Below are 555,323 nucleotides of genomic sequence, written 5' to 3'. Positions count from 1 at the left end.
ATCATCTTTCATCTGGCTGCCTGCCAACCTCTCAAATGCTGACAAAAATGCTCTGCAAATAAAAAGTCAAAACTATAGAACATTTTATATATGTCAGGCGGGGGTGGATGGAAGTCAGTCCTCACCTCCATCCCCTGTATACAATCTCATTCACTCAACGGTATTACCTATCATGAGGCACTTGGGTGGCTCGGTCAGTTAAGGGTCCGACTCTTAATTTCAGCTCAGGTTGTGATCTCAGGGTCATGAGGTGGAGCCCCGTGGAGTCTGCTTGAGATTCTCTCTCCCTCTGCCCCTCTCCTAAATAAATATTTTTTTTAAAAAACAAAGTTGGTCATGTCATCATTGGCAGACAAGGAATCTGAGACTCAGAGTCAGTCCACCAGGTCCACAGAAGTGAGGACTCATGGTTTACAAGACCATGGTTTACAGGTCCATCTGCTGCTGGAGGTTTCACGCAAGGTGGTTTATTTCTTACCCCTAACAAACATTCCCTTCAAATTCTGAAGCTTCCCTCTTGTGCCACACCTCCCCTTCACTCTTAGTAACCTCTGGCAAGTTGACCCCTCCCTAGGCTCGCAGCTTGCAACATTGTTCGGTCTTCCCTGTCCCCACAACCCAGTCTCAGTGCTGTGGCGGGCCCTTCCGTCCTCATCCACTCTTCCCTCACCCCAGATGCCCAAATCTCTAATCTTGTTTTATTGTTGTTGTTGTTGTTTAATCTTGAAGCTAATCAGGATGACATTTAAATGCCAGCAGTCCTACCCTTCCTATCTCTGCATCTGCCCATCCTCCACCTCCCCTTACCCAGCCACGCCACCCTGCACTGGCTCATTCCGGATTGTCACTGCTTTCATCCTTTTCACCTCAGGCCTTTGTTCCCATCTCAAGTTTTATCTTTTTTTTTGCTTTCAAGTTTTGTCTTCTACGACCTTCCTCCCCCAAATACTCTCTCCCTTAGTCGGACTTCTATCTCAACGACTACCAGATTACACTCTTAAGCAATGTCAGTCCACTTCTCCCTTTTCTCCCTTCCCCTTGCTAAAAATCTCCCACTCTTTTCCTTTACGGAGCTTATTACCAAGGGCTAAATTCCTAACCCAGGGGTTCAAGGCTTCCCCCCTCGCCCTTACATACATGTTTTGTCATACTCTCACAACCTACCTATCTAGCCAAATGGTCCACTGTTCTACTTTGGTTGCCTTCTGCACCCATCAAACTGAACTAGGGTCATTTTATTTCACACATGCAATGTTTTCCCCCTGGAATGCTGATTCTCCCCATCAACAGAATAGGTAAATGCTATTTACTCTTTAAGGGACAGCTCAAATTTCATCTTCTCTGTGAGGCTTTCCCTCATTCCCTGCTGGAAGAAGTTTCTTTCTTCTCTGAGTCTCCATAGCACTTGGTTGATTTTTTTTTTTTAAGGGCAATTGTTGGTTTTTATTTCATAATACACTTGTACATGTATTAAACAGTATCTGATGTGGGGTTGGTATCAAATAAATGCTGAATGAATTTTTTTAAAAAAAGAGCACTTGTGAAAGGACAACTAAAAAATTGATAAAATTTCTCCACAGATTTAGATTATTAATAAAGTATTGTATTCCGCAATGTTATTATCATCCAGTTCATTTATTATGCAAAGTGACACAAATTATTACTCCATGAATTAAAGCTGGACATTAATTATTTCCCTCTTTTCCCACTCCTTTGTTATTAGGCATCCATTTCCACACAGTTCTTGAAAAGATCTTAAGGTATTTTTCTAACTTTCAAGTTTTAAAATTTGTTTTTCCATCCTATGTTTCTTATTTCTGGTTTTCCATCCTTAATTTTCCGTACTTTGTTCTATAAGGGTTTGGGACACTTTTAGTAGTAATACCTGGTCAGGAAATTCAAGGTAAACTGTCAGTACTGTTAAAAAAGGGACAACATACTCTAGAATGGAGACATTTGTACTAAGTCCAAATTGTCAAACCAAAACTTTAATACCGAACTTAGTTTCAACCTCTCCTGGGAGTGGAATCTATAACATCAACCTGGAATTGCCTGGTCAAACTAGTGAGGTGATCTGCCCCATAGACCCCTTCAGTCCCCTAAAGGAAGGTGACCTTGCCACAGCCAATCCACTCTGCTTGTAACTTCCCTGTCCCATCCCTTTCTGCCTATAAAAGCCATTTTGTGTAGCTCTTCAAGGCACCTTCCTATGTGTTAGACTGACAGCTCCCTGATTCATAAGACTTCCTCAGTTGAATTTCATTTAACACTTTCTAATTACTCTTGTTTATGATTTTTAAAAATAAGCCATATTTTTATTTGCCCAAGTTTTAAAAAAAAAGTACTAAGACATACTAAAGTATAAAACGTCTTTATGCTTTCTCCTAACAAAATGCTCTCAAAGTAAGTGAATAGTTGTATCAACAAAGGACCTGTTTAAGTTCTCTAAGACTGAGGGCGGATTGATTTAAAGGTCCACTTCATCCTGTTTTTAACACTGAATGTGTTACTTACAAGTGCTTCCTAAAGATGGGGTAAAAACTGAAGCTTCCTAAGATACGTGGTTGGATTTCTGACCTTGCCAGGTGACTTTCAATTCTCAAACTCAATTTCTTTCCAAATATTTAACTAACAAAAATTATATTAAAGTTACTATATGTCAAGAAAATTGTTTTTCTTATATTTTAGGATAACGTATAGCGAAGAACATGAGAAAAAGCATTATACATAAAGACAGGATACGTTTGTGTTAACAGAATGTTGATTAGGCCATCTTCTGTTGCCCCAAGGCTGAAGATAAGTACCTCCTAAACCAAAAACTATTTAAGTACAGATACCCCCTTGGATGTTCATGAAGATAATGGTGCTACCCTGAAATCATTACCCCAGTCCTCTCCCTTTTACCCTACGACACAAGCTCGAATGGACAGATTGAGGGTGGGGAGGAACTGAGAGAGACTGAATTGTCCAAACTGTGAGACAAAATGAATTTGTCCAAGTTGTGCATTCTATTAGCCAACTCATCCCCAAGTACGGGGAATTTTAAAGAGAATCGCTTAGAAAAACTGAAGGCAGTTGCCAAGAAGGAAATAGCTATTTGAGCAGGGAGAAAGAGTTGGAAAAAGACATGAAGATAGAAAGGGGAACGGTGAAGCACCGATTTCCCCATGATTTCTTGGGGCAAAGATAGATGAATTTCCCATGGTCATCTGGGCATCATTGAAAGTAGCAGGCCTTGGGCCTCCTGCCAGTGTCTTACTGGGGCAGGACATCTGAAACAAGTTGGACCGGGATGGGAACAGAGAGGAGTCTGGAAGAGAAGGAGCAGTTGGAGTAGACCTCCCACTTAGGGTAATCTGTGCAATGGGAAGACCTCCCAGCACACAGAGCCGCCCCCCTCCAAGAACTTATACACACAGCACCCAACATTTATAGGCCTGCGACAGCAAGGGCAGCAAAGGAGAACTAGTAATCGCCAAAACCAAAAAATCCTACACTAAATGATTTAAGTAAAAATCACCTGAAACAGAAGCCCTCTTTGGTTATTATTATTGAATGTAACAGATGTTATGACCCTTTCGAGCTCTCAACTTTCAACTCCATTTCCTCCTCTTATAAGGATACTGGCCAGACTGGATTCAGGCCCACCCTAAAGACCCAATTTTAACTTATTCCTTGTTAAAAGTCCTGTCCCCAAATACAACCACATTGTAAAGTTCTGGGGGTTAGGATTTCCACAAATGAATTTTAGGGAAATGCAGTTCAACCTGGAACACCAGGCATAGGAGAAAAAACCATTTTCAATATGGAAACGTAGTAGGTTGAGATCGTTTTTAACAACCATCTAAGGTGTTAAGTTCAGGATAAAAAGTGCACTGGCAGACTGTAAAGGCAGAGAAAGGCTGGAGTTGCACAGTTGGGGCAGCCTCATCAGAAAGAGGAAGGGGCTCTGAAGAAGATGAGGGCTTTAACATCCAGCTGAAAAAAAGATCACTTCCCTGGTCAAAAGTCAGTAATAAATGCCCAGAGATGTAGGGCATGAGGTACTTAATACAGTGTTCTTGTAATCAGTCATAAATACAATCCTTATTGTTTACAGAATGAATGAAGACTGGGATGTTCCAGCAAACTCCAAATAGTTGCAAGACAGATTTTTTTAAAGTGTTATGAGACAGTAGATGTGAAATGATAAAAGGTCCAATTCAACTAAACTGAGTGGGGGAAATAAGGGAATAAGAAGGGAGGGGAAGGCTGTGCTGACAAGGGTCAGGCCCTTCTCTAGACCAGCAATTGCACCGTGGACCCCAAGGCAGCCCGCCTGCCACAGGTGGTTGGGAGTTGCTTCAGGGGAGGTTAGAGAAAGAACCTGAGCAACTAGACTTCCTCAATTACTTTTAAATAATACCATAACCAAACACTATTTCAATGTCTACAACTAGTTAAATAAAAATAGTTCCAGGGAACAGTCACTGCTTACCATCATTTGAAGAAACTGGGCCGTTTCTTCCTACTGCTTTACCCTTCCCAATTCTAAACTCTGCACATCTTACTCATATAATCACAGCTGTATTATTAGGATATGGTTACAGAAGTCTTTTGGGAACGGTATTTCTAAGTGGGTTTGATTTCAGCTAGAATGGCACACCACAGTAAAAATCTATTCCTCTTTTGATATGAGCTAAAATGCATTAAGAAAGCTGTTTTAGGACTTCATTTAAAAAAAAAAATCTGTAAAGGTTTATTAACATCCATACTTATTGACAGAAGTCAGTTTGTCAGGTGTGAAAAGACACAGCAGTTTCCTTCTTAAGAAAAATAATCTCCTTAAGAGCTATCTCCAGTAACCAGAATTTTGATGTGCCTGCTACGGCACCTATCTGGTACATTATTTGCTGGCTCTTCCATCACCTGGGTAAAATCACACCATATGGCTTCATCTTTCAAAGGAGGTTCCTTTGTAGAACACCTACCCTGTCTCAACTTTCCTTCCTCTGTCTGGAGAGCACAGTAGTAGCCTCTGATCATAAACTGCAGGGGAAGAGGAGGGACCTGGGCTATTAGGATAAAAGCAGTTAACATTTGATGAGATGGTAGTTAAAACACAATGGATGTTCCTGTGTATATTCAAACTTAACTTGAGTTTCCTGGGAAAGCGATGATAAAGATTTGTAAGCCATTTCTTTATATTCTGGGAGTGGATAGAACATGCTTCTGCAGCAAACATTCCTTAGCTCAGGGTGTCTGAGGTTCTGCTGGTTCCAGGCGTTTCGAGGAGAGGGGCCGCGTAGAGAGGTCCGGAGTCGAGGCGGAGCCTTCAGGCGACCTGAGTGGGGAGGCGCGGCTGCCTGGGGTCCGCCCTCCCAGGAGTTGAGGCCCGGAAGGACTCGATCTGGGAGGTTGAGGGGTAAACATAAGACTCAAATCAGGAATCTTGGGTCTTTGGAGACCCCTGAAGTCCTGACTCTGCTGCCTTCCACCCCACACCGTGTGTAGCTCCAGACTGGATGATCGAGGTTGTTTGCAACGACCGTCTAGGGAAGAAGGTCCGCATTAAGTGCAACACTGATGACACCATCGGGGACCTTAAGAAGCTGATCGCAGCCCAAACTGGCACCCGTTGGAACAAGATCGTCCTGAAGAAGTGGTACACGATTTTTAAGGACCACGTGTCTCTGGGGGACTATGAAATCCACGATGGGATGAACCTGGAGCTTTATTACCAGTAGAGGAGAATTCCTTCCCCCTGCTGTACCCTGCCTTGTCTTCCCTTCCCCTCTTCTTCCTCCCCCAACCCCTCCTCTCCCATCGTCACCCCCACACAGATATGGATACTTGTTTTTAAAAACTCATGTTAATAAAATCCTAGAAGTTGCAAAAAAAAAAAAAAAAAAAAAAAGTAAGTTTCCAGGACTAAAAAGGTAGCCCTGCACACTGAGAAGAGTCTGGTGGGTTATGGGCAAGTTCTAGCCAGTTTATCCAAAGTCTCCATCTGATTCATGATAACCAATGGGAGGATTTAACAATGATGCCGAGACACAGAATTCAATATACTCAACTGCACACCCAACATCACCAAATAATTTATTTGGAATCAGAATTAAAAGAACATTTGACAGTTGAGAAATGTATGTTTATTCTGATCCAGTTGTACAACTAATCTAGAACAAATTTTCGAATAAATTTTACATTATTTCTTCAAGACTGCGGTTTTTCAATGACTTCAAATTTAGGATCTAAAAAAAAAAAAAGAAGGTTCAAACTTAGCCATATTGCAGTAAGATGCATTATCTAGAAATCTTTAATTCATCAATCTTCTGATTTTTTTTTTTTAGTGAATACTGTTTTTAAACACCTACATGGAAACATAACAATTGCTAAAGGTTTATTTAGCACTTACTATAAATCAGGCTCTCTATTAACTGATTTCACATATATTTTTTTTTTAATAAAGATTTTATTTATTTATCAGAGAGAGAGAGAGAGAGAGAGAGAGCGCGAGCACAGGCAGACAGAATGCCAGGCAGAGGCAGAGGGAGAAGCAGGCTCCCTACTGAGCAAGGAACCCGATGCGGGACTCGATCCCAGGACGCTGGGATCACGACCTGAGCCGAAAGCAGCTGCTTAACCAACTGAGCCACCCAGGCATCCCTGATTTCACATATATTATGTCATTTAATTACAACCACAAAGAATACATAATTCTCCTTAAATATCAGGTGAGAACAGTCACCAGTTAACTATCCGAGATCACACACCTCATAGATGATCTTGTTAAGACTCAAGATCAGGGAGTTTTATTTCAGATCCCCACCACCACCTGTTATATGATCTCCAAAACCAATGGCAAACATTTACACCAGAGCTTCTCATGCAAATATCACTGTCCCAGTAAATTTATGTGTGATTGTCATTTAATCATCTGAACAATCCAAGTAAGTATAAAGTAGAAATATGCTCAACTTAAAATAACCTCTCATAAGACTGAATTCATGTTTAAAGACACTTACCTTCAAATTTGAAGTCCGGGAATGTATTCATGTCTGCTTTACCATACATCTGCTTAAGCTTAAAAAGTTCCCTCTCTAGGTCTTGCTGGTATTCTGGGCCAGTGTCAACCGGTCCTCCAGATGCCCTGTGGTATAAATGAGCAGGTAAAAACTCATGCACTAGTTTACAAAAACAAAATTACTTTTCACCATCAAGTTTCAATATATCTTTTCAAAAGTATTCACATGGGAAAAATACTCTTTCTGAAAAAAAGTGTATCCATTTGAATTTCAACTCAAACTTTTTTAATAACGTTTCACATAAATGAGGCAACTTTAAACTTCTAACATGCAAGGTCTGGAGTATCAAGGATGTTTATTAAGTCAGAATCTCTTGAGGACTAAGCTGCAGGAAGATATGATGGCTAAATCCATGGGCTCTTAGAGTCAATGACTGCTTCTGCTTGAATGTTAGCCCTACAATGTATTAAAACTGCAAAAACCCAAGCAAGGCATGAAGCACTCTAAATGTTCCACATCTAAAACTAAAGGTCCTACCTAATGGTGGTGTTATGAGAATTATAGAGATAATGCACATGTACCACTTAACACAGTACCTGGCACACAGAGAGGTGACAGTGGTCAAGAAGTGTTACCTATTTTTATAACCTTATTTAAATCAGCCACCACTGGGCCCCTGGATGGCTCAGTGGGTTAAGCCTCTGCCTTCAGCTCAGGTCATGATCTCAGGGTCGTGAGATCGAGTCCCACATTGGACTCTCTGCCCGGCAGAGAGCCTGCTTCCCCCACCCCTCCCGCCTGCCTCTCTGCCTACTTGTGATTTCTCTGTGTGTCAAATAAATAAATAGATCTTAAAAAAAAAAAAAAAAAAAAAACAGCCACCACTAAATGGCTTCTAAAAGATCTTAGTAACTTTAAGTCTCTATCCCATGGGCCTAACAAAGAAGCCGAAATTTCCTACTCTCAGTGACTTTGCTACTTAGAAAAAAAAAAATAACATGTTTATGCAAACATTTGTGCTACAAGAGTTATTGATAAGCTTCAAAGACACAGTTTATCAAACAGCTACTCAAGTTGAGGACAGTGCGCTTTTGCTAATTAGGAAAAATTACATTTTAAAAAGGTGGCATTTGTGACAAACCATGCATTTGAGTCAGATTTTTATTTCATACATTCTAAGACCGAAAAAGCAAAGATAAGGAGGTAATAAAGAACTAGCCGTATATGGAAAATCTAAGTCATCTAGATGAAAATGCCAGCAGGACCCAGGTCACGAGAGGCCTGGAATGTTAAGTCTGGGACTTTGTATTTTATTTACTAGGCAATCAAATTATATTCAAGTTGTGCTTTGGGAAGATAAATATAGCATCATGGACCAGCAGTGGGGCTAATCAGATCTAATAATTCTTCGCATTAATTCTGTGTTTGTCATGTTACTGCCACCTACCAATGAACAATAAACAAAACTTTACAAGTGAAATTATTAAGGGTAATAATATTTTCACATGACTATGATGAACTTGTTAATGATGTTGGTTGTCATGGACCCCATTTTCTTCTAGATCAGCAGATGCAACAGAACTTTCTATAATGACAGAAATGCTCTGTATCTATGCTCTCATAAGGTAGCTACTAACAAAATCTGGCTAGTGAGCACTAGAAATGTGACTAAAGTGACTGAGGAACTGAATTTTTATTTATACTTAATTAGATTTCAATAGTCACATGTGAATAGTGGAGGTCTAGATAGAGCCTTCAATCAGATACTTTTAATGATTGTCTTCCAGCTCTGGGAGCTACAAGTTTAGAAATTGCCTTAAGGGAAAAAAAAAGAAAAAGAAAAAGAAACTGTTTTAAGAGAATCCAGCCAGTCTCATCAATATACTGGTTACTGACAGATGGCTATTTTAACTTTAGTATGTATACTCTTATAGTAAGGAAGATAGGTATCACCCAGATATCACCTACCTCCTCCATGGAGTATGTCTCCCACACCACCTTATTACAGCCCCAGAACCTAGCATAGTGACCAGGACAAGAGTCACTAAATTTTTGTAACATCTTATGAAACAGTTGTCATCATCCCCATTTTACATATGAATAAAATATAGAGATTAAATAAACGTGCCAAAGATCACAGAGCTAGGAAGTGTCAGAGCTGCATTCCAGGCAAGACTCTATGAGCAGAACATTTCTCCACACCATATGCACAAATGAATGAATTATAGGCTCCTTAGATTAAGAGTACATCTCAGGGGTACCTGGCTGACTCAGTGGCTAGAGCATGAAACTCTTGAGGGCCCTGAGTTCAAGCCCCATGTTGGACATAAAGCTTACTTTGAAAGAAATAAAATAAAGAGTCCACCTCAAGACTGACTTATTGGACAGTTTAAGTATACACAGCACCTATACTAAGACATTACCTCTGGACAGGAGACACATTCCCCAACCAGCCCTGCAAATCTGCTTACTGAACAGTGTGATTTTAGAGAAATTCTAAACTTTTCGCCTTGCTTTTCCCAAATATAAGATGGGGATAAGATCTGTAAGATTGTTGTCAGAATTTACTTTAATCCCTTTGCTCTCTCTCTCCTTCGTTCTGCTAAGGACAAAACCTTTTTGTTAGTTGCCCTGTCTCAAAATCTCAGAGTTCCTGAACTGATCCCTCTTCTCTGTCTCTCCACTAGGTAATAAAGACCAGTTCTCAGTCTCTCAATGTCTTGACTGTCACTTTTATATTTGCACTGCTATGAAAATAAAATTCTCATCAACTAATGCTTGAATTATTAAACTTTCCTACCATGCCTGTCTTCCTTTTCTATTCAATTGTTCTAACACTGTGATTGAAATTGCCATCCTGATAGAATTCTATCCCACCATCCCACTCAAAAACCTTTAATTGCTCATAAATGCTTATCATATACTACCTTAATTGCCCATCTACAGTCAAGGCCTCTCAAAATCCCCTCATTTCGATCCCATTCCTCTTCTTTCTGCTCCCTACACTCCTCATACAGTCTACAGTCCTGGGAAATGGCATGATGCAATTTTACAAATATACTTTGTGGTTTCAAGTTGTCATGCCTTAGCTCACCATTCTTTCCTCCTAAAAGATCCTCCTCCCACTCCCATTTATCTGTCCGACCTTCACACCAATTGTTCATAAGCTGGATGAGACCCTTAGTTATGGAAATTTACCATAACTTCCATGGGTTCGAGAACACTTTCAAGCTATAAGCAGAATCATGTAAGTAAATTCTTCACTTTTTTAAAACTGAGATGATGATCCGTAGTTATCCCTATTCTCAAAAAGGAAAAAGGACCCCCAACAGAGCTTTCAAAGCTAAGATAAAACAATCACTCTTGCAACCTACCTTGCAGAATGCCTCTAGCTATAAAGGAGCATTCCTTCTTGTGAACTCCCCAAACACAGACTGTGTCACTACCTTAGATCTAATCCATTTTACTTTATATATTAATATACATATGCCTATAAGCTTTCTACACCTATCAAACTTCAAGAATATATAAAAATGCAATATGGGGGACGCCTGGGTGGCTCAGTTGGTTAAGCAGCTGCCTTCGGCTCAGGTCATGATCCCGGCGTCCTGGGATCGAGTCCCACATCGGGCTCCTTGCTCGGCGGGGAGCCTGCTTCTCCCTCTGCCTCTGTCTGCCTTCTGTCTGCCTGTGCTCGCTCTCTCTCTCTCTCTCTCTGATAAATAAATAAAAATCTTAAAAAAAAAAAAAATGCAATATGGCTTCTTTCTGTGCTCTGCCCCCTGCCCTGGCCCTTAATAGCTCAGTGCTTTGCACATGCTAGACAACTAAGTAAAACAGAACAGTGAACTGATATATGTCACTTTTCCCAACACTTGGGGGTTGAATTTGATGGCTAAGGTCATCTTTCGTCTCCAAAACTGTGTGATATAATTGTGTTTATCCTGGACTTGCTTTAAGCCATTTCAGAGTCTTTTGTCCTTTGACCTTCCCAGAGATACAGTACGATGGAAATAGCATTAAAGAGAAAAATGCTGTGTTCATACATTCCCCCCAAATCATGATGTCACAGAAAGACCACTAAATCGAGAGTTAGAATATTTTGATAATGTTTTTCTTCCTATAAGTTTTTATGACTTTAGACTAATTAATGTCTAAGGGACTTAGTTTTCTGAAATATGGTTCGTAAATGATTTCCAAGATCTCATGTACTTCTAAGCATTGACTCCAGTGTATAATAAATAACATTATAATATATAATATATGGTTAAAAAATATATATATAAATATATATATAATATATGGTTAAAATGACAATAGATCATATGGGTCCCTTGGGACCTATATAAAGAAAATAAAATTTGGGACTTAAAAACTGAGATTTTTATCTTCTTTTAGAGCATCTAGTGAACTTCTTTGTCACAGATCAGCTCAGGGAAGATCTTAGACACTTTTTTTTTTTTTTTAAAGATTTTATTTATTTATTTGACAGACAGAGATCACAAGTAGGCAGAGAGGCAGGCAGAGAGAGAGAGAGAGAGAGAGAGAGAGAGAGAAGCAGGCTTCCTGCGGAGCAGAGAGCCCGATGCAGGGCTAGATCCCAGGACCCTGAGATCATGACCCGAGCCGAAGGCAGCAGCCCAAACCACTGAGCCACCCAGGCGCCCCAGATCTTAGACACTTTCAAACACCAAGTAATTTTTTCCCCCATCTCAAAACTTACACACTTTGAATATTTATATTTACACCATGGGTGATTATCTACCCACTTACTGTCGTTTAGTTCTGTATTCTCTAATCTTGTCCACGAAGAGTTTCTGTACAGGATCAAGTTCCTTATTAAATGCCACTGCTGTAACACCAATGTTCCTCCTCAAATGAACTGAGACCGCAGACCGAATGAGAGAGGACAACCCGAAGAGCCTTTGAAGAATCATGGTGATTCTGTTATTGAAAACAAGCACCGGAATGTTAATATAGTTTAAAATACGTATACTTTATATATATGTGTGTGTGTGTGTGTGTGTGTATATATATATATATATATATATATATATATATATAAAATAAAAACACCTCTAAATATATCATATAGTGGGAATCTAACTCCATTAACTGCTACAGAACTCAATCGTAAATCGTACCAGAACTCACGGAATGCTAAGTGCTCAAATCATAGTCTGTGGACCAGCAGTGGTATAAGAAATATTACGTAAACTTACAGAGCAATTTGACATAGTAATATATATTTGCTGAATAATAAATCAGTTTGTATTCTGTGGGTCTTCGCCCTACTGTCTTTCACCTCATTTTTTCAGTAACTCATTTTTACTTTATTCTTCCAAAGTAGCTGCAAGGGTTGGGGGAAAAATGATCCTCTACCACTAAGAGTTTAAGAAGCATTAAGAAGACTGTACAGTAACACAGTCGTTCTTGAGTAGGGGTGGCAGTATCCGGCAAGAGATATTTGAGTTTTGGTTGTCCTGACTTGGGTGTTGCTGGCCCCTAGTGGGTAAAGGAGAGAACAAACTGAGGGTTGATTCAGGTTGTTGGGTGGGGGGAAAGGCTAGATGGGTGATGGGTAATATGGAGGGCACTTGTTATAGTAAGTACTAGGTTGTATGAAAGTGATAAATCACTGAAACCACTATTGAACTGTTATGTTAACCGGAATTTAAATAAAAATTTGGGGGGAAAAAAAGAATACCAAAAGAACCCCCATAGTAAACAAAATATCCTTCACCTACCAGGATGAAAGCCAAGTATCTGAAGAAATTATAGAATTCACCATATATCACTTACACCTCATCAAAGAAAAATACTTAAGACTCCAAGCAAACAACAAATAACCTTAAAGTGCTACTTATTATCATCTCCATTTTACATACACAGAAACTAAGGCTTAGAGATTAAGTATGTGGCACAAGGTTACACAGTAGAATCTGACTGGACACAGACCTATTTTATAAAAATTGTGCTTCACGGTACATTCTCCCCTCTGGAATCTTAAGACATACGAACAGTCATCAGTAAGGTCACTTCAGCCCAAAATACTTTGTGGAATACTTCCATATATATTCTCTCCTCGTACGGGTGGGTGATACTGTTAAGAACCAGAGGAAAGTGGTCTGATCTTACAGATAATAAAACTACGTCTAAGAAAAATGATTACATTGCCCATTTTCCCAGTTAATTTGCTCTGACTCTTGCAAAAATTGTGTCATTCCTACTAGGTAAAACCCATTTTCATTTTTTCAATGTCCATCACTACTGTTTTTTTTTTTTTTTTAAAGTAAGTTCTATACCCAACGTGTGGGCTGAACGCCACACCAGGAGATGACGAGTTGCTCCACGGACTGAACTAGCCGGGCACCCCTCTATCACCATCTAAGTAGTAATGGCTCCCAAATCACAACTCTAATCTTGGCCTGTCTCTTCCCTTCATAAATCCTCAAATTCGACTTGTCTAAAAAATAAATAAATAATCTCACTATCAAAACTTGTTCCTTAAAAAAAAAAAAGGACGCCTGGGTGGCTCAGTTTATTCCCCTTTTTTTCCTCGGGGTCTGATCGACCCGCATCGGGCTGTCTCAGCAGGGAGCCTGTTCCCGTCACGCAGAAATTTCTCTTGACAAATAAATACAAAAAAAAAAAAAAAAAAAAAAAACTTGTTCCTTTTTTATTCCCTTTTTTTCCCGCTGATTAACGTAGGAGTGTCCACCATCAGTCCCGTCACGCAGAAAACACGTTATTACACAACTAGGTGTAAAATACAAACTGCGGTACGTTCTCTATTCAAGCACTATGGGATGCCACGAGAACCGGTGACACGGATTTGACACAGGAAGACTGGAGAAGGCAACAGCAAAAAAGGGCACACATGCGCAGAGAACCTGTGGTGAAAGCGCCCGGTTCTGCAGCTGACCGAGACGGCGGACCGGCCAGCCATAGGTTAGTCCTCTCACCGCCTCTTCCGTGCATATCTCTGAGGTCAATCCACAACCCGCCTAGCCCGACCCGTTCTCTTCCCCCTTGCTGGAAACCCGGTTCTGTCCCGCCTGCGAACTGCGGCCTCACCCCTAGCTCAAGCACCCCCCTGATCCCCAGTCGGCATCCTGTTTCTTGGCGTTGAGGTGCAGGCCTGTGCTGGAAAGCGAGAGCGGAAAACAAAGCTGCACAATCAGCATTTTCAGGCAGGTGCAAACTGGTTAAAGAGGACTACCACCCATTTCCCTCTTACGGTGCACATTCCGCTTTACATCGTGGGGCAACATTTCCCGCACTCCCCAGCAGGGCAGGCCCGGCTGCAGACCGGCCCTGAGGGAATGACCTTGGGCTGCCCCGGCTGGGCCGGGTGCCCAGGAATCCCTGGCCTCCCTGCCTCCCGTACCACCCAGGGTTGCCTCAGAGCAACTATTGCCAGGCCCGAAGACCGAGTCTACCCCCAACTTCAAGGCCTAAAAGCGGCGAGATCAAAAGTGACCCGGGGCCAGGCGGTGAAGGTGCCCGGGACAAAGGGCTGCTTTATACTCCTGAAGAACAGAAGTAACAGGCAGCCCAGGCCTCCTAAGAAACCTGGAATCTGCGTCCCAAGAGGCCAAGCTAGTCTAGCTACCTTCCGAGTCACCTTGCACTCAGTCCGGAGCTGCCAGAGCCTCCGCGGCCGCCACCGTTCTACTTCCGGCCCTGGCTCCGCCCCCCACCCGCCTACCCGCCATCGCAATGCATTATGGGCCGCCGTTTCAGTCGGTCGACACTCACCGGACAGGAAACGTCTCGGAGGCGGTCTGCGACCGGACGGCTCTAGGTGAGACAGAAGCCAAACAGGAGGAGGAAGTGGAGGGTAAGTGCTTCCGGGTCTCTTGGCGAGACCTCCGCCATCTTTCCTTCGCCCAACTTGACCTGCTGTCTTTTTACCTCCTGGAAGCTTGTTTGTTTACGCATGCGCACTTTGACTGGTCTTTTACCTAGTTCAGTCCTCCCGGACTCAAGTCAGCATCCTGTTCTCTGGGGTTGTTGAGGTGTATGATTAAGCCCGGAAAGTGAGAGTGTAAAACAAAGCTGGATTGGGGCGTTGGGTTCCAGTGTGCCTCGCGAGCCTCCGTTGCCTCGGGCGTTCGTTTCGCGCAACCTGCTGGGAGTTGTAGTCCCGGACCCGGGGGTGCCTGGGAGGAGGGGGGGGTTGGAGTTTCTCAGCGCCGATTCCGCGGGAAAGGCCCAGGGGCCTCACACTTCGAGTCGCGGGAGCTGCGGGTCTAACTGGGAGAGACGCTGCACGTGGAGCCCGCGCCCCTGCTGTTCTCAGCCGGCTCTGGAGCGCGGGTGGGGGCGACGGGGCCGATTCCGGAGCGGGTGAGTGCGGCCGCGGGGGAGGAAGGGAGCGCGGGCCAGCGCGGGCCGGCCTCGTTCCGGGGCCTTCTCACCCACAGCGGCCCCCCCGCGGCCGCCTCTGTGTTTTGTTTCCGCTGGTCCCCGGCGCTGTGACTCCCATTTCCGTTCGTGGAGACTTGAGGGAGCCGGGTGGGGAGGGGCGGGTGAGGCAGTGCGGGGAGCGGAGGGGAGGGGCGCGCGGCGCGGGGCCCTGGGAAGCCGCGCGCCCCCGGGCCTCCCGTGTCACCTTTCGCTGCTCCCTTTCCTTGCTGTCCCCTCCTCGCCTGTGCGCGGTCCGCGGTCGGGATGAGATCCTGACGCCCCCAGTATTTCAGAGGAAGGTGCAGAACCAGTCTCGTCGCCAACTCAGCGTTGCGCGCTCACTTCACTTCCAGCTGTCTTTTAGAACTGCCCCACAGTGGCATCGGAGCCATTTATTAATGTATGGGGTGCCCATAGGGGTTTATTTTAGAAACGAGGAAGTAAGAGAAGGGGAAAATGATGGGTTCATGGAGCTGGCCAACGTGTTTAGTATTTTGTGTCCTTGGAAGATAAGCCGTTTGTGCGCGTTTGCAGTGTATTTAGGGATCCTAGTTTGACTAGATTAATAGCAGTGTTAATAACAGTGCCTCATATTGCCCTGCAAGATGATGAGTAATGATGTAGAAATAGTGTCCACTTCATAAATAGTTTTCCACTAACGAATTCCACTAGCAGGAATTCCAGGTCTGGCGCGGGGGAGGAGCAAAGATTCCCGGTTCCCGGGAGCCAAGAGCTGGGCAGTGATAACATTCCTAGATACGGTGTTATCTTAAGCTCAGGAAGAAATTGGCCGACTCTTTAGAAGCAACTTTAGGGGATTAACTTGTCTGTCTCAGGGTTTTGATCCAGGTTTTCCAAGGTTTTTCTTGTTTTTTTTTTTTTTGTTTTTTTTTGTTTTTTTTGTTTTATTTGTTTTGTTTTAAAGATATATTCTGACATAAGCTGGACATAAGGCCGTTTTACCTGAATTGCATATATGCATGTCATGAGGGATATATAGTGAAGTATCAAAATAAGGAGCTAGTTGTTAAGTTGAGGTGAGTTATGAGGCCATGGGGAGAGGCTGGATACTAAATTAAAACAGTGGAGTTAAATCTCTCTCCAACCTTTATTTATAAAACTTCAAATTTACATTCCTGGAAAACAAGTTATACAGAGAAAACCTCCCCGGGCGGGGGTGGGGGAGGTGGTCACCAAGTGTTAACCTTTTTTCACACTTTCATTCTCACTCTCTACACACACAGATGTTTGTGCTTTGTTGTTTCTTAAATTGTTGATTTTATTTTTTTTTAAATGTCTTTTAATTTCTTATGATATTTAAAAGTATCTGTTAGCTTGGGAAAACGTGCTGTCAATCCTGCAGGTACTCTCATACTAATATTTAAGAATTCTTTATTTTCCTTCATTGGGCAAAGTTGTCCTAAGTTCTGTAAACTAGTAATGCATCCCAATGAGGAAATACAATCCTTAAATTTGTGGCTCCAAAAGAGAATGTTATAAACATACCTGTATTTTAAGAAAACTAGCCTTTCTAGGAATTTTTACTTAATTCGTATGGTTTTTGTGAAGTGTTCTGAACCCTGGGTTAAGATTTAGTCTAAGAAAAACCAGGGCATCAAGGGGCAGCTCTTAGGTGAAGAGGTCCCACATAATGTTCTTGTCTCTGTTTTCATAAGTATTGACATAGAATTCTGAAAAATTGGTTCCAGAAAAAAAGCTAAGACCCACTCAAGCACTGATACCAAAGATGTGGATAACTTCCCAAACCTCTTCCCACTGCTTCTCCCCACTAGATTTAGAATGAGAAAGATCAATTCAGAGGTCACGAGTAGCGTGATTTTTTTCTCCCAAAAGTGTGTAAGGCTCATGTTTTGCTTCATTCGGCACCTTGTGGGCAACTAATCTTTAGGATTTTTGGAAGATTGCAGGATAAATTTCTTTTAAACAGATCTCTGTTTTAGTGCTTGTTTTAAGTCCCAAATACAGTTATCCCTACTGAGAAGTCTATGAGTCCATTTCTCAGCTTCTGGTTACTTTCTCTTTCTATTTTTCCATAGTTCCCAGAAATTTCACTTGTTTTCTAATTTTTCTAAATTGGCTATGGATGGGCACCTTACTGGCTCAGTAGGTAGAGAATGTGACTCTTGACCTGAGGGTCATGAATTCAAGCCCCAGATTGGGCATGGAGCCTACTTAATTAAATAATAAATAAATAAGTAATAGAGGTAAGAGTGGATGATGAGTGTAAGCCCTAAAAATAAAACATAAGTGGTTTTTTTTTCCTTAAGATTTATTTGTTCATTTGAGAGAGAGAGAGAGATGGTGGAGGGGGAGTGATCAGGCACAGGGAGGGAGAGAATCCACAAATAGACATTTTACTGAGCTAGAGCCTACTGTGGGGCTCCATCTCAGGACCCTGAGATCATGATCTGAGTGGAAACCAATAGTTGGCCACCCAACCGACTGAGCCATCCAGATTCCCCATAAGTAATCTTTTTAAGTGTTTTTCTGCTATAAACCTTACTCTGTTTCTCCCTTTTCCTGTAGGGAACAATTTTTATGATGTTTGTGTATAAATTATTTTCTTGTTTCTACGTAATAAAGTTTCCTAGCATGTGCTCCTTTCTCAAAAACTATGGATACTGATACTGGCTTCAGCTTCCAGCTATCACCAACAAAGCTGTCCTGATCATCCTGTTATTAATCAATGTGAGAATGTCTGTAATGCTTATCTAAGGGCAGTTTTGCTGGGTAATAAATACAGGCATACTTGAGTTGAGCAAGTGCTGCTAGATTATGTTTTCCAAAATTGTACACTTGTCTGTACCCTGTCACTAGCGGCAGAGGATTTTTACAAACTCGCCTTACATCCTCATTTCCCTACTAACTCTTCTGTATTCAGATTTCTAATTTTTGCCATATACACACCAATACACACAGTATAGAGTTCTTTGTTTTAAATTGCGTTTTAGGGGATGATTTGAATTCGTGCATTTCTTCATATCTGTAGCTGTTTTGCTTTTCTTTCATGTGAATTTTCTTTTCCTATGCCTTACTTTTCTAATTTATCCTGACTTTTTTGAGGTTGTTATCAACTTGTAGGAATTTATTCTCTAATATTCGAATTTTTAGTCCCTTATCACTTTTGAATATTGGAAATGTGTTTTTTCACTCTGTGGCCTATTGAACATAAATCTTAATTTTTATGTAATGAAATCTACCAGTTTTTGTCCTTAGAGTTTATATATTTGGAATTTTATTCAAGAAATCCTTTTCTAGGGATGCCTCGGTGGCTTATTCGGGTAAGCCGCTCGCTGCCTTCTGCTTGGGTTACAGTCCCAGGGTCCTGAGATCAAATCCCTCATCGGGTGCCTTGCTTGGCAGGAAGCCTGCTTCTCTCTCTGTCTCTGCCTGCTTGTGCATGCTCTCTCTCTCTCTCTCTCTCTCTTTGACAAATTAATTAATTAATTAATTTTTTAAAAAAGAAATCCTTTTCTGTCCTTAAGCTGCAAAAAATCCCCACCGTTTTCTTCTATTAGCTTTATAGTTTTCCCTTTCATGCTTAAGCCTTAAAGGCATCTGGAGCCAATTTTATCTGACGTGTACTAGCACTTACAGCTTTTATTTTTTTCATTACATATTAATGGAATTCTGACTAAGGGTAAGGTACATTCCAGGTACTTTGTATACATCTATAAACAAATATCCTCAAGTTGTCCTGTAAGGTAGGTCCCTCCTGGGTCATCAGTTGTTTTGCTATGGTGCTCAGTGTGAATTCCACAATTTTATATATGGCATCAGTTAAGGGATAGGCTTTACTGGGGAAAGGGAAGATTCAGTTAGTCCAGAGTCAACAAGAAAAGTCCTTAATCCTTTCATCATCCAAAGCAAAAGTTTAGGGGCCTAGGCAGTCTGCTGGGTGTGCATGCTTGTTGTGTGTGTATCCACACGGAGAACCCCATCGCCTTATTGTTTTTTCTTTTTATACAGCAGCTGTGAGAGCAGCCTTGATAATGTGGGGGAAAATCAGACCAGTTTATACCAGACAGTTTAGATTTAAGTGCCCGCTATTTAGAGACTAACCTCAGCTGCTGGAGACGGTGGGACCTAAGGAGAGTTTTAGCCCTTCTAACATGGGAAAGAAGATAGTTTTCCGGTACTACTGTATAACAAATTATTATACATTTAGTGGCTTAAATATACCATCGATTAATTATATACATTTCTGGAAATGAAGTCTGAAATGGGCTTTCTGGGCCAAAATCAGATATTAACAGAACTGTGTTTCTTCTCAAGATTCTAGGAGAGAATCTGTTTCTTTTTTTCAGCTTCTAGAGGCTGCCTGTGTTCTTGGCTTGTGGCTCCTTCTCTCCATCTTCAAAGCCAGTCACAGCCAGTTGAGTCTTTCTAGCTTTGAATCACTCTGGATCTCTTCAGATTCCCTCTTCCATTTTTAAGGACTTTTGTGATTTTGGTGGGTCCAGCTAGACAGTCCTGGATAATCTCTATTTTAAGATCGGCTGATTAGTCACCCTGATTCCCCTCTGCCATGTAACTTCATATATTCACAAGTTTGGGGTTATTGTGCCTCCTAGAGACTTTGGTCCTTTGAGAAATTGAGACCTGGCAGAGCTTCTCTTATTTCAGGAAACTGGCAAAGTCCCTAATTTGTCAAGCCGATTTAAGTTCCTAACGTCACTCTTGGACAATTTGGGTCTTATGCTTTGATGATGGTAGACTGGAGGAAGAAAGATAATGATTAAGTATTAGCAGCAGATAATAGTATTCAGTATTAAGCAGAAATTAATGATTAAGTATGCAAGAGGGACAGGTGCTGTGGACAAGAATAAAGGGGTAAAGAGGAGGCCGGTTACAGAATTAAATGGGGGTGGTCAGGGTATACCTCGCTGGGAAAAGGAGATTTGAGCAGACACCAAAGAGGTGAGGGATCTAGCCAAGAGGACAGCTGAGGGAAATAGGTGCCAGGGAGGTGATCAGCAGGAGCAAAGCCTGGGTGGGAGGTTCAAGGACTAGCAAGGAGGCTGGTGTAGGAGTGGGAGTCAGAGCAGCAGTGTGGTGGGGGTAGATCTTACAGGGCCTTAATGACTACTGTGACGTCTTTAGATTTCACCATGACTGATATAAATCAAAGGAGCGCTATGCTGTAGCTTCAGTTTTTAAAAAGGCTCGATTGCACTGGCTGTTGTGTTGACGGAGAATGGACTGTAGTGGAGATGAGGGCATAGAAATAGGAAAACCTGTTAGCGGAGGCTGCGGCAGTATTCTGGGTTAGAGATGGTGGTGGTTCTTGCACTAGTGTACATTCGCAAATTAGAGCCAGTCTTTGAAGAAACCACGGTTCCGCCTCACCTAGAATGGTGTGTAGTTCGGCTGTCGCACCTGAGGTGTGACATGGAACCACATGCAGCTGAGCCCCACTAGCCTCTGGACAGCTGTCACGTGAGGGTGCGCTCAGAATAAGGCTGTTCTGTTTCAAAGATTATAAAGCATTTAAATGCTTGTGCCTGGTGCTAGGTAAATAGTTTTATTATTATTATCAGGTATGAATATTGGAAGTCTTCATTTTGTCATATCTTGTAACTGGGAGACTCCTTTGCAAATAATAGAATACCAAGTATAAAAGTCAAAGAGTCAGAGGCACTTAGAAAATTCTTCTCTGGACTGAGACTATGTATGGAGTCCAAAGACAAATTCATTGACCAACAGTGAGAAAGAGCAACCTGGAACTCAACAGCATTAATACCTCAGAAAGGGCCACAAAGAAATACCAATATACATAGCTATTTTTTGCATTAGTTAGCATTTTTTAAATTACAATTTTGTATCAGTGGTAGTTTAAAGCAGCAGGTAATTTTTACATGAGAGAATCAAAAACTGAAATTAATGGTTTAAAATATATAAAACCACATCTAAAAAATAAAAAAAAATTCTGATGTGTAATCAGGGCAACAATAGGTATATCTGTAATGATTTGTTACTTTATTTTGCTGTTTTAGAATATTGTAATGGCCTTTGTAAGATGTAATTTGTAACACAAATACTAGCCCTGATTAACTGTATGTCACTCTGTCATTACAATGCTTTGCGGTAAATTTTGCTCCTAAAGTACAGCTTCTAGCTGAACAACTATAATTCATCACATGTTAATATTTAATTTGAATCCATTATTAAGATTGTAATGCTGTAATAGAATTGACATACCTTTTGCTTGATTTTGAAGTAACTTGAATTAATATATTGACTCAGAGTTTGGGCAAGAATGTCCCAGTAAATACAATGAAATGATGAAAAAGTCATGTTAGGTTAATAAAAATATTGTTTGTGGATTTTCTTTCATATATGAAGATTACTTTCTCTTCTGCTTACCCTCTCCTTTTTTAAAAATGGGATTTCTGCTTTTTGGATAGCATTTCTCTTTATGCAGATAATTTCAAAATGTCCTAAGTTTTAACTCTTGCAGGACTGAGCTTTTGAAATACTCCAACCATGACTAAAAGAGAAGCAGAGGAGCTGATAGAAATTGAGATTGATGGGACAGAGAAACCAGAGTGCACAGAAGAAAGGTTGGTTTTTTTCTGCATTTATTACTTTTATAATTACCAGCATAGCTACTTAAAATTAAGAATCAAGCCATAGTTTTGGGGAGGTTTTTTGTTTTTTGTTTTTTTTTTAAACTGACCTCAGCATTTTGTGGGATAATGTATTGGGTTTTTTTACCTTTGACTTAATTGCTTTGTATCTGGGAGGGAAAGACAGTTTTAAACTAAAGGTAGTAATATAGCTAATAAGGATGAAGCCATTGATTGCAATAGTTCTGCCCCTAGGGCACTGTTTGATTCTTTTCCTTTCTTCCATGCTGGTTACTTTTATTTCAGAAAGAGTTTAATTCACAACCTGAAATAATTTAACAAATATCTGTAAGTAACTGCTATAAACTGGTAACTCTGAGGAATGTGTGAATAAGTGAGACAGTAACCTGCTCTTATAGAGGCCACATTGTGTTTGAGGAGGCATACAGGTATAAGGGTAGTTATGTGTACAGTACCAAGTATGTAGTGCAGTGAAAGGTGTTAGTTTTGGGGATAGTAATGGAAGATTACTCCATTAAAGAGGGAGAGCAGTGGTAATGAGTTCAGAATCCAGGGACTCAGTCTGGGTAAAAATAGAGATTTGAGAATCAAGAAGTTTGAGGAAGATGATGGCTGATGGTCCCTGTGTTTCTCTATAAAGCAGAAGATGAGATAATATGTTGAAAGTAAAAGGAACTAAAGAGTCATAGATAATAGAGGACTTCTGTGGAATAAATGAAGGTTTAGAATAACTCTGTGTTGAATGTACAAAATCACCAAGGTTGACAGGGATGCTGAGTGTGGAGAGTCGAGCTGAGATTTAAAACCTTAAATTTTTAATAGAGCTTTTCAATGTGTTTGAGTGTGCTAAATCTACTCTCAGTCATCAGATACGTATATGTACGTGTGCGTGTGCGTGTGTGTTTATACATACGTAGGTGGATATATTTATTTTTGTGTATACACACAAATGGCACACATATCCTAAAGTGTTTACTATTTGGCCCTTTACAGAAAATCTTTGCAGGTGTCTCATGTAAGAAATTCATAATTACTGTGTTAACCTGGGGAGTAGCCATTAAGGAGCTGTGAAGCTGTAGTACACAGTAGTTGTGCAGGAATTTAGGTCCCGTGATGTGAGATCATCCAGTTTTTCAGGAGAAATTCAGATTTTTGCATGAAGTTTCCCAAGGTTTAAATGGTGGCAACAAAATACTTAAACATTTTTTAAATGTTGAGCTCAAATAAAATAGGTTCTAAATCTATCTTTTTTTTTTCTCTAAATCTATCTTCAAGTGGCATTTCTTCTAAAGAATGGTTGTTAAAAAGAAAATTATAGCCTATTGTGCTATCACTAAAGAATTTGGTAAAAATATTCAGCCAAAAGACCCAATTAATTTACCTTAACAAAAATAATAGTAATAATAGTTTACTATCATTTAAAAATAATTTTCGTTTTTAATCATGAGTGGTCTACTATAAACTTTTGAAGTATTAGAAAAATTTAGGCTGTGTACCTTTATTGAATATAATACATGTATCGCATTACACTTGGAATTTATGTGAAAATGGAACTTGACAAACTTTTTATTTCTTTTAATTTTTATTTTTAAATTATTTTTATTAACATATAATGTATTATTTGCTCTAGGGGTACAGGTCTGTGAATCATCAGGCTTACACATTTCACAGCACTAAACCATAGCACACGGACAAATTTTTAAATACATGGTGCTGTCTTTGACAACTACAGTGAGAATTAAATCATATTAAAAGTAAACATGCAGTGAAACTTCATTGACTTCCAGCTCACCAATCTAGTAGATATTATTTGATGTCTGTTTTCTCTTTGAGTCCATATAAGGATTTTGAAAAAAGTATGTAAAATTATTTGCCAAAGATTTTACCCCCAGGGCACTTAAGATTTCGTAGAATTCAAAGTATGAAATAACAATATAGAAGAGCTTCAGAGTTTTAAAGCAGGAGTATATATATATATATATATATTTTTTTTTTAAAGATTTTTAATATAATTTTTTATTTTTTATAAACATATATTTTTATCCCCAGGGGTACAGGTCTGTGGGTACGAGAAGAATAAATGAAAGAAGATGGGATTGGGAGGGAGTATATATATTTTTTTAATGTGGAATTGCACTGATTATAACTGGTAGTTCTCAGATTAAATTAAATAGAAAGTATTTTATATAATTTATATTTTTATACCTTATTACGTACATTTATGTTGGGAAAGGAAATTGAGTAGTAGAAATGGCATACAAAATTTGACAGGACTCTTTATTTTCCATTTTGGGCCTAAAATTTTCCAAAATAAATTGAAAATGTAATATTTATATTTCCCTATAAATATGGTATATGCAGTATTTATTTTTATTTATATACACACACACACACAAACACATAACCATAACCCTAAGGAGATTACATTTGCAAGGTTGCTTTAAATTTCATGCAAGAATTTCTCTGCAATTTAGTATTCAGTTTGGCAGTGCTAGTTGGTGATAAGCCTACAACTACAAATAGTGTCTATGCAGAAATGAGTTTTGAAAACCAGACTTTAGAAATAATTGTTAACCGTTATATCCTTTAATATTTAGTATTGTGGAACAAACCTACACACCAGCTGAATGTGTAAGCCAGGCTATAGACATCAATGAGCCAATAGGCAATTTAAAGAAATTGCTAGAACCAAGACTACAGTGTTCTTTGGATGCTCATGAAATTTGCCTGCAAGATATCCAGGTAATTTTTTTTTTTCTTTTGAGATTTATATTTTAGCATTTAAGTTTGCATTAGAAATTTTTTTAAAAAGATTTTATTTTTAAGTAATCTCTACACCTAACTTGGGACTTGGACTTACACCCCCAGGGCAAGAGTCACATGCTCTACCTACTAAGCCAGCCAGGCACCCAGAAATATTTATTTGTTAGCCTTTTGTCTCTATAGCTATAGTCTTTATAACAAAATTTGGCCAATATTGCAGAATTTACACATTTAAAATAAAAGTTCTTCCAGCAAAATTCCCTCCATTTAAAATTGTATGTAAAAGATTGAGTACTAGTAGCAACTGGGTAGCTCAGTGGGTTAAGTGTCAGACTCTTAATCTCAGCTCAGGTCTTGATTTCAGGGTCACGAGTTCATGCCCTGCATCAGGCTCCACACTATGTGTGTAGCTTACTTAGGAAATAAAAATCTTGAGTATTGAATCAAATACTTGCTTTTTACTTTCACAAATATGAAATGAGCTTAAATAAATGTGAATCAGAGCCTAAACATGAAGTAGTGAGAAGCACATTGACCTTGGAACTTGAAGTGTGTCCTAACACACTTGTGTGTCCTGACTAGGTTTTAGCTTCTTTGTGCATTAGTGTCGGCATCTTTAAAAAGAGAAAACTGGAGTACGTGATTTTTACCTTCCCTTCCATTTTTATTTGCTCCAGCAGTGAATTTTGGATAAGAACTTAAACACCAGTGTATATATTTTTGGAGTGTATTGCAATAGGATTTTACCTGCAGTCGTATTTTAATAATATGTTCACAGCATATTCATAGTCATGTTTTATAGTATTTGCTCAAGAAAGGTAATATATTCATGTACAAAAAGTAGCTTAGATAGAATTGCTCAGAGAGTTTCTCTAGACCTTTCTTGAATATATGAGTAAGTACTAGAGTTTATATTGGTTTTCATTGTAATTTATACAAATACATAATGTGTCTTCTTTTGGATTGTTTGGTTTGTCTTGCTCTTTCCTTCTCTCCTTTACCTGCCTTGTGTTATAGCTATTCCATGTTACAGGAATTTTGCCTTAGTTTTTTAAAAATTCAAATTATCATATATGTATTATTTTAAAATAAGATTTTGGTGTAGAATACCTTGAAATGTTTTAATGAAATTTGTGCCTTTCAGTTTCCACTCAACCATACTTTTATCTTTTCCTTTCAGTAAGTCTAGTAAATGTTGCGGAGGGGTGGGGAAGGAAGGATATTGTTCTTCCAGAATTAGAGAATGTATGTGGGTCTGATATTAATAATTTTAGGATTTAAAGTTTTTCTTCTCTCATGGAGAGAATAAACTAGCACAATCTTTTTGGAAGGTAAACTGGTATTTAATGTCTATAAATGTTAAATGTGAAATACCTAGTAGTTCACCTCAATAAATTGTTCTTAGAGAAATACTCACCTAGGTGAGCAAAGTTGTACATATGAGCCGTTCATTGCATGGTTGTGCAGAAAGTGAAAATAACTTCAAATGTTCCAAAAACACAGAAGGAGAGAAATAACTTCTGTAGATTATTGTCTAAGGCAGCCATGACAGATTGGTGAACTAGAGCTATATGGGCAGTTTACCTTGAATGAAAAAATATTTGCAGAACACTGCTGCATTATCTCTTTTTAAATTCACATTAGTCTTTGAAATCAGCATATTTTTAATTACATTCTGCAGATGTAGAAACTGAGATTTAAAGATCAACAATTTGCCAGTACATAGTTAAAAAGAGGTACAGTAGAATTTGAACCCAGGCCTGTGTGACTCCAAAACTCTTTGTTACAGTTATTTGAGGCAGGCTTTTAAGAAAGTCAGCTCAGCATCACTGGACTTCACCTGATTTTCTCATATGTAAAGTAAAGTGAAATCTGGACTTGACCTCTTACTTGCCTTTCAGCTATAGCATTTGTTGTTCTAACATGCTTTCTTAGCATATCTGAACTACCCAAAATGAAAATATCACTTACGAAATACCCGGCACATCACAAGTTCTCAGAAAACATTAGTTGAATAAGTGGAAATACGCATAACTGATTGTATCACAGAATTCCAGGCTAGCCTAGGATCCACATCATTTTGCAGTCCTCCCTGTCTCCCTCCCTCTCCTCAAAAAAAATGCGAGATTAACAACTTCTCTTCCTCACATCAGTTAACCACATCCACTTGGAATCAGAATGCTTGCTGCTTGTGGTGATGCTTTTTTATTTTCAGATGAGTGCTGACTTGAAAGCCAGTGGAAAGTAGTGGAGTTGTGCTGATTTGAGGAGTATGTGTACTAGTTGTGGTATATTCAGTACTACCTGGGAGTTTACTTCCATAGTTACATATGCTGTAGCTTCTAGTAAATCGTACCTGTGTCTCCTTCAGAGAGGAGAAATCTTGAGATAGGGGAGTTTGTAACAGCATCAGGCGCACTTCTAAGGAGTGAAACTACCATATTTGACCTATCTTTCTGCATGGTTACATAGTTTGTGTCATCCTGTTGTTGGGCCTAAAGTCACTTAAGATTGTAGGTTTTATATGACATTTTTAATATTAGAAAACATGTTTTGTTTTTAAGTTTTATTTATTTATTTGACAGGGAGAGACACAGCGAGAGAGGGAATACAAGCAGGGGGAGTGAGAGAGAGAAAGAAGCAGGCTTCCTGCCAAGCAGGGAGCCCGACATGGGGCTGGTTCTCAGAACCCTGAGATCATGACCTGAGCTGAAGGCAGAGGCTTAACCCACTGAGCCACCCAGGTGCCCCTAGAAAACATGTTTGTACCAGGACTATAGTATTGACTGAATTCTTGGGAATGGGAGTCACAGGAGCTTTGTATCTCTAGCTGCATGAAATGCAGGCACAGGAATATACATTATTCAAGATCATTGCAATGCAGGTCTGTCTTTAAAATGGTGACAGACAACATCTGAAAGCCAGTTACCTTTTGTCATCAGGTTGCTGTTGTGTGAAATGCATTCACACATGGAGGGAGACATGGAGGATCAAAACACGAGTACTGAAAAGATACAGAACTTTGATTGAAGATATCAAAGCTAGGCTAAGTAATAAGGTCATAAGTCCCTTAACTTTATCAACTTCATTGCAAGAGATTTAGAGTTAACCTTGATCTTAAATGTGTGGCATTCATTATAAGGGGGACATGGCAAAAAATGTTAATAGATTTATATAAGTCACCCCACTAAATAAGCACCCTCGCTTATTCGTGACAGATATATTGCATTATCTTCTGCTTAAAATATATTTACAGAATAAACAGTCACCTTTTGACATTTGACATTATTTAAAATCCTAAATTAGACTCCAGAGCTAGAGGAAACCACCATGTCAAATAAATTTGGTTAATTTATGTTGTTCTTAATTACTACCACAATGGTTAAAAGATGTTTAATTTTGGCAAAGAATTACAAGGTATGACAACTTGGATAATTAGATGTGTTCTTATAATTTCATTAGTATGCCTCAGTAATTAAGTCCTATTTGATACATACATTTGTATTAAACCTGATGACTAAATCAAAGGAATCTTAATCATTTTCCATGTTTAGCTGGATCCAGAACGAAGTTTATTTGACCAAGGAGTAAAAACAGATGGAACTGTACAACTTAGTGTACAGGTAATTTCTTACCAAGGTAAGCTACTTTTATGGTTATTTAAAAGTTTAGCTCATGTTTTTTTAAAATATGGAAGAGCTCAGTTTTTACAAGTTTGGGGTGTTTTAGGTGGTTGTCTAAATTACTTAATGTAATATTATAGCCAGACACTCGTGCTTTTGGTTTCATTATTAGATCTGTCAGGGTGAAGCAGATAGTATAACGTATTCTTTTTTTTTTTCTTTTTTCTTTTTTCTTTTTGTTTAGTATAACAAATTCTAACTAGTTTTTTTTAGGGAAGGTTACATTGTAAGGTAGAGAGAGCTGGTAGAACAGATTCTGGTTGACTTTCTCAGAACTGCAGAACTGGATTGCCAAAGAAGCTATTGCCCTGCCATGATCTGGAAAATGCCAGATCCAAAAGCCACCATTACAACTGTCAACCTAGAACCACTCTGCCATCACATTGATCCACACGAGCCAAAAAATGGGTTCCATGTACCTACTTGTTCCTTCTTGTTTCCAGATAGAAGGCGTATGCCAGTGTTTCTAGAGCCAGAATCACAACTGGACCCCTCGCCACCAGAAAATCTTTTCCCTACAGTTTAGCATAGAGAGAGGGATTGGCAAAAGATGTTGAGTAACTCAGTTACCCATATCCATCACAGTATTTTACTAATCTTGTGTAAGTACAAAAGTTAGAAAATTAGGAAACCATTTTAGTTTAAAACCTGAGATTTTTTTAAAAACATGTTTTGTTAGAAGTTCTGACCGGAGTTTTAGACTTGTTTTAATGTTGGAACATACTAGGTTGCTTACACTGGCATTTCACAAATCATAGTGTTCTCAGACTGTAAAAATGGTAGTTATCCCTTCCGATCTACAATTTCCCCAGTACTGTCACTGACAGTAAGAAAGAAATTCTTTGTTTTATCTTTAAAAGCCTAGTCACCTCTCAATGTAAGTAGATTTGGGAAGAGCTGACTTGATGAAATTTGAGTGACAGATGAGGGAATAAATCTTAGAAAAATATTTTTTTTAAGTTACAGTTATTTTTCTTAAGTATATTTGAAAAAAGTGATTTACGTTTATACCGTATAATGAGTGATACAACATATTTTATTATAGAGTTTGTGTTCAGGGAGGATTGAAGTTGAATTTTAATCTTTCAAACACACTTTGATTAAATTTGATGTAGAATGTAACAGAATCCATGACCAGACAGTAGTTGTTAAGTAATAATGATAGTTTTTTAGATCTGTCTTGTAACGGAAGTGTCTGAGATGATTTTATAAAGGGCTAATTTATTTTGTTTTGAATATTTTAAGAATTTGGAGGTTTTTTCTTTCAATTGAAAATGGAAATCAGAAGTTACTAATGTGAATTTAATTTAACAAACTCCGTGCCTTTTCATTTTTAAATATGAACTTTGACTTTTGAAAAGAAAAGCAGTCCGTAAATAACTTTAATTTGCTTAGAAGGACTCTTAAAAATTCTATAGGTGGGTAGCTACTACTCATTTATACTTTTCCTAGTCTGGTTTTTATTTTCTAATCCATATTGGTACTTTTTTCTAATAAATGTTTCTATGTAGCTGTGTGTGTGATGTTGTTGGTGGTGTTTTTATGTCCTTTTAGACTTGCAGAAAAGTTGCAAGAGTAGTGAAAGAATTCTGGGATGTCCTTTACCCAGATTCTCTGTTAACTTTTATTACATTTGCTTTATTCTCCATCCCCCTGTCCCACATTACCTTTTGTTGCCCAGTTTAAGAATAAGCGGCAGACATGATTTCCTTCTATCCCTAAATGCATCAGTATATGTGTTTTCTAAAAACAAGGTTTTCTTCTATATGACTACATTACAATTATCAAAATCAGGAAATTAATATTAACACATTACTGTTATCTAATCTACCAAAGTTCTAGTGAATAATTTTATTTGTGTCTAAAAGAGAGCATTTGCTTTACCATTTGAGAACGTAGAATCTAAGCTGAATTTTATTTTTTTAGTGACTTTTGTGTTTTCATTTAGATTTACTTTTTTTTTTTTAAATTCTTTAGGAATTGAACCCAAGTTAAACATCCTTGAAATTGTTAAACCTGCGGAAACAGTTGAAGTAGTCATTGATCCAGATGCCCACCATGCTGAAGCAGAAGCACATCTTGTTGAGGAAGCTCAAGTTATAACTCTTGATGGCACAAAACACATTACAACTATTTCAGATGAAACCTCAGAACAAGTGACAAGATGGGCTGCCGCTCTGGAAGGTTACAGGAAAGAGCAAGAGCGCCTTGGGATACCTTATGGTAATAAAATACTTAATTACATATTAGTAGAACAATAAGAATTAACCTTGACGTAGAGGATGCTAGGGTGAGTAAGTTGGTCATTTTAAATGTAAAATTTCATTTATTTATTTATTTATTTATTTATTTATTTATTTTGAAAGATTTATTTATTTATTTGACAGAGAGAGAGATTACAAGTAGGCAGAGAGACAGGCAGAGAGAGAGAGGAGGAAGCAGGCTCCCTGCTGAGCAGAGAGCCCGATGCGGGACTCGATCCCAGGACCCTGAGATCATAACCCGAGCCGAAGGCAGCGGCTTAACCCACTGAGCCACCCAGGCGCCCTAAATGTAAAATTTTAAATTGATTTTCTGGATCTCTCTTTTTATCCCCTTTGGACAAATATTGTCCTGAGTGCTAAGAGTATAAAGAAATTAAAAAAAAAAAAATTCTGTCTTTAGGGTATCACTGTGGAGTTGAAGAGAGAGAACATAAATGAAAAGAACTACCATAAAAAGTAGCATGTTTTTAAGCTGTCGGTAACTTGTATAAAGGGAATATGCTATTGGGATCTTAAAGAGATCAGGGGCACCTGGGTTGCTTAGTCAGTTGAGCGTCTGACTTTTGACCTTGTCTCAGGTCATGGTCGCAGGTACCTGGGATCAAGGCCCAAGTCAAACTCCGCCCCTCCCCAACTAAAATAAATAAATCTTTAAAAAAGAGAGAGAGAGAGAGAAAGAATCTCAAAGGGATCACAGTGGTCTTGGGAACTTTGGGGGAAAGGTTTGTTTTAGAAAAACTATTGGGAGAAGACAGTCCAGACAGGAAATGCGTGTGCAAAAGTTAGACTCAGCAGTGAGTAGCGAGATTTGATGGAGTTACTCTCTAGCATTATAGAACTGCTTTTGATTGATGGACGTGACCATGGTAGATGAATGTGGCAGCAGTGCATGACCTACATTGGCACAGTAGAAACTGAATGAAGGGAAAACAGGAACATGTTGTAGTTGACCTGTCACTAGGTTAGCCTAGACTCGATAATTTATGTGGGAAGAGATGAATGAAACTAGTGATGGGGCTGAGCAGCTGACTGGTGGATTGTGTGAGGGTAGAGAGGAGAGATTCAAGTACTGATACAGCTTCTCAAGCTTGGGTGACTAGGGCAGCGATCATACTGATGAGACCTGGTTACATATTTATTATGTATTTAGTGAGCTACATATGCCAGCCATCATGTTAAATGCTGGACTTTGAATGGCACATGAGAAAGATAGGCCAAGCTCCCAGAGCTTAAGTGGAGGACATGGGGAAGTCTGGTATTGGAAAGATTTGTCTAGGGAAAGTGTTGTACATATTACAGCTGAAGGTGGCCAGAAAGTATTTTCAGGTACACAAGACTTGGACTGGAGATAAAAATGTTTCCTGGGACTTAGCTGTGTTGAGTTTGTCTAGAAGCTATATGAGCATATACAGTCTCTGATAGAGAGAGAGAAAATGGAAAGGAACACAGTGTTAAAGGCTGGGCCTTGTTGGCATTTCAGGTTACGGAAAAGGAATGAAGACATGGAATAGCTGAGGAGATAGAAGGAAAATAAGAGCTGTGTATAGTGTCTCTGGAATTGAAAAAGAATTTTAGATGGTCAAGAGTGGCCACAGTGCTGACAAAGTGAAAAAAATGCCAAGTGAGGGGCACCTAGGTGGCTCAGTTGGTTAAGCATCTGCCTTGGGCTCAGGTCATGATCCCAGGGTCTTGTGATCGAGCCCCACATTGGGCTCCTTACTCAGTAGGGAGCCTGCTTCTCCCTCTCCCTCTGCCTGCTGCTCCCTCTGGTTGTTCGTTCTCTCTCTCTCTCTCTCTCTCTCTCTGTCAAATAAATGAAATCTTTTTTTAAAAAAAAGCCAACTGAGTAGTATCTATTAAATTTGGTGATCAGAGGTTCATTGGTAGATTTAGAAAAAAAGTAACTAGAGTTAGACAAAGCTGAATTACAGGAAAAAATAGACATAGAAGTGGAGAAAACAGTATTAACCTTTGGTGGGCAAATGGGAAGAGTGTTGGAGGGATAAATAAATATTATTGAAGGTTCATGAGTTGTTAGTAACCTTAGTATTCGTAGATGAAATCGGCACAAGCAGAAGGATAGATGAGGAGATGGACTTTTAATCGGCACCTGAGAAGGTAGGCCCGTTCGAAGGACCACATAGAGCCATTCTTCAGATACGTGATTGACGATATTGTTACTTATCTTTGACTTGTAAAAGCTAGCATAGACATCATTGTTGACCTTGCTGTTAGTGAGTTTGCAGTCACCTCTGAGAGAGGAAATGCTGAAAAGGAAGGAAGAGAGCATAAAAACACTCGAAATAATATTTTACATAGTTTACTAGACTTCCAACAAGAACCCTTCAGTAGTAGGATCTTTTATGGAGAGTAGTATATAATAATGAATTGTATAGAGAGCAAGATTATAAACTCTGACTCAGGAGTACCTACCTAGGGGTATCATTTACTTTAGAATAAAGCTCTTTTTTTTTTTTTTTAAGATTTTTTTTTTAATTTATTAATTTGTCAGAGAGAGAGATCACAAGTAGGCTGAGAGACAGGCAGAGAGAAAGAAAAAGCAGGCCCCCTGCTGAGCAGAGAGCCCGATGTGGGGCTCAGTGCCAATGTGGGGCTCAATCCCAGGACGCTGGGATCATGATCTGAGCCGAAGACAGAGGCTTAACCCACTGAGCCACCCAGGCGTCCCTAAGTTGACTTAATTTTTAGTTTGTAGATTTCTGTATATACCAGGACTGACTTTCTCCCATTTCCATCACTCTGTTTTGTGCCTATAATTTTTCCCAAATTCTGAAGTATCTCTGGATTGGTTCTTTTGTAGATGTGCCATAGTGCTGTCATCCTTGGACATCCTTGACTTGGCCTGCATTGTTGGATCCATTTTTCAGGATCTTATATTTGCCTTTTTCTTCGTTTAATTCTACCATTTACTCATTATTCTCTCATTCCTCGGTATAGGTTTCCTTAGAAAGGACACCTAGGAAATAAAAGTTGCTTTCGGGGGTGCCTGGGTGGTTCAGTAGGTTAAACTTCTGCCTTGGCTCAGGTCATGATCTCTGATCCTAGGATCGAGCCTCGCATCGGGCTCTCTGCTCAGCGGGGAGCCTGCTTCCCCTCTCTCTCTTCCTGCCTCTCTGCCTACTCATGATCTCTGTCAAATGAATACATAAAATCTTTAAAAAAAAAAAAAGTTGCTTTTGTTTTTGGTTTGGCAGGGTGTTTTTCTGTTTGTTTGTTTTATTGGTGGGGGAGACTTTACATATCTGAAAATGTATTTATTCTTTATTCTGCTCTCTCTGATTGAAAGCTTGGGTATAGAATATTAAGTTGAAATACTATTTTTCCTCAAAATTTATATGGCCCTGTTCTGTTTCATTATAGTGTGAGATGTTCAGGGGGCATTCTGATTCTGGTTCCTTTTTATATCCTTTTTATTTTTCTCTCTGGAAGCTGTTTTGATCTCCTTTTTATCTCTGGTCTTTAACTTGGTTTAGTGGCATCTATTTCATGTGCTGTAGATTTATGGATTATGGGGAAGCATTGCATAGCCCGGCACTCCCTAGTGTAGTAGCCACTAGTCCCACGTGAGCACTTCACATGTGCCTGGTCTGACCTGAGCCTGTACTGTGAGTGTCATATACTTGGTACAAACAGAGAAGAATGTAAAATCTTTTAAAATTTTTGTGTTGATTACATGTTGAAATAACATTTGGAAACATTATTACAATATTAAAATTATTACAATAAATTTCACTTTTTTTTTTTTTTTAATATAGCTGTGAGAAAACTTTAAAATTACCTGGTGGCCTGCATTATATTTCTCTTGGACAGCTGCTGATCTAGACAATTGTAGCCTTCAGTTCTGGGAAATTTTCCTGCATTATTATTTTGATAATGACCTTCAGTGTTGTTCTTTTTTTCTGAGACTCTTGCTGAATCTCCTGGGCTGATCTTCTGTATCTTTTTTTCTTTCGTTTGTCATTTTTGTATCTATATGAACAACTTTCTGCCAAATTTCTTGTCTTTATATAACAACCTATCCTGATAGTTATTTTCACTTTACAAGGGCTTTTCATTTTTGTTTTTCCTTTTAGCATTCTGATCACATTTTTTTCTTTTTTTTTTTTTTTTTCATTTTGTTATTGCATTATTTCTGCGTCTGGATTCTAGTTTTCTGTTTATTTTTATTTAATGCTTTGTTTTGAGTCTCAAATATCTGTTCCTGCTCATCTGTTCATAGTTAAAAGTGAATAACTTTAAAGCTAATTAGTTTGAAGCTCTGGAAGGGAGTTCTTGACCATACTCTGCTAAAATGGGATATTGGTCATTTCATAAAGATTTCCAGGTGTCAGTATGTATATAGATATTTTTCCTGGGTATCTTTAACGTCTCTGGAGAATTGGCCAAATACCTGACAGGAGTAGAAAGTTCAGGTGAGGATTTCAGGTTGATGTATATGTGAATGCTGCATTCTGGAAATGGAAAGGGAAGTGCAGAGGGTCTCACTCTTCAGTTTGTAGACTTTTATTACTGGGATCAATGTACATTTCATGTCTGTCCCAGAAGTTCGGGGGATGGGGTAGTGGCGGGGGTCAGGATATGGACATGAGCTTGGGATGGTTTTCGGTTGGCTCCTGAGAATGAAGGAGAGGCCCTGGAGGTTCTGACAACACCATACACTTTAAATCAGTCCCCTGATTTTCCGCTTCCACTTCTCCTGCTACCTGGAATGACCACAGCCTGAGCCAATAGAGGGACTTTGTAGTCAGGAAACACTTGTTACTGTACCCTCCTGGATAGATATTTTAGGTCACAGCTTCTACTTCACTTGATTTTCACTCTGCTGACTGTCTTCGAAAACTAGTTGAAAGTTTCCCATCTGTTTGCATCTTCACTTACGTTCCTATGAGTTTACTTCTTTTAAAAATTCCTTTACTGTCATTTTACTAGGGTCTTAGAGAATAAACAGGGAGAATATGCACAGACAATTAGTTATGTTACACCAGAAGTCCTGATATTATTTAAGAAAACAAATCAGACATTACATTTGCCCCAATGTTTTTGATCATGTTACGTTTTTTGGCTCATGTTTATGTAAAATGAGGTTACTTGAACTTATAATGGAAAGTGTAGCTCGGGATAGCTTTTCTAGCTTTCTATAATTCTTTCTGTTATTTTCAAGTAGTATAAAAAATAGATCCAGTAGAGGCACTTGGCTAGCTCAGTCAGAAGAGCACATGACTCTGATATCCAGGTTGTGGTTTAAGCCCCATGTTGAGTGTAGATGTTACCTAAATAAACAAAACTTTAAAAACAAAAACAAAAATGTTGCCACTGGCTTTCTCAATTGCTGTCAGTTCCCTTAATCCACTCTCCCATGGACTTCCTCTTCTTCGGTGTTTCTGGGCCGCTGCATGGTTTAGATTCCATTCCCTCTAGTTTCTCATTGTGTTCACTCTCCTGGATGTGATCCATGGCTCAGTTTGAAAAACCCAAAGGTGCTACACTATTCCAGCCCCTTAAATCTTACCATGGACCTTTGCACTCGATCGGGCAAAACTATTTGAGCTTGGCCTGTTGTGCTCAGTGAAAACTTCTTGGCTGTGTTGAAGTTCTCCTGTGCTTAGAATGAAAATGGGTCCGATTTTCCTTTGTTTCCACCTTTGCTTTCTCCTAAACAGATACTGATACCATGAAGGTCTCTGAATGTTACTGCTTTGTCTTCTGTGTATTTTGGGCTTCCGTGGAGATAACTTTGTTCACTTGGTTTTATTGTAAATATACATGGAATTTTGGTTTTGCTATCCTTGGCTTTTAGTGGTGTTTTTTTTAATGTGTGCATTCAAAGACATTAAAAAACTTTGCTGCCATGTTCTCAAAATCCTTCTCCCTTTCCTCTTTATGAAAAGATCAAATAAAAAATCAGTTCTTTGGCTGTCAATCCTGTATAATGTTTGATTCATCTTTTATTATAAATTGGCTCTTGATAAGTACCTAAATGTGTTTTTCCCCACTTACTCCAATTGAATAGCCTGCATCTTAGGGGCATATAACCAATAATACTGCTTAGATAGATCATCTTCTCCATGCAAAAATACCTAAACCGAAATTAATTCAGCCAGTTTTTATTGAACTTATATGGGTAGAATACTTTATTGGGTGCTAGGGATACAGCAGTGAAATATTTATACATGTTGGCCATCTTTTTCATTTGTGAACTCAATTAGATAGTAAAAAAAAGATGAGGAAAATGACTATTTAGATTTACTTTTCATAGATTTAACAAATAAGGCCATGCATAAGGCATTGTGGTAAACTCCGAAGATAAGCAGTGGTTTATAAGACACAGTCCTTATATTTCAGACCTTAATGTATTACAGGGAAAGACAGCTGAGAAAACATGGAATTTGCATGTTGTAGTATAAATGCCACTAAAGGGTAAATACAGGAACACCAGCTTTTTACAAGAAGCGAAAGGGAGGAAAGATGTTTTGCACATTTTGGAAAGTGAGTCTAGCTCTTCAGAAACCCCTTAATAGTTTTCTTCCCCCCCCCCCCCCCCCAGTGCACCAAATTATACAATGCTGCAAAGTAATGTTTAAAACTTGGATGATTTATGCCATTCTCTTTAGAGAAATCCCACTTTTTATTCTTTCAGTTGACCCATTGAAGAGCAATTTTATGTTATTTTTTTCTTGATAAAATTTCAGACTAATTGATATAAATCAGGTGAATTCATTAAAAGTTTAGATTGAGAAATTGAAAAGGAGTTGAGGAGAAAATGTAGTGTTAAAACCCTTTTTATTTATTTGCGTTTATTTACTTCTCTTAACTTGGGGGAAGATCCTTTCTGGATTTCTCTCTCTCTCTGTGTGTGTGTGTGTGTGTGTGTGTGTGTGTGTATTGACAAAGTAACTGTGAATTTATATGATATCTAAGATAGGACTAGGCTAATGGTAATATTTTTCTCTTTAGATCCTATACAGTGGTCTACAGACCAAGTCCTGCACTGGGTGGTTTGGGTAATGAAGGAGTTCAGCATGACTGATATAGACCTGACCACACTCAACATTTCTGGAAGAGAATTATGCAGTCTCAACCAAGAAGATTTTTTTCCAGCGAGTGCCTCGGGGAGAAATTCTATGGAGTCATCTGGAACTTCTTCGAAAATGTATAAAATTTGAATTATTACCTGTGTGCACTGTAACTTGAGTTTAACTTTATTCTGTATAACTTTGTCTTCATTGTTTATTGTGGTCTTTGATAATAGCAATAATAATTAACACCTACTAATTGTACAAGCTGTGCTGGGAGCTTTATATGTATTATCTAATTTAATCCCTCTAACTGATGCACAAATCAATACTTTCCTTATTTTTAAGATAGGATACCATGGCTTAAAGAGCCAGTCCCTCGAGGGTACAGGGCTAGGGAATGGCAGAGCCAAGATCCAAAACCAGACTAAAGAATGCCGGAATCCAAGCTAAGATTCTGTGTCCTACACTTAGCTCTCTTCATAAATTCCATCCGTTGACTTCTGTTTCATCAGTCAGTTCTTTCATTTTGAAGTCTGCTTTTTATAAGTGTTTCCATGTTGGCTCCACAGACATTATTATTATGATTAAGTGACTATATACAGAAATTGGAAACTACTTGGCTGACCAACAAAAAGCTCAAATAAATGTAAATTATTTTGTTTGAATTTTAATCCTTCTTATATTTCAGTGACTATCTGTGAAAACATTAGCAGTACCCTGTTCCCTCACATCATTATACAGCTGGCCAGAAATGCTAGCCAGACCCACATACTTTTCAGAATGTGTGAATAAGACAAACTCTGACTTTGTTTTTGTAATGGTCATGGATAAAAAGGTAACTGGTAGGGTTTGTTCTATTACCTGCCCAGTAAAGGAACAGCTCTGGTTGGAGGGGTTTTCCACAGGCTTAGGGTTTTTATCTGGGATGCTTTTTCTGCTGCTAAATAAAAAATGAACTCTAGAGAGAGGCTTTCCTTCATTGGTCAGAGTTTCTCTCTTTCATGGAATTTCTTAAATAGTAGAGGGGGAAGTATCTATTGACACCGAAAGTCTTACTTAATTCTTTACATTTACAGGGTTTATTTCCAGTTTTTCTTATTAGATAAGTAAGTTAAATGTTCTGGTTTAAGTTTTGTCTTTGGTTTCACAGGGGTTTTGGGGGGGGCTTTTTCCATCTCTACGCAGTTTTTCAGGTAAATAAGGAAAACTCTTGAATTGTTTTGGGTTTTTAACATGTGAGTCATGTTTACTGAAATGCATCCTGGTAGGAATTGTCAGGATTAGGACAAAGACGGTGTTTAGACTACAGTTTAAAATTGGTGGGTTTTGCTGTCTCCTTCATGGCAGCACTTTGTTGTGGTTGTCTCTGGTTGTCCTAGTGTTTCTCAGTCTTTAAAGCTCATTCAGAGACTTCACAGGAATCTTGTGTATCTGTTCATTTCTTTGAAGCGGGGAGAATGCTCAGAACTAAGAATCTGGATGAATTAGTAACATCTCCAGTTTACTGAAAAGTTAAGCTATGTTTCAAGTATTATGCTTTTAGAAAACATTTTCCTTGGTGGAAAATGTGGCTCAGTCAGTTGAGCGTCTGCCTTTGGCTTGGCTCATGATCCCAGGGTTCTGGGATCGAGCCCCATGTCGGGCTCCCTGCTCTGTTGGGAGCCTGCTTCCTCCTCTCTCCCTCTGCTTGCAGCTCCCCCTGCTTGTGTGTGCACTCGATCTCTCTGTCAAATAAATAAATGAGAATCTATTTAAAAACAAAAACATTTTCCTTTAATCCTTATGATGGCCTCATGAGGTTGTAGGTGGGATAGCTCATTTAAACATGAGGAAATTAATGCTTCAGTTGGTTGAACAATTTACCAAAGTCCCACAGCCAATAAGTGAGGGCTAAGATCAGAACCAAGATCTGAGGCTGGTCCCATGTAATTATATAAACCCCCAAAGAAACCCCTTATCTGACAGGGAAGCTTTAGATCTCTTTTTGATTTCTCAGTCCTTTCCAGCTCCGTGTGCCTAGAACCGGATCTTGGCATGGCACCCGAAGTAGAACTGTGCTCGGTGCCCGGGCTGGTACTCGCCCGGTACGCAGTACACCTTGAAGAGAAAGGCATCTAATCTGTGATGGGCATTAAATAAATCGGCTGAACTAGTAGAGACGGGGGAAATAGGAACTTTCGTTAAAGAAATAAAGAATAGAATTTGGGTAGGGGATAGCAACAGACGAGTTCAGAGTGGCTCTCTTAGTGGTTATATTAGGACCTTTTACAGTGTAACTCATGTTGAGAGCTGTCTTTGTAGCCATCGTTATATTATTTCGTTCACTTGTGACTTGTAGGACCACTATAGTTTAATTGAAAATTTAACTATCTTTAAGCAGCATTATAAAGTTAAAGCCCTTTTGGAACGCCTGGTGGCTCAGTCAGTTCAGCATCCGACTCTTGATTTCAGCTCGGGTGATGATTCAGGGTCATGAGATTGTGGGGATCCCTGCTCCACACAGAGCCTGCTTGAGATTCTCTCTCCCTAAATAAAATCTTAGAAAAAAAAGTTAAAGCAGTTTTATTCAATCTGTTAGAACAGATTAGTAAACTCTGAAGATCTCATCTTGACTGAGAATGTATACCTAACAAATGCTAAGTAATTTCAGTGTGGTGTACATTCTCATCTTTGATTTGATTTTAAATGTTTCCATGGTTTAAATGGTTTTATACAGATTAAATAGATTTAGATATAGATATTTATGTTATGAGGCTATCCAGCTCGGAATCTGAACTGCTATTTTATACTATGAATTGTGAAAAGTAACTGCATTTTTCTAACATTTCTTTTCTTAATGTTAAAAGAATTAGAGCTCTCCATGTGTTATTTCTCTTAAAAATATCTTTGGGGGAGCCTGGGTGGCTCAGTGGGTTGAGCCGCTGCCTTCAGCTCAAGTCATGATCTCAGGGTCCTGGGATCGAGTTCTGCATCAGGCTCTCTGCTCGGCAGGGATCCTGCTTCCCTCTCTCTCTCTCTCTCTGCCTGCCTCTCCATCTACTTGTGATCTCTCTCTGTCAAGTGAATAAATAAAATCTTTTAAAAAAAAATATATATATATATATATATATATCTTTTTCTTGCAAAGTGAATATCAAGTATTTCTTTAGGTTATTGTGCCATTAAGTTTTGTTGAATGTTTTGCTTTTTAGTTTATCTGCTTGGTCAGTTGAATTGAGTTTTACTGACTTGAGTTTGTATTTCTGGGGTAAATGTAAACAAAAATTTTTATGTGTGTTCTTCAGATGTGTTGGCAAGCCAAGAACAACAGATGAATGAGATAGTTACAATTGATCAGCGTGAGTATTCATGCTTTCTTTTAATTTAGCACTGCAAGGTAATAAAATTAATTTTTAACTTTTTATGAAATGTTTTAGATACACCAAGAAATAAAGTATAGTAGCTAACATCTGTGTACACTGGAAGAATTAAAACTTTATGTATCAACTTTGCCTGTTTTAGATCTCATTTTAAATGACTATCTTGAATTGATGTTTATTATTCTGTGCATATTTTATATTTTTACCAACTAGGCAACCACACTTTATAGCATTGTTTTATCTGTGTTTAAACTGGGTAAAATGATAATAAACTGTATATATCCTTTTATAACTTGCTTTTTATGTAACAGTTATGAGACTTTTGATGATACTTGCAGTGTGATTTCATTCATTTTCACTGCTGTCTATTCTTTTTAAAAGTCTGAGTATGATGGAATGAGTGTGTGTAAGAATGTGTGGGAGATTCTCTGGTTTATCACAGGGGTTCCTTCCAGCCGGACTAGGGATTACTAAAGCTTTTCACCAAGTGTGGGTAGATGTTGGTGTTCTCCAGTGTGTGTGAGTTCTCATTTGTCCATATTTTTTCCCCAACATTTGATAAACTACTTTTAATGAAGAAATATTCTTAAAACAAATGTTTTTATAATTTCTTGTTTAATCTGTTTATACCACTAAGTTAACTGAAAATAAAACCTCTTATTCCCCAAGATAAGATTGACAGCCCATAATGCAAACATTGTACCTTATCCTCAGGATTTCTTTGGTCATTTTGTTCAAAACTTCTGTGGATTAAGGCTTTTTTAAAATGAGGCCTTTTTTTTTGAGCTGATTAGAAGCACATCAGTAAAACGAATAGCATTTTATATCTTAGTAGATTTTTTACTGCTTGTATTAGAAGGAAAAAAAATTTTTTTCCATTTTTCTTTGCAGCTGTGCAGATTATTCCAGCATCAGTACAGTCTGCTACACCAACTACTATTAAAGTTATAAATAGTAGTGCAAAGGCAGCTAAAGTACAAAGAGCTCCAAGGATTTCAGGAGAAGATAGAAGTTCACCTGGGAACAGAACAGGTATTTTTGCATTATCTTATGGTATTTATAAAATTTGTCAAATCATGTGTATTTTGGTTTTTTTTTTCACTGTATGAAAATATGAATATAGATTATTTCTCTAGCAGTATTTAAACAGCATTTGTTTTAAAAAAAAATTGTTTTTAGCATGGCTAGGGGACGACCCAGAGAAGAAGCAGTGTGGTGCCTTTTGCCTGCTACTAATCCATAGCACTGTGGCCAATGCTTTGTCCTTCTCAATTTAGGAAACAATGGTCAGATCCAGCTGTGGCAGTTTTTGCTAGAACTTCTTACTGACAAGGATGCTCGAGACTGCATTTCTTGGGTTGGTGATGAAGGCGAGTTTAAGCTAAATCAGCCTGAACTAGTTGCACAAAAATGGGGACAACGTAAAAATAAGCCTACAATGAACTATGAGAAACTCAGTCGTGCATTAAGGTAAGTATTTACCATTATTATTTTTTATTATTATTTATTTTTATAATTAAGCCTTTCTAAAAAATTAGTTCTTATTCTAGGTTTAACATTGTTATGTAACATTAAAAGACTTGTTATGTTTATTTAATTAAAAAGCTCATAGTTTCACACTGTTGTTGAAAGTGACTTTTTAAAAAAGATTTATTTTAGAGAGAGTTTGTGTGCTTGAGCATGTGAGGGTGGGGGTGTGGGGGGAGAAGGGGGCAGAGGTAAAGGGAGAAAGAAACTTGACCAGATGCTGTGCTCAGTGCTGAGCCCAGTGGGGGGCTCCATCCCCTGATCCTGAGATCACAACCTGAGATGAAACTAAGAGTCAGACACTTAATCAACTGTGCCACTCGGGCACCCCAAAAATGACTTTTTACAAAGATATTTAGTAATAATTTTGAGGCATGTATTTTTTTTTAGATGATTCCAAGATGATTTGTTTTTATCTGGTGGAAAAGCATATATTACTCTGTTTAAAACATATTTTAATCTCGGAGCTTTCTGCCATCATAAAAGATTAAGGTGCTATCATTTGGATAGGTGAATTGAGTATAAATTTTAGCAAAAATGCAGATATTTTCTGTTTTTATAACGAGGTGCATAATGTCGACCCATTTCTCTGTTCTCTTTTTACCTTCACCCTAAATCTGAATATCCAACCTTTACATGGATTGAATTGGAATAAAATAAAATTATTTGTAACTTCCTATAAGTAGCATGAATATTGTTGAGACAGTTACTCTCAGAAATTATGCTTTTCACGGGAATGGAAATTTAGTATGTGCATTTAAGTAAAAAAGCAGGATATATGGAAATATGGAACTAATGTCTTTTTTTGAAAGAGTGAATATAGTGTAAAACAGCTCTGCGATTTATCTCTATTTCTAAATAATATGTGTTTACTGCTACTTCATGTTTCGTTTGGACATTGTGAATTTCACAGTGAGAGATTATGATTCACCTCTCCACTACACATATTTACACACTCTTTCTCCCTTCATCCTAATGTAATTACATAATTATATGGAAATTGTTGTTATATCAGCATTCAGTGTTAGGGTCATGATCATGTAAGTACTGCTACATATTTTAGCATGATCATTTTTCTTTTCCAAAATAACTTTTCCTTAGCACTCAAAGTAACTAAAATGCTATCTTTTCTTCCTTTTTTATTTTATTTATTTATTTGAGAGAGGGGGCAGATGAGAGAGAGTGCACAAATAGGAGGCAGGGTAGGAGCAGAGGGAGAGGGAGAAGCGGAGCCTGATGTGGGGCTCAGTCCCAAGACCCTCAGGTTATGACCTGAGCTGAAGGCAGACTTAAACCGACTGAGCCACGCAGGCGCCCCTGAAATGCTTTATTTTCGATGTGTTTATCACTTACTTAGTCTCACATACTTTGCCAACTATCTAAAGATCCTCTCCATATGAGAATTAAGGCTGTCCTTTTTGGCAGTTGATATAATTGTATATATACAAGTCCCTTCAAAATTACAGATAAATTATTAGAATTAATCTTTAAGATGTCAGGTCTCCTCTGATAAAAGTTTCAGTGCAGAAAGTTTCTTCGTAGACCTTAACATGGTGATTGTAAAATTTATGTGGGAATATATAGTGCCACAGTAGTTAGGATACCTGAAGAAGATTAACAGAGTGGGAAGACTTGCTCTCCAGGACATCGAAACTTGCTGTAGCTGGAACAATAAGACAATGTGTTCTTTGCTTAGGAGAGACAAATAGACGACAGATTACAGCGGAGAGCCCAGGGAGAGCCAAGAGTATAAGAGTATTTGACTTAAAGATGGTGTGGAAAAAAGACATGAGGAAAGACCTGCTTTTCAGTTGCTAGAGCTGGGATGGTTGACTAACCATGTGGGAAACAAGTGAAACTCAACCTCTTCCTCATACCATACCAGAAATTTGTTCCATGTAGCTTGTAGCTCTAAATACGGAAAGTAAAATAGGAAAGCATCTAGAAATACCTTCATGATGTCGGTAGGTGAGAAAAGACATCAACCAGAATTGACAGCACTGACCCTGATGGAGAAAAGAAATTGGGACTACATTTAAATTAGATTACAATTAAATTTTGGTCAACAGAAGCCATCGTCGGGAGAGTGAAAGGCAAGCCACAAACCCGACGTAATAGTCATGTCTGAAGTCACTTAAGAACTCTTTTACAGATCAGTAGGAGAAATGGGAAAAATAGGCAAGAGACCTGAATAGACACTGGACTGGTGATTATCCGCATGGCCAATGACCATATGCCGCAGCGCACAGCCTCTCGAATCAGGGAAACGCGGTTGGAAACGATGATAAAATGGCACAGCGCGTATCTCAGGCTGGCCTCCATGTGAATGCTTGCCGGTACCAGGTGTTGAGGATGTGGAGCAGCGGGAACGCCTCTACACTTCTGATAGGAATGTAGCCTGTTTGTCTCCTAAATATCTGCCAAACAGAATTAAATGCATACATCTGCACACGTGCTCACAGCAGCATTATTTATAATATCCCAGAACCAGAAACCAAATACCTGTTAGCAGGAGAGCGAATAAATGAATGGTGGTAAACAAGAGTGGACTGTGTGTCCATGGAAATGAACTGGGACTACAAGCACTGATACAGATGAACCTCACAAACGTAATGTTCAGCAAAGCAGTCAGACCCAAAAGAATACATAATGTATGAGTGCATTTGTAGTATAAAGTTCAAGAAGCAGGAGAAGTTTAGGGATACATGTTTTGGGTGACAAGCAGTGAATTACTATCATGGAACAAGATTGTTTTTAACCTTTTAGAGCAAGGCAGGGGTAGTGATTGGGAGGGACCTTGGAAGGATCCTAGGGAAATCTATTTCACATATAAAGGCTAAAAAAAATACAAGTTTAAAAAAAAGAGGGCAAAATCAAGTCCATGAAAATACAGGTATCATGTACCTTTCTACTTTCTTCATTCTGTGGAGGGTACAAATGTGGTGAATGCTATTATAGATAGTGGTTGTATGACAGCATCTAGTAGATGGAAGGACATACTAAGTAAAATTAGAACTTAGTGTTTGTACTCTTTTATCATCATTTACCAAGAGACAAAGGATTATACCAACTCCATTTTCCTCCTTGAAATATAAAACCACTTTCTTCGTTCATCTTACTTTTTTCTCAAGTGTCTTTTTGCTGTAGCCTTACATATTGTGAAGAAATCTTAAGAAATTAAAATACCAGTCTCATTTTAAATTAGATGACAGGCAATTGATGGTTTGTGGGCTAAGATCTAAATTATGTCTGAACGTAATTGGCACAAAAGGAAACACAAGAACTCTGCCCAGTGTATTGTATCTCACTGAGAAAGTGAACATAACTGCCTGTTGGGCTTTCTTCTGAAAAGTGACTTAATTTCCTGCACATAGGTCAGCCTTTCCATTAATGGACTCTTGATTAAGTTGAGTGGCTTTATAATAAAGTCCTGCTAAATATGGTAGTTTACACCATCTTGGTACTTTGGCAAATAGTCGTTCCTTTCATAACTGTTTATTGTCAGACTGGTACAGATGGGCAGTACAGTTTTAAAATCGAAGCTTCACGGAGGTGGGGAAAAATAATAAAGTAAAACAAAATATTAGGCTTAATAGTCTCCCTGCCTATATAAGTCTTAACTTACCTTTTTCCCTTTATTGGAATTGATAGTAAGTAAACTTTTTCCAAAGTAAATCTAAGTCCAGCTCTATTTCCATACATAGCGGCAGTAAACTAGGCTTCTAGAGGGACTTCCTCCAGATTTGTCTTTGTAGGTATAGAACCCTTGTTTCTTTATGATGTCCTCTTCTTGGTTTTCTTTTCTTTTCTTAAGATTTTATTTATTTATTTGTCATAGAGAGAGAAGCGAGAGCGAGCACAGGCAGACAGAGTGGCAGGCAGAGGCAGAGGGAGAAGCAGGCTCCCCGCCAAGCAAGGAGCCCGATGTGGGACTCCATCCCAGGATACTGGGATCATGACCTGAGCCGAAGGCAGCCGCTTAACCAACTGAGCCACCCCGGCGTCCCCTCTTCTTGGTTTTCTGCATCTTATCTGTCTTCTAACCCTTTACTTACACTTCTGATGCTCCTTATTGGATTTGGAGGATTTCACTGAAAGGAGAGCCTTTACATATTAAAATGGTGACGGCAAAGGCATGGCTGCAACTTAAGAGATTTTGTACAGTACAGAAAAGTGGACATTCACACAGTCCATAGAATATGTGTATTACAAATTTCTCCTTTTATGTGGGTTCTTAATTATTAACATAGCTTACGTTTTATAGAGGGCTGTGTGCCAGTCATTGTGTGCTTAAGTGAGCACTCTGCAAAGATAATCCTTTTAACTCCCAACAGTTCTATGAGGGTAAGTACGGTTTTTAACCTCATTGTATAGACGAGGAGTAAAAACTTAGAGAAAATTCGACTTTTGTGTGGTGACAAAATCACACAAAGTCAAGACACTGAATTTTGAATCTGGACATTCTGACTCCAGCCCTTGTTCTTAGGTTCTCTTACTACTCCTAAGGTTTTCTGTTTTGTTTTAATAGTGTTCATTTTTAAATCAGTATTTTATCATAATTGTTGAAATACAGTTTAAAAATTTAGTACATAGAGTTTTAGAATACTGAACATTGAAATTTTAGTAAGCAATTTTTGAAGTTTCCTTGGATAGTAACATTAAATATTTCTCTGTAACTTCAATGTTAGTTGCTATTGGGGTAGATACAGGACTAGGACTAGGCTCCTGCTCAAGGAGGGATCTGAACTATTGTAACAAGACCAAATTCTGTTTTTTTTTTTTTTTTTTCCTATAGTCCTAATGTGTATTTCTTTTTAAAGGTATTATTATGATGGGGACATGATTTGTAAAGTTCAAGGCAAGAGATTTGTGTACAAGTTTGTCTGTGACTTGAAGACTCTTATTGGATACAGTGCAGCAGAGTTGAACCGTTTGGTCACAGAATGTGAACAGAAGAAACTTGCAAAGATGCAGCTTCACGGGATTGCCCAGCCGGTCACAGCAGTAGCCCTGGCCACTGCTTCACTGCAGACGGAAAAGGATAATTGAGCCCAGGACCTTCTGGGAGCCCGAGGTCTTTCTTAAACATTAGAGCAAGTATTGCTCTCAACTTTATTACTGAATTTGAATCTTCTTTTATTTCTAGACTGTACAATCTGATGCATGATTTTTTTATAAATATTTCATACTCTTGTGAATTTGGATCTTTTTACTTTGAGCATATATTTTAGAATACGTGTATGTTAAATTTAAAGGTCACCACAATGTCTTCAGCACCAAGTCAGGTTCATTGTGGGATAGTTTGTTAACAGTCAGGAAAGCTAAACTGGTCAGTATTAATGTCTAGCCCTACCAAAAATAGTCAGTAGCATCTGAGGATGAAAAATAAATGAAGTATCTCCAGGAAACAGTCTGGCTTAACTATTTTTGAAAATATAACTGTTTCCCCTCTCTGCTGCTTTAGATGTTGCTTTACATAGAACCAGAAAATGGAATTTTTCACAGCTAAAGCATGTGTGCCTGTTTCATCTAATCAAGCAGAGCTAAAATACTCATATCAAATAAAATGATAATATTAATAAATTACTAAACTGAGAGTATCAAGTTATTAAAATAATTTATATATTTGCAAGCAAAGGACAATAAGAAGTCGACTGGCAGAAGAGCATTGCTGAAGAAGGAGATCCAGGTTGAAATCTAGCTTAACTCAAGCTAATTTTAAGGATTTTCTGTATAGATTATTCATAATGTCAGGCCAAGAATTTAAATTATTTTAAGAGAGGCATTTAATTCTCTAATAAACCAACTATTAACAAAAATTCTGAAATGATCTCTGTTTTTCTGTCAGAGATTTAAAAAACTGAAAAAGTATACCTCAGCCAGAAAATAAAAGTTTGATTTAGTTTGGTTTGGCATGGCTTGCTTTCTTTCTTTTTCAAAATTGCCGTATACTGCTAGTGTGTTATGCAAAAGCAGCTTATGTAGTCATTGTGTTTCTGATGAAATGAAGACGTTAATCAGTCAGCAGTACTTTCCCTTTCAAGACAGAAGCAAATTACTAGTCCATAGTTCTAAGAAGAAATTCTGACCTCCAGTTTAGACAGTCTTCTCTCCAAACAAAATTTTCCATTTACTGAATTTCTTCCTTTTGAATATTATATATGTGTGAGTATAAATATCTGTATACATGTTCACTTGACCGTTTTAATATATATATATCTATATATAATGATATTCAAAAGGAAAGAGATATTAAAACATAATAACTCATTTTAAGAATGTTTTAATTATATGATTCTCATATGTGAAACTCCTTACTTATCACCAGCTAACACTAAGCAGAAATGGCTAGAAATGTTTCTTTTTTGCTTGCTTGCTTTTGTTTGTTTGTTTTGTTTTGTTTTAAGGTATTCTACATGAATCATGAGATACTGGCAGGAGCTTTTAATCCTCTTAAAGCAGAAGATTGATTGACATACATTACTTTATGCACCTTCTCCCTCACCATTTCCTCTAAATCTATCCCCCAAACAGCTTTGTAAGAGCTCAGTTGATGCTTCTGACTAACCAGGAGGAAAGGGCTTGGTTTTAAGTCAAGGAGGCATTGCTGGTAGTCACTGTACTGGTCCCACATAGTGGTCTGGAATGAACCATAAGGCAGAGATCCTAGGAACAAGCAGGAGAGAAAGGATCTCTGATTTTCTTCTCTGGTAACCTCAAATCGCAGCTTGAAGTGCTGCGCTTAAAGGACTGCAATGTGTAATGTTAGTTCATTTTTATGCTTAAGTCGTTTAAGACCTGCAGGGGATGCCTAAAAGGAGTAAAACTTGTAACTTCTATTTTTACTTTTTTATAAACACATACGGAATAGACTGACAAACTATTAGTTTAATTTGGGCACTGATTACAAGGATATCTGAGTAGAATAAGCATATGAAATAATACATAGAAACTCTTAAGTTCAGAACAAATATATCACCAAAAAAGGAGGTTTTGCACCATCTCTCAGTCTGGGGAGTTGACAAGTCGCTTATAGTTTTAAAAAATATAATAAACGTCTCTGGTATGTTATCAGTAGCTTACAACTTTTGACTTTAGTATTTAAAATGCTTTTGGGGAGACATTATTTTAAAGTTTTAGCAAAGATGACAGACTATGTTGCAACTATATGTATATATTTTAAGGCAAGGAACACCCACATTTCTTTTAGATTTCCAGAGTCAAACTATTTGCTGCTTCTCCTTTAAGCATTCCTTAGATTCCTTTTTCCAAGAACATATTCTCTCCATTTTTCTTTCTTCAGGCAATTTTTATTTTATTTCCCATTAGAACTTCAACAAAGATCATTCTCATACAGGACCAGGTGCTATTTCATTTTTCTTTTTCTTCTTCATCTATCACCATCATTTTTATGCACCAGAACACAGGTGAAGTCATGAGACTGATTTCCCCAATTGGTTCAAGAAACTCGAGTTAGTTTTTTTCAACTTAAATATTAAACTATTTCCATTGTCCTTATTGAGGTTACAATCATTAGAAAGCCAGGCAATCTTTTCTTTTATTGAAAAAGAACTTGTGTTGTAAAAGGAAATGTGATTCATGCTATTCATTCTTTGCTTTTTTTATGAATAAATTTTCCATAGGAGAATTTACAGTGTATTTAAGGGAAGAAAGATAAAATGGTTGGTCATCTTTTAGCCTCTAAGTACAAAAATAAGGAATGTCCATTTTTGTTTTAAAATTTGTTTTCCGCATGAGGTTCTTACTGAGCCAGCTTTCATATGTATCTAGCTTGAAGCTTGGACATCAGTGTTGATATCAGAAAATTAGACATATTAAACAGAATTGCAGTGTATGGTTGATCTTCGCTTGGATCGACTTATCACATTACATTAATTTTTTTTTATCAATCCATGTCAGTTAATTAGGGAAATGGTTCAGTTTTTCTCTCCCGTTTAATGGCGAAACTCAAGTGTGATAGTTCTTTAAAGGGTTGTGCCTCCAAATATTTTTGGTGAGGTCTACTGTTTTCCATGTTCATCATTTTATGCTACTGCCTTTTAAAAAGAACTAGTATATCTTTGAAATAGCACAAAAATGTTTTAAAACTCATAATTATAAAGCAACCTGTGACTAACTTAATGTCTTCACATCTAGAAGGTGTAAAAATATTGATATTTCAGTGATATTTCACTTGCTGCCAGAAAAAAATATTCTCAGTCTTTTGTAAAAGGAAGGAGGATTTTTGCATACATTTTTACTCTTTAAATAAAGACACTTATACGGTCATAATAACAATTCTGTATTGCTTTGTGGTTTTTATTTTTTTTGTAATTTTACATGAAACAGTTATTTTCTATTTTTACTCAGATAAAAAATATTTGTGCATAAAATGTAAAAATAGTAAAATGAGAAAAATAAAACTATTATACAGTATATTTCTGTGTTTTTGGAAGTTTTTTTCCTGTATAAAAAAATAGACTCAAATTCCTGGGATATTGGGTTGGATGAAAATATTTCTACATCTGCTGTATTGTCCCATATACTTTACTTAAAAACTTACCAATTTGGAAGAACAGATTCCACTGAACTAAAATTAGATGTTAGAATTTAGTCTTTAAGAAAATAAATGAGGGGCTTCTGGGTGGCTCAGTTGAGCAGACTTTAGATTTTGGCTCAAGTTGTGATCTCCTAAGAGTTTTGGGATTGATTCCCTCCAGGGGCCCTGCACGCAGCAGGAAGTCCACTTGAGGTTCTCTCTCCCTCTCCCCTGCTCCTGCGCGTGCAGGCACTCCCGCACGCTCATTTTCTCTCTCTCTCTCTCTCTCTCTCTCTCTCAAATCTCTTAAAAAAAAGAAATAAAGTCCCATCCACAGAGCTAAACTCCCTCAGAATAGAATCAGAAGAAATGGTAACACCGAGTACTTGTCAAAAGGCAAGCCAGGGTGCCTGGATGGCTCAGTGGGTTAAAGCCTCTGCCTTGGGCTCAGGCCCTGATCCCAAGGTTCTGGAATTGAGCCCTGCTTCTCTATACTCCGCAGGGAGCTTGCTTCCTCCTCTCTCTCTGCCTACCTGTGATCTCTGTCAAATAAAAAAATCTTTAACAAAAGGAAAAAAAGACAAGCCAATGGCTGTTAAAATAGAAATACTTAGTAAAACTTTTTCAACCTAAAAAAAATTACCTGTTTATGTTTCCTGCATAACAACAGGGTGCTTCAGCCAGGACCAGAGTCTCTGGAATCAAAGGGGTTGGGGGGGGGGGTGGTTGGGGGTACTTTGTGTTATTTGAGGTCAAGGAATGATCCAACTGTGATTGACATGCTTATAAAATTATGATTTGAATGAAACAAATGTTTTTAAAAATACACAACTTTATCTAGTTTGGAGTAATGAAAATAATCAGAAAACTAGGTATATTCATAATCCCAAAACACTAATTTTTTTGTGTATATGACTTTAAAGCTTAATTTGCAAGCTAAGCACATGTTTAAAAAGCTTTTACTACCAGTAAACTGATTTAAAACACTTAGGCTGATTTTAAAACCCATATTGAAGGACCACCTTCTTACTACCAGTTTGTCACAGACTGAAACTAAAACAATTGAATGAATAGGGCAGTGGCGGAAAGTGGGGAGTTGTTTAATAGGCATAGAGTTTCAGTTTTGCAAGATGAAAAATTTCTGGTTATTGATTACAAAACAATATACTGAACTGTACACGCTTAAACAAGGGTAAGACAGTAAATTTTATATATACTTTGCCACAGTTTAGATGTTCTTAAAAAAATGAGGCACTAGGAGAATTTAAAAACTCATTGTAAGTCACCAAATTATATAATACAGGGAGACAAACCTGATCCTCTGAATAACTGTAGGAAAAGGATACGGTAAAATTTAACACCCATTCATGATTAAAATTGGGCAAACTAGAATCAGAAAGGAACTTCCTTAACATGATAGAGTGTCTGAAAAACCTGCAGCTAACATACATAATCGTCTCATCTTCCTTCTAGGATTTGGGGAAAGACAAAGATATCTGCTGTCACCATTTCGATTCAATACTATATTGAAGATCCTAGCCTGTGAAATAAGAAAATTAGCATACATATTGTAAGAAAACTGTGGAAGACATCAATCTGAAAGAATAGTTTTGTTTGTTTGTTTGTTTAAACTAGAATTGAGCCCCTGGGTGGCTCAGTCTGTTAATTGGCTGCCTTTGGCTCAGGTCAAGATCCCAGGGTACCCCCCCACAAAAAAAAAAAAAAAAGATCCCAGGGTCCTGGGACTGAGCTCCCTCATCGGGCTCCCTGCTCAGTGGGAGTCTGCTTCTCCCTCTGCCTGCCTCTTCCCCTGCTTGTGCACGTGCTCTCTCTGTCAAATAAATAAATAAAAATCCTTAAAAAAAAAAAAAAGAAAAAAAAACTAGAATTGATGAGTTTAGTGAAGTAAGGTACAAGGTCAATACACATGACTCATATTTCTACATGCTACCAAAAAACAATCCAAAATTGAAATTCAGAAGTAACCATTTACAATAGTATTAAAAACCATGAAATAATTAGGGACCAATACATCAAAATTTGTGCAAGACTTGTCCATCCGAGGGGCTCCTGGGTGGCTCAGTTCATTAAGCCACTGCCTTCAGCTCAGGTCATGATCCTGGAGTCCCAGGATTGAGTCCTGCATCAGGCTCTCTGCTCTGTCGGGAGTCTGCTTCTCCCTCTGACCTTCCCCCTTCTCATGCTCTCTCTCTCATTCTCTCTCTTTTCAAATAAATAAATAACATCTTAAAAAAAAAAAAAAAAAGACTTGCCCAATGAACCATAGAAATTGCTAAGAAATGAAAATCTGAGTGGAGAGGTATACCGTAATTGTGAATTGGAAGTCTTAAATTTGTACGTGCTAATTGTCCCTAAATTAATCTATAAATAGTGCAGTTCAACTCAAAATTCTGGGAGTCTTTTTTATAAACAAGATGATAATAAAATTTATTTGTAAATACAAATTGACCTAGAATAATCAAAACAATTTCAAGAAGAAATTAAGGAATTTGCACTATGTAAAGATTTGCTATTTAAAGCTACAGTAAGAAGGTGCCTAGGTGTCTCAATCTGTTAAATGATCTGTGGCTGCCTTTGGCTCAGTCATGATCCCTGGGTCCTGGGACTGAGCCCCGAGTGGGGCTTCATGCTCTTCAGAGTCTGCCTGAGATACTCTCTCTTCCTCTCCCTTTGTCCCTCCTCTCTCTCTCTCTCGCATAGATAATTTTTAAAAAAGACATAGAACATCCCATGAAGGACTCACACACTAATGTTTATTCAAAATGGCCCCAAACTGAACAATCCAAATGTCCATCAACTTGTGACTGAATAAATAAAGTGTGGAATATCCAATACAATGGAAATACATTCAGCAACAGAAAATAAGTGAGCAACTGCTTCACCAACAACTCCAGAAAAGGTGTGTCTAAGCTGTTAAGGACAGAAGGCAGATCAATGGCCGACCACCGGGGGTTAGGGATGGGGAAAATTTTCTGTATTGGAAACAATGAAATTTTGAGGGGTGATGAGTATATCCCGCATTATGCTTTGTTGATGATTACCTCGGTGGACAAATTTACCAAAACTCATTTCACTAGACATTTAAAATGGGGAGGGGCATGAGGGTATGTAAATTATACCTCAACAAAAAACAGTTACCAGAAAAATAAAATGAAAAATATTAAAGTACATACCCACCATTTGAAAATTACTGGGCTTCAGAGACATGAGATTACAGTGTCAACGTGTTATCATTGTTTCAGGGTCTGTCCTTATCCGCCCGTGGACAGAGAGCAAAGAGCTCACGCGCTGACACTCACAGGCAGACCACGCTGATTCAGAGGATCATGAAAATGTAACCCCCAATAGGACTGTTCTTGACAAAAGGGAAGGAGAATGTATAGACTAAAAGAGATTTAAGAGTTTCTTTTATTGGCATATAACTGACATATATTAAGAGTCTTTTTTAATCAACCAAATGAAACGTGTGGTTTCGTTTGGATCCTAATTTCAACAAATAAACTGTAGAAGAAATTGAAGCAATCAGGGAAATTTGAACACTGGATATTTTTAATATTACGGAATTGCTTTTTAATTCTTTAAGGTGTGGTAATAGTTTTGTGGTTATAGGGAGGGAGAAAAGCAAGAAAGGAAGGGAGGAGGAAAGGAAGAATGGATTTTTTTTTTTTTTAATGTATACTGAAGGGCGCCTGGGTGGCTCAGTGGGTTAAGCCTCTGCTTTGGCTCAGGTCATGATCTCAGGGTCCTGGGACCGAGTCCCGCATCAGGCTCGCAGCTTGGCAAGGGGCCTTCTTCCTCTTCCCTCTCTCTGCCTGCCCTTCTGCCTACTTGTGATCTCTCTCTGTCAAATAAATAAATAAAATCTTTTTAAAAAATGTATACTGAATTATTTAGAGATCAAATAATGTGTTATCTAGTATTTACTTAAAAACATTTCGGTGGGTGACCGACACTTGATTTTGGTTCCCTCCCTGAATACCTACTGCAAAATTGCCCACCAAAGGGTTGAATTAATTTATACCGCCATGAACAAGGAATGAGAATGTCTGTTTCTACACACATTGTCCCACACCACAAATAGATACTTAGATCCTTACAATATAATAGGTCACAAATTATATTTCATTATTTTGATTTCTATTTCTTTAAAAATGGAGAAAGCAATTGTCAGGAAAGGTTAAGTGATTTGATGAGGGCTACACTGAACACAACGGGGCATTTGTGTGTTGGGGAAAGGGTTGGTTCTGGTGGGGAGCAAGGGGACTGAGAGTTACAGCCAATAATGTGTGGGAGGTTCATCTTCCACTGAAGGGAAAATAGGGGCATAGGGACAGGTGAAAATAAGAGACGAAGAGTATGAAATAGACCTCAATGTATAAGAAATGCGTTGCTGGGGTGCCTGGGTGGCTCAGTGGGTTAAAGCCTCTGCCTTCGGCTCAGGTCATGATCCCAGGGTCCTGGGATCGAGCCTCGCGTCGGACTCTCTGCTCAGCGGAGAGTCTGCTTCTCCCTCTCTTTCTCTCTGCCTGCCTCTCTGCCTACTTGTGATCTCTGTCTGTCAAATAAATAAAATAAAATCTTAAAAAAAAAAAAAAAAAGAATGCTTTGCTTAAGACCCTGGTCCTCAAAATACATGGTGAATGGCCTCTTATATCACTTACTTTACTTATAGATCAAATAAAATTATTATACTAGATAAGTGCTTTTTTTCCTGTGGTTGTTTAGGTTCTATTCCTTTGAAACTTGGATCTGCTGAAATCCGTTCTTGGTAGCATCAATACAGCATCAAGAAATAGATAAAAAAAGAAATTGAAAATATCAGAAATAACCTTACTGAGCACATGTTTATCTATTTAAGAGGGAAATTATTTCTACTTGTTGATTTAAAAAATCCTTTTAAGAGGGGGGTCCTTGGGTGGCTCAGTCAGTTAGTCCAGCCTCCAATTCTTGATTTGGACTCAGATCATGATCTCAGGGTTGTCACCCAGCCCTGTGTTGGGCTCGCGCGAGCTCACTGAGGTGTCTTCTTGTCCCTCTCCCTCTCCTCCTCCCCCGGCTCCTTCTCTCTCTAAAATAAATAAATAAAATCCTAGGAAAAAAAAATCCATTTAAGATATTTTATCTTTCTGACATAAGGCACAAAATTTGTGAGGAAATTTTTCTTTCTTTCCTTCTTTCTTTTTTCCTTCCTTCCTTCTTTTCTTTTCTCCTCTCTCTCTCTCTCTCTTTTTCTTTTTTTTTTTTTTTTTTTTTTTAGAAATATGCTAAGGTGTAGACCATGCTCAGGAAAGGGATTCATATCTGGACAACAACAATCATAGGAAAACAGTATTTCACCACTTTAATGATTCATTCTTTTTCTTTAATATATTTGACTTTTATATGCTTTTTAAAATCAACCTTAGAAGAGTAACTTTGAAGAAACTAATCCTCACTCAAGTATTTTCTCCTAAACAGAAATTTTAGGTTGTTGCAATCATTGACCCCGTATCTCCTTATGAAAACCTCCTGACTGATATTTCCAGTTTAGATTTGAAGGGATTAGACAAGCTGTGGTACTGTATTTTTTTTTTGAGGCAAAACTTGTGGTGCAGAGTTCCAGAAATGGCAAAATTGCCCTCCTGCTAAGATATCATTTGGGGACTCAACATTCATCTTGAACTTTCTTGTTCCACAAGCTGGGGGGTGGGGGGAAGCAGCTGTCAAGCAGAATTCTAATGACAAGCTCTTGTCAGATTCTCAGACCTGAGGCAAAGCAATGAACTCCAAGAGCTGCAGAAGAATTTAGCAAACAGGAAGTCAGAAAGCTTTCAGAGGTGGAAGCTTTCAGCCTCACGGATTCAGGGCTTAAGTATTCCGTGATACATATTTTAGAAACTTTCATACTGCTGGGGAAAAAAATTCTCTCCTGTTTACTTCTTGTGTAAAAAATAGCTCATCTCATCTCTTTTGAGAAATAAATAATGCCACGTATCTTTGCAAAAATAAATCCAAGTAAGCTTGTTTTCTACATGTTCACGTGGTCTGGGAAGATGTCAGAATGTTCTTGGGCTATTTGGCTTTCAAGTCCTTGGCAATATCTTTGAAACAGAATGATCTGAGTATCCCCTCTCCGATGAGAAGTAGCTGAACTTGCATCACCCTGTGGGACCTGCTCAGAGAAAATCCCGGCGGGAGCTGGGTGTCCTCCTAAAAGCTCGTGACTATCTGTCTCAGCTCATTAAACAGCATCCTAGAATCTGAAGGAGTTAATGTTGTGCTTTGGGAATCTTTAGCCCCAGACATACAATACTGGATGCCTGCAGTAAATCTTCCCGTATTTTCTCCTTTCCCCAAAAGCTGTAAAAGTGACTCTTGGGGGATGGAGCGTGGGCAGGGGCTGTATTTCTTCCCTCCCCCACGCTTTTTCTTTTTATCCTTCCTGCCCTTTCCTTCCACGTAACTGCCTGTCAAAAATCTTAATCGTTCTTCATTGCCCCAAACTGACCATTCTCTTCCTCATCGAACACACTTTTCATGGGAATTACGCCGACCTGATCTTCCCGCCTGACTGACTGGCGCTTACTTTCTGGACTCGGTTCCGGACTCTCGTCCTTCTCCCAACCTTGCACTGGGTGATTAAAACTGGACAAGCCATCTCTGTGATAGCACATCTTAATATCCACCGTGACCTCTCCCGGAATCCAAGAATTAATATCTTTTTTTTTTTTTTAAAGATTTTATTTATTTTATTTGACAGAGAGAGATCACAAGTAGGCGGAGAGGCAGACAGAGACAGAGGGGGAAGCAGGCCCCCTGCTGAGCAGAGAGCCCGATGCGGGACTCGATCCCAGGACCCTGAGATCATGACCTGAGCCGAAGGCAGCGGCTTAATCCACTGAGCCACCCAGGCGCCCCAAGAATTAATATCTTCAACTGCTTATAAGAACGTACAATAGAACATTTCAATCTAAATAATCTACATATGTAAGGGACGCCTGGGTGGCTCAGTGGGTTAAGCAGCTGCCTTCGGCTCAGGTCATGATCCCAGCGTCCTGGGATCGAGTCCCACATCGGGCTCCTTGCTCGGCGGGGAGCCTGCTTCTCCCTCTGCCTCTGCCTGCCATTCTGTCCGCCTGTGCTTGCTCTCTCTCCCTCTCTCTCTCTGACAAATAAATAAAATCTTAAAAAATAAATAAATAAATAATCTACATATGTAAAAAAAAAAAAAAAGATAATTTTAATAGTCCAACTCAATTCTGCTCTTGTCAGTTTTCTCTTCCCAGGACATAGCTCCCCCAACCTCTCAACTGCTCAAAAGAAAGGACTTAAAATTTTCCTTGATTCCTCTATTTTTCTCATCCTTACATCAGTCTATCAGTAAATAGTCGATCACTAATATCTATCACAAATGCAACCTCTCTCCTGCACCTCCGCTACTACCAACCCCACCGTCCAAGCCCATAACATTCAATGTGGATTTCTGGAAGAGCCTCTTCTAATATGGTAAATTATACTGAGTAATTTTTAAATGTTAAACCAACCTGACTTTCCCGGAATTAGTCCCCCTTGGTCCTGATATTTCATTATTTGGATACATTGCTATATTTAATTTACTAGTATATTGTTGAGGATTTTTTTTTTTTTTTTGCCTATAATTATAAGGCTATTCACCTGTAATACTACTTTCTTGTCAGGTTTTGGTATCAGTTTTATAGTGACCCCATAAAATAAATCGAAAATGTTTTCTTCTTCCCTAAATTCTGGATAATATTGGTGTTATTTCTTCCTTAAAAATTTGATAGAATTCGCCTGTGAAACCATCTAGCCATGCAGTGTTCTTTATGAAAAGACATTTTTAAAACCCTTTTGTTATGTTTATTTTAATTCCAGTAGAGTTAACATACAGTGTTGTATTAATTTTAGGCGTATGCCGGAGTGATTCAACACTACTGTACATTACTCATTGTTCGTCATGACAAGTGTGCCTTTAAGCCCCATCACCAATTTCACCCATCCCCCACCTTCCTCCCCACACACAACCCAGCAGTTTGTTCTCTGCAGTTAAGAGGTGGTTCCTTGCTTTGTCTCTCTCTCTCTTTTCCTTTGTTTGTTCTTTCTTAAATTTCACATATGAGTGAAATCATATGGTATTTGTCTTTCTCTGACTGACTTACTTCGCTTAACATACTTTCTAGCTCCTTCCTTGTCATTGCAACTGGCAAGATTTCATTCTTTTTTATGGTTGAAGCAAAAAGACATTTAAAAAAATTTTTTATTTTATTGCTTCAGTGTTCCAAGATTTATGGTTTATGCACCACACCCAGTGCTCCATGCAATCAATACGTGTGTGTCCATGTTACCCACCATCAGGCTCACCCAACTCCCCCGCCCCTTCCCTTCCAGAACCCTCAGTTTGTTTCTCAGAGTCCACAGTCTCTCATGGTTCATCTCCCTCTCTGGTTTCCCCCAACTCTCTTCTCTCCTTCACCCAACGTCCTCTGTGCTATTCCTTATACTCCACAAGCAAGTGAAACCATATGATAGTTGACTTTGTCTGTGAAGCAAAAAGAGATTTTTTTATAAAGATTTTTTAATTTATTGGGCGCCTGGGTGGCTCAGTGGGTTAAGCTGCTGCCTTCAGCTCAGGTCATGATCTCAGGGTCCTGGGATCGAGTCCCACATTGGGCTCTCTGCTCAGTGGGGAGCCTGCTTCCCTCTCTCTCTCTCTGCCTGCCTCTCCGTCTACTTGTGATTTCTCTGTGTCAAATAAATAAATAAAATATTTTTTAAAAAAGATTTTTTAATTTATTTATTTGACAGACAGAGATCACAAGTAGGCAGAGAGGCAGTCAGAGAGAGAAGGAAGCAGGCTCCCCGCTGAGCAGAGAGCCCGATGCGGGGCTCGATCCCAGGACCCTGAGATCATGACCTGAGCCCAAGGCAGAGGCTTTAACCCACTGAGCCACCTAGGCACCCCCAAAAAGACATTTTTTTAAAAAAAATTTTTATTTATCAGAGAGAGAGAGAGAGTACAAGTAGGCAGAGGAGGAGAGAGAAGCAGGCTCCCTGCTGAGCAAGGAGCCGGATAAGAGACTCGATCCCAAGACTCCAGGATCATGACCTGAGCCGAAGGCAGCGGCTTAACTGACTGAGCCACCCAGGCACCCCCCAAAAAACGGATAGCAAATTCCGTTTTCTTAAATAGACACAGGAAAATAGAGATTTTTAAAATTTCATCTTGAATCAGTTAGGATAAACTGTTTTTTTTTCTTTTTTTTTTTTTCAAGAAGTTTGTCCATTTTATCTAAGTTGTTAAATTTGTTGGCATAAAGTTGCTATTTTTCTTTGAATGTCCATAGAATCTATAGTGCTTCCTTTCCTGATATTGATAATCTGGGTTTGTCTCTTTTTTCTTGATTGGTCTTGGTAGAGATTTGTCAATTTTATTAATCTTGTGAAAGAATTAATTTTTAGCTTGATTAATTTTCTGTACTATTTATTTTCTACCATATTGGTGTATGCTCTTTATTACTTTCTTCTTGTCTGGATTTAATATGATCATATATTTTGGCTTCTTAAAGTGGAAGCTTATGTCTGTTGCTTTTACACACTAGTTATTTTTTACTTTAAATACTTAAAGCTATACAATTCTCCTAAAGAAGCTTTCTCTGCATCACATAAATTTTAGAACATTTTATTTTCATTGCAATTCAGTTTAAATATATTCTAACTTCTCTTAAGACTTCTTTACACCCTCAGCAGTTTTAAAATATGTTGTTTAATTTCGAATATTTATTACAGTACTTTTTATAGTTTGAGTAGTTATAAATAACCCACATTTCTCAGATGGATGTTTACATTTATTATGGAAACACATAGAAATTAAATACACTAAAAACGATGAAGACAAATACCCTATGATTTCACTTTTATGTGGAATCTGAAAAAATAAAAAAAAATTTAAGATTTTAAAAACAACAAAACAAAAGCAAAACCCCTAAAAGTCCAAGCTCATAGATACAGATTGGTGGTTGCCAGAGGCAGAGGGTGAGGGGTGGTCAAATGGTGAAGGGGGTCGAAAGGTACAAATGTGAGTTACAGAAAAATAAGTCACAGGGATTTAATGTACAGCGTAGCAACTACAGTTAATCCTGTGTTGCATAACTGAAAGTTGTTAACAGAGTAGATCTTGAAAGTTCTTATCACAAGAAAGTAAAAAAATTGGTAACTGTGTGCTGACAGATGCTGGCTAAACTTACTGTGATCATTTAGAAAATTCTGAGTCATCTTGTATACCTGAAACTAATATAATGTTACACCTCATTAAAACATTTTTTTAAAGATTTGTTTATTTGAGAGGTGGGGGGTGGGGGCGGTGGAGGTGCAGAATCCCAAACAGACACCCCATGAGTATTGAACCCAGACGCTGGGCTCGATCTCATGACTCCAGACTCTGGGTTCGATCTCATGACTCCAGACGCTGGGCTCGATCTCATGACTCTAAGATAATGAAACCAAGCATTGGACACTTAATCTACTGAGCCACCCAAATGCCCCTAAGTTTTTTTTTTTTTTTAATGATGCTACACGGGGGCCTGGGTGGCTCAGTCTGTTAAGTGTCTGCCTTCAGTTCAGATCCTGATCTCAGGGCCCTGGGATCGAGCCCCACGAAGGGCTTCCTCCTGCTTCTCCCTTTGCTCCTCCCCCATTGCTATGCTCTCTCTCCCCCTTTCCTCATGCACTCACTCTCTCTCTCATCAATAAGTAAAATCTTTTTTTTTTTTTTAAATAAGTGATACTGCATATTAAATGACAGAACATATAAAGAACATTTTGTTGAGGGGGGAAAAAAGGTTATGGCCTATAACTCAAATATTTCACTTTGAGGCATATGTACATCTATATCTATACAGTTGACCCCTAAAAAATGCAGAGCTTAGGGGTGCCAACCCCCCGCACATTTGAAAATCCCTCTCTAACTTTTGACTCCTCCAATATTTACTAATAGCTTACTACCATCCGGAAGTGTTATTGATAAGATAAGCAACCAATTAGCACATAGTTTGTATTTGTATCATAGACTGTATTCTTGCAATAAAGTAAACTAAGGAAAAGATGTTACTAAGAAAATCACAAGGAAGAGAAAACACATTTACAATACTGTACCATATTTCTAAAAAAATTAAATCTACATATAAGTGAACCCATGAGGTTCAAACCCATGTTGTTCAAGGGTTAGCCATATGGGTAAGCCACATGTATTTATGTATGTGTGATCTTTCCACCACAGCTAATGTGGAGCCCAAGGGGCTCAATCCTGCAATCCTGAGATTATGACCCAAGCCAAAATCAAGAGGTGGGGGCTTCACCAACCGAACCACCCAGGCAACCCCACCACAGCTAACTTTTAAGAAACATGGATGCTGTTAAAAGAGCTTTTAACTCTTTTCAGGATCTTCATGACTTTGGGCACTTGAAAGAAAGTCTGGAACAGAGCCTAGAGGTGGGTTTTGAGGACAGCAGAAGTGTTCCGTATAAGCAGATAAAATTCTGTTGTTGTTGACCTAGAAAATAAGAAAGGAAAGCTGAGCACAGTGTCTGTGAAGGCTGAGTTGCAGAATCTCTTAGCAAGATGAATATCAAATGTGCAATTCTAAGATGCTGGCTTTGCTCTAGGATCCAGTCCTCTCTATCCCCTGCATGCACCTGCACCCTCGGCCTTAAGGACAAATGCACTGACTGAATAGGTGTATTTGGAGGCAACCAACCAAGAAACATACCTGAATCTTCAGGAGTGGAAAGCCTTCCCCCGACATTGGATTTGCATGTGTATACATATGAGTGTATCTGTCGATGACTTTTGAAGAACTGGAAAGTAATTCACTAAAATACAAACATTTGTTATCTCAAAGTGATAGAATTATGAATTTTAAAAATGTGTGTATTCCAAATTTTATTTTTTTAATTTAATTTTATTTTTTCAGTGTTCCAAGATTCATTGCTTATGCACCACACCCAATATTCCATGCAGTAGGTGCCCTCCTTAATACCACCACCAGGATCACCTAACCCCCATTCCCCTCCCCTCCAAAACCCTCAGTTTGTTTCTCAGAGTCCATAGTCTCTCACGCTTCATCTTCCCCTCTGATTTACCCCAATTCACTTTTCCTTTCCTTCTCCTAATGTCCTCCATGTTATTCCTTATGCTCCACAAGTAATTGAAACCATATGATAATTGACTTTCTCTGCTTGACTTATTTCACTCAGCAAAATATTCTCCAGTTCCATTCATGTTGATACAAAAGTTGGGTATTCATCTTTTCTGATGGAGGTGTAATATTCCATTGTATATACGGACCATATCTTCTTTATCTATTCGTCTGTTGAAGGGCATCTTGGCTCTTTCAACAGTTTGATGATTGTGGCCATAGCTGCTATGAACATTGGGGTACAGATGGCCCTTCTTTTCACTACATCTGTATCTGTGGGGTAATTACCCAGTTGTGCAATTTCACGGTCATAGGGTAGCTCCATTTTTAGTTTTTTGAGGAAACTTCACACTATTTTCCTAAGTGGCTGCACCAATTTGCTTTCCCACCAACAGTGTAAGAGGTTTCCCCTTTCTCCACATCCTATCCAACACTTGTTGTTTACTGTCTTGTTAATTTTGGCCATTCTAACTGGTGTAAGATGGTATCTCAATGTGGTTTTGATTTGAATTTCCTTGATGGCTAATGATGATGAACATTTTTTCGTATGTCTGTTAGCCATTTTTATGTCTTCTTTGGAGAAGTGTCTGTTCATGTCTTCTGCCCATTTTTTGATATGATTATCTGTTTTGTGTGTGTTGAGTTTGAGGAGTTTTTTTTATAGATCTTGGATATCAGCCCTTTGTCTGTAGTGTCATTTGTGAATATCTTCTCCCATCCCATTGGTTGCCCCTTTGTTTTGTTGACTGTTTCCTTTGCTGAGCAGAAGGCTTTGATCTTTGATCTTGATGAAGTCCTAAAAGTTCATTTTCACTTTTGTTTCCTTTGCCTTTGGAGACATATCTTGAAAAAGTTGCTGAGGCTGATGTTGAAGAGGTTACTACTTATGTTCTCCTCTAGGATTTTGAGGTCTTTTATCCATTTTGAGTTTATCTTTGTGTATGGTGTAAAAGAATGGTTGAGTTTCATTCTTCTACACAAATTTTCTACAATAAAAATGTATTACTTTAGTCATACTTCCAAACATGGTCAAGATGGAGTCAGAGGTACTCTGGTTTGAATGTTTGTGTCCTCCTCCAGATTTGTGTGTTGAAATCCTCCTACCTGAGGAGATGGTAGATTAGTAGATTAGGAGGTGCAAGTCGAGTAGGTCATGAGGGAGGAGCCCCCATGAATGAGATTAATACCCATATTGGGATTGAGAGAGCTCGAGGGCCCCTTCCACTAGAAGAGGGCCCTCTCCTGACCATGTTGTCACTCTGGTTTCCAGCCTCCAGAACTTCGAGAATAAATTTCTGTTGTTTATAAGCCACTCAGTCTGTGGCACATTCTTATAGGAGCCTGAATGGACTAAGACACCAGGACTGGATTTATCATCCCTTCTTAAACAAATGAAAAGGCAGAGGAAAAAATGTGACACATTTTTCAGACATTGGACATGAGGCAGCACAGGACCAGAATCATTTTTTTAAAAGATTTTATTTATTTATTTATTTATTTATTTATTTATTTATTTATTTGACACAGAGAGCGAAAGAGAGAGAGCACAAGCTGGAGAAGAGACAGAACGAGAGGGAGAAGCAGGCTCCTGGAGCCCGACGTGGAGCTTGATCTCAGGACACTGGGATCATGACCTGAGCCAAACTGAGCCACCCAGGCACTCCACAGGACCAGGATCCTAAGAGGAGGAAACCAAGGAGGTAAGCTGAAGAAGTGCCCAGCTTTTTGTTGGGCTGAAAGTCCAGCGCAAAACTTGGGGTGGGAGATGGGAACCCAAGGGGCACAACGGGGCAGCTGAGACTGAGCACCATCCCAGAGAGAACAGGGCAGCACTGAGAATACTGGAGACCTGCAGGGGGCCTCAGGGCTCTTCATCTGAGCACTGGTCTCTCTCCTGTGTGGGTAACTCCCCAGGGCTGAGGACAGAGCCACCTGCCAGGAGCACAAAGAACAATCTTCAGACCTCAGGTAGGGCCATTGAGGGTTGTGCCTCCACCAGCCATAGAGCTGGAATTCGTGTAACTCACGAAACATGGAGTAGAGTTCTGAGACCAGCAACTCAAGGTTGCCTTGGTCCCAGATAACAAAGCTTCAAAAACAAGCCTCATTTTAGGATGCAGTTAAGATTACCTACAGGAATTAAACATAGTTAAGCATTGCTTGGTTGCATGATTTAAAAAAAAAGTTTTCAAATTTTCACTAAAATGCTAACTGATTGCCTTCTTTTAAATTCTTTTAACATTCTTTTATGATACCTAACACACCCTATATTTTATGCATTTTCTCCAGTTGCTTTGTAAATGGCTTTCTATATTTGTGTTGTAAATTTCCAGAAGACAGAGAACACCCAAGATTCATGCATATATGTAGCTCTCTTGCATTGTCGATAACCTTATATATAAACCTATTTCAAAATATGTATTTGCCTCATGTTCCAATAAAGTTGCCCAGAAGTATGAATTGCCTACTAATTTGTGATTCATTTATTCAGAACTCTGTTTTTTCAAAATGTGAGGTTCAGCTTAGGAATCTCTCATCTCGGGGCGCCTGGGTGGCTCAGTGGGTTAAGCCGCTGCCTTCGGCTCAGGCCATGATCTCAGGGTCCTGGGATCGAGTCCCGCATTGGGCTCTCTGCTCAGCAGGGAGCCTGCTTCATTCTCTCTCTCTCTCTGTCTGCCTCCCAGTGTACTTGTAATTTCTCTCTGTCAAATAAATAAATAAAATCTTTAAAAAAAAAAAAAAATCTCTCATCTCACTGTTCCTAGTGTGTTTTCCAAAAGTTGGGCCAAAAAATATGGACTAACTCATTTTTATAGTAATAAAAATATTTTTATTTATATTGGCATTTGAAAGGTCCTTTTTTCAAATCCAGCTGGGATTATTTTTGTGGTACTTATATGGGGATTGTTTGAGTAGTGGCTCTAAGTAATGTAGAAAAATACAAAATAAAATACAAAATTGGGTGTTTCTGTGATGCTTCAAGGTTCCAGTTCCAACTATTTCCAGTTGATGTCACTATGGCAAAGGTATCTCAAACATCTGGCATAAAAGCAGTAGAGAGGAGAGAATACAAATCTAATAATGCGGGGGAATCAAAAGGAAGCATCTATTTTGGGGGTGCTGCTAAAATGAGAATGGGGAACGGGGCGAAACATCAGAATTCAGTTCTTGGAATCGGAGCGGCTGAGTGAACGCATTTTTCTGACCTTATCTGAGTCAGCAAGCAACAAACAAATCCGTAATGAGTTTGGAAACTGCTGAAACTGCTTCTGTTTGCGATGACATAGCAGGTAAATCATTCCTGGCTTGGAACGGCCGTGAGGCATGGAGGTAGCAGATTACAGCCTTTACTGCCACTCTCTACGCACTTTAGAAAGAAGTAAATGGACCCCTTAAGGCTACATTTCTGGCAAGAGGCTGGAGTAGTGTTTCCCTCCCCCGTAGGAAGGCAGGACAGATAACAGAGGAAGTCCAAAGCAAGGACAGCCTTGTTTATCAAAAGGAGTGGTAATGATTCTGAGCGTCTGAAGATGAACAGAAGTTGGGATAAAAAATGTCCGCCTGGACACTTTATAGCTCCAAAGTAAACAATATGTCCTTGAGTTCCAGCAGGTGTTCAGTGACTCCTGAATCTTTCGGTGTTAGTTTAAGAGGCAAGGTGAGGGAACTTACATAACTCAACACTGTTCATCAGCGAGCATTCACTGGGTCTTTTTCTGAAATGGGAAAAACAGATTTGTTTTGAGATATCATTCAGCTGTGCAGGGAGGCAAACAGATGTATTCATTAACACTCCCCACAGAGCATGCCGTGATATTCACAAGCAGAAGGTGCTCGAGCTGAGGTTACACAAATGTCTTCTGTTCTAAAAACCCGCCTTGACGGGGACCGTGATTTTCAAGGAGGTTCTCATTTTAGACCATTTCCTATTGTCGCACTTAATGTGAAAGGTGATTTTTCCAATGAAGACAATAACAAGTTGCATTCTTACCTTGCTTTATTTTATTTTATTCTCCACTGCCCTCTTTTTTATAAACATATAATGTATTATTAGCCCCAGGGGTACAGGTCTGTGAATCACCAGGTTTACACACTTCACAGCACTCACCATAGCACATACCCTCCCCAATGTCCATAACCCCACCACCCTCTCCCTCCCCTCTCCCCCTGGGCAACCCTCCGTTTGTTTTGTGAGATTAAGAGTCTCTTATGGTTTGTCTCCCTCCCTATCCCATCTTGTTTCATTTATTCTTTTCCTACCCCCCAACCACCCCCCATGTTGCATCTCCACTTCCTCATATCAGGGAGATCATATGATAGTTGTCTTTCTCTGATTGACTTATTTCACTAAGCATGATACCCTCTAGTTCCATCCACGTAGTTGCTCTTACCTTGTTTTAAAGAATAGATATTCTTGTGTGTGTGTGTGTCTGTGTGTGTGATGTTTTTCAATTTTTTGGTTTCTTTGTTTTTTTTCCACCGAAAACTGAGAAACCTAACCTGTTTAAGACTCAATTTTCCGTATCAAGATACTGGTTGCCCCCACTCCCCGCCCCAGTTAAGAAAAAGTGTTTTGCAAAGTTGAAGGAAATTCAAGGCAAGACTGTGAGATGTCACTGGGGCTGAAGCCAGAACTAAACCCATCAACTAAGAATTGCTTTTCCTGTTTTAAATCTATGAATCAGTAATCATGATGAGCATGGAGAATAACATGGATTTGGAATTCTGCTGGAGAAAATCAGGATCCTGTGGCCCTTCCTTGTCATCTGTAGCTTTGGATGCTGAGATTCTATGTTGGTCAAGTCATGGCACTCAGGGAGAGGCCAGAGGCAGAAATTTCTGTGGAAGGCACTCAGGCCCAGGATGGAGAAATGGGAGGAAATCAGTCTTTTAAAGCTCTCATAGGTACTTAAAAAACAGGTACTAAAACAATGTGAGCGAGCTGTGCGCCCTGCGGTTGGGTTTCTGTCTCCTAGTTGTTAACTAGGCAGTGAAATATTCATTACTTGGGGTGGGGATTTCTTGGAAGCAGGGTTTCCTGCCTTTTCTTCCTTACTTGTTCAGAGGTTTACTGTCTTGGCGCCGCCATCTTGGGCCCATTTGGTTTGATTAGCTTCTGGGGAAGAGCTGGGGACAGGCCTCTGACTCTCCCGGGTAGCTGGCCACGACTTCCCTTTTGCTGGCCCTTGGATGTCCTATTATAACCTAACTAACCGCCTCCTCTAACAAATGAACCTTGAGTAGGATTCCAAGGAAAACACCATTGTTTCCTAGAAAGTATTCCTGAAGTAACTTCATGGCGTGGAGGAGGTGGAGAGAAAAATCCCCTGGAGAGGAGCAGTAATAATGACAAGATGAAATGGCGAATGGGAAAAAGGAAAGGCAGGAAATGACAATCCCTGTTCACAGAGTAAAAATTACAAAGAAAAATGATCCTTGTAACACAAATTCTGTCAAAATGAATCTTGTTTTTTAAGTTTGGCTTTAGTATTTACAGACAGTTGCCAATTTGTTGAGACTGTGTTGAAGTATTTTCTTCATCTAGAATTTCCCAGTGATCTTTCTGGCAATTTCTTCTGTATCTCTAGGTTTCAACAAATATTGATTAAATGTCTGCATTGTGCTGAAAGGTATAAAAGAAGCAATTATGACCCTCTTGCAAGACAAAACTGCCCCATAATAAACTGAAACAAGATTCCTGAGAATTTGAGATTTCATGGAAGGATAAAATTACTAAAACAATGCCAGCAATAACATCTTATTTTGCTGGGGCTGCCTTAATAACATACCATAGATTGGGTAGTGTAAACAGCAGAAATTTATAGTTCTGGAGGCTGGAAGTCTAAGATCAGGAGGTCACCAGGGATGGTTTCTTGTGAGGACACTCTCTCCTTGGCTTACGGATGACTGTCTTGTCTGTGTCTTCGCACGGTCTTTCTTCCATGTGTATGCATGTCTGTGCCCTAATCTTCTCTTCAAAAGGACACCAGCCATATTGGGTTAGGGTTCACTTTAATGACTTTACTTTAACTCAATTACCTACTTAAAGACTTCATTTCCAAATATGGTTATTTTGAGGAACTAGGGGCTAGGATTTCAACATATGAATTTGGGGATGGGGATACAATTCAGTCCACAGCAAGCAATGAAAACAAATCCACAAACCAATAATCCCAGGTGGATGACACATGGTTTTAGACTTTTAATTTGCCAGTTCAGGAGTTTAAAAACGCCAACACATGGTATTGTAGGGAAGGAAACATTTTATCTTCTCTCTTCATATCTAACTTCTTTGGATGGCCTAATCATTAAATTAACATAAGAGAGCTTAACAGGAAAAAAACAAATGTAATTTTCATACATGAGAGCCCCATATAAATATGAGGCTGAAAAAGTCACCAAAACAAGAAGTTGATGTCCTTTAATACAAAACAACAACAACAACAACAACAACAAGAAATTCATGGAGAGTTGTCAACACAAAGTGGTGTGGGCTTAGAGTAGTAAATTAATGAAGAAATAACAAAATTTGCTTACACAGACCTCTTGGTCCTCTGATGAGGAGGCTACTTTTCAGATGGGAGACTTATTTCCTGCTCTCAGGGAGGACAAAGAAGGGTCAGAATGTCCTTTGTGAATTGGCTTTTTCTCAAGTAACTTTAATTTGAAATAACCAATATGCCAAAGTGACATATTTTGGGGTTGCATATTTTGTTCCTCCTCATAATTTAATGAAGGAAATAATTTATTAACAGAAAATAGATTAAATAATTAATTGGGGCACCTGGATGGCTCAGTTGTTTAAGCATCCAACTCTTGATTTCAGCTCAGGTTATGATCTCAGGGTTGTGAGATCCACATCAGGCTCCACACTCAGCAGGGAGTCTGCTTCTTTCCTTCTGTCTCTCTCTGCACCTCCCACCCACTCCCTCTCTAAAAACAAATTTAAAAAAAAATAAATATTATTTCTTAAAATAAATAAATAAATAAATAAAAATAAACTTAAAAAGAAAAAGAATAAATCAAGAACAAATTATTAATTATTTAATCATTTCTTAATTAATGAAAGAATAATTATTACATAATAATCAGGGAGTGTAGGAGTATCCTTGAGACTAAATACATTCAACTTTATAACATCTTATAGATGTGTCCTTATCTTTAGGACCAGGGAAATCTTGACTTCTTTATTACTGACGGATGCTGATCTGGCAAAAGGAAGAACAAAGTAATTGTAACATGGTGCTCTAACAAAATTTGGCATTTTCAAAACCTTAATCATACTGGCAGAAACCTCACAGGAAGTGAAAATCTGAATATATCCCAAGGCCTGTGTTCTGGGGGAAAACATCAGAAGGGATTATTTTGCTCTATTTATATTAAGCAGATACCTTTCCAGAAAGGAACTCCTAAAGGTGTAGAAAGTTCTGCGTAGGGACACCTGGGTGGCTCAGTCAATTAAGTGTCTGCCTTTGGCTCAGGTCGTGATCCCAGGGTCAGGGAGCCCTGTATCAGGCTGCCTGGTCAGGGGGGAACCTGCTTCTTCCTCTGTCGCTACCTCTTCTTCTGCCCTCTCTGTCTGACAAAGAAGTAAATAAAATCTTAAAAAAGAAAGATCTGTGTACTATAACCAAAGGGAGAGAAGGGGTGCGGGGGTCAGATTTAAGGCCGGGTAGCATCTGTAGGCAGTGTATCCTATTTCTCTGTTTGAATTTAGTTGCACATGTGTGTGTCTTGTTGCTTCTGTCATTTGAGAAATTGCTCAGAAGTGATCAGGAGCTGAGACTTGAGGTTAGTGGAAACCCTGGGAAGCCCCATCTTCATCTCACACACAGAGGGAAGTAGACCACCCAGATGCAACTCAGCCCAGACTATGCTGTCGAACCACTGCTTGTAGAACTGTTAAAACAGAATCATCATATTTTGGAGAAATATTCCGATGTTGTGCTTGTGTTCTGATGTAATTCCCTCCCTCTGACAAATACAAAGCCCTGGAGGCAAAGGATATTCTCACATTAATTATCCCAGGAAGAAGTGTGTTCTAAAGGAGGAAGTTAAAACTGATAATCCAGTGTCAGATTGGCTTGGAATCTAAACCACTCTAGAGGAAGACTTAGGGAGGAAATGAGTGGAGTCTGGTTCTGTGAGCGGATCTTCTGCTGGTGAGATGGGACACGGAGGTCAGAGACCACCTCACAGATGCTTTAGTGGAGGATAAGATACTCCATCTTCATAGACGTTGGGCCAAGATAATTAGGAAGGGTGATTCTCCATTGATAGCTAAAACAAACAAACAAACAAACAAACAAACAAAAACAGCTTGTCTATTGCATTGAAATGACTTTCTGCAACCCCTGAAGCTTGAGTAAATTCTTTTTAAAAACTATAACCTGTGGAGCCTGGGTGGTGCAGTTGATTAAGCTGGTTTAGCTCTTGGTTTCAGCTCAGGTCGCGATCTCAGGGTCATGAGATCGAACCCCATGTCAGGGTCTGTGCTCAGCACAGAGTCTGCTAAAGACTCTATCCCCCTGCGCCCTCTGCTTGCATGCTCTCTCTCTCTAAAAGCAATAAATAAATCCTTAAAAAAAAAAAAAAGACTGTAACCTGTTTCAGTTGTGTTGTGAGGAGGCACCAGGGTGGCTCAGTAGGTTAAGCTCCTGCCTTCAGCTCAGGTCATGATCACAGTCCTGGGATTGAGCCCAGAGTCGGGAAATCCCTCCTCTGCAGGGTATCTGCATCCCCCTCTGTCTCTGCTCCCTCCCCTGTTCCAGCACTCTCTTTCTCAAATAAAACAAAATAAAAAGTGTGCTGTCAGCAAATAGCTGCTTCTGCACTTGCCCCATGGGTAAAGGATTTCCCATCTTTATTTATTTATTTTTTTTTTAAAAGATTTTATTTATTTATTTGACAGAGAGAGATCACAAGTAGACAGAGAGGCAGGCAGAGAGAGAAAGAGAGGAGGAAGCAGGCCCCCTGCTGAGCAGAGAGCCCGATGCGGGCTCGATCCCAGGACCCTGAGATCATGACCTGAGCCGAAGGCAGCGGCTTAATCCACTGAGCCACCCAGGCGCCCCAACCATCTTTAGACAAGACAATGTATTGATCCTGATGTTACTTAAAACTTTTCACAATTTGTTCATCATGGATTTTTTTGCATCCATTAAAATATATTGCATCAAAATATTGTTTACTTCTATTACCAGATGTTTTGGGAGCGTCTGTAAATTTTGAATCTTAGAATCAGTTCTGATTCTTTCAAATGTTGAAATTCCAGGGTCTGTTTTACAATGGGACAGAGAGTTTTAAGTTTCCAAGCTCACAGAAAATGAAACAAGAGATATAACAATCTTACCTCACAGTAGGAAAAAGCTTAACAAAACACATAAAAGTGTTTCATAACTCTAAGAGCTGTCAGCATATACATCAAAACTTCCTGGATGTAGCAGAAAGAAAAGAGAGAAAAGAAAACTACAGCCTTTGGGGTGGTGATGGCTGTCTATATGTGACAGTCACATCAACAAATCATTGGCACCATGAAATCCTTGGCCTAATACCATGCATTCTTTTTTTTTTTTTTAATTTTATTTATTTATTTGACAGACAGAGATCACAAGTAGGCAGAGAGGAAGGCAGAGAGAGAGGGGAAAGTAAGCTCCCTGCTGAGCAGAGAGCCCAAATCAGGACTCAATCCCAGGACCCTGATATCATGCCCCAAGCTGAAGGCAGAGGCATAACCCATTGAGCCACCCAGGTGCCCCCAAAATCGTGCATTTTGATATGATGTGTTTATGCTTATTTTTGGATATGGTACTAGAGCAAATTGAAAATATTTCTACCTACACTTGGGAATAAATCATTACTGTGGGAATATTATGTCACCTTCACAACCTCTTCTTCTTGGCTTTAGCATATGAAAATTAAAATTAAATATCCAGTGATCTTCTGGCTTCAGTTTCAGTATGTAGAGAGCTTAGTAATAGTCATTCTGGCACTCACAATAAGAAACAGCTAAGCAGGGGTGCCTGGGTGGCTCAGTGGGTTAAAGCCTCTGCCTTTGGCTCAGATCATGATCCCAGGGTCCTGGGATCAAGCCCCGCATCGGGCTCTCTGCTCAGCAGAAAGCCTGCTCCTTCCTCTCTCTGCCTGCTTGTGATTTCTGTCAAATTAATAAATAAAATTTTAAAAAATAAAAAAAAAAGAAAGAAAACAGCTGAACAAACTGAAAACCTGTGACTTTGCTCAGATCGTCAGAGAGTTAAAGTTGTAGGACGAACTGCCACATGGAATGTGGTGAGATGGGGAGTCCAGAGTCACAGTCCGTAGGTGCTCAAGTGGGGCAGAAATGAGTGGAACTGTATACACTGGCAGTTTTGATAAAGTGCTGGAGCCTACATCTGAGCCAGCTCGACCGTTCAACACACCTGGGACCCAGTCTGAAGGGGACTCCCACACGTTCCTATGTTTTTATCTCAGGAGTCCCATCCGGTTCGCATGATGAAGAGCCAGGAAAGACGCCCTCTGACTGGTGGAGGAAAAGAGTAGCCTCTGTAAAACAGGTCCTGAGCATCCTCCACCACCAAGGAGAACTCTTCAATGGAACAGACTTCCCCAGAGCATCATCTCAATTGGGGAAGGGCATGTCTGCTGCCCCGACTGCCTGCACACTTCTCATGTAAGGAGGGCAAGGGGGGAAACATCTGTGAAGGTCAAAGCCCAGAGATGCACCGAAATACTCGGATTTCATCAAAAGATGAAAGAATGCTTCTCTCCCTCAACACCGTATCACCACACCAACAGCACTCCACTATCATCAGAGCGATTTGCTGTCACAGGGTCTTTGATTCCTAGCACTTCCTTTTGATTCCTTTCTTAGAAAGGAAAAAACTGCAAGATGCAGACTACGAAGTAGTTCTTAAGGGGTCCCAGAGTCAACAGGGGAGAAAGAAACAAAGACACATGAGGCACCTGAGTGGTTCGGATGGTTCTCAAGGGTTGACTCTTGATTTTGGCTCAGGTCATGATCTCAGGGTTGTGGCATCCAGCCCCATTCCTGGGGAGTCTGCTTGAGATTCTCTGCCTCCCCCCCAGCCCTTGCACTCTCTCTCTCTCTCTCTCAAATAAACAAATACATTAAAAAAACAAAACAAAAAAAGTAAAGGAATCTGAAGGCATTAGCATCTATAGTTACAGTAAACTTGAAACACAGCCCAATTTATAGTGAAATTCACATCAAAACATATTATAAACCTTACAACAGGTCTTCTTACGTGAGACATCATGTCTGGCCAGCAACAGAAAAATTTCCAGATGTGCTGAAAGGCAAAAAGGAAAAGGCAAAACAGAAAAAGAAGAAAGCCCAAAGGACAACCCAAGGACCAGAACAAGACCCAGATCTGACACAAGGTTTGGAATGATCTGACGGAGTTTAGAATGACTATGATTGCTATGGCAAGAGCTGTAATGGGAAAGGTAGGCAATGTGCAACAGCAGATGGGAACTGTAAGCGAAAAGATGGGAACTCTAAGAAATAATTAAAATCAAATGCAGAACACTTTGGGTGAGTGTTTTAGTAGACTGGGTATAGCAAAGAAAAGACTCAGTGAGTTTGATTTTTCAATAGAAACTTCCCAAACTAAAATACAAAAAGAAAAAAGAATGAATAAAATGGAACAGAACATCCAACACGTGTGGAATAATTTCAAAAAGCATAATTTGCACAAAAGGTAGAATACCAGAAAGAGAATAAAAAGAGTGAAGGAGGAGAAATATTTGAAATAATTATAGCTGAGAATTTTCCAAAATTAATGAGACATAAAACCACAGATCTAGGAAGCTCAGAGAACACCAGTTAGCTAACTACCAAAAAATCTATACATAGGCATTTCACATTCAAACTGCAGAAAACCAAAAACAAAGAGAATGTCTTGAAACAAGTTTGAATGAAAAAAATATATACAAGAACAAAGATAAGGATTACAGTAGACTTCTCATCAGAAACCATACAAAATAAGAAGAAGGTAAAGTGAAATATTTAAAGCATAGAGAGGAGGGGTGCTTGGGTGGTTCAGTTGGTTAAGTATCTCCCTTAGGCTCAGGTCATGATCCCAGAGTCCTGAGATTGAGCTCCACATCAAGATCCCTGCTCTGTGGGGAGTCTGCTTCTCCCTCTCCCTCCTCCTCTCCTGCCAGCTTTTGTTCTCTCTCTTGTGCATATGAGTGCATGCGTTTTTTTCTCTCTCTCAAATAAATAAATAAATCTTAAGGGGAAAAAAAAAGCAGAGAGGAAAAAACCGACCAAACTAGAATTCTAAATCCCACAAAATTATCCTTTAAAAATGAAAGGGAAATAAAGACTTTCTTAGACAAACAAAAATTGAGGGGATGCATTGCCAGAAAGCATGTCCTACAAGAAATGTTTAAGTTCTTTAAGGAGAAGGAAGCTGATATAGATGTGGAAACTCACATCTGTATGAAGAATGGAAGACTGTTGGAAAAGAAATAAGTGAAAATAGAATAAAATCTTTTATGAAAAGGAGGAATTGGGATACTCTGTTACAAAGTTTCTGCACTATGTATGATAGAATGCTATCTGAAGATTGACTTAGATTAGTTAAAAATGTATATTGAAGGGGCGCCTGGGTGGCTCAGTCATTAAGCGTCTGCCTTCAGCTCAGGTCATGATCCCAGGGCCCTGGGATTGAGCCCCGCATGGAGCTACCTCTTCAGCGGAAAGCCTGCTTCTCCCTCTCCCACTCCCCCTGATTCTGTACCCTCTCTCGCTGTGTCTCTCTCTGTCAAATAAACAAATAAAAAATCTAAAAAAAAAAAATGTATATTGCAAACTCTAGAGCAACTACTAAAAATTAGAAGCATAGCTGGTATGCAAAGAAAGGAGGTAAAATGGAATCATATTAAATACTTAATTAAAGGCAAAGAAAGCAGAAAAGGAGAGGGAAAAGAAAGAATAAAGGCAAAAAACAGAAAACAGTTACAAACCTGGTTGATATTAACATATCAATATTAAAAATATATTAATAATATATTAAAAATATATTAATATAATATATAATATATCAATAATTATTTTAAATGTGAGTGATCTAAATATATGAATAAAGAGACAAAGATTGTCAAAATCCATTACAAATCAAAACTCAATTATATGTTGTCTGTAAGAAACCCACTTTAAGTGGAAAGACTCAGATTAAAAGTAAAGGAATAGAGAAAGCGATATCATGCTACTATTAATTTTTAAACAGACAGCATAGTTATATAAATTTCAGATAAAATAGACTCTTCAGAGTAAGGAAAAATTTCAGGGATAAAGAGGGCATTACCTAAAAATAATGGTCCTCTCCAAGAAGACGAACTAATCTTTAACATTTATGTACCTCGCCACAGTGTCAAAATACAAAAATGAATAGAACTTCAAGGAGAAATAGATAAATCCACTATTATAGTTGGAGACTTCAACACTCCCCTGTGAGTAATTGATGGTTCAAGCAGGCAGAAAATCAGTAAGGATGGAGTTTATTCGAACAGCATCATCAATCAACTGGATCTAATTGACAGTTATAGAATTCTTCATCCGAAACAGCAAAATACACATTCTTTTCATGCTTTCATGAGACATATACCAAGACAGCCCATGAGACACACTTGAATAAATTAAAAAAAAAAAAAAAATAGACATCAGGGGCTCCTGAATCGCGCAGTTGGTTAAGCATCCAACTCTTGATTTCAGCTCAGGTTATGATTTAATGATCCTGGGATCAAGCCCTGTGGAAGGCTCTGTCCTCAATGAAGGATTCTCTCTCTCCCTCAGTCTCTGCCTTTCTTCTCCCTTTCTCTCTCCAAAATAAAAAATAAATCTTAAAAAAAAAATAGAAATCATACAAAGAATGTTCTTAGATCATGATAGCATTAACAATGAAAATCCAGAAAGAGAAATTAGAGAACCGATTCTATTTACTATGGCACCAAGAACCATAAGATACCTGGGAATAAACCTAACCAAAGAAGTAAAGGAACTGTACTCTAGGAACTACAGAACACTCATGAAAGAAATTGAAGAAGACACAAAAAAGATGGAAGACCATTCCACGCTCTTGGATCGGAAGAACAAACATGGTTAAAATGTCTATACTGCCTAGAGCAATCTATACTTTTAATGCCATTCCAATAAAAATTCCACTGGTATTTTTCAAAGAGCTGAGCAAATAATCCAAAGATTTGTATGGAATCAGAAGAGACTCCGAATTGCTGAGGAAATGTTGAAAAACAAAAATAAAACTGGGGGCATCACGTTACCTGATAGCATTAAACTAAAGACAGACACCAGGAAGAGCTAGAAAATCACGAAAATCATGTGTTTGAAAATAATGAAACACATTCCTAAATAACTCAGGGGTCAAAGATGAAATCTCGAGAGGTACTAAAAATGTTTTGCACTAAATGAAAATGGTAATACAAGTTAATAAGATTTTGGGGATGTAGTGAAAGCAAAGCTTTGAGGGAAATTTATAGTATTACTGTATATGTTAGAAGAAAAGAAAGATCTAATGTCAATAATCTAAATTCCCACTTTAGGAAACTAGAAGAAGAAGAGCAATTTAATATGAAAGCAAGAAGGAAGAAATAAAATAAAAATAAAGAGCTGTAACCATTGAAATTGAGAACAGGAAATCGATAGCGGAAATGAATGAAACCATTTGAATGAAATGAATGATAAGCTGGAATTTAGGAAGTGATATCGTATCACTACTGGCTCAATATTTGTGACAAATTATACCATACTACTGTGAGATGTTAATAAGGGGAAACTAAGGATAGAACTTTTATATCTCTCTGAATTCTCTGTATTATTTTTTCAGTTTTTCTGGAAGTCCAAAATGATCATAAAAATGAAGTATATTTTAAAAAATTAATTATGTAGCTTGAGAAGGTGACCCTATTACTAAGCAAAATAGCAGAGCCTGCCTTTAAAAAAAAAAGAAAGAAAGAAAGAAAGGAAAAAACCGTGAGAACCCTAACACTCATATATTTGGGATGGCTCAGGTCAGACCTTGCCAGGACTCAAGCAAGGCATATTTTGGGTTCCTTGAGTATGAAATTGTCTAAGATCTCTAAGCGGTAACCTGCCATCCATTTCCTAATAGGGTAGGATATAAATAAGTTTATAGCTTTTAAAAGATCATGTGGTAAAGGGATACAAAAGGAAGGACGAAGAGAAAAGACAGAAAGGTTATCTCTGGAAATAGCATCTAGAAAGTGAAAGTTCAGCATGACCTGAGACTTGCAAAAACTGCTTAGGTTAACAAGAGTGGGCTTTTTTTTTTTTTTTTTCTTTTTAAGTAGTTCTGAAAGAAAGGGGGATCATGGATCACATAAAATAAGCTTTAGAAAAGATAAGGAATTATATTGCTGTATCTCCTAGTCTGGGCTTCTTGGAACAAGGACATACCAATTAAAGGGTTTTAACAAGAAAAAAAGTGTATTTTATTTTCATATCTAATCTGGAGACAGATGGACCAGGGGTTGGTTTCCTCATCTATAAAATTGATACCAACAGTATCTGATTCATGATGGATTGTTGTGGTGATTATTTTTTTTAAAGATTTTATTTCTTTATTTGGGACAAAGAGAGGGAGAGGATGAGCCCACGTCAGGGGCGGGGGCAGGGGAGGGCATAGGAAGACGGACAAACAGACTCCCTCTGAGCAAGGAGCTCAGTGCGGGGCTCGATCCCAGGACCGTGGGATCACAACCTGAGCCAAAGACGGATGCTTAACTCACTGAACCACCCAGGTGCCCCTGTTGTGGTGATTATTAACCTCACCATTTTAACTACCACTCGGACTTTGAGGGAGGAATGTGTTGGGCATAAATGCGAGAGACAAATGCAAATCTCACTGGAGGGGACTGTGTTTATACCCCTGTATTTTGTCCCAGGATACTGGTAAGGGTCGAGAGCAAGACAGTTGGGGAGGTGATTTTGGAAGGTACCGAAAGTGTCCCCTGGGTCAAGGCAGAAGGCAGACCAGGACCAATTTTCCTGTGTCATCTTCATCTTTCTTGTGATTTGGGGTTTATCTTTGAGATGGAGGCGGCCGGTTGTATGCCACGTCTTGGTTGTCTTAGTGGTCTTGGTTGTCACGTGCTATGGGTTTTTATCACTGTCCATGTTTGCACCAATGTTGAACACAATTTAGCAGTGATTGTAGTCGGGGTTCCTCTCCTGCTGCCATTTGCAATGTGACGTTCAGTTTTAAAGCTCTCACAAGGATGCCTTGCTATGGTTACAAAAAGGCTCCTAACACTCTAACATGTGTTGACCTGCTAAGTTTCTTAATCTTCTAACAAATGTTGGGATAAGTGTCCCACCCCTGATACCAAGTCAGAAGACATGTGAAGAGAGAACTAATAATCCTTAGGAGTTTTAGTAGGTTATAGCTAGGGGGTCTGGAGAGGTGAGGAACAAGGAAAGAGTTCACGATGGGTATCCACCATCTAGAGCTGAGTTACCTCAGATAGGACCGCTTTTCTTAGACAGGAACTACCAACCCATGTAACTTTAGACATCTCATTTGCATTGCATACCACTTGCTTTGCAGCATATTTTCATATTCTTTTTTTTTTTTTTTTTTTTTTATTTGACAGAAATCACAAGTAGGCAGAGAGGCAGGCAGAGAGAGAGAGAGAGAGGAAAGCAGGCTCTCTGCTCAGCAGAGAGCCCGATGCGGGACTCGATCCCAGGACCCTGGGATCATGACCTGAGCCGAAGGCAGCGGCTTAACCCACTGAGCCACCCAGGCGCCCCATATTTTCATATTCTTAATCCTCATATTTTCTTATTCTAATAGCGTCCCTGTCCTTGTTTCTAGATACATCATTGGTCCAAGAGTGTTGACATCACTCAACGTGTTCAGGCCAGAGATCATTCTCTCTCTACAGGTGGAGAGATGCCTGGAAGGAAGCTCACAAGTCCCCAAGGTTGCAAAGTGAATCAGTGGCCAAGGACGGACGAGTCCAAATCCACCTGGCCCCAGAGTCAGTGGTTTCTTTCTACTAACATACGTCCTTCCCAAAGTGCTCCTTTAGCTGGGCTTTCAGTATGAGACGCTTATGGGCTTTACCATTCTTCTTAATGGTGAGCAACTTTATAGAATTCTTTGTACAGTTAGCAATTCTAGAGCTAAAAACAGATGTTAAAAGAACTATATAAAGGCTGCCCTAAGAGGGGGCACCTGGGTGGCTCAGTTGGTTAAGTGTCTGTCTTGGGCTCAGGCCGTGATCAGGGTCCTGGGATCAAGCCCCACAACCAGCTCCTTGGAGTCTGCTTCTCTCCCTCTCTCTCTCCCCCTCTATTCCTTCCTGCAGCTCCTGCTCGCTTTCAAAAAAAAAAAAAATTTTTTTTCTTAAAAAAAAGAAAAAGGCTGTCCTAAGAGAATGGAGTTTAGGATTTTCATTTACAGAGCTCTCTCAGCCAATATACGTTTTGCGCGTGTAAATGTTTGCGTGTATATTCAGAAGCACATGCATACACACAACAGCCACAAAACTCCCTTTGAAAAAAGTACCAATGTTGTTTCTAATGGGCAACATATAGAAATATAGAGCTAATTGCTTATAAAAGAAATAAGAACTCTTAAACATATTATGGGAAAATAAGAGAGGGCACCTCTTGGTCTTTGGAACCAATGGCCATGTAATATTCATCACTTCATGTCTCCTGTTATTTGCATAGTAACTTGTTCAATACAGCTACATTAAACACACACAATCACCATCACTGATATGCTAATAAGCTAGGAATCAAGATGATGAACTCCAGCCTAAGAATTCTTCAAATATAAGGCTTTGAGTTATGCACAAGCCATTTCTATTGTAATCATGCTTTAAAATTTAGACTCTAGGGATGCCTGGGTGGCTCTGTGGGTTAAGGATCTGCCTTGGGCTCAGGTCACAATCCCGGTGCCCTAGGCTCCAGTTCTCCATCAGGCTCCCTATACAATGAGGAGCTTGTTTCTCCCTTTCCCGCTGCAACTCCCCCTGCTTGTGCTCTTTCGCTCTCTTCGTCTCTGTGTCAAATAAATAAATAAAATCTTTTTAAAAATAAAATAAAATTTAGACTCTTAACATTGCATTAATTTAATGTAAGAAATGCATCCTTCAAGAAGAGCTTCCGTTCTGGCATGAATTTTGTGGAAGAAAATGTCAGGGGTATCATACCCAGAGAGAATTACAAACAGCATGAAACTAAAACTAAAAATATGTTTTTAGAAAAAAAGAATATTCCCTGTGGCATAGATTTTTTTTCCTCCCATAGCCAATTGCTATTCAGAAATTAGGTTCTCTTCCATTCTCCTAGCAACCCCCAAGGAATAAGATCATCTTTCCATCAGGGAAGGAAACTAGGAAAGATCAAGTCACTCTTTGTGTTCTGATACTCTATTTTTCTACCTGCCATTCCTAGTTTGGCAACATATTTTGCCCTGTGAGGTTTTAATTTTCTTCAGTGATTACTGCAATTCTCAAGAAAGTGAGAAGATGATGAGTCTGGGCATAAATTCTGGAAAAGTCCCAGTTTTCAAAAAGAAAAGAAATCACAAGACACAATAAATGCTTAGTGGGCTGTGGCCACATAGTCTTTAAAAATACCACCTATTGGCGGTGGAAGACAGCCTTGTTACAAGCTCTTATTAATCAATGCACATAGTTACTATGCTTTGCAACACTTTTGAGAAGCTGCAATAAAATATTCTAACCGTTAAAATCGTGTTTTCTCTTTTATACCCTTTGAGCCTGAATTAATACAGAATCTCCATTCCAGCGAGCATTAACTTCAGTCTTTCGGACATTCCTTCAGTTCCAAGAAGACGGAACAATAAAAAGACATAGTTATATTCAAAACAGGATGAACATCAACGTAGAGTGGGAACCAGCAAGAAGTGAGTGTATTGAAGACCAGAACCATGCTTCTGCAACTTCATGCTTCTGGAACAGTCCATGGAGAGAAGTGGGACGCTGGCTCGGTGGAGTAATTCGCTCCACCAAAGACTGAGGCCGGAGTTAGCTTACGATGGCAGCAAAGCCAGGTGTGGATCTGCTGCCTCTGAAATGGAATTCAGAATTTCTGCCATGGACATTGACTGGCAGCAGGGTTGCTGTGACACTGCGGAGCTAAAGAGGAAGGTCATAAACCCATGAGCGAGAGCCGTGGGAAGCCGGCCCCCTAGCGGCTCAGGGACTGAACTGCAACAGCTTCCACGGTACCTTCTTACAAGGGAGTCTTCTTCTTTTTTTTTTTTTTTAAATTTATTTTTTATTTATTTTCAGCATAACAGTATTCATTATTTTTGCACCACACCCAGTGCTCCATGCTATCCATGCCCTCTCTAAAACCACCACCTGGTACCCCGACCTCCCCCCCCCCCGCGCCCCTTCAAAACCCTCAGATTGTTCTTCAGAGTCCATAGTCTCTCATGGTTCACCTCCCCTTCCAATTTCGCCCAACTCCCTTCTGCCCCAAGGTCCCAGGGAGTGGGTGTCAGCAACCGCCCAACCACCGGCCAGCGTGGGTTGAACATACCAGAAGAGTGAAAACAAAAGCAGAAACGACATCCAAAGAGACCCACAAAGCAAATATTCACAATGCATACAGAATTATAATGCCAAGAAAGACAACTGGCAAAATCATGAAGTAAACACGATTCAGAAGAATTAAAAATAATGGGAATATTTCAAAAGACTTTAAAACAAATATTTTAAGATACTTACAGAGAAAATAAATGGAAACATCTTCCTCAAAAAAGGAAATGGGAGAGAAAATATTACGAAACAAAATAGGCATAGATGAACCAAGAATGGATGGATATGAAATATAATGAATTATAAATATTAGAAAGGGAAAAAATGTGGTCATAAATATACCTTAAGAAATGAAATAAACTATGGCACCTAATGGAAAAGAAAAATTAGTTAATGGACCTCTTCACCCAGAAATAGTGATTACATTGAACAGCCTCCCTGTGCTCTTGTTGGAAGGTATAGAGAAAGAAAATGAGGAGATGGTAGACAAATTATATTTAAAAAGATTAGTAAAGGCTTTTCCAGAATTGAATCCAAACATAGGCTTTTAAATGAAAAGGGTAGTTAGTCAAAGTACCAAGGAAGATAGATAAAAATAAATCCAAACGAGACATATTATAGCAAAACTCCCTTAGAGAATTTAAAAGTTATCATGCAGAAAGAAGATTTCCACATTTTAATGACTGTAGAAGTATCATCAGCCAAGAGAGATGCATAGAGATGTATCTCAAGTCCCAAAGGCAAATAATTATCCACCTAGACTTTTATACTCAGAATACTAAGACTAGAATTTGCCACGCATGTTTTTCAATAAAAAGAAAAAAAATGTATATGGAATATACTTCAGCATGGAGAAAACTGAACCCAGAGTAAAGGAATTGGGATACAAGAAATAACTGAAATAAGGAAATAGATATAATCTTTTAGTGAGAGTAGTACTGACTATAAAATAAAACCTATACCTCTAAACAACAAGAAAATCAAGTTAGGGGGCACCTGGATGGCTCAGTTGGTTAGGTGTCTGCCTTCTGCTCAGGTCAGGGTCCTGGAATCAAGTCTTGCATCAGGTTCCATGCTCGGTGGGGAAACTGCTCCCTCTGCTTGTGCTCTCACTCTCTGACAAATGAATAAATAAAATCTTAAAAAAAAAATCAAAGTCGTAAAAGAAGAGATAGGAAAACCAAGAAAAAGGAAGATGAGCAGAAAAAGAAAATGCAAAGAAAGAAAATAAGGAAGTAGAAATGATTCCAGCTCTATCAGTAACAGTTTTAAAGGTAAACAGATTAAATTCACCTTTTTAAAATGACTGAAATTATAATTGCACCAAAAAATAATAAAATACATAGGAATGAACTTAACCAAAGAGGTGAAAACTATAAAACTCTGATGAAAGAAATTAAAGATAACAGAAACAAATGGAAAGATATTTCATGCTCCAGGACTGAGAGAACAAATATTGTTAAAATATCCATACCACCCAGAACAATCTACAGACTTAATGTAATCCTTATCAAAACGCCAACAACATTTTTCAAAGAACTTGAAAAACCCTAAATGTATATGGAACCACAAAGAACCCAAATAGCCAATGCAATCTTGAAAAAGGAAAAAAAAAAACTGGAGGTCCCATAATTCCAGATTTCAAGATATACTACAAAGCTGTATCAAGTGCAGTACTGGCACAAAAATAGACACCTAGATCAATGGAACAGACTAGAGAGCCCAGAAATGGACCCACAATTATATGGTCAATGAATCTTAAACAAAGGAGACGTGAATATACAATGGGAAAAAGACAGTCTCTTCAGCAAATGGTGTTAGGAAACCAGGAGAGTTATATGCAAAAGAACAAAACTGGACCGCCTTCTTGTAACATACACAAAAATAAAGTCAAAATGGATTAAATGAAATGTGAGACTGGACAAAAGTAAACTATTAAGCCGACATCAAAATAAAAATCTTCTGCCAGTGAAGGAAACAATCAACAAAACTAAAAGGCAGTCTATGGAATGTGATAAGATATTTGTAAGTGACAGATCCAATAAAAAGTTAGTATCCAAAACACATAAAGGTCTGATACAAGTGCGCACCAAAAAAGCAATTAATCTAATTAAAAGGAGCAGAAGACGTGAACAGACATTTCACCAAAGAAGACATACAGATGGCCACAGCCTCATGAAAAGATGCTCAACCTCACTCCTCCTCAGGAAATATCAATCAAAACCACAACGAGATATCACCTTATACCTGTCAAAATGGCAAAAATCAAAAACACAAGAAAGAAGTGTTGGCAAGGCTGTGGAGAAAAAGGAACCCTCGTGAGCTGTTGGTGGGAATGAAAATTGGCGCAGGCGCTATGGAAAACAGGATGGAGGGTCTTTAAAAAATTAAAAATAGAATTACCATATGATCCAGTAATTTCCCTACTGGGTATTTACCCAAATAATATGAAAACACTAATTTGAAAAGATTTACATACCCCTATGCCAATCGCAGTATTTACAGTAGCCGAATTATGGAATCAGCCCAGTGTCCATCAACAGATGCGTGGTTAAAGATGTCGTATGAAAAACCATCAAACCATAAAAAAGAAGGAAATCTTGCCATTTGCAACCACACGGATGGGGCTAGAGAGTATAATGTGAAGAAAAATCTATCAGTCAGAGAAAGACAAATACCATATGATTTCGCTCGTATGTTGAATATAAGAGACAAAACAGGGGTGCCTGGGTGGCTCAGTGGGTTAAGTCTTTGCCTTTGGTTCAGGTCGTGATCACAGGTTCCTGGGATGGAGGTCCGAATCAGGGTCTCTGCTCAGCGGGGAGCCTGCTTCCCCCTCTCCCTTTGCCTGTCTCTCTCCCTACTTAATGATCTCTCTCTCCATCAAATAAATAAATAAAATATTTTTTAAAAAAGAGAGCGAAGACAAACAATAGAAAGGAAAAAAGACAAGCCAACAAACAGACTCTTAGCTGTAGAGAACAAACTTATGGTTATCAGAGGGGAGATGGGTAGGGGAATGGGTAAAAAAGACCAAGAGGATAAAGAGTGCACTTATCATGATGAGCACTGAGTAATATATAGAACTTTTGAACCACTATATTGTACACCTGAAACTAATGTAACTATACCGGAATTAAAATGTAAAAAACAATAAAATGACTGAAATTATCAAATTGGATAAGGAAACAAAATCTAGTTGTATTTTCCTTGCAAGAAGCATATTTTAGACATTTAAAATAAAGGGATGTAAAATTCTTCAAGATGTGAACATCAAGACGAGCCGAAGTGTTCACAAAACTACCTGTACATTTTTTTTTTAAAGATTTTATTTATTTATTTGGCAGAGAGAGATCACAAGTAGGCAGAGAGGCAGGCAGAGAGAGAGAGAGAGGAGGAAGCAGGCTCCCCGCTGAGCAGAGAGCCTGATGCGGGACTCGATCCCAGGACCCTGAGATCGTGACCTGAGCCGAAGGCAGCGGCTTAACCCACTGAGCCACCCAGGCGCCCCTACCTGTACATTTTTTTGTGTTGCTGCAAATTTCTTGAATATGTAATTATTTCAAAATAAAGAATTATATTTAAAAAGAAGGATTGAAGAAAGATATACCAAAAAGAAGAAAAGTAGTCTCAGGGAGAACCAGAATAAAAGGGTGAAGGATGCCTGACTGGCTAAATTGGTAGAGCACGTGATTCTTGATCTCAGGTTGTGAGTTTGAGCCCCACACTGGGCGTAGAAATTACTTTAAAAAAGGGGGGGGGTGATGTAGTAATATTATCACACTACAAATCAAATATAACACAAAAATTTACTAGTGATTAAAAAGGATCAATACCTAACACTTAAAGAAAAAAATCACAGAAAATATAATATTTGTCAGCTTGACTATACCTATAACAAAACCTATAATTGTATAGAAGAAAGTGATAGAATTACCACAGAGGTAGACAAAACCACAACCATAGTGGTAGACTTTAATATATCTCAATCAGAATCCAATAAATTACATCAAAAATTAGTAAGGATCAGGAGAGTCACAAAATAAACTAGCTTTATCTAGTAGATATTTAGAACTCTGCTTCTAACAAATAGACATTATATGTTGTTAGAGTACATTCACAAAAATTATACAGTACATTTCAAAAATTAACCACACTCTGGATCTCTAAGAAATTTCAGCAATTGTCAAAGAGTCAGTATGGTACAGACCATGTGCTTTCACCATAATCCAATTAAATGAGAAGTCAAGAATAAAATCACTTTTAAAAATACCATATGGCCTCAATCCTAAAAACTTACTGTAAAAGAATTCATGAGAGAGGATTTTAAAATACTTAAACCTGAATACTAAAGTAAAATACTTAAACCCGAATATCAAAACTTGTGGAGTTTAAATATCCACATTTACAAGTAACTTTATAACCTTAATTACCTTCTTTTTCTTTTAAAAGCAAGAAATATTAAAAAGAAATGAATTCAGATGTTATCTCAAGAGCTAGATATATACAAATAAGGTAAGTATAGGGACAGAAATAAAGGCAGGAATAGAAATGAATGAGATATAAAACAAGAAATAGGGCGCCTGGGTGGCTCAGGGGGTTAAGCCTCTGCCTTTGGCTCAGGTCATGATCTCAGGGTCCTGGGATCGAGTCCCACATCGGGCTCTCTGCTCAGCAGGGAGCCTGCTTCCTCCTCTCTCTCTCTCTCTGCCTGCCTCTCTACCTGCTTGTGATCTCTGTCTGTCAAATAAATGAATAAAATCTTAGAAAAAAAAAACAAGAAATAATAAAGTTAAAAAAATAGAGCTGTATCAGTTTACAAAAGAAAAAAATAAGGAATTTAGAAATCATGAGTAAGCATTCTGAGCAATTTTATACCAATAAATTTTGGAAAATTATTCATCATTTGCAATTCTCTAGAAAATATCCATAAAAATTAGCTCAAAAATTAGAAAAATTCAACATTAATAAAGCATCTCAAATTCACTGATAATATCAAAGTTTCCACAGATAGGTGTTAAAGTGGTGTCAAATATGAGTCTCAAAATCAAGGGTCACAATGACAAATGCTGTGATTGTGATTATTTGTGATTATTTGAAACTCAGACTTGTCATGCCTGGATGATCCTGTGTAGTTTGTTCCCCGGGAGAGAGGTAGAGCTATTTCACTTAAAGATGGTTAATTATGTTCTAATTTATCCTGGGGAATCCAGTTTGTTATAAATAATATTGGAACAGCATTTTTCATAAATAGTATTTGCAGCATTGATTACCTTTTTAGGGAGAGGCAATCAGCTGCAGAATTTCTGGGCCAGAAGTTTAACATTCTTCATCCTCAGTGGACTTAATGATGGGGAAGAGATACCCGACACACGGGCTGCCCGCACTGCCGTGGGGTACGTGGACTGGGTTGGCTCTCAGGAATGATCCCACCACACTGTACCTCCTTGTTCACTCAGCCACTGCCTGGAGAACAAACTTCTTCAACCAAGCTTTATGTCTAGGGAGACCACATAATTTATTGTCTGAACCTGGACATATTCTAAATTACGTGTCAGGATGCCAGGTAAAACCTAGGACCATCTTGGGAAAACTAGGGATGTATTGTTGCCCTAAACATGACCCACACTCTCCAAAGCATCTGCCCCATAAATCTAACTTGATTCTTTATCGCCTCATCCTCACCCATATCCATAGTTTCCACTGTGCCTCGAAGGTCTGCAATCAGGGGTCCCTCATACATTTATTCCCTTTGACGAATGTTTCTTTCACCCCCCCAAATTCACCTGAAATCTGGTTCTCCCTGAGACTACTCTTCTTCCTTCAAATTGCTCATATAGTGGCTATTTTTGCTTTTGTGTATAACCTTGCACATGATTCAATGTTTTCCTCTTTGCTTCCTTTTTTTTTTTTTTTTTTTTTTTAAGATTTTATGTATTTATTTGACAGAGAGAAATCACAAGTAGATGGAGAGGCAGGCAGAGAGAGAGAGAGAGGAGCAGGCTCCCCGCTGAGCAGAAAGCCCGATGCGGGACTCGATCCCAGTACCCCGAGATCATGACCCGAGCCGAAGGCAGCGGCTTAACCCACTGAGCCACCCAGGTGCCCCTCCTCTTTGCTTCTCATTGCCATTTCCAGACTGTCTCCACCTTTCTTGGAGGTGGGGTGAAGGGTGTTGGGATTTCACTCACACTTCTGAGACTGAGGCTACCTGACTCCAACACTTCCCCCCTCCTTATCATATGGTGACATCTCTGTCACTCCCCATCATGTCTTGGGCATCAACTCCTGGCTGCCATCGTTTGTATTTGCAGCAGCTCCTGTCAAAATAACTCGCATCTTCAACCATCAACGTGACTGTTCTATATTTTAAGATATCATGTAGTTATTGTCAGTTGTTCTAAATGTGATAAAGTGGTATGGATATGTTTGTTTGTTTGTTTGTTTAAAGAATCCTTGTTTTTTACAGAGGCATTCTAATATATTTACAGATAGAAAGCTGTGGTATATATGGGTTTGCTTCGAATGATTAAAAAAAAAATGACCATGAGTTTCAATCAACCTAGAAACAAGACCCAGTCTAGCACTTCTCAAACTGAAATTTAAGTATAAATCATCTGGAGGTCTCATTAAGAGGTGATGCCCAAGGGCACCTGGATGGCTCAGTTGTTAAGTGGCTGCCTTCGGCTCCAGTCCTGATCCCAGGGTCCTGAGATCAAGCCCTGTATCAGTCTCCTTGCTCACCTGGAAGCCTGCTTCTCCCTCTCCCACTCCCCCTGCTTGTTTTCCCTCTCTCAACATATCTCTGTCAAATAAATAAATAAAATATATTTTTTAAAAGATTTTATTTATTTATTTGACAGAAAGAGAGATCACAAGTAGTCAGAGAGAGAGAGAGAAGGGAACAGGCTGCCTGTCGAGCAGAGAGCCCAATGCGGGACTCAATTTCAGGACCCCAGGATTGCGACCTGAGCCAAAGGCAGAGGCTTTAACCCTCTGAGCCACCCAGGTGCCCTAAATAAATAAAATCTTTTAAAAAAATGCGTTAATGCCCAAGAAAGGTGAACGAAAAATGCACATTAAACTACAATCAAATCTTTACCCAGGAGAAAAACAATAAAAAGAAAGAAAGAAAGAAAGAAAGAAAGAAAGAAAGAAAGAAAGAAATTAATTAACAAGTGCTGATGAAGCTGTGGAGAAATTGAAACTTTTGCACATGGCTGGTGGGGCAGCCACTATAGAGAACACTAACGAGGCTTCTCAAAAAATAAAACATATTTTTTACCATAGATCAGGCAATTCCATTTCTGGGTATATAGCCAAAAGAACTGAAATCAAAATCCTGATATTTGTATGTCCATATTCTTAGCAGTATTATTTATAATAGCCAAAAAAGTAGAAGCAACCCATGTGTTCATCAACAGATGAATAGATAAACAAAACGTGGTCTATACATACAATAGAATATTATTCATATATTATATGAGGTACCTAGAGTAGTCAAATTCATAGAGATAGAAAGTAGCACGGTGGGTGTGTGTGTGGCTCTGTTGGTTAAGCAACTGCCTTTGGCTCAGGTCATGGTTCTGGAGTCTTGGGATCAAGTCCCGCATTGGGCTCCCAGCTCCAAGGGGGGTCTGCTTCTCCCTCTCACCCTCGATCTCTTTCTCAAATAAATAAATAAAATCTTTAAAAAAAAAAGAAAGAAAGAAACTAGAATGGTGGTTTCCAGGGGCTGGTGGGTGGGGAGGAAGGGTGTAGGGGTTGTTTAATAGATTACAAAGTTTCAGTTTTGCACAGGGAAAAGAGTTCTGGAGATTAGTTGCTCAACAGTATGAATGTACTAATGTGACTGAGCTGTATGCTTAAAAATAGTTAATGTTGGGGCGCCTGGGTGGCTCAGTGGATTAAGCCGCTGCCTTCGGCTCAGGTCATGATCTCAGGGTCCTGGGATCCAGTCCCGCATCGGGCTCTCTGCTTGGCAGGGAGCCTGCTTCCCTCTCTCTCTCTCTCTCTGCCTGCCTCTCCATCTACTTGTGATTTCTCTCTGTCAAATAAATAAATAAATCTTTAAAAAAAAAAAAAAAAAAAAAAAAAAAAAAATAGTTAATGTTGAAGCCTCTGCCTTTGGCTCGGGTTGTGATCCCAGGGTCCTGGAATCGAGCCCTGCGTCGGGCTCTCTGCTTGGTGGTGAGCCTGTCCCCCTCCCCCTCTCTGCCTGCCTCTCTGCCTACTTGTGATCTCTGTCTGTCAAATAAATAAAAATAAAATCTTGAAAAAAAATTTAAAAAAACAAAAAAAAATAGTTAATGTTATAAGTTATATGTGTATTTTATCACAATTAAAAGTAAGGGGTAAAAAAATGAAAATATAGTATGGTGTAACCACTGTAGAAAACAATTTGGCACTGGCGTGCCTGGGTGCTCAGTGGGTTGGGCCTCTGCCTTTGGCTCAGGTCATGATCTCAGGGTTCTGGGATCGAGCCTCACATTGGGTTCTCTGCTCAGCGGGGAGCCTGCTTCGCCCTCTCTCTCCTCCTGCCTCTCTGCCTACTTGTGATCTCTCTCTCTCAGATAAATAAATAAAATCTTAAAAAAAATAAAAAAGAAAACATTTTGGCATTTTTCTATAAAGTAGAACATATGCTTTACATAAGACCCAGAAATTCCACTCCTACAGTTTTACCCAAAAGAAATGAAAACATGTCCTCAAAATTACTTGTACATGAATGGTCACAGCAACTCCACTATAGCCCCAAACCTGAAAAGGCCCAGGTATCCACCAAGTAAATGAATCAACAGATTCTGATATTCTCACAATGGAATGCTTTTTGCAATGTAAAGAGGCAAACTATTAATACACAACAAGGATGAATTTTTAAAACATTGTGTTGAGTGAAAGAAGTTAGAGCAAAAGAGTACTTATTCTGTTCCCTTTATATGAATTTCTAGACCAGGCAAAACTAATCTAATGGTGGAAGCAGATCAGGCCACAAGAGGGGACCGGAAATAGTCTGCAGAAGGACATGAGGAGACTGCTTCGGGTGATGGAAATGTTTTATATCTTCATTGTGTTGGTGGCCATATCTTCAGTGAGTATGGGAGAACGCAAGTGATACTTTCTTTATCAAGTAAGTGAAAGCCAGTTTCCCATATTCTAATAAAGGCCATAAGAGACATTTTCTTATTCTAAATTCTTGGTTTTCTGTTAAGAAATTTGTGGGGTGCCAGGGTGGTTCAGTGGGTTAAGCCTCTGCCTTTGGCTCAGGTCATGATCTCAGGGTCCTGGGATCGAGCCCCGCATTGGGCTCTCTGCTTGGTGGGGAGCCTGCTTCCCTCTCTCTCTGCCTATCTCTCTGACTACTTGTGATCTCTGTCTGTCAAATAAATAAATAAAAATCTTTAAAATAATAATAATAATATCTATTTGTTTCCTGACCTCTTCAGTCAGATGACTTGAAGAATTCACACTGACTCAATTCACAAATGCTCAACTTCAGGGTTCATGCGTGGTCTTCTTGGGTGCAGTTTACTGATGCTGACTCTGCATCATGTTGTGATGGTCCAACATGATCCTTGTCTTTTTTACTTTTTTTCCCCTTGACTTTCCAACAGCTTCTCTCCTTGGATCCCTGCCTCTGTCTTCGACCCAACTTCTGAGTCTGGATCAACACAGCTCACCACCAAACCCAAGTCGGTTGAAAATTTCCATTGCTTGGTTTGAAGGTCATCTTTCTGCATCTCAGAACAAAGATCAATTCATCCCTTCTGGCTCCCTGCCATGATCCATAGGGTAGTTATGCCTGACATCCCCTCTCTCCCCCTTCTCATGACTCATCTTTCTACCAGGACTTCGCTGGAAAAATGAGGCACCGAATGTGATTTCCACAGTCACATATGTTTAATCCTTTACTTTTCTGTGCTTTTATGGTCGCAGCTTTGCCAGCCACCTAGCACCGAGGAGAGACCCCTTTGTGTTCACTCCTGGTGCCATAGTTGCCAGTGGGGGGCCACTCCACGTCTAGGCTACTCATCATCATGAAGGCTTTCATCCCTTTGTAAAAATACATCTTATTCCATACAAAAGTGCTTCAGAACTCTTACACAAGACACTGCTCCACCTACCATTCGTACCCTTTATAACAACTGTACCCATTTGCCTGTCCCCTCAACTGTATGGGAAAAGGAGTTCACTGCACACAACACCACTCTATCCGTTTAGGTTACTATCACAGAATACCATAGACATAGTGGCTTATAAACAACAGAAATCTATTTCTCCAGTTCTGGATGCTGGAAGTTCAAGGTCAGAAATTTTATTTCTCACAGTTCTAGAGTCAGGGAGTTTATGAACAGCGTAGTCCTCTGGGGAGAGCCCTCTCCTGGGTTTCAGACTGCTGCCTTGTCATCGAATGAGAGAGTGCTCTGGGGATCCCTTTTATAAGGGTACTAATCCCTTTGTGAGAAATCCACTGTCATGGCCTGTCTACCTCTCAAAAGCCCCATCTTCTAACACCATCACACTGGGGGTAAAGATTTCATCATATGATTTTTGGGTGGACACAAATATTCAGTCCATGGTAAACACTCAGAAAAGAAGGAGAGCCTAGTGGTCAGTAGCATAGGTAGGTGGGGATGCCTGGGTGGCTCAGGGGGTCAGTCGGTGGGCTCTTGATTTTGGCTCATGTCATGACCTTAGGGTCATAGGCTTGAGCCCCATGATGGGAATCCTCACTCAGCGGGGAGTCTACTTGAGGATACTCTCTCTCCCTTTGTTCTCCCCTGGCCCCCGCTCCCGTATGCACGCACACACTGTCTCTATCTAAATCAATCAATCAATCAATCAATCTTTAAAAAAAAAAAAAAAAAAAGAGGGTGGCTTTGGAGCCAGACTATTGAATTTAAAGCCACACAAACTTTGTTACTTAATTTCTGTGTTCGGGTTCCTTGTCTATAAAACAGGAATAATAATAGTTGAGTTGTTGCAAGGATTAGGTGACCGGCAGATGTAAAACACAGAGAATAGTGCTATTATAGTAGTGTTCAGTACGGGCTCCATACACATGAAATCTGAGCCTGTCAAGAGCTAAAAACAGCTTCTCTTGTGAATGTCTTTGTGGATTAATAATGTTGAATAGTCATATGTTCTGGCCATTTTTTCCTTTGGGGAAATGCTTATTCAAGTCCCTTGCCAGATTGTAATGGCCCATTAATATTTTCTCATTGATATTATAGCTTTCAATGAGCTAAGTTTATTAACTGTTTCTATTGTGTTTTATTATTTGAAAACATCTTTTCAGTCTATTATTTATTTTTAATTTGTTTCTAGCATCTTGTGTTACTTTTTTCTTTTACGCCTAGAAAGTTTTTCCCCGTTATTATATCAGTTAATGTTTCTGTTTTCTGTATTTCTTCTTTCCTCCAGCCCCCAATCTGAAATCTATTTTGACAACTAATAATAAAGTGTTTTGAGCTCTTTGCAGGAGAGTACCTGTCTTAGGGGGGCTCCTTACTCAGTTTGGGGGCTGTTGAATAAGTAACAGTAATGTTTCTAAAAAGGATAAGTTGAACTACACCTGTAAGTCAAACGGTTTGTCATCCAAACTCCTTAAAGAGAGAGGATACTAGCAGAGAAATACAATTGTCTGAAAAAGATGTACATTTGAAGAGCCACATACAGTGAATGTTTAAAAAGAAGCCTATTTCTTGCCATTGAATACAGTTGTGTTTTTTTAAAGATTTTATTTATTTATTTGACAGACAGAGATTTGACAGACAGAGAGGCACGCAGAGAGAGAAGGGCAAGCAGGCTCCCCGCTGAGCAGAGAGCTTGATGCAGGGCTCGATCCCAGGACTCTGAGATCATGACCTGAACTGAAGTCAGAGGCTTAACCCACTGAGCCACCCAGGCACGCCCACTGAATAGAGTTTTATGTAGGTTTCTTTCAGGAAATCAACCTCCAGGAATTGTTGCTATTGGTACTTTTGCTTCTCTTGCTGTTTGCACAGCTAAGTTGAGTGGAGCAGCTACGCAGTCTCTAATCGCTCTTTCAAACTGAAGCTTCCTCATTGCCTCTTTTCCTATTGCAGACCAGAGCCTGGAGAAGGCCATGTGGCACACCGTTTCCTTTAGAATCTTGATGAATGTTGTCTCTAGGCTATTATGAAGATCCAAAATGTTCTCCTGAGCAGGACTCAGACCTGTAGCCGTCTGCTTTGAACCCTCGGCTGCTGTCAGTGGAGTAAAAGCCATTATCCAAGAAGTCTGGAAGGAATTCACCTCTAGTCAAGATCATTTGACCTGGAGAAGACAGGAATTCATCAAGATGGTGTTACCTGAAAATCACTTCTGTCCTAGAAATCTGCTTTCTGAAAGCTCTAAAAATAGCAAAAACTAATGAATTTTGTTTTTGTTGTGCTCTACTTTCCTTTAATTGGCTAAAGAGTAATTTTGGCTCAACGTGAGCCTAGATCTTTGCAACTGTTTAGTGCTGCTTCATCTCAATGTTTCCAGGATTCTTTTGGCCTTTGATAGGAAATCCTTTTTTTTTTTTTTTTTTAAGGTTCCTTTTCTAATTTGAGAGAGAGAGAGAGAGAGAGAGAGAGAGAGAAGATGAGTGGGGGAGGGGCAGAGGGAAAAGCAGACTCCCCACTGAGCATGCGGCGGGACACCAGGCTCGATCCCAGGACCCTGAGAGGACGACCTGAGCCACCTGAGCTGAAGGCAGACACTTAGCTGACTGAGCCACCCAGACGCTCCTGGGGAACCCTACTCGTAAGCTGCTTTATCCGGACAGGTGTTCATTTTGCCCAAGACTTCTTAGTTTAGGTGAATCTCAGGCAGGAACTCTGGTCTCGTCAAAGATTAATTTTAGAGTAGAATAAGAATGAGAAACGCTATCTTGCCACGGCCTTTTTGTCATACAAGAATTCTTTTGGGTTAATATGCACTGTTCAGTGACCTTGAGAGTCATTGGGTGCAGAATTAGATTACTCAGAGGCTACCGTGGTTTTCAAATTAATGATCAGTGTGTTAAAGCAACACTTTCAAAGGTCTTGTTCTTAGTAATCTTAAAATTAAAAATATTATTTTTCTACTTATGATTCCAGCAAAGTATAACAATCACGCTTCAAGGGGTGTTGGGGGTAGGACAGTGTTCCCCCCACATTCATGTCCACCGAGAACCTCAGAATATGGCCTTACTGGAAATAGGATCTTTGCAGATGAGATTTAGGTAAAGATACAGATGAGATCACACTGACTTAAGAAAGGCCTTAAATATAATGGCAGTGTCCACCTGGAACCAAAAAAGATACACAGAGAAGAAGGCCAGAGAAAGGTAGAGGTAGAGATTACCCAGGGCCACCAGAAGAGCCATGCAAAGAGGAATTCTGTCCTAGAAACTTCAGAGGGAATGTAGCCCTGCTGACACCTTTATTTCAGGCTCCCACCCTCCAGAACTGGGAGATAGTACATTTCTGTTGTTTTAAACCACCTAGCTCATGGTAATATGTTACAGCATCACCACGGGAGGTTTTGGAAGTTTGATCTTTGGTTTGATTTATAAATGTAAACTCCCTTAAGCAATTTAAACTCAGTTTAAATAATTAATTACCTTTAAAAAACATCAGTAATCTGACAAATAGTCTTTCCAAAGAACCTAAATTCTTTTAACTCTGATAAATAAAATGTATTAATATAGTTTATCTGAATCTTCTTATAATTTCAAAGTCATAAGCTCAGTAAAAATTTTCTCATTCTTGGGGGACCTGGGTGACTCACTCAGTTAAGCATCTGCCTTCAGATCAGGCCATCATCTCAGGGTCCTGGGATTGAGCCCCTTGATGTGGTCCCTGATCAGTGGGGTGCCTGCTTCTCTCTCTCCCTCTGCCTGCTGCTCTCCCTGCTGTGCTCTTTCTCTCTGTCAAATAAATAAATAGAATATTAAAAATTTTTTTTCTTATTCTTGTCCACTAAAATAATGAGTTCAGATCAATGAGGATGTACATGTTTTAAGTTGGAAATGCAAGATTGAACTGTTCCTGTGATAAACCATTATTCTCTTAAGTATGACAAGTTGGAAGTGCCAAGTGCTTTAGGCATTTTTCTTTAGCACAATAAAAAAGAAGAAGAAGAAGAAGAAGAAGAAGAAGAGAAGAAGAAGATGATTATTTATCCTGTGGCGTTGATTCTCTTAAACAATTCTGAACTTAATTCTAAAATTTTCCAGAAAACAGCTGGTTGATGAAACATAGTAAGGAGAAATATTGGCCAGGATGCTGATTGGATTTTTTTTTTTTTCAATCCCAACTGCTAAGCCAAGACTTTCAGTCACTGTATCATCATGGTTTCCATATTTAGAGAAGGTGGTTGTCATTTTCTTTGTGTATTAGTCAGGGTTCTCCAAAGAAATGGAATATGTGTGTGTGTGTGTGTGTGTGTGTGTGTGTGTGTGTATGGCGTTGACTCACATGATTATGGAGGCTGAGAAGTCTCCCGATTTGCCATCTGCAAGCTGAAGACCAAGGAAAGTCAGTGCTGTAATTCGGTTAGAGTCTGAAGATCTGAATACGAGGGGAACTGATCCTTTAAATCTCAACCCAAGCGCGGAGAAGATCAGTGCCTCGGCTCAAACAGTAAGACAGAAAGGGGTGAATTCTCCCTTCCTCTGCATTTTGTCTATTCAGGCCCTGGATGGATTGGCTGATGACCACCCACACTGGGGAGGGCCATCTGCTCTACGGAGTCCACCCATTCAAATGTTAATCTCGTCTGGAAAAACCTCACAGACCCAGAAAGAATGTTTTACCAAGTATCTGGGCTCTCCTGCTTCTGCCAAGTTGAGACATAAAATCAACCATCTAAGCTAAGTTTGGCTGATATCATGACCTCTTTCTTTCCTCTACCAATAAAAAACTGCAACCTAGCAGGGGGAGGGGTGTGGAGAGGGTGGTTGGATGATGGACATTGGGGAGTGATACGGGAGTGCTGTGATTGTGCAGGTCTGACGATTCACACACCTGTACCTCTGGGGCAAATAATACATTATATGTTAATAAGAATAATTTAAAAAAAGAAAAACCTGTAACCCAATACCCAGGATACTACTTCACTTGACTGGATTTTGCTGTGTGTGTGTGTGTGTGTGTGTGTGTGTGTGTGTGCGCGCCCGCGCTTGTGCAAGCACGAGCACGATTAACGTATTTAAGTATCTTCACAGATGGGTTTAAACACTTTGAATTTGAAAGCATTCTGCATTGTCTTCCTTATTTCCTTATCTTGTAAGCTCACAACTCTCACTAGATGCTAAAATGACACCCGCTGGGGCACTGGATCTTCCCTCGCAGCCCTGTGGGCTCATGCGGTCTCGATCCACGTGAAGAACATCCCCGGGGTCTTTGTGACGACCGGCCTTAGACAATGCTTACAAGCGACAAACGTTGGAGGATGCTGCAGAGCTGGCCTAGGGTGAAGGACGAGACCGTGGGTATCAGCCTAAAAGCTGCCAGTGGTAAGAAGAGGGGATAAAACCCAAGAAAATCCAGTTTGAGGACGTCGTTGTGATCCGATGGGGACAGGAACAGAGCTCACGCTGCATCTGAAGGCCAGTAATGAGATGGAATCCACACAAACCTCAAGTTTAGGCTTTAAGAAATCTGCTGTAACTGACATGACAAGCCAGACCCATGATAATAAAACCAGCTTTTCTCAAAATAGAGTCGGTCGGGTCATGAGGCGAATTTGATGCAGCGAATGTACGATTGCATCGCCATGTGCCCCGCCGCTTCGTCTCTGCGCCCTCCCCCATCTTTGGGAACAGAGGGAGGGACATGATATGATCACCCTCGTTTTCTGGCTTATTCACTCACCTGGCAACTCACCGATTCACACTCTTCTGACAGCCTCCCCCCTGCTCACTCCTGCTCACGCAGTTTCCCCCAGTGTGGAGCCAGGACCGCTCTTTTTTGGCTCTGATGTTCTCCCTGAAGGGGGCTGTCCAGTCCCCACATGGCAGTCACCTGACCCAAGGCCCCGATGAAGACATGCCTTTCCTCCCAGAAAGTTCCTTGTGTTTTCTTTTCAGTTATCACTCTCTCTGTGTCCGTGATGGAAAGAGTCTGCCTCTGCCCGGTTCGGGGCTCCATTTTGTCCTCTGAGCACCCCTGCAGCCTGGTCTACAGCACACACCTCCTTCTCCGTAGTAGTGGTCTACAGCGGGTCCCATATCTTCCTGGCACTGGTGCGGAGAACTGTGACCCTGTTTGTTGTCCGATCTCCTTGGGTCTTCTGTTTCTTACCCAAACAACTCTGCCCCAAAGGTCATTGTTACATTGTCAAGTCTGTGAATGCCATTCAGTTTGTCTCAGCCAGAAACCTAAACTCTGGTGATGTGGCTTTAGGAAGACATGTTTAAAATATGTGATTATCCCGGGATGCTTGGGTGGCTCAGTGGGTTAAGCCCTGTGGGGGCTTCAGCTCAGGTCATGATCTCAGGGTCCTGGGATCAAGTCCTGCATTGGGCTCTCTGCTCAGCAGGGAGCCTGCTTCCCCTCTTCTCTCTCCCTGCCTGCTTCTCTGCCTACTTGTGATCTCTCTCTGTCAAACGAATAAATAAAAATCTTTATAAATAAATAAATAAAAATAAAGATGTGATTATCCAATGAACACTAAAGTTAGTGGATGGAAGTTTAAAGAGAAACTGGTATCTGCATAGTCCTAAAGTGTCTTCCTCCAAATATTTATTGATTATAATAAGAATAGTAACTTTATGGTAAAAGCCTGGCAGATACCAACCTAAGTGATCGAGGTAACATCACCAGCAGTAAGATATATTGGTATGCTATATCATTTAATATGATGCAGTGAGAAAGGTGTGTCACCAACTGTGGTATTTCCCCAAAATGCATGACCTCAATCTCATCATGAGAACATATCAGATCAACTCAAATGGAGGGATATTCTATTGGTAATTGACAAGTACTCATCAAGGTTATGAGACGCCTGGGTGGCTCATGTTGGTTAAGCGGCTGCCTTGGGCTCAGGTTATGATCCCAGGGTCCTGGGATCAAGTCCCACATGGGGCTGCTTGCTCAGCAGGGAGCCTGCTTCTCCCTCTGCCTGCAGCTTCCCCTGCTTGTGCTTGCTCTCTCTCTCTCTCTCTCTCTGACAAATAAATAAAATCTTAAAAAACAAAAAATGTCAAGGTCGTGAAAAGCAAGGGAAGACCAGGGAATTGTCACAGATTGAAGGAGACATAATGGTTAAGTACAAGTGGAATCCTGGAATGGATCCCCCGGCAGCAGAAGAACATGGTAGAAAAACTGATGAAATCCAAATGGGAACTGTAGTTTGGTTAATAGTCTTGTGCCAAAGTTAACTTCCTGCTTTTGATCCATGTCCCACTGTTACTGACGGGAGAGTCTGCGTTGTGTGAATGGGAGGTCAGGGCCTCTGGATTCCCCAGGACAAGATTTACGGGAGGATCCTTGCTCAAATAAAGACAGCCAGGAAAGTAGCAAGTACCCAGCAGTTCATTAAAATGGAAGCACACTGTCAAGCTGGGAGAGCCGGCAGATTCTCAGGCAGGAAACTGGCCCTATTGTTTCTGGATCGGTTATCAGTTGGTTATCAGATTGACATCTCTCGGGGCTGGGAGGACCTTCGATTTACAACTCGGGATCTGGTGATCTCTAAAGGAAGCTCCTTTGGCTCATTTAGGAAACTCCTCCTTGGGAAGGGGAGTTTTTGACCTTATGAAGTTTGAACTGAAAAACGTCAAAGCAGCTTTTCTCCACGGGGGTGGAGCTCTATAACCACAGTGCAAATGCATTTAAGGAGTCTAGGGGTTATCCTGGGGCACAGGTAACCTAGGAGAGCACCTGCTTTGTACCTGTGGCTCTTGATCTGGTAGGTCTATGGTCTTGGAAGTCACAAGGTCAAGATGTTGTGCCCCCTGGGGCTTCTAACATATTATAACCTGTGGATCACTCCCCTGCCTCCAGCTTACTTCTCTATCATTCCCCTTCAAGGATGTGGGACTCTGCTTTGGGGCATTTCTTCCAAGGCTCCTGCCTAGTTTCTACCTTTTTTTTTAAGATTTTTATTTATTTATTTGACAGACAGATCACAAGTAGGCAGAGAGAGAGGAGGAAGCAGGCTCTGCACTGAGCAGAGAGCCCGATGCAGGGCTCGATCCCAGGACCCTGAGATCATGACCTGAGCTGAAGGCAGAAGCTTTAACCCACTGAGCCACCCAGGTGCCCCCCTAGTTTCTACCTTACACCATCATTATGAAAGCTGTTAACAATAGAGAAAGTAAGGTAGAGGTATATGGGAAGTCTCTGTACCATTTGTTTGCCAGTTCTGCTACAGTTTTATAATGACTTCAAAAATAAAATGTTAAGAAGATCTGTGATTGCAATAGTAAATTAGAAATTAAAGTAATACAGTCTTGCTTCTGTGTTTGAATGTAGGTAGAAATGTATTACGATTGATTTTATTGAATAGCACAGCAGTTCTCAATAGTGTCCCTCAGAACCACCCCGAGGTCTTGTTTAAACACAGATGACTGGGGCTTCACCGAAGGTTCCGATTCAGTAGATCTTGGCGGGGGCGGGGCTGGGGGGGCAGTTTTGACAAATGCGCACTTAAAAAAATATTTTATTTATTTATTTTAGAGAGAGAGAGAGAGCTCGAGCTCAATTGCACAAGCTGGGGGAGGGGCAGAGGGAGAAGCCAACTCCCCATTGAACAGGAAACCAGATGTGAGGCTCCATCCCAGGAACCCCAAGATGATGACCTGAGCCAAAGGCAGATGCTTAACTGACTGAGCCGCCCAGGTGCCCTACAAAGGTGCATTTAAAAAATAATTTTTTTTTTTAAGATTTTATTTATTTGTTTGACAAAGAGAGATCACAAGTAGGCAGGACAGCAGGCAGAGATAGAGAGGGAAGCAGGCTCCCCACTGAGCAGAGAGCCCAATGTGGGGCTCGATCCCAGGACCCTGAGATCACAACCTGAGCCGAAGGTAGAGGCTTAACCCACTGAACCATCCAGGTGCCCCGAAATGTGCATTTCTAATGAGATTTCTGGTGGTGGTGCTGCTGCTGCTCAGGAAACCACAATTTGGGAATCACCGAAATAAGAATAACTATCTGTATTAAGTGAATAAATATGGGTGTGGCAAAGTCTCAGAATAATCCATTCCTTCAGACCCTTCCCAGGCAGATGACATACTGCCTGGATGAGGCTGTGGGGTAGCACCTGTATCCACGGTCTCCGCCACAGATAGCCCAGAACTGTAGGGCTTGACCAGCGGGAGCTGCCTAGGACAACAGAGACGTCCTGACAAAGGCTTAATTTCTTTAACAGAGAGCAGCACATGAATTTAAGAACTGGAGGCAAATATGCATTATTCTAGAACTCGGGGCTAAAAAAAAAAAAGTGGTGTGTATGTTTTATTAAGCAAAATCACCATATGACTTTCTGTGCTCTGAAGTGATGCAGACAAACTTCTTCTTTTTTTTTCTTTAAAGCATTTCTACTTTGATGATAGAGGACATGCTAACTCTGGATTTATACCTCTAGAATAAATTTAGTATAAATTTATACCTCTAGTATAAAAATGATACCTCTAGTATCTCCTCTAGTGGAGATAAGGCTCGCATTTTGAACCTTGACCAGAGCAGTTAGCAGTAAGCCAAGGCCTTTGACATTTTATGTTTTTAATTTTTTTTAAAGATTTTATTTATTTGAGAGAGAAAGAGAGGGGGGGGGGAGAGTGCGTGTGCACGTACAAGCAGGGAGAGGAGCAGAGGGAGAGGCTGAAGCAGACTCTCCTCTGAGCAGGCAGCCTGATGAGATGGAGACCTGAGCCAAAGGTAGCGGCTTAACTGACTGAACCACCCATGCGCCCCGGCCTTTGACATTTTAAAATAGCAAATAACATTACATTTTTCCTTTCAACTTAAAAAACAAATCCAGACACAGAAAACTAGAAAGATACCGAAAGTGTAATACATTCTTTACTCTGTTGCAATCTTGACTTCTTTTTATTTTTTGTGACTTTCTAGGGTTTGGTGCTCCCATACATATTTTAGCTATAAATACAGCTCATGCAGTTTTAAATTATATTTTCCCCCAAATTATGTTTCTATATAGTCTTTATATTATCTTTTTAATGGTAATATTTCTATGTAGTCTTCTGTTATCCTCTCTTTTTTGCTTCAGCTTTTTAAAAATTTTATTTTATTTCTTTTTAGTGTTCGAAAATTCATTGTTTATGCACCACACCTAGTACTCCATGCAATATGTGCCCTCCATAATACCCACCACCAGGCTCACCCAACCTCCTACCCCCCACCCCTTTTTTAACTAATAATAAATTTCACATAATTGTGTCCTACTTTAATTAGTCATTTCCCTACTTAGAACTTTTCTCTTGCTTTCATCTTTTGAAATCACAAAACACCACAAAGTGATATTAATTGTAATCTAACACTGCACATTTCTTTGGAGAGGTAGAATCGGCCATTGCAATTTATTTTTTTTTAAGAGTTTATTTATTTATTTGACAGAGAGAGATCACAAGTAGGCAGAGAGGCAGGCAGAGAGAGAGGAGGAGGAAGCAGGCTCCCCACTGAGTACAGAACCCAACGCGGGACTCGATTCCAGGACCCTGGGATCATGACCCGAGCCCAAGGCAGTGGCTTAACCCACTGAGCCACCCAGGCGTCCCTCGGCCATTGCAATTTAACAACACTTGAGTGGGTCCAGTAAGCTTGGTCGATGAGAGCATGGAGCTGAAGATAGAAAGGTGTCAGCTCTAACAAGGAGAAAACGGTCGCTCCCCGTGGCAAGACTAGAACTCTTGGTTCACTCAACGTGTTACCAACGCATGTCATTAGGTCCCCCAGGTGGAGGTGTCCCCATGCATCATTGCTACAGCAGAAAACTCAAATGTATTGGTTGGCATCTCTGCCAGAGGACATTTTTTACAGTAATATCTGAAATGGGCTCATTCAGACATCAATCTTGTAGGAGATGTTTTCCCCCAAAACAGAAAGACCAAGACTGCTGACATTTCATTACAGGGTGATGGTAGAAAGAGACACAGACTGGAGTTTTGACATTCTAAGTCTGGGAGACAATTCCCCTGTTGTTAACTGACTGCTCCTTTTCGAGGACTAAAGCCTCAGCATAATAACAACACATCTTTTAGACCTGCCCATCACCCGCAGAACTGTTCGAAGAATCATCTACAATCTCAGGGTCCACTCCTTGAAGTGAATCACTGGTATCATTTTCCTTCAGAGACCCTAGATTGGTTTGAATATTAGAGACCTTAGATTGGTTACATATTGACTAGCGAGATTATATGATTACCATTGTAAACTTTCTCCCCTTCAGTTTTGTCATCTTTAAAATGGAGATAATAGTACCTACTGGATAGAATTAATTAAATTAGTTAAGATAAGAAAATGCTTAGAACCAGCCCAGAACTGACAAACACCAGATAAGTGTTAGCTCTGACTGCTTCTTTAGGGCTGTTAGCAGGAAGCATATCTTTTTTGTGCACCAATATATCTCCAGTGCCAAGCCACAGTGCCTGGCAAATAGTGGTGCTCAATAAATGTTTGAGAGTAACTTAATAGCAACTGAATGAATGCTTGGAGTGACTGACAGCAAGGCTCTCCTCTTGCCTTCCTGCCTTGTTTATTTCTTGTTTCCCCAAGACTCTGTAATTTTAGAATTAGGAGCAGCTGGCTGCTTGTGTTCATAACCCAAACACAAAAAAGAGCTCAGCACATCCTAGAGGGAAACAGCAATGTCTTGTAACAACCAAAGCTTAGACGATGGAAGTTTATTTCCGCATTAGTCGTTTTCATCTATGAAAAGTGCTTAGAACATTATTTTTGGAGTGTTAGACATTGAAAAGATTGACTGTGAATTCATAATTTTCCCAGTTATGCACTTCAAAATTTCCTTTACTCTTGCAACCAAAGAATAAAAATAAAACCAGAAATATATCTATATGTGTATAAGAAGCTTCCACATTTGGGAAGTCTCCAGCCAAGAATTCAATTAATTTGCAACAGTAACTTCTGATTCCGTTCTGTGTTCTCCTCAGTTGCAAGTGTACTTGCAAGTTCAGGAAGGAGAGGTTGGTCGGGTTGAGCTTGTGTCCTGATCAACTGCCCTAGTTCCGCTGGCTGGGATGCAGGCACTAGGTTCCAAAAACACAGCACATACAACCTGGCAGTGTATATTTTTCCAGAGTAGCAATAGTAGGCATTGGGTGCCACAACCAGCCCAAGGAATCCCATTAACCTCGCTATCCATGAAGGATAATTCAATTAGAATAGGTAATTCAGCCACCGTTTGTAAGGATCTTTATCTGGGACAGTTTAGACTCTCCATTTAGGGAGCCAGAAATGCATCTTTCTCAAAAGTGAAATTAAGGACTGCACTTCTCTCCATCCTCCACTGGCTGTATTTGAAAGTAATGATGCTTCTAGCCTCCTCCTTAGCAGGAACTGGCTCCTCTTGGGACTGAGACTGAGACATTGGGCAGGGTGGGGGTGGGGTGAGGGCAGGAGCAGGGAAAGAGGAATCTTGATGGCAGAAACCATCTGCAGGGTAATCCCTGAATTTATCTGGCTTTTTTGAGGTTCCTGGGGCTTAACCTATACCATGCTGCAAACTCTGCTGTATGATCCTTATTCCTAGTTAGATCATGAGCTTCTTTCTATGCAATGAGTTCCTAGAAGATTGATCCTTTTTTAAAAAATATATATATATATTTTATTTATTTATTTAACAGAGATCACAAGTAGGCAGAGAGGGGTGGGGGGAAGTAGGCTCCCTGCTGAGCAGAGAGCCCGATGTGGGGCTCAATCCCAGGACTCTGGGATCATGAACTGAGCCAAAGGCCCAGGCTTTAACCCACTGAGCCACCCAGGCACCCCCTAGCAGACTGATCCTTGATAACTGATGTGGGAAAGCAAGGCAGAAGAAAAATTATTAAATTTCCTTACTATCTATAGTCCATTGACAAGGCTTGAAACAGGAGGAATGACATTCTTTTCAGGGACTCAGCAGTTGCCTCAATGTTAACCCCTCGCTAAGGGCACTAACCCCTCGCTAAGGGCAAAAGGCAATCTTCACCTGCCCTCCAGGACCCTATAAATCTACTTTAACATATAAAAATTCCTTTGGAAATTTCCTTTATCTCTTCTCTTTAAGATATGTGTTGGCAAATCTTCCCCAAGCATGTGACCCACTGATCTACATCTGCAGGGTTTCATGACTGAGGGTTTACTAAATAGTAATATAAGACCTTTCACAACAATAGCTACCCCCGCCCCCCCAACCAGGTATTCTGGAAACTTAGGCTTTGCTACCTAAGCCTCTCCCAACTTGAAAGTATACAATGGGCCACTCCTCATGACAGCTCTTTCTGCCCATGGGTGCTATCCCCATGCTTTAAAAAAACCACCTTTTTGCACCAAAGACATCTCAAGAATGGTTTCATGGCCATTGGCTTTGAACCCTAATATCTTTCCTACATCAGTTCATCCAGACTAACACAGTGAAACATGGCCAACATATCTTCCTCTAAGATTTATTGCTTGTTGTCTTTCCTTACAGGATCTGGATGGAAATGGATGCTCTATTTTTATTTAACTGTTTGCAATGACATTCACAACATGTGTCAAAAAATCTGAGTTCTTGCTTGAGTGACAGGAGAAGTAGGGGTGAAACTACCAAATTACACAGTTCTCCTTGAAACAGAAATGGAATGGTTAGAAACTGGAGAAAGTTCATTTCAACAATTACACAGCCTCCAGTATGTGACAGACAATGTAGCTATAACGTAGGAAAAATGTTAGGGTTCAAAGCCCACGTATCTTGGGGAGTGGTTATAAAGGAAGTTTCCAAAGGAATTTTTATATGTTAAGGTACACTTACAGGGTCCTGGAGGGCAGGTGAAGATTGCTTTTTGCCCTTAGGGAAGTGTTGAAGGCAACTGCTGAGTCCCCGAGAGGAATGTCATTCTGCCTGTTTCAAGTCTTGTCAAGGGGCTGTAGATAGTAAGGAAATTTAATAATGTTTCTTCTGCCTTGCTTTCCCACATCCTGAACTTTGGTCCCATAAGGGGAGGCACAGCCAAACTGACCAAGAGATTCCCCAGCCTGTGGTTGATTGTACTATAGACCAACCAGTCAGGTGATCCCCACTGGTGGAAGTCTGTGGGGTTTTCCGTACCTTAATATCAGGTTGTGTACTTTCTCCCATGTTTATCTGACATTCTTTTGTGGCTTTTCAGTTCCTACCCCAACTCTCATCTCTTTTTTGGAGCTATCATGACAGTAACTCAGTTTCTTGAGAACAAAACCCTTTGACCAAGACAATGGCACTGGGTCTTTAAGGACCAGAGAAACCTATCTTCGGCTTTTGAGAGGAAAACCCCACAAGCCTTTATAGGACTGAGAAGGAGAGAGAACAAGGTTCTGAGGACTGTAGGTATATTTATGAAATAAGATATAGTGGGGAGTGCTGGGGAAAAAGTCCCAATTGGTGTAAATACTTCAACCATGATGATGTAAAACTACTAACAGTTTAACAATCAATTTCCAAAATTCCTGTAAATTTAACAACAGATTCTTGCAAGCAAGTCCTTAAACACTGGCTCTAGAGAACCACAGATGGAGTAGGGATTGGGAGAAGAAGAACCTCAAGGGTTTGTTTCCCTTCACTCTCTGTTTTGATCTGAGTGGTAAGTGGGATCTCAGGTGGAGGAGACTGAGTGACCTGAAAAGCAGGGAGAAGGAGAGAGAACAGCGGGCAACTACCGATGGTGACCTGTCAGTTGAGAAATGAGTGGAGTGTTCATTCACAAGTAAAGATTAGTGGTGGAGGGAGCAGATAAGGAGATGGCTTTCATTTTATTCTTGGTGGGAGTCACTTGAGAAGTAAATATGGTGCCCCCGTGGCCCTCTACTTAAATATATCTGAAGCAGGAGAGCCCTAAGTTCTTGTCTCAAGGAGTAGATGAATCTCGTGGACAAAGGAGAGTGAGTAAAATGATAGAAATGTACTAAATGACTATAATAGAAGTTTATTAAGTGAAGATGACAGAAAACGCTCTCAAGAATGAGAAGAGTCCTGACAGGATTGCGAAGGAGGGCCTTTAGGGTTGGTCTTTTATAGAAAGCTAACCAGGGAACTTAAACCCTTTTAACATTTCTATTGATGTCACCATTGAGCAAGGACTAGTGATAACACCTTCAATGGCTTACTTCTTTTGGGGGGTCTGGTTATTCCTTGCTGGTCACAGGTGATTATCACAAAAAAAGACACCCACCCCACTGGCCTCGGGCAGGGTGGTCCCCAAAGTTCCCTTACCTCTGGTTTCCCCACACCTCCACAGTTTGGGGATTTCTGTGAGCCTGATTACCTAGCACCCTACCTCTCCCTTCCTAGCCCTGCCGGTCCCTTACTCATATCCATCCCCCTCCCCTCATACATTTTACCTTCTAGAGGCTTCATTGGATTGATAATTTCTACTTGGAATGTGTAAGGAAGCTAGCAGTTAGAATAATTCTAGAGATTTCTAGAGAATTCTTCAGGTCAGGATGTGACACCCCAAAATATGCTGCTTTGCTATATTGATTACTTTGAGCTGAAAGTACTTTGAGCTGAAAAACAGCAAATGCAGGGAGAGGCTTTCTCCAAACACTCTTTAGCTCCTTAAAGACAGGTCCTCCAAAAAGAACTGAATTGTCATGAATCTTCTTTCTGGGAATTCCATTAACCAGGGAAGGTTGATTTCTATCACAGGAGAAGACTAGAAGTAGGGACCACACCCACATAAACGTTGTCACAAACTATCTTACCTTCCATCTAGTCTTCTCAGAGCCACTTAATCTTTCCTGAAAATCATTTCCTCTCCTTTCAGTGGCCTACCTACCTCCAGGTAAGACAGGTAGAAGTATAAGCTCTCACAAATCCTCTTTCTTTGGAATCTTCACTCCCCCCTGGCCATGATGCCTTCATACACATAATAATGACAGTTAATAAATTTGTAAACCTTATCTCCTATTAACCTATTTTCAGTTAATTTCATAGACCCAACTATTGGATTTAGGAGTGTGGAGGGAAAGTTTTTCCTCTCCTACAGTTCTATAGCAATGATTTTCCTTCACTCGTGCTTTGTGGGAGTAGAATTCCCTGGACGTGTGTAACAAGGGAGTCCTATGGGTAAACAATATAGAAGAATTAAACTATTGGTTATATACATCTCGATGCCACTCATTTCACTAATTTTCTCATCTTGATGATATTAACCTATGCGGAATAAAAGGTTTTGAAAAGATTTTATTTATTTATTTGAAAGAGAGTGTGACACCATGGGTGGGGGGAGGGGCGGGGGGAGGAGAGAGAGAATCTCAAGCTGACCCCCTGCTGAGTGCAGAGCTTGACTGGGGTTGGGGGGGGGGGTCTGTCTCACAACACTGAGATCATGACCTGAGCTGAAATCAAGAGTTCAGTGCGTAACTGACTGAGCCACCCAGGTGTCCCTGGAATGAAGTTTTGACCAACAGACTAGGTAGCTTGTTTTTAGAGGGAATATGAAGAACACCAACATACATCAATTATTTTTGTCTTAACTCCCATTTTTAAAAAAATCATTTTAAATGAACTTTTAATTTTAGAACATTTACAGAAAATTATGAAGGTTGTACAAAGAGTTCCCACTGATCTTATACCCATATTCCACTGTTCCCTTGTCAGAGTTGGTGAACCAATGTAAATATAGTATTATTAATTAAAGTCCATACTTTCTTTAGTTTTTTTTTTAGTTTTTCCCGAATGTCTTTCCTGTTCCAAGATCCTAGTCAGAAAATCACACTCAGTCATCATGTCTCCCGAAACTTCTCAAATTTTCCTGCTTTTTGATGACTTGACAGCTTTGAGGAGTTATCAGGATTTTGTAGAATGTCCTTCAGTTGGGATTTATCTGCTATTTTTGTCACAATTAGACTGGAATTATGGACTTCTGAGGTAAAGACCATAGAGGTGAAGTGCCATTTTCATCACGTCATATCCAGGTACATATTATCAACAGAATTTATCATTAGGGATGTCAATTCTGATCACCTGGCAAAGGAAGTATTTGTCAGGTGTCTCCACTGTAAAGTTACCCTTTATTTTGACCTGCATTTTGTGTTCCATGGAGCTCTAAATGCAAGAGATTCCATATGTTTACTGGAATGCTCAACGGTTTAACCTACATATCACAGCTACTTCACTCTGGATATGGCTCTTAAGCCTGGCCAACCATAAAAGTCACATTGATGCTTTAAAAATGTAGTTTGCTAGCTTTGCAGCAACCTTTGCAGATTCTGACTCATTTGGGTAGTAGATTTCTGATTCATTTGGATATACTTCTAACAAGCCCCAGCTATTCTAATCCAGTGCTCTCCAGACTATATACATTTTGAGAAAACAGACCTAAACTATAAAGGGAAAATAGGAGAAATTCTGGATACACCCAGATGTTGCCATTTCCATTTGCATGATGCTAGAATAGAGGAAGATTTCTTTCTGAGTTGTCCTTGTTGGCATTATTTTTAGGGCATAACATGTAGTTAGTATCTAACCCAGTGCTTTCCCCCCTGTGAAAGCACTCTCATACCTCTTGCTGGATAGGCAGGGCCACTTTCCAATGTGCTGTGATAGCATTTTGTTAAAACCAACATTGCGTGTTAATGTAACTATTTGTGGGCTTACATGACAAAAACAAATGAAGAAATATGTCCTATATTGCAGGGCAAAGGAAAGTATTATTATTTTTAAAACCCTCAATTGACTAGCCACATTTTTATTCTGTAGGAACAGCAGAATTCATGGAAAATGTTATGCTTTTGTTTAGAAAAACTACTTAGTGCGCCTTTTGGTCATAAAACCAGTCTGGATTCGAAGGGGAATGGCAAAGGCACTCAACTGCTCTTCATGGACAACTAAAATGGAGAGAATGACTTCACATGGCAACTGCTATGTAGGTTTCCTTTGACCAGGCTCCAGAAGGACTTGGTTTCAGACCCCTAGAACTTGGAGAAGACAGGGAGAAACGGGCTGAAGTGACATCATGGAAATGGTGACGGGAAAGAATGAGCAAGAGACCCCTGGGGCAGGGAATGAGGGATCAACTTGAGAAGCAGCGCTGTCTGAGTCTGTCTGTCGCAGAACTGATAAAAGATACTCTGAGCATATTAAAATTTTTAAGAGGTTTTTTTTTTTTTTGTTTTTAGCAAAAATAGATTCAAAGCGGGTAGCATCCAATCTAGCAGAGAGAAAAGATCTCCAAAAAGATCTCATTTTGTACAGCTCCAAAGCTGTACAAAATGAGGGACTTTTATAGGCAGAAGGGAGTAAGAACAGGGAAGTTATGCTAAGCAAAAACACCTACATTGGTTATTTTGAGCTTACTTTCCTTTAGAGCATGACAGGAATCTATCAGGCAGATTTCCTGGTTGGTTGGTTTAAGATTCCATTTCCGGGAGAGCTGAAACTGAAATTAAGTCAAGTCTCATTTGGTGATGTGAACCTTAGCATAAGCGACTCCATTTGGGGCCTATTGTCTTTTTTCTTTCTTTCTTTCTTCTTTTTTTTTTTTAGAAACTCTAATCTACAAACACTATAGCCCTTGTCAGTGGGTCACATTTTGGGGCTAAGGAGCAAGGCAGATTAGAGAGACCTAAAGCAGGATCAGGACACAGATTTAGAAGGCCAAACTGATAAAAGGGCATGTAGGAACAGGATTGCGATCTGAGACTCCTCAGAACCACGAGTACGTGTATCCCTTCACTTACATGCACAGGTACATAGTATTTGACCTGAGCCTATTTCATAACCGGAAGACTTAGTGACCTTCGGTTATATTAGTCAGAGAGCCCCTAAACATTCTCAAGTCTACCTGCAGATTTGAAAGAGGAATCTTGAAGGAAACGTTGATAACACATGGTTATCTCCTTACAGTTTTGTTTTGTTTTGTTTTGTTTTAATGATTATGTTTTCCTAGTTTTTTGTCATTCTTATCGTCAGGCCAGGGCTGAATTTTCAAATAAAACCTTGCTTAGGAAGCGGATATCATTTTATCATTTACAACTTTGTCCAACTTTAGTCTAAATACAAAATGGATAGAAGTTGTCTTCCCCCCCTACTGCTGACAGCAAAATTCTCCTGCACGAACATATTTTCTTACATAGACAAAAGATATTGAGCAAGCCATGGTGTTTTAAGTACACTATAGTTGAGGGGAATGCATAGAATGGCTGCTGTCTTGTAAGTAAGAAACTAGGAAAAAATTGTAAGACAAACGAAACCAACCTACAAGCTAATAGAAATAAGGTATAAACACGAAAATTAAAAAAAAAAAAAAGGAAAGAAAAAACACTTATTTCCCAAAACTTACTGTTATCTGTTATTTAAAATGAGTGAAGAGGGGTGTCTGGGTGGCTCAGCTGGTTAAGCAACTGCCTTTGGCTCAGATCATGATCCAGGAGTTCTGGGATCGAGTTCCGCATCGGGCTCCCTGCTCAGTAGGGAGTCTGCTTCTCCCTCTGACCCTTCCCCTTCTCATGCTCTCTCTCTCTCTCTCACTCATTCTCGCAAATAAATAAATAAAATCTCAACTAAATAAATAAGTAAATAAATAAATAAAATGCATGAAGGACAGGAGTCAGAAGTTTGTTTTCAACCCTCTAAGAAATGTTAATAAGGCTTCTCTTGTGTGTGTTGATGTGTTCACAGGGGAAAGGAATAATGGACAAGAAGGAATGTCCCGGTAGAATAACTTCTCATAAGCTGGTTGTTCTAGTACTTCTATCTTCTGATAGCTGACCATGGACACTGGTGAGAATTTTACAAGGGTAAAAAGTTTTGTGGATAGCAATATTTTTTTTAAAAATCAATACTTTTATTTTTAATGATTACTTCTCCAGGTTGCCTACTAGTTTTCTGTTGCTGCCAAAATAAATTACTAAGAATTTGTAATTCAAGTAATTAAGAATTACTTAAGTGTCTCAAAATGACACAAATTTATTATTCTACATTTCCGGAGGTTAGAAGTGTGACATGGGTCACACTGGGCTAAAATCAAGGTGTGAGCAAGGCTGCCTGTCTTCCTTTCTGGAGGCTGTCAGGGAGAATCTGTTCTCTTGCATTTTTCCAGATTCAAGATGCCACATGCGTGTTTTGGCCCAATCCTCTTTCCCCCATCTCCAAAGTCATCAGTTTGCATTATTTGATCCCCTTCTCTGTAGGTCCCCCTTTCGGTCCCTCTGATCCTAATGGGGAATCGGAATGGGGAAGGAATTATGGACAACAAGGAACATCCCAGCAGAATAATTATAATAGTTATTCTAATACTATTTAGCAATAAAAGAAAATAGTATAATAGTATTGAATTTATATACTATAAATAGATTTATAATAATAAGCTATAATATTGCTTATAATAGAATAATGATGTCAATCTCATGGACATCTTTGGGGGCATTATTCTGCTTGCTGCAGGCTGGCTATAATCATGTTCCAACTCATCCATTTTCTCACCAGAGTCACTGAAGACATTTTTTTAATGGGAAGTTGTGGAGAAGCTTGTAGCAAATTAGAATTTCATGATTCCTTGCATTTAATGAAAAAAAAGTTAAGGATTAAGTAAAGGACTAAGTTAAATTGCAGTCCAGCTCCCAGTGGTTATTCAAATCAACTCATTTGATAGCCTCGGGGTGTTATTGATGTTGAATTATTTGATTCCTCCCTTGAATCTCTTCCTTGAATTAATCATTTTTGTAATGTATCTTACCTACTTCAGCTTGAAATATATACAAGGGTCACAGTTTCTTTCTTATGAAAAGGATTTGTTATTGTTGTTTCTTAACCCATTGCTAGAAAATACTTTTTTGAGGGGCGCCTGGGTGGCTCAGTGGGTTAAAGCCTCTGCCTTCGGCTCAGGTCATGATCCCAGGGTCCTGGGATCGAGCCCCGCATCGGGCTCTCTGCACAGCGGGGAGCCTGCTTCCTCCTCTCTCTCCACCTGCCTCTCTGCCTGCTTGTGATCTGTCAAATAAATAAATAAAATCTTTTAAAAAAAAATAAAAAAAAAAGAAAATACTTTTTTGAACAATCAAACCATGGAAGATGCACTTGTGGTAAGATCTTCCCTGATTTAGAAAACCATGACAACCAGCATCCTCAGGAGAGGGAAGTGCTGGCTTAGAGGCTGGAAATTAGGAACCTGCCTTAGAAAAAGAAAGAGTCATTCAATAATCTAGAGTAATGTTATCGAATAGAAATATAATATGAACACATATGTAATTAAAATAATCTGGCAGCCATGTTAAACAGAAGAAAAAGAAACAAGTAAAGAACTGTTTTTATAATATAGGCAAAATATCACTGCAACATGTAATCAACATAACATATTACTGATAAGATATTTTAAATACTTTTTTTTTTTTTTGTATTACGAATTCAGGCTCTGGGGTGTACGTCACACTTCACACTTACAGTGCCCCTGAATTCACACCTTTCAGTTGTTCACAGCCCCATGTGGCTGCTGGAGTCTACTGCACTGGACAGAGCCAAGTCAAAGTTTTTTTATTTTTTTTTTTACTTAAGGAGCATCTTTTAGTTACCTTGTTCATTGAGTCATTCATAGCATTTATTTACGCTTGGTCAAAGAGATTCAAAAGTTTGACCCCTTGGAGCCTATGGTGGTCACCGCTGTCCATCTCCACATGGGTGCCATGCCTTCCTCCCTTACCAACATCCTCGAGAGAAGCGAGAAAACTAGCACTCACTTCGGGTTTTCTTTGCAGCGAAGTGTGGTGATTTGACAGTGTTCTGGTCGATGAAAGACTGGAGAGATTATGATTAAAGGTTTCTGGGGACAGATGCCACTGTTCATGCTGGGAGCTTGGAATGTGATGCCTGGACCTGTAGCAGCCCAGAGAATCTCCAAGATGCAAACTCTGACACCTTAAATAACTGACCCTACCTCACAGCCACGTATGCTCACCGTTGTTTCTATTGAAAAATATCCTTATATATTTAAGCCGCTGTTAGTCAATTTCTATTGGTTTTCATTTTTTTTTTTTTCCATCCCTAGTGATACAAACTGTGTTTTGGATTCTGCTTTGCACAGATTAGACTTTTCCTTCGCTCCCTGGCTGCCTGCTAGTCCTCAAAATGGTGGTGGTGGGGGGCAGTAGAGAGATACTGGAAAGTAGGAGGAAGCAGAAAAGATTCTCCTTTTCCTTTTTTGCTCCAATCAGGATCATCCCCAAATACTTGGGGTGATTTCTACCTCCTGACTGGACCTTGATGTAGAAGCTCCCTGCACGTGTGCAGGCAGAATCAGAGTTTGAAAACATGTCAAGTCCTATTGACCGTGGTTTCTGGTGTCAGTAAAAATACGATCCTGAGTTCCTGCTCTAGCCCACAAGGTCCTGCATCATATGCTCTGTGCTACTTCTCTGGCCTTTCTGGCCACCTCCTCTGGTTCACTGTGTCCCAGCCACCCAGAGCTCCTTAGTCCTCCAAGTTAAACCGACTTGACACGCTCTGCCTTCTCCCAGGTACCCCCCCCCCAATTCCTTACTTGATTCAGCTCTCTGCTCAGACCCCACCTCCACAGTGAGGACTTCCCTCAGCACCTCTGTGAAGGACACCTCTCTATCCTGTCTGCTCATCCTCCGCTTTCCCCCCAGCACTTCCTCCCGCTGATGTTTTCATGCTCAGTAGTTTATTAATTGTTCGTCTCTTCAACTAGAATAAAGCACCAGCGTAGAGGCTTTGGCTCTTCCGTTCGTTGCCTTATCCCTGTGACCGGGAATAGCTCCTCGGATTAGAATCGAAGGAAAAGGATCAGGCGGGGATGTAGAGGGAGATGATACCGGTTTGGAGGACAATGATTTCTGAGCTGCCTGTTGGGTATTTCCGTGGGCACGCCAAGTGACAGCCGGGGACATATGAGTCTGGGGCTAATTCGTTGAATTAGACTTGATTAAAGCCATAGGTTTTAAAAGAGAACATCCAGGAAGATTTGACAGAAGGAAAGAGAGTCAGGATAAAGTCCTACGAAACACAAGTATCAAAGAGAGATATAAGACAGGCTTTGTAAGGAAATTACACATAAACATCAGAACAGGGGAAGTGGTGCCTCAGAAGCCGAGGGAGGAGATACTGTCCGGGGAAAGTGATGAAATGCTTCAGGAAGGCCAAAAAGAGATCCCCAAACCATAAATGATTTTGTCAGTGCTAGTGAGAGCTTTTGTGACATGACTGGATAAGAGTTTTTGGAAGGCCAGATTGCCATAGGCTGAGGAATAGACAAGAGTTGGGGGAGTATAGTTTTCTCTTTTAAGAAGAATTTCTTTGAAAGGAGAAGTGAGATTTTCTAAGTAAAGGAGAGGCTGGGCCAAAAGAAAATAGCTTTTTTTTTTTTTTTAAGATGAGAAATTTTTGGACACACCACACAGCACCGGAAATGAGCGACTGTCCCTGGGGGTGGAGGTCAGGGCCATCTCAGAAGGTCTCTGCTCTCTCCACTGGGACCATTTCCAGGCTCAATACTGAGAAAATCTGGGTCCACAGGGGTGTCTCTGCTGAGTCTTTGGCACCAGTAATGACAGGAGAAAGCCTTTTGAGGAAGCGTTCTTTGAGACATTTGTTCAAAGAGCGTTCAGCCCCTCCTGCGGTTCTCCGAGGCAGGGCCACTTTGCTGCTGAGTGGAGCTGGTCCCCCTCTCCAGTTTTGCAGGTCTGGCATCTCAAGAGCTTGCAAAGACTCATATATATCTCTTTTCTTATCTTCCCCACAAGCTTCCGGCCACAAGTTCACATATTCTGGAACAGACAGCTGGCTCTAAGACCCAGAGTCCCCCAAGATAAATACGCAGGCTGAGTTCTAACAGTTACCAGTGGAAGGTGATGGAATTTAAAGGAGTGCACTTTGTTTATATTTTTTAAAATTTTATTTATTTATTTAAAGACTGTATTTACTTATTTGACAGAGAGAGACACAGTGAGAGAGGGAACACAAGCAGGGGGGAGTGAGAGAGGGAGAAGCAGGCTACCTGTGGAGCAGCGAGCCCGATGCCGGGCTCGATTCCAGGACAGCAGAATCATGACCTGAGCCTAAGACAGATACTTAACCACTGAGCCACCCCAGGCGCATCTGAACTTTGATTTTTAGATATTGCATACTCTTTTTTTTTTTTTTTTTTTTTTAGGATTTTATTTATTCATTTGACAGAGAGAGAAATCACATGTAGGCAGAGAGGCAGGCAGAGAGAGAGGGGGAGGCAGGCTCCCGGATGAGCAGAGAGCCCGATGCGGGGCTCGATCCCAGGACCCTGAGATCATGACCTGAGCCGAAGGCAGAGTCTTAACCCACTGAGCCACCCAGGTGCCCTAGATGTTGCATACTTTTATTCAAGTTGAGCCTTCGTAACCCTCGTAACCATTTTTTGTGACTATGGATGATATGCACTGATACATAGTACACAGTGAGTACGTAATCATTTCTCCAGTCTGTGGTGGTGAGAAAAGTTTCTATCCTCTGTCTTGTGCACTGGTGATTTGAGGCAGGAGGGCTTGTGAGTGTGGTAAAGACCAGCCCGAGCAGCTGGCCTCCACGTTTCTCTTTGGGCTCTAGCAACCGCACCCTGTGTGTATTGGCATAAGAACAGAGTGTGAGCCATGATTTTACTCCTTTGTCAGCAATTACGTAAGACAGCTCTACTTTTCCTGAAACGAATCACAATAATAATTTCTTCTGAGGACCTTGCTGGGAATGAAAGCCAACTTAAAGCGAAAAGCAGATCTAATTTTAAACCGATTTGCAGTGGATGCATTAGTTTCCTAGGGCGGCCGTAAACACATTGAGACAAACTGTGTGGCTCAAGATGACAGACACGTATTCTCTGACCGTTGTGGAGGCCAGAAGTCCAAAATCAAGGTGTCATCAATATTGGTTCTTCAAGAGGCCCTGAAGGAGAATCTGTTGTATGCCTGTCTCCTGGTTTCTGGTGGTGGCCTGTAATCTTTGTCGCTCCTTGGCTTGCAACTGGGTCCTTCCTCTGTCGGCTTCCATCATCTTCAGGCTCTTCTCTTCATGGGTCTCTGTGTCCTTGTGTCCTCACGGGGGCTTCTTACAAGTCATTAGACATAGCCCCCCCCCCCCAATCCAGGATGACCTCATCTTCACTTGATTTCCATCCACTTGTACCAAAGCTCAGGACTTCGACGTATCTTTTTCTTATTTTTTAAAAGACTTCAACATATCTTCTTTGGGGACTCAATTCAACCAAAAACAGAAGGCTATTGAGAAATAAATATTTAGATAAGCCTAATGGAAGAGTCAGTACTCAGCATGCAAGGAATGAACTTCCTCTTCCTTCCATAATTTGAGTAACAGATTATGACTTTTGGGTAGTCAAGCTTTGATCAAAGCTGGGATCCCCTCTGGGGAAATGAACAATCCCGCAGATTTGTTAGTATCATGAAAGGTTCGGCAGTGGAAAACAGATTAACCCCCTCAGTTGAGCACCAAGTGCACCTTCCCTCTTTTCAAATTGGGCAAGTCTTGCAAGGACGCTGGAAAGCCCAGTGGAAACCACTCTTAGAATTCCACAAACCACTTAGAATTAGTTAAAACTGTAGTCATTTTCAATACACTGTACCTTGGGAGAGTTGTATCTCCTTAATCAGAATAGTCAACTCGCAGAATGCCCTTTTGTGTGCATTGAGGATAGAAAGGCATTCTCCCCATGGCCCCCACAGTGTACCTGGATCTTACAAAAATTTGGCTAGCTTATTTGAGAGAATTTGGCCACCCAGGCCTCTTGTATTTGAGTGACTTATGAAGAATAGTGTTCTGAGTATTAAGATCTTTCCAAATAAACCAAATATCTCTTGCCTTACACTCAGAATGATTTGTCTCTGAGTTAGGCATTACACAAGGCTTCCTTGGGTTTTGTTTTGCTTTATAATTTTTAAAGTTCTTGTATTATTGTGCATCTGTGCTATTATTTTCCTTGGGCTCGAAGATGTCACAGCAGACAGAACTCTTTCCTATACGGACTTTCTGTCACTAGGGACTTGCCTGGTTTGGAGCTTGCTGGGACTAATCATTTTCATTGTACCAGTCTGCTCAATTCTAATATATTGGCAGAATGGGTGAGCAGTTCCTTGAAGGGAGAATTTTCAACATCGACCTTTACCCTTTACTTCTATCAGTGTTTAGAAATTCCAATTAAATTTCGAGGAGCAGATTAAACTCGTAAGTAATGGAATTAGTGCTTCCTGCCTTCCTGTTTCATGCTGTTCTGCATGTAGATAGAAGTTAGGACCCAGTCCCTATATCCTGATGGCCTGGGGTGTGCAGAGCAATGCATGGGGGACTGTGGACCTGACCAAGCCCAGAGATGGAGAGAGAACATTTGAGCTCCTCACTGTCCAGCTCTGTGTTTCATTCTTTTGTGAAGCCCAGCTTTGTTGCGTGTGAATATGACCAGCAACTTGCCCTCACTAGTTAAATCTAGGCTCTAAGTATCCCTGCTCTCAATTCCCAAGAATAAACCAGTTGCAGGAAAAGCAGAATGTTGAGTGTGTTAGTTTCCCTTTGTTGCTGTAACGAAGTATCACAAACGCACTGAATGAAAACAACACAAATGTATCATGTTCTAGTTCCAGAGCTGAGAAGTCTGATGTGGGTCACCGAGTATTGGCATGGCTGATTCTTTCTGGAGGCTCTTTTTTTTTTTTTTAAAGATTTTATTTATTTATTTGACACAGAGAGAGAGATCACAAGTAGACAAAGAGGCAGGCAGACAGAGAGGTTCCCTGAGCAGAGGACCCGATGTGGTGCTCAATCCCAGGACCCTGAGATCATGACCTGAGCCAGAGGCAGAGGCTTAACCCACTGAGCCACCCAGGCTCCCCTTTCTGGAGGCTCTTGAGGAGAATCGGTTTTCCAGCTTCTGTGTGCATTCCTGCTCGTGTCTCCTTCCAATTGCAAAGTCTGCAATGGCTGGTCATGTCTTTCATGTCTCATTCCTCCAACACAACTTCTGCCTTTTTCTTCTACTTTTAATGATACTTGGGACTACACTGGGCCCACCCAGGAAATCCAGGATAATTTTATTTTAATCCAGCTCTAGGGCAACTTAATTTCCCTCACCACTTAACCTGACATAGCCACAAGATTCTGGGGATTAAGACATGGATGTCTTGGGGGGGACCATTCTTCAGCCTCGCCTGCGGGGACAAATAGTTGCCAAGGGCCAATTACACGTCTCCTTCTGATCAAAAAGGTAGGAGGTTTTGTCTGAAACTGTTCTGCTTGGTAAATACACTTTACTGAGCCATTCTGGCCCTGGGTGGAGTGAGAGACAATTCAAATCTCAAACCTCAAACCTCAAACTATGCCCAGATTTTGCTTTATTTTCTCCACCATTCCTCTCCACCCGAATGGGAGGGTGGAACTGTAGTACTCTTTTCCTTTAGCTGGTCAGTATTCGATTTCAAATAGTGAATCTCAAGATTTTAGGAAGGGCATCAAGCAGCAATCTGATTAATTCTTTGAAATAGTTTTGACCCATGCAGACAGAAATGGACAATGGAAGAAAAGTTCTTCCAAATGCATTGCAGGAGAAACATCTTCTATATATGTAGTACTTTTTTTATGTATGAAATACCTCTTTTCCTCAGTAGCAATGCCTGCCCAGGGCACACCTGGTTATCACTGACAGAGCCATGGCCACATTCCCACCTCATAGCAGCCCCCCAGGCTGTGGAAAACACCTGTTCAGTGGAGCCCATTTGATTTTCTCACCTGGGAACCTGGAATTGAGACTCAAAAACTCTGTCTACCCAACACAAAAAGTGAGCCTTGATGTAAACTTAGACTTTAGTTAAGAAGAACATATTAGTGAGGCACTTGGGTGGCTCAGTCAGTTAAGCATCTACCTTCAGCTCAGGTCATGATCCCAGAGTCCTGGATTTGAGTCCCACGTTGGGCTGTCTTCTCAGTGGACAGCCTGCTTCTCCCTCTGCCTGCTGCTCCCCCTCCTCAGGCTCTTTCTTTCTCTGTCAAATAAATAAAGTCTTTTTTTTTTTTTTAAAGAATAACTTTAAAAAAAAGAACATAATAATTAATTAATTAATTAATATGGGTTCATCAACTGTAGCAAATGTATCACTCCAATGTAAGGTGTTACTAAGATGGGAAACTTGGTGTGGGAGGAGAAAGGGTATATGGAAACCCTCTGTGCTTACTGCTTAATATCTCTGTATACCTAACAACACCACTCTAAAAAAAGATAAAATCTGTGCATTAAAACAAACAAACAAACAAAACCCCCCCAAAACAAACAAACAAAAAACCACACTAGCCAACTTCAGTAAGACTCCAGTTAACTTTGGGGCTATGTAACCTAAATGATAGCATGAAGCATGAAACGAAGCATGAAGAGTGTAAGCTACGGAAACACATCATTTGTGGGTGTGGAACAGATTCCAGTTTCAGAGGCATAAACAATGTAGAGGTCCTCTTGAGGAACACGTACACACGCACACACGTGTACACAGACACATGCACGCACACACACACACATGCACACAAAGTACAGTGTGAATAGAATACGTATTTGGAAGAGGCTCTGCAAGTGAGAGATCCCGAAGCTTAAGCTTCATGAGCTTGATGATAAGTCTGCCTTGGCCTGTGTGTGCTGGGGCCGAGAACGCAGGTCCTCAGAGGGAGGACGGAACGGCTGGAACAGAGAGGCAGAGGTGAGCCAAGCCCAGAGATGGAGAGAGAACATTTGAGCTCCTCACTGTCCAGCTCTGTGTTTCATTCTTTTGTGAAGCCCAGCTTTGTTGCGTGTGAATATGACCAGCAACTTGCCCTCACTAGTTAAAGTTGGTTTGTTGGAACCAAGCAACTGGCAGACACCGTATCCCCTTGTGGGAGGAGCAGCAGAAGGGGTTCCATTTTGTAAGTGGCACAAGGCACAAAGCACCATCGGGACTTGTCCAAAACACCCAGCAGAGCATGGCGGCCTCGGACAGAGGCTGTTACTCTGACTCGGACCACGGGTTTCTTCACCCTCTCCTGAGAAGTGTTCGCACCCCCTGAGAGAGCCAGTGCCTTGGGATCTCATTACTTATTCCCTGCCCATGTTACGCGTTCAGAGATCCCTTGAAATTCAATTCTGTCACCCCTGGAGACTGAGAAATAATGGACTGAGAAGGAGCAGGGGCGACGTGTCATCAGAAGATGACATTTTTGACAGCGTGTCCAGAGGCCGCTGTTCATTACAGTTGCTTATTGAGACCCTCTCTTGCCTTCCATTGGAGTGATGTGCAATGAGGGTATTTTTGAAACTTTCCCTCTGGGAAGTTTCCTTCACACTTTGATGTGACAGAGGAAGTGAAAAGCCTTAATGCGAGTAGTATTCAACTGTAGGTTCCTTAAGCCCTGGAGTTAGGATACAATTGGACGATGTGGCATAAGATATGTTAGTGTACGTCGGAGACTCGTTAGAAAGGAAGCGTGCAGTGAGTGTTGGCCAATTATTCTGGTGTTACCCTGGGTGCCATGTTGTTTTATGTTGCGGTGCTATCGCGCTAGTGACTGCCGCTGTGTATTGGCTGTTCCAATCCATGAAGGTCGTTTCATTCTTCTTCAGTGTGTGTGTCTTAGCAGCTGCTAACTATAGACTATGAACAGAATTACACAAGTTACATGGTCATTTTCTGTGTTCTCAGTGTACTGTACATGATAGTAAACAGTAAGGAATAAAATGCCCCCCTTTTTTTAAAGATTTTATTATTTGACAGGGAGAGAGAACAAGTAGGCAGAGAGGCAGGCAGTGGGGGCTGGAGTGGAGGGAAGCAGGCTCTCCGCTGAGCAGAGACCCCGATGCGGGGCTCCATCCCAGGACCCTGAGACCATGACCTGAGCCGAAGGTAGAGGCTTAACCACCCAGGCCTCTCCCCCTCTTTTTAAAAAGCAATTATAATGCTTTCAGGTCAGGGCTGAGAATCTTCTATACACTAGCACAAAAGTCCTGAGAAAATGGGGAGTGTGGGTAGCTCAGTCAGTTAAGCATCTGCCTCAGCTCAGGTCATGATCTCAGGGTCCTGGGACAGAGACCATCATCGGGCTCTCTGCTCTGCGTGGAGTCTGCTTCTCTCTCTTCCTCTGCCTGCCGCTCCCCATGCTTCTGATCTTTCTGCCTCTTTCTCAAATAAATAAATAAAATACTAAAAAACAAAAGTCCTGAAAAGAGCCCTGCAAAGGAGGAATGATTTCTTTCCACACTGAGGCAAGGGGAGATTAAAGCAACGTGTATGCAGTTGGGAAATTGCCAACCTAGAACTTGAACCCAAGTCTTTCTGACTGCATGGACCCAATGACTACTCAACCTTCCATCATGGTATGAACCAAATGCCTTTCTTTGGGGGTCCTTGAGCATCTAGACCATGTTTTTCATCTTTGTATTTCTAATATCTATCTCAGTGCCTAACTGCTCCGTAAATGCTTCTTAAGGGGTGTCTGGGTGGCTTCGTTGGTTAAGTGACTGACTCTTGATTTTGGCTCAGGTCATGATCTCAGGGTTGTGAGATTAAGCCCCAGTGTCAGGCTCTGTGCTCAGCGTGGAGTCTCCTTGAGATTTTCTTCTTTTTCTGCCTCAGCACGCCTCCCCCACCCCCAAATAAACAGAGACATTTTAAAAAAAAAAAAAAAAAAGAAAAGAATAAATACTTCTTAAATGAACTGAACAAATGAATTTTAACTCTAGCTTTGACCAAGTTGCTCAGAGTGACGTCGAATGCAGCCCTCTAGGCATTTTGGTGTCCATTCGTGTGCTGGAGATGCTTCTGGAAAGTTAATGCATCTCAGCACAGGGCCACAAGTAGCTTTTTGGACTGGATCCTCCTTGTCAAGGGCCCATCTGTAGAGTCAGTATTTGACCTACTGAAGGGGCAGACTCACGTGACGACATCACCGCCTTTTGTTGAGGGACAGGCATTACCGCCTTGTCAAGAGTGAGTAACTTGCTTTTCAGCCTCCCTGCTTCGGCACTGAGGGATTAGGGTTTGTGGGCGAGTGATCCAGCACTCGGTTAATCCATCGTTCTACGTGGCATCAGTGTGTTTGAATTTTTGAAACAATGTTTGTGGATTCCTCTCTGCTTCCCCCCCATTTAGCACCTCCTACACGTTGGTGACTCCATCTCCTCCTGCTCTCGCTCTTCAATTTCTGCACCACATTCCGCTTCTGCCACCTGATAAATCTCTGGGGGAAGTACGCCTCTCAAGCTTTCTCTGTCAAATGTTCTCTGGTAATGAGGATGGTGCTGCATTTCCAGGTCGTTGCTATGGAGAAAGTGTGTCTTCTCCTTGCTCTATTCCATTGGAGCATTTCCTAGGCTCAACTCTGAGGGTGACACTAAATTTATACCCCCTTTCAGGTCTGTCATCTCTCAGTTATATATAAGCAAGCTTTGGTTTTTGTTTTGTTTTGTTTTGTTTTGTTTGTTATTCCCCCTCCTTTAATCAGTTTTCATGTTCCCTTGTCACTGTTCAGTGTAACAGGTGTCCCCATAAGCAGTTCAGATAGAAGACCGAATTTCTCTCTTGCATCCATATCACATGTGTTTTTCTGCTTTATATGCAGGAAGATAACACTCAAATTTTAGATTTATTCACATAAGTAACACAGAAATGACTAATGTGTGAAGTTCACTAGCCTCTTCTATACTCCTCACACCTAAAGTAGAGCAACTACTCTAGCAGGTTGTCCTCTGCTTCTAACTAGGTTTTTTTTTTTTTGTTTGTTTTGTTTTTTTTTAATAGCATTAACTTCTTGGGCATTGATGGATTCTGGAGCTTGACTTCCCCTTTACCTCCGACCTAGAGTCCTCTCTTCAATGGAAATGGTCTAGAAACCAATTTGGAAACACAAATAACTGAGATGGGGAAAAAAGTCTCTGAGCATTCAACAGTCCCTCAGTGACCCCCAGACAACCTCTTGGGCTTGCAGAATTTAGTCAGAAACCCACTCTGTGAGTCGCTACAAAGACGGAAAGACACAGCCCCTTCCTTTGGGAGCTCACAGTTGAGTGGGGAAAATGTTATGTGCTTAATAACACAATAGTTGCTCTACTGTTGGTAATGTAGATTATGAGGGAGCAGCACAATATGGCAAATGAGACAGGGGGCATTGGAGACAAGGTCACAATCCTGGTTCCTCAACTCTCTCTGTGATCTTGGGCAAATGAATGAATCTCTCTACATCTCAGTTTCTGATCTGCAAAATGAAAATAGTATTATCTACTTATTTTTTCTAGGGTTCTTGAAAGGATTTGGGATAGAATAAGGTATAAGGTCTGTAAAGTAATTTAGTCACTGCCTTGTTGGAAATGAGAGTATTGTTGAAGAGAGTCCTCAGGAAAATGATAACTAATGTTGAGGGGTTTCTAGGTAGTAGGCACAGTGCTACACAGACCTGGTTTTATGTGAGTCATCTCAGTATTTTCATTAAACTTGTTTGTGAGATATCTTATAGATAAAGAGACTCAAAAATCCAATGCCTTATTCATTCATATGTATACCCACTCATTCAACAAATTTTTATTGAGTTCTTCTTAGATGCCAGGCACTGGTTTAGTTTTGGGGGACACCACAGTGATCTCTGCCCTCAGAGGAAGCAGACCATAAACACATATTCTTTGGATGGTGGGCCAAACAGAAGTAAATCTCTGAGATGATGGTCAGGTTTTTTATCTGGATGGTTCTCCTGGATATCAAGGTCTGGCTTGGCTCAAGGAAACACTCCTTCTCTGTCCTCTGAGTGCTCAGATGATTAAGTTTTTCTGAAATCTATGACAATGGCACATACACCATATTGATCAAGACTTATAATTTGAGGCTTCCTGGGTGGCTCCGTGGGTTGAAGCCTCTGCCTTCAGCTCAGGTCATGATCCCAGGGTCCTGGGATCAAGCCCCGCATTGGACTCTCTGTTCAGCAGGGAGCCTGCTTCCCCTGCCCCCTGCCTGCCTCTCTGCGTACTTGTGATCTCTGTCTATCAAATAAATAAATAAAATCTTAAAAAAAAAAAAAAAAAGAATTGTCATTTGAGGGCCCCCCTTCACATGTACACAGAGCACTTGCTTAGAGATTCGGTGCTTGTTTAGGTTTCCTAGGTTCAGTCCAACCACCTAAACCATTGTCAAGTGTTTCCTTCTCTGGGAAACTGCCCTACCTCCTTCAGGTCTACCCTGCACCCCATATTTCTATCATAGCAATTAACCTTTGATACTGCAATTATTTGTTTATATAACTCTCTCCTCCCTTGTTCTCTGTCTTCTTTGAGGGCAAGGACCCATATCTTCTATTTATTCATCTCCAGAATCCTGTGCACATTAACACTGAGTTGCAATAAGTTAGCAACGAAGAAACAACCAACAGAACATTTATAGATCTATGTGTATAGATCCTGATGCCCCTGCTAGGGGGAAAATTAGCTGAATCTTCCCATATGTTTTATTTCTCAACATTTGTTTTGTCACCTGCTGTCTAGATGCTGTAGGCAGGCGGCTGAAACTCCTGGCTCTCTGTGGCTGGAGATGGTGGCGGTCAAATTGGTATTACTAAGTGGATTTTTGTTTGCACTTATCTATTTATATAACCTGATTATCATATGCTATTAAGAAATATGCTCACAGTATTATCATCTCAAAATCCTTGCTCCGGAGTGTAAGCATCTTTACTTCAATACAGAGGATGAGAGGCAGGGAAACCTGCCTTAAACTAATTGGTCAACCAGTCTCAGTTCTTCAAGAGATTGGTTTTTCAGGGCTCTACCTATTTAAAAAAACATTTTGAGAGAGGAGGAGAGAGGGGTTGGTGAAGGACAGAGGGAGAGAGAGAATGTCGAGCAGACTCCCCGTCATGGGGTTTGATCTCACAACCCTGAGATCATGACTTGAGCCAAAATGAAGAGTCAGGGGCTTAAGCAAATGAGCTGCCCAGGGACCCCTCAGCGCTGTACCTACATTCCTTTCTTCAGGTTAGCTTAGGATCCCTCCGACAAGGGACAGTACTGTGCTTTAGATCACCCAGCTGAATGGCCCTAGGTAAGTGGATCAGGGATTAGTTACTTGCTCCCTGAGCAGTTTTGGAGAATACCAGACTGTTCACTGTCAGAATCTGTTCTTGGGCGAGGTGGACATAATGTAAAAAGTTAACAGTGGCCTATGCCTTGGTGATGTTATGCATGTTTCCTCCAAGACTCATCTTACATTTTCTTTTCTTCTTCTTTTCTTTTCTTTTTTTTTTTTTTTTCCCCATTTTACATTTTCTAAATGCATGCATGGATAATCTCTGTTTCAGACCACAAAGGGCCCGGAAGGGGGTAAACTTCAGAGAGTTCGGAGCTCAGCATTTGGAGTAGCTCTTAATGGACCTAAAAATGCTATTTGGCTAAGAAAACAAGCTACCACAAGTCAGAGCCAGATGGAGATGTGGGAACGAAGGCAGAATAATAAATCTGGCACCTTTTCAAGCAAAACCTTTTTTTTTTTTTTTTCATTTTTGTAATAAAGATCCTATTTATTTATTAGAGAGAGAGGGATCATGAGCAGGGGAAGAGGGAGAAGCAGGCTCCTTGCTGATCAGGGAGCCCCAAATGGGGCTGTTCCCTGTTAATCCAGGGAACCTGGGATCATGACCTGAGCCAAAGGTGGACACTTAACCGACTGAGCCACCCAGGCGTCCCTCAAGCAAAAATTCTTCCAAAAATTTCCAACATGAGTAAAGAGAAGAGGCCAAGAGCTGTGCTGGAGGAAGACAAGGAGAAGGGATACAGGGACCTGTGCTCAGTGTCTTTATTGCTCCAGATTTGTGAAGCCCGTACTGCTAAGCACACAGTCGGGTGGACACATCCACCGTCCTTGGATGGCAGCTCCTGGGTCTTGTCTCCTCTCTCAGCACATGGACAGCAGCTCCTCAAACCATTCTTCCTCATCACATGGAACATGCTCGAAGGTGGGAACTGATAATACCCTTTATCTCAGTTCCTGTCTGGTAAAGTTTCCAATTCCCCAGTTACGTGTTAACGTCCCTTGTAGATTGAGATCCTGGGAGAGGCTCCATGGCCCACTTCTCCATCTTTCTCTGGATAAGAATCTCATTTGTGGGGGTGCCTGGGTGGCTAAGTCAGTTAAGTGACGGTCTTTGGCTCAAGTCATGAACCCTGAGGTTCTGGGATCGAGCCCCGTGTCTGGCTTCCTGCCAGTGGGGAGCCTGCTTCTTCCCCTCCCCCCTGCTGGTGCCCTATCCCTCACTATCTCTCACCCTCTCTCTCTCTCAAATAAATAAATCTAAATTAAAAACAAAAAAAAAAGGAATCTCATTTGTGTGTCAGATTTTATCCTTTAATTCTCCAAACCTGTGTTTTTCACATTAAGCTTCTGTAAGAGTAGTTGGTGCTTATCCTGAATTCACTTCTCTGTTCTCCCATCTCTGAAACACAGCAGACAGCACCCTTCACCCGCTGGCCCCATCTGTGTTCGACTGGGCTGTAAGCTTCACATCTTTATCATGCAGTCTGGTGTCTGGGGCTTTACCCACACTGCTCGGGGAATCCCTGGTCCAGCCATGAGGCCGTGTGACATCCCTCTACCTGGATATATACTTGTCACCTCCTCGGATAGCCAGGGAGCCTTTGCTACCCCTCCTGTGGGGCTAGTTTCCCCTGCAGCTGAGCAGGACCCTCGTAGCCAGTGAGTTACCTGCTTCTCGAACAGGGAAGCTTCCCACTGAGGCCTGCTGGAATAGCTCCCACAGCCCCCACAGAACGAAACCACTCAACTCCCGCTATGCCTAAGTTCTCACCACTCTACTTGAGACTCCAGGGACTAACTCCACCAAATCCCACCCCTCAGTTACACTCTGCCCAGGCATCCACGACGCTCCCCAGATCTCCCCCTACTCTGCTTTGTTCATTGCGCCACCCCCTTGCCACTAGATACAATCCCCGCAACCTCTTCATGAGGTCCTTGGAAATGCCATCCCAGGGGGCACGTTCTCAATCTCTTCCCACCTCCGCAGTCTTTCCTTTCTCACCTCCTTCACCTCATTCTCAACTACTTCATACCCTTCGTTTCCTCTCCTCAGCATGGACTGTGGCTTCTGAGGGAATTATGTTATTTCCACCCCCCACCCAAGTACAAGATATTTATTTATTCCCATCCGATACCTCAGGCCAAGGGCTGAGTCAGGGATCCTCTCACTTTCCAGCGCCCGCCTCACACCAGGACTCCTCTGCCCACTTATAACACACCAGCCCCTTAACAACTACGGCATCTGGCTTTCCCACCACCCAACCTCGCTTAGCTCTCACTTTGGCTGTTTGTTGTCTTCTGCACTCCACACCATCACTCTCTAATGCCACTCTTGTAATCATTCTCGGTAATGTCAACTTTCCTCTTCTTCTTCTTCTTTTTTTTTTTTTTAAGATTTTACTTATTTATTTGACAGAGAGAGATCAAAAGTAGGCAGAGAGGCAGGCAGAGAGAGAGAGAGGAGGAAGCAGGCTCCCCACCGAGGAGAGAGCCCGATGTAGGGCTCAATCCCAGGACCCTGGGATCATGACCTGAGCCGAAGGCAGAGGCTTTAACCCTCTGAGCCACCCAGGGACCCCCAACTTTCCTCTTCTAAAGACACTTTCATCTATCATTTCTTAGCCACATGGCTAAGAATGGTCACCATCTGGACCTTGGCTTCAACAGAAACATTACTGTGAGCATTACGAAGTTTGAACATCCTATTCTCCAACTACAACTCCCCACCCATACAGCTCACTTGTTTAAAATATCTCATAAACATTATTCTTTTCTCTCTTTAGGACGTAAAAGTTAGCTTTTGCTACATAACCAACTATCTTAAAACTTAGTAGATTAAAACAAGAACCCATTTATTCAGCTCAAGATTCTCTATATTGACAACTTGGGCTGGACTCCACTGAGAAGTTCTTCAGTTCTCGGCCAGGCTCCGCTGATCTCTTGGCCATGCTTTCTCAAACATCTGTGGCCAGCAGTTGGGGTGCCTAGAGCTGGCGGGTTGGGCATGGTCTCAACTGGGATGACTGAAGTCTCTCTCCTTGTGTTCTCTCCTCCAGAAACAGGCCAGCTTGGGTTTGGTCATGTGCAATTTGAAAAATTCCAAAAGCAAGAACAGAAGAAGCATTTAAGGCTCTTGAGGTTCAGGCTTGGGACTCATTTATACATCCCTTCTGCCATTCTCAGTGGATCAAAGCAAGTCAGAACACTAGCACAGGTCTAAAGAGTGAGAAAATAAATTCCACCTCTTGATAGAAGGAGATGCAAAATATTGAGGCCAATTTGCTGTATACATAAGGAGCTGCAATTCACTGCCTCTGTTCTCTCTCTTTAATACTTTCTGGTTTCACTTTCCTCCTTACCCAATTTAGATGTTTGAATTCATCATTATAATCCTTCCTTTGAATCTACACCCAAATGACTTATCCCTCTCTCCATCCAGGACAGCTAATTTAGTAAATCAACAGCCCTAGAAAAACATCCTCTTTTTCCTTGACTGCACATATGCTGGTGAATATTACTGGGAAAAAAAAAAAATCATGTAGCTGGGCTGATTTGTGGAAGGAGTTTTGAGGTGTTTTAATATTCACTCATCTTATTTTCTTAAATAATGCATGGCCCAGAGAGCCTTGACCTTTTGTTTCCCTGTTCTTCTCTTCAGTAATAAAAAAAAAAAAAAAATTGGGTAGCATGAAAGGGATCTGAACTCTTTTGTCCTGGACCACTTCAACACTGCCACACGAGTTTCTCCAGAGGCTGTGTGTAATTATGTTTGACTGGTTGATAATTTCTGAAAGGCAAAATAAATTCTACAGCTGTCTAGATAAGCTTTAAGAAAAAATAAAAACCTCCAAAATTTGATTTGTGTGAGGCCTGCTTTAGATCCATGATTTTCCTTGGAGTTAACCCAATGATCAGTGACCCTCGTGGTGTAGGCAAGTTCACCACCATCAACAAGCAAATCATTCTTCTGTGTCCTGTGCCTTCGGTCTGATATTTCTTTCTACTAGAGAGCAAGAACATTTAGTCCCAAAGCCTATAGAAGTTGGAGGTTGCCTAGCAACATCATTTCCAGTACAAGTTTGTGGCTTTCTAAGTGGGGGAAGGGGGGAGGAAGGAACTTCTTTTCCCTCTCAGCTTCCTGTAAGCCTCTTGTATTCTCTTATTAAGTCAATCTCCGCCTGATTGAAAGCATATAAAATGACATCCGTAAAAACTCTTTCAGACAGTCAAGTGTGAACACGAGATGGGATTATTAGCTCTCATTAAAACCCGTTCTAATCCCTGGCTCTTTACTGTACTATCTTTGCAGCCAGGATATGAATCACTGGTCGCCAATTTCTGGTATATTCTTCTGCAGCAGACAGAACTGCAAATGTCAGCCCCAGCAAGTGAGTGAAGCGAACCCCCCTCAAATTCTTTTGTTCTTCCTTCTGGAGATGAATGGCATCTGTTTTGGAGCCTGTTCTTGGCGCCCTGTTCCTCACTACGAAGTTGGTTTTCTGGAATCTGTATTTGTGGATGCCTCTCCATTTCCCAGTGAGTTTGATCTAGCCAGTTTGTTTGTGTTAGCTGTTACGACTCATTCTATCTGTCCGGCCACCTTAACTTTGTCTCCGTATGTTTTATGCTTTCGAAACCTTTGTGGCATACACTTGCCAAGCCAACGCCGAGAGTTCCATATAGTCACTCGAAAACTGAAAAAAAAAAAAAATTTAACTGTTGAAAGATTCATCTTCACAGATCTCACAGGGATACCTGTCTTGGGATCGGAGCCGCCTTTTCTCCAGGCTATCTCCAGGCTATCTTTTTAAGAATATTTATCTTGGAGGGAGTGTCTCCCTCCAGAACAAAAGGAAGGTTTGTTTAGCTGGGAAAGATAAAACAAATAGCTCTCTCTAGAGCAAAGGAGCAAGTTTACTAAATGCTTATTGCAAATTAGATGGGCTCCTTTTGTTTGGGGTTCTTCTCCTTTAACACACTGCATCGCTTATATAGGCATTTTCCGTCTCTCTTCACCTTCCTGTGGGGACTGGGTCTCAGGACACCCCGCACGAATCTGGACTCTGGCTATTGCAATTCCTCTAAATAATAGAATCCTTTGTCTCTGACTCAGAGTCTTGTGGCTTTTGCCGGCACCTGTGATTTTGTGGTAGGGTAACATGTTGGCTGGAAAGTCAGGTAAAATATCAGATACTGCACAGTACTAATCCAGTTCTTAATGGCTTGGTACTCACTAGCTCAATGTTGAAACATATTTAAGATTAGATACATTTCTTTTAGGGAATGTGTTTTGGAGACCCGAGTTACCACGAGTTTCTACCAAAGGAGGAGCAAGTTGAGTTCTTTTAGTGCAGTTGTGGTCATAACATTTTACTAAGGAAAGAAAAAATTGAGGTCTTTGTTTTCAATAAAATTGAGTTAAAATTCCTTAGCTGGCATTGAGTAGCCAAGAAAATATGGACTTGGCTTACCTTTTACTTCCACATCTGCTCAAAGTTCCAGAAAACTCAAATGTCGAAAGTAACTATTCTACTGTACTAGATGGTCCTTTTCTAGTATTTCTAGCAATGGATGGCATGTTCATGTATTTGGCATCCAAAAAAGCCTCCTAATTCATTAATCTTCCCTGTTATTCATCATCTATATGTAATCATTAGTGTCATAAATATCTCTAGCCTCTTAACTATGTTCCCTATTCTCAACTTTTACTATCAAAACTCCATGCATTCTTCAAAGAATCATTGCAATAACTTCTTCTTTTTTTTTTTTAAGATTTTATTTATTTATTTGACAGACGGAGATCACAAGTAGGATCTCTGCTGTGCAGAGAGCCTGATGCGGGGCTTGATCCCAGGACCCTGAGACCATGACTGAGCCGAAGGCAGAGGCTTAACCCACTGTGCCACTCAGGTGGCCCCATTGCAATAACTTCTTAATTTGTTTCTCCAATTCCTGTGTCTGTTTTTTAAATCCATCCTCCAACTGGACTCAATCCAGTGATCTATCCCAAATACAAAACTGATGCTGCTTGGGATGCCTGGGTGGCTCTGCTGGTTGAGTGACACCTCTTGATCTCAGTTCAGGTCTTGATCTCGGGGTCATGAGTTCAAGCCCTACATTGGACCCTGTGCTGGGTGTGGAACTTACTGAAACAAACAAAAAAAAGTACAAAAAAGTGGATGTGATTTAAAATGCTTTAGCAGGGGTGCCAGGGTGGCTCAGTTGGTTAAGTGACTGCCTTCAGCTCAGTTTATGATCCTGGAGTCCTGGGATTGAGTCCTGCATCTGGCTTGCTGCTCAGCAGGGAGTCTGCTTCTCCCTCTGACCCTCCCCCTTCTCATGCTCTCTCTCTTTCTCTTGCTCTCAAATAAATAAATAAATAATCTTTAAAAAAAAAAAAAAAAAGGAAAAGAAAATGTTTTAGCAGTCTCTCTTCGTTCAGAGAATGAACTCCATGAACCTCAGGATGGCCTCCATGACCTGGCTTTTACATATCTCTGGACTCATGTTTATCTTCTGTTCTGTGGGCGGCAGTATGGCTTGCGACCACGAGCAAGGGCTCTAGAATCTAAGCGTCTGTACTTGCATTCTGTTTGTCTCCTGGGTGCACTGAGTGCCCCTTTAATTAATGCTTGAGTAACTTTAATTAATATATTCTATAACTTAGAATATATTCCCATCTGTAAAGTGGAAATAAAAAGCACTTAGAATAAAAAGTGAACTAATTGTTATAAAACCCTCAGTAAAGGGACTGGCACATAACAGATGTTCTATAACGTTACTTACGATAACACCGGACTGCTTGTTTCCATCACATACCATGTTAGTTTTCGACTCTTTGTCTTGGTCTGTTCTGCTCTCCTTTGCCTAGATTGTCCTCTCCCTCTCCATCCATGGCATAGCAGTTGAGAGCATGGGCACTGGGGTGAGACTGAAGTAGGTTTGGATTCAGGACACTTTGATGTATTAACTGTGTGGCATTGTAAAGAGCTTAGTGGGATGCTTGAAAAATTACTATTATTATCCCACTTGTCCTTCCATATCTAACTCAGGAGAAATCACCCATTTGCCGGTTATTTATTTATTATTTTAAAGGGGGGAGGGAGGGGCAGAGAGAGAGAGGGAGAGATTTTCCTGCTAAGCCCGGAGCCAGACGCAGGGCTCAACCCCACAATTCTAAAATCATGACCTGAACAGAAATCAAGAATTAGACCCTTAACTAACTGAGCCACCCAGGTACCCCCCCCCCCCAAACTCACCCTTCTACAGTTTGTTTTGTGATGCTGGGGTCAGGACTTAAAAACCAGCTTTTCTACTTTGCTGCCAAGTTCCTTGTTAGACTTGACCTATAGGGGGCAATAGAGGGAGATTGCTGTGTGAGAGGAAGAAAAAAGGGACTGTCCCTTCTATGTTTTCTGGGTGCTTCCTTCTGGCTGTCTGCCCCTGTGAGCCAGCCTCTTCACTTTGGCTGTAATTCCTTAGGATTCTCAGCTTACCTTTTCACAGGGCAGGGACTAGGGTGAGGTCAGTGCAGTGTTTGCCTTAGATATACAAAATTCAAGGGATCACCAAAATAGTTAGGAATCCAGATAAATTATTTCCTAATGCAACATTTAAAAAAAATAAATATTAAATGCAAAAAAACTACGATGAAGAAAATATCAAAACTCTATAGACGGGTGCTAGGGGGAGGTACATTATAGCCTGAGGCAAAAAGAAAACTGTTCCACTGGCTTTATTTATTTTTTTATTTTTTTATTTTTTTAAGATTTTATTTATTTATTTGACAGGCAGAGATCACAAGTAGGCGGAGAGGCAGGCAGAGAGAGAGGAGGAAGCAGGCTCCCTGATGAGCAGAGAGCCCGATGCGGGGCTCGATCCCAGGACCCCGGGATCATGACCTGAGCCGAAGGCAGAGACACTTAAGGACTGAGCCACCCAGGCACCCCTAAATATTTAACTTTAAAACAACATTATGAATTTTAATACATCTACTTTTGATTTTTTCAATGTATTTTTCAACTACTTTAATGTTCTAGAAGAATTTGTTATTTAAAGAATACATAAAATAGGATACAGGGGTGCACAATTTTTCCGTTTGCCTCGGGTGTCATATGGTTCAGCACAGCCCTGCCTTTCCACTTACTTAGTTCAGAATTTTATATTAGTTAACCACTCTTTACAATAACTTCTCTCTGTTAAGCCGCTAATGTGATTTCTTGCACCTGAATGGACCTTGAATGATGTGACCTCCAAGTATGAAATGGACTTCTTCCTGTTCTCTTTCCCGTTCCTGAGCACGTTTCCATTGTTGTACCGCGCTCGTTTCCTGTGTCACATGAAATACAGCCCTTCTTCTCCTACGCACACATTCACGTCTTCTTGTGCAAATTCAATACATTCTTCAAGACCCATTTCAAAGGCCATGAAGTCTTTCTTCATTCCTCACACAAGGAGTGTTTTCTCAATCTACCAGACCGTAGAGCCATCTGGACATTCACGCCATCGTATTCTGCCTCTTGTTGTTATTTCTGAACATTTCTTATTTCCCTCCCACTCCACATCTGGGTTTTCAATCTTTGAGGATCAGGGACTGATTTCCTTCTGGTCCTACTCATCCTTGAGCTTTGGGGCACCACATATCAAGAGGATTTGAGGCACAGAGGGGTCACAAAGCCCTGGGTTTCTGCACAGAATTGGAAAGCAAGACTATTAGATGTTTAAGTTCTTTTTCTTTACAGTCTCAGTGCTCTAAAGCTTTCTTCTTCTTCTTCTTCTTTTTTTTTTTTTTTTGGTCATTTCTGCCTTGGTGCTCAATTTTGATCCTTAAAAGGGGTGATTAGCTCCTTGTCCGTTTTTACCCTTCTGAATGCAGGGTGCCATTTAAAAGTCCAGAGCAATCTCTTCCCTGAGTTATAGAGTGATTTCCAGGAAGCAGAAGATCCCTGTGGTACATCTATCCATGGGAGCCAAATTGTCCTGCTGTGAATGGCTTTGTGAACAAGCCATTTTCCCCGCTGAAGAGATGGGGTCCTGGCAGGGTCCAGTAATGAAGGGGCCATGGTAATTGGGACCAGCGGGGATATTCTGCTTACTTCTGTAGCAGTAAAAAAAAAAACACCTTCCACAAAATTGAAACATTAAGAACTGTCCATCCCCAGCCTCCTACAGGCCCCAACTTTGTTCTTTTAGAAAAGTTGGAGCCCACTGAGACTGAGGTTATTTTGTCAAAAGTTTGTATATTTATATAATATAAAGGCAGTATCTTCAAACTGGAAACCAACTCAGACTACAAAAAGAATTTTCCAAAAACCAATGTGCAAGGTCAAGTTTCAGCATCACAGAAGGGGTAATTTAGGCAAACTTGGCCAGCCACAACAGAAGATGGCATATTAAATTACTGCTGTGGAAAAGGAATTTGCATTCATAGACCTCAGGCAGCCCTGGAACGTCAAGTGTAGCTTGAGCTGAGAGCTTTCCCTGAGAAGCTTGCATCTTTATTAGACCTGCTGCTGACCCACTTTAAAGCTCTTTGTCCCCAAAAGGGTAGAAGGAAGGAACAGATAACGCAGGTCATAGAGGAGGGTCTCACACACGGATGTATCATGTTGCCTACTGATGTGCACTGGCTTCCCCAGAATAGGGCATGACTGATTTAATTCTCGACCTACCAGCATTATTTATTGCAGAATGGATAAGAGACCCAAAGTATCACACTGGGTTTCTGGTCCTCCCCTTGGAAAGCTAAGTGGGATTTCTTATAGAGTCGAACACATTTAGTTTCTTTCCTTCATCATAAGATGCTCTTTGCAGTAGCCTAGTATTAGGGCCTATTCAGCCAGAGCAGCCCGACCCTGGTTGAACTGCCATTTTGCTGTAAAGCTTAAATTGACCTTGCCCCTCCCCCCACCCCTGCCAGGGGAACTTATTTAAAAGCAAGTCCGGGAAACCAGTCCCATGTAACAAAGTCCAAGTACAAGGGTGAGTCAGGCCAGGTGGTGGTATTCAATCAGTGGGGGCGAACTCTGTCTCCTAGCTACCAAGGAGTATGGGGCCCCACCCTTTGGGAGCCTTTTGGCGCCAATCCTGAACTAGGTGATAGGCTGGTTCAAATGTCTATTAGGGTAAATTGTAATTCAATTGGTCGCCTACCATCACTGTGGAGTTTCCTGTGTGTGTTACAATTTCATTGGCACCTGTGTGTGGCCAAGCCCAACCACATGGCCTTTGCTGTATAAAAGTCAGTCTGAAAGCAGGGAGGGGTCGTCCTCTCTGTAGGGGCGGCCCCAACCGGTCTGTTTGACGGTCGGTCTGATTCCTGATGCTTGGCGCGAAATAAAGCTTTGCTTGACCTTCACTTTGTATCAGTCTCGCTCCTTTAATCACGGACCCATTATTGGGGTACCCAATTTTGGGGGGAACCAACACTAGTGTACGTAAAGGAGACCTATATACCTAGAGACAACCAAAGAAGATAAATCCATATCTCCCTAGCTCAATTTCTCTCTTATTTTACTTTTCCATCCATCCATCCACCCGCCCATATAACAGTTACTGAGAGCATTCAGGGTGTTAGCTCTAGACAAGGAGCAGGTAGGTAAGACGGGCAGGAAATGATAATCCCTGCCCCCAAGGAACAGTCTTCTTCTTGGAACTTTCCAGCCTCAGGTCAGGACCACACCCCCAGACATTTGGAAGTCTCTCTTAAAGTGATTGCTCTCAAAAGAGAAGCTTTAGATGTCCTTCAGGAACCCAGCCAAAGCTTCAAAAATTTGAACTGGAGAGTTTTCACACAAAAACTATAGGTGCTTTTTAAAATATCATAAACCTTATCTTTATCTTTTTTTTTTTTTTAAAGATTTTGTTATATTTATTTGACAGAGAGAGAGATCACAAGTAGGCAGAGGCAGGCAGAGAGAGAGAGGCGGGAAGCAGGCTCCCTGCTGCACAGAGAGCCCCATGCGGGGCTCGATCCCAGGACCCTGAGATCATGACCTGAGCCGAAGGCAGAGGCTTAACCCACTGAGCCACCTAGGTGCCCCAACCTTATCTTTATCTTTAAATCCAAAGAAAAATCAGCGGTTTCAACCAGGGACAATTATGCCCTCCAGGGGACATCTGCCAATGTGTAGAGACATTTTTTATTGCCATGACTAAGGAGGGGGTGCTAGCCGCCCCCAGTGGGTACAGGCTAGGGACACTGCTAAGCATGCTACAATGCACAGAACAGTACTTCCAGTGAAAACTTAACTGGTCCCATATATCCATAGCGCTGCTTGAGAAACCCTGTTTTCATTTTTTTAATTAAAAAAAAAAGATTTATTAGAGACTGAGCATGAGTGGGGGGAGGGGCAGAGAGAGAAAATCCCAAGCAGACTCCACGCAGAGCCGCAAGGGGGGTTGCGTCTCACAGCTCGGAGATCATGACTTGAGCCCAAAGCAAGAGTCCACATTCAACCAACTATGCCACCCAGGCACCCGAAAACCCTGTTTTTAACCAGTACAGCCATGATAACTTGGTTTTTTCTTTTTTTCCTATTTTAAAGCAAGATAGATAACTCTATGTTGAAAAACAGTATTATCCTGCTGAGTTCATAATTTACATTTCACATGAACAATAAGTCACCATTAGAATTTACATTTACCTTGCCTATAGAACTTGATCTTTTCAACAGCCTTTCATGTATCCCATCCAAGGCTGGGAAAACATATTCTGGAACCTCAGCATTGTGCCTGACTCCAGCTTGCCGGTAGGCAACCCCCTTTGATCTTTAACTTCCTGTCTCTAATGGCCTCGACCGACAGACGTTCTGTGCTTCTGCCTGTTCACCCCTCTGCTTCTTTCTCCAAAAAGTCCTGGAAGTTTACTTTCTCTACTTGAGAGAGAGAATCTGGAACCAAAAAGTAAGGCTTAGTCAAGGTCCCTCAGCAGGGTTTGCTCATGGGGCTCTCTTGAACTGGGTGATTATTCACTAGCCCCTTTGGCGGAAATGTAAGGCCATCGCCTATAGTCCACCCAAGTGTGTGAAGGTTAAGTACCGTCAGGCAGGTGATTTATACTTGCTTGTTTCCTTTAAAACTGCTGTGGAGGATGAAAAGAGCTTTCAGCTAGGACAACCAGGAAAGAACGCAAATATTTTTAAAACTCTATTGTATTTTTCTCCAAGTATGAAAATATTATTCATTTAAAAGGTCTGTGTGCTCTGGGAAGCGTGGGTCAAGAATACAGTTTGGTGAAGTCATTAACTCCTCACAATTTGATCAAACAAAAGAGTCTGGCATTGCATCTGTGAGGAATCCTAAGAGCTGAATGATCGATCCAAGTCAAAGAACCTGGGCTACAAAAAAAGGGCCACGATGTCTAATGAGGAATGTAATAGATCACCTGTCAGGACGTTTCTAAACAATGGCATGAAAGGACTTAGTTTGGTTTATAGAGATAATAAATTAAAGTGACAATTTTTTTTTTAAAGATTTTACTTATTTATTTGTCATAGAGAGAGAAGCGAGAGCGAGCACAGGCAGACAGAGTGGCAGGCAGAGGCAGAGGGAGAAGCAGGCTCCCCGCCAAGCAAGGAGCCCGATGTGGGACTCGATCCCAGGACGCTGGGATCATGACCTGAGCCGAAGGCAGCTGCTTAACCCACTGAGCCACCCAGGCGTCCCTAAAGTGACAATTTTGATAAAAGTAATGGAATTCCCAGTTTAGTGGGCCAGTTACTTGCTTTCCTTATTCAGGAGGGAAGAAGTTATAATCTACAGTATATATAGATCAAGTGGGGCGCCTGGGTGCGTCAGTGGGTTAAAGCCTCTGCCTTTGGCTCAGGTCATGATCTCAGGGTCCTGGGTTCGAGCCCCACATCGGGCTCTCTGCTCAGCAGGGAGCCTGCTTCCCTTCCTCTCTCTGCCTGCCTCTCTGTCTACTTGTGATCTCTCTCTGTCAAATAAATAAATAAATCTTAAAAAAAAAAAAAAAGCACCCTCCCTTCTTCCTTACCTTCCTTTCTTCTGAGTTTTCTTCTTTTCTTTCTTTTTGTGACCGCCACTGTCCAGACACTACTTGGAGTTAAAGACACGGGGAGAGTAGTCCGCATTGCCTGCCTGACCTGCTCTGTTCAAACCCTGACCCAGGTAATAGGAGCTTTGTTGTTGGCGATCCCACAGAGACGTGGAGCCTGAGCTGGTTAACTATTTTTGCAGCGCCATTTTGTGTTGAGCACAACAAAATATTTGCTCGCAGTTACTGCGGTAAAAGGTGATTTGGAGATTTTAAAATTCAGTAACTTAATCTTTGGAGATCTTCACGTCATCTCCTTCCCTTGGCATCTAGGACTGATCTATGGTCTCATCTGGACAACCTGATTCAGAATTAAGTTACATAATCTATGGAAAGATCACCAGGTTTTTTTGTTTTTTATATTTTTTATATTTTTTTATATAACTTTAAAATGCAAATGAATTTTTAATAGTGAATAAATTTGATTTAGGGGTAAATATATTACTCTTTCCTGGGTTATAATAATCCGAGTGCCTAATTTCATGACAAAACAACTCAGCAACCAAGGGTGTTTCTTAATTATCCTTTCATTGGAATGTTGCCTGCCCTAAATTTTTTATGCTAAAAAAGGATATATTTAGTCACTTAAAGATATGCCTTCTAACCGTGGCTCCCCTAAAAGCTAAATAACTTAATGATGCTTTTTTTTTTTTTTCGTTTGGCTGCAGACAGCAATTCATAATCATTTCCTGTTAAAAAGCACGACTTTGTGTATCAGAATAAAATTTAACCCAAGGCATAGACAATCAACAGGATATGCCCAATGATCCAACAATATGACTCAAAGGAAACAAAGGCCAGGGGATTTCTGTCATATATCACATGTAAACATTATCATTCCGGAAGGTAGCTTCGTGGTTCTTCAAAACAATCTGGAATTATGGGGGGCCTGGGTGGCTCAGTCGGTAGGTGTCCAACTCTTGCTTTCGGCTCAGGTTATGATCTGGGGGTTCTGGGATGGAGCCCTGTGTTAGGCCCCGAGCTCAGGAGCGGGTCTGCTCAAAGACTCTCTCCCTCTCACCCTCTTGCCCTGTCTTTCTCTCTAACATAAAGAGATAAATCTTTTTTTAAAAAAAATTAAAGTGAAATAATCTGGAATTAGATAATATAGGCCAATTTTTATCTGTTTTTTGTTCAAATAAATCCATAAAACCAAAAGTTCAAAAACCAAAGCAGACAGATGCCTGGGTGGCTCAGTCATTAAGCATCTGCCTTTGGCTCAGGTCGTGATCTCAAGGTCCTGGGATGGAGCCCTGTGTCCAGGCTCCCTGCTGAGCAGGAGCCTGCTTCTCCCTCTCCAACTGCCCCCTGCTTGTGTTCCCTCTCTTGCTCTGTCAAATAAATGAATAAAATCTTAAAAAAACACCCAAAAAACAGAGCAGAAACTCTAAAGTCATGTGGCAACAATAGTCACAGTTGACATTGAATTGGTATAGACAGACACTAAGTTATATGTATATGTTCATAAATTTTTCAATTAATTAATCAATTACAGGGAGAAGACTCACAGTTCCAACACAGTCTCCGTGGTCTATCAATTTAAAAAAATATTAAGAACCACGTCTCTGAACATCTGTGTGGTAGCTGACATTTACCACATTGACACTAGAACGTCAACTCCAAACGGGCACGCATCTTGTCTATTTCGTCAACTGTTCTATCCTCAGTACCTGGAACATGGTGAGTGTCCAATAAATACTTGTTACGTGAGAAAACGAATCACATAAAAGCATTGGAAGATCTCAGTGTTCTATTAAGTACCTAAACAAAGACCAAATTTAATTCAATAAAAATTAAATGTTGTTGATCTCTTTTTTTTTTTTTAAGTGGTAATCCAAATCTGATTAAGGTTAATTATGCAGAATATTCAAGAGACTAAAAACCCCAATTTTGCAAATATTTGGCTGACCGTTTCTCCACTTTTTATTTCATCCATTGGCTCATGTTGTCCCAGAAGGTCTCGTCAATTTTTTTTTTTTTTTTAAAGATTTTATTTATTTATTTGATAGAGAGAGATCACAAGTAGGCAGAGAGGCAGGCAGAGAGAGAGAGAGGAGGAAACAGGCTCCCTGCCGAGCAGAGAGCCCAATGCGGGACTCGATCCCAGGACCCTGAGATCATGACCTGAGCCGAAGGCAGCGGCTTAACCCACTGAGCCACCCAGGCGCCCTTGTCAATTGTTTTCAAGTCTGGACCAGACCCGTGGTTTTGTCTCCGCTTCCTCTTCCCGTTGCCTTCGGAGTGCCTCCTTGTGGCACAACGTCTGAAATTTCATTCACTTATCCACTTAACTCGTTGGTAGCCTAAGGCTGTTTCAAGGGTTCAAGGACATTTTTGGGTTTTTTTTCCTAACTTCTGCACTTACCTCTTTTCTTATCCCTGGGGGACGTTTGGTGCCACAATTTTGGGCAATAAAACATGCACTTTTTTTTTTTTTTTTAAGATTCTTTTATCTTAGAGAGAGAGAGCATGAGGGCAGGTAGAGGGAAGGGACAGAGAGAAAGAGCGAGAGAGAGTCTTAAGCAGACTCTGTGCTCAGCTTGGAGCCTGATTCGGGGCCTGGTCTCATGACCTGGAGATCATGACCTTATCCAAAACCAAGAGTCGGACGCTGGACTGACGGCCCCACCCAGGCACCCCAGCATGTACTTTTAATAATTTGAAGATTGAGAATGCCAAGGGAATGGTATGTCTGTATAAGCATATTTTAAAATAAAATGTAGTTGTTTTCTTAAAAAATAAAGTTCTTGATTTTTTTAATTTTAAAAATCAAATAGTAAAAGATAAAATAATACCATTATAGAGATGATAAAAGAGTAATAGTACAGAAGATTAAAAAGTAGATGTTAAAATACTCCATGCAAATTGTTTAGCCTTACTGCCGTGTCGTGGAGATGGTGAACACTAACGCAAGTTCAGAATCAGTGTATTGAAGGGGGTATAGGGAAGAAGCAAATTGCAAGACCGTGAAAAGTATCCATTCCTTCCATACGGAGCCAAATTTATTTCCCCCCACAAGACTACTAATAAACTATTTGGTCTTTCACAGCCTCTGGGTTATCTGGTGAATTTCATGGTTTTCAATGAGCTGGTTCTACCTTAGTTTATGTTTTGTGTCATTTCCATTTAAATTGATTCAAATTGGCGCACCTTGAGGTTTTCACTGTCAGGAGCTGCAGAGTCCCCAAGAAAGTATTTAACTTTCTATAAACCATGGCAATGGCCACAAGGATTAACTTGATCATTATCCAAAAAAGAGACAAAGTCACATAGACTCGGGACTTTTGTACATCTCTGCTAACATCTTTTAATAGCCTGGTACCATATAATACTGTGTTTTAACCTTTTACTTTGAAATAATTTTAGACTTACAAAAAGGCTCAAAAATAGTACAGAGCACTCCATATACCCTTCACCCAGCTTCCATGAATGTTAACATCTTCCATACAATCACTGCAGAAATTATCAAAATCATGAATATGGTACTGTTTCAAGTTTAAAATAATGTGTCCCAGCTGATGGTGCCATTATTCTACCTGTCTTTCTCCTCTCATTAAATCTTACTTCTCCACTCCAGGAAAGGTAAAACGAAATTCTGGAAAGGGACCTACTCCTAACAGGAAACCCTGGGGAATAGATTCATTCTCTAGCCCTGTGCTTGTTTTAGATGGATTCTTTTTTCTTAATGGTACGGGATCTGCAAAGCCAGATGTCAGTGTTTTAGCCCAGGATTCAGAATAGTGGCTTGCTCCTTCTGCATTAAGGACTCAGAATATTCTTCTGAGGGGCTTGTATCAATGACCCAAATCTCCACCTCGTGCCCATGCATACTATCTAGTTAAATTAATACCATCCTTTTCAGTTCATACCGTTCTTTTAGAACAATAAACTAAATCTGTATCTTGGAGGTAATAATGTTCAGCCTAGACATTTATTTCAAGGTGATTCCACATTCTAGCCTCTGGTTTTAGTGATTTTCTTAATGCTTCCATTTGGTGACTATTTCAAACTTATGGTCCAGAGGAAATACAAATATTTCTTTATAACAATTTTTTTTTTTTAAAGATTTTATTTATTTATTTGACAGAGATCACGAGTAGGCAGAGAGGCAGGCAGAGAGAGAGAGAGGAGGAAGCAGGCTCCTGCTGAGCAGACAGCCTGATGCGGGACTCGATCCCAGGACCCCGAGATCATGACCTGAGCCGAAGGCAGCGGCTTAACCCACTGAGCCACCCAGGCGCCCTCTTTATAACAATTTTTAAAAACCAAAAAGGCTCATTTGAAGCGTCCTATTTCTAGCATATGGGTTCGTGTTGGTGTGGCTCCCAGCCTGGTTTGTGGTGCGCGTGCGCCTGTGCGCATCCTGGGAATGTGAGTGACCTAAGGGAGATACTGGTTTGCGGTCAGTGTCGTCCTTCTCTGCTCTTTGCCAAATCGGTGGGAAACCCAAGAGTGATTTTGTGTTCTCCATGACAATAGACAAACCCCTCCTGGGATATTCTTCCTTGGAAAGTTCAAGAAAAAACCTTTCTAAGTTTCATGTTCACCTGTCCTGCTCATAGAGGTTTGTTGGCAGGAAGTGCCTTGGTTTCCTTTTCTCTTCTTCTCTCTCTCTCTCTTTTGGAAATATACTTGATACATGTTATTTTTGTCTCAGGTGTCCAACTTAGTGATCCAACAATTTCTTAGGTGCTTGATTGACGAGAAGAAGGAAAAAGCCAAACATGAAAAGCTCAAGGATCAATTTGCTATTCAGATTGGAAAAGATTTATTTGCAGAAGTCATTTGTAGCATCTCTAAGATCTCTCTACTTACCCTACCCTACCACTCCCTCCTCATTCAAAAAAATAAAATAAAATAAAATAAAAAGGGAAAGAAACCCTTTGCGGTCTGTTGTCTGCATTGTTTAAAAACCCACTGGAGCCTCACTGTCAGTGAAATGGTTAGAAATCACTGGGTTGTGTCCGGAAGGGGCAACCTGTGCCTCTGGCCCATCTGAATTTAATCTAAAAGGGCTCCACACTGGTAGTTGAGAACAGATAATTACTGCATTAAGTTTTGGAATGTCCGCAACACTCGAGTTGCTTTCTGAAAGGATCTAACGAGGCCATTTGTGCCCGCCAAGCTTCAAGACAGGAAACCTTATACTGGTTGTGGGTAAGATCCAGCATTTTATCATGCGAAGATAGAGACTCAGCCCCTGCGAAGCCAGAGTAAATATTCTTCAAGCCTTTGGCGGGTCTACAAGCCCAGAAACCTTCTCTCCATCCTCCTGAAAACATTGCCATCTTTCACCAACATTTTTTTCTTGCATTAGTCATGTTATTTTCTTTCCCTTAAGTTAATCCACTTTTCCATAGGAAAATTAAATAGAGGTGTCTGTGCAGTGAGCCATATACATTTGCCAGACTTATCTGTAATTTTAGGAAATTTTAAGGAACAGTTTAGAGGATGGTATAAAGCAAAATAACAGGCAGGAGACACTGGATTGGGAAAAGTCTCTGTGGATGTTGTCAGAATGGGGAAGCCAGCACAGGCAACACACACGGAAACAGAAAATCACGTAGTTCTGTGTCTGAAACCACAAGCAGCAGGATGCTTTATCATCCATTCCCATCCTCGAAATATTTTCATCTTTTCGCCTCTGGGCATTAAAATGCAACTAATCCACTATCCACAAAACCCATTAGCATAAACAGTAAAAAAAAAAAAATGCTCAGACAACACAGGGCTGGCTTTGCAATTAGTTTAGTAAAATGTAGGTACAATGAGAATGCCGGTGTCAAAGCTGTTTGCTTGATAACAGACTAAACCGTTTCTAGACGTTCATTCTAGGTTCCTTTCTATCTGCCTACTGTGCTTTTCCTTTCTTTAAAGGAAACATCTGTGTTCTGTTCCTTTCTTTTCTTTTCTTTCTTTCTTTTTTTCTTTTTCTCTTTTCCTCAAAGCTTTCTGAGGTTAGGATTCTGCCTACTGTCTAGGACAGGAAAAAGAAAAACTTCCCTCCAGCTGTCCTTTGCGTGAGAACATTCTAATTGTTTCTCCCGCACAGAAGCACTTGCAGCCTTGAAAATGATCGTCAGGCAGAGGTGATGGGCTGCCTGGCCCTGGGGCTTTTCGGGCATCCCATCCGCCTAGGTAACTGCTGAGAGGCACGCCTGGCTGAAGGGCAAAACTGAGAATGCAGGGCGGGGACAGGCCAGGGGTCTTACCCCCGGCCCCTAAAATCCACGGTGAAACTGCCGCTTTATTTTAGCTAAGATACCACAATTCTTCCTTAAACCTTCTTCTGGAAAGAAGCGGGGAGAAATACCACCATGTTATGTATCTCCCTCATCACCTGATTGCTCCTGAGGTTTTGCCTGTTAGAGAATAAAATCATTAAAACCCAAGGATATTTAAATTTTTTTTTCTGGCAAATTTTCTGTCCTAACCTGGCTTCCTTGGCCCCTTTACCAGTCGTACACTCTTCTGTTCACCACAGTGAAAACTGGACCCGTAATGCATTCTCTTGACCCCACAAAATCATAGTGACATAGTGAATGCTACCGGTGACGGGGTGGGGACTTTCAGAACAGGAAGATATTGTAGGGTAATCTTCAAATCCCATATCTGTGTGGCCTATTAGAGAGGTGACTTTCTATTTTACCTTATCAGCACCTTGAAGTTAGTCTTTTTCTGATATAATTTGAAAACAACACATAATGTATTTATACAACGTGGCTGTGGCATTTAAGATGAATTCGATCTTGGCAGTCCAGCATTGTGGAAAGTGACACACACCTTATGCCATGTGGGATACCCAGGAGGAAGACCAAAGGGTACTTTTGGACACCCTCTCCGACATGGGCCTCCTGGTGATTTCCCTAAGTGCTGTTGGGAAAATTCACTTGGGGGCGGGTGCACTCTGCACTATGCCAGCTGGGAAGGATTTTAGGGAGATAAGGTAGAAGTTTGCAGAGCCCAGACTTTAAGGGAGGGCATTACAAGCTCTAATATGGAGTCTTAAGGGGAAAAAAAAAAAAAAAATCCCAAGACAGGTCTCAGGGATTGCTGGAGGTTAAGAACAGACCAGAGTCCTGCTCACGTTCTGTGGGTAAGTCACCTCAGGACACAGGGCTTGGTTACCGCCTCAGTAAAATAAGGGACCTCTCTAAGAAATCTTTAATGTACCTTTACCTTTACTAGGTCTTTGATCTCGAACATTTGGGCAAAATTTTGGTAACTAGAATGAAAGGTAGCTTGGGAACCTCAGGACAACTTCATTCATTTTTTAAAAAACAGTCATAAAATCAAGCGTAATACACTCCTATTCTCTTAGAGATAAAGATACAAAATCTTAGGACACCTGGGTGGCTAAGTTGGTTAAGCGTCTGCCTTGGGCTCAGGTCAGGATCTCAGGGTCCTGGGAGGGAGCCCTGTGTCTGGCTTTCTGCTCAGTGTGGAGCCTGCTTCTCCTTCTGCCCCTCCCCTCACTCATACTCTCTCTCTTTCTCTCGAATAAATAATAAAATCTTAAAAAAAAAAAAAAAAAAGATACAAAATCTTTAGCCAGAAACATCTTTAGAGAGTGTCATAAGTGCCTGTGGACCAGGCCCTGCATATCCATAGGCCTCTGTTGGGAAAAGCTCAGGGAACAGAGCTGAGGTGTTTTCTGGGAGTCCTATGTTTTGGGGATCACCTTTTGGCTCAAAGAAGAATCTGCTTCCACATACACAGAACTTTCCTGAGTAGCCAAAGTTTAAAATGAGCCAAGAGAGACGAGACATGATTATAAATATACACTGAAATTGGTAAAGTGTAGCTTCCAGAAACTCATCTCTCCTAGACCCATTTCCTTGCAGACGATTTTGCTCCCTCAATTCCTGAAGCTCTTTGGAGAGTCTACACTGTACGTGCCTTCGGTTGAATGCTCCTAACGAGCTTATTTCTCTGAGGTTGCCATTTTTCTCTGTCCTATTAAGTATCTGTATTTCTCAGTGCAATTTGCCGAAGCTTTCATCATAATTTCCAAGCTGAAGTACAATTCTTCAGTAATAGGTGTAATTTTCATGGAACGATCGCTTTCCTTTTCTTATTGTTGGAGCTCTGTCCCTTGATGTGAAAGGGTTGCTGGCCGTCGATAAAACCCTCTGGTTTGGAAGGGTGAGTGAACACGAGGCAGGGAATCCAGAGGTCGTTCTTGGCCACACAAACTGATCAGAAGTCTGTTTCCTCCACCAGACCATGTGTCCACGCCCGCGTGGAGGAAGCCACCATAGGAAACTGATGAAAGCAAAGGCCATCATAGGAAACTGATGAAATTCTACATACGATGAAGAATGTTTAAAACTCTAGTCTGTGACTAGATCCTGAGAAAGCAAAACAAGATACACAAGCCCTGTTGGTACTCTCCAGTGTTTATATGACATTTGGGTAAGTCATGCCCCTTCCTCCCATCTGCCCCCTCCTCAATCCTTTCTTTGCGCTAATTGTCGAACTGTGAGGACCACAGTTGTGCAATTATTCAAACAAGTAGTCACTGAGCAATGGTCATGGGTGAGACACTGTTCTAGGCACTAAGGATTTGTTAGTGAACAAGATAGAAACAAAATCTTGGCTTTATGGAATTTATGTTGTTACGAAAGGAGGGCCGTAAGCACATAAAAGTAAGATGGTGCCAAGGGGAAAAATGATGTGGGGCAGGGTGTAGGAAATGCTGGGGACAGGAAGGGAGTTTACTTTTAACCAGGCCGGGCAGGAACAACATCATCAAAATGATGACATTCCATCAAAGACCTACAGGAGATGAGGGAATAAGGCAAACGGATAACCAGTGTGTTGTGATTTTTGGCCTAAGTAACTGGAAGTGCAGACTTGTCATTTCATGAGAAGGGGAGGGCTGTAGGAGGAGCAAGACATCTGGAGTTTGACGTTGAACACGTGAAGTATGAGATGTCTGTCAAATATTCAAATGGAGAGATCAGGGGATGACAGGGAATCCGAAGTTCAGGGAATGGGTCTATAATGGAAAAATATGAAAAGAAACTGTCCCACCCAAGGGAATTGAGCTACATCCTTGTGTGACCCAATCTTCCATTACCAGGTCATTACGCGAGGCCGATCAAGAAAGAGGAATGGCTGTCACCTCTCCTTGTTCTAATGGAACGTATGTATATCGTTTTTCCTAATATAGTGGCTTTAAAACATGCCTAAAATTTTATGACATGGTTTTAATCAAGAGATAAAGTCTGTGAGCACTCTCTCTGATCTGAGGCAGGTCTCGTGACTTCCTCCATGAACTGGGTACAACAGAGGCGATGTCATGGACATTCTGAGACCGGGGAATATAAGGGCATAAACATTTAGTTTCTGCCCTCTTTTTTGGGACATTCATTCTTGGAACTCTGCCATATGCTATCAGAAGGTCCACGCCATGTGAAGAGGCACATGTGCAGAGGAACTGAGGCTTCTGACCAAACTTCCAAGCTGACAGCCTGCACTAACTTGCCAGCCATGTGAGTGCGCCATCTTGGAAACAGATCTTCCAGCCTTTAGCCGGGCTGCCCCAGTTCATAATGTAAGGGCCTATTTAGCCAGAGCGATTCCATCCGGTTAAACTATGACTTTGGATGACTTTGTTGTTTATACAGTAAAACTTAAACTGCCCCTGTACCCTCCTCTCCCCAGGGGACTTACTTAAAAACAAGTCCGGAAACCAGTCCCAGGTAACAAAGCCCAAATACAAGGGTGGGTCAGGCCAGGTGGAGACATCCAATCAGTGGGGGCGCATACTGTCTCCCTAGCTACCAAGGAGTATAGGCCCCACCCTTTGGGTGCCTTTTGGGCGCCAATTCTGACCAAGGTGATAGGCTAGTTTAAATCTCTACTATAGGGTAAATTGTAATTCAATTGGTCACTTATGTGTGACCTAGCAGGACTGTGAAGCTTTCTCTGTGTTACAATCTTATTGGCCACCTTTGCCTAGCCAGGCCCAACCACATGGCCTTAGCCCTTAAAAGCTAGTCTGTAAGGCAGAGAGAGGTTGCCTCTTTGCAAGAGATGGCCCTGGCTGGTCAGTTTGATTCTTGATGCTTGGTGTGAAATAAAACTTTGCTTGACCTTCACTTTATATCAGTCTCGCTCCTTTGACCATGGACCCATGTGGACGTGAGCCTTGTCCATTGAGCCCTTTCAAATCACAGACCTGTGGCAAAATAAAAATTGTTAGTGTGCAATCACTATTTGGGTTGTCGTGTTAATTGGAGACTTGGAAGGTCCTGAGCGTGGAAGCCCATGTTTGTTTTCTAACCATTGTATTCCCCATCCCTGGCACTGTCTGGGCGTATACAGCAGACATTCAATAACAGTGTGACGTGAGTGAATGAGCCAAGATGAAGCAGCTGTGTCCACCCCATAAACCAAAGGAGGAATGTTTGAGGTCCCTAAGAAAGATCCCAAGTTTGGAGAAAGAATTTAGCCTAGGAAAAACTATGTTTAGGGTGGTTGAAAGTTGTAGTATGCTCTGAGGTGTGTCAAACAGGTCATCCAGGAATACTTAGTTATCCGAGACAGTACTGACAATTAAAGTGATTTACTCCGGAAATCACTCTAAAACCTTTTCAAATGGAGAGCAATGTTAGAAATGAGACACTGCCTGCTGGTTAGCCTCAGGGCCTGTCGGTTGCCAGAAGAGGTGGAGGACAGCTTTTGTTGCTTTAATAGCCCCAACGGATCTTCACATTCTGATTTGATCTGCAAATGTATTCCACAAGTAAATATATATCATCAGGGATCCCTGGGTGCCTCAGCTGGTGAAGTGTCTGCCTTTGGCTCAGGTCATGACCCCAGGGTCCTGGAATGGGGCTCTGCTTCGAGTCTCGCTCCCTGCTCAGCCTGCTTCTCCCTCTCCCACTGTTGCTCCCCCTGCTTGTGCATGTGCAAGCTCTCTCTCTGTCAAATAAATGAATAAAATCTTTAAAAATATATACATATATGTAATCAAAGCAAGGGAATCACATAGTATTTGTGCTCTGATTTTTCCTATGTACAGAAAATCACACCTCTGTAGGACCCTCATATCTATACAGAGGGAAGAAGGAAGAGAAGAGAATCTTTCAAGAATCTTCTGCAAGAGAATTCTCCATGAAAAACCAGCCTCATATAAAATGGTATGTGTAAGGGCCTATTTAGCCAGAGCAATTCCATCCGGTTAAACAGGGATTTTGTTGTTTATGCAGTAAAACTTAAACTGAGCCTGCCCCCACCCCCGGCCCCCCACCCAGGGACTTACTTAAAAGCAAGTCTAGGAAACCAGTCCCAGGTAACAAAGCCCAAATACAAGGGCGGGTCAGGCCAGGTGGACACATCCAATCAGTAAAGAGCTCATACTGTCTCCCTAGCTACCAAGGAGTGTGGGCCCTGCCTTTTGGGCGCCAATTCTGACCAAGGTGATAGGCTAGTTCAAATAGCTACTATAGGGTAAATTGTAATTCAATTGGCCACCCGTGTGTGAGACCTAGCATGACTGTGCAGCTTTCTCTGTGTGTTGCAATCTCATTGGCCACCTATGTGTGGCCCGGCCCAACCACATGCCCTTTGCCCTTTAAAAGTTAGTCTGTAGGACAGCGAGGGGCCCCTCTCTGTAAGGGGTGGCCCCGACTGGTCGGTTTGATTCTGGATGCTTGGCGCGAAATAAAGCTTTGCTTGGCCTTCACTTTGTATCAGTCTTGCTCCTTTGATAACGGACCTAACAGTATGTACAGTGAGGCCAAAACTAGTCTCTCTTTTTTCATTTCAACTTGGCTGTATGCAACATTATCCAAGCCCCCTTAGTCCTGTGGCACTTCGAGAGGACACTCACACATACTATTGATGAGGGCGGGACTTCCTTTTTTGAAAATCAGTTTGATATTATGGATAAAGAGGTAAGAATTAAAAATACCCTTCTACTTCTCAGACACTCCCTCGAGGAGCTAACACTTACATACCCTTTACTCCATGTCAGACAACGTTCTGTTCTCAATGCTTCATATATATTAACAGATTTAATTCTCGTGAGCACTGTATGAAGAACTATTATTATCTTATTGTACAAATCAGGAGATTGAGGCTGAACCTGACTCGTGTGGGCATTCTTGAAGCAGATGTTAAACCAGCTTTTATTAAAAAGCCAAAACTAAGCGACACATTGATTTGTGGTCAAAGATGTTGGTTTAAACATTGTAGTAGTATAAAATTTCCCAAGAACGTAGATTAAATATCCTTATGTGGTCTCTAAAAATAGCTATGAAATTCTTAGGTGACATGAGAATATGCACCTATTAAAGCAAGTGGAGAAGCAGGAAATAGGTTCCAGGATATGAAAAAAATAGCAAGTGAGGTAAATCCATGTGACTTAAGAATACTGAAAGTATATGTGTGAAAGTATTAATAATTCTGTCTGGATGGGGGGATTATGGGTGAATCCTTTTTTCTTCCTACATTCTGTGTTATCTATAGTTAGCAAGCATAGTGTTTGTAATCACAATGTATATTATTGAAACAAAGATAGGGGTCTGGGCCTGAACTCAGGGAAAGATCTAAGCTTAAGATTTATACATGAGTTATAAGGAATATTTTCCATGCGGCTGAGGTTACTTAGGGACAGTGCATAGAAGAAAAACGTGAGGACAGAGCCTTGGGGGCCACCAACATCTAAAGCCACAATTCTTACGACCTTCCGTGGCTTATATAATCACTGAAGGATGTGCTCATTCAAATGAGGAGTCCTGGGTCTCCAGAGATTATCTAAGTAGATCCAAGATGGGATCCAGGAAATTGCAATTTTTCTGGCAATGATTCCAGGTCATTCTGATACGGGAGGGAGAGCCTTTGAGAAACACAGCTCTGAAGACCAGCACTCCAGGGAGGACTTGAGGAGAAAGAAAACCAGACAGTCATGGCCAGGAAGCCAAAGCATTTTTGAGGCAATAAATGTAAATCAAGTTTTTTGTTTGTTTGTTTTTTTAAACTTTATTTTTTCAGTGTTTCAAGATTCATTGTTTATGTATCACACCCAGTGCTCCATGCAATATGTGCCGGTCTTAATACCCACCACCAGGCTCACCCAGCCCCCACCCCCTCCCACCTTGTTTTATGCAAAACAAGTGAAAAGAATATTGTGAGGGGCGCCTGGGTGGCTTAGTCGCATCTGCCTTCAGCTCAGGTCCTGATCCCAGGGACATAGAATGGAGCCCAGCCCGAGTAAGGGTCCCTGCTCAGAGGGGAGTCTACTTCTCTCTCCCTCTGCCTCCTCCTCCAGCTCATGCTCCGTCTCTCTCTCTCTCAAATAAATAAAATCTTAAAAAAACAAAACAAAACCAAAGCACACTGTGATTTAACAAGTGGTTCTCCACCCTGTGCTTGCATATAGAAATCACCTGGGGAAGCTTTTCAAACATACTAGTGTGGGGATTCCCCATAAACAGTGGTTCAAACTTCCTCTTCAGCATTATGAAGTGGAGGAGAAACTGCGACCTTCAAATTATCTATAAGTAGCCCGCCTGGGTGGCTCAGTGGGTTAAAGCCTCTGCCTTCGGCTCAGGTCATGATCCCAGAGTCCTATGATCAAGCCCCACATCGGGCTCTCTGCTCAGTGGGGACCCTGCTTCCCCCTCTCTCTCTGGCTGCCTCTCTGCCTACCTGTGATCTCTGACTGTCAAATAAATAAATAAAATCCTTAAAAAAATTATCTATAAGTAGAGGAAACAAATAAATCAAAACAAATCCCAACAGCATGCCCACCGCGGGGCTGCGGCGGCCTCCACAAACCCGTGGGTGGGGGCAGCAGTGGGGAAAGGGAAAAGGTCTGAAGATCCTTAGGAGAGACTTGAGAGGAGCCAGGGTCTTTGAGGGGGAAAACAAAACAAAACAAAACAAAAGACAGAACCACGCACGAAATAGAAAATGAAAGACTACCTACAAAAATAATGAACACAGAGGGGGGACTTGGTAGCCTACACCCCCGGCTGTAGACCAGGATCTGCAGGTGGGCGGGACCAGAGGGAGTGACATAGAAAAGCCCAAGGTTCTGTGGGACAATGCAAGGTATGGAGAAAAGGGGGTGTTCCTGGGAGGCAGGGAGGAAAGGGAAACAAGCAAATGAGCAAACATGAAGAATCCCACAGAGAACAGGAAAGACACACTTGGTCCTGGGCTCCCAATGACCCTTACGAAAGAACAGAGCAGAGTAGAGCAGAGCAGAGCGGGCAGAAGAATGTGCTCTTCACCAGGCACCTGGCCATGACATGAACACCAACAGTAAAACAGTTTCTAGACACAATGACTGAAAAGTCAGACACGATGACATTATGAGCAGCATTTCCACGGCTGGAGAAACCTCCCCCAAAAGCAACCATAAAGTTGACGATAACGGCAACAAAACACCGAATCGAATAGTCTCCAATGTGCATCCGGGGATATGGAAAATACCCTGAATCAGAAATACAAAGGTGTTGTAGAGAAATCAAAAAAATCAGGCAGGAATGCAGTGAGAGCTGATTGAATTTAGGAAAGACAGAGGAGAAAATCACAGGGCTGTATCAGTAATAAAGCACAGGCTACTTGGTGCCTGCAGGAGAATGGGTTCAAATAAAAACTTAATAAGGGGCACTGAGTAGGAGACGGAAAACAGTCAAGAGAACGAAAATGAGAAAATAAATTAAAAAAAGGATCGGAATGAGGTTGAAATGGAAATGAGCAAAAAGAGCCCAGAAGCGTGTGCTCCTGGTATCTCTGAAGAAGAAAATAAAATAATGGAACAGAGTATTTAAGACCGCAATCCAAGAAAAATTTCCAGAAGTAAAGAACTGAATCGACACATTTGGAGGGCCCTGGGGGTTACCTAGGAAAACTGCATGAATAATCAACTTGGAATTATTAGACTTTAAAGATAAAGAAAAAAAATCTCAGAGCCTCTAGGCAAAAAACGAAAACACTTAACAAAGGAAAGAGAAGTAGATTGGCTTTGGGTTTCTCAATAGTAACACACAAAGCAAGAAAACAGTGGAGCAGCATTTTCCTGACACTTCAGGAAAAAGAAGCTGTCCTTCAAGTTTCAAGGTCATAGAAAATCAGTTTTGAATGTATTAGAACTTTAGGGATACTGTCCACAAGTGCTCTTTAAATTTTTTATTTTTTAATTTTTTAGTAATCTCTATACCCAACATGGGGCTCGAACTCACAACCCTGAGATCAAGAGTCCCACGCTCCTCTGACTGACCCTGCCAGGTGCCTCCCCCCACATGTGCTCTTGCTGAGGAATTATAAATTTCTAACTGGAGGGTGAGCTTCATCCAACCAAAGATGTCTGGAGACAGAAGACCGTTGGAGAGCATTTCATATATTCCACTACAGAGTTGAGACTAAAATCAGGTAGGATCGGGGCGCCGGGGTGGTTCGGTCATTAAGTGTCTGCCTTCAGTTCAGGTCATAATCCCAGGGTTCTGGAACAGAGCCCCACATCGGGCTCCCTGCTCAGTGGGGAGCTTTTTTCTCGTTCTCCCACTCCCCCTGCTTGTGTTCCCTCTCCCGCTGTGTCTCTCTCTGTCAAATAAATAAATAAAATCTTTAAAAAAATGTTATTTTTAAAAAAACATTAAACATTAATGAACATCAATTAAACATTAATTAAAAAACATTAAACACTGAAAAATGTTATTTAAAAAAATAAAATAAAATCGGGTAGGATCAGGCACTGAAGAAGAATACACGAACATTTATGTCTGAATAAATAGAACTGATTCAACTGGAAAAACGGGAGAGAGGGGAGAATAGGGGAAAAGTAGGGTAAGACCATTCACTGTTGCATCGGTGGCAGGACGGGGTCAGAGCTTATCATTTGGTAAAGACCCCTCGTAAAAGTTGAGAAAAAAGGGAGAGCACTACAAAAATCCTTAGTAAAAATGTAATCACTAGAATGAAAATACAAAGCTTCCTGTAAACCACAAACACGCACACCCAGATGTGTGCACGTACACACACACGTGTGCGTTTGCCGAGAGCCCTCCTTCCGTAGAGACACAGTAAGTATAATACCCTCGGTAATCACAACAGATGACAGGACTGGGAGCAGACACATCAGTCATATTGTAAAGACTGAATGAGCCCAACTTGCCTATTAAGCCAAAGACTTCCAGATTGGCTCACAGAGCAAAAGCCCAGCTTTTTGCTGTCTACAAGTCATGCACTCAAGACACAGCAATTGAAAAAGCTAAAAATAAAGGAAGGGGACCTAGATTTATGAGGCAAATGCAAACAGCAAGACGGCTGGCTTTGCAGTCCTGATACCAAACTAGATTTCAAGCCCAAAGCAAAAGACAGAAACAGAAGATTCAGAAAGACAAAATGGCCCTTGAAAAGATCAAAGAATATCGAACTTTATTCCCGGTAAGATAAATGCAAATGAAAACTATGTTGAGATGTCATTTGTCACCCCATCAGGCTGGTCATCCCGAACTCGCCCCAGATTTCACTGATTTCTGGGCTGGAGAAATTGCCTATTGATTAATCCCCAGACCTTCCAGAGAATCCGTTCAATGCATCTCAAGTTGAAAACCAAGATTAGAAAGCGTTACCATTTCTTTTCATAATGTAGGTATCTATAAAATCTATCTAGTGAGTCTTTAAAATTTTCCTCATCCACTCTGAAATGATCAAAGTTAAAACTTGCAGTTACTGGGATTGAAGCCTGCCAGGGAGTAACGTTAAAACCTTCGAGCAAGTTCAGTTTCAGTTCACCAATGTCCTGTCCTACTAGGACTAACTTTCCCCCATTGGCTCCCTTCTACCAGGCAAAATGGAACCCCTGCTTTTACCCAAACTGTCATACTTTATGTACCTCTTAGAGTTGTCACGTCTAAGCGCCCTTACCAGGAAGAAGGGAGACAGTGATTTTGCTCTCCTGAAAACAGAACACACTCAAAACGAGTTTTAATCGAGTCTATTCATCGAGCACAGTGCTTGATGAAACAACCTTGATTAATTTTCTGTGCTCAGTTTTAGTTTAAAAGGTCGAATCTAAAGCTAAAATGGGAAGTCCACCTGCTTCCAAGCACACTACAGCAAAAACACCAGGTCCAAGCGTTCTTACAACTCTGGGATAGCGACTAGATAGACTTCTCCAGTTAACAATCAAGTCCAGGGTGCCTGGGTGGCTCAGTGGGTTAAGTCGCTGCCTTCAGCTCAGGTCATGATCTCAGGGTCCTGGGGTCGAGTCCCACATCCGGCTCTCTACTCAGTGGGGAGCCTGCTTCCTCCTCTCTCTCTCTGCCTGCCTCTCTGCCTACTTGTCATCTCTCTCTGTCAAATAAATAAATAAAATCTTTAAAAAAAAAATCAAGTCCATAGAGCATGTGGTTCCTAAATGGGGGCGATTTAGGCTCCCCGCCCCCCCCAAATGGCATGTGGTCATGTCTGGACACATTTTTGATGATCACAAATGGGGAGTCCTGGCATCTTGTGAGAAGTCAGAAATTTTCCTAACCATCCTTCAAAGCGCAGGACAGAGCCCCAGAACAAGGAAGGATTCCCTGCAGAGTAACAGCTGAGCCACACTTCAGAAAATCTGCTTTAGAGCTAGCTGTCTGCTTGTCTTAGCTTTGAGCCGGGCCCCCAGGAGTTTTCTCTTCATCTCTTATTTGAGACGGAGATGGGTCTCTCTGAATGTCTGTGTGCCCTCACAATTCTTGTGTTGAAATTGCAATGCCCAAGGTGATGGTCTTGGTGGGGGGAGGGCGGCTTTTGGGAGGTGGTTCAGGTTGTAAGGATCCTTCAAATGGGATGTGCGCTCTTACACGATGTGAAATCTGCAACCTGGAAGGTTCCCCACATGACCAGGCTGGCACCTTGACCCTGGACTGCCGATCTCCAGAACTGGGAAAAGGAAATTTCTGTTGTTTATAAGCAACCGGGTCCGTGGTATTTGTTCCAGCACTACGATCAGATGAGAACAGGGACAAACATGAGGACAGGGGTGCGGCCACAAGATACTCTGGACCAGGTTAGATAGGTCAATGAGGCATTTAACTAGCACGAGAAGATTCGTGTTGACCCTGATTTTCGACTCAGACTTGCAGTGAAGATACAAAGGTGTGGACCTCTGGGGTTAGATTACGTTAGCTTTCTCACCAGACTCTGGGGGGCTACTTGCTCAGCAGGCGGCTGCCATGGAATCATTCACACCAGCACAAGGGCACTCCTCCAAGAATGTATTTATTTACATGAAAACACCGTTTTGTACAAATTGAAGACAAATCTTAAAGGGTCTGTCCAGGCAGGCCTTCCCCTTTCACTTTCTTTCGCTGTCATAAATAAAATGTTTTTAGACCAGTTAAAAGAAACTGCATCTGTCTCTTCTTCTTCCCTTCAAAGGATTCTGAATATTTCATGTCCCTAGTTATCCTTTAAAGAAAACTCTTGCCCAGGGTGATTTTATTTAATTTATTTATGTAATACAGTGTAGAAAGCTATCATGGTCATAAGCAATGATTCTGTACAATCATCCTGCAGAAAATTTTTTTGGGAGAATTCCTGGTAATTTGAGACCAGCAGAGCACTCCCTCCCCCCACCCCCCCACCCGTAAAAGTGCTTACAATGAACAGGGATTCTTTTCTTTATCAAAGATCCAAAGGTACATGGACAAAAAAGTTTCAATTCTCAATGCCTAATGTGTGCACATAAAACAGGCACAAAGAAATAAATGTGTATCCTCGTAATTCCTATATCACAAATCTAGCAGAAGCAGCAATCTGTACAGTAAAATGCAATCATGGAAAAAAAGTTCTCTAGATCATTTGGAATACTTAAAAATGCTCAACTTTAGAATGCATAGTGATCAGGAAAAGAATACTTAGGCAAGAGAAGCAGCTACACTCCCACGTTCACACGAAGCATCTCCCATCGATTCTTAAAGCATATTTCAAGTAGGACTTAATTGGGTCACAAACCACAAGAATAATATACAACTGGCTAAGGGGCTACGTGATAAATAATCAGGAGAGAATCTATTCATGCACTAGTTCGATACAGCTAAGTTCTTTACAGTACACAAAACCCATTAATAATGTAGAGACCAAAATGTAAAGAGAGAGAATACATTGCTGATTTGTATATTAATTCAAGTTCAGGCATCTACTTGTGTTATAGCACAGCGGTCAAAAGGCGATGAGTAACTCATAAAACAGAAGGGCTTGTTTCTTTCCACATTATTCTATAAATGAACACCGATGGGTAGTGAAGCAATGGTTTTGCTGTCCGACTTCAGAGGCTGCTGTCGTGGGGGTCTAGTTCTGCATCTGCTCGAAGAACTTGTAAGTTGGATTTTCATAGCCATTCTGCTGCATCTTGGAGAGGTGGCGCTCCTCTGGGGTCACAGCAGCGTCAACCTGAAATGCAAGGGCGAGGAAAAATGAATTGAAAAAAAAAATCGATCTTTTGAAAGCACACATGTGGAAAGGTAAAGTAAGGAGCACGGTAGGTTTCTTTCCTTCCCAATGTGACCCCTCAGAGCAGGACCAGTTACGTAGATACTCCATCTGGCCACCAGGTGGCGCCGAAAACCTTGCCGAGCTGGCTCTGCTCGCCGGGCGCTCATTGGTTGCTCCCCCCACTTCAGAGTAACTGGATACATTCAGCGCAATAAATATTTTTTTCTTCCCTGTTGGCTCACTAAGGGACCAACAGGCCACAATGGAAAACTGTTTTACTTGGAAATGTGGTGGTAAGTTGGGAAAAAAAAAATCCAAGAGCATCATGGAGAGGGAGCGATGTATATGGGCAGACGCTTAAATAAATCTAGACGGCTGATTTTTCCACACTCATTTTAATTTGTCCCAGCTTTCATGAAATCTAATATGACCAGAGGCCTGAGAATCTTTTAATTAAAATGATGATCTACATATATCCAAGGGGCCATGTGGCAATGAAAAAAGGAAAATATTCAAATATACTGTTCTAGGTTATATCCATATACACACACAATATATATGTACATATATGCAATACATATGTACATTGAATTGTATATGTATATACATATTGCATATGTATATACATATTACATATATATACATATTGCATATGTGTGTGTGTGTGTGTGTGTGTGTATAATTATTTATTTATAAAAAACAGAGTACTAAGACTGGAGCAGGATGTCCTGCACAGACCCTCTGCGTTGACGTGCTCCGTGTCTAGGATCAGGCCAGCAGCTGGGACCCGCCCCCGCCCCCGCCCCGCCGGACAGGACGGTTAGGGCAGGTTATCCCGGTTAGGACGGGGCCGGGAAGGGGTATCTGTTCTCTGCGCATCCGGCAAGGTGCACGTGGGGAGCGGCTGCTCACGTCTCCGGTGGACCTGCCGCACCACGCACAATGCACGGAATTCAGAGAGGAAGTTCACAACTCTTTGCTGAATGAACTGAAAGTTGAGGTTCCTTATTCCACCTCGCACGCAGGACTTGGAACCACCCCCTCGGGTAAGACGGCAGCTCCCGCAGACTGGACGGGGCTGGTCAGAGTTGCCCGCTCTGCCGCGGCTCCTCATGTCCCGCCCCCCACCCCCCACCGGGCAACAGGTCCGGGCATCCCCCCCCCCCCACCCCCGCCCCAGGATGCAGCCACCAACCATCTCCCGCCTCGTCGGTGCTCGGAGGACGCTGCGCATTCCGCTCTGCCCTCCTTATGGGAATCATCACTTGTGTTTTTTCTTATCCCTCCTGTTCCTCTGACCTGCTGCGCTGTCAACAAATGAGGTCCCCGTGCTTTAACTGGCCACTGTGTAATTAGCCACGGCCTTGTCGGTTCCAAGGCCGTCACTAAAGATGAGCACCGATAACGAGACATTTCATCCACCCGGCGACTCAGCGAAACAGCCTGTCTGTAGCACTGGGGCCATAGGAACCTGGCCTCTTTGTATTTGTGCCGCCTTTTACTGATATTTCAAATAGTGTCAAGATAAAAAAAAAAAGTCTTGCTGAGGAGATCCAGCTCTGCAAAGCTGCCATGTTGCTGAATATAGAAAAAATACACCGTGTGACTGTTAGAATATCGTGCTTGTATGTCCTCCAGGAACACACCAATCCCCACCCTGGCTGTCAGCTGTCATCTGCATTCATCAAGGTCAGGGGGACACCTGGCAACTTAATGGTTTATCTCCTCTTCAAAGGCCAAAGCCAAACGCTTAAAACAGTCCAGCCAGAAATGGGAGGCTGAGGTGGGCGTGGAATGCAGGCATGGAAGGTTCCTGCCTTCTTGGCCCTTTTCCACCTGCTAATCTTTATTATCTTTTGCTGTTGGGAGGGCGCGGTGGCTGCAGCGGGAAGGTGGAGCCCTCAGATCTCAGAGGGCTTAGGAGCCTTCAGGAGGAGGGATGATTTTTACAAAATGGCGCCCAAGGAGCTTGGGTTGTAGCTCTTTATCCTGAGCCCCTTGAAGGCTCAAGGCGCAACACTGAGTGCTCACATCCATGGATAAACCTACCACTAAAGGAAGAGCATCAGGTAAGGGGGAGCCTTCCTCCCTAGGGGGACTCAAGGTTAGGTCCTCCAAGGCAAAGCTACTGCACTGGTGGGGACCACTGTGTGGGGGCTCCCCCACTACGGTGCAGGCAGGGCTTTGGCATCAACACCTCAGTATTGTTTCCCTTAAAGCAGAGCCGGGGGAAGTTGGAGCCCGTGATGACGGTTCTGGAAGGAATGAGGGAACAATGAAGTTGGGGACAGAATCCGCATCTGCCCACCAGGCAGGAACACCTACCACTTGCTGAGGCAAAAAAAACCACACATGCACACCACCTCTGCACACACCTCCTCCCCTGAATTTCTGGGTCAGATCACATCCATAACTGGTCCTAAGTCTTCTTCTGGCTCTAGGTTCTGGGAGCTGTGTCTTTATGGGAGACCTTAGGACCCTCTGCCCTGCACTCTGGCCTGGCTTCAAACCTTATTCCTTCGCTATATCCAGAGGAATTCACAGCTCAACTGTCAAGACTGCAGAGATGAAATTTTTCCTGGGTCTCCTTAGTTTCTAGTTCCTCCGTATCGTATCGTCTCTAGTGTGGGAGTAGTAAGCCGGGAAAATCCACATTTTAATTTGATTACGTAGAATAACCAGCAGGATGTGTGTTCCTGGGCGTCCCTTTCATGAATAACACTGAGCTACGCAGAACCAGAGTCCTGACGCCTACGATATTCCATTCCAGGTCATCTAGGTGCACAAGGGAAGGAGAAGAAGATAAACCACAGTGACTTAATACATAACCACAGTGGAGGGTAAGGCCCTCCAAGGAGTTCGTGCAGCGGGAAGGAGAGCAAAGCAAACATCAACCAGGTTTTCAAGCTAGTCCGTTTATCCCTCCTCTAAGCCCCCTGGTGTTGGATTTGGTGTTCAGTCGCGCCCAGCTTCAGTTTGGTGACTGTCATTCCATCTCCTTATAAGGGTTCACTCATGTTTGCTGCCCGTGTTCAGTGACCTTCCAGCAGGCGACGGATTCCTTGGCTATGCCATCATCATCCTCGATTCCCGATGCTTTTCTCTGATCTTCCCCTGTCTCTTTCTGCTGTCTGCTTCCAGCCACAAGAGGTTCTGGGTCCAGCCATGCTTTTCTGTACCTCTGCTTCCCACTGAACCTGACCGTTCCAACTGCTCCACAACAGCCACGTTAGTGGTGGCTCGTTACCTCCATCCTGGTGGGTCAGGTTCTCATCAGGAAGAAAGGGCCCCTCAGGACATATTTTTATCGTGTTAGCAAGTAGGACGGCACATTCATCAGGGAACGTCATACGCTGTAACTCCATAAAAAGCGAACTGGCACCTCTCTTCTTATTCTGATCATTAATCAGATGGCTAGTGGGGGGGGGGTGACGGACGGGAGAGTTCTGATGGTCCAGTTATCAGACCCATGTATGGAAAAAAATTTTATACCCTATAATAAAGAGATTTTGTGCCAGCCCCCTTAATTTCTTTTTGTTACGGAGATCTATCTGGCATATAACATTATGTAAATTAGGGTATACAATCCGTTAACTTCATACAGTTACACACTGTAATATGCTTATCATTATCGTGATTAATTAGCAACTCCATCAGGTCAGAGAATTATCTGTTCTTATCCTTAAAAAAAATTTTTTTTATTAACATATAATGTATTATTGGCCCCAGGGGTACAGGTCTGTGAATCGCCAGGTTTACATTTCACAGCACTCACCATGGCACATACCCTCCCCAATGTCCATAACCCCACCCCCCTCTCCCTACCGTTTTTATCCCTTCTTATTAGTGTTTGGAATAATTAAATTCTAGTCTCTTAGCACGTTTGATTACAATACAGCATTGGGGACTACATTCATTATGCCGCACTCATTGATTAGATCTCCAGGCCTCACTCGCTCCTTGCTGCCAGTTTGTAACCCTTACACCCTTGTCCTGTCCCCTCCAATCCCCTAATTAAAGGGGAGGTCTCCCTTTAATCAGGAAAGAGCTACAAGATGCATTTTGGACTATCCAGTGTCCATCGACATCAGTGTAGAAGAGTGACATCACCAACCACCCAGGGTGGGCGGACGGGTAGGACCTTATGAAAGCAGGAGCAGTGGGGATCAGTCAGCTGGCGCTGGGTCCCTCAGCCCCCAGAGACGGTGGGCACCCGGGTGACGCAGTGGAACAAAGGGCCCACAAGGCACAGTCATCTCCTTGAGGAGCGTGGCTGGCTAATGGCTTCCTGGGTGAACCTCTGGCCTTATGGCTAAGCAAATCATTACATCAATGTTCACTGCTTATTTTTTAAAAACAAAAACTGGCAACTGCTAATGTCCAACTGGTAACAGCTCTATTAATAAAAAATACTAGGCTCCGTGTCATTTCCATGTCTCTGTGATCTCCTGCAGGCATCTTCCGCTCTGAGAAGGGAGTTCTGGAGACCGTGGCTTTTATCATTTCATTTCATTTCTTTTCTTTCTTTCTTTCTTTTTTTTTTTTTTTTTTTTTTTTTGACAGACAGCACTAGTAGGCAGAGAGGCAGGCAGAGAGAGAGGGGGAAGCAGGCTCCCCACCAAAGCAGAGAGCCCGATGCGGAACTCGATCCCAGGACCCTGGGACTACGACCTGAGCTGAAGGCAGCGGATTAACCCACTGAGCCACCCAGGCGCCCGGCTTTCATCATTTCTTCGTGCACTGATGGGGTGAAGCGGGACAGTGTTCCGTCCTGACAGACGCAGGCCAGTCTAGCTGGAAATGTTCATGTATTTGTTCTCAGTGAAGAAGGGCTACTCACTAACCAAGCAGGCTGGGAATAACGAGCCAGAGCTGGGAATAAGCTGATTCCTGGGCCCCTGAGTGGGGGAGGGCCTGCCGAGATGGGCAGACCACGTCCGGAGGAGGACCACGTCCACTCGGGGCAGACGCTGCTCTGCTCTCGGAGAAACATTGCCCTGAAACCCCACAGTGCCCGACATCACCTGCGCCAGGTGACGGCCTCGGTGCCGCCGTGGGCTGCAGCTCTTCCCGGCCACGTTCACCCACCCCGGCCCGGCCATAAGCTTCCCGAGGGCGGGGATGGCGAACGGCACCTCAGGTGACGTCCTGGTCCATCGCTGCCCTACACTGCTCGACACAGAAGCGCACAGCGATGCTTCTGGAAGGGAGAGACGGGAAGGCCTGGAGAGGGAGAAGGGGGCTGGTTTCCAAGCTTTTGACAACACCTGCACTTTCAAGGAAGAGGAGGTGAGAAGAAATAAGAAGCAACACCATACAAGGAGGGCACTCACTCTGGAGAGGTTTCCAGATGCTCTTAAGCAGCGAGCGGAACGAGGATCAAGAGAAGAGCTGAACAGCTGTTCTCCCTGGAGTTCTGCTCCTTCAAGGATGCCTCCTCGCCTCAAGATGAATTTTCTTCCCCTCCCCGGAATCTGGGTTCAAGTGTCAACTTACTCTCTGACTTCCCAAATCCAAGGAGACACTGGTTGGTGACTAACCACAAGAAACTTTTAACCTAGGTGGCTGTAATGCGGATTAAAGGGTTACTAATTCTCAGGGTGCCCGGACGGCTCCGCAGGTTAAGCCTCCGACTCTTGGTTTTGGCTCGGGTCATGGTCTCAGGGTCTTAAGATCAAGCCCTGCCTTGTCCGCTTGTCCACCACGGGGTCTGCTTGTCCTTCTCCCTCCCCTCGACTCATGCTCTCTCTCTAACATCAATAAATAAAATCTTTAAAAAGAATTACAAAGGTAGCTAGGTCTCTTATAAAGAGAACAAAGGTAGTTAGAGGTCTTGTCTTGTAGACATGAGATACTATTTTCTACACTCAGACCAGTGACTCAAAGGAAGGAGATAGTGATTCTCAAAAATGAATACCTGTTCTGTTCCGCCGGAAAATGTTCAACACGCAGATTCTAAGCCCATTTAGAAATTGTTTCCTTAGGTCGGGGCTGGGACCTTTTAAATAAGTAGCTGGTAAGGCTCATGCACAACCGTGGCATAGAGTCCCTTTGAGAGACCTTGGTTTTCTGCCCAGCATCCCTGGGCTGTTACAGGCTGAACTGTGTCCTCACCAAATTCCTAGGTTAAAGTCCTCACCCACAGTGTCTCACAATATGACTGTATTTGGAGGCAGGGTCTTTAAAGTAGTAACTGAAGTTAAATGAGATCATTGGGGGTAGACCCTAATCCAACAATACTGGTGTCCTTACAGAAGGAGGAGATCAGAACACAGACACGCAGAGGAAAGATGACAGGAAGGCCACCTACAAGCCAAGGAGGGAGACCTCCGAGGAAAACCAAACCCGCCGATGCACTGATCTCAGACTTGTCGCTTCCAGAACTCTGAGGAAATACACTTCCAAAGCCACCCAGTCTGGGACGTGGTAATGGCAGCTCTAGCAGACCAATACAGGCTTTTTGCACTCTGGTACCCCAAACAGGCACTTGACCTGATAAAAAGGAAGATGCTTCCTGGGTAGATTCGTCAGTCCGAGGCCATTAAAACATACAATGACTGGTGACAGACGGCGACTATACTTATTGGCCTGAGCACTGCGTAACACAGAGTCGTCAGACCACTGTGCTGTACACCTGAAACAGAACCTTGTATGTCAACTCTAGTCAGTTAAAAAAAAAAAAACTCCCATTCAATAGATTAAAGAAGAGGTTTTTTTTTTTTTTTGTTTTTAAATGAGCTAGCATTCTTTTTTTTTTTTTTTAAATTCAGTTAACATATAATGTATTATTAGTTTCAGAGGTAGAGGACAGTGATTCAACTGTCCGATCTAACACCCAGCGCTCGTTACATCACGTGCCCTCCTGAACGCCCGTCACCCAGTTCCCCCATCCCCAGGGCACCCTCCTCCCCTCCAGCAACCCTCCCTTTGTTCCCTATGATTTAGAGTCTCTTATGGTTTGTCTGCCTCTCTGGTTTTGTCTTGTTTTATTTTTTCCTCTCTTCCCCTTTGATCCTCGGTTTTGTTTCTTAAATTTCACATACGAGTGAAATCCCATGGTAATAGTCTTTCTCTGACTGACTAACTTATTTCGCTCAGCACAATACCCTCCAGTTCCATCCACGTCGTTGCAAATGGCAAGATTTCATTCTTTTTGACCGCTGATACTCCTCCATTGTGTGTGTGTGTGTGTGTGTGTGTGTGTGTGTGTGTGTATACCACATCTTCTTTATCCATTCATCTGTTGATGGACATCTGGGCTCTTTCCATAGCTTGCCTACTGTGGACACTGCTGCTATAAACATTGGGGTTCACATGGGCCTTCGGATCACAACATTTGTATCTCTAGGGTAAATACCCAGTAGTTCAGTTGCTGGGTCATAGGGTAGCTCCATTTTCAGCTTTTTGAGGAACCTCCGTACTGTTTTCCAGAGTGGCTGCACCAGCTTGCATTTCCACCAACGGTGCACGACGGTTCCCCTTTCTCCACATCCTCGCCAACGTCTGTTTTTCCCAACTTGTTAATTTTAGTAAAAGGGGCTTTTCAATTATTCAAGTATAAAAACGTTTTTCTTTTTTTGCCCAAACATGAAATGAAAAAAAAATTGTTTTGAGTAGAAATGAAGTAAACTGATGCTAACAAGGCTACATCTCCCCCTGTCTCAAAGGACACAGGCTCAGAAGTACTATTATTAGAAGACGGGTACCCCAGAATCGCTGATGTTGTCATTGCTTATTTGACGTGCCCACAGGCTAGCCTGTCAGTCATCTATCTTGTTCTGTCACACCTCACCGCTCCCCAGCATGGCCACTCCAGTCTGGACAGGGAAAAGAAGACTCAAAACCAATTTCCATCAGCAGATCCCATAAACAAGCAGCCAAGAGAATGGTAAGTGCTGGCTGTAATGAGGTTTCTGGCCCTGCCAGACATTTAACTTATTTAATGCTGACCTGCCCTTCTCTGATCGAGAATGGTGCGCAGCACACGTCTTTGGGGTTAGTGAGAAGTTGGATGGATTTCTCTCTGGTGGAAGAAACAATAGATAGGCCATGGGACAATCTGTATTTGGACCTTGGCCTTATTTAGTTTGACAGTAGGTGAACATTTCTGTCTGGGTCTGTTTTCTCATCTACAAAAAGAAAAGATGAATTTGACTGATCACTGAGATCTCTTTCACCTCTAAAAAAGCTAATATTTCTCAAGTGATTCTCAAGATTCACTTTCTCTAATAGTTTCCTAGAAAATTACATACACTCTGAGGACTACCCGCCCCTCTGCAACCCAGGCCCAACACCAGAACTGCATTTTAAATGCCCCTGGCTGGCTCGGTCAGTGGAACACGCAACTCTTGATCTTGGGATTGTGAGTTCGAGCCCCACATTGGGTGTAGAGATTACTTAAAAATAAAATCTTAAAAAAAAAAATGAGTAAGAACTTATCTGTAAACTTTCTATTTCAGTATTTTGTATCATGGGTTTAAGAAGTCATATTTCAATCTTGTAGCTACTCCATTTTGTTGGGGTAACCCACAGCTTCTGTGTTGTACCCGCTCATGTTAGTCACGTGTTGGCCTGTGGGGACAGAATCCTGAAGCGTCTTTGTGCAGTAACTGTGACCGTCACTTGGTGAATCTTCTCTCCACCTCCAGTGTGACCGCACTAACCTCCGGGAATGAAGATATTTCAGATAGACGTGCAGGGTAACAGGCTGAACATCCAGAAAACCCTGTAAGCTCTGCTAAGCTGTTGGATATCATGTGATTTTCTGTGAAACTCTTCCCTGAAAATTACCATTAATTGCTGCTACCTGCTTTTACTTTTAAGTCAGACTCTTTAAGCCACCCCCCCCAAAAGGGAATAAAATGGGTTCAGGTTTTTTTAGGTTTTAGGGTTTTTTTTGGTAGCCGACTTCTCCCTTCCTTTTCATTTCTAACTTGTAGTTTTTCTCTTTTCCTTTAAATGTTCAAGGGTAATCACAATATCTTTAAGCCAGGCATCATCATTAATATTATTTTGACATTTCAGTACAAATTCTAAGAAGCTGAGGGAACAGCGTACAATCCAAAGCCTGGATCACAGTATTTCTAAGTCAGAATGAATGAAAGTCAAAAGAAGAAAACAGCTGCCAAACTTGAGCACCATGCAAGAATACAGATTTTTTCCCCCTAAGAAGAGATACTTAGATGATTCGTAGTTTAATGCCAAGCAAAATCTCCCACGTAGTCTTTCTTTAACCACTGCTTGCAAACGTGCGGCCGCATTTACCTACCTCCACCACACCGTGATGAATGGACGTGTACTGTTTCTTCTTCAGCATCACCAAGGTGATGACGATCACTGTTGCTATGACAACACCGCCCACCATGAGTCCAATGATGGCACCTTTGTTTGAACCCACATCTTCTGCAAAGAACACCTTGAAAATAAATCAAGAAAAAGGATTGCAATCGCAGGAGACAGCTAGATAGGATAAGTGAAGAGTCTTAGTGTCCACCTTACGCTGTTAAATTTGAGTTGGTGGCCATTCCATTATCTGGTGCATACTTTGAAAAAAACCCCACACATTCTAGCTACTAATAATGACACCTATAGGACAATGTACAATATGTGGCTTTCCCAGTTCTGGGAAATCTACTTTCTATTCCACTCCCCGCCATGGCCCTAGAAAGGCAAAACAGTAGCCAAGAGGAACCTGAAACCCTCTGACAGGTGGGACATCTGGGGAGAGGTGGGGCGGGGATCTACCAAAGGCTGGAAAGGCATGGATCATGGTTTTTAAAGAGGTCACTGGAAGATACAATGCATGACCAGTCCGCCTTAGGTGCTTTTCAAATCCACAGATGTCCCAATTTCCTCAGAGGGACATTAATACATGAGAATAAAGCACCTGAGACGAAGGAGTTCATCCGAAGAAAAAAGACACTTGTTACCTACTTCTAGCCACACTCAATAGGACAGTACTGAGCCCCGAGAAGCCTAATGCTTAAAAGAGAGTTTTTTCAAAGGGAGGAAGTAGTAGGCAAAGAGATAAGAATTTTAATGGTCACACAGAACTCCTGCTTTCTTCCTGTTTTCTCCAGAACCCCAACTCAACCTGCTGTTTTATTCGTGCTGTTTGTTTGAATTGAACGTCAACATGGTCCCAGATATTTAGTCAGTCTGGTAACCTTGCCACACAGCGCTCAACATTCCTCCACGCTGTTTGTAAAAGCAAGTCACTATTTCCCAACCTCACCTACCTAACTGGAATTATAAAAGCATCCTGCACCTTTTATAATCCTATTATGTAAGGAGACGATCTTCTGCCGGACCACTGGGCTTAACTGCTACTAAACATATACCACCTTTATCATAGAAATCAATCAAGACAGCTCCTTAGAGAATTCTGTCAGTATACCCTCAACCCAGGAATTGATTTTCCACAGTGACAACGAACATCCTAGAGATCCGAAAAGGCAATACAAAATACAGCAAATAGAGCCAATTTCCAAGAGTCTTACTCAGGGTCTATTTGCAGCAAAATGAGAAACCGTTCATAATTATTCCCCTTTCTCAACAAACATGCTAGCTCGACGTATTTATAAAAAGCAAATCATTAATTAGCTAATGATAAAAATGTGAGGTAATCAGGAATAAATGCGAGTCTGGACATCTTCCTATGCCTTTAAGAAAATACTGTAATTTTGTAATATTCATTGTACTAATTATAGTACATTATCTTATCAACTAGCTCAGCAGAGGGAGCTGATTCTCCTAATTGCTGCTGCTGCCATCAGTCACTGTCGCATTACAGGAGTTCGTGTAGGACACGGGCCCCAGAAAATGCAAATCCGCACATTAATCTTCAGCTCCGTGCCCCACCAGCCCCCAACACTTCAGCGGCTCCCCCAGAGTTTTTTTAACCTCTTCAGCACCAGCCAGATCAAGACTGCCCCTGATTTCATAATAACGGAGACGGGATTAACCTGCCAGGGAAAACCATAACGTTCTTGTACGAAAAAGATTATGGGAGCTGAACTGCAAATCTGAGTCACGCACCCATTCTGGATTTGCTCCCATTATGTAGAGTGAAAGGAGGCATTTTCACAGGCGTTTCTTCTGGAATTTACTACTTGGATTTATAAATTATATTGACGAATATTGGAAAGATATTCCCTCCCTTGAGAAAGAGCACGCCTGGGGCCCCTCCCCGCCCCACGTGCATGACAAGTGCCTGAGAGCAAGTCCGTCTCAATACTTTTATTACTGGTTTTAGTACCATTTTTTTGTTGACTACTGAATGCACCACGAAATTGTCTTCTTCGTTAACTTAACCCCCTTCCTATGCTTACTGATAAGACGGAAGAAGCCCTAACATAATGCAGGATCTGATTTGTCCGAAGCTTCTGGTAAAAGATTTTATATCACGACAGGAGCTGCCTGCAAAGGGGATGGGGGCTCCCCTTTGGTTTACCCTGATTTTAACATCGGGGGGAACAACAGTGGGTGGGAAGAGACTCTGTCCGAAAGGAAGCTGCAGTCTTCCTTGCCCAGATCTCTCAGGGCGCAGCACTGCTGGGAACGTCACGGAGTCCTGCTCCCCATCTCCCGCCTCCCGCCTCCCCCCACCTTGGCTGAAACCCAAAGACCCTAGCCGTGCAGGAGAACTCAAAACGTGGGTGTTGGGGAAGGGACAGGAAGGAAGGGCAGAGGGAGCAGTGGGGTGGCACAGGGAGAGAGGGGACACGTGCCAACGTCAAATCCACGTCGTATAAACCCACCCGTCTTCCTAGAAAACAGAGGGAACTGAACTAGAGCGGTTATCAGAATACACATTAATTTCACTCTAAGCCCTGGGTGGACTTAGCAGCAAGGAACTGCTCTATAAAGACCCTCTTTTTCTTTTCTTTACGCATCCGTGAGGACCCTATGGGCAAGTGCTTTATTGTTTTTCTTTTTTTCCCTCATTGGCTTTCCAGCACAGCACGGACAAGTGTGAGCAGGTCATCCGGCGAGACAAACCGAGAGGCAGGAAGAGGAAAATCATTTTACGTACCAGTTTTTGATGATGAACTTCATACCCCGAGTCATGTCGGAACTCGGCGTCCATCTTCACCTCAGAGATCTCTTCCGTCTTGATGTTTGTCAACCCCGAACCTGCGATAATCCGTAAGCATCACACCATCATTAAAGGACGCACGACACTCAATTCATTTTCTCTGTAAACATTAACACTGTAACACAAAGGCTACCAAAACGTCCTTTCTAGGTCTGGAAGGAGGGGAAGCAGATTTTAATGACTTTCTTCAAGAAAACTGGCACCCTGTATTTAAAGCCTTAACCACTCCCTGTTTCAAACCAAGAAAAATTTAAAGATTAAAGAAATCCAAAGGTAAAGTTTCTACTGCCTTTAAACACATGTTATATATATAAAATATAAAAATATAAAATTATAAAATATAAATTTTATATAAAAAATATAAATATAATAATTTACATATTTATATATATATATTTTTAATGGGGGAAAACCAGAAGTTAAATGCTATTTGGGAAGTTGGCAAGGATGTGTTCCCAGAATACACTGGTTTGTTTTAGGGCCTTACTGTTTAGCCTATTCTACGTCTTTTCCCATGTGTTCTCAGTCTTCTGGAAAAAATAATAAAAGTCTTTAAAAAATGAGTACTAATTACCTGGTGGAATCAAACTGCTACTTTAGGGCTTCATTCCAATTACAAATAAATTATGTTCATGTATCTATGCAGTGAAGCACTATAAAAATCATATTATTTATTTAGTTAGGTGACTTAGTTATAGATACAGAATATAATTGATTCATCTGCTGAATAAAAACTTGCAGTACATAATTTTAGAAAATGTTTCTGTGGGACTAACAGAATTTATAACTTACTAACTCTTCCTTCTCTATAAATTGCTACATGATTCTTACACTAATTGTTATAATAAATTTCATTTTGCAAATAACGATTCGAAGCAACAAAACAAAACGCAAAGCAATTTTTCAAACAGAAAAATGAAAGCACAAAACAGAAATAATCAGTTTCCATGCTGTAGCATTTAAATATCTAAAGTTATAATTTCAGGACGAGAAAGACGTTTTTTTGATATTTAAACTTTATTTTTCCAGTGTTCCAAGAAAGCCTTTAAAAATCATGTCCTCTACGGTATTCTCACCCAAAGGGCAAACCCTCAGGTTCTGAGTGAATGGAGAAAAATCTATCCATTTGCCTCCATTTCGGACAGCTCTGCCTACAAGAATGACGGTCTTCCTTATCCCCAAACTCCAAACAGTTCCCTCAAGGCATCTACACTTGGAGCCTATTCAATGCAGAACAAGCGGAAATTTCCCTCTGCCTTATAGCCTTGAACAGACCGGACACCTGAGGAAAGGCATCGCGCTCCTGGTGGTCCTTGCTCTGGCTACAGGTCACCAGGTCCTTCAGCTCCCATGGAACCTCATTCCTTGCTTTTTGTCCAGCCACTCCTACAGTCTTATCCACAGGTGCCGTGAAACTTGTCACACACCTTGCTGAAACTGAAAAGCACAACGTCCACAGCACACCATGTGCCAATCTAACAGCACAGCTCACACAAAAAGGAGGATAATTTGACAAGACCGTGGGCAGCCCTGCTGGTTGTGACAGATCCCTGACTCCTTGTCCAAACGTTCACAAAGCTTCCATTTAATAACTCGTAGGAAAACAGAGCCGAGATTAACATCAATCTACACCTGGCCTGTAGACTGTCACCTTGTCTCCTCTGCTGTCCGTCTGGCGGAACTAGTCTCTGCTCCCCTTCTTCCCAGCTCTCCCGCCCTGCGGAGGTCCTCGAAGATCATGGAGAGTAGTTCTACCATCTCCCCCTCCAGGTCTCCTAGCCTACTATCTGTCTGAGTCACCAGGGCTTGGACACGGTAGAGAGGTGTCGAAGATTTAAAATATATCCACAAATCTGTTACTGCTCCTCTTTTCCACAGGTGGGACTGAATTCCGTTCTCCGGAGTGTGGACTGCATGGAGTGCCCTGCTTCTAATGAACAGACAAAAGAGAAAGTGATCGTGGGTGAACCCTCGGTCTAGGTCAAAAAGGGTCTGCAGCCTCCCTTTTTACCCTCTCAGATCATGGTCTGGAAAAGCCATGTCACAAGGACCCTCAAGCAGCCCGACAAAAAGTTTCCCATGATGAGATACAGCGGTGTCCTGCCAACAGCCAGCCATTCTGTCTGGGAACAGACCCACCACAGTCAAGCTTCAGCTTCAAATGGCTACAGCTCTAGAGGATGTCTTGAGTGCAACCTCCTGAGAGGCCCGGAGCCAGGAGCACTCAGCTAATCCATGCCTGATGTCCTGATAATTGTAAGAAAATAGACGTTTGTTGTTTTAAGCCGCTAAGTTACGGAATTATTTGTTGCATTAGCAACAGAAAATTAGTACAAGAAGCTAGTGCTTTCTTTTTTCATCTGATGTACGTGGGGCTCTAATTTCCTCCTTGTAGAAGATCACTCTCTAATACAGACACAAAGTGGGACAGTTTCCCTTTCTTTCTCATCTTAGACCATCCCTCAACCCCTGACCTGTCCTGAGAGCTATGGGGCTCTTTGCTCTTTATTTTCTTGCTATGGAATAAATTGCATTTTCTCATGATTTTCAATTCATTCTAACTTCTAATCTTCCTGACACTACGCTTATTAGGCTGGGAAACTAACGTTCTGTCATGCCTCACTGGCTATGTATTTTTAGCTTCCCATAGGCCCTTTTAAATTTAAGACAGAGGCATAACCACAGTAATTTATTTACAGATCACCCTTTTGCTGTCATCAGGATCTAGCAACGCAACAGTTAAAATTATATTTCTGAGACGTTAAGAAAAGTCTCTTCAATAGTCTTTTAGTTTTGTGCGACCAACAATTACCTCAAAAACACAGGAGCTCCCTACTCAAAACTGTAAAAGCCCACATGACTTCTGAAAGGAAGGTGAAAATACTTTGGGTACTCAAACCAAAACTCAGCTTCACGTAAGAAGTCAGAACCACGATAATTAATGGTAGCTCAATAGTCTACGAGACTTTCAGCAGAAAGAGACCTTTCTAGTTTATTTTTGTATAGCATGGGCAATCACTTTCTATACATTAAGCAAAGAATTTCTATACCTCACTAAAAGGGAAGAAAAATTACTAAGCTTGCACAAAGGGAAACATATCGGTAATAAGCTCACAGTGCATGTGATGAAATGTGATGTGTCGATTTAAATACCTCATCAGGAGCTTTGCTTAAGGCTATCAGAGGCCTTTCTAAGCCCTGCTGTGACTCCAGGTCTCTCTGTCACGGTAAGTGAGCAGAGTCTGTGGTTCATTTGAGGGCGGAAGGAGGCACGTCCCTCAAGAAACCTTTCACATGGCTTGGGGGCAAGGACTTGGTCTCCTTCGTGAGGACTGGAGAAGGTGGTAATAAAGTATAGTGGAAGGGGTAGCTTTCCTCCCCCTGTGAAGAGCTTGTTAATGTATTTTCCTTCTTTATTCTGGTCCAATGGTGTAACCTGACCTTCAGAGCCCATTTCTCCCTGGAACTCAGCCAGAGGAGTACTTGAAATGGCCACTGAGCCCAGAAATCACCACTGATAACATGCTTTCCATACCTGACACTACATTCTAAAAGTGACGTGCCCTGGGTTTTCAGATATGAAAGACAAAGAGAAGTCACCTTCCTCTGTCACGATTACACACAAACCCTTTCTTTATTTGTGTCAGACTGACAACAGCAATTATTTAACAACGATGCCATCAACTGAATGACACACTATGACAATCCTGGGAAGAAGGTTCTCTAGGTTTGGAAAGTCTAAAGGTATACGCTGAACTCAAGCATGCAGTTTCCTACAGTGTAATGTTGGAAGAACCCATACTTATGCATTCAGTTTCCTACAGTGTGATGCTGGAAGAACCCAAACTAATGTTACGAGCAACCAAATGTTGGAGGGACAGACTGTAAGCAGAGAGAGCACGCTAGGCCTCACGACCCATCCAGCAATTAGAGCTACTCGTAAACTAGCATCTTCCCCACTTCAGATCTGATCTTTCTTTCTTACCTACGGCCCTTCTTTTATTGGGGAAGCCCTAGCCTTACCCAGTACAAGAAAGAGAGTGGAGTCTAGGCCACCCTCGTCTTTGACTCCCTCCCCTCTTCTTCACCAGTGGATCAGACTCAAATCTTCTGAAAGCTTTCCCGAAGCTGAACTCCAGCGCGCCTCGGTTAACCCTCTGTGAGTGCCTCGTCTGCTTATGTCACAGACGCCCTGGGTTACACCTTACGTGGGCCCGCCTTCCCCTGCTTTTCTAATTCCATCTCCTCTTTTAGAAATGCCAAGTGTGTTCCTTCTGTTACATTTCAGGATCCCGAGAACAGGGACTTCATCATTTCGTTTCTTTCCACCCACCACAGCATTTAATGCACTGATCTTTGTGAAATACCAAAATGAAATACTGCTGTTACTAAAACATTGTTACTGTTGTAATAAAGACTTCAGACGGCTTCCTCCCCAGACAAAACACCTCTAACTACCTTCCAGCTCTTCCCTTAAAACCGACTGTTTCGGAGAAATCTATGGAAATTATTTTCATGTCAGATTTTTTTTAAAAGAGGGGGGGAAATACCAGCTTTGGTGGTATCAACCTCTCCTCCCTCATATTGCGTTTAAAACACATTGGCCTAGGGGGCCCAATGGAGGAACTTTATAAAATTGCTTGAAAAAGAGTGCTTCTAATTCACTTTTTATTCTTGTAGATGAAAACCATCCCTTCCTTAAAAATAAAATAGAGAGGGCCGTTAAAAAAAGGCCCAAGGCAAACGACCATCCTGAGGGGATCTCACCTGGTTAGAATGGACCTGACCCTCAGCCTTGAACTCCACCACCCTTGGCCTTGAACTCCACAGGGAGCAGAGAACCACGGGTAACCGTGGGTATCAATGGCTGGCTCTTAAAATTCACTTGCATGACAATGGCAATAAGGAAGACATTAGGAGAGCCCGAACTGTGTCTGACTTACTATCATTTAAATTCCTCTGAAAAGCCCTCAAGGCAGAGATTCTTAAAATGAGCCAGAGCAGCTGTCAAGACAGTCACTCCGCTCTCCCTGTCGCCTGTGAGCAACCAACGGAGGCATGAAGATGTCACAAGGCGGCTCGGAGCTCTCATCTAGGACTGTGTCTGGGGACACAAGTGACTTGGGCTGGCAATGGCAGTGCGAGGGGCCAGGTCTGTTCTTGGCCTGCTACAGACAGCACCCGAACCAGGGACCTCCGTGTGTTAACATCCTCCAACAAGGGGAACTCCCTGGTCCTTGACTCTTGCATGGAGCCATTACAGGGATAAGGAAGAAAATACATATGGGAAGAAAATAAATATGGGAAGGTAAACTGCTTTGATTGTTTTCGTGGGCAGAGTTGTGCACAAGGTCAAAAACCAGGCTCGTGTGTATTTCTGTTGTGGAGTGACACCGACTTTTAAAACAGTTGGAGATAAAGGCTGAATATAGAACAAAGGGTAAACGTGTGTTTCTTTTAATGCTGGAGAAACTGTAAAAAAAAAAAAAGTGTCTATTTCAGTGTTAATGGGAATTTTAAGTGGTATAAAAATTAAAGACTTGTATACAAAACAATGCACATACAACCTTTCTGTTGTTTTAGTTACTCATGGAGAGTAAGTCCATACAACCCACGAGAGAGAAAATGTATATACTTCTGGGCTCTAGAGGTAGTCCCTTTCTGATATATTTAGGGTCACCGCTGTGTGAGAAACTGACTGAAGTTTGAGCCCAATTCAGTCAGAAGAGGACCTGACTGCACACCAAACAAGGAAGGAAGGAGGAGATGCTCAAAGCAGAAACTACTTCGTCACTAGAGAGAGTGTGCATCTGTGTGGTTTTCCATTTTTGAGGACAGAAAGGTCTAGATAGTCTTCTCCATTTAAAAAAAAGGAAAAAAAAAAAACCCCAAAACCCTTAAGTTGGATGGGCTCTTTCATCATTTGAAAAGGAAAGCTCAGAAAGAAAACCAGATTTCTTCAATAGGAAATTGGGAAACAAAGCGTAAGGAGAAGCAGAGGGAAGGTTTGAGAAGTCTGGTTTCCACGGTCCTTTCAGATCCTCTCTCTCGGTATCTGCAGTTGAGGGAGGCTCATAAGGAAGAGCAGAGACGGCGGGGCTCGAGCGCAAGCAGAAGACGCGGGAGGCAGAAGGGAACCGCGTTGTACCTGGTCGGGTGGTCAGTCCTCGGTCGGCAGCAGGGCGGGCGTCGACGGGCTCAACTGGGCACAGGAAGCGAGAGATGCGGAAAGCAAACGAGACAAATCGAGATGGTGAGTTGTGGCTCCTGAACACGGAGCAGGGAAAAGCATGGGGAACACACACGTTAGAGGAAAGCAGCGGCTGGCAAAGAACCACAGGGAGTTTATCCCGAGTTTCAGGGAACGGGAGCGGGACCACTTCAGAAGCCTTCCCGCTCTCCGTGGGCCAGCCCCACTGCTGAGGTTTCTGATAAAAACACTTGCAGGATATGCAGCAACATCAGAGAAGAGGGGTTGGGGTGTGTGGATTTCCTTCTCATAGAGTTTAGGGATGGTTTCTTGGCTTTTGATTAGAGATAAAATACAATATACCCAGCCCGGCGAAAAATCCTGGAGATACCTCTTTTAACAACTGTCCGATCTGCTCTTATTTTACAGTTAATTAACTACAAAAGGGCTCCATTAAATCCCCAGGGGAAATGCAAATATGGATTTGTCGGGAGAGGAACATCTCACCACATAATCTGCCACTCAGTGCACCAAATTTGCTCCCATTTGGAGGGTAGAAGAAGTAAACCAGAGAGTCAGTCTCTCTCTCTAATTTTAAAAACCAGTTACTATTTTAATAGATAACAGACAGTGGTGGTGTGTGAAATGTGAGTACTCCCTTTTGTATTTTTCAACTTCTGCAATTTTTCCTTTGTGCGAGTCCTGGGCTGGAACCAAAGGAAGCGTGCTGGTGGCACCGTGGTGCCCGCCATTGCCTGCCATGAGCTGGCCTTTCCAAAGAGCTTCTGAGTCTCAGAAAGCATTAACTTGAACTTAGACTGGTCTTTGAAGAAACAGGGCAACGGAGAGAAACAAAGCTTTAAGGATTAATAAACGGACAAAGGGGCAAATGAAGCCGAGGGAGGGGAAAAACCCCTTGGGTAAAAGCCTGGAAAATAGGAGGTAAGAAGGTAAGGAAAGGTGAGCAAAGACGTCCACGGGAAGGTAAGGTAGGCTCGAGGGGCTGGCTTCGGGGTGAGCAGTTTCGGGAAGACCATCCGGCTTACGGATGCTCACAGCCCGGCCTTCCGAGGTGGGACCCCACACCCAGATCCATCCTGAATGTCCCATGTTGGCAGAACAGTGAGGGAGAAGAGAGCGGCAGGGAGACAAGCCTTCACATTATAAAAAAATCAGGTTTCTGAGAATATGAAGACATCTGGACAAGTCCGAAGAGCAACGGGGTTTGGGCCTTTGGCATGCAGAGCGGCAGCACGGCCGGGAGGAGGGAGCAGGCCTCCCATCCCAACGCTGGCTCCAGCAACCGCACCACAAGCAACTTCGGGTGAAAGTCCACTTCTGAGGCTGTTTCTTCATATGTAAACAGCCTCTTCTCATTGTATTGAGAAACAAAACAATTTTAAAACCTGTTTCAGAAACGCTCCCATACTATGAAGCTGTGTTTATTCAACCTTCCCTAATGACTCTTGCTGAGAGAATGTCTAATTTCTAGTACTTTCCTGGTTTGATAGGTTAAGACAGCCTTCTGCAACTCACAAATACATTTGAATGGCACGGATTCTCTGTGTTGTTACCTTTTTTCCCATCTGCCACAATATTTAGTGAGGGGCTTTATTACTGAGTTCCCGGAGGGGTTGCTGTATTTTTGAGGACTTCCTCGGGAGAGCTCTGGTGGTGCTTCAGTTGCAGAGAAGAGCACGTCCAAGCAGCACACTCATAGAGCGAGAGAGGAATTCGAAGTGGGGATCCTGTTCATCGGTGGCTAAATCATCCGAAACTGTCTTTGACTCATGAGGGAATCAGCCGTTAATCTGTGGTTTAAATACAGGCTGAAGAGCTGTCCACTTAAATGCCACCACTGACTCACTCTGTGATCTTGGGCGAGACACATTCTTTCCAATCCTGGGTTTTGTCTTAAGTAAATGTGCCCATATACACATTAAAACCTTATAAATGATAAAGCACTATTCCACAATTCCTTAAAGAAATGCAGAAAAAGCAGCAAATGCACGGACCCCAAAAAAGAAAAAGGTCTGAAAGATATTACCACAAAAGCTAACATTAGTTATTTCTGGGTGAGGAGATTGTTTCTAGAAGCTTCTCTGCCTTTTTCCCCCATGTGCATGTATTGTTTGAAAACAGTAATAAAATCTTGTCTGTTTTTCAGAAGGTGAAAAAATTAATAGTTTACTGACTTAAACCTAGCCTGCTTTAACTGTTTGAGGCTGATTCAGTATGAATTAATATTCAAAAAGTAAGTAACTCCTGTGTTCGGTGAGTAGACATCAATTTTTTAAGACAGTTATGACATCGGTGCTAAAAATGCGCATACACATCAACAAGACAAAGTGGTGCATTATTTCCCAGTCCAACAGATACTTTCTAATTTTTCCAAATGAACTATTGCTCCCTGAACCAGAAGGTAACTTCAACATAGTGTTCAGAACATTTTACAGTAGCTGTTTAGTAAATTAAAGATATGAAAGCAGTCATCTTAAAACTCAAGCAGAAATGTGTTATTCCCAGGCCTTCCGTAGCTTTGAAGCACACCTTCTCCTCAGAGAAGTCACATTCTGGGGCTTCTGAGTTTGTTCTGCGGCTCCTTATAACAGATGAGTTCTGAGCTGAACGCTGTCAGCACAGCCTCCCACCAGGCCAAAGGAAATGGAGGAAATCAGCAGGAAAATACTTCTACACAGACAGAAAACAGGCCTGAAAATGACATTTTTTTTTTTCAATTTTAGCACTTATATATTTATTTATTTTTTAAAAAAGATTTTATTTATTTGAGAGAGTGAGACAGAATTCAAGTGGGGAGGGGCAGAGGGAGAGGGAGAAGCAGACTCCCCACTCAGTAGGGCGCCCGACATGGGGCTTGATCCTGGCACTCCAGAATCGTGACCTGAGCCAAAGGCAGGCGCTTAACGGACTGAGCCACCCAGGCACTCCCATATTTATTTTTTAAAAAGATTTTTAAAATTTATTTATTTGAGAGAGAGAGTGTGTGTGCGAGCAGGGGGAGGGGCAGGAGGAGAGGGGGAGAGAATCTCAAGCAGACTCCCCACTGAGCACGGAGCCTGACATGGGGGTCGATCTCACGACCCCGAGGTCTCCACCTGAGCTGAAACCAAGAGTTGGATGCTTAACCGACTGAGCCACCCAGGTGCCCTCAATTTCAGCATTTAAAGAGATTTTATCATTGCTTTGTTATTACGCTAATTAGAAATATACCAGTGGGCAAGTACACGTTGCAATTACAAATATGCAGTCTTAGAAAACCTGTTGTGCCTCTTAGAGAAGCTTAGTGTTTCATGTATGTATTCTATACAAGGAAGCTGACTGTTGGCCACTCTGTGGCTGGCCTGCGCAGGCAATCGTGACAAGGCAGAACAAACACAGATGCCTTTAGCCAGACGCCTTCACGATCCACAAGAACAACAGTTTGTTAAGTAACAGCTTCACTGTGGGTTACTCAGTTAAGTTCTGTGGATCTGAAAAAAGCCACAGGAAAATCCCTCAAGGCAAACTGGCCAAAGAGCCTAAGATGTCAGAAAACTGATATGCTTCGTTCTTCAATATAAATTAGAAGAAGGCCTGGGTGTCTGACCCTCTCTCTGGACTTGACTGACTGTTCTTAAGAAAAAGCAACGACCTGTTGGTAAGCGTCGGAAACTCTGATGATAAGGACTGCATGAACAATCAAAGGAAATCTTTGAGAACTTTAGGTATTTTCAGTGGCTCTGTGTGTGAGCACATGTCGAGACATTCACAAGGAACAAGGCCCTGGGGAAAGGGAAAAGGGGAGGAGATGGTGAGAGCAGACAGCGGGTATTTTAGGACTGGGTCATTATATGGTTCGTTACATTGTTAATATAAGGATATACTGTTTGGACCACAGGGTGATTCTCCCTGGGAGCAGCTGGTAAAAACTCTCTAATGAGATCCTGATTCTATGGAAAGAACAAATGAATGGACAGATGAATGAAAGGAAAGAAGGAAGAAAGGAAGGAAGGAAGGAAGGAAAAAAAGAAAAGACAGGAAGGTAGGAAGACGGAAGGAAAATGAAAAGAAAGAAAAGAAAGAAAGAAAGTTACACTAAATATTTACTTGGTTTGTTGTAGATACTTTGCCAAGAGCTTTGCCTGCCATCTCATTGAATGCTCATACCTTATCTCTGAATTAGGAATTATTATTACCTTTGTTTTACAGACTAGGAAATAGCCACAGAGGCTCTCTATGTTGCCCACCACGCCCAGCAGTGCGGAATTTAAACTCTGATGATCCACCCGCCATTCAGGAGTCTGGGGTAGCTTCTGTTCTGTGGGGCGGTGGGGATGGGGAGCAAGGGTGTTAGATGTCGTGCACAGGGCACTCCCACACGAGTAAAAATAGCCTCGAATCCTCTACAAGTTCCTAAATTCCTGCTGGACATTCATTTGTCTATGATTATGTGGGTCTAGAGCATAGTTCAGTTCAATATACAAACACAAAGCATTTTTTGCATAGCTCTTACTGTAACCTCGATATGCTAAGAGTTCATCACCGGGTAAAATGGGGGGAGACTGTTTTCATCACAGCCCTCCCAAGAGTTCTCCACTACGTCAGGAACTCATCCACGGTTGCTCATAGAACCTGAATCGTGGAATCAGCCCTGTGTCAGTCCGCATTTGTATCTCTCACATCCACACAGGACAAAGACATGATCCCGCCACTGTTCCCACTGGCCGTCAAGCCCGAACACTTATGCCTTGAAACACTTGTTACATATTACATCCATTATATTGATTTTCCCCCTGAAGCACTGTCAATCCATTTTATTTTAAGATTCACTGTTAAGGAGGCTTTTCAAAATGTTATAAAAGGAGTGTTGGGTCTGATAACACCAAGAACCAGAATTCAAGCTCTGAGATCCTCAATATTCTTGCCTTGTAATACTCTCATGTAAGATTTTGTTATTTGTCAATGACAGGTGTTTATTTAACAAGAGTATCAGCTCTTCCTTTGAGGCTTGGGCGATGTGACTGGCTGTGTCCGGGACAAGGATCCAGAAGCACTCAATGAAGGACCTTGCCCAAGTGGGCATCTTGGCGGCACCCAATGGTCTGCAGTGTGGGTCTATGTGCACGAGCACAGACAGTCTCCTAGGACCAATGGCGACAGGCCACTCTCAGAGTCTACTTCTGAGGGGAGGTATTTAAGTCCATTGCTCTTCTGGGGTATCTCCAAAATCTATTGTTCTTAGCCTTCCAAAAGCTGATTACTTTGGAGAAATCTAGTAATTAACCCAACTTTCCTTCTTCGGGTTATCTGGCGAGTGCTGGGGGACAATCCCTGCTTGCCTCCTAATTTGGACCAAGACTTCTTTCTTATTTGATTTGGGAGGATTGTCAATGGGTAGAAGACCAGGAAAGCGGTGAACATGTTGACAGTGGCATTAAGGTTTGGGTTTTAGGAAGCAGTTTGGGTAAAAATAGTTCTTCCCTCTACTTCTCCTTAAATAGAACAACAAATACCCTTGCACTTCTTTCCCTAAACAGAGTGGGTCAGTTTGCCTACTATTTAAAAATTTTAATATTAGCCAAATGTTTACTAGAATGCATATACTTTTTAATGGAGACCACATATATGCATATGACCACATAATTATACATATGGAGTCAGGATGAAATGCTTGGAGTACAGAAAGGAAGAGTTATTTAACTGTTGGTGTTTCTATTACAAATATGATAAATGCAAAGTTAAATTTACCTCATTAAAGATACCAAGGAAGTGTGTGTTCATACTAAGCAGTTAAGCTCTCAATATCTGATAGGGTGAGAAAGTAAAGAGAAAATGTGAAATTCAGGAAATGCAACACCGTCTCGAATAATACACATTTTTTGCTATTCTTAATGGTGTCACTGCATTTCACTGTATTCATTAAATTAGAAGAAGCTAACATAAACAGGGCTGAGTGTCTTCGCTGTTGTTGCTCTTACAAAAACTCTGTATAGCCCACATTTGTATAGGATTCACAACATTTAAGAGAAATATCAAGTATTATATCAAACATACACAGTAATTTCTATAAATCAATTTTTACTCTGCTAATGTAGCTTTACTTTGGCTTTCTAAATCTTCTAAACTTCACCATAAATAAATTATAATTTCTAGTTTCTATTATTTTTGTGTGCGTGTGATCATAAAAATTTAGGTCGGCTCTGAAATAGGTTTTATCCTACTTTTCCAAAATCAACAAGTAATGGAAACTATTAAATGGGAACATTTTATTTATAGAAACTATGTATTTCAAATATGTGAAAAGCTCTTCAATTACGAGAAAGTGATAGGAAGTTCCTTGTAAATTATAATTTTAGAATCACTGCAGTTGAATAAATTCTCAAAGACAGAGTAATTTTTAACAAAGAACAGTCTAATCTATGTATTTAAATTTGTTTTTTCATAAAAAGCTATGAGTTGGACATAAATGACAAACATTTAACAGTATTTGGTATACAGGGCATTTTGGTATAGAGGGTTATAATTTTCCACCAAAGAAGTTTGTCAGACTTCAGTCAGATGTGGGACCTATTTCTCCCTTAATTAAACAGCTCAGTATGCTAAAGGAAAGGAGGAAATCCAGTGTGCATTTAAACTTACAAATGAGACTGGACATTTTCCACAAAGAATTTTCATTAGTGGACAGAATGATGAGGATTTTAAAAGACCAAAATGTACCCCCCACCTATTAAAAAAAAGGTACAGTTAACACTCTATTATTAATAAATTTAATAAGGAAGTTACCCTTGTAACTGAAGTTCTTTGATTTTTAGAAGTCTTTAAATTTTTTCCCGTGTCAGAATTATTTTTATAAACGGTGAAATCTTCATTACATTTGATATAAATGATACTGCTTTTCGTAGCTGGGATTACTACTATGAGGTGCCCTTTTTCAAATTAATGAAACAAATTTGGGGAGATTACTCATATGGAGACTGTTCATAGATTTTCTTTCTTTCTTTCTTTTTTTTTTTTAAAGAATTTATTTATTTATGTGAGAGAGAGAGAGAGAGAGGGAGAGCATGAGAAGGGGGAGGGTCAGAGGGAGAAGCAGACTCCCTGCTGAGCAGGGAGCCTGATGCAGAATCCTGGGACTCCAGGATCATGACCTGAGCTGAAGGCAGTGGCTGAACCAACTGAGCCACCCAGGTGCCCCCACAGAAAGATTTTCTGTAATGGTTCCTTAAAAAAAAATACTTCTGTAGTATACTTAGGGTCTGATACTGAGTCTAAATTTAATCTGAGGCATACACTGACAGCATTTTGAGGTCTCCCTACTGTAGTCCTATTACAATTATTACCACCATCCAAACTTGCCACTTTAACAAAAGACACTCACAGGTGAAATCTGGTGTTCTTAAAAAAAGTGCTATTGGTGTTCAGAAATCAAGGTGTTCCCGTGTTTGAAACTGTATACTTCTAAACATGTAAAAATGTTTAAGGAATAAAAAGATGTTCTCTTGTGAAGAGATATTGTTTAGAAGTTTCTGTTAAGAAATCCCTGTGAAAGAAAGTATATCTGCCAATGTGCAAATTTGTTGACAGCAAAAATCTCTAAGCTATCGTAGGAAAAATCATGTAGATTGATACGCTTCTTCATTTTGACAGCTGCCTTCAATTTAACTTTCTAAACACAAAGTTGTTTAAATTTTCAGCAAAATTACATTTTATTTGTACGTGGTTATCTTTGCTTTTAACAGTCAATGCAATCTGAAATTTAATGCACTAGGTTATTTAACCTGCAAAGACTATTTTGCTGCTTTCCAAATCCCCGTTTCTGCCGGCCCCACGAAAACTTCTTCCCACAGGGAGAAACATTTACATAATTTCATCCCCTGTTTGCTTTGAAGGTGGGCCTGGACTGGCCACTGCCTCATAAACACGCACTGAATATTGTTCTTTTTTTTCCAGAAGCAACAAAATACCTCTTGGGGAGAAAGTATTTTTCTTCAAATGCATATAAGAAGTCGCTACTCAAGAATATCAGGAAGATGTGTGTATACACACACACACACACATATGTACTGGAATGTTCTTATTCACTCCAGGGCCGCTTACCTTCATTTTCTGTATTGGCCGGCACCGAGTCGACCCCAAAAGGATGCCAGGGCTGGAGGTCGTCCAGGCTGAACTCCCCATTCACGGGAAGAAGCTCCACGGTGGTTTTCGTTTCTGTCAGGGACGGCATGAGGGCATCGTTTCCGTAACTGATTCTTGGTTCGCTGATCATGTTGGCCAAGACGTCATCCGAGTAGTTCTGCTCTTTCTGAAGCAGCTCATCTAAACAGAACAAAGCCACGTGCATGGTGGGTCACAGCAACACGTATGACTGCAGCCCTGGCTCCCTTTTCCGGTCTCCCCCATACAAGACCTGCGCTGCTCTGCACACACGACCTCATGCAGGGCCACGAGGTGGGTACCACTGTCAGCTCCATCTGACAGATGTGAAAACTGAGGCCCGTGGCAGTTGAGCCACTTATGTAAAACCAGAGCATGTGCCCAAGGCAGGATGTGAGCCCAGGGAGAACGGCTCCCACCGAGGCTGCAGCTTAGAACGGCTGCACCACTCCTCCCCACGGAGAAAGACCTCGAGAGCTCTCCCTTGCCTCCTCTGACACAGGCTCTAGTAGCCTGGGATCCTAGAGAAATCAAGAGTGTGCTCTGCTGAGCTGTTTGCCGGGACATGGCGGCAGTTCGCACTGAACAAATCTGCCTTCCCCAAAGGACCCCTGGGTGCTGCATGATCGATGTACTGAGGCAACGGAGAGGGAGTCCCCTTGCCCTCCCAGTGGGGGCCTCGCAGACAGGAAGCTCTGCTCCAGCCTGCTCTGGACGAAACCTCCCTGTCTCCCAGCATTTGTCACGCCCTCTAAAGCCAATTTCCCCTCTCTCCCGCTGATGCTTCTCTTCAAAAAATGCTATCAGTTACCCCTCCCCTCTTTTAAGATTATTTCTTTATTTGACCGAGAGAGGGGCAGCAAGCACAAGCAGGGGGAGCGGGAGAGGGAGAAGCAGGCTCCCCGCAGAGCAGAGAGCCCGATGTGGGACTCGATCCTAGGACTCCGGGATCATGACCTGAGCTGAATGCAGACGCTTAACCTACTGAGCCACTCAGGCCCCCCTCAGCTAACCCCTTTTAAAAAACAGATTAAACAAAACCAACTTTGTGGAACATAATCTACTTATCTCTAAGTTTTTATAGACTAGTGAAAATTCCTACATTATACATTTAATTATTGCAGTGCATTTTTTACTGGAAAAGAAAGAGAGCTGGGAATATAACCTTGTACTAATTGGCATCACTACTTTAAATATGGGGTTATCATAAGATTTGTGAATCTTCTTACACTGCCACAGGTCACCAGGTTTCTCTGTGGAATATATTTTTTAAAGTTAGACACCCATGACTAGTATGTGTGCTATTAAAAATGGTATTAAGCAGAATATCTCATCCTCCAATCACACCTCTGTCAAGAGTTGACTGTATTATATGTTTCAGACCAATCACTGATTAGTATTACTGCTGCAGAAAAGGAAGAAAATAAAATCAGGATCTAAATTTGATCTGTAACATTTTCCTCCCGTCCTTCATATTCTAAGTTGACAAAAAAATTTTACCTGAAAAATTAAAATTCCTTTCCAACGGGTCAATTAAAACAATTTGAGATAAGAGCATTAAAGCATAAGATTAATATCTTTCTATGGAGTCAGTTTTATTGCAAGATATCATTCTAAATGATGAAATCCCAAGACAAACAGTCCTTCTGAAGTCTAATTTGAGTTCTAATATATAGCTATTTGCTCCAGCACCATTCTAAAATTCAATTATTTGATGCCTGTAATGACCTTTCCCATGCAGATGAAAGGGCCCCATTAGATTTACTCCAACTTTTTCATGTCCTACAGAGGCATGGCTAATGGCTTATAACTTAGCCAATGTCTGCTTTAATAAATTAAATGGGCATTTCTTTTATATAAATCGTATGCTTCTGACTGTTGAGCACTTACAATACTAAAGAGATGATCTTCTAGAATAATTATTGGTGCTCACACGTTCCTCTGAGAGGGAATAACCTTCGCCAGCATGATCTGCTCTGGGCCCCACCTGGAGGCATGACGGTATCTTTGTGGCATTTACTGTCACTTAACCTCTCCGTCCCTCTGGAAAGCGTTTCTCTTTGTCTTACATACTCAGTTCCAAGCTGGTTCCCTGTGGCTTCTCGGAATAACTTTTCTTGTTCCTTTTTCCGAATCTCTTCATCCCAACATTTTCCTTTCGTATCTCCATCCATCTCTTTCTGCAACTCTTTTTTTTTTTTTGTTTGATAATTTTTTTTTTTAAAGATTTTATTTATTATTGGACAGAGAGAGAGATCACAAGGAGGCAGAGAGGCAGGCAGAGAGAGAGGAAGAAGCAGGCTCCCCGCTGAGCAGAGAGCCCGATGCGGGGCTCGATCCCAGCACCTTGGGATCATGACCTGAGCCAAGGCAGAGGCCCAACCCCCTGAGCCCCCCCCCGGGCGCCCCTCTTTCTGCAACTCTTCATGTGGAAATCCCATCGCCTTTTGACACTCTAAGGATGAATCGGAAATGTATCTCCCCAGCTCTCACGTCTTCCTCCCACTCTCGGTTCTATCTATGTCTGAATGTGCTGGGTCTATTAGCTTACAGCTCCCATGAGCTTAGTATGTACAAAACTGAGCTCGAGGTCCCCTGGCTCTCCGTCCTGCCTTCCCCTGTTGGAATCGCAGCAGAGCTATGATCCCAGCCACAGGTCTGAAACCTTCACAGTCATGTGTGACTCTCTTTCTTTGTGTCCCATACTTCTTCTTTTTTTTTTTCCTTTTTAAATAAGATTTTATTTATTTGACAGAGAGAAAGAGCACAAGTAGGCAGAGTGGCAGGCAGAGGGAGAGGAAGAAGAAGGCTTCCCATTGAGCAAAGAGCTTGATGCGGGACTCGATCCAATGACTCTGGGATCATGACCTGAGCCGAAGGCAGTCGCTTAACCAACTGAGCCACCCAGGTGCCCTGTGTCCCGTACTTCTATTACTGACAACGCCTTTTAAAGCTCCATTTCTGGATTCTCGTATTCATTTCTCACTCCCCCTTTCTACTACCCTCTTCCCTTAAACCATCATCACTTTCTGCCTCGATAACTTTGAAGTTTCCTGCTGTTGCCCCTGCTCTACTTGTTATCCCTTTCTGTTTCCCGTATCTGTTTGTGATACTGAGGAATGGCTCTGCCCCCTTTCAGTAACTCCCCGTTCCTACTGAATTACTCCCAACACTGCTCTGTCAGATATTAAGGGCCCTCTGGATCTGGGCTCACCTCATCTTTCTAGCTATGAGGCTCAAGCTCTTTGCTGTATACACTTGATAGAGTGATTTATACTAAAAAAATCTATATTTGGTCCTCATAGGCACAGAATTGCTAAAACCCTCAGAATTTCATAGGTAATGAGAGCAGTAAAGGTATGTCTCGTTATGTTATGAAGTGACTTTTTTAAACAAATTTTTAAAAAGATTTTATTTTTACTTATTTGACAGACAGAGATCACAAGTAGGCAGAGAGGCAGAGAGAGAGAGAGAGAGAGAGAGAGAGAGAAGGAAGCAGGCTCCCTGCTGAGCAGAGAGCCCGATGCAGGGCTTGATCCCAGAACCCTGGGATCATGACCTGAGCTGAAGGGATAGGCTTTAACCCACCCAGGAGCCCCTATGAAGTGACTTTTGAAAAGCCTGCAGCTCACCGAAGGATGGGCACTAGGCACCAGCGGAACTAACCACATGATCAGAGGGTTGGCACTTTCGGCTCCACCCTCTGGGAGGGGAGAGGAGCTGGAGACCGAGCTTAATCATCAATGGCCAACAATTTAATCAATTAAGTCTATGTAATGAAGTCTCCGTCAAAACCAAGGACAGGGGTCTTCGAGTTCTGAGGCTGGTGAACATGTGGAGATGTGGGGAAAGGAATGTGCTGAAAGTTCCAAGCCTTTTCCCCATAGTCTTTGGACTCGGTGTCTCTTCCACTTGGCTGCTGGTGGGTTATATCTGTTTTATAATAGATCAGTAATCTAGTAAGTAAACTGTTTCCCTCTGTTCTAGTAAATTAATAGAGCCTGAGGAGGAGGTGGATGGAAAGTCTGATTCACAGCTGGTCATCAGCAGCACAGGGGAGTCTTGTAGGACTGAGCCCATAACTCTTGTGGGATATGCACTACCTCTAGGTAGATACTGTTGGGATTGGATTGAATTGATTGAATTCTCCAACTGACGCTGGAGAATTGCTTGGTGGTATGGGTGAAACCCCACATATTGGAACTGGACCCACAGTTCTGTCAGCCTGGGTAGCTTGAATTATCCCCAGATGGGACCAGGCATTTCCATCAGGACACTTGCGACACTTACTGGGCAGCAAACAGACTCAAACACCAACAGCCCTATGGAATGGTTATTGCTTTTGTGCCATTCGAACAGGCATTTTCCAGGCACTGGAGCTGAAGGGAGTCCTGTACCCATCTCTGCCCACAGCAGTAAAAAGGGTAGAGCAGGAAACAGTCACACTGGAAAATCTTATGTCTGTACTTCACAAAATATCCAGGACATTTTGGGTTGCAGTAAATCGCGGGGCGTGCTTTTCTCTTTTATTTCTTATACCATTGGCAGAAAATTTCCTCCAAATGGCCACAAAAATGTTGAGCCCCATGGTGGTTAATTTTCCAGGTTTATGATATTCACGTTCAGAAAACGAGAGAATAAAACATTCAAGAAATGTTACATTTTTGGCAGAGTGAAAAGCACTTAGGCTTTTTGGTGGGGGGCGGGGGTACAAAATAGCTTTTACCTCAGTTTAATGCAGGAGACTTAGGAACAACAAGCTCTGGTTATCTCATTTGGAACAATGAGGTCTATGTGGTTTTTAAGGGACAAAAAGCAGGTGAAAATGATAGATTATCATTCGTGGGGGTAGGATTCCATTTTGCAATTATAAAATATTGAAGGCAGCCAGCCAGCTACATCTTGATATTATTAAGGGCTCAGGATTTTACCAATGGCAAATACAACCGGCACCAGGCAGTTCTGCCTGTGATTAAAAAAAATATACAGAGAGCCACATATGGTTATTTCAGTGCTCCTTCTGAGTGGGGCTTTATCTTTGAATTCTGTGGTTAAAACTCATCGCACAGAAACCACACATTTAGGATGTTAGTGCCCCTGATGGATTACCTGTTTATTTAAATTAATTTAATATATTACTGCAATGCTTTGATGGCATATATTGGTATTTCCAAAGCTTTTAAGCATCTAAATTGACCAGCTCCTGTATTAACCAAGACACAAGGTTCATTTCTCCCCTAAGACTCTCTTTTTTTTTTTTTTCCTTTCTAAAAGCTGCTTGTTACTGTCCAGAATTACAGCCACTATCTCTGAAGTTAAATTTATTTTCTTCTATAATACCCAGCACACTTGGGTGCTGTAGTTAGAAGTGGAAATATCTGGGTGCTTGGGTGGCTCAGTCGGTTAAGTGTCTCTCTGTGGCTCAGGTCATGACCTTAGGGCCCCATGTCGGGCTCCCTGCTTAGCAGGGAGTCTGCTTCTCCCTCTGTCCCTCCCCTGTTCATGCTCTTTCTCTCTCTCTCAAATAAATAAAATCTTTAAAAAAAAAGAAAAAAAAAAGAAGTGCATACATTTAACTGAGTTTAGTGATGGTAATGTTTAACCTACAGCCTAAACAGATATTCAGTTTCAAATGTGAAACATACAGCAAACCTTGTCCCCTTGCCCTTTTAAAAAGTGTGTTGAGGATTTATACTAAGCATATTAATAGTTAGGAGAAAAACAAATCCCACCATACAGTTATCATAGAAAATATTTAAAATATTCTGAGGTGATGGGGATGAAGGAGCATGAAATCCCCGTACTCTACACCTGAAGCTAATATCACACCATGTGTTAACTGCATTTTAAACAAAAACTTACATACTTTGAAGAAAGCAGCATCAAGAGAGTCCTCCAACAGTGATATCATTTTCAAATGGCATATTTGTTTTTTTTTGTGGAAACATTAGCCTTCTATGATAGTTTGAGAGAAATGGCCCCATAAAAGGGTTGCTGAACGGGAAACAGAGGAATTCTAGATCATCTGTCTCACAGACCTCTTTAAGTTATTAATCCACTAGCCAAACTCCTTCTGAAGTTTTAACCATATTTTAGGTTTCGAGAAAATACAGTTTGTAAATATTAAATCAGTTCTCTTTTACAAGCTTTAGTTACAATTACTCAACCACTTCTTCTAACTTTTAGATATGTTTGGGGTGGGGAGAAAAATCTCAGCCTTTTTCTCTGTAACACACAGCTATTAATGGTCTGATTTGGAGACCGGCATCAGTTGAGATCTCCTAGGCTTGCTGGTTTTTCTCTTTATAGGATTGAAACTGCACTGCTATAATTTTTTTTCCCCAATTTTCCAATTCTTCTGGTTCCTGCTGGAAAAATAGGTATTTATCTGTAGCCTCACCCCAAACATAAATTTCCTTTCAGCTTTGTCTAAAAGGGGATTCTCATATGACCTATGCTTACCTCTCTTTTTTACATAAAGAAGAAATCACAATTTAAATGTTTCTCTATGATGACCTGTCCATTTCTGTTTTCACAAATGGTATCTTTTAAATAAATATTTGCTTCTGTGTCTGAAAGAACTGAGGGTTACACCTCTTGCAAAGCACATTCCTTTCCCTGCTCCCGGCAACCACCATAGCTGCACTGGGAATAGCTATAAAAGGGATGCAATTTTTCCCCGATCAAGAAGCTCCACTATGAATCTGCTGTCATCCATTCTAGGCATTTTGCCCACACCAGGCCTATGAGATCAGATTTAATTTCCCAATCACGGTTCTGTGCATGTCTGATTCATGGCTCAGCACATAACCGCCACGCTGGTTCATTATACTGAATGTTGCCACGGTCTCTGAAGCTCCCTGAGGCTCTCATTCCTCATCTATAAACTTGGAGGAGATTGAATGGATGGTCTTAGAGTTCCTCCACTTTGAATCCTGTTAGCTGTGCTCTCGTATGTAGAAGTCCCCTGCAGAGCTAGGGAACCAGAATGTGCAGGCCACCGTGGTGGTCCCCAGGTGATTCTCAAGCACGTTACAGACAAACCATTGCCAAAAATGGTCTCGGTCATCACCTTCATAACAGACGCCACAAGTCTCGAAACAAGGTGTTCTGAAAGAGGAGCCGGGCCAAAGAATAATCCTGCCAGAGGAAACCTGACTCCCAAACACCCTAAAGTCACATTCTCAGAACCCAACGTGCCCTGTGGCCTTGAAGCTCTCATGCACAACCATGCTTCTGAATCAGAAAGCCACAGGAAAGAAAAGACTAGTTATGAATTTCCCTTTTTGCCAGAACATTTGTCAGGCAGGAAATGGCACAGGAGCCAGAGCAGGGAAGTGTTCAGGAAACAGGTCAGTGTTGTTCAGACTCTGAGAAAAAAAACATGTACTTAAAAGTGTAGAGGGCACTAGAGGACACACTTCAGTGTTGTGCTCCCCCCACTGAAGATCAGCTCTAGCTGTGACTATTTTACTTCTGCGCATGGAGTTAGTTATATTTCAATGGAGCAGAAGCTGTTTAAAATTTTTATTTTTGGGGGAGGGGAGAGAAGAGGAGAGGGGCAGAGGGAGAATTTTTTTTAAGACTAATTTATTCTAAAGGAGAGAGAGAGAGAGAGTGAACACGAGTTGGGGGAGGGGCAGAGGGAGAGAAAGAATCCTTAAGCAGACTCCCTGCTAAGCATGGAGCCCAATGTGGGGCTCCATCCCAAGAGGCTGAGATCATGACCTGAGCTGAAATCAAAAGTCAGACCCTCAAGCTGTATTACAAAGCTGCAATCATCAAGAGAGGAGGGTACTGGCACAAAAACAGACATACTGACCAATGGAACAGAACAGAGAGCTCAGATATGGACCCTCAACTCTATGGTCAGCTAATCTTTCACAAAGCAGGGAAAAATATCCAATGGAAAAAAGACAGTCTCTTCAATAAATGGCTCTGGGAAAACCGGACAGCTATATACAGAAGAATGAAATTCGACCATTCTCTTACATCATACACAAAAATAAACTAAAAATGGATGAAAAACCTCAAAGTGAGACAGGAATCCATCAAAATCCTAGTGGAGAACTGAAGCAGCAACCTCTTCAACACCAGCCCCAGCAACTTCTTTCAAGATATGTCTCCAAAGGCAAAGGAAACAAAGGCAAAAATGGACTTTTGGGAGGTCATCAAGATCAAAAGTTTCTGCACAGCAAAGGAAACAGTTAACAAAACAAAGAGGCAACCCGCGGAATGTGAGAAGATATTTGCAAATGACACTACAGACAAAGGGTTGATATCCAAGATCTATAAAGAGCTCCTCAAATTCAACACACACAAAATAGATAATCACGTCAAAAAATGGGTAGAAGACACGAACAGGCACTTCTCCAAAGAAGACATACAAAAGGCCGACACATGAAAAAATGTTCAGTATCACTTGGCATCAGAGAGATTCAAACCAAAATCACAGTGAGATACTACCTCACACCAGTCAGAATGGCCAACATTAATATGTCAGGAAACAACAGACGTTGGTGAGGATGTGGAGAAAGGGGAACCCTCCTACACTGTTGGTGGGAATGCAAGCGGGTGCAGCCATTCTGGAAAACAGTATGGAGGTTCCTCAAGAAGTTAAAAATAGAGCTACCCTATGACCTAGCCGCTGCACTACTTGGGATTTACTCACAGGATACAAACATAGTGATTCGAAGGGGTACCTGTACCCCAATGTTTATAGCAGTAATGTCCATAAAAGCCAAACTATGGAAAGGGTCAAGATATTCATTGATAGATGAATGGATAAAGAAGAGGTTGTATATATACAGTGGAATATTACTCAATCATCAAAAAGAATGAAATCTTGTCATGCAATGATGTGGATGGAACTAGAAGGTACTATGCTATGTGAAATTAGTCAGAGAAAGACAAATACCATAAGATTTCATTCATATGTGGAATTTAAGAAACAAAACAGATGAACAGATGGGAAGGGAAGGAAAAATAAGATAAGATGAAAACAGAGAGGGAGGCAAACCGTAAGAGACACTGAGTTCTAGGAAACAAACTGAGGGTTGCTGGAGAGAAGGTGGCTGGGAGAATGGGGCCAGGGAGCGATGGGCATTAAGGAGGGCACGTGATGGAATGAGCAACTGATAAATCACTAAATTCTACCCCTGAAATTCACAATATACTACATGTTAACTAAATCGAATTCAAATAAGGAATTAGGAAAAAAAAAAGAGTTAGATGCTTAACTGACTGAGCCCTCCAGATGTCACTGTATCAATGGAGCAGAAGCTGTTTAAGATGCTGATTTGGGGGCGCCTGGGTGGCTCAGTGGGTTAAGCCGCTGCCTTCGGCTCAGGTCATGATCTCAGGGTCCTGGGATCGAGTCCCGCATCGGGCTCTCTGCTCAGCAGGGAGCCTGCTTCCTCCTCTCTCTCTGCCTGCCTCTCTGCCTACTTGTGTTCTGTCAAATAAATAAAAATTAAAAAAAAAAAATTAAAAAAAAAAAGATGCTGATTTGGGGGAGAACATATGTGGTCTTCAAGTGCTTACAGCACGTGGTTGGAATGTCTTGATCTGTGTGACTCATGTAGCAGGACTGTGTTATGCTAGGACATCTTGAAAGCACGAGATCACCTGTACAAAGATCCCTTCCACTTCTGCAGCCTTTTCAAATCCATTAGCTCACTTGATATCCACAACAACCTTTATTATGGGATTCCTACTCCACTGACAGTTGAGCAAACTGTGACGTTCCTGTTGAGTGCCAGTTATCAAGTGGGAGAAGTGGGATCCAAATCCAAGTATGCTGATTCCTAGTCCAAACATTTTCACTATTCCACGAAAGATTCTATTTTATGGCTGACAAGGCTATCTGATTGGTGACTGACATTATAGAAATATATACACATGTATCATCACAAGCATTTTATTTCTTCTTACTTTTGACAGATTGGGAAAACTGATGAATTCAGTGGTTATCTTTTTTTTCCATAAGAAGGAACCAAGGTCAGAGACTTTTGCCATGGGCCAAGGTCACAGAGCTTCCTGATGGTGGAAGAGCAGGGCAGAAGAGCCAGGTGGTTCCCCAGATGCACAACCATGCACTGCTCCCTACTCTAAGGGAGGCCTTATGTGTCACCTCCATTTTGACAGTCCACCCTCAACACAGTTTCTTTCCCCTCTGGACACCTACCTCCCACTTCTCTGGATTTCCCCTTCTCTGGAAGACTGGAATAAATATGATGGCTATGTGAACTGTCATGAGGTTTCACCAATTCTGAGTCAAACTGGATAACGCATATGTCTTTAGGTTTTGAGCTATGGAAATGGTTGACCAGCAGACTGACTGTCTACTTAGTTATCCTGAATACCCCTTCTCATCGACGGTATAGGGACTAGAATACCTCAGCAGCCAAGAGAGAAAGAGCCACAGAGGATGCTGCCACATTTCCAACTAGGTAAAAAAATTATAGACATATTATCACAAAGTAATGCTGTTCCATAAATCTAGTTTTTATTTTGACCTCCAGAAAACTGGGTCAGTTCTCTTCATTTTTAGCCACACTATCAATCTTGAGACTCTCTCAGTCTCTAAATCCAGATTTCATCTCTGAATCTGGGTTTATGTTTCTTCAGCAGATTCTCTGGCACAGATTTTAAATGAAGCATGCTGTGTCCATTCATGGCAACAGACTGTCCCTGGAGGACACACAAACATGGCTACGTATCACTTGTGAGAATATTCCTGATCCCAAGTCACATTTCCTGAAGTATCACTTGTCCAGCCTAAGACTGAGGGGGCGAAGGGAAGTCCCTTTTCACTGAAGACAAGTTTCCTTTAGACTTTTAAACAACGGAGCTCAGACAACTTAGATCTACCAACAGCATTGGTCAGAAATTGAGATAAAAGTCAGTCTGTCTCCCTGACATCTAAAACCAGATTAAAGTATTTCTTCTTCATGCTTACATGTAGTTTTTGTGCCAGCGTTGTGGTCCTATTTCCGACTACCTTAGGAATCTTGGGCCGGTCTGGGTGGTTGGCATTCCAAGCAATCCCGAGGGGAAAGATCTTCTAAACTGTAGACTACAAACCCAGTTTACAAATTATGGAGAGAATCTCTTCGAGGATGCTGTGTGGAGGTAATAATTTGCATATGCAAGGAAGTGTTTGTTTTGAGGAAACACACAGTGAAGAATTTTGGTGTAAAGGGCCAATACATCTGTAAGTCACTCTCAAAAAAAGGAGCTTTATGCACTATTTTCAGAACTCTCCTTTAAGTCTGGAATTCTATTAAAGTAAGAAGTCTAGCACTGCGGCAAACAAGACTGTGGTGCCAGCTTTAACCTGGATCTATCTAGAAGTTTCCTCTGGTCGATTAATATAGGGACAAGGTGTATCTGACCATTATCATAAGCAGATACAACTATATATCCTCTGGAAGTAAAATAAAAATGAATGAACATTTTGATGACTCCTCTCCCTTAATCATAAATCAATTATTTCATGTGATTCTCAGGTGAGGTAACACTTGTCTCTTCACATACCAGAGAAAAAAACTGGCTCTTTTGGGATAACGGAGAGATGTGTACTTTTACTATTTAACTTAGGGAGTTTCAAGGTAATTAGGATTATGAAGAACCTTTTCTTCAAACTGTCTTTAAAAGAGCGTAGGGGCGCCTGGGTGGTTCAGTCAGTTAAATGTCTGCCTTCAGCTCAGGTCATGATCTCAGGGTTCTGGGATGGAGCCCCACATCAGGCTCCCTGCTCAGTGGGGAGTCTGCTTCTCCCTTTCCCTCTGCCTCTCCCCCTGCTTGTGCTTTCTTGCTCTCTCTGAAATAAATACATAAAATCTTTAGAAAATAAATAAATAGAAAGAGCCTAATCCCCCTAGCATAAGTGAGAACTTCACTGTGCTTCCTCTTTCATATAAAAATGTGACATTTGGTAGTAATTACAAGAATAACAGAAACTCAGTGTAAAAAAAACCCCACAGAAAACAAAAGAAATGATACTTCATTCGCAATCCCATCACCGGGACAGCCAGGAGTCATGTTTACTTTTTTTAAACAGTTTTGTTCTTTATAGGATTATTTCAAATCTCCAATCAGCACTTTATTATCTAATTTTCATGACTGTGGTCATCGAGAAAGCACTGTGTGAGGGTGCTGGAGGGTTGGGGGGGGCGGCTCTTGGAATTGGAACAATCAGGTCTGAGGACACAGACATGGAGTCACCGGGATGAATTTCCCTCTGGTTTCATTCCCCAGTGCGTAGTTTGCAACTTTTCCGGTAAGCATTTCTGCAGAGCTGGAGCAGCTCTCTGTTTGTTTTCCCTTCTAAGTTCTCAGATCTGGAGCAAATAAGAAAAATGAAATAAAGCCTAGGTTTGCTCTATCAGGGTTAGCACCCCATTTCATTTTTTTTAAAAAACTGCTAATGCTTTTAGTGAGGACAAGGGAGTAAAACAAGAAAGGTTATATTTTGAAAAAGATACTGAAATGACAGTTTTACTGCTCTTGCATTTTTATAAAGGCCAAGTCTTTCTGGCAACTGCATGCAGTGTGAGCTCATACTCGCCTGGAGCCTTCGCTGCTGGTGTTGGGGTATTCTGGGCAGCCACCCATAACATCCCCTTTTTTCCATCTGAGCTCAGAACCAATTAAGAGGGAACAAGTAGAGAAGAAAACATCACCTTTACTTCTGATAAAGGCCAGACCCTTATGAGCCCACGTGATGCTTTCTTTGGGGAGGGAGTCACGTATAGGGCACAAGGTTTGTCACTGAACTCTCTGTTGGACACAGGAGAGGGAATCTGAAGGATGCTCCTATGACCATGTCTTATCCAACCTGCACAGTGTAGGTGGTGATCCTGTCTGATCAGCACCCTTTCTCAGACTTGTGAGAGAAGCCTTTCTCGACTGGGTAAGAGATATCCTGGGGGCGGACCAAGGGAATGGGACACGGCGTCCCTCTCAAGAGCCAGCTATCATTTTCTGCTGTACGCTGAAGAACGTGCACGCTAATTGACTCATACCTGGTAAATACTTTCTTGATGTTATTTATAAGGCTGTAAAGTAAGCAGGTTAGCTCGTAGTAGAAGTATGATTTTTAATATTCATTAAGAGTTAATTTCACTCAAAGAGCCTAAAGATGTATGGATAAGATCAGTGCAAATACACACACACCCCTCATGATGAGGGAGGAATCACGTCCCTGTGGACAGTACATCAGGATTGTACACAAGATAACTCATTTGACATGAGTGTTTATGCAGATCAGAAAAGCTCGCATCAGTTCTGTATGCTCTTTCTGCACACTGACCTATTTATGTTTTCTTTAACACAAAACTCGCTCCGTACTAAGCATTTCTAGAACAGCAATGGCCCTTCCTCTTCTGATTAGCTGACGCGAATGATCACTCAACAATGTATGGGGAAACCAAGCCTGGAGCTGGAAAATGTCTGGCATCTGGGACTTGGGAGACAGATGGAAAGTGTCTGTCTTAGGGAAGCATTAACCGTGCAGAGGAGAGAAGGAGCTGAAAGAACTCGCTTGAAGGAATCATCTGAAGCCCAGAAAAATAAAAACATTTTATCATTAATTAATGAGCTCATTCATTTATCTACCTATTTAGCAATCCTATCCTCTTCCAGGCCCCCCCAGGAAAAAACTAAACCCATTTCTTCTTGCTCAGAGCTCAGAGCCTAGAGGGAAGATGGGCACCAAAGTGCTATGGGAGGAGGACAGACAGAGCGAGAAAGAAACAAGCGTGGATTTTCTGGCTGGAGACTGAGTGGTGTCGCTCCGGAAGACAGACCGCTGTCCTGGGAGATTCAAGCGCACATCCCGAGGGAAGAAGAATGGGCTGCTGCCCCAAAGCTGGGGCTTTTCTGGCATAAGGCAAGTATAAAGGAAGCGGCTTAGACAGAAGCCAGGGGTTTTGGTCTGTGGAACAAAGAGAGGAGGGGAACACGCTGACTAGGTGTATACGATTCACAAAATCCAGAATACGGGAATTCCATAGGCTCTGCTGGTGCCTGCAGTTCATTCACAGGTAAACTGTAAAGAAAAGAAAGGCATGGACGGGACACCTGGGGAGTATAAGACACTTGAGAGACATGTCAACCTTAAAAACTGGGGCAGGCTGCACACCGGAATGATAAAACCCAAGAAGACTTTTAAGGAAGTGACACGAGGCGGAACGATGCTATTTTGATGGTGGCGGGAGGGGGAGGGGGTGACTAGGACAGAGCAGAGGAGCTACTGGGGAGCTGTTCATATTTTTATTCCTTTTTTTTTCTTAAGGATTTTATTTATTTGAGAGAGAGGAAGAATGAGGGTTGGGAGGGGCAGAGCAAGGCAGGGAGTGGGGGTGGGGAGAGAGACAGAGAGAGAGACAGAGAGACAGAGAGACACAGACTCCTTGCTGATCAGGAAGCCTGATGCAGGGCTCGATCCCAGGACCCGGTGATCATGACCTGAACCGAAGACAGACGTTAACGGCTTGCCTAATATTTTTATTCTTGACTGGAGCTGTGTCTCTCAGAAGAGCAAATACAGGGGAGAAAGACAACTTCTCCTCAGACATGTTTGCGATGTGCCAGCATGTCATGACCACTTGAAAGAGGAACCTGCAGAGTTCATGTCCATGCTGACAGAGTCCAAGGGGAAGCATGATAGCAAAATGGAACTTTTCCAGATTCTACCAGAATTTTTTAGGTGTTTTGGGGGAAAAGCCCATACCAGACTCCCCAAAAAGATTTTTTCGTGTGTGTGTATATAAACATGCCACCCACAATGAAGTACCACATTCCAGCTAAAAGTCCTTTACAGTGTTGAGCTGGAGTGCTTGACAGTAGCCTCAGGTGGGTAGCTATTGTTAAGAACTACAGGGAGCTACCTATTTCTTACCTAAATAGAGGGTTATGGGTCTTTCCCCCGGCTTACATCACTTCCATATCAACATCCACGAGATACTTAAAAAAAAAAAAAAAAAATCAACCTTACCTTTTTATTCTGCAAAGAACAAAGAGAATTGTGTGGGAGATGAAATATAAAGCAGACCCAACTTTTTTGCTAATTTAATTTTGGATATGGTCTCCTTTTAGACAATGACGAAGTGAGATGGGAGTGGTGTCCCTAAAAGCCAGCTCTGACTTCAAGTTACCTAGTGAGCCATGAATCCTGGGGTTAGAAGGTGTATTTATTGAGCGTGTTGGGAAATAACCCTAGATGGTCACTTTCCCACCAAGAACGGACAGCCCTTTTCACTGCCTGAGATAACCACTTTCCATGACATGCAGCGCGCAGCCCTACTAGGGAAACTTTGCCCTGCTATTTCCTTCTTAAACGTTTTCTAATCTCCACACTTCCTAGACCCAGCCCCAAGGCCCTGAGGCTTTTCCTGTTGAAAATTTACATGGAATTCTAGTAATTTCCTTTTCTTCAAAAAAAATCACTTAAAAATGTTATTTTCAGGGGGGCACCTGGGTGAGTTAAGCCTCTGACGTTGGCTCGGGTCGTGCTCTCAGGGTCCTGGGATTGAGCCCCTCGTCGGGCTCTCTGCTCAGTGGGAGGCCTGCTCCCCCTCCACCCCCCCCACCTGCCTCTCTGCCTACTGGTGATCTCTCTCTCTGTGTCAAATAAAAAAAAAAAAAGAAACCAAAAAAACAAAAAAACAAAACCAAAAACCCCCATGTTATTTTCAGGGCATCTGGGTGGCTCAGTTGCGTAAGTGTTCAACTCATTTCAGCTCAGGTCACGATCTCAGTGTTGTGAGATTGAGCCCCACATCAGGTTCTGTGCTGTGTGGGGAGCCTGTTTAAGATTCTTTCTCTCTCTCTCTCTCTCCCTTTGCCCCTCTCCCCCAATCTCCACCTCTCTTAAAAAAAAAAAAATGTTATTTTCACCTCAGAAGGATTAAACCTTTCCTCCACTGTGCTCTGAAAAAGTCTCAACTCAGAAGTAAAAAGAACGAAAACAAAAAACAGACTTTACCTCAAAAGAGGACACATTTTGGGGCACCTAGGAGGCTCAGTGGGGTAAGCATCTGCCTTCAGCTCAGGTCATGATCCAGGATCCTGGGATTGAGCTGCACATCGAGCCCCCTGCTCAGCGGGGAGCCTGCTTCTCCTTCCCCTACCCTCCCCCCACCTTGTGTTCCCTTTCTTGTTGTGTCTCTCTCTGTCAAATAAATAAATAAAATCTTTTTTAAAAAAAAAAGACACATTTTATGAGAAGTTATCAGTTTGGTCTGAGATTTCTATTCTTTATGTAATCAGATTTAAAAATGTAACGACCTATTTCTGAATATATAATATTAGAAAATGGTCATCTTCGATAATATGTAATTCATTCATTTTAACATTTAGAGCCCTCTATACTAACTCCCATATTTAGAGCCCTCTATACTAACTTACTATACTAAGCCCTCTATACTAACTCTCTATACTAACTCCCAAGCTGTGTGTTCCAACAGTTTTTCTTTTTTTAGTGTGATGTAAGCAATCTTTATTTGAATATATTTTAAGCTTCAGCAACAAATTAAAAAATGATTCACATTATGATGCATTTACACATGTCTTTTCATCTTCCAAGTGCAGTAAACATTAATTAACCCTGGCTAATTAAAAAACAAGCATGGTTTACAAATTTACCCATTAATCAGCTTCAAGCAAATGCAAAGCATTTAAAGCCTTTCATAATTTGAACCAATTAAAGATGGAAATTATTTTTTTCAAATGAAGAGGTCATAAATTCAAGACACGAAGCCCTTTAACTTAAATTTGATAGTATTTTAGAAAAACTTGGGACAGTTTTTTTGGATTTGGATTCATCAAAATCAGGGTAAAGAATAAATAAAACTGCTTGATACGGGCTGAAATATGTTTTCCTAAAAGATATCTTGAAGGCCTCCTCCCCAGTGCCTATGAAAGTGACCTGATATGGAAAAGAGGGTCTTTGCAGAAATATTCTGGTAAAGACGCGATCATACTAGAATAAGGTAGGCCCTCAATCCATGGAGTAGGGAAAACCCTACTGGAGTTCATATGAGTTCTTGATCATTTTGGAGGAGACACACAGAGATGGAGATGAAGGGGAAAACACTGTGTGAAGGCAAAGGAAGAGACTTTATCTACAAGCCAAAGAATGTCCAGCACTGTCAGCGGCACCAGAAGCAAACAGAAACAATGGAAGACATTCTACCCTAGAGCCTTCAGAGAGTGCAGGACCCTGCGGACATCCTGATTTCGACTTCTGGCCTCCAGAATGATGAGATGATACATTTCTGTTGCTTTAGGTCACCCCGTTTGTTGTAGTTAGTGATGACAGCCCTAGGAAACTAAAAACCACCCATAAAAATGAGTATTAACTATTTGCAAATATGATAACCATTTCTGGCTTTAATCATCACATTGGAATAGAATATGGTTTCTTCCTGAGCCCTTTACTCTGCGCTGGGATAGGCAGACTGTGGAGAAGAACAAAGAGCTCTATCAAACAGAAGTCTCATCTAATTAGTGTGGAGGTGTTTCCCCCTGAATAGCAGCATGGGTTTCAGTGGTGACCTCATGGCTCTTTCATTTCAGCAACTCTCTTCCCATCTACAGAGGATTCCATCCACTTCCCTTTCTTGACATCCACGACCACATGCCTTACCCAGCTAAGGCCCCAGAAATTTTGGATACCAGTGTGAGCGCTTAAGCTCAGAGCGGAAGTAGAAGGGCTTCAGTTTCAAACACCCCGTAAATATAAGGGTTATGCCATATCTTCTCTAAGAAGCCAGAAGCTAAGCTGTCCCTGGCAGTGTAACATGTGGCAAATGCCTGGCAGGTTTCAGGTTTTACGAACTCCAGCGTGATGAAAACACCACCATCTCTAAAGCCACAACCTCCATTCGGCCACCAAACGGGGAGAAGCTAGGACGGCTGGTGTCCACTTCTGGCTCTGAGCGTCTCAGTTTCAAATTTAAAATTCACATTTGACCAAGCTGGATCTTGAAAAAAAGCCTCTGCAGCTTAAATGCTTTTCTTTATTCTTGTATGACATACAGATGAATGGAATAGAATATTTTATAAAGTAGTGTGTTTAATAGCAACTTCTAGGTTCTCTGGGTCAAGATAGGAAGAAAATATGGCTTCCAGTAGCCAGTTACGGACTAGGTCATGCTACATACTTTGTTACGCTCTCTGGTCTGTCCTTCTGCTTTCACATGGGAATGCTGGGCTTTAGTCACTCAGAGACAAAATGAAGAATATGTGGATGAATTAGTGAAAAACGAATGTTAAAAGCCACCAAATCTTTCCATGTGAAGTGTAGGCTTTATACATATCGAAGAGATCTGGTATTTGAAGTTCATAAAAGCTGAGTGGAGGCCGCCAAAGGGAACTTTGTTACAGTGATTTAGGGTACAGAAGCAGGAAAAATACCTTCTATGGTCTCCCCTGAGTTTCTGAAGATATGGAACATGCCATGTGCACTAAAGAGATGAGAGCTGAGGAATGTTGAAGAGGGAGGGCACCTTAGATACAGCCCAAAGCTCGATTTACTCCAATGTTACAGACTGAACCGTGCTTCTCTCCCATCCCCCAAGCATATGTTGAAGCCTTAACCCCCAATGTGACTGGATTTGGAGACAGGGCCTTTAAGAAGGTCATTAAGGTTAAATGAGGTCATGAGGGTGCGGCCTTGTTCTAATAGGATTGGTGTCCTTTAGAAGAGGAAGAGAAAGAGCTCCCTCACTCTGTGGGAGAAAAGAGCAGATAGGGACAAAGCAAGAAGCCAACTATCCTCAAGCCAAGGAGAGAGACAGACTTTAGGAGACCCTGAACTAGTCAAGACCTAATCTTGGATTTCCAGTTTCCAGGACTGTGGGGGAAAAAACAGAAAACAAAACAAAACAAAACAAAACAAAACAAAAAACCCATTTCTGCTGCTTAAGCGTTGGAGTTTCGTTATGGCAGCCTTGAACTCCCTAACACACTCACCTCATCACAGCCAGAGAAAAGAAAAAGCAAAGGTCAAAACAACTTCCTCTAAGGCATTTTTGTTCCTTTCTTTTTCTTTTTGTGTTTTTTAGGAAAGATGATAGCCGAAGATGAGAGACCTAGTACAAATCATCAAGGGGTCTCCAGGGGGAACTTCTCCTACTACACCTTTCAAAGAGATGACAAGGAAGTGATTTATTTCAGAGATGACTCAGTTCAGGGTTTGAAAGTACACGACCTTTGGGGCTTTTCAATTTTCTTTATTTTTTTTATGGCCATTTGCCAAGAAAGTTCTCAAATGTTCCACTCTGCTATGTTTCTTCACTGCAGGTGGAGGAAAAAGGGCCAAATGACAATCTTCCTGTGTGTCTGGGACATTTCCAGGTACGTGGTCTCCTTGCTTTGAGGGAAACAAGGAGATGGTATGTGATTTCTGTGTCCAGTCACCACACAAGATACTTCAAGAAGCAAAGGAATAGAATTTGCTTTGCTGTGTAACCTGCAAATTATGCATACCATGGTTTAACAGAGTGAGTCGCCTCTCGGGGTTCGCTCCTGGAGGTGGTTCTCAGCATGCCTTTTCTCGGTAGTGTTTCTGTCAGTTCCCCGAGAAAGACACTTGCTCTCTGACAATTCTCCAAGATGAAGCTTTAGTGTTTGTCGTCTCCAATGCTGACAACTCTGAGCATATTTTGTCAATTTTCCCTTTCACTCCTTATTAAAATAATATCACTTTGAATTTGAAGTGAGCCTAAATGGACAATTTCTTTAAGTAAAATGTCACTATCAATAATAGCGAATGGAGAATCTACAAAAGGAAGAAAAGGTTCTGATAGAGTAGAAGATTCACAGTTTTTGAAAGGAGCACAAAAAGAAGGAAATGGGGGAAAACGTTATGAAAGATGACATTTTCTGATTGAAGCCAGTTCTAGGCTTGTGTTATTTATTCCTTTTAGGTAAAGTTAATCAACATTAATAAGCAGTTTATGCCAATCCTTTTTCATAGCTAATAAGAAGCCTTAGCTTGGGTAAATAAGACCATCAGTCCTAGCACACCTAGACAAATTCTCCATGAATCTGAACTTGGAGGTTAGTCATGTTTCACTTTCACATCTTACAGTCACAGCCCTGGAAACCCACGGGGCCTATTGACCAGGATATATTAACTTTCAATGACAACAGCAGCCGTTCTACCATGTTCAAGAGCAACCCAAGCTGCAATCCAAGGCTGGAAGAATCTTTAGGTTTTTGCTATTTCGTATAAGCAAGACTTCTGAATATTTAAGAAACCCCTGGAGAGGTAAGCAAAATGCAGCTTTCTGTAGGTCAGAGGTGGGGCCCAGGAATGTGTGTGTGTGCGTGTGTGTGTGTTTTAAAGATTTCATTTATTTATTTGAGAGAGACAGAGAATCAGAGAGAAAGAGAGCATAAAAGGAGAGAGGTCAGCAGGAGAAGCAGACTCCCTGCCGAGCAGGGAGCCTGATGTGGGACTCATTCCCGGGACTCCAGGATCATGACCTGAGTCGAAGGCCGTCGCTCAACCAACCGAGCGACCCAGGCACCCAAGGAATGTGTATTTTCCCCAAGAATTCCTCCATATTATTGAACTTCGATTGGCCCCAAGAACACATTAAGAACCTATGGCTTTCAGAATAAGAATTTCCATGGGAGGATGTTGGATGAACTCTCAGATGCCCTTCAAAGGCTTACAGCAACCAGACTGAGGACCTCAGCAAATGGCAAATAGCTTTTCTGTTTAGTGGCTGATGGCACAAAGCTGCAGCAATCACGTAAGAGCGGGGAAAACTCAAGCTAGGAGCCCCGAGTCAGTCAGCTCATCGCTCTAGCGCTCTATTGGGCTGTTCCAAGGATTTCAAGCTCAAGCCCAGATGAACAAGATCTTATTTTTTTTTTTTTTTAAAGATTTTATTTATTTATCAGAGAGAGAAGGGGGAGAGAGCAAGCACAGGCAGACAGAATGGCAGGCAGAGGCAGAGGGAGAAGCAGGCTCCCTGCCGAGCAAGGAGCCCGATATGGGACTCGATCCCAGGACGCCGGGATCATGACCTGAGCCGAAGGCAGCTGCTTAACCAACTGAGCCACTCAGGCGTCCCTGAACAAGATCTTATATAAAACCAGCACACTCAGACCCAATCTCCCACAGACGACTCCCAATTCTTCTAATGGGACGGCTTTTTAAAAAAAGCCTACATATTCACACCCAAGTGCGTGAAGACCTGCCTTGATTTCCCAAGGGCTCTGGCAAGACATATTGAACCCCTTGGGCCTTGGCTGTCTTTATAGCACGTTCATAGACACTAATTTTGATCAAGCCACTAAATCCCCCAAAACTCTTAGTCTACAAATTAACAGGTTTGCTTCCACTTTTCTATTCCTTTGAAGAGGTATAGACAGCAGTGTGGAGGAAGGCCCTCACCAAAGAGATCTAGAAAGCAAAGTCACTCGCTTATTGTCATACAACATCTGACCTACATATGGACTCCATGATAACCAAGAGAGGCTGTTTACCACCCCTCTTTTTTTGATAACAGTGTTTTAGTAAATTCACAAACAGTCCTGCCTTTATTTCACTAATATCTAAAGGAAGTTTAGATATTTCTTGAAACAGTTTCTTTTTTCTCTTTCCCTCATGATAACTGGCATTGCCAATAGGAGTTTGGAAAGTGTTCAGTGTGATTCTTAGCAGAAAATTGAGAGGCTATTTCTGTCATTGTTACTTTCCTCAAAACACTTAAATTTGGTTGGTTTACTCCATTTGTTCTCAGTATTAAGAAAAATTGCTAAGGGTGCCTGGGTGGCTCAGTGGGTTAAGCAGCTGCTTTCGCCTTAGGTCATGATCCTTGCTCAGTGGGGAGCCTGCCTCTCTCTTCTGCCTCTGCCTGCCACTCTGCCTGCTTGTGTGCGCGCGCTCTCTCTCTCTCTCTGACAAATAAACAAATAAAATCTTTAAAAAAACACCGCTAAGAACTTCTAGAACTCATTTTGACTGATATCAACTAAATAGAAGAGTATAGGTAAATAGAAAGTATAAGTAGAAAGTATAGCAATAGCGTATTAGAAAGTACTTCCTTCCTTGTTACTAGAATTACAGACAAACCTGAGAGCTCTTAGGGTAACCATGGAATTTATGTAATATCCTGGGGGGAAAAAAACAGATGAGCTAACACATTCACTGATTATTTAGACTGGTGGCTTAGACCATTTTCACCTAAGTTTCTTGGAATGTTTTGTTTCCAGCCAATATCACATATTGCAATTTCCTTTTAACTTTAGGGGCTGTGAATCTCAAAATGAGAGAAACATAAACTAAAGGGGTGTCTGACAAGGCGAAACTGAGTCTTGTATACCATTTGTCTCTTCTTTATAGTTATTTTAAAGGTAGTAATGCTGATCAAAAAAATACAAACAGGGATACCTGGGTGGCTCAGTCGGTTGGGCGTCCTACTCTTGGTTTTGGCTTGAGACGGAGGCCCGTGTTGGGCTTTGCACTCCGCATGGGGTCTGCTCAAAATTCTCTCTCCCTCTACCCTTCCCCCCACTCATGCTCACCCTCTAAATAAACAAATCAACAAAATCTTAAAAAAAAAAGTATCAACAGTGCAGAGGGGGTGTTGAAGTTACAAGCAGTAGTGTCACTGTTCACAAGTGCACGAGTCAGTGCATGTATCTGCAGGCATCTGGTGTTAAATTAGAAAAGACGGCACATTTTATGAGGTAGAGTCAAATGGTCCCATAGGTGACGCCCATACACCGAGCAGTAGCTTATGAAAGTGCCTTTTCACTTGCGCTTATCATGATAGTAGTAGGACAGCAGATTTTTTAAAATTAGTAATTTGATAGTTCAAAAAAATTATGTTTTGATTTATACTATGTAATCAAGAAGAGTTGTGCAACGTGGATGACTGCTCAGCCATTCTGCATCCGTTCCCGTGAGCTGGAGCTGCGTAGTCAATGAATTAGTCAGCTAGAATAACGCATTTTGGTTCTCATCTCAAACATTTTTTGGTGGCATCTAGCTTTTTATCATGTGGATTTAGAATGTAACTGTAGGGGCGCCTGGGTGGCTCAGTGGGTTAAAGCCTCTGCCTTTAGCTCATGATTTCAGTGGTCCTGGCATCGAGCCCCGCATCGGGCTCTCTGCTCAGCCGGGAGCCTGCTTCCCTCTCTCTCTCTGCCTGCTTGTGATCTCTGTCTGTCAAATAAATAAATAAAATCTTGAAAAATATTAAAAAAAAATTGTGGAAAGCTTAATAAATAGTTCCCTGAACCCAGGTGTATTTAGCTTGACCTCAGCAAGGACACAGAAGAAATACTAGTGGATAGAGACATCAGAGTGGAGGCAGTCTTCAGTCTTACTGACCAGACATATGAAGTGGCCTTTCCCAGTCGCTCTAAGTCTTTGAAATGATGTGGTCGAGCCAGCTAAAACTAAGGTTCCCTTCTCTAGTAATCTTCAGTGAGTGATGGTGTAAGTCAGGAACGGCTGTCAGACCCCTGACAATGGCTGTTTGTCACTACCAAACACCAAGAGACAAGGCTATCAACATCCCTCGGCTCAATGAGTACAGCCGGCTCCCCAACTCCATTTCCCCCAAGTCTCCCCAGGCAGATTCTAAGTAGGAAAGACTCTGCCCCATGCTCGCAACATATCTGAAAAGAGAATCTGGAAAATGGTAGGTGTTTAATAAATACTCACTAAGATCCAGCACCTTTGATTAATTCTTGGATCTTTTTGCCACTCAAGGTAGCAAATGACACGCATATGTCCTTTTCTTTTATTGTGGTAAAAAATATGTAAACATAAACCTTACTATTTTAACCATTTTTAAGTGTTCAGCTCATTGGCATTAAATGTGTTCATAGTATTTATTATAAAACCATCACCGATGCCTTTTCCCACTTTTTTTTATCTTCCCAAACGGAAACTCTGCACCATTAAACCTGAACTCCCCATTTCCTCCTTCCCTCAAGAACGGACAACTATTCTTCTATTTTCAGTCTTTGTGAATTTATGACTCTAGATGCCTCCAGTCTATCTCTAGATATAAGTGAAATACAAAAAAAATAGGGGATGCTTTGTAAATCTGCATCTCATACTTGTGTGGGGGCCATGCTAATCTTTTCTGCGTTGTTCCAATTTTAGGAGATGTGCTCAAGTGAGCACTACAGATATACCTCTGAAACCTTCTAGTACCGCTTATAAATAATTTGAGCGGTGACTGAGAACTAAAGTGTTTGTCAGAGATAGCTCGGTGGCAATGAGAATGGTAGTTTCTTTTTAAATTTTTTTGGATAAAATCTGACAAGAGAACTATAACAATTTAAAAATAGTAACTATTAACCATAACAACAAAGTTTCATATATAAACATTTTAGAAAATGCTTATTGGTATATTAGAAACTTATGAACAGCAAGAAGCATCTGTTATTTGGTCAAAGTCTTTAGGTAAAGAAAACAGTTTTAATGTAGTACAGAAAGGTCACATTATGAATGATTAATGCTTTCCCATCCAGCTAGATACATTAATACTTTTCTTATGGTAGATGTCATATCAAAAAGAGCATGTCTGGCAACTTTCCTTTCTGTCTTTTTTATTTATTTATTTTTTTTTAAGATTTTATTTATTTATTTGACAGACAAATCACAAGTAGGCAGAGAGGTAGGCAGAGAGACAGGGGCTATCAGGCTCCCTGCTGAGCAGAGAGCCTGATAAGGGACTCGATCCCAGGACCCTGAGATCATGACCTGAGCTGAAGGCAGAGGCTCAACCCATTGAGCCACCCAGGCACCCCACAACTTTCCTTTCTATCAAATATACTGACTACCATTTGAGAGTAAACCCACTTTAATTCTTTCAAGTCAGTAACCAGTAAGATGAAGGAAGGCTTTTGGCAGAAGAGTGACTAACTCAGAATTTTGAACAGCAATCTTTCAACCTCCCCCGACCCCCACCCCAAACACAGAATGTGAGATTTGGTTTGCTTCTGGAGTTTGCTAAATAAAAACAGTATGAAATGCTAATAAGTATCATCATTTTAATAAGAGATGTTCCCTCCTGGGATACCTGGGTGGCTCAGTTGGTTAAACATCTACGTTCGACTCAGGTCATGATCCCAGGGTCTTGGGATGGAGTCCCACATCAGGATCCTTGCTCAGGGGGAGCTTTCCCCCTGCCTGATGCGCCCCCTCCCCACCCTGACAAATAAATAAAATGTTAAAAAAAAAAGAGAGAGAGAGAGACATGTTCCTTCCTGTACTCCCAGTTCTCCACTGCTCATGGCCCCAGAAGTTCCTTCATAACTTGGCAAAGCTTCAGAAGCAACTCACTATTGTCACTATTACAGCCTCGGAAAGAGAAGACATGAAGAGTGGGCCACGGCCCAGCTGGCTCAGGCTTTTGCTTCTGCTCCCCTTCTTCCTTCTCTAAGAGAAGATATGGAAGACCATATCTATGGTCTCTGTGCATCTTGGGACCAGGCTTACCAAGTTCAATGTGAAAGAGGAAGCTGAACACATGGTTTTTCTCTCTGCTCCTAGGAGATGGGCAGGCTCATCTAAATGCCCCCAAACCAAGAGCAAAGGCACAGAAAATTTAACGCATGTTTTAATAAGCCTATGTAAATGAATAATATTTATACAAAATTAAACACATTTGGGATGTCTGGGTGGCTCAGTTGGTTAAGGGTCTGCCTTTAGCTCAGGTCATGATCCCAGGATCCTGGGATGGAGCCCCACATCGGGCTCCTTGTTCCGTGGAGAGCATGCTTCCTCCTCTGCCTGCTGCTCCCCCTGCTTGTGCTCGCCTCTCTCTCTAACAAATAAAATTTTAAACAAAAAATAAAAAACAGAGACACCTGGGTGGCTCAGTTGGTTAAGCAGCTGCCTTCGGCTCAGGTCATGATCCCAGCACCCTGGGATGGAGTCCCACATCGGGCTCCTTGCTCAGCAGGGAGCCTGCTTCTCCCTCTGCCTCTGCCTGCCTCTCTGTCTGCCTGTGCTCGCTCTCTCCCCCCTCCTCTCTCTGATAAATAAATAAAATCTTAAAAAAAAAAAAACATTAAGTAGGCTATTTTAAACTCACTGTCTTAGGTTAATATATCTGTGAACAATAGTTGTAATTAAGTAACACCCCTGGCCTTGGGCCTTTGATCACCTGTTTCTGACTCAAAGTCCGAAAAACTATCTCTGGATAGTGTTTGGATTCCTAGCTGGTCACATTCCTTTGTTCAACTGCCTCATAATTTGAAATAGGTTAGTGTACTGATCTCTTGTTGATCAGGTATGTACCTTACTGTCTGTGACTTACTTTCTCAAGAAGCCCATCGTAGAGATGACAGGAGAACAGTTCACAAAAGGTAATAGGTAGGGCTCGGAAGGGGAATGTACTGCAAAATTTGTTTCTGAGTTAAACGGCAAGAGGTGAACTAACATTCCTTCCATATTCTGTCTCACATGCAAACACATTCGTCTCATTGCCAGTCTTTGTGGAAATGCATTTCAAAATTAATCTCAATTTCAATGCACCTCTATATCCAGGGTGACAGATCTACTACACTTTTTCTCCTCTTTCAAAATATAAACCTCGAAGGCAGCTGCTTGTGAAAGGCAAAATAACCAGCTCCTCTTCCAGTCTAAAAACCATTAGTTGTTCCCAAGACTCTGCCAAAAAAAAAAAAGATAAAAAATAAATAAATAAATAAAATAAAATCAGGACACAACTGCTGGAGGGTTGTATGCCAGAAAGGAGTCTAGCAGCCACCGCTATGGTCAGGCTTCACTCCTCAGTCATTTTTAGTTACTAAAAATTTCTTTTTTGGATTTTGATTCAAATGACAGGACCATACATTACAGCTGGTGAATTAAGAAGCCACTTGAGACCTGAACTGGATCGTCCTAGGAACAGGCAGAATTACTGCGGGAGGCACTGCTTTGAGCTTCACGCACTTGGTCGAGGTGTCCACACACTGAGACAGAAGAAAAATGGCACGAGAACAGACAAAAACTACTGATGTGTCACAGTCGTCAAGCAAAATTTTTGAGTAAATGGTGACAATTTGCTAAATTAATTTGCCTTGACTTCTAAGCAGTAACCCTCCTGAATGGGGTAAAAATGTAATCATTTCATAGTGGATATCCGTTCAAGTAGCTGGAGTGTTAAGACTTCATTAAAGGAATTACAATAGCAGTACTACCCAAATTGATCTATAGATCTAATGCAACGCCTTTTAAAATTCCAATGATATTTTTACAGAAATAGGGAGGGGAAGACCCTAAAATTCACATTGAAAGGCAAGGGATGCCAAACAGTCAAAATAATCTTAAAAAAGAACAAAGGTGAAGATTCACATTTCTCGATTTCAAAACGTACTACACAGTTACACGAATCAAAACCATGTCATAGTAATAAGACAGTTGTACAGACCAAAGGAAAGGAACTGAGAGTCAAGAAATAAATCCATGCATTTCTGGTCAACTTACTTCTGCCAAGGGTGTCAAAACCATTCAAGGCAGAAAGAATACAGTCTTTTTCAACAAATGGTGCTGGGACACTGGGCGTCCAAATGTGAAAGAATGAAATCGGATCCTTACCTCACACCACTAATAAAAATTCACGCAAAATGAAAACAAAAATAACTTAAAATGAATCAAAGATTTATTTGCAAGAGCTAAAGTGTAAAACTCTTTTAGAAGGAAACGTCGGTATCAATCTTTTGATCTTGGATGTGGCGATGATGCTTAGACATAATGCACAAGCAGTTACATCAAAAAAAATCGCTAGGGATGCCTGGGTGGCTCAGTGGGTAAATAAGCCCTTGCCTTTGGCTCAGGTCATGATCGCAGGGTCCTGGGATCGAGCCGCGCATCGGGCTCTCTGCTCAGCAGGGAGCCTGCTTTCCCCTCTCTGTCTCCACCTGCCTCTCTGCCTACTTGTGATCTTTCTCTCTCTGTGTCAAATAAATGAATAAAATCTTAAAAAAAAAATCGCTAAACTGGACTTCAGAGTTCAAAAATTTTGCGTGTTCAAAGGATATCAAGAAAATGAAAAGACAACCTACAGAAAGAGAAAATATTTTTGCATCATGTATCTGTTAAGTCTAGTATCCAGAGTATAATAAAGAACTCTTCCTATTCAATAATAAAAAGGGCAAACAACCCAATTAAAAAATAGGCCAAAGGTTTGAACAGATACTTATTTAGACCGAAAAACTAATCCCCAGGGAGCCCCTGCAAAGGACATGAAGTGAACAACGTGGTTGATGCCTGAGTCATCTAATGACGGCCAGTGTACACCCGAACTGCAGGAAACAAGATCAACATACCACTGTGAATTACAAGTTAATGTCTACAATTTGTCTGCCAAAACAGTGGAGGTTGTGCTTATTTCTTTAAATAAAACCTTTTGACATTCATCCTGCCTAGAAAGTATATATATATATTTTTAAAGTAGGTTCCATGCCCGGTGTGGAGCCCATTGTGGGACTTGAACCCACAGCCCCTGAGATCAAGACCTGAGCTGAGAGCAAGAGTCAGATGCTTGACCGAATGAGCCACCCAGGTGCCCCTAGAAAATATAATCTTTTCAATATTGCTGTAGGATTGACTTTTCCTTTAAAATTATGGGTCAGAAATACAGAAAAGAAAATATCTATTTGCCAGAAGGAAAATTCTAAAAATTATTCAGGAAAACTGCTGCCATTTTCTTGAGTCATTTACATAGTGATAGTTTACATACGACAAATTATGTATGTCAGCTTCGAAAGGCCTTTATCAAGGATGTCCACAGATCATCTGGGATGACACATACACTGCAGTTTTAGATTCAATAATTAAACTCCTAATCACGAAAAGGACAGCTTACACATCACATCCAAAAAAAGTATCGAGAGCTAAATACACACAAAACACTGAACTAGCCACTATGGACTTAAGGGCTGTAACCTCCTAAGAGATTTTGCAGACCAGCTGGGTGTGAGATATGAATTCACTGGTGATGACAGGTTTTATTTTGTTGGTTAGAAACATATTAACATGGCAGTCAAAGGGTCAGAAAGCTAGGGCACTACTGTTATAATATACTTTCTCATTTTGAAGATTAAAATGTTTATATGCAAGTTCACTTGACAATGTATTTATTAAAATAAGCATTTTGATGCAGAAAGTTCTAAATAGCCAAAGAAATCTTGAGAAAGAAGAACAAAGCTAGAGGCCTCATGCTCCCTGGTTTCAAATCAGGTTATAAAGTTCTAGTAGTCAAAAGAGCAGATATTGGGGTGCCTGGGTGGCTCAGTGGGTTAAAGCCTCTGCCCTCGGCTTGGGTCATGATCCCTCCCAGGTTCCTGGGATCGAGCCCCACATCGGGCTCTCTGCTCAGCAGGGGGCCTGCTTCCCTTCCTTTCTCTCTGTCTGCCTCTCTGCCTACTTGTGATCTCTGTCTGTCAAATAAATAAATAAAATCTTAAAAAAAAAAAAAAAGAGCAGATATTGGCATGAAAATAGACACATAGATCAATGGAGCAGAACACAGCCCAGAAATCAACCCACATACGTATGGTCAATTAATTTATGATGAAAGAGTCCAAAACATACAACTGGAAAAGGATATTCCCCTTCAACAAACAGTCCTGGGGAGACTGAACAGCCACATGCAAAGGAACAAAACTGGACCCTATCTTACACCACATATCAAAAAGAATTAAAAAATGGATTAAAGACCTGAATGTAAGATCTGAAACCATAAAACTCCTAGAAGAAAACAGTAAGCTCCTTGAAGTCAGTCTTAGTCTTATTCTAAAAGCAGAGGTAACAAAAGCAGAAGTAAGCAAGTGGGATTATATCAAACTACAAAGCTTATGCACAGGAAAGGAAATCACCACCAAAATGAAATGGCAGCTTACTGAATGAGAGAAAAATATCTGCAAATCATCTATCTAGTAAGAGTTTAATATCCAAAAAATATAAAGAACCCTCACAACTCAAATGCAAAAACAAAATATAAAAACAAAAAAATACAAAAGCCCACAAAAACAATCTAATTAAAAAATGGGCAAAGGATTTGAACAGACATTTTTCCAAAGAAGACCTACAGAGATGGCCAACAGACATGTGAAGAGATACTCCACATCATAAACTATCAGGGAAATGCAAATCAAAACCACAGTGTGATTTCACCTCACACTTGTTAGAAGCTAGTATCAAAAGGCCAAGAAATAACAAGTGTTGGTGAAGATGTGGAGAAGAGGGAATTTGTGTGCGCTGTTAGCAGAAATGGAAACTGGTGCAACCACTACGGAAGACAACACAGATGTTCCTCAAAAATTAAAAACGAGATACCCTACGATCCGGCGATCTCACTTCTGGGTATTTATCCAAAGAAAATGAGAACACCCCCGTGTTCACCCGCAGCATTACTTATAATGACCGAGACATGGAAACAATGGGAGTGTGAATGGCTAGAAGATACGGTCTACACACATGCACAAACACATGTACATACACACACACATATACAGTCATTACCTACAGTGGAGTATGATTTAGCCATAAAAAAGGATGAAATTTTGCCATCTGTCAGGATGGACCTTGAGAGCATTATGTTAAATAAGTCAATCAGAGAAAGACAAATATGATACGGTCTCACTTCTACGAGGAATCTAAAATAAACGATACTCATAGATGTGGAAAACAGACGGGTGGTTGCCAGAAGCAGGGGTTGGGAAGTGGACAAAATGGATAAAGGGGGGCAAAAGGTATAAACTTCTAGCCAGACGAGAAGTCATGGCGACATAATATACAACATACTGACTATAATTATTACGACTGTATGCATACTTAAAAGCTTCTTAAGAGTTCTCATGACAAGAAAAAAAACATCTTTTTTGGTCACTCTGTATAGGGACAGTTGTTAACTAGAACTATTATGGTGATCATTTTGCAATGTATACAGATATTGAATCATTATGGTGTATACCTGGAACCATTGTAATGTTTTATGTCAATTATACCTCAATTTAAAATAAATAAATAAAGAGAATGGGTCCATTCCGAAGAGCAACTGTCTTGCTAAGAGGGGGACAAAGATAATACATGTAGAGGCAGGCAAATAAACACTGGCCGTACCTGTAATTCAGGTGACTGCACCGGGGAACTCATGAAAAGGAGCCTGGAGACTATCATAAAACTAAAGGAACATGTCTTTGGTAATTTATGACTTAAATACTTAAATCAGCTATAAAATAATAAATATAAATAATAAATGGACGTACACTTCCTTATAAAAAACAAAACCAGTAAGTTGACAGTGGTAGTGATCTCTCACTTTGTCTTAAGATTTATTTTCTCCTTGATGCTCTTCCTTGACTAACAATTATACATAAGGATACTTAAAATTCTCAGTAGAAATGAATGTTCCATTTTGTTCATTTGGCAAATGCTATAAATATTCTATTTTAAACTTAGACTTCTTTGGATTCATTAAATCCTCAAACCAGTAGGATTGTTAGGGGCAGAGAATGGAAACACTGTCTCTGAAATAAGCATGCTGAATTTTCCCCTAAGAGTAGAGCATTTTATCAAGAGGCCATAGTAAAATTGTAATACTAAATTATAAGCATTCTTTCATGAGCTCGAGTTCCTTGATCTCCTGACACATATTTCACTCCTACCCCATTCACTGTGGATTTATTCAGCCAGAGACCTTTCCAACATCTGGTTTATAATAACGCATGTTTTTATTAATTTTGAAAGCCAAAAGAAAAAAAAAAAGCCCAGGGTATGAAACAATGATGCCTTGCTTCCCCTTTGCTTCCTCCTGCCTTCCTCATAAATTGGCCTTACAGCATTCTGTGAGCCAGCCGTCTCAGAATTGTGAACACCAATTTTTTTAGCCTTGAGGTAGCTGCAAAGTGAAACACTTTGATAAATAACCTCCGTGCTGATTGAAAGGGTAGAAAAGAATCCTTTTAGCAAAGATTTAAAGAAGATTACACAGGGCATAAAACCCCAATCATTTTGAAATAGCAGTTTGACAAAGCAAAGGGTGAGCTGAACAGAGATGAAGGGATTCTGCCTCTTGGAAGGGTTAAAAGACAATTAAAACAGCACAGGGGCATCGAAGAGAATGCATATTCTCATGAACATACTGATTCTATCACTTGCTGGATAAACAGCAAAGTCCTGAACAATTATTTTAAATGAAGAAGGGGACTCCCCCCCCCCCATAAATAATACCATCAGCCTTTTCTTGCAAGGAAACGTCATAATTTGCATGCAAATAACTTTTGTTTCTTTAAAAAAGGGAAAACATGAAGTAATATATGGATGTGCCTGGGAACTTGCACATAATAATTCAAACAGAACTGAAAAATTACTATAAAATAATAAACCAGCAAGCTCTCATAAAGCGAATCGAGCAGTTTTGATAATTCATACTCATTGGTGAAGCAAATCAAATGAACAGCCTCACACTCTGACAAGAAAGTAAAACCAGACAACATACTTAATAGATCAAGAATGTCAAAGAATGTGAATTGGGCAGATAACCAAATGGCAGAGGGTCATGGAAGTAGCACGGACAGATGGGAGTCCTCGGGAAAGCACCGTGGTGAGCGAGGCCGGGGCCGAGTTCATGGGCATCATCATAAATCCTACGGTCCGATCAGCCACCCTTTACTGTCCTTGCCAATTACACACCAATTCCCATTTTTGCCCTTCCTCTTTCCACTGTGCCTAGCTTATTCCCCACTTTTGTTCACAACAGAGAATTCTACGCTAATGGGAGCATTAATTTACCGAAGCAGATACAGTTGTGTCACTAAAGATACCAGCAGTGCCTAAGACTAGAAAAGACCCGTCATCTCAAGAGCACCTGTTACCCCTGACCAAATAAAATAAAAATAATAATGTATTAATATATATAAAATAAAATGATAATAAATATAATTTTTAAATGACCTAATAAAATAAAATAAAATAAAGTGACCTAATAAAACTGTTCTATTTTCCTGCAGATTTTTTTTTTTTAAAGATTTATTTATTTATTTATTTGACAGAGAGAAATCACAAGTAGATGGAGAGGCAGGCAGAGAGAGAGAGAGAGGGAAGCAGGCTCCCTGCCGAGCAGAGAGCCCGATGCGGGACTCGATCCCAGGACCCTGAGATCATGACCTGAGCCGAAGGCAGCGGCTTAACCCACTGAGCCACCCAGGCACCCATCCTGCAGATGTTTTATTGCATTAAACATGTCCTAATTGCCCACATTTGTAAGCACAAATTTCTACATAACAGGCAAGCGTTTGCAGGTACTTCCAGATTTTGCTATTTTGCCAGTGGATCCGAACTTCAGGATCTTCCCTGTTTGCACAAGACTCGAAATCTAAAGTTTGATTATATAAGAAAAATGCAAGTCCGGCTAGTGACACAGACTCTCTGAAACTATTAGAGTGTAAGACATAAACCAGAAGAAATCTGTGAAGATCCTATTTAGAAAGGAATTTAAAATAAAACAAAACGAAACAATAACCCCAACAACTTCTATTACAGAAAATTTCAAACTTTATTTATTACAAAAATAAAGAGAACACTACAGGGAACGCCCACTCTGCTTAAACACACGAGCACCCAGGGCTAACCTTATTTCATCTATATTCCTCCTTTAAAAGTGAGTTATTTTGGGGCTCCTGGGTGACTCAGTCCATGAAGCGTCTGCCTTCGGTTCAGGTTATGATCCCAGGGTCCTGGGATCGAGTCCCAAATCCAGCTTCCAGCTCAGCGGGGAGTCTGCCTTTCCCTCTCCCTCCTGCCTCGCCGATAGTGCTTTCTCTCCCTACCTCTCTTTCTCTCTCTCAAAACAAAACAAAATAAAACAAAAAAACAAACCCAAACCCCCCCCAAAAACAAAAAAAATTAAAATAAAAGAAATAAATAAAAGTGAGTTATTTTTTAATGTTCCTGCAAATGAAGAACAATGTAAGTAAGTAAGCTCAATCTAGAAAAGGCATTCTCCCCAGGGCGCTCTGTTCTCTCTCTCTGATACTGGGAGCTCTAACAGTAGGTAAATAGGTCTATTCAATGGACGTTCATTAAGGCCGACTTCTCTTTCCACAGGAAGTAGCCATTTAAAAAATGGAGGCAGGAAAGATTTTTCTGGAAAAGTTATCTTTTATGATTTGGTATCTAGTACATTTAGAATGACAAAAAATTAAAAAAAAATAACATGCTCTTAATTCAAGTTCTTAGTTGACTTTTGCTTTTTTGGTAAGGAAAAATTTCCACCTTCTAATTTATCTGAATATCCTCCCTGTCAGTGAGAGCTGAAGTTCACTGTATTGTCTTATTCTTGGGCATTCTGCAACACTCAAGATAACTGAATCACCTTTTGTTCCGTGGAAGTGTGACTCATTAGCGGCCACTGTTTTCACTAGTTATTTTGCTGAATAAAGAGCTCTGATAGGTTAGTGAGAAAGAGTCAATCATAATTACTGGGTGAGAGTGATATATTGGTCATTAACTTTCTAGTCCTTTGCAACGGCTTATTTCTCTATAGCTTGGTATTACTAACAGTATCTCAGTTGAAGAAACATAGGAAAATGAGCTTGTTAAGACAGGTATCAGGCAAAAATACATCCCTCTAGAAGACTTGAACTCCACGTCATTAAGAGTGATGATTTCTTGGGGATTTTGTCCTTTGTACAACGAATGGAGACTTTTCATTTACTTATTTGAAAAATATTATTTTAAATGTTCCTTACAAATTTCTACCCCCAAATTGAGGTAACAGGAATGTTCATTTCTTGTAGAAATGTAACAGAGTGGAAGATTAATTGGCAAGCCTGTCTTCAACCCATGGTACAGACTAAACACTCTCCTGACGATCCTCTTAAGATCTTGCTCAACACTGAACTCCTTCTGAACAGAAGTTCAGATAAAATATGATTAGGAAGTTCACACGCTTGAATGGCCCGAAGGATACTTGATTCTGTGTGTTAATACACATTAGAGCACAGCATCATCACCTGCTACACGCCAAATGTTTGACAGCCAGACAAACAACATTTACAGGGCAGTACTGAGTTAGAAAAAGGAGAGTGAATAGCACTGTCACGTTATGTAAAAACCAAGGTAAGGGGGGTTTCAGCCGCTTCAGAGGAGGAATTCCTGTCACGGGTGTACCCATCTACAACATCCGGGGTGTTCTGATTTCAGATAACCTGCATCCGTTTCCAGCTTGATTAACAAAGGCCAGGTCTGTTATGGAAAGGGATAGGTTGCTTATTTCCTGACAGCTTACGTACCAAATCTCTGGGATACGTACACTTCTTTAATGTTGAAAGATCCACTTGCGTAATTACTGCCAGTGTGCTTTTATGAGGTAAAGTTAAATCAATATGGGCATTTGGGGAGTTTGTGGAGACTTTACATTATGGGATGCTTTACTCCCTTTCCAAGAAAAACAAAAGCAGGAGAACTTCCTCAGATGAACTATGAAACGAGGCATGAGGAGGAGTTGGGAAATAAAAGATAGTGAGCATGCGATTTCAATTTCCTGGTTTTGAGAATCAGCGTAATTACCCAAGGTGTTACTGTTGAGAAAGGGGGTGATGTGTATACCAGACTTCTCTGTACTGTTTTTCCAGGAGTGTTTGATTATTTCAAAATAAAGTCTTAATGAAAGATGTGGGGGCCGCACATTTCATGACATTTAAACAACACAGCTCAGAGAACATTCATGGCTAGTGGGGGAGGGGCACCAGAGAAAGACACGTCACTGAATAGAACAGTAACTCTGAAGTCAGACCCGGTGCTGTGCTTTTGCTCTGCTACTTAGGAGATGTATGCCACAGACAAGTACGTTTTTTAAATCCTAAGTCTGAGCTTCTTCATCTGTAAAAGGGGGATACCATCCCCCTTGTGAGGTGATGATGACTTCCATCCCCCAGGAGTTTTACTATAGAAGGGAATCTGCTCTTTCTCCTTCCATAGGTCAGAATGCTCCTGACTCCCGCTGCAAACACACTCAGGTGGTCGATTTCTTTCTCCGACAGGAGAAGAATATGTTTAAATGCTCCACATCGAGAAAAGAGCTTACTTACCAACTTCATCCTGAATCTCCTCAGCCACAGCAGGCACGTTGTAGAGCAGGGAGAGGGACTGGTTCATGCGCTCGTAGATCACACGGAGATGCGTCATCACCTGCCAGAAAGGGCGACAGCTCCAGGTAAGCCATCTTTGTAACAGGGAAAAGTTGCTTTCCTTACCAAGCACTGCAGACAGATACAAACTTCCAAAATAAAACGGACAAAACTCTGCTGGAACTTGTGACCTGAAAGGTCATCCTATTTTTCTTGTTCTCCCATTCTCTATTTTCGAACTTTAGAGTTGCTTTAACTTCCCATTGTATTGTATGCTTGCAGCCATACTTACAAAGCCAACCAAAAAGAGCATTTTTGGTTCCGAATATTTAGGGTCCCTAAATAACCCCTAATGCTCTACATATATTTTTGTGCAAATTTTTCAAAAGATAGGACCATATTTCAATTTGACTGGAAATTTCTTTCATTCTATCTATCCATCCATCCAACTATCTTTTTACTTAAAATTCTCCTATTTAAGGTAATGTAAAATTTCAGATTCCCAGAGTTAGATCTCGTTTGTCAACCTGTGGGGATGGAAATAAAACCCATGATTACGGGGCCTCATTTAGGCTCACATTATCTCTAAGCCTTGTGGTAGCAGTGGAGTTTATGATCGCCTGTCACAAGTTAGCTGAACCAATTTTAGAGGTTTTGGCTGACACAACTTTTGTTGTCTTCACTTTAGTCATCAGAGTTTTAAAGGGTTCCTTAAGAATTGGCAGGAGAGGACACTTAAGATGTATGTATTTTTTATTTTCATCAATCAGAAAATGTCAAACCATATGTTGGTCTAAGACAAGCCTTTAGCATTTACCAGACATTAAAGAACTCTTGCTGTAAAGGTAAGTACCCACAGGAAGGCTGCAAAAACCTAAAGATCTAACTGAAAGGGCAAGGCCACTGGACTGTCCAGGCTGCATACAGCGACCCACTCTGCGTTTACCTGTGACCGGATCTGAGCGGCTTTCTTTGGATCCACCATGCGCACGTGCTCAAAATGCTTTAGGGTGTGCTGCCTGTCTTTCTGCTCGGCACGGACATACTTCTTTAGCATGTTGAACACATGACGAGGCTGTTGTGGGGAAAAACAAAACAAAACTACTTTCACTTTTGTGCAAACTACTACTTATTCCAGGAGCTGTGCATCAGAGGTCCCACGAACTCATTGCAGAACATGAAAGGACTGTGAATCACCTTTTTGCAATTCTCCCACTACTTTCTTAATGGGTAATTACTTAGTTGATTGGCTATTTTTCATTTCGACAAGAGCATTTAGCATTTGACATATATAATGACTGTCCTTAAGCAGCATTTGCTTTTTAAATGGCAGTATTCTGCTGCAGAGAGATGATTTTGGATCTGTCATATTTAAGTTAGGTCCTTCCCCGAATACACGGGGGCATATATGAGACACATTTCTACAGGCACAGTCTTCATGGTTATCTCAATGGTAACACTGCAAAAATAGTCCCATCGCCAGGAAGCATATAAAAATATAATAATCAGGGGCACCTGGGTGGCTTAGTGGGTTAAGCCTCTGCCTTCGGCTCAGGATCCCAGAATCCTGGGATCAAGCCCCATGTTGGGCTCTCTGCTCAGCAGGGAGCCTGCTTCCCCCTCTTGATGCCTGCCTCTCTGCCTACTTGTGATCTCTCTCTCTCTGTTAAAAAAAAAAAAAATTATATATAAAATAATCAAAATGAGAAAACAGACGAAAACTACTCATTTGTAGACCAAGGAGTAACTGATAAGCTTTAAGACACAGTATACTTTCCCAAGAGCAAGGCCAGTAAGAAACTGTAGTTATTTTACTTTTAAATTTAATTCAATTCTTTCTGCACCAGATTCTAATTCTTTCAGCAACAATTAAGTTTCTTTAGCGCTTCTATTTTTCTTCTAATTGGTTCTATTTCATTTTTAATCTAATAAAAAAGGACAAACACTCCTTTGTCTTAAATGATTCCATTGCTACAGGTATGCTACTATGTATGTAAAATGATTTCCAAAGGTACACATTTCTTCATCATGAAGACAAACAAACAAACAAATCCCTATGAAAGCTCATGTCAGACAAAAAACGTGGCCATTTGGGCAAAACCAGTTATTATTAGCTAGGTCACGGGCACCTTGAATGCTAGTTGGAAGGTGTGGAATTTATTTCCAGAGATGGTCTGTTGGGGGTAGCGTGAAGGCTGTAGTATTCTATGGGATGTCCCTCCCCTTCTCCTTCGGTTAACTTAGGGGTCACCTCCCTGACATCACAGGTAAAAACGGTATCCTTTTTTTGGTGCTCCCATGAAATGCTATGTATATCTCCATTATTGCACTTAACACAGTCTAATAAATTATTTATGTTTCTGACTGCTTTCTTCAACTGTAAGACCCTTAAGGGCCAGATTTGGTTTTTCTCAGGAATCACAGTACCCAGTGCCTGACTCAGAAAGGGTGACTTGCTTGCTTTATGCTTTCCACAGATGACATTCCTATACTTAAGAAAGCAAATATTCACAAGAAAATAAACCTGTGCTCATCTGCCTTATTTCTTTTACCCTACAAGAAATGTGCTTCCCCATAATTCCAAAAAAGGCAGATATTGCAGCTGGAAACCTAGCTTTTGGCAACACATTATTATAATTCTCATTTGTACTCTGAAATCTAGCTGAATCTACAAATCAGAGAATGACCTTTTAAACCCTAAAAGAAGAAAAGTAGTAAAACAGATAACAGTTGACAAGCTGTATCGATTATATTTCTATATTTAAAAGATGACTGGTTTAAAGGCAGGCTGTTATTGAATGTGATGGATCTCTTATATGAAGGATTGCGCAGGCAGGAGATGACATACCCTTGATCCTTGCTTGTTACTCGACAGCAAGGCCTACACAATTCTCCCTCTAGTTCTATTACAACAATACCTCCAAGGCTGGAGACAGAAAGGGTGACAACTAATTACATGTACATGATGTTCCTGCCCCTGACTGGCTGTATGTGCTTTCTTAGTTGCCCTATTTCACTTTTTTCCCTTGAAAAGGCTTCCCTGTTTTGAGGAAAATGGAATTTTTTCTTTAAAGAGATCACATAAGCAAAAACGCTTCAGTTCAACCTAAGGATTGCTTTCATCCTATCTGTCTGTCTCTCTGCAGCCAGTCACCTATGAATGTTCCTCTAAGGCTTTCCATCCTGAAATGATGGTCACGGCCAAGTGTGTGCAGCAGAACGTAGACTCCAGGCTGGCCTTGGCATTACATTAAATCTGAATCTCCAATTAAAGAACGGGGGGGGGGGGAATGCCTGCGTGGCTCAGTTGGTTAAAGAATGGGGGGGGGGGAATTTCTGATAACTAGCATCTGAGTCTCCCCGTTCCTCTTCTACTATCAGCAAAAACAGCACAAACTCCCACTTGCAAGTAACTATTTTTAACACCAATTTTAAAATGTACGTGAGAGTCCTCAAATTATCTAGGCCTCAATTTTCTTCTCTGTGCAATTCAGATAACAATATTTTTCATATAGAGCACCCTGAGTATTAAAAATATATATATAAAAAATATAAAATATATATATATATATAAACATGTATAAAAAAACATTAAAAATGTTCTGTGTTGGGGACCTAGGTGGCTCAGTCAGTAGAACATCTGACATAAGCTCCTCAGGTCATGATCTCAGGGTCCTAGGATGGAGCTCCACATAGGGCTCTCTGCTCAGCAGGGACCTGGCTTCCTCCTCTCCAATCCCAACCACTACTCCTGCCCTTTCTCTCTCAAATAAATAAATAAATAAATTTTCCCATCAACCTTATGACTAGGCTTTTAGGATAGATAAAAAAAGCACCAAGAAGCTAAGCTTGAGGGCTATGTGGCTTGTTACACAGCTAGTCACAGAGCTAGTCCTGGGATACAGTGAGAACAGGTAATCCAACTCTGGCTCTCAAACCTGGTGTCTTGATCCCCATGTGATCCTGCCTTTTAAAGAAACTCTAACAAGGACCAAGGTAAAGACAGTTCCAAAAATTAACTTACAGAGTTGAAAACAAAGCAATAACTGAGTGGTTAGAAATGAGCCTGTTCTAGGAGACCTTGCCTGAGTATCTAGTGCTTATATGTTCAGTCTTCGGGGACATGATAACACTCGCTCTTTCCACGTAGAGAAGACCATCCAGATTAAGCTTATTTACTCTCTCATCTGCTGTCCTTGGTTTCTGGCACTCTACTCTGGGGAGGTGAAACAGCAAGAGAGGACTGTCCTTTGGCAATCTGTTTAGGATTACTAGAAAATGATAAAAGGTATTATAGTTAAAAGTTAGGCTTTTGTGCCATGCTGTGGATTCTAGTTCTAAAGCCATCCTTCTCATCTATTAAGAAGGATAATTAAATGCTGAATGTGTTCACATGTGTAAAATCGCTTATCTTATTTAATACCAATATTTTCTTCATTTCAGAAATATATTCCTAACTTCCGCCATCAAATCCCTAGAGCTTGACAATGAAACGGTAGCACACCAGGATCTCATGATTCCCCAGGCCCTCACATGTTCCTACCAGGGAACAAAGCTCCTGCCAGGATAACGAGTCCTAAGAGCCCATTGTAAGCTATGACCTCATCAGTGTTTATATGAGCTCAGATACACGTGATGTGTGTGTCTAATACAAACATCAGCCTTTTTCTTCCTAATGCCTACGCCTCGGGACACGAGATAATTCAGGAACACATTACCATGAGCCTCAATAAATGAATTACATGGTTCTCCTTGGCTGATTTATTCATGCAAACACATTTCTAAGAATTATGCTTAGAAGTGGAAACAAAAATCAGATTAGCTCTTATGGTGGAGTAGGCAGATAAATCATACCAAATAAAATGGCAGTTATGTCTACACCTTGGCAACAAATATTATTTTTAGGTAACAAGGAAAAACAGGTAACATTTCCCTATGCTTTTATATTTTTCATTTGTTCTATGTTTAAAAAAAAAGGGTGAGGGCCCTCTCTTTGGTATATGACTCATGCATATTTCAATCAATTAAAGAAGTAATTGTTTTTAGCACTTTTAGCCAGAATATAGAATTACCAAGGCTTAAAACTAGACATCACTAGAGGTGTACCATATTCACATACTGTAGAATAACAGGGAATCTCTTGGGGCATTTTATTTCATGATGCTAGGGCAAAGATAAGTTGCTTAAAATTTTAATTAAAAAACATAGTAATATTCACAACAGAATAAGAGAAGAAAATGTGCCTGGGATCTCTACAGAAATGTATTCTCTTGAAGTAAATGGTATCACTGCTGTCATGATAGTTACAGTTAAGACAAGATTGTTCATGTGGTTACAAAAATGATTAAGAATTCAGTGGCTCAAACATATTGATAGTACGCAGAGTTTAAGAAACATGTTTTTAACATCTATGCATATACTTTCCATTATTCTCAAGTCTTTAAATCTTCTAGTAACTAGTAATAACGTTTTTTCCTGCCAAATTTCCCCTATTTTACAATTTAGATAGAGTATGTATTCACACTACCATCTGATTCTACTGGTATTGGATGGCTAATCTTATTATTAAAATTTATTGCAAAGAACAGAGAAAATACAAGGAAAAGATCTGCCCCAGGGGGGCTAATTACATCCAATCCTTTTTTATTATCACTATTGTTTCTGAGTGTTTAGCCCATAATAACAAAGTATCTATTTGCATCTGATCTGACATTTTTCATTTGGCACTAGTATCCCTTCACTATTCACACTGCATTTAAAACAATCATTTCAATAAGAATTTCTTAAAGGATTAAGGCTGGGTATTACTAAAATGATTAGACTTCTTACTAAAATGGATTAGACTTAATCTAAAATAGAAGATTTACCTTTGGAACATTAATCACTTTCCTTTCTTGGAACACGGTCATAGGCTATCTCTAGCCACTGGCACAGTTCCTGGCACAATTTGGTTGCTAAAAATGTTTATTAATTAAATTAATGAATAACCCAGAGCTGAATGTGATTTCACAAATAGTGCCAGTAGCAAAATATATCTTTTGTGGTATCTGAGTTGTCAATAAGCATCTTTCCACTAAGATGAATTCCCAATTTTCATGAAACATACTGATTTTCCAGCCCCACTTGATCTAACTATCCAGGGTGCTGGATTCCTTCAGGAAGCATTTTCAAACTACTATCAGTCAGAATTCACTTCATCAATTTCAAAAGATGACATAGCTTATCTTCTTATGGCTTGGGTTTTGATGTCAGGCTGATGTAAATAATTTTGAAGGGAATTTCATGGCTTTTCCCTATAAAAGACATTTTATTTTTATATTTTATTTTATTATTTTTAAAATATTTTATTTATTTATTTATCAGAGAGAGAGAGAGACAGCACAAGCAGAGGGAACAGCAGCCAGAGGAAGAGGCAGGCTCCCAGGACCCTGGGATCATGACCCGAGCCAAAGACAGACGTTCAACCAACTGAGCCATCTAGGCATTCCTATAAAATACATTTTTTTTTTTTTTTTTTAAAGATTTATTTATTTGACAGAGAGAAATCACAAGTAGACAGAGAGGCAGCCAGAGAGAGAGAGAGAGGGAAGCAGGCTCCCTGCCGAGCAGAGAGCCCGATGCGGGACTCGATCCCAGGATCCTGAGATCATGACCTGAGCTGAAGGCAGCGGCTTAATCCACTGAGCCACCCAGGCGCCCCTAAAATACATTTTTAAAAAAAATTAATTTACCGTGTTTCAAATGTATTGTCTTTTCATTTTTTTTTTTTTTAAATGCAGTTTCAGGGCCGCCTGTGGCTCAGTTGTTAGGTGTCTACCTTCGGCTCAGGGTGTGATCCCTGGGTCCTGGGTTAGAGCCCTGTACCGGGCTCCCTTGCTGGGAGGGAAGCCTGCTTCTCCTTCTCTCACTCCCTCTGCTTGTGTTCCCACCTTGCTGTCTCTCTCTGTCAAATAAATAAAATCTTTAAAAAACAAAACAAAACAAAAAAATAAAATGCAACTTCATATGTTTGGTACTCCTGGGCTTGGGGTCACACATTTAACTGATTCAATGTCAATCATGTCTGAATGTGTAGCTTTTAATTGCACAGTTCAGGTGGGAGGTATATTAAAACATGACTAATTGGCGCTATTGTTCCATTCTGTAGCTTCATTCTTGATCTGGAAATCAGGCATCTTAACATAATAGACACTTATGTCTTAAACCATTCCTGAGGAGAGAGAACGGTATGTCATGAGCCTTTAAAAGCCTTAAGTGTAATCCCACCGCGGAGAAGGAAATAAATGAATCACTTTATGAGGAGCAACCTAACCTTTCCAGGTCACTAGGGACTTATTCAGAAAGCCTTCTCCTGAGAATTAACTTGCATCCCAGTGGTTTCCAGCCCTGTAACTAGGAAAGATAATCACCTATCAAGAAAACGCAAATCTTGGGGCGCCTGGGTGGCTCAGTGGATTGGGCCGCTGCCTTCGGCTCGGGTCACCATCTCAGTGTCCTGGGATCGAGCCCCGCATCGGGCTCTCTGCTCAGCAGGGAGCCTGCTTCCCCCTCTGTCTCTGCCTGCCTCTCTGCCTACTTGTGATCTCTCTCTCTGTCAAATAAAATAAATGAAATCTTTAAAAAAAAAAAAAAAGAAAAGAAAAGAAAAGAAAACGCAAATCTCTTTCCACAAATAGGTGCAAAGCCATTATTTTCATAGTTCTACATCTTGGATTTCAAAAAATCTTTAAAAAATTTTTTTTTATTCTCAAAAAGGATTTTATTTATTTATGGGTGTGTGTGTGTGTGTGTGTGTGTGTGTGTGAGAGAGAGAGAGAGAGAGAGAGAGAGATAGAGAGAAAGAGAGAGAACAAGCAGGGGGCGTGGCAGGCAGAGGGAGAGAAAAAAAAAGGAGGGAGCCAGATGCCCGGCCTGACTCCAGGACCTTAAGATCATGACCTCAGCTGAAGGCAGACGTTTAATCCAGTGAGCCACCCAGGTGCCCTGGATTTCAAGAAATCTTAAGCATGTAAATGTAAAATGTATACATTTCTGTGCAAGTTAAAAAAAAAACAAAAACCACTCTAACGAGTTAAACCTTTTTCTGCTGGACATGGTCTCAGTTATGCCAGGTCATAGGGTAGCTCTATTTTCAACTTTCTGAGGAACCTCTGTACTTTTCCAGAGTGGCTGCACCAGCTCGCATTCCCACCAACAGTGTAGGAGGGTTCTCCTTTCTCTGCATCCTCTCCAACATCTGTTGTTTCCTGACTTGTTAATTTTAGCCATTCTGACTGGTGTGAGGTGGTATCTCATTGAGATTTTGATTTGTATTTCCCTGATGCTGAGTGATGGTAAGCACTTTTTCATGTGTCTGTTGACCATGTCGATGGCTTTAACCCACTGAGCCACCCAGGTGCCCCCTTATATGCATTTTTAACTACAGAAACCACATATGTGCTCTTCTGATGAAAGAAATGTGGATGGATTTTGTATTGAACTTTAAAATTTTAGCTCAACTCCTAGCTCTAAAGACGAACATGGCTGTGATCCAGAGGTTCCCATGGATGTTTCCCTGAATGACTTTTTTCCTCCAGGTTTTTTCTTTCAACAGTGGGGGTGCCTGTAAAATGCTAAAATTCTAAGGGCCAAAGTTTATTTTGCCCCTTTGGCCCTTTGGCCCTAGTGACTAACATGATGTTAAAAAAAAAAACAAAAAAACACCAACTCCCTGAAACCCATGTGTAATTCTGTGTGTGTCTGCGTATGTGTTTCTTGGGAGATGATCCCAAGTTGCTGTCTGTTCTAACAGGGTAGATGTCTGTAACAAGCCCAGCAGGTAAGGGCAGGTAATGACCCGTGGATCATTAATTAATGTGTTAGCATGCATTTGTCAAAAAAAAATGAAGTATTTATGTTTTCATAATGGGTTCTGATTTTGAAGGATGAAATGAAAACAAGACATCAACATATTAATCTGTACATGTGACCTATGCTGGAATGAGATAGGACATCCCGGTGCTGCATGTTTTGATGATATCTAATGAAGAGCTATTTTGACTTCAAAGGCAGTGATGAAACAGGGCTCTGCGGTGGAGCGAATCTGGTGATGACTATGGACTCAGAGGCACAGGACAGCTTTCACACTAATGCTTTTCCTACATGCTTCATCATTTTATTTTTTTTAATTTTTTTTTAAGATTTTTATTTTTTATTTTGAAAGAGTGAGAGAGAGCACAAGAGAGCTCAGTTAGGAGGCAGAGGAAGAGGGAGAGAGAAAATCTCAAAAGAATTCCACACTGAGCACAGAGCCCAATGTGGGACTGTGGGCCTCAATCTCACAACCCTGAGGTCATGACTTGAGCCAAAATCAAGAGTTGGATGCTCAACTGACTGAGCTACTCAGGCGCCCACCACTTCATAATTTTTTATTTAACTTAATTCAATTAAAAACAGAAAGCACTAGTGTTTCTGGTATATATACTTCCTGTTGGTCTTTAGAAGATCTGTCTGTTGAGCCTGGCAGAGTCAAAGCAAGGTAAGGAGGTCCTATTGAGAGGTTTCCTGAAACACCATACAAACCACTCATTATACGCTATAGGATTTTGCTCAATGAGTGCTGATTCTCCTGTTCTCTTTTCCACTTGTTTGTTACTGGGTCTGTCCTTAAAAGCCCTCAAGTCAACGAGTCTCCTTGTGCTCATCAATTTTAACAAATCTCAACTAAAAATAAATAGATGAATGATGAATGGATGGACAATAAGCATATACGGTGATTTTCAACACAGCAGTCTTTTTAGGTACTTTTAAGTACTTTGATGTACTTTCAAGTACGTTCAGATCAGCATTACAAAATTTTTGGTGTATTAAAATTTAGAGGGAAGAATGTCTTAAATATCTTGGGACTCATCTGTCTCAGTGCCTTCAACGTTAAGAACTAGGCAAATACTTTTTAACTTATTTACCATCCATTATATTGAGATTCAGATGTCCCATATTTACCTTGGCATGTAGATACATGCTCTCTACACTATTCTATAAATGCCCATATTTCCTTTTTTGACCCGAAGTGATTAGCAGAAAATGAAGAGTGGTAGGGAGAGGGGAGTTTGCAATATCACATGAAAACTTTTTAAAATGGGTAAGTTAAGGACCTCAATTTTGTACCCATTAATTTCTGTCCTTTATTTTCTCCAATGATTTTGCTGCTTCTTATTGAATATTTATTGCCCTGCTGTTAGAAAGGACTTAATCTCCATCCTGGGACAAAAATCACATTCTTTGATGATATATCTCACAAACTATTACATTAACCTTCTACCAAAGAATTTTACGTGGCAGTTTTCCAGAATCTCAGGAAAATTTAACATTTGGTCAAACTAATCAGAAATGAGAAAGGAAAGGAGGTTGGTGCTAAACAAAGTGCCAATTTTTTTCTTCCCCCTCAACCAAATGTTGATAATCTGAGTGTGAGATATCAGATATAAGAAGGAGACTAATTTTAGTATGAAGATGGCTGCCATCATGACACTGGGGAAAAAATATAACACAAACGACTGGCACACAGACAAGACAGAAATACATGAAAACATTTCCTAACTGTCACTTCCATGCAGAGAACGCTTCAAAGTCATTATAGTCAGGGGGCACCTAGATGGCTCATTAAGCGTCCTGCTTGAGATTCTCTCTCTCCCTCTGCCCCTCCCCACCATGGTCTCTCTCTCTCTATTAAATACATAAATCAATAAATCTTAAAAAAAAAAGGGATGTTGTCTAATGGGAGATTTAGAATAAGTATCTATAAAGACACCAAAAAATCTCAGAATTACAAAGAAATCTTTTGTAATTTGTCTCTCATCTTTTAGCACATTTCAGTTCTTGCTAAGTAGGAGCTCCTGAGTTTTTCAGGACCTAAGCCTTTTTAAAATTTCTTTAAAAAGATTTTATTTATTTATTTGACAGAGAGAAAGAGGGAGAGATTGAGCACAAGCAGGGGAAGCAGCAGGCAGAGATAGAGGAAGAAGCAGGCTCTCCGCTGAGCAGGGAGTCCAACGTGGGACTCAATCCCAGGACCCTGGGATCATGACCTGAGCTGAAAGCAGTTGCTTAAGCAACACAGGTGCCCAGGAAGCTTTATTTTAAACAGAAATTCCTATCTAGCCTTTAGTTTAACTGTACAGGAGCTTGCTTAAGGCTAAATGCTCTACAGATTGCAGACAATGTTGGCTAGTCAGGCAGTATCACTGTCTTCTCTCCATCTAGGAAGTAGAATCCTGACAGTTACAAAAAGGAAGGCTCAGATCACATTTAGCTCATCTTTCGTGAGGCTGTAAGTTGCCTTAATATGAGCTCTGAGAAAGTATGAAGTCAGAAGCACAGGTAGAGGTCTAGATTTTTAAATAATGATAATTTAATTTGAGGAAGTACTTGAGTTTGGTAGTGATCCATTGTCTGATACAACTCTGGAGAGGAATTTCACATTTCTCAGGGGGTATGGGGGGGGGCAGAGGGATAACTCCAGGTGCAGGAACCAGCTTGAGCCTGGTGGACTCCCATCAGTGAAGGCAGGTTGACAGTCTAGAGGGATGAAAGGCAGCTGGCAGTCGCAGGCAAGTGCCAGGAGAAGAGAGTTGCCCAGATGTACATGCAATGCCCCTTGAGAAGTAGCTAAGTAATAATGATCAGGGCATGCAAGTAAAAGAACCCAACCAAGGCCGTGGGGAAGGGAAAAACCATCCAAAAGGACTAGAGGCAACAGTGCCTGGTGTTCACACAGGTCAGAAGTAGCACCTGCTCTCACCATCCAGACAGGAAAACATGAATACCAGTACTCATGGTAGATTACTTGGTAGGATCCTAACCCTCCATATTGGAGAATAAGGAGCCATAAGCTGATAACCACTCTGATCCCACCGAACAAATCTTAAAAGCAAAACCTGAAAGGATCAAACTGTTTCTGAGTAATTTAACAACACTGCAGAACAAAGCTCAAGAAGAGAGGTATATAAAAGTACCCAGCACTCAATAAGGTAAAGTTCACAGTGTCTAACAGCCAATAAAAAACTATTAGGTATGAAATGAAGGAAAATATCACATATAATGAAAAAAAAATCAATCAAAATCGACCCAAAGCTGACATAGCTGTTAGAGGTTGCAACCAAAGGTATTACAAGTTACTATATATAATGCATTCCACAGGTTCAAACACTTAATAAACTTCTAGATATGAAATGCACGAGATGAAAAACAGCCAGATGGGGGTACCAGCTGATTGAAATCCCTATGGCACATCATAATCAAATTACTCAAAACTGGTGAGAAAGAGAAAATCTTCAGAGCAGCAGGGCTTAAAAAAAGAAGATAGAGGGCGCCTGGGAGGCTCAGTCAGTTAAGGATCAGACTTCTGATTTTGACTCAGGTTACATCTCAGGGTCATGAGATTGAGGCCTGTATTGGTCTCTGTGCTGGGTATGGAGTCTGCTCTGGAGTCTCTCTCATCCTCTGCCCACTTCCCCCCTCTCTTAAAAAAAATAATAAAAAAGATATATTATTTACAGAGACAAAGGATAAAAGTATTCTTATTGGAAACTACGCAAGTAAGACAATGGAACACCATCATTAAAGTGGCTGAAGAAGAAAACTTCATCCTAAAATTCTATACCCAGCAGAAATGTCTATCAAAAACGTAGGTGAAATATAGATCTTTTCAGATATACCCAAGCAAAAGAATTCTTTCCCAATCTACATGTATTAAAAAATTTTTTAAAGGAAGCCCTCTGGATAGAAAGAAAACAATTCCAGACAGATCTATACAAGGAATAAAGGGCACCAGAAATGGTAATTATTTTTTTTATTATGTAAAACTCTTTAAAAGATTACTTATTGTTTGAAAGAAAACTAATAATAATGTAGTATCGAAAACGTATGATAACAACAGCACAAAGATTGGGAAAAAGGAAAATGGAAGAATTCGAGTATGAGTGTCTTCTAATATACCTGAAATGGCATAATATCACTTTTACTGGTATAATATTGTGAACTATTAGAAACATTTTCTAAAACCCTATGGCAAACAAAACACAGAGTGTTACAGCTAAAAACCCTACAAAGAGCACAAAAGAAAATCATAAAAAACATTCTATTAGCCCAAATTTGGCCAAAAAAAAAAGAAGAAGAAAAAGGGGACAAAGAACAGATGGGACAAACAGGAAACAGAGCAAGATGACAGATTTAGGTGTAACTGTATCAGTAAGTTCATGAAGTGTTCTTCTCAATTAAAAGGCAAGGTTCAACTGTATGCCGCCTATAGGAAATGCACATCAAATATAAAGACAGATAGGTTAAACAAAAGCACAAGGATGGAAAAATGATATGCTAGGATAACATTGATCAAAATAAAGCTGAAATAGCTTCACTATTAGACAGAGTAATTTCAGAACAAAACACATGACCTGGGAGAAGCAGGGCATTTCATAATGAGAAACAGCGGGGTGAAGCGGGGGACGTAACAACTCTGAATGTTTACGCACCGAAAAACAAAGCCTCAAAATACAAAAAGCAAAACCTGACAGCCTCACACGAGAAAATGTCAGACTTTACTATCAATTCCTTAGTAACGGATAGAATAGACAGACAAAATGCACACACGCTGGTGCTCAGAATGTTCCTGCTGTCTGAAGTAAACTCTCCCACGAAGGCTCATTGAAGAGATACGCGTGCATTTGCTTGCTAAGCCTTCCTGGGCGTTTGTTGCTGAAAACCTTGTGGGCCTCCTGATGCCTCTTGACATGAGTGGACGCCATGACTGACGAGGGCTTTCCCCTCAGAGACTCTGGAGGCTGGTCTGAGCAGGAAACTTGAGTTCTAGCTCCTGTTATGACTTTAAAAATCCTGATACCTTGGCCAAAATCCCAACTTCCCGTGACGCTTGGTTATAGGTCATTAGACAGGGAAGCTGGCCTTGGGTACATATAGACCTCCTGCCACCCGTCGTGTGTGTGCGGTGCCCTAGGGGAGCCGGGAGACCTACCCGAGGGGGCACGGCCTGCAGAGCAGTGATGTAATTCTCCAGAGCCAGGCGGCGGCGGTCGTTGAGCATGGCTTCCACGCGGGCCATGTGCGTCTCCACCAGCTGCTGCCTCTCGTTGGCGGCTTCCTGCTCCAGAGACTCCACTTTCTCCTGGAAGTGCTGTCGTTGCAAACACAAGTCAGTTGGGGACGGAACAAGGAGGACGGGGCAGCAGAGGCAACTGCTTCCAACTGGGCATCGTATGTCATTTCACTCAGAGATTTATAGTCCTTCCCACTTTTTGACTAATTCACCGTGTTTTATGGGCTTCCTCCCTTTCCTGTCCTCCATCTCCCGACCTGATTTCTCACCGTAAATCACTATTTTATCTTTAGTCCCCAAAGACGGATTTGACGAACCATAATACAGGATAAATTTCTGTGTTCTTAAAACTCTGAATTCCATGGCAGATAAAAAGAATTCCTCTTACTCGAAGTACTTTAATTTCAGAAAACGGCCAGGAGACTCTCACCGTTTCCTCGAAGGTAGTTTTGAGAGGAGTTCCTGTCACAAATTCTAATCATGATGTAATTTTTGCCAGAGGAAGAAGCAGCAGCAGATTTTGGCCATCAGAAAGATATATTATTGATACAAAGCAGGCGGCAAATAACAATAGGAGTTTTATGGAAATGAATTGTAACTTGGGCTAATTAAAAGCCAAATAGAAGAAAAAAATTTAAGAAACTGAATTACTGGACAATTATGAGCCACAGACCAGATTGATGGGACTATGAACAACCCCCCCGGGAATACGACCATTCATCCAGAGATGCTGGGAAATGTGTAGGCCTGTGCTGCTGGGTAAACTAGCCCGGGTTTTACCTGAATAACTGCTTTCTTGTCGGCTTTAGGCAAGTTCTTTGCCTGTCGCTCTGCCTCTTCCCATTCTCGCATGACCTACAAAATGAAAAAACATTTGAATTCATAATCATCAGTTCTCCCCCCGCCAATTTATATTTAATGAGAGATTATTTCCTTTCTGTACTTGACATTTTAAACATTTTAAAAAATAATCACATTCCAGTCCTATCTCAAAATGGTTTATCTGACCTCCCACTAAGATGGAAATCATCTACCGTAGCAGAATATTAAACACAGGGCTCACATTTATTGAAGGAATATGGCCCTTTGAAACAAAGTTGGTCTTTTTTGCTCTTCCTCAGGAATGGCTGGAAGTCATTTTATTTGATGTGCACAAATGTCAACGACTCATAAAAGGCATATATATATATGTATTTATTTATTGAACAAAGATTTCCTCCATTAAACTGAGTGCATTTTTAGTCTTTTGTGAAAGTAAGTTATAAAATTTAATAAAACTGTGTATTTTTCAAACAGTAAAGTGGGGGAAGGCATGAACATTTTATGCGTGCGTGCGCACGCCGTGAACATACTACCAAAAAGACGTTACACGATGGAGGAAGGAAAAGAAGGCTTCCAGTGTCATAATTCCTCGGAGCCACCCACTGACGCGTAATGAGGGTCTTTTGCTCACCCACCACCATCATGCATGGCAAAGAATACCCGAAATACCTCCAGAAATTCCAAGAGAGTACACATTATAATGTTCTGAACGTAGCCAAACATATTTTTGGCAAGTTATGCTAATTTAGTAACCAGGCTAATCTGCTTGGTAGGAAGAGAAAGCTTCCTCTTCTCATCCTTGAAGTTCACCCAGGATTATTACCCTGAGAGAGGTTCGTTCATTGACTTGAATGCAAAGAGGAGAAGTCTGCAGCTGCCTGTTGTTGAAATGAAATGATACTAGATTCTTAACCACCTATGGCTGCCTTTCCTTTTCAAGTGTACTACTCTGCTGTCAAGCAGAGCTTTTCTAAGTGCAACTCGTAACGAGCCAGGTGAAATAAAGAACGGGAAGATCAAGGAAGCAAAGTAATGATCTACTGACAGATGCGTACTTGCATATTTTGTAGACACACAAAGCATAAAAGAACCTGATTTCTGTTCCATAAGAGCCTATTATTTATAGGTATTTATTCTACAAGGAATCGATTTTTCTGACATCAAGATTAAAAAAGAGAGAGAGATAGACCTGGATAAAAAACTAGTGATGGAGAATTTCTATGAGATAATAACTTATCAAATCACTGTGTAGGGCTTTTATTTAGGTATTTTATACTCTAGCATTAATTTGCTGTGTACGATACAAGACTAGCTTCCTTGTGGTCTCTATAAAAATTATGGAGAAAATAGAGTGAAGTGAATTTTCTACTATTGTTGAAGAACATGTAAAAAAAATAACCTGAAAAGGTCACAACAAGATTAGAACAAATGCCCCACTGCTATGAATAAGAAGAGAATACAAAAGAAAAGAAACATTATCCCAGATGCCTCAGTGTCTCTAAGAGCTAATGAAGGGCAGCCGTAGGGAGGGGACTACGGAAGGACTACCTTTGCTTTATGGATAAGGCTTGCAGCTTGCAATAAAAATATGTCAATTTCCTGCTCTGAGAATATTCACAGTGGCAGTGCTCTACTACGAACTCTTCAGGCAAGGAATCTCAAAGTTAGTTGAGAGAGAAGACAAATGTCTGACTGGACTTTGAAAACTGATCTCCTTGTATATCTTTACATTTCTACCATTCCACCTTGCACGTTTAGAACCTGGCCTGTAAACTGTGAGCTGGGGAACTACAGGGAATAATTATATTTATTTAGCTAATAAACTGAAAATTAACATTGGTATAAAATGAAACCGAATTTGATTTTTAGAGGAATTTAACAATATCCTATACAAATAAAATGATTCACTGATACCATCACCCTAGGCCTACTTAATGCAAGGTAAGCATACACCGTAGGCTCAACGTCTCTCTGAACAATGGCTACCACTGAGGTGTCCCAGTAATAGATAACATTACTGCAGATTGGTTACATAGCAGACTCTGTATTAAGTGCTTTATAAAATCCGTGGGATTAGTCATGGTGATCTCCATTTATGGACCAGATTAAGTCACCTGCTCAAGGTCACGGAGAAAAAAGAAAAATGGAGAATAAAGGATATAAACCAAGATCTTTGTGGCTCTAAGGACCATGCTTTTATCCTCTACTGCCCAATTTGCCATTATAAAACATAAAAATTACATATATATCATATATATGATTTATATAAGTTATATTCTTATATAGCTAATTATATAAATGTCTAGTTATATATAATATATAAATATACATACAAGTATATATAAATTACATATATAATTATATAAAAATTGTTCAAGAGCAAATTCAATGGGTGAGCTAAGTTTTCTCGTATTTGGTGACAGGAAAAGGACTATTCCTAAGATATTGATGTTTAACCCACTGAGCCACCCAGGCGCCCCTGTGTTTTTTCTAATGAAAAATCCTGCTTTCCAGAATTGCCTTCAGATGAAATCTTACTATTCCATTCTACCTAGCTGCTTAGTTCAATTTGCTTTTAGGTTTTCATCATGGCCAAAAACTACTATTGCACATTATACTCTACAGCTAAAGTATTTTAGCTTTTCTCTTCCCTTGTTATGACTCCAAAATAAATTCAAGCATCATGGATCACGGTCGCTCCTCTTAAAAAAAAAAAGTAATTGTGTCTTTCCAGATACATTAAATAGTTCTTTTAATTTAATTTAATTAATTTATTTTTTTTAAAAAGATTTTATTTATTTATTTGACAGGCAGAGATCACCAAGTAGGCAGGCAGGCAGGCAGAGAGAGGGAAGCAGGCTTCCCGCTGAGCAGAGAGCCTGATGGCGGGGCTCGATCCCAGGACCCTGAGATCATGGCCTGAGCTGAAGGCAGAGACTTTAACCCACTGAGCCACCCAGGTGCCCCTAAACAGTTCTTTTTAAAATATAGATTTTCATAAGAGACTCTTAATCTCAGGAAACAAACTGAGGGTTGCTGGGGGGTGGGGTAGGAGGGGTGGGGTGGCTGGGTGATGGACACTGGGGAGGGTATGTGCTATGCTGAGTGCTGCGAATTGCGTACGACTGATGATTCACAGACCTCTACCCCCTGAAGCAAGTAATATATGATAGGTTTATAAAAAATAAAATATAGGTTTTACATATTCAAGTATAGTGGGGTCAACAGATCAGGGGACAGATGCCATTGAAAAGATTGTTACTCACATACAGTTCCCGAGAGGAGCGGCAAGCCATGCCATGCCACTGAGGAAGGAAGGGGGGAACCCCAGGGTGGGTTGTTAAGACAGAGGAAGTGAGGGGAAAATCTAGCCAGGAGTCTCTGGTTTCCTCAGGAAGGAATGGGTGAGTCAGGGTAAACAGGTGAAGCAGGCTTAGATTTGGGCAGTTCAACAATTTTGATATATGGGCATGAGGGTTTTCCCTAGCTATCTATTACCTAGCCTGGAAGTGAACAGGGCAGGTGGAGAGCGGGTCAGAGACTAGGAGCAAAATGAAGAAGGTATCTGGTAGAAATGGACTTTGGAGAGGTTGGCTTGATTATGAAAAGTGTGCCCGAAGGCTAGTCATTTGCTACCTCTAGGAACTGGCTAACCCCGGGAGAAGCAGTCTCCCTAGAGTTGGTAAGGCCCCAGATGTTAAAATTCCGGAGAGTATAGAAAATTAAAGCCCATGACTAATGCCACCTTCTAAAGACTTCCTGTGATCTTAGAAAATACACAGCAGACTAACCCATGGGTCCTATTAAGAAAACTTTAAGTATTTCTGCTAAATATTACCAAAATCAGTAATACTTTCTGATATTTACTATAGAATATTAACACCAAAAAAAGGGAATGGTTGACTTTGACCTGAGAGATTTCCTCATTCACTCACTTATGTTTCCTTAAATTTGACTTTTCCTATGGTTTTCATACTCTGAATTGTAGGCTTCAAGTTAGGCAGTAACTGACAAGGAAGTGCTGATATATATATTTGCTGAATGAATGCATGAAGCATCTGAGAAAGGGCTAAAATTATTATTTATCGTTAATAAATACAATATCCAGCACCAGGTACAGCCATATCAGAAATTATAACTGATATTCAGTAGATATAAATTAGCCAGGTTTTGAACAAATTTTTCAATTTGTTTCATAAAGAATCTGCTAAACAACAAACAAGCCATGGTTTGCCACACAATGTGGTGAAAAGAACACTGCACCGGGAGCAAGAAAGCTTCTAGTGCCAAATGTCATCTCTTGTGTTCCTTGCATTGCTTTGCTGTCGAGTGCGAAACCCGTCTTGAACCGCTGCTACATTATCGATCGTTTACGAGTTTACGAAACAAGGTGACATGATCATTATGGTTCACATTGCTTTTAGGTTCCCCTGGTCCTATGAATTGGCTTTGGAAGAAGTGTGAGATTCAAAGGTATAACACTTTGGCATCTAATAAAAAAAAATTCATCTTTACTAACAGATCATTTTAAGGGATTTTAACGTACAACATCATGGTTACAGGGCTATGTATATACAAAGTAATAAAACCAGAGAGAATGCTGCAGACATAATTTAATTTGTGCTTATGAATTCCTGCTTTACTTAGTGGGACTGGATCTCTCCTAAGTGGCATGCTCTCCTAAGGAGGATTCTAAACACCCCAAACCATATCTTTAGAGCAAACATATAAAACTAAGACTTTATGCCTTTAAAGATCTGGTTAAAATTAAAGGCCCTTTCGGCCCCTAGCCATTCATTCATCAGCCACAGAGCCCCTACGGAAACTCCAAGGCAGAGGCCAGGCCCAAATTTCCCCTTCATTGTAAACTAAAGGACGGAAAAGTCCCTTTACCTGGGACATTCGCTCACGGTGCTTGGCTTCCAGCCTCTCTTTGGCTTTCTGGAAATGGGCGTGTTCATTCTCATCTCCAGGTGTCTCAAGATACTTGTCAACGGCGTCAGGGGTGCTGGCTGCTGTTGTAGGAACTATAAAGTAGAAGGAGGTTTGAGAAGAGAAATAGAATATCCAATCGTTTCAAAGAAAGCTGTATTTTCTGCTTACTACAGGACAAAGAATTTAGTAGAGAAGCACATACAAGAAGTTAATGCTATTTAAGAGAACACCATGAGACATTTCACAGCACAGTACAAATGTTTCCCATCTTTCAAGTATAGGGTGAAGGAAAATCTATAAAACAGTTCATTTTGCGAGTGTAGTGTTATATTTAAAATTCTCTGCAAAACAGGCATGCACAGAGCAAAACCAGTGTTTAATACATTTTGTCCCAGATCCCTATACCTTGCTAAATTAACTTCTGTAATCTTCAAAGTAAAATATGTTATCAATATCACACCTCATGATTCCTACAGAAAGTGAAGAAATCTCCAAATCAGTCGATTGCAGAATAATCACACCAGAGAGTAAAGGTAAATTCTACACGAGGTATTTCCGATAGCTTGACTTCAAAGCCACCTTTTGTGACAAAGTGTTTCAAACACTATCCCAAACCCCATAAATGTCAATAAGTGTGTTGCTGAAATCACAAAAGGATTCTTTCCTCCTTCACAAAATTTGACAACAGCCAGCCAATTCATTATACTAGTTGTCAAAAAGAAAGTGATTTCTATTTTGAATTCAACTAAAACTGCCAAGCAATATGACTGAGTTGCAACATATACTGCTAAATTACATGGAAACACAAATATTCATAAAATTGAAGAGCGTACTACAAAACAAAAATATTTTAATTCATGAGCCGAGTGAATTTTAATGCCTTATACAGTGTTCCAAAAGATTAGTAAAGATTAGTGAGAATTCAGAGCATTTATGAGCTTACAAGAAAAAAAAAAAAAAAGACTCTGATTTAAAGAATAGAATTACGGGGGTGCCTGGGTGGCTCAGTGGGTTAAGCCACTGCCTTCGGCTCAGGTCATGATCCCAGGGTCCTGGGATCGAGCCCAGCATCGGGCTCTCTGCTCAGCAGGGAGCCTGCTTCCTCCTCTCTCTCTGCCTGCCTGTGATCTCTCTCTGTCAAATAAATAATAAATAAAATCTTTAAAAAAAAAAAAAAAGAATAGAATTATGTTCAACCAAAACAGTGAAATTAGGTGTTTTCACTATGTTTTCAGGTCAAATCAACTCAAGTATTTTATTCAAAAGATTATTCAAATATCACTAGTGTTCTGCATATTTTTCATCACTGATTTTACCTAATTATCGACTACTATCTTTGAGATATGATATCCCAAAAAAAACTTAAATGAGAAGTATTTATGGCTAAATCATTTTGAAACAAAGTTCTTCTTAAATTAAATTTTATTTTTTTGCCAGAGAGAGAGAGAGAGAAGTGAGCGAGAGAGTGAGCGCGCATAAGCAGGGGGAGCCGCAGGCAGAAGGAGAAGTAGGCTCCCAGCTGAGCAAGGAGCCTGATGCAGGACTCGATCACAGAACTCTGGGATCATGACCTGAGCCAAAGGCAGACTCTTAACTGACTGAACCACCCAGGCATCCCTTAAAACGAAATTTTAAGATGTTTCCTACTGAGAAATAACCTGGAATCTTCACAGTCCAAAGGCTTCAGGATTTCAACCAAAACCAGAAGCTTGTTTGTTTCTAAGTAAGATCTTTAATTTAATTTTTTATAATTTTTATTTTTATTTTTATTTTTTTAAGATTTTGTTTTGACAGAGATCACAAGTAGGCAGAGAGGCAGGTAGAGAGAGAGGAGGAAGCAGGCTCTTCGCTGAGCAGAGAGCCCGATGTGGGGCTCGATCCCAGGTCCCCGAGATCATGACCTGAGCTAAGGGTAGAGGCTTTAGCCCACTGAGCCACCCAGGCACCTCAGATCTTTAATTTTAAAGGGGGATATTTGCTCAGATTTGTTCCCTTGCTCTTGAGTCACTATGTAATTATTATTATTTTTTTAAAAATAAGAGCAATTTAGGTATCTAAACAGAGATTGCTCTCAAGTAGAAGGAAGGAGGCAGAGCGTATGCCTGGGGTTATTTTTCAAAATACTTGTGTGTTCAGCCCTTCGCCTCCACCAGGGGATTGACTGTGAGTCAACAGGTCTGGGGCCTGTACAGGGCAATACAGATTAAAATGCATCTGTCTCCACCTCCTGGATAATAGATGAGGGAGAAGGTACTTCAGCAGAGGAAGGGGAAAAGCCTCATGAGCTTTGCAATGAGGCACACCCTGCTTTCAGTCTTTCTTAGACTAGCTGTGACCCTGCTTCCTCGCCGAACAGGCCAGCAGCCTAGGTGCCCGCGGAAAACGAGATGCCACCCACGTGTTCAGGTTAGTGCCCTCCTCTCTCCTTTCGCTCATCACATGTTGTTCAAATTTTAGAACTTAGGCAAACCATAGGAAAAATGAGCTTTTATTTCGCATCCACTAAAAAGGAATGACACACAGGACCATGAGGTACCACACACAGGAAAAGGAATATATATTTTTCTAAAAGACCTTCGGCATAACCCCCATAGAAGGCCCACAAATGCTTGAAAAGGAGTCCTTAATTTTTAAGACTGAGAAGTAATTTTCAATTTAAAATCCTTTTTTTGTAAAAAAAAAAAAGGAAATCAAAGGCAAGTGTTTTTCTGCATAAATTCAAGCAAATCAATATGCAAGTATATTTAACTTCATCAATGTTCCCCACTTGATATGGAAGCGATGTTTAGCATTTTAAATGTGCTTCCCGGGGTTTTAATCGTTTTTTTCATCTTTGTGGGTACAGCTTAAACACGAACACGTTAAAGTTCTTTTGGCACAGCACAATCCGGCAGCATGACAGAATTAGGCAGACCCTATTTTCCATTTTGAATAAATGAAAATGTATGACTGTTTGGGGTTCTTTTCGCCGATCAAGATAGCCGTCCGGCTGTTAAGTGTCATAGCCATAACATACCATCCCCTTCAAAAACTGGAATTATTGAAGTTACTACATAAGTAGGAAAGTTCTCCACCCAACGTTTATGGTTGGCAGACTGTACGTTTTTCTCCAGTCCTTATGATTTGCAAACACTGTCTCCTGTTTTATGGAAAGGAGATAACGCTGAAATCTGAGTCAGTATAATCCCATTAACCTATGTTAAACTGTAGCTTTGTAATATTAAGAAAAAAAGAATATTAGAGAAATAAGCATGCAAGGTATACTTAATAGGATTAAGGATATTTCAAGTATTAAACCTTCTTTTTAGGGATGTGGAAATAAATATAAATACTGTATTACGGATTTATTCCATTTAATCCATTATTTCTCTTTGAGTAAATCCTTGTAAGTGGCCCTTGTTACTGCCTTTCGTTGAAGACTTTGAAGGAGCTGTCTCTCTTTTAATCTTTAATTCAAGCATTTTAGCCACTCATACTAAAGCTCCATCTCAATTAGCCTGAGTGAAGTTCTCCTGTATGCCCACCAACCAGCAAACCAGATCACTGTCCAGTCAAGGACAGAAGAAAGATGGTTCATCTTGATATCCGAAAATGAATTTAATATTTCATTATCACTACCCCGCAGCTGGTACGGAGGAAAGAGAGAACATTCTAAGGAAGAGTCTGTACAGAGAGCTCGGCTTTTGCATCTCTAATAACCCCACGCCATGATCACACCAGGAACAGCTGCTGGTTTGTGATAAAGTCCAGGGCAGGCCAGACGCATGATAACGAGGACAGTGGGCAGGAGCAGGACACCTGTGCCCTTTGTCCCTGCCTTTTTGAGGTGCTTCCTTTGGGAAGAGTGGCTCAAGGAACAACAGGGTACATTCCAAGGTGCAAAGGAATGGGAAGCTGTCTATCACAGGTCATTTAAATTACAGGTCATTTCAACAACGAAGAAAGTAGGAACAAGCTGGCCTTACGGAATTTACTTTGGTTGTGTTTTTTTAAGCTACCATCTAGCAATTCACCCTGCCCAGAGACCTCCGAGGCTCTTCAGAAACTGTGATCTCGGCTCACATTTCCAAGTTGGCCAAGTAATAACAGTCTGCCTGGATTAGGCTCTGCTGCATGAGGTGCGTTCCACGTGTCCTCATTCAATATGTGGGGGAGAGTAAAACTCACCCCATTACATCTACTGTGCATTTAACATAACTCCTCCTATCTCTGACCCACAAATATGTCTGAATTTAGGATTAGGTAAACCATGAATGAGGCTTATAAAGTTAATATTTAGAGCAGAAAAGGGCAAATCCATCGATATGTCTAGGGCACTGGAAAGTATTTGCTTTTGTTAATGAGCACCATGAATTGGCAAAAAAAATATGCTTCGCTATGATATCTGTCGACCTATTTTCTATCCAATAGCTGTTCCTACTCCGAATGCTGTCTGACAAATGACTTCCACCCAACGTTTCAGCACAAGTAGGGTTCTGAGGCAGAGGCCTGGTGAAAGATCCCACAGAGCGTGAACCTGGATGATCTTTTAGCCTTTGACCCCTGTTCCGATAGGCTCATCTGCAAGCAAGTTCACTGGATATATTCCCCTTTCGCAGAAAACTAGGCTAAATGTTCAGGGTTAAACACCTTTAGCTCTGGGTTTTAACCTCTAGCTGCCACATCGTTAACAGCCCGGCACCATCACACACATGGGCTTTTACCTTTTCCAACGAACTTCATATGATTTTCTTAGTTTAGTCTCATATCGGCCTGGTAAAATATACCTTTCAATACCGAGAATGGGTGTCTACACGTAATACCAAATAAAGGCAAAAGCTACAGAAAAGCAGTTCCAACTCACGGCACGTTACTGGCTCAAGGTGAACATTCTGGTTCCAAAGGTTCAGTGGATTCTAGATGACTAATACTTTCCATAGATGCTTCCTTCTTGCTTTTCTGCAACGGGGGAGGTCAGAGGTGTCTGAAAAGCTGAGATGGCAGCTCGGATGTAAACGGTGCCACCTTGGGTGTGTTTGTCCATTCCTTTATTTATACCACCCATACCCAATGTGAGGCACACGGGAGAAACCAGTGAGCAAAACAGAGACAGCTGTTCTTACGGAATTATAGTCTAGTGAGAGAAACAATCAGTTCAAAAAAAAAAAAAAGATAAAAATAAGTCACCTTGTTAGAATGTGATTTGTATTATGAAGACAAAGAAAACCAGAACAGGGCTGGGAAGAATCACGAGAGCGGGGGAGGGGAGGTGGGGGTGGGCGAGGGGCCAGGCTGGGTCGAGCTGAGAAGGTGTGTTTGGACAAAGGGCTGAAGCCCCACTCCCCGTCAGCCCGGGGGAGAATACAGCGGCAAGACACAGAAACTAGCAAAAAGGCCCTAAGAGGTGAGTGTGCCTGGAGAATTCTAGGACAAGCAAGGTCAGTGTGGCCAGAGCTGAAGGAGAAAGGGAGTGTGAAGCGTGAGAGGCAGAAAGGAAATGAGGGACAGATCAGATGAGGGCTGTGGGGAGACAATGCAAGTTGTTGTGAGGCGGGGGGAAAGATATGACTGGATGCTTTCGGACGGTCGCAGTTTGCTGAGGGATAAAGCAGAAGAGAGTGAGGGGTTCTCGTAGAACTTTCCTCCCCCGCACTCCGAGACACAAGACGAATCACAGATTCGCTTCTTTCTCTCATCGCAAAGTGCTATTACCTAGGTGACCAGATACTAAGGAAGACATTCTTCACACATGTGTGAGGGTTCTTTCCAGTTTTAAGAAGTTTGCACCAATGCAGGTCACAGCGTTTCTACTTCACATTGTAATCTCTTAGTACCTGTCAGAGCTCTCTCTCTCTTTTTTAAAATTTTATTTATTTATTTGACGAAGAGAGAGAGAGAGCACAAGTAGGCAGAGAGACAGGCAGAGGGGGGAGGGAGGAAGCAGGCTCCCTGCTGAGCAGAGAGCCCGCTTCAGGGCTCCATCCCAGGACCCTGATACCATGACCTGAGCCGAAGGCAGAGGCTTTAACCCACTGAACCACCCAGGCATCTCTCTCTCTCTCTCTCTCTTTTTTTTAAGGTGGGTGGAGGGTTTGTGTGTACATATTTGCTTTCAGTTTATTATTTATTTATTTATTCTTTCCTTTTTGGGGGGTGCGGGGGGGAGAGAGAGAGAAATAGAAAATGCCCCATGCAGGAATTGGGGGGAGAGGGAGACAGAGAATCCCAAGCAGGATCCACACCCAGCACGGAGCACCCCAGGGCGGGGCTTGATCTCACAACCCTGAGTTCATGACCTGAGCTGGAAATCAAGAGCTTAACCGCCTGAGCCACCCAGGGGCCCCCTTGCTTTGAGTTGCTTTGAACCCCAGTGCTGTCCCCAATGTTCTCATAACAAAACATAACCACCATCACTGGGGATGTGATGTCAATGAAGTATTTCCCTTCCAGCATTTTCCCCTGAGAACACTATACTTTTTAGGAAAGTTACTTCAAAAGGAAGTAACTGCACAAAAATCACTCCCTTTGCCTCTTTGGAGGACCTCTGTAGGAGACACAGGATCAATTTCAGCCAATAAATCAAAGTTTATGCCACGTTTTTAGTTCATTTCAGTTCTGACTGTATCACTATGCAGTTCTCCATTTCATGCCAGGCAACAACAATGTGGAGTCGAAACACTACAGGCATCGAGAAAAACGGCCCCTATCATTTTGATATTTGCTTGATTCCTCAACCTCGAGGAGAAGCATAATGTTAGAGTCAAGAAGGGCTTAGGATACAAAAGGAGTGATAACCTCACCTTCAAACAGTAACGAGCTGGACGACTTCCACCAGGCCACGGGGCAGAATGTTTCCCCCAACAGAGGCCTGTGAATGGCATTGAGCCAATATACTACTGTTAGACTCTAACAAGAAAATGTGGTTAGTCTCCTTTCGTCAGGAGAAAGGCAATTTATCTCTACAGCGCTGACAAGAGAAAATGAAAGTAAATTAAGACCCATACCAGTCACTGCTTTATCATCGGCAACGCGATTTTACACAGAGCCCGCAACGGGGCGACTTGAAACGGCTGTGAGCATATTCGAGGTGGCAAAGAGGCTCATTCACAGAGAGGTGAAATATGAACCTATAAATAAAGATTTTAGGTGGAAATTTAATCTGGAAACAAGGAAGAGCTTGCAGATGGCCACCCTGACGTTAACGAAAAGGAAAAAAAAAGTCTTTCCATTTCCATAATTCTAAAATAACTAAAGTCCCAACCATGTTCTGAACTCAAATGTGTATCGCAACCACCAAGTCCAAGTGAAAGAAGCCACTTGTAATGTGAAAATACCGTGTGTGACCCTTAAATATGGGCCTAGACCCTCTAAAAACAGGAAAGAACAAAGAACAAAAGCTCTTCTCTCCCCGCCACACCCTCACTTCAGGTTTGTGTGTGTGTTTTTTTTTTTTTTTTAATATTTCATTTATTTATTTGACACAGAGAGAGAGAGCATAAGCAGGCAGACAGGCAGGCAGAGGGAGAGGGAGAAGCAGGCTCTCTGCTGAGCAGGGAGCCTGATGGGGGCTCGATCCCGGGACCTTGGAATCAGGACCTGAACTAACGGCAGCCGCTTACCCAACTGGGTGACTCAGTTTTTAGAGCCAATGGGATCAATGTTTGCAGACGGTCCGTGCGTATGTCCTGCGGACATAAGGTAATAAAAATGTGGCTCAACACTCAACAGAGGGGTTCAAAAAGTCAGAATCTGCAGCATGATCTACTTTCAAAAAACTGCAGCAGGAAAAGTCAGATTGAGCTGTTAACCTCTGTGGAGGTCTTAAGGATAAAACCAATTTCATCAGGCTCTGGCCTTCCACACCAGTCTCTCCCTACAATTGTATGTTTTACTTTATATTTATTGTTCCTTAAGCCCATCACATGCCTGGGTCTCATCTCATCAATAAAGCTGTCAAGTTATTGGAAGCAGGGAACCTGGTCTGCTTGGCTCGTGTCCCTCAAAATACCCAACTTAGCACTAGCACCTCCTGAGCTCAGAAGCAACAGCTTTATTAACAGAGGTTATCATAATGATCTTCTTTTTGTAAATAATGTTTTTTGGAGCACAGCCCTGTATGCTTACCTACTGTATATAGCTGCTTTCATGCTACGATTCCAAGTTGGGTATGTATGACAGAGACCATACGGCCTGCAAAAAACCTGCAAAACCTAAAATATCGACTCTCTGGTCTATTATGGAAAACTTTTGCCAAACCTTTTATTAAACTACCTACACTTCTTTGGAAATAGCTGAAGAACAGAGTGCAATTATAATGAGCATTTTTTTACTGTTCCGAGTAAATGAGCTTTGATTTTTTTTTTTTTTTTTTTAAATGCTGGTTTGCTGAGCAAATCGATTCCTGTCCATCTTAGGGATTTGTTCCTATGATAGTATGTATGATAGCTTGGAGGAAGAGGCCATTTTTCCATCTGCTCATTTCTCGATACCAAAGATGTGGCTTCTCCTATGTGTCAATCTAATAGATTTTACTGTCACTGAGGTGGTATGTAATTTAATGCACTTCCACATCTTTTTAATGATTTTAATTACCACTAATAATGCCTGGCAGTTTTATAAAAAAATCATAATTCCATTAGTACTCGAGAATGTGCTAACAGGAACTAATATTTGCTATTTCGCAATCGGAAGAACAAGTACAGCGTGACTGAGAACAATGGTTCAAATCTGGCCAAAAACTGAATGCCCGAGCGTTAGGACAGGATATGACAACTCTGGGGTGAAGGTGGCACATTCCATTCAAAGGCTGCACAGTGAGTTTGCAAACTGTGAGCTTCGCAGGCAGCAGCCTTAGAACTTGGAGATGGTGATTTGGCCTAATTTAAGATGTCCTCATTATTTTTGTATTCTGTGGAAGTATGTTAGTCTATTCTATCTCGACCATTTTGATGGGAGTAAAAAACAATCTTTTCCCTTTCTGGATTCTGCATGAGGCCCGATCTAGCCTTTGCAGAGACCCTAAGGCCATAAACATGATGCCAAGGTACATCCTAGATGCCAAGAGATCTGCGCGGTAAGGCCACGTGGCATCACCAAAGACGGCCGTTCTCTAGCATATGCTGGGATTCTGTGAAACGGGATAGGGGGCGGTGCATGGGGGAACCATCAACTTCCGACCCAGGGATTTATTTGCTGGGTTAGTTCCCCTAATAGCACTCACATTAGAGTAGAAAGACTACAAGACCTCTAACTACCCTACACTCAGCATAGCAATATCTACCCTACCTTGTACACACTGAGAGCCAGGGTAGTGGTCTAACAACCTCATTAACATCTGTCAAGAACTGGAGGCTCCTGACATTCAACACATCCACAGGCCCTCAAGTTCATGGAAAGCATTCCTGTTTATACCAGCTTAGTTATATCTTTGAATCAGATGTTGGCTCACTTAGTCTAGATCAGAGGCTCTCAGTGGGGGGTAGGGGGGTGATTTTTACCTCTCCCTGCCCCAGGACACAATTTGGCAAAGTCTGGAGACAGATGAAGTCATTATAGTTGGGGTGGTATTACTGGGGTGGTAATACTGGCATTTTGTGGGTAGAGGCTAGAGACAATGCTAAACATTGTCCATACACAGGACAGCATCTGCAAGAATAAATTAGCCCCAAACGTCAGTAGTGTCAAGATTGAGAGACCTTGGTTTAGGTATGGTCTGTGTCACAACTTGCTGCAAGAAGAGAGCCGAAGATGGGTCATTTGTCGTTCTCTTTGGCCAGACCCTTTGGTGCCTTTAGCTGACTAAATCCGGCCTGATCCTTTGTGTGACATTAAATGCCATTAAGGAATCAGTCGGTTTGTCTTTTGAGATGCAATCTGATGGGAAGAACGCTAGGGAAAAAAAAAATCATTCTCTCTTGTTCACAACACAAACTAATCAATAAATATTTATAGACTGACCTAAGATTAGTTGTTGTTCACAAACACAAATGGGCAGACACCAGATTAATGTCAGAAACAACTCTGGTATCATTGGGTACTACATCTCCAACAGGAAAAAGATCTTACAAAGGATACAAATCCACAAGTTTATGAGTAAAATGAAATCTCTTAGCCTCTTATTTCTCTCTTTTTTAATCTGTGGTTTAGATCCTTATCTACAACAACAAAATTAAAAAAAAAAAAACAAAATTAAAAAAAAAAACCCACGTTCCTTAAAATTGCAATAACCAAAGTTGGTTTTTATAACACAGATTTAAAATCTAGAAATATATGATCATAATATGTTTTTACAGGAACATGATTGCATTTATACTGTAGACCATTGCATATTTTCCCCACATATGCAATGTTAACATCAGTTTAACTAAGGAGCTTTTTCTATCTCATTTCATATTTATTATTTGACTAGAAGCAACTCCAACTGAGAAACCCATAAACAACCACTTTGTTGAAGAGAGACCCTCCACCCTAGGCTGGTGAAGGAGGCAAATCAAATAGGCTAGTTCACCTTTTTGTTGGGCTCATTTCTCAGACTACATTCTGCTATCTGCATTTGACCTCCAGATGACCATGACTTCTTTAATTCCAATGTGAAACTCCGCTATAAATAAGATAGCATCGTTGCACAGGCTATAAATAACTAGAAATTACAAGCTTTCTCTAGTCTGTTTGTACTAGCACTGCAGAACCCTCCACTTGCCGTGATGAACAGTCTCTGTAGGTAGACAAGAAAATAGAGCTGCCAAAACCACTTCAACCTCCTAGGCTGGAAATGTGTCATGATCCCAAACACACTACAAGTAGTTGGAGGATATTACTGGAAAATAGAAAATAATGAGAGATTTTCAAGGTCTGTTTGGAAGAGCTGAGGATTGAAGAAATTCATGAAAGTAAAAGAAATTTTGTAAAATATATTTCTTAAAGATTTTATTTATTTATTTGAGAGAGAGAGAGTGAGAGAAAGCACACACACGTGGGGGCAGAGGGAGAGAGCACCCAGTACCGATGTGGGGCTCTCTCTCACACCACGGAGATCACACCCTGAGCCAAAATCAAGAGTCGGACACTTAATCGCCTGAGCCACACAGAGGCCCTCATGAAAATAAGGTTATCAAGTAATCATTTCTGTTAATTAATAAGAATGGAAAAATGTAATTCTTTTATATGCTAACATGATATAAAATATTTTTTCTATGAAAGGGGGAAAATATATTTATTGAGTGATGCTATATTCAGTGCATTTAGAAAAAAGTTTTTAATATTCTTCCTCTTTCTGTTATTTTCTGTATTCTTAAAATACACTCTGAACTTTAAATGTAATTTTTCTAACCTAAAAAACAGAATCAAATCCTTGGTTGTACGGAGTGCAGTGTATAGCCGCAAATTCATTTATGTTTCAAAGCTGGTCCTGCCACATTTTGATGGCTCTCACGGCCTCATTTTCTCCTATGTATAAAGGACATGAAGGAAATGCCCACAAAGTGCTCCTGAGAAAAATAAATGATCCGTGAAAATGCCTGGTAAATTGCAACCCACCACGAAGATCAATATATTATTAATCCTACAGTGTAAATACCCAGTTTTCTCTGGTCCTGTGTCAACTCACTTGTCATAGTTTTGATGGCGTTAGGAAAAAAATGCTTTGTCACAGTCACAGAAAGTACATTGATTGCAGTAGTAAAACCCCTATATCCTTCAAAAGTTATATATAAAGTGAATGGATTTGAATCCTATGGTGGTCATTAAAAAATTTTTATGGTCGATAATGAAATTATTATATAATTCTCTATTATTTAGCTTTTTAAATTTTATTTATCTTCTAAAGATTTTATTTCAAAGATTTTATTTATTTATATGAGAGAGAGAGCGTGCACAGGAGCAGGGGCAGGGGGAGAGGGAGAGAGAAGCAGTCTCCCCCATTGTGCAGGGAGGCTGAAGAGGGGCTCATTCCCAGGACCCTGGAATCATGACCTGAGCTGAAAGCAGATGTTAAACTGACTGAGCTACCGAGGTGCCCCTAAGATTTATTTATTTTTTTAGGGGGGGGAGAGAGAGAAAGAGAGAGAGAGAGGAAGAGAGAATGTGCACATGTGCAGAGGAACAGAGGTAAAGAGAGAAGGAAAGCAGCACACTACTTGCCCAATGGAAGGCTTAATCTTACGACTCATGAGATTATGACCCAAGTGGAAATCAAGGGTTAGATTCTGGGCACCTGGGTGACTTAGTCATTAAGAGTCTGCCTTCGGCTCTGGTCATGATCCCAGGGTCCTGGGATCGAGTCCCACACTGGGCCCCCTGCTTGGCGGCAAGAAGCCTGCTTCTCCCTCTCCCATTCACCCTGCTTGTGTTCCCTTTCTCGCTGTGTCTCTCTGTCAAATAAGTTAATAAAATCTAAAAAAAGAGAGAGAGAGAGAGAGAGAGAGTCGGATGTTTAACCTACTGAGCCACCCAAGTGCCACTTATTTATATATTTTTTAAAAAGATCTATTTGGAGACCAGGTTTTTTTTCAGGATAATATAAATAAATGCTAATTTTCATTACATCTGAACTACCACTGAAATTGTATCTCTTTTTCCAACAACCATAAGCATCAATTTTGTGTGTGTGTGTGTGTGTGTGTGTGTGTGTGAGATCCCTAGCCTAAAAACGCATAAATCTATTTTTGGATATAATCCATATTTTAAAATAAGTACTAGAATGTTTAACACCACATTTTACTTGTTTACCTGAGAGAGAGACAGTGAGAGAGAGCATGAACGAGGAGAAGGTCAGAGAGAGAAGCAGACTCCCCATGGAGTTGGGAGTCCGATGCGGGACTTGATCCCATGACTCCAGGATCATGACCTGAGCCGAAGGCAGTCTTCCAACCAACTGAGCCACCCAGGCGTCCCAACACCACATTTTAAAAGCAAGCTAGACTAATATGCCAAGTGGAATCATCACAAGACACAGACATTCTAAGGTTGGTTAATGTAAGATTTCTTTAGATGAATCTTCTATAACCATATGATAAAACTCAAAGTCAGGCACTTCTGTCCCAGTAGTGTGCATTCACAGAGAGGAAGAAGAGGTGGTTAGGAAATTTAGACGGGCTCTTTCACTTCCTAAGGCTTCACCATGTGCCTTACAACACAGAACTGAAGTCTGTGCATATACATTAGTCCATGAGTTAGTACAATGCATGCATATTATGTATTTTTCTAGGAAACAAGTCACTTATACATCTGTGGCTTCTCAAACTGTGGCATCATGACAGCTTTAGGAAATAGTGATGCCAACTAAAACACAATAATATTATATATACACAATACATAACAGAACCACACTGAATTGAAAAAAAAAAAAAAAAAAAAAAAGATCAGAAATAGAAGTTTAGTCAGTGCTCTTAGCCCGGGATCTCAAGTTGTCTGGCAAAATTGCACATAATTACAAAGCAAAGGAATGGAAATAAACGTTTTATTGAAAGACAGGTGTTGGAGACACATAAAACCATGCAAAGAAAGTGATGATCCATGCACTGGACTATGTCCTCCCCGCCCCAGCCCCCTCCAGTGAACGACAACATACGTTTAACAGCATCTTGGGGAAGAGGTTCCTGGGTAGTCTTGAGTAAACTTTGGGACACTATGGAGAAAATAAAAGAACGTAACTAAAAACAAAAAATAGAAACACGCAAATGATGGTCGAAACTTACATGATTCCACTGACCAAAGGGAAAAACAAAAAGAAAAACATTGGAAAAAAAGCAAAACTAAACAAATACCCTGAGGTTGGGCTCCAGCACGGAACCAAAGTAAACATGAACCTAAGAGATCTATTTCCACAGTAATACCTTAGAGTGCTGGGTATTTGGTCTTCAATAGCATTTCCAAGTAACCTGTTCAAGATTTCCTGCTCTCTTTCTCCCTCCTTAGTGCCAAGCATCTCCAGTTCCCAAGGATTCACACCGATCCCCCATTCACAGGGCACCTCCAGCTCCCAGCACGGGCCATGTGTTATTTTACTGTCCACTTAGATCTGCCCATACTTCGGACCTTCAGCCTCTCACATTTGCTTTCTTGATAAATTACTCTATAACCTACCTGCCCTTCTGAAACTAAATACAGACTGTCTGGCTTATCATTACATCTTCATTGGGAGTCTTTACCTTTGGCAAAGCTCTCAGCAAAAGGCATACCATCCAGAGGCTCCGGCTGACCTGTGGTGCCCACGGCTCGCCCCAGCCTGAGCCAAATTAGACTGATGATGTGGAGAGCATGTGCACACGGGCTGCAGTAGGGTTGTGGGGGCCGGGGGGAGTAATTTCTAACTCAAGGCAAATTCCTCCTCACTGGCAATAATTTTTAAAAACCTTCTTTCTTATTGCATGTGCGTGCGCGCGCGCGCGCACGCACACACACACACACACACACACACACACACACACACACAATTTATACTCCAAAAAATAAGTCCACCTCAGGGAAATGGAGAAAGAAAGTTGGAAATTTGCCAAGAAATCTCCCTTAGCAGCTAAACCAGTTAGAATCTCTGTAACAAAAGTCTTTTGTTCAAGAGGCTCCAGGCAACAGAATCCCCCATTGTGTTCCATGTTACCTGACCTAATTAACTTCTTTGTTTGAAACTGAAGAAAGGAGTCTTTTGAGCTAGAAGCTACCATCATCCAAAGGCAGCCAGAAGAGAAGCCCTTGGGGTTACCAATTCCTACACCTGTTCTCACACAAGATAGAAATGGAGTCATCCCTCACTCAGGAGACCAATAGGAACTGTTCTATTAGATTCCACTTAGATCTGGGCTTCACAATACAAGGTCTTAACAGTGCAGGTCCTTTTGTTGTTTAGTGTAAGCCCGTGATCACAGCAGAAAACAATTTATATAATCCCTAGGAATTCCAGGCAGGATATGGTACCTGTCTCCCTTACAAGAGCAAGGGAGAAAAGGCAGAAGTCTCTCAAAAAAGAAATGCACACCCACTGAGTTTAATCTTTAATTTCTCAAGTTGAGCAATTATTTCTTGGGTAGTTTAATTCTCCCAATCACGAACAACAGTAAATAAATAAAAATGTGGATTTTCGCACAGAAGGCTGTCAGCAAGAACAGAAGTCCCCTATGTCTGGTTCACTACCTCCTGAGTGCCACCTCTGTGTTTCATCTCACATTTGAGTCACTGTCACTGTATGTCTTTATCCCCTGGAGTTATGAATAGCCAGAAGTTTGAAAGAAAAGGCTTGGAAAATTATATTCCCCAAGTCTCTTGTCATTCAAGGTTTCTAACGTGAAACCTTCAGCTTTCTTCTGCTTCCAAGAGAAGACACGAAAAATCAATATTGCAACCGGCCCAGCAAAAGCTCTGAGGCCACTGGGGACTTTCTATCCTCCGGCATTTGAAGTGCATATGCTCGATTCAATCACATTCGCTGCTGACACAATCAAAGTCGCATGTTACAACATAACTTAAAGGTACTCATCACAACAACCCGCCTTGCCGAGGCAACCAAAGCTGCATCGGCCGGGCTTCCGGTGGTCAGCCTTGTTTGCACACATATTGCTCATGCACAGACCCGAACACACAGGTGCACAGACAAACACGTACGCAGACACTTGCAGAAGACAGCTGAGAAGTCAAAACAGCGACCTCAGCTTGGCTTAAAGAGAGGGATTCGAAAGAAGTCCCTAGAGATTGCAAGACGAATGCACCACAGCTAGTAGAAGAACACATCCAGGGCCATGCTTTATTAGAGAAAGACGGAGATGTGGGCTCGGGGTGGAACAGACGCAAGGAGACGCCCGGCAATTAGAGGAAGTGGACAGAGAACGTGGTTAGTGGTAGCAACAGACCCGTTCCCAAGGACCAGGAAAACCGATCTGTTACAGAGAGCGGAGTCAGTGGCGAGAAAAGACGAAAGGTGGCCAGGCTCGAGGAAGGTCCACTTACTGACGCTGCCACACACGGCCATGCAGTATTCCTCTGTGTCAAAGTTGTTTCGGTTGCCGCCACATCCGCCGTAAAAGAACGGGGCGCACTTCCCTTCGGTCACATCAAAGTACCAGCGGGAGATCATTGCTCGGCATGGCCCCGTCTCGGCCTGTTCAGAGCACACCTCTAATCAGAGGAGACGTGGGGAACCACATTTAGCATGAAAAGGTACCGGCTCGCGGTTCACGCACATGTTTATGTTTCTTATGCATCAGTCCTCCCGGGGGGTGGGGGGTGACGTGGGCTGGGATGATTAGGCAGATTCTGCCCAACATTTTAATCACCGACCAGGACTTTCGAATGACCTCGGAAACAGAGCCGTGCATGCTCATCTGGTTTAATGAGGGTAGCTTAGTAGTAATAAAAGGATTCCGGCTGAAGTGAACCAATCTTTAGCTGCTTTTAGGTGAACAGTAAATGCCCCAAAGTGTCTGCACATTGAAACATCTCTTCCCTCTAAGAAATAAACTCCTCTTCTAGAATAACCTCAAGTCAGCTTTAAAGGTAAAAGGATTGTGTCTGCTTCTAATGCAAAAAACGTACCCTGTCCCCGACATCTGATTGTGTTCCTTCATGAAGGACAGCCTTGCCTCGGAGTGTAAAATAATTATACCTATTTTGAACGTGATCCAGTCTGCAGAGAGCCGGCCTGTCCACTGACCGTATTTGAAAAACATACGGAACATCTGTAAATATAGTGACCTACAGCCAATTATATTAACCCTAGTTAAATATAATTTTTGTTTTTTCATTCAACTGTCCTTTGGGCAATAATGTCACAAACAATAAACCATCGTCAACCAACTCTAATTTGTTAAAACATACCATGCCCCATTTTACCTTAAAGCACATCTTACCTGTCGACATGCTTTGCCACCTTCCCCAAGATCAGCGTCACGATCCCTGATTGATCAAAGTGTAATAACCTCTCTGTTTCCATTTGTAAAGTTATGGTAATTAGAACAAGAACTCTTCCTCCCGTGTGTATTCCATTTTTATTAGAAGTAAAACAATTCCCCCTCTGAGTCTGTATCTTGCCCTAGCTCAGCTTATAGAGAAACTGCAGATGCCTAAGCCCACACAGATGTCTTATTTATTAGTTTTATCATACCAAAGAAAAGCATCCTTCTCACAGAGAAATGTCACTCAAAACTCAGCGCTTCCCAATTAGGAATATTCAGCAACATTCCTCCACTCAATCCTTTAATCCTTCACTCAAAGACAAAGATCCACACTGTTGACGTAAAGAGAACGACTGTTTAACTTCCCTATACACCACTTATTGTTCTTTCCAACTGAGACAAAGAGGTGACTGCAAAACCAGGAGCTACCACCATCATGATGACGTTGACAGTCAGTACAGAGCTCAGAAGGTGGAGGTCAAACACTGTGCAGGAGAAAAGCCAGATATCGGATATCCAAGGTGGTTCTGACTCTCTTTAGATGGTTGTCAGATGGACGTTTCTGCCTCCAGGAGCATCAGGGCTCAAGGTCACCCATCTCTAATGTCTTCTCATTCAGTACCGCTGCTTTGGAAGTCCATTCTTGCTAAGCCATGATACATTTTCAGCTCGCTTTCTGCACCGAGCTCTCCTGTACAGTGAGAACCTGCCAACCCGTTCACACAAGCTTCCCATCCACTTGGCAATTTGCTTTATCTTCCACAAAGTAAAGGATGGTAGTCATGCTTGAAAAGGATAAAATAAGTTTTGGCAGTGGAGGAGAGTCTGATCACCTGTGAGTTATTGACAGAGCAGCTTCTGGGCCACAGAGCGAAAAGCCAGATGCCCCAGAGGTGGGCTCCCTTCAAACCACAGCCATGAACTGTCTCCTCTCCTGGACCTTAATGACTGTTTCTCTCTCTCTTAGCTCTAAGAAACACCTACAGGCTCTCTCCCTTGTATTTCCCTCACCAATCTGCACGTTTATGTGACTGCCTCTTTCTTGTTTCTAAGATGTGGTAATATTCATCATTAAGCCTCTCCTCAGGCTGTACTAACTGCAAAGAGACTGCCAGACAATGGTATCTTCTGAGCCTACACCGTGCATGAATTTGGCCCCGGAGTTACCAGTGGCCGCTGCTCCTAGAAAAACACAGGGTGCCTGCATGACCCAAGTCACAGGGCCACCGGCAACAAAACCCATCGTGCCTCAACAACTCACAGCAGTCCTCACATTTGGTATGTCCCAGTCCATGCCGCCTTGCACTCGTTGACCGCAGGCCCCCCAGTGAACACCATGGCTGTGCAGGGGCAGGACACTGTCTCTAGGGCATCTCCTGTGTACGAATTAGAAGTGAGAGAGTTTGGGGCAGGGGAAGGTGAAGCAGTGGGATAAAAGAATGATGATCCAAGGACAGGATCCGTGATAGATATTTGGCTTTCTGTGTCCCCTCGGAATTTCTGCTGATCGAGGCAAAACCTCCCAGTCTAGAACTCAAATGGCATTTTAATAAAGCATCAAGTGAAACATTTTTATTTAATTCATTTAACTTTTCTTCGGTCTCATTCAAAATGGCTACCAAACCCCTTTGTCACACCCAGATTTGCAGAGTCCCAGTCAAACAGAAAAAATCATTCAGGACACAAAATCCATTTATAAGTCAAGTAAGTAAATGGAATGAACTACGCGACGAGCCTACAATTCTTGCTGGTGTCTCCCAATGCAAGAGTCTTGACCCATCAATCTGAGAAGGCAAAGAACTGAGTGACACAACATTGGGTGGGAAGTGTTTGGGGGCTCTCTTGACATTATCAGGGCTGCTCCTGCACTCTGGACATTGAAGGCCCCACGCAGTTTCACACTGGTGTATGTGGACAAGGTGAGGCATAGCCATCAATCTCATAGTACTCAAATAGAACATGTGATAACGTGGCCAGAGGTGGTAAAATAGCGTGTGATAATCTAATGTCAAATGTACTAGGCAGTACCCACATGGGAGCCTGGAAGAACAGGGGTACGAATGGCTCCCTTTGGAACCTCTCGAAGACAAGGGCTCTGTCCAGCTGGTTCTTATCTGCTGACACGGGAGGAAGGCACTCCAGCTGTTCTGGGCCACAGCAAGGACAGCAGAAGAGAAAGAGCAGCTCGTAATCCTGCCAGTCTCCCGCGCCGCTGTTCCACCATCGAGCTGGCATCTCCCGCCAGTTTCCTTCTGGCTAGGACTCGAACGTCAACCCCCTCGAGTCGCAGGGCTCCTTTCCAGGGGGAAATTATTCACAATATCATCCACTAAATGCAGAGCATTGAGACCCTCTAGGACTGTAATTCCCCCCAAAGAGAATTCACCTGAAAATTAAACCTGTGGTTTTCTTTTCTCCACCTTCATTTTCTTCTCAAAATGTAAAATAATAAATAAAAAGATTCACATTTTAAAGCCATTTAAATTCCAATCCACCTTCATTCATATTCAAAGTAAATCTTCCATATCATAATGAAGAAAATTTGTCCAGAATAATAGACGCTGGGATCTTTCTCAGAATGCTTGAAGTCAGATAGAAATACTGACCCAGACTTACACAGACATCTAAGAAACGATGATCTTTGTTTATTCATATTTAATTCTTAAGCTTCTAAGATGACAAACAGGTTTCTCAATATTCATCTAGCTGAATTCTGCTGGCAGGGAAGGCTTAATTTCTTCTTTTAGAATAGCTCTATCCATCTCTAAGACAAGAGACCACTTAAACTGAAATGCTAGTATACACAAAGCATATGAGTTTATAAGCTTAAAAATGGACTCTATGCATTTTATATTGCATTTTATATCTTTGTAAGGTAGGCCTTGGCCAACAAGCCCTGGGCTGGTTTCAACACTAAATTCCATTTTCTAAAAATCAGTATTATACAAATATAATACAGGAGCAAAGTGGCAGCTCCCTACGCTATACAAAATGATTAGACAATCCACTGTCCAAAAAACAACGCTTTAGCCACAAAAAATTAACTCTAAATAGATGTCAAATTGAAGCAAACTTTATTTTAGACAACCAAAATTAGAAAATTTTATACTTTAAAAAAAATATCAGCATGAAGATACCTGAGAAAGTTGCAGCTAGGCTGAGGTTAAAATCGTTTTCAAATGTACAATAATTATAATGCCTTCTTAAAAAGCAAGATTAATGGGTGCCTGGCTGGCTCAGCTGGTAGAGCACACAACTCTTGATCTCAGGGTCATGAGTTTGAGCCCCACATTGGGTGTGGGACCTCCTTAAAAAATTAATTAGTAAGTAATGTACAAAGTTCTCTTTATTTTAAAAAATAAAGAACAACATTAATAGATTAATTATCATTACATAAAGCATTAACTACTAAAGAATAATTTTAGAATAATGTAAAGCTTTTTATTATTCGTTTTTAGTAGTTAAGTTTCAATTATTCTGACTACTGGAATATGAGAAAATAAAACCAGTATTATATGGAATGTATAAAGGTTAAATTTACAAATTTTGAGAAAGCAATCACTTGAATAATCCTAGATTTTTTTTTATAGAAAGCTAGAAATTGTGTATTCTGATATTATAAAGAAATAAACAAAGAAAATGACGTAGGAGAATTTCTCCATGTGCTGCAAGAATATATGCAGAGTTAAAGTTCAGATACAGTACAAATATACCTATTTTCTTTGAGTTAAAAATTATACGTCTTGAAATTTTACTTTATTTAAGTAGTTTCCTTTAATTAACGTGGAGCCCAATGCAGAGCTTGAACTCACAACTCTGAAATCAAGACCTGAGTCGAGATCAAGTGTTGGACGCTTAACTAAGTGAGCTACCTCGGCACCCCCATATCTTGAAATTTTAAACTAGAGTAGAAAGGGCAATAAGAAGACAAATATAGTCTGACCTTGTGATAAATCACTCGTTTAATGTTAACAGTAAAATAAAAACAATGACAGAAATACTAAAATCTACTAAATATTCTTATCTTTAATATTTCCAATTAAATGTTGACTGATCTGCCTAATCATTTAATCAATTAATAATGACTATGGCCAATTTCAGTACAGTTTAGAATTACTCATTTTCAGCCTAATTAAGTTATTTCTGCAATTCTAAATATTATTATGGGATGCAATTTTGTGAGCCTAAGTTATTAGAACTTACAACTCAAATTCTGTGGAATAAAGTAGACAGATTCAGGTTTAACTTATAAGTATAATTTTAAAAAGGTAACATACCAGAAAAAAATGGTTTTTTTAAGAGTGCATTTTTTTTTGGAAAGTAGATTTACATACTTTTAATTAAAAGAAGATATGATGATGTGCTTGCAAATATTAGCAAGTAGCCATCAGAAAACCTGTCCAGTAGAAAATAATTCTGATCAGGGCAACAAATGACCAGATATTTATTACCTAGTAATCATATTTTATGAAATAAAGGCACGTAGAAACAGGTAAGCAAGCTTGAACTAAAGTCTTATAACAAATCTCACTTAAGCCCCAAATATGGGTCGGACTGTACAAACAAGTGATGGGAACAGCTGTGCATGGTCCCGGAATCACTGACTCCGTAATTGCGAAACGACGGGTGTCACGGAAGTCTCTACAAGGTTTCTGTAGTTGGCTGGCCTGTTAACTGAATTGTGTTGATGCTCTGAGGCTAACCCGTACATCTGTCATTCCAATTATACCTGACCCAGTTTTCACATCTCCCCATGATGGAAGAGTATAAAATACCACCTGAAGGAGATCCACTTGTAAGGATTCAGACTCACCAGCACTCTCGTGGCCTTGCTGGGCACATTCACAAAAAGGCACCCCTAGGACTTTTCCTGATTTCTCTGTTCCCTGTTTGCTACGGGAATAAACTTGTTTCTCACGGAGCTGTGTGGTTAGCCTGAAAACAACACGGTACTATAAGAAGCTCCAGACTCTAAGTCAGAAAAGAAGAGGTCATGTCCTCTGCTGGAAATAAGGCAAAGTGACTTTTCTCAGAGACTGAGAGACAGGGGATGCTGGGAACTCATTATCTCCAGGAAAAAAAAGTGTGATTTATAATGTTCAATGATTTTCCGTGGTGTAAAGACTCCCACCATTGGTATTTCAAGATACCACTGGTTGTGGCTCACAAAACTCCTGTATAATCACATTTAACAGGCTACCAGTTGTCCACACTGTACCAGTGAGAGGAACTATAAAGGGACAAGTCAACTAGTCACAGTTGCATATGTAGGAAGATAGTAAGAATTTTCTAATTTGCTTGGTCTTCAGAGCTCACTTGGTGACATTTGATAATACATTAAGAACACCCCCACCATCGATAAGGATGGTTTTCCCTTCCAATTTCTTATTCCCTGTCTCAGTCTCCTACATCGGCAAGGTATGAGGGGCATGCAGTGCTACTAGAAACTATCCCTCCAAAGCCAGTCCATGGGTCAATGGGGCCAGTATACCTGGGTCTCAGCACCCACTCCAGATCTCCATCTCTGAACCTATGTTTACCAACTGCCTCAGTGACTTGAATGGACATTAGTGTTTGAAAAAGCAGTGTGATCAACCTTTTTATGTGCAGCTGTAATGTGAAAACCAGATATGTAAGATTCAATCATTTTCTGAAATGACCAGAGGGGAAAGATGAATAAAAAGAAGCAGAGGTTTTTTGGCTTAAAAAGAGAAGTCCACATACATTTGGGAAAAAAGAAATACAACATATTTTAGTAGAGGTGTTACGACTCAATTATGCTCTATCCCCCAAATTTAATTTTACGAGTTAGTCATACATATTTCTTTGGCAGTTTCAATACTTGGGCCTTAAATCCAATACCAACATAATAACTTTCTTACATATAAAAACAGACTTTCAGAAATCTGAGTTTAAGTGATAATGTTCTTGTAACATGCCAGAACACCAGGAATAAAAAAGTTATTACTTATTTAGAGAAATAAACAAAGAAGCAATCAAGAAGGCTTGAAATTTATGTTCATCACCTCTGCATCAAGAAGGAACTACATGGGGGCACCTGGGTGGCTCAGTGGGTTAAAGCCTCTGCCTTCAGCTCAGATCATGATCTCAAGGTCCTGGGATTGAGCCCCGTATCGGGCTCTCTGCTTGGCAGGGAGTCTGCTTCCTCCTCTCTCTCTGCCTGCTTGTGACCTCTGTCTGTCAAATAAATAAATAAAATCTTAAAAAAAGAAAAAAAAAAAAGAAGGAATTACATGGAGTTCCTGTTCTTGCAACAAAAAGGATGCTTCTAGATAATGTGAGTCCCAGATGGACAACTGTCCTGCTGTTTTATGACCATTTCTGAGGGGAGACTGGGTGTGTCCACCTTGCCATTTTAGCTGGTCTCTTATCACGGGACCAGAGGGAAAGGATGGGCCTCCTCCAGCTGGGAACACGTGTCCCTGATTGCTATGTGGACACTAACCACCATCTGCTATTTTAAAACAGTGCACCAGGGGAGAGTGAATTGCTTTTGGAAGAATACAAAAACAAAGCCAGGAAGGCAGTTTTTCTCCATCTCTCACTGTCTATGTGACAAATATGCAATAAGCAATCTTCAAAAAAAATAAAAATTTTGTGCTGATTTGTCTCTAAGCTATGCAACTACATTTCATGGCTTACCAGATAACTGCTTTTACCTGATAAATGAGAATTTATCATCTTTGTTTGAGCCTGTGTTTTGTTTATCTATTCTTCTCAAACAAACAAAAAAATGTCCACTGGCTACCTCCCATGTACAAAACGCTGACTTCAGTGTCACAGCTGACATTAAGATGAGACAGAGTCTCGTGGTGTTTCCCTGCTCACGTATTTAAAGCTGGACATCACTGGAGATCCCTGTACCACAGTCCAGAGGTTAGTAACCAGATAGCTTCTGCTTCCATCTCCTCTCAGGGGACATCCAGCAAACACCAGAGACAGTTTTAGTTGTCACAATGGGGCAGGGGGTGTGTTGCTGGCTTGTGGTGGGAGGGACAGCACTACTTAAACGTCCTAAAATGAACAGAATGGTATCAACAAGGAACAATTGGGCCCAAAACACTGTTAAGGCTGAGACTAAGAAAACCTGCCATGGTCCATGCAAACACCAGAAGGCTTCATGATGCACTGTAGTCATTTTGCCCAATCCAGAGACTGGACTAGCCAATAAGCAACAGTCGCCTACACCTCAGAATCCCTGAGTAACAACTATTGTTAAATTTCAGAACAGCATTAGGCATGAGATTGCCCAATGAGGGTTATGTTTCTCTTGTGAAATGGTAGAATTCAAACTCATAGGCAAGGAACACAAAATTTCTGTCCAGATTTTGTCATGCTCTCAGAGTCTACCTTAGAAATTATATCCAACAAGAACAGAAAGTAAATTAAGAAATAAGAGAGATAAACCTATTCTCACAGTTAACTACTCGAACAGTCCTACCAGATACACGAAACACAGCACACTTTTGACAAGTCTTTGGTTCTAAACTCCTTCTACCATTTCAAGAGTCTCTCAGATTTTATTTATATTTACTTTATTTATAAAAGTTTACTTATTTATTCTTTTTTAGTAATCTCTACACCCAACATGGGGCTCAAAATCATACCCCCGAGATGAAGAATCGCGTGCACTTCGGAGCCAGCCAGATGCCTCAAGCGTCTCTTAATTCTTAAAATTTGGGCTTTTGCTGCCTGGAAGACTTAAGGGTTATACTGAGCATCTTTTGAGGTGAGACTCAGTCAGGCTCGCCTCACCTTGATTTCTTGCTCTTCTAACAAAATTCTAAGAGGTCAGAAGTTGGAAGGGTGGCTGAGATGGGCAAAATGGTTGATGGCTGAGGTGTTTAGGCTGTAAACCATCCCGCTTAAAAACTCCAGGAAGCATTTTTCTAAAAGAGAATTACAGATTTCCATTAAAAGCCACAATTCTGGGGGCGCTTGGGTGGCTCAGTGGGTTAAGTCTCTGCCTTTGGCTCAGGTCATGATCTTTTAACCCTCTGAGCCACCCAGGTGCCCTCTCACTCTGACATTTTAAGCAAACTACCTGACTAGCTTTCTGAATTGGGACCCTCTAACTCCATGAAAAGAAGCAGTCAATGCCATGCTCCGTGTGTATGAACACCTCACCACCAATGGCTGACATGCCATGGGCACCAAAGAACAGGCCACTTCTTCCATCTATGCCCAGTGCCAACACGAGTTCTCTCGGCATCGTTAGGAAGGATGTTACCTTCTGGTCCAGGAACAGGACTGTATCTTACTTGTCCTTAGTCATAACCCTGAGGGAAGGCTTCCTCAAAAGGGAGCAGCCATTGTCCCTTTGTCTCGTTCCCTTCATTTTGGGGCAGCACGCTACTATGAGGCCTCCATGAAGAGTATGTGAGCACATTTTCATGTTCCCAGGTCATGCTCCTTTTTTCCCCAAACCTGGCAAAAAGTTAAATATGAGTGATAACTAAGAATCCTATTACTGAGTCACGGGACACCTTGTTAAGTGTCAGATCCATCACAGACAGCTAACAACGGAGATGTGAGAAGCAGGCTAATGTTTGGTTCCTCTACCCTGGAGATCAGGGCAAGCCCTTTGACTTATTAATGACAATTCTCAAATTCCTTCTGTTTGGTGCTCTATAACCGGGCAAATCTCAATTCTTCTTGAAAAATCACTCACATGCCAACTTCTCATCAATGCCTTCATTAAAACTGAGGCCGAGCACTCTCCTTCCTCTGGGCTGTTGACGTGCCCTACCAGCAGGATGGAAGAAACTCGTGTCTCTCCCCAGGAGGGAGCGTGCAGGAAAGGCTGGAAGCAACATGACGGAGCTACCTTATTCATATCCCTTTGCCCCCAGGAACCAGGGCGATGCCCAGAACCTGAGTGTCTGGTTGATGTTGGTGAACATCCAGCAGTAAATCACATGGTGCTGCTCCCACATTAATGACTACCAGAGGGGGAAGAGAAACAATTTAATTCTGCAGAGTTCAGTCATGTAGCCCAAGGCAAGCAACATGAGATTGAACTTTTTAACTTCATCATCATATGCGATGCTTAAAGTGCTACCTGTATCAGTCTCCGTCCATTTAATATGAACTTCCAAGAGGTTCAAAATACCCGCAAGAAATGAAACATTATCTTGAAATGCAGTCGCATTTAATATTATCTGGGTTGAATTTTCAGCTAGACATAAAATTTAACTGCAGGTACTTTACTATACAATGTATATTCATAAAAAATAATCTGGTTTTAGGTTGTTTTTCTTAGCATGTATCTGTAACTATCACCTCTATTATACCAATAGATACGGATACAGAACACTTATGCTTTTTCTAATTAAAAAAAATCTATCTGTTCATTTACCTTTGGCATTGCTACTTAGTAGTGAATATAAGTTCTCTGAAAAATCAGAATAATGCTTATAATTGTGACAACTATAACACTTCAGGTTAATTGAAGACAGTTAATTTACTGTCTACCAGGAACTGTGCTAAGTGTTTCTCATAGATTATACGTCATTGAGCCCTCACCAAATCATTAAAACGAGGTTGGTATTATTAAACCCCACTTTACAGAGGGAAGTAATGAGACTTCAAGTAAGGAGACTTATTTGATTGACACAAATTTACATGGTTGGATGACAGCTGGGATTTGATTCTGGGCAGCATGTGCTTTTTTAAAACAAACCGAACACTTACAGCGTGCCAGGCATTATGGTAAATGCTGAACACAGAGCAACTGTCATAATTTGTTCAACAAACACGAACTGTCTTATCAGCATCTACACCATACACGTGAAAAAAGCTAACCAAGGTTACTCATCTAGCCTAAGGCCATAAAATCAGTAAAAATTCTTCTCGAACACTGTATTGGTCTGCCTCTAACCAAAATGAAAACTCCCTTAGTGAAATGAACCTGTCATGGTAGTATCTGAAATATAAACACTTCCTAATATTCCTCTTTCCTTCCTTTCTTCCCAGATTTATTTGTTTGAGAAAGTGAGAGCAGGTGGGCGGGGGGGGGGGCAGAGGGAGAGAGAGAGAGAGAATCTCAAGCAGACTCCCTGCTGAGCCTGGAGCCCGACTGGGGGCTTGATCTCATGACCCTGAGATCATGACCTGAGCCAAAACCAAAAGTCAGATGCTTAAATAACTGAGCCAGCCAGGTGCCCCTCCTATTATTTTTCTCATGACCCATATCAGGGATTTTTCTCTAAGGACCCAGATAGTAAATGCCTCCAACTTCGTAGGCCATATGGTGTCTCTTGCAACGACTCCACTCTGCCTCTGGAGCAAGAAAGTAGCTATATAGGTAAACTAATGGGATTGGTTCTCCCCTAAGAAACCTTCGTATTCGGAAACAGGTAACTGGCCATGTATGGCCCATGTCATAGTTTGCTGACCTCTAATCATCATAAGTCATAATTCTAAATTTTTAAAATTTTTTTTAAATTTTTTTCTTCTTCTTTTTTTTTTAACAGATTTTATTTATTTATTTGACAGAGAGAGACACAGTGAGAGAGGGAACACAAAGAGGGTGAGTGGGAGAGGGAGAAGCAGGCTTTCTGATCCCAGAACCCCTGGATCATGACCTGAGCTGAAGGCAGATGCTTAACAACTGAGCCACCCAGGTGCCTCAACAATTCTAAAATTTAGGAAGGGCTCAGTGTGAGATAACAGTAAACAAATATATGACTATAGCAAAGGAATACACATCTACCAGAGAGCACAAATCAATAAACTGAGCCAGTATGTATTTGTAAACAAAAGGAAAGGGAAAAAGGAAATTCTGACAGTAATGAAGTAGAAATAACCTGGTCCATTTGGTTTTGAATGCTGGCTTCACCACCTCCCACATTCGTGGCCGTGGACACTTAAAAAAAAAAAAAATTCTCCAGGCCTTAGCTGTAAATGGAGAAATAAAATTTCTACCATATGGCATAGTTACAAAAGGGTTGAAAGACAGATGTTAACTGCCCTAGAGTGGTAGGCAGGTCCATCTTCCACCACAGCTAGCTCCCCACCACACTTTCCTACAGTAGTGGAGTGCCTGGGGTCAGCAGGGGCACAGTGATTACTTGCTGAATAAATGAGCAGAAGCAAAAAAGCAGACTCATTCTATATGAACAAAACAGGCAAGAATAAATCAAACATTATGTCGCTTATTATAATACCAAAGTTTAATCAGAGTTTAGAATCTATGGTTGAGTCAGAAATTGCCCTGACATCTTGGGTTATGAAGTGCTATCCCTTCTGGAATCACAGAAAATCAGGAGCAAGCATCTGATATACTGCTGTTTTACTCAAATTGGTATTGGTTTATTCCACAGGATCAATATCCAAGTTTTTCTGAAGGACCCAAACCAATAAATCCTAAAGCTAGATGGATGTAGGAGGTGCTCAGTTTTTCCCCTGAAATTGGTAACCGAGTTAGAACTGACATCTCCCATTTCAGCATCATTGATTCTAATACAATACAGCGGAAAATTTTATGACCACGCCGAAATGTTCTATACTCTCCTTCCCTCTACCTATTTCATTCAAATTTAAACAGGTTATAGAACGATTGAGTTTTTGTTATGAAGCAAATTAAGGAACTGTATTAGTGGTAATATACTGGTAATGAAGAAACAATTTTCTTATTAAGTAGGGCTGTAAATCACATTTTCTCTCAGGCACTGAAACATTAACGTTGAAAACTAGATTGTGAACCTCTTTTCAATATCTCTTCTTTGCAAGTTGCTTCTTATTTTTATTTTCAGCAGACTCCTTCTAAGTCAAGTTTGACAAAGTCAGCAATCAGGAATGGCACTGCTGTCTTCTTCATCAGAGAAGAGTTAGCTGGGAATACAGACAACTCTCTGACATGGACCCAACATACCATGTTCCTTTCCCAGAAGGCCTTGCCTCAATTATACTTCTGTCCATTTCAGGAGTCTCTCATGAGATGGATGGATTCCTATTAAAAGCTCTTCTAGAGCCACCTGGGTGGCTCAGCTGGTTAAGCATCTGCCTTCGGGTCAGGTCATGATTCCGGGTCCTGGGATCAAGCCCTGCACTGGACTCCTTGCTTGGCGAGGAACCTGCTTCTCCCTCCGCCTGCTCTGCCTGCTGCTCTTTCTGTTTGTGCACTCTCTCTCTGACAAATAAATAAATTAATTAAAAAAAAATAAAAGCTTTTCTGTTTCTAGCATTAACAGTAGATACTGTAAATGACCATGTTGTGTGTTTAGAAGGTCACTGTTAACTGCTTTTCTTGCCATTAACATTATTAACTTGTTACCTTCTAGGGCTAAGCTTCTTAAATACAAAACAAAACAAAAAAACAACCACCTAGGCTGGAGATTTAAAAAAAAAAAAAAACTATTTTAATTGCCTTCATCTTTCTACAGAAAATATTGTAACCTATATGTCTCTATGTTCTATCTTAGCTAATAATGCCACATTGAGAGAAAAACTCACGCAAAAGAACTGGACTTATTTAGAACATAAGACGACCATATTATCTCAAGAGAACTTGGGCTTGGTTTGGAATATCTGCATTAAGTTTATGTGGCACTTTCTCATTCTACTGCATTAATTAAGCTACTCCCTGTTCACCTATCCTCTCACAGCAGTAACATAACAAAATCTCTTCATTGTTTCTACCAGAAAAATCCTCAGCACATACACAAAAGGTCCCGAAGTGATCACTTCAGCTGATACTCAAACTTGCCAGCCTGACGTTGCGATTCTCCACATTTTAGCCCTAGCCTAATCTTCCTGTAACTGTCTCATCTAGAGACATCCGCTCCTGTTTAAATCAGACGGACCTTGTCTCCCAATCATGTCTTGTACCTTCCCATGGCAAACTTGGGTTGCTATCTTGACTAGAATACAATGCATGGGTAGACCTACTCCGAGTTCTTCTACTTCTAATCCAGATGCTGTCTCCTCTGTAGAGCCTTCTCTCATGGCTTACTCTTTGCAGTAGGCACTGGGCTCATACTTTTAAACACAGATGACTTCATGTTTCTTTAAGTTAAATTTCCTACCAGATTTGAACATCCATGAGGGTCGGCTCTCCTGTGTATTCTCATCATGGGATCCATTAAGCTCAGCAAAATGGCTTATACCAAAAAAGGTGCTCCAAAAATGAGTGTTGAGTAAGTGGGCATTGATTATGTAAACCGCTCTCTTGGTGGAGACCATGAGAACTTCCGAGCCACTGCAGAATACTAGGTCCTGTAATCTGTAGTCACACATCCTGGAGGTTTCAGGAGGAGAAGCTCTAAAAAATCTGTCCTTTCCCTGCTAGGAAAATAGAAACTAGCAAGTTCATTAACCACAGATGGTCCTAAGAGGCACACGAAACACACTCCAGGAAAGGATGCTTTGTGTATGGAAAAAAACCATGGTTCAAACAAAATGTGTACCAGCTTACGAAAGTCTTTAGGTGCTAAATGCAAAAAGAAGTTGCATTACGTGGGGAACGATGCAGCAAAGCAATCTATCTTCTACTCTATTTTGTAACGAATATGTGACTCTTTCAATGAATTTTTAAATTAATTCTGAGTGTCCCACTTGGAATCACCTCCATTTTAAAAACTATAGGTTCAAGCACAGAACCTCAAAAACAATCCAGCACAGAAGGCCATGTAGGACGCCGCTTGTATCAAACGTCTAGAAAAGCAAATCGGTCAAGTCATGAAACAGACTGATGTGTTGCGTAGGGTTAGCGGTGAGAACGAGGACGAACCGGACGGGAGGAAGAAGCCTACCGGGTGACGGAAATGTTCCAAGACTGGATTGTGACGATGGTCGCATGATTTGGTAAATTTATTAAAGCCTCTGAGTTATACACTTAAATACTGAAAAATGAGTGGATTTTATATGTAAATTATGCCTCAATGAAGGTATAAAAAGTGCAGTGATCATCAGAAATCTACTTAAGGCAGAGAAAGTAACCCATGGTAAGCTCTAATTTAACAACAGAGCTGAACTCATCTTACCTCAATAAAAAGTGAGGGGAAGACTCACAATGTTGTAATATGTGTGCACGGACTTTAGAAGTATCTGAATACATTTAAATTACATCCATGTGTATTCACCCCCTCTAATTCTATGAAGGTCTATCACCATTTGCAAAATAAATGCATAACCTTGAAGAACTGTGACCCAATGGTTCACTAGTTGCTATGATACCATTTGGTTGTTTACTGTAAACTCAATGCTTGCTTTTATTTCACGGAGACAAGAGGAAGTCTGTTAGTTCATTCACGTCCCAACATTCTTAACAGGAGCATTAATTAAACAGAAGAAAAAGTCTGAAGATAACTAACACACCATCTACCTCTCAAAGAAGGCACTGCCAGTCCCCTCAATAAAGCAGTGTAAAGACAACACAAAAATCATCCAAGTTAAATTTCACAGCAAAAAATGAGTGATACCTCACCAAATGCTGTTCTTCTTTAACGAAAGTTCATTCCAACTATTCACTCCGCTAAGATTTAACTAAAACTTTCTACAAGGCAGGCCCTCTGCGCGATAATCCGTAAAAGCCAGTCCTAGCCCTCAGGGAGCTCGTAGTCCAGGTGGTAAAAGAGGCAACAGGGAGTCGGATAGTAATAAATTCCCACTACGGGGGCATGCCACGGAGGTCACCTAAGGCGGCCTCTGCCAGGAGAGACCGCAGCTGCTTGGGCGGGGTCCTGCAGAACAAGGCGGGATGTGCCCAGCAGCATCAACAAGGCACAGAACAGGCTTAAATCAGGACTGCACGTTACCTGAAATGAATGGGTGGACGGCTTGTTAGACCCAAGAGAGTTTAACAAGCACTAGACTTGTGACTCTGAATTTTATTTTTGCTGGGGGAAGGCGGTGGTGGTAGGCCGGAGAGAAATGTCAGACTCTGGCATGAGGCTTCCCTTTTCCCTAACAGGGGAGATCCAAGTAAACAGGGAGTTACCTCGGACCACCTCTTCCACAGACTCCGTGGTGGTGGTGGTGGTCGTGGCGATGCTGGTGGTTCTCTCCGTGGCCTCTTCGTAGGGTTCTTCCGCCTCTTCTTCCACCTCATCACCATCCTCGTCGTCCTCATCATCCTCGGCTTCTTCCTCCTCAACGTCAGCCACTTCCTCCTCCTCTGCTACTTCTACTACTTTGTCTTCGCTGGAGCAGGAAATAAAAATAACAGTAACAGTCATTTAAACAAATTTCAGGAAAAAGGGAGGGGGCTCTATAGCAAAGGATTTTGGTAATTCGAGAGGGACTGTGGCACCAAAGGATAAACATACACAAGGCTCGAAGCCGGTAGGTCAGAGTATGAATCCCAGTGCAGCAGATCTACAGTGTTCTGGGGTTTGTTTGTTTGTTTAAGATTTTATTTATTTATTTGAGAGACAGAGTGAGGGAGAGAAAGAGCACAAGTGGAGGGGCAGAGGGAAAGGGAGAAGCATGCGCCCTGCTGAGCAGAGAACCGGATGTGGGGCTCGATCCCAGGACGCCAGGATCATGACTTGAATCAAAAGCAGATGCTTAACCAAGTGAGACACCCCAGGTGCCCCAATTCTATAGTGTTTTACCCCTGGCCTCAGCTCTTCTTAGTTTACATAGTTGCAAAAAGGCTATACCATGATTCCAATTATACGATATTCTGGAAAAGGCAAAAATTATGGAGACCATTGGTTCCCATGGTTCCTGAGGGATCAGGGTGAAAAACGGAGGGATGAACAGGTAGAGCACAGGGGATTTGTACAGCAGCAGGAAAATTACTCTGTATGATACTCTAACAGTAAACATAGGACACATGCATTTGTCAAAACCAAACGGAACTGCACAACACAAAGAGTGACCTCTAGTAACTAATGTATTGATACTGATGTATCAGATGTACCAAACTCATGAAAATGTTAACAACAGAGGAAATGTGGGAGTGGCCGGGGAGGCGGGGGAGGGGGGAAGAGCATCGCTCTGTACCTCCTGCTCAAATTTTCTGTAAACCTAAAGTTGCTCTAAAAAAATAAAGCCTATTCAGCAGGATAGAGGAAGGAGGATACCCAAACCGAATTCACTGTGTGCGGATGACTTCTCATCCTGCATATGAAAATACCACACAGCATCTGCATGGTAGATAGTAAAGGTGGAAACTGGGTCAAATATTGCGATTCAAAGTTTCAACTGGATATGGACGAGGAAGAAAAAACTGGGGTAACTAAATCTGTAAGACCGAGCTGTCAGGGATGCCTACTGAAACTACAGAGCTGTGCTCCCTACTCTTCCCTCTTGGGTAAGTGCTGTAGATTATCGAGTATTTCAGTGGTTCTCAAATGTCAGCGGCTATCAGAACCACTTGGAAGGCTTCCTGAAACACTGAGCACTGGGCGTCATTCTTCAGGGTTTCTGGATTAGTGTGTCTAGGATGGGACCTGAGAATTTGCATTTCTAACAACTTCCTGGGTGATTTGACGCTGAAAATTAGGGGATGATACTCTGAGAACCACTGGAATATGCAATGTTGAGAAGAATGGTAACAGTCAGGAAATCACAGTGCAATTGGGAAGGGGATCAGAAATAATACGTAAGGCATTAAATATGTATCTACTGATGCACAGCGGTAAGAAATAAATCGGCACATGTGGATGGAGGAAGAGGGGTATGTCTGGGACAAAATGAGAAAGCCCCAGTAAGATATCCTTGTGGAAATTGTGCACCTGCAGCGCAGACATGGTCGAGAGCATCTGAGAGGTGATAAATGAAGATAGGAACGTGTTAAACAGTAGAAGCATCTATATCACACACCATCTGGCCAGACGGGAGAAATCCATGTTGCATCCTTGCTCGGATCACAGAAACAATACAGGCAACAGCTGTGCAACCGAGCAGAGCCTCTGCCATGGGTCTCGTTTGACAAGAAGCACCACCAGAGTAAGACGGAGGGGCTGCCATGCTGACAAGTTTGCATGAAAAAAATAGTGGGGAATTATTACCCCACAGCTGACTCTCACCTAGGAAAAGCTGGTGGGGCAGTGTGTAGGGAGTCAGATTTCAAACATGCTGGGGAACGAGAACAGTAGGATTCCATGGTGTGGGAAGACAGAAAGGATGAAGGCAAAAGGCTCCCCAAAACTGAGCCAGAAGGACAGCTACAAGTCATTTTGCGGAGGACGAAAAAGAAAAAGGTATGTAAGAAGATGGAATATAGCACCAGAAGAACTCCTTTAACCGATCAACTCATAATACAAGGAACTTTTATAGATGTTCTATAGATACGTGTCCTGCTTGGCGAGTGGAACACCTTTCTCATTCTGGTTAAATATGAAGCAAGGATAATAAATGAATACATCCAAAGAAGTTGAAGCATGTGGCTAGAGAAAAAGGAGGAACTTACAAGCAGAATAACATTAATCATAATTTATTAGTGTATTAATAAATGACGTGTAATACAGAAGACCTAATCAGTTATTTTAACATTTCCGCAAGACCAAGAAGGACAAGGGAAGAAGGGAAAATGCTGGCACTGATAACCAGTTGATATAAAAACTTCATCTGCTTAAAGATAAATGGGGTGCCATCATTATTAATTGATTACCTGAATTCCTGCACAAAAAAGTCTCACCGATGCAACATTTCCAAAGAATTCTGAACTTAACGGTTTCTCACTCAGATGCTCCAAATTTTACCTAGTACCCTGCCTCATTTTTCTACAGAACCTCAATGATGTATTACTGTGCACAGAATAATGATCCGATGCGTGCCACCAGCCAACTTATTCTCTTCTGTTTTCAATCAAATTACAGGCACCAATACTATTCAGCTCTAAATTAAATACAAAATTGAGGTAAAGCCAAGGAAAAATCAAACCAAACCAGTATTCTTAAGCCATGAAGTGAGCACGGCCACTGTCTTGCAGCGTGAACGGAATGACAGGTCCCAGTATGCGATCTATGTCATCTGGGGATACAACCGCACTGTGCTTCCAGGTGGGACAGTTAAAACAGGGCTGTGGGTACTCCCGGGAGCCTGCCTCAACCTCTCCTTTCATCACCTGACTGTTGCACCTAATGCTCCAGGAAAGTGTTTGTGAAAAGAGCTGTGTTTCTAACATGTGTCTAGCCACACACACACAAAGAGTGCAATATATACCCATCATCCATCACAGCATCTGCCTAAGCAATTTACTCGCATAATAACAAGGAACAGAGATACATAATAGTTCAACTGGCTGAGGAATTAAATTACTTGGCCTACGAGAACTCAGGTCCAGTTCTTATTACCATAGCTTTGATTTCTGGAATTAAATTTAGATGTCCATGAATTCAATTATCTGTTTGGACACAATTAAACCAGCAGCTCACAGTTATGTTGTAATGATGCTGCATGTTCCCGAAGAATGCCAAACACACTGGCATTTTGCTGCTAACCTCAGATTTCACAGATAGCAGGGAACACAGAAAGGTGAGAGAGATGGACTTTTCCACCAACTCTTCTACTGCGGGGCAGCTCCATTCAGCGACGTGACTCAGGTGAGCTGTTTTGGAAGCGGCTTGCAAGGTGCAAGGAAATGCCGAGGAGGGGCCCGTTGAGGGAAGCGTGGGGTTAGGCATCATGATTTCCTTGTAAATAATCAAAGAACTCACAATGACACAATCCCTTAGTGGAACACGGTGGAATATTCGTATCACATTCACACATCTTAGCGTCTGTCAATTTGTAGGAGACAGCTTTTATGGCCTTTAAAGTCCAATAATGAGAAATACTTCTGAAGAATGAGGGGAAAATGCTGATCATCTCAGGAGTTTCTGACTTTAATAAAGAAGGTTAAAGGGTCAAAGGGACATTTCTAGGAGGAAATATATTACTGATAATGAAATTTTATGTGTCAGCACGTGAGAGTTTACTCTGATGAAGGATATACTCCATCACAAAGGTGACTCTCCTTGTATTTCTAAATAAAGGCTGACCTTGACAGATTCCACTTGCCCTTGCTTGCCCGAGGTTCCCTTCAGATACCAGTTTTAATTCCTTTCTGTTTAAGTCACGCAAAACAATTCACTATTTGCATTCTCTAAAAGAGCTGTATTTACTCTTTCCTAGTGTCTGCTAAGACTGACTTTCTGCTGCCCTTTTGTAGGACAAAGGAGAGGAAGCGACATCCAGGAAGCTGTGATTCCTGTGGTTTAGGTAAACTGGACAAGCACAGGACTCCAACACCCTGGTGATGGGGGTGTGGGGGGGCAGGCGGTGAGAGGAAACAGAACTGCTTTCAATTCCCACAATGTAAGACCAACCCAGGACCAAAGGGGCGAGCCTCAAGAGGAAGATGCTGGGACTCACGTATGTTTACTGAACTAGAAAGGGGAAGAAAGCCTCTTGGAGAGTCAGAAACAGAGAGCAAAGATAAAGCAAATGTTTCAAAAGGTAAACAAACCAAACTCTTTTCCCTTCTGCCCCGGTTCCTGGTGCTCCCAGAGTTTAACCTGGAGAGTACAACGATGGAGGAGTCAGTGTGTTCCAGGAGAAAGCACGATCCAAAATACTGCTGTGAAATTAGGAAAGTTAGAAGTTGCCAGAAAACTGAGAAAAGGTAAAAGAATGGAAGCTTAGTCTTCAGGGTTCTGAGCAAAAGATTCAGGAGGGGTAGAGTTAAGTAAGAAAAAGCCAGAGCCTCTCCCAAAGAAAGGCACTGTTAGGAATCGGACGCACAACTGGACACGCGGCCTGATGCCATTTATATAAGCTACGAAAACGGGCAGCCCTCCACGCTGCTGCCAGAGCTCACGGGAGGGGCTGCCCATTGGTGATGGGAGTGGGCATCTGTAACTTGGCAGGGGGACAGGACAGAGGCCTCTGGGGGCTGGCCAGGCTGCACCGGGATCTGAGGGTCAGCTCTCTGGCATGTGTTTGGTTTTGAAAACCCACAGAGTTGGGTACTGGGTTAGGTACCCTGCTCTTTATGTAACTCTTTAGGTATTTCTCTTTACATAAGTTACAGTTTAGGAAAGAGGGGTCAAAGGGAGAGGATACTGTTACTGTACTGTTCCACTAATATTCTCACGACTGAGCAGGAATGAGAGCTCTTTAATTGATAAAATTGTATTTTCTGGGACTCCAAATGTGAAGAAAAAAAACAACAACAAAAAACCCGTACTCCAAACCCCCAATCCTCAAATTATTTAGGTAGAAGGCAAATAATAATAATAATAATAATGGTAATGATAATGATAATAACAATGGTATGTAGATACAATAAACTATATATAATTATATATAGTAATTACATATAATAATATATATGAATCTTTTCACTCGTGAAAATTTTTCACTATCTGAAGGGAATATAATTATGTATATATATATATACACATGAATATATGTATATAGTTGTACATACATATAAATATACATGTATATATACATGTAACGTGTGTGTGTGTGTGTGTGTATGTATGACTTCTCTAACCATGGCCTCACTAACTAGAGTGAACTGGTTAACTAGTTAATTCTCCAAGTTAATTAATTCATTGATACATATATTTTATAAATGAATTTGAATTTGAAGCTCATATAGGATTCAATCCACCACATGTTGGTGAAAAAGAAAGTTACCTGCCTTTAATGTTATACTATTAGAATCTCTCCAGCCTACAGGTAATAATATCATATAAAAACAGATCCCCACAGATTTCTCTTTAGTAGTCTACTGAGTTTCAGGATAGTCATGCTGACTCAGTCAGTAGGTACTATTAATTTTTCATTTAAAGGATCTCTGAGATTTGATTAGCCTCCTCTCCTGCCTGAAAAATGCGCTGTAGCAGAAACTGTTGATAAGCTACACCAAAGCCATATCTGACCCCTGCCCTCAGCCCTTCTTCGACCAGAGAAAAGAAGGCGCCAAACCATTCCACTGGTCTCCCTTGGAGAAAAACGAAGGCCAGTGTGACTGCCAAGTCTCTGGATAATCAGACGCCGCCAGACATCTGCTTGGACCTCTAGCTGGGGTTTCTCGGAAGGCTTCATTTTCCAGATGAGAAGGCTCATCGTACCGAGGAGTCCCGGAGCCCTTGTTCCTTTGCCCTTTATCTCTCTACTTTCTCCCTAGCTGGGCGAGGGCCATCTGACAAGGTTAATTGATAAACATCCAGATGTAGAAGCTGATAAGGACCAGGAGGCGGACAGATAAAAAAAAGATCACGTCTCTGCATCACTGCCCCAGCCTGGGGCTCCCTCCTACACTAATGACCAAGGTTTCGGTTATCTGCAGCTAAAGGCATTCCTTGCCACTGGTTCAGATGCTTACCCCAGGTGCCAGCTTCTGGATTCCTGCTTCAGGGAGAGAAGCAGGAGACACCAGAATTCATTCACAAAACGGAGACACCAAAAATCCATGACTCAAGCATTACGGATGAGATATAGACAACCTTAGTCTGAAATGAGAATGTATCATCATTGTTACATATTTAATTGGAATGTCTCTTCTGGGTGAGAGAATCTACACTGATTACTGTATGAGTAACAGACACACTCCCTACTGAATGCTTTAGAAATTTAAAGGGGAAAGTAATTCTGGTGAGCCAGAAGGGTCTGAGCCGGTAGGCCGGTGAAAAAGCGGGTGAGGATGAGGGAGGGGTATCCGTGTAACGCACAATCAGGAAGAATGAATACTTAAGCTTGACTATAACAGAATTCAACATGGCCTGAATTTTAATAGTGAGGTATGCTAAATTGCAGAGATCAAGATGTTTTTTCTTTAGTCAATGGATAGTGAAGTATTCGAGTTGAAACAATTGTTAACGAGCAAAAAAGGGGTCATGCATTAATTTACCACCCACTGAGCCATTCTTTTTTTTTTAAGATTTTATTTATTCCTTTGACAAAGAGAGAGAGCACAAGCAGGGCTTGATCCCAGGACTCTGGGAACAAGACTCTGAGCAGAAGACAGACGCTTCACCGACTGAGCCACCCAGGTGCCCCACTGAGCCATTCTATTAAGTGGCTCTCGACGCCACATGCCATTAGGCATCCAACCGACACTATTTGTGGTGCTTTCGCCAAGTGCCAGGTGCTAGTCCAGAGACTAACGATAGACGTGTGAGCAGGACAGAGCCTCTACTTTCCTGGAACATATATTTTAGTGCGTGAGGCACAGTATGAGCAAATAAATAAGAAAAAATAAAGTCAAAAATATACAGAAAAAGGAAAGGGGGCTAATCTACTAACTGGTGACTGTAACAGATGTGTGGGGAGGGAATGGGGGCAGCACGGAAAATAGGATGGGCAAGGGAAGGCCACCAGGACACAGAAGGCTGAAAGAGTCCAGGTGAGGGGGTCGGTTGGGGCAAGAGGAAGAACAAATGCAAAGGCTCTGGCCAGAGGTCAGGCTTAGCATGATGGGGAGAAAGACAATGAACTTAGGGGGCAGTGGACGAGGGGATGAAGTATAAGGTAAGGTGGTGGAGACAGACAGGAAGGGCGTGACCCAGGAAGGCCGCGCTGGTTATGTAAAGAAACAGCAAGTTTACTCACGTTTTAACAGAAATGACTCAATCAGATTTAAGTTTTTTTTTTTTAAAGACTTTATTTATTTATTTGACAGACAGAGATCACAAGTAGGCAGAGAGGCAGGCAGAGAGAGAGGGGGAAGCAGGCTCCCTGCCGAGCAGAGAGCCAGATGTGGGGCTCCATCTCAGGACCCTGAGATCATGACCTGAGCCGAAGGCAGAGGCTTAACCCACTGAGCCACCCAGGTGCCCCCAGATTTAAGTTTTAAAGATGGCTCTGGTTGCTGAGTGGAGAGCAGACTTTAGGGAGGCAAGAGTAGAAACTAGGGCACTGCTTTGGGAGAAACACCCTGGGGAGCAAGGGTCACTCACAGGGCTAACAGCCAAAAGGACAATGATGTCACTGTCCAATAAATATGATAGTATTATGGGGATAGCAATCAGGAATGGCTAGGAAACCCAAAAAAGTAAGATCTGACCGGACCTGGGATATGCAGTAAGACATCCATGAGGAAGGGAGGGCTGAAATGTGACCTAGAGAAGGCCAAGGTTGATAAGGTCTGGGGGCTCATGACCATTCTCCACAGACATTGTAGGCAGAACATATGCAAAGGTCCTGTGGTAGGAGGGTGGAAAATGTGAGAGTCTGAAACAGAGTCAGCTGACAAGAACAAAGAGTAACCAAAGAAGTACACTTAATCAATGGCACGGAGCAGATGGCTCATGGTTCATTTTTAAACACTCTATAAGCTAAGAGTAGTTTTTACATTTTTAAAAGATTATGATAAAAAAAAAAAAAAAGCATGTCACAGAGATGGTATATGGCCTGCAGAGCCTAAAGTGTTTATTATCTGGCCCTTTAAAGAAAGTGTGCTGACTTTTTGCATAGAAGATAGACTATGGGATGAGGTGAGTATGGCAAGAAACATACGATTGTGCTTTGTCCTGATTTGAAATGAGATCAAATAAAACAAAGTGACCTCTAAGTGGCCTCTAAGATGTCCAAGTTCTAAAATTCCAGTGCAGAAATGACAGTGATTCCTGCTTCTTGCCTCCTTTGGGGCCAGCAGAACACAGGGTCCAAGGAAACAGGAAATCTTGCAGCATGGTTAAAAATACGAACTGGGCTGCTGGACTTGAATCCTGGCTCTGTGATCTTGAGCAAGTCAGTTAACCTCTCTGTGCCTCCTTCTCTTCATCTATAAGATGGCAAACTTTACAGGAGCTACTTGCATTCATAGGGGTATGAGGAGGCATAAACTGGGATAATATTTGTAATGCACTTAGAACAGCACCTGACCCACCATGAGCACCACAGAAGATGTGACAAAGCAAAGGTCACACACAGCACGTGCACATTCTGTGACATAGGGAATAGCTCAAATTACAGCTATCGAAAATAGCTCAAAAAAAAAAAAAAGAAAGAAAAAATAGCTCAAAAAATACATGTTAAATGAATGAACGATAAGATTATATACTACTGAGATATTCTTCCAGAACACTCTGAATTGGTGTACTCTAAACAACTGCATACAGTCTGATGTTCTTCTTTATGAGAAACATGAAAGGGTCGGATGTTAGGTAGTCCTAGGCAAGATTTTTAGAGAATACAGAATTACTTAATCTTTAAAGTTAAAAAAAAATACCCTGTACCAGACTATATTTTCAGAATTCTGGTACCACACGGCACAATGATATTAATAGACTACTACTACAGAAGCCAGTATTAAATTCATGTGTGTATGGGCTACTCAGGTTTTTGCCAATACTAAGAATAAAATTAACTGCATTCACTGAAAGGTGCCAGGCATGAAAGAAAATTGAAGATTATAAAAATGGTGCTTCAGTATGAAATCAACTTCTCTTCAGACTGGCCTATATACTCCGCCGTGTTTGATTTAGTCAAATTCTGAAGGATGCAGCTAAAGTAAGCAGAGATGAGAGGAGGAACCCCAGCCTTGGTGTAAATTAGTAGCACCTGGGTAGAACACGAGACAGACAATTTTTCTTTTCTCCACCATCTCACTAGGTACTCATAACAAGAGTACTTCAGGGGCGCCTGGGTGGCCCAGCTGGTTAAGCGTCTGCCTTCAGTTCAGGTCCTAGGATCGAGTCCCGCATCGGGCTCCCCGCTCAGCGGGGCGTCTGCTTCTCTCTCTGCCCCTCCCCCTTGCTCGCTCCCTCAAGCTTGCTCACTCTTCCTCAAATAAATGAAATCTTTGAAACAGTAATATTCCAGCAATTGAGAAAAACAATTTAAGTAATAGCCCTAAGACATGAGACAAATCAAAGGCTGGAGAAGAGTTCCCAGAAAATCGCTGGGGCTTCTTCAGCTATGGCTGGTCTGGGATAGATAAAGGGCTGTTCCAAATCCCGAGCGTTAAGGACCTAAGATGCTGGGATTGATAGTGGATAGAATCTGGGGTGGAAAAATGAGCCATGAAGGGCATTTCTGCAGCTCGGGGAAAATCTGACGGCAGACTCAGTATCTGATAATATTAAAAAATGATTAATTTTGTGGGGAAGATGGTATCATTTGAGCTCTGCAGGAAAATGGTATGCAGTTTTAGAGATGTAGAAGTATGTGGTATAGTTGCTGCTCGAACTCATAAAAAGTCTGCTGAAAGGAGGAAAATGATATTCTGGCAAGACTCAGAAAATATTAAGTTTAGCACATAATTATAGTAAAAAGCTAAATTGCTTTTTTAAAGACTATCTTGGAGGCATGAAGAGCCATATATAATCAAAAGCACTTTTTTTTTCCCTGACAGCTTTATGAATCAACTAGGATTAAGGAGAAGCACCTCAGGTGATAAAAACTTTCAGAGTCATTTAAGGCTCTTGATAAATGAAACCCAATCTTGGTTAATCAGATGCTGCACCAGAAAACTTTGAGCACCTTCCTCATACCGAAATATCTGGTGGCTGCCAAGTGCAGGTGCTTGGTATACATTTTGGGCGGAGAGCTGGGGGTATGTGGTCTGTAGCCATTTACCATATTTGAGTGTGAACCAGGCTCTAAAGGGTCTGTTCCACACTCAGAAGTTATCTCTGGGAAGGAAACATATAAAACTCCCTGCCTTCCTGGCACTTCTAGTCTGCTTGGGGGAGAAGTGATGATCTAAGAAACCAAGGCAAAGATGTCTGAGCACGTTACGGATGACAAGTACGATGGGAAAATATGGAAGCAGCGAGGCTGGATAAGGTACACTAGAAAGGGGAGTTAGGAGGAATGGTATAATGTTTAAAGAGAATAATAAGAGAACACAGCCCCAAACAGGTGTCATTTCAGCACACATACTGTGCCCAGCGTCATTTTCCGCTGTGTCGACACACACAAGGACTAATCTAAAGCAATAGATGGTCTGGGTACAAAATGGCTGCAAAGTCCTCCAGAAAAGCCAGAAAGCAAGACAGGAAGGAACCTGCCTGTTTCTGGGGGCTTCCCTCTTGCCTCTTGTGAAAAAACCAAGTAGTTCTACCTAGAACTCTGCTTCTCCTTGCACATTGCAAGGAACTATGGCTACACCTTGTCCGGCCCCTGTGTCTCGGGTAGGTAAGGGTCCCACAGATAGATCCACCCCCATCCTCAGGTGGTAGGAAATGCCATTTAGCCTAAAAACAATCCAAGGCCTCCCTTGCCCCTTTGTTTAAGAGCTTGAAAGAAAGTAATTTATTTTAAATTTTATTTATTTATTTGACAGAGAGAGAGATCACAAGTAGGCAGAGAGGCAGGCAGGCAGAGAGAGAGGGGGAAGCAGGCTCCCTGATGAGCAAGGAGCCTGATGCAGGGTTCGATCCCAGGACCCTGAGATCATGCCCTGAGCCAAAGACAGACGCCTAATGACTGAGCCACCCAGATGCCCCAAGAAGTATTTTAAATTGTAGGGAAAGATGGAAACAAAAAGTAAAGGCAAGCGTGGTCTGCTACTACAATGCAGTCTTGGATCAGCCAGAAGTACAGGGAAGGCATGCTCGGGAGAGGGAGAACTTTTAGTTCCTTCTCCACGAGGGAGCCAACTTTCTTCCTCTTCCAGCAAGCCCACTTCCTTGGCTGATTGAGTTTATTTTTGAAAGCATCTGCAGTTGCGGTCTGAGAAATCTGTAGGTCAAAATATCAAACGCGGACACTGCAAGCACTTCAACACACGTAGAAGGTGCGGGGCCCTAAAGGAACGCGGAAGCGCATTACTTTTTAGGTTAAATCACTGGTAACAGCTGTTCTGAACATCCTCTCTTTCTCAAGGAAAAATTACACTGTGGTAAACTCCACTTCACTCACTGTCTTGTCTGCCAGGGGCCTGCAGAGGGGAAACTGCTGGAATTAAAGGCACATTTTTTTTTTTTAAAGATTTTATTTATTTATTTGACAGACAGAGATCACAAGTAGACAGAGAAGCAGGCAGAGAGAGAGAAGGAGAAGCAGGCTCTCCGCTAAACAGAGAGCCTGATGCGGGGCTCGATCTCAGGAACCTGGGATCATGACCTGAGCCGAAGGCAGAGGCTTTAACCGACTGAGCCACCCAGGTGCCCCTAAAAGCACATTTTTGGAAGCCACCTGCTAGCTGTGGTGTGACCATGGTCAAGTGACTTATCCTGCTGTGACTTAAGTTTATCTTTAAAACGGGATAACCTTACCTCCCTCAGGAGACGCTGTGAGCAATTAATGTATGCCAAGAGCTTAGAAGCACACCCTAAATGCTAATTAGCACGCCTGTCTGCTGGTATTAAACTATGGCTCAAATTTATGCATGACAAATAGGGTTTTTTTTTCCCCTCCCTTTTAGTGGTATACCGTTTTGAAAACGGTGTCGATAAAAGTTATCATTTGTTCTTCACCTACAATATTTTCCCTGGGGTTTACTATTTCAGAAAAGGAAACCTATGAAGACTTATTCTCCATTAGGTACTACATCTAGTCAAGTCCCAGTGCTGACCATGGGCCCAGAGTCCTGCAGACATGGACAGGTGAAAAAGCACACACAATGATGTCAGAGCTGTGCACATCTTAACTGTAATAGATTTTTTTTTTTTTTTTCAAGTCTGTTAACAGGGCTTGGGAAGGATGGACTGAGAAGGTTAACAGATGAACTAGGAATCGATGAGTGAACAGACGTCGACAAAGGGGCAATGCAGAGACAGGACCTAGCAAGTGGAACTACAGAAGTGTCCGCAGGCAAGGCAGGTAGCCCAGCGTGGCCTGGAGACAGGAGTGCTGGGAAGTGAGTAAACGGTAGACGCATTACAAAGGACCTTGTATGCCCTCATTCTTCTACTGATTCAGAGCCTGGTAGAGAAATTTTAACAGAAGAGCAGAAAATGAGCTGTACTGCAGTGAGTCTGAGACGGCAGAAGTACAGGTGCGGGAGTCACGGGTGGGTGCGGGAGAAGGCTCTGCAGAAGCCTGGCCGGGGAGGAGGTGGGAGGTGAGAGGTTTGGGAAAAGAACCCAGCAGAACTGGTGACTGGCTGAAAGGGGGCTGGTGACAGGATGAGGGCGACGTGTGGAGATGGAGCAACTGGGTGGAGAGGGGTGACCAGAGGTAACGGGATATAGCAGAAGAACAGATGGCGAAGACAGGAGACGCACAGGGTCAGCTTGGACCATGGTGCAAGGCGGTGATACAGAAGCTTCCAGCCTCCAGCTGGAAATAAAGGACGAGAGGGGAACGTGGATGGCTCAGTGGGTTAAGCTCAGGTCACGATCCCGAGTCCTGAAATGGGGCCCCGTGTTGGGTTCTCCGCTCAGCAGGGAGTCTGCTTCTCCCTCTCCTGCTGCCGCTCCCCCTGACTGTGCTCTCTCACACTCCCAATCTCTCAAATAAAGAAATAAAATCTTAAAAAAAGAAAAAGAAAGAAAGGACTAGAAATCTGAGCCAAAAATATATAGATCGGGGAGGCACTGTTTTTCTATTTCCATTAGTTAAACAGTAATGCACATTTTTGTTGTTTTCCCCTTAAAACTCAAGAGCTACCATTTCTGAAAGACCAGAGGTAACGGTCCAAAGAGGCCACTCATTTTCTGTATTGCTCATACGTCCTGCTATGATGTCATACGTAACTAGGAACAGAATCCAGCCTGCTGAGGTCTAATTACCCTGTTCTTCCCGGTTTCTCCTCTTTCCCCACAAGGCTAATTCAAGCTGCTTTCCAATTCAGTCATCTGTGTGAAAAATTCTCCAAGGAGGTGTTTTCTGTATTGATCAAAGAGCCTAATCAAGACCATCCTACTACATTTAAAACAATAGCATATAAAAGTCCTTCATTCAACAAATGTTAGTGGATATCAGCTATGCACTCTGCCTTTCAGGGAGAGAAAGATGATCAGCAGATACAATACTAAAAGGTATAATTCATGTCAGCAAGAAAGAAATCGGCTGCCAAGATAAAGAAGACTGGGAGCAGGGTGTTCTGCAAGGGAATGCATTTTGAGAACACGATGGTGAAGCTGAGGCTACAGAGTAAGAAGAAGCCCAGAAAACTGGGGAAATCATTACAGGGATATGATTGTGGGGTGAGGAAGACCTGCCATGTTTCGTATGATACAGAGACAGCAGAGGGAGAGACAGGCACAGGGCAAGGTGCAGAGAAGCTGGGTCAAATACATTCCTACTGGAAAAGACCACAAGCTACGTGTTGAGTCACTGTTCCAGTTAATGCCATTCTTGGCATCTCAACAAAAGGGGTTCACTGCTTTTTCCCTTGTGTATTAGGTTGTTCAGTGTACCGGAGAGCCAGTCGCCCGTCTTAGTCTTGGGAGTTCCGGGGTCAGCTTTATGTACATGTCTATACTCCATGTCCCGGCAGCTGTGTACAGAATGGCTTCAAATGTGTGGAAATGGCTCACGTAGGTCTATAGTGGAGAGCCAACGGGAGCAGAAATCAGTGGTATACTGCAGGAACTCCGGCAAGAAACAATGGTACTAGGATTGTACTAGAAAAGATGGAGACAAGTGCATGAATCCAGAACGGACAGGATTTGTGGCAAGGGGGACACGAGTCCCAGGTTCGTAGCTGTAATTCCTAAGAGAGGCTGTAGAGCCATGACTAAGACAGAACAGCTTTGAGAGAACCCAAGTGGAGGTGGTGTGTGGGAATTAAGAACTCTTCTCTCGGGCACATTAGGAAACCCTATGCATCTTGCCTTAGTTCAAACCCTATGCATCTTGCCTTAGTTCTTCAATCTCACCATACAGACCCTCAGGCTTCCCACCTGGGGACTAACCCTAACTAGCCAGGGATAACTCAATACAACCAGTATTGTAAAGTCAAAGGTGCAGATTACAGCAATTAAGGAGAATGGACCAGTAAAGGAAGCACTGTAATAACCCAAGAGAGATGACCAGAGGCAGGAATTTAAAAAACAAAACAAACAGAAAACAGTGACATCAGGATGACTAAAAAGAAGCAAAACAAAAAAACTCCAAAGCCTTGTGCAAAGAATGCATAGGGAAGACAGATTGGAAATGAAGACAAACAAGTTATTAAAAAAAAGACTTCCGAGCAAAAGTAAAGATAATTGGTTCTAAGGGCTTATTAACCTTAAGGTGCTTTATATTGAAATTTTATCCTATGAATATTTAAGTTCCTGAGCCCAGAAGCATCGGGGTCTGTCTACACTGGTACCTCGATTAGGCAGATAAAGAACTTATGAGGAAACAAATTACCTTATTTGTCAACTATAACCAACAAAGGAGGAAGAGCATACTTAGTCCTATTAAGGGGTCACGGCCAAAGATCACAGATGTTCTAAATATACTACTCCAGACAAAGATATGACATATAGAGTCAATTTACCAATGTGCATGCTGGGAGAGAACATTCCCCACAGGGGAAGAGGTGAGAAAGGCCACCTTGTTATGAATGTTCTGTGCATGGAAGTGCTGCTAAGCATGGATGTCCCAGCGCCAACACCGAGTTGGATATGAAGCTGAGCTGGGTACAGAGATGCGGCGAAGTGTGGTCTCTGCCTTTGGCACCTCTGTGATGGGCGATACTCTCATTAAATCATTCTACTTAAAAAAAATTTTTTTTAATCTTTTTTTTCTTTAAGATTTTATTTATTTATTTGACAGACAGAGATTACAAGTAGGCAGAGAGGCAGGAAGAGAGAAAGGAGGAAGCAGGCTCCCCGCTGAGCCGAGAGCCTGATGCAGGGCTCGATTCCAGGACCCTGAGATCATGACCTGAGCTGAAGGCAGAGGCCCAAGCCACTGAGCCACCCAGGTGCCCCCCTTTTTAAAAGATGACTTATTCGTCAGAGAGAGAAAGCACAAGCAGGGAGGAGGGGAGGAGTGAGAAGCAGGCTCCCCACTGAGCAGGGAGCTCCATCCCAGGACCCCCAGATCATGACCTGAGCCTAAGGCAGATGTTCAACCACCTGAGTCACCCAGGCGCCCTCTCATTAAATCACTTTAAATGCAATGCTGCCATCCGATGACTACCTTGCAAACATTTTTGTAAAACCCTGGTGCTTCATTACCATGTCGACATGTGTAGGGCTCTTTGGTTCCAATTTTCCAGCATCAGGAACTATAAAATTCTCCCAAGAAGCAGATGAGGCTAACCAACTACCACTCAAAGGATGTATATACACTCAGAGGGGAACAAATAAACAGCATGTTCCAGAGATAAAAGATTACAACTTTGATATAGCTTCCCTCATTAGTTTAGTTGAAGATGTCATCATTCTTTTAGAACTATTTCTGAAATACAATTTAAATATAAAATTGAAGGTCTTCAAATATACAGCAGTTGAGAGGAGAGAGACTTCACTGCTATTTGAGGACCCAATGAATTTCTGTTTAACATGTCCAAGAGATTAAGCCAATTCTACATGAATTTCTTTTTTTTTTTTTTAAGATTTTATTTATTTATTTAACAGACAGAGATCACAAGTAGGCAGAGAGGCAGGCAGAGAGAGAGGGGGAAGCAGACTTCCTGCTGAGGAGAGAGCCGATGTGGGGCTCGATCCCGGCACCCTGAGATCATGACCTGAGCCAAAGGCAGAGGCTTAACCCTCTGAGCCACCCAGGAGCCCTTCTACATGAATTTCTACAGCCATTTTCCAATCCTAGAAAAAATCACATTTTCTAACGTTTCACTTCCCTAAAATAAAAAGCACTCCTACATATCTACTAAAATTCATAAAATCAGGAGATCATTAGTTGTTTGCTTCCAACATCTATTTTAATAATGTTTTCAACCTCATTTATCTAGGATGGAAAGCACTGAAGTCATTACCTATTAGTATTGGTTATAATTATGAGGGCCACAATACTTTCTAAAGACCTAATTAAGAAGGAACATGTTATAACAGCCATGATTCTCAAACCAGACATGGGAGATTAGTCATTATGCCCTGAGGAGAGCTTTTCTGGTTGACTGTGTGAGGCAAGGAGTGGGAGCAGGTTGAGGACGGCACTGGAGCCCCACCCTGGCCTGCCCTCCCTTACAATTCCACTCAGTGCACCACCATCAAGCCCACGGGAACATTTTAGCTCAAGAGGCTCCCATCTCTAAGCTTTAATTCCGTTCTAAATCCAAGTACTATGGTAACACGTGATAGCGATCTTCTCCACGTTGGAGGCCAAGAAGCAGGCTCAAGAAGATTTTACTAGGTCCAAAGCATACGCTAAACCTCTGAAGACATTTCTGAGGCAAAAGTCATCTTCCTCAGGAACATGTCTGTTCTTTCCTAAGCTCTTTGGGTGTGTCTCGTATGTTGGACTTCTGTTTCCTCACTATGGTCTTTTTATGTAGATTAGCTTTACCGTCATAAATGACTATAAATGTAATGCTGTCCTCGCCATCAGGGGGATAATCTCTTTTCCAGTCTGGTAGCTAGCATTATGCTAACATTTTTTGTACTCACAACATTAATCTCCTAACTACTGGTATCGGAGCCGCTGATGTCAGAGACGGCAGATTATCAGCGCACACCCCAGTGACACAGCTACGGTTCTTCTAGAATGGCAACAGGGTGCCAAGCAGAGAACTCAGGAAGACCAAATTCAAACAACAGCACATTGGTTTCAAATGCAAAAGAAAATTTCAATTATGGGACAATAAGAACAATATAATGCCAAGTTCCTTATATAGTCTGACTTATCACTGTTCTCAAGAAGATGCTGCTATTCCCTGTTTTCAAGAAACTTCCAACACCATACTGTACTTCTGAATATCCCTGGGCAGAACTTCCCAGAATTGCACATGACACCTTCCTGAAGCAATTTAGTCAATACCCAAGCACTGTAGCCCATGATATGCTCAATATTCAGTTCTCTCCAGAGAGATTTATAGGGCAAAATGTGCCTGGTGCTAAACAGGACATAAATCACAACAATGAACCTCCATCTGCTGTGTCTGCAAATGTGTAAAGATAACATGACCAGATAGAAGGTCTCTGTGTCCTCGTGGACAATAAATGAACAGAGATTAATAAAACAGAGCTGGAGGAAGCACGATCACTAGCGTTATTCAAAAACACAGACGCACTCATAATTCGCATTTCAGATGCCCTCCAAAAGTTTATGAAGATGTTTGCTAGTAAACAGTCTGATGCTGGTTTATGTCTGCAATTAAGAAATTAGGAAAAGAGGTCAGGGTCAGTAAAATAGTACAGATAATGTTGTTATTTCCTACAGGACTCTTACTGATTAAAGATAACTAACATCTGGTGCAAGTAAAATCACACCCATTTAAAGCTGCTTAAATATGATCAGTGATACAGTTTTATAAAAAACAGAAAGACGTTTATATTTGTACATGTTGGGGGGTGCGAGGGTCGATTTGCTGTGCTCAGATTGTTTTACTCAATTACAAATAAATGAAATGTATTTGTATGAACAAATATATATATATAATATATATGCAAAATAATATACAAATGGTAGGTAAAAATACTACCAATAATGACTTGAATAAAAACACATGCGTTTGAGCTACTATATTTATTTGATAGTAGTAAGTAAACTTCTTTAAAAAATGTTGTACATTCTAGAACTTTAACTAATTAATAAGATTAATGTTCTATTGTCTCACTCTGTACAGGGAATTTGCTACGGATTAAGTGAGGAAACAATTTCATCTGCACATACCTGACCCTATTTTTGAAGGAAGAAAAGGACACTGTTCCCTTAGGACCATTTTAAAACAAACGAAGCATCAGTAGATCATGCAGACAGAAAACACAGGTGACCGCCAGCGTCATTTAAGTGGAATGATTCCACCCCCAACTTTTACAGGTAAACACAGAGAGTGTTAACTTTTTAAATATGGGGGGTGAAAAAAGGAAACTGTAGTTAGTTCTCACTTGGCAAAGATTTTGTTTACTCTCTCATCAAAAGAAACAGTTTTGAGTATCTCTAAATTATTCTCTATGTGAATGGCCTCCTTCAAAAACAAATACAGGCTTGTTAAAATTTTGCAGAGTTTTCTGTGACAAGTTCTTGGTACCAGTTTAGACAGAGATGGGGAGATACATCATGTACTACAGCTTGGTTTCCTAGTACAGGGCTCCTGGAAGCCAATTTAGTATTACTAACTTCCAAATAAAGTTCCAGCATGCTATTTATTATTACCGAAGATCTGAGGAACAACACTGTTCAAGAAAAAGAAATCTCTTTGGGCATAACATGCTGATGCAGATCTTCAGGCCACAGGGAAAAAGAAAACAACAAAAAAATTAGTAACACATACTTCTGGATTAATTGTGAATTCCGTCTAAACTAGGGTTTTTACAATGAGAATAACAATATCCAGATGCTGGTTTCAAACAAGAAGTTACTGTTTGGGGCTAACACTGCCAGAAACCTGTTTGCATCATGAAGCTTTCTAGTTTTTTCTGCATTCACTATTTTGTAATTTGGGAGATTTGAACAGTTCAGTGAAAAGACATCAGGAGGATAAAAAGATGTTCCTTTCCTCAATGGTGTAAGATCCTTGGCAGTGAAAATTTCAACCCTTTAAGGAACTGTTACTAAACAAATGGTTCCCTTGCGCGTCCAGCCATATCCGGTTACTGGGGCAGCTGTGCACCAGTGGGTCCCTGCAAGATGGGCCGCCAGATGTGACTCTGAGGGCAGCAACCCAGCCCTGCACCACTTCAAAGGCATCTCACATCGCCTTTCCTGGCCATCACCTTCTTGCCAATCAGAACGAACCCCACTCGTCTGGCCACACAGGCTGAACTCTGGTTCAGACTGTTAAAGCGTTTGGTTTTTCCTTCTTGATAAACATGGGACCCACGCTTATTAAATACAGAAACTCAGCATTTTTAATAAGACCTCAGAGCTGGCGGCCAGTTGCCTCAAGAGAAAAGCGAGCTTCTGCTACTCTCCTATTCATCATTTTCAAATTAGTTGCCTTATTTCCGTGCAAGACAGCGATGTGTCTGTGCCTCAGAGTGCTACAAGCTGCCAACCAGCACGGGGACGATTATGTCTCAGAGCCACACACCGGCTCCTCAAATCCATTCCACTTGACTCATCCGCTGGCAAGGATTTAAGGCTGCCGATTTATCATTTCTCTGATTCACTTTGTGACCCTCCTCTAAAGTTGTTAGTTCCCCCTGCCCTTTGAGCGCTTAATACCACTTTCTCAAAATACAAGACAGAAAAGCAGCTGAAAGATTATGTATTCAAAGGATTTTAACTCCAGAGATCCAAGTATGAGTTAGTTAACTAAAGCCTCTCTCATTCTTTCTCAAAACCAATTTTAGAGAGAGAGAAATGTACACTGACCGATGAATAGACATGCATTTTCACAACCACCGGAGATGAGGGGAGACCACGAACGCTTCCACATCCCAAGCTAACTGGAAGCCAACACTTGCATAACACACTCCATAATTCACTGGTAAGGTCTCATAAAGCACTGAGAGTCTATGAGACACGCACATCCTTCATACTACCCCTGGGGGTTATTTTCTGCCAACAGTTCTTGCAGCACACAGACCCAAGTAAAGTCAGCTTTCAGCTCTCCCTAGACAAGAGCCACCACACATGGAGCAGTAACTACTGCTTTTTAGGCTAACTGCAATAATGATCATGATCAGGGTGTCCCCACCCCCCCCCCTTATGCTACAGAGCTGCTGGGGTGGGTCTCTGCTCAAAGTTCTGGGAAATGTCCACAAATGGGCAGCATCCAGCATTATTAACACCTTTCATCTTTCTGGAAGAGGTCAAGGCCCAAGTCCACGTGATGGATTTAAAGTATCTCCTAACTGTGTTCCTGTTTGGGGTACAAAGAATGCTCCAGAGAGTCAGGGCTATGCTGATGCATTCACTGTGCCACAGGTTCTTATGGGAAAGGTAGATGAAAACTGTGAAATCACATTCCTGTGCTTTATGCTGGAGCTCCATCGACAGCTTCAGTGAAGCCACAGACAAGGCTGTCCTCCATTCAGAGTCAGCTCAGCCTTCCCATCTTTCACATTCTGCCATGTTAACCCTGGCCTGGGGTTGCTGGATGATCACTTCCCCTCCACAAACAGTGTTAACATGATGGGTGTACAAGCTGCATTATTACCTCCATCTCTATCCTACTTGGTTCAAGAATTGAACAACTCACCTGAAAATAAGAGCCAAGTGAAGATGGCCTTGCTGTTGATCAAATGGAGATATACATTTTAGGTATATTTCTCTACATTCATAAACCCACTCTCTACAAAAAAGAAGTTATTTTTGTGAAGCATTCTGCACAGAAATATTGAATAAGATGCCTTTCTTTCCTTTTTGAAAGGATTAGATTGAAGAGATCTCTACTAATGTGGAAGTAGGATCTATAAATCCTCTGTCCCTCCATTAACTCTGGTTCCCCACTCCCACACAAATAAATAGAAGGCAAGAGCTTAAAAAGAAAGAGCTTGCTCAGTTTAGGTCAAAGTGATGTTTCTCCAGTGGATTAAGTTAGCCTTTTGCAGCTTCTGGTCTTTTTCCTTCTTATTTCCCATCTGTATTAAACTAATCTAAAGCTTTAGATTCTTTTTTTTTTTTTAACTTTTAAAATTTTATTTTATTTATTTGACGGACGGAGATTACAAGTAGGCAGAGAAGCAGGCAGAGAGAAAGAGGAGGAAGCAGGCTCCCTGCTGAGCAGAGAGCCCAATGCAGGGCTCAATCCCAGGATCCTGGGATCACGACCTGAGCCCAAGGCAGAGGCTTCAACCCACTGAGCCACCCAGGCGCCCAAGCTTTAGATTCTAACTAAGGCAGATTAAACTGTTGTTTATGGAATCGACACATACTAAAATATCAGTCAAAATCAAGGATTTTTAACTTCCCTCAAATATATTATGAATCACTCAGTCAAAATTATTTATGGGTTTGAAACTTTTTATGATCTGAACTTCTTATGCTTAAAGCTGAATGAATTAATCACTTTTTTAAAAAAAAGATTTTATTTATTTATTTGACAGAGAGAGTAAGAGATCACAAGCAAGCAGGGAGGCAGGCAGAGAGAGGAGAAGCAGGCTCCCTGCTGAGCGGAGAGCCTGATGTAGGGCTCGGTCCCAGGACCCTGAGATCATGACCTGAGCTGAAGGCAAGCGCTTAACCAAATGAGCTACCCAGGTGCCCTGAATGAATCACTTTTTTAAAGTTTTGATTTATATGTGCTCTTTAGGTAGAATGGAAGAAATGTAAGTGAATGAGAAACATACAGATTGTTAATTATATTTCATTATTGTAGAATTAATGGAATAAGAATCTGCAAAAGGGTTCTGTGGAAGTTTACATTTGGAATAAAATATTTGCTTGGCACAAGACAAAAAATATTATAAACTCCAACTATAAAGACCTCAGCACAAATCTATTCCTAAATTTGGAAAAGCCCCCCAAAAACTCATTAAGTCATTCAACAAGTAACTACAGACATTAATGAGCTATTAAAATTAAATGAGTTAACATTTACAAGGAAATCCGAATGGTGGTTTGCACATAGCAAGACTATATATAGCATCTACTATGATTATTCCAGTTATACACAGACAAGGTGTAAGAAGGCACTAAAGCCTAGTCCATACCCTCATGAAACTCAGTCTACAAGACCCTGAAAGCTTGGCGGTATGAGGCAGGAGTCAGGTTATTAATAACAAAAATCAGAATCCAGTGACTATGCAACAATAGAATAAATTCATTCGCTGTCGATACCTCACTGTAAATAGGCATAAACATTATTGAGATACCTTTTTAGTACTGTCAAGTATATTCTTATCTCTTACTTCAGTAATCCAACTTTTATATCTTCAAGCAATTATGATATTATTAATATGGGAAGAAATCTAGGTTCAATAAGGAATTTAAAAGCATGGCCTCCGTAACATTTAAAAAAAAAAATCATTAAAAAAAAATCTGATGGGGTGTCTGGTGGCTCAGCTGGTTAAGTGTTTGACTCTTGATTTCAGCTCAGGTTATGATCTGAGGGTCAAGAAATGGAGCTCCACGGACAGCTTTGTGGTTGGGGGAGGCAGGGAGTCTGCTTAGGATTCTTTCTCCCTCTCCTGCCCTGCCCCTCTCAGGTTCTCGCTCTCTCTCAAAAAAGTCTGACAGGGGCACCTGGGTGGCTCAGTGGGCTAAGTCTCTGACTTCACCTCGGGTCATGATCTCGGGGTCCTGGGACTGAGCCCCCAAACAGGCTCTCTGCTCAGCAGGGAGCCTGCTTCACCCTCTCCTCTGCCTGCCTCTCTGCCTACTTGTGATCTCTCTCTGTGTTAAATAAAAAAAAAAAAAAATCTAAAAAAAACTTAAAAAAAAAAAAAAGTCTGACAGTGGTCACATGGATGCATAAACTTTGAAGGAATAGATATGAAGATTAATTTGCTATTTTAGCCACAACTAAAGACATATCCATATGAACAGAAACATAGGAACACAAAATTTATAAAGAGGTCAAATTATAGGTGATTTTCCCTAACTCAAAACCTTCTAAAAAAGTATGAGACATGTAATGGAAAAATAATTTTCACTGGAGACAGTTTCCCGTGCCTCTAAATATATCGAATATTGCCAAATCATTTGCCCCAGAAAATATGCTAATATTTACCAGAGTCAAAATGGAGAGTAGTGACACTAATAAAAGGGAAAATATTTGACATAAAGATTCGATTAATGAAGTAACTGGGTACAAACAGGAAGCCTCAACATCCGTGGTATTTGAATGCATTTTGATGATGGTCTTTTAAGCTATGGATGCAGATGTCTGGAAGGTTTGTTTTCATCTCAGGCCCTTCCGTCTGTGCAAAAGCCACACTCAAGTGGCTGACTGCTGGGGTGTTTGCTTTTCTGTCCACAGAAGATCAGGGGTTTTAAAGAATAATTTCCCAAGCTTTCCAGTCCTGAAGAAACCTCTAAACCAGTTTCTCAACCTTGGCTCTGTTGAAATTTGTGGTGGGACTGTTCTGGGTGCGCGTGGTGGGAGGCTGAGTAGTATCCCTCGTCCCTACCCTACCAAATGCCAGGAGCACCCCCCACTCCCCGTTGTGGCAACTCAAAATGTGGACAATTCCAAAGGTTCCTTGGGCAGCAAAATCAGGCCCCAGCTGAGAACCACCATTCTGAACTGATGTTTCTTTATTCATTTTTAAAAATCACACAGTGCTTGCCAACATCTAATGGACTAAGTTAGTCTCATGACTGTGATTTGCACTTCCTGAAATTTTTGCCTACTGTCCTTTATTTTTAGTGAAGAGCTCCAATTTGATACCAAAGAACAAAAAAAAATGCTTGCTTGGTTCAAACAGGAAAGCTCTTCTGAGAATGGATACTTATTCAAAAGCTCAGAGAGAGATGAATCTTACCTTCATTTGGAATCCCAATCTCATTCATTTTATTCTATTTTATTTCATTTTTTGAAGCAATGAAAAGATATTCAAGTAGTAACTACATGAATGGTGCTAGGCAATTGTTATAAATATTCTGCAGGCCCCAGCATTTTTTTTTTTTTTTTCAGTATTTCTAGCTTAAAAATAGTTAGAGACTTCTGATGCAATTTTACTTAATTATTGCATATCCAGAATGTTACTTCTTGGTAGTTTTTGTTTTAAAGCCCATTTGTTTAATCCTGAGTTACCAACTATGCCTGTCTGTATTTGACATGAACATCAATTCAATTTAACTCAAATATCTGTGGAGCCCTTAGTTTGAGGAAAATTAGGCCAAGTGTGCTAATTTGTAAAGTCACAGAGGTCTCCTAACAAATGTAAACCCGTGGTAAGTACAGTAGGCTATTAACCCTCAGAATACCAGCAGGGTCCACTGGACACAATCATACCCTTTAAGTTTCATTTTGATACATTCTTGTAACCGTTGGTATCTCTGACTTTTACTCTTTTCTAGAGATTTTATTTAAAAAAAATATCAAATAAAGCTCACTTTATCTTATAATTATTTTAATCAGCTCACTGCAACTTTTTACAAATCTAAAATTTTTTGCAACATTTTCCTATTTTTAACATCCCAAGAATTATTCCACCATTATTCGTTAACTATTTCCAACTATGCTGAAGAAGACCAAGAAATACGAAAACGAAAGGATGAGGAATTGCCTACGAGGATGAGGCAACAGGAAAGTCATCACAGGTTTATTCCCGTGTTCCCCCAATATTACATCACCTTTCCAGAACATATGGAAGAAGTTAGGAGTCTTCCATTGAACAGAACAGAAAATCACAAATGTTAATTTTCCAATTAGCAAACAGGAGAAAAGTGATAGGAGGTATCTCACAAATATTGAACAAATCAGATTCTGAATGAAATTGATCACAGAGTTGGGGTGCTTGGGTGGCTCAGTGGTTAAGCCTCTGCCTTTGACTCAGGTCATGATCTCAGGGTCCCAGGATCAAGCCCCGCATCGGGCTCTCTGCTCAGCAGGGAGCTTGCTTCCTCCCTCTCTCTCTGCCTACTTGTGATCTCTGTCTGTCAAATAAATAAATAAAATCTTTAAAAAAAAAAAAAAGAAAAAAGAAAGAAAGAAATTGATCACAGAAACAAGACCTGAGACCATGAGTCTTCAGATGACGATATCCTAGATGGATTTTCACAGGCCCAAGAACCAAAAAGTGAGCAAAGTTAGAATTTTAAGAAAAAAAAGGAAAGCATTCTCATGCATGTTGTCATTCAACAAGAAGGATGAAACCATTCATTGTTTTTGCTAAGGACATGTGTGACAGTATTTTCTCCTCTTTTATGCTTGCGATAGATTTTATCATGTTTAGGCCACAGAATTTTTTGGATATAGTTTGGAAGCAGACAAACACCAAAGGCAGGAGTGGCTACAAAGGTGATAAGAAGAACCAGTGTAGAAATGGAAAGAAAAAAAACAAACAAAAATAACAAAAAACCAAAAACGGACTGACAATTCTAATGGGTGTTTCTAAGTCCAAACTTAGAAATATTTTATAATTATGGACAGAAAGAAGCTCTTTCTCTTCAACAAAATTAGGATTTCTCCAAGTTTTAAAAGTACTGATTTTTTACAAAAATCAAGTGAAAACGCAAGCAAAAACCAAGAAGTACAACAGGCTGTACCCTAATAAAGTTGTATTTTAAGTCTGCAGTCGGTATTTATAAGATGAATATATTCCAAGTTCGTGCACAGCAGGGGGCTGATTAGCAGCTGGTCGCATTCAAAGAATACTGTCCATTTCAGAAATCTCTACCTTCAAAATCAGGAAAAGATGGAATAAAAATCTGGGTTTACTATATATAAATTTTAATTCAAATTAAAATAATAACTATATTGATTTTTATTAAAACTTCTCAATGAAGTTATTTTTTACTATCCCTTTATTCTTTTGTAAACTAATTTAGAATATAAGAAATAATAACAATATGAAAGGTCCTCAGTATCCAGATAAATTAGTGGTGCTGGAATGAGGTGGGCAGGGGCAGAGGGAGAGGAAGGGAGAGAATTTTAAGCAGGTTCCAAGCTCAGCAGCACAGAGCCCAATGGAAGGCTCCACCTCAGGACCCTGAGTTCATGATCTGGGCTGAAATCAGGAGTTGGACACTTAACCCACTGAGCCATCCAGGCACCCCTGGGCTGGCTTTTATGGTAAAGTGCAGGGCGAGCCAGGAAAGGAGTGATTCAGCTCCCTGAGGTACGGTCTGTTCCCAAGGATGCACACATGTGTGTACACACACACACACAGTTGCGGCAACCTTCATCAGACAAAGAAGCTTCTCCTGAGCTACAAAATACAGTTCAAAGAAGGGCATGGCGAGATGTAGTCAAAAGCAATCAGTCTTCGGCATCTGTGTTGTGTTGGTTTTTTTTTTTTTAATTAAAAAGAAAAAAAATGTCATCTCATTAAGAAGACACATTAGGTTATCTCTCATTACAGTCTCACCAACGTTTGCAACCCTGAAAACAAGAAACTGTGTCATCTGAGATTCTGCTTTATGGGGACAGAAAAATCTGTTCCCAGGAGAAAAAGTGCTATCACAAAAGAATGAGTGGGTCTTCCCTTATGTTATTTGCTGTACAAAATCAACAAGGCCTGCGGACGATATGGTTTTTCAGGTAGATTCTCCAGTTCCAGGTGGGAGCAAACTTGCGCTTCAGATCAGCACTCCCATAGCAAGACTGCATACATTAGTCTCATAAGGAATTTTCCATAGAAAAGTCCTTACCCATGATGACTGGAATCTGCACACTATTAACATAAGAAAGCTACATTAGTGATCCTTTAAATAGGAATTCTGGGGTGGTCTGAGAACTAAATCACCGTAACATGAGAAATAAATACTGAGGTATTTACAAAAGAACTTTGGAACAACAACTGATTTATTCACATTCAATCTCTTGAAAGAATTACCTCTTTTTCAAGGTCATAAAACAGCTCATCCCACAAAGAACGTGTTTCTAAATGTTGCATTAACAGCAGGCACACACCCGCCTCCTACCAAAACAAATCTCACTAACTACCAACCAACGGAAGTGTATTAAACTGTGGATTAAATTCTGTTTCTGGGAAGATCAGAATGAGGCTTCACTTTCTCCTCTTTAACAACTGTCCTACAATATTCCCTCGAGGATATTTTAGGTAAGATGGGTTCAGTTCCTGTTCTGATTCTGCATTTCAAGTGTCACAAGGAAGGCTGGCTCCTGGAACAGGGATGTCCCAGCTGGCAGGAGCCTAGTTTGTATGCAGGTCCAGGATCCAAGGCCTCTTCCTTCGCCTGTCCGTTTTGCCATATGAGGGTAAAGGCATATGTCGCCCGGAGGGCTAACAGAAAAACACTGAACGAGGAAGTGCTACAAGAGACCTGATATCCTAATTGTATGAAGTTCAAAACAATTCTTGGACATTTTAAAAACACAGGACAGGGGCGCCTGGGTGGCTCAGTGGGTTAAGCCTCTGTCTTCGGCTCAGGTCACGTTCCCAGGGTCCTGGGATCGAGCCCTGCATTGGGCTCTCTGGTTAGCGGGGAGCCTGCTTCCTTCCTCTCTCTCTGCCTGCCTCTCTGCCTACTTGTGATCTCTCTCTGTCAAATAAATAAATAAAATCTTAAAAAAAAAAAATGGGACAGTTACAAAAGTAATAGAAAATTTAGTAGGAGTTCGACATTAGAGTGTATCACTGGGCGATCTATATAAACCCTGGTCTCAATGGAAAGTCTAGGGTGATTAGAAATTTGAAGGATCTGGAGCTACGATGTCCTGTATGTCCAGTGACCACCAGCCACATGGGACTATGGGGCCCTTGGAATCAGTGAGAGGGGCTATATGTACAAAACACACAGCCGATTGTAAAGACCTCCTGTGAAAGAAACAAAAATAATACAAAGTATCTCACTAATAACCTTTCCATATTGTTTACATATTGATTTGATAGTATTCTGAATATGCTAGATTAAATAAAATGCTATTAAAATTGATTCCCCAGCTTCTTCCTGCTATTTTAAAAGTGGCTATCAGAAAGTATAAATGAGGGCGCCTGGGTGGCTCAGTGGGTTGAGCCGCTGCCTTCGGCTCGGGTCATGATCTCAGGGTCCTGGGATCGAGTCCCGCATCGGGCTCTCTGCTCGGTAGGGAGCCTGCTTCCTCCTCTCTCTCTCTCTCTGCCTGCCTCTCTGCCTACTTGTGATCTCTCTCTGTCAAATAAATAAATAAAATCTTTGAAAAAAAAAAAAAAAAAAAAGAAAGTATAAATGAGGGCGCCTGTCTGACTCAGTTGCTGGAGCATGTGACTCTTGATCTCAGGGTTGTGAGTTCGAGCCCCACATTGGGTCACAGAGATTATAAATAAACAAACTAAAAAAAAAAAAAAAAAAAGGAAGTACAAAGATGCATTATGTGGCTTACATTATATATCTACAGGACACATTTGAGCTAAAACACAAGAGAGATTCTGTAACATCTATTTATGGACCATGAAAGCCTTACCAAAAGCTATGAAAAATTTTAAAAAATAAGTCACTAAATTTGGCTAATATTTCTTGAAGACCGGTGTGTGAGACATTTTTGGTACATAAAACTGTAGTTTGGCTTCTGTCAGATGAAAAGAGAAATGGCTACAAGTAACTGAGAAAAAGTCAACCTAAATAAAATAATACAAAGCAAGGGCAGGACCGTGAAGCCAAGTATTTCAAGGGATCATCAGAGAAGACTTGTAAAGGAGGTATCTTTGTGGGTGAATGTTAAAAAATATACAGGGCTTTGCAGGTCATGAGAAGATGGAGAACTTTAGAATTTACAAGCAGCTTTGTGGTAGATTAACACCGTCTGATGAAAAAGGAAATGGATGCTGAAAAGGGGCGGAAAGGTGGGAACAACAGCCCAGACAAAGAGAAGACCGAGGGTGCGGGGTGTCCGTGGACCCGGTGAGGCCTGTGCCTAAAGCAGACTGGCGCCAAGTCATGAATGAGTTCCAGATGGCCTGCAAGGGAACAAGAACTTCGCTCCCGGCTGCAGGAACCATCAACTGATTCCTACCAACGGTCTGAAGGATCAGAAATGCAAAACAGCATTGTTCCTAAGCCGCGGAGGAATTCTCTGCGAAGAGAACGAAGAGATTCGTGGGTGAGGTAGAGTAAATGCCAAGTACTGAGGCGAGAAGTCGAGGTATGAGGGGTCCTGGAAGAAGAAAAGCACGAGGTCACGGGCGGAAGCGAGACACTAATGCGGGAAGGACTAATCAGAGGAGTTAGTGTCGCAGAGGGTAAAGCACCATCTGAACTCGGGCAGTGGCGGTTCAGGGAACAAGCAGCATTCCTCCTCCACAGGTAGGAAGGAGCAAAGGAGAAGGGAGACCGAAAATCACAGAATGGGTCGATGAACGGCCAACGAGCCTAGGAAGAGAGGCTCCACGTCATAGGTCACTGAGGAAATACGACTTACAACAATGAGATACACTTACTAGAATGGCCCAGATCCAGAACACTGATGGTACCCCGAGCTGTCACTCACTGCTGGGGGGAATGCCACCGCAGAAGAGAGTTTGCCAGTTTTCCATAGAATTAAACATACTGTGTGGGGTACCTGGGTGGTTCAGTTGGTTGAGCGTCTGACCCTGGACCTCAGCTCAGGTCATGATCTCAGGGTTGTGGGATCGAGCCCTGAGTCAGACTTCATTCTGAGGGTGGAGCCTGCTTAATGCTCTCTCTCCCTCTGCCCCGCTCCGCAATCGTGTGCTTGCTCATTCTCTCTCTCTCAAAAAAAAAAAAAAAAAAAAAAAAAAAATCTTTAAAAACTACAACAAAAACAACTCTAAACATACTCTTACCATAGGATCCAGCAATTGGGCTCCTTGGTATTTAGCCAAAGAAGTAAAAAACTTAGGTTTACACAAAAGCTTGCACATGGAGGTTTACAGCAGCTTTATTCATACTGCCCACACCTGGAACCAATCAAACTGTCCTTCAGGAGGTGAACTGATGAACACTGTATACATCCAGACAAGGGACTATTAATTAAGCACCATGAAAAGACATGAAGGAAACTTAAATGCATATCACTAAGTGAAGGAACCTCACCTGAAAAAGCCTACATACTGTATGATTCCAACTATGCGACATTCTAGGAAAGGTAAAACTATGAAGACGATCAGTTGATGGATCAGTGGTTGCCAGGATTGAGAGAATCAGAGGGATGAACAGGATTTTTAGTGAAAATGCCCCGTATGATACCATAATCACAGATACACGTCATTACACATTTGTCCTAACCCACAGACTGTACAAGACCAGGAGTGAGCTGAGCCCTAATTGTAAAGTAGGGATTTGGGATGATACGGCGTCACTCCAGGGGGAACCGTTGATGATGGGGGAGGGGATGACGGGAGCTCTCTGTATCTTCTGCTCAGTTTTGCTCTAAACCTAAAACTACTTAAAAAAAAAAAAAAGTCTTAAATAATTAAAAAAAAATCCAAGAAAGGGAGTGGAGGTCATCAAGTGGTATTCAAAGACAGAACATGATGATAAGAGGGAAAATGGGAAACAAAGAAACAGAAGAAGGTACAGAGAGATGTTGAAGCTGTTCACGCAACATACATGTATGAGTGTCCACTAACTCCCAGGTACCATGATGTAGCAATTCATGACAAAGGACTCTGAAGGGTTCATCTGTGGAGCTTGAAGGACAGTGATGCCAGGAACCAAGGAGAATGAAGGTGGCATGGATCTGCTGCTCGGTGGGAGGTGACAGGTCATCAACTAGTGATCATCAGGCACATTTCCTAACACAAAGATTCCCGCTGATGTTCCAGCACGAATAAGAAATGGAATTAGCTGATAGGGTTACATGATAGGATACATACGCCTTATAAAACTCAGAAGCAATGAAAGAGAGAAGTTACTTTTTCCCAAAAACAAAAGATTGATAAAAAAAGGGGGAGAAAATGTGAAGGTTATCAACAAGTGTAGGACATTCAAATGAATATGTAAAAATGGTTATCCCCGGGGTCCATCCAGATTAGAAAGGATCCTCCCTCCCAGGCAAGAGAAGAAAAGAGAAAAGAGAAGAAAAGAAAAAGAGGACAGTGGGTGTTCCTGACTGGCTCAGTGAGTTGAGCATCTAATTGTTGGTTTCATCTCAGGTCATGATCTCAGGGCTGTGGGACTGAGGCGCTTGTCTGACTCTATGCTCAGGGGGAGTCTGCTTGAAGATTCTCTCCCTTTCCCTCTGCCCCCCCCCCACTCGTGTGTGTGACTACGCATGTGCACACTCACTCTCAAATAAATCAATCTTTTCTTAAAAAACTAGGTTTTATTAAGACTTAAAAAATGTGTTACCTGGGAAAGAAAGAGAGCCTGGCAAAAGCCCGCCACTCTCAGAATACAGTAAAAATACCCATTCTTTATTATAAAAGCCCCTTCTGTACGAATGGTCACAAATGGTGGGTCACCAACCTTGATACAGGGTTATAACTGCACACACAGCTAACTTTAACAGTAGTCATGGTGCTCTCTTAGTTTACTCGCCATTATTTGGGTTTTTATTAAGTACGGAGTCCATTCAGTGATGGGAAATGAGCATGTTATCTAATAGACTATGAACAAGTAAAATGGTTTTTTTAATACTGGTTGCACTGCCATACGGTGGTAAGAGCCCTGATGACAAGAATTTTTTGAAGAACTCATTCTGAAGCTTTCAAATCTAGATATGACTGAGGAAAAACTACATAAAAGCTATCATAAAATCCATAAGAACTAGGCAATTCCAACTTTTAGACAAAGCAGCAATTAAACCCAAACCAATGGACATTTCCACACCTGGCTCATGGAATTCATGTGAATGAATGGACCAGCCATGGCCTAGAACACAATCAATCAAATCCATGGAAAAAAGCTCAGATGCTTTCCCAATGGCAAAACATGCTTGCCACTGCACTTTCAACTTTTATGGAGAGAAATATTGTGATGCATACGGTTGACCTTCTCCTTAGTTCTCTCATTCTTTGTAATTCACTTATTTAATTGTTTATGTCCTGGTACACTAAACACAGTTTTTCTAAATTTAGCAAAGAGGGAACACAAAAGAGCTTAAGTAACAGAAAAAGATATCGTAAAATTAGACAACAGTCACCGAAGAGAAGCCTGGCATTATTAACTGATAAGAAACAGCAAATTAGGGGGGTGTCTGAGTGGCTCAGTCGGTTAAACATCTGACTCTTGGTTTCGGCTCAGGTCATGATCTCGGAGTTTCTACTTGAGATTCTCTCTCTCTTTCTTTCCCTCTGCCTCTTGCCCCCCACCAACTCCTTCTCTCAAATAAATAAATAAGTCTTTAAAAAATACATATATATATATTTGTAAAACATATATATGTAAAATGTTTCATAAAATTATTTTTAAAAATTCTACTACAAAATACATTATAAAAAAATAACTTACTCTGTGTGTCAAAAACCTTTATAGTAATAACTGTAAGTCTTAACAATTCATGCTTAATGTTCTTTTGGAAAATCTGTGACACCAGGGACCATCTGAAGGGATCCTGGAGGAAAAGGAGAGGTGAGATCATCGCCTCCACTGGGGGATGACGCAGCATGAAACTGGAGATGGAACCAGATGGTCTTTCTCACCTCAAAATTCTAGTTTTAGAATGTTATGATCTGAACATAGATGTGTTTGCCTTTCGTAAAAAAGTAAGAATCTAGAAGTTATGGGATTAAGATCCCAAAGAAAAAGAAGTAAAAATGTAATTATGAACTCTCATGCAACCAGAGATGGTTAAAGAATTTCAAGCAAACAATTATGAATGCCACTGACTTCATTCACAAAGGAAGAGATGATTAAAGACCAAAAAGTCACAAAGACAAACAAAAAAGCCAAAACCAACCTTTCTTAACAAAAATTCAGATTTCATTACTGACTGATGAAATAATCCCAAAAGCGTGTTTAAAAAAAAACATTTCTAGGGGCGCTTGGGTGGCTCAGTGGGTTAAACTTCTACCTTGGCTCAGGCCATGTTCTCTGATCCTGAGATCGAGCCCCGCATGGGGCTCTCTGAGAAGCAGGGAGCCTGCTTCCCTTTCTCTTTCTGCCCGCCTCTCTGCCTATTTATGTCTCTGTCTTTCAAATAAATAAATAAAATAAAATCTTAAAAAAAATAAAAGACAAAAAAAAAAAAAAACCATTTCTAAATTATGAACCAAATCAGAAGGCCAGTCACTGACTCAGATTCTCTACAGAGAATTCCAATTCTCTATAGAACTACATCTTACGCTATCCATGGAATTTTGACCCCAACTTTGGAGATGAAAATAAAATAGTTAAAATTAACTCAGTGATGGTTGATCAATTAGATTAAAATTACACGGCTGGATATAACCATAACAGGAGCTCATGGTTAGATTTTTTTTTTTCCCCTCAAAAAACCCAACTCCTGACAGGAATGGGCAGAGATCCTTTTAATGAGAAATGGAAAGATACACTGATAGAAGAAACAAAGCTGTAGGCTAGATGTTTCGGCATCTGTGAGAGAACCAACCGGAAGGCCGCCTTACCTCCCGTCTGCATAGTCTGTGTCTGCGCCACCCCACCAGACATCCGAGTCATCCTCCTCTGCGTCCGCTGAGTCAATATTGTCACTTTCCTCGGCCAGTGGGCAGCATACAAATTCCACGCCTCGGAACTTGTCGATTCCACAAGGCAGCAACATGCCATAGTCGTGCAAGTTGGTACTCTTCTCACTACAGGTCTACAGAAGGTAAGGAGAAGCCAGTGAGGGGGGTAGAACAGATTTGCGTCATTGTAAGAAAATCCCAAATATAACCATCAACACAGAGACCAATAACCAATATATCAAGAACCACTTTTTTGATGGAAAGGGCCATTTGATGTTTTGAGTGGATTTACAAGTTTCTTTAGCAGGGACTACTTTGGCACCCTTATTTTTTAACTTATTTAATAAGGATATGTTGTTACACTATAGAAGTTAATAAAAACAACCAGAAAGGAAATTCTTTAGGAAAGAAGATAGAGAAGAAGACTAGCATGGGAATGGATATTGGAGAACCAATGCTCTGTGGTGTCATGACACATCAGGTAGACACGATGGCTCTATGTACATTCCCTGCTCACTTCCAGCCTCTACTACCTATGGAAATTTCTCTCATGGGGACATATGTTATTCTAGAAATTCAAACTCTCTTGCCTCACTTCCAGAATAACAATCCTGGGAAGAAAAGAAATGATCTTCTCCTATGAATCAAAACTTATAGGACTTATAGTTAAATCAGTCTAAATTAGAGATTTCTCCATCAACATCTTTTTGCTTTCCTGGGATTTGCTAAATGTGCACAAATCATCCACTGGTGATAGAGGAAAGATTAATAATTCAACACATACGGATAAGCAATGAAAATATTAGAGTGTATTTTGATCTCATAGGAATTAAAGTCATTTTTGTTTCTTAGTAACAATTTTTTTTTTCTTAACTTAAGAACAAATAAAAAATGAAATTATCTGGTTTGTCTTCTTAAGATCCAAAAAGCTCTTAAACGTCCAAAACACATTTTTCTATAATGAAAATTCTGTCTTACAGTAAATTGGAACATATTGTTTTATAAAAGGCAAAATTAATGCTAATTCCTAAGTGGTGAATTTTGCCTAACAACATCAAAGCTATCTGAGCTAGATCAGGGATTCTCACCCTCAGTATTATTGGTATTTTTGGGTCAGATAATTCTTGGAGGAGAGATAGAGGAGGGACTGCCCTGTTCAGTGAGGAATGTTCAGTAGAATTACTAGGATCTCTGACCTCCAGCCCACAAATACCAGTAACACCACCCGCTCTAATTGCAACAACCAAGATGTCTCTTGACATTGGCTTATGTACCTGGGGAAGGATGAGGAAACAAAACTGACCCTATTTTGAGAATCACTGAGCTAGAACAAGGAGCCTAATTCTAGGAAACTGATCTTCTGCAAGAATTATATACACTTACTAGAAAAATTTCATAATAAACCAAAGGAAAAAATGGTTTTGAAGATGACACTAAGTGACACTCTATCCTAATTATTTTATGTTACTTATCCACTTTGCCAAAAGCAGGGGTTAAGAAAGGTTAGGACTGTGTCACAGATCCAACCACCATGGAAAAAGAAAATGGCGTGGTAAACACAAAATAGGATGGCATAACTTAGAAACGGTTGCGACTGGACGAGCTAGTTCCTGTTCTACTGCTGCATTCTCCAATAGATGGTAGGAGAAAACATCAAATTACAAAATTACAAATTACAAAACACAAAATTGTATATGACAAAAGAAAACAAGAGGTATATAAAAAATAATTTGGGGGAAAAAAAAGGTACACTTTAAGATTTATGGCAAGTGTATAAGATTCTAGTTTCTAGTTTATAAAATGCAGCATAGACACATAATAAATCTAACTAACTCCATCAGCTTTTGACTCTTAAAATTGACTTGTGGATAGTTTCTTCTTTTTGAAATAATAAATATAAATTATTCAACAACATGGCTGGCTACTGCCTCAATGTATCTTCTACGAAGGCAGGACTCGTGTCCCCAGGAAATCTCCACTTAAGAAGAGGAAGGAAGGTATGGGCTGGTACCTCTTTGGCGACCGTGTGCCAGTGAAGGTGGGTCTCACAAACGTCCATCCTCTCCTGGTGTAGGAATTTGCACTTGTCGGGAACAAGGAGGGCATCACTTACAAACTCGCCAACTGCAAGAAAGGGAAAACGTTTCTTGTCATTCCATCTGCAGCACGGGGCTCGTGTACGCCGGGTCGGTACCAAGGAAAGACGGGCTAAAATACTTCCGAAGGTATACAGCTTTCTGAATGACGAAGGAATCTATTCACAAAAGCCTGGTGCCCTTAGACTGCTGAGTCCTGCGTCCTGAGCTCGGTTCCTTGCCACGTCAACCAGGATGGTTAAAATACTTCCCATGTGTGTGAACTGAAACCTTTATTTGATTACTCTGAAGCTCTGACTGCAAAGTTAATCACACAGAAAGCTGCCATTCAACTGCAACAACGGGAAAAAATACAGATTGACACCGCGAGGCAATCATTTGAGCGGAATCAGTATAAATAACTGTCCATCCCTCCTTCTTGGACATTTCATCTGTTTATAAGCTCACAGAAGATTTTGCATTTTTCTACTTCTAAATAAACAAAATCTATACATGTACTTATGTTTACAGATGTCACACACACAGAGTTTAATTAAATTATGAATACCACTGCTTAGATTCTTGCTGTATTTTTAAAGAAAATGTGTAAATGCAAATTATTTCTAGCATCACTGCTACTGCAGAAAGAACGGTATTACATAAAGTCCTATAAGAACATTTACATTCCTATAAAGATAAAAGTTGGATAATGAAGAATGTAAGCTATGAGCTTAATTTTTATTTCTTTTGTTCACTACAGTAACCCTAACTTTTAGCAAGATTCTGCACACAGGAGGGAACAGATGTCCTGATGAGTGAAGACGTTAAATGCTGTAAGAGAGGGGCGCCTGCGTGGCTCAGTTGGTTAAGCGTCTGCCTTCCACTTGGGTCGTGATCTCAGGGTCCTACGATGGAGCCCCATGTTGGGTTCTCTCCTCTGCGGGGAGTCTGCTTTTCCCTCTTCCTCTCTCCCTTCACCCACTTGGGCTCTCTCTCTCTCAAATAAATAAGTAAAATCTTAAAAAAAAAAAATGCTGTACTGGAGACGAAGATGTTGCTGCGCCTACAAAGTGAACACATCTGCTTAGATGCACCAGGAAAGAACGCAAAGCAAAAACCACATCACAGATGAGTCTACGGGGGTGAGGAGGGGTATGCTGTGTAGAAAATGAATGGAAGGGGCACCCGGGTGGCTCAGTGGGTTAAAGCCTCTGCCTTCGGCTCAGGTCATGATCCCAGGGTCCTGGGATCGAGCCCTGCATCAGGCTCTCTGCTCAGCAGGGAGCCTGCTTCCCCCCCCCCTCTCTTCCTGCCTCTCTGCCTACTTGTGATTTCTGTCAAATAAATAAATAAAATCTTAAAGAAAAAAAAAGAAAAAAGAAAGAAAATGAATGGACGCTCCAAGATGTAAGGTCAGCATCTCTCCTCTTTAACCTCCCACTCCTGATCCCTGGGTCCAGTTCTGGCAAATTTGACCATTCTGATAGGCAGATGGATGAATGGCAAAAGGCAGTTCGAAATGAGGGCACGTCCTGTGTAAAATAGATGAAAGAAAGGGCGAGGCATATCTGTAGAGGAGGCAAAAGTCCAATGTGGCTGGAACCCCAGGTTAAGTGCAGAAGGGAGCACAGAAGTGAATGAGGCGGGAGGAAATGCTGGACTCCTTACTGGAGGATCTGAAGTTCGGGATCCCACTTCAGAGGCGACATAAGACAAAAGATACTTGAAACAGGAATGACATGCTCAGGTTTGTCTCTGGGACAAACTCTCTAATCAAGTGTGCGTAGGGAGACCCTGAGAAGGGCACTGCCGTCCTTCAGGCAAGACAGGCAAGAACGGATTGAACCAACAACCCCAAATAAGCAGGGAATACAAGGGGTCCACAGCCCAGCAAAGAACGAATGTTTTTTCTTTCACAGTAGGTTAACACCACATTTTCTGAAAAGGACCATAAAGAGCAAAGAAAACCTTGAGAGGGGGAAGAAAAAAAAAACTTTTTTTATTCCGGTTATAGAAAAGAATTCTTTAAAACTTCATGCCCATAAAGGCGTTTAAACTTGAGTCTGTTTCTAACTCAAACATGCAAGAATGTCTCATGATATTTAAGGACTTAGTATTTAGATAAAAACCTAAGTGAAAAATTTGTTTCTACATTTCAAAACAAAACAAAACAACAACAACAACAAAAAACCCCAAAACCGAAGCGAATCATAAGGGACGAAGAGCCCTTCATCTGGTCATTCCCTAAAGCTTTAAGACAATGTACGATGCCCACAGTATTTCTCTGATGAGGAGTCAGAGAAAATGCAAGAATTATGAGACGTGATGCCCCCCAAAAGGCTGCTTGTGGGAAAGGGACCCACGAGTCCTAGGAGCCTATGCCATGACGGTGGCCGTGGCCTCATGGGCAACACTTCACCTCAGTTCCACAACAGCTGTGGGACATGGGACAGCTCTCTTACAGTATCAACCTCACTTCCCAGGGGAGAAATGCCTGCCAAGAAATGTGTCTAAGGCCACCTGCCCTCAGCAGATAATAACCTTGCCACAGAGATGAACATTAAGATTCACAGTTTAGGGAAAGAAATAATAATGCAAGTCACATCATATTTTCCCCCCTTGCTTTTGACACAGAATATATCAAACAAACCAAAACCACCCAACTAAATCCCACCTGAGATGGAGAATGGAAAATAAAAGTAATTTCATCCAAAGCCAACGCAGCGTCCCCAGGTGGACTCTTCAGGGTTTCTCAGGATGCGCCATCAGCTGCAGCTGTTAGCAAGAATACTTGATGCCTCAGCGTCCGATTTTCAAGGCCACACAAGAGGCCAGAAGTGATCAAAGGCCTGAAGGGGCCTCTTTCATTTATAGGCACTGGTCAGTCAAACCATATTGCTGTACTTACAAATGTTCAAAATTCTTTTTTTCAAAAGTGTTTTTTTTTTTTTTTTAAATTTTACAATTATTGGAAGGGTTAAATGCCTGTTCCAAGGCTATTAAATCAGCACCTGAGACAATCAGGAGCAGGTGTCAGACACTTTCAACCTTGACCTGAGAGAGCTCTTGCAGCATAAACTGGCTAACAGCTGGCAAATGATGGTCTGTCTGGTTTTACTTGCCTGGAGGCCAAGTTGCTGAGGACTAGATTTTACTGCAAAGCCAAAGTCGCTGAAAGATATTTGCCTTGGTAAAATCTCATGTTCCTCAAAGGGACATGTATTGCATTAATTTGTAAAGAGATCTATTAGGTTTTTTTGTTGTTGTTTTTTTGTTTGTTTGTTTGTTTTTGGCAAAAGGACATTTCACTTAGCATTGTAAAGATGCTCTTAGGTTTCTAATAATATACATAGCCAAGAAATATAGGCCCCCTGAATGAGACTGCCTTTTTTTTTTTTTTGAAAGGATAAATACTGGTTATTTAGTAAGCCCTCAGGACTACTGGCAAAATAGGAAATGCATTGTACTCTAACATTAAAATAAAATTTGGCAGTGACTTTGTGGTTTTACAGTCCTGCTTCAATTACTTTCAAAATTGATGAAACATACCAGAATGTTACACATCAGAAATTTTAAGCAATTCAACCACAAAAATCTGTTAAAATTTTTTACCAAAGAATTAAAGAGGAGTGGTAAAAATATATTGTATCCTTTCTCATAAACTAGTTCAGTTTAACATGGTTTATATGCTCTCCCCTTTTAATTCTAAAGAATTATTCTTAAAAATCTATGACACAGGGCGCCTAGGTGGCTCAGTGGGTTAAGCCACTGCCTTCAGCTCAGGTCATGATCTCAGGGTCCTGGGATCGAGTCCCACATCGGACTTTCTGCTCAGCAGGGAGCCTGCTTCTCTCTCTCTCTCTGCCTACTTGTGATCTCGCTCTCTCTGTCAAATAAATAAATAAAATCTTTAAAAAAAAATCTATGATACAACAGGGGACATGTGAAAACTCTCTGTACTCTCCACTCAGTGTTGCTGTGAATCTAAAATTGCTCTAAAAAATAGTTTTTAAATTAAAAATAAACAATTAATAACAGTATGTACCTGGAGTTTCCACATAAAACTATGTATGCTTTTATTTTTAAAATAAACCTTCTGGTTTCTTTGGTCTGATCCTTCAGATAAAACACACACTCATACACAAAATTTGTAACAGAATTCAAGTGAAAGAGATCTAAATGAATTAAGTAAGTACCATAATGAGAAATCATGTTCTTGTTTTTGCTGACCTCTGGGACATTCAGCACTGTTTAATCCTAGTGGATAAATTCATCAATATATACTGTGCAAGTTTATTGATAAGCATACAATCACAATTTATATCACACACACACACACACACACACACACACACACCCCAACTGACAGGGCATTTTCAAAGCTAATGAACAAGATCTGGGTTTGGCTAAAAAGTCCTGGCAAGATGAACAATGACGTCCAGTTCAATTGGGACTCTGCAGGCCTTAATCCACTGGCTCTTTGGTGGTCTTTGAGAGGATTGCCTAGCTCAAATCACCTCATTCTACAGATGGGAGGCAAAGAACCCAGCTCAAGTGGCTGGCCCACAGAGCCAGCTGGCAGTGGACACGGTCTAAAAATCTGAGTTTCTGGCTTCTCCATCCAAGAGTGGTAACTCAACTCACTGACATTTAAACTTTGGTCGAAATAAGTGATTTGCCACATTCCCTCTGGCTGTTACCAAAGCAGATTGACTTTTAGACTATAAAACGCTGAAATGTTATCATGTGCAATGCGGTCTATTTGACAATAAAACTAGGTTTCAATTACCTAGCAAGCCATATAAAACAGCTGGGAATGCATCGCACGGCGTAGAACAGGACGTGTGGTAAGCCGTGGCTTAGAGACCTGACAGGGTGCTTTTTGGATTTCAATACCACCCTCACAGGCCAGGCTATGCCCATCTTTCTGTGCTGCCGTCCTTAGCATGGTGGCTTTTGTCTTCATATCCCGTGGTCGACAGTGGTCACAGGTGCATGCAGGAAACAGGCAGAACAGCCACGGCATGGTGGTTTTCTGCTTGTTTTTTTTTTTTTCCCCCTCTTACAGTTTTGCTGTTTCACATGGGATGGACACCCTCCTTGTTTTGTACATCCTCTACGCCATGACTATGTCATCTGTCCACACTCAGCTGCAAGGGAATCTGTGCGAGTATTTTCAGCTGAGCACATTGTCACTGTGAACAATAACAACAAAAAATCTGGGAGTCTTTCACAAAGGAAGAAGTGGGAATAAATATTAAACAGGCAAGTAGCAGAGTTTCCCACATCATGGAATTAAAATACAGGAATGTAGTTTTCAATTTCTTTACACTGCCTTTTCAAAAGATAGATAAGTCCAGGAAAAAGACAGAAGTGCATATGAAGCACAACAACTAAAACGACCAAGTCTCTAATTCAAGGCCAGGGAGAAACTCGGGGGGTGGGGGAGGGAGGCATCCGGGATGTCAGAGGAAAGAGCAAAATAGTGCACAGCTGAGACTGCTCAATTGTTCAGAGTAAGAGCGGGATTGCACAGATTGATTAAAAGATTCCAGAACCATACATAAGAACTTCAAGATACAGAGATCCCAGAATTAAAAAAACAGTGTTTCTATGAACTTACAAAGACTAAAGTGGTGTTGGCCAGAGTCCTGCGGAATAACCAGTGGTCATGTCTGAGGTCTAGGGATTTCTGCCCAAGCGGTGTCCTTCCTTCCTGGTCCCTCAAGCTGTAAAGATGATTCAGAAAAGGGGAACGCAAAGGGGGGTCGGGGTAAGAATGTTCTGGCAACAAAACCCCTGAGAAACGGTAAAGCCCGCTTCCCTCCTTGAGCTATACTCCACCATGAAGGATGAGACACGGCCCGGATCTAGCTCCTGACATAAGATGTCAACAGTTACAGCAATTCTGGAGTCTGTGCCTGGCACTCACGTAGCTGCTTCAGGGACATCACCGCACACCGCGCTCGGTACCATGTACTGAGGTGACTACAGGGATCTCACTGCACAGGGGCAGAAGATGAGCCTGACGCGTTATATAATCAGCCCAGGTCACACACAGAGTAATGGTGGAACTGGGAAAATGAGGTGAGATAACAGACAGGTGTCCTGCGACAGCGGTGCTCAATTATTTACTCTTCCTATTATTACCATTATTATTATTTCCCCCCAGGATCTAGTTATCTTCTCATATTAATACCAATTAAAGTCAATAAGAACAGAAACAACTACTCTTCACTGTTTACTGATCACCTATTATGCTCCTTCGGAAGGCAGTGAGGTTTTATTCTTAGCATTTCTTCACCATTCAGTTATAGCTGTACAGTCCTACGTCTGAGCACTGCTTATGACGTAATGGATAGTGGTCACGGCCAATCCTGGTCAACACAGTGGGCTGGAGTCCTGTGAGCACGGAATGCGTGTGCCCAATCCTTTCACCTTCTGTGCTGGGCTCCGGTCCTGGCTACGAGGGGCGGGGGTTTCCTGGGATCCCCCCGCAGTCAGTCCTTCATCCACTAACTCTTCACTGCATACTCTTTATTTTAATTAATGCTAAGATACAGGAGTGAACAAAACAGATGGAACTAAATGAAATTCTAGAGGGGAAAGATAAAAAAATAAAATAAAATAGAATGGCAAATGGTAATAAACACCGTGGAGATAAAGCAGAGAAAGAGATAGGGATGGGGAAGGGGAGGCGTCATGCAGAGGAAGTAGAATTTTAAATAGAGTAGTCAGGGAAAGCCTCATGGAAAATATGGCATTTGAGTGAAGGCCTAAGGAAATGAGGGAACAAATCATCAAGATATCAGTGGGAAGAACATTCCAGGAAGAGGAAAGAACAAGTGCAAAGGTCCTGAGACAGGATAGCAAGACCAGCGTTGTCAGAGAGGAATGACGGGGGGTGGGGAGGGTGGTCAACGGGTGAGTGAGAGTGGACTGTATGGGGCGTTAAGCATTGCCCACGCTTCGGCCAAAACCCTGAGTTACAGGGAGACTCTGGAGTGGTTTTCTAAGTGAGTTATTCTTGCCCTACGGATCAAGATGGGAAGTAAAAAGGCCTGGCAGGGAGCTGTTGCAATAATCCGGTGGGAGATGACAGTGTCTTGGACCAGGGTGGTAGCAACAGAAATAGTCGCTACCAATGCTAGTTGCTAGAGCAATAGTAAGGTTCTAGATGTAGTTTGAAGGCAGAATCTAAAGGATCAAGGAAGGGCATTGGAGAAAGACAGTCAAGGATCTAATTGTTTCTATTCCAGGAGCCAGAGGATACTTCATACTGAAGATGATGGAAAACAGGTGGGACAAGACCTTTCCGCTGGTCCCTCACATTTGTGTAGACAGGTGAACATCCCAGGTTTATGTGCTTATTACCATACACTACTATATGCATATCAAACAAGAACTATAGATAAATGATTCATCAGGCAATTTTTTATTTTACCATTTCAGATTCTTACTCCATGGATACTTTTTCTTGAATTTGTTCATCATGTACCATTATTTTCTAACTTTATAAAACAGAAAAGAATATTTCTGGGAAGCATTTGTGCTCAAGACATGGGAAGAATACTTGTGATAGGGCAGCCAAAACATTTCTCAACAAACCTCCCCGTGCGATAAAACTGTGGTAAGTTTTGTTTCAGAGTGGGGGAGTTACTGGGTTCTCCAAGAGGACAAAAGTATGAGTTACATATTGCTTTGAGAACTGATGGTTGGCTTCCACCAACATTATAACTATTACCAGTTAGCAGGAAAAACAGACAGCCTTCTTTACCTCAGAGCTATTTGCCAGACGGCAGACACGAAATGGATCACGTTAAGGTAAAGGTTAAAAAAAAAAAAAGTGAAAACCAGAAATTTCCCTTAAATTGTCTGACTTATTCAAGTGAAGGGAGCACAGACTCATATATATATATAACATAAATGCTGGGATGGATACAAGACAGAAATAGTTGTTTGACCAAGGCTCTGAATAGCACTGGTCTCAAATAATGAAAATAGTGCAACAAATATATAGTTAAAAGACAGGAACTCAGGAACTTTTCTTAGTAGTTCTGCAGCTTTCAAAAAGCCTCACATAGGAAGGAGTTAACAAGTCTGACACGGCTATGCAAGTGTGCTGAAACTGAATAATTAACTAAATGGAGGGTAGATGGTAGAAGTCAGGCTTTTCACTGCTGGGAATGAGAATTTACAGATAAGCAAGGGGAAGAGGTGGAATGATCCATGGGGTAATAGGAGATCCGGAGACGTCAAGATGAACTCACATCTGGCTTACTATAGATACTGACGCCCGGCTTTAAGAGTATTTACAGACAGGTATAATACAAGGGCTCGTGTATAAGCTCTTGCTCGCTCTGTCTGCTGAGAGGGTCCAGGGGCTAAGGCCGTTAGACAGCAATGAAGACATCGAGGTTCCGAGATTAGATGAGATCAGGTGTGTTTCGGGATGGTACGGTGCTGGACTCACATCTTGGTTTCTAACACCATTCCCCAATAAAAGGAACCAAGGCTCCTTGGAGAAATGGCTGATCCAAGGATTGATGCAGGATAGACACAAGATGAGTTTGGAGCATCTTGTTCAGGAAAAAAAAAAAAAAGGATCTGTGAAATAATAGCCAACTAAAAAATCTCCCGAGGGCTGGCGCAGGAATAATACGAGCCATAAAATGCATAAAGTGGTGGTACTGGATAATAACTAATAACTCAATGTATTCGTAAATCCAAATCACTGAATAAATAAATAAATGGGTGGAAAGACAATCTGTGCAGAACCATTCCAAAAAATCTACACGGATCCTCCGCCCTCAAAGAGTGAGAAGCATGAATCTCTACTCCTGAAGTGCGGGCTACCTGTGGTGACTTCTTTCCTGATAACAGCGCCCAGTGGGGGGGAACAGGGAGTAACTCTAGCTTGGAAGAACCTGATAAACACCACCCCAGCCATCATGGTTGATATCAACAGTGACATACCAAGTTGATAACATGTGCACTTAATATAGGATCAAAAGGGTACTTTACTTCTATGGTCTTCTCCAAAAACCCATAACCCCATTATAATTCTAACACAGGAGCATCCAACAAAATACTTGACTGGTACTCCTGGACACTGCCAAGGTCATTAACAACAGGGAAGCTGTCACAGCCAAGAGGAGGCTAAGGAGACCTGATAACCAAATGAAATGGGTTTCCTGAATGTGGTCTTAAAACTTAAGAACATCTGAACAAAGCATGGACTTTATTAATACCAATGTCTCACGATTGGTTCATTCATTGTAATAAATGTACCATATTAATGGGAGATGTTGATAACAAGGGAAGCTAGCTGAGGGGGGATTTGGAACTCTGGGCTACCCTCTTCAAGTTTTCTGTTTAAGTCTAAAACTTAAAGTTCTCTTAAAAACTTTTTGGAAGTCTTTATATAAAATCTCAGACCTATTTGCCTTAGCATCAACATTCTGGCCTTCAAAACTGTGTCTGCGAAATTACTATAGCTGTAAAGAAACCGGGGTTAGAAAGATCTTGCTGAACATGGGCTTTTCTTCAGTGGCATTTATAATGACTGGACAGAACTTGGCTTTCTATTTTCCAGGCAAATCTCTCCCTGAATCATTTGTGTGATGTATAGTATTTATATTCTAATTCCGAATAATCACACATATCAATAAGAAAGGAAATGCTTTGCTTTCCAAGTTTAACCTTGTTTTAGAAATGTAAATATAACATCACAGAATTCAATTACTCTTTACAAAGGAGCAGTCTCAGGCTGGAAGACTAATTTCTGGGTAGCTCATGCCTGGACTCCAGGCTCCCCGCCTGACTGAACTGTAATGCTCACTACACCACAGTGAAGTGTGTAGAACATTCCACAAATTCTGCATCATGGCTTCCTGTCCAACCGACCCTAGATTAGCTAAGCTACGTGGGTTTTTCCTGTTGCCTCTCTTTTACTGTATTACTCATATTCTTGATTTTATCAATAAGGAGCCTTCTTACATTTGTAATTATTTCAACATCGGTTAAAAGGTGGGATTACCAAAATAATGGTTGTTAAATCCTTTCAGATCAAGGGTGTGCAAACTCTGGTGTGCTGGACTGTGATACAGACTCCTCCTTCCTCCCTCTCAGCCCAGCACCGGGACCCCAGCACCCCTCAGCCCGGCACCTGATCTCAGCCGTGTGGGATGTGCCTGAAAAACAGACCTCCCCAGAGGGATTCTGATTCAGGTGGTTCATGGACCACATGAGAAACGGTGCGTACATCAGTGCTTCTCAAGCTGCAGCTCAAACTCGGATCACCTGGGGATCTTGTTAAAATGCAGCTTCTGATTGGACAAGTCCAAGGGGGGACCTAGTCGGCCTGTGTAACAAGCTCCCAAGTGAGTCAGTTCAGCTGTTCCTTCAGGCAGCAAGGGTCTACTTAAGATAATCCATTATAACTAATCTTATTAAGGTTTTTTTTTTTTTTTAAAGTTACAAGTTATTATGAAATACTTTTTGGAGTGGTTTGTCTTTCCTTATAATTTTTTTTTTTTAAGTAGGCTCCACGCCAACGAGGAGCTGGTACTCACAACCCGGAGACCAAGAGTTGCACATGCCACTGAGCCAACAGGCCCCCCTGGCTTGCCTTTTCCTTTTTCTTTTCACTCTGTTAGAAGACACACAACATAAAACTTACCAGTTTACCAGTTTAGTCATTCCTTTTTTTTTTTACCTTTTTTTTTTTAAGATTTTATTTATTTATTTGACAGAGATCACAAATAGGCAGAGAAGCAGGCCGGGAGTTTGGGGGGAGGGGGAAGCAGGCTCCCTGCTGAGCAGAGATTCCAGATGGGGGCTCAGATCCCAGGACTCTGAGATCATGACCTGAGCCGAAGGCAGAGGCTTAACCCACTGAGCCACCCAGGTGCCCCCAGTTTAGCCATTCATAAGCACACAGTTCATTGGTGTTAAGTACATTCACAGTGTTGTGCAAAAAATCTCTTTTCATCTTGCAAAACGGACACTGTACACATTGAACACTTCCCCTTTTCCTCTGTCCCCCAGCCGCCTAGCAGCCAGCATTATACTGTCTTTATGAATATGATGAATCTAGGTACTTCATATGACTGGAAACCTAAAGTATTTGTCTTTTTGGTGACTGGCTTGGTCTGTCCTCTTAAAACAGGTAATCAAATCCTCTGTGCCTTCCTCTCATAAGCCTGGGTCTTGTCCCATAGATTTCCCTTTCTGGCACAATTTTAAGAATGGAGTGCCTTTTCACACAGGCCTGAGAGCCAAGTTGCCTCTGTTTTGTCTTTCGTTTCTTTAATCATAGAAGATAAGAGAACAGGCTAGAAAGAATTCTGTATTTGAAGGCAGAACAGGAGAAAATGACACAGCGGCTCTGGAGGATCAGTGATTTCATGTATGAAAAGGTGAGGCTCGTGGTATCTCCTTGCCACAGAAGCTCAAATAGGATGCGGGACAAGGAAAAACATTAAAACCTAAGACGATCTGGTTTAATTTTAAGAGCTGGTCTCTGCTACCACTCAGGATTGCGGAATACCACTGTGCACCCGGTCCCGCGAAGGCTACAGAACAAGCCACAGTCCTACACAAACGAGTACAGAGTAGCACTGTCCAATTACAACACACGCCTTGTCGGCAGCTTTAAATTCCTCGTAGCCACATTAGGAAGGTCAATTTTAGTAACCAACTTCATTTAACCCTGGACACCCTAAACTTTGTCATTTCAACATGCAATCGATGTAAAAAACTTATTACTAAGACAGTCTACCTTCTTCCCGCCACTCCCCAGACCAACTCTTCAACAGCTGGTGTCTGTTTCCCACTTCCCACACACATTAGTCTGGACTAGCCTCGTTTCAAATGCTCAACAGCTACATGGGGCTGGCAGCCCACATGGGGCAGCACTGGCTTAGGGTCAAATTTCAGAGATCAGGAATATTTTTCAAGGAGTGATGAGTTTGATGTGGATGGGCTGAGGTTACGGGATAAAATCTGAATCCAGAGATACAGGCTTCAACAGAGAAATAAATCTTACGTTTGAATACCCTGGAGAGACCATATTCACAGTTCTATATGCTACCAGAATACCATACATTTTAGTCACAGAGGAATAGCACTAGAATTCAATTTGTTACCATTAACCCTATTTACCAGCAAACAGCCCTTTTCTCTCACATTTCTCTGTTCACAGTTCTCATACTTTCATTTATTTATCAGAGAGGAGGGGGGAGAGCGAGCACAGGCAGACAGAATGGCAGGCAGAGGCAGAGGGAGAAGCAGGCTCCCTGCCGAGCAAGGAGCCCGATGCGGGACTGGATCTCGGGACGCCAGGATCACGACCTGAGCCGAAGGCAGCTGCTTAACCAACTGAGGCACCCAGGCGTCCCTCATACTTTTCATTTTTATTGATAGGGTGTGTGATGAATTCAGAGGTGGAAATTCAAAGCAGATTTCCCTTACACCCCAATCTGTTCATGTTTAGCCTCACTCAGTGCCGGACACTGAGGGGTGAACGGAAAAGCAGATAGTGTGGGATGCCTGGGTGGCTCAGTTGGTTAAGCGTCTGCCTTTGGCTCTGGTCATGATCCTGGGGTCCTGGGATGGAGTCCCACATCTGGCTCCCTGCTCAGTGGGGAGCCTGCTTTTCCCTCTGCCCATCCCCCCACCTGCACATGTGGGCACTCTAATAGATAAAATTTTTTAAAAAATGAGAAGCAGATAGTGTGGGGGCAGCCTCCTAGATTCTTTATTTTGTCTCTTGAAAACACAAGTATCCTCACTGGCTGCTTTCTCCTAATATTTTCTTTATACCTTATTAAAATATTCATAGCCTGATAGATTTTAAAGATGCAATTAATTAGGGTTATATATGGGGCTTTTAAAAAGCCACATAATTGCTAACAAAATACCAATCAGGCTGGTGCACCGGGAGGCCAGGGAACCACCAGTTATTACCCAAACCTTAAATTATACAGAGAGGTAAAAATACACAGCCTGTTTTTCCCACATACCATACTCAGAAACCCATGTGTGAGGTAGGCTATCATCAGGACAGGAAGAGGTATTTTCACTGGTAAATTTCTCAGCAGAGCTGGGGACTGTCACTTCCAAGCCCCTGACTATACTTCTTTCCAACCCATTACCATCCGGCCTTGCTGGAATAATCCTCCTCAGGTCTTCTCTCAAGGTTTACAGCAACAAGCACATTCATCTGCTCTCAAGTTCACTGTTCGTCTTCTCTACCACAGCACTTGGTTCTTAAATTTAGTCTTCTCTGGCTTTGCAACAACTATGGAGACAACATCTGTTCCTCCAAGCTCTGTCTTAAGCTACGTGTTCTTTCCCTTTCACTAATTCATCTTTTAATAATTCTAATGGTGAAGTTAAGACACGGCCCTCTACCCCCTACTCCTACTTTCTCACTCAGATACAATCGGTCCTTCAACAACCTGGGTTTGAACTGAGTGGGTCGACTTATACAGTTCCCCCCCCCCCCCCAAATACAGCACACTACTATAAATGTATTTTGGCTTCCTTGTGATTGGAACAACATTTTCTTCTCTCTAGCTTACTTTACTGTAAGAACACAGTACGAATAACACACATAACATATGAAGTATGTGTTAACTGACTGTTATCAGTAAGGCTTCCAGTCAAGAGTAGGTAACTAGTACTTAAGTTTTGGTACTTAAGTTATATGTGAATTTTTGACTATGCAGGGGCTCAGCACCTCTACCCCCACTTTATTCAAGAGTCACCTGTGTATCACTCATGTCTAGGAATTCCACTACTGACTCTGCCTCTTCACTGATGACCTTTCAGCTGACATTTCCAGAACCTAGCTAGACACCTACTGAAAAGGATTGCTTTTAGCAAATGTATATCCAACGATCAAATTTTAGAATTGTACCCAAAGAACAATAAGCAATTCCTCTTTGGGTCAGATGAATCTAGAGAAGGGAAGAGAAACAACAGTCAACACTTTGGGAGAACCAAACACAGTGGGACTGTTAAATTTTTCTTGGTTATAAAAACCAGGTCCCCTTTCTCACTGAAATATGCCTCTACTTCATCAATATTTGCCACTACTGGGGCGCCTGGGTGGCTTAGTTCATTGGGCTTTTGCCTCAGCTCAGGTCCTGATCCCAGGATCCTGGGATTGAGTCCCACAAAGGGCTCCATGCTCAGCAGGAAGCCTGCTTCTCCCTCTCCTGCTCCCCCTGCTTGTGTTCCCTCTCTTGATGTGTCTCTCTCTGTCAAATAAGTACATAAATAAAAATCTTTAAAAAAAAGAGAGGTATTTGCCCCGACTTCATGTCCCAAGCCGCACGGATTATACCTCTACTGTACTCAAACTATCCGCATTCCTGAAGCTGGACCTCAGATCATGTCAGACATAGAAATGTTCTGAAATTCTCAACTCCAGTAAACGATCTGGTGAGCAGAAACCTTCTAGCTTGCCCCACTCCTTTCCACCTGCTACAAGGACTCATGACCCTGCGTCCCTGGACTCTTCATCACTCACTAAGGTCCGTGGAGGAGGTTCCCCTGCCTTCCTTTCGTTTCTCTGCCAGTTTGGCCTGGGACATGTAGTGCATATGCTCATCACCAGTGCTTATAACCAGCTAGCTACCTCCCTGTGTGCTTGTGATGCCCAAACTAGATAGTTCCCCAACTAGTTGGTTCAGCTTCTCTCTCGTACACATGAGATTCCCCAATACCCAATTGCCACACGGTACTCCCTGAGAACTTAGTGAGTGTCCCTTCTGGATTCTCTTGTGACAGCCCAGACTTGAGATGTCTGGCTTTAGCTGACAATGGAGTTGTGTCCTAAGAATTAGAGGAATAAATATTGATTTATATCTCAGTTTTCCAACTCAGAACTTCTTAGGAAAAGAAAAACATACGTCCTAAAAGATGCAAAGCTACTTAGGGCAAAAGGAATGAGATAAAGAGAAAAATAAAAACATGTTACAGCGTTTAACAAAAGAGCTAGCTACACTACAGTATTTGGAATTAGCACAATCTTCTACTAGTCTCAGAATATTGTCAAGTTCTCAAAGTTTGTTAAAACATAGAAAAAAGGATTAGAGTTCTGTCACTGAACCTGCAACGTTCTATAGGGAAGAAGAATACAATATCTAATAGAATAAATATAATAAGGATACATGATTCATCAAGCTCTTCAATGAAAATATGTTTCAGAGGTTCACCCAGTTCCACGGAGATATGTTTCAAAAATCGTGATTTTTTTTTTTCCAGTGGGGATGCTAAATTAGAATTCTCCCTGTCTTATCACTCCTCTATGGACTTAGAAATTGTCACTCAGATTTGTAAACAAGGCCTAGTTTCATTATTGTAAATGAATCTGCCAGGGCTTACCAGTCCTGAGAGAACTAAAATAATTGAATTTCCGGACTTCTAAGGAAGAGGGTTTGAGGTAGGAAATTAACACATTAAGGCTTCCAAGGGGTATATCACACACTATTTAGTAGAAAACTCCCCCTGGAAAATTCAGATCCCATGTCTCTAACCAGAATCTCCTGGCTTCTACGACTGGCCCAACAAAGTTATCTGTCTACACCTGCTAATACTCACAAGTGAAAGCTAAGAAGTTACTGTGAATCTCTGTGATAATGGGACTTAAAGACCACATTATAACAAATAACGGAACTGATTTTTTAAAAAGGCGATACTGTAATCTGTTTAAAGATAACTCAAAAAACCCTAGAAAAATCTAAGGTCAGTTAAAGGATATGCAAAATTTGAGACTACTGATCAGCGCCTTCCTCAATAGCGTATTATTTCCGTATTGACAAAACTCCTTGTGCCGTGTGAGAGAATGAGAACAAGGCTATTCTTAAACCTAGTAATTTTCTTTTATCACTACAACTTCAATCACGGATGTAAATGAAAATTTCTGCTCACTTTGCTACTTTTCTGCTTGAATGAATTTTGTAATGAAAACGTCTGTTCTCTTCCGACAGAGCACAAATGTCATTCAAACTTTACACACCAGGCAGAGAGCAAATGCATTTTTTTCGATGCCAAATCCTCTAACTGTGCATCCCCACAAGCTGCAGCACGGTGACGGGTGCTGTAGTTTAAAAATTCCCTCAAGCAAAAGCAAAAGCAGCAGAGGTAGGTGCAGTCAGGCTTCAAACATTCTCAGACTTGTTCTTCCCGACTCAACACCGCCGCCCCGCCGCCCCGCCGCCCCGGCTCCCTTCCTGGCCCTGGTCAACCAGAAAGTGTGGAACTATGCCAAAGCCCATTCCATGACCCAAACGGTCTTCCAGGTCAATAATCCAAAGTCACATGAAACCTCCGTCTTCAGTGAACCTCTCCAGGGAGCAAATATTTTAGAGAGCAAGCATTCCAGGCACGCAGAAGCTCAGCCTTTAAATCAAACTAAATGTTAACTAGTTTTTCAAAGGAAGGCCCTGTTCTATGTAGAAGGCACATTAAAGTGTTTGAGGAAGGCAGATCCCTCATCAAGCTTTCACATTTATAAATGAGGAATCTGTGCATGATTTGGGCTTCCCATTCGAGGGGGTAATCCTAGGATATGTCTCATTCCAAATAATATAGTTTCTGTCTTTATTTAAGATTATAAAGATGATGAAAATGTACATTAGAGGGAAAATCATACTTAGGGTCTCAGTTGTTTTAACCCGGAAATGCTGTGATTTTAGAAAAAAGCTGAGCGCAGACTTCTGGTTTTCGGTAAAGATACTAGTTATCAGAATCTTCTAAAAGTATACACGATTTGCCATTTCTGGGCAAATGCAGACTTTCTAATGATGCACAAGGCTAACAGGACACAGGATCTCCATTACCTGAGTTTAAAATGATCCATTTCATGATTTAATGCACTGTTTATTCAAGGTCACCCTGCACAGAAGGCATGTCTGCCTTTCTCCCAGTCAAAAGAAGCAAAAGGTCAATTCCCTGGACACCCCTCCTACTCATTCATTACCTGGTAATTCCAGATGTTTCATTTTCGGTTGATGTTCACACCGTCTGGCTAGCTGGCTATTTACATAAAGATATTTTTAAGACTATCTATCAGAGGCTACCTTTTTGGAAAAACAGAGCTAATGGTATAAAGAGCCAACTACCACAACCAAGTAAGTGTAAAAGACATTTTGATAACAGTTCTCATGCACAAGTGAACATGCATTAACTACAACAAAAAATAACATTTTTACTCTTTCAGATACCTGTCTAATTGATATTCCTATATTAAGACAGTATTGCATGTTTTGCTTTCAGAAGCAATTCATCTCTTCTTTCCAGGTACACTTTTAGCACAAATGTAAGATATCCTCACAGTGGAAGATGCTAATATCTGTGTGTGTGTGTGTGTGTGTATACACACAGAGAGGGAGAGAGAGAGGGAACAAGAAACTTATTAAAAATATAATTAAGAAACAAACTGAGGGTTTTGGAGGGGTAGGGTGGGGGGCTGGGTGAGCCTGGTGGTGAGTATTAGGGAGGGCACGTACTGCATGGAGTACTGGGTGTGGTGCATAAACAATGAATTCTGGAACACTGAAAAAATATATAATTAAGACAGGATTTTGCTTACACATCTATCTTCATTTCCTTTTTTTTTTTTTTTTTTGTGGTTCAGCCTGTCATCTATTTCTTTACTTCTGTAATTATATCCTCATTTCTTTGAAACAAAATGTGAAAAGTGAATACATAAACAGTCCCTAAGGATTTAAGCTTGATTCTTTGTATTCCTACTACTAGCTGTGACTGACTGGCAGAAAAAAGCAAACAACCAAGCAACCCTTGGTTCTGGTATACTGATAGTCACAGCCAAATACAGGGTGTATATCTGCATCAATTAGAGTTTCTACATTAAGCCCATTTGAATCCAATTAATTCTTCTGCATGAAATCTAGGGTCCAGGAGACTTTTTATAGAATCTGAAAACAATCCAATCCTTTCCCTAAAACAGATCTATATCCCAAAGGGTACAATAATAAATCAACAGAGAAAAATGGAATAGTCATAGACCATGCTTGTAAGTTCTCTGTTTAAACTGAAAAGCCCAGATTTATCATTTATTGATTATTGATAAGGAAACTCATACAATCCACAGAGGAAATGTCCATGTGAGCTAAGACCCAACACAAGGGACAAGGTTAATTATCAATACTCTGGGAGTCACATGGAGTCTGATAACCAGTAAATACTCAGGAGGCCTGGCCTGGATTATTAGCTCAAGAATCATCAAGCCAGCCCTTCAGAAGCCACTATACTCATTGGGTTCCTTACCAAGTTATGTGTATTGCAAGAGAAGGAACAACCCAGAAGGACCCCTATAAAATGTGAGCCAATATGGAGGATTTTTCAGGTGGGCTCCAGAGAAATAAGCCAGAGGAGGAAAATGAGAGGAAAACAGAAGTTGCAACATAATAATGGTGTGGGAAGAAAGCAATGACCAACAGGGTTAGTTAGATACCACTGTGAGGTTAAAGAGGACAGAGAAATGTCTGAGGGATTTGATAAGAAAGGCAGCAGAGAGCTCATTCCATGGAATTGAAGGGTGGGATGCTGGATACCAGCTGGCCGTGGAGGGAGAGGGAGGTTAGGAAGACAATGCAGGGATGGCTGACTACCCTGTCAGGTCAAAGCTGTGCGTGGGTAGAGCAACAGTGGAAGTTAAAGATGTGGGTGGCTCAGTCGTTCAAGCGGCTGACTCTTGGTTTCAGTTCAGGGCATGATCACAGGATTTGGGGATCAAGCCCCTGATGGAGCTCCATGCTCAGTGTGGAGTCTGCTTGAGATTCTCTCTCTCCCTTCTCCTGTCCCTCCCCCCACCCACTCTCTCCCATTCTCTCTCTAAGATAAATAAATAAAATCTTAAAAAAAAAAAAAAAAAAAAAAAGATGTGCGGTCAAGCAACTAATGTGAGGGCCCAGGGGTTTCCGATGAATAGGGAAATATGAGGAGGCAAACGATCAATGACATACAAAATGAATGAACGTTCTATTATCAAAGATACTTATAAAGTCAAAGATTGTAGACAACACAGTTGAAAAAAAAAATCTACTGAAGAACATGTGTGCACTGGTTCCCATGAATTTAGACTCATTTGAGAATTCTAAGGACTTAAAATGAGAGCTGGAAAAAGAGAAATAAGCTCAAGTTATTTCAATGGCACAGCTTCTTGGCACACTGAACAAGCGTTCCTAGTGGATTAAATAACACTTAGCGAATATAGACTATCATAGCCCCTGACTGACGGCTCTAAGTTCTCAGGAAAACGAGAAGAGGGACCCAGATGACTCACCCACAGCAACCTAGCAACTCAGAGCTGATGAAGACATGACACAGTAAAGAAGGGGGATCTTCAGTGATGGCCAAACATTTAGGGTAGACACACACACACGGGCATACACCATATTCTCAGCAAACTAGTTAATACTGAAGGGTATGGTGTAGGGGAACGTCGGCTAGGAGACACATTCCTGAAAATGTACATACCTAATCAATAAACCAATAGGACGACCCCAAACTTTAATGTCACATAAAGATTTAAATCTCTCGAGGGGGAGTACTTAACATCTACCCATCAAGCACCTACTAAACACCACATGCATCTCATCATTTACTAACCTCATTTAAACAGGACAGTCATTAATGGCTAGCATTCAAAAATAGGATCCTCACTCTTATCGTAACAACATGAGAATCTGAAAGAAGTTTCTAAAATCCATCTCCATTTTAAATAATATTTAAGAAGTGGGTTTCTGGTAAAACAATCCTTTATCGCTGGAGTTAAAAGCTATGGATAATGAAACTATCTTGAACTACTTAAATGGTATGCTTTCTTTCTCAACACAGATGCCTCTGGTATACACTGGTTTTAAACCAGACTCGTGGCGAACAGGTTAGACCCCATCTCCTAGAGATAAGCATTTAATGTACTTTTATCTGGATCCCTCCCCCCGCCCCCGAAAAAAAAACTTGGTTTCTTCCTAATCAGTGATTCCTATGTTGGCTTTTTGGTTGTTTAATAAAACCTGCCTTTCCTTTGTCGATCAATACTGGGTAAAATATAGTAACAGACATTTACTGTAACCTCAAGAGATTCTTTTAGGCATGTGAGACTGACACTTTATGCCTTTTCTTCACTTAGTGTTTGGGCTACTCCTTCTTTTACTTTTCCTTCCTTTTCACATTAATCACACTAAACACTCCGTTCATTCATTCTATATGCATCTGCTACAGACCTACTCTGTGCCATGACACCCTCAAAGCCCTGGAGGTATTTCAGTGAATGAAGGAGAAGTCCCAACTGCTGCAGAGTTTACATTTCAGGCAATAAATAAATAAATAAATAAATAAATAAATAAAATAGAATAAAAACCGCCAAACAAACAAACAAAAACCCTACAATTTTTGAATTTATGGTCACTAAGGGAAAACATTCTTAGTCTTTGGCTCCACATACCTTTTATCCCCGGTAAAGCTCTACAATTATTCTTTGCCCCATCAGGCCATCAAATCCACTACCTGCAATACTTTCTCTCAACCTATTACCCTCCTATGGGTAAAATCTGAAAGATAATGAGGAGCTAGACTGCCAGGTTACTAGAGTTTATGGAAATAATGCTCCAGAGTAGAAACAGGGTTGTTGTTTTTTATTTTTTTTTTCCTACTCCAACTGTATCGTTTTTTTAAAAAAGATTTTATTTGTTTATTTGACAGACAGAGATCACAAGTAGGCAGAGAGGCAGGCAGAGAGAGAGGAGGAAGCAGGCTCCCTGCTGAGCAGAGACCCAGACGCAGGGCTCCATCAAAGGACCCTGGGATCATGACCCAAGCTGAAGGCAGAGGCTTTAACCCACTGCGCCACCCAGGCACCCCCAACTGTATCACTTTTTAAAAGAATTGATAGAATAAAAGGATTTATCCTGATGCACAGAATGTATACTGGAAAAAGCACTAAGAAAATGGGTATAGCTCACGGGTGATTTTAGCACATCAATGATAGGCGCAAGATAAATAAAACCACACTGAATGTGAGCTATGTTTCTGGACACCACATAAAATAGTCAAATAAAGTTCACGTCCTCCCAAATAAAAGAAGGTGATTTCTGTACTATTCCAAACTTAAATAATCAAACATCTTAGTTCTGTTCTAATATTCCAACATTATGCACCAATACTACCAACACGACCAATACTACCAACCAACACAACACAAGGTCCTTGGGACCTTCCCGTACATGTTTGGTAATTCATGTCTCTTCTTCGTCTCTATGCACGCCCTAGGTTGCATACGATGCCTCTCTCTGGAGAAGCTTCTATCATATGCTCCAGTTAACACTACCACCATCTCCCTATCTTCTGTTTTTACATCTATCCCTCATCCTACTAACACAGAAAGTGCATGCTATCTGGTCATCAAGTGGCTGGTTAATTAGGACTGGAAATTAAAAGAGATTTGTGGTAAGGGGAAACTTCCAGGGAAGACGAGGTTCATTTTGATCGTGCTGAGTTTGGTCCTTCAACATGATCAAACACCTGTCACTAAATCAGAGAAGATCAGTGTGTTTCCAAAGTGAAAAGGATCACAAATACAAACCTCTACAACATCTAACATCACGACATTCTGCCCCACATTCTGCAAAATGGGTAGAAAGGTAATTTTATTTACGTAGTCATTAATTATACCCAAGGAAAAGCAAACATCTCGTGAAGTCAACATATACCACACAAGAAGCTCAGCTATTAAATCAGAGTTTCGCTTTATCGACCTCAAAGTTTAGATAGCCAAATAACAACACACCCCTCTAACAGTAATAAGATTTGCAATCTTTAATTTTAAAATAAATTTTCTACATTAGAAAAACTGCCTGGGAGCCTTAAACTCGACTTCTTCCTGCCACAGAACTACTTGATAAATTTCTCAATGGCAGGAAGAGGTAATAAAAACCACTGACTGTCATCTCATTTAGGGGTCACTTCTGCTACCGACTCTTACCCTCTCCCCATTGCAAAATTCTGTTCTGAAACAGCTGTTTTTCTTGATTTTTCCATTGTAGGTCTGTCTTCTCACTGTGACAGTGAAATTTTACACCTGAGCCCACCTCCTGGGCAATGATGATATATTTTTTTCTTTTTATGTTACAACTTTGTTAGTTTTTACCTTTTGGGTTTTCTTTTTCTGAAGTTAACACTTGCCTCCATTTTAAAATTTGCTGTATTTTCTGTGTGTCATTCAGGCTTGCACCTCTTCCAAAGTCTCCAACAGTACTCTGCAACCACTCTAAGCACAGGCAAGCCAGTCAGGTAATGCATCGGTGCCATTTTTTGCTGGAGACCTCCCCCTATCCCCACCCCCACCCCGAGGACCCTCCTATTCTCCTCCAGTCTGGGCTGGCTGCTCTCCCACTGCCAAGCAGCTGTTGCCATGGGACATCCCTTCACCACCAGGTTTCAAAGCTAAAGCCTGAGACTCACAGGAGTGAGTCGGGGGTTGGGATAGAAGGAACAAGAGGAAATTAGGACTCCTGGGACAGATCTGTAGCATGAACTCAAATTTGTCAACGATGTGAAAAAGAGAGAATGTTTTATGAAGCCATTCAGATTAAGACAGCCTATTCCTAGACTACACTAAAACAAATACTGAGAGCTTTCTGGGTCAAGCACTAAAATTTAAATATTTTGTAAGATCTTTTGATACTGAAACTGAAGTACATCTTAAGTCAGGCTTTAGGTTCACTGTCAACTTTATGTCACTTCTTACATTCAGGATGCTGTGTGTGTGTGTGTGTGTGTGTGTGTGTGTGTGTGTGTGTGCGGAACTGTTAAAAAGGAGCAAACCAGGGGCGCCTGGGTGGCTCAGTGGGCTGAGCCTTTGCCTTCGGCTCGGGTCATGATCTCAGGGTCCTGGGATCTCGAGCCCTGCATCGGGCTCTCTGCTCAGCAGGGAGCCTGCCTCCTCCACTCTCTCTCTGCCTGCCTCTCTGCCTACTTGTGATCTCTGTCTGCCAAATAAATAAATAAGAATCTTAAAAAAGCAAACTTTTTCCCTCAATACTTTTCAGTCAACCCTTTCATTAATTAAAACACCAAATTATTATTAAAAAAATGCACTAAAATACTTAAGATAAATCATTTTCCTCAATTTTACTTCAGTTTTCTTGATATAATTAACTCTTCCCTTCACAATGAATAAACAATTATACTTTAATGAGTACTATTTAGAGATATTACAAAAATAAGCTCTATCTAATGCACAGTATTAAAACTGAAAAATCTGGAAGTTCATAAAAAAGTACTTTTTAGTTCTTTTTCCTAGGGAAGAAATACAATAGAAATTTCCTATCAGTGGGGTGCCTGGGTGCTCAGTTGGCTGAACAAGGACTCCTGATTTCCATTCAGGTCATGATCACAGGGTTCTGGGTTCAAGTCTTGCTTTTGGCTCAGCAGGGAGTCTGCTTGGGGAGTCTCTCTTCCTCTCCCTCTGCCCCTTCCCCCACCTCCACTCTTGTGCTCACTCTCTCTCTAAAATGAATAAGCAAGTCTTTAAAAAAATTTTTTTCCCATTATTTGTGATGGTATTAAGACTATGTCTAATATGGTTTACATCACTTTTTAATTATAATTCACTAATTAAAATATAATGAACACTAGGGTTTCATGATAAGGGTCTAAATTAATTCAGTGAGTTCCATTTTTTATGCTGGGTTTAAGCCACTTTCCTGTCCAAAGAACCGAAATCAGAGCTGTCCACACCACTCTAAATTTTACCCTTACATTTTATATTTGTCTTCTTTTACAGTTATTCACATGGCACAGAACATGGAGCCTTAAGTCCCCCAAAATTCTGCACAAGTTTTGTTGCACACAAATCACACTTTTTACTACAGCATTTTGGAGAGTTATTTACAGGCTAGAACAGTAAGCAAAATCAAGGCAGGATGGTCCCAAGTGTGTGATTTATCTTGGGAAAAACAATGATGAGAATTGAACTCTAAAGATAAAACGGAAAGTCAGTGTCCTTTCTCTGCTAGAGAAAGTGACGCTGTGGGAAGTAACCCAAGCCACACCACCTGAGAAAGGTGTTCATAAGTTACCAGAGTGAAAAGAGAACTTTTGGATAAAAGTCAATTTCCTTCTCAATTCCTCACCATAATTACCCGTAATCATTTACATCAGGAAGACAGAAAACTCCAGGACAAAAGGCCCAGCTTGAGGTTAGTTGGAAACATTATGGTTCTTCACACTAAATTCATGTTCAAACTACAGACTCATGATTTCCAAGACTGAATTACACAGATGTAACTGTGTTACAGAGTCTGGTTAACATAGAAAGTAAAATGTTTCAGACCCTCAGATCTGGTAGGACAGTAGCAATTCCAAATAGAGGCAGAAACCAAAAGAACTCAAAATAACATATCCACTATATTCGGCTGATGTATTATTAAGTCAAAAGAACTTTTGTCTTTTTAAAATAAAGTAGGGGACAATGTGAGTTTGTGAAATTTAAACTACATGTAAGTTTTTTACTTCTTGGAAGCTAGCGTCCATCAGTCTCCCTATATGAAAAACAATTAGGGCGCCTGGGTGGCTCAGTTGGTTAAGCAACTGCTTTTGACTCAGGTCATGAACCCGGAGTCCTGGGATCTAGTCCCCCATCGGGCTCCCAGCTCCATGGGGAGTCTGCTTCTCCCTCCGACCTTCTCCCCTCTCATGTTCTCTTTCACTCTTTCTCTCAAATGAATAAATAAATAAAATCTTTTAAAATTTTTAAAAAATCAACTAAAAAGCAGTATCGAAAGGGAATTAAACACAATATGCTTTGCATGAGGTTAGCTGTTCACTATTGAAGATCACAGTAAATATAGGGGTCATTCTCACTCATATGAATAAACCATAATAATCTCAGTTTTTTAATTTTCATATTCCAGTACCTCTCAGAGAGAGTCATAATGCACACAGACAACTAGCAGTCTAACTCAAACAGTGCTGGTATTTCATACCAAGAAATGGCAAAACATGAATAACCAGAATAGCAGGATGTGCCTGAGTAACTATTCAACCTTCTTATGACTGAATTATCAGCTTAAAAAAAAAATAATAACCTACTTTCAAAAATTCCAACCTTAGGTGCCAAAAACCATATATCATGGGTTTACATAAAATAGGTATATATTCAAACAACAGCCTGAAAATAATTGCTTAGATGTAAATTTAAATTAAAAATATCATAATAGCATCCATTAAAAAAATGAATGAAATGAATAAATGAAAACAGCAATGCTTTTTAAAAACCACTATCTTTAATCATGATCAATTACTATTCTTCCCAAAACAGTGAACCATGCTCTAGACCCCATACTCTGTACGGTCCTACCTTCAGGATTGGTACTCATCCTTTGTCTAAATCCCCAAATTAAGATATCCTCCATGCCTGTCCCAGTCCTTGAAATTTTGGCTCAAATGCTACTTCCTGCTAAGTCTTCTTTAAATTTCTCAGCTGAAATTCCCCAAACCCTTTTCTAAACTATAACCAGTAAAAGAGGAGGGACCATATTTTAACTATCTTCTTGGCCACCCATGTAAGTAGTGGATACTTACACAATGAATATATTAATTATACTTTTTACTAGCCATTTTTATAGGATTTATTTCTCTGTGAATAGTCTATTGAATGTTTCCCAAGTCGGAATTTAGAGAAAACATTATTCTAAATAGTCCCTTTTATTACTAACAAATAACAGACATCAGATTTTTAAACTTACTATCAATTAAAAAAGTAGCTTAATGGAGTTTCTTTAAACTCAGAATCAGAAATAAGTATTAAAAATTTCTTTCATGGGACGCCTGGGTGGCTCAGTGGGTTAAGCCTCTGCCTTCGGCTCGGGTCGTGATCTCAGGGTCCTGGGATCGAGTCCCACATCGGGCTCTCTGCTCAGCGGGGAGCCTGCTTCCTCCTCTCTCTGCCTCTCTGCCTACTTGGAATCTCTGTCTGTCAAATAAACAAATAAAATCTTTAAAAAAAAAATTTCTTTCATATCTTCATCTATAATAGCACACATGTATTTTATTAAAGTGACTACAAGATCTGCAAAACATTTAACCAAGAACTGATTATAAAAAGAAAACAAATGACTGCCAAGTATTTACTTGACAGTAATGTGTAAAGTAATTACATGTAATTAACACGTAATGTTCATCACAGCACATCACACGTAATGTTCATCACAGCACCATTTATTATAATCACCATCACGAAATAAAGGAAACAACGAAGTCACCTAAAGTAAGGAATAGACACACTACAGGGTCTAGTAAAAGGTTAGTTTAAAAACTGTGTTTTCCAAAATTATTTAATTTCATGAATAAAGTAGTATAAAAATATGAAGTGGAAAAAAGTTCACAAAACAAGAATAGTGTAACTGTGAAAAATACTAAAAGCAGACTATATACAAAAAAAATACAGATTCAAAGCAAGTTGTTATTTCTTGGTCATGGTTGCATTTTTCTCAGCTTGGCACAATGAACATGCATTGCTTTTGTAATCAGAGAAATTTAAGCACAGTTATAATTCTTAGCACGTCCTACAAAGGAAAATTCCCATTAACCCCGCACTATTCATTTCTCAATGCATTGCCAAGAATTACTGGACCCGTACCACTGCAAATAAACTGAGATTTCTTTTCTGTGCCTAGCGTCTGGGGCCTGCATCAATGAATTTTGTGTTTTAATAAAGCAGTGACAGAGCACCCCACAGGGCAAAGCAGGAGATTTTAAAAAACGGTAATTTTTAAAATAATAACTAATGTAACTTAATGACTCTTGAATATTAGTTCCAGTTAAAAAAAAAAAAAGACAAAATTAAAGATATAACTAAGTAAATCATTCATGGTATCCTAGCTCTCATAACATGTTGTTCCAGAAAGAAGACAGCACAGCAGGTACAATAATTAAAACAAGGAGATGAAAGTCAATGGGAGCTGGAGACAACAAAGACCACTAATTGTTTCTTTCTAAAATTTGATTTATTTAAAACAACAACAACAACAACATTTTCAGCTCAATCTGGAGCCAATATAATTAGCACCAGTGGGGAGCCGGCAGAAAAGGAAGAGAGATTTAACCACTGGTCTTGGTGGATGACCTGTCAGAAGGAAATAATTTCTATACATTCTCCTACTTAACCCAATGTCCTTCCCCACTCCGAAGCAATCTACAGGGAAAATGTAATTTCTTCCCATTCAACAATCTGCCTTTAACAAATGTAGCTCCCATACACAAATTTGGAGGGAAAACAAAAAACAAGATCAAAGCCTTTTCTGAAGAATTAGTAATGATGAACGCTGCTTGTATGTGGTTGAAGATAAGAATGGAGACATTTTCTTTTAATCTGGCAGCATGGTACTTTTAAAACTAAAAAATATTTTCCCATAAGGAGTTACTACTATCATATAAAGCTTATAAAGTACAACCACCAGTAGATAAAATAACAATTATTCTGTGTGTTCTTTAAAGCCTTTGACTTCTCTTTCAATTATCACTACCTGTTGATAGATATTGGCATTTTATGTGCTGATTTCACTGTCCATCTTTTCTCAATAAAAGTCATTTGTTTATTATAGAAATTAACAAATAAAACCAAAATCATCTGTAATCCCACTCTTTGTAAAGAAACACTGGTAAGATTTCTTTTCCATGCATATTTTCTTTTACATTATTGAGAATCAGACTCTATATACTGGCTTGGAAGTATGACACACTTGGAATGTTTGCTAGTCCCACACAAAAGACCACCTAAAAAGGAGCCTGTTATCTGTCCAGGAACAGTGAGGGATTAGCCTTCCCTGATGAAGAAACGTTCAGGGATTCTGGCCATTCCTTATGAGAGCATGAAGGAGACAATCCTTAAAACCAGGACCAGGGGGGCGGCTGGGTGGCTCAGTGGGTTAAAGCCTCTGCCTTCGGCTCAGGTCATGATCCCAGGGTCCTGGGATCGAGCCCCACATTGGGCTTACTGCTCAGCGAGAAGCCTGCTTCCTCCTCTCTCTCTGCCTGCCTCTCTGCCTACTTGTGATCTCTGTCTGTCAAATAAATAAATAAAATATTAAAACAAAACAAAAAACCAGGACCAAGGATTCATATCCCTCTGGTGTGCAGAAGCTGGGCTTGTCAGGGATCATTCCCACAGTCCGTGTGTATATAACCCAGCACACGATCTCCCAGGGCTTCATAAGCAGTTGTAATGACGGACTGCAGAGGTCAATGAACAGGGGAGGAGGCACAGGTGCTGACCGGATTAACGGGCCAACACAGCTGGGCATTTACAAGATCCTAGTGTCTGCAATAGGAACGATACAAACGTTCCCCATGCCCAGCCCCATTCTTAAATTTAGGAGTCTCGGGTAACATTCTTAGATATTGTTCTGCTGTATGGTATGTCTCAAGGGAAGTGTCATTCAGCATAAATCCAAAAAACTGCTCTGGTACATTACCTGTCAGAATATCCAAATACAAACTTTTCATACCCAAGAAGATTAAGATAGCTATAGATAATTCACACAACAGGAGACACCAAAAGACAAGGTATGACTGTCTTAAAACTTTACTAAAGCAATAAAATCCAAACTAGAGATGAATCAAATAACTTCAGTTTCTCACCTGACCATGTCTGAATAGTTTCCTGGTCATTACTACTTGTATGTTTGGAAAGCCTGAATATAAAATGAAATAGAATGACATTTAAGGTAACAATTCTCTAATTTCGAATTCTTTTGGAGTAAGCTATTAACCCACTTTTGCCCCCAGACATCAAGAGTGATCTGTCTTAGGCAATGCGCCCTACGCCCTGGATAGAACCAGGTGCAGAGCAGTGTTAGTTTCAGTGCTGGGTCTATTACACCAGGGAGAATAGTCATTCCTGCAGAAAAGGGTTGAGGGCTTTGCAAAGAAAATATTCTCCTTGAGTAATGACAATGATGTGCTTAATTCCACATGAGATAATTAATGAAACATTTCATACGACGAAGAGCTATCTTATATTCGGGTTCTAGAAGCACGATCAAAGGCAAGGGGTGAAAAGAGAAAGCCAACTCACTCTCAAGGGAGATCAGCAACCCGCGGAAGGAAAGTGTCACCAGCAACCTCATGCACTTTCTCCATCCAGACAAGGAATGCAAGATACTGTGGAGCAAGTATGCCTAAGACAAATACACGATCTGAAGAAAAACAACACAGTACACCACCGACCCTGCATCTGATAGAAAGGTCAAGAAGGGTGCATGCTAGGCATAACAGGCATTTTTCTCTCCTCAAGCTCTGTTTTGGGTTTTAATATGCTTAATGTTTAAGACAATTGTACTCTGTTCTCTAGGTAGCTCTTTTCTGAGAATTATCTTCAATAAAATCATGTCTTTCATCTGAAGGATAAATTCGGATATAGCCAAACTTCTGAAGTTTGAAGTGTACTTATTATATTAATGCTAAACACTAATTCTTTGTTCAAGCAGCAACTCATATGTAAGAATGCTGCTTGTTACTACCATCAAGTGGAAAACATTATCATATGGAGACTGAGTCACAACTGTCACCTTTATGAACACAACGTGGGTTGTGACTTTTAAAAAAACTGTTATCAACTGCCTCCCATTCACAGCCTTTCTTTCCTTTATGATCTGATTTGGTAAATCAGCTGGTTATCAGCTCCAAAACAATTTTTGTTGTGACCGTAACACTGGATTATGCATTGAAAGGTCCTGGACTTTGGTCCTATTTCTGCCACAAACACCCGTGCCAGGTAGACATTTAAGGTATCTCAGTATTTCTGCCTGTGAAGCGAGACCACTTAGGAGGAAACTCCGTCCTTGGTGTATAACACACTTTATCACAATAAAACATTTTGACAGTTAATCACTGCATTATCATAAAATCTTTTGACTTCCTATTTAGATCTGAAGACATTTCATATATCTTTTCTTCCTTTTGACAGTATTTTTTTCCCTTAGAGTTTTAATTCACTCTTCCATGGGACGGGGCATGGAGTAGGGCAAAGAGAACAGCTGGGAAGGAGGAGACAATTAATTTAGGGTCACAGGAAATTTGAGGTCAAAGGAAATTTGCCACCACTAAGCCATGCCATTGTGGTGAACTGCAATCATAATGTGGATTCTATTGTTTTGTCAATGCTGACACTTCTGAATAGTTACGAAGCGGGAAGATCTTAAGCAAAATGTAAAAACAGATGCAGTTGTGAGTGACCTATCAGGTGTCATCAGCAATGAAGCTCATCTAAAGACCTACTACCGGGGCCCCTGGGTGGCTCAGTGAGTTAAGCTTCTGTCTTTGGCACAGGTCATGATCTCAGGGTCCTGGGATGGAGCCCCACATTGGGCTCTCTGCTCAGCAGGGAGCCTGCTTCCCCCACCCTGCCTTCTGCTCTGCCTACTTGTTCTCTCTCTCTCTCTCTATCAAATAAATAAATAAAATCTTTAAAGGAAAGAAAGAAAGAAAGAAAGATCGACCTGCTACCTGGTTCCCAGTGAGTGTTATGTCCTAAACAAAATGTATCTGAAACATTTCACAGAATGGGTGAGAACCAAAAGAAACAGATCATTAACAAGACCTCACCTAATTAACTGGTTCATAATCTACTTCCCAATGTACACTGAATTAGACGGTCTCTTGGCCTAATAACTAAACTGGCTTGAAATACACAGTTCTGGGGCACCTGGGTGGCTCAGTGGGTTAAGGCCTCTGCCTTCAGCTCAGGTCATGATCCCAGGGTCCTGGGATCAAGTCCCACATCGGGCTCTCTGGTCAGTGGGGAATCTGCTTTCCTCTCTCTCTTTCTCTGCCTGCCTCTATGCCCGCTTGTGATCTCTGTCTGTCAAATGAATAAATAAAATATTTTTTAAAAAAAAAGAAAAGAAAAGAAATACACAGTTCCTGGAGACAGCTGACCTCTATATTTAAACATTACTTATCTTCATCTTATTAAATCTTCAGTTTTTAACCTGTTAGACAGAAAAGGGTTAGAGGCCTTGTAAAGTATTTAAGAATAAGGAAGAAGGAGGAACCACGAAATTCTTGAATTATCAAATGTTTAAGAATCTGGTTTTCCACACTCTCCTCATCCATTCCATTGTGAGTAGTAAAACTAAATGAAAACTTCACTCTGATGGCCAGTGTTTTCCATTAATGTCTTAAATTATGGACAGTAATCAGTACATATGCTATTACAGCATTCACATTTAAGCAAGTATTATACAGATCTCCAGAATCTTCAACATGTATCCTAAGTTTGCTGTTGGGACTTTTTAAAAAAGAACCCTTTTAGTTTTTACAAGAAGTCACTGGAATGTATGTCCGTATTTGTCCACAGTCCCTCTGTATAGATCTCTACGTTCTCATTTACAACCATGCAAGCTAGCAGACCAAATGCTGATTTCCACACTGCCTGGTTACACAAAAGTATCAAGTAGGAAGAGACTACTTACCAAGTCAGATTAAATATGGAGCATGACAGTGTTTCCAGAGGAAAAAGTATGACATCCCACTAAACAGCTCAATTTTTCAAATCAAAAGCGGAAGTAAAATTTGAGGTTGGTAAGAGAAACACACATTTAAACCTTCGTTATCTAACTGCTTCCTCCAGTTAGATATAAGCAGAAAAGAATTCCCCAACTCTGCATCCAACTATTGCAAGTGGAGTAATCGGGTTGTTTCAAGAAAGAGATTCCGAAGAAATGAGCGGAATGGAGGAGTACCACATTAGGTTCTCTCCTACATGAAGTCTGTGTGAGAAAACACACAAGGCCCTAGTTCTCCAAGTCTAGAGAGTTGGTGTGCATGAAGCATCTGCCTTCAGCTCAGGCCATGATCTCAGGGTCCTGGGATCAAGCCTCATTATCGGGTTCCCTGCTCAGTGGAGAGCCTGCTTCTCTGCTCTGCTTCTGCTGCTCTCCGCTGCTTCGGTAAAATGAGGATTCCCCAGACCCTTCCATGTAGCCACTAAGGAATCGGTCTAAGACTCCATAGTTTTAATAAACATTTTAGGCAAATTCATTCTGAGGCAGGATGCCCAAAATGCTGTTCCTGCGCTGTCAGAACACAGGATACCTTCAGAGTCCCAAATACAGTCCAGTCCAGAGCGGCAGAAAGAAAAGGCCTATCTGATCTAATGAGCACATCCTTCTTCTCCATCCCCGAAGACCAGAGCAACCAGTGTGTGCCCCGCGGCCAGCTCACCTAAGCAGCGGTAGGGGATCACGATGTGGGCGTGGGTCTTGCACTGCTTGCGGCCCCTCTTGCACCAGTTCTGGATGGTCACTGGTTGGTTGGCTTCCACCACGTTGGTGATCTGCAGTTCAGGGTAGACCTGGGCGAGCACACAAAAAGGGGAAGGGTTACTAGCGGCAGACCCCTCCTCAACCATAGCTGTTGTTCTCAGGCACCGCAATCTCGCAGCTTTTGTGCTGATCTAACTCCGATCGAGCTTAAGAAATTCCAGGGAAAGAAAACGATGCAGGTGACAAAAACCAAATCACCCCATTCAAAATATTGAGTGATATGACTTGGATTTTATTGTACCTTAAAATATTATTTTTTCCCCTGGGGGAGATAAAATAAAAATGGGGAGGAGACCCTCTTATAAGTATAGGGTCATCTTTTTTTTTTTTAAAGATTCCATCAATTTATCTGACAGAGAGAAATCACAAGTAGATGGAGAGGCAGGCAGAGAGAGAGAGAGAGAGGGACGCAGGCTCCCTGCTGAGCAGAGAGCCCGATGCGGGACTCGATCCCAGGACCCTGAGATCATGACCTGAGCCGAAGGCAGCAGCTTAACCCACTGAGCCACCCAGGCGCCCTAAGTATAGGGTCATCTTAATGCAAAATTAAGTGGTGTGAGGATGATAGTCTGTAATGTCCTAAATAAAGATTATAGTAGATACTCCTGGGAATATTACCATTACTTAAATTTAACCCACCCCTATTTTACTAATTAAGCAAACATTTTATATACAGGATATGACATAAAGCAGCTTTCTAAATAAAAATCTTCTCTTTATTCAAAGTAATTTATATAAGTATCATTTGTTGGGGTGTCTGGGTGGCTGAGTCGGTTAAGCATCTGCCTTCAGCTCAGGCCATGATCTCAGGGTCCTGGGATCAAGCCTCATTATCGGGTTCCCTGCTCAGTGGAGAGCCTGCTTCTCTGCTCTGCTTCTGCTGCTCCCCGCTGCTTATTCTCTTTCTCTCTCAAATAAATAAATAAATAAATAAATAAAATCTTAAAAAAAAAAAAGTCAAGCAGTTATCATGGATGTCATTTAGATAAAGAACTGCATTCATGAAACTCGTCGCTTGATAACTAACTACAGCTCTTTGCTTTGGTTATGGATCTCAATAGGGCACAATGCTTACTAAGTGCTTGGAATGAAACATGAAACTGAATCAACATAAAATATATTTGTCCAATACCAAATCTATTAATAGTAATGAGTAGGGATGTGAAAGAAAAAAATAAAAAACATAAATATCCTTCTAAACTACACTTTGCACTTTGCTAGGATTACTGTTGTGCCAAATGAAAACAATCAAGAGAGACAAGCCTAAGGGAAGCAAGGCTGTAAGCAAGGGAATGGTTGGAGTGATGGACTCTAAAATCTTAAGTGGGAATTAGGAAGGTGGGATACATGCTTAAAGACTGTAGTATCAACGAGTCCTGGTGTGGGCTACAGAATTTCGGCATAAAGGCACCAAAGAAAGTGAGGTGGTTACAAGTGGTACTTGGAGCGTTGGAGAGTTGAGAGATGCAAGATCTTGGAGGACTTACATCACTGGCAATTTCAAGAAGCAGATTACGGCCAGGGGAGGGAATGGCTGATGGCACGCGAGAACTCTACCCCTGAACCACCAATGCGGGAATGGCTGATGAAGAACTATGATGGCAGTAAGATCGCTGGCAGAAGGAATCGTCAAGGAACCAGGAAACTGGCATCTTGGGAGGATCCTGGAGGCTGGCATTGTTAGGGTGACAGAAAGCCAAGAGCTACACCCTTCGAAGATGGAGGGGGAATGCCGCTGAGGTGGAGAGAGGTCTCCAGACTCCCCAAAAGACAGAAGAGCAAGGTGCCCTGGCTCAGGAGCCCGTACATCACAGTTGGGGCCGGCAGTGTTATAGGGAGGAGGGGGAAGAATGGTCGGGAAGTGAAGATGAGGAGGAAGGAGGCACAATGCCAGCAGGACTGTTAGGAAAGAACTTCTACCAGTGGAGGCTTCAGGGGAAGCAACGCTTGTGAGGAGAACCAGGTTTCTGAGCAAGAAAACAACATCCGCAGCGTGGGCTATGGATAAGGAGAATGTCGCTTAGGATTGTCTGTAGCAATCAGAAGGCTTGCCCACGACCCTGTCTTTACTTCAACTGTTGATATTTTATTCATTGTGGGTTGGGGGCCATTAATTCTGATTTTTAAAATACGGCATTAAAATATTATGTGACTACGGAGTGCCTCATTCACCACACCCAGCCCTGAGATATATCAGTTAAAAATAAATAAATAAATAAAGCACTGAGAACAGATAAAAGCTGGTCCGTCTGGACAGTGGATGATTCAGCACCAAAAAGAAATGAACCATTAAGCCATGAGGAAACCCGAAGGAACCTTAGATGCACACGACCAAGGGAAAGAGGCCAAGGTAAAGAGGCTTCATCCATACTGTACGATTCCAGCTCTGACATTCTGGGAAAGGCAAAGCCATGGACAGAGAAATGATTAGTGGGTACCAGGAGTTCGAGGGAGCAAGGGACGAAAAGGAGGAGCCACAGAGGATTTTTAGTGCCATGAAATTATTCTATGACACTATGATAGTAAATGCAGTCTTTGTACGTTCGTCCAAACCTGTAGCTTGTACAGCACCAGGAACTAAACCCTACTGGAAACTCTGGACTCTGGGTGATTATGAGGTCAGTCTCAAGTCATCACGTGGAACAAATATACCCGCTGCGGTGAGGGATGTTGATGTTGGGGGAGGCGGGACAAGAGAGGGGGGAGTCGGTGGGGACAGGGGATATGTAAGAAATCCCTGTGCCACTTCCTCGGTTTTGTTGTGAACTTAAAATTGATCTAAAAAATAATGTTTATTTTTTTTAATCAAGATTTTATGTATTTATTTGACAGGGAGTGAGAGTACAAGCAGGGGGAGCAGCAGAGGGAGAGGGAGGAATAGTCTCCCCACTGAGCTGAGCTGGATGTGGGGCTCCACCCCAGGATGCTGGGATCAGGACCTGAGCCAAAGGCAGATGCTTAACTGAAACATCCAGGTGCCTCATAAAGTCTATTTATTTTTTTTTAATTAAAAAATAAACATTGTAGTGCAGGATAAATCCAGTGGGAGAGGTATATGCGGTAAGAACACACAAATCAGGATATCTGAATCAGAACCCTGGGATGGCTACCAAGAAAGCTACTCTTCAAAAACATGGCCAGTTAACGTAGCTGGAAATGGAAACAGCTACCTCCCTTTATTTTATTTTGTTTGTAAGTATCCTAACACCTTACTGCATGCGTTTCGGTCACGGATAATGCTCAACTTGAAAATGCCACTAAAAATTTAATATCTCCATGGCTTTCTTTCATATAATGAAAGGTGAAGTGGCTCTTTGTACAGGATATAATTCTCCCGCCACCTTTCCTTGTTTATTAGATCACAAAAGTACAGCACTTGTGAGTCATAAACTCCATGACCTGGAGAGTTTGCCCTGAGGGACACGACTTGATGTGCCTTAAAGTGTGAGTTGCTGCATTTTTCTTAAGGGGTTCTAGCAGCCTCTTCACAGAAATACTACCCTGCTGAGAATGTTCTCTGGAGCTTTCAGTTTTCTGTAAACACTGTGGCAGGCACGGACAAGTCACACTATTTTCTTTTTAATTGCAAGCCAAAACCAAACAATAAACAAACAAAAAAACAACCATTTGCAGGGTACAAACCGGAAAGCAGGAAAGGAAGGACACACCGCACACCATCTTCAGTGTCTGATAGTCATGTTGGGGCAACAGAGCAGTAACTCACTCCGCTGGGAATGTTCTAGTGGACAGAATTGCATACTGACAAATTAAAATCAGGGAAAACAAGGCTTTCCCCAAGATCACCAGGGCTGCAGAAAGTGATCAGCCAAACACAGAATTTACTTCCGGTTCCTACCATGAGATCCTAGAGCACTTGTGTTCTTCCCTGTGCTTTGACTCTCTCTCCAGAATACCGACAGGGTCGGCTGTTACTATGCAGGTGGAGGAGGAGATCACAAACCCTGAACCTGTAGAAATCCCATGCACAGTGTACCCCAAACCTGATTTACCTATTTTTCAGAGACAAGGAGTTCTGAGTTTGGATCTGCCAAAGATAATAAAATTCTGCTGTTCTAAAGTTAGGAGGTTTATTTTAGAAGAGGAAAGAACATCAAAATTTCTTTGAAAGCGCAAAGAAAGTCCCAGGGAGTCCACAGGCACATACAAGCCCCAACTCAGAACCAGAAACAAAACGACACAATGAAAAAAACACATCAAAGTTTCTGACTAAAAATGCAAGTCCCAGACACCTAGTTTTTTATTAAGCATCTCTAGTAGGTGACCAGAGACAACCATTTTAATGTTATGAGACAAGCATTTTATGTTGAAAAATAGCATAGCTTACAGGTTTAGGCAAGAATAAAAATTAATGAGATCCGCCAAGATGTTCGTGGCTAGTGAAGTCCCTGACTTTTAACCATGACTCATTAGTAGTATCAGTTCATTGTTTTACATTTTCTTTGTAGCATCTCAAATCTCAACATAAAAAAAATAACGATAGCTGAGCTCCTTCGGCCATGTGCTGCTTTCCAACACAGGTAATACCCATATTGCTAACACAACAAGCATTACTAATAACTTGCTAGTGTAGGATTAGCAAGTGAGTTTTTATATGGCCTCTCTCTTTTCTGAAACGTTTCCTGTGTGAACCCCATATATGAGCAACTATTTTCTTGATTAATTAAAAAAAAAAATGTAGGCCACTATAGCTATCTGAGTAAACTCTTAAAACAGAAGCAAATCTAGGTCTGTGTCAGTTACGTGAATAGTACACTGTTCTCGGTTCCTACAAATCTTCCTGAATCACAGCTACCCAGAGCAATCGCTGTATAAATACAGTGTGCTCCAAACACACTCCTACTTAAGACCCTTCCAGCACGTTCCAGATGCCCAAGCCTATTAGGGTGCCCCCTGTGTCATGGACAAACCGCCCCCACTCACAGTGTAATGCAATGTTAATCCCTCTCTCCACTTCAGGAATGCTTTATGGCATTTACCACAGTGTGCCTCACATTCGGGTTAAGGACACATGTATACCTCTTTCCCAGGGGAAAATGCACTTTCCGGAAGGGCAGGAAACACAGTTTGGCACCCCAGAGCCTTCCTATGGTTCTTCACGTTCATTACCTTTGGCTGAAGGCTATCAGGAAGCTGCCAGCTCCCTCTCCCTCTCTGTGGGCTCCAGCCCCCGACCTTCTGAAGACGTCCTCATTAGTGGCCATGTTTTAACTCTGCAGTTCTGTCCCTGTAGCTAATTAGAGTCCGAGGAAAGCAAACTAAATCACATTCTCTTCCTCCAAGAATTAATACACACAGGCTCCAGGCAGACACAACACCCGGCTGGTAGAAGTCATGATCAGAGATGGTGGGGATCTCAAAACCTGCAGGTGGAGGGCAGCAAGGCACCTGCAAGCAGCAGCTGGCCTAGGGCATGAAAAAGGAAGATGTGCACACAGAGAGAAGCTACGGTGAGAAAGGCAGGCACAAGAGCCCAAGACAGAGAGACAAGGCAGAGGAGCAGACAGGGAACCGCTGAGTGAGGCATGGCACGGCCCCTCCAAACTTTGTGGACTTTGGTTTCCTCCAACTGAACAAAATCCAAAAAGGCCCCAACTCAAATACTGGTTCACAAGTACCCTCTCTTTGATCCCCTCAATCTCTGAATCCAAAGCAGTTTATCTTTCACCTGTTGCCTACCCCTTCTGCCTTCCATTAGGGCCCTGTGCCTTTCTGTCCTTTAGAACACACACTCCCTGAAGGCAGGGACAAAGCAATTCATCTTCATGTTCACGTACCTGCGGCCAACACTGTGATAGCACAGCAAGTGCCTGATAAATACGTAATGGTATTTCTGCTTAAGCTCAGAGTCCATTAATTATAGGGAAATTCAGGATATATTAAACCCCCATCAGGGATTTTCAATGTATCTCTTAAATGAATAATCTAATAGTATAATATTATAGTTGGACTATGAGCACTTGAGAAAAATAAGCATCTCAACACCCTCCAATATTATTCTCCCAAGTATGATGTGGCAACTTATATAAATAATAGCCTCATATAAGAGGCAGTGGATTATGATTGATAAATACACAGCTAAAAAGATGCTCAGGAAGAACTAAAAGTCAGGATCTTACTTTGACCGAGGAGACCCATCCAGCGGGTCCAGGAACCCGAAAACGGCTTATTCTCTTGGTTAAAGAAGTATCTTTTATCATTAAAGCAAAGGTATGAGTACATAAATTCAACTTTGAAAAAAAAAAAAAGAGAGTTGAAGCAATTCAAAATATTGACAGCAGGGAAAGAAGAATAAAAAGAATCTTAGATCCACATTAGACTGTCATAGTTGGTATCCCCTCACTACGGAAGAATTATCTTAAAACCCAGTCACCATCAGCATACTTTCACTCCAAATTTTAAAATTCTAAAGTCTCTCTCTCTCCAAACTGGAAATATATAAATCTCAGACAAGATAACTTTTAAGTTGTTAAATATGCAAAGCAAGAAAAGACACTGATGATATTTAAGAAAGCCAAGAACATGTAGTTACATACATAAAATATAAAAAGTATAAAAATAGTTAAGACATATGTTGTTAGAGTCCTACAGAACTTTCCTCTGCTCCCAATAATTAAAGCAAATGGGGAAATCCCTTCATGTCCCTTTTGCAAACAGATCACCTGAGACAAGCAACTAATACTAAAATTCCTCTTTATACACAACTAAATTCCAAATGGTCAAGGATGTTCAAGACCACAAAATCAGATGCAGTTAGGAAAAGGCTGAAAACAGAGTTAATGGTCATGGTAAAAAAAAAAAAAAAAAAAAAAGAAAAGAAAAAAAATTGCTGCAAATTCTAAGGATAAATTGCTTACTGTTCCTTCTAGTCTATTGACTTTTGAAATCAACTTCTGACCAAATTCTCTAAGAGATTTCTTGTTGGGAAAAAAATGATGGAAATTATGTAGTGGTGATAAAATTATGTTTTAAACATACAAGTATGAAAATAAATAACACAAAGCTTTGATTTGTCTTAAATCAATTTACAGTGCAGCAAAGGGGACCAGCAGCACATCTGCAATCAGGGGTTTGCCAAAAATAATGCAGAGCACGAAGGAGGCAAGATAGAGCACATGCATTCCAGACTTATCTAGGAATAAGATTAGATCTTATAATTACTGAAGTTGAGTGATAGGTACTTTGAGCATTCATTACGGTATCCTTTTACTTCTATATGTGCTTTAATTTTTGAATTAAAAAGAATTAAAAGTAACAAAAACAGCAACAACAAACCAGTCCAGTGGAAACCGAGTCAAATTTCTAAATTTAGAAGTGACAAAACAAATTCAAACACAAAGATCGAACTGCCATGTCTGACTGCAGTTAGCATGGATGAACAAAGAATCAGACACTCCACAGCAGGGGCGCCTGGGTGGCTCAGTGGGTTAAAGCCTCTGCCTTTGGCTCAGGTCATGATCTCAGGGTCCTGGGATGGGGTTCTGCTCAGCAGGAAGCCTGCTTCCTCTTCTCTCTTTCTCTCTAACTACTTGTGATCTCGGGCTGTCAAATAAATAAATAAAATCTTAAAAAAAAAAAAAAAAAAAAGAAACTCCACAGCAAAGTGGTACAGAGGTCATTGTGAGATATTTTCATCTGAAACCTCTACTACTAATTTCCTTTTCAAAGAATACAATCCAAGAGGAGAATAAGAAAAATAAAATAACGGAGGGTTTCCCAAGTGCCGGAATCATCACAAATGTTTTCTGTGTAGCAAGCAAGGCACGTAATCCTCCATCAGTCAGCAATCGCCCCACTGCACAGAACAGCAAACTGATGGAGCAGGAATAAACCAAGGTCAGTGCCATTGCTGAGCACGCAAGGGGCGTTAAGTTAACTACAAGTTTTACGTACGTTTTCAATTCAGTGTCTCAACCAAAACAAAGGTATGCCCCAGACAATACAATTTCTGTTCCTGGATGAAAAGGACATAACTTACTTTCTCCTTTACAATCTTCTGTAATACAAAAAAAAAAAAAAAAAAAAAAAAATCGTATCAAACTGCTTTCAGCATCAATTCCATTAATAATGTGAGGGATTCTGGGAACAGAATAATGAATCTGACTGAGAAAGGGAAATGCAAACCAAACAACGGTCTCTGCTTACGACATCGTGGGGTGCCGAAGGGCAACAAGCAGCTGATGAAACCAGACTGCAACGTGGGAAGTGAGATGCGGGCTAGGTTTTCACAGTGATGACCTCATGCAAAAGCAAGGGACATAAAATGTTGCAAGGAATCGGCCTATTTCCCAATAATTTGGTCCAATCTGTTTCCGACACTGCATATATGTAGATGTTCTATACATACACTCCCGTTCAGAGTTGGCCTGTACTGTCAGAGAACCTCCTTCAATGGAGAAGACACTTACTCCAGAACTGCCGAATGTAGAAACAAGTGGCAGGGGGGAGGGGGCGCGATGGGGACAATCACTAAAATAAACAGAACAGGACACGAATATGAAAACGTCATCAGATAGGTACACACAGAACCTAGATGGTCATTCTCGGTCAGTTTATGGCAATTTTAAAAAATATCCAAAGTGTACAGCTTTACTAATCAACTCTACCTCAATAAAGAAAAGAGAAAAATAAATTACCGGAAAACACTTTCAGAAAATAAATTAATTACATGTGAAATATGAAGTCCACAATATGCCCATGCACCTAAAAGTAAAAAGTATTACAGTATTATAATAGAAAAGCACCCAGTGATCCTGCAAATATGTAATAACTGAGTATCCATTTAAGAAGGTGCTAGATGATAAGAAGGACAAATATTAAATTAAACATTAACTTGATTAAATGATAAACGTGTAAAAAAAAATCTAAACTTGGTTGCAACCTCTTTTATTTAGCTCTAAATCCTATGGTTTGTGCAAGCAATCCTTATAAGTACACAGACCACTAATGTGTAAGATATATCTGTTCTCATACATAGGCAGCCGGACAGCTCTATTTGCAAATTATTTCACCTAACAGGAATTTCTGGATCTTTCAAATACTGGAACACAATGCATATGTGCCTGTAATTTGTAGGTCAATTTTAAGTCTACAAAGGTGGATGGAACACACAACAAAATAATAGTAAAGGCCAAGAATGTATTCCGGCTTCTACTGTTTCACTGCGTATAGAGTATTCCCTCAAAATTGGTTAGATTAAAAGAACCACATATAATGTTTGTTTTTTTAACTTAAGTTTTAATGCCACAGTATTGTGGAACCAAGGTTGAGAGGTAATTCTTGATCTGGGACTCCCATGATTGGTTATAGTAGGAAGGTGGGAAAAGGAAATGGGTTTGTCCAACTTAACAAACAGGCTGATTTTGTTTTGTTCAGACACTGGTATGTCTGGTTCAGCGATCCTGTTAATTTAATTTGTAGACAAAACAACTGCTCATTTAGAGAAAGAAAATGAAAACAACAACAAAAAAAACAGGGAACACACACACTGTTAGCTGTGGTAAACACTCTGGAAAAAGAAAGTATGCCCATAATCTAACGGAAGATTACAAGCAAAGCCAACTTTCCAGCTGAGAATCTCTGCCTCTCTGGCCGGCTTCACCTGTTCCAAACTCCCTCCAGAGATCTGTTTCCCCGGATAGTTAGCGGAGTCAGCACCTGCTCTGGGCCCTATCCTTCCAAAGGTGCTGGGAATGGTAAGAATTCAGAGTGTGGCAGAGACTGTGTTTTCATTTCTCTCCTTAAGAAGGGGGTAAAGGGGGCACCTGGATGGCTCAGTGGGTTAAGCCTCTCCCTTAGGCTCAGGTCATGATCTCAGGGTCCTGGGATCGAGCTCCACATCAGGCTCTCTGCTCAGCAGGGAGCACTCCACCCCCACCTGCCTCTCTGCCTCCTTGTGATCTTTCTCTCTGTCAAATAAATAAATAAAATCTTAAAAAGAGGACGGGGGGGGGGGAATAGTCCTGGACTTCACAATTTCCTGTTTGACTCACAGTATTTAACTTCAACAGCACACACCTGTGTGTTCCTATCATACAGCAAGGACATGGTCTAAGACTGATGAGGCAGCTTTCCTGGATTGCTCATGTGGAAAGAGAGCAAAGGCTGGACTAGAAAGGTCCATCTGTCTACTGAAGCCCATGTCCCCTCTTTATGGCACCTGACCCCAAAGGCTCTTTTATCAGATCATCTTGCATACAAGGCGGACAAGCAGCATGATCCTTTGCAGACATCTTGAGATCAGAATCTACACCCCTTCCTAATCCAACCCACCCTTGGAGACAGGCTAATTTTTCTGAAAATGCCCTGAGCACAAAACACTCATGCTAAGAAACAATCCACAGCTCTTATTTCCAGAATTAGACCTGAAATCCCCAGATTTATAATCAAGAACTTCTACTTTCCAATTCTCTGAATTCTCAACTTATCCAATCATATATTTATAAGCTACTTATCAGCCAAGAATGGTGTCCCACCACTCAGAAACACATGACACAAAATCCTACTCTAAATAGTATTCAATAAATACTTGCTAAATTTGCCTGAATTAAATCTGGGAATGAACCATATTTTTATTACCCTTCCAATTTTTTATTCTCCTATCCCAATGCCTTTGGTTTAAATAAAACAATGTGTTTTATTTTTCTTATATCTCATTTCATTCAAAAGAAAAGGGAAAATAAAATCTAAAAATTATAATTTTTGTTTCTAGGCTTTACTAACATGTTTCAAGGGAATATTATTCTATCTATTTCTGTTCTATTTATAAGACTCCTTGTTCCTTAGAACAATGTAACAGTTTGGGTAATGTAACAGTTCATTAAGGCAAGTGGCCACTTTAGGCTGTTAAATGATGAATAATTCAAACAGTTATTTTCAAGTTGTTTCCGTCATGGCGGCACTTTCTGTGTCTCGTATCTAACAGGGGAAAGGAACCGTGTTCTACCACAGGACCACAGAGGAAAATAATAATTGAGCGAGTATCTGTTATGGTCATCGATTACAGCACACAAACCAGCCCAGAAGTTAGTAGCCTCAAATGATAAGCATTCAGATCATAAGCAATGAACTGTGTTGTCTCACACAGTTTCTGTGGTCTGGAATCTGGGAATGACACTGACGCCTACGGGCCCAGTCAAGATGCTGGCTGCGGTTACAAGAAGGCTTCATCTGGCTACAGGCTGTACTTCCCAATGGTTCCTTCTCATGCCAGACAAGCCAGTGCTGGCTACAGGGAGGGGGTGTTTGCTCCCCATCGCGTGCCCATCTCTGCAGTGCTGCTGGAGGGGTGCCGGGCAGATGGCAGAGTAGAAGGACCCCATCCCACATATACAACCAGATACCCCTCACATCCAAGTCACGGTGCTTTTTAAGTGTCCTTACAACAGGACAGCTGGCTTTGCTATAGTAAATATATGCAAGCTTGAAGCCACGTCTTCATGAGTACACCTCGCCACCATTTCTGTAACATCCTATGGGTTACAGAGGTCAGCCCTGCACAGGGTGGAGACCACACACGGTGTGAAGGCCAGAGGAAGGCAAGTTCCACTGGAAGACATCCTGGAGGTTGGCTGGCTACCACACCATATTTGAGAATGTCTCGCTATTCCGTGGTTTGACTGGGCAATTCTCCACATGGCGCTGCCGGCCAGCACACTGCCGGCCAGCACACTCCAAGACGCAGGCGGACATTGTGTGCGTGCCCGGTAGCTGGTACCACTCTCCAGTGTCTCGTCTTCTACGGGGCACTGGTGCCATCGTGGGTCCCCACCCTCATGACCTCATCTCGCTCTCATGAACTCCCCAAAGCCCCACCTCCCAAAACCATTGTGTTGGACATTAGGGTTTCAATACACGAAACTGGGGGACGCACAAACATTCAGTCCGTAGCAGTCCTCAATACCCATCTGATGAAGAAATGAAGGAAAACCCTCAAATGGGACTGACTGTGCTAATAAAAAACCACCACAACGAAAAGTAAGGAGATGCAAGTATTTGAATGATAACTAGGCAGAAGAGTAACTATAATGATTCAGGAAAACTGGGCATTCATGGGTACCAAGATTCGGGGTTAAATGCAGATTAAACAAATACTCAGTTTAAACCCTAAGTTTCCAACTATCTTCCCAATCAAATCAGGAGGCAAACATGACAGTATTAATAACAGAACACCAAAAACAGGGAACACAAACTGACAGGAATGAGAGATTATGAAGGACATGGACTAGATAATTTACCATCAAAATAATAATATTTGACACACCATATTAAGTTAAGCATCCACAGATACAATGTGCAGCTACACAGGCAATCTTTTAGAAAAACAAATTTAACAAGTGAGTTAAATTGGTTAGCAAAAGGTCAAAATGAGGTCACGGTCATGAGCTCAGCCAGTTTCGTTTTGTCCTGCTAACAGCTGCCACTCTGACTCAGCCAGCTGTCTCTAAAACATCTGTGTTTTGGTCACAAGAAGGACTGAGAACATAAAGAAAAAAATTATTCATCACTGCTAGGAGGAAAATAATCAGTAAATGAGTAGCACTGTAATTGGTAACTAACAGTACTGGTTTCTGCATTTTTTTTTTTTTAAGTATTTGCACCAAGGTGGCTCTGTGGCGCAATGGATAGCGCATTGGACTTCTAAGTATTTGCACCATGACAGGGATGCCTGGGTGGCTAAGTAGGTTGAGCCCCTGCCTTTGGCTCAGGTCATGATCACAGGGTCTAGGATAGAGGCCTGCATCGGGCTCGTTGTTCAGCCAGGAGCCTGCTTCTCTCTCTACCTCTGCCTGCCGCTCTGCCTGCTTATGTGCTTGCGCTCTCTCTCTGACAAATAAATAAAATCTTTTAAAAAAATTGTTTTTTTTTTTAAGTATTTGCACCATGCAAGATGCCAGATGCCAGATGCAATGGATAAGTATCTTCAAGATGCTGGACAAGAATGCCTGTGAACCCTGAACTCTATACTTAATTAAGCCATTGTTCAATAAGAATTTAGAAATAACTAAGATGACAGTCAACCAAAAAAAGAAAAAAAAAAAGGAATCAAAACAAGTGATACAGGAATAGAGATTCTTTAGTGGAAGGACTGGTGTAAATGATGAACCCAGTTAAAGACACAACCTGCCACTGTTGAGTATTATGGCAATGGAACAGATTGTAGTATTACAACTTTCAAGAATTTGGAATTACTACAACTTGCAAAACCTGTGAAAAGAGGAGACAGAGAAACTGTAGGGACATCTGGGTGGCTCAGTGGGTTAAAGCCTCTGCCTTCAGCTCAGGTCATGATCCCAGGGTCCTGGGATGGAGCCCTGCATTGGGCTCTCTGCTGGGGGGTGGGGGGAGCCTGCTTCCTCCCACCCCTCCCCCTGCCTGCCTCTCTGCCTACTTGTGATCTCTGTCTGTCAAATAAATAGATAAAATCTTTTAAAAAAAGAAAGAAAAGAAAAGAAAAACTGTAATTATTATTTTCCTTGGCTTTCTTATTAGAAAATCATTCAATACCATCTAAAACAAAAACAGGGAGTCAAAAAAGGAATAAAGGAAAAAAAATTTCAACAAAACAGAAAAATTCAATCCTACAAAAGAAAACTATTTCTATTCATAAAAGAAAAATATTAGAATACTTACAAAGTAGAAAGTGGCAGGAAGACCTTAAAATATCCATAAGGAATCTTCCAGAGAGTTCAGGATGCACCATTCAATAAAAAATGCCAAAGAGGGTTTCAAAGTTCTGAGCAACCATCTCTCCACCCCACCCCAGTTTCTCAAAAGCTAGTTAAAGTCAGGACACACTACAAATTCCCTCAGCTACCCTCTCTCCAACCTATAACTTTTCTAATGCACTGTGTGTTTCTAAGCCTACTGTGTTGGGCTATGGTCATTATTCTATTTCAGCCCCATGCCGCTCACTCTTGTCTCCTTCCTAGCAAAAGCCCCTCTCCCCACACCCTGTGGCTCTGGCTGGGCTGTAAACGGGCCACACAACCTCAGGGTCATGGTGGACCAGTCCCAGTACTTAGTCCTTATGGATATGGTAATTCATCCGAAGGTAGGTACGTGACCAAAAAAGCAGGGCCAACCAGAAACCCCACCTTGGAATTATAATGCACAATGGCAGAACCAAGTTGGGATGCCAAGCTAAGACAACACACTCCCAGAGCTACTGGGTGCCATCTTCCCAGGCTTCCGTCTTTGCAGGAGAAAACAAGGTGAACACACCGGAGAAAGGATAAGCAGAGAACAGCAGAGACCCCAACAGAGAAATTCCAGGCAGCATGGAGTCTCAGCACCAGGATCTAAGGATCCAGTTTTTGAGGATATTTTAAAAAATTCTGTAAGCTAACCACATCCCAAGATGCTTCCCATCTGTGGCAGAAAATATTCTCCATGGGTAAAATGTTTAGTGGGTTTCTGTCACTTAGCAACAGAAACTGCCTAATTAACTCACCCTTATAATTTTCCCCTTTTCTTCTTTCCAAGACTCAGCCTTATTCCCTGGATCTCATTCCTACCTAGTTCTTACAGATACTAGAGCCTACTTTTCTTATGACTGGACTTCTACACTCCCCATGGGTTAGCTCAGGCTTCCTTTAGCTTAAGTTCATTGCCCTAGGAAAACAAAAACAAAACCAAAACAACAAAGACACAACAGAAAACAAATCCTGTCCCTTTTCCTTGAATTGCCTTCAAGCTCTCTGCGTCTGGATCTTTCCTCAGAGAATGCACAGATGTCTTCACCATCCATTCATGTCATTCTTCCTGTAATCTACTGCAAGCTGACTTGTCCCCAGCTCTTCCACTGAAATTGCTATCTTAAAGATCAACAGTGGCCTTTTATATGCCAAATCAAAATCTAAGTCACAATGCCTGTGACTTAGAAATGGGGATTACTGGGTGTCCCCAGCAGTAACTCCCAGGTGTCCTCTTCCAGAGCCCTGGAGGAAAAGATCTGATTCCAGAGTGTGTTCTTCTGACTGACTTGCTACTGACTGAGCTATCTGACGGCTAGGTAAGGGTAGATAATGTGGAAATCTGATAGCAGTGCAATGTGTCCTGCCCCATGCAATGCAGACCGGATGGGTCCTCTTCCTAGCCCTGTATGTGAACCTTGTTGGGAAAGGTATTTAAATCCCTCAGTCCACATCTGACCCATTTAAAATCTTCCAGGTCACTTCATTAATTAAGGAACTGAATAAAACCTTTGATGTGTGTTCATTTGGCAAGAGTCAAGTTTTTGCATTGTCAAAAACTATGCTTCAACCTTTCGGTCTAGATCACACTTGCACTCATCACCTCATGTAGAAATTAACCCGGCTTGGCCTTTAGCACGTGATAGCTGCTGCCTCTGGTCCTGGGCCTCGGCCACTTGCCCTCCTCTGCTCATGGCATTCTTTCACACTTGTTCCCCTTAAATGTTGCAATTTGCCAAGATTCCTTCCCAGATTTTTCCCCAGAGGTACCATAAGGGTAAAAGGAGAGCAAGCACTTAGCAAGGTAGCGTAGCTACCTTGTTAATTGTTAATGTTCAATAAAAGCTGGCATTAGCATCATCCACATTGTTGGGTTTGTTATTGCTGAAAGTATTGTACAAGCCTGTTCCTCTCTCTAGATCCCCTTTCAGGGACAGGTTCTGTGTTCCACTCATCATTGCCTCTTAGGCACCCAGAGATATAATGTTTGAGGGAGGGAGAGAACCACTGGGCTCTCGAAAGGTGTTCATTCATATTATCCCCTTACACTAAAATACTTTAATGAAAGAGGTATTTAAAGGCCCCAAGCAAGCCTTCCTCCCTGATTCCCAATCACCAGTAAAGTTCTGGTGGAAGGTCTTGGGGGGATTCCTCACGTCTGCTTCCCTATCCCACTTGCCAGATGATGGCATCTAAGACCCTTACAGCCCAGAGTCGCTAGCGGTATGGGGTACAGGGGGAGGGCAGCACAGTCCAACAGAAATAGAATGGAAATGTTATCACCTATGTAATTATAAATTCTATGGTAGCCACATTAAACAGTAAAAACAGGCGAAGTTCATACTAACAACATAGAATTTACAATTTAATAACATGAATTTTCATGAAGTTTAAATCAGTATATACAATATATTTCAATATGAAATATGAAATTACTAATGTGCTATTTTATATTAGTTTTTCATATGAACTTTTAAAATACAGTGTTTATCTTATACTTTCAGCACACATTAGTTTGGACTAGCCACACTGCAAATGCTCAAAAGCCACACCTGGCTTGTGGCTACCTTATAGAACAGCACAGAGGGTCCTACAGAGAACACAGAAGCTAGCTATAGGGTCAGCGTGATAAAGCAGGAGGAGGACTTTTTGAAATGCAAATCTACAGTCCTTCCCCTTCTTTAAAAAAGTAAAAAACACTTTCAATGACTTCCTGCTGTTATGGAAAAAAACAAATTCATTAAAATGGCTCAGACTGTGAGCCATCAGTCTGATGTCCAGGCCCTTTCTTACTTCTGTGGTGTGATGTTTGTCTAAACCATCTGAAGACTCTAGCCTGTGCACATAATCCTGGTGGGTGGTGAGCTGAGACAGGCAGGCACGACATACCAGCATTGCCAAGACAAAGGAGAAACAACCAAGAAGCTTACTCTCCTGTCCCATGGCTACCAACAATGTGGCAAAGTCTAGGACCCAGAAAAACCACCCTGTGGCTCAGCCCTAGAACAAACAACAAACTAAAACAGGAAGTGAAGCTACCCAGACATGAGTGGGATTTCTAAGTGGCGTGGGAATAAGGGTTGTTCTCAGGATCGTGAAAAGTAATTTTTATATGGTCATCATACAAATGTAAAAGCATCTGATTACTCATATAAGTGGCACTAAGGGAGGAAAAAAAAGATGCAAACTAAGATACATGCATCAAATTAGCCATTCAACAGTAAAGGATGATGTGGTCAGTATCATTAACTGAATTTAGTCCTATCCTTTAAAAAATATATATATTTAATATTCAGAATGATTAATCCGTATGCATGTTCAGAAAAGTGCAGTGGTACAAAAAACCCTGTAAGCATGTACACAGAGTTCCAATTTATCAAACTCATAACTTACTACAAAACTGTCCCAGAGGAACTCTTGCACAGAATGTGAATATTATTTCCAAAATGTATATTTTAGAAATGTCCTGTCTGGGGCTCAGCAAGTTAAGCCTCTGCCTTTAGCTCAGGTCATGATCTCAGGGTCCTGGGATGGAGCCTGGCATCAGGCTCTCTGCTCAGCAGGGAGTCTGTTTCCTCCTCTCTCTCTGTCAAATAAATAAATAAAATCTTTAAAAAAAAAAAGTCCTATCTGGACAAAAGGTAATTTCTTATCAATTCCTATTTTTTTTTTTTTAAGATTTATTCATTATTTTCAGGGGTGAGGGACAGAATAAGAGGGAGAGAGAAAGAATCCTCAAGCAGACACCCCACCAAGCATGGAGCCTAGTGGTAGGACTTGATCCCATGACTTTGAGGATCATGACCTGAGCTGAAATCAAGAGTAAGACGCTTAACTGACTGAACCACCCAAGCACTTCACTTTCAATCCCTATTGAATAAATGCTTTTAATAAGAAATATAATGGACTTAAATATTAGTGATTTTTACTTAAATATGAAGAATTACCTTCTCACATTGTAGTTCATGCTCCTTCAAGATAAAAATTCCTTGATATGGAATATATTGTAATGATATGGATGCTTTTTTGCTTCTCAAAACACAAGAGTTAATACTTAGAGACTGTCCGTCTTCAAAGTGTCACCAAAAAAAAAAAAAAAACAAAATAAACTGTGTATATATGTAAAAAAAATACATACCTTAAAAAGGAAATTTTCTAGTACATAAAAGATTACAACAATGTTGCCAGTTTATCTGTTGTTTATATGAAGAATAAGAAGTTTGCCAAGAGGCATAAGACTCATTCCTTTAAATGCTCTTAAAACACAAAGAGCCACATATCCTAGAATAGGCAATTGTCTGGAAGCGTGGGATAAGATGTCTTGGACTCCAGTTATTTTAAACTTAAATTAATAAGGAAGGAATATCCTATACAATATAGCAAGGAAGCCAGCAAAATTACAAAAAGGATGAAGATCTTTATGAATGGTGAGGGTGTGATTTCTAGAATATAAAAGTTAAAAAAGCAAAGTACAGAAAGGTGCTTCCTGTCAGCACCTTTTTATAAGAAAAAGGAGAACCAACCATACCTTCTCTTTTGTTAGAAGGATAAATCAGGAACAATGAAAATGCTGATCAATGGAGGACAGGTGGCGAGCAAGATTTCTAAGTGCACCTTTTTATAGAGTTTCCAAGTTTTAACCATGTCAATGTCTTACATTTTCAAAAAACAAAATTAACAAGGAGCAAAAGACTAAGATTGAATATAAGCAAAGAAAATGGATCAAAGTGGTAATATAAATAAGGAAAACTAATTCTAGCAACTTTTCAATACATTATCTTGGCCGTGAAATGATAGTGGGATATATGCAAAGATTAATGAAGTGCCAAGAGATCTTAAACTTTACTCGGTTTATGGATGGTTCTATCACGACGTCATAATTTTTTTAAAAAAATATGTGTTATATATGGTAAAGCAAGTAAACATAAGGATAGCATAGTGAATCATGAGGAACCAAGATTTTCCTCCCTTCCCCTATGATCCTCGGTTTTGTTTCTTAAATTCCGCATATGAATGAGACAAAATCGGTGAGAGAGAGACAAATCGTAAGAGACTCTTAATCGTAGGGGATGCCGGAGGGGATAGGGTCAGGGAGGGGGTGACTGGCTGATGGGCATTAAGAGGGGCAGGTGATGTTATGAGCACCGGGTGTGGTGTCGTATAAGACTGATGAATCACTGAACTCTACCCCTGAAATTAATAATACACTATATGTTAATTAACTGAATTTAAATTTTAAAAATAATAAAATTTTTAAAAATCATTTAAAAAAAAAAGAGGTGAGCACGAGAGTTCTGGCGATGGATGGTAGCACATTGTAGGTGTATTTAGTATCACCAAACTGTACACTGGTTACGATGACCGATTTTGTGTCTATCTGTACAACAATAAAAAACTGGGAAAAAATATTTTAAAAAGGAACCAAGATTTTCACTCTAAGAGATAAAAGATCAATACTTCAGAAGTGAAATTAAAAAAAATATATACGCATGTGACCCCACATGAATGCCCAGCTCTCGGAAGGGACTTACTTCCTGGCAGTACTGCAGGATATCCTCCTTGGTGCCAATGCAGGTTTTGGTCCCTGAAGGATCGGACTCCCACTTTCCATTTTGCACGTTCATGTGCATGTTCAGTTTGCCGCAGAACACGGCAACCTGAGGTTCTGCCAGCAGACCGGCATTGCCATCAGTGGGCACCTAAAAAAAAAAAAAAAATAAGTTCAGGTTAGTTACACAAATGCACAGCTCTGGGGAAGAGGTTGGGGAAGGGTTGTAAAGAGGAACATGGCATGCAGCAATACCAAAAATAGTTCATTTTCACTTCCAGAAATTCCCGCAAGTAGGAATTAGCTCTGCCGTCCACGTTCCGTTGAGTGTCACGTAGGCTAATACATCTCCAACCACCTATAGTACTGTGCTTTTTTAAAATGTCGAAATACAGGCATTAACAATACTGAGAAGAATTTATTCATTGAAAAGTTTATGCAATCCCCCGTAACAGATTCTACAGTGCCTACTGAAAGGTTCTGAAAATAAAATAAGGTGTTTTTCTGAAATAAAAATAATCACTCTGGAGGAAACCATATTCTCATAATAGCCTCCAACTGACTCACGCAAAGAACAATGCCAACTCCCTGCTGGATGACCAAGTCTAAGAGGAAGGTTGCACGGTGCCTCCCAGAGCTGAGGGCATGGAGTTAGCGTACCTTCTTAGCCAGCAACTGACATCATTATTTTCTAAACACTAAAATTACTGTAGAATTTACCATGCACAAATATGGTAGCATGTTGGCCATTCCACTGGTTTTCCTCAGAATATTCCCTGGTTATCATTCTCAGCTTTTTTTTATATATATATATATATATATAAGACTTTATTTATTTGAGAGACAGGAAGCATGAGAGCAGGAGCAGGGGGGAGGGGCCGTGGGAGAGGGAGAAGCAGACTCCCCGCTGAGCAGGGAGCTTGACTTGGGGCTTGATCCCAGGATCATGACCTGAATAGAAGGTAGTTGCTTAGCCAACTGAGCCACCCAGGCACCCCATCACTCTCTCAGCTCTTAAGAACAGGGTAAGGGTGCTGGCGTCTCACCTCCCCATGCACACTGTGAGGATGCGGCAAGGTCTCTTTCCCAGAGTCCATCCGCTGTGTGCTAAGCTCCTAACAGGTCCTAGCTAGTACTGTCACAGGCAGTATACCATTTCACCGACAGAACTGAAAAGGTTGCCTTTCTGTATTTCCAAACCCTTCTGTGAATAGATACTACCTTTCTAGAAGTGTTTTTCAAATTTTACTTAATGGGTTCTGATGTGTCAAAAGATTTTAAAAAATCAACAAGAGATAAAAGAATAAATCCACAGGAGTAAAAGCGTTATTGGAAAGCAGGGAATCAAAAGACACATTAAGCAAAGTAATTCCTCCTTTGTTAAAGCCAGCCGCTGAGGAAATGGGTGATAGCCATGTCAAGAAGAGTACACTTCCACCAGAAGCCATTCATACCATCGAGAACTAGATGATTCTATAATAAAGTGTATCATTTCTAAAAATTGTTCACAGGAGGGAATAAAAAACAAAACACTAAAATTGCACTGAGATTTCAGTTAAGAAATAGCTTCTTGACATTTCTTCCCACAGAAATGTAAAAATAGATCAAACATCTGTCCATTCTAGTCAGCTTCGTATATATTTTGTCCAACCACAGCAGATTTATGTCGTTAAAAAAAAACAAAAACAACAAAAAAAAGCTGAGACCTGTCACAGATCCAATTCTACTTATTAAGTATATTATAAAGGTATACTGAACAACATTCTGCCTCTCCATCTCCAGATGTAACAGAGTAGCTGAAACCACAGTATTAGGTCGTCAGCAGGAATCAACAAAAATAGTCGGGACCCCTTGACTCCCCAGTCTGGGCCCCTTGCCACCTCCTACAATTTCCAAGCCAGAACCTGGGCATCTCATTTTCTAATAGATGAAAAAACCAGCCTAGGCAGAATGCTCCACAAACAAGTGTCACAGCTTTTTTGAGGGAACAGGAGGAAATTCAATGCCTTGATTCTAAAAAATCAGAATACAAATTTTGTCAATTTTATTGAAATAAGCAGTGGGACAATAACTCTGAAAGAAAGTCAAATAATCATCAGATATCTATAGATAAGGTCCTATATGAGATTCTATAGAGGATATAAAAATATTTTTAATATATAAAATTTATTTATTTCAATGTAAAATATGAACCCTTGTCTTCAAGGAATTTATAGTCTAGTAATAAAATCACTACTGAATTCTCCATGATTACTTCATTCTGTTCAAATTCATTCCTTGTCCCAAAGATTTCCAGTCTTAGCATCTTGGTAACTTATCTCTTAGTGAACAGAAAGACTAATGGTCCCCCACCACAGTTGGTAATTATTTTATTGAATGAATTCCCCCCTTGGTAACTGAAAATGTCTCTGACCTCAAGATTCTCCCTGACCTGTTCACTACAGTTTTGTGAAATGCCCTTCATTCCATAACTTCCCTTCAAGGCACATTTAAGTGCCAGTTTCCCTCCCTGAGGCAGCCAGACTCCAAGAAGGCCTCCAAGGACCCCGGCCTCCGGGTGTTTAAGCTCCTGTCAGTGCTATCCCATAATGCATACAAGGTCTATCTGCACAACAAACAAAATAGGGCCAAAATGATATGTGACTTCCAAGGAAAGGTCATGAAAGGCACCAGGGTTTCTTCCTTGCTCTCTGGGATCCACTGTTTTTGGAGAGGTCAGCTGCTGTGCTGTGCAGACACAAAGGCTGGAGAGGCCCACAGAACGACATGAGGAACCACAGCCTCCTGTCAACAGAAATGTGAGTCAGCTTGGAAACATCCTACAGCCACATCAAGCCTTCAGGACCATAGCCCTTGGTGGCAGGACTGAAACCTGGAGTCAGAACCACCTGGATAGACACGCCCAAATTTGTGACCCACAGAAACTGAGATACTACATGGCTGTCATTTGAAACCATTGCATGTGGAGTGACCTGCTACCCAGCAACAGACAACTCGCATGCTTTTCCTTCTCCAACTCTGTAAGATGTCCACAAATAGCCTTTGATCTCTTCTACTTGAAAAATGCAAACAAGAGACAAAGGATTCCTCCTCTCTTTCATCCTCCAGAGCAGGGGGTCAGCAAATTTCTTCCGTTAGGGGCCAGATAGTAAATATTTTACGTGTTGTAAGCAAGATCTCTGCTGTGACTATTCTGCCCCACTGTTATAATAAAAAAGCAGCCTCAGACAACAGGCAAAATGGGTGTAGCTGTTTTTACAATAAAATTTTATTGACAAAGCAGGCGGGGGCCATCGTCTGCCTATCCCCCTTTTATCAACTGGTGATTTCAACACTCACTCACACCACCTTCTCACCTGCCTCTTAAGCCCCCTGCCATCTGGCTTACGTTCTACCCATCAACTCAGATTGCTTTCTCAAAGGTCACATTTGGCCTCTGGAGAAACCAAATAGGCTTTTTCTTCAGTACCTGCTGCTTTTCAACTTCTTTTTTTTTTTTTTTTAAAGATTTTATTTATTTATTTGACCGAGAGAGATCACAAGTAGGCAGAGAGGCAGGCAGAGAGAGAGAGAGAGAGGAGGAAGCAGGCTCCCCACTGAGCAGAGAGCCCGATGCGGGACTCGATCCCAGGACCCTGAGATCATGACTTGAGCTGAAGGCAGCGGCTCAACCCACTGAGCCACCCAGGCACCCTGCTTTTCAACTTCTTGGCCACACATGATTTCTTCCTTGGAAGTCTTTTCCCTTGGACTCTGTGGCAATGAAATACCGTGGCTCCCCTTACTCTGATTATCCCATTACCAACTCGCGATCCTTCAGTTTCATACTGGAAGACATTCCTAAAGATGGTGTGGGGGGCGGGGGGTTGCTTCTCTTTCACCTTCTTTAAAGAGTCTTCGAGATCTCACGCTTCCAACCCCTAGCTGTAGCGCGGCAACTCCAATGAAACCACCATAATAATCAATGGCAGCAAGTGACATTTCTTTTATCAGTAAGTTTGCCTATACAACACATGCTAGGCACTGAACTCGTTTTGGGGACAAAGCAGTAAATTAAGCCTTGCCCTTGCCTTGACAACAGGATGGCCAACCATCCCAGTTTGCCTGGGACAGAGGGGTTTCCAGGATGTGAGACTTCTTGCGCTGAAACCAGGAAATTCCCTGGCAAGCTGAGACAACTAGTCATCCCAGCTGACAAACACATCGAGGAAGTGTTTTCTTTCGTTCCTACCTTAATTTCTTTTTATTTCTTCCATTCTGCATTCTGTCATCCTCCCCTTTCCCTGACTTTACAGTTCCTTTGTGTCTGTTTGTACAAGCCCACTACTCAAATGGTGGTCATCTTTCTCACATCTCAAATGCATTGATTCTGGCCCTATCATATTACTGAAAAACATTTTTTTTTTTCCTAAGTAGGCTCCACACCCATCGTGGGACCCCAGTGTGGGGCTTGAACTCATGACCCTGTGATCAAGAGTTGGACATGGGTTGCCTGGGTGGTTCAGTTGGTTAAGCATCTGCCTTCTGTTCAGGTCATGATCCCAAGGTCCTGAGATCAAGTCCTATATTGGGCTCCCACCTCAGTGGGGAGTCTGCTTCTCCCTTTCCCCACCCCCTGTTCATGCTCTCTCTCTTTCAAATACATAAAATTTAAGAAGAAAAAAGAGAGAGAGAGAGTTGGATGCTTAACTGACTGGGCCAACCAGGTGCCCCTATTGGAAAACTTAAAAAAAAAAATTTTTTTTTTTAAGATTTTATTTATTTGTTTGACAGAGAGAGAGAGACAGCACAAGCAGGATGAGGGGCAGAGGGAGAAGCAGACTCCCGGCCAAGCAGAGAGCCCAATGTGGAACTCGATCCCAGGACCCTGGGATCATGACCTGAGTGGAAGGGAGACACTTAACCGACTGAGCCACCCAGGTGTCCCTGTAAAACATTTTTAATTGCCTTGTGATCTCTTCCTTTTAACAAGGGTAGTTAATACTAGAAGATCTATGTTTTAGTTCCTTTTGGATTTTTCACCAGATGAGATCTAACAGTAACTGAAAAATTAACTAGAGAGAATCATGATCATTAACACACTCCATTTTCTGGCAGTGGAAAATGCTTAATAGTTCAAACTTAGATTCCTCAATAATTAGGGCCAATTATTACACTAAAAATTATAAAATTGGCTGTATGTATACATCTGTTATATATGACATTATAAGAGCCTCTTCATAAATTAATACTTAATTCACAGAAACACGTTTCTCGGGCAGAAATTCTTTCTCAAACCTATACCAGCTGTGTACAAGATCACAGCAATTAGCTGGAAGATGCAAATTGAACAAGAAGCTTTTCTCTTTTTACTGAAGCCCACCTGCAAAGAATTCTGTTTTAAGTAACATTCCTAGCTCAGTCAACTTAAAAAAAAAAAAAAAAAAAAAAAAAAAGAAAGAAAGAAAAAAGAAAACCCACAAGGATCTTCACCTGCATCAAATAAGGGTTTTTAGAAACAAAGCAACAAAGCCCTGGGTTGCTACAAGCAGCCCCCTCTTTGGCACAGAGCCAGAAGAAAACCATCACCAGTCAAGGTGGTCACACAGGAGATAATATGCAGCCATCATCCAAGGGCCTGACAGTTTTATTCAAACCCTTTTTTCCCGAATGCAGCCTTAAAGAAATGCTTAATAAATCATATGCAGGGTCTGATGCAAGACTGTTAATGTGGACACTCTTAAAACCGAAATCTTTGGGTCCTAGGGTAAAATCTTGAGTGTGATAGAAATTTGCTGCCAATTAAAATGCGTACTCTCTCAAAGTCTTCCTAAAGAGAATTATTCCTAACTTTTCAAAAACATTTCTCCTTTTAACAGAAATTTGCAATGTAAAACGTCAGTAGATGGGAAACAGAGCCACTTAAGTAACCACCGCATTTTAATTTTACTTTCAGCTTAAAGCCATGTGAGGTAACGTAAGGTTACTTGGCAGAAACGCAAGACAACACCTAAAAGATTGGAACCCTGGCATAACTGGCCATTCACGGTGCGTGTGTTTCTGAAAGAGTGAAAATGAAGATAATTCTTGTAAACGGAATGACTTTCCACTGACATCATAAGACCAGAGATGCTTTCCCATGGGAAAACAGTGTTCAGTGACAATGAACAAAATAAGCGGCTAAAACAATGGAGCATCCACACATTGCCTCCAAAGCAACAGCCTATTTATTACAGAATGCCCTGAACTACAGAGACCAAAACAGTGCACCTAAAAATGCTGTTCATCTTTTATAAATAATCCTTTGCTGCGAGAAAAATATTTTAGGGCCATAATATCTAGAGAACTGAAATGAAAATGGACTTTCCAAAGCAAGTTAGCTGGAAAACAGGCTTTACAAGGGCTTAAGGGGAAATTAACATAAACAAAAATAAACATATATGCCTAATTGAAGCCCATCTGTGGAGCTGAACCTGAGACTTACACCGAGAATTGATGCACTTTACAAGGGCAAAACCAGCCTCTCCAACAAGTTCCCCTGCAGTCTTTTCACACTGGGTGTTCCCTTTCCCAAAAAAGTTTCTCTTTATTATCATCAAGGAGATCAAAATTCCTTATAGAGCAGGCTTGGCAGCATTCCTCCCACACAGTCCTGACTAAAAGGGAAAGGGAACAAGGAACGCTCTGTTTTGCTGGCTGAAAAGTCTCGCTTGGCAAAGAGAGGGCAAGGATCCATAGCTTAGCTGCATCCGTGGATTTATGTAATTTTAAGGTTCGTGGCTAATGAAAACCATCTGGTTTCTGCAGTTAAACGGGCTTCTCACTGGTCTGAATAGCTAGCCTCATACGGTAGAGTATATGGTATTATTTAATCAGTTCACAATTCCCGGGGTGGGGCCAGATTCTTACATGGTATCTTTTTAAAAGCACACCTGGTATTATTTCTATCACACTCAAGATTTTCTCACATAAATACCTTTTACTTGGGCATAACTCAAATGTACCCCACAAAAACGCTTTTAAATTTACTTTTAAGACATTTGGGTTTTCCAATTTCAGTGTAATTGTTCTCTAGACTCACAATCTAGAAGATCTGAGAGTGAACTCCTTTCAAGGGGAAACTGCAGTACATTAACGCTTAACATAAATTTTCTTTCTCCAAAGAAAAAGACTGACTGACTGTAAGGTTTCCCTTAACATCTTTCTCCCCTCCCCCAAATATCACGAGCAGAAACATAACATCTGCAATTGCCCATTTTGTATCTAGAACAGGGCAACAAATTAAAATTAGAATCCCAGAATGGAAGAATCGGTAAAACATCCATTCCAACTCTAAGGAGAAGGAAGAGGCTCTGGTAAGGATTCGTCCAAGGCCACAATATTAAGAAGAGGTAGAGGTGGGAAGTGGACCTACGCCATTAATGGTTTTGTACACACGACCAGACGACTATCAAAACAGAAAACTGCGATTTCCCTAGGTTTTGCCATCCGTGTGTGGATGCATGTATTTACAGAGAAAAGAATGGAGAGGCTAGTCAAAGCATACAGAAATGTGATTATAGAAATTGTACACAGTTTCAATTTATCCGTGTGGAGGGCTGGCCTTCTTCATTACACCTGCTACTTGGGGCACACTTATTTCAGATCTTGAGTTTTAGGCTAAAGTGCCCCGAGATTTGCCACAAGAGTGAGTAAAGAGAAAAGATTCCTTTTGAGAACTAATCCATATATTTCGCTCCTTGAAATCGGACGTTCTTTTTGAGCACTGTTGACTTGGCTCAAATGACAAGTTTGCCTTCCTTGAATACATGCTCTCTGCTGGTATCGACCAAGTGAATGCTTGTATGAGGACTCGGAAAATGGAGACCACACCAGTGGCCGGGGCCCACAGCATAAATCTAAACCTACATCAGCCTGCGCTTCAGGGAAACACCTGTCAAGAAATTTTAATGGTCACCAATCGCAATGTGTTAACTGAGCTGTAGCAGGTTTACCTTACTCTAGAAAATAGGACCTACTAGCTTTATAAGGAAATCTCCCACGTCCCAGCCAATTATGCCCCTGTTTCTGCATTGCCTTTTCCAAAGCTCTTTAAAACTCTTCTTCCCCCAACTCCCTGGGGAACACTATTCCACTGCTTGTGGGGCACTGGGCTCCCCCAGTTCATGGCTGTTTTCTCTTGAATGAAGGATAGCAAACTTGTAACTTAAATTGAGTTTTGTCCTTTGACAATATCAAGTTTTTCTTTCTGCTCAGAAGACAGATACTCTATTTTTTTTTTGCTTTAATTTTTTATTATTATTTTTTTTTTTTTTTTTAATAAACATATAATATATTTTTATCCCCAGGGGTACAGGTCTGTGAATCGCCAGGTTTACACACTTCACAGCACTCACCATAGCACATACCCCCCCCCAATGTCCATAACCCTACCACCCTCTCCTGACCCCCCAACCCCCAGCAACCCTCAGTTTGTTTTGTGAGATTAAGAGTCACTTATGGTTTGTCTCCCTCCCAATCCCATCTTGTTTCATTGATTCTTTTCCTACTCCCCAAACCCCCCACGTTACATCTCCATTTCCTCTTATCAGAGAGATCATACAATCGGTGGAAAACAGATATTCTAAAGCAGACCCCAAACTCCTTCCATTTCATAACAAGTCCAGTAAATAATTCTTGCTGCTGGTGGCCAGTAGGATATCAAGAGCTCTCTCAACAGAAACCTTTGTTCCTCAACACCCATAAAATTAAATTACCAATGTTTACAGCATGAATTTTAGACAGGCCTAAGAAAGAGTGATGTCCACTGCCCAGAACAGATATAAAATCTAAAACTGGAATTGAAAAAAATAAAGTCTCAGAGATGGCAAAACTATATGCCTAAACTATGTGCTTAAACTATATGCCTAAAAATCTTTATCTAAAAATCTTTATCATATCTTTAAACTATTTTGACTCTCTCAGCATTGCTAGCTCATCGGCCTCGACCTTGTGCACGGGGAGATAGGAAACGAGTTAAGGGCAAAAATCAAAGCATCTACTTAGGGCTTTCCTTTCATGATCTCATTTGATTCTGAGAAAAAACAAGATAAGTCACTTCCTCATCTACTTAAATAATCAGAAAGATTCAAAATCTGCCTAGGACTCTAATCACAGCTGTTACTCTAAAACCTATGCTTGCTTTTTTCTTACTGAGCCAGCCGGTATTCCTTCTCTTAGTTCTTAACCTTTTTTATTCTTCAGTCTTGAATATTATTTTCAAATAACTTCTTCCCACTATGGTCGTAATATTTTGCAGTTCTTTGTTTCTGGCTTTATAAAATACTATTTTTAGGGATGCTTAGGTGGTTCAGTCGGTTGACTGTCTTCGGCACAGGTTATGATCACAGGGTCCTAGGATGGAGTCCACACCAGGCTTCCTTACTCAGCAGGGAGCCTGCTTCTGTCTCTGCCTGCCACTCTCCCCTGCTTGTACTCTCTCCTCTCTCTCTGGCAGGTAAATAAATAAATAAATAAATAAAATCTTTAAAAAATAAGTAAAAAAATATTATTTTTAGAGGAAGTAAATAAAAGAGGAAGCAGACCTATAGTTGAAATGTTTAATCTGCATTTCTTAAATTTAAATCACTAGATGTTCACTGGGTGTTATGTACAACTAGTGAATCATTGAACATTACATCAAAAACTAAGGATGTACTATGTGTTGGCTAACTGAATTTAAATTAAAAAAACTAAAAATCAATCAATCAATGAATCAATCACTAGAGGTTAACAACCTAGTAAAGTTTGGTGGCTTTCTCTTTAAGAAATCTCCCCTGAAATGCAAATGAAAACTTTCTCCTATATTTGTTCTTTCCTTAAATTAGAAGTAGCGAATTGAATCTGCAAAGCAGGGGTCTAGAATCACCAACATTCCAACTGTTAACCCATGTTCATTAATCCTTACACCTTACTTAATCTGTATTTTCAGGGATATATGCATATATCTCTCTCTATAAACATACCATACAGGTAGTTAGTAATGTAATAAACATGTGTGCATACACATGGGGGTTTACTGGTAAAGAGTAAGCAAATTTCAAATGAAGGTGTTTTGTTAAAATCTCATTCTAGAGTTAATGCATTTAAGTCATATTGCTAACAAGCTGGAGAACCTAGAAATTGGGTTTCCCAGAAATCCTGTTTTTTTTTTTTTTTTTTTTTTTAAGATTTTATTCATTTACTTGACAGAGAGAGAGAGATCACAAGTAGGCAGAGAGGCAGGCAGAGAAGAGGGAGAAGCAGGTTCCCTGCTGACCAGAGAGCCCGATACGAGCAGGACCCTGAGATCATGACCTGAGCAGAAGACAGAGGCTTAACCCACTGAGCCACCCAGGCGCCCCAGAAATGCTGGTTTGAATGGCATCCACTGTGAAAAATTTTGATAATAACAAATGAACAATTTTCCTGTGTAATTTCTGCAAGTTCTGACAGCCAGGACAGATTAGCATTCAGTACACAAAGCAACCCAGAAAAATTCAAATTCCATTACTCCTCTCCATTTTATTTATTTATTTATTACTCCTCTCCATTTTAGACACAGGAACAATTCCACAGGTGTTCAGTTTCTGAAGTTTTATTATTTCCTATCAAATCTGGCCAACCTCAGCCAAGATCAGTGAATCCAGAGGCCTGGGAACTACCATAATCGGTTATTATTTTAAGCCACTAAATTTTCAGGGTGGATTGTAGCTTTGTGTCATTGCTGTAGCAAGGCAAACTAATACAGGTATGTATCTGATAAAAATACTAAAGTACTAAGTAATAGAATCAGAACTCAGAATTATTTCAGAAGGTAGAAATTTTTTCAAATTGAAATTTTTTAAGTATATATAATATCCTGTATTTTGCCTGAAATAATTCTTTGAAGCAGGACAGAACAGGAAAGGCACAGCTGGGTAGCAGTTCCATAAACAAAACAAAACAAAACAAAAAAAAACAAACAAAATAAAAAAAAATAAACCTTCCAAAGGCTTTAAGAGATGAAAATAAAAGGAAAAAATATAATAAAGGCAATGTACTCTTATGTTTTACAAATACAAGGCTCCACATGATCATGGGAAATCCTGTTGATGCCAAATTACATCCTCAAAGATGTATTAACATTTTTTTAAGAGTTTTTCTTTTTTTAATATTTTTATTTATTTGACAGTCAGAGATCACAAGTAGGCAGAGAGGCAGGCAGAGAGAGAGGGAGAAGCAGGCTCCCCGCTGAGCAGAGCTTGATGTGGGGTTCCATTCCAGGACCCTGGGACCATGACCTGAGCTGAAGGCAGACGCTTTAGCCCACTGAGCCACCCAGGCACCCCAAGAGTTTTTCACTTTTAAGTAATCTCTATGCGCAACGTGGGGCTCGAACTTACAACCCTGAGATCAGGAGCTGCACGTTCTACTGAGTGAGGCAGGCAGGCGGTTCTGTAGTCACATTTTTAGATAAACACTAAAGAAACTAAAGAAAGGTTATCTTGGAGGGTATGAAACTGAATAAAGGAAACCTCATTTAAAACGGAGTCAGAAGGCCAGAAGGGGGAGCTCTAACACCCCCTCCCCCCACCCCCCACTCTTCACTTGCATCCCCATCAGGAAGAAGCCTATTTTGCTACTCCAGCAGGAAACAGAATTTCTCCTCACCCAGCAACAAGGTCAGCCAATAGGAAAATTCCACACCTCAGCCAATGAGAAACCATCACCACTCTGAGCTCTTGCATTCCTTCAAAGGACTTGTATTCAAAGCAGTCCCTCCCAACTTCCTCCTTTCCTCTAAAAGTAATGCTCCTGTCTTTTGATCTCCTTTGGTTTGCCAAAGCTTGTGTGTCCCAAGTTGCAATACCTCTGCTATTCCCACAAAACCCAGATGTGTTCATAAAATAACTGGTTGTTTTAATATAGGGTTGACAAAGGAGACAAAATTTTATCAGGCAACTTTAATGAAAATGAGAAAAAAGGAGAAAAAAACATCTGAAGGAAAATTTCAAGGGAAAGTCTCTAAATGCAAAAAAAAACAAAAAAAAAACAAAAAATGATGGAGAGTTGCTGAGAAAGAACATCCCGTCATGGAGACGGTGAGCACCTCCTCAAGGAGCCATGTAAGTGGATGGATAACCAGCTACCAGAGTTGCAGAGGAGGCTGCTCAACTGGGTGGGAAGTTGGAAGAGGTTCAAAGTTTTCAAAAGTTTAAAGCAGTGGGATCTTGTGCTCAAATAAAATTTGGTGTGAACCCCTCACAGCTGGGCATTCCCCCCTCAAAACCTGGATTTCCACCTCACACAGCTTGTCTAACACTGGTCTCTCCTAAAATTTGCTCTACTACTGTCTTTTCTATTGTTAGCCTATGGGCCTACTGCTCTCCACCTCAAACACCTTTGCTCCCGTCTGTCACTGGCATTCTTAACATAGTTCTCAAGAAAAGGACTACACTGTCGAGTACCCTGAAGCTGTACAATTAAGGGCGAACACTAGCTGTTTGAACTGAAGAACTGAATTTTTATTTGATTTCACTGTTATTAATGTAAATGTAAATTTATAAAGTCCGATTACTGAAAAATGTTTAAGCAAGTTTACAATTTGAATAAGCAGAGCCACTTTCTGGCTGTACATTTTATGAGCTCTTACAAAAAATTTTCTGATGAAAATTTAGTGTCCCAGTTGAGATTTTGATGACTTAGCAATTATATTGTAAGATACTTCAAAATTTTTATACGCTGAGTGGTAAGTGGGTTAAACTTAAAATATATTAAAATAAATTCCAATTGTTTCTGTACTTTTTATTTTAAAGATTTTATTTGTTTGTGTACTTTTTAAAAAATGTGGCTCCTAGAAAATTTTTAACTAAGCATGTGACTTACATTATACTTCTAATAGACAGCGCTCCCCTAAAACATGTCAGACAAAGGCAATACAGAATTTAAAATGTGGTAATAAATGTCCTTGTCAACATATTAGCCATTTGTCTCTCACCAATCTTACTGCACTCCTATTGCTTCTTTTCCGTCTTTCTTATCATCTCTTGGAAGTGAGTTCTTCAATTAGTTCAGCTGGCACAGACCAGCACATTTATGAGAAACCTGATAAATATTTGATAGGAGGTAGAGAATCAGATAAAACAATGGCTTAACTGTGGCACAAGAGCCACAGGCTCTTGGTTTTATCTCTTAGAGCTGAGAAACAAAGATCTGACTGGGGAAGGATAAGACGATGCTCCAAACACAGGCCCTTTTAAGCTTTTAAGATGATGGCAATCACCTGCTGCTATCTTTAAATCTGACTGATTCTGTGGGCTTCTACATTTTTCTTTCTTTTTCTTTAGATCTCTGTAAATGACAATCCGTTTAAATGGGCAGGTTTTTTAATTGAGTTAAATGTATTTTGTTTTCACTCAGTATGTTTTTAAAAGGAAAAATTTTAATGAAAACAGTCTAATGCTATTAATTAATCAATGCTCCTGCCTCCTATTTCACATGTGGCTGTGCAAATGCTAAATCTTATTCTAATTACACTCCTCCCAGCAAAGAACATGCAAACTGACCACAAAATACTCATGCTAAGATCATATCCCCCAGAGCAGTATGTGCTTGCTGAACACAAGCAGTGAGGCCACTGGCCACATGTAGCCCGGCTCAGCCCTCCGCAGGAGGTAGAGGTGTGTGCTGAAGAGGGTGGGGTGAGAAAACAGGATACAGAGTTCTGGGACAAGTACTTCTGTCATTTGATACCTCACGTTGAGATCCTACCAGATTTCTCCCACATGACACCAAATGATTTCTGAAGTTAAAGCCTCCATATCACCTGGGTTTAGCACACAGACAGAGCCAAGTAAAGCGTGTATTTATGAGCTCTAGACAGAATTTATCTCATTGATCTGGAACATACTGCCCCCCACATAATTTGCAAGCTGAATTGTTAGGATTGTTTCGGGGTCATTTCTCTTTTTAATACGAGGCTCTGATGTTGACCTGATATTTGAGATATCTCACTCATTACCTGGCAGATGCACTTATCTTTACCTTTTATTCAGTAGCATACTCCTCACAGGGCACCTGGGTGGCTCAGTCGGTTGGGCATCTGACTCTAGATTTCGGCTCAGGTCATGATCCCAGGGTTGTGGGATCAAGCTCTTCATCGGGCTCTGAGCTCAATGCAGAGTCTGCTCGAGAGTCTCTCTCTGCCTCTCCCTCCGCCCCTCCCTGCCCTTGCTCTCTCTGTCTCCAAAAATAAAGAAAATCTTTTAAAACATATACATCATAGTCATCACTAATCTAATGACACAGCTTTAAAACGGACTTTATCTGTAGCACCACAGTATTCTAGAGCAGAGGGCTTATATGCTAACATGCTTAAGGTACAAATAAGAGCATTTTAAAAGTTTAGTGTTGCCTTTTCTATTTTTTTTCCTTTTATCACTGCAATCCTGACCCACTCATAATGCCCCACATAGATGAAACAGTCCCCAAGGATCCTTAGGGTAAAATGGAAAACAAGCTTCTAGAAGAGGTAGTGAGTTTACAAATGGAGTCAGTTTATCCTTTAATTAGAATCTGGACAGGAGGGCCACAGCCACACATCTGCATCCTCGAGTTACCCATACAACTTGGACTGGAGAGAAAAAGGGACATATTCCTCTAACCTCTGTCAGCCCAGAAATTCGTCTCTACTTTTCTTCACAGCTTCCACCAGGTTTTAGGCTTCAGGCCACTATGAACCAAACAGAGGCAGAGACACCAACAAGGCTAAACCAGGGAGAGGAGGGTAATGGGATCCCTAGGCTTGGGCTGTCCTGCGTGAGGGAGCCAGTATACACATCTGGGTCTGGTACGTTACAGATTATCCATATCCTTTCATGTCTTTACAATTTCTAGTGCTAAAGCGGTATGAAAATACTTACCAGGTTACAGACCCTTAGAAAAATGTGCATTTTGCTGGTAAGTCAAGATAGAATACTGTCCCTTCAATGTACATTAAAATCTGAGAGTGGCTCTCCGGGGGTCAGGGGTGCACACATCAACCTCAGAGCCCCTGCTAACCTCTCTAGGAAGTCATTTCCATCTGATTTCCTACTAGCTTGAGGTAGAGCAGCTCTGAACAGTCTCAGCTGGCCTGCCAGTAAAATTGCCAAATTTACAGGATTTGTATGTTTTAGCATGGGTTGAGCTTGTGTCTTATAAAATGGTACCAACTGGCCCTTGCCATTAGTAGACTGTTTTCAATGAACAACGAAGATCAGAAGTGGAAGAATGATAGTTAACAAATTTTATGAAAAGATTTCTAAAAAATTGTTGAAGCAGGTCACATTAAGTAAGGAGACCAGGCAAGCAGGAAGGAAAAGAAGAGGGACTAAAAGAATTTGCTCCATGAACGTTAATGGAGATAAAGGAGTTCAGATATTACCATTTACTTCTGTTCATACCACTTCCTACAGACACCCGTATACATACACTTTCATATTTACACATAGGTAAGAAACCACCTACAGTGTGTTGGACTGAAAAAGATTATAAATAAGTATTATATATGGGATAAGAGTTCAAATATCTTTATGTCAAGTGGCATCAAAGAATTCATGATCTTGAAACGTCACCTTTCTATTTTTAGAATATTTGTAGAACTATTTCAGGTGGAGAACATAAAGTACCTTATTTTTTAATATGCAGACAGGATATTTACATTATGTCCTTTGGTTTATTTCCTTTCAAAGTTGCATAATATTTACCAACTGTCTACTTTTCCTGTCTGCTTCAAACCCTCATGCTATTGTGTTTTTATTACTAGGACTTTTAGTATAGGAGAAAACCGCTTTCCAAATGTAATAGAAATTCAGAGAGAGTATTATGTGATGTGAGGAATCTGTGATAACATTCAAACAGCATTCCTGCTCATTGTTCAAACTGTATTCTGTTAACTTATCACTTTCAGTGTAAGCCAAGGTTGTTTCTTTTCCTCCAGGGTTTTAACACTGAAGAGTACTCAAGGTTTAAGTTTCAAGCTATTTGCTTGATAAGCAGAAGCAGATTATCCTTCTTCAGTAAGGCACCAAGCCTTTTCTCAAAGAAGCTTTCCCTTTCTGGAACTCTAGACTCACAATAAGAATTGTTCAAATTGCCTTTCCTATCAGAATAAAGACTATTACGAACTACAGTACCAGGAGAAAAAAATTCTGAAAGGAGGTTAACTGTGAAGACTATTTCTACTTTCTTGGCTATGTTAAAAAAAAAAAAAAATTGCAGAAACAAAAGCCCACGAACAAAAGAACATAAATGTCCATATTTGGGGTCTTACATTTCCACTTGTAATGTCAGTTTCAGTGACATAACATCTGAATGTTAGCTTCTCTATCTCTAAGTGGGAATAGCACCAACTATTCAATTTAGATCACAGATATGATCTAAATGAAGGCAACTGGACAGTGACGATGGCAAAAGCACGCGGGGTGCTCCCACAACGAGGGTGAGGCTGATGGTACCACCTGTAGGTACTCATCTAAGTTTTATCTGCTAAAGTAGAAGAAAACATAATGTCTACACAGGTTAGGTAGTGTGAACAAGGATTCCCAGTCTTTGCAAACAAGATGAGTTAAAGATCTTCTCTGAGGGATGCCTGGGTGGCCCAGTTGGTTGGACGACTGCTTTCGGCTCAGGTCATGATCCTAGAGTCCTGGGATTGAGTCCCACATCGGGTTCCCAGCTCCATGGGGAGTCTGCTTCTCCCTCTGACCTTCTTGCTCAGGCTCTCTCACTGCTTCTCTCTCAAATAAATAAATAAAATATTAAAAAAAAAAAAAAATCTTCTTTGACTTACAATGGAGTTACATCCCCATAAACCCATCGTTAATTGAAAACATCTTAAGTCAAAAATGCACTTAATACACCTAACCTACTGAACATCACAGCTTAGCCTAGCCGCCCTCACACTTACTTCCCTACAATTGGGCAAAATCATCTAACACAAGGCCCATTTTATAACAAAGTATCGAATACCTCATGTAGTTTCTTGAACGGGGTACTGAAAGCGAAAAACAGAATGGCTGTCAGCCTGTTGGTTGTTTACCCTCGTGATAGCGTTTTTTACCCCCCCCCCCATTGCGTTTTGCACCCTGGGGGCTATGGCTGCAACCACCGCCACCCAGCGTCAGGAGAGAGGACTGTACCGCAGATTGTGAGCGCAGGAAAACATCCAAATTTAAAAGTACCATTTTTACTGAATGCATCTCATTTTCATTTCTCGCCATCCTAACGTCACAAAATCCTAAACTGAACCATCCGTACTTCACTGTCTACTGACTGAAGACCCTCTTTGCTCATTGGTACTTGCCCCTCCTTCTCTCCCACTGCAAGCACTCAATAAGCATTTATGGAAAGCATTAGGGAATGCCTGGCATGAAAAATACAACAATCACCGGCATGTCGAAAATGTAATCATTGACAAAGGCGTGGAACGATACAAGACCAATTCCAACTCAGATACCCGTGGGTTTTTTTTCTACTGTGGGCACCAGAAGGGTAATTTCCTAATGCACAGAAAATAGAGCACCCACACCCCTGTCTTTACCAACTCTCAAATGTAGCTGGAGCCAGACTTGTTTGAGGAACTCAGGCTCCTCTTAGTAAAAACAAAACAACAGCATAAACCAAAAAACCCCAAAACCAAAAAGCAAAAACATGGTGCAAAAGGCAAGGGGGCTTGCGATCTATATGTCTCAATAACCTTCAGCGATAATTTCCTGACTTTTGGTAACACATTCCTGAGAGGAGCAGTATTTTGCAATTCAGGCAGCATTTAAAAAATATCAGATTATCTCACTAGACTCTTAGATTTGCACAAACAGTCAGGGCGGCCAGACTCCTTTAATAAAGCATCCAATCACCTATTTGAAACATTCCTGCAGCTGAAAGCCCTCAGCAGCATGAAGCTGATTCTCAGAGATTTCAGTGTAACCTAACACCGAAAGTGAAGGCTAGTGTAAAAAAATACACCTGAAAATATTACAAGGAAGAGACAGAAACTATTTGTTGAACGGCTAAGCAGAACAGCACATGCTGATGGCTATCAAACACTTGTCCTCACAGAGAAGGTTTCAGAGTTTGATTCCTGGGTTATGTTTCAGGAAAAGTTCTGGCTTGATGCCTTGTATGAAGACAAACATTTCCCAGGTACAGAATACATTCAAGCCTGGGGGTCGAGGGGTGACCCAAACATCTCAGACTTCCACGGACACAGAATGGTGCCCTGCTCGCTCGTAAAAGGTACTAAAGTGACAAAGAAGTAGCTGGTTTGATCTGGAGGAGGCAGAGATGGGTGGCAGCTGGCACAGAGCAGGCAGCCTGAAGACAGGAGCAGAAAATATCCATGGCATGAGTGTGGGGACAGCACAATTGAAAGGCAGGATAGGGTTAGGTACGAATGACCTTGAATTTGCAATAATGTCTATAGCCAAGGGGAGCTAACTGCCACCTTCCACAGAGAGCAGCAACCCATCTGTGTATGAGGGGAGCACAGGGGCACATGACCTTCCTTTGTAGACCCCTTTCTCTCTTAAAACATTTTAAACTGCTATTTTAAGGCTGTGGTGGTATAAAGGGGACCGTAATTCAGGTGAGATTCATTAGCATATAGTCATTATTTCCGGCTTTTTTTTTTCCTTCTGATTTTAAAAGAAATTACAATGGAAACATTTTCATGGGCCCTTAGAGCATGAAAGGCCCAAGGCACTGTGCCTACCATGCGTAATGGAGAAGCTGAACCTCTGTGGAGTAGGGAAAGGAGAGAAGTGCATGGCTAACGACATAGCACGAGTTTAAGCAGCAGGAGAAAAACAGGCAGCGAAGGCAGAAAATGGAAGCAGAGGCAGAGAGATGGGACCCCACGGAGTGCTGGTGGCAGCGGAGGAATCTCCAGGACCTGCCCAGATGACAGCAGTAAGTGTCAGGACACATCCTGAGAGAGATTTCGAGTTCATCCCAGTGCGATGGAAGAAGGAAAGAGAGAGTCACTCTGGTCACCGCTCCCCAGATTTCCCTGCATAATCCCTATTCTGCGACCACCTCCATGTGCCACACATCACACCAGGAGTTCTCGTATCACGATGGGTGATCAATCTACCTGCCTTTCACCACCTTGAGTGATGGGACATTATTTTAATTTTCAAAACTACCAGATGTTTAAAGGAGCTATGCAGGGCTGCTGTTACTGTGTGTACGTAACCTGGGGAAAGAATGATCTGGAATTTTGCATCACTAACTCATTTCTGAGCCACTGGGAAATCTTCCTGACACTTGCACAGAGGGATAAGCCCTAAAATAGAGAAAAACCATGCAATACAGACCATATCCCATCCCTGACGAAGAGAAGCATTATACTGTGTTGCAAAGATTTAAGTTTTACCAAGAACTCTAACCACGGGCTGTTTATGTAAGCGGAACTTTTAAAACAAGTCAAATAAACCAAGAGAAATGCGCAGCTGTGACCACACACACACACACACACACACACGCATGTAGATTCAGGCTTCCTACATTACTGCAGCAGCTCATGGCACATAATTCTAAATAATAAGAATTTTAAGTAAAATTCTTCTGGATTTTTAGATTTTTAGATTTGCTAGAAGGTGTTAAGAAGGTGCACTCTTTCTTTTATAAGCACAGCCAATCTTTAGTTAAAGATTGTTTTAACATGGCATAAAAGTAAAAGCTTACTTAAAAGTAAAAGCTGCTTTAACTTGGCACTAGGCTTGCCAATGCTATTTGGCTATGCAGTGGATCTCTACCGAGGAAAGCGCTTTAGCCCAAGTGGATCATGAGTCACCTTTCGTTCTGCGCTCCATGAACTGTTTCTAGGTTGAGGCTCAAGGGTCTCAGGAAAGCTAACTGCCACAATGTTGGTGTTGCTTTTGTTACTAAACATGCCACCATGTACTGGGGCAGCCTCCCCCAGCCCCCCAACAACTGAGAATTTCGTGGCTCAAAATGTCAGTAGTGCACCTAGGTTGACAACCCTGACCTAGCCTCTTCCTCAGGGTGAAGAGTCATGTCTTACTCATCTCTATATGCTTAGGATAAAACTTGGAACAATACTGGCACTCAAACAGTGGTTGAACTAAACAGATTCTCTCCCAGAAGACTGAAATAACTAATCCAACTGAAATAATGTAAAAAGCATGACTATAAAAGTTCTATAAAATATGCCTTGCCTTCCATGAATACAAAAAATGACATATGTTGATTTTTAAAAGATATGTGGAACATCAAATCATTAGCATTATGCATAATTAAATACCCCCACTCAAGAGTGGCCCAGTATTATTTAGTATGTAGACAATATAAAAAAAATGTATTAACTTTTATGGGCCAATCTATAACAATAACCCTAACAATGAAGAAGTCTTGAGGGTTAATCATCCAACCTATGAACACACAAAAGGGGTGGTAACAGCTTCTACACAAAAGTGACAAGAACACCCTCATGTACTCATTACAAGGGCTCCAAGACCAAGAAATCCAGCCAGATCTTCTGCCCATGGGTAATTCTGGCCTAACTCTAACCAATCATTTCATAATGAAGGACTCAAGACAAAGGGAGAGAGGGCTAAACTGCTGGAATCCCTCTGAATAACTTATTAACTCCACAGGAATAACGTGTGTATGCTAACAGGTTATATTAATCAAAAGTCCTTTGAAAAGGCATGACTAAAAAAAAAAAAATTGTTTCCAGAAACTTCTTCATGTGGTGTGTCTGTACCTATAAACCTAATCAAATCTAACACTGCCTCTATCTCTAGAGACCTCTTTAGCTCTTGATTTCCTTCATCTCTAAAATGGATATAAGAACATCTCACCACATAGGCTATTATGAGATTAAAATTCAATAATATACATAAGATGGATAGCAGGTCATTTGCTTTACAGAGAGCTAATTGTATGGTCCCGGCTGGGATTTAGCAGGAAGGAAGAAAAGGGATTCCAGTATGGGCGCTTCCAGAGACATCCAGAGAGACTGAACTAACAAAACACAGCACTTGAAGTCTCCTGAGAGCTATCCCCATAAAGATGTCTGCTCTTTATTCAGGAATCCTGAGAGGATTTTCTGCTCTAAAGAAAATGCTGACTACATAACCAGATATGACACACTGGTTTAAAGAATGTCTTATGCCACTTGAAATAGACCATCTTTCCTCATTTATCTGCAAGATGTCTGCCTGCCAAGTTGTTTCTAAGAGAGACAAACTAGTAACTGCACAACGCCATCATTCCCAGCCACAACCTGCAAGCTTAATGTGGCAGATCTGACTCACCAAGTTGATACAGTATTTTTAAACCATCGGAGATATTTTAATTCAAGCAGGTTTAAGTTGTCAATTATAAGGTTTATGAAGTCCACTCTGGCAGTTTACTATCAGTGAATGACAATGGTTCTAAACAGGGCGAAGGCGCTATAGCCAATTTCAAGATGGTAAGAACTTTTCATTTGTTTAGCCACAATGTATTCAATGTATTTCTTTATAGAGAACAACTCTCAGGTAAGAAATTTTTTGTTGCAAGCTCATACCTCTGTTATTAATCACTAAGTAACATATACTCAGAAGGGCCTGGTGGAGTTTAAGACGCGTTTTTCAAAGTATCAAAAAACATCTCCTTTAATCTCTAAATCAGTGTTCTCAAAAACGGTTTCCAAGAGATGTTAACAGTTATTCCCTGGGGCAAGGGGGAGAGGGTGATCTCTTGTCAAACACATTCCAGAAATGGACCCTTTGAGGTGAATCTGGGAGGCTTGTGAAAATCCTATAATAATTGAATCAGTTTAACTTCTTTTTTTATACCAAGTTTCCAGACATAATTGGCCATGGAAGTCTTCTAAAAAAGCACAAATATAACACATTTATCATATCTAGAACACAATTTTTAAAACATGCTAAGATACCTGAAATGCATAACCAAGCAAAATTTAACCAAGTCATTTTGAGTAAATCAAAATAAGTAAAACCAAAAAGTAGTCTTACAGGGAACAAGGGTGGGGAGCCCGGATGGCTCAGTTACACATCTGACTCTTGATTTCCGCTCAGATCATGATCTCAGGGTGAAGGCGCACAGCCCCTCACCTGGGCTCCACGCTCTGCACGGAGTTAGCTCGAGAGTCTCGCTCTTCTTCTACCTCTCCCCCATTCATGCTTTCTCTCTCTCAAAACAAGTAAATAAATCTTTTCTTTAAAAATGGGGGGCAGAATAGGACAGGGGGTAACACCAATTGCCCACAGAACTTATGATAACAGAGCATCAGATCTGGCTCTAGGTAAAATAACTACGGGACATGTAGCATGCCGAACAAGCCTAACTATGTGCTCCCTACCAGAATATTTCAAAAGCAAATCACGGGCATTTAGAAACATGCAAGAATAAATAAAAAGATAAATAAATAAATAAATAAATACAAATCAAGAACTTCATAAGGTGCCAATGTGGTGTAAAATTCTTTTGCCTTTTAAACTGTACAGGTAAACTGAATCAATGCGATTTATTCCAAGTGAAGTCAGATTTTCATGTACAGAAATAAATGTGAGATGGCAGACGACAGGGGCAAACACAGAAATCACATCCCTGGATTCCAGGCTCACATTTGCAAAATTCAACAATGTGATACTAAGTAAAAATAATGAGTCGATAAGGACTAAGACAGAAGCCCTCAATGTCATAGTTCTGAACTAAAAGCACACAGCCAAGAGGAAAAAAAAATTAATACTTTTGTTTCCACAACACAAAGCATGAACTACTGTGGACTTCACAATAGAGAATACAAATTGCTCCTGATTTTACCATTTTCACACAAGTGAGAGAGAAGTCAGCCCGACTCCTAAATTAAATTTCCCTTTCTATAAAGGAAAGGCCTTTAGAAGACCTTTACAGATCTTCATACGTATCTTGTGATATTGGGGAACTCAACTATAGTAAGAAATAAAAAGCACCAGATGAGTAAAAGATAATTAACATAATACCCAGAACTTCACTATTTCTTTTTCTTTTTAATTTCACTATTTCTTAAATACTGCTTTCCCTTAATTAAATATATTGAATCACTGTGCTCATTTTCATTATGAAGAAGCTATAAAGTGTTCAAGGTCACATGAAACCCAGACTAGCTATATTTCCCATTAGAAACAAACAGAGACTGTAATTCCTAGGAAGGTTACATTCAGAATCAAAATGAGACACAGAGCATTATTCTGCTACGTTTAAAACACAGCAGAATTTTTTTAAATTGCTATATTAGGTCATCTCTATTCACCAATTAAATTTAAAGTTTAAAACATCTATGAAAGAAAACCTTCTTGCTCTGCGTTTCTGTTTGAAGATTGGCAGTGTTGTTTCTCTGAAGGTAGCAATGTACGGACGGATGTTTCAAGGAATGACAGAATTTCCACAGGAAAGAACAAAGACTCTCTTCATAAGGAGACATGCCTGCCCGTGACAATAGTGGCTTATAGCTGAAAAGCGCATCAACTAACAATTCTCATTGAATTTTAGTTACTGGCTCTGTAATACTATACTTCTCCGTATCTTCTAACACCCAAAATGCTCAAGAAAGCTGCTTTGGGTATTCAGAACATTCCATAGCGCATCCAGCAACACTAAACTATTGGGGAATGACTCAACTGTTTGCCTAAGATTACGCTACAGGCAAATTCCTATTTCTAAATGCGTCAGGTCTGGACAGCACAAATATGTAAGCTTTAACACCCAAACAAGAAGACTTGACTTCTACTTAGCAATCCATATTTTTAGTAGTAAATGTTCCTTTCCTTCCTCCCTCACCACCACAGAAAAGCAGGGGGATAAAAAATCTACTTAAAACAGCCAAAACCATCTTTTAGATGGGAGTTCACTACGAATATAAATTCTACCCTTTTCCTTTGAGTATATCTATTCCTGGGTAATATAAATTTATGCTATCAATAAAGTGGTAAAAAAGCCCATAAAGTAAAACACTTCATTATTTACCCAAGAAACACCATGGTTTTCTAGGAAAATGTAACCATTTTGTAGTTCATTTTCATTCTATAAACTTTTTTTTGTCTTAAAGACAACTGAGTCTAGAATAGAATGTTCAACGAGTCACTCAAAATATTTGTTGACTCCTTTTACGAAGATGAAACAAATTATTAGATTATTAAACTTTTGCAGAGTCATCAACTGTGCGATGGAGGCATGCTTAAACAGTAAAGGAAATAAAATGTTTACTATACTATGTAAAATTTAAGCACTGATGGACAATATTTTATAGCCAAAACAAGCTACTCAGGAATAACGGGAAAATACCCAATTATAACAAGCTCCTCTACATTACAAAGCCTAACTTATTGACAACAGACTTGAATGCCTAATTCAAGCTACCTAAGAGATCAACCTAACTGATCCCATCAGTGAGATTATATAATATACGTGTTATATATAAAACATGATATGGTTGAAAAATAGCATAGTCTGGCATCTCAAACCTTCAAAATCATGAATCATGAAACTCAAATTTGACACTCAATTTATTACAGAGGAGGCTCTACGATTACACAGGTTAGTGCAAATTAGTTTTTTTTCACCCAGATCTTGTTTCCTAAAACAAGGAAAAATACTAAAACAAACTCCTCACCATATTATACAGCTACAAACAAACAATAGTCCATCTACTCTTTCTATGACAACTGACCAGTAGAGCTCTGCCACTAGATAAGGAATTAATATTGTAAATAGGGACAGCAAATTCAAGAAAAAAATTGCCTTGCCACAGTAAGAAAGTCGTGCTTCATGCATGGCATGTGAGAATCACCAGTCATGACTCCATCTAATGGGAAAAATTTTTTAAATTAATATTATATATGCCATATGCCTTAATTCTGATTTTAGTTCAGCCTCAAAATTAAATTTGCACCTTGCACCCATTACATAATTCAGCAAACTAAAACTCACTACACTGAAATTTACAAGGGTACCAGTGCACTGGATTAAGACTTTTAAAGTCCAGGATATTAAAGTCACTCCTCTTTAGGGATTAACTTTAGTCCCCCCCCCCCCCACACACACACATTAAAACAAAAATTTCTTACTCCTTTGCTATAACAGAACTTGATAATTTCCACTGTGCAGTTTAAGCGCTCTGCCTTATTACCTGGGTACTGGTTTAGCATCCACAGCAAATATTTATCTCTGTAAGTCCTGAATCCATTGGCACAGTGCTTGCCCAGAGAACACACAAATATTTGGTTATTTCGACTTAGTTCTAAAAACTCAGGAAATTATGTTACCACACATAGCATTTTTAGTTTTAAAGCCATTTTTTAAAGTTTACTTATTTTTAAGTAATCTCTATACCCAACATGGGGGCTCGAACTCAAGACCCCAAGATTAAGAGTCTCATGTTCCTCCATCTGAGCCAGCCATGTGCCCCGTAAAGCTATTTTTCTTTTTTATTTATTTTAATTAATTTATTTATTTGACAGAGAGACAGAAAGAGCCAGAAAGCAACAAACAGGGGTAGTAGTGACAGAGGGAGAAGGAGGCTGGCTGCTCAGCAGGGAGCCCATTGTGGGACTTGATCCTAGGGCCCTGAGATCATGATCTGACCTGAAGGCAGATGCTTAACTGACTGAGCCACCCAGGTGCCCCTAAAGCCCTTTTTAGGAAAATAATCAGTGTTGACTCCCTAAAGAACCCTCCTTGAGTGTCTATGTTAAAAATCTAAGTGCAAAGACCCCCAAAATAAAAATGCATTAAGAATTGGCTTTAATACTAGATAGTAAATGCGTAAGTGATTTTCAAGTTCATATATTCTACACTAGAAGTTCACTATATACTTCATTACTAAAGCTCCATGTCAAAAAGGTAAATCTGATAGCTCCTGAGTAATCAGAAGGAAACTATTAATACTGCATATGAAATTTTCATTAACGCACGTGCCACAACATTTTGATTTTAGGACTCACCTAATATTTGTGTGATGCTAGATACAGATAAAGGTTGAATGTCTTAATTATTCATCATAATTACTAGGGAGATGAATTAGTAGACCACGAATTAGGTGTACAACCTTGTTCCATATCTTTTTGGTTATTAGAGCTGATTAACAATTAGAATAAAGGAAAATGCTCCCTTTTCAATATCAAACCGATCAGAACCAATACAAGAAAATTTTCCTGCGTTTAGACAGAGATGTTATGGCTGCCTAAGATAATAAATCTCTCTGCCGGGCTCTGATCTAGAACTTAAAATGGTTAATGACTTTGATTTCAGACATCTACAAAATGACATTTAACCTTTTACACTAACTTCTCTGATGATGGAATTCCTCTGCAGGAATTTCCAAGGTGTTAAGGAAGTATACCATTTAAATGAAAAGCAGTGGTTGCCTGTTTATGATTATTTATTTACATTTCCTCCATTTTCTAGCGGAGCGACTCATTTATTGCCTCCAGTTTCCACCCCTGTGTCCTAGAGCAGTGATAATAATAATTTCCCATAATTACACTGTCAGATCTATTGTAAATAAGTCAAAATTCAGGAGATTGTATATCTTTAACATACGATTTAGAACCATTTCCAAAAAAAGCACGACTGACCACTTTCTTGAAGTAAAGCTACCTGGTATTTCTTACAACCTAAATGTTTCCAAATATCTAAAGTAAGCCTAAAAATTTCCACCACTCCACTCCCAATAAGATTTCAGTCAAAATCACCCACCATCCTAACATTTCCTCACATCTCTCTGCATATACAACAGCGCCCATCCCCTAGAATTTTTTTTTTTTACAGGTTTTTATTTATTTATTTGAGAGAGAAAGAGAAAGAGCTCACAAGTGGGAGGGCAAAGAGAGAGAATCTCAAGCAGACTCCATGGGATGCTCATAATCCCGTGACCACGACCTGAGCCTAAACGATGCTTAACCAACAGTGTCACCCAGGCACCCCTCCCCCAGTATTTTAATGAGAGTCATGCACTCCCACTATTCCTACTGAATAGGCAGTGAGAGATATCATCTCTTATAATTATGCTCTGTGCATAATAGGAGAGCAAGCCAAAGATAAAGCCAGGATTAGAATTACCTTCTTAAATTCTTAGCTTATCAAGAAGGTAAAGCTGGCGAATATTACTCCCTCTAGAGCAGCAACACCAGTCTTGCCCAGGATTCCAGACCTCCCCAATCTATCAGAGAGCTTACAAGGACTGAGAGCAGCCACCGGGGACATCAGACTTCCTGTAGCCGAAGGACATTCAAGTACCTATCAGTGGAAATCATTTAATTTTATACCACTTCCTAACTAGTGGTATAGAACCACAAAAAAGCATTCAAAATCCAGAAGTTTTTCTTCTTACTTCAATGCAAATTCACACCAATCACTATATACAGGTCTCCTGCGTTGTTACCACCCCAAATTTTCATTTCCAATTCCCAGAGTCATCCATCAAGAAAAAAGCACACGACTTAGAGAAGTCAACATAATCGCTATTGTCCAAACTCATTCTTAAGTATCTTCATTTGCCAAATGGGGCGTCCTCCATCAGATGTTGAGTGCATGACTTCCCGGGAAGACTCTGGAGGTCTAAGAGCCTTTGCTTGCCTCTCCGTCTTTCTTGTCTAGACTTCCATCTTCCCAGCTTCACGAAATCAGGAGTTTTGTCTATACCCAGGAGGAAGCAACAGAGAAAACAAGAGGCAGGAATATCTGGAATTGTCTTTTAGAAATAGTTTTGTTGGGGTAGCTCAGCCAATTAAATGCCCAACTCTTTATTTTGGCTCAGGTCCTGATCTCAGGGTTGTGAGACTGAGCCCGGTATCAGGCTCGGCACTCAACGTGGAGTCTGCTTGAGATTCTCTTTCCTTCCTGCTTGCACTCTCTCCCTCTCTCTCTCTCTCAAATAAATAATCTTTAAAAAAAATATTTTGGCGGGATGTCTGGGTGGCTCAGTGGGTTGGGTTAAGCCTCTGTCTTTGGCTCAGGTCATGATCTCGGGGTCCTGGGATTGAGCCCTGCACTGGGCTCTCTGCTCAGCTGGGAGCCTGCCTCCCCCTCTCTCTCTGGCTACTTGTGATCTCTCTCTGTCAAATAAATAAATAAAATCTTAAAAAAATAGTTTTGTCACAAGCACATCTGTGCTCCTCTCCCCCTCCACCCCACCGCCTCTGAATGAGAACACACACACATACACACATGCCCCCACATACCCCACACACATATGCACCCAACTCAGCACACCCCACACCTGCACACACCCCACATACCACCTCCCACACCCACACACAACCGCCCCACCCCACACAAATACAACACACACTCGTGATAGGCAATCACCAGAGAATCACAATCTTTAAAAAAAAAAAATAGATAATCTACTGATTCTACTCCACCCTGGTGCCATCAGGCTCTAAGGAAGGCTATTTTTTAATGTGCATAAATTGTTTAGGCGCTCAGTAAGGTTTCTGCAGTGTTTGGCCTTCTAAGAGAAACTTGAATTATTAGGCAGAAGTCTGAACTCTATAGTTCATCTTCAGCTTCCACAGCAATCTGACTCATAAATAATTTCAAATTGTGCCTTTTTAATGAGCAGTTAATTGACCTCAGTCCCCCTAATCTATTTTCAGAAATGCTGTTGGAGGGCACTTGCATGGTTCTGTCAGTCAAGTATCTGCTTTCTGCTCAGGTCATGATTCCAGGGTCCTAGGATCGAGTCCCACATCAGGCTCCCTGCTCAGTGAGGAGTCTGCTTCTCCCTCTCCCTCTGTCCACTTCCGTCCCCCACCCCTTACTCCTGCTCTCTTTTGCTTGTTCTCTGTCTCAAGCAAATAAATAAAATCTTAGAAAAAGAAAAGAAAAGAAAACAAATGCTGTTGTAAAAAATCTGTGCTGCTTATTTCCTTGTATCTAAACTTTGAGCAGCCTATAAAGTAGACATTGAACCTAGAACACAGACTGGTTAATTTCTGGAAAAAAAAGAAAAGAAATAAGGCTTGTTTCTAACCTAGAAATGTGTCGTGGCCCTGACTCCCAGGCAAATCTATCTGTCAGTGCTAGATCTATGAAGAGACTAGAATGACCTTCCCCTTGAGAAATCACAAACTGGTCCCCTTAGACCACAGATTTTCAAACTGTATTTTCTGGAACCTTGGGGCTCCTTAGAGGTGCTTCAGTATTTGAGAGGAAGCTAAGTAATGATAGGGGTTTGTAAGGTTTCAACAAAAATGAATAGCTTTTTAAAACCAATTTTATAGACTGAGGTCCTGCCTAATCTATATTTTTGTTTGAAAAAAAAAACCAAAAAAACTGGTTATGCTTCCTTTTTTTTTTAAAACCCAAGTGAAAACCCATGTCCTATATTATACTTGGACTAGTAAGTTATAATTAGAAGTAGAATTTTGTAACTATGTATGGTGATAGAGGTTAACAAGAATTACTGTGGTGATCATTTTCCAATATACACAAAGATGGAATCATTATGTTGTACATCGGAAACTGTCGTATATCAATTATATTACCTAAAATTTTTAGTAGAGATCACACTTGAAGAGGTTTCAAGTTGTTGAAACTGTAAGATAATTTTCACTGCCACAAAACAAGCAGATGGGAAGTGGGCTAGGGAGAGAAGGCTTGTCACCCTAGCAAGGAGACATTCCCAGCAGGACCCGTTCTCTGCTGGGAATTACAGAACTGCAGAGGATGAAAGAAGAAAACAAGATACCAAAACCAGACAAATTTTAGGAGCTATAATGTCTTCCTTAGAAGCAACAAATAGGATTAAAAAAAAAAAAAGAATATATTCATAAAATCTAAGTAAGTCAGAGCTCTTAAAAAATTACTTAGCAATAATATAAAAAAATTCTGGTCACCCATCCCAAGCATAAATAAAAAGACAAGGGAGATCCTATTTCTGTTCTTTCGTTTAGTGGATATGAGTCATGGCTATCCCTAGGATTTTACTGATGAAACAAAATACACATTTGTTCTGCAAACAAAGGGCTTACTAGGGAACTCATTTTCCTCTTGAATGAGAGTTGGTAATATTTTTGTGGCTCTAGAGAAAGTTTTAGAAAATCTATAAGAACTTCTATATATTTTATAAAGATTCTTTAAATTTAGACCTAAACATGTACTAATATCTGGTGGCTTTTTTTTTTTTAAAGTCTACATTGTTATAATTATAAAATCTTACATCAAATCCACTTAGAAACCTATGGGCAAAAGTACCTACAGGTAAATGATATGATGCTTGAAACTTACTCTAAAATACTAAGGAAGGGGCGCCTGGGTGACTCATTGGGTTAAAGCCTCTGCCTTCTGCTCAGGTCATGGTCTCAGGGTCCTGGGATCGAGCCCCAAATCAGGCTCTCTGCTCAGCAGGGAGCCTGCTTCTCCGTCTCTCTCTGCCTGCCTCTCTGCCTACTTGTGATCTCTCTCTGTCAAATAAATAAATAAAATCTTTGGAAAATAAAATAAAACACTAAGGAAAACAAAACAAAACAAATGTGTGTTTCCGTGTGTGTGCTAAAACAAGAGAAGCAAAATGGGATCAACTGTTGAAGCTGCATGAGACATGTCTGAAATCTTTCATAATAAAAAAAATTTTTTTTAAGTCTCTTTGGAAGGTTGTCAGATGACATAAACTACACATAAACATTATGCATGCTATAGGATCAAAATATAGGATTAAGCCAAAGGATTAAAAGAACTTAGAAAACATCATTCTTCCAATGTCATAAATAATTCGTCAGGGGATAGTTTCCAATGGATACGTTACAGCATCTCTGACGCAATACTTACCAACTGCAAACACAAAATACAAGTCTAAGTGACTCAAAAAGCAAACAGGTTTGGTTGCTCACTATCTGATCTAAGAAAAGGAAAGAGGACGACTTTCTTCAACATTAGTGTTTACTTTCTTGGCAAGCCATGAGGTGTTTGCAATTTTACGTCGACTGTGGGGAAAGATCATGACATTCTCATACCGCTCACTGACCACTGAAGAACACAAGTCTGAACGGCATGGGTCAATTTAGACAAAAAGTTTTTTTTGACCAATACAATACAGTATTGTAAATGTATTTTCTCTTCCTTAGGGTTCTCTTAATAACATTTTCTTTAGCTTACCTTATTATAATGCAGTATATATGCAATGTACAAAATGTTTATGTTATTGATAAGGCTTCCAGTCAACAGGAGACTATTGGTAGTTGAGTTTTTAGGGGGTCAAAACTGTAAGTGGGTTTTTTCACTACACGGTTGGAGGGGAACGGTCAATGACCCTAACCCCCACTTTGTTCAAAAGTCAGCTGTACTTTTGGGGATGCTGGGGTGGCTCAGTTGGTTCTTGATTTCGGCTCAGGACGCGATCTCAGGGGTGTGGGATCAAGTCTTTCCCCTGCCTTCTGCCCCTCTCCCTCCATGCTCTCTTTTTCTCTTAAACAGAAAAAAAGTCAACTGTACTTTTATAGATGTCATATTAGTTTGAACCATGATTTTAGAACAAGTCTGTACATTTTAATATGGAGAAAAGGCTGATCAGTATCTTGAATCGCAAGTGCTACAAGAAACACCATGATGAAAAGTAAAAAACCAGAAATAAGTAAGGGAAGAAGGTATGTTAATGCACAAAACCTAATAAAAGAAAGGACAGAAGAGCTAACAGTGCATTCCCCTTGCCCTTGAGAAGAATGTATTTTATCATGCAGACACACCTTAAATTCAAATATTCAAATAACTCATCATCCAATAATTATATATAAAACCACCCTTTAGGGTACCTGGGTGGCTCAGTCAGTTAAGTGTCTGCCTTCAGCTCAGGTCATAGTCCCAAGGTATTGGAATCGAGCCTGCATCAAGCTCCTTGTTCAGCGGGGGGCATGCTTCTGCCCCTCCTCCTGTTCATGATCTCTCTCTCTCTCTCTCTCAAATAAATAAATAAATCTTAAAAAAAAAAAATCACCATTAACCTTATGAAGGTTGCAAAAGGTTGCTTCTTCTAAAAGCTCGGAAACTGGTCAACATTTTGTAATTCTATAAGGAAATTTACATTAGAGGTTCTCAGATTTAGCTTCCATCAGAATTCACTGGAGTGATTATTAAGTCATTGGCCCACCCCCAGACCACATTTTAAGAACTATGGGCTTATCCATGATTCATTCCTACAAATTACCCGATTTTTTAAAAGGAGTCATAATTCTTAAAAACCCAGTACCCAGTCTAAGTGAAGCATCTCACCAAACAGAATTTTGAGACAGAGCAAGAGTGTTTTACAAAGAGTTATCACACCTGTTAGAGAATGGCATTTCAAGGACTAACAACTTAAACATGTACTGAATAATTTATCAACTTCATCACTACTATGTAGTTAAATTTTTATAATGTTGCAACTTAGAAAACGATACTAATGTCTGAGGACAGGTTTTTACCTGACCCAAACACAGACTTCAAACAATGCCTCCATCAACAGAACTCACTAACTAATACAGCCCCTAGAATTCCATGCCGGGTCCCCTAATTGGTCCATCTGAATCTGGGGGAGCACTTCTTCCAATCATCTTCAATTACATCAGCAACTATGGAATGCTCCCTAAGATCAACAAACTGTTGCTGCAGTGACCACAATAGACCCAACACACGTCAGAGCTTTCCATCCTCGGCAGTGGGAATCACCAGGTTGTCAGAACTAACCCGATTCCCACTGGGCACAGCAACGCCATGCTCTTCCGGGGTGGATTACAGATACTGGGACCAAGTTGAGAGATGATGGGAGAGCCAACAATGGAAAACCACAGCCTGGATATAGTAAATCAATTTCCTTTTGTAAATTTCTTAACCAGAAACTTAGGGTTAGCATGGGGTAGGAGAAACAGGATGAGAAAGAGCTGCTGGCTGAAATTCCATCTGAGGTTTACTAGTGAGTTAATTCTCACTAAGCGCTTCTTCCGAATCAGACCTCTAAAAACCAGCTGGAGTCAAAATGACAGTACGAATTTCAATAAATTCAAAGTATTATCTATGGCATCTGGACCAGAATGAGAATAATTTAAGTTAATCAAGGTAGGAAACCTATTGGAATGAACACCTTTAAAAAATCTAGTTTATTAAAAAACAATAATTTCACGGGGGGTGGGTGGTGGTATCAAGTCACACTTTCAACTCAATTCAAACAAATTATCTACTGAAAGAAAGGCAACAAATACTACAAACATCATGGTGGGTGGTTAAGGTTAAGCTCCTTTCTAGTTTTAACACTATGGTAAAACACCTCATTTATGTAGATATTCTGGAGTAGAAAAGAGAAGAAATTTGGACTGCACACGCTTGAATTCTAACCCCTAACTGTGATCATGGACAAAAAGGATCATGATTTGGACTTCTCATCTATAAATCAGGAGATAAAATTCTACCCACCTCATAGAACACTGTGGGAATTAAATGAGCATGAAAAATTGCTTAATAAGCAAAAATAAGCTAATGATGACATGCAGATCTGAGGTTGCAAGTGCCAACACCGAGTCTAATTACAGCTTTCAGAAAATTACATGTCATTTGTCCACTTTATGAGCCTCAGAAGTTTGCAAAAACCACAAACCAACTTGAATGTTCCTCAATGTTTTATGAATAGGCTGAAAGTGTATTTTACAATTTCCTAATTTTGCCTACGTTTTGGGCACAGCCACATTACAAGAGGAAGGAAAGCAACAAAACCAAATGAAAGAGAACAGACTGTTTTTAACTTTCCACTGACAATGTGTATCTGAAAGGCAGGGTTGCAGATGACGGAGTTCTTCCACTTTGGGGACAAGGCAGAGGGCTAAGGTTACATGCTGTCACTTATAAACATGGGTGTGTCCATGAGCAGAGTCACTGAACATGTCTGGCAAATGTTATGAGCCAATCACCAATGTTGGCTCACAGCAGTAGTAATAATAATAAATATTCAGTGTGTATACACGATGTCCTCTGGGCTGTTATTCCTTCCAATCCTCACGACACACCTACAAGTTAAGGTACTTGTCTCATGAGTCCCACTTTACAGATCAAGAAACTGAAAAGAGTAAAAAAGAGAGTTTCAAAAAGAAACAATATCAAGTTATTCCATGAAGAGTTTCACAAAGAAAGCTTTCAAGGATTCTGAAAGGCCATGAGCTGTGGGCTCCAGCTGTGGGCTGGACCCGGGGAGGGTCTCTGACCTGCACTGAAGGCCTAACCCTCAGAGATGAGCACAGCTGTCTAGACCAGGTAACCCTACAACACATAGCATGGAGAAGGTAAGAATAGTGCACACATGTTAGGTCCGGATGACAGGGTACAGAAAAGGAAATCTTGCAACCATTAAGGTGATTATACTGGCATTTCAGTGGAACATGTTTGGGGAGGTGGGGTATGAGTGGTTTGATAAATACCAACACAGGCTTCTTTAAAGATGGCAGGTCCATTCTGAACAGGCGAACTATCTTGGCCACCAAATCGGGCATGTTGGGAAATTTAAGAAAGCTGCACCACCAGGGTTTTCCCCAGCCTGATGCTTCTTCCTATGGGCTTTGCTAAGAAAGTTGTGGCTGGTTTGTAGCAGTAACACGTCTCTGAATGGGTGTATCATGTGCTCATTTTCACCAAGCTTCGCCCTTAATTTTCTGCAGAACCATCTCAATCCTGTTAGATGGTCCCCTACTCTAAATCAGGGCACCTGGTGGCTCGGTTGGTTGAGCATCTACCTTTGGCTCTGGTCAGGATCTCAGGGTCCTGGGATCAAGCCCTGCATCAGGCTCTCTGTTTGGTGGGGAGTCTGCTTCTCCTTCTGACCCCACACCCTGCTCATGGGTCATGTTCGCTAATAAATAAAATCTTAAACAACAACAAAAAAATCAAGACAATCATTCCTCAGTAATAAGTAAGAAAACCAATTTAATATACCCTGTCAGTAATCAACAAAACTATGGTAGAACAGTCAATACTGTATTTATGTAAAAGGAGGTCAATTAAAAAAACAAACCCTAAAGTTAATTGGAAATTTAAAAATCTTTATTCAAGGGCACCTGGGTGGCTCACATGGTTGGGGTCTCTCTTCTGCTTTGGTCATGATCTCGAGGTCCTAGAACTGAGCCCTGTGTTAGACTCTTCACTCTGTGGGAAGTCTGCTTCTCCCTCTGCCTCTGTCTGTGATCCCTCTCCCTCTGTGAGAGCTTTCGCGCTCTCCCAAATATACAGAATCTTAAAAAAAATAAAAATAAAAATATTTAGTCAAGGCCAAAGGTAGTTTTAGGAAATTCAGTATTCCTTTACTTGCCATAACCTCCAACTTCTATAACCAATGTGAAATGGCAAGAGATTCTGATAAGGTTTTGGTCCATAAAGTAAATAGGGAAAATCAATTTTAAGATAGAAAAATGCTTAAATGTTAAATACTTCATATTTAAGCCAAAAAATTTTAAAACGTAAGTAATAAAGAGGTCTTTAAAAATAATGAAGTTTTGAGAATCAAAAGTTTTGGGGTTACTGTCCTTTTTATACTTTATCACAGGAGCTCCGGAGAGGCACTGTGGTCAAGTCACTCCTACACTAAATCTCTACCAGGAGCCTGAGTTCCAGTCGCAGCCAAGTTGTTTACTATGATTTGGGGGCAAATTACTGCAGCCTCATTACACTTAACTTTGTTCACATTTTATTTCCCTGCCTTTGTCATGAAGGAAAGAATGTTCTCCATATTTCATATTTAGTTTACATTATGCCCTAATACAATCTCAATTTATTGTTTTAACTTAGCATATTATACAAATATTTTCCATCTTAAGCAATGTACATTTTATTAAAACCTCCCATACCCAAAAAGTCATTAAAACATTCGCTACTAATTTAAAAGGGTCTACATTCAACCTTTAATTAAAAAGTTATAAGGGTGCCTGGGTGGCTCTGTAGGTTAAATGTCTACCTTCGGCTCAGGTCATGATCTCAGCATCCTGGGATCGAGCCCTGCATCGGGCTCTGCTCAGTGGGAAGCCTGCTTCCCCCCCTCTCTCTGCCTGCCTCTCTGCCTACTTGTGATCTCTCTCCGTCAAATAAATAAATAAAAGCTTAAAAAAAAAAAAGTCAGCTATAATTTCCATGTATTATGAAAATATAAAATAAGATTAAAAACAAGTATTTTATCGGGGCACCTGGGTAGCTCAGTCCATCAAGACTCTTGGTTTCACCTCAGGTCATGATCTCAGGGTCTTGAGATCAAGCCCCAAGGTGCTGGGCTCTGCAGTGAGCACGGAGTTGCACTGAGCTCAATCTCCTTGTCCCTCTCCTTCCCCCACCGCCCCGTAGCATGCATATGCACTCTCTCTCTCAAATAAATAAAATCCTTAAAAACAACACAATAATAATAAAACAAGTATTTTTATCACGGTCCATTCTTTTCAGTAACTTTCTGGGTTAAAATGCAGGAAATATAACAAATCCCAGTATAAAATTCAGGGGGAGACAGAACGTTTCCATTCGATTGATGATAATTCCATAGCTAGCATTAGGATCAACTTGAGAAATGATATTACCAGCACCAACACTAGAAATTTTGAGTTGAAGGAGTTGCTTTGTGATGTTCAATGCAGAGCAAATGAGCATGAAGTATTTACTTTCAAAAGCAAGTTTTGATATAAGAATCAGTTACCCATGAAAATAAATAGATGAAATTCACTGTAATGAGCCAGTTTTATGATCCAATAAAACTTGCTATTTTCAACTTTATAAAAGTAATGTTCCTTAGACAATTGTGGGAAGATTCTAGATATCACACCAAAATACATGCCTTCCTAAAATCAGACATGTTTTAAATGGAATGGGATGGTTGGTCTGTGGAAAGAAGTTCCTGAGGACCAATGAGGTGACTGACTCCCACCTACCAGGAATGGCAGAACCAGGGAGTTACACGGCGAGATGCAGTGGGACAGACATCGTAGCGGGCACCTTTCTAAAGTATCTGCTTAGTGACCATTCAAAAATACAGGTGATAACGTAAAAAGTGAGTATGTATTCCCTTCTCCTCTACTCCACTCTCTCGTTAACCAGAGGCAAAGTTTGTTAGATGTACTTGATTCTTTCAGAGATGGTCTGTGCAGCTATCATACTTACTAGGAGAGACGTGAATATCCCCACCTATCAAGCTATGTTCTACGCACGTAAATTTTGCTCTGTATATAAAATATTCCTCCATGGAATTTATTATGCTTGCTTTCTGCAAATTCCTTTTTGCACTTAATACTATTTAAAATGTATGGTGGAATTCTACTCCAGTTTGGAGCAACAGTAAAAAAATACATTTGTTTAGCTGGTAGAATTAATGCTCTAATAATGTCCTCTTCTTTTTCCTTTTAAGATTTTGTTTATTTATTAGAGAGAAAAAGAGCAAGCGAGAAGAGTAAGCCGGAATAGGGGAAGGGCAGAGGGAGAAGCAGACTCCCCACTGAGCAGGGAGGCCAACTCGGGGCTGGATCCCAGGACACCAAGATCATGATCTGAGCCGAAGACAGATGCTTATGCCCACTGAGCCACCCAGGTGCCCCTAATAATGTCCTTTTCTATGGGCACTCATATAATACACTATGCTACTAATTCCTAGAATTGCTAAATTGAGGGGTATACACATGAAGTTCTGAACAATTTGCTCTTGAAAATTTCTGTACCATTGACAGTCCAAGAAAATGTGTTTCTTCCCATCCTTGCCAACTCTGGCAAGGCTCTTCAGTTTCTGCCAATCAGATGGTTACAAAATGTTATGTTTTAATTTGCATTCCCCAGATTACTAATGAGATCGAACGGAACTTCATGGGTTTACTGGCTAGTATATTTTTTTTCCTGAGTACTACCTATGAAATACTGTTTCCTTTGCTCATTTCCTTTCAATTCTTTCAGAGGCTCATAATGAAATAAATATGTACAGCTAAAATTACATGACTGAATTTATTTCAAAAGAACCCAGTGAGGAAAAGGAGAAGTGGGGGAGTTGTTTGGCTAAAACAAGACAATAACAGATAATAAGGTTAGAAATAAGCTTATGATTTCTGAGGCTGGGTGACAGGTACCCGGAGACTCAGCATACTCTTCTCTTTTGTGTATGTTTTAAGATTTTTCATGATAATAGTTCTAAGAGTGTTTCACTCATTTTTCTCTTAAGATATTCATATTTAGTATTTCTAATGGATTTGTAAGAGCACTTTATGGAATAAAGAAATCTGGGGCACCTGGCTGGCTCAGTGGGTTAAGCCTCTGCCTTCGGCTTGAGTCATAGTCTCAGGGTCCTGGGATCGAGCCCCGCATCGGGCTCTCTGCTCTGCAGGGAGCCTGCTTCCCTTCCTCTCTCTCTCTGCCTGTCTCTCTGCCTGCTTGTGATCTCTCTCTCTGTCAAATAAATAAATAAAATCTTAAAAAAAAAAAAAAAGAAATCTGCCCTTTGTTACAGACTCTCTATGTATTATAATCACTTAGCTTCTTTTTATGGACAGATATCCCAATATCACTTAATGATTAATCTATACTTCCCCTCTCTGATGTGGTAAACCACCTTTATCCCGCACTAATTTCATATCCTGCACTAATCACATATGAATGTACTACTCACATAAGTTTATTTCTACACTTCTATTTTGTCCCCCTAATTTTTCTTAGCCTGTGCTATGAAGTGTTAATTTCTGTACTTTTACATTTTTCTTTAGAATTTTTTCTGGCTCCTCTTACCTCACGATTCTCCCACTGGACATTGTAAATAATTGTGTTAATTTTTCCAAGTGTCTGTTGTAAACCTCCCTCCCCATACAGCTGTCGCCCTCATACAGGACACCTTGGTCTTCTCTTTTACATCCGTATATTTTCATGGTTCCACCTAGACTCTCATCGGTTGCATTCAGGCTCTGAATTCACTTGACATACTGCTAGCACAAAAATGTTAACTAATTCTCTTCTCAGTGTAAAAAAAAAAAAAAAATATATATATATATATATATATATATATATATAAAAAATATATATATATATATTTGTTTGGCTGCTATGAAAGGTCAAACTGCCAAAACAGACTAGTGTAACATTTGAACACTACCATTTATATAAGCCTTATTTTTATGAATAAGCACCTGACTAGAAACTTAATAAAGGAGCATGTCATAACCAGTCTCAGGCAAAGGGTTTTAAATATAATACACTAATTTTAGTCAGAAGCATTTCAGTTTCACTTTATCAGTCTAAAGTTTCATAGAAAGATGTGACTTCTTAAAGGGGAAAAACATCTTTTATACAGCTTGATTAATTTATTAGAAACAAGCAGCCGGGAGCATCTGTTTTCACAGAGCAACTGTTAAATTAATCCATATTAAGTCGGCCTCAAAGGACTTGGATGCAGCTACAGGATGTGGGTGTAACAGGATCTCAAACACGAACACCTGATAGGGCCTTACACATGCCAGGTCAGAAGGAAGACTGGGGTTAGCAGGGAGGAGAGTATATCCTTCTAGAATCAAAACATCAAAAACCCAGCAATCTGGTGGGTTTGTCTTGAAAAATCCAATTCCCCCGCCCCGTGCAGAATAAGACCCCACCCTAAAATAAAACCTCCCCAAACCAAAAAACATACCGTCCTATTCAACGTCTATTTTGTGAAGTAATGAAATTTAGAAGTCACCTGAAACCGCTGACGGTCCACAGTGATTTTTCTCCTGAATGTAATGTCCGCGTGACAGGAGTACAGAAATGCACTGATAAAGAGTGAAGAGAAACGCACATTTCTACCATGTCAATGCCACACACAGGCAGTTCCAGGAGACAGAAGGCCTGCCTACCACCATTTCAAGGATCTTCTGCAGGTGCTAGAAGTGGAACAGGTCCCTTCAGAAACATCCCTCAATTATCTCCTTTCCTGTGCTCTGTGACATGTGGTAAACAATTCATTTGTTTTCAAAGGGGTTAGCAGAGATCTTTGAAAGATAGCGGTCAGGAATTCTGGGACTGTCTCCAGCTGGTCTAAGCAGCCAAGGCTGTTACTCCTGCAGGGTCACTGCGGAAAATGCCAAGGAGGGGCAGGACTGGGAGGGGCAGGAAAAGGGACAGGCAGAAGAGCCGCATCACGGGTGAACATTCTTCAGATTCCTTCCTGAGTGGTTCTCTTCTGGGGTCACAGACATCTCAAACTCTAGCAATGTGACCACAAAGATTAAGCAGAATTTTAAAGAAGTCATTCCTGTTTTCAGATGTCAAAACTGATATTCTGGACTCCCAGCTGTTTGACAGCCCCCAAAACGTGAGGCTAAGCGGAGCAGTGTCACCCGCAACTGGGCCTCTTTCCCAGCCTCGGCATTCGTCGGGGTCAAGTGTAGCTGACCCGAACAGCAGGGACAGTTCTGAAGGGTCCAAGAAGAGATGCTACAAAGAGGCGTGCAGTAAAAGTCAGAGCCATCATTCATTTCAGAGCCTACTACTGGCCAGGCCCTGGACTTCCTACCTCCTTGTTAATTCAATTTTTCTGCTGATCAACCGATTTACAAACACTTTGTAGACGTGGAAATTTAGGTTTAGGAAAGTTAAGTCATGTTCCTGGGGTCATAACTCTAATAACTGAAGGAGTCATGGACTCCGGTGCAAGGTCTAAATGCCTCCAACATCCATAGTCTGGATTATTCTGTTTGGGGTGAGAGAAAGGGAAGGAATAATATTGAGAGGGAAGGAGTGGCTGCAGGAAGACATCATGTGGAGACATCACCACTCAGAAGCTCGCAGAGGTGAGGCCAGAGGGAGTGGAGCAACAGGACTGAAGGCGGTAACAGGTCAGACCTTATTCGTTATCAAGTCCCGGCTGTAAGAGCTTGCCTTTTCCAAGAGGAAGGACTGGTCGAACTTCACCCCCATTCCACTTCACTAGAGGCAAGTGGTTACATACCTAAGTGGTTAAGAGGACAGAAATGAAGACAAAGTTCGAACATGGTTTGTGAGCTCTCTCCAGCTCAGACTTTACCGGTTTGATACATGGAGTGGGGATCAAAGTAGATACCTCCCAGGATGCTGTGGAGGATGACAGGAAAAGTGCTTCCAATAACGCATGGGTCATAGAAAGAGCTATGTAAACTTCTTCTTCTCATTATTCTTGTTATTTTAGCAAAAGCCAAGGAACCATCTATTTTTACAAATGCTAAAAATAGAGGTGTTTATCTCAGAACTTATAAATCCCAACAATATGACATGATTGACTGCCAAGTTTCTAGTGCAAGTTCTTTTCCTTGGGACCAAGAAAACAAAAAAACAAAAATAAAAAAACTAACACACCTAAAATAACTGTAAGACAGTATTTTCCCTTGTCCTAAAAATCTTACAATACAGAGACAAAAGTGAATTATTATATATTGTAAGAGCTCTTTAAAATGTTTAGAATACAGAATGTCTTCCATAAATTCCTTTTGATTGAAACATACACTCTTCTCTGACACCGCATAAATTCAGTATGGAAGACACTTATGTTAGTTTTTTTTGTTGTTTTTTTTTTTTTTTTTTTAAGATTTTATTCATTTGACAGAGAGAGAAATCACAAGCAGGCAGAGAGGCTGGCAGAGAGAGAGAGGGGAGGAACCCAATCCCAGGACCCCGGGATCATGACCTGAGCCGAAGGCAGAGGCTCTAACCCACTAAACCACCCAGGCGCCCCTTTATGTTAGTTTTTACAAATGATTCATCAATGTGAACTGCTACTGATAGATTATGTATACATGATTGGTGGGACATTTGTAACAGTTTGCATACTTCCTCAGACAGCATGCCCCACAGTCCCACCTCATAGCCTTTCCATTTATTGTTCCTTCTAACTTGAATACTTAAAGGAGAGGAAAAACATTTTTACACACTCTTAGGTTCAGTAACTGGAGCCATGCAAATTAAACCGACAAAAGGCAAATCAATGAGAAAAGCCATACAAATTTTATTTCATGTAAATACTTTTACATGGGGATGGGATAGGGTAAGGGAAGCTTGATAAAAAAGTGAAAGCCACCAAGAAAACAGTTAGTTCTGAGAGGCTATTTTCCATTTTAACAAAGAGCAGTAGATTGTGGAGACATAATGAGACTAAGAAAAAGGTTTATTTAGGCTTCTTAGGGTGGCATTTATTCACTATATATACGCAGTATTGTATTTATAAGTAAACAATAAGTAAACAACATAGTCCCTGCTCCAAAAACCTATAAAATGAATTACAAAACTGTTTACTAACCACATAAACAACATTTGATAATCAAAGATTATATGGTTCTCGCTAAATGGGCTCTACAACCTTACAGAAGGTTCTGTGGAGGAGGCATCTCAACACACATTACTAAATTTAAAGCTCTTTTCGTAGCTAAATATTCTTACCTTTGGGAACTTTACAGAGAAAATGTTTCTGACATTTCTTAGCCACGTAAGGTCAGGACACAGGACAGACTTTAAAAGCAGGGAAAGGAAAAGTACGGTGGGCTTTACTGACATCCCCATAATCATGTAACAAAACTGATGCTCCCACTGGAAGGCTCCGGTAAACTGACATCACAGTTTCAGTGATGGCTACAGCAGAGCCCCAGGCTACGTCTACCTGTCAAATGTCACTTCTTCCCACGCACGTGATCATGGAATATTAAATAAGAGGATGGCTTGATGGAATCATTAGGTCAGGTTTTCTTTATTTCCTTGTTAACCTCTCACGGTTTCTGTTCCTCTCATTTTCTTTAAGTACGACATTATCGTTGAAGGACCACCACATTGAATACCACTTGAGGGTGGCAATTTTCAACATTCAATAAACACTTAAAATATCTACAGGTATTTAGCCCATAATTCTTTCCTACATCACTACTTTCAACCTAAATCTGGGCTGGAAATGCCAAATTAAAAAACACACACCCGCAGATTATAGAAGTCCTGTTGCCATAAACAGATTCATACATCCATTAGACATTATATTTACCAAAAGCTTATAATAACCTAAGATTTTTTTTTTTTAAGATTTTATTTATTTGAGAGAGAGAGAACAAGCAGGGCGGAGGTAGAGGCAGAGGGAGAAGCAGGCTCCCCACAGAGTAAGGACCCAATGTGGGACTCGATCCCAGGCCCTAGGATCATGACCTGAGCCGAAAGCAGATGCTTAATCGACTGAGCCACCCAGGCATCCTGTAATAGCCTAAGATTTTATGTTATGCAATAAAATGCAGGATCTAAGATGGACGTTAACAGTGCGATTTAAAAAATGCTTTTAAAAAAATGACATAAAACACACACTTGTGGATGGTAGGATTAAGCATGCTTCTGTATTTTCTCTAAGATACCTACAATATACTTGTAATACTTTTCTATTTAAGAAACTCTAATTTAAACATCATCATAATAATAAAGACTCCCTCAAACATTAACAAGCTCTAAACTTCTGTTCCTCTTGTATATATTTACTATGCAAATGTAGGAAAAACTGTTATAAAGTATGGTGAATATTTTAAGTTTAAAACAATTTCTTTAAGTTTAATAGACAACTGCCACAGAAAATACAGTTATCTCTGTACTTTTAAGTCATTACTGCAAGACGTGAGTCTTCTCAGAATAGTCCTATATATCAGCATTTATGAAATTCAGTGTGAAGAAAATACAGCGCCTGCTTAACTTAAAGATCAATAATGCCTTTTTGGGTAAAGGCGAGCCACAGATAAGAAGTACTAAGGTTCAAATAGAAAAATGGTTAAGTCTAATACTTCACCATAAATCACTAAACCTAAGTCACATGAAAAAATTTAAACTCTATTCAAAGCACTCTTCCACAATTTACAACATCCAGGCTGATAATATTTTAGAAAAATAACCTCTAACTCTCAAAGTTCATCCATCACACACCTTCATATTGTAAAACAAATACTTTACAGCAGGGATCCCAGGAGCGCACCGATCTCCTGCCTTCGCCAACCCACCCTGCCATGCAGAACGCTTTCCATATTTGCTTACATTCTGAAAGTAACACGCCAGGAGTGCGCCAGGCTTCAGTTGTCAAGAAATATCATACTTTAAGTATAATCGGGTAAGAACTTTGGGCACACACATGGGCAACCTTCCAAAAAATAAGAAAAGAAAAGGAAGGCTTAACCCCATTGTTTCCAGGAACAGACATCATATACAGCACACAACACTTATAGTAATACCTTGTTGATCTTGCCCTTCAGCGGCTGACATTTCAATCGGTGTTCAGAATCACATGCCCGGGATCGGAAAGGATCCCCCCAATTCCTAGTTGAACAGTGCGCACTCCAAAAACGATTCTAGATGTACCTGGTAATTTTATGTACCCTGCCCGAAAACAGTTTTGTCCAGACTGGAGCATACCTTCTTGAGTGGGCAAGATTTTTAGAGCCTGGCTCAATATTTAACTGAGAGCAACCACCTAACATTTGGAGACATACTGAAGTAGTCAGAGCACCATGGGACAGAAAAAGGAAGAATCAGGAGAAAGAGACCAGAAGTCAGGGGGCAAGGATTGGGCTTTGATACTAAGCAACCCAAGGTTTCTAGATTCCAGTTTCTTCATCTGAGAAATGAGGGAACTGAGAAAGGGCTTCTAGATACTACCTACTCCCAAACCTGATTCTTTTTCTGGACGACAGTGGGTTGAGTTGGCCCTTCTAACATAGCGGCACTGTCCAACATGGTAGCCACTAGCCATGTGTGGCTACTCAGTACTTCAACTGTGGCAGGTCCGAGCTCAAATATGCTCTATGGATAAAATTCTGAAGACATAAGGTGAAAAAAAACAAAAGAATCTAATATATGTCACTAATAATTTTTATACTGACCATATGTTGAAATAAAATTTTGGATTTATTGGGTTCAGTCTACAGCATATTAAAACTAGTATCACCTGTTTCTTTTACTCTCTCATGTGGCTGCTAGGAAATTCTGAATGACATCCACGATCCCATTATACTTTTATTGGACAGCTTTGCTGTGGACTTAGCCCTGAGCATTAACTGAAGGCCTGGGGAACTCTGGGATTAAATGACAGCAGGAGAGCATCACAATGGAACATTACCATCCCCTGCTTCTTCGCCATAGGACTTGGGAGCTTATTGCTTCCACAGGCCCTTATAGCCTGTTTTTGCAGTTTCCTCTGAATTAAATATATAAGTGATTATTTAATCTACTTTATAAAGATGACCACAATCTTCTCTTTTTAAACTCACACTTGCATTTACAGGAGCAACTAAAATGAACTTGCACAGAGCAACTATATTTTACTGATGTCTAACTAGAAACTTTCCCACTAGTTTTTCTGATCTGTATCAATTTATTTAATGTATTTTAAATGATCAGAGAAGCAGGATCATTTGTAGAGAGCTTGTTTACTTAGCGATACTATAGGCTATGAACAAACATAACAAAACATTAACGCGATTCAGGTAAATTAACCATCTCAATCGAGAATACTCAAGTAGGGGCTCCTGCGTAGCTCAGTTTTTAAGCATCTGCCTTCAGCTCAGGTCATGATCCCAGGGTCCTGGGATCGAGCCCCACATCGCGTTCCCTACTTGGTGGGAAGCCTGCTTCTCCCTCTCCCACCCCCGCCCCTGCTTGTGTTCCCTCTCTCACTGTGTCTCTCCCTGTCAAATAAATAAATAAAATCTTAAAATAAACGAATACTCAAGAATTCTCAGAACACATTCCTGGACTGCCAACTTCTTCAATGAGGTGATCTTAAACAAAGGCATATGTCTAATTGCCTACAAAATAAACTACCAACTATTTAAAGTCAATAAAACCAGCAATGGTCTCTATCTCTGCATTTCAGAGCCAACTAAGGGCAAACCCATGTCAAGTATTTTCAGTTATATAAAAACAGAACAGAACCCAGCATAAAATGCATGTCCTTGGGTGAAATTACTTCTTCAAATTCTACAAACTATTTATGACCATTATAAAATTATGCTGGAATTACTGATCATGATTTTCTTACATTTTCAATTTCTATCTAACCTACCATAATTTAAAAAATTTTTCAAACTAGGGGTGCCTGGGTGGCTCAGTGGGTTAAAGCCTCTGCCTTCAGCTCGGGTCATGGTCCCAGGGTCCTGGGATCGAGCCCTGCATCAGGCTCTCTGCTCGGCGGGGAGCCTGCTTCCCCCTCTCTCTCTGCCTGCCTCTCTGCCTACTTGTGATCTCTGTCTGTCAAATAAATAAAATCTTTAAAAAAAATAAAAATAAAAATAAAATTTTTTCAAACTTATATAATTACCACTTGCTCTTTTTAGGGGGAAAGAAAAAGCACCAATTTCAAAATATAGCCAGGGTACTATTAAAGGAATATAAATCAACTACTGTTCTGGACACATGAAAGTTATCATCGTTTTTCTGAATACAGTCTCTAGAACTGAGAAGATAAAATATTTCCTTGACAGATACTTCAAAATGAAAATAAAACAAAACAAAACAAAAAACCAATGCTCAGATTTAAGATGACCAGACTTGAACAGTGTCTTTGATTACTTTATAGACAATCAATCAAGGGTTCAAAAAGAATGAATGCAGAAAATAAAACCAAGAATAGTTGTAGAGGAACCTTGATGCTTTATAAGTTTCCTTAAGATAGAACCATGTACCATATATAAAACTCTTAGGACATATATTAAATACATCTTTAGGTACTGTTAAATACCTACTATAAAACCTCAAACACTCCCTAATGTAAATGATTATATCCAGTCTGCTCAGGACGCTAGGGTTTTCCCACAGCTTTATTTCATTATGTACTTCCTGATAAGTATCTTCATTTGACCACTTTTAGAGTAACTGAATAAAAAACCAGATAAGGAATTAAGACAAATTTTAAAACAGCAGTTTCATTTTTACTCATGTAAATATATTAAGGTTTACTTTTCTCTTTTCCACAGATTGTCCTATTCTGTTTTAATAACACAGGTACACACGAGCATATTTGAAATGCTGTGCATCAGTGATAAAAAGATGAACATGGTAGGGAAATCTAGTTCAAAAGAGGTTTTCTGTATCATGCTCTTTTCTAAAAACCTCAAAGCTTGTTTTATCTGCTATTCCTTTCAAAGAACAAGCATAACAAAGTTGCTTTAGGGAAGTCTCAAGATCAAATGAAAGATAGTTTACCAACAGGGAGAGTAAACTGACCCTGCCATGACTTTCCAAAGAGCACTGGACTCTGTTTTCCCATCACCCTGACTGGAAGGGTTTCCCTGGAACACAAGTCTAAACCATCTTGGATGCAGGTAAATAGCCAGAGCCAAGTCTTGGCTCTCGGGTGTTCCTGCCATAAAAATTTTTTAAAAAAGCATTCCCCATCTCCTTCTCCATTCTTAAAGACATGTATCCTGTGAGGTTAGCCAACATGTAAGATGTGGGTAAATCCCAAAAACCTACCCCAATTGCTCACAGAGAATCCTTCTTTTGGTTTGATTCGGAATGTTTCTGAATCCACCCATTTTCCTCTACATCGCTTGTACTATATCCCCTGCACATTCCAGAATGCCAGCTGTTTGTCACTCAATATCCTATCCTTTCCTTATTCCATAAGAGAAGAATCTAGACTGTGTTCCTAGTGGGAATATTCCAGCTAATATACTACATGTACCAGGCTCCCTGGCAGGGCGGTGCTACCATTTGGTTAATGGGCTTAAGCCGATATTGACAAGGACTTCAGCACAGGCTCCTAAATGTAACTGATCGATAGTCATCAATGGCTACCACCCCCATTTTAGGAACATCTAAACACAGCCCCACTATTAAGAAAATGAAGTCTGAACTCATCAAAGCATCTAAAACTCCATTCCCACACCATCTTTCTCACCCACATCCCGATGGCTTCCTCTCTTGAACCTCTACACCTTCACTAATCCTTCTGTCTAGAAATCCCTACCATGTCCCCAGAATTAACCCCCACTCATCCCTGAAAGCCCGTTTAAAGACGGATCACCTCTGCTATGAAGACTGTACATTCCTCCGTGGGAACCTTCAGCATACTGGGCCTAATTCTTTCTGCATCTCTTTCTTCCCCTATCAGGCTGCAAAACCGAGGCACAAGCTGAGTTACTTCTTTGTTTACTCACAGCGCCACAAAGGTTATAGTGCTCCTGTCACCCCTGAAACACAGAAGGCATCCAGTACGTGTCCATAAAATGAATGACGTTTTTCAAATTTCAAGAGGAAAGGGACAAAAATGCAGTACAACAATAAATTAATAATAATAAAAAAAACACAACTCCAAATCGGTGTCAGTATCACAAGAAGTCGATCACAAACACCCTGAGAAAATTTGGAATAGAGACAAAACACACGAACACATAATTCAAATATCCAATTAAACATCCTGCATTAAACCTTCCCCTCATCTGCTAGAAGAATCGATCAACAGGCTCGGGTTTGTGTTCAGTGCTCCACTTTGGAGATGAATGAGAAAGTAAGCAATAAGGTTATGTGTCAGAATTTTTTTTAAAAAGCATCAATAATTTAACAATGGTAATAAGCCTGTAGAAGAATATTTTAACCAATGACTTTTTTTTCCCCTGGGGGGGGGGTAGTTATGTTAAAATTTTTTTCTAATCTCCTAATCAAGCTATTTATGAAATCAATAAATACAACTAAAAACACATACACGTAAGAAATAGCCCCCCAAAACTGAATACTTCCCATAGGCGCCCTTACAGCATGACAAAGATTTCACAAATAATAAAATTCACCACGATAAAAATTTAATCTTGGAGGCCAGCTCACAAAGTGACATGAAATATTCAAATTGCAAATACAGACAAGGAAAGGCATTGCCTGGAAACAAAGCGCTTGGTATCTTGCTCATTGAAGTGTCCTCCCTGACCCCCAATCTTCATTATCGTTGTCCGGGCTATCTCAAATGGCCATGCCGATCAATTACTCAGTTCCTGGTTCCTCGGACCTGCACTGTCTGAAGAACATCTCTATCTGGCAGTCTTGCTCCTACGGTTTCGGCCCTGCAGTCACATGGCCTCCCTCCCAGGACTCCCTCCTCTCGTAACTTCACGGAACAAGTATGCAGTGACTTCCAAACTGCAATTTTGTCACAAATGTGGTCTTGCAAGTGGAGCCTTTCACATTCCTCAAACTAACTGCAATGTGTAAGGTGCCTTCACATTCCAATGTCCCATCAGCTCGCCAAGAACGCCCCCGCCCCAAAACAACTGGAGGATTTTAAAATATAGTTTACTGTTATTGGATTTAAATTTTCTGGACTCTGGGGTGTAAGAGGATTTAACACTTGACATATAACATTAAAAATAAGCCTGAGAAAAAACACTGGCAAGATATAAGGCTAATCATAATGACCTCAATTAGATTTTCAATGCCTGTCAAGTTAATAGCATATAGTGGGATTGGCTTCAAGCCCATGAACTTGAACAGTACAATTCTTTTAGAGAACAGAAGTCACAGAACTTAATTTTTGTCTTAAAGGGCCAATTCTGATCCTGCCTCACACTAAAGTAAGAGGTAAATACTAGCTGTAAAAAAGCAGAAAAGCAGCAAACTGAAAAAAGACAATGATAATGAAATTTTCATTTTGATGGTAACTCAATTTAATTCCAATATACAAATCTTATTCAAACAAAATCATTTCTTGCCACCCTCAATTGAAACTGTCGCAATCAATCTCAAGACTGACGAAATATTTCAAGAACAAGACACTTTTGCTAGGCCAAATGAATTTCTGAACATTAAGCTATGGATAGCATTTACGAAATTTTTTCACAATAAAATATTTCAGAAAAGGCTGAAAGAAGAAATTTTATTTCAAAGGCTTTAATTTTCCCTCAGCACTTGCAGTGAAGGGTCATTCACAATTTTTTAGACACAAGTTAATTCAAATATCAAGAACTAAACACATAAATTCTTTATCACCACAATATAAAATCTCCAAAGTTCTCATTGAAAATATTTATCAAATATTACTACTAAATGCAGTGGTAGTGATGAAACAGGTATAGCAGGGACGCCTGCATGGCTCAGTGGGTTGAGCGCCTGCCTTCGGCTCAGGTCATGATCCAGAGGTCCTGGGATCACCTGCTTCTCCCTCTGCCTGCCCCTCCCCTGCTTGTGCTCCCTCTGTCTCCCTCTCTGACAAATAAATAAAAATTTAAAAAATATATAAATATGCTTTAAAAAAAAAAAGAAACAGGTATAGTAAACTGTGATCACAATCAGTATTAATTTTTCTACCCAACCATTACCATTTTTTAATTATTTCACCACTCTAGATGCCCCTGTTCCCAGTTCTTCTCCTACATCATGGTGAATATATAGTTCTCTCCCTCAAATATCTAAGTCTACATTTGCATAGGGATAAGATCAGAGAACTTTCCTGGTATCACATAAAAGATCACCCCACAACACACTTCCATACAGCATTCCCCAGATACCCCTCACTCAATTTTCTCCTAGTTCCCTACTGTATGCTATTTATTCTGTTACCCCTCACAATACTATAAGCTCCCTTAAGGGTAGGAGACTCAGAAGTATTTGTTAAATGAAAAAGTGTGTTTTCCTTTGCTGGTTGTGCCCTTAAAAATCTGTCTGTGTATGTAAAAATGCTATTAACCTTTCTATAAAAATTTCAATTTTAAATTGTGAATAAATTTAATATCTAAATACCTGTGAATAAATTATTCTTAGAATGATCAATCTGCATATTTGCAAGTTTCTATAGGAGTTTCTTTTTTTTTCTTTTTACTTTTTCTTTTTCTTTTTTTTTAAATAAACATATAATGTATTTTTATCCCCAGGGGTACAGGTCTGTGAATCACCAGGTTTACACACTTCACAGCACTCACCATAGCACATACCCTCCCCAGTGTTCTATGGGAGTTTCTTAAGAATGCATCACTTATGTTTTCAAACCAATATGCAAAATTGTATTTGTTGAAACAAGCCATCATAAGCAATTAAGAGCATCAGTATGGGTAAGATTTTATCTCAAATATCAATTTTCATAAGACATGTTAATGTTAATGTCTGAAGAGTTTGCTAAGATTTCAAAAAATTTGTGTCAGTTTTGAAGGTTCAGCCTTCAGGGAGCCTGGATGGCTCAGTGGGTTGGTGTCTGACTCTTAATTTCTGCGCAGATCACAATCTCAGGATCCTGAGATCCAGCAGCCTCAGGCTCTAAGCTGGGTGTGGAAACTGCTTAGGATTCTCTTTCCCTCCTTTGTCCCTCCCTGCTTGCGTTCTCTCTCTCTCTCAAAGAGTAAAATAAATAAATAAAAGCAACCTTCAAAGTAAATGAGGATAATTCTTTTTTGAAAGGTAAAAAGAAAAATCAATAAATATGGTTACGATGGCACATTGTCTTTCTTTATCATGGGTACCTATAAATTCCATTAATAAAATGAGTAGGGTTGGGGATAAAAATATATGTTTATAAAAAATAAAAAATTATTTTAAAAAATTGGAAAAAAAATAAAAAAAATAAAATGAGTAGGGTTATGTATAAAAACAGTAATTATGCTTATGAAAATTTATCCAATAGTAAGGGCAGATATAAAAAGTTCTCTTTTGGACTAATCAAGTCTTAATAAACAAACACTATTCTATTTTTGATTAAAACTAAAAATTACATTGCCTCGTTAATTTTATAGTAATTAAGTACATACAGACATGGAAACACTGAACAAAAAAGTTTGGGGGTGAGGGGTCAGATCTAAGGTACACAAATAGGCCCCAACGGTGGGATTAAATCTCTTGTGTTTCTTCCTGCAAAGAATCTCCACATGGTCAAAATATATTACAGTCATTAAAGGGTCAAAATTTAGCAAAGACACAAGAATAATAATGCATTTCTTCAGGTATCACAGATGACTTTTCTTGATATACCAGATCTCTTAATTCTCATTAAGTAGTCTTTGAGGCTACAAAGTAATGTATCAGTCTCTATCATCTTGGATGACTGCCTAACACCCTAACATTCTTCAAGGAAGACACGACATGACATGGGTTTTTATGAAGCAAACTGAGAGCATAGGACAAATTGTTAGACTCTCTTAAGAAAGAGAATTAGACCAAAACAATTTCATATTAACCAAAAAAGTAACCAGCCAAAAAAGTAACTTTTCTTGCTCAATCAAATTTCTTAGCTAAAAACCATCTGAACCCAGAAAGAAAAAGTAAAGAGAAAGACTATCTGGAAATTCAAAGATACACTGTTTGTAATAATTAATAAGGCCTTAAGATTCTAGAATTTGTTCATCTACAAAACAGGCTTATTATTGTCTTCCTTTTTCTGAAACGTTGATCTTGCTTATGCCTTGTCCCTGCTCACTGACCCTATACATGGGATTATGGTGCCATCTCACTCGCTCCTCAGGGCTTCTACTCTGATGTTTCTTCCAAACATGGCTACATAATTACATTCACCTACTTGAACCCACTTTTTTTGATTGAGTAGGACAAAGATAAATACAAAGTTGGTGTTAACAAAAACCCACATAAATTCCTTCATACTTTGCTTATGGATTCTTCCATGTGTTAGTCATTCCTCAACCTCAAATATCCTCAGCTTCATTTTGAAATGGAGATTGAAAACCTCTTATTATATAATAAACAAACTATGCTGATTTCTCAAAGTATGCTTTTAATTAGGAAGATCACTATAAAGTTTTAAAGATGGGATAGTCATCATCTGCCGGATAATATCATTCATTTTATTTTAAAAACTACTTCTTATAGAAATGCTGCATTCTCACGCAGTTTGCTTTCTGGTTTTCTTGTACTCTGGTGAAGATGATTTCACGCTTCCATTTTAAGACCCAAATCTTTTGCTGGCATTTGAAATCTTCCATTTTGGCCTAGATGGGGAAAACTGGTTTAATAATTTTTTTTAGAAGACATTTTGCTAAAAACTAAACCAAGCTTGTTCATAGGTCCTTGTGCATAGCTGATAGTCAACTAATAGCACAGTTAATAATCAAGCCAGTACACAAACTTGTTCAGTATCAGACAGATGTGGCAATCCGCCCACAAGCATACATTCAAAATAGGTCTTTCCATTGGTATAAAAACTGCTTATGCTTTTTACATATTTCTGCACTGTTCAAAATTTTCAATGAACACTAATTATCTTGATGTTTTACAAAAAAGCCAATTGAAACATAAAATATACAATTTAGTGAATGAAATTTTAAAACACGTAGTCTAAAAATTTTATCTGTACTGTCATTTTAATTTTTTTATTTATTTTTATTTAAAAATTTATTTTATTTTTTATAAACATATATATTTTTATCCCCAGGTGTACTGTCATTTTAAAATTTAAATAAAATTCATCTTTTTTTTTAGAGACCTGCCAATGTCCTGCAGTAATCTAAGCTGGCCCGTTAAGTAAGGTAGTCATTAAGTAAAATATCATACGAGCGTTTTTTCCTGTTTGTTTGTTTTTAACTTTCAACCAGGTATGACTCAAATATATCCATTTTACATCATCATCATCATATACAGCAGTAACTACAACACAGTGCCTCTAACGTGCCATCGTATTATATATATTAACTCATGTACTATTCCAGGCATTTTACATACATATATTTACACACACAGACACACACATAGAGATATCCCCATTTTACAAAGGAAAAAACTGAGGTATGGAGCTAGCCCACAGTCAATAGCTCAAAAGGGGCAGAGCCAAGACGTAAACCCAGTCCAGGATCGTGATCAGTGCGAAATGCTACTTTCCTTGAACGTGTGAGAATCCCAACGATCACGTGTTGCCTGCCTAACTTCACACTGGTATCGAAAAAAGTATTACAAATGTGGGAATAGTTCTACTACTTTCCATAGAGCCAGGCTTTTAAAAAACCTCTCATCTTCCCCATTCAAGTACTACCTTCTTTCATAAAATACTATAATCCTAGCAAAGTTCAAGCTAAATCTGTCCCATAGGTTTCTTCAAAAATGTAGCCCAACTAAACCCAAGGTCCTTACTGCAGCTAGAATTCCATACATGTGAACCTACGTCCTCTGTCTCCACTCACTTTCAACAGTCAGCTAACTAATCTACCACGTGTCACATTTTTATAGAACTATTAATTGCTGAACATGTCCAAGGCCTTTTTTTTTTTTTTTTAATGAATTACACTGACCCTTGAATGAGGATTTGAACTGTGTGGGTGCACTTATCAGACTTTTTCTGTTAAATATAGCAAAGTACTGCAAATGTACTTTCTCTTCCTTAGGATCCGCCTAATTAACATCTTTTCTCTAGCTTCCTTTCTTGTAAGAATACAGTATATAATGCACATAACACGAACTATGTGCCAACCAAATATACTATCGGTGAGACTCCCACAGTACTAATACGAATAAAATCAATATTGGTTATACCTTACTTCTCATTCTAACCCAATTTTTGGTTGACTTCTAAAACAGTGGCAGTAATGTCTATTAATCAGGATTACTCTGAAGAAGAAAATATATTAAAAAAAAAAAAAAAAAAACGAGTGCCCTCACAGAAATGGTTATTTTTTAAGCTGTCCATATTACACTGAAGAAATAGTTACATAACATTTTCCCCCTTCACTATGGTTTCCATCTGCAAATTCAGTTTGAGTGTTTAGGTACTGTTGGCTTTATTTTTTTTTTAATTAATAACAACATATTAAGAAATAAGCATTTTGATTAAACCTGCTATTCAGTAAGGGGGCCTGCTCATTCCTTCACCTGACTACCTCTGCTTGCCACCCCTCCAGCTCCCTCCAGCCCCCCTCCTGAGACACAGGGAGATGGCATTTCCAAAGACCTGCCGGGGGCAGTATTTAGCATGAATCCCCACTCCACACACTTCTATCTCCCTGGGAGCCCACTCTGAGAAGGAAACCATTTCACAATAAGGAAGAACACAGAGATGCAGAAACTACCAGCAAAAACCAAAACACAAAAATAACATTTTATTTTCCCACTCTCCTCCTGGTGCGCCAGTGAGGCACTTTTTTCCTCATGTACTCACTTCCCTCAGTCAAGCTCCTACTGAGGACAGAGTAGCAAAACCCTTAGATCTTGCTTTCGGCCCCCTCCCCCTTAGCTCCTTATTCCAAAACCCCAACTCCTCTCCAGAGTGTACCCCGCGCCCTCCTTTCGTCTCAGCTTCAGTTTCTGTCCCACTTCAGGAACACAAACTTGGGATTTGTTTCTTGTCTGTCTTCCCCACTGGAAGGTTCACGAACGAATAGACCGTGTTGTTCACAGTATTTTCAGAGCTGAGGACAGGGTTTGGCCCCAAAAGAGAATTAATACAACTGTCCCAAGTGAATAGATGGAGAGTTTAAGAAAATGAAACCCCACATTTGCTCCACCCACACCCTCAGGGGTGTGTGTGTGTGTGTGTGTGTGTGTGTGTGTGTGTGTGTGTTTTCCTTCCCAGGAGGGGAAAGGTTGGGAGAGGCCTGTAAATTCTGTAAATGCAAAGACTTACAGTCCCTTCCCCAGACCTGGGATACAACGCTGGCTGGAAATGAACTACCAGGAAATTCTCTAAGATTATCTCATCTCATTGTTCCTTTATTCCTTAAATATAGATGTTTACACTGTACTGCTCTTACTCAGTAAACCACTTAATCTGTACTTTCCTCTTGGTATTTAACACTTTCTAGTTCCTACTTAGTCTGCAAACTTCCCGTGAGCAAGGGGAATGCAGTCAAATTAAACCTTCCAACCCAGAGCTTTACATTTCAACTACATTCATAAGGTTTATTTTTGCATTTTTAATTGACATAATAAAGCAGAGAGTAAAGGTGGACTATGTTAAAGATGCTTTCAAGTGTCTTAAGGTAATATATGTCTCCACTGAGATCAAATTTGCAGGAACAGAATGTACATTTTGACTGAATTTTATTGCATTTCTTCACTGACAATTTAGCAGCCATAGAATATGAATGGCATATAATAGCTATGCTTATTTCTGGAATGACTGACAACCTTCATCTTCATACAAATATCTACACAGACGTCTCCAGTATGCCATAAAGAGGATCATTAAAAATAAGGAGTTTCCAGCAACAAGGAGAAAGCCTTATCCACAGGATATGTTTTTCTTCACACCATTGTTCAGTTTGGACCACATTATTTCTTTTGTATTGTTTTTCAATCAGTCATTCCCAACTTAACCTTGTAATGTATTCAGTTGCGTGTTCCTTTTGCCTTCCCCAATCAGAGTCAGGGGTCGCTATTTGATCTGGAATACTTCTCTGCAGTACTAATAGCCTCCCAAGTGCCATCAGGCGCCTCTGCTGGTTAGGGTGAGTAGAGAGAAGCTTTTGTGCCCTGATGGCTGTCCATGACTTCCCATTTAATAGCAAGAAACAGTGACTCCTTATAGATCACGATCAAATCTGGGCTCCACGGTTCTGCGTACAAATGTCTACTTTTCAGGCAGTACTAGTCAGTATGAATAGGTATCTCTAATCTGTGAATTAGCACCATGATCAAAGCAATTCAGTTTCTAGGTTAAACCCCCCTATTGAGGCTAAACCTCCCAATACAGTAAACTCAAATTTAAAGAAGCAAGTTTAAATAAGTAAATGTTAGGGCCCTTTAATTTCATACTCTCTCAGTACACCAGGCAAATTAATCAACTCCGGTAATAACCCCAAAAGTGGAGGCCCCGTTATCATTGCCCTTAGTTATTTCTTTTTTTAGAGCCACCTGCAGGAGACCTATTTTCTAAGCCCTACAAGACATAAACTCATAATTACATCTTTCAGTGGACAGAAATATAGCTGAATTAATCCCCCTCAAACCTCATAACAGTGAATTCCCTACCCTTCCACCGATGCTTTGCAAAACGGACTAATGTGAATTTCACCTCCACTCTGTGAGGGAAGTGGCCATAACAAGCAAAAATGTCCGAAAGAATGGCAGAGAGAGCAAAGAAATGCACACAAGCCCCAAAATAATTCTGAACCGTATTTGCCTGCATGATGCCTCTTTTTATACAGAAACAAACAAACCAGTGGTCAAAAAAGTCAAATATTTACATTTTGGCAAAAACTTCAAATATAAAGGTTGTGATATGCTTTTAATTAATTTGTGAGGTTTTGGGGTTTTTTTTTTTTTTTTTTTTTTTTTTTTTTTTTTTTTAGGGTGTAGGAAGACAGTAAGGAAAGTAACAGAAATACTAGTAGGAATAAATTAACTAGAGGAAAAAACCCTTAATAAATGCATTTTTTAAAAAATATAGAAAACTAACTGCTTCTCCTCTTGAATCAATCTGTCTTAACTAGTTCTAGGGTGATTTCTGAGCCACTTACACGTAAAAGAAGGGGAAAAAGTTCAATAACCTTGTAAATTAGGGACTAAAACTGCTGTGCTGTGATAATCTGCATAGCCTCAGCGTAATTACAGAAAACTCTGGTCTAAGAATTGTGAGGTTGGTTTTTTGGTGTTTTTTTTTTTGTTTTGGGGTTTGTTTGTTTTTTGGAAAAGGAGGAAAAAAAAAATTTGGAAAAATTGGGCGAGATTGCAAATAGGAAGATACCAAATGGGAATCCAAAGGATGGGAAATACCCCAAGTGTCACACAAACAACTTCTTAGCACCTTTAGGTAAAAAGAAAAATAGTCGTTTTTGCACAGGCGTTAGCTGAATGTTCGAGAGTTGGATGAATGGAGAAGACTTGTTATACACCTAGCGGTGGGTGGATTTCACCAGGCTGCAGCCTTCACACCGCTTTTCTTTGCTGCACTGCAGAGGCGCCATCTTCTCCGTCTTAATCTTCACTCAATTCAATCCTTTTATCTGCACCCTAAAAAGAAAGGCCCCGAGGACCCTCCCCAGCAGCTCGCGCCCCCAGGGGGACTAAACCAGACGGCTCGCTGTCAGGGAAGAGGCCGCGCCTTAATCAGACAAACGCCTCCTTTGATGCACAGGAGGGGAGAGCTCGTGCCTCCCCACCACCCGCCACTACCCTTACCAGACGCACACCCCACTGTCCGCATATTTCTCCCCAAGGACTTTCCAGCCCAGCACAGAATTTGCAAGCCCCGGAGAGGATGGGGAGTGGTTGTAGAGGGGCCCCGAGGCTCCGCCACGGCGGCCCCAAGCAGCGCCCCAGCCCCCTCCGGGACAGACGCGCAGCCCCGGGAAGGGAGTCAGGCGGGAGCCTCGCTGTGGCGCACAGACCAAGGCGGCCGCCTCAGCCACCGCGCCCCGGGCTGGCGAGGGCGGGGTGTCGCGGCTTTTGTTCGCAGGAACCTTCTCCCTCTCCGGAAGAAGCTAGAGGTGCGGAGCGAACGCCAGGGCCGTCCAGGCTTGGGGAAGGTGCGAGGTGGCCCGTGGGTCTCCGACCCCTCCCATCTCTCTCAACTTAACACAAAAGGGAGACGCAAAATGTACAAAGTTTGCCTGCGGAAGGTGGTGCGCGACCCCGATGGGGTCGCACCGAGGCGGCCGCAGCGAGCAGCCGCCAAAGGGAAGGAGCCGGGGGTCCGGAAGGGAAGGGGTGCTGGGGATGAGAAGGGAAGGTGAAGCGGGGCGGAAAAGGCAAAGGGTAGGGGGCTGCTTCCCGAGCTGTCCTGACTCCTCCTCCCCCGGGCCCCAGAGAAGGGCAGCGACCGAGAGCGGAGGACAGGATCCAGGGACGCTGCATTTTCGGTTTCCCCCCACGTGCTCCGTCCCCCTGCCCCCTATCTGGAAGTCCCTCGCCTCCCCCGGCCCCCGCCCGAGGGCGGGGACTGAGTCAGGATCCGAGCTCGGGATCCTTCACCCCTCCTCGCCCCCAACCCGCGCGGACCGGGAAGCCCGACGCCTCGCCAGTTCCCTCTCCGCCGGCCGGAGCGCGCGTCCCCGGGGCAGGGCTGGGCCGGAGGCGCGGATGCGCAGGGCGCCCGCAAGCGGGGGCGTGGGACGTGGAGGGGAGAGGGGTCCCCTGGGCTGCCCCCGGCTTCTTCGGATTAAAGACTTGGGGGAATCGGGTTCCCACTGTATCCCTCCCTCCAATTCCGAGGCGCGGCACCCACCTCCAACGCCCGAGCCGTCCAGGAGGCCAGGAGGACCAGAGCCAAAGCGGGCAGCATCGCGACCCTGCGCGGGGCACCGAGTGCGCTGCTGTGGGAGTGGGATCCGCCGCGCCCTGGCTCTGTCGGTGCCGTCGCCGCCGCCGTCTCCCGCGGCCCCGCGCTCGCGCCGCCCCGGCTGCTCTCTCCTGCCGCTGCCGAGGAAACTGACGGAGCTGGAGCGCGGCGGCTGGGCTCGGAGCCCGGCGAGTCAGCTGATCCAGCCCACCCCGTTCGGCGCCCGAGAGAGACCCCTAGCGGAGCCGCCGGGGAGCTGCGCACGCTCGGGCCGGGAGGGAGGGGCCCGCGCCCCCGGCGCCCACAGGTGCGGCGTCCTCGCCTCCTCCGCTCCCCACGCGCCGCCGCGGCCGCCGGCCCCCCGGGCTCCGCGCGCGAGAGGGAGCGTCTGGGGCCAGGAGACAGACGGTGCCGGATCAGGGAAAGGTGAGTCGTAGGACGTCTGGGCTCCAGAAAACTCGGGAGCGCTCCCCGCTCGTCCCCGTGAGCTTGACTCATCCGACCCCGCAGGCCTCTCGGGGATGTCGTATCAGGGCTGCTGCTGGGGTGCGTTTCTATCCGCATTTCTTTTTTTTTTTTTTTTTTTTTTTTTTTTTTTTTTTTTTTTTTTTTTGCCTTGGTTTGGTGAGGGGAGGCGTTTCTGGCAGAGAATAGGAACAAGACAAGCGTAAAGGAAATAGAATTTCTTTACTTGTTGAGAGAGTAGACGCCTCTCATTTTTTGAATTTTTTTTTTTTTTTTAATTTTTTTTACCCCTTCAAAAGCAGCCGGGAGCAACCTGGAATATCTATCTTTAGAACGAACCAAAGGAGAAAGGCGCCGGACGTGGCGAACAAGGGGGCGACCTATTTACTTCTCCTTGAAGGAAGGTTTGTTTTTTTGTTGTTGTTGTTTTGGGAGGGGGTTGTTGTTGTTTTAAGTTTTGCTTATTTGTTTTGTGGTTTTGGGTTTGGGGAAGGGAACGGTCAGCAGGGATTTTTGTTTGTTTGTTTGTATCAGGTAGGGATGTAACATCCATCTGAGATGAGGGTGAAGTGAAAGTTGGAAGGGAAAAGATTTGGGGAGATGATGCCTCCTCCACCCTCATGATTAAGAACGCCTGACCTCAAACTCTGACCTTGTTCTTCATTGTGTCTGTCCTAAATTACAGAAATGAACCTGCTGGGAAGCCACTTTCTCCTAGATTAAGCACAAACCATCCAATGCCGGGTTAGTGTTTAGCTAGGCTAGAATGGTCTAGAACTGCCCAGCCCTGCTCTTGACCTGAAGGAGCTCAAGTCACTAAGCCACTGTCCATTGTGGTGCTAGTGGCAAGGAATGAAGCCCCAACTTCTGGCCATTGGGATAAAGGATCAGCCAGGAAGATGCTGACTTCCTTCCTTCCTGAGAAGTGAACATTCATCTGCCTCTCCCCTAAATGTTGTCTTCTGTCATTCCCTCCTCAAGCCATCCAGTCCTGACCCTTGGGCTACTTTTTCCCTTGTTCTTCGAATGTCTTCAACAAATAAAAGCCAATACTTGTTATAGGGTAAAACTTGTTTACATGCTTTATGTCCTTTAATTCCTCCAAAAGCCAGTGAGGTCCTTCCTTTTTATTCCCAGTTATAAAGATAGGAAGCTGAAGCTAAGCAAATCCCAACAGCAGAGAACAACACACATTTACCACCACACCAGTTCCCTCTGTCCTAGGTTTGTACGAACGATTGAAGGCATCTGAATGCAAAAAGCAGTATAACTCCGAGATGGGGAGGGAACAGCGACAGCTAACAAATTGTGCAGAGTCCACTGCAAAATGAAAAAAAAGTAGCACCCTTTGTTTAAAATTAAATATTTTATTTTTTGAAGATTTGATCGATTTGACAAAGAGAAGAGAGAGAGAGAGAGAGCACACACACAAGCAGGGGGATTGGGAGCGGAAGAAGCAGCTCCCCACTGAACAGGGAGCCCTATGTGGGGCTGGATTCCAGCCCCGTGACCTGAGCGGAAGGCAGGTGCTTAACTGACTCCCAGGCACCCCCAGAATTAAATATTTTAAGGTGGCGACAGCAGAATGTTAAACAAATCATGGGGCTTCTTCCGAGCTCTGGGCCGTGTGTCATGCAGAATGCATGTCCAGAAAGCCGGTCCTAGAAGCAATTTTTAATAGTATGGGATTTTTATTAAGCACAAACTCAAAAATACAGAGGTGAAGTTATGATCTGTAAAAATAACAGTTCTTAGATTTAGCATTTTCTCTTTCCCCTGTTGAAATTCCCCTGTTGAAATTCAGGGCACTCACACATTCCTTGGACAAGATGTTCCCCAAGGAAAGATGATTAGCTCCGGACTGTCAGAATGATGGACATTCTCTGCATTTTCTTCTGTTCTCCCACTGCTCTGAGATCCTGATGGTTTTTACTTTTCAACCATTATCTCTGTTCTGCATTTAATGCCATTTCCTGCCCTGAGGTGTCTTCTGGATCCCCTGAGCAGGAAATGCAAGAACATCTGTAGCCAGAAGAACCCTGCAGAACGGTGGACAGAAGTGACCACCCATTGGTAAGAAAACTCCACACCAGCATTCCGAGGGGTAGAGGCTTCAATGCCTCAGTTTGTGAGAGGTTCACTGGCTCTTTAGACGATGCATTCTGGGCTTTAGGGTTACTAGAAAGTTCTTGCCCCATTGAAAGCTCACATTCCTTTCCTTTAACCTCCCATTTAGAGGTCCTTTTTGTACCCCTGTGACCAAGCAACTAGTCTAGTCCATACCATAGAAATTTATTTTCTCACAATTCTGGAATCTAAAAGGCCACAATCAAGCTTATAGAGTTGGTTTTCCCTGTGATGGCACTATGACATACTTGAGAGTTTCACATGCCTCTTAACCTGTCTTCCCTTCTAGAACTTCATGCTAATTCCTCTTTGTAGACCAGAAGTAGATCTTGAAATGTATTCTCTCTCATCTTTCTCTCTACCTTCTCACTGACGAAAGGGCATTATTATTTCTTTATCTTCATTGCAGCCTTCAATATCTACAGAATTCTAACCTGTAAATAGCATTCAAGCTTTTCATCATAAAGTATTTTCTCTCAATAATGAGTGCAGTTTTTCACATAGGAAGATTTTTTTTTTTCTTTCTAATGAGTGGACGTAAAAAATTTTTAAATGAATAATTAGCACTTAACTTACCTGCAGTTGACTACACCTGTGTAGGCAGAGAATGAGACATTTCACCTGCCCTTTTTTTCAGTCATTCATGGGCCTTCATTCATGGGCCTTTAAAATGAGTTCTCTGCAATCACACAAAACTACTTCAGAGGCAGGGGTCAGATTCAAGTAAGTCACTGGAATGTCTGGGCCGTTCAGTCAGTTAAGCTTCTGCCTTCAGCTCAGTTCATGATCCCAGGGCTGTGGGATCGAGCCCCACATCCTACTCCCTGCTCAGCGGGGAGTCTGCTTCTCCGTCTGTCCCCCCCAAACCCCGGCTCATGTGCCTTCTCCCTCTCTCAAATAAATAAATAAAGTCTTAAAAAAATTCAAGTAAATCATGCTTTGCAAATGGACTTGGTATAATTCAGTAGTAACTCAATGGGACAACAAAAATCAAGTGTTCACTGGGGCACCATTATTGACAGCTGACTTGCATAGCTTTTTTGAATAATGGTGGTGATTCCGAGGTTTCTACAAGGACTAATTTAACAGAATATTCCCTTATTTTATTGAATAAAAAGGGGAGGGGGAAGAACAAGAAAGAATAGGCCATACATGCCTACCCGAGAGATAGGAATTGTAAAAAATCAATCCAGTAGCAGGAAGATTTAATGGAGACTGTATGAAAATTACACCAATTTGTTTCTTCAGGAAATTTGAATAGGGCAGCAATATGTGATGGTGGAAAAGAGTTCAGGGTTTGAGAAATCTTGACGGCTACACATCAGTTTTGGAAATAGTTATGGAAGCCACCAGAGCCCTGTTACTGAAAACCCCCCCTCATCAGGTGGTATAGTGCCCAACTCAGAAGGTGCCTAATACAGTGCCTGACTGATCATAGAGATCATTTCCCTTTTCTTGAGAGAATAGCTATTCACATTAGCTGTCACTTAGTGACCGAGATAGTCCTCCTTTGACCTTGCATCGACCTTGCCAGGGGTTGGCAGTTAGCACAGTAGCTGTCAACCCAGTGTTACTTAGGTGGGTCCCTAAGTAATATGTTGCCAATAAAAGTCCCAAATTCGTGAATGATTTACTTAAAAAAAAAAAAAAACATAAATGAGAACAGATTCAAGGTGACTTTTTTTATCAGCCTACTCATTTGTATTCCAGTATGCTTTCTTGAGTGGGAGAAAAAGGGACGGAGCTGTAGAATTAAGTGATATGCTAAGAATTGGGCAAAACCTTGACCACTCCCAAGGGCATGTTGCAAGTCTGTGACATCCTCTTTGCAGATGGAAAGGACTGGAAGGGCTGCTTGCCAGGGGTGCTGAGAGGATTTCACAGGGCTGGTCCCTCCTGCAGAATGGAAGATTACATCACGTGGTGAAGAGGAGTCACTCCCCCAGCAGCTGCCAGAAGCCACAGCTTGCCATGGCCTGGGGCCATTGCCAGCACTCCACAGGGGGACAGACTTTGAAGCTGAGGGATGTTCTGCTGCAAGGTGCTGAAGACCTCTTTATCTCCACACAAATCATACTTAGGATTGTCCTTTCAGTTCACCTCTTTAAGGAGAGAGAAGTTCTAGAATCTTTGGTAAGTAACTCAACTTTCAAAATCCTAGTGAAGAGGATAGCCAGAGAAGTGTTACCTAACCCTAAAATGATTGGGAAGGTTCTAGGCAGATATGCTTTAAGTATTCACCAACACGTTTTATAAATAAACAACATCCTGAATGACAAAGCACACAAACCAACGAACTAACAAATAAAAGCTTCATAGGTTTTCAGTATATAGCTTTTGTCCCTAAGCAAACACTTGACTTTGCTGTATCCCCCAAATGTCCCATGTGATATTTATTCCCATTAAAGTAAATAGAACTCCTGGGAATGAAAGTCTTTTGCATTGGTGGATCAATCAAATATTTGTACACTTCTACTGTGGGAAGGATAAAAACCTGATACATTCACTCCCCTTAAAGAGCTTATGTTTATGTAAGAAAAATATCTGGGGAGGAAAAAGGCATAGTGAACAGTGACTGTTATTAACGATATGGTATTGTATATAAGAGGGTAGATCTTAAAAGTTCTCATCACAAAGGGGTGCCTGGGTGGTTCAGTCTGTGAAGCATTTAGCTCTTGATATCAGCTCAGGTCTTGATCTCCAGGTCATGAGCTCACGCTAGGCATGGAACCTACCTAAAAAAAGGAAAAAAAAAGTTGTAATTATGGTGGTGATAGATGTTATCTGAATTTACTGTGGTAATCAGTTTCATTTTTTATACACACACACACATATATATTTATACGTGTGTGTATATATAGTCATATTGTATACCTAACACTAATGCATTGTTATGTGTAAATTATATCTCAACTTAAGTTTAAAAAGAACAGCATAGTGGAAGACATATCAGTAAGTACAACTTTGTGTTAAGTATTCCTGTGTATGTATATGAATGCATCAAAAGAAAATGAGAGTCATAAACCTATAGCACTTGAAAGGGTTAATCAGGGACATCAGGAAGAAGGTTTTTTTTGCAGCGGATTTGATAAAAAGAAAAGAATAGGGAGCAAGAAGGAGGCTATTCTAGGGAAGGACCATGTAAATACATCGAGAGTGTTCATGATGGGGCTGGTAATGGGGAGTTAGCTGTGGGGGGGCACAGTTAATGTCTGAGAACTGAAGAATTTAGGTCAGATGGAATGGGCAGCAGTGGGCTATTACCACTCATGACAGGGTCCTAATCAATCTGACAGATTCTGACATTTCTCAAAGAAGGTCTGTCAGTGGGGAAGATGTAGGGAAATTTGGAGGGTGAAAAGTTGGAATTGATTGGGAAGAATAGGGAGAATTGGCAGAAGTTTCAGGCACGACCATGGATGGGATTTATAAAAAGTTAGTGAAAAGACATGGTAGGACACCACATTCCTAATAAGACTAAAGGATTGCTGTGTGCCAAGATGAGGAATTTACATGCAGGATCTCACTGAAGGCTTGTGATTGTGTTGGGTTCACCTCCCATGCCACAAATGAGGAGGTGAGTGGGGTTAACCCCACCAGAAGGGGGTGGAGGAGAAGGGATTTCTATACAGTTCTGTCTCACCTGGACACCATTCTTTACATATTAGTGAGGGAAGTAACACATTTGATTTTTAGTTTGTTTGGAGACAGGGATAGGAAGTACATACAATAGGAAGGAACTTGAACATGGTCTATGAAGACCAAAGGGTGGTGAATGGGAGATAAATCATGGCGATGCGATGGGGCGGTGGTCTGTGGTGATTAGCAGCTGTCCCCAGCAGATGAGTCGAGAACTATTCAGATGAAGTTACCGTGATATCCCAAAAGAGCAGAGCTGTCTTGTGTTTACTTATAACCACCAACTTGTCACTTAGAGATGTGGTATCTGGGAGATGAACCATAAATATTCCTGTAAATGCAGTGTGAGAAGGACATGAGTTACATTTCTATCTCAAGGTCATTTGTCAATACATGAATGAGCTAGAATAATGATCCTTGAAAAATGGGAAGAATAATGTCTTTTACCACAATTTTGAACTGTATACTGGGGAAACCTTGTAAAGCAGTATGTTACTAAGTGTTCAGTTTGTAAACAGAAATATATCTGTAATCAAAGAGGTTTGAGAAATATGTGGTTCAAAGAAATTAAATATGCATCTTTATTTTAGAATGCTACCACCCTTAAAAATGTTGCCATGCGGTTTGAATTTTATAGCTCTTTATATAGCATCTCTCTCTCTCCCCTGTTTTTGTTTTTGTTTACTGCATTAACTCCTAAGACTAGTGTTGCCCCAAGTAGTTTTAGGGAACTCTGCTTTGAAGGCATTTTAATGGACCCTTGGACTTTTTTTTTTTTTTTTTAGACCCTTGCAATAATGAAGGTTTATAGTGTAGGTCTTTGTCAAAGCGGATGGGTTCTTGCCGCTAAAAGGTGCTTCCACACATGACCTTGAAGATAGATTAATAAAGGAAGAAAGTAGAAATAATAGGTTGACAGACATTTTAAAGTAGGGCATAACAGATGCCATAAAAAGCATCCTGAAAGTTTAAAATAGGAGTTATAATATATGTTATATGGAAGAGACCTCATTAGAGTCTTTGAATATTTGTAATACACAAATGTGAGTATAGGACCAGCGTCTTCCCAGTTTGGGGGAGAAATGGATAGAATCCAATTCACATTTGAGCCTGCTTCTCTTTCAAGTTCCTCATGTAAAAAGGAGGAAGTATTGCTAAGTTCACAAAGATACGCCTCAGGATAAAACTTGAGTTCACTGTACTGCCTTTCATCTTCCTGGGTAGAGGCCCTTAAGAGTGGCCAGGACCTCTCCATCAATGAGCAAAGCCTTCCAGGAAAAAAAAATTGAAGAGACAGCTATTGGATTAATTTTAAGAGGCTTTTGCTGAAATTTCTCATAAAGAATACATGGAAAGTAAAGACATGAGAAATTATAGCTCTCTGGGTCAAAAAACAAAAAAAAAAAAAGAAAGAAAGAAAACCACCTCTAAATTCCCATAGTTTTTCTGTTAGTCTTTATTGAAAAATTCATTTACTGCTAATGGTGTCAAGAGGCGCTGTCAGCCCTTGTTATTGTACCAAAAAGAAAAATAAAGGAAAAGTTAGGGAGCCCTATCTAAAAAAGGAATGTTGTCATTTCTATTTTCCAACTAGCAAGTGAAAACAGGTTCTGTTATCTAAACTTCACAGAGCTTAGGGTCCAATAACCACCTTGTTCTGGTGACTTTGTGAGCCTAGTAAGAGATTTATACTAAATAAAAAAGGGAACCAGGCAGACCATTGCCTTTTGGAGACGAAGAATAAAATAAGGTGGAAATCAACAGGGGAAATGGTGAAAACACAAGTCTTGGTTTTTGGATGATTCTAGAGCCCTAGCATCAACCATGGCTTAAATCTTTGAAAATACCAAATTCAGTACTGATTTTGGCCTATGTAAGAAAACAAGTCATAGATTTGCTGAAACTCCATTGTAGCATTTTACATTTTAGCCTCAACTCTTTGGGAGCTACTGGGAAATATTTTTCTTTTTTTCCTCAGATTGTATCATCATGGTTAGGTGCTTTTCCACCAAAATATCTAAACAACCCCAACAGGCCTGTGCAGGTGATATGTGTGTAGAGGAAGGTAGACCAAGATATTAGAAACAGTTGGAGTAACTCAAGTCTTTAATACTGTCACCTTAGTCTCAATAATTCAGCACCTAAATGATATGCATAAGAGAATTCTTTTAGCCACGACAGAGGAGCTCCAGGAAGCACAGTGATGAGCATTCTCTCATTAGGAATTAGTCTTCAGCAATAAGCATCCAGTGTAACCTTTAGTCTCCATGAACCAAAACACAGCATGACCTCAGGCTTTATCCTCCCTTGGGATTGAGAAGCAGTTCTCTGTGTAAGTGGCAATTTCATCCTGATTTTTCAAGCTTGGAGCTCTCTCACCTTCTACCTACTGGAAGAGAAGATGTTGGATGGCTGGCCCTGAGGGACCTTATCTTTCATTTCTCTGGTGAGGTAGACTCTGATTTAAAATGGTTTTCCTTTACTCTGAACATGCCAGGTGCCCCCTCCCCGATCTTGTAACATCCCGTGATCGCCTCCTCCCGTCCATCTCCAGCTCTTTCCCAGTTCCTGTGAGTTGAAAAAGAACACAGAATTACAGTGTTTAGAACTGAGGTAGATGTAGTGCTCCTGTAGGCCAAGCCTTTCTACGATGAGGACACATTGGCAACCCAGAGAAGGGGGGTGACTTGCATCCAGTCCTCTGACTCTTTATGGGCAAATGTTGGCCCTACCCCCCTACATCTCATGCTCGTTTCATCTCATCTGGACTTCTCACCAGACCTGAGTCATGAAAACAGTGGGACACAGAGGCCAACCGTACTTTATGCAGTGGTCTTATTTTTCCTCATCTAAACTTGGCTTATTTTTCTAAAAACTTGGGAATTGGAACCCAGCTCAATCACCTGTTTGATCCTCGGAAGATGCGGGTCTGTCACCTGCAGTATTCTTGAGACAATGATTTGATGTCTGCTTTCTTATTTCCTGTTATTAGGAACTACCTTCCAGAAACATAGAAATTTCACTAGAATGTTTTTATTGCTTTTTTATTTTGTTTTGTTTATTTATTATTTATTTTTATATTTATTTATTTATGTTTATTTTATTTATTGAGCTGAAAGTTACCTCTTCTGCAACAAAGGGGGCAAGAGTCTACAATGAGGAAAAGATATTTTCTTCAACAAATGGTACTAGGAAAACTGGAAGCTACATGCAAGAGAATGAAACTGGACCCCCTTTCTTACACCATACACAAAAATAAACTCAGAATGGATTAAAGGCCTAAATGTGAGACTTGAAATCCTATAAATCCTAGAAGAACACATAGGCAATAATTTTTTTGACATTGGCTGTAGAAACATTTTTCTAGATCTGTCTCCTCAGGCAAGGGAAACAAAAGCAAAAATAAACTACTGGGATTACACCAAAATAAAATTTGCACAGTGAAGGAAACTATCAACAAAACCATAAAGCAACCTACAGAATGAAAGAAAATATTGCAAATGATATATCCAATAAAGGGTTAATATCTGAAAAATGTAAAGATCTTATATAGCTCAACACCAAAAAGCACAAATAATCCAATTAAAAATAGGCAGAGGACCTGAATAGACATTTTTTCATAAGACATGCAGATGGCCACTAGACACATGAAAAGGTGCTCAATATCACCACTCATCAGGGAAATGCAGATCAAAACCACAATGAGATATCATCTTACACCTGTCAGAATAGCCAATATGAAAAAGACAAGAAGGTTTTGGCAAGGTTACAGAGAAAAAGGAACCCTCGTGCGCTGTTGGTGGGAATGCAAATCGGTGCAGCCACTTTGGAAAACAGTATGGAGGTTCCTCAAAAAACCAAAAATAGAATACTATATGATCCAGTAATTCTACTACTGGGTATTTACCCAAAGAAAATGAGAACACCAATTCGAAAAGGTATGTGCACTCTTACGTTTATGCAGTATTATTCGCAATAGCCAAGATATGAAAATAACCCAAGTGTCCATCCACAGATGAATGGATAAAGGAAAGAGAAAGCTCAAACACAGAGGACAAACTGATAGTTGCCAGCGGGAAGGTGGGGGATGGAGGGGTAAAAAAGACAAAGGGGATTTAGAGTACATGTATTGTGATGAGCACTGAGAAATGTAGAGAAATGTAGAATCATTATATTGTACACCTGAAACTAAGAAAATGCTGTATGTAGATTATACATCAATAATAAATAAATTGATTAAAAATAAAATTTGCTTTCTCTTTACTTCTAATGTTTTAGTTCCAATTCTACCATGTAGAGTAGAGCTAAATGCAAAGAATGATTCCACGTTCATTCACAGGACACCCCGCTGAAGTTTTAAGACACCCATCCAGTGTTCTTTTAGGTCTTTCTTTCCTTCTCAGACCTAACATCTGATTTTTTGAACTGTGGCTTATAGGCTATAGTTGCCAAATCCCCTTGGTGACTAGTGATCACATTCCTGGACAGCACCAACAGAATATTTTGATCATCACAGAAAGTTCTGTTGGACAGCCTGAGCTACAGTAAAGGGGAAAGGCAGAATATATACGGACAGACATGCAGGCAGGTGGGTGGACGCAGTGGAGGGAGTTTGTGGAAGGTCGCTACTAATTTCTTCCATATTTTCACTTAACTAGACAGCAATGTCACAGGGCTGAGTGTGAGGACAGAGGGGAAGACTATTTCTCTAGGGAGCTAAAGATAGTGCATGGACAAGGGGAAAATGATAGGATTCCCAGACAGCTCTAAATCCACTTCAGGTTCGTCTGCCTGGAGACCAGTCAGCACGCTGTGTGTTTTTCACTTGCCATGTTCCCTAGCACAGATGTGGAGCTGGAGTAGGTGGAACATTGACCCAGGCTTCATGGGTGGTTCTCCATCCCAGCTGCACATCAGGGTCACATGCGTGAGCTACTGAAACATTCAGAAACTTTATCCCTTCAGCAGAGTTTCTGATTGAACATTCTGAAAACGAGGCCTGGGCATGGATTTATTTAAAATTCCCAACATGATTCTAATGCATAGACGTGTTTAGGACCACTGAATTAGAGCAGGAAGGGGAGGAAATGTGCAGAGAAGAGCAGCGGCATCGGGGAACTTGGCTAATGATGGGCGGCAGGTTCTGGGAGGTTTGGTGAAAGAGACTCAGGATTCATGGAGGGTGTTCAGATTGGGAGATATTCAAGGCTGCGGTGATGAGGGATGAGCTAGGAATCTAGGGCTTTTTGGGGTGTCCAATACAAGCCAGGAAAAGGGCGCAATGAAATTTGCCATGCCGGTCTAAATTAGTGCAGTCAGTGAAAATACAATGCAAACTGCATAGAGAATTGTAAACTTTTCTGTAGCTATATTGAAAAAAAAAGGAAAGGTATACAAGTGAACTTAATTTTTTTTTTCTTTTAGCTTTTATTTATTTGGCAGAGAGAGAGAGATCACAAGTAGGCAGAGAGGCAGGCAGAGAGAGAGAGAGGAGGAAGCAGGCTCCCCGTGGAGCAGAGAGCCCGATGTGGGGCTCCATCCCAGTACCCTGGGATCATGACCTGAGCCGAAGGCAGAGGCTTTAACCCACTGAGCCACCCAGGTGCCCCCAAATGAACTTAATTTTAATAATATATTTTCTGTTACTTGATTTATGCAAAATACTTTCATTTCAACATGCGATCAGTATAAAAGATATTAATGAGATATTTGACCTCCTGTTTTACGTTTTGTCTTTGGACTTTGGTGTGGATATTATACTCAACAGCACATCTCAATTCAGAGAAGACACATTTTAAGTGCTCAGGAGCCACAGGGAGCTGGTGGGTACCATCTTGGACAGTGTGGGTCTAGGGGGTGGTGATTAGAATGAAAATGTTGCATGATTTCTATGGGACATTTTTTTGCAGAATACAAACATACTGAAATGCATTAAATCTTTTGTGTATATCTATAACCCTTTGTTAACTTGAGTTATAGAATATAACCAATTGAATTTTTTTAAAAGATTTTATTTATTTGACAGAGATCAGATTTTTTTTTAAAGATTTTATTTATTTATTTGACAGACAGAGATCACAAGTAGGCAGAGAGAGAGAGAGACAGAGGGAAGCAGGCTCCCTGCTGAGCAGAGAGCCCAATGTGAGGCTCGATCCCAGAACCCTGGGCTCATGACCTAAGCCAAAGGCAGAGACTTTAACCAATTGAGCCACCCAGATGCCCCAAATATAACCAATTAAAATAATTATTTTATAACATTGTGTTATTATTATCTACTCTACTTAGATAACTTTAAAGTCATACTTGATGTGCAATATTCTTTGCAATCACCCCCAAATTTGATACGCTCAACTTGGGCATCTTGATATAGGTTGTAAAGACAAAGCTACAAAGTACCTAAAAACAGTTACAATGTTTTTATTATGATAGTCCAGCCAGGTAGGACTATATCCAGTGAGGTTCTTATCTAGCCCAATATAGCTTGTCCATAAAGCGTCATGTGGCTCTTAGTCATACACCCTGTTAGAGTCCAAAAGTGCCCTGCCAGCCACACGTATTTAATGGAGGTTCATCTGGCGTGCATTTCCTGGTGGAGTCTGTGTCAGCTTCAGCGTCCAGAGGTCCCTGCTTCCTTTTCTGTGTGTCCATATGCCAGTCTTTTAATATTCCAGTCTACATGCTTACTCTGACTTATGTGGAGGGAATCTTTTCTTACTTTCTTTGAGTTGAAGCTCCTGATTTTGGAGAAGAAAGGAAGATGGGAAGCAAACACTCCCTTGCCATGTAGGTGGTAGCAAAGCTGGATTTGACTGATCAGACCTCAACTGAGTATTCTAGAAGAGCACGAGCAAAAAGGAGCTTGTGTTTCATGAAGGATCCCATAACAAGAAATTGGCCTGTGTACTTTCGAAATTGCGAGAGAGGAATGGTGGACATTGTCAGCTGAATCAAATACATTAATACGTTGTCAGCCAGTTTTTCATTGGGAAGTCAGCTCCCTGGATGTTCCAATCCTGCTTTAAGCACCTCTCCGTGTCTTACCCAAGATGCCTGTCTCCGTTCCGCCTGGAAAGCCACCACAGGTATTTGCTGCTGCTGAGATCACCGTGGATACAGATGACATGCTTGGTGGCTCAGGGAGGATGTCCTGCTGTGTTTGACTTGGACTCCCCCTCCGGTCTGTTCTGTCCTGTAGCCTGTCTCAGGTGTACGTGGTCCGTAAAGACCATTAGCCATCTCCAGTGACCAGTCCTCTCTTGCAAGCTGGTATTTTAACACAAAGTTACTATGGCTTTAGAGATGCACTCAGTCTTGCTGGAATAAGACTGTCATCTAGTATTAGGAACAAGAGCATAGGTCTTCTGCAAAAGGAACTGACTTGAGAGTACTCTGTTGCTTGCTCAGCCAAAACAGGATATAAAAGCTCCCTCTTCAAGCAGACAGCGCTTGAGGTGTCCCAGACCCAGGAGAACTCTTCGTCATTGTCCAGGCCATTCATTGGGGCAGGATTTTATTTTATTTTATTTTATTTTTTAAAGATTTTATTTATTTATTTGACAGAAAGGGATCACAAGTAGGCAGAGAGGCAAGCAGAGAGACAGAGAGAGAGAGGAAGAAGCAGGCTCCCTGCCAAGCAGAGAGCCCAACTTGGGACTCAATCCCAGGACACTGAGATCATGACCTGAGCCGAAGGCAGAGGCTTAACCCACTGAGCCACCCAGGCGCCCCTGGGGCAGGATTTTAAAACAGAATCCTCACATCACCGTTTCATTCTAGAGCACCAATCAGGTTGTCTTTATCAGACATTCCATACTCTCCTTTATTACCTCTCTTGTGCTGGTTTTATTTCTGTTTCATGCAAGACTTTGAGGACGCAAATTGTGATTAGAGCACAGATACTGTGAATCACACACATTGTCTCAAACCTGGGTCTGTCAGTCCCCACATAGTGATACTGTGCAGTCAGCTAAACTCGTTCCCAGGTCTTCCTCTATGAAATGAAGTAATGCACCCTACCTCCTGGGGTTATAGTGAGGCTTAAAAATGACATATGCTGAGTGCTTGGCACATAATGGGCATTCAATAAATGCTAGTTTGGTATTAAAGCTATGGATGTGGCTTGGACAAGGACTTTTTATGTGGTTCAGCTGGTCATTACCCACTCCTGCCCCCCCACCTCACATACATAAAAGAAGACTTCACAATGCGATAGTTGGTGAGCTGTGGTTGGGGCCTTGGAAATGCACAAGGTAGAAATGAGGGCTCAGACTGGGCTGGCTTCAGTGAATACCTGAAATGACTCTTGTTAACACACTGGAAGGATTCTGATGGGCAGCCTTTAGTCTGAGATGTTTTCAACCTCCTCTCTCTCTTTCTTTGTCATTTTTTAACAGCTTTACGGAGGTATAATTCACATATGATACAATTCACCAGTTAAAGTGTACACTTCAGTGGTTATTAGAATAGTCACAGATAGCTGCAACCATTATCACAATCTTAGTACATTTTCATCACCTTTAAAATAAAACCTCATATCCTTCAGCTGTCACCCTTCCACCCCCACCAGCCATAAGCAGTAATCTACTTCCTGCCTTTATAGATTTCCTTATTTTGGAAGTTTCATATGAATGGTATCATATAATATGTGGTCTTTTGTAACTGGCTTCTTTCACTTAGCATAGTTTTCAAGGTTCATCCATGCGGTAGCAGGTGTCAGCACGTCATTCCTTTTTATGGCCAAATAATTTCCTTGTATAGATGAACTACATTTTGTTTATCATTGATGGACATTGGGTTGTCTTCTCCATTTTCATCTTTATAAATAATGTGGACAAGTTTTTGTGTGGACGTATGCTTTTATTTCTGTTGGATTTCTACCTTGGGGTGGAATTGCTGGAGAGTAGCCTTCTGTGCTTCTATCCCTGGGATGGTAAAGAGTTAGTGATTATATTCTTATCTCCCTAAAATACTTTCTGTGACAAGCCTAAATCTTCTAGATGTTTGTTTACCCCATTGATGATCAATGGGAAATTACCGCATATCAAGTACTGTTCCAGGTACTGGACAACTTTGGTGGGCACTTTGGGTTCTGGACTCTTCAGGATCTAGACAGAAGATCCTACTGCCTACCTGGCAGTAGGTAACTACTTTTTTTTGCATCAGATGTAATTGTAGGCTACATTATGCAGGAAAGCAAAAATAGCACTAGCACTTAACCTGCTTCTTTCTTAGTTATCTAAATAAGCTATTGTCATTTCTTAACTCCTCTTACAAAAGCTGTCTATAACCTTGCATAGATGCTTCTTCTGCTCACTGCTTATTTATGTGCTCATATTTGTATTCATTAATGTGCTCATCCATTCATTCAGTACAAATTTATTAAACACCTACAGTCTGTCAATCACTGTATTAGATGGATATAAAGATATTTAAGACATGCACTTCTTGTTGGAAAGAAATATGCATAAATAGGTTGTTATACAATATGGTATTGATGAAATGTTTGTAACCCATCTTGTGGTTACTGCAGAAGGCTCACTAAAAGGTAGAGATGTAGAACATGGATATAGAGATAGGTTGGAGAACTTTCCAGGAAGAGGGTATGGTGTAGACAGACACAGAAGAAAGGAATATTATGGTATGAGTAGGTTAGTATTGTTGGATTTTATAGTGCTTCTGGGATAAGGAGTCTTCAGAAGGAAAATTTAACTGCTTAGTATGTAGCCTGCCAGGAGGAATTAATCATTAAGAGAAAAAAAATTATGCAATGATTTACAACTGCCCACTAAATAGCTGTGTGACTTCAGATAAGCCATTAACCTCTCTGTGCCTCATTTTTTTATCAGATATTGAGTGGGAAATAGACTTTATGGATATCTTCTTTCTAAAGTGACACATGAATTGCTAAAAAAAAAAAAATTAAAGTCCTGAAGAACTTTCTAATATTACCCCAAATATAGCTAAGTCTTGGCCAGATAAAACTATATAAAATGGAGGAGATATGCATAAGTTCGATTCCAATTTAAACAGTTTAAAGTGAAGGACTCTGAAATAAGGAAGCAGATGAATTTCAAACCTGGCTTGGTGCTCTCATGATGCCAACAGCCTACAGAAGAAAATTCCCAAACCCCAATTTCAAGTCTGTACTTACCCTTCCCCAGCTCCACCCTTCATGACTCATGAAGAGGGCACACCTTTTATCTGACCTCAAAGCCTCCCCTAATAGTTGTTTTGAAACACTTGGTGCATCTCTGCAGATTGTGGATTGTGGATTGTGAGCTTTTGTGATTATTCCACAGGACTGACTCAGTACTTATTTCTTCATGGATGAACTGGTGGCTGTGTTCTGTAAAATTTAGATATTTTCACATCTTTAAGATCATATTGGAGGCTCTGCAGGGGCTGCATCACATTTTATTCTTAAAGGTATGCTCGCAGTGGTCAGTAGTATCCCTCTCCCTTTTTGAAAGATATACGGCTTTCTTTTTTTATCTTCCATTTACTGCCGCTAGCTCGTGGTAGCTGTACAGAAGCAGAGAGAATAGAAAGAGCCACAACAGCCCTTTAAGTCTTTAAGCTCCTTCCAGAGCTTCTGCTCTCATCCATCACCCCATATTGACAAAGCTACAAGGAAGACCAGGGGATATCCTTGATGACCAAACCAAAGTATCCCCAAATGATGGGCTTAGTCCTAAAGGTACACAGCAAGCACAAGAGGGAAAGATTTCTGATTCATCCATCCACAGAATCCACCTGAGACGTTGTCTTCTTTCTTTAATGGTTATCCCATGAAAGAGGAATGAGCAGTCTATGATAATGGAAATATAAACAGGGAGGAATGCACGATGTAACCTTCAAGACACTAAATATAAAGGGCACAGAAAAAACAAATGAAGGCACACTGGGACATTGGAGAACAGGTTTCAGTGAAGCAACAAAAGCCTGTGTTCTCCAGTTGCTCTAGGAACATCTAGCATTACACCCTCCATTACTGTGCTTCTTTGGAAGAGCCCCTGCTCAAGTGGGCCCATTGCCATTACGGAAGGGAGACCTTACCCTGGTGAAAGAGAAACTCTCCTCAGTGCTGATGAAGCTGCTGGACACTTACAAGCTGCAGAAGTTTCCTAAATTACCCCCATGCATCACCTCAAAATTTGGAAGTTGTATAATCTCCTGGAATTGGCATAGTGGCCATCATTCATGGAATGCGATTTCCAGAACTGAATTCCCAGGATAAGGCTGTGCTGGGAATTTAAGGTTTTCTTATAGGCACCATTTAGCCTTTTATGTTCATCTGCTTCATAACTCTTCAGTTGTCCAGTGGTGGATTACAAAATTGCTGCAGCTTTATTGTTTCACATAAAATGTTTACATATGGGAAATGTGATTCATAGGTATATTACTAAGACAGTAAAACCAGATCATCAATCCATAAGAAGTTCTATTTTTCTTTTGTAAAATTACACATCAGAAAAGAAACTCTCTGGGCAGCGTGTGTGTCTTCCTTCCTGGTGCTGTGTTAGCTGCTGATGGCTACAGCTTCCCAGCTAGTTCTTTGTCCCAAGGTGGGGTCATATTTGTGGTGTTACTCCTTTTGGAAAGCTCCCTGTAGGACCAGGCTGAGCCTAGACTTCAGCTGTAACCACATCCTTGCTTTGCTTCATCCCCACCCTATCCTGCTTCCTTCACATTTGTACAAGTTCCTTCTGAAACATACTTCCTCAGTAAATCACTCGCATTAGGATCTTTATCTCAGGCCCACCTCAAGAAACCGTACATGATTAGTTCCAAATGAGGGGAAATATGGAAAAATGTTTAAGTAAAGCAATATTTGGGGAAAAAGGACCTTCGCAAAGTAACAAAGGATATCCATTTAAATATATAAAATATACATAGATATTTGGAAATTTTGATGTATAGTAACAGAGTAACGTGAATATTGTATACAATTATTGACATTCAAGTGATAGAACCATTGAAAGCCTAAAGTTGGCCATAAATGACTCCCAACGAGAATAAACGTGTACCTCCCTGAACTTACATTTAATGATCATGACCCTGTCAGCTACATCCTGTTTGACATTTACAGAAAGATGTGTGGTAATGGATTGATGAATTCATTAGCATTATGAATCATGTAAAAACAAAATCTCTAACACATTTTATTAAGTGTTGACTAAAAACTGTTGGTTTGGAGAGGACAAAGATTACAAATGTTTTAAATTGGGTTCTCAAAGGGCAGTGAAATTGAAACAATCAAATTTTACCCTAAATGATCAAGGGATGGAATGCAGATCTCTCTGTCATATTGTCATATCTCTGGACTCCATCTGTCCAGAGGAGTTTATATAAGTCCAGAAAAGCACAAAACTCAGGAATGAGCAGAAGGGGAAATGCCAAATGCTGAGTCAGACACCGGATGAGAAGTTCTGTTCTGATTTTTCAAAAGAAAAAGACAACAGATTTGAGATTGAGGCTCATTCATTTATTGATTCAACTCATATTTAAAGAGCACCTCTTCTGTTCTGGGGTCCTGTGCTTGTTGCTATGGTTACAGACATGAAAAGGCAGAAATGAGCTCCCCAGCCAAATTTACTGTTGTAATCATTCCTGGTCTGACTTCCCTGCTTTTTGCAAATGATTTCTGGAGTTTATAAGCTCTGTCTACACTTGTGTGGTTTCTGAGGGCCTCCAAATATTTAACAATGTCTCAACTTTTCCTTATTGCCTTAAACTGTTAATTCATATTGTAGAATTGTCACGGGGGGGGGGGATGGATCTATTCCCTTTATCCCTCCCCTAAAGAACTCTACAGTAATAGATAAATTAGTGTGTGAATATCCATCACTAAATTATTCTGTATCTTAATTATTTTTCCCTGAAAAAAATGAAAGTGCTACTTAAATCTCTTGGAGTCTGATATTAAATGTTAGCATCTATGTTGTAAAATTCTTCAAGACTTTTGGACAAAAGAAGTCCCATGTTTGAGAGAGTTCATCTAGTGTCATGCATTAGATTTTAGTGTCGATTTATTTCTTCTGTTCAGGCCTTAACCCATCTGTTTTTCAGTAATTATGGCAACTAATATTTGTGAATATCTTTCATGACATCTGATTTGTCCCAACTTTGAGAGTTTTATCATACTAAATTGCTGAGTACAGCACTTAGGATTCAGAATAAGTAGCTAGAAGTTAACCTTCTAGAAAACAGGAGTTTGTTCTGGTGTGCTAATATAGCCTGTTACATTTTGATGAATATTTTGGCTAAATTTTTGTATAAATTGATAGGAATAAATAAATTGATAAGTTCATTTTAATAAATAAATAGAATGTCTATTAAAATATCTTTTTATTAAAACATGTATTTTATCTATTTATAAAATATGTATTTATTAAAATGTATTTATTAAAATAAATACAAATAAATATAAAAATAAAATTTAAAAATAAATATTTAAATTAAATTTAAAAATAAATATTAAAATAAATATTTTAAAAATAAAAATAAATTTTAATAAATAAATAGATAATTGATAGGAATAAATTTCTTAAGAACTTTAAGGAAATTACTTATGATGGTTCTTTCATTGGTTAATGGAAGAGTGTTATTTTTCTCTTAATGATGTAAGGTTTTCATATTTTAATTTTTAAAAAGAAGTATGTAAATGAAATTTAGACTTGGGGAACCACTTTGAATTTCCATAAGTGTCTTCCTTTTTATAAAACCACACTGTCTGAGAAGAAGTCTCACACTGTTGTGCCTTAATTTAGCATGTAAACAAATTCTTTATATAAATTATCTTCACCACTAGACTTTTTCCAGTGTGTTTGTGCCTGTGTCAACTTAATGCTCATAGACACTCTTGGGATTTATGGGTTGTCGGATTTTTAAAAATCCACTTGGATCAAATGGGTTCTGTATAGAAGAGTAAACACCCAATTGAAAAGAAAAGCAATATTTATCTTATGTTACCAATAATTCTTAGTTTTCATCATTCAGTTTCTGAGAAACTTAACTAATGAGGAATAAATTACATTATTTAGCAACCTTCTATTCATTTTACATTGTTAAAAGCTTATATTCTGAAAATAATTCACATAATGAAACAATGGACATAAATTATATACCTTAAGAAACATAAAATATTCAAATACTTATGACCCTATTTGTAGCTCATTTGTTAATTTCTTTTTTTAATTAAATTAATTAATTTATTTTCAGAAAAACAGTATTCATTATTTTTTTAACCACACCCAGTGCTCCATGCAATCTGTGGCCTCTATAATACCCACCACCTGGTACCCCAACCTCCCACTCCCGCCGCCACTTCAAACCCCTCAGTTGTTTTTCAGAGTCCATAGTCTCTCATGATTCACCTCCCCTTCCAATTTACCCCAACTCCCTTCTCCTCTCTAAGACCCCTTGTCCTCCATGATATTTGTTATGCTCCACAAATAAGTGAAACCATATGATAGTTGACTCTCTCTGCTTGACTTATTTCACTTAGCATAATCTCTTCCAGTCCAGTCCATGTTGCTACAAAAGTTGTGTATTTATCCTTTCTGATGGAGGCATAATACTCCATAGTGTATATGGACCACATCTTCCTTATCCATTCATCCACCATGATCAGGTGGGATTCATTTCTGGGCTACAAGGATGGTTCAACATTCGCAAGTCAATCAATGTGATACAACAAATTAATATGAGAAGAGAGAAGAACTACATGGTCCTCTTGATGCAGAAAAAGCATTTGACAAAATCCAGCATCCGTTCCTGATTAAAACACTTCAAAGTATAGGGATGGAGGAAACATTCCTGAACCTCATCAAATCTATCTATGAAAGACCCACAGCAAATATCATCCTCAATGGGAAAAAGCTTGCATCCTTCCCGTTGAGATCAGGAACAAGACAAGGATGCCCACTTTCACCACTCTTGTTCAACATAGTATTAGAAGTCCTAGCAGCAGCAATCAGACAACAAAGAGAAATAAAAGTATCCAAATTGGCAATGAAGAAGTCAAACTCTCTCTATTCGCAGATGACATGATTCTTTATATGGAAAACCCAAAAGACTCCACCCCCAAACTACTAGAACTCATACAGCAATTCAGCAACGTGGCAGGATACAAAGTCAATGTGCAGAAATCAGTGGCTTTCTTATACACTAACAATGAAAATACAGAAAGGGAAATTAGAGAATCGATTCCATTTACTATAGCACCAAGAACCATAAGATACCTGGGAATAAACCTAACCAAAGAGGTAAAGGATCTGTACTTGAGGAACTACAGAAAACTCATGGAAGAAATTGAAGAAGACACAAAAAGATGGAAGACCATTCCATGCTCTTGGATCGGAAGAATAAACATTGTTAAAATGTCTATACTGCCTAGAGCAATCTATACTTTTAATGCCATTCCGATCAAAATTCCACCGGTATTCTTCAAAGAGCTGGAGCAAATAATCCAAAAATTTGTATGGAATCAGAAGAGACCCCGAATCGCTAAGGAAATGTTGAAAAACAAAAATAAAGCTGGGGGCATCACGTTGCCTGATTTCAAGCTTTATTACAAAGCTGTGATCACCAAGACAGCATGGTACTGGCATAAAAACAGACACATAGACTAGTGGAAAAGAGTAGAGAGCCCAGATATGGACCCTCAACTCTATGGTCAATTAATCTTTGACAAAACAGGAAAAAATATGCAGTGGAAAAAAGACAGTCTCTTCAATAAATGGTGCTGGGAAAACTGGACAGCTATAAGTAGAAGAATGAAACTCGACCATTTGTTAATTTCTAAGAAAATTAATTTTGAAGTAAATTATTAATTTCTTTTTCTTTCTTTTTTTTTTTTTTTTAAAGATTTTATTTATTTATTCGACAGAGAGAGATCACAAGTAGGCAGAGAGGAAGGCAGAGAGAGAGGAGGAAGCAGGCTCCCTGCTGAGCAGAGAGCCCGATGCGGGACTCGATCCCAGGACCCTGAGATCATGACCTGAGCCGAAGGCAGCAGCTCAACCCACTGAGCCACCCAGGCGCCCATTAATTTCTTTTTCTTAAAGATTTCATTTATTTACTTGTCAGAGCTAGAGAGAGAGTGAGCACAAACAGAGGGAGCAGTAGGAAAGGGTGAAGCAGGCTCCCCATTGAGCAGGGAGCCCCATGCAGAACCTGACCCCAGGACTCTGGGATAATCACCCAAGCTGAAGACAGACACTTAACTAATGGAGCCACCCAAGTGCCCCAAATTATTAATTTCTCAGAGAAGCCTTATTAAACAAAATAATTTAGGAGTATCTTGAAGTAGCAAAAATGTTACATTTTATAGATTCTATTCACTGCTTCCACAGTTCATACATTATTTTTATTTTCAGTATATTTACCAATTCGCTGGTGTCCTCTAAATACCTTGAATTTTTAATATGATTTGTATTATTGGGGTTGGTCCTCAGTTGTGCATATCAGAAGACAAACAGAAATGGCCAAAAATTAGCAGGCTTTTATCACTCCCAAAAAAGAATACATTTTCTTAGCAGGTGCAAAATTAGAACTCTAAATGGAAACAACACTAACATAACACATTTGCTTAGAGCAGATAATTTCTGCACTTTTTTTTTTTTTTTTTGAGAGAGCAAGATCAAGAGCTTGCAAGTTGGCAAGGGAGGGGCAGAGGGAGAAGGAGAGAATCTTAAGCAGGCTCCATGTTGAGCTTGGAGCCTGATGCAGGGCTCCATCTTAAAACCAAGAGTCAGACAGTTAACCGACTGAGCCACTCAGGAGCCCTAATTTTTGCACTATTTTGTGAAAAGTTTCTGCATGTTTAAGACAAGATACTGATAATTTTATTAATATCAGAATTTGATAGTCTGAGGCCCTCTGCTAAACAAAAAAAGAAAAACCACTAACAAAAAAACCTATATGAGGTACTGTGAGAAAATGAAAAAGAAATTAAAGTTGGCCATTTGCAATTTAATTAAGACAATATCTTGAATGCAAATGAAGAAGACATAAGACAAGTTCAGAGAAACATTAGAAATTTTCTTTCTTGGTCCTCTAATTTTATAGAAGTGGAAACTGAAACATACTGACGCTACTGACCTATCCAGTCCCATTTTCATTGCATGGCACTGCCTCCCATGATAGAAAGACATGGACGCATGCCAGTTAATTGCAATTGCTTCAGAAAAACCAAGTGGAAAAATGGTGAAGTGTAATCACATATGGGCTGAAATAACATTAGTGTATTCAAGACTATTTGGGAGAGGAAACACCATTCTGGAACATCCATCTCAGACTTGCCAAGCTGGCATAACAATCTGAAACTTTATTTTTAACAGTTATTCATCACTAGAATAATAAGGTAAATGCTGCCAGTGAAATTTAATTATTGAATCAAATTTTTAAAAATTAGATACATGTTTAAATCTTGTTACAAAGGAAAGGGGTTGCATTTTTTCCCAGCCACAAAATTCTCTCCTCCTTCCTTTTGATTTGATGTTGAGACTAGCTCATTTCTTAGTCAAATCTGTATGAAAATAACCCAGAGAGGAAAAAGCAAGGACTTTAACAGATCTCCTTTGGCAATAGCATGAAGCTAAATAGCACTGTGTTCTATTGAATAATTTCCTCAACTTCTCTTTAGGTGTGGGTTGGGGAGTAGGTAATAGCTGAGTAAAATTTAATTGGTTTAATTTGTCCACGTTCTCTCTACTATTTATATCATACAATAAATGAATCTATTCTTGATTTGTTTTAACCAGCTTGTTTTAATCTAAACTTAGGATAGTGTTTAGAATAAAAAAATCATTTAAGGTGTGGGGTCTTTTGCAGGTTATAAAATTTTGTTTTATTTTGTGGGAAATCAATTATTTTATGTATTTTATATCCTCATTAATATATACCAAATATTTATAACAACTCATTAGGCTTTAAATTTTTAAAAAATAATCATGAAATTACAGGAAGTTGGAAGATGAGTACAAAGAATTTTTGACTCCCCAAATCTATGTGGAAACAAATTACCAGCATGATACCCTAAGACCCCAATAGACAACAAACCAAGACGCTCTACCACGGAACCCTCAAAATCAGGAAATTAATATTGCTTATTGCTATCATCCATTCATCAATCCCACTCAAACTTTCCCAGTTCTAATAATATCCTTCATAGTAGAAAGATCCAGTTTAGAATAATGCACTGCATTTAATTGCCGTAGTTTTTTAGCTTCAGTGGGGTTAGGAAAGTCTTCAATCTTTCCTTGAATCTTGTAAATTAGACACTTTTACTTATGGGCGAATTATTTTGTGGAATGTCCTTCAATTTGGGTATGTCTAGTTTTGCCTTGTGATAAAATTAATGCATTTTTGGGAGAACTATCACAAAAGTGATGCGCTTTCTTCTTATTGCATCTTGTCCGAAGGGCAGGATTTTGACGTGTCCGATGTGCACTTTGATAACTAGGTTAAAGTGGTATCTGCCAGGTTTCTTCATAGTGAAATTACCCTCTCTCCCTTTGTAAATGAGAATATTTCATGGTCAGGTACTTTATTTTATTTTTTTTTTTTTTTTTTTTTTTTTTTTGTATTTTAGAGAGAGAAAGAGAGAGCGAGCATGAGCAGGGGGAGGGGCAGAGAGAGAGAGAGCGAGAGAAGCAGACTCCCTGACAGAGAGTATGAGAAGGGGGAAGGGCAGACAGAGAGAGAGAGAGAGAAAATCAGACTCCCTGCTGAGCACAGAGCCTGCACAGGGCTCTGTCTCACAACCCTGAGATCATGTCCTGAGCCAAAAGAGACACTTAACCAAATGAGCCTCCCTCCCAGGCACCTTTTATGGTGAGGTCCTTTAAGACAATGCAAGCACCTCATTCCTCTTCACGTTTCAAGTTATTCACTTACTTGTTTATGTCTTTATAGACTCATGGTCTACTATTTTATTTAATGGACTAAAAATCCATTACTATCTTTATTTAGTTTGATGCTAAAATTGTTGTGGGAGCTACTTTGATTGTCTCTATATTCTTAGCAATGTAGCTTCATTATTCTTTGAGCATTTTTTTACTGTCCAGCACAATAAAACATTCTCATCTCAAACTTTTCCTGCCCCATCCTAGTATTGGTCATCATTCTAAGAAATCTTGTTCCTTCTAGTGAGAAGAGTATTTAGAAGCCAAGATTTGGGTGCTCATTGTTATTGGGGTGTCACTTCTTCCAGATTATTAGAAGGCAAAACTAAGGAATATATAATAATAAATACATATGCACATATATATTTATTTCTTACTTGATCTAGATAGATGGTTTGAAATCCATTCACTCATACCAATATTTTCAATTTCTATCCATCACCATTGAGTTCTTTCTATTCTTTTTCCATTTCAATATTTGTATCTCTCTTCTCTAACAGTGTGGAACCCCACTGCAATTGTATGGATTATGTTTACTTATTTGATTATGCTTCTGTACGTAACAAAGCTTCTGTCATCCATGCTGCTCTTCTGTCATCCAGAAGACGTCACACAGAAGATGGTCATGGTGGAACTCCAGAGGGAACAGCAGGGGGCATTTGTCTAGGACTCCAGTATTAACACTCTACCAGGTCATGTCATTGATCAGTAGTCACTTCTCTTCTGAGCTTCAGCATGCCTCTAAGATTTGCTCTAGCCAATTGGCTAAATGCAGAATGCCATTAATGAAATAAACCTGAACAGATCCCACGCAATTGTCAAATTCTACTTTAGGGAGATTTTTTACTTGATGGATCATTGACTTTATCAATCAAAATGAGTCCCTTAAAGTTCCCGTGTTTTATCAGCTTGCTGCTATTCCCTTGCATGCTCAACGAAACCATCTTTCCTGGAATCCGGACACCTGGGAGGTGATTAGTGTCTCTTCTTGATGAACTAGTATGGCTACTTGTTTCTGTTGTTCATTTCGTGAAGGAGAGACCACTTTTTGACCGTTTATTGAATACCCCTTTGAAAAACTGCTGTTTCTCTTTTATTCTGTGGAATGCTTGAGGTGATTTTTTAAGCATTTTACAAGGAAATGTTGATACTTAAAGGATGAATGGCTTATTATTATAATTGGAGCTGGGAGACCTAGATTTGTTTTTGTTCTGTTTTGTTTTTGTTTTTAGTTTCGGGTGTAGGATTTAGTGAGTCATCACTACCATATAACACCCCGCACTCATCACAAGTGTCCTTAATGCCCATCACCTATTTAACCCATCCCTCCACCAACCTCCCTTCTGGCAACCTTCATTGTGTTCTTTATAGTTAAGAGTTTGTTTTATGGTTTGCCTCTGTCTTTCCCCCCATATTCATGTTACTTTTTTTTTATAAGATTTATTTATTTGAGAGTGAGAGAGAGAGAGAGAGAGAGAGATTGCATGTGAGCAGGAGGAGGGGCAGAGGGAGAGAGAGAATCTTCAAGAAGACTCCACACTCTCTAACTTGGGGCTCAATCCCAGGACTCTGAGATCATGACCTGATCCGAAATCAAGAGTTGGCTACTTAACCAACTGAGCCACCCAGGAACCCCTCATATTATGTTTTTAAAATTCTACATATGAGGGGCACCTGGGTGGCTCAGTGGGTTAAGCCACTGCCTTCAGCTCAGGTCATGATCTCAGGTTCCTGGGATCGAGCCTCACATTGGGCTCTCTGCTCAGCAGGGAGCCTGCTTCCTCCTCTCTCTCTGCCTGCCTCTCTGCCTACTTGTGATCTCTCTCTCTCTCTGTCAAATAAATAAATAAAATCTTTAAAAAAAATCTACATATGAGTAAAATAATATGGTATGTCTTTTTCTGGCTGGCTTATTTCACTTAGTGTAGTACTCTCTAGCTCCGTCCACATTGGCAAGATTTTATTCTTTCTGATGGCTGAGTACTATTCCATTGTGTGTGTATGTGTGTATGTGTGTGTCTGTGTATGTATTTATCCATTCTTCAATTGATGGGCATCTGGGGTCTTTCCATAATTTGGCTATTGTTGTTGGTACTGCTATAAACATTGGGGTACATGTATCCCTTAGAATCAGTACTTTTGTATCCTTTGGGCAAATCCCTAGTAGTGCCAACAGCTGGGTCATACAGTAGTTCTCTTTTTGGGGAATCTTCATGTTGTCCAGAGTGGTTGAAGCAGTTTGCATTCCCACCAACAGTATAAGAGGGTTCGTCTTTCTCTGCATCCTTGCCGACACCTTTTGTTTCCTGTGTTGTTAATTTTAGCCATTCTGACCTGTGTGAGGTGATATCTCATTGTGGTTTTGATTTGCATTTCTCTGAAGAGTGATGTTAAGCATCTTTTCATGTGTATGTTGGCCATCTGTATGTCTTCTTTGGAAAAATGGGGAGGCCTAGATTTGAATATGGACACAGTTACTTACTAGCAGTGTAGCCTCAGTTTCCTCATTTGGGAAATGGGATATTATCATTATCTCGCAAACTTTTCTTCTGAGCCTCAGTTAAAAGAAATAAAGTCAAAGTCATTTCAATACTTGAAAGTGCTGTGCAAATGTAGGGCACTATTAGTATTTCATAAAATAAAAGCCGTTTGTTTAAAGGTAAAGCTTCATTAAGAAAAAAATCAAATGAAAGTGAAGTAATAACATAAGTAAAATTATTTCAAGAACTGTTGACAGAATCTTGGTTTCACAAATGTAAATTTGTTTTTAGATTTAATGAATGCAAATATATTTACTCTTTTCATGTTTAGGTACTTACTGTAAATTCCAAAAAGTTTCAAAAGTATTAATTCAAAAGGTCTTTGCCTTATTTTAAAAGCAGGTTTAACTTCAAGGACAATATGCCTATTTATTCCTCAAAGCATCTTTAAGAGTCAATTTATATAGGGCACCTGGGTGGCTCACTCATTTAAGCATTGAACTCTTGATTTCTGCTCAGGTCATGATCTCAAGGTTGTGGGATTGAGCTCCACGAGGGACTCTGTGCTGGACATGGAGCCTCCTTGGGATTCTCCTCTGGAGACCCTCCCTCTCTAAGAAAAAAAAAAAAAAAAAAAAAGAGAGGGAGAGAGAGAGAGATAGAGAGTATTAATGTAAGGAGAGGTGTTAATACTTATTCAAAATAAATTAAATAGCTGATTCCAAGTCAGTTATGGGAGGTTACAAATAAACATAATAAATAAGAGTTAAGGTTGTTATGCAAACTTGAAGTCCCTGCCTTCTTTATTGATAACAGTTTCTAAAGATTTAGAGTCATCCTCTTTTTCCTGGTACATTGAGGGAGCTACCCCTATAAGGAGATTTCCCTTATAAATATAACTGTCTCTCACAAAAAGGTAACTTCTTTTGGTTTTCAGAGCTCCTCTTCAGTTTCTTAAAAATAGCCAGCCTAACATAATCTTTATGCCAAAGAGGTATATTTTGGGGTGGTACATTCCGCCCCCTTACACTGGTCACTTGCACAAAATTGTCCTTCATATCCGTGTTGCTACCTGATGGGCCAAGGGATGTGGCCAAGGCACTATGAATGCCTGCTAGAAGGAAGACAAAAAAAATACTGTAACAGAAATCATTAGCTAATTATTTATAATAGAGGTGGTGAGGTAATGTCATAGTTGTAGGATCATGAGGCTACATGGAGTGGAAAATGAACACCAAAGGCACTTCTCTAGAATTCATCAGAAGAGAGAACACTATGAGTCTTGTGACTGATATTGAGTATCTAAATTGATATATTTCTGTAATGGCTGAAGTCTAACAACCTATTTTATTTTGAAGAAATCAGGTTTTCAGGAACACAATGTTATATGTTCTGATCCTAAATTCATCAAATCATGTCTGATCTGGGAAGGGTTCCAGATGGACCTACCCTCAGGAAAGGAGTATGCAAATAGCCAGTTTTCAGATAAAGCTACCAATATGTGATGTTGGTATTACAGCATATCAGAGCTGTGGTGTGAGGCAGTCATCATCCCAGAGAAAACCAAACAGTTGTAAATTGAAGGGTCACTAATCAGTATTTCACTCAATCTGACATTTGGAATGGCCACCAACACTCATCTAATCTGTCCCTTAGTTTATAGAGGCTCCTGAGACTGTGATAATTTACTCAGTATCAGTTCGCGAGTGGATAGTCTGGGACTAGAACCTGTCCCTCCTGAGAGTCAGTTCAATGTTTTGCAACAGCATAGTTGGTAATATGTATTTGTCAATTTGGATAATCAGGGTTTCACTTTCGTACTATTGCAGGGTCATTGTGTAAGTATGCAGTGATACACTTCCTGACCTTTAGAATTTTAAATCACTGGGCTTAGTGAAATTTCCCAGACACCTTTAAAAACTTGTAGAAAGGCGTATAAAGGCAGGCATTTAGAATATTTTGAATGCCAGAAGCCAAAGCTGCACAAGTAAATGACAAGAGTTTTAAAGGAATGCCTTAACAACTGGCTGAATTAATCAACTGAAGTTGAAGTGTTCATTTTACTTGTCTGTGGAATTTTTCATCCTCTAAGTAAGGGACTCCTTAAGAGGACAGAGGGTAACAAGTAAGGGCATACACCTCTTGCCACCTCTGAAGATGCTGCATATTTATTTATTTTTTTAAAGATTTATTTATACATTTGAGAGAGAGAGCATGTGCATAATGAGGAGAAAGACAGAGGAGAGAATCCCAAGCAGACTCCCTGCTGAGCACGGAGCCCTATGTGGGGCTTGAACCCACCACCCTGAGATCATGACCTGAGGCAAAACCAAGAGTCGGATGCACAACTGACTGAGCCACCCAGAATCCTACTGCATATTTATTAATATGCATTATATGTAACTCAAAACCAAATGTTTTAATCCAAGAAGGCCTGTGGTTTGGAGTCAGATAGCTCTGGTCACCCATATCTGGGCAAGCCTAGGGCATAATCCGAGAAATCTGCAACAAAATAATGTCCCCGCCTCTGAGGTTGAATTTCGTGAAGGTGCTTCATGACTTTGGCTTATATTTTTGTTGCTGGGGAAATGGAATTTTCACTGTTTTCCCTCTCATTTGGCACCAGCCCCAAGACCCTATCCCATCATCCCCTGGCTAGCCTAGGGGTGATGCTGCTGTTTGGGAAGGAGGTAGAACCTCATTTTTCTTTATACATCTCTTATAAATCACTCGGAGTTTTCGGATTCATCCTGCCTGGGTATTGCAAGTGAAGAATAAAACCAAACTCGGGGTGGGGGGAGAAACAGACTCTTCAGATGCTCTGTCTGGATCACCCAGGTCCGAGGATGGGTGTTGTGGCAGTGGGCCATGCCCAGGGGTAAGGTAGTCCCTAGTACTGAATTCAGAGCCTCTGCAAACAGCCATGAGTCCATTCTGGCCTCTGCCTGAGGGGAAAAACATCAGCAGGTAACAGCACCCCTTGGACTCATTCCTTCTGCCGGGGATGCCCTTTGCTGGCCATAAGCACTTGAAGGAAATGAGTAATGAGAGGACCAAGGGACCACAGAGGCCATGAAGACTGATGCAGGCTGTTTCCTAGAAACGTTAACACAGGGCAGGAGGAGTTCCTAAAACAATCAGAGCAGGAATGCTGAAATAGGGTACTCTTGTGTTTTAATTTCAATTATTATGTTTATATTGAATACTCCTATCTTTATTTATTGAATGAAGACAATATACACAGATAAGCACTAGAACTAATGATGGGTAAGAAACTTAAAAAAAAAAAAAACCTTTCATGATGGAAAATTTCAAATATATTCAGAAGGAGAGAGGATAGTGTGATGGACCCCATGTTCCCATCACTCTGCTCCAACAATTAGACAATTATCAGTTCACAGCCAATTTTGTTTGACCTGTACCCACGCTCCATCCCTCCTCAAATTATCTGGAAGCAAATTCCAGACGTCATGTTGTTTGACCTGTACCCACTCTCATCCCTCTTCAAATGGCTTTGAAACAAATCTCTGCTGGGTTTATCTTTGTTTTGATCTTTAAAGAAAAAACCCTAATTTTAATAAAATTGCTACATCTAAAACTTAAGTCCTTAGCATTATATAATGTTCAACCTGTGTTTAGAGGTTATTAATTTCTCCATAGTTAGTGTGCTTGAATGAATATCCATATGAGACCCCCCACTGCATTAGGCTGATAGCGCCCACAAATCTCTTTTAGTTGTGATGGGTCTCGGTCTCTCTCTCTTTTCTTTGGACTTTCTGTCTTTGTGTTATTATTAAAAAACAGTTTAGGAGTACCTGGGTGGCTCACTTGGTTGAACATCTGACTCTTGATTTTTGGCTCAGGTCATAATCTCATGGTTGTGGGACTGAACCCTGCATCGGGTTCTGTGCTCAGCATGGAGCCTGTTTGGGATTCCCTTTCTCCCTCTGCTTCTCCCTACCCTAGCCCTCCCTCTCTAAAAAAAATAAATAAATCTTGAGGCACCTGGGTAGCTCAGTTGGTTAAGCGTTTGCCTTTGGCTCAGGTCATGGTCCCAGGTCCTGGGATGGAGCCCTGGGTCGAGCTCCCTGCTCAGCTGGGAGCCTAGTTCTCCCTCTCCCTCTGCCTGCCACTCTTACCTACTTGTGATTCCTCTCTCTGTGTCAAATAAATAAATAAAATCTTTAAAAATAAAATAAAATAAATCTTTAAAAAATAGTTTTGTTTTAAAGCAAAATATTGTCATTTAAGTTCATGTGTCTCATGATTGGTTTATTTGACACGTGATTTTGTGCTGAAGCCATCCTGCTCCTTTCCACCAGGCCTGGCAGCCACAAGTCACTTTCTATCTCCATAGTTGTTGCCTTTTACAAAATGTCATATATTTGGAATCATAGAATATGTAGCATTTTCAGACTGGCTTCTTCCATTGCGCAATATGTTTTAAAGTTCCATTTAAAAAAATGTATATGATGCACAGTTAATGCAAAGCATTAGGCAGTGCCTGTTCTGTGTGAAGACACGGGGCTGCTTTTGATTATTTGTCCTCTTTAAGGATAATTCATTACTTCGTTGGAGGGCTTTTCCCTTCCACATTGAGCAAAACAGTAGGAAGTGAAAATACGAGGCGTCTGGCTGCTCTATTTATAAGCACTTTGGGGTTACAGCTGTTGCATATGTATGTGTAGTGCAGCGGTTCATACAGCTGGTCCCTGAACGGGCTGCACTTCAAAAATACAGATTCTTCTGGCCCTGGGAGTATAATTCTACAGGGTCTGAATGATGCCTTGGAAATCTGTGTTTTCTCGGCTCCCCAAGTTGTACTTAAATAGAGCCATTTCTTTGGTGGTAAACTGAACCCTGGATTTGGCATCAGAGGATCTGGCTTTGAGTCTTCACTCTTCATTAAAGCACCAGATGTTTATTTAGGTCCTTCCATGTGCCAGACCCTAGGCTAGGCAATGGGTTGATATCATGGTGAGTTCAACAGTCACGCTTTCTACCCTAATGCGCTTATACTCGAGAGGAGGCAGGCATAAATCAAAGAATCACACAAATCAGTGTTCTTCATCAGTTATGATAGGTGCTAAGAAAGAAAATACCAAATGCTAGGAGAGTGTAACAGAGGGGTTGGCCTTAGTCTGGAATGGGGTCAGTGGTTTGCTTTTCTCTGAGAAAAGGACCTTGAACTGAGATATTACCCGTGAGGTGAGGGCAGGACATCTGCCCCCAGCACACACAAGGTCAGCATATATTGGAACACCAGGAACAGCTGGGGAATTAATCCCTCAGTATCTGTCCTTCTGCAGATAAACAGCTGGGCCACTGGTTCTCCAGCCACCCTCCTACTGAAATGCAGAAAAATTTCTTACAAGTCTCTAAAGTGTTTAGAATAATAAAAAAGTCTTTAATAATAAAAAGTCTTTAATAATTCTGACTTTTATATTTATCAGAAGCTCAATCAGGTTGTAAGTAGGCCTCCTTTAAAGAATGTTAGAATTTGACTTGTTTGTGATTCCAAAGCCTTCTCTATGGGGCACCTGGGTGGCTCAGTCAGTCAGGTGTCTGTCTTCAGCTCGGGTCATGATCCCAGGATCTTAGGATCAAGTCCTGCATCGGGCCCCCTGCTCTGCTGGGAGCCTGCTTCTCCCTCTCCCTCTGCCCCTGCTTGTGCGCGTGTGCACTCTCGCTCGCTCGCTCGCTCTCTCTGTCAAATAAATAAAATATATTTTTTAAAGATTTATTTATTTAGTTATTTGGCAGACAGAGATCACAAGTAGGCAGAGAGACATGCGGGGGGGCAGGGGGAAGCAGGCTCCCCACTGAGCAGAGAGCCCGATACAGGGCTCGATCCCAGGGCTCTAAGACCATGACCTGAGCCGAAGGCTGAGGCTTAACCCACTGAGCCACCCAGGCGCCCCAAATTAAATATTTTTTTAAAAGTCTTCTCTATATCAGGGTAGGGTCAGTTCATTTACTGAAAGATACACAGAGAAGAGAAAAACATCTGACTTTGGATCCCAACTACTTAAGAATTGTGGGGTGCTTGCGCATTAGTCACATGTTGTTACTGGCAGTCTCGTTTCGACTTTACCGTGGCTTTACAGATATGCATAATTATGCATATGTGTGAAAGCAAAGGCTGAGAGAAGTGCAGAGCCATACCACGTGACCCGTGCAGAAGCAAGTGTAGCGGTTTGTTATAAGGGAGGAGTCGTGGGCAGCTAGGACCATTATTACTATCATTGTGTCCATTTTGAGCCCCCACTTTGTGCTCATATCTAGAAGATATATGACCCTGACATAACAACTTCCCAGAATCTCCCTTCTTTAGGAAGGGAGGTTCTGCACGGGACTCCCTGAGTTTCTTTTCCCCCTCAAAGCCAACCAAGGTCTCTTCAGAAATTTACAGCTCAGCCCAAGGGAGAGACTTCCGAGGCAAAGCAAAATGAATTGTCCTAAAGGTATTTCTGATATTAAGAATTCTCTCCATTTGAGCTGGAATTATGTTTTGTCCCTTGATGGGTATCTTTCTCAGTATGAACCATATGCTTGCTCTCCACCTTATTTTATGCTCTCCACCTCAAATTGGACCACATGGTAAGCCCTGTAATAAAGCAAAGTTTTTGTTTTTGTTTTTGTTTTTCCCCTATATATTGAGGGCAATAGGTGAAAATGTAGAATTACTTTAGAGGTTACAAGACCTCTTACTTCCCTCCCTTCAATCTTTCCTCTTATTTTGTTCTAGTGGCTGAAGTTTTTATCCTTAAGAGTCATCCTTTGGGATTTATAACATCTTGTATATTAAAAAACCCTGTTAAAAAACATGCTACCTAAAAAAAGTAACACATTAGCATTTATCAAGACCTGAGTGTTAATTATAATCATGATGTTGAAAGTTATGGCTAAATGATTTACTACTAAGAAGCTGAAAGCTTCTAGATATGTCTGGATCCAAGGACAGAGCCAAAGATTGAAAGATTCTAATGATACCAAAAAAAACAAAACAAAACAAAACAAAAACCACCCCAGACCAACAAATTATGGGATCTTTCCTGCCTACCCTTTATCTCATCCGAAACTGCTATTATTTCATGATTTATTTAAGTATTAATCATGCTCGATGCTATGAGTTCATCAAAGATGGTCTAAAATATAGTAAGTTGGCTTCATTTTTAGAGCTTTATGGGAGAATTGGTTTTCTTCTTTGCTCTCTCTTGAGAATTTTGCTTGGTTGTTGTGTCTGTCCTAATGCTACAGTAATTGGCTTCAGCTTGGAACTGTGGTTTTGTATATTGCCATGGAACCTCATGTTTAACCAAGCAGTTTCTGTATACACCCTTATCTTTGATTTTGATTATGTTATGTACTCTAATAAATTATCCCGACTTTCCCTTTAAGAAATTAAAGTATATTTACAGTCCAGGTTTTGTCATATTGAATTCCAAGTCCTATTAGTTGGTGGAGTCTTTCCATGACCTTGTTCAATTGTCAACAAAGGTAGTGGATTGCTGATGAATTAAATAGGTATTTATTGTCTCCAGTAGGAAAGTGGGGGAAGGAATGTCTTTGCCTTTCCACATCACCTGATACCATTATTCTAATTTTATTCATTAACTTTATTTTGCCATGTGTGCAACCCATGATGAAATCTGCCCCTCTTCATTCTAGTTTGCCTCCCAAATAAAATATTAGTCCATTAGTTCATTTTAATGTGTCATATGAAAGTCGTGTCACTCTTCTGATGCTAGGATTCTGACCAGATGGAAAATGGATGAAATACATGTTGGTAGAGGAAATAGAAATCCAGACCTTGGAAAGGAGGACCAGACTACTTAGGTGGGATGCCTCAGTCGATGATCTTAACTAGTAAGAAGCTTTAGTTTCCAACATGTGGTTTGGATATTGAAGTTAGAAGTGGTGAAGGCATAGGAAGTAAGATATAAAGACCAAATTATTCTGGTTCACAGCTTTATTTTTAGAACAGCCTAGGGTAGGAAGGAAAGCAAATAAAAGGAAACAACTTCTTATCTGAACAGAACTTCAACAGTCCTGCTTGTAAAGGCCAGTCTCCTGCCAGGTTCGTCCTTGGGATTTATCACATATTAACTTGTTCAGCTTAAGAAATACTCCAGCAGTTTGAGAAGCCAGAAACATCTCCATCAGAAAGCCTTATGGCAGCCCTACTGTAAGCCTAAGCAAGAATTGGGGAACTCATTCCAAACTAGAGGGAAGGGTCCTCTAGTCTAGAGATCTTCCTTCAACCCATGGGCTGCCAGAAACTGGCATCAGTTTCTGTGTCAGAAACTGATATATGTTGACATGCAGATCCCTGGGCCCAACCTGAGGCTGACTGGAGCAAAATTTCTATGGGCTGAAGTCTAAGAATCTGCATATTCACAAACATAAGTTCTTAGAGGGTCCTTATTCACAGCTAAGACAGCTGCTTATCCTTGGAAACATGTCAAACCCATCACTTGGGAATGAAGGTAGAAAGAACTTTGAACTTGCAGCTCAGATGGGCTGAGTTATTTTCAGTAGAGTTTCCTATTATAGATAAAATAATTGTCACATCAGTAGCAAAGGGCTTCATAAAATAGTCCAACCTTCACGGGTGACAAAATTTCCCATTATTCTTAAATCCTGATATGTTCTGGAGAAGTTGCATTTTTTTCAAGTTCTCTCTGCTAAATAAATGTGTTGAGGTTCTGAATGCACTTGTAATACTTACACTGGAATGTAATCTAATAGAATAAAATGTCATGCAGCTCTTTAGAAGACATCTGTTTAGATAATATAGAGGGACAAATGGATTTGTGTCTGTGTCCTTATATACTATACTATATATTTAAGTTTCATATATTATTTCTGTGCTGCATTATTTAATAAACACAGGCTATGCACAGTCCAGTGCTTTTTAAAAAAAATATTTTATTTATTTATTTGATAGAGAGAGATCACAAGTAGGCAGGGAGGCAGGCAGAGAGAGAGGGAAGAAGCAGGCTCCCTGCTGAGCAGAGTGCCCTGATGTGGGGCTCAGTCCCAGGACCCTGAGATCATGACCTGAGCCAAAGGCAGAGGCTTTAACCCACTGAGCCACTCAGGTGCCCCAGTCCTAGTGCTTTTATTATAATCTAATATAATATTAATTCATACTTATTTAATTTTGATAGCAGAGTAGAATTGAAGTAGCAATGATGTATATAGTGATCTGATATCGAAGACTTTTGCCCATCTGCTTTGCCGTGGTAATTGGTACATAGAGAATAAGCTTTGGATTCAGACAGACGTTGGTCCCAGCTTTCACCCTTGCTGGTTGTATGACCTTGCACATTAATTAACTTCTCTGAATCTCTGCTTTCTCAACTATAGGAGGATGACAATAGTATATTACTTCTAAAATGTAGAAAATCACCTTAGTCCGATGTCTGGAACATACCAGATGCTCAGGAAATGTGATGCCCTTTATTGCACTAGAGGAAAGAGTCAGGTGGCATTTTGTAGCTTCTGTATGCTCAGCTATAGTCTGTTATTGAGCTGGGAATATTTCACACTCCATCGTTTCTTTCTTATCCTTATAATTGTCCTTTATTCAAAATGCAACCATCTCCTTCCACAGGAACAATGAAGCATGTTACCAACCACACTCTGTCATTAATTTTGCACAAAGCCTGCTGACAGTGACCCTTCCAAGAAGTAGCATTCAGTCCTTTGCCTTAAAAAAGTGTTTCACAAAGGTTCATAGGCGTGAGCATTATTCTTAGTCCTTCCACTGCTTCCGTGTGGCGGCGTCATCAGTACTATGTACATTTGCAGTTTGGTTCGGATCTGTTTCTCTGCTTTGTTCAAAAGGTACCACTGACCTTTCCAATTAGCTGGGTTGCAGATGACTGAGCTTGCACATAGGAGGGCCAGTCAGAAAATGAATCTTCCCTATTTCTGCTCAGGCAGTCACGAGGAGTCAGGGAAAATGCCGCTGGAAGTCCGTAAATCTTCTATCTTGCCTCCTGAAGGGATGTGAGAGAACAGCTCTCCTGTCTTTATATATGACAGCGTTCCTGAATGCGTGGGGAGGGTTTTTGATATCAAATTTTTCTGCCAAGATCGCAGGTGGCAAGAGTTAGCATCCTGCAGTTAGGAGCGAAATTAGATTGGGACTGGTTAAAGGAAACATTAATATGTCTGGCATATGTCAATCACCTGGGCTCTTTAAATGAGCTGTGGATAGGTTGCATGTCTCGGACTGAACACCTGCGATGAGCAGGAGCATCAAAGTGGACCGGGGGGCAAGCTCTGGACTGCATCTAAGCCATAAGAGGAGAGAGACAAACTAAGACCATGGAGTCCATCATCTTATTCTACTTCTAAAAGGGCCATTTCATCATTTCTAAAAGCAGAGGGAAAGCAGGTGAGCTTCTCCCAGCAATGAAACCAGCTATTAACAGAGAAAACACATGTTTTGGAAAATCACACTAGCTGGACGGTGAGGGCCCAATGCAGGCCCCAGGACTGTAGAGATCTCCAGATGAGTGAGAGAGAGGTTGGCAGAGCTTGGGAGAGGCTGTTCTTACCTGAGAATCAGCATTCCAGGACTCCCCAGAAGGCTGAAACACAGTAAGCCAGAGCAAAGTTCCCACAGCCTGGGAAAAGACTGGCCACTGGGATCCTAAAATACTGCCAGATCTAACATGCCAGCAGGCCCATGTGAAATGGCTACTGGTTTCACTGGTGAGGTGAAGCAGTCACCTGTGAATTACTATTGAGAGTGAACATCAGGAGAGCTTGGTAGCAACTTGACTTTGCATGACACCCAAAAGTGGATCCAGTGGGCTTATATTGTGTGTCTTGGACTTAGAACATTTTCTTTTTGTTTTTATTTTTAAATACAAATTGCAAGGAAGATGGGCCCTTCATCACAGATTGTTTCTCTGTCCACTGACATTTTCTTTTCCCTCTTGTATCCATCCTCACTATTCGCATCCTTCCACAGAGAAGCTCACAACTTTTAGGTCTCAGGTTCCTCCCCCTCAAGGCTCATCTCTGACTCTGTACCCAAATCCAAGGTGTACATATTTGGGGATTTTCCCAAACCACCAAGCAAATCTCCCACACCAGCTGGGTGCCCTGTAATTGTAATTTTTTTTTTTTTGGTTTTGTCAAATGTTTTATTGAGTGTAGACATCTGGAGTACTGTAAAACATGCATTATCTGTAGATTCAAAAAAGGAGCAAGCCACATTGTCCTCACTGTCAAATGTGTCAGGCTTGGCATACATGATGGAGATTAATGAAGTATCATGAGAGTAATATGGTTCCTGAAAAGCTTCTACAATTTGGAGTAGGGTCTTAATCACGTGAAAAGCAAAGCTGTTCACATTCAGTGAACTTGCATTTCATTGGAGGTACACAGTATTTTAATTTTAAAACAAAAATAATTCTGTTTTTATAAGATTCCCATCCCCCAACTTTATTTTCCCCTCAGTTTTCAGAAATGTTAATTTAAAAAAATCATATCCATTTTGGGAAGTTGGACATTTATCTGAACAATAACTAAAATTTATTTCTTCTTCGGTTGCTGAGGTGTATTAAATTTGAAGAAGATAATATCTCCATCTTCAACAATATAATTTCTGCCTTGTTGTCTGTACTTTCCAGCAGCCTTGACCGCATTTTCAGAACCTTCATCTTTAAAATCTTCGTATTTCATTACTTCAGCCATAATGAATCCTTTTTCAAAATCTGTGTGAATCTTTCCTGCAGCTTGAGGAGCCTTCGTCCCTTTCCTGATGGTCCATGCGCGCACTTCATCTGGTCCTGCAGTGAAAAAGTATTCTCGTTGGAGTGCTGCAAACCCAGCCTTAATGATCTTTGGCAAAGCGCTTTGTGTCATGTTCGCTTCCAGATACTTCTGTCTCTCCTCAGCACTCAATTCTTGCAACTTGAGTTCCAAGGCCCCACTAAAAGGAATGACCAAGGCACCTGGGTCATACTTGTCCACCCACTCTTTAATTTTTATCAACCATTTGTTCTTCTTTCTAATGTAGTCTTTTTCAGAAAGATTAACCAAGTATACCATTGGTTTTGAAGTCAGAAATAAGTGTTTATTCAACACTTCAATCTCTTTGTCGTTGAAGAAGATAATATCTCTGACACTGTCCACCTTGAGATCGTGTCAGATTCCACAGGTCAAGGACTCAGTCCTACAAGACCCCTCCACACTTCAGATATCACCTGAAAGTCCAATATATCACCTGTGGTTCTGACTGAATAGCTACAGGTTGGAAGCTCCAGTGACTTCCTCCTTAGGTTTGATTCTGCTGCAGTGGCTCAAAGAGCTCAGAGAAGCATTTTACTTACTAGATTCCTAGTTTATTATAAAAGTGTATAACTCAGGAATAGCCAGGTAGAGGAGAAGCATAGTAAGGTGTGGGGTAAGGGCACAGAGCATCCATGGTTTCTCCAGGTCCACCATTCTCCCTGAACCTCCATGTGTCCACCAACCTAAAAGTTCTCAGAACCCCATCCTTTTAGGGTTTTACGGGGCTCATTACATAGGTATGATTGACTAAATCATGACCATTGGCAGTAAGTCAATCTTTAGGCTCCTCCCCTCCCCAGAGGTCAGAGGGGTGATTGAAAGTTCCAACCCTGTAATCACTGGGTTGGTTCCCAGTTGATATCCAGCTCTTGTTCTCAGGTGCTTTCCAAGTCACCTCATGGACTTAACAATGGGCACAATTGGGGCACGTGGCTGGCTCAGTCAGTGGAGCATGCGACTCTTGATTTCAGGGTTCTAAGTTTGAACCTCATATTTGGTGTAGAGATTACTTAATAAAATACTATTAAGCAGAGGAAACAAAAGTGAAAATGAACTTTTGGGACTTCATCAAGATCAAAAGCTTCTGCACAGCAAAGGAAACAGTCAACAAAACAAAGAGGCAACCCAAGGAATGGGAGAAGATATTCACAAATGACATTACAGACAAAGGCCTGATATCCAAGATCTATAAAGAACTCCTCAAACTCAACAAACACAAAACAGATAATTACTTCAAAAAAGACAAGAATAGACACTTCTTCAAAGAAGATATACAAATGGCTAACACACACATAAAAAAATGTTCATCATCATTAGCCATCAGGGAGATTCAAATCAAAACCACATTGAGATACCACCTTACACCAGGCAGAATGGCCAAAATCAACAAGACAGTAAACAACAAGTGTTGGAGAGGATGTGAAGAAAGGGGAACCCTCTTACACTTTTGGTGGGAATGCAAGTTGGTGCAGCCAGTTTGGAAAACAGTGTGGAGATTCCTTAAGAAATTAAAAACAGGGGTGCCTGGGTGGCTCAGTGGGTTAAAGCCTCTTCCTTCAGCTCAGGTCATGATCTCAGGGTCCTGGGATCGAGCCCTGCATCAGGCTCTCTGTATCAGGAGGAGCCTGCTTCCTCCTCTTTCCCTGACTGCTTCTCTGACAACTTGTAATCTCTGTCTATCAAATAAATAAATAAAATAAAATAAAATAAAATAAAATAAAATAAAATAAAAGCAGAGCTTACCCTATGACCCTGCAATTGCACTACTGGGTATTTACCCAAAGATAGAGATGTAGTGAAAAGAAGGGCTGCCTCTACCCCAATGTTCATAGCAGCAATGGCCACAGTTGCCAAACTGTGGTTCTGAAAGAACCAAGATGCCCTTCAATGGATGAATGGATAAAGAAGATATGGTCCATATATACAATGGAGTATTATGCCTCCATCAGAAAGAAAGGATGAATACCCAACTTTTGTATCAACATGGATAGGACTGGAAGAGATTATGCTGAGTGAAGTAAGTCAAGCAGAGAACAGAATCAATTATCATATGGTTTCATTTACTTGTGGAGCATAAGGAATATCACGGAGAATGTTGGGAGATGGAGAGACGAAGTGAGTTTGGGGAAATCAGAGGGAGAGAGTGGACTCTGAGAGACAAACTGAGGGTTTTGGAGGGTGGGGGAGGAGAGTAGGGTGAGCCTGGTGCTGGGTATGGTGGAGGGCACGTCCTGCATGGGGCACTGGGTATGGTGCATAAACAATGAATTTTGGAACACTGAAAAGAAAATTTAAAACATATAAACAAACAAACAAATAAATAAATAAAAAATATTATTTAAAAAAGACCCCTTTTGAAAATTCTGAGAGTTTTAGGAGGTCTGTGCCAGAAATGGGACAATCTAAATATATATTTCTTCTTATAAATCACAACATCATCTATATGATACTGAGTGCTGACTTGAGAGCAAAACATTTCTTTTGAAAGTTTCAAGAATATTACCCTTAATGAAACAATAACTAGAAAAAAATTTTTTTAAAAAGTCCATATGACTCTAAAAATGTGACAGAAATAGTAGCAAGCCTGGCTGAAAAACTGGGTTCTGCCAAGGTTTTCCCAAGAAGACCATTCTCCCAATGGTGTCTGACAGAGAAGATGATTTGGCAAACAGTTCCTTGATGGTTGTTTAGTCATTTAGATGGCTGTTGCGTTATTTCAAGATCTGTGAGGAAGGTGCAGGCAATAACTTCAGCAGTTTATCATTGAAGCTGTATGGTTTAAAAAAAAAAAAAGATTGAACTAATTACAACTGGTGCATAATATTTTAGCCACTTCCTAGAAAATGACCCAAATATATATTTTTCAGTCAGAATTTTACACCACCATGGCACCACGTGGTTTAGCTATATGAAGTGGACCAATTTTTATACAATCACTAGTTTCTCTGTGGCATTTAACCTGGCCAGAGTGGGGTTACACCACCCTCATTGACCAAGTTCCCACACTTTGCTTAGGTCTTCAAATGTCTCAGGAAGCGGTGTTGAGAGGAATGAGGAGTTTGACCCTCCTGGACATAGGTCGCCATGTTTACCGAGCTAACAATGTCTTGACACATCCAAGCAAACTTTTCTCCATATAGGAATGATTTCCCATTGCGCCTCAAACTTCTCTCCATCTCGCTAGTGAAGATGAAAGCTCTACTCCTCTGAGGTAGTAGAAGACAGTTATGTCACTGCCAAAAGACAGCTTTTCACACTCGTGCTTTCCTCGAGAGAATGTAAAACTAATTGGTGTGCGACATGAGAGCGTGACGTTTGGCGGAATTGGCAGGTGTGAACATACTTTCTTCACACTTCACAGCCATCCTGGGGGAAGTGACAGAGATGTCCTGATCTGAGCTGTTTCCCCTTGCACAGTGCTGGCCGCTGCAGAACACTCCATACCAATGGAGAAGATGTGCGCTACTGTGGGAAGAATCGACATGTGACTTGGTTCTGGCAACAGATCCTCATGACATCGTGCTAGAAAGTAATTCATTAGCTGTGATCTTGCACAAATTTGGGCATTCTGAGATAAGGTGGTTTGATCACTATTAGGTCACAAGAAGAAGGACTTTTGAAGGGTAGCTTTAAAAGGACCTGTAGATCAATATGAAAATGAAATGAAATATTTCAGTTTATTTTCTTAAGGTTTTATTTATTTATTTGGGAGAGAGAATGAGTGGCGGGGAAGGGTAGAGGGAGAGAGAGAGGGAGGGAGAAGCAGACTCCCAAGTGAGCAGGAAGCCCTCTGTGGGGCTCAATCCCAGGACCCAGAGATTATGACCTGAGCCAAAGGCAGATACTGAGCCACTCAGGTACCCTGAAATGCTTCTGTTTAATGAAAAAATTCCACTTGGAGAATATATTCAACTATTTAAACTGTGTGTATGGGCTTACATGCATCCGTGTGTGTGTGTGTGTATGTGTGTGTGTTGTAGGGAAAGAGAAAATCCACTTAGGAGAACATGTATAGAATCTATTAAAACCCATATAGCTGAGGCACAGCCCTGAATCTTGTAAATGTAAAACAAAACAAAACAAAACAAAACAAAAACAAGTGTGCATCAGTATGAGTGAAAAAGGAGAGCCAGAAAATATCAATGTGAGTTATGACATCAATAGACCAATGAATTGCCAATGACACAGAGGTGCTTTATGAGCCTTGGCAGGCAATTAGGTAAAACTTTCTCCTGGCATAGCAATTTTGAAGTGGTTATTAACCATGTATACTGAAATTTGATGGGCTAAAAAAAAAAATGAAGTTCTTAAAAAATAACTTCCCATCGAATTGTTCCCTCCATGATGGTTTAAGAAAAAAACAAAAACAAAAAAAATCCCCAGAAAACAAACTCATCATGAGCTGAAGAAAGAGATTTTTATACCAGACAAAGGTGACTAAACTGCAAGTATGAAACTTTCTATTTTTAGTGAATCCTGACATTCTTTACTGCTGGCATTCCCAGTATCCAGTTAATACATTCTCCAGTTGGCTGGTTATTGTGCTGTAAATCACATTTCACTATGTCAGCAAACAATGGTGAGAACTTAAAGAGTAAAACAAAATCAACTTGGAAAAAAACTAACATAAAACCCCTGAAGTCCAGGGGGAGGCTAATCCCTTAGAAAAAGAAGGGCAATAAAAAGAACTTAAAATGAAAAGATGACACTGCAGGTTAGTTTTTGGCTACCTAAGTGCAGAGTCTTGTTTCTATTTGTATCTATGGGATTGCGAAAACAAATGACCAATCAGTGAATTAACTGGAAACAAAGAAGGTGTTGGCCTTTTGCTTGGTATGGGTATATATAAATTTTATATTGATATATATGTATATGTAATATATATTTAATTCAGCATACATATGTCCATCTGTATATATACAAAAATACCTTTTGAACTTTCCCAAGGTTTTCAATTGCATTATATTCTCAAATACTTATTTAATATGCATTAAATGTAAATATATATTATTATTAAATAAGATAAATATATTAGATATCATATGTTAGGTATTTATTTTTAAGTCTGACCATTACTTTCATTATTCAAAGAGTAGAGCAGAATTCCATATTGCTATGTAAATAAATATGCCACAGACTTTGACATCTTGTGTACCTTCCTTATAATTTAAGTGTCCTTGCTTTAAATTGTCTACTACTGTGACATTGGATTGGCTGATATCAAAATACATGAAGTTTTTTTTTTAAGTAAAATGAACACTGTCTATCTCTTAGAGCAATCCATTCTATTGTCCTAGAAGTTACATAAGGATCAAAAAACACATCAATAGTTTTTGAACTAGATTTTATCCTTTGTAATATCTTCTCTACTTGAAACATGGATTCATATAAATTTTCTGAGCGTTTCAAGTCATAGAAGTATTTTTTAAAAGATTAAGTTATGTTAAAACAATTGAATTCCAAGGGAAGGAAAATATAAATGGAAAATGACTGGGAAAAAAAAAGTGTGCATTTCCTTCCCATTTGTGGTTCTTTTTACTCTTCCTTGCTGAATCACACTTATAAGTAACTTAAAAATAAAATTAAATATCTGATTTTGGAATGTTAGAGACTGGAGGCCAGAGGGAAGCAGTCTCCTCTCAATCAATAGGAAAGGTGGAAACTTTGTCAATGCTATGTGGTAACATTTATGTCTCATCACTAGCAATTTCTCACTGTCATCATAAGATTTTGCCAATGGATATAAATCCACTCCCTTGCTTTCGTTGTCAATCAAAAATAGCATCCTGGCATTTCATTTCATGTTTCACAGGCTAGAAATTTTTAGCAACCTGAGGACATGTGACTTGAAAACAGGAGCAGCGCTGAGAATTATATTCTCTCCCAGTCTTCATGGCTAAAGGGAGTTAGAGTCGAACAATTCCCAGTGCAGCGTAGACAGACGAAAAATATTAAATTCACAGACTGAGGTTTTGCCATTGAAAACTGACTTTGGAGGTTTTTCAGAGTGTGAAGAGGAAGGGCATGGGCAAATCTAGGAGTTTGGAGTCAGCAGCGATTGTTCTATCTTCCCTGCACTGAGGTTTGTCGAAGTCAAGTCGTTAATTAAAAATCTTGGGATCTGGGGTGCCTGGGTGGCTCAGTGGGTTAAAGCCTCTGTCTTTCGCTCAGGTTTTGGTCCCAGGATCCTGGGATCAAGCCCCACATCGGGCTCTCTGCTCCAAAGGGAGCCTGCTTCCCCCTCTCTCTCTGCCTGCCTCTCTGCCTACTTGTGATCTCTGTCTGTCAAATAAATAAGTAAAATCTTAAAAAAAAAAAATCTTAGGATGTCAGGGTGGGGGTTGTTGGAGGTAGGGAAGGAAAAAATGAAACAAGATGGGATTGGGAGGGAGACAAACCATAAGAGACTCATAATCTCAGGGAACAAACAGAGTTGCTGGGGGTTGGAGGGGTAGGAGAAGGCAGTTGGCTTATGGACGTTGGGGAGAGTATGTACTATGGGGAGTGCCGTGAAATGTGTAAGCCTGATGACTCACAGACCTGTACCCCTGGGGCAAATGATAAATCATATGTTAATAAAAATAATTTTAAAAAATCTTAGGATCTCAGTTACTGTAAAGTGAAAGGTTTGAGTAGATAAACTCTAAGTAAGGTCTTTTAATAATTTCATCCTTGTATGACACTCTCCATCATTATGCAGATATGTAATGTAACCCTATGGAATCTACAAATTTCCTAAATATAATATTCATGAGCTCTTTCAAAGAATGTGCCATTTTTTTTGTGACTTTGTCATTTCTGGGTCTATGTGACCTCTGACCTTTTACTGCTGCGTTCCAAATGAGGACTTTGAGTGGAGATGTCCAAGTGCAATTCTTACGACCGAAGGAAGCTCATAATTCCTCACAGGGACATCTGAGGGACATTGAAGAATTTATGTTTCTGTTGATAAATTTCCCCTCACGGCCTCTCTGGGAACAATGAACAAAATGTATATCCAGACAGCTCCAACTTCCTAATGCCCGTGGCTGCTCAGCACTACTCCAGTGACAGGGGTCTGGAGCTCAGAAAGTACAAAGAGCATCATCATAGCTTCCTATTATTGGTCATACATACATGATCAATACTCTTCAGAGGGCACTTAAGTTGGAGAGCACTTTGGAACAGAGAGAATGAGGCTCAAATTCTAGTTGAAACAGTTGACTCTGTAAGGTGGAGAACGTTGACCTCCCTTCTTTGTAAATGGGTGTGATGGATATGAGAAAAAATATATATAAATATATTTTAATAATATATAATATTATATAAATATATTTTAATAATATATATATGCACATACACACATATATATATACCTGACAGAGTGCTCAGGGAGAGTGGCAAGCAGAGGGAGAGGGAGAAGCAAGCTCCCTACTGAGCAGGGAGTCTGATGGAGGACTTGATTCTAGGACACGGGGATCATGACTTGAGCCAAAGGCAGATGCCCAACCAAATGAACCACCAAGGTGCCCCTGTGAGATTATATTCATAAAGTACCTGTTATGGCACTAAAAAATTAAGGGGTATTCTCTTTGTGTTACCCATCCATGCTGTGTTTGCTTTGTTACAAATAAAACTAATTCAACCTACTGGGCTGTCCGCACTTTCCGAACTGAGTGGCCTTCTCTTTTGGCTTGAGACATGCCATCTACAGTATTTTGCACCAACTTCAAGAACATAATGTACTTACAAAAATACTTGTCAATGTAGACTACAGATGAATCTTTACATTATTAAAAACGAAAACAAACAAAACTGAGCAAAGAAGATGAGCAAGTCATTTACAACAAAATAAACACAAATGTTCAGTAAGTATGAAAAAAATTGTCCAACTCATCATCAGAAAAATACACAATTACAAAAATAACAGCTTTCTTGGTTTCTTGAGCTATAATCCACACACTATACAATTCACCTCTTTATTTTTTTTTTAAGATTTTATTTATTTGACAGACAGAGATCACAAGTAGGCAGAGAGCCAGGAAGAGAGAAAGGGGGAGGCAGGTTCCCCAGTGAGCAGAGAGCCCGATGCAGGGCTTGATCCTAGGACCCTGAGATCATGACCTGGGCCGAAAGGCTTAACCCACTGAGCCACCCAGGCGCCCCAACAATTTACCTCTTTGTAGCATATATTTTGATGTTTTTTAGTACAGTCAGTACAGAATTGTACAACCATCACCAGCATTAATTTTAGAACATTTTCACCCCCCCATAAAAACCCCATATCCTGTAGTAGTTACTCCTCTCTTCACCCCTCCTCTGTACCCGCTTATTTCCCAGCCCCTGGGCCTCTAGCTCTAGGCAACTACTTAACTATTTCCTGTCTCCATAGATTTGCCAGTTCTGGACAATTTATATAGAATACTACAATATGTTGTCTTTTGGGACTGACTATCTTACTTAGCAAAATTGTATTGTATTGTATGTAACATGTATCCATACTTCATTCCTGTCTTTTTTTTTTTTTTTAACTCAAGAACTTTCTTTTTCACTTTTTTATGTGGTAAAATATATGTAACATAAAATTTGCCATTGTAACCATTCTTAAATGCATAATTCAGTGACATTAAATACATTTACAATGTTGTGCAACCACTTCCACTATTTCCAATGTTTTCATCACCCCAAACAGAAACTGTAATCATTCAGCAGTAAGTCCCTATTCTCCCTTGATCCTTTCTGTTTCTATGGATTTGCCCAGTCTAGGTATTCCTGATCAGTGGAACCCTCTAATATTTGCCTTTTGTGTTCACCTTGTTTCACTTACCATGTTTTCAAGGGTCATCTGGGTTGCAGCATATATCAGAACCATATCCTTTTTTATGAATGAAGAGCATTCCATTGAATGGATAGACCACATTTTATTTATCCATTCACCTGTTGATGATTCCTTGGGTTGTTTCTCCTTTTGGGCTATTGTGAAAAATGCTGCAACTAACATTGGCATGCAAGTTTTTAAGTTCCTGATTTCCATTCTTTCGGGTACATACCTAGGTGTGGAATTGCTGGGTCCTGTGATGACTCTGTTTAAGGAATTGCCTCAAACAGTGATAGATTTCCAAAGTGGCTGCACCAATTTACATTCCCACCAGTAGTGTATGAGGGGTCCAGCTTCTTCATGGCCCAGAAATGCTGGTTATTGTCTGTCATTTTGATGACAGCCATACTAATGAGTGTGAGTTGATACCTCATTGAGGTTTTGATTTGCGTTTCCCTGATGGCTAATGATGTTGAGTATCTTTTTTATGTTTTCTTGGTCATTTGTATATTCTTGGGCTTTTAGTGGAACTGTAAATTGACTTACAAAAAAAAAAAAAAAACCCTCTGGAGGACAGTTTGGGAAGTTGTTCTTTTTAAGCCAAAAAACTCACTTGCAGGAGTTTACCTTAAGGAGATAATTATAGAAGTATGAGATGATATGTGCTCAAGTAATGGCAGCTTTTTTTTTTTTTTACAGTAAAGAAAAATTGGAAATACACTCAGCAATCACCTAGGCTCCCCTCACCAATCGAGTTCTTTTTTTTATTAATTAATTATTATAGGGGTGCCTGTGTGACTTAGTCGGTAAAGCGTCTGCCTTCGGCTCAGGCATGATCCAGAGTCCTAGGATTAAGCCCCATGTCGGCCTCCTTGCTCAGCAGAGAGTTGGCTTCTCCCTCCCCCTGCTCATGTATGTACACTCTCTCTCTCTCTCTCTCTCTCTCCCTTTCAAATAAATAAATAAAATCTTTTAAAAAATTAATAATTGTATACAGAAGATGGTATGCTATGTAGCTATTAAAAATGATGGTATGGAAAAAAGTATTTTGATGTATAAGGTACCCATGACAGGCAGTGGGCCGACTTTATCCACAGGTACATCCGAGACCCCCAGTGGGTGCCCGAAACACAGATGGCACTGAACCCTATTTATACTGTCTTCCCCATACCTTCATGCTTATGGTAAAATCTGATTTATAAATTAGGCAAAGTAAAAGATGGACAACTAATAACTAATAATAGAACAGTTAGACCAATATAATAAAAGTCATGTGAATGTGGTCTTTCAAAATATCTTATTGTACTGTACCCCCCAATCTTCTGCTTGTATTGATGTGGAATGATAAACTGCCCATGAGATGAGATGAAGCGAGGTGAGTGATGTAGTGACGTCGTGTTCATCTACTGTGAACCTTCTTGCGGTAAGTCTTCCCGATCCTGCTTGACCACAGGTCACCGAAACTGTAGAAAGCAAAACTATGCTTCAGGAGGGACTACTGTATCACTGAGTGAATGAAGCAGATCAGAGAGTAAAAGGCCATTTTACCACGAGTGTGAAAATGTTCACCTTCTTCCCTTTGTATTCATCTACTGGAGGGAGATGTCCAGCAGGATGACTGGGGAAAGTGAACCGTGCTTACCTTTAAATGGTGGGATTTGGGATCACTTTTTGTTCCGCCTTTGAGATTTTCTTCGCTGTTAGAACTTACAGAAAATCAGCATGTATCATAAGAACAGTAATAAAGCTCATTGCAAAGGAAAAACAATTCTGCTCTGTAATGGTGTCTGACACTTACTCTCTCCCTTTGCTACTGGGGAGCGTACCACGTTGACCCTGAATTCCTAACTTTGAGCCCCGGGAGTCCCCATAAACCAGAGCAACATGGAGCACTGGTATAAAAGAAATGTCTGAGCCTGTTTTCATTGAATTTTCTTGCAATAATTACACGAGTTTAATTACAGCAAATAAATTAAAGTCGATACACTGGAATCAATATACACACAACAAAACGTGCTTGTTTTACAGGTCCTAATAGGATCCCAAATAGAAACTGTTTACTAGCATATATTGCTGGCGCATCTGTCTCTGAATGGAAATTTGTGGGGGACATTGAGAGAGAAATCTAGAACATTTCCCCATTCTGGCACTCCTCATCAGCCAAGATGGAGTTTGTCTAGGCTTATTCAGAATTGTTTATGCTCTGTCATGGCTTTGGACTTGTTCTGTTTTTGGCCAGAGGGTCACTCTCCATCTCGAATTCCTTGAAAAGTCCTACTGTAGTACCAAGACTGGCTTCGAGTCACGTGTGTATATCCCAAGACTGTGTAAATACTTGGAGGTCAGTTTCTTGTTTGTCTGTCTTCATTGTTTCTAGAGCAACAGTGTTTTTGTTCTTGCAGTGAGTCTGTCAGAAAATATTGACAAAACCAGTGCTCGATTTATCTGGAACTTTGCTTTTAACTGTCCCCACCACTAATTCTTTCACACCTTGTCCCCCAAACGTGGAAAGGTCCTCTCTGTCTGTTAAAATGCATTGTTCCGTGGGTGGGGTGCATAAACAATGAATCTTGGAGCACTGAAAAAACTAAATTAAATTAAAAAGAAAGGCACTGGGTAATCTCTGTATTTCATTCTTTTCCTTAAAGATATCCATTTTGGGGCACTCCACTTTCTGGCTCCAGAGTGGACTGGTGATTGTCTGGACTTGCACGACTATTGTCCTGGGGTTTCTCTTCACTCTCATCCTGGGAATTCTCTCCTCCCTCTTCTGGATTGGATCCAAGGCCAGTTTTCTAAGGTCTGTGTCCTGTGCAATTGCACTTAGAAAGGCTCTGTGTTTGGTTTAGTGCTCTGCTCTCACCCTCTTGACATTCTTCTGAAGTTTTGAACAAGGGGCCCTGTGTTTTCATTTTGCACTGGGCCCTGCAAATTATGTAGCTGGTCCAACATGGACCCTGCGATTTCTGGTTTTTTTGGTCTTGGTACATTTTCTCATTTTAGGGAGAGCCCACCTTGGTGGGTACATGTGCTCTGGCTTCGTGAGGAAATCTATGTTGGAATTAAATGTTCTTTGGAATTTTCCATGTCTGGAAAAATCTTTATTTTACTTTCATATTCTATTTTTTTAAATATTTTATTTATTTGACAGGCAGAGATCACAGATAGGCAGAGAGACAGGCATAGAGAGAGGGGGGGAGCAGGCTCCCTGCTGAGCAGAGAGCCTGAGGTGGGGCTCGATCCCAGGACCCTGAGATCATGACCTGAGTGAAGGCAGAGGCTTAACCCACTGAGCCACCCAGGGACCCCCTTCCTTTCATATTCTAATAGGAGTAGCTTACTATAGAGTTCCCAGTTGGAAGTCATTTTTCCCCAGGGTTTTGGAGGCATTACTTTATTGTCTTCTGGTGTCCAGCACTTCTGTTAGGAAAGCAGATGTCCTTCTGATTCCTGACCTGCAATGATCAACCTCTTTTTCTCTCCCTCAGTTACAGCTTTGCTGTCTGCTTTTTGGCATTTGAGCTCGATGACTGTTGTTGCCTTTCCTCCTCTTATTTTTGCAGGTGAATTTTTTTTTAAAGTTATCATTGTAGCAGTATTTTGAGAGAGAACTGAAGATGTAAACATATATTTTCAATCTGAGCTGCTTTTAAAGGACTGTGTCCCTTTTCAAGTCTGCCCTTCCTCTTTGGATGTAGAATTAGGTGGTAGTGGTAAAGGATAATTTGCATCAGAAAAACTCCTGTGCCTTCTGGAAGAGACGCTAATCTTTCTTTTCAAAATTCAAGGTTAGAAAACCTTTGCTATGATCAAGGGCTGCAGATGAGAAAGAATACTGAGAACTCCAGAAAGACGTTCACCTTGAGAAGAGAGTAGGCTGTATCAATGACCCAATGTTGTACCTGTGCTGCTGGAATCAGGGTTGGCTGCATGAGGCTGAACAAAAGATCTTTCCCCTTGGTGCCCGGGGAGATGTACTGAACAAGTCCTCTATTGTTGAATATCGCTGCATGCGGTTTTTAGCCATTATGAGTAATGTCATCAATATCTTTGTACATACATTGTTGCCCGCATTACTCATTTTTTTTCCATGCACATATCCCATGTCTCATTGTGCCAGAGTACCTCCAGAAAAGCTGCTGCCTCCTTGGACTTAGTGTGATTTTATTTGAAGGAAAGGATTTGCTTATAAAGACCTACCACATTTTTTCTGATTTCATAAATGGAGGAAATATTAAGGTCATTAGAGCCTCCTTTTTTGGGAGTATGAAAGTTTGTTAAGGCTTAGTTTCTTTGAGAGAATTAGAATGCATTCACATAGAATCTGATTATTAATATTCCAGAAAAAATAATGTATTTTTTTATGACCTCTAGGATTTCACCTTTGTCGAGGTCTATATTCATTTATGGGTAATGTTTCATAAACATTTTCCTAGGAAATTCAACCATGTGGAAATAGTCTGATGATAAAATTAAAGAAGCCTTTGTTTTTACTTTGTGCTTTTAAAATTAATGGAAATGTGAAGTGTGGGTGGGCAGCTGCTGTTTTGCACCCTTGGGAGTTTCCCATGTGAAACCCAAACTGGCCTCCCTTGACAGAAGCTGAGGGAAGACAGAAGAAAGAGACAGGCCACTCCAGGTTGGTGGGTGGCAGGTTAATATGCAAGCGAACTTACCAGTGAGACTTGTTCTGGGCATCATCTGCAAGATGAGTAAATCTCTGCACCCACGTGCCAAAAGCTTAAGAAGTTTATATGGAGGCCTTAATGATGTTCAGTCACCTATTCCGTCCAGATGGTTTCAATAACACACTACTTTCTCAAGGCCGTGTCCTTGAAAAGTCTCCCACTGTGGGAGCAATGGGCAGAGTGAACTTTCCAAGGACAGGGAAGGGGGTGAGGAGCCTCTGATTGCCTGGGTCCAGTTTGTGGGTCAACCAGTGGTCATGTCCTTTCAGTGACCTTCCCCAATAGCAGAAGAGCCCTAGAAAGAAAGTAACAATAATAGTCCCCCCCGCAGTTTTGTTGATATATAATTGACATATAACATCATACAAGTTTAAGGTGTAAAACAAAAAGGTTTAATGTATGTATACATTGTGAAATGATCACCATAGTAACGTGTTAATATCCACCAGCATACATAGTTACATTTTTTTTTTCCTTGTGATGAGAAATTTTAGGATCTACTATCTTACTAACTTTCAAGTATAAGATATGGTATTGTTCATTATCATCATCATGTTGGTTCCCAGACCTTATTTATGTTATAACTAGAAGTTTGTTCCTCTTGAGCCCCTTCCCTCAATACCCATCCCCTGCTTGCAAATCAAATCTCTGCTTCTATGAGGTTTTTTTTTATTTTTTAAAATTAAAAAAATTATTAATTATTTGAGAGAGAGAGAGAAGAAGTAGGTGTAGGATCAGAGGGAGAGGGAGAAGTAAACTCTGGGCTGAGCAGGGAGCCTGACGTGGGACTCAATCCCAGGACCTTGAGATCATGACCTGAGCCGAAGGCAGATACTTAACCAACTGAGTTACCCAGGCACCTCAGTAAGTTTGATTTTTTAGATTCCGCATATGAGACCATATGATATTCGTCTTTCTCTGTCTGACTTACTTTGCTGAGGTGTAATAACACCAGGTTTATCGCCATTCAGATAGTACGCTTTTGTCCACATCCTGGTATATTTAGACTGAGGGATAATTTCAGTATCCAGACTGTCAAAAGATACTCACTTTAGTGTACTTGAAGAGACTCCAGAGGCTTGTGCCCTTCTGTGCTCTCCTCCATGGCTTTGCATGGCTGCAGGTCCTCCTGGAGAGCCCTAGGGTGGTCGCATGTGCAGTAGTGGGATGGCTGCTCCCGAGAGGTATATGTTCAGATTGTAGTTTGCAGGTCAAGCCCTCTTGAAGCTGACTGTTGACTTCATGACAAACGTAAGAGCCAGACGCTTAACTAAATAACAGTGTTTTTGCCAAATTATCTTTAATTAAAAATGTATCATGGGGCACCTGGGTGGCTCAGTTGGTTAAGTGTCTGAGTCTGGTCATGATCTTGGGTGGTGAGGTCAAGCCCCAGGTCTGGCCCTGCCACGGGTTTGGAGTCTGCTTAAGATCTCCCTCTCGCTCTCTCCCTCCCCACTGTTCATGTCTGCTCTCTTGCGCAAGTGTATTTTCTCTCTCTTTCTCTTAAAAGAAAAAAAAATCACAAGTTACACCACATAGACTTAAAACATTTTTAAGGAACATATTTTTTTTTAAAAGATTTTATTTATTTATTTGATAGAGACACACGGCGAGAGAGGGATCACAAGGAGGAGGTGTGGATGAGGGAGAAGCAGGCTTCCCACTTAGCAGGAGCCTGATGCGGAGCTTGATTCCAGGACCTTGGGATCATGGTCTGAGCCAAAGTCAGACATTTACTGACTGAGCCACCCAGGAGCCCCAGGAACGTATATTTTTCTAAAAGTCTGAAGTTATCTTCACCTTGACTCATCCCTCACTTTCCTCACTGTCCAGATAGTTGCTTGGCTTAGCAATTCAGCCTCCAAAATTATCTTGCAAGTCAGTTATCTCCTCTCTATCCTGAGCTACCATTGTCTTCATGCATGTTCTAGCATGAATTCAGGATCCTAGCAGCTTTCTAATTAGGAACCCTGCTTCCAGGGTCTTCCTTAATAACTATGCACTCTAAACTCATGTCGTCACTCTCTTGGTGAGAAGACTTAGTGGAGACATTATTTACAAAAGGTTAAGATAACGAAGGGTGGTGAAGCTCTCTGGGGCTAGAAAGGCAGCCTACTATCCCTGGGCCTGAGGAAGAAAGTAAGGGAACAGTAGCCTGGAATGACATATGATTTTAGGATAGGACTGCTGGCCTTTGATAGAAGAATATAGCTGTTGCCAAACTGTAAGAGGGAGGTAAGGAGATGGCAGGGCATCTTGAGTATGTTCAGTGAAGACAGTGGCTAAAATGAAATCTCACTCTCCCTGCTGCACTCCGTGTGTGGTATCTTTTAGCCACTTCAAGTCAGCTTGAGTCCAGGGTTGAAGGAATGCTGAAGGCAGAGATGGGCTTGCTTAATTAGAAGAAATCACGAATGTAAAAGCACTCTGTCAGATATGATGCTATTAAAATATTACAAGCCTCACTTCCACCATTGTGGAGTACAAGTAAGGAAGAACACAAGAAAACCAGCAGACTGAAGTCCATAGGAGACAAACCGTGAGAGACTATGGACTCTGAGAAACAGACTGAGGGTTTGGGGGTGGGTGGGGTGAGCCTGGTGATGGGTATTAAGGAGGGCACGTATTGCATGGAGCACTGGGTGTGGTGCATAAACAATGAATTATGGAGCACTGAAAAGAAATAAAATTTAAAAAATGGAAAAAAAAAGAGAAAATTATGTCTCTCCTCACATGAGAAGATTAAAACAGACAAAGATGCTTATTCAGCAAGGGCCATTGACCAGATCAGTCTCACAGAGAACTATCTTCCGTTCCAGTTCTGACTCAGTCTGTAACATTTGGTTAATCACTTAACTTTTCTGTGGTACAGTTTTTCCAATCTATTATGTGACTATTACTGTACCTTGTGCCTGCTGATGTACAAGAATGTTTGGGTGATTCATTTAATAATTGCTAGGAAGAGCTTTGAGCTCCTTAGAGGAAACCAAGAACAAAGATTTAAGTGCTATTATTAGTTACAAAGTCTTATTGCATTGTTCGAGTCTCTGAATCGCCCCTCTTTTTTTTTTTTTTTTTTTTTTTTTTTTTTTTTTTTTTTTTTTTTAAGTTCAACTCTTTTTCTGTGGCTTTCTCAATTCTACCCTAGTTCCCTTTACACAATTGCAGGGTGCAATAATATCATGTATCCCAAATGACAGTCCTATAATCACATTAGCACCTCGGATGAATGTAAAAATATAGAAAAGTTAGAGGATTTTGACCCTTTCTTAAGGCAACTAAAGACAACACTTAAGGTAGCTTGAGTAGAAGATAATTAGTGAGAGGCCAAAATCAGTCAGGAACATACCAAAATGTTCTGTCCAGTGGCACTTGACATATGACCCATAACACATGATGTTCTTGCTAAGAAAAAAGGACAGCTGGTTCCAGGATGAAAAAAAAAACAAACTTCTTAATTCATATTGTTTGATAAAAAAACTTTTGGGTCTGTTTTGATGTCAACAATCCACTTTTATTTATTTATTTATTTATTTAAAAAATTTTATTTATTTGACAGAGATCACAAGTAGCAGAGAGACAGGCAGAGAGAGAGAGAGAGAGGAGGAAGCAGGCTCCCTGCTGAGCAGAGAGCCTGATAAGGGGCTTGATCCCAGGGCCCTAGGATCATGACCTGAGCCAAAGGCAGAGGCTTTAACCCACTGAACCACCCAGGCGCCCCAACAACTCACTTTTAAAAGAATTGCCCCCCAAATGATACAAACTTTATGGAGACTGTCAGAGCCTCTTCAAGGAGTAACTAAGAGATAGCAATGGGTCCTCTCCATAGGATTTTGGGGCAATGGGAAAAATGTGTGATTCATTGGAATTCTAAGTCTTATTATATTCTTTTAGGTTGAGAAATAATGTGGGATATTTGCTCCCTCATGGCTCTTCAGATTTTTCTTTTCAACCCAGAACATATAAATATTTATGTCATGGTTTAAGCTTTCATGGCTCTAAAGAGAAGTTGAAGATTGGCTTATACCTCTCTAGCCCTGCTCTCCCTCCCCTGAGAGCTGGCCTTATACCTTAGAGCAGTAGGTTTGCATATTGAAATGCCAGCTTGACCTCGCTACCTGAAAGTCTTGAATGTCAAGCCCACAACAGAATTAATTAATTTCTCTTACATGTTGGTAATTTCCTGTAACTCTCCTAAGTAATGCTAACTTTAGGTACCCCCTTGCCATGAGAGGATGTTAGGTCCTCTGTATTTTAGCATATCCTGCCATCTATATTGTCATCATCATATACTGGTGTCATACGCTGTCACTGTTGTTCCATTCCAAGAACTCATAGAAATGGTGACCACCTGAAAGAGGCAGGCGTCGTACCAACGCAGTTCATGGTTACTGAAGCAACTATTGAGTCAACAGAGAAATTGCAGATACTTAATATAAACAACTATACTTTAATCACGTAATGATGATAAATTTTCTTCAAGACATTGGAGAGTAAATTAAAATGAAGGCAAAGGACAGGGCATGACAGCAATACAGGACTACTCTTTCCCTCTCTGTGGTATGTGCCTTATCTGCTTCCTATCTTATTATTTTTCTTTTTTTAATTAACATATAATTTATTATTTGGCCCAGGGATACAGCTCTATGAATCATCAGGCTTATGCATTTCACAACACTCACCATAGCACATACGCTCCCCAACGTCCATAACCCAACCACCCTAACCCTGCCCCCACACCCCCAGCAACCCTCAGTTTTTTCCATGACATTGAGTCTCTTATGGTTTGTCTCCCTCCGATCCCATCTTGTTTCATTATTTTCCCTCCCTGCTCCTCACAACCCCTCACCCTGCTTCTCACTTTCCTCATATCAGAGAGATCATATGATAATTGTCTTTCTCTGATTGACTTATTTCACTTATCATAATACTCTCTAGTTCCAGCCATGTCATTGCAAATGGCAAGATTTTGTTTCTTTTGATTGCTGCATAGTATTCCATTGCATATATATACCACATCTTCTTTATCCATTCATCTGTTGATGGATATCTAGGTTCTTTCCATAGTTTGGCTATTGTGGACATTGCTACTGTAAACACTGGGGTGCACATGCCCCTTCATGCCCCTTTGATCACTACATTTGTATTTTTATGGTAAATACCCAGTAGTGTGATTGCTGGGTTGTCGGGTAGCTTTATTTTAAACTTTTTGAGGAAAGTCGATACTGTTTTTCAGCATGGCTGCACCAGCTTGCATTCCCACCAACAATGTAGGAGGGTTCCCCTTTCTCCGTGTCCTCACCAACACCTGTCATTTCCTGACTTATTAATTTTAGCCATTCTGACTGGTGTGAGGTGGTATCTTACTGTGGTTTTGATTTGTATTTCCTCCTGAGTGATGTTGAGCATTTTTCCATGTGTCTGTTGCCATTTGGATGTCTTCTTTGCAGAAATGTCTGTTCATGACTTCTTCCCATTTCTTGATTGGATTATTTGGAATTCAAACAGGACAGTTTGAATTCAAAGTAATTCAAACAGGACAGTTTTATAGTTAATATCTTTCAGTGTCCTATGTGATTTCCCCCAGCCAGGTGGTGTCATTGTTTGTGAGGCTCCGGTCCCATTTTCCCAGGCTAAGTGAATAAGGGGCCTTTCAGAAACCTTGCTCACACACACACACACACACACACACACACACACACACACACGTGCAGACACTGTGCATACATATCCATCATGTCTTTCTATATATCATATTATTTGTACCATTTGTCATATCTTGTATATGATAATCTTTTTAATTTTGACCAAAAAATGGATCACACAGCGTGTACTATTTTGTAATTTATCTTTTGCATTACACTTTTCCATTTCAATATAGTGAATCTACCACATTTATCCTAATGTCTGCAAAGTCGTCCCTTGAGATGTATCCCCATTTATTTCAACAATTCCCAAATGACTGACATTTGTTTTTGGTTCCCAGCTATTAGCAATACACTATAATAAGCATCTTTCTTTGTAGGTATAATCTCTGTGCATTTTGTGGAGAGCATATATGTAGGATAAATACCTAGGAATGGAATTCCTGGACCAAAGATCTATGCATATGAATTCTGAGAAATATTGGCAAAGGGAAAGCAGTTCCATATGTTTATTCTCTCACTAGCACTGTGGGAAAGGATTTTATTATCCATGTTTTTACCAATTGTTAAGCTAAGCCAAACCACAGAGGGCTGGTCTGGCTTTGAAGATTGGCAAAGGGACTCTAATCAATTTTGCTTTTATTTCAGATTGCCACTGAGACAGCAAACAAGCAGGGCAAGGGATAGTTCCTGGACCAGGGGTTCTCAAAGTGTGGTCCCTGGCCCAGAAAGATCATCATTACCTAGGAACTCGTTCTCAGGTCCCACCCTTGACCTTGTGAATCATAAATTCTCAAGTCAGGGCCCAGCAATCTTCTGTGTTTTAACAAGCCCTCCACGTGATTCTGATATTTGCCAAAGTTTGAGAAGCACCACAGTAGAGCTTGATCAAAGTGAGGATATAGTTTCCCAGTGCATTCTTTATGCCTTTTGGAGTTGAACCTGGAATTCTCTGGTTCAAGTTGAAGGTGCCCCAGGCTACATACTCTCTGTATCTTATACCATTTGTGTGGGACAGGAGCCAAACTGGCACTCAGTGAATAATTATTCTCATAAAAGGCAACCTCTGCTGCCTGATAGTTACAAAGCTTTGTGTCCTATTTCTTATAGCATTAGGAGGCTACAGTAGACATGGTCAAATATAAACAAAATTTTGGCTTCTTGTCTGTCTGAAAAATGGCACCTCATTCCTATTTTATATTAATTTCTTTAATTATAAGTGAAGTTGAGCATCTTTTCATTTTATAGGCCATTTGCACTTCTTTTTACCCTTATTTCCTCTTTATTATCTGCTATGTTTTCTATTGGTTGGATGCCTCTTTATTACCTTATAAGCAATTATAATTTTAAGGAAATTAGCACCTTGTTGTTTGTGTTTTTATCTAGTTTGTGATATATCATGTGAATTTAGTTACACTAAATTTTTGCATTGCAGATAGTTAAGAGTTTTACGTAGTCAAACTTAGTTTTTAGCTTTCTGAATTTTGAATTTTATGTAAGCTTAGATAGGTCTTCCCAACTGTAGGATAGTTAAAGAAAAAAAAAACCTCATATTTTCTTCTAAACTTTATGGTTTTATTTTTAGTATAGCTCTTTGATGTAAATAGAATTTATTGTACTTAGGACGTGAGGTGTGCATGTAAACATATTTTCCAAAAGCTTAAAAGTTATCCCAATATCATTTATTTAAGGACTTTGTCTTTTCTTCAATGATCTGAAGTAACCTATTAATCATATCAAAGTAAGAATGTATATTTGGAACTATTTGTAGAGTATAGTCTATGAATTGATATTGTCATTAATTTGTAGTTCAATTTAGGAGGGAAAAGAAAGACTTTCAGTACAAAATTTTCCTAACCAAGAACAGATTATATCTTTATAGTTACCCATTTTCTTTTTTCTTTTTTTCCCACTTTTTCCCTCAGGAGTGACATGAGCTTTCTCCATAGGTGTTGCATATGTATTTTATAAACTCGTGAATTAAAAATAATTTTTATTGAAGATAGCTGACACAACTGTTACACTAGTCAGGTGTAGAGTGTAGTGATTCGGCAAGTCTATCCATTACGCTCTTCTCCCCACAAGTGCATCTACCATCTGTCAGCATGCAATGTTATCACAATACCGTTGACTTTATTCCTCTTTTATCCCCGTGATTTATTCATTCCATCCCTGGAAGCCCGTCTCTCCCACTCCCCTTCCCCCATCGTGCCCATTCTTTGATCCCCCTCCCCTCTGGCAACCATCAGTTTGTATATTTGTCAGTTTTTAAAAAGGTGATGTTTTCCTCCATTATGATTTTTTTACATTATTTGCATGTGGAGTAAAGCTCGGTATCTTTATGTATTACTTTCATAACCAGTCATCTGACTGAATTGTCATATTATTTCTGCTAGTTTTTGGAGGATTCTTATGGGTTTTTCAAGTTTACAATAATCATCTACAAAGAATATAAAGCATCCTAGCTATGAGATCAGACTTTTATTATGGAATTTTTGTTGTGGAATATGACCTTCTTTCTAGTTTCCTGCTTTAAAAAAATACCACTTTTAATGAATATAACACAAATTTGACAGATTTAAGTTGGCAATTCTGAGTTTTGACAAATGCATACAGTTTTATTTTGTGTAATTACATAAAAATAGTTTTATAAGTTGTATTTTTAAAAAATGTTTTATTTATTTATTTGACAGAGAGAACACAAACAGGGGGAGGAACAGAGGGAGAGGGAGATGCAGATTCTCGGTTGAGCAGAGAGCCTCACGACCCCCACTGAAGTCTGACTCTTAACCAGCTGAGCCACTCGGGTGCCCCATAAGTTATATTTTTGTATAATTACACAAAAACATAGTTTATATTACTATCGTGCTATTACCACACAATCATGGCATAGAGCGTATCTATCACTCTAGAAAGGTCCCTCTGCCTCCTTTCTTGCTTCTTCTCATGTCCGGCCCCTGGCAATCCCTAAATGGCTTTTTGTCATTGTAGTTTTGCCCTTTCTAGAATTTTGTATGAATGGAACAATATAATATGCAGTCTTTTTTTGTCTGAACTTTTCCATTTGGTATTCTATCGAATGGATATACAACACATTTGTTTATATTCACCAGTTGATGGACACTTGGGTTGTTTGCAAATTTTGGGTTGTTAATGGAAACAGTGGTTGTGAACATTCAAATGCATGTCTTTGGGCGTATGTTACTATTTCTCTTGTGTAAATGCTTAGGAGTGAGTTTGCTGCGTTTTTAAGAAGAGACTGCTTAACAGTTTCTCTCTCTTTTTTTTTTTTTTAAGATTTTATTTATTTATTTGACAGAGAGAAATCACAAGTAGATGGAGAGGCAGGCAGAGAGAGAGAGAGGGAAGCAGGCTCCCCGCTGAGCAGAGAGCCTGATGCGGGACTGGATCCCAGGACCCTGAGATCATGACCTGAGCCGAAGGCAGCGGCTTAACCCACTGAGTCACCCAGGTGCCCCTGCTTATCAGTTTCTCACATGCTTGTACCATTTTATATTTCTACCCACAGCATATGAATGAACTGGTTGCTCCACATTCTCACCAGCATTAAGTATTATACATTTAAAAAAAATTCTTATGCCTGGGCGGCTCAGTGGGTTAAGCTTCTGCCTTTGGCTCAGGTTATGATCTCAGGGTCCTGGGATCAAGCCCCACATTGGGCTCTCCACTCAGCGGGGAGCCTGCTTCCCTCTCTCTCTCTCTCTCTCTCTGCCTGCCTCTCTGCCTACTTGTGATCTCTGTCTGTCAAATAAATAAATAAAATTAAAAAAAAATTCTTATGCCTTTTTGTGGTTTGTGGTTTCAATATGCATTTTCCTGGTGACTCATGATATTGAGCATCTTTGTATATTCTCACTTACCTATTTTATTTGATGAAGTATTTTTTCAAAAAATTTTCCCAATTTTTTAATTGGATTGTTGACCCTACTGAGTCATAAAGCTCCTTTAGATTTTCTTCCAACATATACTTTATCAGCTGTATGTTTTGCAAATATTTTATCCCAGTCTATGACTTGTCTTTTTATTTTCCTTACAGTATCTTTTGAAGAGCAAGTTTTTTCATCTTTGAAGTCTAATTTACACTCTTTTTGGTTTTGTGGTTTATGTTTTTATAGAAATCTAGTGTAATTAGAGGTATAAAAAACATTTTCTCCTATGTTTTCTTCGACAAGTTAAAAAAAAATCAACTCTTACATTTAGGTCTATCCTTTTTGTGCTAAATTTTGGATGTGGTATGAAGAGGAGTTTGACATTCCCTCTTTTGTTTTTGTATGTGAAATCCAACTTTTTGGCACTATTTGTTGAAAAGAATATCCTTTCCACCCCGAAACACATTGGTACCTTTACACATTGGTTATCAGTGAGCTATCTATGTATGTAGGTCCATTGCTGGACTCACTGCTTTGCTCCATAGATTTTTTTCTTTTTTTTTTTAAATGCTTATTTATTTTTTAAAGTTCTTTTCAGTGTTCCAGAATTCATTGTTTATGCACCACACCCAGTGCTCCATGCAATACGTGCCCTCCATAAAACCCACCACCAGGCTCACCCATCCCCCACCTCCTCCCCTCCAAAACCCTCAGTTTGTTTCTCAGAGTCCACAGTTTCTCATGGTTCATCTCCCACTTCGATTTCCCCCATAGATTTTTATGTCAATACCAGACTCACTTGGCTACTGTAGATTTATACTGAGTCTAAGTGTATACACAATACTAAGTAGGAGTTTAAAACTTCCAATTTTGGGATGCCTGGTGGTGCTGTTGGTAAGCACCCCACTCTTGGTTTTGGCTCGAATCCTGAGATTGAGCCTGATGTTGGGCTCGGTGCTTCTCTCTCCTCCCTCTGACCTTCATGCTTCTGCTTTTTCTCTCCTCCTCTCTCTCTCTCTCTCTAAAATAAGTAGAGTTAAATCTTAAAAAAAAAACACCTCCAATTTTGTTTTTCTTTTTTGAAAGGTTTCCAACTTTTTCTTTTCCTTGGCTTTTCTAGGTGTTTTACGTTTCTATATGAATTTTAGAATCTGCTTGTAATTTATTTAAAAACACATTTTGGAATTGTGTCACATCTATAAATCAATTTGAGGAGAATTGGTCTCTTATTTTAACAGTGTTGCATTTTTTTTTATTGATGAACATGGTATATTTCTCCATTGCTCTCGTCTTTTTGAACTCCTATTTAGTAGTTTTCCTTCTCTAGGTTTTATGTAGATAGATTTATTGTATTGAGGAGGTTCTGTTTTATTTCCAGTTTGCCTTATTTCTATCGCAATTGGGTATCAAAGTTTGTAAAATACTTTTTCTCTGCATCTGTTGAGATGATCATGTCATTGTTCATTTTTGGTCTGTTAATATATGATGGCTCACATTTTTTTCCCCTAGTGTTAAACCGACCTTATGTTACTGTGAAAGAAATGCTAAAGGAACCTCTTCAGACGGAAGGGAAATATCAGAAGGAAACTTGGTATATCAGGAATAAATAATATCTTTTAACTCCTAATATAAAAGATTAGGAAATTAGTGTATTTGTACTTTTCTCCAGATCCCCTTTCCCCATCCTTGCCCATTTTCCTTAGATCTATGCTTGCTTATATGTTTCAATGTTTATGCATTTGGATAACTTTCAGCCTTCTATATTTTAATCAGTTCAGTGTAAATTATGAACACTTTTATGCCATTAATTCTTTCTTTCTCGGTTCTTTTGGTTATAATACTTGTTTGATGAGAATTTATCATGAAGTAATTTTCTCCAAGAAGGGCTATTTATAAACTTCTTGGATCACAATTTTTTTTTTTTTTTTTTGGGTACTGGTGTAGAAATCTGACGCCATTGTGATTTTCCTCCTTGGTAGGTAAATTGGTTTTTCTGACTGAATGTTCATATAATTCTATTTTTATTCTTAAAGGTAAGCAGCGTCACAAGGATGTATCATGTTGATGACTACCACAAATTATTTTACCCTGGAATATGGTATACCCTTTGAGCCTCCTTTATTTCCAAAGCGTGTTTTATTTAATATTTGAACATTATTTTCAGATCCATTCATTTGACTTCTTTCATTGGTGAAGCTTGCATCTTGGCTCTATTTGGTCTGTCTTCCATATCTATCTTTCTAATTTTCTTTGTTTCTTTGTCCTTTGCCATTTAAGTTCTGGATTTTTATAAGCCTTTCTTTTAAAAAACAGTTTTATTATATTGTCTTCTGTTTCTATATCTTTTTTATTTCTATTTGTTTTGTTAACTTTTATTTCTTTTGTGGACTCTGCCAGCTCATATTCACCGCCTTTCTTATGTCCTCCTTTTTTTTTTTTTTAAGATTTTATTTGTTTATTTGACAGACAGAGATCACAAGTAGGCAGAGAGGTAGGCAGAGAGAGAGAGAGAGGAAGGGAAGAAGGCTCCCTGCTGAGCAGAGAGCCGGTCCTCCTTAATTTCATATCCCTCCTCATGAAAATCTTTGGGTATAATTTCTGCCCCCTCTTTAATTTCTCTGAGAGTGTAGAGAATTATTTATCTTTTTTTTTTCTTTTTCTTGTGGTAATTCTTTTGATGTATATTCCGATGTATATACATTTGAATGTTCAAAAGATCTATACAAGTAATAAACGTTATTGATTGATTGAGAGAGACAGTTCACAAGCACAAGCGAGGAGCGGCAGGAGAAAGAGAGAGAGAGAGAAAATCTTAAGCAGGTTCCAGGCTCAGCACTGAGCAGCCTGGGGTCTTGATCTCAGGACTCTTGAGATTATGACCTCTATGGAAATCAAGAGTCGGGAATTTAACAGATTGAACCACACTGTCGCCTCCAAGTGGTCAACTTTATGTGCTGTAGTATACTGTTGCCAGTTCTCTTTTTTTTTTTTTTTAAGATTTTATTTATTTATTTGACAGACAGAGATCACAAGTAGGCAGAAAGGAAGGCAGAGAGAGAGAGGGGGAAGCAGGCTCCCCACTGAGCAGAGAGCCCGATGTGGGGCTCGATCCCAGGACCCTGGGAACATGACCTGAGCCGAAAGCAGAGGCTTTGACTCCTTGAGCCACCCAGGCGCCCCATTTCTCTTTATGTAATATTGAGAGCAATCCCTGGATGGGAGAGCTAGAAATTTGACATGGATTAGAGGAAGATTGGATCTAGATGGCGGAAGAGACATGGGCCTGTGCATGCTTGTGGAAGGCAAAGTGTTGGTGCTCGCATGTGACTTCTCCCTGGACTGGCAGGAGAAAATGCCTGAGTGTGAAGGGACAGGGCTGGTCTAAGTAGCAAGACCTCTAGTAGCTTACCTGAATGAGGTCCATCCATGCAAGCGAAGCTCTAGGAAACCATGTTCACAGTATCATCAAGTATACCTTTGCTTTAAGTGGCCATGTTATTTTACCTTGGTTAAGTAAACACTTGTCACCATGGCAAAAACTTGTCTGAGTGTATCATTTTTGTTGCTTGATGTTCATTTAAAAAAAAATCAAACAATAAAAATATAGGTAGTAAAACAAAGTTCCTTTTTACTTTCTCCCAGTGCTTCACCCCGTTCCTGTCTAAGAAGTAATAACTGTTTAATGCATTGATATTCACTTGACCTTTACCTGTGTATGTTTACACTTGAGAATTTTCTTTTTTTACTAATATTTCTTGGTTATCCTTTTATGCTAGTACCTATTTTTCTACTACAAAAATGACTTTCCCTTCTATTGTTTATCTAATCATTTACTATTCTTGTCCAGACATCTACCCTAAAATGCTACAATGAACAGTCTTATATGTGGATACTGAGTGTGTCTGTTGTGTGTAATCCTAGAAGTGGATTTTGTAGGTATAAGAAAATGCACAAGTAGAGTTTTGATAAGTACTGGAAAATTATACTTCAAAAAGTCTGTTCCAATTTTTCTCACTAATGAGTCTGTTTTCCTACACACACTTTTGTCAGAATCTAATATTACCCTGCTTTTTCATTTTGCCCATTAGGTAGGTTTTTAAACTCATTATTTAAAAAATTTGCATATTCCAAATTATAGTAGAAGTTCAGCATATTTAAAAAATATTCATAGATATATATTTCCTTTCTGAATTTGTTTTTGTTAGGTTTTTTTTTTTTTTAGTCTTTATTGATTTCTAGGGGCACTTTTTTCTTTTTTTCTTTTCTTTTTTTTTTTTTTTTTCTCGAGAGAGAGAGAGAGCATGTGTTGGCAGTGTAAAGGAGAAGGGAGGGGAATGTGGAGAAGAGTAGGGAAGGGACAGAGGGAGAGTGAGAATCTTAAGCAGGCTTCATGCTCACTGTGGAGCCCAACTTGGGACTTGATCTCACAAACCTGAGATCATGAGCTGAGCTGAAATCAAGAGCCAAATGCTTAACCAACTGAACCACCCAGGTGCCCTGTCTAGGGGTACTTTATATTGGTTATTAATACCTATCTCTCATAGATGTCAGAAATTTTGTCTCCAAGTCAGTATTTCATCTTTGAATTTTATTTATAATCTTTACAGTATTTAAAATACTTAATTTGCAGCCATCAAAAGAAATGAAATCTTGCCATTTGCAACAACATGGATGGAACTAGAGCGTATCATGCTTAGCGAAATAAGTCAAGCAGAGAAAGACAACTATCATATGATCTCCCTGATATGAGGAAGTGGTGATGCAACATGGAGGCTTAGGTGGGTAGAAGAAGAATAAATGAAACAAGATGGGATTGGGAGGGAGACAAACCATAAGTGACTCTTAATCTCACAAAACAAACTGAGGGTTGCCGGGGGGAGGGGGTTTGGGAGAAGGGGGTGGGATTATGGACATTGGGGAGGGTATGTGATTTGGTGAGTGCTGTGAAGTGTGTAAACCTGGTGATTCACAGACCTGTACCCCTGGGGATAAAAATATATGTTTATAAAAAATAAAAAAAAAATAAAAAAAAAATAAAATACTTAATTTTTAAAATCTTTTCATTTTATGACTTTCTTGTCTTTGCTTATGAAAGTATTCCCTACTTAAAGATTAAGACATAAAGTTCTCCTGTGTTTTTCCTAATATTTATAGAATTTTTAATACCTTTTATGTTTTATTGAGCTTAGTTTTTAATCTTTCTGTAAATAGCTAGCCTGTTATTCCAACATCATTTATTGAATTGCTGGTCTTTTCTCTCCTGATTTGAAATACCACATGATTTATCTTTTCATTTTGGTCTATTTATTGATTCTTGGAACAATGCCACACTATTCTTCAAATTTAGAGTGGTCCAGAAAGCCCCTCCTCATTTTTCTTTTTAAAACTGTACTAACTATTTCATTTTATTTTATTTCATTTCATTTAAACATCCTTTAATGATTTTGATTGAAAATTTTATCAAATTTATTTATAAATTTAGAGAGATCTTATATCATTCAAAATTAAGAGAAACATAGTTTACTCTTCTATTACTTTAGAACCTTTTTTACTTTCTTCAATAAAATTTTACAGCATTCGTCATAAATGTGCATCTCTTGTTAAACTTAGTTATGAATATGTTATTGGCTATTATGGGATATTTAAGTACATGCTATTTAGTTATTTCCAATCTTAAAAAAACCCTATTAATTCTTATATGTTGATCTTGTATCCATCTAACTAAATTCTGTTTGTTCTAAAATTTTATTAGTAGACTGTCTCGTGTGTCCTAGATGGGCATTCACATTGTTAGATAATAATAATTTTGTCTTTTTCTTTCTAATGTTTATACTATCTTTTTCTTCTAATATTTTAAAGTTTTTTCAGTTAAAATTTTTCCCCTGTAATAGGTATTTATTGAGTTCAGAGCATCAAGTTCCTTAAATGCTTAGTGTTTCTTGTTTGCTCTTATTTGTGGTTGAGATTCTAGATTGAACAGTTCGTTGCTGTTAGAGTATATTTTCTGAAGCTAAATGAGGATGCCTGTTTGGTAGCTGATGCAAACTCATCACCGTTGGTGAGTCTACTGGAGAAGGGGACCGACACGTGGCTAAGAAGGTATAAAGGAAGTTTGACATTTGGGAATGAGGCTCCCAGTATCTGTTGGTAGACAGAGACTCACTCTTTTGCTCAGTAGCCACTCTGGTCATCTCTCCTATCTGAGTTGCAGAAAGGAGTACTCATAACTCTCCTCAGGGGGGGTCAGATGCGAAGGAATGAGGAATGGGCAGAGCAATGGCGGTGCGGATTGGCTGTCTTATCTGTGCCACTCTTCAGTTAATTACGTAGAACAGTCACATGCTTCTTCCTGCCTTCACTGCCTCTGACTGTGGTATTATTCTGGAGTTCTTCTGGGAAAAACCACCGTTTGGGATGTTTTATTTGTCTTCTGAGAGGGGTTCCTCAGCTCTTTTGGGATATGTTGATCATCTGTTTGTCATTGCTCTATCACTTCTAAAAGCCCTACAGTTTTCTGGTCAGCTGGTAAACCTTTCTTCCAGTGTTGTTATAAATTTGCTAATTTGTTTCCTTTTTGAAGGGAGTGTTGGACTGTATTTTTTTACAGACTTCATGTTAGATCCTTTTTGATGAATTCTTATTCCTGATTAGTTACAGTGTCATCCAGGCCCACTAATTTTCTCAAGAACTGAGTGGCGAGGGGGCAGGGAGTAACTGCAAACAGCACTTTACTCACTATTTTATAAAAAGGTTTTTTTCTTGCTTTAATGAGGCTCATTATATAACATGTTGAAACACAGAAAAATAAAAGGAAGAAAAGGATCATTCATAATTCTATTATGACAATTGCTGTTAATATTTGGATATGTTAACTTTGAGTCTTATACTTAAACATATTTTACCATTCTTGTGATTATATTTTCTCTAGCATATTGTGCTTATTTTTCAATTAACATCTTACTACATGTTTCTTATACTATTTGAAGCAATCATGATTAAATCCATACTTTAATAATGTCATAAGATACAATCAAATGCATCCTCCAAGTGTTGTATTTCCCGGTGTATGGCTTTTGGGTCAGTTGGTATTTGGCTATTTTATTTTTAAAAAGGAAGGGAAGAAAATTTTATTTATATACTTTTATTATTTGTTTTTTGAGATAAAAGTTATAGCAACATGTATGGATCCTAAGTGAATAATTTAATGAGTTTAAATAAATGCATATACCCAAGTAACCGTGATCCCAACCAGATAAAGAATACTTACTTGACTCGTTTTAATAATCCAGTGATAATTACCTATAAGGAACTTCCCCCTGTTTGGATTATTTAGGATTATTTACTTAGGGTATGTTCCTGGAAGTGAAATAATGTTGCCTCCTCTTAGGAAATTTTGGTGGACTTTTTAACCAAAATGTTTTTCAAGGGGTTGGATCAATTATCTGTTCCCACCAGGCCATGGAGTGTGCCAGCATTATCCAGTTGTTTCTCTGTGGTCTCCTTGACACTCTGATCAGCCCCACCAAAGGAAAGTTCCACTGTTTCTTCCTGAAAGCAAATTGTGACTTTGTCATGTCAGTACCTACCTCCACTCAACCATGAATCTGTGTTTACGTGTGTGTGTATTTATGTATAAGAAATTGCCATTTCTGCTTTTAGTGATTCCAACTATTTTTAATTTCTTGAAGAGCCTCCGTACTGTTTTCCAGGGTAGCTGTACCAATTTACCTTCCCATCAACAATGCAAGAAGCTTTTCTTTGCTCTACATCCTCACCAACACTTGTTAACTCTTGTCTTTTTGCTAAAAGAAATCTCAATAGGTGTAGGGTGATATCTTTCTGTGGTTTTGATTTGTGTTTTCCTGACGATGCAGGCTGACTAGAAGCTGGACCCTCAAGCAAAGGCTGGAACAGTATGCAGTCAGTCTCCTTCTTGGGAGACACTGGGAATTCGGCACTTGGCTGATGTCTTTGTGCTGGGCCCAGGGGTAGGGCTGCCGGGGGATGGGGGTGCTCCTACATGGTTAAACACTGCTTCGTGGTTTGTTATGGTCCTGTGGGATTCAGTGCAAGTCCCGTTGGCTTTCCGCACTAGGTCAGGTGACTGCTGTAAAAGTCAGAGGACTAGATGTGCAGATAGACTTTTGCAGGGAGAAACTGGAGAATTAGTTTTATTGTCAGGAGTTCACCAGCATGGGGGGAAAGGCAAGAGCTCACCAGCTCACTCAGGCTCTGGGAGCATCCGCTCATCCCCTTGATGCATGCTTAGAAGCTGGGCTCTTCCACAGGCGCTTGTGAATTGTGCAGTCAAATCCTTGAAAAGAAAGTCTGGGAGATGAGCATTGTTGCCTGCTCTCTGCATTGAGCCCTGAGCAGGTAGCCATGCTGCTTTGTTAGCCAAGGTCCCTTGGAACTCCTGAGTGATAGCTCTGCTGACTCTCAGCGCCAAGTGATTTGGGGCCTTCTGTCTGGTGGAAGTCTTCTAAGTTGGGGAGCTAAATATGGGGTCCAAGCCCCTTTCTCCTCAGGGAGAAGCTGGGAGTTGGTGGTTCCCTCCAAACTGTATGTCATTATGCTGTGTGTGGGATTTACAGCAAGGATTCTCAACTTTTCCTACCTGTTTTGATATGGGTATTTTTTGAGTTGTCCCATATGTGGGGGTCATTCAGTTTCTGAATTTCTCTCAGTGGGAATTTTTCCGTGTATAGCTGTACATTTGTAGGAGGAGGGAAATTCAGGAGGCTCCTTTGTCCTGAATAGTGGACAACCTCCTTGTTCTAAAATAGTAAATAAATGTTTTTGACTAAGTGAGCTATAGGGGGACAGGAATTGAGATCTGGACTGGAATATATAACTTACTTTAATTTATTGGGAAAACACCTCAGTTTAGCATTTGTCCTTTTAAGAAAGGAGTTAACATTGGAGACAAATAGCACACTGCTGAGGAAGTTCAAAAACTGATACAGTTCTGGAGAAGATGGTTTAAAGTAGAGACACATATGGGGCACCTGGGTGGCTCAGTGGGTTAAAGCCTCTGCCTTCAGCTCAGGGTCCTGGGATGGAGCCCCACATCAGGCTGTCTGCTCAGCAGGGAGCCTGCTTCCTCCTCTCTCCCCCTGCCTGCCTCTCTGCCTATTTGTGATCTCTGTCTGTTAAATAAATAAATAAAAATCTTTAAAAAAAAAAGAAAGTAGAAACACATAGGTCGGTGGAGAGGTATGTTTTCTGGAACTGCTGCAGATGTACAGGAAAATGGGATGGCAGCTCCCTGTAGCACCTCAGCTATGCCCAAGGCAAACTTCCTGTTGCTTTAACCTCTTGATTTTGGATATCTATATTAAGAAAATATTTATTAAAATATATTAGAGCTGCAGCTCTTCATCTGCTAAAATGGTAGATTCTTGAAGTGAGGATTCATCACCACCCCTGCTTTTTAAAATTTTTTTAGAGGGGTGCCTGGGTGGCTCAGTCATTAAGTGTCTGCCTTCGGCTCAGGTTGTGTTTCCAGGGTCCTGGGATTGAGTCCGCACCAGGCTCCCTGCCCAGTGAATCTGCTTCTCTATCCCTCTGCCTGCTGCTTCCCCTGTTTGTGCTCTCCCTCTCTGTCAAATAATAAATAAATAAAATCTTTAAAAAGAAAATTTTGGGGGGGAGAGAGAGTGAGAGACAGAGAGCTTATGTATAAGTGTGGGGGGGGCAGGGGTAGAGAAAATCTCTAGCAGGCTCCATGCCCAGTGTGGGTCCCACTCGGGGCTCCATCTCAGGACCCAGAGATCATGACCCTGAGCTAAAACCAAGAGTCATTGTTCAACAGACTGAGCCTCCCAGGTGCCCCACAGTGTCCCCCACCTTTTTGATGGCAGTCTAATATTTGCTAATCTTAGTGGTGTGTGGGTGTGTGTGTGTGTGTGTATGTGTGCTTTGCATCTTATACAACCAGCTCAGCAACACATGTAGTTTTTGTTTATTTATTTTCCAGCTTCCTTTTTATGCCCTTCCACTATCATAATTTAAATATACAAAACTCTGTGCAAGATATGGTCATTATATTTGCTATCTCTTCTATGATGTTTATAAAATATGTCAACACCTTATAGTGAATTGGCATTCTTTTGCTATCCTACTTGCTATTAAAGAAATAAAACACGTCCCCAAGCAAATAATCTAACTCATTACCCTACAGTAACATTTCGGAGATGGAAAATTTATGCCTGATAAGAGCGGAGCATAAGGGGAGGATGTACTATCTTACCCCACAGCCTGGGACTCATCCTGGGGGACACTGCAGGTAGTCACAGGACCTCCCCCATCTTCTGCGTACCCTTTCCCTCTCCACCTGCACTGTTCACCTGAATACATTAGTCTCGTGGAGAGGGAGAGGAAAGCAGAGTGTGCACCTGCAATGTAGTGTGACTGCTGCAGCTTGGTGAGAGGTTGCCAGGGAAGCAATTAAAAAAAAAAAATAGGTGGGGGAGGGGGATTGTCAAGGTTTGGCTTCTTGTGAAATTTGCCTGTCAGAACAGATGATGCATTTGGGCATAACACTCTCCCAGTTTCTTCTTCTGGCAGTTTTCTCCCTCATTTTCAAGGCTTTCAGAATTTTGCTGCAACTTATCCGTTTAAGGGGCTTTCCCCTTCACATCTTTCTCTGTTAAATGTTAGTCCTGAGAGGTAAGAGATGATGTTTAAAAATCTCCTCAGGACTGCTTTGCTTAGAATCAGGTCAGCCAGACGGCAAGCCCTACCAGGATCTGCCCTCACTCCTCTCCCTCAATTTGAGGGCAATTTGTCAAAAATTGGAAGAGGGTTTGATAATATTCAACACACTTGGGTCAGACTAGCTCAGAGGGCAGTTGGCTATTTCTGGGAATGGCCCGTGGAATGACATTAATTTTGAGGGTGCAGAGCAGGCAAGAAAATGTAATATGGAAATGATTATGATATACTGTCCATGGAACTACCTGGTCTCCTAGAATTTGGGGGACGTTTCTGTTTGGCATAGGGGGTGAGTATTTAAGATTAGCAAGTGAAATATTCACCCAGGAGAGTTCATTTGCAAAGGTCATCATACTGACATACATTGTATTGTTCTTCTGCCATCTTAATCCTTACCACTTTTTGGAGGAAGTAAATACTGTTAACCTTATTTTATAGGTGATGGCACTGAAGCTTGGAAAAGTCACACATATGATAAGTGATGGCCTCTGAATGAAATCTGGAGCTCTAACTCTGGTATATAGATTATTCTAGTATCTAATCTCCCAAGCGGGGGGGGGGGGATCCATCTCTAAAGTACATGGCCTTGCTTTCTGTGAAGAAGTGTATAACAAGGGGGCAGGGTGGGGGTGGGTGGAAGCATTATTTATATATACAGAGGGAGGGAGTGCCTTTTTAGATTTGGAGTCTCTGGTGTAAATAGAGCCACTTCCTTCATTTTATTTCATAGTTAAATGGTGCTAGTGAGTGAAATAAAGGCTCCATTCCAGGATCTCATCTCTAATTCCCTGCCATAAGCTCTAAAACAAAGGGGACTTATCATTTGCCTTAATAGACTGTGCTATGTATGTACCCAGAGACAGCAAAATTCCAATTAAAAGAGTATTGATTGCTCATAAATTAATGCCAACATTTCAAAATCAATAGTCACTGAACTCCTTTCAATGATTTTTATTCTGAGCCCTCTTGGCTCTAGTATTTTGCTTATTAAATGTTCCACGGTAATTGTATGCCCAATTAACATGGATCGTTCTTTTGCTATTAACATACAGTTTTCGATTTTAGTCTAGTTAGCACAGCTAATCATTGCAGATGAAAGTCAGTGGAATCTTCCAAACTCCAGTGCCTTCTTCCCTCACTGCTCCCAGAGATAATTTATATGCCTTCATTCCTCCGAGCCCAAAGCAGGTAAACATCTTCAGTTAACCTGAACAGAAAAAGAGGAATTCTGTGGAATAGAAAAAAATAGAAAACACAGAAAAATAAAGCAGAGAACACGACCCGTGTCATAGGGAAGTTATGGCTGGATCAACAGGGGATATAATTTCATTGCCTGTGAGGCAAAATCATCATCAAAATGTGCTCGGGACACAGGCCACTGTACCTCTGTGAGGGATTCCCCTAGAGCGCCATGCTAATTAAATCTGAAAGAGAAACATATTGGGAAACTACCAGGGGTCATGATGGAGTCTGGCAGCAGAGTGAGAAGAGTTGGGTGTGTTCAAGGAACACATTTCAGAAGACAGATGTGATCACTGTGTGAGGCTGAGGTGAAATTGATCTTCCAGTTCAATGGCTGGCCTGGGACTGTGAAGTAACCTGTGGCCAATAAAGATATTTTTGAGACACATGTTAACCCTTCTGACTCCAAGGATTTCACCCCATATGGTCCCATTGGTGTCATAGCCAAGGTCTATTAAAGATAAGCAACTGTGTAGATTCTGTCTTCTTTGGCACTTCTGTTCTGAAGAGAATTGCTCATTTATTTAACTAATGTCTGCCTTCTGCATTAAGTGCTCTTTGATGACCTGGCAGGTGTGGGAGAGAGGCAGAATTCTAGCTGAAAGTGTATCAACTGGAAACATGCCTTAGGAACCAGGAGGCTCAGATTCTAATCCCGGCTCTGTCACAAATTGGTTGCAAGTCCTTTAATTTCTCTGTGTTTGCTTCTCGATGAAGAAAGTTGTACCAAGTAATGGTATCCCTTCCAGGTCTAAAATGTGTCCTACGCTAGGATCTAGAATAGTATCCTCCAACTGTTTTGTTCATGTACTCCTTAAAAGAATTTTGAAAAGGTATGTGCCCCCACATTTTAAAGTCCACATGTCATAAGTTTAATTAGTTACAAAGGATGTAATTTTCACCATATTGTATATTGCATAAGAGTTTTTAATATATTTTTATCAAAACTGAAGCTGTGGATTTAGCTCATTCAGTGTATGGTACATGTTGCTGTAACATCTCATTAACAAAGCCAGTTCTTATTGTCAAGTCATTCAGTCAGATCACTTGTTTTCCATCAGAAGAGAGTCTGGCTTCATTTTTTCATTCATATAAATTTGTTATCATGCATCCTGGTGACAAATTCATTTTTGGATACTAATTCTAGAATGATTAACTAATTAGATACTCAGAAAATGAGTGGGTTAGGTAGCTTCAGTAGGGAGCTTTGCCATGAATATTTCTTAATTTGTCCTTGAAGGACTGGCCCTCAAGAACAATGTATTCTCCAGTGCATTCTTTTGTTTGGTGCCAGGGAGGCTAGCCAGCTTATGGGGCAAGGTACCATGGTAGGTCTCAGCATGAGTGAGAAGAATGCCTTTCTTTTGTAAAGTGGGAGAATAGTGATCATGAAGTGAGTGGTAGTAAAGAACAAGAAGCCTGCAGGCATGTTATTGGGCAAATTTATGTTTTAAAGGAGGCATATGGAAGTTGAAGGTCTGGAAATGGATTCACTTAAAACCTCCATGTTGCATATCTGCTGGGAAGTCTTCATGTAGCCCTACTAAGAAGTATACAACCCAGATGCTCAAAGGAGGGGCAGAGGGTATGACACTTTCCATTGTTACTTTATGTCATCATTTCAACAGGTCCAGTATCACAAGGACTATCTTTTATAAAGGTCAGCACCTCCAAATATGACACATATTCTCCTTTGAAATGAATTGTTCATTACCTGACTTTCTATGATCAGATTTCCAGGCTTTCTCATTAGGATATTGTTTACCTTATCATCTACCATGTACTTCTAGCACCTATGTGCTTCTTGGAATAGAAAATATGATTTATGCACATTCAACTTTTCCAGAAACCAGAATGTCTAGAGGCAGAGTAAGGTGTTGATTAAAAGGAATGATTTTGGAATTATTTGCCCTGGGTTTGAATTTTGCCTCTGTAATTTTACTTGTGTGAGCAGGCTCAGCTTCAGCTTTCTTATCTGTTAAATTAGGAAAAGATATTTCTAAGTGTTTATTCTGTTTTCTCCATTTGTCCTCTCGCCCTCACTCCCACATCCATTGTTTGATCTCTGCTCTGATTGATTCTTTGGAAGCACATCCCTGCAGGTTACATTACCAGGGCTCCCTTTCACATTAGTTAGCTTCCTTGTTGCTAAAGAGAGACACTGGTAGAGACCAGAGGGTGAAGGAAGAGAGAGATCAGGTGTTTCTTCGAGGCTCTCTTTCTACTCTGGGCCATAATTCATGCAATGGTTGGGTTCCTCAACTATAACTTCTGCTGAGGATCCTAGCTTAGTATTTCCCAATCTGATTCTCTAATGCCCTCTTACCCTGTTGTGCCTTTCACCCTATGAGTGGTAAAGTTTTCACACTATTTCTGGTCTCTGACCAGAGAGATGAGAATGAACTTTTACTCATTTGAATTGGATTTTGATTCCTGGGAGGACCTGGATGATAAAGCATTCTTGTTCTTTCCTTCTTCAACAAATATTTATTGAACCTACTAAAGTTCAGTAAATTCTGTTGTGTTTACTGCTATATTCCGAGTACCCACACAGGACTCGTTTTGTATTATGGGAGCAATAAATACTCGTTTACGGGATACCTACCAGATAAACACTGTACTTGGCCCTGGTGATTAAATGGTGAACAAGACAGACCAATTTTCTGGCCTCATGAAGCTTTCAGTCTAACTATGAGGACTGAGTGAGATCATACAGAACAAGCTACATAATCACTGGGGTCCCACAGTCAGAACACTACAGGGGTCCAAAAGAATGCTGGAAACTGCTTTTTGAATGGTTTATGGTTGGTTACTACAGATTGCATGGACTTGCTTGGATTGTGATAAGGGCCTACATTGTGATTCTTCTGTTGTGGCTTGCCATAAGCTCCACATGATATCTCTTCCAACCCATATACCGGTAGGACCATAGGGTCTGCCAAGTATGGCCTAAGAGACAGGGCTGTATGAATCACAGACTGGACCTGCTCCTGGCTTCCTTCAAAGCCACCAGCCTATCTTTTCATCTGCCAAATGAGTCAAAGTAGTGTTCATAAGTGGGGAAATGTACAGCCTCCAGAACCCAAAAAGTCTTGTTAAAGCAATATGCTTCTGTCTGAGGACATTCACAGTGCAATTATTTGCCCTTAGTTTTAGGGATATTCCAGTAAACCCAGGCTACTGGACTATTAGACTTCAAACATCAATGATGTGGTGGCCTCCTGAGACTCCATAGCATCTATGTCCCATTCTGGTACAGATATGTCTTACTTAGGGCTCGATTGCATGTACCACTTTCTGTTCATCTGGTTTGATTAATATAATATCATCAATATAGTGGATCAATGTGATACTCTGTAAAAAGATGGTCCAGGTCCCTTCAAACCATATTATGACAAGGGTGAGAGAGTTAATGTAGCTCTGGGGTAAAAGCATAGATGTATACTATTTTCTGTTCTAAGTAAATGCAAAATGCTTCTGATTCTTTTTATGATAAGGATAGAAAACAATGCAGAACTGCCAGGTTAATGTTATCATAACTTATGCTAGAAGCTGTGTAAACCTGTTATAGCAAAGCTACCATATCTAGCCCAGCAACTGTAATTGGACTAATGCTTCATTAACTCTGTGGTGGTTTATTGTCCTTCACCATGGTTTGTTCAGTTTTTGAAGGACCTGAGTGGGGATTAAGTTGAGAAGTCATGGAGACTACTATGCCTGCTTTCTTTTCTGTGGGTGGAACTGCCTTCTCCCCCCTCAGAGTACATATTTTTGTTTTGGTTTACTGTTTTAGTCAAGGAGGAACTTGGCTTTCTTCATTATGTAGCTCTTATACTGCCAAATTAAGGAACCATCATCAGCATTTTTGTTTCAACTGGTAAGTATAATCTATTCCAATGATGTATTTGGAGTCTGGAAGAAATGACCACTGTGTGGGTTCATAGGTTCAATGGATGAACTGTGACATGGACCTAAGCTAGGACTCCATTTATTACTGGTTTCTCTATGCCCCAATATAGGGGGCCATGGTAATGCTTTGGGTGCCTAGGTATCAAAGCCAATTTAAATTCTTTCAATTCTTGAAAGGTCTGGGAATTTACTTGTCCTCAGCACCTGTTTTCTTTAGTAAATGCCATTAAGCCCCTTTGAGGAAGGTCTTGGGACTTACTACTGAATATATCTACTGTGATATTTCAGAATATTTCATCAAAGGATCTGTTCTCTCTTTTAGTTAGTTGGTTCTGGGTCTGAGAACAGGTTTATTGGAAATTGGGCAAGGAATACTCAATTTTTCATGAGATGGCTGTTGTCAGCTTCCTGAATCATCTTGATTATTTAAAATAAGGATGGCTTTCATTTATTGCCCATCTGTTTTTGCTTCTAGAAACACTGTCTTCTATTGACCATCTCCAAAGCTCTGTGAAAGGTAGGCATTCCTGATTGCTATTCCAATCTTACTTCTTACTGTGATAGTTATGCTCACTTGCTTTAGGGGGAAAGTGCTCACTCATGGTGTACTTTTTCAAGATCCCCTCATCTCCATTGTCATGAGGGAGCCCAGGTTTGTAGCAAGTTTTACCATTAGACCTACTCATGACTGGGTTCATGGACATGCGTCCTGTGCATTTAACAGGGCTGTACACTTAGAAGGGCCTTATGCTGTGTTTAGTGCTCTGCTGTTTCAGTCCTGCAATTGTTTTTAACAATGGACTCCACATTTACATTTTGCACTGAGCCTTGAAAATCATGCTGCCTGTCCTGGGCTTGCTCCTCAGGGCACCCACTGCTAAACTTCTCAGTGGGACTGGCCCTCTTCTCACTGTGCATTCTTGTGGCATCGACTGAGGGAGTGTGCTGTGTACCTTTTTGCAGAAAACAGTAGACTTTATGTAGTATATCCACTTAACCATGCCTACCTTTTGGAGCCTTTTGATTCCTCATCCTATCTACTTCTACTGGTTCTGGCATTTCTAGTTCTCTTGGTTTGGGCTACAGTTTTGTATAAGCTTCCAAGAGCCATCCTAGCAGTGTATAAGCATCATTTTCCAAGGTCCTTGCCAGAGTGTTGAATTTGTGTTCTGAGAATGTGCCCATGTTAATAAACTCTTCCTATTCCAACTTCACATTCCTCTCTTTTCCCCCTGGATCTCACATTCTTTTAGAATCCATACTCACAGACATCCTTGCCAAATTCCTGGCAGTGTATGTCAGCCAGACCCTCCAGCACCATAAGCTCTTTCACTTTTGCCTTGAATTGGTGCTTACTTACTCTTTGTCAGTATTTTTTCATGAATCACTGACCCTTAACAACCACTAAATTCCATTCTTAATGTTTGTCTTTTTCTCTCATCTCTTAAGCACAAGGAATATTGCATTAGCTAATGTCCTCTTCTGCTGCTATGACATTCATTGTAAGACTAGTCAAAGTTTAAACAGGTTTGAGGAAGCCACTCCTAATGGAAGGTCGGGTATGAAGAGTACACTGCTCTAGCATGCTGGATACTCTCCATACCCCACCTTCCTTTAGGAGTGGCTTCCTCATTGCCAGCCAACTGGTAGGTGATACGGTTCCCAAATCCCAATTTAGTTTCTTCTTCCTGGAGCCGCTCCCAGCATCAACCCTCTTGATTAGGTTCCTTGGGAAGAGATTCTGAGATAATAAGGAGTTGCAAGCAGAAGAGGAAGATTTTGGGAAATCCACTGGTTAAGAGGGCAGGGTGGTAAGATTGAGAACACTGAGAAGCTGACCTCCAATACAGTTAGAAGTGAGATTTCAGCTGATCCCGAAGGAGGTTCTAGAGTTGAGATGGTCATCCAGGTTCTCCCAAATTGAGGCAAGGGGATTGGCTTTATATCTCCATAGCAACCAGTCATTAGTCGTGAGACCACCTTCCCCAGGAATGTAACCTGGGACAAGGCAGTTCTCTGTGGCAGAGGTAATCCCCAGGGTAAGATGCAGCTGTGAGCTCTCAGAAAGTAGAGATGGGGGCATTCACCCTCAAAAAAGGATCTGGATGGAGCACCACAGCACTGTAGCCAAATCGTAGTGTAAATAATAATGCCCTGTTGAGAAGCTATATGATGAGCTGGAATAGATACTTCTGAACACTGGAATTTAGACACATTTTCTTCTCCTGAATGTCAAATTTCAGTTCACAGACTAGATATTTCCAATGTAGCAAAAAAGGCATTCCAACGTGGTCACAGCAATAGTAAAATTGGGCATTTAAGTAAATATTGAATGTTTTGACACTTTCAGCTACATTTAGTTTCACATTTTATTTATGCTTATTATTTGGCATAGCTCTTGTTCCTGATCTTACTTCAGAATATCCTTATTTAATTTTCTTTCTCTGCCATTTTTCCTTCATTTGTTCCACCACATTTACTTCTCTTCAGTTAGCTGACATTATAAATAGAAGCAGAAGAGCTCAGAAATCTACCCCAAATGCTACCCCATGCATGGGCTCATGATTTCAAATACCATGACTTTTGCATCACATTTTCTCTCACTTATATTCCTAATGAGGCTTACCTGCTTTTGTTCTCAGGGAAGAGCCTAGGTGGAAAATTCCAGCAATTCTTACCCTAGAGTCTTTTTTTTTTTTTTTTTAATTTCTTTTCAGCGTAACAGAATTCATTGTTTTTGCACCACACCCAGTGCTCCGTACAATACATGCCCTCCATAATACCCACCTCCTGGCTCCCCCAACCTCCCATCCCCCGCCCCTTCAAAACCCTCAGGTTGTTTTTCAGAGTCCATAGTCTCTCATGGTTCACCTCCTCTTCCAATTTCCCTTAACTCCCTTCCCCTCTCCATCTCCCCTTGTCCTCCATGCTATTTGTTATGCTCCGCAAATTAGTGAAACCACATGATAATTGACTCTCTCTGCTTGACTTATTTCACTCAGCATAATCTCTTCCAGTCCCATCCATGTTGATACAAAAGTTGGGTATTCATCCTTTCTGATGGAGACATAATACTCCATAGTGTATATGGACCACATCTTCCTTATCTGTTCGTCTGTTGAAGGGCATCTTGGTTCTTTCCACAGTTTGGTGACTGTGGCCATTGCTACTATAAATATTGGGGTACAGATGGCCCTTCTTTTCACTACATCTGTACCTTTGGGGTAAATACCCTAGAATCTTGAAGCAAAAGCTAATATCTACTATCAAGCACGTAGAAAGTCTAATAAATAAGACAGAGAAACTATTAAGTTTTGCCCCCAATGAAAGCTTTAGTTGAGTGGGCTTGGAATCTGCTCTGCAGGTTGGTGATATGGTTTCTTATTTTATTATTTTTTCCTTCCTTCAAAACTATGCTAAGGTCATCATCTCTCATAAAGTTTCACCTTTAATTTTTTTAAAAAAATGAATCCAAGAACATTGTTCTTGAAATAGCTTTCTCATTGGATTGAGGTTTTAAGTGGCTGATGGAAATAATTGCCTAAAATGGAAGAACATTCTTTTACCACTCAAAGCTGATAGGCCTGATACTACTTATGATGCAGGCAATTGCTATTATTGGCTGGTGTCCTGGTAGGCCCTGTTTGTCTCCCTTGTCTCCTTTGGGAAGGTGCAGCGTGCTTTTGTTGCTTGGGACTTTGCTCTGCTCAGCTGCACAAACATTGGCTCCTGAATGCTTCGTTGACAGATCCCCCATGATACAGGGCAGGTATGTGAGTGTCATTAACATCTGTGTGAATGATGAGTTCTGTTTCACCATAAATCACCTGAATATTCATGTCCTAGACTACTTGAGATCCTAGGAACTTCTTGTTTACAGAGGCAATAAGAAAAAAACACATTATCTATTTTGTTGTAGTAGAATATGACCTCAAATCCCACTCTCAGTTTTCTAGTTATCAAAAAAAAAAAAAAAATGATTTCCAACGTTAGATCCCTCCATTATAGGTAAAGAGTTCACTGCACTTCAAACAACATAAAATAATTTTCAAACATTCCACAAAGCAAATGAAGGTGGGTGATTCAATCAGTCTGGAAAGCTGCCCTGAAATTCATCTAGGGAGCATTGGGTATTATCAAGAAGGAAGACAAATTCTCTCCTTTCTCCTTTTTAAATTGTAGGCAAGAATATTTGCACAGAGAAGCTTTAAAATCACAGACAGTGGCTAGCCCATGTTTCCTGGGAATGTTTATACTCTCTGCACAGGAAACCGTGCCTTGTTTTTTTTTGTTGTTGTTGTTGTTTTTTAAAAGATTTTATTTATTTATCTGACAGGCAGAGATTACAAGTAGGCAGAGAGGCAGGCAGAGAGAGAGAGAGAGAGGAGGAAGCAGGATCCCCACTGAGCAGAGAGCCCGACGTGGGGCTCGATCCCAGGACCCTGGGATCATGACCTGAGCCGAAGGCAGAGGCTTTAACCCACTGAGCCACCCAGGCGCCCCAGGAAACTGTGCTTTGTAAAAAGAGAGATGTGGGCGCTGGGCCACAGCTGCCTCAGTCCCATTAAGCTAGAACTCTCTCAGTCAGATAATATAGACAGCCCTGAAATGCAAGAGGGAGTGAGGACTAGCAATATTTCAGAGGCTGCTCTCAAAACACATCATTATCTGGCTTTTCTGTTTCAATAATTTGTAAGCAGGCTGCCTCCTCTGTAAACAGACCAGCAGGAACGCAGAAAGCCATGGGAGTTACTGTATCTCTACTGCTTAGGATTCAGGAGACTACATCAATTTTAATGTATTGAAATGTGGAGCTGTCTTGGAGGGACTCTTATCTGGAATATGACCATTGGAAAAGCCTGAGCTCCTTTAAAGAATGTGGAGTGAGGATCATTTCATGACACTTAACTTGCCTAGTATCCCCATAGGTGAACATCATTGTTACAAAGCAAACGTTAGCTAATAGTTCTTCGCTAATGTTTTCTGGCTAGATTTGGGGATAGAAATATGAATGGAAGCTCATTATAATTACTTATTGCTCTGTCCTGCTATGAGCATCACTTATATCATACACAATTATAGCTAAGGCACCAGGCTGAGTCTGGGCCTTGCTCACCTTTGGATTCCTATATATTTGGGTATGTCCTGAGTCATGAAGAAGCCCTTTGAGAAGGTAGTGGGGGTCCTGAGTGTAGCGTGGGTCTATCCTTTGCACTTTGGCTGGGTCATTAGGTATTATTCCAGACCTTATGAAGAGGGATTACAATAAAAGATAAAATAGGTATAAAAGAATTCTTTGTCTAAGACCTCTGAAAAATAATGATTGCATGAAAGCAGAACTCTATGGCTTTTATTGCTGAGGCTAACCTTAGAGGCCAGTGAAGAACTCTTGCCTGTTGAGGGTCAGTAGGTACATGCACTCTGTATGGGACAGAATGAGACAATGGATCATCAGGCGAGACCCACCTGGAACTGGCTCTGAAGGGAAGCTGGAGAGGCCACAGGCCACACTGTGTGGTCACTGACAGCCTTGATATAAACACAGATAGCATGGAGGCTTAATGGGTGCCTGGAAGCTTTTCTTTTTCTTTTCTCCATTCCTCCCTCCCTTCCTCTTTCTCTCTCAATCTCTTTCTGGCTCTTCCCCCCGCCTTTCTTTCTTTCTTAAATTGTTTGCAGTGTAACTGACACACAGTGCCACATTAGTCTTGGGTACAACACGGTGACTCAACTTCTGTATTTGTTATGCTACACTCTCTACAAGTATAGATACCATCTGGCAGCCTACAACACTATTATTACAATATCATTGATGGTATTCCTTCTGTTGTGCCTTTTATTCCCATGACTCATTCATTCCGACCGGAAGCCTACATCTCCTATTTCTCTTCATGCATTTTTCCCACCTCCCTCACATTCCTTCCTTCTGGCAACCATCAGTTTGTTTTCTGTATTTATAGGTCTGATTCTTTTTGTTTATTTATTTGTTTTGTTTCATTTTTTTATTCCACATATGAGTGAAATGATATGATATCTGACTTTCTCAATTTGACTTATTTTACCCTCAAGGTCCATCCATGTTTTTGCAAATTATAAGATCTCCTCCTTTTTATAGCTATGTAATATTCCATTATATATCATTTCATTTATATAAATACCACATCTTCCTTATCCGTTTCTCTATTGATGGATACTTGATGTTGTTTCCTTAACTTAGCTATTGTAAATAGTGCTGCCGTAAACATAGGGGTACATATAACCTTTTGAATTAGTACTTTCATTACTTTTGGGCAAATACCTAGTAGTGGAATCATTGGATCACGTGGTATTTTTATTTTTGATTTTTTGAGGAACCTCCACTCTGCATTCCATCGTGGCTGCATCAATTTATACTTCCACCAACAGGGCATGAGGGTTCCTTTTTTTTCACATTCTCACCTATTCTTGCTGATTTAAAAAAAAAATTTTTTTTAGCCATTCTAACAGACATAAGGTGATAACTCACTGTAGTTTTGATCTGGATTTCCCTGATGATGAGTGATGTTGAGCATCTTTTCATGTGTCTGTTGGCCATCTGTGTATCTTCTCTGGAAAAATGTCTATTTGGGTCCTCTGTCCATTTTTTAATCAGACTGTTCCTTTTTTGGTGTTGAGTTATACATGTTCTTTATATATTTTAGATATAACCCCATTTAGGATATATCACACGCAAATACTTTCTCCCACTCAGTAGCTTGCTTTTTTGTTTTATTGAAGGTTCTCTTTGCAGTGCAAAAGCTTCTTATTTTGCTGTAGTCCAAATAGTTTATTTTTGCTTTTGTTTCCTTTGCCTTCAGAGACATATCTAGAAGTGTGTGGCTATGATGATGCCAGCTTTTCTGATGGCTGCCTGGCAGCCTGTCTATGTTTTCTCTATGGCCCATAGTTCTCAACTACTGGCACTTTTTCCTGACAGAGGGTATCTGGCACTTTCCAGAGACATTTTTAGTGATGAAAATTCAGTGGGGTGTGTGTGGTAGGGATAGGAGATGTTATTACTGCCGTATGATGAGAGGAAGCCAAGGATGTTGCTCAGAACAGTCCCATACTCCCCTACAAAAGAAGGTTTATCTGGTCCAAAATGTCAATAGAGCTAACATCTATAACTAACTTACATCTAAGACTGTGTCACTATTGTGGTTTTGGTAAAGAAAGCAGGACATAGAGGTGTCTCTGGGCAAATGAGATGATCCATTCCACCAGCACATGTGACACATCCCGATGAGGATTCCAGAGCTTTCTCAGAGGACTTCAAAGGGAAGATACTACTGCCAACAAAAAGAGGTGTGATGCAACATAACTCTAATTTGGGGTGCAAACCAATATCCCTTGGGTGTCCAGCTTTTTCAGATTTAAACTTGGTGAGCATTTAATTTTAAGTACAATAACCATAGTCTTTCTGTAGGCTTTCAAATCACCTGAAAGAGTTTTCCCTCATCCTTAAGATCAAATACCTGAAGGGAGGTACTGCCAGTTGCTTGGCAGTTGTATTCCTTTTTGAATTAAGTTGACTTTTGTCGACTGCTTGTTATATAGCAGCCATTCTAGTGTAAGGGTGACAAGAATAAGGCAGGTATTCTAGCTGTAAGGGTGACAAGAACAAGGCAGACTCCTTCTGGAATTAAATTCTTGTGAGGAAGATGTCTGTGAATGAATATGTACTCAAGCAATTAATTGGTCACTTTGATTTTAAAGTTGTGTAGAAAAGTACCCAGTATTAGGAATATGGGTAAGGGAGATCCTAATGGAATTTTGGTCTTCAAAGAAAGTTTTCTCTGATGAAGGGATGCCTTTGCTCAGGTTGCTTGGGCTTCCTTACAGCATGGCAGCTGGGTGTCAAGAACCCAAACCACAAGACATTAAGGCTGAAGTGAATGGCATTTGTGATCTAGCCTTGAAAGTCACATTACCTCACTTCTGCCACAGTCTTAGATAAGACAATCACAAGGGTCTGATAGTTATCAAAGAAAGGGTGACATAGGCACTACAACTTGATCGAAGGTATGTGAAGATCACATTTTAGGAAAAACAAGTAGGATGTGTGGTATTATTGCAGTCATATTTGGAAAATATAGTCAGCTATAAGTGAAACGAGTAATTGAGTACAAATTTTTGCTTGAATCACTTATTTTTTTGAACTAGAGATAAACTCTGGTTTTCTATGGAAATATAGAAATAATATAAAGATCTCTCTAAATAAAGAGATAATATAAAATCAATAAAAAATAATAACTGGGTGAAAAGTTACTATGCTAGTGAATACAATAATAACTTATGAATCTTAGTCTTATGGTTAGATTTTTGATGCTTTGAAAACTTGTTTAGGTTCACTTAAGAGCTCATAGTTACCAGTGGGTGCTGTAAATCCAGAATGGTTTTGTAAAAACAAAAGATTTTGTTGTTAATGAGATTCTATTTTGTTTTTGCCTTTTTTTTTTTTTAAGATTTATTTATTTTTAGAGAGGGAGTGAGCACATGAGAGTAGGGGTAGGGATGGGAAGGGAGGGGCAGAGGGAGAAGAAGAGAGAGTCCCAAGCAGATTACGTGCTGAGCACAGAGCCCTATCAAGCAAACAAATAGTACTTGATGCCATGTGCTTGATCCCATGACACTGAGATCATGCATGACCTGAGCCGAAACCAAGAGTTGGTTGCTTAACCGACTGAGCCACACAAGCCTCTCCCCTCACCTTTTTTTTGGGGTGGGGGCTGTTTTTAAGCTATAGTCTAAAAGAACTTTTTTTTTCTGTTTATGAGATTCTATTTTTGTAAATAAAAGAGCTCAACAAGATTAATGTATGTAAAGAAGACACTGTCATATTTTTAATTGATTGTAAAAAGCTCCTTGTGAAGGAGCATACCTTGTTTTGAAGTTTATTTCTCCATTTGTTACAATGAAGACTTCTCCATCTGGAGCAAAGAAAATGAAAAAATCTGAAGAGGTGAATGTATACTACTGAAAAATTGGGAGAAAAGGAGGATTTTGCAGAAAAATATTCTGTCTTACCTGAAATGGATAGTTTATGACATTTTATGATCATTAAAATCATAATTTTCAACTGGATTGTTGACCACTGATAAGAGATTTGAATTTTACAGTAGAGTCAACGACCCAGTAAAGTTATTACTGCTTGTTTTGTAGACTGTTTTGTGTCCTTCGTGTACTGTTTCAACATTAAATTTTAAGGATTTTTTAGATGATATTATGGGATTAACTCGAGTCTTGAGTTTACAATGAAGTCCTTCAATGACAGCCCTTGGCTGAAGCAATTTTCGTAATTATATTGACCTGAGAAAATGTCCTTGCCAGAAGGACTGTGCCAGTATATCACAGAATACAAATAGTGTTCATCATGTAAAAAGATAGGACAAGGCCAGTGTCATCTGCAGAAGGTAGGAAATCTTTGCTGCAGATGATCTGCAGACTTCTTTTGTTGAACAGTTGGTGCAGGTTGGGTTCCCAGGGGAGACTTGAAAACAGGTACAACTGTAGCAGGAGATTTATTGGGGAGTGCTGTTAACATCAACACCTCTGGGAGAATGAAATGATCCTGTGGAGTGTTGTGGACTAAGAAGGTCCTTGAGTGTATGAAATAGACACAAAGGGACCAGGGCATTATGTCCTGATATTAACCATGTTGGATGTGGGCTGACCCAGAGGAAGGAGTAGGACTTTGGGTGAAATGATTCTCTTTAGACACAAACAGCATAAGTGTTTCAGTTCTCTGAGGAGAGCGCATCACAGCATCCACCACAGAAGTTTTTTGAGCTGCTGAGGAACATACCATGATCACCATAGAACCTAGGTCAGAAAATGTAGATGATAGAGAAAGTTTTATTTTGAGGAAATAAATTGTGATTTAAAACCCACCAGAATCAAGCCCAAGGTCTGTCATACTCATTCTAATCGCCAGGTAATTCGTGGCTGTGAAATGTGAGTTTGTACCATTTCCAGAAGTTGCTGTGTTAGATACTTCAAGTTTCCACAGATTTGCAATTCTCATACTTACCTGTGAATGGAAGAGTAGAAATGAACACATTGTGAATGATACTTGTTAATAATCATAAAAATAGTTTAAATCATCAAAGATGTTTATTTTAAGGCCCTTTGTCCTGCTGCTCAATGCCAAACTGTTAGCGAGTAGAGTTGCACAGATGTGTTGTAATTGTACTGTTTTAACTCTGGATAAATTTTCATCTTGGCATGCCTGGATGGCTCAGTTGTTTAAACATCTGCCTTCAGTTCAGGTCATGATCCTGAGGTCCTGGATCAAGCCCTGTTTCTGGTTCCCTTCTCCATGGGGAACCTGCTTCTCCCTCTCCCACTGCCCCTCCCCTCCTTGTGCTCTCATGCACTCTCTTTGTCTCAAATAAATAAATACAATCTTAAAAGAAAAGAAAAGAAAAGAAAATTGCATCTTGTCATCTCAAGAGGGTCATCACAGATATCTCCTAGGAAAGAAATGGTTCACATCTTGTAGGACCCATGCTTGTAGGACCCATTAATGCTAGGCTTTAATGACATCAGAAATGGTCCAATCATAAAATCTCATCCATGGGGAGACAGTGTATAGTAGTATAAAAGTGTAGATTCTACATGGTTTAGAGCACAGTTGTACTATTTGTTTGCTTGGTGTCCCTCAGAAAATTAAATCTTCAGTTATTTCATTTTCTCAGCTCTATACTGGGTGTAATAATAATAATACTACTAGGTTTTTGAAGATTAAAGGACTAAATCGTGTGCATGGCAGAGAGTAAGTGCTTTGTAGGTGTATATAATGTTCAGATGTGGGTTTTTTTTTAAAGAAAAATATAAGAGAGAACCACCTATCTCTGTATTAAATTATTGTACTATTATTGGCAGCTGCATTCAAATAATGTTTGATTGTTAACCAGTCAGTAGATATATATATATATATATATATATATATATATATATATAAAATTTTTTTTATTTCTTTTCGGTGTAACAGTATTCATTGTTTTTGCACCACACCCAGTGCTCCATGCAATCCATGCCCTCTCTAATACCCACCACCTGGTTGCCCCAACCTCCCACCCCCTGCCCCTTCAAAACCCTCAGATTGTTTTTCAGAGTCCATAGTCTTTCATGGTTCACCTCCCCTTCCAATTTTCTTCAACTCTTCTCCTCTCCATCTCCCCTTGTCCTCCATGCTATTTGTTATGCTCCACAAATAAGTGAAACCATATGATAATTGACTCTCTCTGCTTGACTTATTTCACTCAGCATAATCTCTTCCAGTCCCATCCATGTTGCTACAAAAGTTGGGTATTCGTCCTTTCTGATGGAGGCATAATACTCCATAGTGTATATGGACCACATCTTCCTTATCCATTGGTCCGTTGAAGAGCATCTTGGTTCTTTCCACAGTTTGGCGACTGTGGCCATTGCTGCTATAAACATTGGGGTACAGATGGCCCTTATTTTCACTGCATCTGCAATCATATAAAAAAAATGGGCAGAAGATATGAACAGACACTTCTCAATGAAGACATACAAATGGCTATCAGACACATGAAAAAATGTTCATCATCACTAGCCATCAGGGATATTCAAATTAAAACCACATTGAGATACCACCTTACACCAGTTAGAATGGCCAAAATTAGCAAGACAGGAAACAACATGTGTTGGAGAGGATGTGGAGAAAGGGGAACCCTCTTCCACTGTTGGTGGGAATGCAAGTTGGTGCAGCCACTTTGGAAAACAGTGTGGAGATTCCTCAAGAAATGAAAAGTAGAGCTTCCCTATGACCCTGCAATTGCATTTAGTATAGTTGAATGTTGGTAGAGTTGACACTTGAAGGTTTTCCTCAACTGTCTCCATATGGGTCAGGAAAAGACTTCAAAGAAGAACAACCTTATTCTAACCCTTTGATGAAAAAGGGTGAGACTGGGAATTTATTTTCAAGAAAAACCTATGTGTCATACATGTTTGATGTATTATTTCATTTAACCTTTACAGCAACCCTTGAGATTTGTGCTGTAATTTCCTCCTTCTTACTGTTGGAGGGGAACAAGACAAGAGGTTATGAAGAGAAGCTGGAGCAGGGTTTAGGATCTGAAAACAAGTCTGTGTGACATCATTATAGTGCTTGGGTGGTGGTGGAACAGGGTGCTGGCCACTCCATTGTAATTCAGGTTGGATGATGAATGTGTAGAATATGGATGGCCAGAGAGTCCTTTCCACACTGTGACCTGCTGCAAAAGTATTTCTCCTGGGGGGAATTCATGAGAACAGAACCACTAACTGCCTTCTCTGGGACCACTGGTCTTTGGGTTAATTAGTTAGTTATTCCAGTAACAAAAAGCATGAACAAAAAGCATGGAAACTCCTTTGGTCAGGTAAATACTAAATTGCTTGGTGTATGTCCCCCCAAGAATATAAGACAAACCTATCATTGCAAAACAGTGTTTTTCTTTTCTTTACTTGTCTTCTCCTTCTCTTCTCTTCTTTCTCTTTTTCTTTTCTCCTCTCTTTTCCTCTCCCCTCTTATCCCCTCCCTCTCTCTTCTTCTCACCTCCCTTCTTTTCTGTTTGCTTTTCTTTTCTGATTATATAAGTAAGAAAGGTGTTAATGCCAGAGGCCACTGGAAATCAGTATATTTTTGTTTTAAGACACCTTGTATTGTAGCTCTTTCAAGGATATTTGGAGACAGAAGAGGAAACAGCTAAAGGAAGTCACAGTGGTGGTGAAAATTCTCCTCTTGAAGGCCTGTTCCTAATGTTTTCTACTGCAGAATATTATGTTGATTCAGGAAATTAGCTTTGCATTTTTTAAAACTATAATTTAGATGAGGACTATATTTAGGTCAGAGAGAAAAAGATAAAGATGTGGTTTTCAAGTTCTAAAATCTTACATTTGGACAGTTCTTCTTATAGTTGCTCAGTTGACATACTTTCCTTTTCTATAAGTAAAATGGCTTGTACTCTCTTCTGTTCCAGGAAATCTCAGAGCTCTCTATGATATCCAAATCTTAAGAGATACAGAGGAGCAAAATGTCTTTCTGCAGGGATGCCTGGGTGGCTCAGTGGGTTAAGCCTCTGCCTTTGGCTCAGGTCATGATCTCAGGATCCTGGGACCAAGCCTCTTTGCTAAGCAGGGAGCCTGCTTCCCCGGCCCCCCGCCTGCCTCTTTGCTTCCTTATGATCTCTCTCTGTCAAATAAATAAAAATCTTAAAAAAAAAAGTCTCTCCAAATTTGTGAAGAAGAGTATCCAATTATTCAAAAATTTACTGGTCTAGAAATCATGAAACAAACACAGTCTATTTTGGATTAAAAAAAAAAAAAAAAGACCAGTGGACATGCACAGAGCTTTGCCCTTGACAGGCTAAAAGAAATCAGGTTGAAGAAGACCAGGTGTAATTAAAACAGGGGGATGACCATTAATTCATCAGGATAAGAAGGTAAAAGAATAAAGGAATGAAAAGATCTCTTTCTATGTATAAACCATTTTTTGAAAAGAAGAGCTGAGTGGCTAGAGAAGAATAACAGTGAAACATTAAGTGGGAGTATGTGGAAAGGAACAATTCTGGAAGATCAAAAATAGTATACATACACAATAGGTATCTGAACTTTTCACAAATTTATGGCAATATCAGTGCCTCTCTACTGGTTTTTTTGAATGCAAGATTCATAGAATATATTAAAAACAAAAATTTACCCTCTCTCAAGCCAGTAAAAATGTGAGACAAATTTTCTACCAAGTCATTTAGCATCATGACCAGATGGTTAAAGAAGATAAATTTTAAGGGTTGATTTTCAAGTTTTAGAGGAAACTGCTGTTGGTTTTCAGTTTGGTGCATTTCATAGTGCACATTTGCATATGAAAAATGCTCCTATAATATTGCAGTTAATTTACTGGGCAAACAGCTTGAATATATATTGAGGCTTTATGGTGCCAAGACACCCAGTTGATCTGATAAAATTACAAGTGAATTTGGGAGTGGAGGAGAAAGGAGTAATAAATCAGTTATATGTTAACTTACTGAAGAAAGAAAATGCTTGCCTATTCTCCAACTCTCCCCACCTTTTCAACTGGTTGAATTTACATTGTGCAGACAAAATGTGATTGTGTTAGCACTTGGTTATTGATTAAGCCTCTTAAAAAGAGTAAGTTACTTGGTTGCTTTAATTGATTCATTTTTTAAATTGGCAGTAAAATCCTTGAAAAACATTAGACCTATGTAAACACAGTCTGAGTACACACTCAAAATTTAACCAATATTTGGATACCCACTCTATCAAGGCATCTTGTTAAAGTAATGAAATACTAATGTAATTCTCGAATTATTAAAAAAAAATGGGGCACTTTGGTGTCTCAGTCAGTTAAGTTTCTGACACTTGATTTCAGCTCAGATCACGATTTCAGTGCTGTGAGATGGTGGAGCCCTGTGTTGGGTTCTGTGCTGAGCAAGGAGCCTGCTCAAGATTCTCTCTCTCCTTCTTCCTCTGCTCCTCCTTCTCTCTCCCTCTCTCTCTTTCAAAAGGAAAAAAACAAAAACAAAAACAGGCTAGCAATTAAGCACAATGTATCTTTCACCCTGCTTACATCATTAAATGGGTCTGTTATATGAATGAAAGAAGAAATATTTCTGGTTAATCCAACCAAAATGTTAGGCAGGCACAGTTCTGTAGTTTAAATGTGAGTTTGTCTGCAGTGGACATTGTTGTTGCTTCTCCAGCATTAGTACCATCTGTCCTTTATCTGGTGGATGGAGGCCAGGTATTCCCCTTTTTCTCCCACAGTATGAGGAATTAGTTGGTCCAAATTGTCAGTAAAGCTAACATGTATGACTAACTCACATCTATGACTGCATCACTGTTGTGGTTTTGATAAAGAAAGCAGATTTTTCACTCATCCTTAAGATTAAGTACCTGAAGGGAGGTACTGCCAGTTGCTTGACAGTTGTATTTCTTTTTGAATTCAGTTGACTTTTGTCGACTGCTTGTTATATAGCAGCCATTCTAGTGTAAGGGTGACAAGAACAAGGCAGACTGCTTCTGGAATTAAATTCTTGTGAGGAAGATGTCTGTGAATGAATATGTACTCAAGCAATTAATTGGTCACTTTGATTTTAAAGTTGTGTAGAAAAGTACCCAGTATTAGGAATATGGGTAAGGGAGATCCTAATGGAATTTTGGTCTTCAAAGAAAGTTTTCTCTGATGAAGGGATGCCTTTGCTCAGGTTGCTTGGGCTTCCTTACAGCATGGCAGCTGAGTGTCAAGAACCCAAACCGCAAGACATTAAGGCTGAAGTGAATGGCATTTGTGATCTAGTCTTGAAAGTCACATTACCCCACTTGTGCCACAGTCTTGGATAAGATAATCACAAGGGTCTGATAGTTATCAAAGAAAGGGTGACATAGGCACTACAACTTGACGGAAGGTAAATGAAGATCACATTTTAGGAAAAACAAGTAGGATGACTGCTATTGTTGCAGCCATATTTGGAAAATGCTGTCAGTGACAAGCAAAAAAGAGTAAATCAGTAGAAATTTCTGTTTGAGTGATTTCTCTTTTTGAACTCTCTGGGTAGTTGACATGATCTCTAGGTTCACAAGTGGACTCTAATCGGCAGAGCGTGTAGTGAAATTCCATCTCCCTGGTCATGGTCATCGCTTCAGGAGTTTCATAGGAGTTCTTTCCAGTTCAAGTGAAGGCCATGGTGGTTATTCAGAGTTTGGGAGAGGAAGCACCATCTTTTCCTCTGGATGGTGTGGTGTCTTGATATGAGGTCTAGAACTGCTACAAATACTTTGTTTTTGGAAGGAAAGACTGTCTCAGGACCAAGCTGGTATATCAGGGTGGGCAGAGCTCAGTGAATGACATAGAAATAGATTGGAGTCCTTATCAAACCATATCAGAAACTTTAACATCCTCTAGACTGCATGGGCCAGTGCATTACCTTTTAAGTGAGTTTGTGTTGGATTCCCCATTACAAGAAAATAAATCATCCGAAGTGATCCCATGACCCAATAGCACCAAGGCCAAGGACTCTTATTGGTCTTCAGTCTACTATCACCTATCCTTCCCTTCCCTGCCCCCAACATTCATAGGAGACTTCTTTTCTAAAGCTGTTTCTAAATTTTAGTTTGATATATAAAGAGGGTTAAGGGTAAGGGTAAGTCTCCATACTTTCCTATTTTAGCTTCAGAAACCCTTCAAATACTTGGATGCACCGAAGTTTATTTTAAGTCTTTATTTTGAAATGGTTATAGACTTATCAGAAGTTGCAAAAGTAGACATAGAATCCCTTGAACCTATCATCCAGCTTCCTGTAGTTAATGGTATCTTATATAACTGTAGTACAATATCAAAAAAAGAAAATCAACATAATTTAAGAGGATAATAAGCATTGTTTAATTAGCCCTTGATTTTATTATCTGTAAAGTGATAATAAAGTGTCATCTGAAAAGTGAAAAGAATAGGTCCCTTTCAAGTTGAAACAAGGAAATGCATATAAACAGTGATGCCTAATACTTAATACCTGGAATTATTATCAAGAACATTTACATATACACTAATGTGTATGAATATACATGTGTATACATATATATAGTATGTGTATATATATATCTTTATCTATGTGAATACACACATGCAGATACAAATATATCCATTTAAAGGGCTCAGTATTATTTAAATATTTAAATAAATACATCGTTAATAGTTGAAGCTTTGTTTTTTGACATTTTGCTAAGCACATCTATAACTTGTGGTTCTGTCCTTAGGGGAAGTACAATTTTTGATTATGTTTTTCTTGCGAAAAATACTTGATCCATTTTTTGTGAAAGTTGTGGGAGAGGACTATATCAGAGTAACCCTCTTAATATATTGCATTCAAAAACCAAATCTCTAGCAATCAGCCAGTGCAATACTCAAATACTGGTCATGATGACTATACCCTCATAGGTCAATCTGTGAATACTTTCTAGATTACAGTAACTGAAGTTCTTCATTGAGTCATTTTTTTGGAGAGACTCTCAACTAACTAAGGGAGTTCTCATTTTAAAAATTTTATGTGCCTCTAGGGCAGTGCTTTCCAAAGAGCGGTCAGTGGAACAGCCACACTGATATCATGTGGTGAATTTTCAAAGACCTAATTTAGATCTCCTAAATGACTTCTGATGGGGAGGAGTAAAAAATCTTTTTTGATGTACATCAGATCCCCATGGGCATAAAAGTTGAAGAATGTAGCCTGGGTACCATATATTTGCTTTCCTCAAAATATAAGGATAGAGGTTTTTTGTTTTTGTTTTTGTTTTTAAAGATTTTATTTATTTGACCGAGAGAGAGAGATCACACGTAGGCAGAGTGGCGCTCCCCGCTGAGCAGAGAGCCCCATGCGGGCCTTGATCCCAGGACCCTGAGACCATGACCCGAGCCGAAGACAGGCTTAACCCACTGTGCCCAAAGTGCCCTAAGGATAGAGTTGTAAAGTAATTCAATAATGAATGATGCTAAAAGTACTAACAGCAAGAAAAAGCAAAAAGGCAAAAGAGATGGTTTATGATAAAATTGGAAATGTATAGGAAGATAAAAGATATAAAAATAATGATTCAGGGGCACCTGGGTGGCTTAGTGGGTTAAGCTTCTGTCTTCGGCTCAGGTCATGATCTCAGGGTCCTGGGATCGAGCCCCGCATGGGGCTCCCTGCTTAGCAGGCTCAAATTTACATAGTGTATGATTCTATTTATATGACATTCTTTAAGAGACAAAACTATAGTGACAGAAAACAGATCAGTATTTGCTAAGGACTGGGTGAAGGAAAGGGAGGGAAGAGTATAACTTTGTACGAAGGGAAACCAAGAAGGATTTCTTTAGGGGGTTAAATTTTTCTTATCCTGATCAAATTATCCGCTAGGCAGGGAGCCTGCTTCCTCCTCTCCCTGCCTGTCTCTCTGCCTACTTGTGTTCTCTCTCTCTCTCTCTGGCAAATAGGTAAATAAAATCTTTAAAAAAATAATGATTCAAAGAAGCATCTCAAGATAAAATTATCTTAAAATGAGTTCACCCAGATGTACTACTTTTTCTAAGAATTAACTTTAAAAAATTAAATTTTTAAAAAAATGCACACACAGTAAAATTGACTATTTTTGGTGTACAGTACTATACACTTTAACACATGAATGAATTTGATCAGGATAAGAACAGTTTTACCCCCCTAAAAAAATCTTTCTTGGTTTCCCTTCGTACAAAGTTATACTCTTCCCTCCCTTTCCTTCACCCAGTCCTTAGCAAATACTGATCTGTTTTCTGTCACTATAGTTTTGTCTCTTAAAGAATGTCATATAAATAGAATCATACACTATGTAAATTTGAGACTGACGTCTTTGACTACTCATAATGCCATTGAGATTTATCCAAGTTGTTTGATGTATGAATAGTTCATTACTTTTTATTATTGATTAGTCCTGCATTCCATGACTATAAACACAGAGTGTTTTTCATTTATCTATTGAAGAACATTTGGATCATTTCCAGTTTGGGGTGATTACCAATTGAACTGTTGTAAATATTCATGTATGGATTATTTTGTGAATATATGTTTTTATTTCTCTAGGTGTAAATTCTCAGGAATGTGGTTGTTTGGTCATATGAGGATATAATGAGTACAGGTAACTTTGTTAGAAACTATCAAGCTATTTTTCAGAGTAGCTTTACCGTTCTGCATTCTTACCAACAATATACAAGAATTACAGATGTTCTGTATCTTTTTTAGCACTTGGTATTGTCAGTATTGTTTATTTTAGCAATTCTAATAGGTATGTGATGATATCTTTTAGTGGTTTAAATTTACCTTTCCCTAATGGCTAATCAGTATTGTTGAATATCTTTTGATGTGCTTACTAGCTGTCTGTATATCCTCTTTAGTAAATGTCCACTCACATTTTGGACTATTTTTATTTTTTGTAAGATTTATTTATTTGTTTAAGAGAGAGAATTAGAAAGGGGCAGAGAGAATGTCTAAGCAGACTCCCACGGAGATGGAGCCCTATATGGGCTGAATTTTGTGACCCATGAAATCAGAACCTGAGCCAAAAATGAGAGCTGATGCTTAACCTACTGAACCACCCAGGTGCCCCTCTTTTGACTTTATAAATTGGATTGTTTGTTTTCTTCCTGGTGAGTTTAGAGGGTTCCTTATATATTCTAATTACAAATCCTTGTCAGATATGTGTTTTGTAGATAACTTCTTCTGGTCTATAGGTTATGTTTTTGTTCTCTTAACAGTATCATTCACAGAAGCAAATTTTGTATTTTTTTACTATTTATTTACTTATTTGAGAGAGAGACTCTTTTTTTTTTTTTAAAGATTTTATTTATTTATTTGACAGAGAGAAATCACAAGTAGATGGAGAGGCAGGCAGAGAGAGAGAGAGGGCGAAGCAGGCTCCCTGCTGAGCAGAGAGCCCGATGCGGGACTTGATCCCAGGACCCTGAGATCATGACCTGAGCCGAAGGCAGCAGCTTAACCCACTGAGCCACCCAGGCGCCCGAGAGAGAGACTCTTAAGCAGGCTCAAAGCATTGTGCCAAGCCCAGTGCGGGACTTGATCTTATGACACTGAGGTCCTGACCTGAGCCAAAATCAAGATTCAGGCACTTTACTAACTGAGCCACCCAGGTGTCCCCAAAATTTTTAATTTTGATGAATTCTGGTTTGCGATTTCTTTTGTAGGGATCATGCTTTTGATATAACATCTAAGAACTCTTTGCCTAACTGAAGTAATGAAGATTTTCTTCTTTTTTAAAAGTTTTGTAGTTTTACATTTATGTACAGATCTGTGATTAATTTTGAATCAAATTTTGTAAGAGGTTATATATATTGTTTTGGGTTTTGTTTTTTTGTTTGTTTTTTGGAGTATTTTTTGTATGTCCTACTTGCTTTGTCCTAACCATTTGTAGAAAATACTATATTTTACCTATGTAATTATCTTTGCAGTTTTGTGAAAACCATCTGGCTCAAGGGAATGTTAAAGCAAGCCATAGTCTGGGATAAAATGTTTGCAAAAAACATATCTGATAAAGGACTGTTGCGAAAATATACAAAGAAGTCTTAAAACTAGCAGTTAAACGGTGAATAATCCAGTTAAAAAAAATGGTTAAAAGACTTGAACAGACACTGAAGAAGATATATAGATGGCAAATAAGCATATGAAAAGACATTTAACACCATATGTCAATTCACAACAATGTGATGCCAGTACACACCAAAATCCAAAACACTGTAAACAACCTTGGTATGGATGTTGAGCAACAAAACCCTCATTTGTGGCTGGTGAGAATGCAGAACGATACAGACATTTTGGAAGACAGTTTGGCAGTTTTTTTTTTTTTACAAAACTATATATATTCTTACCATACAATCTAACAGCTGCGTTCCTTGGTATTTACCTAAGTGCATTGAAAACTTATGTCCATGTAAATACATGTATACAGATTTTTTTATATTTTTATTTTTTTAAAAGATTTTATTTATATATTTGAGAGAGAGGAAGAGAGCACAAGTATGTGGGGGGCAGAGGGAGAGGGAGAAACAGATTCCCTGCTGATCAGGAAGCCTTACATGGGGCTGGATCCTAGGACCCTGGGATCATGACCTGAGCCGAAGGCAGATAGATGCTTTACTGACTGAGCCACCCAGGTGCCCCTATACAGATATTTATAGCAGCTTTATTTATAATTGCTGAAACATGGAAACAACCAGGATGTCCTTCCGTAGGTGAGTGGATACATAAACTATTAGACATCTGAAAAACTGAAAATTACTCAGTGCTAATGAGAAATGAGCTATCAAGACATGAAAATATATGGACGAATTTTAAATGAGTATTACCAAATGAAAGTAACCAATCTGAAAAGGGTGTGCACTGCACGAATTCAATATATGATATTCTTCAAAAAAAGCAAAACTGTAGAGACAATAAAACTATCAGTGGAGGAAGGGGTGAATAGGTCAGCCCAGAAGATTTTTTGAAAAAAAAAAAAAAAAAAAAAAAAAAGATCATCAATTGGCCATATATGTGGAGGTCTATTTCTAAACTCCATTCTCTTTCATTGATCTGTATGTATGTTTATCTGTCTACCAACATCTCACTATAATTTTATAGTTGGCCTAAAAATTGTGATTCTCCCATTTATTATTCCTTTTGAAAATGGCTTTGCTTGTCGATGTGAATTTGGAATTCACATTTGGAATCTAGTCTATATCTACAAAAAAAAAAAAAAAAATTCCTGCTGGGGATTTGACTGTGACTGTGTTTTATCTGTAGATTCTTTGGAGCAGAGTTGACATCTTTCCTATGTTGGGTCTTGCAGTCCATGAACATAGATTTTAACTATTTTTCAGTTATTATAAATGTGTATGTTTAAAATAGTTGTTTATTGCTTATCATTTATTGTTAGTAAATGGGGATATATGATTGAGTTTTATATGTTAACTTTTTTTTGTAGATTCCTTGAGATTGTCTGCACAGAAAATCACATTGCCCGTAAGTAGAGATAGTTTTATTTTTTCCTTATAATCTATTTGACCACCGCCCCTCCATTCCTTATTGCACTGATTAGGACTTCCTGAGGTTTTTAATCATGAATTAATATTGAATTTTGTCAAAAGTTTTCTTCGCATCAGTTGATATGATCATGTGCTTTTTCACTTTAGGCTGTTAATAATAGACTGCACTGATTGATTTTTGAATATTGAACCAACCTTGCTTTCCTGGGATAAACTCCATTTGTTTTTTACATATTAATTGATTCCATTTGTTAATATTTTGAGGAGGATTTTTTTTGTCTACTTCATGAGGGATATTGGTCTGTAGTTTTCTTTTCCTACTGTCTTTTGTTTTCATATCAGGGTAATATTGGCTTCACAAAATGAGTCCCCTCATTTTGTCCCCTCCTCTCCTTTTTTTTCTGGAGGAGATTGTATTAAATCGGTGTTATTTCTTCTTGAAATGTTTGATAGAAATAAGTAGTGAAGTTATTTATGCTTGTATATTACATTTTCAAAAGGTTTTATCTAGAAATTAAATTTAACACGCCCCAGGGTGGCTCAGTCAGTTAAGTGTCCAACTCTTGATTTTGGCTCAAGACATGATCTCAGGGTCCTAGGATCAAGACTTACACAGGGCTCTGCACTTAGTAGGGAGACTGATTGAGATTCTCTCCCTCTCTCTGCCCCTCCCACTGTATCTATCTATCTATCTATCTATCTATCTATCTATCATCTATATATATCTATAAAACATTTAAAAAAAGAGAAATTTAAGAGGTGTAGGATTATTCAGATGTCTTTCATCTTGCACAAATTTTTGAAGAATTGCTTTCTTTTTAAAAAGATTTTATTTATTTATTTGATAGAAAGAAAAAGAGAGGGAGAGAGAGAGAGAGAGAGAGAGCAAGCAGAGTGAGTGGCAGAGGAAGAGGGAGAAGCAGGCTCCCCACTGAGCAGAGAGCCTGATGTGGGCCTCAGCCCCAGGACTTTGGGATCATGACCTGAGCCGAAGGCAGTTGCTTAACTGACTGAGCCACCCAGGCACCCTAGGAATTGCTCTATTTTATTTAAGTTGTCTTAAATTTATGTGTACAGAGTTCTTTTCAGTGTAATCTTAGGATTCTTTTAATGTCTTCGGTGTCTATAGTGGTATATTCTCCTTCATTCCTTATACTCACAATTTTTATCTTCTTTCTTTTTCACTTTTTCAAATTGAATAGAGGTTTATCAATTTTACTGAGTTTTAAAAAAGAAATCAGCTTTGTCTTCATTTTTTTCTATTTCTTTTTTTGTTTCATTTATTTTTGCCCTCATTTTTATTATTTCCCATGTTTAACTTTCATTTTGTTTTGTTTTGTTTTGTTTTCTAATTTAAGGTAAGAGCTTGTATTATTGAATTATGACTTTCTTTTATTCTTTTCTTTGCCTGGTTATTCTGGACTATAAAAATTGGCCATGTAAGGCCAAACTATGCAAAGTAATTTTAATAATCAGTGGGCTTTATATTTTTAATGAATGGCTTTATATTTTTTATAAATACATCAAACCCTTTCTTACTGTGGATTATAAGTGGTTGACAAAAAGGTGAAATTAATACTTATTTAGTAAATTGTAATTTAAGACATTAAGAATTTTGAGAACTGAAGTGTTTTGTTTATAAAAATGCAAAAAAAAGTACTTTGAACTTCTCATTATATAAATTACAATGAGAGCAAGCATCTTGTCCATGCCTTGGCAGTTTGTCTTGTTGCCTTCCAAGTTTGAATTAGGTTCCAACAATTTACCCTTTGTACCTCAACTATTGTGAAATATTTCCAAATGTTCCTTTCATGTGAAATTTTGTCATTGTCACTTTTGGGATATCTACAGTCCTTTTCACTACCACTTTCCTCATTCTGTTAATATGTTCACCTTTACTGAGTTCCATTGGCTGCATATTTAGGACCTCTTGAATGGCAGCACTGTCAACATTCGTGTTCAGCTATTTTTTCTATTACTCTGTTTATGTTAGATTCAAATTTTACTTTGCTTTTTTGTGACACATTCATCTTTGTTGGCCAGTTTTCTCTTTTGATTGTACATTTTTAAAAATATTAGATGGGTTTATCATTGGAACACAAGGAGACAACGCACTTACACTCTCTGCTATATGTGCATGAACTGAATAACAGATGTACAGTGACCAATCACTGACAGCTTTGAATGTAGCAAATATATTGCAGTAATTAAAAATTGAACTGTGTTAGTGGGGACTGATTATTGAATTAAGCTATGGTAATTTAAATTCATGTATATTGGGACTGTTTAAAGCTAAGGCTATCTGCATAAGCATTTATTTCTATACATTTCCTTCTGAGCACAGCTTTAGATGCACTTCACAAATGCTGATATATGAGCTTTCATTTTTGTTCACCTTAAATTATTTATAATTTTCCTTTAGATTTCTTCTTTGACCAATGGTTTATTTAGAGGCTTGTTGTTTACTTTATAAATATGTGGAGTTTCTCCTGTTGTATTACTGTTATTTATTTCTAGTTTAGTTCCATTACTTTCAGAGAACATACCTTGGGTGATGTAAATTCTTTAAATTCATTAGGGTTTATTTGATAAGCCAGAATATAATCTATTTTTATCTGTTCAAATTGCACATGAAAGACTCTATTCTGCTGTTATTCAGTGGAATGTTTTATAAATATCACTTAATTATAGTTGTTTGATGTCATCAGGCAATTCTTTTATAACCTTGCTAACTTTCTGTCAACTATTTCTTTTGCTTACTAAGAAGAGAGTTATTTCCCCCAGCTTTATTAAGATATAATTTTTATATATATGTATATATGATATAATTGATATATAATTTTGTGTGAAATTAAAGTGTACAATGTGATGATTTGACACACTTATATTTTGGGAAATGATTGCCACAAACAAAGTGAGTTAATACCACCATCACTTACCTAATTAACATTTTTTTTGTGTGTGAGAACATTTATTTACTGTCTTAGCTACAAGTATGTAATACAGTGTTGTTAATTATAGCTATTATGCTATCTATTAAAGCCCCAGAACTACTCTTCTTAATATTATAAGTTTTTATCTTTTGACCAACACCTCCCCAATCTCTCCTACACCCCACTACCAGCCCCTGGTAACCAACATTCTACTTAAGAGGGAGGTTTTTAAAGTCTCCATTACAGCTGTGGATTTGTCTTTTTTTTTTCTTTCAGTTCTGTCATTTTTGCTTTATGTACTTAGAAGCTCTGTACTTAGGTGCATACACATTTGTAATTGTTTAGTCTTCTTGGTAAATTAGCCCTTTTATCATTATGCAATCTGCTTCTTTATCTGATTATTGTTATTTTGCTCTCTTGTCTACTTTGTCTGGTATGAAGTTCACCATTCCAGGTTCATTTTGATTAGTGTTTACTTGTTATAGCTTTACCCTTTCTACTTTTAAACTGCATAGTTTATTTTATATGGACCAGTTTCTTGTAGATAGCATATAGTTGAGTCATTAAAAAAGCCATTCTGATAATTTCTGTCTTTTAATTAGTGCATTCAGACCATCTATATCAAATGCAAGTACTGCTATATTTGGGGTTAGCTCTCCTATTTATTATTTTTTTTTAAAATTTTGTTTCTTCTCTTTTTTATTCCTTTGTTTCCCTTTCTTGCCTTTTTATTTGAATATTTTTAATATTTCATTTTAGTTCATTTTATTTTTTACTATATTTATTTTTTGAGACATATTTTATATATAATTGTGTAAGCTGAAGTTGTACAATGTGTTGATTTGATCCATTTATATATTGCAATGATTACTATCACAGTTTTAACTAACTCTCTAGTACACCAGATATTTATGATTTCTTTTTTGTGGAAAGAATATTTAATATCTAGTCTTTTAACAGTTTTAAAGCATATAATACAGTGTTGTTGACTATAAAAATCATGCTATACATTAGATCTCCCAAGCTTATTTATCCTCTACATTCAAATTTGCACAATATCACCCCAATCCCCACATCCACCTGCCCCTGATAACCACCATTCTACTCTGTTTCTATGAGTGTGGCTTTTTTAGATTCCACAAATAAGTGATATCATATAATATTTTACTTTGTCTGGCTTATCTCAGTAAGCATATTGCCTCAGATTCCATCTATGTTGTCACAAATGACAGGATTTCCTTCTTCCTCATGGGTGAATAATACTCACTATACACACACCACTTCTCCATTATTGTTGACAGGCACTTAGGTTTTTCCATATTTTAGCTACTGTGGATGATGCTGCAGTGAACCATGGGAATGCAGATTTTTTTGATATCCTGTTTTCATTTCCTTTGGTTATATACACAGATGTGGAGTTGCTGGATCATGTGGTAGTTGTAATTTTAAATTTCTGAGGAACTTCCATATTGTTTTCCATAGTGGTTATACCAATTTACATTTGTACTGACAGTGCACAAGTGTTCTCTTTTCTCTGTATCTTCATTAACACTTGTTATCTCTTGTCTTCTTGATGATAGACATGATGATGTCTTGCTGTGGTATTGATTTGTAGTTCCCTAATCATTTGTGATGTTGAACATTTTTTCATGTGCTTGTTGGCCATTTGGTTGTCTTCCTTGGGAAAAATGTCTATTCAGTTTCTCTGCCCATTTATAAATCAGCTTTTTCTTTTTTTGGTTATTATGTTGTACCTGTTTTTAGTATATTTTAATATTAAACTCTTATTCAGTATATGTTTTGCAAATATTTTCTCCCATTCCACAGGTTGCCTTTTTATTTTGTCAATTGTTTCTTTTGCTGTGCAGAAACTTTTATTTTGAAGATTTTATTTATTTATTTGACACAGAGAGGGACACAGTGAGAGAGGGAAAACAAGCAGGGGAGTGAGAGAAAGAGATGCAGGCTTCCCACTGAGCAGGGAGCCCTATGTGATGTGGAGCTCATCCCAGGACCCTGGGATCATGACCTGAGCTGTAGGCAGATGATAACCAACTGAGCCACCCAGGTTTCCCTGAGCAGAAACTTTTTTATTTGATGTAGTTTCACTTGTTGATTTTTTTCCTTTGTTGTTTGTACTTTCAATGTCATATCCAAAATAGCATTGCTGAGACCAATGTTGAAGAGACTTCTTCCTTATATTTCCTTCTAGGAGTGTTGTAACATCATTTCTTACATTTAAGCCTTTAATCCATTTTGATCTAATTTTTGTGAGAAGTGTAAGATAGGGGTCCAGCTTAATTTTCTGCATGCAATTATGCAGTTTTTCCAACACCCTTTGTTGAAGAGACTATCCTTTTCTCATTGAGTGTTCTTGGCTCTCTTGTCAAATATTAGTTGACTGGTTATGTTGGGATTCATTTCTGGGCTTTCTATTCTGTTCCATTGGTCTATGTGTCTATTTTTATGCTAGTATCCTACAGTTTTAATTACTATAGTCTTATAATAGTTTGAAATTAGGAAGTGTTATTTCTCCAGGTTTGTTCTTTCTAAAAATTATTTATTTTGACTACTTGGGGTCTTTTGCAATTCCAAACAAACCTTATGATTTTTTTTCTCTATTTCTGTAAGTAATGCCACTGGAATGTTGATAGGGTTTGCATTGAATCTATAGATGGCTTTGGGTAGTATGGATATTCTAACAATATTAATTCTTTCAATCCATGGACATGAGATATCTTTCCATTTGTGCCTTTTTAAATTTCTTTCATCAAAGTCTTATAGTTTTCACTCTATGTATCTGCACTTCTTCCTAGGTATTTTATTTCTGATGCTACTGTGAATGGGATATTTGTCTTTATTTCTTAATGTATGAAAATACAATTGATTTCTGTATGTTGACTTTATATCCTGCAACTTTAATGAATTCATTTATTAGTTCTAATAATTTTTTAGTTGAATTTTTAGGATTTTCTATGTGTAAGATTATAGCATCTGCAAATAATGACAATTTTACTTCTTTCTTTCCAGTTTGATGTCTTTTATTTCTTTGTCTTACTTAATTGCTATAGCTAGGACTTCCAGTACTAGGTTGAATAAGAGTGGTGAAAGCAGACATGCTTTTCTTGTGTTGACTTCAAGGAAAAGTTTTGAATCTTTCATCATTGAATGTGATGTTAGTTGTGGGTGTGTCACATACATGATCTTTATTATGTTTAGGTATGTGTCTTCTTACCCAGTTTGTTGAAGGTTTTCATTATGAAAGATGTTGAATACTTTCAAATGCTTTTTTTGCATCTACTTCGACAATAATATGATTTGTATCTTCTCATTTTATGAATGTGATACATCATACATATTGATTTGCATATGTTGAAGCATTCTTACATCCCAGGGATAAATATCATGTGATTGTGATGTATGATCTTTTTATGTACTGCTGAATCCAGTTTGCTAATATTTTGTTGAGAATTTTTGCTTCTATAGTTTTCTTATAGTGTACTTGTCTGGCTTTGGCATTAGGGCTATGCTCACCTCCTACAAAGAGTTTGGATATGTTTCCCCCTTTTTAATTTTTTGGAAGAGTTTGAAAAGAACCTACATTAATTCTTCTTTAGATGTTTGGTAAAATTTGTTGGTGAAGCCATCTATCCTGAGCTTTTCTATTTTGGGGGATGTTTGATTACTGATTCAACTCTTTGATCATTATTGGTCTGATCAGATTTTTATTTCTTCATGATTCACTTTTAGTATGCTGTATGTTTCTAGGAATTTATCCATTTCTTGTAGATTATCCAATTTGTTGACTTATAATTGTTCATAATAAATATTCTTTTATGAGGTTATGTATTTATTTTTTAAAGATTATTTGTGAGAGAGAGAGAGAGAAAGAGAGAGAGAGCAGTGTGAGCAGGAGTGAACAAGAGTGTGGGGTATGGGCAGAGGGAGAAGAAGCAGCAGGATCCCCACTGAGCAGGGAGCTTGATGGAGGACTCAGTCCCAGTACCCTGGGATCATGATCTGAGCTGAAGGTAGACATTTGCCAGCAGAGCTACCCAGGTGCCCCTATTTATTTACGTTTTTATTTATTTCTCTCTCTTTTTCACAGTCCGCTTGGAACCTATGCCTTTTACTTCAGATGGAAGTTAGATAATTTATCTATTTATCACCATATCCTAAAATTATTGATTAAAAATAAAAAACTAGAGTATTGATTAACTTTGTAATTTAGATCCATCCTATAACCCTTCCTATGTCTTAAGAAGATATTATCAAACATACAAATAACTGATAAGTTATAAAGGAATAACATATTCTTTTCTAAAGTTTAATCAATTATAGTGTAACTACTTTAGAAATAGATTATGTTTTAAAATAATTTGATTGATGTGAAAATAGAGAAGTTTGTTAATATTGAACACATTTAAATTTTATTTGCTGGGATATTTTCCCCTCTAATAGCTAACTAACTGAATTTGAAAACACTGAGCATAGGAAATAAGTAACAAATCAAAGCTTGCTCATAGAAAACTTGTCATTTATGATACTACTTATAACTAGTATCTAGAAAAAGAAAATAACACTGGGTGCCTGGGTGGATGAGTCAACTAAGCAACCAACTCTTGATTTTGGCTCAGGTCATGATCTCAAGGTTGTGGGATCAAGCTCCACATGGGGCTCCATGCTCAGCAGGGAGTCTCCTCGAGGATTCTCTCTCTCCCTCTGCTCCTCTCTCTGCTTGTGCATTCTCTCTCTCAAATAAACAAATAAATCTTTAAAAAAAAGAGAAAAGAAACAAATTGTGGCCTTTTTACATTATTAATGAAAATTTTGTCTACTTTAAAATTTCTAACAGTATTTTAGAGTAGGAACTAAAGGGGTTACTTTTAATACAACAATATTTATATTTATGGGCTATTTTTTTATATCTCAAGGGCTACTTCTTAACAATTATGTGGATGGAGAATATCCTCATTTTACACATGAATAAACTGAGAAATAGAGAAGTTAATTAAATTTCCCAAGTTCACACACATTGAATAGAAGAGGTATGGTTTAAATTGAGTATTTTGGCTTCAGATTCCACACTCTGAACTATCTTATTATCTAGTCTCTAGAAGAGAGGGCAATAGCATTGTTGTATTACCATCTTGAGAAAAGTTAGAATATAAAACAATTTTTATTTTTTAAAATTAAAAACAATTTTTTAAAAGATTTTATTTTTAAGTACTCTCTATACACATTGTAGAGCTTGAATTCATGAACCCTGAGATTAAGAGTCACATGCTTTACGGATTGAGCCAGCCTGGCACTCCTAGACATAAAACAATTTTTAAAAAGAAGGGTAGTATGTTATTATATGTGTGTATGTGTAAGTGTCAGTGTCTATTTGTATATGCACATATCTGCATAATATTTTGCTCAAGGTGACTCTTTAATTTAGTTATAGATATTTTGTAGGTTCCATACTGGAAAAAAGATCTTATCAGGCATCAGTATATTCTTATGCTTTGTTATTTATTTTCAGGTATCACTTTCATGTCTTTATACATTGATGTATATACAAATAACATGAAATAACCATCAGTTTTTATTTATTTATTAAAAATTTTTTTCTTTTATTTTTTTTTTTTCAGTGTTCCAGAATTTACTGTTTATGCACCACTCCCAATGCTCCATGCAATATGTGCCCTCCACAATACTCACCACCAGGTTCACCCCTCCCCCCACCCTCCCCCAAACTCTGTTTGTTTCTTAAAGTCTACAGTCTTTCATGGTTTGTCTCCCCCCTCCAATTTCCCCCAACTCACTTCTCCTCTCCATCTCTCAGTGTCCTCCGTGCTATTCCTTATGCTCCACAAGTAAGTGAAACCATAGGATAATTGACTCTTTCTGCTTGACTTATTTCACTCAGCATAATCTCTTCCAGTACCATCTATGTTGTATACAAAGATTGGGTATTCATCCTTTCCGATGGAGGCATAATACTCCATTGTATATATGGACCATATCTTCTTCTTCTTCTTCTTTTTTTTTTTTAAGATTTTACTTATTTTATTTGACAGAGAGAGAGAGATCACAAGTAGACAGAGAGGCAGGCAGAGACAGAGGGGGAAGCAGGCTCCCCGCTGAGCAGAGAACCCAATGTGAGGCTCGATCCCAGAACCCTGAGATCATGACCTGAGCCGAAGGCAGCGACTTAATCCACTGAGCCACCCAGGCGCCCCAATGGACCATATCTTCTTTATCCATTCGTCCATTGAAGGGCATCTTGTTTCTTTCCACAGTTTGGCAACTGTGACCATTGCTGCTATGAACATTGGGCTACAGATGCCCCTTCTTTTCACAACATCTGTATCTTTGGGGTAAATAGCCAGTAGTGCAATTGCAGGGTCATAGGGAAGCTCTATTTTTAATTTCTTAAGGAATCTCCACACTGTTTTCCAAAGTGGCTTTGCGCCAACTTGCGTTCCCACCAACAGTGTAAGAGGGTCCCCTTTCTCCACATCCTTTCCAACACTTGTTGTTTACTGTCTTGTTGGTTTTGGCCACTCTGACTGGTAAAAGGTGGTATCTCATTGTAGTTTTCATTTGGATCCTGATGGCTAATGATGATGAACAATTTTTCATGTGTCTGTTAGCCATTTGTATATCTTCTTTGGAGAAGTGTCTGTTCATGTCTTCTGCCCATTTTTTGACATGATTATCTGTCTTGTGTTTGTTGAGTTAGAGGAGTTCTTTATAGATATTGGATATCAGCCCTTTGTCTGTAGTGTCATTTGTGAATATCTTTTCCCATTCCGTGGGTTGCCTCTTTGTTTTGTTGACTATTTCCTTTGCTGTGCAGAAGATTTTGATCTGATGAAGTCCCAAAAGTTCATTTTCGTTTTTGTTTTCTTTGTCTTTGGAGACATATCTTGAATTAAGTTGCAATATACATCAGGTTTTGAATTCTGCTTCTGAGAAAGGCCACAAGATTATAGTCTTAAAACTTTAATGAGTAAGATTCAATTTAGTTAACATTCTGAATATCATTATGACCTCTCTCTAAAGTAGACTTTTCTTACACCATTTAATATTTTTTTGAGAGTTTAAGAACTACTATACACTAATAGTAAAAATTGTTATTTTATTCTTTCATGCCTTATTTCTTTACCACTCTTCTCAAATGATGTTTCCAGTAAAAACTGATCTAAAAGGTTAGGCAAATCAAATTGGTGAAGATTGCAATGTTCTTTGGTTTATTCTTTCTTGTTTTAGTTTTTTAATGACTTAAAATTTTTTTTTTAATTCTCTTTCTTTTTTTTAATTTTTTATTTTTTATAAACATATATTTTTATCCCCAGGGGTACAGGTCTGTGAATCACCAGGTTTACACACTTCACAGCACTCACCAAAGCACATACCCTCCCCAATGTCCATAATCCCACCCCCTTCTCCGAAAACCCCTCCCCCCAGCAACCCTCAGTTTGTTTTGTGAGATTAAGAGTCACTTATGGTTTGTCTCCCTCCCATCCCATCTTGTTTCATTTATTCTTCTACCCACTTAAGCCCCCATGTTGCATCACCACTTCCTCATATCAGGGAGATCATATGATAGTTGTCTTTCTCTGCTTGACTTATTTCGCTAAGCATGATACGCTCTAGTTCCATCCATGTTGTCGCAAATGGCAAGATTTCATTTCTTTTGATGGCTGCATAGTATTCCATTGTGTATATATACCACATCTTCTTGATCCATTCATCTGTCGATGGACATCTAGGTTCTTTCCATAGTTTGGCTATTGTGGACATTGCTGCTATAAACATTCGGGTGCATGTGCCCCTTTGGATCACTACGTTTGTATCTTTAGGGTAAATACCCAATAGTGCAATTGCTGGGTCATAGGGCAATAACCCCTGGCCAGACTTATCAAAAAGAAAAGAGAAAGGACCCAAATAAATAAAATCATGAATGAAAGAGGAGAGATCACAACTAGCACCAAAGAAATACAAACTATTATAAGAACATACTATGAGCAACTCTACGGCAATAAACTTGACAATCTGGAAGAAATGGATGCATTCCTAGAAACATATAAACTACCACAACTGAACCAGGAAGAAGTAGAAAACCTGAACAGACCCATAACCAGTAAGGAGATTGAAACAGTCATTAAAAATCTCCAAACAAACAAAAGCCCAGGGCCAGACGGCTTCCCGGGGGAATTCTACCAAACATTTAAAGAAGAACTAATTCCTATTCTCCTGAAACTGTTCCAGAAAATAGAAATGGAAGGAAAACTTCCAAACTCATTTTATGAGGCCAGCATCACCTTGATCCCAAAACCAGACAAGGATCCCATCAAAAAAGAAAGCTATAGACCAATATCCTTGATGAAAACAGATGCGAAAATACTCAACAAAATACTAGCCAATAGGATTCAACAGTACATTAAAAGGACTATTCACCACGACCAAGTGGGATTTATTCCAGGGCTGCAAGGTTGGTTCAACATCCACAAATCAGTCAATGTGATACAACACATTAATAAAAGAAAGAACAAGAACCATATGATACTCTCAATAGATGCTGAAAAAGCATTTGACAAAGTACAGCATCCCTTCCTGATCTAAACTCTTCAAAGTGCAGGGATAGAGAGGACATACCTCAATATCATCAAAGCCATCTATGAAAAACCCACCGCAAATATCATTCTCAATGGAGAAAACCTGAAAGCTTTTCCGCTAAGGTCAGGAACACGGCAGGGATGTCCATTATCACCACTGCTATTCAACATAGTACTAGAGGTCCTAGCCTCAGCAATCAGACAACAAAAGGAAATTAAAGTCATCCAAATCAGCAAAGAAGAAGTCAAATTATCACTCTTCGCAGATGATATGATACTATATGTGGAAAACCCAAAAGACTCCACTCCCAAACTGCTAGAACTTATACAGGAATTCAGTAAAGTGTCAGGATATAAAATCAATGCACAGAAATCAGTTGCATTTCTCTACACCAACAGCAAGACAGAAGAAAGAGAAATTAAGGAGTCAATCCCATTTACAATTGCACCCAAAACCATAAGATACTTAGGAATAAACCTAACCAAAGAGGCACAGAATCTATACTCAGAAAACTATAAAGTACTCATGAAAGAAATTGAGGAAGACACAAAGAAATGGAAAAATGACTTAAAATTTTTTAATTAATTTTTTTTAATTTTTAAAATTTAATTTTAAAATATTTTAGTTTAAATTCCAGTTAGTTAACATACAGTGTAATGTTAGTTTCAGGAGTACAAAATAGTGAATCAACACTTCCATACAATACCTGGTGCTCATCACAAGTGCCCTCCTTAATTTCCCATTACCTATTTAACCCATCTCCCTGCCCACATCCTCTCTGGTAATCATCAGTTTGTTCTATAGTTAAGACTGTTTTTGGTTTGCCTCTCTCTCTCTTTTTTTCTCTTTGTACCTTTGTTTTGTTTCTTAAATTCCACATGAGTGGAATCCTATGATATTTGTCTTTCTTTGACTGACTTATTTCCCTTGGCATAATACTCTCTGGCTCTACCCATGTCATTGCAAAAGGCGAGAGTTCATTCTTTTTTATGGCTGAGCAATGTTCTGAAAATCAAAACCAGCTCTGCTGGTATTCCAGTAGAGAAAGTATACTTTTCTTATTCTGCAGTGCAAAAATTGAAATACATAAACTGCTTCATTTTTCAAATAATTTAAAAATCTTGTTCTTTCAATACATGATGTGGGATATATTAATGAGGCATCAAAATTTTGAGGGGTAAATCTTTTAGAGAAAACATGTCCACAGATGTTAGTTTTCTTTCTCCCATCCTTTATAAAATCTCTGTCCCTTTCTAGATATTGGGGGGAGGGGAAGCTGATTCCTGTGCAGTATTTACGATGCTTTGAAATTTTTTTTTCTTCTTAAATAATAATGATTTAGTGAGATTTCTGAGACAGAATTTTTGCCATCATCCAATCCTTAGTTTTTACTTCCTACCTATTATTCTCCTAACTCTACCTTAAATTATTTTATTCTACTATTTGTTGGAATTTTAAAGGTGACTTTAATTTTAGGAGAGTTTTCAAAGTTTGGTGGAGTCATGCAGCTTCTTCTTCTTAAAATTTTATTTATGAGAGAGAGAGAGAGCATGAGGTGTCAGTGGGGGAAGGGAAGAGGGAAGGGCAGAGAGAGAGCCAGAGAGAGAAGCAGGCTCCCTGCTGAGGGGCTCAGACCCAGGAATGTGAGCTCATGACCTGAGCTAAAGGCAGAGACTTTACCAAATGAGCCACCCAGGTGCCCCAACTTACTCTTTTACTAGACATCTATAAAGAAAAAAATCTTTAGTTCACATTTATATGTACTCAAAATAGAAGTTCTATTTTTTTCTGTGTCCAGTAAATATAATAATGATGGAAAATACAGAGCAATGGTAGTCCTACTTAGTGTGACCTTTCATTATAATTACACTTGCTGCAAAGAGAGTCTGCGTGGCCTCAGAGAGCCTCACTTACTGTGCCACTATTAAACCCCGAGCCCTAGTGTTCTCGCCAGTGACCTTATAACCCAATTAAATTGAAGATGAAGGTATGGCCATAAAAGAATCACTTCTCTCTATATTCATAGATCTGACTATAGCAAAATGAGCTGGATTTTATGCAATTTTCTATTTGTACTGGAGAGACAAAAATTTCATTTTGAACAAAGGTGGAAGTGTAATTTATGTTAGAAGTCTGACAGAGACAGCTAATCTGACATATGAGTTTGCTTTGATATAAATCATAGATTGCTATTAATAGATGCATCATTTCTTGAAGTAAATTTATCCTTTTTAATGTTTTCATCAGGTCTTTCAGCTCTTCTTTGCTTGACTTGACTTCAGCTCTTGCTTGCTTGACTTGCTTGACTGCTGGTTCAGTGAATTAATCACATAATATGAATTATTTAAATTAGTAAGAATTATTAAGGAGTAAGCAATTTTAATATTTTCGCCTAGTTCTAAGAAAAATACACATAACTTCTCCTCTGTTTTAAAGAGAAGATGGAAGATATAGATATTAAATTGCACGATTCACCCAGATAAGATGATATAACAGTCAACAAGGATTTTTTATGAAATCATAGCAATATAAATTCTACATTTTTCTTTGACCATTATTTAAGTCTTCCAAGAATTAGCTGATAGTATTTTTATTAATTGTAACTTATTTTTGGCAATAGTTGGCAAAACCAGACCAAAGCAGAAACATGTAATTCAGATTTAATCAATTAACTGAGTTTGGACACTTCTGAGTGCTCATAGAGGTCAGAAGATGCTAACGATCCTCTCTACTAGGAATACAAAAATGAATATGAGATGATTGCTGTTCCAGAGGAGTTAGGAAGGTAGGATATGGGGAGACAGACATGTGAACAATTAATGTGATAACTAGATATATCAAGTTGTATGGGAACACAGAGGAATCGATTGTTTAGGCTGGATAGTTGGGAATTATAAAGAGGAAACATGATGCAGAAAAACACAGAAGCCTTAATGTTCATGCCAGTGATCCAAGGATGGAGAATAATCCATTGTGCCTAGAAAATATACTATGGGAAAGAGTGAGGGGAGAGGAGCCAGTCTGTTCTGTGAAGAAAGATCCTAGATGCCAGGCTGAGGAGTCTTTACTTTATTGGAAAGGATGAGAGGTAACCAGAAGGGGGATTGAGAAACTTTATCACTGATGGTCTCTTTCTCATTGGTGAGTAGACTTATAAACTCGTTTTGATAAAAATACTGAATTTGACTGACAAAATATATTGATAAAAATACCTACTTGACTTGGAATGTTTATCAAACAGTTTTATGTGAAATCTCATCTCCCTGTCCCAGTAAATAATTTGCTTTTCATTTTTAAGCAGATGATGGTTTATATAAAAATACAAGGGGCACCTGAGTGGCTCAGTAGGTTAAGCCTTTGCCTTCGACTCAGGTCATGATCCTAGGGTCCTTGAATCGAGCCCCACGTCGGGCTCCCTGCTTAGCAGGGAATCTGCTTCTCACTATTCCTCTTCCTCTGCCCCTTCCCCTCACTTGTGTTCTCTCTGTCTCCTGTCTCAAATAAATAAATGAAATCTTTAAAAATAATAATAAAATAAAAATACTCACAAATTTACTTCTCCTGACTGACCAACTTGTGACATATGCATAAAAAATAAAATAACTGAAATAAAATATTGTTTGGCCACAATAAAATATGTTTTTCACATTAGCTTTCGACAGAAAATTGAAAATTTTTGACAGAAAATTGAAATGGGCTATTCCACAACTATATACAAAATTGAAGCAACAAGATATTTTCATGGGAAAAAATGTTCTTTTTATCAAGAAATGTTATATTCTTAAGGGAAATGAACATATGTTCCAATGCCATAACTAGGTCCTAAAGAGAATTTGAGGAATGTCAGTTTTCCATGATGATGTTATCAAGAGGCTTAATTGCATCATTAAAACTAGATTTGCCTTTATTAGGAAGCATCAAAGCATTTAGAACAAGATAAATTGAAGTTTCCAAAAAGAAAAAAAAATAGTGTACTTCTCAAGATTTTCAAAGGCTCCTCTGTGCCCATGCAGACCTTTACAGGCAATTTTTTTTTTAAAATACTTTATGTGGTAAGTAACCCTAACATATGGATGTAACTTTCATTTCTAAACACATTTTTACTTTGTGGGAGTTTAGAACAAGATTAGATAAATTTTAAGGCTTAGAAGCATTTCTGATGGAACAACTAAATCCTCTTCCTGCCCCACCCCTTACCCCCCCACCAAAAAAGTTGGATATATCAGAACAAAATAAAACAAAGGTCGCAAGGAATTATTTCTGTATCTTCAGCATTCTTTTGCAGTGTACTGCTTGGTTGGTAAACAGTTCTAACATGTGTTTGGACCTTTGCCAGTGAGTTTGCTGTGGTTCACTGTGTGGAGACACTTGCACAGATAGGCTAATAAGATTTATGCTGATAGCGCCAAGTGTCACACCTCACAGACCTAATAAGTAAGTGCAAATCTAGCACAGAAGCAAAAACATTCACACTGGGAAATTCCTGGCTAGGTATCTGGTATTTCTTAGTTTGTGTGCGGGGCATAAAATTCCAACACAGAATTCTGCTGTCAACCCAGACCTGGTAGTCATCCTTTCAACAAAAATTTGATGCCTTCTGTGTTCTTGATATTAAGGAGGAAGCTGTAAAAATAGCATTTGCAAGGCTCCTACTCTCAGATAATTTATGAGACAGACATTAATAAAAAAGTACAGAAAGAAAGAAGATAAATACTGATTGTGACCTCAATGCCTAAGAGATTGACTGGGGCAGAGGCTTTCTTTAGAGAGAAGAAATATCGATAAGCAGTTATGGTTGAGACCATAGGGATAAGATAGTGCTAGACATCAAAAAAACTGTGGGAAAACAATTCCAGGGGAAGGGCCGAGCCCCTGACTGGGGAAAGGGACCTTTCCTTTATCCAAAAGGTAACACTGAACATTCCCTCAACACCAAGGTCAGTATCAAATGTAAACATCATTTCTTTGATGTAACAAAGAAGGCATTTTGAAGTGGAGAGTCACATATGTAAATGCTGTTACCTATGTGTAAGGGAGTCACTGGTGAGTTAAAGGAGGTGACTTTTCGGATTGGGAGATTAAACAAAACATTTTATTTGAGTTGACGGGAGAGGGGAGACAGAGGAAAGGCAGCTGATGAAGAAATAGTTAAAAATATTGGTGTGCTACCAGGTGATGCTGTTTGTTTGAGCCAGCCAGCAAGTAGGCAGTCGATTGATTATTTTCTGTAGCTCCTTTGTAATGACCCTTCCTGCATTCAAATTATCTAAAGTATCTTTGGCAACAAGTACTAATCAGCTTGCCCTGGGTTCACGATTTCTGGGAGACTTTTGCTTGGATACATGTTGGTAGAGCTTCTGGTCCCAGAAGACCTGAGTGAAATGACAGGGAACCAAGGAAACTCGTGACCTGAGAGCTTTTATTCAGTAGCTTTTGCAGAAAATACTTGATCCGATGGGGACCCATTATCTTGGCCATGTTTTGAGACTCAGATGTCACTGGTGTCTCCTATTTCAGCTCAGCTTCAGAGGCTCACGTGTCTTGTACCTTGGGGAAATCATCTGAAACTGACTGCAACCCCTTCCCAGGGGCAGTGGAAGATGGGGAGACCGAGAAGCAGCTCGTAGGGCTCCCAGAAAGGAGCCACTTTTTCTTTTTCTTTTTTTTTTTCTTTGTTGGTCTCAGAGACTCTCATTTTGCTGATAAATTTCAGGAAATGGCTCATTTAGTCACTTTGAGAATTCTGACCCTTTTCCTCACTTACTTGCTCCTGACGAGGACCAGCAGGCACACAAGCCTTTGTGACAGTTGCTGATTTGCTGGAGACATAGTGCAATGGAAGGGGACAGCAGATGATGTTGTTGAATTGAGTATCTGACCTTCTGTTTCTGTACAATGTTTTGGGCATTTCCATCATCTCAGATTCTAGGCTTCTGTCCCGCTACTTGCCTCTTCTTCCCTTTTGGCTTCTCCCAGAAACTCCAACAAAATGCTGCCCAACTATTCTTCTCTTGATCTTAGCCAAAAGGCCGAGAAGCGATTGCCCAACTACTCTTATCGTTAACTAGCATTTACTCCGTTGATCAGGGCTTTGCACTACCAGTCAGAAAGGGTGGCTGATGGTATGCGTGACTCCAAAGGCTTGACTGCCTCAGAGTATTTCCACCACTGATCAGACAGCCGTATCTGCAGTCCTCATGGCTATAGCCGTACTTCTGACTTACTTATGACCTCTGGAAGGCCTTTTCATCGGAGTCTGCTGCCTGAAGAAGGAAACCTTACAACCAGCTTTCTTTCCTTTTTTTTTTTTTTTTTTTTAAAGATTTTATTTATTTATTTGAGAGATTGAGAGAGGGAGGGAGAGTGACAGGAAGAAGCAGACTCCCCACTAAGCAGGGGTCCGCCCCAGAGGCAGGGCCCCATCTCAGGTCCCTGAGGTCATGACCTGAGCCAAAGGAAGATGTTTAACTGATTGAGGCACGCCTTGCCCCCTGCCCCATCACCAGACTTCATACCTAATCAGCCATTAAATTTTTTTTAAAGGGCAAAGTGATTCTCCAGAATGGTTGGAGATTGAAGATAGATAAGGGGAGGAGTGACAGAAGTCACAGGGCTCGAGCTGCTACTGGGAAGGCAGCATGATCTATAATGGGTCAGTCCTGACACTTGGGGTGAGAGTGACAGTGTGCTCAGCTACGGGACACGGGGTGTTTGCAGGCACAGAATAGAAGGAGGAGCTCTAGAGAAGGATAGGTTTGTGCACATGTGTGTGGCACATACAGGGCAGAAGACAAAATTTGTTGGCTTCCCAATTTTGCTTCAGGCTGGCTCCTATTTTATATTCCAGACAGATTCAGTGACCCTGCCTGACCTTAGAAGAATTTTGCAGACAGACTCCCTTGTGATCTTGCCTAAGTGAAGTAGCTTGGATAACTATGTGATAGCTAGAGGCAAGAATCTTTTCTAAATATAAAGTTTGCTGCCTTGCTTTTCATTTGCTCTTAAGAATTTTCAGAATCAATATAATCCATAGGTTTTTTTCCCCCAAAGAACTTAGTAGATCACAGTACCTCCTTAATATTGATTTATTTAACATTCTAGTTTTAGCAGAGGAAGGCTAGTCCTTAGTCTTTCCAAATGCAGCAAAAACAGTTTATTAAACATGTAAAGGGTCCAAATTAAAGAAATATGAATTATTTGGTATTTTATTTATCATTGGAACATTTAGTAATCCCCTTTTTATTTTAGTTTTTTTTTTTTTATAAAGATTTTAATTTCAGAAAGAGAGAGAGAGTGCCTGAGTACAAGCATGAGCAGGGGGAGGGTCAGAGAGAGAAGCGGACTCCCAAGAGAGAAACGGACTCTCTGCTGAGAAGAGAGCCCCACTCAACTCTGGGCTCTGTGCCAGTACCTGGGATCAGGACTCCAGCTGAAGGCAGAGTCCCAACTGACTGAACCACCCAGGTGCCTGCTTTCTTTAAACAAAGAACCCCTTTCTTTAAACAAAGAACCCATGAATCATTGAGATTAAGGTGTGATAGTTCATGGATAAATTTCTGATACCACTTTCTGGATTTTTAAAAAAAATATATTTATTTATTTATTTTTAGAAAAAGACAGAGAGAGTATGAGTGGAGGGAGAGGCAAAAACTGAGGGAGAGAGAGAATCTCAAGCAGACCCCCATTGAACACGGAGCCTGATGTGGGACTTGATCTCACCACCCTGAGATCATGACCTGAACTTAAATCAAGAGTCAGATGTTTAAATGACTGCACCACCCAGGGGCCCCTCACTTTTTGGATTTTTAAAGTTACAGTAGTTCTAGCTAGTATTTCACTTACATTATACATTTTGGGAAAGCGGGTACTGATTTTCTTATACAATGAAAAGAAAGGAATTTCTCAATTTATGTCTGAAAATTTAAAAACTGATCAGTATAAGACAAAATAAAAAGTACTTTGAATTATTGACTCCTCTGATAACACTCTACTCCAAATTATCCACAATTAGTATTTTGTTTTACTTCCTTTTTTTGTTTTTTTCTATTTAGATATATTAACACATATATAAATATGCAGAGTACAATACTGGTGTTGGTGCAGGTGTATATGTGTATATGTTTATACCTAAACCAAATTTGTAGTATGCTGGATAGATAGTTTTAAATGATGCTTTGTTACCTAACAATTTGTCACTGAGTACTCTTCAAAAACATGAATTTTTTAAAGAATCCAGAGGATAGAGCATATGGATGCACCGTATTTTATTTTACTATCCCATGTTCGACATTTCATTTGTTTCCAATTACTTACTATTAAAAATAATAGACTACACTGAATATTTTTATATATAAATTTTTTCCTTACCTTTTTGGGGGATCACTGGGTCAAGGGTCATGAATGACTATTTTTAATGATGTTTGGTGCATATTTTCAAATTCTGCTCTGGAAGAGATGTGTGAGTTTCTCCCTTCTTTATATATATACAAGGGTACCATGTTGTTGTATTCTCATGGACGTGGGAATATAAGACTCACAACAACTTTGCTAATTTGCTGGGCAAAACTGTTTCTGATTGTTTTACTTTAAATTTTTATCATTTTGTCTCTGATTGCTACATTGGTAGCTTTATAAGAAATATTATTTTTCCTTTCCCTCTTTTAGCCTTGAAAAATAACAATCATAGTTGTTTCATGGGGAAATTAGGAAACACAAATATGTGTGAAAGTGCTATATGAATATCAGGAAGCATTATTATTGTGAAGCCATTATGGCAAGATTGAGACGTCTTCATTCAGTGACAGCCAGCTGCAAATATTAGCATTCCTGATGTTTGTCCTCATCTGAAACAGCATCCCTTGGTGCCCAAGTTGCATTTATTCAGTTCTCTTCTCATCTCAACCCCAGCTGTGGTAGACAAATCGTGAAAGCTCAGACTCTTCTCTCCCTGCCAGATTTTTGCTACAAGCACTTGCAGCTGTCTCTCTGCAATCTGCCCCTGGGCCTCCTCCAACACAGGAATCTCTTAGCAGAGACTGACTGCCATTGACTGGCATTGGGCAGCCCAAAGGTGCATGAATGGGGAAGGATTCACATCAGGGGAATTCCTGAACCAAAGGGAGATGGGAGTTAGTGGAAAAACGTTCCAGTTGCCCATCTTTTGGGTGATCATTTCTGGGAGGCATTCCATATTGCTTCTCAGGATTTCTGGCAGAATCCACTTTGCAGCCAATAGCAGGGACCTTAGTAACGCACCATGTAGTGGCCTTTCCTCCTCCTGTGTTCTGACTCTCTTTCCTCCGTGGCGTCAGTTTCTTAGGATCCAGCTTCCAAATAAACCAAATGTGACCAAGCCCTTAGTCTGACTCTCCTCTAAGGGAACCCTAAACTGAGCCACCATCCTTCCCTTCTCCTCCAGTACTGCTGAGCTCTTTTTCTTCCCCTTTAGAACATTCATTTAGCTAACTCAGCCATTACGTACTAAGTGTTGACCAGGTGCTAGGCAGTATTGTTGTGATAGACAGGGATACAGACCCAAATTCTGGCCCTCAGAGAGCTACATTCTAGTGCATCAGGCAGAAAATGAGCACAATAAATAAGTACCTAAGAGAAAAAAGTAAGGGAGATGGGAAATATCTGGGGCTGTAATTTCATACAGTATGGACATAGGAGATCTTCACAGTATGGACACAGGAGAAGTTCACATTTGAACAAATATCTGAAAACAGTGAAGGAGTGATCTATGTCGCTATCTAGATAATGTATTCCATCTGAGAAGAAAGCAGATACATAGGCCCTAAGATGACAGCATTTCTGGAGCACGTAGAAGCATGGGGAAGGCCAGTGTGGCTCAGCAAGGTGATGGAAGAGGAGAATGGTTAGGGAGCTAATAGGATGTTAGATCACAAAGAAACTTGCAGCTCTTTACTGTTTGATATGCATTTGGTGGGAAATTCCTGGAGAGTTTTGAAAGTATGAATCTCGTGGTCAAAAAAAATTTTCTGGCCACTGTACTGAATGTAGTCTTTAGGATGACGAGGGCAGAAGCAGAGACCAGGTAGGAGATTATGGCAGAAATCCAGGAGAAAGATGACTGTGGTTTGGACTTGAGTCTTAGCAGTGGAGGTAATGAGAAGTGTTTGATTCTGGATATATTCCCAAACTGGATTTGACAGAATTTGCTGATGGGTGGATAGGATTTGCGGTGTGACAGAGGTGAGGAATCATGGACTGGAAGAATTGTGTTTGCCATTTACTGGGTTGGCAAAGTGAGTGAGAGAAAGGAAAGCCTGAGAAGGTCTATCAGGAGCCAAACTTTCCACATATTAAATATTAATATTAAATAAACCACATATTAAATAAATCTATTATTACATCCCATGGGAAATGTCAAGGAAAGGAGGTGGTTGATAAGGGAGTCTGGATTTAAGAAAGGTCAGAGCTGGAGGTGTAGATTAGGGAGTTACTAGTATATAGATGACATTTTGAAACTTCTTGGATGAGATTTCCAAGGGATATGTGTGGATAGAAAAGAGATCCAAATATGGTATAATATGGTAGCCAGTCTACCATATTATTATGGTAATAACAAAACACCACAGACTGGGTGGCTTAAATAGATTTTTATTTTTCATAGCTGTGGAGGCTTGAGGTCCAAGATCAAGGTGCCCACATTAGTGGATTCTCCCGAGACTTCTCTCTTTGATAAACAAATGGCCCATTTTTTGTGTGCTCATGTGGCCTTTTCTCAGTGTGTTTGCATCTCTAGTGTCTCTTTCTTTATGACCCCATTTACCGTAATTACCTCTTAAAAGATCCTAACCTCCCCCAAACAGACACATGCTAAGGTACTGGGGCTTACGGTTTCTTTCAACACACAAATTTTAGGGGGATACAACTGAGCTTCAGAGGCAGCTGTCAGGGACATTCTGAAGTTAGGATGATGGGGAGATAAGAAGGGATAATCAAACAATACTGAGATGGTGAGGACAGAACGGTAAGAGAAAATACTAGAAGATACCATATGAAGTAAAGAAAGTCAGAGGAGATAGAAAAAGGAGAAAGTGAGCAGTTGTATGAAGAGATGTTGATAGGTCAAGTACCATGAGGACTGGGGATAAATATTGAATTTAGAAATGTAGAGATCTGGACTCTCTACTCTATTCCATTGTCTGTTTTTGTGCCAGTACCATGCTGTCTTGCTAATCACAGCTTTGTAGTAAAGCTTGAAAGCAGGCAAAATGATGCCCCCAGCTTTGTTTTTCTTTTTCGACATTTCCTTAGCAATTCAGGGTCTTTTCTGGTTCCAAACAATTTTAGGATTATTTGTTCTAGCACTTTGAAAATCGCCGGTGGAATTTTTATCGGGATGGCATTGAAAGTATAGATTGCTCTTGGCAGTATAGACATTTTAACAAATGTTTGTTCTTCTGATCTATGAGTGTGGAACGCTTTTCCATCTTTTTGTGTCTTCTTCAATTTCTTTCATGAGTGTTCTGGAGTGCCTTGAGTACAGACCCTTTACCTCTGTGGTTAGGTTTATCCCAAGGTAAATGGAATTGATCCTCTAATTTCCCTTTCTATATTTTCATTGTCAGTGTATATGAAAGCAACTGATTTTGTGTGCATTGATTTTGTATCCTGCCACATTACTGCATTGCTGTATGAGTTCTAGTAGTTTGGGTGTGGAATCTTTTGGGTTTTCCACATAAAGTATAATATCATCTACAAAGAGAGAGAGTTTGACTTGGACCTTTAGCTATATGGTCAAATAATCTTTGACAAAGCAGGAAAAAATATCCATTGGAGAAAATTCCCTTCAATAAATGGTGCTGGGGGCACCTGGGTGGCTCAGTGGGTTAAAGCTTCTGCCTTCAGCTCAGGTGATGGTCCCAAGGTCCTGGGATCGAGGCCTGCATTGGGCTCTCTGCTCAGCAGGGAGCCTGCTTCCTCCTCTCTCTCTGCCTGCCTCTCTGCCTACTTGTGATCTCTCTCTGTCAAATAAATAAATAAAATCTTTTTAAAAAAATGGTGCTGGGAAAACTGGACAGCAATGTATAGAAGAATGAAACTCAACCATTCTCTTATACCATATACAAAGATGAACTCAAAATGGATGAAGGGCCTCAATGTGAGGCAGGAATATATCAAAATCCTAGAGAAGAACATAGGCAATAACTCTTTGACATTAGCCACAGCAACTTCTTTCAAGACACATCTCCAAAGGCAAAGTAAACAGAAGCAAAAATGAACTTTTGGGACTTCATCAAGATCAAAAGCTTCTTCAGAGCAAAGGAAACAGTCACCAAAACAAGGAGGCTACCCACGGAATGGGAGAAGATATTCACAGATGATACTACAGACAAAGGGCTGATATCCAAAATTGATGAAGAAATCCTCAAACTCAACATCCAAAAAAAAAAAAAATAGATAATCATGTAAAAAAATGGGCAGAGGCATGGAGACATGTCTCCAAAGAAGACATACAAATGGCTAACAGACTGGCTAACAAATGGCTAACATGAAAGAATGGTCATCATCATTAGCCCTCAGGGAGATTCAAATCAAAACTACATTGAGATACAACCTTATACCAGTTAGAATGGCCAAAATTAACAGGACAGGAAATAACAAGTGTTGGAGAGGATGTGGAGAAAGGGGAACCCTCTTACACTGTTGGTGAGAATGCAAGTTGGTACAGCCACTTTGGAAAAGAGTGTAGAGATTCCTTAAGAAATGAAAAATAGAGCTTCCCTGTAACCCAGAAATTCCACTACTGGTTATTTACCCCAAAGATACAGATGTAGGGAAAAGAAGGGCCACATGCATCCCTGTGTTCATAGCAGCAATGGCCACAATTGCCAAACTGTAGAAAGAGCCAAGATGCCCTTCAACAGACGAATGGATAAAGAAGATGTGGACCATATATACAATGGAGTATTATGCCTCCTTCAGATAGAATGAATACCCAACTTTTGTATCAACATGGACAGGACTGGAAGAGATGCTGAGTGAGATAAGTCAAGCGGAGAGAGTCAATTATCCTATGGTTTCACTTACTTGTGGAGCATAAGGAATAACACAGAAGACATTAGGAGAAGGAAAGGAAAAGTAAATTGGCATAAATCAGAGGGGGAGATGAAGCATGAAAGACTGTGGACTCTGAGAAACAAACTGAGGGTCTTTGAGGGGAGGTTTGGTGGGGGGATGTGTGAGCCTGGTGATGGGTATGAACGAGGGCACATATTACATGGAGCACAGGATTATGGTGCATAAACAATGAATCTTGGAACATTGAAAAAATAAAATCAAATTAAGATGTTAAAAAAAAGATAAAGGATAAATCGGGGGAAAAAAAAAACCCCAAACAAATGTGGAGATCATTGGTTCCTTTGTATGATTAGTAGTAATAGAGTGATAAGGTTGGGCACCTGGCTGGAGTGGGTTCAAGAAGAAGTAAAGAAAAGAAAATCAGAGGGAGGAAATAAAAGTAAATCTTAGAATAATTTTGAAAAATACCATGTTGTGGTCTTAAATTCAAGCCTTATGAATGGAGATGAGCATAATATTGATGGATTCATTGATATATTGGAATTTGGAGTCAACCTTGCAAAACTGACAAAAATTTAGACTTCCCACTCTAAGATGATGTGGTAGGCAGTATAATGTCCTCCCTCAAATGTCCATGTCCTGATCCCCAAAACCTGTGATTTTGTTACCTTTGTGGCAAACGGGACTGTAGATGTGATGACGTTAAAGATTGTGAAATGAGACTATCCTGGATTATTAGGGCATTTATATTTAAATGTAACCACAAGTATCCTTATGAGAGAGAGGCAGGAGTGACAGAATCAGAGAGAGGTTGGAAGATCCTGCATTGCTGTCTTGGTAGTTTAAGGAAAGAACTATGAGCCAATGAAGCTGACACCTCTTAGAAGCTGAAAAAAACAAGTAGCTGATTCTCCTGTAGAGCTTCCAGAAGGAGCACAGCCCTGCTGACACCTTGATTTTAGCACTCTAAGACTTAATTTTAGACTTTTGACCTTCAAAAATGTAACATAATGAATTTGTGTGTTTCTTTTCTTTCTTTCTTTCTTTTTTTTTTTTTTTTTTTTTTTTTTGTAATGTGTTACTGTAGCTATAGGAAACTAATGAAGATGGCACAAGGGGGAAACCATTGCAGACCTTTAAAAAGCAGTATAGAGGATTAGCGTTGACCTTAAATCCTGTCAGGAGGATCCCTAACCTAGGTGCCATTCTTTAAAGGGCACACTTTGGGGGACCTCCCAGTGTAGGATGAAGGGTCCATGGAATGCAGGGAATGTTACCCATCTGAGCCCATGCTCTGTCTGTTTTGGACCACAGCATCCTGGAATTCCTGCTCAAACAGCACTGAACCTGTTTCCAGTGTCTCTATGGATGCTCAGATTAGATTCTCCAGGAAGCTGACTCTGAAGAGTTTAGCATTTATCATGTATAGAAAGGAATGGCTTTGAGATGGACATCTAGGGAAGCTTAGGGAAGGAAGCAAGATTGGGCAGAGGGAGAAGTTGAGCTGTTTCACAGGTTCAGCGAATGGCTCTACTGACTGCATGGGAGCTCTGGAGCTAGAAAGACCTTTCTCAGTTGGCCCAAGCTAGCCCAGGGTGAGCAGGCCTTATACTCTCCCATCTATCAATCACTGAATGGGTTGCCCCTGGCATGAGCGTGACTTGGTATGAAGCTTTCTGTAGTTGAAGGAGCAATAAGCTAAAAACTGTCTGTCTGTCTACTGTGCTCCCCCCAAATGAGGCAACAAATCTTTCATTGAGAGGAAATCTTGGTGTCACAACACAGGGCTCATTTTGGCAGACCCCTTCTTAGGGACTGTCATCTTAAGAGGAGACAACTACACAGGCACATATACTCCTGCTCCCAAGTGTGTCCAATGGAAGGCAGATTGTAGGGTGTGGGGCATGGAGGGTGAGCATATATTTGTGATTTCTATATGTGTGTTCCTGAAGGCCTTTGAGGTATGGATGGAGCTTAGATAAGATAATTGGAGCAGGTTTGAGACCAAAGGCTGGGGGCTGGCTCTCCCTACACTCTGTTTTCTGTCCCAGGACCCCAAATGGCCAGGGAATTCTAAATTTGAACCTGACTTCTCAGGTTGTTATGCAGGAGTATTTCTCAAGGTGGAAGAGTAAAACCTATTTTATTTAATAGCTTAGTTTAAATCTTTTTATATCTTTAGACAGATGGACTACACACCTCTATTTATAGTCTTGCCCTGAGCCCTGCAAATGTGGTAGGGGGTTTAGCTGATCACATACCCCTATAGGAACACTTGGGGATAAATTCTGTAAGTAGAAATTTGCATGACACAGGGGCAATTTAGCACATTGCATGAAGTATAATTTTTTCCAACTGAAGTCCCGAAATTTAAATTTTTCATATTATACTTTAGTCTAGCTTGTTTAATAAAAGAAAATGGGATATATGGAATTTCTACGTGGGAATTATGGTCAGATTCATTTCTACCCATCTGAGTCAGTCATACGGCCTCCATTGCCTTTGTTCTCAGATCTGCAAGCATTGGAGTAGCTATTTTTACTGTGTTGTTTTCTAGTACTCTGTGGGCCAGTGGGAGCCCTGCTGGGAAGCAATCACAATTTCATGGAAAGGATACTTCCCAGCTGCTAAGCTCCTTGAGGGCAATAGAGGACCAGCTCTCACTTAGATGGAGAGACCTTTCTGCAGACATCTGTCTCTTGATGCAAACGGACCATTCCCTTCTCAGCTGGAGGCCAATCCAAAGTAGGTAGATTATTCCCCTGTATGGTCACATACAAGCTAGAACATTTGCTGGCTCTTTTTGTTTCTAGTAGACATTTATGGGTCTTGCCTGTCCTGAAACACTTCCCCCTTAGGTTTTGAATATTCCTTCTGTTCATTCCATGGATCTGATGTAGCTGTTGTTAAATACTAAAATTCAAACAAATTCAAATCCATCATGAAAATGTTACATTCCTGGGGTAGACTGAACCTGTAATTAAGTCTTGGTTTGCTGTCATGGGGAAAAAAAATGACTCAGTTTTTTTTCTCCTTTTATATTGTTAATCACATTGTCCAGCTCCCCTTACCTGCTCACTAAGTGAGGGAGCCCATCTGGATATAACTTGAGCATATCTGGATAATCTTTGCCAGGTTTTTGACTCTAAGCAGGGTAACAACTTAAGCTAAAGGTGGTTAAAACTGACTTATTAACAGGAAGCATCCAGAAGAGACATATTAGTGTTACTAAGTTCTTGAAGGGTAAGTGTTCCCTATCATTATTTAAGCTTGCTTTGTTATCTTTTTTTTTTTTTTTTTTTTTTTTTTTTTAAATTCTATGACTTACTCAGAGGCTTTCCAATACATTTTTTTTGTTCGCCTCAGTTGGCCATAGCTGCTTGCATGGCAAGAGCCTTAAGTGTCACTTACCTTTGAAATACCTTCCCTCAACCCCACCCTACTTTTAGGTTTGCTCCCTACATCTAGGTTACTTTACGTTTCTTAATTTTTCTTTGCTGATTGCCTGAACAGTAAACCAGTTGATTTATTTTACCCTAGTAATATTTACTGTCAGAATTGTAGTTGGATTTTTCTCTGCTAATATCTTTTTCTAGCTCAAGGTAATGGTTAACTTTTGGAAACTAGAACTCAAAGTGCTCTATGCTGATGTAGATTGCTATATTTAACCTTTAAAAGTCCATACAGAGGTGCCTGGGTGGCTCAGTGGGTTAAAGCTTCCACCTTCGGCTCAGGTCATGATCTCAAGGTCCAGGGATCGAGCCCCACATCGGGTTCTCTGCTCAGCGGGGAGCCTGCTTCCCTTTCTCTCTCTCTGCCTGCCTCTCTGCCTACTTGTGATCTCTGTCAAATAAATAAATAAAATCTTTTAAAAAATAAAAAAGTCTATACATTGGACAAAAATCTGAAGCAAAATTAATGTTAAATTATTCTGTTTCAAGGTGATGAGTATAACAGAAATTGATTGTCATAATAATGTTTCCTAATATTGTTACCATCTCAGTGGGATACAGCATTAAGTACTTAGTTAGCTTCTGATTCAGTGGGTCCAGCTCATCAGTCCCGGGCTGGATTTATATCATGAGTTTACTGTCAGCTGTAGGTTGGGGAGGTGGCTTTGCTGATCTTGGCTAGACTCTCTTATGTGTGTGTGGGAGGGGCTTCTAGGATGGTCTTGACTAGGATAATTGAGGTAATGCAGCTCTGGTCTTGTGTCTCTCTTCCTTCTGGCACAAGATGCCTAGCCTGGGAATGTCCTTCTTATGGTTGTGGCAGAGAGTCTGAGCAAGTGAATTCAATCATGGTTTTGGCTCAGGTCATGATTTCAGGGTCATGAATTGAGCCTGGCATCAGCCTCTGTGCTCAGCATGGAGTCTGCTTGAGATTCTCTCTCTCTCTCTCTCTCCCTCTGCCCAGCCCCCCCTGCTCATGTGCCTGTTCTCTGTGTCTCTCTCAATCAGTCTTAGGGAAAAAAAAAAATAAAATTCAATTATGCAAGTGCCTCTCATGATTTTGCTTGTGTCACAATTGTCATAATCTAATGGCCTTAAGAAAGTCAAATGCCTTGGATAGAATGAGAGATCAATGTAGTGATACAGACAAAGGTTATAGGCATAGGAAGGAGAGACAAGCTGGGACCATTATTATCTTGATCTACCACTGGGTTAATTTTTTTTGTTACTTTTTTTTCTTTTCTGCATTTTATGATCTTTCTATGATAAATACCTATGACTTATTTAATAAAGGGAAATTTCCAAACTAGAGCAGACGAAAAATAATGAGAAACTTAGAAATTACTGTCTACAGTAAATGCATTTGGCTAAAGTATGCAGTATTTTATAAAAAACTTAGTAAAGCAGTTAACCTGCAGAGACTCAGGTTATTCTGATACTGGGTAAGGACATACTTTCCTTTTTCTATTCACTATGACTGGAGCTGATAATTGAATGCTGAAATTTATTTCTCTTGTAGACTGGAATGTACAAGTAGTGCTCTGGCTGGGATTAAGTGCTGTGTGCTGCCTTGCCAAGCCCTGAACCCAATGAACTGTGTATTTCTGTAAGCTATTTACAGTGAGTTTGGAATTTCATAAAACTAGGAGACAATGCACCAGAGTCTACTCATTTATCTTCTTTTTACTTGAACTTTTTAGTGACTGAGAGATCTTCGTGCTTTTAGAGGGATATGAAGCATGAAACTCTAGTTCGGTTGAAGAAGTTTGTCATTTTTGCACTGTACTTTGTGGCTAAAATGTTCAAATTCTGACCATGGAACAGAATTTACTATGATTATGGTCCAGTTGTCAAGTTTGAAGGAAATGCCACCTCACCAGAGAGGTCTTTCCAGACTATCCTATGAAATAACTACTCTCCACTGTTATCCCCTAGCTCACACTCTTGTTAGTTTCTTTCACACGGCTACCATTGTTCCTAGTTATTTAATTAACTGACTGTGTGTTTATTTATTTTCCTCTCTACTACACCTGAAAGTAAGCTCCTTAATGGCTGGGAATCATACCTGTCTTGTCTCTAGTGGTGCTCCTCATGCCGAGAAGTGTATTGGAATGACGTGTGTATTTAAAATTTACATTTGAAAATCATATGTGCTAATTACCAAGCTCCTCACTTTATTTTAATCTTTTGGTTGTAAGATAAAAGAAACAAGCAACACCATTCTTTCTTTCCTGCTAGAAGTAAACAGTTTGTTGCATTTCTGAAAGAGGCCCTGTGCAAAAGTGCCTTCAGTATACACTTGGTTAATTAGAATAAACATCAACTTTTTGGTAGTGATGGGAGTTATAGAGTCAGAGTCCCAAATGGAGACGAGTCTAAGATATTTATGGTAGAACGACTGACTGGGACTCATGGTCATTGACGTCCAGGCACAGTAAACTTTCCTGGTTCTGAGGAAAATCTGTAATTTGAAATCTACTCAATAAAATATTGCTTCATTGTGTGGTCTAACTTGTGAGGAGGCGTTTGTGTGGGTGTAATTTACTTGCATCATCAAGTTTAGGTGAAGACAGATGAAAAGGTCACAACAAGAAAACAACAGAAAAATCCAGTCATCCTTTTTTTTTTTTTCCCCTCAGAGGAAAAGAAAAACCATTAAAAATACTTTGCTATTGTTCAAAGCTAATCTTTTTAGGTCCTAGTGTCTCTTACTGAAGAAGACAGATATATGTCAAGCAGTTTTTTCTTAGTCTCAATTTTATGGGGATTGCTGAAATTTTCTGGTTAAATAATACCAGTGCCCAAATAATACCAATTGTTTGGTGAGGACTCAAAGACACCCCACGGGAGGGTTGGGAAGAAGCCTGCCCTCCAGCCTTGATATACTGAAACTGTTGTTCTGCCCATTTTTTTCTTTGAATTTCTACTTTTTGAACAAATTTATCTCCATCAGTCCTAATTTTTATTTCTGTCCAAAACTTATGAACTGAATACACTGACTTCCATCCAGAAACAATTCCATTTTCCCTGCCTGTCAGAACTTCCTGAGCCCATAAAGGCCTGCTTTAGTTTTCTAGGGCTGCCAAACAAAACAAAACAAAACAACAAAACAAAACAAAACAATACCACAAGCTGGGTGACTTAAACAGAGAAATTACTTTCTCACAGTAGAGACTAAATGTGTGATCATGATGCCAGCAGGGCTTCTTCTGAGGGCTTCTTCTGAGGGCCATGAGGGAAGGTTCTGTTCCCCGCCTCTCTCTTGACTTGTAGATGACCATCCTTTCCCAGGGTCTTTACATCATCTTCCTTCTGTACATGTCTGTAGCCAAATTCCTCTTTTTAGAAGGATACCAGTCAGATTGGATTGGGCCACCCTAATGACCTCGTTTTAACTTAATTACCTCTTTAAAGGCTCCAAATATAGTCTTATGATGAGTTAGTGGGATTAGGACTTAATTATATAAATTTGGCAGGTGAGGGGGCACGTGCAATTCAAACCATAGCAGTCTGTCTCCTGCAGAGTCTGTCCCTCTTAATACTGTGTAACCAAACCCTAAACAAGCCTTGTGATAGAATAAGGGCCATTACCCCATCAGTATGAAGCGTTTCCCTAAGCTAGTGGGTCTGGGCTGAGACTCTAAGACTCACATGTCCAAAGAGATGAGATCTTCTCAAATGTCTGTTGAGTTTCCCAAATGTGCATATTTGGTCTTTTCCATTGACTTCTGAATGTATGTTCCAGCTTCCCCATACCTTATTCTGCATGGTGATGACTGGTTATTCTGCTTGGGTCTTAACAAACTTCTCTCCTTGTGATTGAGGCTCTCACCTTAGGTTAAGTACCAGAATCATAGAACTATTTCAGAAAAGTGAAAAAGACATAATTTTATTAAATTTCAATACATATTTTTCATTAAATACCAATGTCTCTATTATCTGGTCTCACACCAAGAAGAGTGACCAGCCCCACCACTGATGTGGTAACAAACAGCACGAGCTTCCAAAAACTGTTGTTTGTATAAAAATGTTCAGGCTCAGATGCTAATTCAACACTAACAACTAGTGGGGTCTTCATCAACTTTCTGTGCAATGATAAAATAATAATAATGATAATACCATTTATTCCGTATTCACTAAATGTCTGTCATAACTCTATAAGGTAGACACTACTTCTATCCCTGTTTTTCAGATACGAAAACTAAGTCTTATGATGTCACAGTGGATAGTAAATGGTTGACATGGTATTTGAATTTGGGTGTGCCTGGAATTTAAGCACACTTTGCTATACTGTTAGCTATTCTCTCCTAGCTTGCACCTACTACCAAGTGGTCTCTCCTAACCCAGGCAGGCTAGTTTCTAGCATCTTTCCTGATCTTGCCAGATCAACTGGAATCGAAGAAAGTCCCAAGGAAAAAGCCTCCATGATAGGATACAGTTACCAGCTCCTAGAAAATGTCTTCAGCTTCTTCTATTCTCCTTTATGTTCTTAAATACGGTTTGCTACATCTTGTCCTACTGCCTGTGCTTTCCATACTAAAAGCCATCTTTAAAAACATCTACAAAATCTTCAAGGGGACTAACATTTTCATTTACAAAATAATCCACGAGTATTTTGTGCCATAATCTAAAATGCTTCCAATAGGTGGTGGGTATTAGAGAGGGCACGGATTGCATGGAGCATTGGGTGTGGTGCAAAAATAATGAATACTGTTATGCTGAAAATAAAAAAAATAAAATAAAAGCTTTCAAAATAGAAAAAAAAATGCGTCCAATAGTCAACTGTTAGGAAAATCTGCCTCTGAAGGCAGATGTAGTATAAGCAGCAAACAGAGCCCAGTTTCAATATTGGTGGTAGAAAAGTTTTTTCAAGTTTACATCTCATAATATGCTATTGCAGGAAAATGCTTTTTAGTGGTTTTCACAGAATTTTGTCATCTGCCCAACAATAAAAGGCATTTCTCCATTTCTGTGCAATTATTTAGCAAATTAAAATTCTCAAGTTTGAGAAGACAGAAGAGTAGTTAAGGATATTTGGTTTGAAATAATCACTTACACTGTGGGTGAAAGCCAAAGTTGTTCCTTATAATCCAATAACCACTGCATTTTAAATATTAAGTAACACAGATGAGTCTCATTCTATGCATAGGTAAATAGTTGTATGAAAATCAAAAATTTTTAAATGGAATTACATTTTAAATATATAATTTCCATGAATTACTTATAGGATTTTTTATACTAGAATGTTTGTTTTGTATAAATAATTGTTCTGTATTCACTAATATGAATTCTGTTACTTAGTTATGATAGTGAATTTGTTTTTAAAAAGAGCATATGAAGGTATGTGCTATGGTGAATGCTGTAAATTGTGTAAGACTGATGATTTGCAGACCTGTACCCCTGGAGCAAATAATACATTATATGTTAATTAAAAACAAAAAACAAAAACCGCCCCCCAAAACAGAAGCAAACATAAAGTTGTTTAGATATCTGCCTTGGATAACCCATACACAAATAAGTGAAAATTGACTGCATTTGTGTAGTAGTTGAGCCATTATCCAATATTTTACAAGATTACAATAAAGATGTATAAAATGAAAAAAATAAAAAGAACATATATAGTATATACATCAAAGAACTATAAAGAACACATATTTATAACAGTTTCAGGAAGAAAAGAAACAATGCATGCTTGTAAAAGAATGATTTTTCTAGGGTGCCTGGGTGGCTCAGTGGGTTAAAGCCTCTGCCTTTGGCTCAGGTCATGGTCCCAGGGTCCTGGGATCGAGCCCCGTATCGGGCTTTCTGCTCAGTGGGGAGCCTGCTTCCCCTTCTCTCTGCCTACTTGTGACCTCTCTGTCAAATAAATAAATAAAATAAAAAAAATGATTTTTCTAAAATTATAAATGTAATGTTTGATATTTGCAAAATAAATGTATTAAATTATAGGAAATAATATATCATTCTGGTTTAAGGTGGGCAAAAATTAACAACCATACAAGAAAAAAAGCAGAAAACAGAAAACAGAGCTTTTTAAGTTTTAGTTAAGGACCAGTTTATACTTTTGGTGTAGTATTTCTATGTTAGTTCAAAATTTTTTTAAAAAAATTTTACCTCTTTATTTGACATGGAGAAAGATTGCACAAGCAGGGGGAGGGGGAGGGGGAGAAAGAATCCTTAAGTGGACTCCCTGCTGAATGTGGAGCCCAACACAGGGAATGATTCCAGGAACCTAAGATCACGACCTGCGTTACAGCTGGAGGGTTGACTGACTGAGCCACCCAGGTGGCCCATTGTTCAGATTGTTTCTTAGGAAGTTTTACCTCTGTCATATACTATCCTATATTTCATAGGTGTTACTGTTGAAGTAATTTCAAACCCTTTCCTTAGTGAGCTAAAATTTAAGTGTCATACTCCCCTTTAAAATGGACTCAAACTAATTTTCTCTTATAAACTAAAACTAAAACTTTGAATACAATATCCTTTTAGTAGGGTTCCAATTGGTTAAATAAATAAGGAGGTGATGAGTAAACATATTTTGTTTACTCTTTTTACATTATTATATTGAATCTGATTATAAATCAGACTAAAAACTTAAATCAAATAA

The 555,323-nt window shown here is 40.4% G+C and overlaps 5 protein-coding genes, 2 long non-coding RNA genes and 1 other non-coding gene across 18 annotated transcripts; 4 read left to right on the top strand and 4 right to left on the bottom strand.

Moving 5' to 3' along the window:
- The first annotated feature begins 5,190 nt into the window (after nt 1–5,190).
- LOC101677971 (ubiquitin-like protein 5) lies at nt 5,191–5,872 on the top strand. The gene is made up of 2 exons (XM_004757439.3): nt 5,191–5,272; nt 5,494–5,872. Exons 1-2 carry the CDS (start codon nt 5,206–5,208, stop codon nt 5,724–5,726), a joined length of 300 nt encoding a protein of 99 aa, XP_004757496.1. The 5' UTR covers nt 5,191–5,205; the 3' UTR covers nt 5,727–5,872.
- A 184-nt stretch (nt 5,873–6,056) lies between these two features.
- Nucleotides 6,057–14,901, bottom strand: ATP5PF (ATP synthase peripheral stalk subunit F6). Of its 3 annotated transcripts, none has more exons than XM_004757445.3 (4): nt 14,769–14,901; nt 11,781–11,951; nt 7,008–7,132; nt 6,057–6,233 (listed from the first exon to the last, which is right to left on the bottom strand). In XM_004757445.3, the coding sequence occupies exons 2-4, from the start codon at nt 11,942–11,944 to the stop codon at nt 6,196–6,198; spliced, it is 327 nt and encodes a 108-aa protein (XP_004757502.1). In that variant the 5' UTR covers nt 11,945–11,951; nt 14,769–14,901; the 3' UTR covers nt 6,057–6,195. The 3 variants fall into 3 exon arrangements, with proteins under 3 accessions (XP_004757502.1, XP_004757501.1, XP_004757503.1); XM_004757444.3 differs by lacking the exon at nt 14,769–14,901 and adding an exon at nt 14,623–14,750; XM_004757446.3 differs by lacking the exon at nt 14,769–14,901 and adding an exon at nt 14,635–14,745.
- Nucleotides 14,902–15,071: 170 nt separating this feature from the next.
- GABPA (GA binding protein transcription factor subunit alpha) lies at nt 15,072–48,578 on the top strand. Its single transcript, XM_045085184.1, is given in 11 exon segments — nt 15,072–15,359; nt 21,901–22,003; nt 24,628–24,772; nt 28,348–28,432; nt 30,454–30,699; nt 37,716–37,849; nt 37,851–37,911; nt 41,062–41,115; nt 42,028–42,168; nt 42,414–42,606; nt 47,484–48,578. Coding segments are annotated over 10 exon segments (1,365 nt in total). The 5' UTR covers nt 15,072–15,359; nt 21,901–21,926; the 3' UTR covers nt 47,713–48,578.
- Nucleotides 48,579–131,364: 82,786 nt separating this feature from the next.
- On the top strand, nt 131,365–151,518 carry LOC123393392. 3 transcript variants are annotated; one of them, XR_006608164.1, is made up of 5 exons: nt 131,365–131,747; nt 141,764–141,948; nt 148,492–148,683; nt 149,354–149,416; nt 151,301–151,518. It is a non-coding gene; the product is annotated as an uncharacterized LOC123393392 (long non-coding RNA). The 3 variants fall into 3 exon arrangements; XR_006608165.1 differs by lacking the exon at nt 151,301–151,518 and adding an exon at nt 149,528–149,932 and having other exon boundaries at nt 131,365–131,599; XR_006608163.1 differs by lacking the exon at nt 151,301–151,518 and adding an exon at nt 149,528–149,932.
- Nucleotides 151,519–158,483: 6,965 nt separating this feature from the next.
- On the bottom strand, nt 158,484–421,324 carry LOC101686001 (amyloid beta precursor protein). 7 transcript variants are annotated; one of them, XM_045085177.1, is made up of 18 exons: nt 420,715–421,324; nt 361,678–361,845; nt 342,334–342,463; nt 310,005–310,117; nt 307,934–308,127; nt 273,955–274,157; nt 258,049–258,216; nt 255,680–255,736; nt 242,092–242,225; nt 237,157–237,231; nt 236,296–236,454; nt 223,234–223,362; nt 222,249–222,348; nt 186,099–186,320; nt 177,960–178,013; nt 171,749–171,849; nt 168,983–169,129; nt 158,484–159,672 (listed from the first exon to the last, which is right to left on the bottom strand). In XM_045085177.1, the coding sequence occupies exons 1-18, from the start codon at nt 421,264–421,266 to the stop codon at nt 159,571–159,573; spliced, it is 2,808 nt and encodes a 935-aa protein (XP_044941112.1). In that variant the 5' UTR covers nt 421,267–421,324; the 3' UTR covers nt 158,484–159,570. The 7 variants fall into 7 exon arrangements, with proteins under 7 accessions (XP_044941112.1, XP_044941113.1, XP_044941114.1 ...); XM_045085178.1 differs by lacking the exon at nt 177,960–178,013; XM_045085179.1 differs by lacking the exon at nt 255,680–255,736.
- LOC123393404 lies at nt 210,221–210,324 on the bottom strand. Its single transcript, XR_006608169.1, has one exon. It is a non-coding gene; the product is annotated as a U6 spliceosomal RNA (small nuclear RNA).
- A 1,586-nt stretch (nt 421,325–422,910) lies between the features above and the next one.
- LOC123393391 lies at nt 422,911–430,685 on the top strand. The gene is made up of 3 exons (XR_006608162.1): nt 422,911–423,306; nt 425,193–425,493; nt 430,112–430,685. It is a non-coding gene; the product is annotated as an uncharacterized LOC123393391 (long non-coding RNA).
- A 28,838-nt stretch (nt 430,686–459,523) lies between these two features.
- LOC101686290 (obg-like ATPase 1) lies at nt 459,524–463,380 on the bottom strand. Its single transcript, XM_045085193.1, has 2 exons — nt 463,297–463,380; nt 459,524–460,546 (listed from the first exon to the last, which is right to left on the bottom strand). The coding sequence occupies exons 1-2, from the start codon at nt 463,378–463,380 to the stop codon at nt 459,944–459,946; spliced, it is 687 nt and encodes a 228-aa protein (XP_044941128.1). The 3' UTR covers nt 459,524–459,943.
- Between the last annotated feature and the right edge of the window lie 91,943 nt (nt 463,381–555,323).

Source organism: Mustela putorius, unplaced genomic scaffold, assembly GCF_011764305.1.
Source record: "Mustela putorius furo isolate JIRA1106 unplaced genomic scaffold, ASM1176430v1.1 tig00000832_pilon_pilon_pilon, whole genome shotgun sequence".
Taxonomy (NCBI): domain Eukaryota; kingdom Metazoa; phylum Chordata; class Mammalia; order Carnivora; family Mustelidae; genus Mustela; species Mustela putorius.
This window is presented reverse-complemented; position numbering and strand designations above follow the sequence as displayed.

Excerpts from the sequence above, each read along its gene's own strand:
- LOC101677971 (XM_004757439.3), top strand. The coding sequence starts at position 5,206 with ATGCTTCTGCAGCAAACATTCCTTAGCTCAGGGTGTCTGAGGTTCTGC. Across the intron at positions 5,273-5,493 it reads CTGGTTCCAGGCGTTTCGAG|CTCCAGACTGGATGATCGAG; the intron begins GAGAGGGGCCGC and ends CACCGTGTGTAG.
- ATP5PF (XM_004757445.3), bottom strand. The coding sequence starts at position 11,944 with ATGATTCTTCAAAGGCTCTTCGGGTTGTCCTCTCTCATTCGGTCTGCG. Across the intron at positions 7,133-11,780 it reads GAATACAGAACTAAACGACA|GGCATCTGGAGGACCGGTTG; the intron begins GTAAGTGGGTAG and ends TTTATACCACAG. Across the intron at positions 6,234-7,007 it reads CCCGGACTTCAAATTTGAAG|ATCCTAAATTTGAAGTCATT; the intron begins GTAAGTGTCTTT and ends TTTTTTTTTTAG.
- LOC101686001 (XM_045085177.1), bottom strand. The coding sequence starts at position 421,266 with ATGAGTCAAGCTCACGGGGACGAGCGGGGAGCGCTCCCGAGTTTTCTG. Across the intron at positions 237,232-242,091 it reads ACCGTGAGCGAATGTCCCAG|GTCATGCGAGAATGGGAAGA; the intron begins GTAAAGGGACTT and ends TTCATTTTGTAG. Across the intron at positions 178,014-186,098 it reads GGCCAATACAGAAAATGAAG|TTGAGCCCGTCGACGCCCGC; the intron begins GTAAGCGGCCCT and ends TCCTGTGCCCAG.
- LOC101686290 (XM_045085193.1), bottom strand. The coding sequence starts at position 463,380 with ATGGAGAGAAGTTTGAGGCGCAATGGGAAATCATTCCTATATGGAGAA. Across the intron at positions 460,547-463,296 it reads GTCAAGACATTGTTAGCTCG|GTGGACAGTGTCAGAGATAT; the intron begins GTAAACATGGCG and ends CACGATCTCAAG.